Source organism: Thermobia domestica, chromosome 9 (genome assembly GCF_964235325.1).
Source record: "Thermobia domestica chromosome 9, izTheDome1.hap1.1, whole genome shotgun sequence".
NCBI lineage: Eukaryota > Metazoa > Arthropoda > Insecta > Zygentoma > Lepismatidae > Thermobia > Thermobia domestica.
Window position 1 is genome coordinate 103442501 of NC_137462.1, and position 576716 is coordinate 104019216.

A 576716-nucleotide genomic window follows, 5' to 3' on the forward strand; every position below is an offset into this window, starting at 1 on the left:
TTAAAATATCATTCAATCCTTTGGACAAATTACTTACATTTGTGTTTTAAAAGTAAGAGAGATTTTTGTTCGTTCGTTATTTAGTGATCTTCCTTCTTAGTAAAAGGTTGGATACAGTTTTTAAAAAGAAAGCGTAATTTTAAAAACCTGAGACCAATATTTCATTGCAATTGTTTTCTATTTTTAAATTAAAATGAAAAATAAGCATAATAATTTACCACGGGGAAAACCAGTGTTCGAGCTTTCTTCTCTGTGAAAAGGAGATCAATAATCGCAGAAAAAATACCACTGTTTTATATTTACAAATAATAATATCTATAAGTGTGCCGCGAGAACCGAAGTAACACCCATAGTGTGCCGCAAGATGAAAAAGGTTGAGAAACGCTGCTCTATTCAAGTGATTTAAATTAACAATTTTGTGTTTTAACATAGATCGCCATGAAGCGAAATCGGTAAGAGGTAGCGGGAAGCGATTTTCTTCAATTGATTAAGCGTTAAAGAAATAGATTTCATCTTTACTCTGATCTCTATACTAAAACTAAAAGTGCTATAAATCTAGTGCCACTTCCGACTTCAATATTAATTTTCATAGATTAACAGGTGGGTTTCGTAAAACTATGTAAATTCGATACTCAAACTTGAAGTAGTACATCTATAACTACTGGTTGCAAAAGAGGAATAAGATTAAAGATAGATTCTCTTCCTCGGACGCTAAATCCGCATCAAAAGATCATTACTCCCAAAATTTTGCGGTTTTTGCTCTATGGAGATTAACATTAAAACCGGAAGGGGTAACTGATGTCTGTCACTTCTGGTTGCAATAAAAAGAATAAAAGGAGATATGAAACATATTCTTGGTACTGAATTCATATTTTCAAAAAAAAAAAAAAAAAAAACTGCTAGTCGCTAACTATTTCCGTTTTATCCATTATACGATCAGTATTCTAATCGAGTAAACGCAGATTTTCATCACTTCCGTTTCCCACAGACAGATAAGAGTTTAGAGAAAACTCACTCTTGTGGCACTGAATCTGAGTCAACAACAATTTTCTTTTTATATTTCTTACCATTTTTGCTCTTTGGAAACAAGTATTGAAACCGGAACTACTAATAAATTCCAAATTTCCAATATTCCTAGAATGTTGTGGATGTTGAGCAATCGATGTTCTCTTAAGACGCTGAATAGATTGCTGGAATAAGCTTGTTGCTATCTATCACGGTGTTTGTTACAGTCTATTACTGTTTTAGATCAACGTTAAAATCGAAAACTTTTTTTTTTTACCACTTCTGATTTGAATAGATAGAAATATCGGTTTATGCTCTATGGAAATCAAAATTGGAACCGGAACTGTCAGTAAATGTCAACCACTTCCGGTATTGGTACAGTGTTGAAGATGGTCATAGTATGTTCTCTTGAGATGCTGAATCGATTATCAAAAACGCATGTCGCTATTGGTTGACGTTTTTGTTCTATAGTGACGAACATGGAAACCGAGAGTGGTTCATTTCTACCATTTTGATATAAATAGAGTGTCAACAGAGGACATGGAATCTATCTTCGAGATTCTGATTCAATTACGAGAAACCGCTTCTCGATATCATTTACAATTTTCACTCTATGGAACTGGAAGTACTAGTAAACCGGCACTGGAACTACTAGTAAACCGGAACCGAAAGTACTAGTAAATTTCAACTACTTTTGTTTTGGTACAATGTTGCAGATGGTGATTCTATGTTCTTCTCAGACGCTCAACCGATTGAATAAAACCGCTTGTCGCTATCTATTGTCATTTTTGTTCTATGGCGATAAACATTGAAACCAGTAATGTTTAATCTCTACCACTTTTATGTTTGAATAGAGGGTTAGCCTAGGATATGAAACCCTGTTCTTGGTACTCTGAATTCATTGCAAACGGCCGTTTCTTGATATTTTCTATCATTTTTGCTCTATGGAAATCAGTATTGAAGCCGGAAGTAGTAGTAAATTTCAACCACTTGTAGTTTTAGCAGTATGTTGGGTATGGTGAAGGTATGTTTCCTTGAGACGCTGAACCAATTGTAAGAAAAAGAGCTTGTCGCTATCTATAATCGTTTACTTCTACGACGAAGAAACGTTGAAACTGGAAATGGCTAATTTCAACAACTCACGGTTTGAATAACAGGTTAACGGAGAAAATAGAACCTATTCTTGGGACGCTGAATCGATTGAAAAAAAAAAAAGTGATATCTTTTACCGTTTTTGCTCTGGTACCGGTACCTGTCGACAGACAGATAGACGGACGGACGGAAGTAGTACTGGCCTCCCTTGGTCCGATTTTGCCCTTGGTCTCTGACTCAGGGGCCAGGTATTTCAGCCTAGGGACAATGAAATAGGAGTACTAGCACGACCTTTCTAAATTTTGACAATGGGTATGTTTTCCCACTCCTTAAATTTCGAGATAGGTGCATAGGACCACTTTTTAAATTTTAAAAATGCCAGAACTAAAAGCATGATATGTTAATATATCGCTGTATGTACCTCTGTAAGTTTGGTTGGCCCATCTTCCCCATTATGGATAAAATTGCGCAAAAAAAAAAAGAAAAGAAAAGAAAAAAGAAAGAAAGAAAAAACAAAATCGGGAGATTTTTATTTTATTTGATCCTCTTTGATGAAGGTTTATCACGCTATACTCGTACGGTTATATTGATGGGTATAGGGGTCCAGCCCCTTTCAGACATGAATACATTTACGCACCCCTCTAAAAATTTGGAAGAAGTACATAGGAGCACTCCTTAAATTTGAGAATTATCAAAAATAATAATAATAATAAAATTTGGTAAATTTTATGTAGGACCAAATTGATTTTTTTTTTTGTAAATGTAGGTGGTCCATTTCCTTCCCTTTTATGGCTAAAAAAAAAAATTGCCTCCCGAAAAATCAAAAGTTGTAGGATTTGACCAAATTTATCCTCTTTGATAGTTTTTATCATGTCATGTGGTTATATATAAAGGCAACCAAGAAAGTTCTCTCGGTTTTTCACCCACCACCTTCGAACATCGATATGTTACCTAAGACGTACCTGGAAGTTTAAAAATAGTCCCCATCAGCATCGACGATCTGTCAATGTTCTGGAAGGCCTGGATTCCATCGCGTTAGAACTTGGTGGACCGTGAAACGAAGAAGGTATCAAGTGCATTTTGCACCTCTAACAGAAATTTGAACTGGAGTCCGCTAACGTGATTGTCCACAGGGGCAGATCCAGGGGGGGGCGATCGGGGCGATCGCCCCCCCCCAGAAGAGTAAACTTTCTTATTTTTTATATATAAATAAAACCCACCCCAAAGTTTGGAGCCCTTAAAAGTAGTAGTATGACAACCCACCGCCCCCCCCCAGAAGTCGGTCCTGGATCCGCCCCTGATTGTCCATGGATTGGAACAGGTAATAATCGGACGGTGCAATGTCCGGGGAGTATAGCGGATGCAATAGTGTTTCCCATCCAAGGCGTAGAATGGTGTCCCTGGTCTCCTAGCCACGTGGGGCTTAGCGTTATCCAGTGACAGGAGGACCCCTTTGCGATTCAGATGTGCTGTCTCCTGAGTTTTGAGTTTTTCTTAAACACGGCTCAACTGCTGACAGTCTACAGTTGCATTGATGCTCTGACCAGCTGGTAGCAGTTCCCGTTGCACGATGCCGCGAACAGTTTACCAAACACATAGGAGAACCTTCTGGTGCAGTGTTGGTTTCTGCTGTTTTGGAGCCTGTTCATGGGGTGCTAACTAATGATGACGGCGCCACAAAGCTTTGTACAGGACCTACTTTTCATCACAAATCAACACCCTGTCCAGAAATGGCGCCTTCCTCAGACGAGACAGCAAAGAAACATAAGTGTCTGCTCACATTCCCTTCTGGCCCAAGTGAAATCATGTGGGACCCATCGATCCAACTTATGGTGCTTCCCAAGTTGATGGAGGTGCTGCCGAATAGTTTTTCCACTCGCACTGAATTGTAGTTGGACTTCTTCACATATCTGGCCATTGTTTGCCTCAATTGTTGCCTGAATATCTACATCTTGTACATGTGTTGGTCTTCCGGCACGTGGTGCGTGGTCGAGTGTTTCGTCACCGTCCTTAAACTTGTTAAACCACCGCTGCACTGTCCGCGTAGTCACGATACCCTCACCAGAGGCCTGGCATATCTTACGTCCCGCTGCAGCAGCATTTGGCCCCAGTTTGAACTCGTACAACATACATGCTCTTATAACGCTCTGTGGAGGTCCCATGTTTACTCTGTCCTTACGCAAGTCGAACTGCCACAATCAGGTAGTATGTTGGATATACGCAAACCAACAACTGACCTTCGCCTTATCTCCATTCGCATTCAACTCACGGTGTGAGGATCAACTGAACACAGACCTCCACAAAAAGCGACAGAACTTTCTTGGTTACCTTTATAGTTATAAATGTATAGGGTCCATTCTCTTTTATAAGACATGGGTCTCTAAAATTTTGGGAAGGCACATTGGATCACTCCTTAAATTTGTTAATTGTGGAAAATATATATTTTATATTTCGAATACATGTATCTCTGTAAATTTAATTGGTATGATATTTCTTATTCTCTTTTATGGATAAAATATAGTAAAAAATATCAAAATTGGAGGTTTTTGACCCATTATCTTTGATGAGATTTTAGTATATTATATGCTTATAAAGATGAGTACAGGAGTCAATTCTCTTTCATAGGATTGATGCTTTCGTTTTAAAATTTGGGAAGGAGTGTTGACACACCCTTAAATTTAGGAATTATCAAAAAAATAAAATTTGGTAAATGTTCTGTAGTACTTGAATGTACAATTTTGTAAATTTGTTTCGTTTACCTTGTATTCTTCTATGATAAAAAAAAGTCAACACTATACGTAAGTAACACTTTATATTTGGCGGGAAAATTAAGTTAGTATGAGGCGGCATTTTCAATGCAGTGCTCCACAGTTCACTAAGGTTAGGTTTTCTTGTAAGATATGATCATATCGATGAATACTTTGATTTCTTCTTTTGAATAGAACATGAGTACCTTGAGTACATTTGGCACATCCTTAAGTTTAGAAATTGTCAAAAAAGAAATTTAGTAATTGTTCTCCAGGGCTTTGGTAAGCTTGGATGATTCATATTAATCTCTCGTATCGGGAAAAACATTGCCAAATTTAAATAATGGAGATTTTGATAGCATCTAAGATGAGAGACATTATTACACCATACGGATAAGTATACGACATAGTCTAATGTCATTAGTGGAACATTATCTTTACTGGAATCTGATTGGTTGATTCCTACCTCAAACTCCAAATTTTGGTTGTGAAACCTCATAGGTAATTATTGTAATGTATCAACAAATTCACGCTTTGAATCTTAGCACCATAGTTACAACTCATAATTTATGGTCATTGGTATAAAAAGGGTCTTTCCTAGTAAGATAGTGAAATCGGCCCTTGATCCAAATTGGGTCGCTATTGACGCAAAAGGTTATCCTTGACCTAAAACTACCTAAAAAAAAATTGACCCCCTCCCCTTTCCTCACGAAATTATCGTGTTATACATGCTCAAAATTTAATATTTTTAAATTTTGGTGTGGATGGTCGAAAAATTTTGAAAGTTTCACAGATTGTAGATACTATCTAGATATAAATGTGTAATTTTTTTCAAAACCATCGATGAATATTTTCTTTATTTTTTTGCGTGTTGAAAATTTCAAAAAATTGTAGAAATTTTTTTGGGGGGGACACGTCGCTGATTTTTTGGTTTAAAAAATTTGTTATACCCTTAGGTACAACATATATTTTTTTCGGGGCCTGGAAGTGATGGCAACTATTTTTTTTTTTTTTGAAATTTTCAACACGCAAAAAAGTAAAGAAAATACGCATCGATGGTTTTGAAAAAAAAATACACATTTACATCTAGATAGTATCTGCAATCTGTTAAACTTTCAAAATTTTTCGACCCCCCCCCCCAAAAAAAAAATTTAAAAATCAATTTTGAGCATGTATGATACGATAATTGGGTAAGGAGAGGGGATAGGGGGTCAAAAAATTTTGACGTAGTTTCAGGTTAAGGGTAACCTTTTAGGTCAATAGGGACCCAATTTGGATCAAGGGCCGATTTCACTATCTTACTAGGAAAGACCATTTAGGACTTGAGACTTGATAGGTAATTATTAAAACTAGTTGATGTGCAAAAATATCAATTTCACAGTTTGAACTTCAGTTGCAAGGTGCAGCTAGTAGTTTATGATCATTTATGGAGCGTTATTCTTGAGGAAATCTTATTGGCTAATAACTTTCAAATATTTTTTTTTCAAAAATTTTGAAAAGTTTTGTTTATTTTTTAATTTAAAACAAATTCGATCACTATTTGATTTTTAAAACTGTAGTTTGACAATTTTTCAACCTTAGTATAATATGTAGTTACGACTTATAGTTTGTCATTAATGGAAAGTTATTCTTTATACAATCTGATTGATTGATCACTTTTGAATTGTTGTTTAATTTTTTCAAAACGTTTCGAGAAAATAGCAGCTTTTTATTTTCACCCTTCAGTAAACTGCCCTTATCTTTAAGAGATAGAAAGATAAATCGAAAAGTTCCCGTGGAAAATCACATAAAAACCTTAAGTTTATAATTTGGTTGAGATACGTTGAAGGTATCGCCTTCAAGGGATGAATGGACGAACAGATGTCGAAAAATAATTTTTTTGATATCTGTAGACCGTAAAATATGTAAGTCCGTTCAAATCGCGAATTCGATTTTTTTTTTTTTTTGTTTTTATGATCAGCATAGTTGTTTTTTCCTTTCATCGCTCTAAAAAGTTTTTAAAAAAAGCTTTGATATGGATTCAACTTCCCAAAAATGTGCCATCTCGAACTTTATTCCTCAATTCAAACCGGAAGTGATGAAAAATATATATTACAATCCAATTTCCGGTTTCAACACTGATCTCCATATTACTGAAACGGTAATCAATGTTGAGAAGCAACTTCTTGATACAGATTCAGTACGACAATAATAGGTTTCGTGTCCGACTTTAATCCTCTACTGAATTTCCTCGTGGTTATATGGATAGCTTACGCGCCTTCGGCTCGGGCGATCCGGATATAACACCCAGTGGGAGCTTATGTGGTTCGCATCCCACGTTAATCTGTACGCCCACGTCTTATATAGCCTCGGTGCTGAATGGGACGGTTTCCATTTATTTATTTCTCTATTGTGACCGGACGTGGTAGAAGTTTAGCATCATTTTTAGTTTCAACATGTATCTCCCTAGAGTAAAAACGGCAACAAATTTTAGATGAATTCCATGTCCCATGGGTAAGTGTTATCTAATCTTTCATTTCTATATTCAAATCGAAAGTGGTAGAAAATTATGCTTTTCGATTACGACACTGATCGCTATAATAAAGAAACAGTAATAGATAATAATAGAAATAGATAGTAATAGTAATAGATAGTAATAATAATAGATAGTAATAGATAATAATAGAAACAGTAATAATAAAGAGACAGTAATAGGTATAGAAGGTAAAAACTGGGGGTGGGCAGTCAGAACCCAGACTATGATAAGTATATAATATTTACTATAAACTTTCAAAAATACATAAATAATAGCTCAAATTATTTTTGTCACTCAAAAAAGTGGGGAGATACGGCTTAGGTCCCCCCGGCCCCGGCCTAGGTCCGCCGCTGCTTTTGATATGGATTCAGTACTGCAAGAATAGATTCCATCCCTGACTTCATTCTTCTGTTGCAAATGGAAACAGTAGACATCTATTGTGCTGCCAAAATGTCCTGAGCCGTGGCAAAAATGCGAACTAACGCTCACACCCTCACACACCCACGCGTTGAGCCAATAAGGGTTCAGCTTTTGCTAAGCGAGAGAAAGCGAGTGGAATTCCTTCAGCCGATAGCAGCGCTTGCAACGGAAGACTGGGGATCAAGTCAATGTAGCATATCTATAATATTCTTTCTCATAGCCCGAAAGCGGTAATAGGAGGCGACAAACTTAAAAAAAAAAAAGGACTGATATGGAAAGGACTATCTTAGGCATTTTTCTTTTACTGAAAGCAGGAGAAAAAAAAAAGCTAGTAAGCTTTCGGTTTTAATGTTGATCAGATTCTATCTTGGCTTTATCTTTCTGTTGCAACGAGAAGATATAGATATTATAGGCTACCACCGACTTCAGTATTGAATTCGTGTAAATTGGACGTCTGTCGAAGTTTCACAATACGTGAGTATCCTATTGTATCTTACTTGTGGTCTCACTGTAGTAAAACAGGCTTTCACTAATCATACGATCTTTGTTGGGAAATCCAAAATTTCCAAGAGGCAGGGATAAACCCTTCCTCTTTTACAGCTAACGAGTAGCAACGTACGCTGTATGTATGGACCTGTTCGATGCAGCTATGAGTGCAAAATTATGCTTATAAATCAGCCATGATTTCTTAAAAGGGAAACGAGCTTTACATACTTAAAAAAAAAAAAACACTTCTTCAGAATATAAAAGTAATAACTCACCATGCATACGTATTATATACATACATATATATATATATATATATATATATATATATATATATATATATATATATATATATATATATATATATATATATATATATATATATATATATACAAGGGGGCGATGACTTTGTCCTAGAGCGCTCATATTTTATGCTAGGTGTTCTTTGTTCAATCCTGGGAGTTTATGATGGACATATTGTATCCGTAGGTTTCCTCGGGATACTCCTGTTTCCTCCCACGATCTCATTCCACCAATTTTCATAACCATTCAATTTCATTGGTCATTATTCCCCTTCAGCCTAAAGTACATAACCATGAAACGTAAAACTGAAAAATTTCATTACATTTTTCAAATTCATACATACGTACATATTATTATTATTATTATTATTATTATTATTATTATTATTATTATTATTATTATTATTATTATTATTTAACCTAGATTAGAATTTGGTGAAATTATATGAAATAATATATCCACAACATTATGTAGCAAAATTGAATCGGTTCAAAAATGTTTCATTAGGCTATTGTGTAGAAATAAGAAAAAAAAGATTACTACTCTCATAGTTATGATTACTAGAACGAATGCCGGGGGTTGCAAGAATTACATGTAAGAAGAAAAATGATAGAGAAAAACTTTATTCAGAAAATTTTAGATAATTGATATACTAGTGAATACTGCCTACATAATATAGGTATAGGGGTACCAACATATAATCTTAGAAAAGCATCGGGAATGGTTCCCATGAATAAAAATTCTATAATCTTAAGAAAACTGACAAGTTCTTTTAATATATCGGGATAATTGTATTTATTGAACAAACGTATAGATTTTAATGGGTATGTATATTTTACATAGTATATCTGTATGTTTGACGGTATCCTTGTTTTAAGGACAATTTTAAGAAAATTGACTAACTATTTTAATGAACAATGAAGTAATTATGTTTATCCAGACAAGATACAAGTCATAAAATTATGTAAATATTATAAGATAGACAATGACCTCTTATCGTCGAAACAAATGTATTATTAATATTAAAATGAATATAAGATGTGTGTTATAACCCTTAGTTCTATGACTAAGTGCTGTATTTTTGCTATCTGGCTGTTCATGGCACTAAAATAAATATTATTATTATTATTATTATTATTATTATTATTATTATTATTATTATTATTATTATTATTATTATTATTATTATTATTATTATTATTATTATTATTATTTTCAATTTAGCACAGCATGAGTAATGTGTAAATTTAGATTTGGTTAGATTTAGGTTTATTAGGGTCTTTTATTTTCATTTCATTCAATGGTAAGATACTTGTAAGATTTTCATATTAATAACAACTCAAACAATATAATTGCAAAGTAACTTTTGCTGAATTCTTCCTTTAGTAAACGTACCTACTTCGAAGCACAGTACTCTGGCTAACAGATTTTGTGTGCTTGCTGCTTGCTCATCCCGCCATCTCGTTGGAACTCTGAACTCAGATAAATAACCAGAGAAGGAGAAAGAGTGAGCAACGAACATAGACACGGCATATATATTCTTTCTTTGGGAAAGCATAGTGAGCATGAACAAGGAGTGCCATTACAACCACAAGTTTGGCTAGAGGAAGAAGATATATATATATATATATATATATATATATATATATATATATATATATATATATATATATATATATATATATATTATACGTTATACGTTTAGGTCTTTGAAACACAAGTACTTCGAAAGGGTAGCTATGAACCAGATCAGATAGTAGTATTCTAAAACAGATAGTGTGAAATACTGATGTTAAACAAAGTGTCGTACACAACTACTGTATCTTGTTTCTAGTATGACAACACATTAAGAATATTGTTTCTTGTTTTACGAATTAAAACTTTGTCGGTGCATATTCTTGTTTAAATATATATTTAAAGATTACATCTACTTGCAATATGTCTAAGAAAATTGAAACCGAAAATCCCATGTGCCTCTTTGTGGCCAATCGGCTAAAGTGTGTGATCGTGGGTTCGATTTCCGGTGAGAGCTATATTTTGATCTAGTGTTAAGGTGTGAATATCGCGTCGGCGAAAAAAAAAGTGTTAAATCAGAATATGGTAGGGAACAAGAAGTACCCCGGGAAGCCCACAAGCGCAATGTAGTTCATCACAAACTTACGACGACGGGATCGAACCAGGGACTCCACACACCAGGGACCGAGCCTCTCATTATACTATTATTTGAGATAATTGATTGATACTACTAATTTTGGGATATGCTCTCATTGTGAGATACCACTATCATGGGTATAAAAAAGTCAAAGTTTGTCGAAAATAATCTTTTCGCATGTTTGATATGATCACACCTATATCATTGGCCCCGCAATTTACTTTCGCCCCACACCACACAAATACGCGAGGTTGCCCACAGTAGAAAATTCACTTAGATGCCTACATAACCAGAAAGGGCTTGTGACACATCCATAAGGTGTCTGGGCCACAACAACCGATTTTGATGAAACTTGGTAGACTAATAGGACACCTTGCAATATTAATGTAACTAGCAGGAATTTGTCGAAAAAGCTGTAGTTTCTGAGATACAGTCGATTCATTAAAGATGACATTTGTCGTGTCTCGAGAACGACTCCACCGAGATCAAGCAAACTTTTCAAGCCATAGTAGATACATGATAGCTTTAAAACGAAATTAAAACGAATTGTTTGCACCTGCGCAGAACTGCGCAGAATGCGCAAATAATAGTGTTCATGCGTTCTCGAAAACGTGAAGACTGCGATATATTTTTCTCTTGCTTAGTTTGAATTATATGACGAGTATAACATAATGCAAGGAAAAAACTAAACTCAAAGGTGAGCGTTTTCAAGCAACTGAGGCGAGATGTTGGGGGTGGTTTGCAACCCGGATACCACTCTCTAATTACGGCACTCTGTCTGGCTTCTCAGTCGCACATTTCCATTACACCTGTGTAGAAGTCATATAGTTAACGTTAATGGTCGCCATATTCGGGTAGTAGTGATATCAAGTACTGTAAGTCATTAATGTTGCACAACAGTAACACAGTATTAAGAGAGCGTAAGGATAAAGTATCAGGCCTATTATCGCGATCTATAGTTAGTGTGGCCATGAGATGAGACCTTTGGGGTTGTCTCATCTCGTCGCGTGAAACAGTCTTGTCACAAAAAGTATAGCCTGGTTCCAATTAGGGATAGGCAAAACCAGTTTTTATAAAAACCGGAAACCGGTTTCTAGAAAAAACAAAAATCCGAAAAACCGACATTTCGGTTTCCTGCAAAAACCGGTTCGTTTTTTTACCTAAACCGGTTCGGTTTTTCACCGAAACCGGTTTCGTTTCCTCCAAAAGCGGTTCGTTTTCCCACCGAAACCGGTTTCGGTTTTCTCCAAAAACCGGTTCGGACCGGTTCGGTTTCTCACCAAAACTGATTTCTGTGAAAACTTTTGAAAAACAAAACTATTTCTGTGGAAACGGAATCGATTTCCGGAAAACAACGGATACTATTCTGGTCAGAAATAGAACCAATGTTAACAAAACCGGAACCGGGTTTGAAGAAAACCAAAACCGGATTCGGTGAAAAACGGAACCTGCTTTGTAGAAAACGGATAACCGGTTTCGGTGAAAACCGAACCGATTTAAGTTAAAACCGGTTTCGGTGAAAAATCGGCTGTTTGAAACTTTTCAAACCCCGGTTTCGGTTTTCCTAAAAACCGAAAACCGGAAAACCGGTTTTTGTGCCTATCACTAGTTTCTATAGATCGCGACTATAGGCCTCATAGTTTATCCTTACGCTCTCTTAATACTGTGTTACTGTTGTGCAACATTGATGACTTACAGTACTTGATATCACTACTACCCGAATATGGCGACTATTAACGTTAACTGTATGACTTCTACACAGGTGTAATGGAAATGTACGTCTGAGAAGCCAGACAGAGTGCCGTAACTAAAGGGGGTATCCGGGTTGCAGACCACCCCCAACATTTTCTCACCTCAGTTGCTTGAAAACTCTCACCTTTGAGTCTAGTTTTTTTTTCTTGCATTATGTTATACTCGTCATATAGTTCAAACTAAGCAAGAGAAAAATATATCGTAGTCTTCACGTTTTCGAGATGTGCGCATGCGCACTATTATTTGCGCATTCTCCGCAGTTCTGCGCAGGTGCAGACAATTCGTTTTAAAGCTATCATGTATCTACTGTGGCTTGCAAAGTTTGCTTGATCTCGGTGTAGTCGTTCTCGAGATATCACTACAAATGTCATCTGTAATGAATCGACAGTATCTCAGAAACTACAGCTTTTTCGACAAATTCCTGCTAGTTACATTGGTTTTGCAAGGTGTCCTATTAGTCTACCAAGTTTCATAAAAATCGGTTGTTGTGGCCCAGACACTTTATGGATGTGTCACAGGCCCTTTTAATATATTCTATTGTACAAAAGTTTGTACTAAATATTTTTTCGACGAACGCTTTTGTTTGTTTGTTTGTTTGTTCGTGTGTGTGTGTCTACATTGGTTGAAAAACTCATTGAGGTTATCTCTCCTTCACAACGCGACGCTGACCTTCAAGATATTCTGGAACAATGTTGCACATTACCTTATAAATAGCAAAATTAGAAGCTTTCACAAACCACGGTTTGTCGCTAACAAATTCGATTTCGTGGAAGAAATGCATTCTTTTCACTGAGTGTTTCAGATAAAACGTCTATTTCCTATAAATTACAAATGGTTGGAGTTACGAAGGAAGATCAGAGGGAGCATTAAATGCAGCCCTCCTCTATCTCCCTCACAGAAACCCTCCCGGAAGATGTCAGAAGGGGTATCGATTGGAGTTCTCTGCTTGCCCCGCAAGGTCCCTGATCATGGAGGCTCCAAAAGGCACCACCCAAAAATTTTCAAAGGTAATGTGTATGATTTGATACATCAATGAAGATTATGAACCAACAAATAGTTTTTTATATGCAAAAGATTTTTTGGTGAGGCACTATTTATGAAATGAGCCCCACTTAATGATATGTTAGTTTTATCTGTCAATGCAAGAACTCACAATTCAATGGCGACCATACCATAAACTCTACTTCACACGAAAAATATTTTCCTACAAAAGTTTATTTTCCCATGGTCCTTTAAATGATGTAAGTAATTTCATATTTTGCCTTTAAAACTTTCCGATCACCTCCCGAGGGAAAAAAAATTCAATGTGAAAAGTTGGACTCATGGTTGACACATGAGTTGACACATATCAACTGGAGGGCTACTGCCGTCTGGAGGTGTGCTCAATAACTGGAAATGTTTCCTGTATGGCATTGTCATTTTCTGGTTAAAAATGGATCTACTATGACAATCGTAAACAGCTTTTGGGTCGTGATCAACACTTAGGATGGTTTCCGGAACCATTTCTCCATTTGTGTAAGATTTTCTTCCTATCATCCTGATCTATGGTAGCATCACATCTTTCTTTGTCGAGATGAAACCATAATTATGGATCGTTACAATGTTGAATCCCGTCAAATGCACTACAAATCTCTCCGCAAGCATCCAACAATGGTGTTTAACACACATGGTTTACGAATGTTTTCTTCTATGTATGCCCACATAGGCACTCCAATGTACGTGATAAAAGGACGGTGCAGACTTTCCATGATATGTAGGAACAAACATTTCCTCAGCTACTATGTTCTCTTGACATCTCTCTCACCGATTACCACTTCTTCTCGTGGTGCAATATTCCTGGGCTCTGTTCCCGGCAGAAACTAAAGTGGTTTGAATTCCATGTTAAACTATAGTAGTTCTTCATCTCATATAGTCTTGTTGCTGAAAGGGTTACATCCAACGTAAACTCTAATACAAACAAGGGTAGAAGTGATTGGGGACGAGGGGAGACATCGTACCTCCACTTCTAAAAATATCTATAGCGTCCTTCTGCTTCCTAAAAAATACAATAGGTAAAGATAGGCACCTAAGACGGCATGACGTCATGCGTCTCCCTACCTTTCCAGATCTACTTTAACCCCTGAATACAACCAACCATCTCTTCTGGTGTCTCGATTGCTTCTTGGCAAGGAAGACCTTCCTTGATGTGCAGCCTCTGCAATGTGCGGTTAACGACTTGTTTGCATCGTAGACTACAGACTTCTTTCGTTAGAGAGTCTAAAGATTGGTTGAACGATATCTAAAGTGTGTTGCTTTAGCCTGACACTGCTGACTAACCTGGTATTGTAGTTTTATTTTTTTTTTCACCTTTGCAAGTGACACATATGCATTGAACATTTCAGTCGAACCTAGTCAATTATAATAACGTGTCTTCGCTACCTTGGTAACATTGTATTTTTAGTTTGACTGATTAGTTTGGTTAGATTTATTTAGAATTGCCTTTCGCCGACGTGATATGTACATCTTAACACTAAATAAAAACACAATGAGTTCCACCAGAATATATAATTCTCTTCTTAGTCGAACTTGATTGTATGCTTTCCTTGATTACTATTCTTTCCCACAAAAAAAAAGTATTTCTTAACATACCGAAAATTAAAAAAGAAAAAGCTTAACTACAGTAATGTGCCATTGGTTGGTTTGAAAACGGCACCCTCTTCTATTATATTGATTGTATAACACCTTAGGTAGTAAGGTTGCATATGATCCTGTATAGTAAGTCGTATCTGTGTTTATGACTCAGTCTTTCTCCTTCTCTGGTTATCTGAGTTCAAAGTTGCAAGAGACAGCGAGAGGAGGAAGCATACATAAACTGTTAGCTACAGCACTGTGCTTCTGAGTCGATACGTTGACTAAAGTTAAGAACTTAATAAAAATTACTTTGCAATTATATTGTTTCAGATCTTAATATGAAGTATCCTACTAGTCTAAGAAACGAAAAAAAAAAAGGAAAGGGAAAGGGAAAGGGAAAGAAATGAGGGAGGGGGAATGGAACTCAATCCAGTATCAAATGCTATGTGAGTTTGTAGTCTTTCATTTTACTTATTCACCCACGAGGACTCTGTCGGATGAGCTTCCTACCTTTTACCATACATTCAGATATTCTAGCCTTATCGCGTTGCTTCGAGCATGAAAAGAAGAATTTTTCTATTTGTTTCTATATTTGTATACGAAATATTGATTACAGAAGCTAATATATGTTCGTAGACCTTCTAGACACTAGATTTAAACCAACAGATTCAACATGTTACTCCCTTCCTTCCTTCCTTCCGTCCGTCCCTTAATTATCTCCTTTAATGGAAATTCTGAATTTCCCTTCGCTACAACGAAAATCTCTCGAAAACAAGATCGCATGATTCACTCAATCGAGCTTAATTTCTTTTGGTTTTAATTTTAATATTAAAAAATTAATATTAAAAAATTATTATTTTTAAATATTTCTGGGAACATTTTCATCCAAGGAATGCGTTTTATCATCTCCACTTACTAATGACTAAACTTTAGCGAAAAGCGGTAGGAATATATAATAAATGCGAAAAACCATGAACTATAGTAATTATACAGGCAAGATTTAATAAGCATAACTGTACTTGTATAATACGTATAAATGTTTTCACTAACAACCCATACTTAAGTGGATAATCGAATTTCTTTTAAAAAAAAAAGAATATTATACTAATTAAAATAGGTTTAGGTTTACATGCAGTTGTTACTGGATAAGTGTGGTACCAAATTTGAGCCCTACTTGAGAGTAAGGGTGAAAGTGAGGTGGGACGCGGGATGCGTCGTTCCCCCACTTCTTAAAATATCTATGGCGTCCCTCCACTTTCTAAAAGGTCACAATAGGCAAAGATAGGCACAGGGGACGGCGTGACGTCATGCGTTCCCCTACCTTTTCAGATCCACTTTTACCTCAGCTTAAGAAACATTATTTTCTGTGGTCAGACTCTTTAAATTTCTATTAACTTACAACTGAATAAAGAATAACTTCTTTCCTTTTCTGAATATGTGTTATCAAACCTATACAGTATTTCAGTTAACTCTAAATTCGATGATTGTTAATTTGTTAGTATTAGGCTAATACTACAACTTTTTTTCTTATTTTATGCGAACCGCCTCATGTAAGTAGTAAGTACTTTTTTAACTATTGTTGAACATCCTACAATAAGGAAAAATGAACTAGCACACCTGTCATTTTATGCTGAAAAATACAAATTTAGACCCACTGTTCTATTTGGCTTCCCTCTTGCTTCGATAAGATGACAATCGTAACAGGGTCAGTGTTGCTAATGCTGGAAATAAATTTTCTCAAGAAATAAGAAGTTATAACTCGAAGAGTTAAGTTACATTGTCAGTAGTGTCATGTTAGGTATAAATTTGTAAAAAAAAAAATAAAATAAATAAAATAAAATAAATAAAATAAAATAAAAATAAAAATATAAATAAATAAATAAATAAATAAATAAATAAATAAATAAATAAATAAAGATTAAAATAATGATTGTGCTTTCGTCCACTAAGGGAATCCTTTATATAACTTAAAGGAAGAATATCAGTGACGAAATATCTGATACCACATTCTATCTAACTTCTTTTGCTCTTTATTATTCGTTATCTTGGTTTTACTGAAACTTTCGCATACTGTCGATAAAGAAGACAGAGGAATCGCTGTAGTACATCGCATGGGGCTAAAAGTTGTCAAATCCTCGAAGCAGTAACATTATAAAACTCTTTAAGAGATTCTTTAATCATTCACAATAGTGCTGAGACACCCTAAGTTGCAGAAAGAAAGGTGAAATTCGCAGTATTCATTGAACTGCGCAATGAGAAAATTTAATTTCCAAATCTTCAAAGTATTCTAACTTTATTTACGCAATAAAATCTTCGAATTGAGAATCACAAGACGAATTTCTATCTCATATGTCGTTATTTCCTCAAGTACGCATAACGAGACTGGGATTTCGTTAGATTTATCACCGGAATAAAATTTTCAGTCTCTAAGACATGATGATACTGTTACGCTACAAAAAGGTTTATCGATAGGTGCACAGAATGGAGAACTAAATTTAACCACAGTAAATGTGGCTCCTTAACAACCTTGTTAAAAGGACAAGTTTCCGAAACAGAATAGCAAGAAAATTATACATTTGTAGACAAAACAAGTGAGTAAATATAACGATCTTGTGAATTTATTGATTTTAAATCTAATTATAAAGATTGTATTTTTATCTATTAACAACGGAATGCATTTATTAGTTTTACTGTACTAGTATAGATATGTAGAGATTAATTATCTTTTTGTTTTATCACTATGCTATACAATATGTTTCTTCATCTCTCATCTATGGCTTTACTCCATTTCAATAAATCAAGGAATCTTTTTTTTTTTTTTTTTTAATTTATACAAAATTGTAAGTGGTCATCTTAAAAGTTGGACGAACGTTCATATCGAGTATTTCCTCTTTGAAGTAGGAGGCTCGGGTTCAATTTCCGACGGGAGCTTACCTATATGGTTCGCTTTCCACTTTAAGCTGTCTAATAATTTCGCTGCTGAAAGGGACGCTATAAATTCAAACCCAATCAACTAAACCATAATACCTTTCAGGTCTTATTCTATTCTGTGCTCAATATAGTGGACTTTTCTTCGTATTAGATGTGATGGAACGCTACTCTACATATTAGGTTGGTGCGAAGGAAATGTCCGCTTTGAAGTCTGGTGGGAAACTCGCCTCAGCAACACAGCATTAAAGTCATGTAACTATGTCACAAACTCAACATATGTCCACCAAACAGAATGGTGGCACCCAGAAAGTCAAGAAGTGGTGCGTTGTTGTTTTACAGGATTGTATATAAATGCATCATAGAGAACATACAAATGCGCATGATTTCTTTATGACCTCAAACTGAGACATATGTACAGCAAGCTGCAAAAAAACATTAAGAGTGATTTTGGGCCAGACATGGAAAATTCCCTGACTGACAGTAAAATTATGTATACACGACTCCAAAAGTGCAATTCTCCCTTTCCTGCAATACTAGGCAACCCAGAAAACAGAGTCGATGGGTTGGTTGAGAATTAGAAAGGCGATGGATCAAACCTCAATTTTGTTACAAATATATATGTGTGGCAAACTGCAAACAAGAGAATGAAATAAATTGTTAAAAATCACGATGTTATTATCGTGAGGACAAGGATGACATAAAAAGTTTCTCTTCATTAAAAAAACATCGTAAAAAAGAAAAAAGGGTTCATAGTGTAAAGGTTTAATATAAAAGCCTAACAGCACGAAAACTAACATCCACATGAAACGGAGAGACACACACAGAATAAGGGACACCAGTGGCGTAACAGACTTGCGGATCTCCCATGCAAGATAAAGAGATGGGAACCTAGTTGTAAACCTATTATTATTATTATTAAGAACTCGTTTCCCTTTCAAAATCTCTGACTCTGCCTAAGAGCATATAGTGGTCATGTGTGCACGTTTTCTCAATGATAGGGATGCGCACGAGACAAGATTTGTGCCTGTCTTGTCTCAAAAATGTGCTGTAAAAGTGATGTCTCGACTCGAAAAATGTATATTTCTCTATTGGAAGAGCCGTGTCTCGACTCGAATTTTGTCAGGAAAATCCTGTCTCGACTCGTCTCGTGCGCATCCCTACTCAATGAGCAATCCCAAAGGTGAAAAGAAATACTCCCAGAGGGAAAAAAAACTTTCTTATGATAAATTCTAGGTCAAACTCCAAAGCACTTCCTTTTGACAAGTGCTTTTTTGTTTACTGTTTTTCGGGAACAGAAGAGCATTTGCGGCTAAGAAATTACAGTATATAGCAAATAAGCATAGCAATATAGCAATATATAGCAATTAAGAAAATAGCAAATGGATTTATTTAAATTGCAACTTGTGGTAATAAAGAAATTGTCATTAGAAAATATTGCAAAAATTAAGTTTTATTTCTTCATCCATCGCAACTATATCGGCACCTCCTATACCTTGCCCCACCCCGAATATCTATATTGAAAATTTAGGTTGTTGATATATCGATGCCGATATCGAAAGATGATATATATCAATATCGATATCGACGATATCGATATATCGACATATCTCACAGGCCTAGATCCGAGAAATAATGCCTGAAACATACTGGAATCAAGAATCAAAATCTAAATATGTCCTTCCATTTCTGTACCCAACGTTGCGGGGTAAGGAGGTGAACCCGTGAAAATAAAAGTAGTTATACTTCGCTCTTAATAGAAAACTAGTAATGGAAAACTATTACTGTAATTTACATTTTGCTTTTGTTTCTGATTGTCATCACAAATCATCGACAGTGCACATACTGTACATAGCATAGCAATATACTTTATAATATGTCACATCTAAGCGAAACTAAGCAATCTTCATCTTTCTCTTCTCTCTCTCTCTCTCTCTCACACACACACACACGCACACACATACTCTTTATTGTCTAGGAAATAAGTAATATCCCTTTTTTCCTGTGGCAGTAAAATAGCACTCATGTTTCTTTCTCTCTTTTCTCTTTCTTTCTTTCTTACTTTTTTGTTCAGTTTGCCTTAGTTGTCTGGAATGAAAGATATGATCTACACTACCTACTCGGTTTATTATAATGTATTTCAGATCAGTATTTTTAACGAATACTATTGAATTTCCAACCGAACCACACAGAAACAAAGCATATGTTAAACTTTAGGCATGATTCTAGATCTGTCTGGGAAATCTACAGTTTCACTGGAAGTTGAGTATTTAATTTAACCACCAAGTTTGGTATTATTTTTGAAAGTGACTTAATGAATTTTTCAAGCATTCTCTATATATTCGAAGTTCTGAAATAATATTAAAAAACAAACGTTATTTGTATATTAGTGTTGGATTTCTGGAGTGTATATCAGTGCTCTTTTATCGATACAGTGATTATACAGTACATACAGTAATTACAATACTGTATATAAGGCTACTTCTATTTAATTTTTCTGTAGAACCTGCTCGTACACTAAATTTCAGTGTTCTTGTAACTCACATTTAAAACTTAACTTGTATAGGCCTAAGGGAAAATAAAAATATGTAAGACAAAAAATTACATATGAGTGAGCTTTAATAAAAACACTGCTTCATACAACGCCGAAGGACAACTCTATTGTTTGTTTATCGCTAGCGCTAAGACAAAATGTAAAAAGCTTCTAGGGACCGCGTTCGGATTTTTAAAGTTTCGGATTATCGACGTCCTACTCTATTTTTATATTACTGTCGGATTTCTGGAAACGAAACTTAATAAAGATAGGTTCTTTCTTGCTACGTTAAAATCCAATATTTTTATTTGTGCTCCATTTTCTTTTTCTATTCCCTTTTCTCTCTCCCTCTCTGTCTCACTTTTGTCCACCTAACAAATATCTATTGGTTTCAGTTTGTCGTTGAGATGTGTTTAAGTTTCTCCCTACATCAACTTATGAATCTTGTTTCGTCTCATTTTTATTCTTTCGTTGTATTGATAATAATACACGTACATTTTGAAATTAGACTTGTGCTCATGTTTGTTGATATTAGTATGGGAGAGAGGAAACGAGCAGAGAGAGAATGTGTCTTTACAAGACACGGTTATGGTATAAGAAGGCGTATATTGGGTGGCCTAGTTGCATGTCTTAGCTGTCGCTTTTTTTAATGTGAAGTGCATAAGTTCAGTAATTCACCATGAATATAGCAGTAGCGACTCGTAGTCTGTACAAGCACCGGTTGCAATGTTGCAATATCAAAGGTATGTAGGTACGCGCAAGTGTTCCCCTCCCCCAGCATTCTTGAGTCTTATCCAAGAAATATTCAGGAAATATGAAGAGGAAAGTCTTTTAAGCTCTATTTGTATATTATTGATTAAATTATTTCTCTAATATTAATTTAATATATAAGCTATTTCCTTTTTTTCAAACAACCACCATCAATGTACGTTTATACACTATTTATATACAAAACCTCTACACTCATGTTATTGAACACGAGATAAATCGAATATATAGTATGTGCTGTAAGCCATGAATGATGGCGTTAATCCGAAAAGAAGAAAAAAAGCAAGAAAATTGCATGCACGCAGTTAAACAAAATTATTTCATTATATAAACTATGCATTATTTTAGAATGGAAGGTCTTTCTTCGATCTTTCGGGATTCAAATTTTTCTATGACTTTATTGAAATCTGAAATGCTGCTCGCCAAGTTTCTCTGAATAGAAAGCATCGCTACCGCAAATATTTTCCGCTTTATTTTCTTTAGGGTCCAGAAACACCTCTCTCCTCCGACAATATGCATTTTGTTAGCATTTCTTTGTATAAATATACGGAACAAAAAGTCCATTTTCAGGAACCATGTATTTTTTTGTCTGTAAAGAAGCATGAAATCTAAGATGTTTTCCTTTGAAAATGAAAAAATTGTTTAACACTCCAGCAAATTAGGCTAAAGAAGACAGATGAGTATTGGAAGTGAATGATTTGATATTATTTTATGCTCTCCGCCGGAAATCGAACACGGTATCATGTGCACGAAAGACACAGAGCTAGGAATTAGACCAGTAGTAAGACATTTTCTTCTTGGAGACTCGATTGACCTCTCCCCCCCAGAATAGGATTTTTAAAAAAATAGATCTTATCTCAAGAATTTTCACCTTTGTATTATAAATGTTAAATAAAATCTATTGACTTCGAACGACCGCCCCCCAAACTTGCAGCCTGGATCCGTCCCTGCTACCACCAGACTTATATTTGTTCTTTGCGAGTTTATATTTTGTGAATAACTTCTTTCTTCCACGCGTCTGTATCTTCCTCACCCTATCAATTGAGTCAAGCGCTGCTAAGCGGAGGAATTCGTAACTATTACAGAAGCTGACCAGTTGCGAAGAAAATGCAACCGCAAGGGACCAATACGGGAAGATAGGAGCGTTGCAAGAATAAATCCACTTCCCCATGTTAAGAGATAGGAGCTCGCTGCCATATGCTCAATGTTACTGCTTCCAGTGGCAACGTTCGCTGCCACTGGAAAGGTAAATCTCTCTCTTTCTTTCCGTTTATAATTGAATTTTTTTCAGAAATGCATCAATACTGTTTTGCGCTCAAGAGCAAAAGTTTAATTTTTACTGATACACTACTTTAACACTTAAAAATATTTTTAGTATTAAAAAAATATCCGGTTGCACAACCATGCAACATATAGTACCAGCCGCCACTGGAATATAGCCAACCAGAAGGGTTTTTGTAACGAACAAACAACAACATGAAATGTGAAATCTCTTTTAAGAAACTGTCGAAATTGGAGAGTCCACAAATTTATACTTTCGGGTACTGATTACCTCTAAGCCTCGGTAGCCAGAATTAGCTCGAGATAGGGGACTTATATTTAAAAAAATGACAATCACAGTAAAATGCAGATCTCTTTTAGCCTTAGAGAAAAATGGAATGAAATCTCTCATTTCTAGTTCTGTTAGTCTTGTAGCTCTCAGTCTGTGGCAAAAGTACTTATAGAAATACGGGAAAGAATTATGATTATTTTGTAGAATATTCCACTTTAATATCACAGGAATTTCATCTTCCGGTTTGCTTAGTTGTGAAAATTATAGTGTATGTTGCTATACTGTGTAAAGTACGTGTACGGTCGATTATTTGTGATCACAATCAGAAACAGAAGTTAAAGGTAAATTACAGTAATAGTTTTCTATTAAGGAGAAATTATAATTACTTTTATTTATCAATTTTTTTGGCTTAAATTTTTTCTTCGGGTTCAACTCCTTACCCCGCAACGTTGGGTATAGAAATGGAAGAACATATTTAGATTTTGATTCTTGATCCCTGTATATTTCAGGCATTATTTCTCGGATATAGGCTTGTGGGATATGTCCATATGTCGATATCGGTATTCACATATATCAACATTCGATATCGCAAATATACCGAGGTCAATATATCATTATGTTAAATTTTCGATAACGATATTTAGGGGCGAGGTATAAGGAGCCCTTAAAACTTGCAATGAATGAAGAAATAAAATTTTTACAATAATATCTTCTAATGACAATTTCTTACCACAAGTTGCAATGTAAATAAATCCACTTGCAAATTTGCATATCATATACTGTAGTTTCGTAGCCGCAAAAACTTCTGTTCCCGTAAAACAGTAAACAAAAAAGCACCTGTCAAAAAGAAGTGCTTCGAACCTTGACCTAGAACTTATTATAAGAAAATTTTTGTTCTTCTCTCAGAGATTTCCATCCCTTTTGGCCTTTGGGACCGCTCATTGACAGAAAGTGCACATATGACCGCTATATGCAGACATGCTCTTAGGTAGAGTCAGAGATTTTGAAAGGGAAGGAAAGTTCTTAATAATAATAATAATAATAATAATAATAATAATAATAATAATAATAATAATAATAATAATAATAATAATAATAATAATAATAATAATAGACCTAATAATATGCTAGTTTAGTTTACAACTAGGGACCTATATCTTTATCTTGCGTGAGAGGCCCTCAAGCCTACTACGCCAGTGATGTCTCCTATTCTGTGTTTGTCTCTCTTTCAATTTCGTGTGAATGTTTGTTTTTGTACTATTTTGCTTTTATTTTAATCCTTTACACCAGGGGTGGCTCCGCGTAGCGCAGTCGCTAATGCTCTCGTCTTCGTTGCGAGCGGTCCCGGGTTCGATTCCCGGTGGGGGCACTCGGTCGAAAAATGTAAAACACTTTTCCAGGCCAGCCACCCTGAATGAGGTTTTCCTGGGTTTTCCTCATTTACATCAGACAAATGCCGGGGTGATATCTAACTTATAGGTCTCCCTTCCCCCATTCTTTCTTTCTTCCCTTTCCCCGGATTGTGTGCTCGCCGAGGGACGTCATCCCTCAAAACGTGAAGGGCTAAATGGCCTTAAATGCCGAAAGCCCAGAAATCTAAATCCTCAATCCTAAAAATCCTTTACACCAGGGATGCAAATAAGCAACAAAATTTTACTCGCCCAAGAAAAGAGCTACTAGCCCACATTCCACAATAGAAATCATTTACTTACTTTCGGTATGATATTTAATACTCGCACGCATCGATGAACCACTCGCCCCGGCCTAGTAGGCGAGTGTTTATTTAGATCCAAACTTTACATTATGTAACCCTTTTTATTTTTACGTGTTTTTTTTTTTAGAAATAAAGAGAAACTGCTTTCTTTTGATATATTTATATTTCTTTCCATTCATCTTGTTTTAACTACTTAAGTAAGATCATTTTGTATCTTTTTATGTCACCCATTGCCCTCACGATAATAAAATCGTCATTCTTAACAATTTATTTTATTCTCTTATTTGCAGTTTGCCACACTGATATATTTCTAAAAATTGGGGTTTGATCCAACGCCTTTCTAAATCTCAACCACCCCACCGACCCTGTTTTTACGGTTGCCTTTATTGCAGAAAAGGGAGAATTACATTTGGGAATGTACTTTTGGGGTCGTCCTTACAACTCTAGTTTCGACAATTCGGTAACTCAGATGCTAATCACTATGGTTCAATCATTTTTCTCATGACCCCATGAACAGGTGTGTTTAAAAATAATTCAATTGAATTAAATATTCTCATATTAGTATATTAGAAATGCAGTTAGAAATGCATCCAGGTGTGAATATTTTTATTCCTATCATAAGCACTACTTCAAAGATCCCATATTTTAGGTCATTTTTCTCGTTACTTCGTGGACGGATGTATTTAAAAATAGTTCCATCTGATTAGGCATCTTCAAAGTAATTACTGCAAAAAGCGCAATTAGAAATGTATGCAGGCGTGAAGACTTTTACTATTGGCGTGGTCGTTAGTTCTTTGAGAGAACATTGAAAGAACTTCCAGTCACAGTTGAAGCGTTGGATTCCAAAATGACGTAAGTCACTTTTGAGTCATTTTGATATATTGAGACTTACGGTACTTTGCCGTGCAGGGTCATTGTGAATTCGAATTTACGATGTTCTTTACGTTCCCATTTCTTGGCCTATTTTTAACTCTGAGATACGCAACTTTGCCATCTAACGCCTCAGTTATTGTTTCCCCCATAAATTTAGTTGCGCGTATATCACGAATTCGAAGATAAAGCTTACACTATTTCCTGTGTAATTTTTTGAATCGCAGCTCTCTCATAGTTACATGATTACCGTATTCACCTTTAACACAACAGACTTAAATTTGACCTTAGTCATAATAATCGTTCAAGTGTGAAAATAAAGTTTTTCTCTATCTACCCATATCCCAACCACTGTTCCCTGAAAGTCAATACTGCTCTAACGTCTCTTCCCCTACAGAGGGCGTAACCTTCTTCAGGTAGTAGCCAGCGTCAGCTAGCTGGTAAAAAAAAATCCTAGTGCATAGAATAGCACACTTAGATATACATAGTTTCCATACTGAAAAGGAGCGTTAAATTCCAAAAAGCAACAACAGCATCATCGTGTCACTTCTGACTGGTTCATACTTTTCAAGCTAGCTCCTTTAAAAACTATTTTGCAATAATTAACAGATAATTGCAATATTATAGAACGCTGGAAGAACATATTGTCCACCAATGTTCGTTAATTTGACAAGAATTTTCCGATTGTTAAATGTCAAATTCTCTGTCTTCCCTGCTGGTCTAAAGACTAGTGTGCAAACTTTTGATGCACGGAACCCCAGGTTCGATTCCCGATGGGAGATCCTTGAAGTTTGAACGCTTTATGGGGACCATATTCCACTTTAAACTGAAGATCCACGTCCCATATAGCACTGGTGTTAAAAAAGTACACTAAACTCCAACCAAACCAATCAACTGTCAATTCTATATAAACGCGAAGACGTCCGCCTCCACTTCCATGTCTTAAACTGATACCACTGCACCAAATGACATCCCAAAAGTCAATAACCTTCCAGTGTTTATTTGAACTCAAACTTCAGAAGTTCGTGTAGATCAACCCTTTATTTTCAAAGCGTAATTTAGCCAAATATTTACAGTGTTTATTATGTATTGTTTTTTGTTGTTTAGTGCAGTACTGTATGTATAAATATTTTTTTAAAAAATCTTTATGCAATATGATTCTTCCTTTGACATTGTAAAATACAGCATAATGCCCATTAATATGAATACTTGGAAATCCGAACAACAGTCTTAAGTTTGTCCATATTTTCGTTGTTCTAATTTATATACTTATTTAGAAATTATTTTATTTTAATCTTGTAGTATTTGGTACAGTAGATATAGTGGTAACAAATGTGTGCGTGTATTTTTATTTATTTGTTTGTTACGTAGAAGATTCTTTAATATATTAACTCGAGCTTTCTTGTGCTAGCTTGAACTGACTTAGTTTGTTTGTAAATGTCGTGTTAGGGACCATTCTGACAAGGTTTGGAAAGGTTTGGAAATTAGACATGTTCGAAAAATGTAAATTTCTCTGATACTATTACATTAAGAACTGTAGTTCTTTGGAAGACAATCTTCATTATACAGGAAGAAAGAAATATCAACTATAAAATCAATTTGTACTCCACGCTCTGAAATGGCTAAAGGCATTTGTGTCAAAACCGTAGATTTTGTGTAGAACAATATTGTATTTACCCGGAATTGCTATGCGCTTAGAAATGAAGCACTGTGTACTACAGCTAAAATGAATATCAGAAACATAATTCAGTTTCATCCATCATCACATATTAAATATTCAATAAACAAATTAATTCTAGTCCAGAAATGTTGTTATCTTTAATGTCATTACTAGAGCAAATGGCAGAACGATACTTCTCATAGTCTCAGAGAAAAAGGTATACATAGAACACAAAATGTACTTTTGAGAAAAGCATAGAAAAAGTATATGTAAAGATTAGAGGATTACTCACAATATGCTCCGGCTTCGTACTCACAATATGATCCGGCTTCGAGTCACCTAGAATGTGTCGTATCTATATTGTTCGTTGTCCTGTTAGTTTGATTTTCTTCTTTGTCAGTAGGTGCGTGGATATTGCTAATTTCTTTACACATTTCCAATCAATTCTTGAAAATCGCTGTTATGTAAGAACCTCATATCAATCCCAACTCTTTCAAATTTTCCACATATCCAGAAACAACTATTAAAACACAAAAAGGTGTTATCGGCAGCGATTTGTGCTACTTTTGCACAAAAAGAAGAAGAAGAAGATAGCGTTGTCGCTCCTCCAAGTTTATCCTAATGGCTTCTTCATATAATATACTTGGAAGATATCGTTTTCCTTCCCTCTATTCTCAGCGGATGTCAAATCATATGATGTAGGGTCGACTAATAAATTTTCATCGGGGGTTCTGAGCCTCGCTGTGAAGATATTTCTTGGGGATCTACGAGTCAGCAGTTGCTCGAAAAGTGGGCTTGATTTCATTCATTACGGCGAGTAAACATTTTATGTTCATAATGTTCCTCTGTAAATTTTAATTTGTTGTAGTGCACTTTGTGTTCTTGAAAACAGCGTATGCATTGGTTTATCATCGGTTAAGTTAAGAACATGATTGTTCAATTTTAAGCATTTCTTAAGATTCTCCAAGTTTATCCTAAAGGCTTTTCCATAATATAAGGTATTTTCCTTCCCTCCAGTCTGAAGTTTATGCCATGTCTTACTTTTTAACTAAATGCTTTTGTCTGCCACTAATTATCTACTGCAGTGGTTCTCAAACTTGTTGTTACTGCGACCCACATTAAATAATAACAAGTATTTTGTGGCCCACCTAGCTAGCAAGAGTTATGAACAAACAGCTGTATTTATTTCAGTTCGTTCAATAACAGCCCGTATGAGTGATTAACGTGAAATTTATTTGGAGAAGTTGTGAATACTCCGAGTGACCACAAATGTTACAAAGTAGAACTCGATACTTAAATTTTAATAAATCAAAATTTAGTTGGTTTCTTTTATGTTTATCGTAAATATCTTACTTTCAAACTAAGTTGTAATGTAAGTTTATAAATGTAGTGCTATGTCGGTATGAGAATATCAGTCGGTGACGATTGAGCAAGTGTAATGTAAATTTCATTCACAATAACTGTATCTGTTACATGAAATTGTACGCATGCGCAAAGAGGGTTAAAGAGTGAAATTGTTTCCGTAGAAAGGTAATAGAGCTACGCTACTCCCGACGCAATCCATTACCCCATGAAAGAATTTGACCCACCCACTCTCTTTCCAGCATCTCTACTGACTGTTCAATAGGGCAAGGCTCTGAGTAACCAGATTTTACCTCATTAACAAACGCTTCCAATTTTCATTTTCTGAATAGTACTTTTTCTGAATATGTGTTTTTGTATCAAAATAAAATTTTCATAATCAAAAGGAAAAACTCGTGACCCACCAAATAAGCGGCACACAACCCACCAATGGGTAGCGACCCACAATTTGAGAAACACTGCAGTATTGTATATGTCCAATACTTATTACTTTTTCCTGTTATGCAATTATCTCCAAATAGTTTACTCTGTTTTCATCGATGTAAAAGTGCTAGCTAGATTCACTATCGTCATGAATGAAAGAAGGAAGAATTGAACTAAACCAAACGGATATGTGTATCTATTTGTATTTTAAAAAATTTCGCACCTTAGAAGACACATTGTGAGGTTAACCTACCTTTGACACGTTATTCAATCATAGAATTCATAGGTTTTAAAGGGAGAGTTACACATATACTTCAAGAAAATGCTTACTTGGAAAAATCAAAGATTTTGACACACCGGGTACATCTCTCCGTAAAGGATTTTTAAGGCATAACTTCATAATTCTGAAATAAAAGGAGTATGTTTAAATGTTTGTAGAATTGAAATTTGCAGAATCTTAATCTTGTAATTGGAATTAAAACAAAAATGGATATAACCATGGTGTCTTAAATCTTAATTGTTTTTAAGCCCCTCGGAGCTTCGTGCAAGTGAGGTTTTTTTGGGGGGGGTGGTGGATATCATTTAAATATAGTATATAATGTGCTCAGGATATGTTTGATTGCTACAGACAGATCAGGAAGTTTTCATTGTTTTTCCTTTTGTGTTATATTGCTAATGCTCAGATGCGTTATTCAGATGGTCCGTCCAAACCGGCTGTTAAAGTTGTCTCTTCATCTCTAGATTCATTACTTACGATTATTATTATTATTATTATTATTATTATTATTATTATTATTATTATTATTATTATTATTATTATTATTATTATTATTATTATTATTATATTAATAAAAATAAGAGAATTGTAAATAGTAATCACCAGGGCCCGGATCTTGTTGACCTAAAATTTTGTAAAAAGTGACCTATAGAATGACACTAAAATTCCTGTAAAATAACCCTAAAATTCACAAAAGTTTGCCTTAAAACTTGCGTTTTTTAAAACGTTTATTTTGTTAAACATTGACATTTTTTAATGTGCATAGTGTTTTAATTGACGTTTCTCACTCATATTCAAAAAGTTTTGTTTCAGTCCATTGTACGGCATTGTACGTACTGAAAGCGTCAATTCAATCCCGAGTTGAAACTAGGAAGCACTCTAGCAGGTTGACGAAAGGTGGGTGATGGTAGGTGGCCAGACAGACAGTTTTGGGTTGTTCACCACAAAGGATGTGATCACGTGAATAACTAAAAATGGATTAGAAGGCGTACAAAGATTTTAAACAGGGTTTTTATCTCTTATTTTCATGTAGTCTACACTTGCAAACTTTCATTGTTTAATGGGGCGTTTACACTTAGTCGATTTGCGTTCGATTCAGTTGAATTGACGTCACTCTCAACTTAATCGACCGTGTAAACAGGACTTCAACTTAATCGCTTGTTGATCGAAAGCGACTAATCGACTAGCAACTGAATTGAAAGACGTTCTATTTTCTGTGGTCGATTCTATTTTCTTCTGCTATAACACCGCAAATTGTACCAATTACTTTTTGCTTGGACATCTTTAAAATTGCCAGTCGATTTCGAATTGACCAGAGGAGAGCGAGTCGACAAGCAGCACTCAATTGCGGTTGAAACAATTGAACACATCCATCGATCTCATTCGGCCTAGTTGCTTCGATTTAGTCGCAAATGCAACCAGTCGATTTAGCCGTGCGACTAAATCGACCAAGTGTAAACGCCCAATTAGTTTTCATTAACTTATTTAAGAATGCTGTTTTTCAACCCCAATAGTCAGAAGCGTGAAAAGAGATTTCATTTTAAGATTTTTTTATGTAGAAGAAAAAAATAAAAAGCCCATAAGTGACCTAAAAGTGACCTTAAAATATTTAAAAAATGACCTGAAACTTCAAAACGGCAAAAAGTGACCAAAAGTTGACCCTAAAAAATTATATTTTTAGAACCTAGAGTTGGTGGGTAACGTTTTTATTTGAACTTGCCTTGTCCTATGCGTAAGAGAAAAAAGTTGACTTGTCAACAAGATCCGGGCCCTGGTAATCACTGAACCTATTATTAAATGATTTTGTTGACATCATTGCTTAATGCTTCAAAACTTGTGCTAGATCTTTGAAATTTGAATGAAAATATCCAAGATTTTATAAAGAAAATAGATCTGACTGACATACTATATTTAATTTTACATTCCCAAATTGTGCCTTAACAAATAACAGAAACTGACAGTGAATTCACAGTGAACTCATGCTACTCCCACAAAAAGTAAGCAAGTGCACATTTATTCGGATATTGGGGAGCTCATTGGGATTTTCGATCAAATTCAATATATTCAGTACTATCAAAATCTACATTAGATTTTATTTAAACGCTAAACACACGTTTGAAATATGAAATGGAATTTTTCAATTTAACGTCCCACGATTATGCCCTTTAGACTAAAGGAGACGGGTAATGAGAATGTGGGAGGAAACGGGAGTGCCCTGAGAAAACCCACGGACACAATGTTGTCCATCGAAAGCTTACTTGGCCGGAAATCGAACCAGGGACCCCACACACCAGAGGTGAACGCTCTACCACTGAGCCTCTGTGGCCCTGCGCTTGAAATATGCAATATATAATTTTGATGAAGGAGACGAGGTAAAAATGAGTATTTCATTTAATTTTTTCCAACTTCTTGTTCATGAGCGACATTTTGCCAACCAAAATACATCTATTTGTTCTTTTCAAACACTGGTTCATGCTCTTGAAAACTTCTTATTCGTGTGAATATTGACATTTTAAAAAGAATAATTCAACTATGATACCAAATAGTAAATTAATATCGATGTTTCAAATGACATTTTAATTTAACGTCCCATAGTTATGCCTTAAATGCTGAAACACTACGATGTTACTGAAAAAAAAATGGTTAAGAGAAAAACGGGTACAAGTGTCCATTACCATTCACATAAGAAACGAAATCTTTGAGTTTTACGTGCCACAGTTATGCGGGCTAAGCTAAAGGAGATGGTGATGATGAGAAATGAATGAAATGGCGGAAGAAAGAGGGATGAAACAGGAGAATCCCGAGAAAACCCACGCACACGGTATTTGTCCACCACAAAGTTCACTTGGCGCGAACTGGGATCCATCATTCACATAAGAGTACACGTACATGAATTAAACAAAGGAATACTCACACGGTAATGTATCAGTTCCCACAATTGCATAGCTGAGTTCATGAAATTCGAGCAATTGCGTGGGTTTGTGTACCAATAACCAAAATGGAAAAAAAATAAGAAAAAATACAAGCTTTATGTTAACAGTTTTAACACTATACTTAGCGCTACAATATAACATTTGGCAATACTGTCCGGGTCGTAATGGCGGGAAGAAGAGGGAGGGAGATTCGCTGTAGGCGTCGCGCATGCGCTGTTGATAGCGTAATGATCCAAGCAGACGACTGGTTGAAGGCAAAGGATCGAAGCAGTTTTCTGCTGCAGCCTTGTGCCAAAGCAGCTGGTTGTGTTTTTCAAGTAAAGTAAAAGGTAAAAGTGTTTCTGTATATTTTGCTACAAAATCATCGTGTGATTTCTCTTCAATCTGGTAAGTAATATGATTCGTTTCACTCTTTTAATGGTTAACAGTATGTCTTTGTGTAACGCTGAAAATGCATGAAGTAGCATTTCAACCAGTTGAAGAGCTATTAATCGCGGCACGAACAAACAATTCTATCTAACATGGGCGTAACGAGTATGCTGTTGTTTCCCTTACAACAAGCACACGCAAGCAACTCGAAGACTATCGAGAAGCATACATGTTATGAAGACGCGTGTTAACAAGCAAGCAGGTTTGTAAATGTAATTCAAATTCTGACAGTAATAATAATAAAAAAAAGAGAAAACTCGATCGAATGTTGAGAAAAATACGAACCGGGTGGAGACGGAGCATTGTGCGATTGCGCATTATGGCTATGCACCGGGAATAAATGTCAAAATTCTGACATGTTTATCTTCATTAACTGAAAGAGATTCAAATATTGTGTATTTGCAGAATGCAAATTAGATTTAAAAATGGGTATACATGTATATATGTGGGGACTTGGAACAAAAATAGAATATGAAGTTTCTTTTAAGAGATCATACGATGACAATCATAAATCATTTCATTTTTAAAAATAAAGTTGTCTACATGATTACAGAGCCCAAAAGCATCCTTCTACAATAAGAGAGCTTAAACTTTTTACGGAGGTTTAAAGGCGTATCGTGACCAAATCAGGAGGTTGCCTCTTCAATGATAACAGTTCCTATTTTAGGGCAAAGCGAAAGATTCTCGTAAGGATGAGTGTGTCCTACTTCCCACGGTGGTTATTGTAGAGGTATTTTTTGTTGTTGTTGTATAATGTATCGGCAACGAGGAACGAAATCACGTAAACAAATGTAAATTTTCTTAATGTGTTGCGTTTATGTTGAGAGAAGTTTATAATCCAGGTGAATGTCGAGGAGATCTTCGTGATTTTTAACTAGTATTTAGCAAAGCATGTCCGTGTGAACCGATAACAAGATAAGAGTTCCGTTTTACAAGTTAGTTTTCTGTGTAGTGTTTTATCAGATTCTTTAAGTCGGCGCTCTGAATATTATTATTATTATTATTATTATTATTATTATTATTATTATTATTATTATTATTATTATTATTACTATTATTTTATACTAGAATTAAAGCCATCCATACATTATTTGTTTATTACTTTACGGTACTCTGATTATCTTGTCAGCTTACAAGTTACGTAACTGCATATATTGCAGTTTGCTTTTAGTTTCGTTTTAACTTTCCACAGATTAAATAATTACTAAATCTTGACTTGTCATGCGTGTATGGGAAAACGACACGTTAGTTCAGTGGTAGAGCAGTCAGCTGGTGCGAGGAATCCTTTTTCGCTCTAATCCCATGTGAATCGGTAGCAGACAATCGGTTGTTTTCTCAGGATTCTTCAGTTTTCTTCTGTATAATTATTCAACTAATTTCTTCATTACCATATACTTTCTTTTATCGTCCTACAACTATTAGCTTTTTAAGATTTCTTAAGCGATCACTGCTGGAGGCATAAGCACCGACTTAAAGGAAACTTTGGGGCGGGGGATCAGCTATTGTAAGCAGGAACAAGGAAATTGTTAGATGTAAGAATAGTTGGATGATTATATTTTGGGGGAGGGAGCCTGAGCCTCCAAGTTCCGGCATTGTGGCTTGAGGTAACTGGAGTTCTTTATGGATATGGTTGTGTTCTCTTATCTTAGGATTATACTCAGTGGTCGAAGTGAGGCAGTATGCGGTGGTATGTCATACCGCCCTTGGTTTTTCAGTGATCAAAATATATCGTCACTGGAGAGTAGATGCTAAATACCTTTAATAAATCCATTTTTACACAAGAATTGACGAATAGCTTTGTACGGTATTTCTTACATAGAAATAAATTCTGAGTTGACAACACCGACAGTTTTGTTAACTTTGTCCTACCTTTTGTTTTAAAATTACTTGTCTTCAAAGAAGTTAATCAAATTTATATTTTGGTGCTCCTTATTGAATTCTTTCTTTCTTATGTATGTGTGTATGTCTTCTTGTCTTAATTAATAGCCTATAAATGTCGTGTTTTAAGCTTAGGCGGACTTAGAGGTTGTCTGTTGTGGGGGTGGATCCTCCGAGAGTTTAGAATATCCCGCAGTCGAGCACGGATGTTCGTGAGTTTTCCCGCAGGAAATTAAGATAAAAACTAGGTTTTTAATCATTTTCGTGAATAATTATTTCTCGTACAACATAAGTTGATATTTTTCAGAAAAGTGTTGGCGGAGGTAAAGTCTCTCCATGCAACCCCCGTCGTAACTACAGAGAAGCTCTTCAATGGTTTTCAGTCACTATGTAAATAGAAACTCAATCTTTTAGGCAACATACTCTGTGTTTCAACATTTAGATAGTCGGTATGTCGAGTCAAAATCGAAATAAAACATACCGCCTCTGCTTTTGTTTCCACTTCGAACACTGATTATAGTGACCAAATTCCTACCAAAATTCGAATTTAAGAGGGCCGCGGTGGGTTAGTGGTAGTGTTAGCGTCTGGTATATGGGGCCCCTGGTTCGGTATCAGCTTGCGCTAAGCGGGGTTTATGGTGAACAAACACCATATATGTGGGTTTCCTCGGGGTTCTCCCGTTTCGTCCCACTTTCTTCATTCCACTTTTTTTTATTAATTTCTCATCATCACCATCTTCTTTAGTCTACCCGGTATAATAGTGGGACGTAAAACTGAAATATTTCATTTCAAACACAGAACCACAGATGCGAGAAGCAAAGTTCATTTTATTTTTCTCCTTGGTAGCCCACTTGTCACGTCCCTTTTCATCACTGAGGCTAAATGAAACTTGGACGCCGAGTTTAAGAATTCGAACCTCGGTAATACCGTACTTTCGAATTTTTAATACTCTCCCACAAAGAATCGAACGAAAGGCGCATGCGCTTGTCACTATACCAGCAGAGAAGGCCCTATCATTAGCGTTCTGGTGCTTTCGGTACGCTTCTAATTAATGTTCTAATTAGTGAAAATTTCTTCACAATGAACTGATGTTTATTAAGTCTTCGCCGGCACATTCTTACTCATCCTTAAATAATTAACACTTTAGTCAGGTTCCATAATTGGCCTTAATAAGTTACACAATAGATAACATCTTAGTTATATTTTTTCATGTAGAGATGCAACAGTATTTTTTCGTTAGGGGCATAAAAAAAAATCTCTTACATAATGTTGAGGCATTTGTATTTTAATCTACAGCAGACTTTCTTAGCCTGTTTCTTATCACGATCCGTCTTTTATCACATCCTGTTTTCAGTTAACCCCACAAGTAATTTTCGGTTTATAACACTGGAGGATCTAGCTGGGGGCCTAGACCCCCAGATTTTGGCTGTCAAAAATAATTTAAGCTGCTATTTATATATTTTTGGACGTTTATAGTAAATTCATGATATACGTATACGAATCATCACGCTAGCGCCATCTATTAGCATCAGGCACGCACGCGGCGAAACGACTGGATTGGTTTGGGATAGGTTTTAATGACCAACTAGCGAACTTATTTCTGTTGAAATGAAAAGTTAAAATTTCTCAAATCAATGGCGGCTTTAGCGGGTAGGTCGGGTAAGCACAGGCCTACCCAAAAATTTTGAAAAATATGAAACCGCTAAAAGATACAATAAAGAGTAAATATATTTTCCACTGTTTATATTAATGGTAGATAATTTAACAAATAGCATTAACCACTACTGTAAAAGTAATTTCCTACTGTCATTAATTAATAAAATGTGTATATGTATCCATAAGCGAGGGAGTGGGCCTACCCAAAATTAAAATCCTAAAGCCGCCCCTGTCTCAAATCGTCAGGTCTGCAACACGAGATTAAGCTGTTCGAATTCTGATCAAATAGACTTTGTGATGGACAATCACAATGTATGAAATCCTTCATAGACCCTATACAGTATGTGTACTCGAATTTTCTCTCACCTTATCTCCACGCACCCATTATTGCTCCTTTTCATCTGGAGTTCTGTCGTGTTTTAACGATTCATGTTTTGGCTGTCGTTCGTGTACAGTTCATTTGAATAGAAATAGCTGGGATTCGCACTGAAAAAGATCGTTAATTTGTGTTAAATTTCAGTCATTTGTATAATCTTGATAGACATGGTTAAAAAATACTCACCCCTTCCCAACGTCCTGATCAGGCGATTTTTTTTAAAAAAAAATTTACTCGATTGCAATCTTTGTTTCTAAGTTATGACTGTATCTATTTTTTTTTCTTTTTTCGAATAGGAAATTGTTCCAATAATGTCATACGGGATTTTACGAATTTCCTAATTATTCAGAATTCGGTTGGGTTACGTTTCTGTCAACATACATAAATAAGTACATTTCTATAGTGAGAAAGAAGGCCGGGCACAAGCGCAGAATACTGTCTTCGATAAGACACTAATAAAGTATTCAGGTTAATTATAATTGTTGAATTATTTAGCTATAAGCAATATACATCTTCCGCTGTTTGCTACAGCTAATAACCAGTGTTCGAACAGGTACCAAAATTTTGTACATTGACATGAGTACGAGATAGTTCTAGAAAATATTGTCGGGACATGCACAAAGTATTTTTTTTTTTTTAATTTCACCAAGGTAGGTATAGGAAACTGACTTAGGTAAATTGCCTAGCTACATTTTCTGTGTGTAGCTTAGTTATATCTATATAAAAAAAATACACGAACCACATCTTTTGAATTGTAAATATATTTTCATATAGCAAGTGCCATAGCGTAGAATGAAAATTATAGTTGGAATCTTGGAGTTAAAAAAAAAAAAAAAAAAAAATGAGTGGGTGTGGTGCTGATATGACACAAATTCCATTTTCATTAGATTTTGATATCATCAGTCACGTTAGGTTTAAAGGACTCATAGCGTGTTGTGTGGCAATAACTGTAGAGTTTAGGAACCGTAGTTGACATTCGAATGTTGCTCTGAAGGAGATAGATGTAAATCTAGTAGACCTAGTAGATGTAACTTTAAAATGATACATATGCTTCCTTAGTGAACAGAAATATTCATTATTATCAACCCTGTTAGCCTCGGATTGGGGTCACGGTGGCTCAGTGGTAGAGCGTTCACCTCTGGTGTTTGGGGTCCCGGGTTCAATCCCAGTTCCCGCTAAGTGATCCTTGTGGTGGACAAACACCATGTGCGTGGGTTTTCTCCCATTTCCTTCCACTTTTTTCATTCCATCATTTCATTCATTACTCACCATCACTGTCTCCTTTAACCTAACCAATATAATTGTAGGACGTAAAACTCAAAGATTTCATTTTTTCCTGTTAGCCTCGGTGCATATACTATACGAGGGACTTGAGCTAAATAAATAAAAATACACTGTTTAAAGTTAATTTACAACGAATTACTGACACATAAGCTGCTTTTCTATCGTAAAATTGAAATTTGGTTGTACATGACGACTACGGTTGATAATGAGTACGGTTATAATAATAATCAGTAATAATAAGACGGTTCAGCTTCACGTTACCAAACTACAATAGTTTCAAAGTGTAGCAATCCAGTGTACTATTGAAACATTGGGTTATACATTTTCCGGTTTCAATAGAGCGGTGCTTCCCAATGTTGGAGGCGTGAAGGGGAACTAGCAAATGGGGTGGGGGAAACTGCTGAAATGAATAAATTGTAAAATTATGAATAAAGTATCACTTATAATAAACATTTACAAGTTAGCTTCAGCAAACTTCATGCACGCTACGTGTTTGGCATGTTGTCTTTGCTATTCCTATTCAAGACTAGTTGAAATATTGGAATTAGGATTAGATTTCTGACGTTTTGGAGGATGACGTCCCTCGTCGAGCACACTGTCCGGAGAAAGGGAAAGGAAAGAAACGTCCTGGGACCTATAAGTTAGGTACCACCCCGGCATTTGGCTGATGTGAACGAGGAAAATCCAGGAAAATCTCATTCAAGGTGGCTGGCTTGAAAAAGCGTTTTACACTTTTTCGACCGAGTACCTCCACCGGGAATCTGAAATATTGGGCTTTCGAAGCGAGAGAATAGGTTTTTCGGAAAGTGTTTGTACCCTGCTTAAGATATAAATTTCAGTCGATATAATTTCAGAAGAAAAAAAACGCAAGATATTTTTTGGCTTAAATTTTGAACCTCTATCCTTCTTAGAATACGCTCTTTAATCAAAGTGATCTAATATAAAACCCCCAGCTAAAGACAGATACTAACTGCTGTAGGTTCCAAAATTCATTTCGAATGGATTATGACTGTTTTCTGTGATAACAATCACAAGCAGGCAATGTAGATTTCAATCTGAAGAGAAGAAAGTAACAGTAAGTTTCCCCTTTTCCTCTTAAAACGGAAAATTTAAAAACGCTGGAACAAGTTTCCCATTATTTTTAATGACTTTATATACCGAGCTTCAACTTTCTAACGACGTGGTCGTGAGATACTGTATATTTTGGTATAAATTCTGGACCCTCTCTATCTCCCTTAAAATTGCGACTTTTAATCAAAGTATCATAATGAAAGCTTAGATCGAGGAGGGTACTTAGATATGTTTCAAAATTCATTTGAACTGTTCAACAGTTTCCCCGTGGTGCGATCACAAACAACAGATATTGCTTTCTATATAATAAAAATATATTCAATAAACTGCTCCATTTTTCTTTTTAAAACGAGAATTTTAAATAACGGTGGGGCACGGGTTCGTTTCTTTTTTAATGAAGATTTCATATAATTAAAGTTTCACCTTCATATCTTGAAGTTTCGCATAAATTATGACCTTCCCTCGCTCCATCCTTACGATATGTATTTTAATCAAAGTAACAATGAAAATACAGTTCGAAGTAGTTGATAACTACGGTATTTCTAAAAGTTCATTCCAAAGAGTTCACCCACTTTCTTGTGATTCAATCACATACATCATCATTTTTTTCTAAGTAAATTATATTGCATTTCTACAAATCATTACTCAACCATCCACAAATACACTTCTTCCTGAAGACTGTTCCTCCTTATTCGTATAAATACTTTTCCCTCTTTACATTGAATTGCCTGATTGATTGTAATGTAACCTTGTCTTTTCGGCATCTAGCCTACATGAGACGGGACAGAACGGAACTAAACGGTGTGACAAACATCTTGGCATTTGAAGGCGGCACTCCAAGTTCTCTTTAGGTGCTGCTAGCAAATGGGAGGCCAGCGGTATCGCCACGTTTATTTTGCACACATCCACGTTTATCCCCTGTCACCTGATCGCGCCGTAGTTTGTCTGCTTACCCCTGTACCACTTGACAACGTCACGCCAGAGCTTGCGTTTTATTCGTTTAGCTAAAATGTCAAGATGTTTGTCACAGGCCTTAGCTTAAAGTGGTACCTGAGCTGTTACTCGGGTTTGTATCCTAAGCAAGTGCGTCTATCCGGAATCGAACTGGGATCATGTATGAGGAAACTATATGTATAATTTGTTCTTACTCGTACTTTCTCCCTTCCAACGTTTAGTTTATGATCAACACATTGCTTTCCTTTTTCTAAATCACCATTGCTTTCGTCTTTCCAGGTTTTTTTCATCCCCACCTTTTCTTAAATTTTCTAATGTTTTATTAATCTTAATTAAGTTACAAAAGCCATGCCACATATGAACCGAATGCACTTCATACTTGTACCAAAATTCCATATATGGGTAACGGAATGATGTTGGTGAAAGCTACAACCCTCCTGAGCTTATTTTTCAGTACATTTTTCTTGGAACTTCTAAAGGAGATTGGGTTGGAATGAAAAGATCGAAGACTCATAAGAAACTTATATATGAACCAACAAGTAAGTGTTAGAATAGGGCAGGAAATGATAGAGGACAATGCAGTTGGAATGGGAGCTCGACAAGGATCCTGTCCCTCGCCAACATTGTTAAGATCTATCTCGAAGAGACTGTGAAAAAGAGCTTACCTAATGAAGACGGTATTTTGATAGAAGGTAGAATGATTGGGTGCATACGGTTTGAAGATGATATGACGCTTGTTGCAGAATTTGAAGAGAAAATCAGTAAGATGTTAGAAAACGTGAGGAAGGGCTGTGAAGAATATAGGATGAAAATAAATGTTAGAAAGACAAAAGTAATGATTGGAGCGAAGCGGTCGATGTCAAGTATAGAAGTAGCAGGGGAGAAAATAGAGCAGGTGACTAGTTTTCGATACCTGGGTAGTATTATTAGTGATATGAAGTACGAACGTGAAATAATGATCAGGATAGGAATGGTGAAAGAAGCCTTTAGGAGAAAGAAAATACTATTTTGTGGAGCCTTGAATAAAGAGTTGAGAAAAAGATATAGAATGCTTCATGTGGAGTATTGTACGTTATGGGTCAGAAACATGGACATTACGCAAAAATGATGGAAAAAAACAACTGAAAACTTCGAAATGTGGGTATGGAGAAGAATGGAGAGAACTAGCTAAGTCGAGCGAAAAACTAATGAGTGAGTATTGGCAATAATTGGGGAGAAAAGAACATTACTAAGAGGAAGAGAAACTGGTTGGGACATTGAATAAGAAGGAACTGTATCATGAGGTGCGTGCTAGAGGGTACAGTGGCAGAAAAGAGAGGGGGTGCGCGAAGGAGACTACAATTGATGGACAATAGCGAACAAAATTCGTACGTGAAGACGGAGGTTAACGGAAAACCGTGGAGCAGGAAGGCTTCTCAGTTGCAGCAGGTGACCTGCTAATAATGACAGAATACCTATGATGATAATTTCATGTTCAGTATTATTGCAGTGTTAGAGGCATACATTAAACAAATTCATCTGTACATCGCATATCTTTTTGGGTTTCTCTTTATTACCAGAATTGTCACAATCCCTAGAAAACATCTTCTAGGCATTGTTTCATATATAGTGAAACTTCGGAATAGTGTACACCAAATGAGACATGGTTTATTTGTCTAAATTAAAGGTGCACGTTGCAGAAAGGTTAGTCAAATTTAATTGCAGTTCATGTGGAAAATACGTTAGTTATAAATGAATCGGAGATTACAGAAAGGACGTGTTATATTTTTTAAAAATTGGTTTATGAAGTTTTCAGTTTCTCTAAGGATGTACCCAACTTTGTATATAGAAACGATAGGCGTTGAAGGTATTACAACGGTGTTAACGCAACATTGAACCGTATTTCGAGCGCATGAAACTCTGCAGTCCTGGATTCAAATATATTTTCGCTAATATCTCAAAACAGCACAACATGGACTTAGGTCCTTTCTGCAATATAGATTGAAAGGTAAATATCGAAGTACTGCTCGATGTTGTATTTGTTAATAATAATAATAATAATAATAATAATAATAATAATAATAATAATAATAATAATAAATCAGTGTTCGAAATGCTGGGGGGAATGAAAAATTTGGCAATATCACTGAAGGAAACAACAGTATCGCTGGGGATGTCTTTATATGGGTTGCAGAATTTTCTTAAATAATGTCATCTCCCTGTACAAATCCCTACTATATGTACTGATTTGATCAAAAGTAACGTAATGAGAACATGTAGCGTTATTATTAAACATTGAAAACTACTGCGGACAGAGAAAAGAATCTCAAGTTCAGTTTGCAACTGTTCTATTTGATAGTTCGAGTTCATTGGCTTATGACAGACATTTTGTAGGTCTACTGTATTACATCACAGTGCTACATGTATGAACAATCTAATTTCTGTCCATTTTGAAGAGGTTACTAATAGCTGGGAGAAAAGAATAAGTGTATCCGTAAGAGGCAGAATTGTCTCGATGAAATAATACGTATATATTATTTTTGTCCGAAAAAAAATCTGTCCGTATTATGTCCGTTAGGGATGTTTCCCTTTCTCTTTTCGCTAAGAGTTCCTCAACATTCATCCCGCAAAATTATGAAAATTTTGCTATCTTCACTTAGGGCGATCCTACGATGTTTTAGAAGTTTCTATTAAGTTATGTGTTCTATAGTGTATCAAGATTGTATATGTGTAATCCTTTGATGTTGGATTTTTTACTGTAAATAGTCAGTTTAGACATTGAAAATAATTGCAGAAGCTCCATTTCTGTGTTGTACATTTTTCCATGAAATTTGTTGCAACCACGAGACTGGTTTTAGTTGATGGTGGGGTCACATCGGCTCCCATTTTTTATTTTTTTTTTTCGATTTGCTCGATCAGAAGTATCTACCTTTTAATTCAAGTTGTTCAATTCTCGATGTCTCCTCCTCCTCCTCCTACTACTACTACTAACAATAATAATCAATTTCAACTGCTTATCTCAACAAAGAACTTATTTCCATAAAGATATGAAGTCGATCTTGAAGCTTTTTCTTTTTTATATGTGCAAGTGCATGTGTGTCTGACATTTTATATTATGAGATCAGCCAAAACGGAAGTCAGTAATTTCGTTAGTTCTTGTCACCTGTCGCAGGTCCATCACCTTTTATTATTATTATTATTTTTTTTTTCGTTCTTACCTCGATCTCTGGTAGAAACTCATGGAAAGATTCGTCAAAGAACGGATCGGGAAATTTCTTTTTTATCTTTTCCTGTCCATTCTGTGTCAGAAATATTCCAATAGTTCGGTGAGTTCATTTCAGTTTATGCCTTCTAAAAACATGGTAGATACGTTGTTTTCAATGGACGAAAATTATATTGCTCGCGCATTAAATATATAAAACTATACATTAATTGTATAGTTTTTAAAGCGAGAAACTTTTCCGATCAATTCGAACTGTCCATGAATATCAGATTAGATCCAAATTGTCTATTTTACTAACTTTTTGTTCAATTTGATAAATAAAGCCTGAATACCTGTCGTACTGTGTGGATTGACACTTAGGCATTAACTCACAGACAAGAACTTAGCCAATTGTTTTCGAAGATCTTGAGGAAAGTATTAGGAACAATAAGCGGTTAATAAATCTGCAAGTTAGAGGTTACAAACATAATGCAGAGCTTCCCAATGTCGAATCGTCAACGAATATATTCCGGGTGCACTTACAGCTAGCCTAAGCACATAAGAAATAATGTGCAAATGCATAAAATTAGTTTTAGTTCCATGAAAACATTTCCTCGATAGACGTAGAAGGTGGAGGGTAATGTAAACCAGAATCTTGACTTAACTTGAAATTTAACGTTTAGTCCCTAAGGGACATCCCTAAAGGACGTTTAGTCCCTAAGGACGAAACTATATGAGAGACGTGGGCTTAAGTTGTAAGTACGTTGAGTCTGTACTGCATGAACACCTATTGGGAATCGAAGTTGGGTCCCCCGAACAATACGCGGGAGCGCTAAAGATAGGTAACCAACAATCCTGATTTGATCAAATTGATACAGAATAGAATTCAGATTCTGCACTGATGAACTTTGGCTTTGTTACGCAATGCGCGGAGTGAGTCAGTGTCTAACAGATTTTTGGAATTACATTATGGCAAGGTATACATCAACGATAACCTACATCTTTATTAGTTAAAAAAAAAAAAAAAAACTTCCAGATACGGTTTGGTTGATCAATTTACATTGGAATCTACATTCTCTAGAATGAGAATTTACAATTTACATTCTCTCTAATCAATAATAATAATAATATAAACATAAGGAAATTGAAAGAACTGAGCCAGGTTTTGTATTTTGTTACCATCCTGACATGTTCTCCTGGTTGAACTGAGGAAAGAACCGTGGGAAACTTTGTCAGGATGGCCTCTCACTGGATCTGAAGTCAGGATCTTCCGATTGCAAAACAAAAATGCTAATCGGTAAGTGCTTCCGCTCGGTAATCTTACAGCAAGCTTCGCTTAAAAAAAAAAAAAAAAAAAAAAAAAGCGAAAAATGCTATATGAGGCATTGCTAGTTTCACAATGAATTTCAGCTACATATTCCATTGGAAATCAAAGACGAGCAAGCTAATATTTTTCTGTGCTGGAACTCTCGCTCCATTAATATTTGACTTTATTCTTTTTTCTTTTTTTTAGTCTTTGCTTTCTCTTATCGACTCAACAAAATAATAATAATAATAATAATAATAATAATAATAATAATAATAATAATAATAATAATATTAATATTAATAATAATAATAATAATAATAATAATAATAATAATAATAATAATAATAATAATAAATGCCGCCGTATTACACAGCGGTACTGATTTATTCCCTAACATTTTCCCTGCATAATACATACAGAATACCCGTAACGGAATGACAAAACGTCCCTTCTTCCGTAGCTCTTCACTAAGCCCACTCTCACTTAAAAAAAGATATCTTAGACCAGCGGTTCTCAACCTTTTTTGACTGACGACACACTTTACTGAACGTACAGGACATCGCGACACTCTTGTTTGATATTGTTGTTATAAATAATAATAATAATAATAATAATATATATTTATCAGTGGCGGCTGGTGTTTTGAATTTTATTATTATTATTATTATTATTATTATTATTATTATTATTATTATTATTATTATTATTATTATCTATTATAATAGTGAAATCAATTAGTTTCTATAATGACTCAATATAGCACTGAGGGTTATTGCTAGCGCTGGACGTGTTCACTGGTATCGCCTGTCTTGATTTTAAATAATAATTATTAAATTGTTCATGATTTTTAAATTGTAAAATTCCGCGACACACCTCAGGGGACTGTGAGACACACCGGTGTGTCGCGACACATCGGTTGAGAACCACTGGCTTTAGACCATAAAGAATACGAAAAAAAATTGAGAAAGTCGGCCTTTCTCTATCTGCAAAATACTATTACATGAACACTATATGGCGTATATAAATGTGGGTGCCCAGCGATTATGACGTAATAAACTGCGCACCCAAATTTCTGGTATATAACAAAATGTTCGGAAACAGTAATTAGTTTAATAGCATTTTGTTGATACTGACTCATTTTCCATATTTTTTTTTATACTCTTCGTTGTCTTTAAGTTATTCACTAATTTTCAAAACAGTGGAAGTGAACTTAGCAAAGAGCTGTAAATCTGGCGGTTTAAAAGAAGCTATTGATAATTACTAGTAGTATGCTATGCTATCTTTATGTATGCTATCTTTAGTGAATGAATTTACAAAATATAAATTCTACTAAGTTTTATAAGTGTAGTATTTGTAGATGCATTTATTTATACAAATATTTGGGCATTACCAGCATCTATGATGTTAAGGTCATCACTACGAGAGATGAAGTCCCCACGGTGAGCATACAATCCAGGGAAGGAGCCATAATGTTGTAAATAGATACAATAGCAGAAACATCTCTCTGAAAACTTATTCTGCAGTAAATTTATAACGTAGTTTCGTCATTCGGCAGCATTTTTTTTTTTTTTTTGTCATTTTTATCTTAGTGTCGTATGTTTTGTGACTAAAAGAGAGAAAAAAGAATGAAAGAACAAATGAACGGCGATTAACGATGGTTTTCTTCTGAAGTAAATAGAACTTTTCGTTGAAAATTTACTAGTATAGGCTATAACACATCTAGACTGTATTTACGATAACGTAGATTGTAACCTAACAACAGCAAATATTATTTTGCTATTTGTGTGCAAGAATAGCTTGGATTTTTTTTCCACCTAGTTTTTATGAAACAAGTTTATTGAAACTTGAATACATTTCTTTTTAATCTAATCTTCTTGACTAAAGGTCAATTATGAGGCTAAAATTCAAGGTGAAATAAAATAGCTCCATTAACCCCATTTTTCAAATTCAATACGAAAAAGCATTATTATTTTTTCTTTAATTTTTCATTGTATTCGTTGTTCAGTGTTTTCCAAAAATTATTATTCTTTGTTTTTTTTTACTAAAGTATGTAATATATTAAACAACACATTTAGTTACTATAATTACTTTGTGTTTCTCAACCTTTTTTAACTGGCGACACTTTACTGAGCACTATCAACATCGCAATACATAGCGATATTTTTATTAATAATATAAATTATAAGAAGACTGAGTTTTTATATAAGGTACTAGGCTATGAGATTTTATAAGGTACCAGGCTACGAGTTTTTTTTATAAGGTACTACTCTGAGTATTTTTTATAAGTTACTAGGCTACAAGTTTTTATAAAGTACTGGGCTAATAGTTTTTATAAGTTACTAGGCTACAGTTTTTGTAAATTAATGACTAGTAGTACCGAGCATTGTTGCTACCACTGGAGGCGTTCACTGATCTGTCCCTGAATTGATTTTAACTAATTATTTATAGCTTCATGATTTTTAAATTCTAAAATTACGTGGCACAAGGGAACCACTGATTTGAATCACCACGCTGTAGGAACATAGATGGATCATTAATATGCGTTATAGTTTTTATTATGAATGATTATAGATCAATTTTTAGTAGTTCCAGGATTATTTCAAAATGCAAAACAGACGCAGTATAACGAGTCGAGTGTTGAAGAGAGTTTCGAGGTAAAGACCTTTAGGTATGCCGAGAAGACAAGACAGTGATTTACGCGTGTTGCTCGATCTTAAGAAAGCAAATCTGATCGTTTCGATTGTTTTTTCACGAAAGAAGATTCATTGACTTTTTTTCTGTGGTAGTGAACCTTAGGATTCTATAAGCAATAGCATGAATTAATCTATTTTAACACCAGTATTTGCGTTATTGTTCCCATTTTTGTTTCTTCAGTATTGTGTTAAAACTGATAGGAGAAACATTATCTATGTTGAAGATTTATATAAACAATCTTGCAGTGACTTCCATTTATTCACATTCAGTTTGTGATGTTCATCGAACTAAATCACTACACAAAATCCTATCATTATGTTGTATGCCAAAGGAGGAAGTTGATACAGAATAACAGCATCTAACAGCATCATTTTATATGTTGGAAGTGGTTTGGAGATTATGCTCTAATTTCCGGTGAACATATATATATATATATATATATATATATATATATATATATATATATATATATATATATATATATATATATATATATATATATATATATATATATATATATATATATTATATAAAGAGAATGGAGAAAGTTTTGTCGCTTTTTCACCCACCACCTTCAAACTTCGATGTGTCACCTAAGACGTGGGAAGATCAAAAATAGTCCCTATCAGCATCGTCGACCTTCTGCCAACGATCTGGAAGGTCATTGATTCCATTGCGGTCGAACTTGGTGGACCGTGAAGGTATCAAGTGCATTTTGCACCTTTACTAGGGATTTGAACTGGCGTTCTCGAAGGTGATTGTCCAAGGAATGGAACGGATGATGATCGGACGTTGCAATGTCCGGGCAGTATTCGGATGCAATAGTGTTTCCCATCCAAGGCGTAGAATGGTGTCCCTGATCATCCTAGCCACGTCAGGCTTAGCGTTGTCCTGTAACAGGAGGACCCCTTTGTGATTCAGAAGTGCTGGCTCCAGAGTTTTGAGTTTTTCTTGAACACTGCTCAACTGCTGACAGTACAGTTGGATTAATGCTCTGACCAGCAGGTAGCAGTTCCCGATGCACGATGCCGCGAGTAGTCCACCAAAAACACAGGAAGACCTTCTGGTGCAGTGCTGGTTTCGGCTGTTTTGGAACCGGGTCATGGGGTGCTAACTAATGACGACGGCGCCGTGGAGCTTCGTACCAGAAATGTTTCATTCCTCAGACGAGACAACAAAGAAACACACATATCAGCTCGCGTTGCCTTCTGGCTCGAAGTCAAATCATGTGGGATCCATCGACCCAACTTATATTGCTTCCCAAGTTAATGGAGGTGCTGCCCCAATTCCTCACATGTCTGGACACTGTTCGCCTCAATTGCTGCCTGAAAATCTTCATTTTATACATGTGTTGGTCTTTCGGCACGTGGTGCGTCTTCGAGTGTTTCGTCACCGTCCTTACACTTGTTAAACCACCGCTGCACTGTCCACGTAGTCACTACTCTCACCAAAGCCTGGTATATCTTCCGCCCTGCTGCAGCGGAGTTTGATCACAGTTTGAACTCTTACAGTATACACGCCCTTATGATGCTCTGTGCAGGTCCCATGTTGACTCTGTCCTTATGCAAGTTCACAGTGTAACTGAACTGCCACAATCAGTTAGTATGTTGGTTATACCCACACCAACAACTGACTTTCGTCTTATCTCCATTCGCATTCAACTCAGTGTGAGGGCTAATTGAACGCAGACCTCCACAAAAAGCGACATAAATTTCTTGGTTACCTTTACATATAATGGTAACCTTTATATGAGCCAGAATAATTTAACAATAGGTAAATATCTTGTGTTTCAAATTTTTATGACATAATATTTAATAATCCATGGAAGTTCTAATGTAGAATGATTCTATGTGATCGATCATCAGTGCTTTAAATTGACAATTTGAAACCGTGGAAGTACTTTTATAATTGAACAATGGCGATGAGGCACGGTGGCTCAATGATAGAGCGCTTACGTCTGGTGCGTCGGGTCCTTGGTTCGGTCCCTAGACAAATACGTTTATGATGGACAACATAGTGTTCGTGTGTTTTCTCGGAGTACTCTAGTTTCCTCCCATTTTCTCATTCCATCATTCACGTGCTTAATAGTAGTCTCCCTTAGCTTAAAGGGCATAATCGTGGGACATTAAATTCAAAGATTTCATTTTTTTCAACTATGCCAACAAACTTCCTAGTTGGCTATATGGTTAGCGTACGCATTTTTGGCGCGGGAGATTCGGGTTCGATTCTCGATGGAAGCTCCTGTGGTTTGGATCCCACGTTAAGTTGTAGTCTACATGTTTGTTACTGAAAGGGACGCTAAACTTAAATGCAACCAACCACCAACTATACAGATCGATAAATTGTTATTTTTATTTCTCATATTAAAGAATGCAATGGAAGTTCCCGCTCGTAGGTTCATAATACAAAATAATAGTGACCTAGGGTTCTAAAGAATACTAAGTTAGACACTGCATATCGTAATTTCCCCATTGTTGGCAGGCCTGAAAGGCATGAAATTCAAGCTCTTTTGCTTCTTACTATTATTAATGTAATGAAATTGAAAACATTTATATATAATATACAAAGTGGTCACAAAAGCATCATTTTAAAAAGTTTTTGATCGTGTAACATCTTTTCAAATCCACTTCTATCATGCAACTCCAACGCTATGTAGTTTGTGAGGTATTTGAATTGGGATCTAATTTCCTTATTAGCAGTTAGTGTTGTTTACGCACTAAAAAGAAAAAAAAAAAGTTTCTCAATCAGAATACAAACTTTATTTTGTTATTTACACACATATTATTTAATTTTGAAAATTAGTGTCATTACATTTTTTGACGCTTTCGCATAGCGTTCTTAGTTTCACTGCCACAGGTGTTAAAGAATGGTTCAATTCTTTATCCATATACTAAACTGGATACTAAGAAAAAACAAATATATCAAAATACATTGTAGAAATAGCTACAATTATAAATTTTGATCGGGCGGATGCCTACGAGGCAAATGTTGAGGCTGTCTCGTTTCTGAAAGTGCACTTCTGTTTCTATTGAAAGAGCTCTATCTAAAAGCTGTTCATTCTAACTTCGGAACTTAACAATCCATGTTCTACTTCCGGAAATATATTGTTACTTTCATCAGACCAATATTTCATGATTTGACACATTATCATGGTATATTGCCGAAGTTGTAATGCAGATTAGAACTGTAACAAGTGTTTGATTTGGTTAAGATTTTACTTAGTTTATGAAAGAGCTAGGTCATGTTGCTGTTTGAGACACTTAATCCTTCCAGATGATGATTTTCAGGGTAGTTTTAGTAATATACTACATACTTCTGCGAGGAGATACGGTAACTTTGATCGTAGAGAAACCATAAACACTGAGCCATTTGCAAAATTATTTAAGAAAAGGTTCCAGTAGCTGAGGTGTGATTTGACCTGTCAAATACAGGGCGTTTCAAAACAACATCGACAATGTTCGGGAGGTGATTCCTGACACCAAGGTAAGACAAATAGTATAGACCATCCTGGGTGCACAAATGCTTCCTAACGGAGTTATAGGCTGCCGAAAACATAACAAAAAAAAAAAAAAAAAAAAAACTTTACGGATTTTAAAGACCCATATCTCCTATATTATGGGACCTACATTAGTCGGGTCAAAGCTTCACTTAGGAACTAGTATGTGCGCTTTCCAAATACCCAAGTTTCAGAATCCTGCGGTACTTCTGCAACTATTTTTATAGATGTAGTTGGATCGTATTTCATATTATATGCCCGTGGCCAAACTCTATAACAATTGCTTTGTGAGTACCGTAGGATTCTAAAACATGTATTTTGGATAGCGCACATTAGTTCCTAAGTGAAGTCTTGAACCAACTACGGAAGGTTCCATAGTTGTAGAGCTATGGATCTTTAAAGTTTTTTTTCATGTTTTCGACAGCCTATAACTCCGAAAGAAAGCATTTGTGCACCCAGGTTGGTCTATACTTCTTGTCTTATCTTGGTGTCAGGAATCACCTGCCAAACGTTGTCAGCGTTGTTTTGAAACACCCTGTATATACCACTGCAGAACATTACCAATTTTTTGTTATTGCTTAAAATCATGAAGAAATGCACTAAGAATTAATCAATGTAGTAGATTAATGCGAACTACTCTTTAAAAAAATGTTGTTAGATTTTAAAGAGAAAAGTTTACCAAGCACATTAAGATTTGGAAAAAAGTTTTCTAAATATAAGACAATGGCACAAAGCTGTTCAATTTAAATGAGAAAATTAGTTTGTCTTGAACAAACTTAATAATTGTTTGGAATTTTTCTTTTTAGCTTGAAGGAAAAGGTAAAAAGTAAATTCGTTATTGTTTTAAAAATACTGTAAAGAAAAAAAAATAGATAACTTGCAGTTAGTTAGTGGGGAATAACTGCAATTTGAGACATACAAAAGTGCAAAAAGCGATATATAGTTTGCCCTTGGTATTAAAATTTCCGCGATGCAGTCAAACAACTACTTGCAAATGATTTGCACGCTATTACATAGTTCATGTTCTATTTATATTTTTCACAACATTATAAAATAAAATGCGGTAGGGTAGTTCCCGTTTCTGTTGGTTTCTCAAAAACAAGTTTTGTAACCTTCTTGACAGTCAGATTACGTATGATAGAAACATACATCTTTTTTCTCTATAAGGACTAACAGCCTACGAAGATACAGAATCTTTATATAAAAACTCTACATTGACGAACTGCGAGATTTAATTATACAGTGAAATTTTGTTTAACGTATACTTCTAAATAACGCACATCATAAAGCGTCTAGATTTTGTCCCGACAAAAATGTTAGTGCGGGACAGAACTCTCCCTTTCATGAACATTTTTTTTTTTAACGGTTTAGTATCCTGTTCATAATGGACGAAAATTTTCTCAGTTCATACGTAGTTAGCAAAGGAAATACCTTCTGTAATTTGAAAATAAGTCTTAATTGATCGACTAGTTACAAGGAAATTTCGATCAGAAACTAATGTCCGTAGGACGTATACGACAAACAACTACTGCAGACTTTTCCTTAATCAGTGCAGTCAATAAGAGCCCCAAAACATCAGACTTCAGAACTAATTAGGGTAAAGCTGAATTTTACCCAATTGATAGACCATTACCAAGAGGAGCATTTTTACAAGTCCCCCCCCAAAAAAAATCCCATTGGAGCTTCACTTCCACCCCTCCCTCAAAGCTTCAAAATGGCAGTATTTACGGAACAACCATTATCTCTGTTACGCATGATCGGATCAAGTTCAACTATTTTTAGTTACGGGGAGTACGAACCCCCAAGACCCGTCCCTGGTATACGCTTCTGCGTGTAGCATACCTTACAGCTTTTAAAAACTTCAAAACTTGGGTGAATACGTATATTCATATCATATGCCCTGATTGTGTTATACTGGTAAGGAAAGTAATGCTAGTTATATATTTAAGTGGTTTAGTAAATGCAATGCATTGACTTTATTACTGAGTAATACTTCAGTAATACATTTTAGATACTTTGTTGTATAATGTTGCAAAGTAGTACACTATAACCTTGCCTTAGATATTCGAATATATTCAAATAATTGATAAGAAATAGACAAATAGAAACCTTAAGTTCTGTTTTACTTTTTTTAAGTTTTCGTTTTATTAGCAACGTCATGAACACTTGTAGCATGCATCGTACAGTTCTACATCGGCAGTTCGTTCTGAGCCGTATCCCTACTGAGCGACACAAACAATTTCCACTGAACTGGCAGATTGCGTAGAAACATGGCGGTCATTGTTTTAAGCGCACGAGTAAGACTAAAATTCAATCGGAAATTTCGATTGGTTAGAATCAACGCATGAGCGAAAGAAAGTGTTTTCCGTAATCAACTAGCTCTAAAGTATTTTATAATGCGATAATAAAAGGTGAAAATGTCCATTAGTGACCAAAACTACAGTTTGGGTTAATTTTGGGTGTAATATGGTTTTACACGTACTTTTCGTCTCTTCACGTCGTATCTATTGTAGAGTTCACCAGAGCAAATAACAAGTATCTTTATAAGTATTGATTTACTTTATTACTTGTTATACAGGTTAGATAGAACAGTTTAATGAAAACACTAGCTGAACCTGCGCTGTCTACTCAGCGCATCGTTTTGTTATGACCATGAATCTACTTTCCACTGTGTCTGTCTCCTTACTTACACAAGTAAAGGATAGAAGACTCACAAAGGAAGTGAATTGCTATGTATAGACGTTGGAGTGAGTTTGTAGCAAATTTGTAGAAATAACACATCAAGTGGAATTTAAAAAAATAAAAATAAATCCATATCCTTTCGAGTACGCCTCATTGCGTCTCTTGAGGCGTTTGAAGTTGCCAGCATGCAAAAGGTTTTGCCATTCAGATTTAAGCAAAAACGCCTGCAATGTCCGTTAACCCGCCATACGTAACTTTTCTACTGGTTGACTAACCGTAATTTCGGCTTGCAACAAAGTTAGTCTTATGGGCTCAAAACTGTCCCTAAAATGTTGAATAGAATGATAACGACACGGTTTTTGAAAATTTAAAGGAAAACTGGACAATCTACACAAAATTTGGAATCGTCCAGTGAAAACGGCACGTATCTAGTACTTGTGGTTTTCGAGACCTCGTTGTCGAAAGGATTAGAGACAAACATATAAACCTAGCATTTTAATAAATAGACTAACTGAACCTGTGCTCTCTACCCAGCGCATCATTCGCATATAAGCATAAATCTCCTTCTCATTCCTCGCAACATATGTACATGTCCCTTTACAGACACAAGTGAAAGACGTCTTGATTTTAAAAAAAATCGGCAAGGGGTATCATGAAGAGGAGATTTTTTTCGATTGTTTTTTCTCAATATCTCGCACCATTTGCAAGATTTGAACTTACTTCCGGTTAGAGTTTCTAATTCACGTATGACCAGTGTTTTCTTTCTTCTTGCATGCAGTATGTAATAAGCAAATACATTACATATACAATTAATTATAATGTCAGTTATATATGGTGTTCATTGGGCAAATCACTCCAAACAATAAAGATTCATCTTAGACTGGAGAAATGGTTATCCTTCCTTTTTCATTATTATTTGGCCATGAAACAAACGCCTGAGACATATACAACCCCAATATACAACTATGTGGTGTTGGAATGTATAATGCGTAGGATATGATGCTTTAGTTTTTTTAAATTTCAACACTTCCAGTGTACCCATAAAAATGTAATAAAGAAATAATGCCCTTGTTTTTTTAAATAATCAATCAAAACTGAACAATCTACCCAAAATTTCCAATCGATCAGTAAAAACTTCATCTTTCTAGAGTCTGTAGTCTCTGAGATCTCATTGTCGAAAAGATTGGCCACAAACATATAAACGTCCACAAACATCTAGTCTAAAAGAACTCCAAAGATGGCAGCACGATTCATTTGCATTGATTTTGGAGGTTTACTAAAATACAAAGGCTTTGAACAATAATTTATATAAAGTACATACACTTTAAATGTTTGTCTCTGTTAAACGTGTAATCACATATAACCGTAAATGAAAGATTTGAAAGCCGAAGTTATAGTTGGAGTTCAGACGCTTTTAATTGCTATTGTAGCATTTTAATAGACTAGCTGAACCTGCGTTCTCTACACAGCGCATCACTCACATATGAGCATTAATCTCCTTGTTATTCTTCACATCTGTATATGTCCCTTTGCAGACACAAGTGAAAGACGTCTTGATAAAAATCGGCAAGAGATACCGTAAAGGGGAGATTTTTTTTTTCGATTACTTTTTCAATCTCTCTCACAGTTTGAAAGATTTGAGCCTACTTCTGGTTGGAGTTTTTAATTCATGTATGATCAGTGTTCTCTTTCTTCTTACATGCAGTATATAATAAGCATATACATAAACTAAGTAACTCTATGGCCTATGGAACCAGGAGGTTCAATGCCGCGTTCACAAAAGCTCTCCATTGATTTCTGTCCTTAGCCAATTGGATCCAGTTTCTACTTTGTATTCCTATTTCCGCGAGATCCATCTTAATATTGTCCTCCCATCTGCGCCAAGGTCTTCCTAATGGTCGTTTTCCGGCTGGTCTTCCAGTTAAGATTTTAAAAGCGTTCCTTCTTTCTTCCATCCTGACTACATGACTTGCCCACCTGAGCCTCCTAGATTTGATGACTCTAACGATGTTGGGTAAACCGTATAAGTTATGTAGTTCCCCATTATGAAGTTTCCGCCATTCCCTATTCTCGTTCCTCTTGGGTCCGAATATTCGTCTCAGGATCTTGTTCTCAAATACTTTCAATCTATGCTCTTTCCTCAGAGTAAGCGACCATGTTTCGCAACCATACAGAACAACAGACATGATTATAGTTTTATATATATCGCACCTTCTCGAGAAAAGTGACACAACTAAAAAAAAAAAAATCGAAAGGTCCAAGTTCGTATCCCTCACGAGAAAAGTGACAACACATAATTTGTCATTTTTGTTCTAATATACACTGATTTTGGGATAATTTTAAAGCTATATTTACAACACTTTTACACATAATAGAAAAAACCATTGTGATTATAAAATAACTTTAAAACAAGTTACGAGTTCTGTCATTTTTCTCGCGAGGGATACGAACTTGGATCTTTAGTTTTTTTTTTTAACTTGTGACGTTTTTCTCGAGAAAGAGCGATATTTTAAAATAAAGTAATATATTACACATACAATCAATTATAATGTCAGTGATATATGGTGTTCATTAGGCAAAACACTCCAAACAATAAAGATTCAACTTAGACTAGGGAAATGGTTATCCTTCGTTTTTTATTAGACCTACTAGCTGAACCTGCGCTTTCTACACAGCGCATCATTCGCATATGAGCATAAATCTCCTTCTCATTCCTCACAACATATGTACATGTCCCTTTACAGACATAAGTGAAAGACGTCTTGATTTTTAAAAAAATCGGCAAGGGGTATCATGAAGAGGAGATTTTTTTCGATTGTTTTTTCTCAATATCTCGCACCATTTGCAAGATTTGAACTTACTTCCGGTTGGAGTTTCTAATTCACGTATGACCAGTGTTTTCTTTCTTCTTGCATGCAGTATGTAATAAGCAAATACATTACATATACAATTAATTATAATGTCAGTTATATATGGTGTTCATTGGGCAAAACACTCAAAAAATAGATTTATCTTAGACTGGAGAAATGGTTATCCTTCCTTTTTCATTATTACTTGGCCATGAAACAAACGCCTGAGACATATACAATCCTAATATACAACAATGTGGTGTTGGAATGTATAACGTATAGGATATGATGCTTTTTTAAAAATTTCAACGCTTCCAGTGTACGCTAAAAAAATGTAATAAAGAAATAATGACCATGTTTTTCTTAAATATTCAATTAGATGATCAGTGAAAACGTCATCTTTCTAGAGCTTGTAGTTTCCGAGATCTCATTGTCGAAAGGATTGACCGCAAACATATAAACGTCCTCAACATATAGTTTAAAAGAACTCGGAAGATAGAAGCACAATTCACATGCATTGATTTTAGAGAAGGCTTATTAAAATACAAAGGCTTTGAACACTAATTTTATATCATAAACTTTATGAAAAAGATATAGTTAACTAATTTAGACTATTTAAAGTACAAATACTTAAAATGTTTGTCTCTGTTAAACGTAAAATCACACGTAACCGTAAATGAAAGACTTGAAAGCTAAAGTTATAGGTTGGAGCTCAGGCGCTTTTAATTGCTATTGTAGCATTTTAATACATAGATAATTTGGCCATGAAACAAACGCCTGACGGATATGCAACTCCTATATACAACTATGTTGTGTTGGAATGTATAATGAGTAGGATATTATGCTTTTTTTTATATTTCAACACTTCCAGTGTACCCGTAAAAATGTAATAAAGAAATAATGGCCATGTTTTTTAAATATTCAATTAGAACTGGACAATCTACGCAAAATTTGCAATCGAGCAGTGAAAACATCATCTTTCTAGAGCCTGTATTTTCCGAGATCTTGCTGTCGAAAGGATTGGCCACAAACATATAAACGTCCACAAACATATAGTTTAAATGAACTCCAAAGATGGCAGCACAGCTCATTTGCATTGATTTTGCAGAAGGTTTATTAAAATACAGAGGCTTTGAAGAATAATTTAAAAGGATAAACTTTATGAAAAAGATCTTCAAATAATTTATTTAAAGTACACATACTTTAAAATATTTGGCTTTGTTATAAACGTGAAATCACAAATAACCGTAAATCAAAGGTGTGGAATCAAAAGTTAGAGGTTGGAGCTGAGGCGTTTTTATTGCTATTGTAGCATTTTAATATATAGATGTTCTTGCCTGGTTATAAAGCAAAACTGTGAACGGAGATATTTAAACAAATAATGGAAGATTGAATGTCGGAAACATTATTCACATACTGTATCGTGTGTAGATTTCATACTACACGAAAAGCTGATATTTAGGTAGTGCTTATAGGCTTATTAGGTTTTTATTTTCAAACTATGCTATGCGTAAGTGTCCTATATAACGGCAATGTCCGTCCTCCCGTCTGTCGACAGGTATCGGAGTAAAAACTGTAAGAGAGAGCGGTAATTTGCAACCGATTCAGCGTCCCAATGATAGGCTCCATCTCCTCCGTTAACCCTCCATTCAAACTGGAAGTAGTTCAAATTAACCATTTCCGGCGTCAACGTTTATCACCGTACAACGAAATCTGTAACGCACAGCGAGTTTTTTGCAAACGATTCAGCGTCTCAAGATAGCATATCATGACTATCCGCAATACTCTACCAAAACCAGAAATGGTTCAAATTTACTATCACTTCCGGTTTCAATACTGATTTTCATAGAACAAAACGGTAAAATATATCAATAAATGCTCTTTTGCAATCGATTCATCTCGAGAATAGGCTCCATATCCTACATTAACCTTCTATTAAAAGCGTTAGTATACCCTGGCCGGCGAACGATGATTTCTAGCAGCTCAGTTCGCGAGGACGACTGAGGAGTGCGGTGTTGCCATGTGTTTCTCGGGCAAGGGAAGAATAGTCTCTTTCCTCGTTGAGGAAGCTCGATTATGCGGGCTGCGGGTTTTTTAACGTTCCGTACTAATTGTTAATGAAACAACGAATGAGGAACAATATATTGTATAACATTAATTATGTCTTGGTCGCCCATATACGATAATAGCAATACGATATAGTGAAATCTATTGTATATGTAAGAAAGAAAACAGCAACAAATTTTAGTGTGAAGAACCCTACAGCGAACATTAAATACACACCAATGTATCATTTTTTGTTATACATAATGAAAGACTATTCCTACATACCTTTTACTATCACTGCTGCTCTAGAGGAAAAACACCACTATCTTCGGATAATGCATTCTCGCCTGTGGGAACACTTTCCTCTTCAGATGTTTGTCTCAGAATCAATATCTCCAATATTTATTACAAGTCTGCCTACTCTTTCTTGCAAAATACCTTCCGATTTCTACACTAGTTTTATATCAACCCTATGTATGATCAATTACTTTTCGCCCTGTTAGGGTGAACATTTTTTCTATAGCTTCTTCTACGAGGTTTCGCGCAGATGTTAACGTGAACAACTCGTTTTCTGCTACAAAGTCTTTCACTTGGCCCCAAATCATTTCAATTGCATGAAAATGACAATGATACGGAGGAATACTAATTACTTTGTTCCCATTATGCTTAGTTATTTTGTCTATTGTGTATTGTGCATATCTGTGTTTATGTAGCTTTGCTGTTTGAATAAGTTTGATTTTTTTTTTTTTTGTCAAAAAATATTAGATAAATTTTTCACCCATAATTTGTGGTAACAGGAGTTTAATTTTTGTCAATGTGACTACTTCTCTTAAGAGCCGCCACTGGAACATACCCGTGTTTAACGGAGTCATCGAGTGCCAATACACTGATATCAAATAGTCTATTGATATAGTTAACTTAAAAGTACACCTGTTTTTACCCGTGTATTTCTTCAGTTTGATAATAACTTGGGTACCATTAAAAGGAAGGAATACTTTGGTTTACTGTATCCTCTAGACTTCCTGTCTACTTTTGCGCGGAAAGTCCTTGCAAAATTCCTTGGTGTAAGATTATAATTTAGCGCGCGAATTTCTTCACTTGCAAGAACCTTACGTAATGCACAGTCATGCTTACATGCAAGGCAGAGAGAAAAAAAAAAGAAAGCTCATATGTAGAACAATCATAATTAAATTCAAAAATAAGACGACGGTAAGTTAGGAAATACACATTCCATTAATTTTTTTCCTGTGCCTTTTTATAGCACCGACCTTGACTCTTTGAAGACGTGCGTAATTTTTAAGCATTGAAATTCAATTATTGCAACTTGAGGCATTATCTTCTGTTTCTCAACCTAAGATAAACAAACCGTTGTTGATGTTACCGCAGATTAAAGTGCGGGAGTGGAAGAGAACATTTAGGAGTTGGATTTGGATTGTTAATAATCTTGTAATGTGTATTTGTTAATGAGACACTATTATTTCCAAGCTAGGATATTACCTAATATTGCATGTATTCGAGTAAACTAATTTCGAATATTGGAACAGTACTATATTCTTAGAATATTAGTTGCTAGAATATTAGTTATTCGAATATTCGAACAGTATATTCTTAGAATATTCGTTATTCGAATATTCAAACTATATTCTTAAAGTATTCATTATTTGAATATTCAATTGAATTTGTGTACGCAACATAGAGGTCATGAAGGACAGGCCTTCTATTAACATGGGATTCGAATCACGACCGGGACTTGGACCCAGTATGCACAGATCAGGCCTCACCGTATAGACCGTTCCTCCCACTTATATCTCCTCCAAGGAGCTTTATTACAGAACCAGGCCACCGGTCCCAATTAATAAATAATAAACAGATACAAATTTTAAACAAACAGTTAATGAGTGTTTGTTAAAATAGGCATTTGGGCACCACAAGTTTCCAACTCCTAGAGCAAGCATGTCAACCTCATGGTTCGCATGCGGTCCTTTACTCATTTTTCTGCGGCCCTCAGTTCAATCCGAGAAAATGAAATATGTAATTTACTTGTTCACAAAATTCTACCGAGGGCGAGAAAGTACCAGCCCGTTAAGATGAAATGAACAACAAATAAATGCAACTCAACTTTAAAGCAAAAATTCAGTGAAATTGAAATGAAATGAAATCTTTGTTTTACGTTCCACGATTATGCCGATTAGGCTAAAGAAGATGGTGATGATGAGAAATGAGTGAAATGGTGGAATGAAGAAAGTGGGAGGAAACGGGAGAACCCCGAGAAAACCCGTGAGCACGGTTTGTCCACCACAGTCCACACGGCGCGAGCTGGGATGGAACCAGAGACCCCAAGCACCGGAGGTGAACGCTCTATATATATATATGTATGAAAAACGAACAAATGCCCAGGGGAGATCGAGGTTAACAGATATTCATCTGGTTTCTATTTTGAAAATTAGTAATGCGAGCATCATGTGTTCAGACATCCGAAAGCTGGTAGCAGGAAAATGACAGGCGTCGGGTGAGAAACAATAGCTATTATCTAGGTATACTACTCGAATTTTCTTATGTTCCTTCTATTTTTTTTTAAGAATTCCAGTATTAGGTAAGATCTTACGTATTCACTCACTTTTTTCTAAAAAAAAAAAAATAAATACATAAGTTTTTTTTTCTTTCTTTCTTGCGGCTCGCGCTATTGTAGATTGATTATTTGACCCACTTAAGGTACTGAGAACATAGGCTACCTGCTTTAGAGATAGTATGTATATAGTGTTAAGTGAAGGAGCATGGTTCTCTGCTTGATATAGATAGCTGTAAGATACTTTAAGTAAACGTTAATTGAAGTTAAATGAACGTTTATAGCGGGAACATACGTGTATTAAATAAACGTTAATTAAAATTGCGAGTTGTTTCGCAAAATGTTTTACTGATTATACTGTTCTAGTGTTCCTTCAAATTGAGTACTAAGAAATTAGTGTATATCCTAGTGTTTGTTCTTAATGTACGTCGTATTAGAGGGTAGCAACTCTTCTTACGCACAAAAACAGTGTAGTGTTTCAAACGGGAGTTTTGCCTTACTGTTTTGAGTGCACTGAGAAAAATCCGTTCTTTGGACAGCGCTATATTGTACGTACAAATATGCGGAATCCTATTGCTTACTACAGAAATCAGTACGGAGCAGACGTTATCTATATGCTACATACGCACTGCCCTTAGATGTTACATCATGCCGTTGCAGGATGTCTGACATCTAACAGTTTTCCGTATATCACATGCATATACTTATATTAAATTCCTCAGCTATATGTTATATACGTCCATTTGTGTATGAGATTCTGACCGCCTATATTGTTTCATACGGATAGTACGTATAGATGTAACATTTATACAGAAAGTATTATAAAACATGTGTTTTCAGTTATACGTCTACTGTACGTTAAGTCCAAAAACTACAGGAATTACGCATGTAACCTACCTTTTTAAGTACGCAACCTACAATTTTTCCCCAGTGTAACATAACAACCTTTTACTCCAAGTTTGTTTCGTACATTTGTGCGCCAATAATAATAATAATAATAATAATAATAATAATAATAATAATAATAATAATAATAATAATAATAAAGTCTTTAGTTTCTGAAAATATCGTGAAATTTTCATGAATTTTGTTTCTTTCCTTCTTGTGTTGTTTCCTTCTTTCTTTCTCTCCTTCTTGTTCTTGTATGTTTCTTTCCATCACATCACATGGAAAAATGTCAGTATCTCTACCAGTATTGTGAATACAAGGTATTATTTTGGAAAGGAAAAAATTGCAATGTTTGTTAATGCGGGCTGGTTGTAATGGTCAATGAGGGTGCATTGTTTTTCTTTGGTACGAATAGCTTTTAAACGCATAATTGACAGGCATTAACCCCTATGATGTACAATATGTGTGATGTATTTGTACGCTTATGATAACAGGTGCCACCACATTAATCCTAATATATATTGATTCATGGTGACTCCCCCCCTAAATTTTAGTTTCCTAGAATTATCGAATGCAAATTAAGTAGGTTATTAAAACCTTCTATTATGTTACTCGTATATGAAATGATACGGTTATAGAATATTTTACATGCAATTTGATAAGTATGAATTACAGTATATGTTGGAGAAAGCACTGAACAGATTTAACATCATATATTGTGACTTGACTATTGCTACAGAAGACAAGATATTCTTGTTTGGAGGTAGGGTTGTCAACTGACCGGTATTTTACCGGAAGGAGAAAAAATAATGTTGCTGTTCTTAATAAGGCAGTGACAAATAGACTTCTCACTGGCCATATATATGATAGGTATTTTAATTTTTATTTAATATTATCAAGTAAAATAATATATTAACAGTAAGACATCCACGAAATTACAGCTTGATACAGAAATGTTTTGTTTGTAAATGCACTGTTGGCACGTTTTACAGTGATGGAAATTGTACGGTAATTACCGTATTTTAACACTTGTATGGTGTACGGCAGCCTTTCCCAACCTTCTGCAGACTGCGGCCCCCTTAAGCTTAGAAAGTTTCGAATAGTCAAGCTGATTAAAGTTTTATAAGTAGCCCATCTGCAGGACACCATCATATGCACCATTAGTAAAAATATCCTATTAATTCTTCATCTAACTGTTCAATGAATTAGATAATTCCTCCGATTTTCAATTTATCCTGCTGTTTCTGTAGATAACTACCCATCAGGGAACGCTCTGTGACGTCATCAACACATGCTTTTAAACCCCGAGGAAGCTTCGAAGTTAGAACATTCAGCTGTTGGGATAACATGAGACTAAACAAGAAGTGGGACGAACCGAGTAGGGAAATTGTCAAAGTAATTGCAACTTTATGTACTAACAAGGCAGAGTACCTTGGTGTAACACTCCGATTGTGATGAGATTGCACAGGCATAGAGAACATCGAAAAAAAAAGCAACATGTATTTTTTTATATCGGTCAACAAGCGCATTGAAAGGGTCAAATAGGAACATACCCGTAAAAATGAGGTCAAAATGAGATTATGGGGAATATAGCGAGAACGAGAAGAGATATCGGAAAAGGTTAAATGTCCGAAATAGTCCACGCAAGGCAATGAAGTAGAACACACCCATGCGAAGAAAGCAGAATATCCGGAAATGGACCACTCACGTGTACAGCATTGTCGCAATGTGTTACGGAAATAAGTGAAAAGGGTGGTAAGGAACAGAAAGAAAGAAGAAACGAAAACAGAAAATACGTGTTTTTTCTTTGGGTGCATATGTTGCCCGTATGCGAAAGAGACGCAGATTCATTTCAATGCACGAAGATGGTATAACACGCAGGAAGGATACAAACGCCGTTCGTATAGGCAGCCAGCGAGACAGTAATGCGCAGTGGGTTGCATATATCGCATAATGGGAACAGTAATTTATTGTATAGTAGAATGGAATAGCAGGTGGTCCACATACATAAGATAAACAGCAACAGTAATATCAGTACCACAAATGAGTATCAACATTACATCACTACGAAAATACTCGTACACCATAACAATAATAGTAACATTTTTGTTTGTGTTACTACTGCCTACACATTTTCGTTTCCAACACCCATCTCGTCGTTCTTTCCATTACGCGATTTATGTAAGCCATTGAGCAGTACTGTCTCGCTGGCTGCCTATACGAACAGCGTTTGCATCCTTCCTGCGTGTTATACCATCTTCGTGCATTGAAATGAATATGCGTCTCTTTCGCATACGGGCAGCATATGCACCCAAAGCAAAAGCACGTATTTTCTGTTTTCGTTTCTTCTTTTTCTGCTCCTTACCACCATTTTCACTTATTTCCGTAACACATTGCGACAATGTTGTACACATGAGTGGTTCATTTCCGGATATTCTGCTTTCTTCGCATGGGTGTGTTCTACTTCATTGTTTTGCGCCGACCGAGCGAAGTAGCTCAAGTGGTAGAGCGTTGGCTTTGCATTCGGGAGGTCGTGGGTTCGAATCCCGCTGCCGACTACCCTGACTGAGGTTTTCCAGGGTTTCCCTCAGTCCTACCAGGCAAATGCCGGGATGGTACCTACTAAACAGGCCCTGGCCGATACCTTCCCAAATCCTTTCCATTGTTATTGTTGTTGGATATCCAGTGTAAATGGCTTCTGAGCTGTATCTGGTGATTGTTAAATAAATAAATAAATAAATAAATAAATGGGGTAGTATTTCGGACATTTAACCTTTTCCGATATCTCTTCTCGTTCTCGTTATATTCCCCATCATTTCATTTTGACCTCATTTTTACGGGTATGTCCCTATTTGACCCTTTCAATGCACTTGGCCGATATATAAAAAAATACGTGTCGCTTCTTTTTCGATGTTCTCTGTCTGTGCAATCTTATCACAAAATGAAATGAAATGAAATCTTTGAGTTTTACGTCCCACGTTAATACTGGTTAGGCTAAAGGAGACGGTGATTATGAGAAATGAATGAAATGGTGGAATGAAGTGGAAGGAAATGGGAGAACCCCGAGAAAACCCACGAGCACGGTGTTTGTCCACCACAAAGTCCACACTACGCGAGCTGGGATCGAACCAGGGACCCCAAGCACCGAAGGTGAACGCTCTACCACTGAGCCACCGCGCCCCCCAATCTTATCACAATTGGCGTGTTACACCTGGATATCCTGCCCTGTAAGCAAGGGCTTCATACACTGTACCCTTCCCAGGCTTCTTGAGTAATATCATTGGCAGAATTTTGGTGCATTGCTTTCTTAACTTTCGTAACATACAAGCTTTATAGTTAAGTGTCTCAAACGCTGGGTAGTGAACGCAAGGCATGATCTCGAGTGCGAGTTGTGCGTGCTAGGTTTGATTTTTATTTTTGTTTCACTGATTGATTTGAGTTTAGTGTCCGTTTCAGCATCGAGGCTATGAGACGTGGACTTAACAGCTTAACGCAGGATCCGAACCACACGAACTCCCACCGGAAATCGAATCCAAATCTCTCGTGCAGAAGGAATACTGGTACGAAGCAGCTGCTTGCTATGGAAGGAGGTATATGTATACTATGATGTTATATTGACTACTATTATCCCCATTATTTGTGAACAGATTTCTCTTACAGAACTCCTTCGTTGCTATATGGTTAGCGCGGGAGACTGAGTTTTATTTCTTTAGATCTCATGTGGTTTGGATCCCACATTAAACGATAGGTCCATGTGTCATATAGTATTGTTAATGAAGTATTTATTATGAAATAAGAACGAAATAAATTAACAGTTGAAAAAATGTCCGAAAAAGAAAAACACTCCCAACAGTAAACTACACCTTGTGGGCTTCTACATGCAAAATGACTTACGCCGTGTTGTAGGAGTTTTAATGGAACATTTATTTACGAAATATAACAAAAATAGTCTGAGTAGTTTTTGAGAATATTGTCCGTAAGGAACTCACTCGAGGAGTAAATTATCCCTTCTGGATTTTTTTTTCTAGAGCAACTACTTATACTAGACTATATTATGCAGGTGTTGATGAAATACTGATTTATGAAAAATAAACAAAACGTTAGATCTCTTTTCGAGAAAGTTCAATTTCCACTTTACCCTTTACAGTAAACCTTCCTTGTTTTTGAAGGATAGGAAAAGAATTCGAATATCTTCCCTGAAGTTTCCAATTTGGTCCAGATGCGTTGAACGGTATAGTCTCTAGGCGAGTGTACATATATCTGTCGAATGGACGAAAATAATAATAATAATAATAATAATAATAATAATAATAATAATAATATTTCGGTATACAACGGCTATAGAAAGTAGACCCGTTAAAACCCCGAATTCGATTTTCTTTTTCACGATCACTATATACCTTTTCTCTTATCGTCGGTCGAAAGTGAAAACAGATTTTTGGATATCTTTGTCCCGATTTAAATACGTAATTTTTAAAAGGCTATAAAGTTCAACATGTCGAGAGCAAATTATAAATTTAATATTTTTGTATTGTTCTTCAAGGGAAGATTTTCACATTTTCTCCCTCCCCACAAAAATTAGGAAAGTTTGCTGAAGAGTGGAAATCAAAATTTCCACTCATATCAAAAAGGACTCTCATGATTTTGTTAATATTCATAAATCAAATATTTTATTAAGTTTGTAATATGGTATGTGTCGTGTTTTTAAGGAAAAATTCAGAAGAGGTACTTTAATCTTGGGGGCTGGTTCTTTCTGGGCAATTTTCTTTAAAACGATTCAGGTGATCTCGTTCATATTTCATAAATAAATATTTAATTAATATCCCTGTAATATGGGGTTAGTCATTTCTCCTGAAAAAGATCTACAAGGAGTAATTTATTTTGGGGGATGTTTTTTCAGGAGTTTTTTTTTTTTTTTTAATAACATCTCGCACACTTTTGTTCATCTTTCATAAACATATATTTTATTAATATTTTTCGAATACTGCACTGTACTGTGAGTACTCTTATTTAAAACTATACGAAGAGTAGCTTATTCTTTCCATGGTGATTTTTCAGAAATGACTCACTAGGGAAGTACTTGAAGTGGTACGCGAGGATCTTCATGTTATATATCATTGGAAAGGTCACACCAAGTACACCCCATATGTGAAATATCTCGCTTGAATGGGGCTTGTAGGGGACGTGGCGACCATTTGAAGATCAGAACAAGACATGCTCCGAAACATCAGAAAACGTGGACAAAATAGAAAACTATGATGTAATTGTTTTGAGACGTGGTATATGTATATACGTATATATGTATGTATGTTTGAAAGGTAGCTGAATACGAATCGGACATCAAATGTTTACAAATCAACATGGCGGACACAAATTACAAAAAACAAGCTATGGTTCTGAAATTGGGTATAGAAATTCGACATAGCTATGCATGAATCGGATACCAAAAGTGTAAAATTCAAAATGGTGGATCCAAGATGACAGACAAAATGCAAAACACTGCTATGAAACTGAAAGCGGGTTAGAGGTTTTTGTCGTCGATGAGTACGAATTCAATGTTAAAAGTGCAAAAGATATGTACAGAACGGACGTATGTGATTCTTATACATTTGGTAGAAAAATTCCTATAGTATATAACGGGGCAAGTACGGGCAGGTGATGTTTTACAATAAACAGGGAGCGTGTTTTGCTATACAATCATGCCAAAATTGAGGTACGGAATGCAGGGCAGGTTTTGTAGCACACACAAAAATTTTATAGTACGAACAATTTGCAATCATAGACAATAATTATTTTACATGGGGATCGGCAGTCGTTGAAAAACTCTCACCGAGAACACTTTACATCAGTAACACATTTGAATGGCGCCTGTAGGGTACGTTGCGATTATTTGCAGATACCGTCTGAGGATCCGAACAGTTCCAATGAAAAGTGCGCGTTGAAGTTTAAAACATCGTTATGCTTCCATAATTGTCTTTTCGGTTTCACATTGTCATGTACACTTGTGAGCCATATGTTCACTCTCATGAGTAGGGATGGTTCCGACATAAAGATTAGTCTCAATCCCTTTTCGGTCTCGTCTCGAATTCGAGACCTAGACGGAGCCCAGGCTCGTCTCGATACACTTGTGTCCATTCTGTACTTGTGAACTTTTTGTCCGCCATATTGATCCGTCATATTGAATTTTGTACTTTTAATATTGGATTCGTATTCAGCGACGACGAAAACCTCCAACCCGCTGTCAGTTCCATAGCAGTGTTTTGCATTTTGTCCGCAATCTTGGATCCACCACTTTGAATTTTACACTTTTGGTATCCGATTCATACATAGCGATGTCCACCAGTTTTAGATAACCAGTTTTAGATCCGTAGCTTGTTCTTGTAATGTGTGTCCGCCATATTGGACCCGTCATTTTGATTTGTAAACATTTGATGTCAGATTCGTATTCAGCTACCTTTCAAACCTATATATACACCACGTCTCAAAACAATTACATCATAGCTTCCTATTTTTCTTGTTTTCTGGTGTTTCGGAGCATGCCTTGTTCTGATATTCAAATGGTCGCCACGCCACCCACAAGCCCCATTCAAGCGAGATATTTTACATATGAGGTGTACTGGGTGTGACCTTTCCAATGATACATAACTCATGAAGATCCCCGCATACCACTTCAAGTACTTCCCTTGTCAGTCTATGTACGATACAGAAACCATGCATTTGGTACTCGTATGGTTTCTGTATCATGTATTATACTCGTGTACTATACTTATATTCATGTACTATATAGGTAAAAATAAGCAGAAGTTGGTCACAGGTACTAATGCTGGATGATCATTATGGGGAACTTCTTTATGTTCTGTATGTTCCCATGTCAATTCCTATATCTTATATAATATCCTTATCGTTTTAATCTATTCCTGTTTACACAGTCAGCTTTAAAAGCTTGTGTTGTGTTGATAACATATCTTCGGTATCTCGCATATGATATTTTCATAATAAAGTAGTAGGGAAATACCTCCCAGACAGCGTCATTACCCGATAGTCGTCATATTGTTATTTTGTTTTTGTCTCGTAACAGCATTAAGTTTGCGTTAGAAAAGATATTACCATTTTATATGTAAAAATTGCAAAACTCTATTTTAAAGTTTAAGTTCACTTACCTTACAGTTTCTATCCTCAAAATTTTACAGCATTTAATGTAAAATTAGTTTATCGCAACTTGCTGTTGTCTGAACTTCACAACTGCCGCCTTTTTTACGGTGAGTCGGTATTGAGCTCTATATGTGAACACAGGTTAGACTTACATTGCACGTTTCGAAACAGCTACAAAGGGTTGAACACTATTAGCAGAGTTTTCCTTAATATAAATTCTTTGTGTAATGCTTCATTGTTATTTAACAAAGAAATTAAGACATTAAGTTTGCCAATAACTCATCGTAATTTAATTCAAAATTTGATTGTGTGCTTTATAAATCTTTAATTACTCGTTTCCTTCGTTTTGCCAACTTAATATCCGCTATTTCTTCATTTGCAATGCCTTTTAATAGTCTATGGAAGTCTAGAGCGGAGCGCCTTATTAATTTCACAAGCAATTTATATGTCATTGTTAAATGAAAACAAACAATAGCATTTTCTTACGTGTACAGTGCATAAATAAAAATATATGTCACAATAAAAAAACAAACAATTATTGTTGGGAATGAACGACATGTATGTTTTAGCAGCATAAAAATTCGTTTTTGTCGATTTTCGTAAACTACACATGAGAATTTATTTTGAAGCATGCCGTTCTGTTCGATGTTCTGTATTGGTTGATACTTGATTCACCTTGTACATATGGTTAAATAGAAATTGAATTTTAAGATCAGGTCGTAATTTTGAATCTCATTAACCAAATTACGTACTGTCGTCTTGGTAGGGAAGCTCCTTCGTGTCTAAGCGGTTAACGTACGCGCCTTTGACGTAGGAGACCCGGGTTCGATTTCCGGCGAGAGCTCATGTGGTTCGAATTCCATGTTAAGCTGTAGGTCCACGTCTCATATAACCTCCCTGCTGAAAGGGACACTAAATTACCGTAATGTCAAATTAAATCGTCTTGCTAGCGTGGTAATGAAAAGCTTTAAAAATACACTTCTGTGTGTGTTTCGTCCTTAAAGATGCCAAGGTTATTGTTACCAGCATTAAGGGTTTTCACTACAGCGAAATTAAACTACCGCTAATTTTAGAGTTTTTTCTGTAATATCTTCAAAACAAATATTCAAAAAGCACAAACGTAGTGAACTACACAATACGATTTTGCATGTGATACCTTTACCACAATTCACCTATCTGCTTTTGGTATAACGCTATTCACAAAAACGCACAAAAATGCTAAATCTATCTACATTTGCAAATCGAAAGCAGATAGATGAGTTGTGATAACGGTATCACATGCAAAATCGTATTGTTTAGTTCACTATGTTTCTGTTTTTTTTTTTTTTTTTAATATTTTTGTTATTACAGAATACCTCTAAAATTAGCGGTAGTTTAGTTTCGCTGTAGTGAAGACCCTTAAGTTTTAAATTTACAATTTTTTTAAATCTATTTTTTTTTTCAAACTACGCATGATGATTTGAAGTCTCCCGCACCATTTTGTTGAGCTCAATGAGGTTATTAATTGGTATCTGTCGTATCTTTCCTTTCCGTCAAACACTAATACAGTATAATATTGTCGAGTTTAAATCATAAAAGGAAATGATTTATTTATTTATTTATTTATTTATTAAACGGCTGTCCGTGTGGTTTAATCTGATTTGCTTTGGATATATAATAGTCATATGTTCTATTATATTGTGAATTGTGAGCGTAGTTAGCAGCTGTAATATTAAGAGTCGAGATGTGAGAAGGTTCATTCTGCGAAACTAGACTGTAGGCCCTAAATGTTTGTATAGACCCAGTTATCTGGCGCCTCTCTCATATTGACACAAAGAAAGCGTGAAAAACAAAAGTTACAGTAGAATCTGGGCTGGAGTACAGTATATAGTGTGTTCACACGCGCCAGTCGTCTGCTAACAAAAGACAAGATAAGTAAGCAATTAACACTTCATAAGATACAGCATCTTACTTAACTGTGATTCACAACCATTTTCTCAGTAGCATACGAGTGTGTGCCAACAAATTTGTTCACGTCCTATATTGTTGCTTCACTAACATTTTTTTTTAAAAGTTTCTGTGCGATATGTTATACTCGTGGCTGTTCATTAGTAAAAAGCATTAATTTTATGCAGATAATTATTGTACTTTTTCCTTAATTCTACAATGTTAGCATTTAACGGAAAACAAGTGTTCAAAGATGATGAACCATACAGTCCCAACGGTGGCATTTTCCTAACAGAAGCAAACACTATTTCTAAAAATTTAATATAACTTACACTAATAGTACGTTAGGTTTCCATATATATATAAAAATTAGGGTATAGCTAAATAAATTATCATGAAACATTTGTTCAAATTCACAAATGCTGTGAATGCAACACAACTGAAAATACTGTAATATTTAATATGACATAGAAAAAAATGTAATTTATGAAAAGGAAATTGATTCAAGTCCATTAACTGTTCGCATACTTTAATTACCTTTAGTGTTAATACGTACATACATAAACGTGTACTCTATCATTTGCGCCAATATTATAATCAATATATACATAAGTACTTCGTGAATGGTATAAGTTCTATCCACCTATTTTTAATACTTCCGAGAGTCAGGCTGGCAAACAACACTTTCGAGCGGGTTCTAGCCCCGCTTAAGCAGCCGTTATTTCAGAATAATTGTTCCGGAGCACACTTAGTATTCCGGGGGGAAGGGGCTCTAGTACAGTCACTTCCAACGGAATATTCTGACGTTACATTATGCTGCTCCTCTTCTCAGCAAACCACACGGAGAGGGGAAGGAGCTGACAGGTAATCTGACGTTAGCCTATCAGCGCTGCGTTGACTTTTATCAAAAAGATTATCGACAGTAGTCGCTGGTTTTGCAGCCATATCCCTGGATCCATGCCTACGTGTACATTTGCAACACTTGCTTATTCTATTCTTCTGGCTCCATCACCTCCCTTCGTTTCCTCGTTGTTTCTCAGATTGTAAAAGACTAAATTTAATGTACTTTCATATTTTCAAATAGAGAATTATTATTCAAATACTTCTATTCATAAATAACTTGAAAATGTGGTAAGTCCTTCTTGCAAGTGCTATTTCAAATGTTGCGAGTTTAGTGAACATAGTCTAAATTTAGAACAGAAACAAGGGTAAACATGGCTTTCTCCATACACCTTTTCCTCTCCCCTCGCTTCTCATGATCAATAATACCTAATAAAGCTTTCCGGTTTTTTGTTTCAAAAAAATTGGACTCTTACACATACATTGTGAATAACCCTGTATAACTAGGTTGGATTCATATAAACAACACTTTAGATAAATGATTGATGCCCATGTCATATCAATTTAATGACTCTCTCTCTCATCTCTCTTTTGCTGTTATCCTATCATTTCCCTCCTCCTGCTGTTGAAATATCGAGAGCTCAGCCGAGCGCGCCTCTCTGATATGTTAGGATTCAGAGAGTTTGTGTGGGAACATTACATGCACTTGGATTCTGATGTTCCATGTCCAACTAACGAGAGATAGCATTCACCAATCCATCAAAATGTTTGCAACACGTAGATAAAAGCAGTAATAGATTAGTCTCTTTCTCTCCACCATCTAACAGTAATACTGCTTTTGCTCTTTTGATAATATCATATGATCGCTAGTACGCATGATTGAGACATGCCGATATACCTGAGCCTCATTCGCTCGATGGTAGTGTAGTCTGGTTCCCTCTTATTGGTTAATTCAATCTAAACAGGTACTTCAACTCTTGTAAAGAGTTGCTCACCTCGCTGGTGTAGCGGCAAGCGTTCGCGCTTTTGGTCACAGAGTTCCGGTTTGAGAGCCTTGAATTTCGAGCACATTACGGTGGTTCGGATTCTACCGTAAACTATAGATTCACGTCTCGTATGACCTCAGTGCTGAAAAGGGATGCTAAACTCGAACGACCCATCCAACGAAAATTATGTGAAGGGCTGGACCTTAGACGCAACCTTCGCTAACGCTACAAAGTTGAATGACACAAAGAGATATTTCGAAGAACTCTGTACAAGAACAAGATTTAAAATTGTCACATACAGTTTTCTTCCAAACACAGCTAAAATACCGAACCAGGCATAAGCTAGTGATTAGGGTAGGGTTATCGCTTCGCAATTGGAAACTTCGGGATCGAATCCGGTAGCTGGACATCGTGATCGGTCCATTTTTCCTCACCTCCACCAGGCGAATGCCAGAATACCTTTTAAATGCTGTATAGGCTCTATTCTACAAAGGGTGTTCAAAAAGTTTTGCACAGTGGTCTGTTTTTTTATTTGTTGCAGGAAGAGAATGAAATTTTTTGTGAACATACTTGGAACATTTAGCTATACACTGAGCCTGCTCAATGTAGCCTCCATCAGCTGTGACGCATCTGGTCCAACGTTCTTTCCATGATGTAAACGCACTTTGGTAAAATTCTGGGGATTGACTTTTATACCATCGCTTGACACAGGAAATAAGGTCTTTCTCACTATCAAATGTTTTACCGCGCAGGTGGACCCTCAGACGTGTTTTGCTCTCAGGTTCGGACAAAAACAACCATGTTTCATTCTGAGTAATGACGCCGTCAAAATACTGTTTCCACTCTTCAGTATAGGTCGTCATGAGACCCTCGCACACATCCTTCCTCATCTTTTTCATTTCTCTTATCAATAATCTAGGCACCCAACGTGCACATATTTTTCTGTACCCTAGTGACTGTACCACTGATACCACACTACTCAATGACAAACCAGTCATTTCAGCTAGCTATCGTGTCGTCACACATCTGTCATTTTGGATGATTTGATTAATGGTCTCCTTATTCACATCACTTACTACCGTCGATGGTCTACCGCTTCGTGGATTGTACAGTAGAGAGAAATCTCCTTTAAACCTTTGCAATCACCGCTGAATACTGCTGCGATCCAATGTGTCCTCCCCATAAACAGGGAGCAACTTCCTGTGAATCGATGTGGCAGTCATCGCTGGTCTTGAAGAGGAACTCCATCACCGACCGTTGTCGCAACCTGACATCTATCTACTTCACGGTCCATTATGGCTCGCCTGTAAATAAAAGAAAATACTTTTATATACCAACTTATATCTAAATGTTCAAAGTGTGTTCACAAAAAATTTCATTCTCCTCCTGCAACAAATAATAATAATAATAATAAAAAATATCAGAGACCACTGTGCAAAACTTTTTGAACACCCTTTGTACTTACTTGCACTTCTTTTCCCAAGTGCTGTTTGTTGCGATTATTCCTGTGTAAATTAATTTTGCGAGTTGATCTGGAAATTTGTTAAAGCATTGTTCTCCGTGTGGTCTGGACTTGAGAACTTGTTCGTTCACTGTTACCTCAAAGCATTTCTTCTTTCTTGTAAACGATAGCATGTAAGTTTCATTTTTCTTTAGATATAGTTCCAAGTTTGAGTAAGAAGTTTGAGCAGAAGCAACTCCTGAAGGAAGCCACACTCGTAAAAACTGTTTTATCGCTTGAAAATATGGGAATATAGGTTATCTATTGTATTAATTCGTCGTAATGTATTGTAGTACCTTAAGATTCTTTTAGTTTTAAGTGAAAAACTTTGTTTTTACCGGTGTGACTTCCCTCACGAGCCGCCTGTAACTAAGCGATTGATGTTTCGATGAATTGTATAAAAATAAACAATATATAAATATTCAAGACTCTTGTGTATTTTTAAGGAATTTAATTAAAATACAGAATGTTGATTTTATTATTATTATTATTATTATTATTATTATTAAGAATCAGAACTCCAAATGTGCAAGCAGGATGGTAGTGAGTCTTGATTACCACTGTAACGCGTAACTCCGGCCACACTGATGAGACTGATTCATCATTTCCACTTTGTATTCATGTATCTGCCAAGTAATCAGATACCACAAGTTAATTTATCATATTTTGACGTTAAGAATCACACATATGATTTTGTTATGACCTTAATATACATTTTAAGAAAATTATCTATAAACATTTTAAAAGAGAGAAATAATTTGCCACAAAACTGTCCTATTTCACAGCAGATTTTCGGTTGCGTAGTTATTCACTTTTGATACGTCTCTGTGTGTGGGCCTTATGCCAAACACCAGCTATTTTTTTTATGTTGTAAGTATTGGCTCTGTGGAATTAGGGTTAATTAGAATTGCGAAGTAGGGGTAATATAGGTTACAGCAAGACTTGGCAAGCATATTGCTTACATTTAACAAACAGGTTTTCTTGCTTATTGTTGATTACTTTCATCTTCAGTATATCTCTTAAGTTTAATGGTTTTTCTACAGTTTCTTCTGGTCACCGGTTTATGGGTACCTGCAATATATATATCCTACACGCCAATTAAAACAACATTACAAAATTTATGACGTGATGAATTGTTAAAATATATATATAGGCGTAGTACTAATACGGTACACCATACAATATATTGTTAGTTAATTCACTTTGACTTAAACCGAAGCTTTGGTGGGATCGTAACAACAAGTGCAAAGCCTTATCATCGATCAAATTTTTTTTTTTTTTTTTTGTCAGATTAGATTACTTTTGGATAACTATTAACCATGCATACGTATGAATACATCTATAAAACTAACTGGGTTCATTGTTTATTGAAAATTAAATACAGTGTTACGTAATTTAATTACAACAATTTGTTAATACAAAGGACCTCCGGAAAGTAAATTTACAAGGTGTATATACGATGCACGCGCATATATAAACATATTCACATTGTGTGCTCGTCAACACTTTTGTATTTCAACTTAGTTGCCAAGACGATTGATTTAGGCATTTGTCTACGCTTTTATATTTCAACATAGTTGCCAAGACGATTGATTTAGGCATTTGTCTAACCGTGAGACGAATTTGTCGATGCCACTTTCGTAAAATGTGGAGTCTATAAGTGTTATGCAAGCGTTGCACCGCTCTTTTTACATCGTCACTTTGGAATGTGTGCCCTCCAAGATATTCTTTAATAGCCTGGAATCTCTGCAGCCGAGGGGGCCGCGGTGGTTCAGTGGCAGAGCGTTCACCTCTGGTGCTTGGGGTCCTGGGTTCGATCCCAGCCCCCGCCAAGTGAACTTTGTGGTGGACAAACACCGTGTGCGTGGGTTTTCTCGGGGTTCTCCCGTTTCCACCCACTTTCTTCATTCCACCATTTCATTCATTACTCATCATCACCGTCTCCTTTAGCCTAACCGGCATAACCGCGTGACGTAAAACTCAAAGATTTAATTTCATTTTTCTCTGCAGCCGAGACTTCCATCGCATTGAGAAATCAAATGTCAGCACTTACTCCCTGCGTCATCATTGGTGTAGTCCAGTGGTTCCCACCTTTTTTGTCTAACGATACACTAATGAATGCCCAAGACATCGTGATGCACTTGTTTGATTTTTGTTAGACTTCGAAACTACTATGCATAAATGTCGGAAGTCTTATAGAACGGCTTCGTCCGTCCGTTCGTCTGTCGACAAGTATCAAAGCAAAAAGAGATAACGAGATGCGTTTTTCTTCAATCAATTCAGTTTACAATGGATATGTTCCACCTCCTTCATTAACTCGCTATCAAAACCGGAAGTGATTCAAATTAATCATTTCCGGTTTAAACATTTACCGCCGTAAAGTGAAAACTGTAACCGATAGCGAGAATAAGTTTTTTTTGGTAAACTACTTACCATCTCAAGGCAAAGAACCATGACTTTCCCGAATACTCTACCGAAACCGGAAGTGGTTGAAGTCTACTACTTCCGGATTCAGTACTGATGTCCATAAAACAGAAACGGTAAGAAATATAGAGATTTATTTTTCAATTGAGTCAGGGTCTGAAGAATAGCTTTCGTCTTCTTTTTTAACCCTCTATTCAAACTGGAAGTGGTTCAAATTAACAATTTCTGGTTCCGTCGCCATAGAAAAAAAAATAACGACAAGCTGTTTTTTGCATTCAATTCCAGGTGTCAAGAGTAACAACCAGCAACGCTTTACCGGAAGTGGTTGAAATATATCAATATTGATTTTCATAGAGCAAAAACTGTAAGAAATAGACATGCAGTTTTTTTTTCAGTCGATTCAGCTTTCCAAGAGTAACTTCTTTTTCTCCCTTAACCATCTATTCAAACAGGAAGTGATCTAAATTAACGATTTCCGATTTCAACCTTTATCGCTATAGTACAGAAACAGTAAAGCATAGCCAGTAAGGCCTTTTCTGATATGGACTCAGCGTCCTAGGAAAAGGTTCTAACTTTGATTTTATTAATATATTGCAATCAGTAGTTACAAATGTACTACTTCAAGTTTGAGTATTGAATTCCTTTAGTTTGAAAGTTTACCGTAGTTTCACTCTGTGAAACAAAACTGTCTTTTAATAATATATATCTATCTATTAAAATGCTACAGTACCAATTGTGAGCAACCGAGCTCTAACCTATAACCTTAGCTTTCAAACCTTTGATTTACGGTTATTTGTGATTTCACGTTTATAACAAAGACAAATATTTTTAAAAGAGTGTACTTTAAATAAATTACTTAAATATTTTTCACAAAGTTTATGCTTTTAAATTATTGTTCAAAGGCCTTTGCCTTTCGTAAGCCTTCTCCGAAATAAGTGCAAATGAATTGTGCTGCCATCTTTGGAGCTCTTTTAAACTACATTTATATGTTTGTGGGCAATCCTTTCGACAATGAGATCTCGGAAACTACAGGCTCTAGAAAGATAACGTTTTCACTGATCGATTGCAAATTTCATGTAGATTGTCCAGTTCTAATTGAATATTTAAAAAAAACATGGACACTATTTCCTTATTACATTTTTACGGGTACATTGGAAGTGTTGAAATTAAAAAAAAAAAACAACTAAAGCATCACATCCTAAGCATTATACATTCCAACACCACATAATTGTATATAGGGGTTGTATATGTCTCAGGCGTTTGTTTCATGGCCAAATAATAATGGAAAAGGAAGGATAACCATTTCTCCAGTCTAAGATGAACCTTATTTTGGGAATGTTTTGCCTAATGAACACCATATATAACTGACATTATAATTAATTGTGTATGTAATGTATTTGCTTATTACATACTGCATGCAAGAAGAAAGAAAACACTGGTCATACATGAATTAGAAACTCCAACCGGAAGCAGGTTCAAATCTTGCAAACGGTGCGAGATATTGAGAAAAAATAATCGAAAAAAGTCTCCCCTTTATGATACCTCTTGTCTTTTTTAAAATTAATACGTCTTTCACTTGTGTCTGTAAAATGACATGTACATATGTTGTAAGAAATGATGAGATTTATGCTCATATGCGAATGATGCGCTGTGTAGAGAGCGCAGGTTCAGCTAGTATAATATTAAAATGCTGGGTTTATATGTTTGCCTTCAAAGAAAAGTTTATACGTTTGTCTCCAATCCTTTTGACAATGAGACCCCGAAAACCACAAGTGCTAGAAACGTGCCGTTTTCGTTGGTCGATTCCAAATTTTGTGTAGATTGTCCAGTTCTAATTGAATATTTTTTTAAAAACCGTGGCCGTTATTTCTTTTAGATTTTTATACGTACACTGGAAGTGTTAATTTTTTTTAAAAAAATAAAGTATCATATCCTATGAGTTATACATTACAACACCACATAGTTTATACGGGAGTAGTATATCTCTCAGGAGTTTGTTTCATGCCCAAATTATGATAAAAAAAGAAGTTAGTGACTGTGTTGAAAAATAGTGTTGATTATAGTACACAATGTGCATTGATTTATGTACGACGTAATATATAATCCTTGTCAAATATGTCATGTAAAATTATTTTTGGGAAGCCTCTCTTAGAACGAATTAAACCTATAGTTGATTCGTTTAACTTTTTTTCTACTTTTATACAGAGTTTCTCAATCGGGCGTTTGTGGGGAGCATCAAACATCCGCTCTGTTCTATGCTATTGTTACGTGTTGATTTGGTCTCCTATTTTTTGTTAATCTTCAAACTATGCTATTCAGAATACAAGAAGTCTTGTAGAACGACTTTGTCCGTCCGTCCGACTATCTGTTGACATGTATCAGAACAAAAACGATAGAGAGAGAGAGAGAGAGAGAGAGAGAAAGAGAGAAAGAGAGAAACTGCTTTTTGTTATGGATTCAGTGTCTCTAGAATAGGCTCAATTTCTTCTCTTAATTCTTTCTTGCAACTAGAAGTGGTGGAAAAAGAGGAAACCATTTCTAGTGTTAATATAAATCATAGAACAAGAACGGTAATAGATAACGAGAAGCTGTTTCGTGAAATGGGTTCAGTGTCCCAAGATGATCCTTTTCGTCTCTATCCTTGTAATTAAGCCGTAAGTGGTAGGAACCTTGATGGTAGTTTTGGGCTGTTGTTGGATTCAGTCCCGCAAGAATAGGTTCTATTTACTTTTTTTTTTGTTTGTTTTTTCTCTAGAAGTCGATGTAACTTCTTGTTTTAGCTCTTATCGCTTAGAGCAGAAATGGGAGAAAGTAGTAAGCACTTTATTTTTTCATATAGATTCAGCGTCTGAATAAGATATTACATCTTCAGTCGTAATGCAATCATTTATTGCAACAGTAAAAATGATAAATGTACACTTTCGGTTTCAGTATTTAAACTGTTTGATTTTTTTTAAATCGTAGTTTCACAATGTGAAACACTTATTTATTTATTTATTTATTTATTCAGATATTCTTTTCTTTTGCGCTTGATTATTCTTTGATTTTTGTTTTCTTCCTGCAGTATGTTATTTCATTTTGAATGACGTGTTAAAATAGTCAGTCATATTATTTCTGTTCTGTCGTAACCATAATGTATCGGCCATTTCACTGTTAAAGATTGCCCCTGCATTGGGTACCCTTCAACCTCAACTGATGTGTCCTGTATGCTGTCCACGAACTGATTGATCCTTCAAGACAAGCGAATATCAGCGATACTGAATACTTGACGGGAACGTCGTGGGTTCAATATCAGCACTATACTGAACATGTACAAGTTTTCAGCAAAGTGGCCGAAATGTTTGAACAGTGGTCAGTATGGAAAACTACTTGAAGAATCCGAGGTAGTTTTGGCCTGTTTTGAGGGTAATGCTCCGAATTTTAAGACTGAATTTCAGAGGATGAAACTTAGCTCCATATCTGTGGTTCTTAGAGCAACGGACAGTCACTAGAGTGACGCTACTCCGGATCTCCCTGGCAAAAGAAGTTCTGCACACAAAAATCAGCAAAGAAAATTACAGCTATAACTTTCTGGAACAGAAACTGTATTTTGTTGGATTTCTATCTCGGAAGCTTAGTGTAGGTTAACTAATCTATTGAACCAGCTACACAAGGCAATTAAGACAGAACGCCACGAAAAGTAGTCCGAAAGAGTTCTTAAATTGCCCAGCTCACACATCCCACGTTGTGGTTGTCAATTGAACACCCAGAATTCGAATTGTCTCCATCTTCCCTATTCCTCGGACATGACTACCTCTGATTATTATTTGTTCCCAAACTTGAAGAAACACGTCAAGGGACATCATTTTAAAGACAGCCCTTACGTTCAACATGCTACGAAGATCTGGTTTCATGCCCAACCATAGGAGTTTTATTTGCACGGGGTTAGAAAAGCTGCAACATAACTGATCAAGTAGTGATATTAATTTGTGTTTTGGAACTCTTGAAGAATTTTCGTATGCGAACTTTGAAGATCTACTTTTAAGGTCGTTGAACCAATATTTTGGTCAGGTCACTTATTTTGTCTCGAAGAAGTAATTCCTTTGCTATTCATAAACAAACATGATAAATATAGTAGACATTTTGGTATTGTAAATCCTCAAATAATAGAGATTATTTTGGGCAGTCTGTGAACCATAGGAATTTTGTGAAGTGGAGCCATTTTTCTAAAATTATTGACTATTCAATACGATGAATAAAAAAAACTCGTATGTTCAATAAAATTATTCGATTTCTGTTAAACGCCAAAACACTTTGTTTTTATCACGCCGATGTATACTACTTAGAGTTGAAAGGGATCAGAAAGAAGTTTTTAAAGAAGTTTTTTCCACGGCTTTTTTGCTTGGGAAATTTTCAGCTTTTATTTTTTTTCAATTTCACTGGAGAAAGAACAGTATGTTCCATCATTATTTTCCCATTATAACATGAAAAATCATTTAATTGCAGCATTCTGGAGGGGAAAATAATTCAAGAATAAAAGAAAATCGGTCATTCAGTAGGGAAGAGACACTTGATAAGATAGTTATGCAACCAAATTGACACCTGGCATGGTGTGTTGTATAACTTGTACTCGCTGGCAACTAATGGAATGTCAGTTTGGAAACCTACGTATCAAGATAGCCATAGCCAGCCCCGGACTGAACATAGTACTTACAAGTACAACGATATTGTATATCTATTTTGCAATTTTTTCTATTTTTATATCTTGATTTTGGGCAACGGTGCATAAAAGTACACAATCTGTCGTCTAGAAGAAGAAAAAAAGAATATATATGTTGTTGATTCTAAATAGAAAAAATAAGATTTAATCTCAATAGTAAAAATATATGTTGGTTTTATACGTGTAATCTGCATTTATAGTTATCATAACAACAAATAGTTACTTGTTTAAAACGTTGCTATGACCTCCGAAAAAGAAAAGTATAATTAATGGAGTTTTGGAGAATAAAGGTAATAGTGATATAATTTGTCGTGCCTGATTTAATGTGATTTGATCGTTTTTGTATATTTTAAGAATTACACGGGCTGTGGGCTGGAATGTAACGTAAAATATCTGTATAATACAAATTAATCATTACATTTTAAATGGTGGTTACAATATACGTTACATTTATAGATGGTGTTATCTCGCCCAGGACGTTACATTTTAGATGGTGGTTTACCGACCAGGACATTGAAATTAGTTTGAAGTATAGTAAAGCAGTCTCAGCATAGTGATCAACACGGAGTATACTTTACTTTGAAGTGGGGAAAAGAATTTATAGAAACAAAAAAATGAGTAGGGATGCGCTCGAGTCGAGTCGAGACAGAATTTTCCTAACAAAATTCGAGTCGAGACATCACTTTTACAGCACATTTTCGAGTGGAGACAGTCTCAAATCTTGTCTCGTGCGCATCCCTAAAAATGAGTGTTTCTGGAAATGAAAATATGCATGAAGAAGGTGGTGATGTAGAGCTACCAGGTACGAATTCATCAACGAACGTGGCTGATCTTATAAAACAGCTTGGTCAGCAAATATCGCAGCAACAGCAAAGAATGCATGCCCAGCTAGAGCAAATGTCCCATTAAATAACTCAATCCATAACACATCAATTAACCCAACAAATTAAAAATTTCAGCAAATGGATACTCGATTTCAACAAATAGATACTAGATTTGAACAAATTACACAGGTTATGACTCAGCGAATGGATGATAAATTTGAGCAAATAACTAAGCAAATGGACACTATAATGGAACAGATTTCACATCGATTCACTGTTGTACAAAGTTTGGTTGAAGTGGTAGAAATTCAAGAAGAAATACAACCTATCAAGGAAGTAATTCATATTGTAAATGATAAATCGCACCTGGTCGTTAACGTACAATATGTGCAACCAGACGAAAATGCAAAAGAAGAGAAGTATAGTCATCACCTTAACCTTCCTTTGAAAACCTTGACTATTAACGATGATTTCAGCGTTGAAAGGAAATACAATAACCCATTTCTTCTACAGTTGCAGTTGAATGATCCGTGCACTACGACAGGCAAGATTACCAATCAGATGACATCTAGGACTACAGATAGTGCATATAAGACAGATAATTACCTATTCAACAAGAAACAGAATACAATCAGTCCACAGGATTCGGATGTTGCTGGTTATAATAATACGAATGAAAAGGAATTAGATGCGGAACGATCTGAAAGTGATGCTGAGTAGAATAGTTCCCTTATCTGACCTCCCTGAGGCGATATCATTTTAATTAAGGCTTTTTACGCTATATTACGGGCTTCTAGCGCTGCGGTGTTGCCAAATTATGCCCTAAAGGGTTGAAATTCCCTATATTTTGTATATTTATAGTGTAAAACATGCAACATTGTAAGATATAATTTAATTAAATTTTGATATCAATTTAATTAACCCTTTAATCAAACTCCTATCAAAATGATTAACCCTTTAATCAAACTCCTATCAAAATGATTACCCCTTTAATCAAATTGCTATTAATTTATTCAATTAAAGATGATTTCGTAGAATTAATGTAATCGCGTATGATGATATACGTACCGTTATTACCTTATAGTACTATTTAATTATATCAAATTAACCCTTTAATTATTTTTATTGACTGAAATAAATAATATAATATTTACTTACCGCTGACATCACTACATCCATTGGAGATTTGCGATTACAGCGCCATGAAATTAGTAGCGGGAAAATTGGGCAGCACTTCCTGCATGCTGTTTTGAAAATGAAGGAATGAATGACGGGCATTCCTGGATCCTTGAAGCTTCTATTACTAGGCTATTGCCAAATATAAAAACTCTGAGAAATTGATTTTAGTGTTTGTTTTTGTGTAAAGTATATATGCTTTATATATACCCTTTGACGCTTGTGATTGTATTATTATTATATGCTTATGAATAACAGAAAATTATATAGAATTGATAAAGAACTTGATTTCTTCTGTGCAGAATATAAGTGATTGGTGCTGCCATCTGTTGTACATTTTTACATTTGAGGAGGATAAGAGAAATTTGTGTATGAAGCGGGTGAGATTTGATATGATTGGAATGAAATGCGCTAAGAAAGAAAATGAAGAGACATATTTACAGTTATGTTAAATCTTATTGATTCAAAATTGTGCAGATGTAATATCCATTTTTTATCTTTGATTGTTGAATTATATAGAAAGGCATGTGTGACTGTGCTATTGCACATTTTGGCATTTTAAATTTTGATATTATTTAATACTGGTCCAAGGAGATTGATATTTGCGATTTAATGAGTAGAAGTATTTACATATTATTTAGATATAGACATACCGGTAACTTTTTTACTTTTTGTTTTAACTTGTTGGATTGTAAGAGGAATACACAGCGCGGATTATCTTACTTACGAGACTTAATGTTGACGGTATTGGCATTATTGTGAAGACAAGAAATGATTGAGGAAATGTATATTTGGGAGTAAGCTAGTTGTTATTTTGTTTTATTGTGAAATATTATGGAAAACCTACCTTATGTGCACACAAATTTTTACAAAGTTGGATTTAGCTTTTTCGGTGATACATACTGTTAACGCATACCGGAAATGGAATACGGATTAAGATTGATTTTAAGATAGAGTGTACTGATGACAGAATTGTTTGCAGAATGAACATTTTATGCTTGGAACAGAATGTGCTGTACGTTATATATTTGATTAAACTTAGTATTTTAGGAATAATATTACCTTTAGGAATACGTTACTAACCATATTTAAGAAAAGTGCCATGATACATTATTGATCTTGTGAATTAGCTTTTACTTTGTATGATGCATTGAGTTACTGAACGCTAGGCATTTGATTTAGTTTTTGTTGATGCTGTTGGCATTGAATAATACTATAGGAATATCATTTTTGACTCGCTTTGCTATGTTATTTTAATATGCATGTATAATTGTTTATTTTTATAACTACATCTTAGAAATTTTGTTGTACTTATGTAAGAAAATTGCGTTGTATTTTTATGTACGAGGTTTACATTTAGTTACACGAATAAAATAGATGATACGATTAATAATTTAAAATGATTTGTTTGAAATACTATTAGGGTTTGGACATTTATGCCCATGTTATTTTGTGACGTATGAGGGATGACCTCCCTTCCCTTTTGCTGAACAGATTATTTGATGAAAGAAGGGGAAAGGATAGGAGATGGAAGGAACTGGCTTGGAATTTGAATATTAGGTATTATTTTGGCATTTACGTGGTATGAATGAGGAAACTCCAGGAAAAATTACACAGGCAGGTTGTTAGATTTTTTTTTTTGAGAGGCAATGAACATGGGACCATTTGTATTGAAGTTGAGAGCGCTTGTGACATTGCTATGTGTGGACACAATTTTTTTATTTGTGAACGTATTTTTTATAACTTATATGCATTTGTTTGGATAGCTTGTATTGTATGAGATGACGCTCCTGCTGAGCAGAATATTTGATGAAAGGGAAGGGAAAAGAAAAAGATAGGAGAACGAAGGAAGTGGCTTGAAATTTGTATATTAGGTATTATTTTGGCATTTACTCAGTGTGAATGAGGAAACTCCAGGGAAAAATTACTTAGGCAGGTTGTTAGACTTTTGAGCGGCAACGAACATGGGACCATTTGTACTGAAGGTGAGAGCGCTTGCGAGAATGATTTTGGGGACACATTTTTTATTTGTGAAGCTATGTGTTTATGATTTTATGTATTTGTTTGAATAGTTTGTAGTGTATGAAGGATGACGACCCTTGCCGAGCAGATTATTTGATGAAAGGAAGGAAAAGGATAGGAGAAGGAAGGAAGTAACGCGGAATTTGTATACTATATATTATTTAGGCATTTATTCGGTATGAATGAGGAAACCGCAGGAAAAAATTACTTAGGATGGCTGTTTGACTTTTGAGCGGCAACGAACACGGGACTACTTGCACTGAAGGCGAGAGCGTTTGCGACAATGCTACACGAGGAACAAAATTGATTTGTGAACGTACGTGATTATAATTTTATGTATTTGTTTAGAATGTGAGGAGAGGAACTTTTATTTTCTACTATTAATATATAAGATTTGTAGAAATTATGGATGAAGGATGTAGTGTGTATTGTGAAATATTTGAAACTATTGAAGCGAATGTTAGGGGGATATGAAAAGTCGATATAGTGACTTTAATATTTTGACTATAATTATTTAGGAATATATGTAGGAAGATGAAATATTTTAGTTTTATATTTGGAGGTGAGCAGAACAGAGACCAGAGCATAGCGTTTGGTGCCGTGATTTTTTACTGAATTAACTATTTGTCAGTTTAGTGCCATTGATTTTGTTTGTTATGCTTTGTCTTGGCTTTGTAATGAATTTGTGGTAGGAGTAGATATAACTGGTTGCAGAGCGACGATACAGAAAACATATAGAAATGAAATTATGTGCGTATATTTGTAGGATTTGATTTTGGCATATAGCAGGCATAAAACTTAGCCGTTTAAAATTTACAGTTGTAAGGATCTTTTTATTCACTTTATGAGCTACAGCATAAACAGTATTATTGCTTGAAATAAAGACAGTTACACTGACATTTGATGGTAGAAAAACATAATACATGATATAAAAATGTAGAAATACTTATTTGATATTATTATTATTTTCATGTAAAATAAGGCTATGCGTTTTGGAGAACAAGGAACAAATTTGATTATGAAATTATATTTTAATTAATGAACGTGCACACGAACTATAGGCATTGGAAAACATAATTTAACCTATTTAAATAAAGTGAGATTTGTTGTGGAAAGAACACTTTGTAACCAAATTTGTATAATATTTATAATTTTGTTTACTGTATATGGTTTGTCATGGAAATATATTTATGTAGACTTTGTATGATAGGTTTAATTATTGTGGATGCGGGAGGAAACGGAAGAATTCCTTGAAATTTATATGTCTATTGTTATATATCGTAAGTTTAAAGCTTCCCTGAACTAAGTCAGTTTGCTTTAGAATTGAGACATAGAGAATGATTTGATTGATAAATATTGGTAGATACGTAACGACTAGCTTTTAGTGTCACGCTTGGACGTGATTTTTTTTAGTTTAGCTTTTATTATTTATATCTTTAAGTATTGAACAGCAGTATTTTATATTATTTATTATATTTAAAGAAGGAAACATGAGCAGAAGAATGAAAAAGTTATGAATATATGGATTAACGATGTTATTAAATGACGAAAGTTGATTGTATACTTGGTGAAACGCACATTGGATACTATTCAATGAAGATTAAGTTAGGACTGTAATATACATGATTTACTAGTTTTTATTTTAGGTATTATTTTATGCAGTTCTGAAAGAAATTTACTATAAATCTGACTTGCTTTATGTTTGAGAATAGAATTTTGATCAGAGAAATAATATAGATATTTATATAAACCCTAGGGATTTGATTTTCCGGTGGGAACTCATGTGGTTTGAATTTCACGTTAATTAGTAGGTCCACGTTTCGTATAGCCTTGCTGCTGAACGGGACGTTACCCCAAAATCAACTCAACTTAACCTTTGGATTTGACCAGTTAAAATTTGGAATATTACAACCTATATATATTTTAATATAGTGTTTCTCAACATGTGGAATTCTAGTTTATATTTATGACACTTAAAATATGAGAGTATATATATGAGAACGTATATGCGAAAAATTTTTGTAGACAGAACTTTTTTTACTTATTTAAGAATGCTGTGTAGTTACAATAGAGAATTTTGAACCCGATTTTTAATTTATTTAGGAACTACCATATACAATATTATAATTATTTACGGTGAATGCGGTAGCAATAACAGATTGCGTGAAAATATGTGGAGCCATCTATTGCATAATATGGAAAACACGATTATGGGTGTATTTGATAGAACTACCCGGTGATGAATTACACACTTGTAACATGTGTGATAACTACATAAAATGTTATGAGAACGAGATGATACCACACGAATGTTAGACTTGCATTATATACTAACTAGATTTGTTTTATTAAGATATAGGTGTACATATTATGCGTTAATACAGACACACAATGAATTATTTATTACGGCATGAAAGAGAGATACCACATATATGTGGTGGTTGTGGAAATGCAGAAGGATGTGAACATTGCAACCTAGCATTGTTATGTGAACAAATACACAAAATATAAACTTTTATTGGAACTTATACGTTTGTTGTTCGTTTGTTTGTTTATAGCTAGTTATATTGACTTGTACCATTTTAGAGGGTTACGCAATTTTTAGGGAAGAGTGATGTATAATTGGACGATTTAAGGATTGTGTGATGTTTCATAGAAGTTTTTATTACATTATAATAATTGCTAAGGTCTTAAGGATATTTCCAATCCTTAACATTTGCTAGGAAATTAACGAGGAAATTGCAGTTAGTGTAGTATTGTATAGAACTGGAAGAGTAGAAATATGGAAAGAATAATGAATATGTACTGATAAAGTATATTATACCTGTATATTGTGAATGATGAGCATGAGGGATGAGGCGAGCTGTGCTAGTATATCACAGCACAGAAGTGTTAGGCAGATGAAGTTTTTTTTTTGCCTAGGGGCTGCTTAAGCTTTAATGTAGACAATGGGAACCCTGGTAGTGGTAGATGGATTTAGTGTACAAATAATGGAAATATGAGAGGCAGATGATCATGAACTTGATAATTTGCGAGGCACTACTGATTAAAGGGGGTCAGGAGGTAGATTGTAGCAATAGAGAGTATAGACCAATGATAGCGTTGGAGGATAATATTAACATGGAGAAGGATGGAGAGCTAAAAGGTACGTAGTATTTTAAAGTAAGGGGTTATGGGTTATAACGAGAGCATATGTATGCGAGACGCAAAGTTTTAAGATGAAAATGGAGTGTAGGAAACTGAATTTGGTTGCACAACTTTACTGTAGGACTAATCAGTTTGACTTGATATGCAATGCGGAAAGCACATTGTTTTAACATTAATAAGTTTTTGTAAACTGTGTGGATGGTTTTAATCCATGCAGCATTTTTGTAAGTTAGCACAGGCCGTAAAAGACGCCTTGTATGTATTTAGAATTGTGTTTGCTTTCAGTATCCAGGACGTTTGCCGACATTTTTTTTTTTAAATAAGTTAACTCTATTGTATGCTTTTTTTTTTGCGATTGTTTGAAGATATTTTTAACTGAGATGTTTAGTGAATGTAAGCATTAACTAAGTTACACTTGAATGTGCTTGGATGAGAGCTTGATTTAGTTTTAGGGAAAGGTAGTTAGGATTTTTTATGGATTTTTGATGTTTTACGGAGGAATGAAGATGATAATTTGTGTTTTTGTGGCATTGATTGTTAGTTTCCATTTGCTGCACCACTGAAGAAAACTGTTATTTATTATTTGTAGAGCAGTGTTGATGGATTGGATACTAGATTCTAACGCAAGAAAAGACAGTGTTGGTGGTATATTGAAAGACCTGAAGTTATCAGGAAGTGGATACATATTGGGAACATAGAGAAGATAGAGATCTGGTGACAGAGCAGATTTTTTGAGGTACTCAATAGTGAAGGAAAATAGGATGGGAGAAGCAGTTATATATTGAAATATATGACAGGCGGTTGATTTAAAATCTTGTATATCAGTTTTATATACGAGATAGGAAATTGAAGATGAATTAATGTGTATGCAATTGTGCGGTGTTTTATTCTGTTAAATATTTTTGAGTTAAATAATACAACACATGTTGGTTTGATCTAATTATAATGTTGTGTAACCATGGTAGTTAAGACCGGTAGTTGATTGTTGATTGAATATCTTGGGCGAAATTTTGCTTGATGTATGGGAAGTATTTTGTGTCGTTATGTATGCATGCAGACGTCTTACTATAATACGTTATACGGTTTTACTAAAAGCAAACGTTAATTGAATTGTGCAGTAGGATGATAAGATGGTATGAGTTTTTTTTTGGTTTGGAAACATTATCGTCTTAGAGGTTTTCCAGCTAACAGGAAAATATACAGTGTGCAGAATGAAAGTAAAAATTGTGGGTAACAAAGTAAGTAATATAAGAGGTTATAGTTTCATATGCCGATAGTTTATTGAATTAAAGACAGGTGCACTATTCCTTTTGTTACGAACAACAGTACTGATATTTTGAACTATGATTGGTTTTGTTTGAGATTTATTTTTGCGGAAGAGTATGAAGGAGAAGATGAAATGACTGTGTTGGATGGATGTCTATATGAATATGTGGGACGGAGTGGTGTGAAGAAGCCTTGAAGGAAATCAGCAAAAAAACCGCAGCTTTGGAAGAGTCTGTCTATATAGATAAGGCATCATTTAATAATGGATATGGTGTTTTACTGCTTTTGCAAAGAGCATTGAAATGTTTTTTAGTAATTGTTAGGATGAGTGACATCAGAGAGAGTATTATAGATTTTATTCCGATACCATAGCTTGTAAGTACAGATATAATTTTTTGATCAACCTTTGAACTTTTTTGGTGATGGCGAAATGTTTTTTGGATTTTTTTTTTATACGTTGATATTTACGATAAAACTGTTGAGAGCGAGTGATAAATGTGAGATATTTGGTGGCAATGTTGCTCGATAAGTGAATAATATAGTTACTGGTATGTAAAGTGAACTAGTTTCTGGGATTGAAGTTGTGATGATATGAATGTTATGATACAGTTTTTTTTTTTTTTTTTTTTGATGTAGGAGCGTGCAAAGGGTTTATTGTTGCCGATAGATATGTTTGTATTGATTTCAGATGAATTTATTAAAATGTTGTTTAGTTTTTCGAAATTTGTAGACTGAGACATATGTTGCGTACTAAACTGTAATTTGATTGGAACATGATCACATCAATTCCTATTGGATTGAGAACATCAATATAGATTTGTGAAATGTGACTAGCAGAAGTAATGAGAATATTTGATATGTTTTGTGATATAAACCTATTGGGTTTTTGGAAGATTATGAATGATATCAGTTATGTAACTTGTGACAAAGGTTTGAAAACTAGATTTACTCCCACCCCTATTAGTTTTAGATAATATTTTTATTCAAATTAGTTTGAATATTTCATATTTGCATTAGTTTTACAATCGACAAAGTTACCCACACCGTTTACTGCGCGTACTTGAATTTCTATATATTGACATTGAAAGCAATAATTAGAAATCACGATACCTGAACCCCAATAGCTCCGTTGTATTTACTTGTTTTTTAATTAGCCTGTTGGATTCCAACGTATCGATAAATAATGCTTTTAAATCCTTTTAAAATATACTTTTGGTTATTTTACATTTAAGACATGGTGGATTACTTCCTTTTGTGACACCTTTTAGCAGCGACTGGTGCTATCTTATCTACAGAATACTCTACACTTGAAAAAAAAAATTATTACAGTTGTTATCATAAGACAATAGTTATTGAACTTTCGCTAAATATGTCTATAGATAAAGTATTGCGTACAATAGGGAGAAACAAAATGCTATCGAAAATTCGCCAAATGTTAAGGATTCTTGTAGACAATCCATGTAGTAAGTTGTAAATATATGTTAAAACTGAAGCCTACATTATGTATTTGATCAGTGCTAGAAATCCCTGTGAATTTTCATTAGGCAGGCTATATGTTAAAAGCTTAGGAAAGAAAAAAAAAACACTAACACCAACTTTGCAATGGCAAAGGAGAATAAACTGTTTCACAAACTTCTTCTTCTTATGTCTGAAGTTTCATGAAACTAAAATTTATTTGTACAAATAATCATTGATTTATTTCCTATTTATCTGTATTTTTTTTTTCATGTTTATATGACATATATTTAAAGATTATTTACTTATTTAAACAGGTTTTTATGTCGATGCGTTAGGTTATATATCTCTATTGTATTGAATTAGATTCAATCTCCCAACATGACCCTCCTCCTCTTTGCTAAGCGGATAGCGTACATGTTATCGGTGGTAACAGATCGTAGTCATGTAGAAAATCATCATTATTTTAGTTAAACTTTTCTTCACGAACAATAACTTTGTAAAATTATATAAAATACCCATTACTGTTCAAAGGGGAGGTCAACTAAACTACCGCCTTTTTCCTAGCATTTCATTTATCCACTTTTTTTTTTTTTAAAAAAAAAAGAAGGCCAGTAGAAACAATTTTCAGTTCAAGTTCCTGAAAACAACCATCTTTTAGTATGTATTAATCTTACTTATTTGACACACAGTTGTTCATTAATTTTACTTATGTACTGTTCAAAACAGAAAAGATTTGTTCAAAGTTTTGATAATAAATCTATAAGAACGTTAGCCATAGTTCACTATTGTTTTCTTATCGAAACCAAACTTTTATTCTTTCATAACAGGTCCGTCCCATGATTCACATTCAATTTTAACACTTTGAAAATACAATTTCCTTGAGCATCCAATAAAATAAAATAAAATTATATGGATTACTATGCTGACAAAGTTTCAATGTTTAGTTTTTCAGTGCTAGTTGGTTTCTACAGTTAGACTTTTCTTCATTAGGTATTCATTTATCAATATAAGATCATAATGGCTCAATGGTAAAGGGTTTATTTCCACTGCTTAGGATTTCTGGTTCGGCTACCGTTTACATCAATTATTTCATTTGTCATAGCGGAGCCATAAGGGCTCAGTGGTAAAGCGTCCATTTTCACTGTTTAGGGTTTCTGGTTCGATTACCGCTTGCATCAATTATTTTATTTCTCATAGCGGAGTCATAAGGGCTCAGTGGTAAGTCGTTCATTTCCAATGCTTAGGGTTTTTGGTTCGATTACCGCTTGCATCAACTATTTCAACATTAAGTTTGGATTTATTTCTTATAAATTGTGCTGAACAAACACCGTGTTCTCCCATTTTTTCATTCCACCAATTTCATAACCTTTTCTAAAGTGATCCAACATAATCGTTGGACTCACAGATTTCATTTATTATTCAAAATAATTTCATAATTAAGCGTACACAGATACCATAGTAAGTAAGTAAGTAAGTAATTTTTATTTGTAAGAGACAATTTGCTATTTAATCTTTACATTTATTCAGAGTTCGATTCCTTGCTACACAAAGAAAATATTCTGATGGCAGCATTAAGTATCTAAACTGAACTGAAGTTCTTTTTCTTTGCGGATTGCGATGGGTTAGTGGTCACCTTTAGTGCTTGGGGTCGATCCTAGGATGCTCCAATTATTTGAACATTTTTCATGACAAGTATCAAATTTTGAATTATGTAATGGTTAAACACTCTGTATCTCTATTTCTCAGGAACGCTTTTTATAAAGTGTCTAAGAGTTTTTATACAACAAATCACAGTAGCCTAAGTGTATGGGACTCCATTTCATTTTTTTTTCTTTCTTTCTTTCTTTAATCCAAGTGGATAATGGCATACCAATTAATATACATGTTATTCTACACTAGGGTTTCAGTGTAGAATGACATGTATATTAATTGGTATGCCATTATCCACTTGGATTAAAGAAAGAAAGAAAGAAAAAAAAATGAAATGGAGTCCCATACACTTAGGCTACTGTGATTTGTTGTATAAAAACTCTTAGACACTTTATAAAAAGCGTTCCTGAGAAATAGAGATACAGAGTGTTTAACCATTACATAATTCAAAATTTGATACTTGTCTTGAAAAATGTTCAAATAATTGGAGCATCCTAGGATCGACCCCAAGCACTAAAGGTGACCACTAACCCATCGCAATCCGCAAAGAAAAAGAACTTCAGTTCAGTTTAGATACTTAATGCTGCCATCAGAATATTTTCTTTGTGTAGCAAGGAATCGAACTCTGAATAAATGTAAAGATTAAATAGCAAATTGTCTCTTACAAATAAAAATTACTTACTTACTTACTTACTATGGTATCTGTGTACGCTTAATTATGAAATTATTTTGAATAATAAATGAAATCTGTGAGTCCAACGATTATGTTGGATCACTTTAGAAAAGGTTATGAAATTGGTGGAATGAAAAAATGGGAGAACACGGTGTTTGTTCAGCACAATTTATAAGAAATAAATCCAAACTTAATGTTGAAATAGTTGATGCAAGCGGTAATCGAACCAAAAACCCTAAGCATTGGAAATGAACGACTTACCACTGAGCCCTTATGACTCCGCTATGAGAAATAAAATAATTGATGCAAGCGGTAATCGAACCAGAAACCCTAAACAGTGAAAATGGACGCTTTACCACTGAGCCCTTATGGCTCCGCTATGACAAATGAAATAATTGATGTAAACGGTAGCCGAACCAGAAATCCTAAGCAGTGGAAATAAACCCTTTACCATTGAGCCATTATGATCTTATATTGATAAATGAATACCTAATGAAGAAAAGTCTAACTGTAGAAACCAACTAGCACTGAAAAACTAAACATTGAAACTTTGTCAGCATAGTAATCCATATAATTTTATTTTATTTTATTGGATGCTCAAGGAAATTGTATTTTCAAAGTGTTAAAATTGAATGTGAATCATGGGACGGACCTGTTATGAAAGAATAAAAGTTTGGTTTCGATAAGAAAACAATAGTGAACTATGGCTAACGTTCTTATAGATTTATTATCAAAACTTTGAACAAATCTTTTCTGTTTTGAACAGTACATAAGTAAAATTAATGAACAACTGTGTGTCAAATAAGTAAGATTAATACATACTAAAAGATGGTTGTTTTCAGGAACTTGAACTGAAAATTGTTTCTACTGGCCTTCTTTTTTTTTTAAAAAAAAAAAAAGTGGATAAATGAAATGCTAGGAAAAAGGCGGTAGTTTAGTTGACCTCCCCTTTGAACAGTAATGGGTATTTTATATAATTTTACAAAGTTATTGTTCGTGAAGAAAAGTTTAACTAAAATAATGATGATTTTCTACATGACTACGATCTGTTACCACCGATAACATGTACGCTATCCGCTTAGCAAAGAGGAGGAGGGTCATGTTGGGAGATTGAATCTAATTCAATACAATAGAGATATATAACCTAACGCATCGACATAAAAACCTGTTTAAATAAGTAAATAATCTTTAAATATATGTCATATAAACATGAAAAAAAAAATACAGATAAATAGGAAATAAATCAATGATTATTTGTACAAATAAATTTTAGTTTCATGAAACTTCAGACATAAGAAGAAGAAGTTTGTGAAACAGTTTATTCTCCTTTGCCATTGCAAAGTTGGTGTTAGTGTTTTTTTTTTCTTTCCTAAGCTTTTAACATATAGCCTGCCTAATGAAAATTCACAGGGATTTCTAGCACTGATCAAATACATAATGTAGGCTTCAGTTTTAACATATATTTACAACTTACTACATGGATTGTCTACAAGAATCCTTAACATTTGGCGAATTTTCGATAGCATTTTGTTTCTCCCTATTGTACGCAATACTTTATCTATAGACATATTTAGCGAAAGTTCAATAACTATTGTCTTATGATAACAACTGTAATAATTTTTTTTTTCAAGTGTAGAGTATTCTGTAGATAAGATAGCACCAGTCGCTGCTAAAAGGTGTCACAAAAGGAAGTAATCCACCATGTCTTAAATGTAAAATAACCAAAAGTATATTTTAAAAGGATTTAAAAGCATTATTTATCGATACGTTGGAATCCAACAGGCTAATTAAAAAACAAGTAAATACAACGGAGCTATTGGGGTTCAGGTATCGTGATTTCTAATTATTGCTTTCAATGTCAATATATAGAAATTCAAGTACGCGCAGTAAACGGTGTGGGTAACTTTGTCGATTGTAAAACTAATGCAAATATGAAATATTCAAACTAATTTGAATAAAAATATTATCTAAAACTAATAGGGGTGGGAGTAAATCTAGTTTTCAAACCTTTGTCACAAGTTACATAACTGATATCATTCATAATCTTCCAAAAACCCAATAGGTTTATATCACAAAACATATCAAATATTCTCATTACTTCTGCTAGTCACATTTCACAAATCTATATTGATGTTCTCAATCCAATAGGAATTGATGTGATCATGTTCCAATCAAATTACAGTTTAGTACGCAACATATGTCTCAGTCTACAAATTTCGAAAAACTAAACAACATTTTAATAAATTCATCTGAAATCAATACAAACATATCTATCGGCAACAATAAACCCTTTGCACGCTCCTACATCAAAAAAAAAAAAAAAAAAAAAAACTGTATCATAACATTCATATCATCACAACTTCAATCCCAGAAACTAGTTCACTTTACATACCAGTAACTATATTATTCACTTATCGAGCAACATTGCCACCAAATATCTCACATTTATCACTCGCTCTCAACAGTTTTATCGTAAATATCAACGTATAAAAAAAAAATCCAAAAAACATTTCGCCATCACCAAAAAAGTTCAAAGGTTGATCAAAAAATTATATCTGTACTTACAAGCTATGGTATCGGAATAAAATCTATAATACTCTCTCTGATGTCACTCATCCTAACAATTACTAAAAAACATTTCAATGCTCTTTGCAAAAGCAGTAAAACACCATATCCATTATTAAATGATGCCTTATCTATATAGACAGACTCTTCCAAAGCTGCGGTTTTTTTGCTGATTTCCTTCAAGGCTTCTTCACACCACTCCGTCCCACATATTCATATAGACATCCATCCAACACAGTCATTTCATCTTCTCCTTCATACTCTTCCGCAAAAATAAATCTCAAACAAAACCAATCATAGTTCAAAATATCAGTACTGTTGTTCGTAACAAAAGGAATAGTGCACCTGTCTTTAATTCAATAAACTATCGGCATATGAAACTATAACCTCTTATATTACTTACTTTGTTACCCACAATTTTTACTTTCATTCTGCACACTGTATATTTTCCTGTTAGCTGGAAAACCTCTAAGACGATAATGTTTCCAAACCAAAAAAAAACTCATACCATCTTATCATCCTACTGCACAATTCAATTAACGTTTGCTTTTAGTAAAACCGTATAACGTATTATAGTAAGACGTCTGCATGCATACATAACGACACAAAATACTTCCCATACATCAAGCAAAATTTCGCCCAAGATATTCAATCAACAATCAACTACCGGTCTTAACTACCATGGTTACACAACATTATAATTAGATCAAACCAACATGTGTTGTATTATTTAACTCAAAAATATTTAACAGAATAAAACACCGCACAATTGCATACACATTAATTCATCTTCAATTTCCTATCTCGTATATAAAACTGATATACAAGATTTTAAATCAACCGCCTGTCATATATTTCAATATATAACTGCTTCTCCCATCCTATTTTCCTTCACTATTGAGTACCTCAAAAAATCTGCTCTGTCACCAGATCTCTATCTTCTCTATGTTCCCAATATGTATCCACTTCCTGATAACTTCAGGTCTTTCAATATACCACCAACACTGTCTTTTCTTGCGTTAGAATCTAGTATCCAATCCATCAACACTGCTCTACAAATAATAAATAACAGTTTTCTTCAGTGGTGCAGCAAATGGAAACTAACAATCAATGCCACAAAAACACAAATTATCATCTTCATTCCTCCGTAAAACATCAAAAATCCATAAAAAATCCTAACTACCTTTCCCTAAAACTAAATCAAGCTCTCATCCAAGCACATTCAAGTGTAACTTAGTTAATGCTTACATTCACTAAACATCTCAGTTAAAAATATCTTCAAACAATCGCAAAAAAAAAAGCATACAATAGAGTTAACTTATTTAAAAAAAAAAATGTCGGCAAACGTCCTGGATACTGAAAGCAAACACAATTCTAAATACATACAAGGCGTCTTTTACGGCCTGTGCTAACTTACAAAAATGCTGCATGGATTAAAACCATCCACACAGTTTACAAAAACTTATTAATGTTAAAACAATGTGCTTTCCGCATTGCATATCAAGTCAAACTGATTAGTCCTACAGTAAAGTTGTGCAACCAAATTCAGTTTCCTACACTCCATTTTCATCTTAAAACTTTGCGTCTCGCATACATATGCTCTCGTTATAACCCATAACCCCTTACTTTAAAATACTACGTACCTTTTAGCTCTCCATCCTTCTCCATGTTAATATTATCCTCCAACGCTATCATTGGTCTATACTCTCTATTGCTACAATCTACCTCCTGACCCCCTTTAATCAGTAGTGCCTCGCAAATTATCAAGTTCATGATCATCTGCCTCTCATATTTCCATTATTTGTACACTAAATCCATCTACCACTACCAGGGTTCCCATTGTCTACATTAAAGCTTAAGCAGCCCCTAGGCAAAAAAAAAACTTCATCTGCCTAACACTTCTGTGCTGTGATATACTAGCACAGCTCGCCTCATCCCTCATGCTCATCATTCACAATATACAGGTATAATATACTTTATCAGTACATATTCATTATTCTTTCCATATTTCTACTCTTCCAGTTCTATACAATACTACACTAACTGCAATTTCCTCGTTAATTTCCTAGCAAATGTTAAGGATTGGAAATATCCTTAAGACCTTAGCAATTATTATAATGTAATAAAAACTTCTATGAAACATCACACAATCCTTAAATCGTCCAATTATACATCACTCTTCCCTAAAAATTGCGTAACCCTCTAAAATGGTACAAGTCAATATAACTAGCTATAAACAAACAAACGAACAACAAACGTATAAGTTCCAATAAAAGTTTATATTTTGTGTATTTGTTCACATAACAATGCTAGGTTGCAATGTTCACATCCTTCTGCATTTCCACAACCACCACATATATGTGGTATCTCTCTTTCATGCCGTAATAAATAATTCATTGTGTGTCTGTATTAACGCATAATATGTACACCTATATCTTAATAAAACAAATCTAGTTAGTATATAATGCAAGTCTAACATTCGTGTGGTATCATCTCGTTCTCATAACATTTTATGTAGTTATCACACATGTTACAAGTGTGTAATTCATCACCGGGTAGTTCTATCAAATACACCCATAATCGTGTTTTCCATATTATGCAATAGATGGCTCCACATATTTTCACGCAATCTGTTATTGCTACCGCATTCACCGTAAATAATTATAATATTGTATATGGTAGTTCCTAAATAAATTAAAAATCGGGTTCAAAATTCTCTATTGTAACTACACAGCATTCTTAAATAAGTAAAAAAAGTTCTGTCTACAAAAATTTTTCGCATATACGTTCTCATATATATACTCTCATATTTTAAGTGTCATAAATATAAACTAGAATTCCACATGTTGAGAAACACTATATTAAAATATATATAGGTTGTAATATTCCAAATTTTAACTGGTCAAATCCAAAGGTTAAGTTGAGTTGATTTTGGGGTAACGTCCCGTTCAGCAGCAAGGCTATACGAAACGTGGACCTACTAATTAACGTGAAATTCAAACCACATGAGTTCCCACCGGAAAATCAAATCCCTAGGGTTTATATAAATATCTATATTATTTCTCTGATCAAAATTCTATTCTCAAACATAAAGCAAGTCAGATTTATAGTAAATTTCTTTCAGAACTGCATAAAATAATACCTAAAATAAAAACTAGTAAATCATGTATATTACAGTCCTAACTTAATCTTCATTGAATAGTATCCAATGTGCGTTTCACCAAGTATACAATCAACTTTCGTCATTTAATAACATCGTTAATCCATATATTCATAACTTTTTCATTCTTCTGCTCATGTTTCCTTCTTTAAATATAATAAATAATATAAAATACTGCTGTTCAATACTTAAAGATATAAATAATAAAAGCTAAACTAAAAAAAATCACGTCCAAGCGTGACACTAAAAGCTAGTCGTTACGTATCTACCAATATTTATCAATCAAATCATTCTCTATGTCTCAATTCTAAAGCAAACTGACTTAGTTCAGGGAAGCTTTAAACTTACGATATATAACAATAGACATATAAATTTCAAGGAATTCTTCCGTTTCCTCCCGCATCCACAATAATTAAACCTATCATACAAAGTCTACATAAATATATTTCCATGACAAACCATATACAGTAAACAAAATTATAAATATTATACAAATTTGGTTACAAAGTGTTCTTTCCACAACAAATCTCACTTTATTTAAATAGGTTAAATTATGTTTTCCAATGCCTATAGTTCGTGTGCACGTTCATTAATTAAAATATAATTTCATAATCAAATTTGTTCCTTGTTCTCCAAAACGCATAGCCTTATTTTACATGAAAATAATAATAATATCAAATAAGTATTTCTACATTTTTATATCATGTATTATGTTTTTCTACCATCAAATGTCAGTGTAACTGTCTTTATTTCAAGCAATAATACTGTTTATGCTGTAGCTCATAAAGTGAATAAAAAGATCCTTACAACTGTAAATTTTAAACGGCTAAGTTTTATGCCTGCTATATGCCAAAATCAAATCCTACAAATATACGCACATAATTTCATTTCTATATGTTTTCTGTATCGTCGCTCTGCAACCAGTTATATCTACTCCTACCACAAATTCATTACAAAGCCAAGACAAAGCATAACAAACAAAATCAATGGCACTAAACTGACAAATAGTTAATTCAGTAAAAAATCACGGCACCAAACGCTATGCTCTGGTCTCTGTTCTGCTCACCTCCAAATATAAAACTAAAATATTTCATCTTCCTACATATATTCCTAAATAATTATAGTCAAAATATTAAAGTCACTATATCGACTTTTCATATCCCCCTAACATTCGCTTCAATAGTTTCAAATATTTCACAATACACACTACATCCTTCATCCATAATTTCTACAAATCTTATATATTAATAGTAGAAAATAAAAGTTCCTCTCCTCACATTCTAAACAAATACATAAAATTATAATCACGTACGTTCACAAATCAATTTTGTTCCTCGTGTAGCATTGTCGCAAACGCTCTCGCCTTCAGTGCAAGTAGTCCCGTGTTCGTTGCCGCTCAAAAGTCAAACAGCCATCCTAAGTAATTTTTTCCTGCGGTTTCCTCATTCATACCGAATAAATGCCTAAATAATATATAGTATACAAATTCCGCGTTACTTCCTTCCTTCTCCTATCCTTTTCCTTCCTTTCATCAAATAATCTGCTCGGCAAGGGTCGTCATCCTTCATACACTACAAACTATTCAAACAAATACATAAAATCATAAACACATAGCTTCACAAATAAAAAATGTGTCCCCAAAATCATTCTCGCAAGCGCTCTCACCTTCAGTACAAATGGTCCCATGTTCGTTGCCGCTCAAAAGTCTAACAACCTGCCTAAGTAATTTTTCCCTGGAGTTTCCTCATTCACACTGAGTAAATGCCAAAATAATACCTAATATACAAATTTCAAGCCACTTCCTTCGTTCTCCTATCTTTTTCTTTTCCCTTCCCTTTCATCAAATATTCTGCTCAGCAGGAGCGTCATCTCATACAATACAAGCTATCCAAACAAATGCATATAAGTTATAAAAAATACGTTCACAAATAAAAAAATTGTGTCCACACATAGCAATGTCACAAGCGCTCTCAACTTCAATACAAATGGTCCCATGTTCATTGCCTCTCAAAAAAAAAAATCTAACAACCTGCCTGTGTAATTTTTCCTGGAGTTTCCTCATTCATACCACGTAAATGCCAAAATAATACCTAATATTCAAATTCCAAGCCAGTTCCTTCCATCTCCTATCCTTTCCCCTTCTTTCATCAAATAATCTGTTCAGCAAAAGGGAAGGGAGGTCATCCCTCATACGTCACAAAATAACATGGGCATAAATGTCCAAACCCTAATAGTATTTCAAACAAATCATTTTAAATTATTAATCGTATCATCTATTTTATTCGTGTAACTAAATGTAAACCTCGTACATAAAAATACAACGCAATTTTCTTACATAAGTACAACAAAATTTCTAAGATGTAGTTATAAAAATAAACAATTATACATGCATATTAAAATAACATAGCAAAGCGAGTCAAAAATGATATTCCTATAGTATTATTCAATGCCAACAGCATCAACAAAAACTAAATCAAATGCCTAGCGTTCAGTAACTCAATGCATCATACAAAGTAAAAGCTAATTCACAAGATCAATAATGTATCATGGCACTTTTCTTAAATATGGTTAGTAACGTATTCCTAAAGGTAATATTATTCCTAAAATACTAAGTTTAATCAAATATATAACGTACAGCACATTCTGTTCCAAGCATAAAATGTTCATTCTGCAAACAATTCTGTCATCAGTACACTCTATCTTAAAATCAATCTTAATCCGTATTCCATTTCCGGTATGCGTTAACAGTATGTATCACCGAAAAAGCTAAATCCAACTTTGTAAAAATTTGTGTGCACATAAGGTAGGTTTTCCATAATATTTCACAATAAAACAAAATAACAACTAGCTTACTCCCAAATATACATTTCCTCAATCATTTCTTGTCTTCACAATAATGCCAATACCGTCAACATTAAGTCTCGTAAGTAAGATAATCCGCGCTGTGTATTCCTCTTACAATCCAACAAGTTAAAACAAAAAGTAAAAAAGTTACCGGTATGTCTATATCTAAATAATATGTAAATACTTCTACTCATTAAATCGCAAATATCAATCTCCTTGGACCAGTATTAAATAATATCAAAATTTAAAATGCCAAAATGTGCAATAGCACAGTCACACATGCCTTTCTATATAATTCAACAATCAAAGATAAAAAATGGATATTACATCTGCACAATTTTGAATCAATAAGATTTAACATAACTGTAAATATGTCTCTTCATTTTCTTTCTTAGCGCATTTCATTCCAATCATATCAAATCTCACCCGCTTCATACACAAATTTCTCTTATCCTCCTCAAATGTAAAAATGTACAACAGATGGCAGCACCAATCACTTATATTCTGCACAGAAGAAATCAAGTTCTTTATCAATTCTATATAATTTTCTGTTATTCATAAGCATATAATAATAATACAATCACAAGCGTCAAAGGGTATATATAAAGCATATATACTTTACACAAAAACAAACACTAAAATCAATTTCTCAGAGTTTTTATATTTGGCAATAGCCTAGTAATAGAAGCTTCAAGGATCCAGGAATGCCCGTCATTCATTCCTTCATTTTCAAAACAGCATGCAGGAAGTGCTGCCCAATTTTCCCGCTACTAATTTCATGGCGCTGTAATCGCAAATCTCCAATGGATGTAGTGATGTCAGCGGTAAGTAAATATTATATTATTTATTTCAGTCAATAAAAATAATTAAAGGGTTAATTTGATATAATTAAATAGTACTATAAGGTAATAACGGTACGTATATCATCATACGCGATTACATTAATTCTACGAAATCATCTTTAATTGAATAAATTAATAGCAATTTGATTAAAGGGGTAATCATTTTGATAGGAGTTTGATTAAAGGGTTAATCATTTTGATAGGAGTTTGATTAAAGGGTTAATTAAATTGATATCAAAATTTAATTAAATTATATCTTACAATGTTGCATGTTTTACACTATAAATATACAAAATATAGGGAATTTCAACCCTTTAGGGCATAATTTGGCAACACCGCAGCGCTAGAAGCCCGTAATATAGCGTAAAAAGCCTTAATTAAAATGATATCGCCTCAGGGAGGTCAGATAAGGGAACTATTCTACTATGCTGATCTGGTTCTTCAGTGAGTGAGTGATGTATGTTCATGGTCGACAAGATTGGGAAAGTCAATCTAGGTTGCAAGTTAATAGTAATCGAAATCAAGCCTATACTAATCGTAATCAAGCTAGTCATGTACCTGTTCGCAACATCAATGTCAGAGAAGAAGGTGTTCTTAATGCGAGAAATAATAATAGATTCTATTGTAACAAGAATAGAACTGAACTCAATTTTACCGGTAATAAAACAATCTAATTTTTGGAGAAACAGGAACAATAATCGTAATACATTTAGGAATCAAGTGAACAATAAGTTTATTTTACACGAAATGGATTTCACAATAAATTCATAGATGGCAGGAATTCTCAAAATAGAAATGCGAATACTGTTGAAGCAAATCAGACAGAATTGCATATAAGATTATGGCGTACAAGACATCTTAATTGAACCCTTTGGCAATATAACTTAAGCTAATGTTGCGGCGTCCGACAAAACATATTCAATTGATTTCTGTTTTATTTTCACTTTGAATACAATTATAATTTCATTTGTCATTCGTACTTTGTTTGAATTTTATACAAATGAAAATTACTGATACTAGATTTCAGTACGTTGTGATATGAATACGAATATCGTTTACTAAAAGTCATGATAGATATGCTTGAATAAATAAAACATGTTATACGGTATTCTAACCTACATAAACTTTGCTGATTTTTAATATAATAATTTCTTTATTTGTATTGTTCCTGATGATATTGATCAAGTTTTGTTTTATTTCACTTTGAATATTGTTATAATTTCTTTGTAATTCGTACTTCTGAATTTTATGCTATTTACATCTATGTGTCGATACAAATATTGTTTATCAAAGCTATATTAATTATGCCCAAATGGAAGAAATAAATTATATAGTATGTCAGCATATACTGAGTTGATTCGTCAATGAGTTCCCATAATATTGATTTGAAGAATCTGTTTTAGGACCTAAATAATTAATAAATTGATCATTTTTTAATTAGTCCTCTTCGTCGATAATTTTATACAATTAAAATGGAATTAATTGTTAAATGAATATAAGAATGAGATAAAATGAAATTAATATATATATGTATTATAATTTTATATATACGAGGACTATTCGAAAAGTAATGTAACCTTTATATGTAAAATTATGTAACGGTCCAGGATTCTTTCTTAAATTGTAACCAATTTAAGAGGTCCTTGTCAGGAGCCATTTATACAACAATATTGTATATCTATTTTGTAATTTCTTCTATTTTTATATCTTGATTTTGGGCAACGGTGCATAAAAGTACACAATCTGTCGTCTAGAAGAAGAAAAAAGAAAATATATGTTGTTGATTCTAAATAGAAAAAATAAGATTTAATCTTAATAGTAAAAGTATATGTTGGTTTGATAGGTGTAATCTGCATTTATAGTTATCATAACAACAGATAGTTACTTGTTTAAAACGTTGCTATGACCTCCGAAAAAGAAAAGTATAATTAATGGAGTTTTGGAGAATAAAGATAATAGTGATATAATTTGTCGTGCCTGATTTAATGTGATTTGATCATTTGTATATATTTTAAGAATTAGACGGACTGTGGGTTGGAATGTAAGGTAAAATATATGTATACTATAAATTAATCATTAAATTTTAAATGGTGGTTACAATATACGTTACATTTATAGATGGTGTTATCTCGCCCAGGACGTTACACAAGTACTGAATGTGGAAAACGTACTTTAAAAAAAATAGAATTTTCTACATGAAAAAAGTAGTATTTGAATAAGAATGTTATAAACAGTAAAAGAGCTGAAATCCCATTTTTTAAGTACTTTACTTTATATATCTATATATACACAAAAAAAATCTCAAAGAAGTCAATTTTTTTGCATGTAACTATGGGTAATTCACTTGAAATTGTCATCTCATTTATTTCAGAATTAGTTTGTATTTGTGGAAAGTTTACAGCTGATATATTGTTCATTACTCCACATATATTAATAAAACATATGCTGACCAAAGTAGTAAATATATTAAATAGGGCCTACACTTGTGTAAGTCTTAGCAATATGTAGTCTTCATCAGACACGTTGGATCTTATGCAGAGTAGCTTTGACGTATGATTAGCGTTATACTAAAGGCTTGACTACTGCAAGAAACATATGTTAGTCGAACTCTTTAGTAGGGCACTAATTACGCGTTAGAACGACTCTGCATAAGGCCCGTATGTCTGGTGTCTAATACATCAGATAACGTGTCCAATGAAGACGAAGATTACACATTGCCAAAACTATTACACAAGTATTTTAATATGTCTATATAATACTTTAATCTGTCATTTATTAAATTTTGCAGCCATTTATGTGAGCAAAAAGGAAAAGTATTTTTTTAAAATACTCGTATCGTTACTTTCAAGGACGGGGTGCCACTTATTAAAATAAATAAATAAATAACAAATAGGTGTAATATTGATATAGCTATTGTTTGAAAGATATAAATTCTGTCAATTTGATTGAATGTATGTCGAAATGAGGGTTTGAGAAATGCATTTTGTATGTTGACTAAATTTTTACTGTTTTAAAAAAATAATGCATTCTATTTTTTTTCTTTTAATTAATATATCTGGAAAGAGAAGCTAAAGATTTTGTAAATATAAATGAAAGTACTCCTGTTATTAAGGAAGTTTCTGCCTGAAAGTGAGAGCAGAGAACAGTGTTGTATTTAATTAGTTAAATGTTTTGTCAACGTTTTGGCCACTGGAATATCGCTTCTCGTGATATCAGTGAAATCAATCAGTGTAGGGTTTGATCTGAGGAAATAGTGACCGTTTGTACTCACCAGATGGCGCTGGCATTGTAGCGTTCACTGAACGTCATGAGGACAATTGAGAAAGGAACAGGGAACTCCGGTCTGGAAGGCCAGCATTAACGAGGAAGAGAGCCGATAATGCTGACCACATATCATCCCAAGTGCATGATTGCCATATGCCAACTGATAGTCCCAGACTCCCCTAAGGTTGTCGCAGCATGAGTTTAATTTAGTTCAATAGTGTTATTTTAAAACTCCTTTAGGTAGGAGAAATCATCGATTGTTTCCCGCGATTGTTAGTGATTTCGAAATAAATTAGTTGCAAAGCGTTCATTTTATTAGTAATATAGAACAAATAAGTAGCAATTTTCAAAAGAAATAGCACTATTTTTCGCCGTGTATTCAATTAGGCTCAGGTAAAGTAACATTCACAGAGAGAGAGAATAAATCATTCAACTTCCGAGCTGTATCACATGATCCCTCCTGGTAAAAGTTCTGTATGGGTTAGCTTAACATGCTTCCTGAAGATTTTCTACAAATTATTGGAATTCGTATTGAAATAAATGGGTTAGTAATTTTAAAAGGCTAATTCAGTACTTGTTTGTCAACATATAACAAATGATTGCCGAACGTGGCCTGAGTTCAGTTCGCTGGGAACGAACACCTGGAGGAGATTACGAATTTACTTATTTAAGAGGCAGTGGATCCTGGTGTACACGTTTATTGATACCTATTTATTTCATTATATCCAGTGCTTTCTTTCTTCTGGCGGGGAAAAATAGAGTTCCAGTACACACTATGAATATCTTATTAAAGCAATTTCCACACTTTTAACACATTTTCTGACGTGCCTTCATTGCACAATGTTGATGTAGACATTTACTATATATATATATATATATATATATATATATATATATATATATATATATATATATATAATATCGTGTATAGTATAGTATAATATAGTATAAAATGTCTAGAGAAGTCCCAATTTTATAAAAATGCTTACTGTATATGTATCACTAAAAAAATGTGGATACTTTCTAAATCTTATCATTAAACTGTTATTAGGAATCTTACGTAATATGCGAACACTGTTCTTATTGAGTAGCAAATGGTCATGTTCTAACCGTGATTAAGCCTCAATTCACTGTACGAAACTCTCTCACAAACAAACGATAAATGAATTGTGAGCAGTATCTTTTTGATACTTCTATTGTCGTTTGGAAAATTTGATTTTAATGTCTTTAAAGTGTTTCAATGTGCGCCTTGTAATCTTAACACAATGTCATTCCGTGCATTCTTCATGTTACGAGCGATGTTAGCATCGAAGAACATTGTACGTATAATAAATACATATAGTGTGATCTAATAAGCTTGCAGAGGGAGAGAATACTTTAAGTGGTTGACTCAGTTTTTTAATCATAGTAAAACATTAACGGTACTAATATTGTCAATTAACTGTTCATAAAGTAGGTGCTGTGGCAGTAAGATCCAAGCAGCCACATAGTTTGCGCGCTCGTGATCCGTGGTTCGATTTCCGGTGAGGACACAGCATTATGGTGTTGATCTAACGTTGATTGCTACCTTACTTCAATGAAGAAGTAACATTATCACGGTGTACACCGCATGAAGGAGTTTGGTTTGTCAGAAGAAAATTGAAGCATGATTTTTTTTAACGTCTCAATAATGAATTTTCCCTCACCCTACATTCCCTACTAGAAAATGTTAATGTTGCCATGACAACCGATTTTTATTCTATTTAAGATTTAGTGATGGCATGATATTTTCTCAATCAGCCACTTTGAGATGAGAGAAGAGACTGAGTATATATCCTTGGTATGCTTAATCGATTGCACAAAACTATTTCGGACTATCCATTACAGTTTCTAACCTATATCGGTCAACGTTGAAGTATCTGTGATACTTCCAGTTCAATAGAAGATTAAAAGAGGATGATACTTATTCTTAGAACGCTAAATCTATTTTAAATTCTTTTCTCGGCATCTCTGTAGATCAATATTGAAACCGGAAATTGTAGTATATTTCTCTTCTGGATTGAGTAGAGAGCTAAGGATGGGAATGAAATGTATTCTTGAGATGCTTAATCAATTCTCACTATTATGAAACAATTTCTCACTATTATCTTTTTTGCTATATAGGAATTGACATTAAAATCATGAATTGTTATGTGTGTGTGTGTGTGTGTTTTTACCGCTTCCGGTGAATGGATTACCTCCATCAACGAACTCCTATTCCCAACTTTTGATTATGTGTAACCCAGCCAAAATTGATAGTGATCCAGTAAGTAGTGTTCTTGATTTTGTCTCCTGGGCAGACAAACGGACAAAGTAAAATATAAACGAGTTTTTCGTAAACCAAAATCCTTAAAAAGTAGGGAATCCCAGTTTACAAAACCTGAAATATTGGTGTTGGAACCCGATGCACTGACCTGAATTGCATAGTTGAATCTTCTCCATTCATGGGCGCCCGAAGAAAATTTTCAAAAATTAAATTGATATATTACGTTTGGTATTTTTATTTTTATTAGAAAAATCTTAAAGAAATTTAATGCATTTTCGTGAGCCAAGGAGGAGTCCGAACCCCACCCTGCCCACCTTTTGGGGCGCCCATGTCTCCATTTGATCGGCCATAAAACACACTGTCAGTAAGATAAAAAAAAATTACGTTCTAAATTAGTAGGGAAGTTCAGAGTACATTTAAATGTATTATATATTGCTTATAATAATAATAATAGGTGTATTTGCTCCTCTTGCTCCATTCTAAGTGCCCAATTATAGAGGTCCCCCCTAATAACTGAATATCTGATATGTCATAGCTGATTTTAGTAGTTACACATGAAATACAAAGTAAGGCATTAACTCAATTGTATTACAGTATTTAATACTAAATAAACGCACTTTTAAGAATTTGTAAGATGTATTTTAGGTTGATGCAGGTTCGTGACTAGAAGATGGCTAGGGTCTTTCGCCTCTCTGTGTAACCAGTTTTAAACATTTCAAAATATTTAAAAATGCAGAAATAAGGTACCCGTGAACCCCATTAGGGTACCCACATATTTTTGCGTAGTAACACATTTTGAGTTCTTGTTAAACCTCAATAAGTACTTTTTTCGAAATTCATCGTTCTTTTGAAACTCAAAAGTCCACATCTTTCCGTGATTGTGCAAAGCTAACTGAGGCTGGAAGAAAATGTATAAGCGATTGTTTGGAGCCGCACGATAATTGCATTGTACGAGAGATCCAGATGAGATCCTCGCTTGTAATACATACTGTATATTTCCAGGGTTTCTTAGAGGGAGGTATTGTCGCACATTGCATTGTCGCATGTTAAAGAAAAAGAAAGAGCTACAGTTAAACTGACGTATTCCAATGAAATGGACAAATAATGAAAGATGGAATACCGGAAGCTTGTATCTGGAATCTGAACATGGAGTGGGAAGACATGTTTAGTCGATATGAAGGATAGTCAGAGAAAGAAGTGAACACAAATTCTACAAAAAGTAATAGGAAGAGGTGATATTTTTATTACATTTGTGACATCTTCCATCGAATATTTCTGACAATGCGCATGGTCATAAGGGATGTTACTTTTTTTTTTCTAGTTTAAAGACTCATGATTACGAACCAAGGCTAAGGAAGATGATGATGAGATGAATGATAATGGTGGAAAGACGGAAGTGGGGCAAGAAATTTGTAGAACCCTGAGAAAGCTCACACAAATGGTGTTTGTCCACCACAGAGCCCATTTTGCGGCAGCTGGTAGGGGATCTAATTAACGTAATATTTGTATCTGAAATATAAGCACGTATATAGGAATTGTAGTTACTAAATTCATCTACGTGAACAAATAGAGAATAAACTTTTCCGTACATCATTAATCATCATGGAACACTATATATAAATGAACATTGACCAAAAGCCTCAGTGGTCAATACCACAATCTCCTTGACCGGATTTGCAAACTGATTACTATCCTTGTTCTCAATATGAATTTACACTTTGATATTCATTAATTTGACAAGACATTTTCCAAAAACACAACACAAATAGAAACATAAGAATAACATAAATTACTTCTTTCCAACTTTCAGGGCATATATTGATTTTATAAAACTTTTCCCCAACAACAGTAACCTATAATGAAAATTGTATGGTCAATTTTTATTACCTAGGTATTAAACAAACGTGGTGTCATATGGGCATATTTCAATGCATTATTTTTGCTATTGTTGAGTAGTAAGAACTACTATAAAAATGTGTGATGATTAAATTTTTTGATATTATCCCTGATCCTAAAACTCCTTTATGCAAAATATTGAAACATTATCCATTCCAAACATTCATGATCCTTATAAATATTTCATGATTTTCAATGAACGTAAAAAGTTTGTTACTGAATTTTCTGTCTCTCCTCTCTCTCTCTCTCTCTCTCTCTCTCTCTTTGTCTGTCTCTCTGTGTGTGTTATTTGCATTTTTTTTTAATTTGGAGCCCTCCATTCGATAGAACATCTAAAACTATCTTATGGAATTTTCCGCGTCACTCTTACCGTTCCCGAGATATTGGACAAAAAAAGTTCAAATTTCGGGAATTTTAAGGAGCCGTAAGTCATAAAGATATATTTTGCGAATTTTTCAATTTTGAGCCCTCCAATTTGAGTATGTGTCTTCATAAAACAGCATATAGTAGAACGTTTTAACAAAACCTTTAAACAACATATGTGGGGAAAAAATTGAGTACTAAGGGAAAATATAAATGGATAGCTGTATTACAAGAATTGTTTAATAAAGTGCATAGAACAATTAGTATAAAGCCTATAGAAGTTAATAAGAAAATTTATTCTTTTTAAGTTCGTTCTGGCAATGTTTTGAAGCATTCTCAACTGGTTCAATGAAGATTTATTATTATTATTATTATTAAACTGTTAACTAATCATGATAAATGCTTTGTATTACAAAAAATACATAATACTGTACGTTAGGGAAATTTTCCACTTATAACTTCAGATTATAAACGATTAGAGTTTTCGGATTATTTTGTCTTACCTGTTTCATTCTACTTATATCTTTTGCAATAGGTTTTGTATTATTTACTAGTACACTTTTTCTTGACAGAGAGATACAAACAGTGCGTATGAATGTGTTGTTGTTTAATGAAGTCGTGATTCGAATTGAAATGTATTAACCTGTAATTTGCATTCGGCTAAGGAGTAATTTCAGGTGAATGATGTCACTTGTATTGTGTCATTAAGTAAGGATTATATAATTAAGCGTGCACGAGACGTGCCCGACAAATCTTTCCAGATGGATTCTTTTTATATTGACTACAACTAGGAAAGAAGTGCATAACTCTTTTCTTCTCCTGTAAGTCAGAAATAAAAATGGCTTGACAACAGAATTTCATCCTGTAACACTTTTAAATCAGTGAATTGATTTCAGAGTAATTTCTTCTACTTTCAAGAAAGTAATTCAAAAATTTATTAATTTGTTTCCAACATCTTTAAAGTTTTAGGATTAAGAGATCATCTTAGATCGTAGTTATCATCATAAGTAGAAATATTATTTCCTGTAAATTAAATACCAAAGAGCCAAAACTCGATAAAAAAAAATTAATCGCAAAGATTTAAAAACTAAAAGGAATTTGGCGTTCCACTACAAAACTATGAACTAATTGTAAGGACGTATTTTTACGTTGAAATAAATTTAAGTTCAATATGTGCGAATTATATTTATTTTATAACACTTCAGGAATATTTTCACAAACTTTCATGGTTAAAACAAAAAATAGTGCTAACGTATAATTTTAAATATATATGATTTAAAATAACTATTAGTTTTAGTCTTCTGAGTATTATAATTTAACCCTAACATAAGTGTTGATATACATAGTCTAGGATTTGGAGTTCGTCGAAATTGGGTTTTACCAAAATTACAAATGAACATAGATATACGTAACAAAATTACTTAAGGTAAGCAATTGAAATTTAGAACGAAGAAGCCTAACTGTTAATTGAAAAAAACACAAAATGTAATATATCTATTAAAATGCTACAATAACAATAAAAATGCCTGAACTCCAACTTCTAACTTTGGATTTCAAAGCTTTGATTTACGATTTACGATTTCAAAGCTTTGATTTCACCTTTTAAAAAGGACAATATTTTAGAGTATGTGTACTTTAAATAAATTCTTTAAATACATCTTTTCTTTATAAAGTTTATATTTTAAAATTATTGTTCAAAGCCTTTGTACTGTAATAAACCTTCTCCAAATTGAATGCAAATGAATTGTGCTGCCATCTTTGGAGTTCTTTTAAACTATATGTTTGTGGACGTTTATATGTTTGTGGCCAATCCTTTCGACAATGAGATCTCGAAAACTACAGGGTCTACAAAAATGACGGTTTCACTGATCGATTGCAAATTTTGCTTAGATTGTCCAGTTCTAATTCAATATTAAAAAAAAAACATAATCATTAGTTCTTTACTACATTTTTACGGGTACACTGGAAGTGCTGAAATTAAAAAAAAAACTAAAGCATCATATCCTACGCATTATACATTCCAACACCGCATAATTGTATATATGGGTTGCATATGTCTCAGGCGTTTGTTTCATGGCCAAATAATAATGAGAAAGGAAGGATAACCATTTCTGCAGTCTAAGATGAATCTTTCTTCTTGGAGCATTTTGTCCAATGAACACTATATATCACTGACATTATAATTGTGTATGTAACGTATTTGCTTATTACATACTGCATGCAAGAAGATAGAAAACACTGATCATACATGAATTAGAAACTCCAAACTCCCCCCAACATTCTATATATTAAAATATTACATTTATATGTTTGTCTATAGTAATTCACTCCCTTTTGAGTTTTCCTATCCTTTACTTGCGATCGTGAAAGAACTTGCACATATATAGTAAGAAGTGGAAAGAAGATTCACGCTCATATTAGAACTGTGCGCTGTGTAAATAGCGCAGGTTCAGCTAGTATTTATTAAGTTGACACGAATAAAATCTTCGCTTTGATATGTGATGGATATCTCAGCAACACAACACGTCCATCTAACACCACAAGCTCAGCACACGTCCATCAGACTAAAATACCCAGAAAGTCAGGAAGTGGTGCGTTATTGAACAGGATCGTATGAAAGTGCACCATGAAGAACGCATAATTGCGAGTGATTTTTTCTCTAATTCAAATGGGACCTTATGCATAGCAAGCCACAAAAGACATTAACAATACATTTGGTCCAAGAATGAACAAACTCCATGGCTCTAGATAAGTAGCTTAACAAATAAAACACAGTTAATGGTCCAAGAATGGTGAATGAAGCCACCATTCATCGCCGGTTGTCAAATTTCGTTCCGGTGACACATTCAAAAACTAGCCTCGTGGGCACGACTAACATCATGTTCGAATGATCTCAAGAACACCGTGAAAGCAAACTCTCGGAAAAAGTGTTCGTATCATTGCAGACGTGTTAGGCATATACCATAAACCATATCACTATCGTTTGCCCACTCCGTGGAATCGGTAAAGTGAAAAAGTTGGAATCACGAGAGCCATAAGAGTTGGTACCGGCCAACAAGAATTTTTATCTGGTAGTGTAGTATTCTCGTAGTGAATATATATAATCAGGAGAGTATCTTGCATCGGATTGTAACTTCGTATAAAAAATGGGTCTGCTATTAGTATAGTCAGGGGTTAAGATAGTACTTGGATCATGATCAACGTCCATGGCGGTTTCTCAAACCTCTTAAACGGGTTTTGTTGCTGGTGGTCTATGGTGGGAATGATTCATCATGTCTTTCTCAGTTGAGGTGGAACCATTAATGCAAATCGTTACAATGCTGAACTCCATAAAATGCATCACAAACTTGTTCTCAATTGTTCAGGGTCTAGCAATGAATAATAGACCTGGTGTCTTCATATTTTGCAATGATGCTGTCGCGGAAAGAACGTTGCAGATTCTCCGTGTGTTGCAGTATTCTTCCTATATCTCTCCCACTAGTTACCACCTCTTCTGGCATCACTATCACTTCTTGGGAGGAAAGATATTGGGAATTGCAATGTACGGTTGATGACTTCTCATCATATACTTTAGACTCCCCCCACCCCACCCCCGTTGAATTCACTCGTTAGCTGAGCGATGGCAAAGACAGTATATATTATTGTAGACATCGACTATATTTTTAACTAGGTATTGTGATTTTCATTTTATGGCGTTTGCAAATGACTCTTCTGGTGTGGACATTTTATTCGCACCATCCTAATATTCATATCTGAGAGAGATTTTAAGTTCTTCTCGATGTTGATGAGTCTTCAGAGAAATACGTAAGTACACTGATATGCACTTTTTGCAAGCCGACATTAATTCTTTTGTTTCTCGGTATAGAATAGTAAATCGTGGAACTTGAAATCAATCTAAAGAAAGGTTCAGATTACTATATCTTTAAAGGCCGTCCATTGACGGCCATTGCTACTTCAATGTTCGTAATATTGCTCGTTAGAATAATACTGCGAACTCGAAGTCAATATAAATTCTAAGTTAATTTATGAGGAGCACACTCGAGCGGTCCCGGGTTCGATTGCCGGTGGGGACACTCGGTGGAAAAAATATACAATACTTTTCAGGCCAGCCATCCTGACTGAAGTTTTTCCTGAGTTTTCCCCATTCACATCAGTCAAATGCAGGATGGTGCCTAACAAAGGTCCTGGGGGCATTTCTTTCCTTCGCCATTTCTTTCTTCCGTACTCATTTCCCCGAGTAATGTGATCGCCGAGGGACATCATCCACTCATACGTGACGGACTAAAATGGCTGGCTCATTTTATTTATTTTTAATTTCAGATACGATGGAGGTATAAGGATAGGTATAAACTATATTTTGGAAAACAATCAAGCGTATATCTAACAAAAATTCTAGCAGTGCACAACGGAAACCTATAGAAAAGAAATAATAAATACGCACACGGTAGTTGTCCACCACAAGAACTAGATACGAAAAATATTGTAGTTTTTTTTTTAATTTACTATGATAGCATTAATTCGTTTAAGTTTTGGTTTAATCTCTGGGAAAGATGTAGTCAGTCAGTCCATACACTAAAAAAAAAAAATAAACAAATAAATAATAATAATAATAATAAAGTCTAATCTCACAGCAAGAATTTTAGAGGAGAAAGCTCTTCGCTTAGGAAATTGGAGGCTGACTCACTGATTACGCAACTTTATAAACGATTGTTGTTTTGGTCATTAACTGTCTACAGATTATAGAGTTAGAATCTGCAACGTGAGAATATTGTCATTTATTATTCTTGTGTATATACATATCCAAGCCCGGCAGAGTCACTAGTCTACTCTTCTTCGTTTTATTTGCGGAAACACGAGTTATGATTCTCGTTTCCATATGTTGCGGCTGAACGAACGTATGGAGAAAATTTGTTGAAGAGTTTTGTATATAATTATGTGGTGTTACTAAGTTAAAAATCCAGTATAATTTGAAGATAGTATGTATGGATTTTTAACACTTGTGTGTTTAGGGAAGATTTGATTACTAACTTGTGTTGAATTAATGTATTAGAACTATATTGACTAGGAACCACGGTGGCTCAGTGGTAGAGCGTTCACCTCTAGTGCTTGAGATCCTTGGTTCGGTCCCAGCTCGCTTCAAGTAAACTTTGTGGTGGACAAACACAGTGTGTGTGGGTTTCCTCGGGGTTCTCCCGTTTCCTCTCACTTTATTGATTCCACCATTGTATTTATTTCTCATAATCACTATCTCCTTTAGTCTAACCGGCATAACCGTGGGACGTAAAATTGAAAGATTTAATTTTAAAAAAAATATTGACTACAAAGAAACGTTATTTGTGATATCAGTATTTTAGTGTTTGGTTCTTCTATTTCTCCTAAGCCATTGTATAATTCTAGTTTAAATTATATTAAACGATTGTTTTTTTTTTTTTTTCAAATGAAATGGAATTGTTTTGCGTAACTTCACTTGTTTCAGTAACAGATATATTTGATTTCAAACTATTAAGTATGTATGTTATCTGGAGTTTAACTTCTGGAGTTTTTTCTAGAGTTTTTTTTTCTCTTCCTTCACTTCTTATGTTTTGAAACGTTACACATTAAGAACAAGTAAGTGTTACAGTGTACGCCATATGTATGTTTGTATACGCCGTATGTTTGTCACAGTGTGTATAACGTGAGAATTATTATTATTATTATTATTATTATTATTATTATTATTATTATTTTGGATTTTACTAGTTCCCCTCATACTACATTTCCTGCTCAGAAACTTTAGTAAGATAAATAAATATTTTAAAATTTAAACAAAACAAAAAAAAAAGAATTTTTAGATTTGTCAAGAAGAAAGTCAATTAGTTTCATTTTAGCATTGTATTCCACAGACAGACTAAATATTTCATCCTGTGCATGTTACTAATCCACTAATTTTCAATGGCATTGCCGGTAGTGTATCAAACAAGGATGATATCCATAACTACTCCGATAAGAATGCATGAGGAACATATTTCTGATTGTCTATATCTTGGGATCAACTGGGTGGATCACCACCTCAAAGAACTCGATTCGTAACTTTTGACACTCTACGTGGTGACCGAAATTGATGGATATCCATCAAGCAGCTCTTGAGATTTTCTCTCTCCCGGACGGACACATGGACAGACAGAGTAAACATATAAAGGAGTTTTTGGGTAAGCCAAACTTTTAAAAATGTCCCGAGTCTTCGTTTAATGTTATGTTACATTTCTATAATGCTGTGCCGGGGGGCGCGGTGGCTCAGTGGTAGAGCGTCCACTTCCGGTGCTTGGGCTCCCTGGTTCGATCCCAGCTCATGCCGTGTGGACTTGATGGTGGACAAACACCGCGCTCGCGGGTTTTCTCGGGGTTCTCCCGTTTCCTCCCACTTTCTTCATTCCACCATTTCATTCATCTCTAATCATCACCGTCTCCTTTAGCCTAATCGTGGGACGTAAAACAAATATTTCATTTCATTTTTTCTATAATGATGTGCGCCAGTTTAATAGACTTCTTAAAATTCGTTGACTATTGTATTTTCTTGAGTACCTAACATTGGTCGTTGTAATTTAAATATCTATAATCTTGAAGAATTGACGTTGTAAAGATACATGAATTAGTTACTAATTACACAGACCTGCATTATTTCTGTTGTCATGTGGATGATGGATTCCTATGTATCTTGGTGCGCTTTATCCAAAAATGACCGTAGTTTGTGTCCACCACGTCAGAATTGTTTGCAAATTGCAGTGTGTTATATGTCTAAAAATATTACGAATATGAGACGTACGGACAAATGTCAGGACATAGGAAATGCTCCATTTGTTTGTTTACGATAAAAATGAATCGTAGACATAAAACAGTAGATGGCAGCACTTGCGTCATTAAATATGGTGTACACTGCAACTGTTAGTGCTGGTGCAACCGTCCGTACGTATCATCCGCGATCAAACGTGTGTTGTCGGCGGAACAGCAAATATAGTGTTCGACATGGCGTCAAGAAGCTGTAAAACGTCTGCAGATTCCTTTTGTTACATTTGTGGTGAGTCATATTGGAAAGGCAGAAAATAACGTTCGTGCGGCAAGTGTATCTCGCGTATTTTGGTGTATAAGTAGGGCAACAAGACACCTTTGGGCGCCTCACTATGTTTGCTATACGTGTGTTGAAGCGCTAAGACGGTAGTCAACGGGGGAACAACAGGCTTTCAGATTTGGCGTTCTAATGCTCTGGAGAAAGCCACAAAATCACAGTGCTGATTGTTACTTTTGTTTAACCAGTGTTTATGGTTTCAATATCAAGACTAAACAGAACATCGTCTATCCAAATGTACCGTTGGCGTCACGTCCTGTCTCTCATGGTCCAGACGTGTCCTATGTAACCAGAACACTTATCTGACGTATTGTAGATGGTTCCGGAAGTGAAGGACGTGAAGACACCGTCAAGAACGACAAGGCTTACAAAGCGGTCTGTACTACAACCATTTACATAATCGGAACTGAACGATATGATTCGCGAGTTTCATCTCACCAAAGAGGCGGCAGAATTGCTTGGTTCCAGGCTGAAAGAGAAGTCTTTACTCGCAACTGGCGCTTCGTTATCCTGGTTCAGGTACAGAGAACAACATTTTTTCCAGACTTGTCGTAAGAAGGAGATCTAGTCATATATGTGGACTGTCTCATACATTTAATATTAAGTACGAAATCCCTGATTGGAGACTGTTCATCGATTCCTCGAAAGGAAGCCTGACAGTTGGCCTGCTTCACAACGGAAACAGGTATACGTCAATACCCATAAGATATTTTGTACACTTACAAGAACGTTACGAACATTTACCATTTGTGCTCCAGATCATCAGTGAGTCATGTGAGATAATCGTAAAGTAATATCGATGATCAAACTATGTCATTAAGTAGCATATTTGTGATATTTTTCAACATATACTATATTTGGTACATTGCCATTTGCAAACAAGTCTGACGTGATGGAAACAAACTAAGGTCATTTTTGGATTAAGCGCACCAAGATACATTGGAATCCAGGCCGGTAGCCAGCCCAAAAATGTAGGGGGGGGGGACGATCGAACCATATTATAGTTCATCACCATATTATAGTTCATTTGCAAGCCTACCGTGAACATTTTAGGGGGGTCAGCAAAAATTTAGGGGGCGGCCCCCCAGACCCCCTAGATACGGGCCTGTTCGAATCCATCATCAAATGTTGAAAAATAGAACCATCGCAGGCTAATGTTATTGAACAATATATATTCTATTTATCATGCTATGAACTGCAATAATTTATAATGTGATTATGATGTATACAGTCTGCAACGACAGAAAATAGTATATTGTGCAAACAGGTTGTATATAAAATATGCTACTTTTTTGTACATGACTTTGTTTTGTCTTACTGTGATTTGAAAACTAAAGTATCTGAGCGCACACACTGTTTCTGAAGTGTTGTTTAGATGTGAACTGTATATCTGAGACGTCGGTCAAAAAGTTAACCAAAAAAAAAAAACGTAAATTTTATGAGAAAATACTTTCTTTATCGTTGTTGTCCAAGTCGAAAATGATTAATAAGGAATTAAACATGAAGGTGAACAGTCATAGTGAAAGATATTTGACATACAACGTGCATGCTTTCGTACATAAATTCGAGGTCACGGTGTTATCCAAGTTTATAATAAGCGGAAATGCCTTTAATAATACGGCAGATAATTTCAAATTTAAATTCTTCAGCACCAGTGAAAAGAAGTTCTTTTTCTTAACTTTATTCTATCTTGAATTAAAATAAGTACCTTTAGTTTCAAGTTCCCAATCATTAGATTTTTTTTCTGCTGAAAGTAGTCTACACTTAGTCAAAAGTTTCGTAGATATCACCACTAGCGTTTCTCGCATGTAATTTTTTTTTTTTGGGGGGGGCATGAAAGAACGTGATTTAAATGGTATAACCTAGCTCAAACTGTTTATTATCTTCGATTCAATTTGTTACCTTTCTGCTTACCTTCACGGACCCCCTAAGGTATATCAAGAATTCTGTTATAATCGTTTCACAGTCTGAATATTATATTACAAATAAATATAGTTAGTTATTTATATGTCATTCTGTCTTTAGTAAATAAATTAGAATAAAATATTAAATATTTTGTGGCTCAAAATATTGGAGGATGAGTCCCCCTAGTTCCCCCTCCGCCAGAGGCGCCGGTGGATATCACACACAGAACTTTTATAAATAATAATCTCTCAAGAAATTTTTCACCTGGTTCGTACCCCACGTTAAGTGACAACGTTTCTTTTAACATCCCTTGCGGCTAAATGGTTAGCGTACGCGCCTTAATCGCGAAATATCCGATGAGAGCTCATGTGGTTCAGATTACAGTTAAGCTGCATTTCCATATCTCATTATTCTCATATAACTTTGGTGCTGAAAATGTTAAACCACAAACCAACCAACATTCATAAAACAGTCGTTAAGTGAAGTCTAACCTGGCATAGTGTTCATCAATCCTTCTCCCACTTCTTCACATTTTTTGTGTTCAAAATATTAGAGAAATGAGAGAATAATCTTAAAATTTCTGTCCGTAATTTGTTATAAGATATGGTATTGAGTAAACTATGGTAAGGGACAACGTTTATGGCATTTGAAGGGCGCATTCCGAGTTCCCTTTAAACACTGTTAACAAATCAGAGGGATGCGATGTTGCCAAGTCTTGTCTATCGTGTTAAAACGGAGAACGAGATGTATGTCATTTGCTCGCTCTGTACTGCGTTAGCCACACATTTAGCCACACATTTTTACCACAGGTGAAGAAGAATGAATTCTCGCAACACAAGGCAACGTTGCATTACAGCCTTCGTTTCAGCCTGGCCTAGGCGACACATCCCACACTTTAATCAGTTTTGACGTGGCCTTCGTTCTCACTCAGTTCGTTATGTAATCTGAAGACGCGATAATGATATGAAGACGTATTTTTTTTTTAATCATGGAGAGCACATCCACAAAATCATTTCTAACTGTAAGTGGGTATGCACTAAGTAATTATACAGGGACATTTTCATATTATTTTTGACTTTAATATGATGTTGAAACTGAGTGGTACTCTTAAGAAGACACATGTAAGGTAAAAAAAAAAAAAAAATCTTAAGTAACATTTTGTTCTTGTCTTTATAGGCCAAGTGGAAGAGACTATTGCGCGAAGATATCCTGTTCCCATGTAGAATCGTAAGTATCAACTAGTAAGTAAGCTAATGTAAGTTGAGGAGCCCTTAATCTAAGGTCTGTCGTTCAGCTGGTCTACTACAGTCATTTGATACAACTTGTCCTTTCTGACAGTTGCTCTCCTCTGTTTATTTCCTTCCTGCACGTTATCATAACAATCAGGCAAAAACAACTGTTTCTAAGGCAACGGCACGTTCAGCCAATTATAGTGGCTCATTTCTCCCGCTCTACAATGGTAAACATTTTACCCTTTCCGCACGTTGACAATTTAAATATAAACAAATGAATATTATTTTAGTTTAATGTCAACTTGAGTAATGGACCTGCTGCTTGTAGAGAGCATTCTTTTTAGTTTTCTTTTGTGTCACTTAATTATATAAAAAGTGAGATCTACTCGCAGTGAATAATTTCATGTTTCAGTACCCGACGCAAAAGCTGGCAACATAGCAGTGAGCACCACGTGCGCGCAGCGAGCTGTCAGAAAGGACAAGTAATATTAATTGCAGTATAGTCGTGTTTCTTCCACACATGCCACTGCTATGCAGAACACGTTCTTTAGCAAATAGTGTTTTTGGGCAGCCCCTCTCTATATATAACATATATAGTGGCGGATCCAGGATATGATGAAGGGAGGGGCTAAACCTTAGTTTGCCGCTTTATCCAGTGTAAAACAGGATTGAAGTCCATTTTATCCAGTGTATACCTGAGGGCCAAGGGGGGCTATAGCCCTTATATATATTTCCTTGATGAAGGGGGGAGCAAAATTTTCTGGAAGAGAACCTGGCCGCTAATCGTGGTGAGATAAAATAAGATTGGCCAAAAATATTTCAACATGTGAAAATTTTTCGGAAATCTGTTGTTCTAGTATTTCAGAAATTCTTTGTTCACTGGCTATGCTACCAGTATGGATTAAGCTGCATTAATTGCATTGTCGTTGAATTGTTTGGAATGTAATATGTGTCAGTGAAGGAATGATGCTGGAATTTTGCTGCGTACAGACTTAGTACATATTTGTATGCTTAATTTTGTTTTCATCAAATTTTTTGATGTAAACAATCGTTGCATTGTATCACTTACATGAGAAAAACCCAATAGGTACCAAATAAACATGTATAATACAGGGTGTCCAATATACAATACAACCCGGAGTTTGGGATAGTAGAATCTTTGAACCTGAAGCGATACACAAATAATGGTTATACCAAAATAAAGCCTTGTTCATGCATATATTTTTAAACTAGGCAGCAACGATTGAAGTGCACTAGGAACCACACAGTATTGCCAGATGTAACCGAAGGTGTAAATCAATATTTTTGAAAAACATGTAAATTGACTCATACGTATGGATGTTCTATCGTTAATTTTCAGTTTGTTCAGTTGGAGTACCTTGGAAACTATGGAGCAGAAAAAAGAATTTCTATGGGACTGCTATTCATTTCTATGGGACTATTTAAAGCAAGAGGTATAAAAGAACAATTCTGGTACTATTCAAGACCTGGAAACGAACATTCGCAGTGCCATTGAGAACATTAACACTTCTAATCTTCGTAAAGTTGTTGCCAACCTGATGAAACGTGTGAACCAGTGTTTGAATCAAAACAGGGGACACTCCCAGCATCCGCTGTAGAGCTGGTAACTCATTTCTGATAGTAGCAGTGTTGCCGGGTGCATGTAAGTAAGTTTTATCATGATAATTTCAAAATTTGTTTTTCATTGTTTTCAGGAGTTGCATAATGTAGACAGATCCTTAACACACCTTTTGATTCACTGAAACATCAGCAGGGTTGCCAATTCAGAGTGTTAATTTATGAAAACTACGATTTCCCTAGTTCCCCCTTACAAAGGCCGCATCCGATTAGTTATCGGTGGAAATGAAAAATTCTTTTTTCTGCTCCATAGTTTCCAAACCACTCCACTATGTAAAAAAAGATTTACACCTTCGGTTACATCTGGCAACATTGTGTGGTTCCTAGTGCACTTCAATCGTTGCTTCCTAGTTTAAAAATATATGCATGAACAAGGCTTCATTTTAGTATAACCATTATTCGTGTATCACTTCAGGTTCAAAAGTTCTACTATCCCAAACTCCGGGTTGCATTGTATATTGGACATCCTGTAGTATGTATACATGATATATTGTATCTGTATAGCTACATATATTTTGCATTATACTAGGAATCGCGACATGTATTTTCCTTCTACCTGAAGGATGTCGCACGGTTCACTTTCATTAGAGGTCAATTCAAGTACGGTTTTATAAATATTTAAAATGAAAAATTATTTATTTTTTTTTTGTTTGACATCACACATTATTATGTCTTTTAGGCTGAGGGAGACGGAATATTTAAAATACATGCAGCATATAAAAATGCATGGTTACTGGAAATTGGATTTCTGATCTGTCTATACATATATATACTAAATAATGGGATAACTGGTACAGATAATGTAACCTAGTAATGCTAAACAGAACATTAGCTTTTATTTTCGTCTGCGTCAATATTCCATAACTCAGTTCCTGTAAGTTTTTTAGGAATCCCGAAATTTATTTTTGGAGGTGGGTCCGTGTCGTTATCGTCACATCCATAAGATTAGAAAAAAATATTGCTACGTTAATTTTCTATATACATCTCTTCCCACGTCACATATTCATGGGACCGGTCGTAGAGTCTCTGGAACACCCTAGGAAAGTAGTCCACTGGAATAGTATTCAGCACCGCAGTCACATTCGTTCGAATCGATTCAATAAACTCAAAATGTTTCCCTTTTAAAGGACAGATTTCCGCTTATGGAAAAGTATTAAATCCACTGAGACAAAATCAGACCAATATAGTAGGGATATTCAAGAACTTGATACTTCTTTGGGCCAAAAACTGACTAACAAGAAAACTAGTATGTGCCGGCGAACTTTGCTTCCACTAACTTGAAGACTATCATGTCTGTGCGTATCTACATCATTCTGTAGTTTTCAGTCGCGGTTTTACTGCATTAATACAACTTAGTTGCGGTATGTTGGTGCGAATGAAGAAACACGAATGTGAAAAGCATTCCATTGGACGACTTTCTCAAAAAATTTCAGAGCCTTTACGACCGAACCCGCAAGTGTGGCGCAGGAAAGAAGGTAGGTATAAAACTAACGTGGTAATAACATTCTCCTGGTAATGTTGAGTATTTGTTTCAAGATAGTCCTGGTCTTATTGAACGCACTGGATATATAAAATCTCTTTAATTTTCGATTGGATTTCAATTTACAGGTTTTCTTTCTTTCTTTCTTTCTTTCTTTCTTTGTTTGTTTCTTTCTTTTTCTTCTTCTTTTTAAGCTGACATTAGCAGAACGTCTAAATAAATATGTCATCGGTGTTTCTTTTCCCGATCACTAAATTGATGCACAGTTACCCGAGAGCTCATAAATTCAAGTATGTTATCAGTATTATTATTCATAGTCTCATAAAATATAATGTATTTTGGCAACAGATATAATTGTCTGTTTCTTTTATATTCCATACAGACTTTATTTCTCACTTAACGTCAGACTGTAGACTATATAATATCAAACATATTTTACTGTTCTTTTAATTGCAAAACATAAGTAATTTGTCCGTTCGCCAAGTTCTATTGCAAATTCTCATTTGAAAACAAAAGAAGCGTTGTTACAGATTTGTGTGAGTGTGTGTGTGAAACTTTCGTAACAGCTGAAGTCTGGGAATTGTTTGTTGCAGTTGTGAATTTGCATGCGAAAGAACTGCTAAACAGATTTTGACAGGGTAGTTAGTTATTGCTCTGATCGTTTTGTGTTCATCTACTCTTCTGTTTGACCTTAACACTTCCGGAAAGAAAGAAAGAAGGAAGGAAAAAATATGTTTCGTGTTGTCCACACGTGACTTCTCTGACTTGTATTGAGTTCGTAGTTAACTAGATTGCGTAAGTTAAAAAAAAAAAAAAAAAAATCACGGAAAGTTACGGCAGAAAACGATAATACATTTTAAAACATGAAGTTAAATTATTGATATTAATAGACAGTATACATTATGAAATGTCTCTCCAACTTCCCACACAGTACAGACACATCCCTTGAATGTCCAAGGGCGTCAGTTCTTGGAAATCTGGATGTCCACAGGATGTCTCGGAAGTAGAATTTCTTGTGGGATTCCTGTGTGGAATTTTTCTGGAATCTTAGCGGAATAATCACAGGGCATATTTTGGACATCCAAGTAAATGTCCCGTAAGTAGGCACACCCCATTGAAATCCAAAGGAAATCCCGTGACCATGTATTTCTGTTGGTACTCTGGGCCTGAATGTTCCAGGACGCTTCTATGCTTCATTGTACACACCGAGGAAGTACACGTACATAAAATATTTCTGTGAGATGTTGACAATCTATAGACGCATATTGGTTACTTTCGTTTTGGAAATAGTTTGGATTCTTATGGGATTTTAACATTTTCTCGTAAAAATTTGATAAACAATACTATATAGTTGCTGTCTACAAAATACAGTTTATAGTTGAACACTTTGTATTGAAAACTTTCATTTTCCTTCAAAGTATACTGCAAACTCTTAATACAACATAATACTTGTGAAGAAGTTGAAATCTTATTATAATACAAGAACGTTTCAGTCTGTGTATTCCTAATAGAGAAGAAAGCTCGATCACTGATTTTTTCCCCCCGTGGTAAATCATTATGCTTAGTTTTCATTCTAATTTTAAAACAAAAAAAACAATTGCAATGAAATATAGGACTCGGGTTTTTAAAAATCTATTTTCTCTTTCGAAAACTATCTAACCTTTAACTAAAATGAAAGATCACTAAATAGCGAATAAATAAACAAATCTCCTATACTTTTAAAACACAAATGTAGGTAATTTGTATGCATGTTTGCTCTGTTGAATTCATTGAATGATATGTTAAAATTACAAGTTACGAAATAGTCTGCAACAATAAAGAAGCAATAATGGTCATGACAATGATAAATACGTTTTTCAACATTAAAAATAAGTAACACAGGATGGAACTTAAAATTGTAGATTTATGGTAGAGGTTCATAATAATGTGAAATACAAATATATATTTTCCCCTATGTCTTGCAATTTGGTTCCTATCGAATTAATAATTTGTTTCGACTTCTTCGCGGCACACCGTTTGGGAAACGCTGCTATACATAAATTAGTGATTGCAGATTATGAGGAAAATAAAATAAACACTGTTACTCAGACTTATGCCTTATTAAAAAAAATACAAAAATGAAGAAAAGTGAAAAACTTCCCATCACATGCTGGGAAATTCGCCATATAACCTATACATCGTGTTATCGTTACTTAGAGTGTATGTAGGCCTATATACAAAAGCAGTTGCCAAAGACAATAAAGCGCAAAAGAGCCAGGATTACCATAGAAGATTTTTTAAAAAATGCTGAAATATACAATATAAGCATGTATGATTACCATGTTTCAAAGGATACAATTAAAACCTATTACAAAGGTAAGCACAGATCTACAAATATATACGACCTTAACAAACTCTCTTTTAATCAGATTCTGAATCGAAACCAAGTGTGTTACCATTATCGCACATTGTACACAAACCACACCCTTTTATTGAACCTTTGACGCAGTCCGCATGAAACCAAATTTGTCAAATTAAGCATTGGTACCAATCCACATTTTTACCTTCGGGATTGAAGTAATCCTCTCCACAGTCACTACAAAATATTGACTAGATCCGTTCAGCTTTCCCTGTTACTTCTTTATTCCACTACATACTGGTTGCTGAGAATCCACTGCACTTTGGTGTCTGTTTTGATATTCATTCCTTGAAGTTGTGGGGTCACTGTTACCATCGGAGTCCAGTTTCCCCACGTCTTGCTTGTTACTGGATTTTCTCGCTGCATATGTGTTCTTCCGAGTTAAACGAAAATCAGACGAATTTCTGGACTTTCACATTCACCACACTGTACGTTACTCTGGCGAACTTACCTACAAATGTTTACTTGAACATGCACGCTTTGCAAATCTTTTCACAACATTACTACAGTTTACGGTTATTATATCAATATCTAGCATCAGTTACCCGCTTTCCTGGGTTGAATTAAGAAAAAATAGTAATATGTTCCGGTAGTCACTCACTATTTACTATTACTAATGCGCTCTCTAATATCTATCATTTTTGATCATTTATATATTTCTTCCCCCTCCTCCTTTCCCATGCTGCGTGGCTGAATTTGGATGTAAATGGCATCAGAAGTGTCACTGTTCATCTCAGCGACCCCGAAAATTATGGATTAGGCACTAGTATGAGTCATTTTCGATGATTTTATATATCCCTCTCCCCTATGTTACGCGCCACGGTATCTTAAATGTGTCTGTTCATCTCAGCTATCCCGAAAACTGGATTCGACACTAATGTTGGTGATTTCGATAATTTTATGTGTCTCCTCCTCCTCTCCAAGCTGCAGGGCTGAGTTTGGATTTAAATGGCATCAGAAGTGTCACTGTTTATCTCAGTGACCCCAAGAACTGTGCACTCGGCGCTAATGTTGATCATTTTTAATGATTTTATATATTCCTTCTCCCGTTTTGCGGGGCATAGCATCGGAAGTATCACTGCGACCCCGAACACTATGGATTCGACATTAATATTGGTCATTTTCGATCATTTTTATATATCTCCCCGTCCCATCCCCCAGTTGGATCACTTTTAAATATCGTCCTCTTTCCCCTTCCCCTACGTTGTCCCCTAAGTTGTACCGTCAAAATGTTATTATTAAAAGCATACCAAGTTCGAACCTTATCTATGTTGAAAATTTGATCGAGATTTGTCAGGTGGTTTAAGTGTGATGAAGTCACAAAGACAGTCACTTTCATTTTCACTCTTATATATATCTCCCCTCTTCCCCCTCCCTTACGTTGTACCGTCAAAGTGAAATTATAAAAAAAATCTCAGGCCCGAATCTTATCTATTTGGAAATTTGATCGAAATCGGTCAGGTGGTTTAAGAGTTATTAACTCACGAACATAGTCACTTTCAATTTTATATTATAGATTACCAAGACTGAAATAATTCTTACCTTACAAGAAAATGTGAATTTCCAACGTATTACTTTAATTCTGCGCCTTTCTTTGTCGTCAGTTTCGACGTAACTGCGCATTAGAAACTGCATTGCTTGCTTGCTACTGTGTTCACTAGATTGCAGATGTCAGAGTGCAAACAAAGCACATGTTACTTGATTTTTTTAGCGGCATAAGTGAGTGTTTCCAACCCATAGTTTTTATTTATGGTTACAAAAACCACAAGAATGGCGAATTTCCCAGCATGGCGAATATCCCTTCATTTACCCTACAAGCCAATAAAACTTCAAAGTAATAAATAATGCTTTTTGTGTATAAATAAATGTTGATTATTTTGAAAATAATGTAATTATTTGGAATTCATCATATGATTTAAATAATGGGAGACGTGCAAGAAAGTATGATAGCAGGAAAAAAACAGGAGGTTGCAAAACAGGATAAACATCATACATGAAAACGAAGAGATTAGAGTGCAAGAAAATTCTCGGTTTCGGCAAGTAATTTACCAATTATGGCAGAGTACTTGTGATATTAATATGATCAGATATCTCAAAGGAATATCGCCGCAGAAGCAAAATCTTGAGTGAATTTTGTACTATATAAAGTCAACGTATTTTTGATAATGATTATAATCTGTCCAATCGTGACATCTATCTATAAATGACTCTTTGCCTATTTCTCCGCAAACCAAAGTTCTTTTTTCTCTCTCTCGCTCTCGGATTTCTCTACCAAAACTCCACATATGCTTTCCAAACGAGTAATGCGGTGATGTAAAACATCTCAGTCCAGAAACTCTTTAATGAAGTTAACTCTTGAATCCTTTTTTTTCCGTGCCGCAATATCTTCTAGCACGTCTCTCATGATTTAAATAATATGATTAATTCCAGTTAATTATAACATTGTTTTTTCTTTCAAACTAATCAACACCTATTTACACACAGACATTATTTATTACTTTCAAGTTTTATTGGCTTGTACAAAAATCTAGTCGAAAGTTTATAATACAATGTGCACAATTGAAGAAATGAGATATTTTAATGGAATAAGAAAAGCATTCAAAGGTTACCTCTTAACGTAGAATTATGTAACTTTAAACTATCAACGAATGCTGACAGCTATTGTTCCACATAAGCGACATTTTCGCTTGAAACAAGGTATTTCTTGATGTTTCACGTGTTGCTTTCAGACGTTATTGTTACTACTTATTTCCTAATTTTACTGCAGAAAAACATTTCTTGTTGCGGATCAAACCTCTAATCTTTGGATTCATCAGTTTCGTTTTTCCTATTTTATCACATCTGTCTTTCCGATTGTTATTTGGAAATGTAAGCTTTCGATAAATTTCCGAGAGAAATCGGAGATTCCATTTCATCGAAAGTTTATATTTCGCTTCAGTATTTTTTCCCCATGGCATTTTGTATGTGTTAAAATCCAAAATCCAACCTTGCGTACACCACTGATTCCCACTATTGCTCCTTTTCTACTTACACGGTCTATTCCTTATTGAATTTACGGTCCTTTCAGCCGCGAGGCTATATGAGACGTGGACTTACAGCTTAATGTGGAACCTAAACAACATGAGCTCCCTCTGGGTCTCCCACGTCAAAGGCGCGTACACTATTTATGAAGAAGTAAACTGTGATAAACACAAATTAATGAAATGAAATAAATAAAACACTGAATCGGACAGAAAATAGAAGTACGATCAAATTCCAAGGGAATGTGTGTCCACCCCATTTACATTCCAACACGGTCTGCAATTGAACTTGTAGCCATGAGCAGGGCGTGGTGTTTGCTTCTGTTTCTTTGGAGTTGAATTTTCCATTTAAATGAAAATGAAATTAAATTTTTAGTTTTACGTCCCACAGTTATACCGGCTAGGCTAAAAGAGACGGTGACGATGAGAAACAAATGAAATGGTAAAATGAAGAAAGTGGGAGGAAACAAGAGGACCGCGTGAAAACCCACGCACAAGGTGTTTGTCCATCACAAAGTTCACTTGGCGCGAGCTGGGATCGAACCAGGAACCCAAAGCACCAGAGGTGAACGCTCTACCACTGAAATTTTCCGTTTAAGTAGCAAAGTGAAGTTTTTAAAAATATGTATGTACAGTTTACATACTTTGAAATGTTTGTAAGTTGAATATCCGAAATGTCTTCATCTGGGTATGAATTCAGAACTACGCACACAGAAGAAGGCATATGGGCACATTCCATATCTGTTTGCGTCTACGCAACTCAAACTTTGCAATTTAATTTGTGATACAGCATAGCAATCACAAAGACATTTCATATTCTTTTTGCTTTGGATTGCGTTGTTGTACGCAGAATTTTGCGAAGACTGGTACAGAATGATTCTCATACATTCATTTCTGTCATCGCAAAATAAATAAATAAAATTTCTTGAAACTAAGATAGTCACCAAGTGTGAAGTGGATCTGATAAATTAGTTACAAAGTTCTTTTTAATTGCTATACTACAAACATTGCACTACATATCTACCAGTTCTGGTTGTAAGAAACAACCAACGAGTCTCCGCATTTGCTTTTATATGTATGACCTGTAAAAAAATGCAGTGGATACATACTTTATACATGTAGTAGTGACACTTTTTTCATTGTAACTTGGAGCATATTTAATTAAACTAGTTCATTCACTAATCACTTTCTATGTTAGATGTGAAAACTTGTCATATAAATAAGAAAATAATCACGCCCATTCAAAGATTTGCATGCATACATACAAAGAACTTTTGTTAGGTGTTGCATCTAGTTTCAATAACGTTGTATTGTTTCTGAATGTAAAATAAGTTTTCTTTAAGAAATGGATACGCGTAACAACAAGAGGAATCATTACTGAAAAATCATTATCCTTTGAAATTAAATTCTCTTATGAAATCAAAACTAGTTTTCATTGAAGATATTAAATTCATAGATTACTGAAGAAATAATTCTTGTAGTATGTTATTAAATACAAGAAAACTAATGCACTATTAGTATGAAAATAACACAGCTATAAAACAGAAAATTAATGCAAATTAAAGTTAGTGAATACCCTGCTATAAAGAATAGTTTATTATTTCAGGGTTACCAAATTTCGTGCAACGAAAAAGAGGGGACCTCATTTCGAGTATTGGTATTTGAAACAAAACATTCTAAGAAAATATTTATATTTATGTTAAATATTTTGACATACCTCGAAGACTACAAATTTACTAGCTTAATGAATAAATTTATACGTATCTGCATAGAAAATACAACAAAATTACTACCTTATTCTTTGACGCTTCAGCTGCTGTTGTTTCTGATAAAGTGTACTTTTCAGTTGATTGAGTTTCCTTCAATAGGTTCGATTTGTTTAATGTTTCTTATTCTGAATAATTCTAAGAATGGTGCATAGATAATACGATAAATTATACTGCTGCTTGAAAGAGGTTAAATGAAATGAAATAATTCAGATTAACGTCCCACGTTTATGCCCGTTAGGCTAAGGGAGACTTATGATTAAAGCAATTGAATAATGGAATAATTGCTGGAATGATATTGTGAGAGGAAATGGGAGTGCCCCGAGAACACTCAGAGATACGGTGTTGTCTACCACATACTTGGCCGGGAATTGATCCTGGGACCCCGCGCTCCTAAGAGAAGTGTTCTGCCACTGTGGCCCCTAAGGGGGTTAAGAAACAGCCGCCGATAGTGATTCATTATATCATCCCCTTATCTTTCAACAGGGCGGTAACCAGCCCAAAAAATGTAGGGAGGACGGACGGTAGAAGTTAGGGGGCCCGACCCAACCATATTATTGTTCATCACCATGTATAGTTCGTTTGCAAGCCTACCTTGAAAATTTTAGGGGGGCAGTAAAAATTTAGGAGGCGCCCCCTAGGCCCCCTGGATACGAGCCTGTCCTTCAATATGACAATGCTGAACTCAACGCAAACAATGCGGCAAGCGAAGTCATTTGACGTTATCAGCAATTCTAATCTCAATACGCAAGACCACTAGTCATTTAAGTGTGCGACTGAGTTTATGCGGTACTTGCGCAAGCCCATTTCGGATATAACTTGTAATAACCTAGTTCTGATTATTATGCTTTAAAAACCTAGGCATTTTACTATATTTAACTCCCCCTCAGAGCCGTACTGCATCCCAGAGGCTCACCGGGAAAGTATTTTCTATGGGGCCCACTCACATTTACGTACTGTCCCCTTCCCTGACAATAAAAGGGAGTCCGGGAGTGTCTTTCGGATCAAGTATGCTAAAGTCTTAAAATGAAGATTTACAACTTTTTTTTTATTTATTTATTAGGCAGTAATTTCTCCCCTACACTGATTGATCTGATGTAATGCCCAATCCTCCACACTTCTCTTGCAACTGTACAATCATCTGCACAAGCTCGATTACTTCATATCTCCCGTTAAAATAACAATGCCGCACTTGTCCATAAACCTTTCATAGGCTCCCCGGGTGCATATTCAAATACATATGAAGCATCAGAAGTAGAGATGCAAAAAAGCCGGCTTTTTTGAATCGATGGTTTTTTTCACATAAAAAGCCGGCTTTTTTGGGAAAAAAACGAGAATTTTGGAAATTTTGGCTTTTTTCAACTTCGTGATTTTTCTATCTAAATAGCTTTCTTATAGTATATTCTATAGTTGGATAAGAATTCCATGATCTGAATGTGATATTTCGCTCCGAAATTCACCATCAAGATGGATGGAGCACATGTTTTACAAATTAAAGCTAACATGAAGAATGTAGTATTTGAGGGTAATTTTAGAGGCTATTTAACTTTATTTTAACTTTTGAGTTATCGACATCTTTTTTCTTCTTTAGTTTGTCATCCGTGTTTCATTTCTAAGAGCTTTTAGTACTCTAGCTTCTAGCGCAAAAGTTAAACTTGCCCGTTTTTCTATTAATCCGTCAAAGCGTACGTTTTTCAATATATCCGTCAAACGGTACTTCCACATTTCTGTTATACTGTAGCTGTGAAGTGATTTAGCAATAATTTTCCGGACACAACCTTGAATACCAATTTATACAAATAATCAGTAGCGGATTTAGAAAAATACTTTAGAAGGTTTTTTTCTGATTGTTTCGTTTCCTAAAAAGTCCTAATTTTATTTGGGAAGTGCTTGAAGTTTATGAGTACAGGCATAACTAATATTTCGTTTCGTTTATATGTTTAGCAATAACCTTCCGGATACAACTTTAAAAATCATTTTATACTGAGAATCAGTGGCGGATTTAGAAAAGTATTTTGGGAAGGGTTTCTTACTAATGTTTAGTTTTTTTAAATATTCGTAATTTTTATTTGACGGGAGCTTAAAGTTTATGAGTAAAGGCATAAATAATAGATATTTCGTTTGTTGCAGACATTCCGTAACTTTGGGGAACGGGCTTCAGTCCGAAAGACCGCCCCTCTAACCTTCGCAAAACCGTCACTGCTGGTAATTAGTAATAATAACGATTTAAAAACAATAAAAAAAGGAAGTCGCCCAACTCACAGTACACGCACTATTTCTACATTCACAGATGGAATGAAGAAAACCTTTGTCAGAATGGTCGAATGCTGGTTGAATCCCGGACTTCCCGATAGAAGCGCAAAAGCTAATCACTCAGTCATGTTTGTTGTGCAGTTGTATTTAGCTTAACTTAAATATATTCCGTAGTCTTTTTTTTTTGGGGGGGGGGGAGTTCCGTAATGATATGATGAATCCCTCTTGTTAAAAATCCAGAAAACTTGAGGATTGGGTAAACTGTGATGGTGGTTCTATAAAACTTAACTGTAGAATTTCAAGAATATACAGAACCAAAAGCTCCAGATGTGCAGCCTTTAAGTGTATCATATAAATCTAAGTATTTCTCTTATGTTTTATTTTAATTTTATTTTGTTTCAAAAAGAGGGTATGGAATATTTTGAAGTAAAAATACTACATACTATTTTGCTAGTTATTTGTGTATTCTTTAAAAAGAAGTGTTTACTTTTAGGGTTGGCTGGTTTACACCAACTTTTTTTTTTTTTAATAACTGGTTTAAACCACAAAAATAAAAAGAATGAAAAATGCGAATCGTGTGAACTTCATGGTAACGTTTCCAGATATCAAACCACCTGCAATAATTTTATTTCCCTTTCACCTTTTAATCAAGGTGTCCCATGTTCAATTCTCGGTCGAACCACAAACCTTCTTTCATGCGTAACCCAAGTAGCGGTTCGGATGTCAGTTTAAGCGAAAGTATTCTCCTTGATAACCTCGGTATTTCGTAAGGATGTTAAGCCTAAATATACGAAACAAACCAAATTGTATATTTCTGCATGCCGAAATGCGTGTTGTTTTATAAAGAAGCCAATATTGCTTAAATATATTGATAGAAATTGGCAAAATTTATCGATTGCCTACGTAGCTTCCAACATTAGCTTGGATTGGACTTTCAATGATATCTACGTACCGGTACTAAATTTGTAATTTAATACCTCAGTTTTAGCGTACTGATTATGGTACGTTGACCTTTAAATTTTACATGCAAAGCAATAACAGGATTTTCCCGTTATTGTCTTACATTTCAAGTAATGACGGGATTTTCCCAATGGCTAGGGCGGGATTCTCAATTTAAGAAATTTACTGACCGCACTTCTTTAAGCTTATGGGAGTTCTTCCGGCATAACCCCGCTGTTGCATAATAACATCAAGGCGAAACAAACTTAGGCTATTTCTGTGAATATGTAATATAAATACATAAAGCAAAAAATCGAAGTCAAAAAAGCCTGGTTTAAACCAAAAAAGCCTGGTTTAAACATCCCCCAAAAAACGGGTTTTGGCATTTTCAAAAACAACCACGGTTCTTGCCAACTCTGCTTACTTTTGTATATAGGAGGTTAAAAAATTCTTATTATATACATTGGTTAATCCTGTGGAATTCATAATGTATAATAAATATGTTGAAGAAAAATTGTTTGAAATATTTTTTTCGAAATTCATAGTTTATTTTCGATGTTTTATATTATTATCAGCATCAACCACTAATTAAATGATTTTTTGTGTTATAGAGAAGCGATACAAAGTCTGTTTTATCAATTTAAAGCAGTATTTTGAAAAAAGCCCAAAATTTCCCAAGCAAAAAAGCAAAGCAGAAAAAACCGAGTTTTTTTCCAAAAAAGCCGGTTTTTTTCCGAGCCCTTGCATCTCTAATCAGAAGTAATTTATAAATACAAATGCAACACTTCTCCAGTGTCCTGTATTAACAGCAGAATCGTAGCTAGCGGGTGGTGGGTGAGCAAGGCCGTGGCCCCGGGCGCTGATAGCAACGATCAAGAAAAAGTGTTGGAAATGAATGAACGGCACGTCGCCCCGAAAAAGTATTGGCACCCTATAAAAGCAATGTTGTTGTCGGATTGCAAAGGAATATATATATATATATTTTTTTTTTTAATCTTCCTCGCTTCGCTCGCAACCCAAGCTTTTAATTATTGAAGTTATTTATATATGATTTGTTAATAACGATGTGATATAGAAAGCCGCAAGCTGCTGTTTGCACAAGCATATTAAAAATGTAGGTAAACAAGGGGAATAATTACATTTTCGAACTTGAAGCAGCGGTAGAATAGGGGCTTAATGGGACAGAACTTAACGAATTTCGTATTTTTCAAAAAGACTGATCATTACCAGTGATCTTTCTTCATTCCATTGACATGAAATGCTTCCAATTTGAAGGAATTTATTGGGGTGATTTTACCATAAAGTACTTGTATCGTCAGGTTTTTTTTTTTTTTTTTTTTTTTTTTGCATACGTAACAAGTTGTGTGATCTATCAACATACAATCATATACACACATTATACGTATACATTTGTGTTTCTATGTGTGTTAGTGTATTTTTAATATGTTAATTATAGTATGTAACCTTAAATTCAGAACTTTCATTCATTAAGAAGTTAAGTAATTACTATAATTTCAAACATATGCAGTAGCCAAACTACATTTGGATTTTAAAGACAAACATTAAACATATTCTTAATCTCCATCGATCAATATTGAGAAATTCGCACAGAAGTCTCCTTCTGAATTTCCGTTACATTTCACTAATATATATATATATATATATATATATATATATATATATATATATATAATATAATATTTTACCGCAAAACAATCTAATGGTATTTGTGTGGTCATATAAAATTTCAAAAGTTTACAATTATTACTGGAAATTAGTGCTGTCACCCATTTCGAACATTTTAAAACGACATAAGTTTCTAATGCATTGAAATTTCATTTATTATCGATAGTTGTAAATTTCTATAACTGTTCTCCAATTGGATTTGTATACTACCAAAGGGAGTTTTGTCAAGTTTAACAAAGCTATATATATATATATAATAGAGAGAGAGAGAGAGAGAAAGCTTTGTAAGGTGAGTGTAGGGGATGGGAACGCCGAATTCTACTTCGTCCTGGGCGCCGAAATCTCTAGCTACGGCTCTGATTGACAGCGACCAGGAGGGGGGGGGGGAGTTTAAAAATTACTGAAAACATTTTCACCATAAAAGTTTCTTTTTTTAAAAATGGCATGGGCCACTCCTATATAATTCATGAACTCGTTTGAAGATGTTGAGAGAGGGCCCATCATAAAAAATTTCGGTGGGGTCCCCTTGTATTTCTCCCTCCTTGGTCCCCAATGGTCTTAATCCGGCTCTGTATATTTTCTATACGGAAAACAATGGTGCTTTAAAACGTAATGTAGTTGCAAGTTATAGCATCATTTGAGATTTCAATTTAGCTTAATACTTCAATACTAGTAAATTATAAAGTAGAGTGGGAAATTAGGAACCTTTCAAGGGTTGAATTAGGAAAAATGTGAAAGGCTGTTTTCGGAACATCATGCACTGGCAACGCTGGTCTAGGATTAACTGACTGTATTGCCGATATTAGATGTGTTATCGTTCTTCATTCCGTTACTCCCGTATGCGAGGAGTACATGACGCGTGTGCCTTTTTGTTCATATACCGCTACTTACCATACGAAGGGAAGAGCCCACTAAAAACTTACCCTCCAGGGCACACCGGGAAATTTTCCGGTTTCCCACCTGGCCAGTACGGCCCTGCTCCCCCTTTCCCAAAACTTACTTGCAGAAAGAAAAAAGAAGGTCATGTCCGGAGAAAGGAGGACGTATGGTAACCTGAGTATTACTATTGTTCGTTGAAGTATAGCGTCCCTTTTCAATATTGAGACTGTATGCGACATGGATGTAGTAAGGTAGAATCCGAATCACCATAATGCGTTCAAATTTCACGGTTATCCCACCGGGAATTGAATTCAAAACCCTAATAATTATAATAGTGCATGTGCAGTTAATCAGTAGGGTTTTCCACTTCAGTTTCACTTCTACTATTTCCCTTGTAATTTACTGATTCGTGACACCCCACAAATTTAAGTTAATGAAACATTAAAATTAAAAGAAACAATGACGCACTGATTTGCGTAAAATCAAGAAGTTGTGTCTCGCGTGAAATATTATATAATTTCTTGAAATATCCGTGATCATTGGAATGTGGAAAATAACTATTTTGCAATGTTCTAAATGCAGACTATACTATTGCATCCATGAAGTGTTCCATTTGATCTGGCATTTCTAAGCAACTTACACACAATTTGGTGGATAATTTTGTGATTTGATTGTGTCAGAACATAAAAGAACAAATTTGCACGGTATTTACAAAGTAATGCACGGAAGCTTATAAAATAGCAAAATGTATAGTATAACCATATCTAGGATTTATCCCAAAGCTTTTATATTTCTGTAAGCATCAGATAAAAGATAGGATTTTCGAATTACAGTGGGAAGTCGAAAATCCGAACTAATTGGGACCACTGGTAGTTCGGATTTTCGAAAATGACCAAGAACATATGATTTAGGCTTAAATATACTGAACGGCGAGCTCTTTTATCGATACAGTACATACAGTAATTACAATACTGTACGAAAGGTTACTTTCTGAAGAACCTGCTCGTACACTAAATTACCCTGTTCTTGTAACTCATACTTAAAACTTTACTTGTATAGGCCTAAGAGAAAATAAAAATTAAAATACATATGAAGACAAACAATTACATATGAATGAGATTTTGTAAAAACACTACTTCAAACACAGAAAATTGAATTAGTGTACTGTCACTAGCTTCTGGGAACTGCGTTCGGATTTTTGACGTTCGAATTATCGACGTCCTACTGTATATTAAGCAAAGTTTAATTTTAGTTTATTATTGTAATCATAAGTAATCATCATTGAAAATCATTATACATATTTTCAACTCTGGAAACTTGAAAAGGAGAGACCATTCTACAAAATATAATGTAAATTGCGAAACCTCATACAGCGATGTGACAAACGAACCATTAAGCGCTACAACTAGCAGAGATAGGTAAAAATAGCATGCAATCGGATTAATAGATTTTAAGTTTTGACATTCAGATTACATTTTACAGCTAACTTGAAGGTTAATAATAATAATAATAATAATAATAATAATAATAATAATAATAATAATAATAATAATAATAATTTACTACTCTTTCGCATGGGTCTTGAAACTTATGATGCTTTGGAAGGGTGCCTATTCCAGTTTGACAGCGTTGTAAAATGTGCACGTGTGTCTTGAAAGCGAAATAGTTCAGAAGCAAGACAAAATTGCTGTAAAAAAGCTTAGAAAGAATATTTTATTTTATTGCGAGTATCTATATATATAAAAGAGAACGTACAAATCCTTTGTGAACTCATCACGCTAATACGGCTGAACCGATTTCTTTCATTTTTGGGGGGTTGTTAGGATTTGGACCCTAGATGGTTTTTATCATATCACTTTAATTTTTAATTACCAGTGTCTTGAGATAATGGACCATTGAAGTCTCCATAGTTCATCATAGGTAAAAATAAACGTATGTATATGCAACCCGCATGACCACGTGACTCGGCGGGTTAACATAAATGACAGGCGCTTGCAATTTGAAAGCGAAAAAGTAAAAATTATCTAAGTAACAAAGTTTATTGCGTTCCGGGGTGACCGCAGCGAAGCGGGGTGAACGCTGCTAGTATGAAATAAGCTTGTCTAACATGTGCAACCAATTTGTTTGTTTACCAATAACGACGCTAGAGGGGCAAGAGAGCAGATACCCCCTCCTCGTGGCTTTGACTCCACTCAGATTGTCCCCTCAAACACGTATTATAATGGTCAACAAATATAAAACTCTCTCTACATAAACCATTTTAAACAGCTGAAATTAATTCGAAGCTAAACTTTAATGTCATGGAAGTAACAAGAGATGCTTTAAGTGATCCCCTTGCACTTGAAGACACAATTGCACACGTTTTTGCATGTTCTTGAAGACGTTGTGCAGAACATCGGGTATGATGTTCCGAATGTGACGTGTTAGTGGAGTGCAGCTTGGAGTTCTTGTATGGTGTGCGGATTGCCTTCATAGGCCTTTTCCTTCAACGTACCCCATAGAATGTAATCCGATGGAGTCAAGTCAGGTGAACGCGGAGGCCAGAGTCCTCGAGAGATGATGCGGTCATCGAAGATGTCCTGTAAAAAGCTCATCGCCTTGTGGACGGTATGTGCAGTCGCCCCATCCTGTTGGGACCAGGCATTCTCAATTTCACCGGACCTGTGAACAAATACGAATACCTGGTCAAATAGGGTTCAAATATGATTCAAGTATGTTAAACAATAAAAAATGTTTGATTACTAATTGCAATCATATCAGTCATCACTTAGCACACCACAACATGGCACTGCATAGTTAGTTTCTGCATATATTTTGTCGCAGGAGGAAGGGGCAATACTTCGGAAAATGGTAGTATTGGTGATTCTAAGCAAAAAAGTTGTTCATATCAACATGGGTCCTAATCCCAACGGTTTGAAAGCTACAAGTTGTGAACCATTTTCGACTTTGTTGCGTATTGCTCATCCTGTATATATTATACAGAGGTGAGACATAGCGAATTTGAAATATGATGGAATGGCTTTTCGAATGGTATGCATGCATATATATATATATATATATATATATATATATATATATATATATATATATATATGGATATGAATTTAGGTTCAAAATATGGAGTTTTACATAAATTAGAATAAAGTAATGCAATATATACATCCCTCTTGTATTTTTGTTAACTTTTATGTATATATACTATGCTATGATAATTGCCTTTTTAAATAGCTTAGTTATATTAAATAACTGAGCTCTGGGGTACGGGCAGTGTCCCCATCGCTTTTTCCGTGGATCCACCAGCCACTAGCACCATTCCAGATTTTGCCAGAGAGGGGGGCAAACATGATCCACTGATATAAATTTCAGGTTCCTTAGTACTATATTAGTATACAATTGATTAAGAAACATGGACTTCTCAAACTTGGGGGGGGGGCTGACGGGATGGGAATTTTATTTATTCTGAATTGACAAGAGTAAAATGCCAATGCGTCAGCTGGGACGATTGTTGGAGATAAAAACAAGAATGGGAATAACAGCAAGTGATGCGATGAATATCCTGTTATTTATCGATTCTGAATGTATAATACACAATCATCAGTACGTACATGAAAGGACGCGCTTGACAGGGCGCACAGCGGAGATTTATCTTACGAGAAATGGACAAATACAGTACCTTTCCTTATCTTCCTTTCCTTTATTTTTTGCATCCTATTAAAAAAAAAAAAAAAAAAAGAGTGAATGTGTGCTGGTAGATGCGTGTCTGGCTACGATTATTTTTAGTGTGTGGGAGAATTGCAGGTTCCGGTTTATATACACAAACCTCTTTCCTACTGCATTTTGCTTACCCCGTCCACCTTTTTATTACAGTTTGTGTGGGTGCGCTAATCTATGGGAAACAAACTTCCAGTGAAAAATGCTTTAACAGAAAATTTATACAACCACTGTTGACCTTTGCCACTCTTATCAACTTGTGCAATGCAAATGTGAGAATTTGATATGAATAGTCAGTGTGTGTGTGTGTGTGTGTGTGTGTGTGTGTGTGTGTGTGTGTGTGTGTGTAAACGCAGATACTGCAAGTAGAAATGATATTTTGTGTACCACGGGCATTGTTTTTCTATTATAATTAAATGTATACTCAACAGTAAAAGGGGAAAACAGTATCATAGAACTCTGTACTCAATGGAAAGTTAAATAATAGCTAACAGTCATTATTCATGTCAATTTTCAGAGTTTCCTCCAGAACATAATTACTTAATTTAAGGTAGCATTTAGCCATTTTAAATACACGCAAATTATTTATGTTCTTATTTATAGATACTTTATTTCAAACAAATAGCGTCTATTAAATTATTTCTCGTAAGTAGATTAAAGTTTGACTTGACTAAATGACACATAGAGAATGGCATATATAATTTACCTTGTAGTCATTTGCGGTGTTTTCCCGCAAGGATATTATGTACGCACGCTGTCTGCTCTAAGTTTAATTTCCGATTATTATTATTATTATTATTATTATTATTATTATTATTATTATTATTATTATTATTATTATTATTATTATTATTATTATTATTATTATTATTATCGTCTTCCAAGGTTTCTACCTAAAACTGGAAAATTTTGTATGTAGGTCCAGTGATTTTTCTGTTACTTGGATAGAAGAGAGAATTATTTTACTTCAAAGGTATATCACAATTTTCTGATTTATCTTTGTGTTGCAATTTGCAAAGTATCTTCATGGACATAAAGTAGTCGCGAAATCTGTCTGTTGTCCAATGGTCCAATTGGAAATAAATTACTACTGGTTTTACATAGACCTGGGCTAGCTAGGTCTATACTTAAATATAGTAGAATTTAATTTAAAATTTTTACAGTTGGTATCTTAATTTACTAACGGCCATACTATATCGGTTCAATGCGATTACTGTAGTTACCTATGGGTGTACAGTGGTGGCAATTAATCGAATTTACTTTAAAGAGTTAGCGACCTAGATAGCAAGAATTAGTGATAATTGGTATGAGTAGATTGACAGCCCAGAGCTCTTTATGGGATCGTCGTCTTCATCTCTCTCATCCCATGGGGTCATCGCTTGTCTTTAATTACATATTTTCCTCCACTCTTTTATCCTGAAGGTCCACCATTCTCCATCTTCTCTTCATCAGATCATCTAGTATTTCGTTCTTTCATCTCATCTCGTCTTCTCTTCTTCCTTTTACCTGTTACCTTCAGCTTCCCAATTTTTTTCAATATAACCGTATTTTCGTCCTATATATTCCAGTTATCTCAGCCTCCATTCTTGAAGCTTTTTGCTCAAGGGTCCCATTTTAACAATGTCCCTTATACAATAGTTTATTCTGTCTTTCCTCGTCACACCACACATTCATCTTAACATTCTCTTCTCCGCCATTTTCTTCTCGTGAGTCCTTGTGATTGCCCAGGTTTGACAACTGTACATGATTGCCTTTCTTATTACCGTTTTATGTATACGACCTTTGTAACCTGCAACTTTGCCACACAACATTCCGCTCATCATTCTTCAGTCTAGCAGCCAGATTATATTCTTTGATGGCTTTCTGTATGTAATCCACAATCCTGGTCGAGGTAGGATCAAAGGTACTTAAGTTTCAAGTTAGGTAATAGCTTTTCTCATGTAACCGTGAGAATCTCGCTTCTTAGTTGAGTACCACATGTTCTTTCTATCTTCGGTCTACTTTATCCGCTGCGGTTTCTAGTACACTTTTCCTTTTCTTGTTCCTGGTTTGTCTTATCTTTTCATAAAACATCTGCGAAGAGAATACTCCATGGTGCTCTACTTTTTACCCCACTACCTAGCACATCCATTACCAAATTTAACATATTTTATATGGCCTGAAAGATGATCCCTGATGTAGACCAACTTCCACAGGGAAAACCTACAATACCCTTCATTTAGGTCTCTGCTCCCTCATACATGTTCCTTACCAGTTGGACATATTTTTCAGAAACAACCTTCTCTCTCATGCATCGCTATAGCCGTTATTTAGCCATAGCCATATTTGTCGTACACCCTTTTCAAGTCTATGAAAACGAAGTACAATTCAGTTTGCACTTCCTTATATCGGTCAATCAACTGCCTCAACGTAAAGATAGCGTCCGTTGTTCCTCTTCGTGGCATGAGACCAAACTTCCTCTCCAACAGTAGTTTCCTGCTGTATCCCTCCAACTATTCTTTCCCAAATCTAGATGGTATGAGACATTCATTTAATTCCCCTGTAATTTCCACTAGTCTTGCACATTCCTTTAACCTTATAAATTGATACTAGTATTCTTCCTCTACATTCATCCGGGATCATCTAGTTCCACAATTTTTTCATGAGATCCCGCAAGATAAATATTCCTTCTTTACCCATGCTTCTCTAAACCTCTATGGGGACTTGATCAGCCGCCACTGCTTTCTCATTTTTAATATTCCTAATTGCATTTTCCATTTCTATTCTGTTTATCTCTTCTACCTCTTTCTGTTGCCATTCTACCTTCGTATGGTTTCCTCTATTTTTTTCTCATTTAGTAGCTTCTTAAAATACTCTCCACATGTCCTGGATCTTCTGGTCACGTACTTTACCGTAGTCTCTTTTATCTATTTGACTGATGCGATGTCCTTGGATGCTTCATCTCCTCCTTTGGAGATTCCCATTATTCGTCTGTATCCGTCTTTCTTTTCCACCTCTGCATAAGCGTCGTCTATGGCCTTTGTTTTGCTATTGCCACAGCTCTTTTAACCTTCTTATTTGCCATTTTATATGCCGGTATGTCTTCCATGCTACATGTTTCATTCCATCTTTTCTTAATCTCTTTCCTATACTTTATAGTCACTTGCACTTTGTTTCACCACCAAAGTCTCCCCTCCTTGTGGTGGTCTTTCCCTGACATCACTTCTGTTTTCGTCACGGTAAGACTATTCAACTGTCACCAATGCTATACATCTTCTAGTAGCTTTGCCTCTTGTAAAACCTTCAGTAAAAACCCAAAGTTCTTTTGAAGAAAATTATGTCGATGAAAAGCCAAACCAGTTTGTGAAAACAAACATGCTTCAGTGAAAAACGGAATAGTTTTTGGAGAAAACCGAATCAGTTAATTGCAGAAAACCGAAGTATCAGTTTTCGGTTTCCGGTTTTTGAAAGATGGAAATTTTGTAACCAGTAGACTTGACCCGGTAATTTTGGTATCAACAAAAGAAGCAAACGGAAATTTTGACACCAAAAAACGAAGCAAAGGGAAGTACAGGAAAATATGCTCTGCATATAATAGATATTTAAGTTGACGTATTATAAACTAGAATTAGGTGTATACAGTGACAGCTAATTGGCACCGTGGAAATTATTGAAGTACAGAAAAATCTGAATACAAATTTACGTAAACCCTACGGCAATCTGCAAAAACGTGAGACCATGGATGGCTTCGTCTTCCTAGATACGTTGGATTAATTTCTATATTGACGGATGAGATATTCCAACCAGATGTTTAAACTTGTTATTCCAGGACTCTCGTATGTTGTTTGTTCTCGGCTCGTTATTTAGTGTGGCGTTGTAAACATTCCATACTTCTGAAGAGAAAAGAGCGCTATAACTTTCTTATTGCATGGCTACCATAGACAGGCTCCTGGTGCCGAAGACTTGTTTTCGATTCTTAATAGAAGCTATTGTGGTTCAGCGTACACGTTAAACTGTAGATCAGTCTCGTATAGCTTCGTGCTAAAACGGAATGGAAAAACACGAAACAACAACAAAATGCACATATAAATGAAAGTTTGTGAAATGAAGTTTTAAAATATGATTGCGTATGGATTCTAATAGTTAACTACCATTTTCTCTTATTATATCGTTCCATTCCATTGTAATTACTTCTTCGTCCACTTCCATTTATCGTCTCTCATTTAGATTTGAAAATCGTAATCTCATTTAGATTTGAAAATCGTAATTTTAAGACTTGGTGTTTCCTTTTACATGTAGACTATTGCTCCTAGGGCTGTTAAATTGAAATTCCATATTCGAGCACTTGGACAAAAAAATCTTCGCATATTTGTTATTTGAATGAACAAATTATTTGTTTATTCAATTAATTTTAATATCACCATAATCGAATGTTTAGCTGTGGAACTTTGGTACATGTTATTCCAGATTTGATTGCCTCCTGGTGGGGTATAGAATGATCGGTGTTGGCCCAGCAACATGAGGAGATAAGAAGATGGCGAACTCCGGCATAATAAAACCAGAAATTGTAGTTATGTCCAATTTATACTGTTATGGAAATCGCTAATATTTATATCGACTCGTGCATATTATTAAAATGTTGCGAACAATCGTCCTTCTGGCTGAATGTTCAAACGCTGGGAACCAGTGGCAGCTTTGATGGAAGTTACATCGGTACCGGTAGATAAAAATTTCAATTTTATCACTACAAGTTAAGGGAAGAAAAGTTCTTAGTTTCAGAATATTGTGTACAAGAAGTAGCACATTAAGTAAGCTTTCTTCCCTTATGTTGTAGCAAGAAAATTAAAATTTTTACTGACGTGACTTCTTTCAAGAGCCACCATTGCTAAGAATCGAACTTAGTTCGTTTGATTGAAAAATTACGTTACTGACTTCTCTGCTGGTCTGTGGGCGCTCAAGCATGTGATTCAGGTCCGACAAGGGTTTCAAGAAAATCGTAAACCTTTATGTTGGCGGTCCTAGTACCACTTCTAATTGTCACAGGGACATGAACGATACCTCGTTGTAAAGATTATGGAACAAATTCCAACGAGATTACTTTTGTGCCCCCGTGCCACACCCATAGAAGACGACGACTTTTAAAAATGAGAATATTTTTGTTTTTGGAAATTTGGCAACAGTGTTACTTTTCGTACACAGGGAAAAAATATTTTCGCGTGTACGCCAGATGTTGTACACAAAGGATGAAAGTTCAATACCAAGTGAGAAGATAATTCCGAACGTGTTTTCCTACGAGAATCATCCTGTACATATTTTTTAAAGTATTTTGGTCTAACCTCACGTAGATAGCCTTAGCGACGTCTCTAATTGTTACAGAGATACAAACCATACCTCGTTGGAAAGCTTATGGAACACAGATTTCAACGAGGTAACTTTTGTGCCCCTCGCCCAACCCATAAAAGAAGAAAAAAAGAAACATTTTGTGGGACTATGGCAATACTGTTATTTGTCGTACGCAAGAAAAAAAATTCTCACATACACGCTATAGACATCACTTGTTAGTTGGTAATTTATCTGTATTGATACCACTTTTTATACTTGTAGCTCCTTTGGGGGAGAGTTTCCCCGCAAATGCTGAGGGGGAGGAGAACTAAGAACATCCAACTTACCCTTTCGCTGCAGTACCCCCGATGTGAATGAAACGCACACTGTTGGAAAGTTTTATCCTTCCTAAAGAGATAGACACCTAAATCATCTGTTTAGGTTAATTCGAGTCCAAGCTACGCAAGTTTAAACTACTATCCCAGCCCCTGAGCCATTGGTCCTGAAAAGGTTGTTTTCGGTGGGAGAGTTTTGAATGTACAACGGTGGTTGGAATTTCTACTTGAAATAGTAAGTTCAAGTCTCATAGCCTGCTTGCTGAAAAGGGACTTTGAGCTTCAATGATCAAACCATTGCCTTGCTTTCTTATTGTATTAGCTAGTTTTGTCATTATTGTTCATTGCTATACCAAAAGATGTCTGGATTGTCCACAATATAACCGTACGATAATAAGAATCCATAAACACATTTCTTCCTAAGATGTTTAGTATTATATATCCACGTGTTAACAAGATCTAGAGAGAACAGCTGTCAGGTAGTGCATTCCAGCACGTCTTGGAGGATGGGAACAAGACCAGTCGGTTTACTTTTCATTTAAATGATTGGAATTCATTATTTTCTTTAAAGACACTGAAGAAATACCCTCGTCCTTCCGGACTACAGCTGCTGGGTTTAATGGTAGATTTTTCGTCATAAGGGCTCACTTCATTTTCTTTTTTAGTATTATTGTAGCAAAGAGAGAACCTCATCAGTCTGATCCAGACTTTTTTTTTTTAAAAAAAAAATCAATTTTACAGCCAATATAAAAGTTGTTAAAATACTTTACACTCTGATGGTACGAAAAGAAAGAAAATGGCACGTGATCGCTAGTGGTGTTACATTAAAAAAAATCAACAAGTAACACTAGTAGACCGCTAATAAAGTCATTAGAAGAATGTGGATGTCTCAGATGTTGCGAAGACTGTTTATAACACCTTGCTTCTGAACAAAAATTGATTCTATCTTCTCAGAAATATTCAGTTTAACAGGTTAGGCTGCTTTGTAAGCGAAAGATAAGAACTACAAATTTTAAAATAATGATGAAACAATTAGTAAAATAATGGCAGAATGTTAGGAAAGTGATGACTTCCTGAAAAGCCTCACGGTCATGTTGTTCATTATAGTGGGCGAGAAGCAATGGAAGCTTCTGATGGAAGAAAGGCTCATACAGCTATAGAAAGCTAAAACATCGTGTTCCTGTTTTTTTTTCGCGGGTTTCTTCCGTTTCCCACCACATTTTCACTCCGCTAATTGTTTCATAATCATTGACTTTCAGTAATTGTAGTCTCCTTTAGCCTATTGGACGTAAAACCAGAAAAGAATTACTCATCCTCTGTTTTTATGAACCTCAATATATAACGTATTTCGGAAGCAACGAACAAAATCTGGAGAAACCGACATAGTTTGAAAGTCCTGATTAAAAAAAAAAAAAAAAACCTTCAAATTACCGTATTATAGTGTGTATTTACAATATACCAGGTAATTACACTCTCAGATTGGATGTTGTGCTTCATTAAAAGTACAAGACTGTTATTGGTCTTCCTTCCATATTAGTTGGATTAGGGTTTATCGTCCCTTTCAACAGCGATGAAATTGACATAGACCTACAGCTTAACGTGGGATCCGAACTGCAAGAGCTCTCACCGGCAATTGAATCCAGGTCTCCCATGCCACAGGCACATACGCTAACCATATAGTCACGAGTGAGCTCTTCTTTCATATTATAATTGTGGATATCAGCCACTGCAGGCAGACTTAATGTCGGAATTTACGGACAATTGTTAAGACTGGACTGCTATCACGGATCACACTCTCTTTTAATCCGTTCAAACGATGGATGAGTGTAAAGCTTTCTTCCCTAAGCTTATAGCTAGATTTGTTTTTCCGATGTGACTTCCCTCAAGGATGCACATAGTCGAGAAGGGAAGTATGAGATTAACTATGTATAGGACAGGATCCCATGCCAGATTTCTGTAAGGATATGGGTATTGGAGTTGCTTGAGTTACGGAGGTAGCCAGTTCGAAAATACGTATGTGCCGGATAATTGCCGAATCTTTCCCTATTAGGACTACGCAAGTGGGATTATGTAGATTAGTACAACCACCTGTCCGTTAATCCACACGATAACTCTTGAACGAAAGCTAATTTTTGAATTTTTCCAATAGATAGCTTAGAACGATTATCTCGACCGAGTTAGTTAAAATAAAATCATTCCATTCCATCTTCATAGGTGACGTGGTTATTTGATACGATAGCTATCCATATCCCATTTTTTGTAAGTTGGACAAATGTAGAATTTTCACATTGCACAGTTCGATGGAAGCAAACATCCTCCAAAGAGAGACATCTGCCGGACGAAATTGAAACTACTAGTTCTTGATTCTTTGTACTGTTTACCAAGAGTTTATTTTCTGTAAACTCGCGTAATAATTTAATACTATTGTATAATAATAATAATAATAATAATAATATCCAAGGATGAGGCATATCAGGCGATAAATGTGTACTTAATGACAAACTAATTTTTGTGACACTAAAAATATATATATATATATATGCCCTGATGTAATCTCTTTCTTTGTCAAACCAAAGCCCAGGGTGGGGACCTCTCATAATTTGTACTTGAGAGATTTGTACTGGCAATCATCATTTTTGGATTGGCGAGTGCGTCTGACTTGGAAATTTTGCGCCCTGTTATTAACAATGTACTGCTACCTTGCTAGTGTTATAATGAACAGTTTGGTTATGGTATACTTCAGGGATCACTTTCACCTCAATAGGTAGCGTAGTTCTACTACAGCATCAATTTTTAGGTTCACAAACAAATTTATTCTCGAAAAGTACGCATGAACTTTTACACGTGCCCATATCACCTAATTTGCCTTACTGAGATTTAGCGATGGATGTACGTCTCATGTTTGGACATCTTTCTCCCCGTTAAATGCTAATGTTGCTGTAGAACAGAGATCGTCAAACCGTCGATTGCGAGCTACTGGCAGATCGCGGGAACATTTTCGGTAGATCACGTTAACATTCCGGTTGGCTAACTTGGATCAGTGTTAGCTCCCAATTTGGGGTAAAAATCGCTGAATCTAAGGGATTAGACTTCGACTTCCTTCTCATGAAAGTTAATGGGCCTTATGCAGAGTCTTTCTGACGCGTGATTAGTACCATACTAAAGAGTTCGACTAACATTTGTTTCCTGCAGTAGTCAGACCTTTAGTATGATGCTAATCATACGTCAAAACGACTCTGCATAAGGCGGTATAAGTCTGATAAATATCTATTACTATAAATACATTTGTTATTTATTACTAACTATACTTCAATTTGTTTCTTATGTACAATTCAATTTCAGTTTCTTTTTGTTATGTACAGTTTAATTAAAATTGATGTCGTATTTACTAGAAATGTAAGTTTATAAGCAATAAACAAATGTAAGATTTTTTCTTTAAAAAAAGTTGGTAGTTCTTTTTGTTAGTAGCTCACAGTAGGATTTGAAAACGATGCGGTAGCTCAGAAGCTTCATAAGTTCGGTGACCACTGCTGTAGAATATTAATAATTGAAAACTTCATAAGGCAATCTACTATTGATATACTATTGTAAATTACAATCTTAATATGCTTTAACATATCTGTTATTTACATTGAACAATTGGGCCATTTAAAAAAAAATATTGTCCAAAGGTATATAACAAATGGGTTTCGTTTGACATTGTGAAACTACGATAAACTTCCAGACTACGCGAACTCAACACTGAATTGGTCCTAGTAGATTGTAATTTCCAGTTGCAATATAAGAATAATGTCAAGAGATGTAATTCATACTTGGGACACTGAACCCTTATTAGAAAGCAATTTCTTGCTGTCTCTTACCATTTTTTCTCTATAAAGATAATTATTCAAACCGGAAGTGATAGATTTCTACAACTTCCGGTTGTACTAGAGGAGCGAACTCTGAGATGTAACATATATTTTTTTGGATGCTTAATCGATTACAGAAAATTGCTTCTCACTCTCTCGTACCATTTTTGCTTTGTGGAAATTCATAGTGAAACCGGAAGTAGTAGTCAAATTCTACCACTTCCGGTTTGTAGTAGAGAGATGAGGATGAATAGGCTGTACTGTTTTTTGTATGACGATCAATGTTGAAACCGGAAATTAATCTATACCACTTCCAGTTTGAATAAAGGGTTATGGACGATATTCTTGAAAGGCTGAATTTGATTCCAAGAATTCACGTCTCATTATTTCTTAGTTTTTGCTCTACATCGATCATTATGAAATCTGAAATGGTTAATTTTTACTACTTCCAATGTCAATATAGTTAACGAAAAAATTAAACATGTTTTAGAAACTATGGATCTATTTTTACAAAGCCGCTTGTCGCTACCTCGTACAGTTTTTGCTCTATGGCGGTTAACGTTCGAACTGAAAATTGTTAATTTCTGTCACTTCCGGCTTGACAACAGTAAGACTGGCACACAATCTGTTACACAATGATGCTGAATAGATTCCAGAAACCTCCTTTAGGCTATCACTTATTGTTCTTGCTGTATACGGATTAGTTTTGAAACCGGAAGTAATAGTGGTAAATTTCTACTTTTTCCAGTTTTAATAAAGAAGTCTGGATATTGATGTTGTCTTCCCTTTAGACACTGAATTAACTAAAAACAAAATCTTGTTGCTATCTGTTATTGTTTTTTAGTTCTATGGCGATCAACGTTGAAATAGGATTTTTTTAAAATTGCTACTATATTTCTGGTTTGAATAGAAGGTTAATGAAGGACAGAAAATTTATTCTTGGGACGATGAATCAATTTTTTTTTAAAAATTCTTCTCGATGTCTTCCGTTTTTGCTCCACTTGTTAAAACTCAAAACTACTGGCATTTTTGTAAGACTTCCAGTACTTATTCATAGCGTAGTTTGGAAGTCATAAAAGGTGTTTATGGTCCATGTTAAATCTATGTTCTTAATCTATACCAGCTATACATAATCCTATTCCCTCTAAATGAGACTAAAAGTATAATTAACTCTTAAAATTTAATTTTCAATATCTTCCTACTAATATGTTTTCAGAATTGTTCGTATTTCCGATAACTCAAAATAATAATGAATTCACATTTCCTCCTAAAAATAAAAGATAATTAAGAGATAAAGGTAAAAAACATTTTCAAGCAAGATATATTAATTTTTGGTCACTTTTTGTATCTAAGTAACGTGAAAGCTGAGGTAAATGAGTGGAGGATACAAAGCAGGTTCCCTGTAATAGGCAACAGTGGTTGGTGGTTGTAACGCAGGAGGGATTCTGTTATTAGTATGGCAGGGAATTTTGTTGAGGTGATGCAACTATTGATTGTTCGACGGTGATATTGCAATTCCGTTGTTGGATTTGCATTTAATATCCATGCCAATCATACTGTGATTACAAGTTGTGGTTTCGTCCTTGTCTCAGCAGCTTTGCCTGCTGTTTTCATATTACAACCTGATGAATGATGAGATACAGACCTTCGTCCCAATAATCTTTCTGTAATTGAACAGCCGGTGGAGAAACCGTCATATCGCGTCTACTTTCTGGCTTGCTTTCTCTCTCTCCCATCAGTTAAATCACATCAATATTCGCCGTGCGTAAAATTGTACCTGTTACGGAAAGCAAACGACCCAATAGTACTAGTACATGTATTAGAGATTGATGGGGCAATTCGATTGAACCTAAGACGAAGGAACAAGATAGCATTTTTTAAAAAAGGCTGTTGATTGAATATAAGAGGACGTTTTTAATATTTTTTGTAAATAATACCTTGTACATGAAAATATTTGTATATGTATATATAAAGCTGAATGTTCATTTGTTTATATATTTCTCCGTTAAACAAAAAATGTACACCATTTTCTTGACATACTTATAGGCAAATGTAGGAAATAGATCGTGTGTTATTTAGAATTTTAAAAATGCATCTCTTTAAAGTGTGCCAAGCTATATTACAATATGGATTTGCCAGTTAGGAACTTTATGCTCTGAGCTGCTATATTCTTAAACTGACGGTAATTTCAAATGTTGAGAAAGAGTATTTTTCTCGTGTTTGTCGAAAACAAGGGTATTTATGCGTCCTGTAGACTTCAGGACTATAACAATCATACCCATCCATTAATAATAATTTAAATTTGAATTTATTGATAGTAGTGACCACAACCTAAGCCATAATTAGTCACAAATACACAAACAAAATACAATAGAGGATTACATCATAATTCAAAATAAAACAAAATAAACACATTAAAATAATAGTACATCAAAATAATTTAAACAAGTACACTACTATATGTCATTCACGGACTTTAGATATAAATAATCAACGCTTTGATTTCAAAGTAAACTTTCAGCGTTACCTCCATTCACGTATCTATTACGTAAATTGAAAACTCTGATGAGATATAAAACGAAAGTAAAATATAGTAAATACTAATAAAATTAAACAATTTTATAAAAAAAAAATAACAAAAAAAATGATTAAATAAAAATAAACATACTTCAAACAAAATATAATTAGAATTTTATAGACAATATACTAGACAAGACAATGGCAAATTTATATATTTACTTGACAATACATTCTAAATACTGTATTCCTTTTTAAGTAAAGCAAAATTTATATTAAATAGGTCAATTCTTAGAGATTTTTGTTTATATTCTCTACGCTATTTAATAGTGGAGTATCAATTAGTCATTACTTAAGGTAGATCGATAGTCCCTAGGATTGTGAGAAGGAACTCGAATAGGCAGATGTTCGATTAGGTTCATCCTAGTATGTATCACATCATGAATGAGCCTGATTTTCCTAAAATTTCTTCTAACGTCAAGAGAGAGCAAATCAAGCCTAGCGAGAATTTCCCCAATAGTCATCTCGTTCAATTTAAATTTAAATCGAAGCCAAGCCAAAAAAGAGATTTGAAGTGACTTAAGAACTTGAGCAGTACTACAAGATCTCTGTTCCACATTAAAGTTGCATATTTCAAATGAGATCGAAGATAGGCACAGTATAAAATTTTACAGGTTACAATATCTTTAAAGTCTTTAGCAACCCATTTAATAAGCCCAAGATTTCTTTTGGCTTTAGATATCATAGTAGAAATATGTTGATGAAATAATAGCTTACTGTCCATCATAACACCTAAATCCTTATTAGTTGAAACAATTTGTATTCTATGATGATTGATTAAATATGAGAAAAAGGATACATTCGTTTTCCTAGAAAACGATATAATGTTGGTTTTATTCATGTTCAAAGGTAGTGCATTCTGAATGGACCATTGATAAACTGAATTAGTATCAGCTTGTAATTTCAAGTGATCTGACAATTTACTATTTCATAAAAAATCTTCAAATCATCAACATACAAAAGAAAGGGACACTTCAAAAATTTACCAATATCATTTATATGTATTATAAACAAAAGGGGACCCATATTTTATCATTGAGGAACATCCGAAAAAAAATATTGTACACAGATGATTTGCAACCCATATCTGACTACAAATCTACAACCAAACAAGTATGAAGCAAAGCATCAAAGATTTAGGAATTTCAAAGGAGTCAAGTTTCTTAAGAAGAATATGATATCTTGTCGAAAGCTTTGGCAAAATCAAAATAGACTGTATCGACTTGACCACGATTATGAACAACAGGAGGAACCAATGTCAAAAACTTATTCAGGTTTAGTTCCGTAGATTTGCTTTTCATAAATCTATACTATTCAGGAACAATTAGATATTGAACGGAGGTATAAAAATGGTTTTAAATAAGTTGATCAAAAATTTTAGGTATTACATCAAGAATGGAGATAGATCTATCGTCACAGTCCTTCCACCAGTTTTAGGAATTGGAGTTACAGCAACAGTTTTCCATACATTTGGATAGAAATGAGAGGTTTAACTCCAATTAAACAATGATGTCAAGATTGGAACAATTATTTTAGATATATCTTTAATTATAAAAATTGGAATTTGGTCAAAACCTACAGAAACTTGAACATTCATTTTTTTTAAATAACATCAAGCACCTGTTTAGTGTTAAGATATTTGATCACTACAAAATTGATTGGCCATAGAAGTATCATTACTATCACTTACATTAACTTCATCTTTGTGATAAGAAATGGAAATTCTGTTCTTTCTGTTCAACATTTTTGTTCTTATTTGCAAGACGTGGAGCAATGTTGTTGTCACTTTGTGATCAACTGCTTCAAATTGCTTGGCCATAGCCTCAGATAAGTCGAGGATCAGAGACCAATTCCTCGTTAACTAATACTGCCTTATGACCTTGTTTAGCATTAATTTTGTTTTTCGTATATTTCCAAAATCTTTTAGGATTATTTTTTAAGCTTTCCTATATTTTACTATAATATTTAGTTTTATCAATAAAAAGTTGCTTCTTAAAATTAGAACGATAATTGGAAAATACATTATAATCCTGAGTAGATTGGGTTCTTTTATACTTCTTATGAGCATTGTTCTTTATAATAAGCAAATAAACTATATTACGAGAATACCATCTCGGATATCTAGAAATTGATAGTCGCTAATGGAACATTATTCCTAATTGCTTGCAATATAATATTGCTAATATTTTGAGCAACAGTATCAATACTTTGATTCAACAAAATATTGGTTCCGGGAAGCTCGTGGACTTCTCTATATAAAGATAATTACTCTTCTGATATAGCAAGAAACTATCATTTGGTATCCCTTGTATTAGAGATGATAATTTGACAACAATTTCAATAGGATCATGATACTGATCGGGCGAAACCAGATTACTACTAAATTGAACATAGGTATTATACAGAACCTAGATCGAAATCAGACATCCCAGAGTCAACATTCAAATCCATATCATCCAAGAAATTAAATAAAATTTTAGCCTTGGCGTTAGAATAATAGTTTATATCGTTTGAAAAATTTCTGTTCCTCTAATCAACTTTGAAATTGTGATTAGCGATTTCAATATATCTAAAGTTCAGAAAGTTCAAATTAAGATAGTTCATAAAACCTGTAACAGAATAACTTGGATGAAAGTAACAACATGCAACTAATATTTTTTCATTCAATGTATCAATTTCAGATTATAAATCAAATCTCCTTTGACATCTTATGTTTGTTTTAACTGCTAGTAAAACGCCATCACCTCTGTTACATTGATTAGCAATATAATTCCCATCAGAACGAAAATGTTTATAAGTTTCAGTAAAATAGTCACCAGTATGTTGATTGTCACTAAACCGTGACCCTGTTACAGCAATAATATCAAAAAAAAAAAAAAAAAAAAAAAACAGTCAGCAACAGAAGGACAAAAATATATTACTCTTGGTTCTAAGTCCACGAACATTTTGATACCAGATATGGACTTCCATATTGAACTAGTTGTTGTTGTTCACATTATTAATCTGGTTTTCGAAATTGGTTGTTAATAATAATAATAATGTTGGCAAAATGTATTTTCTAGTTATTCCCAGTTAGTGTATATAGAATATTGGGATTCCAAATTACACGAAATGTTTGTTGGGTTTACGTTGACAGGTAGTTCACTAATGTTTGATAGAGCGGCCAGTTACAACGTAGAGCCAGCAGTACCTTTTCCCAAAGTTAATCCTCCTGTCTGTACTGCTGTTACGAATTTTTTCCGTAGAAAATCTCCCTAAAAATTTATTTATCCCACATGTCACCCATAAATACCTGTAGACATAATATAAAACATGGCGGATACCCCTTGAGCTGACAGGACTAATTTCTTGTAATTTCAAAGATGCTATTAAAGATAAACATTTGTATTAGATTTTTTTATGTATAAAATGAGAATAATTAAATTTGGACGAGAAAATAAGTAATTTTTGTTAGGCTAGTAAATTTTACTGACAACGTAGTGTAATATATATATTACACTCTACGTTGTCAGTAAAATTTACTAACCTAACAAAAATTACTTATTTTCTCGTGATATATGATATTATAGTGTCATGGAGAAACCGTGGAATGACTGTCCATATCAGCGTAAAGTCGTACACACACATGCGAAAAATGCATATTTCATCAATGTCCAATGAGTGTGCAAAGGATTCCCAGCTCACGGTTTCTCGTGTTCGGAATAACGCGTGCTGCGATGTATTTTGTCACGGTACCAGTTTCCACCTACAAGCGTGAAACAAAATATTGCCTCACATATTATTGTAAAATGATTAAGGATTTTTTTCTCTCTCTTTTTTTTTTTTTCGGAAATTCTACGAATAAAACAGATTTCAAATGAAACAGCCTTACGTGCAAAGATATTGAGCATCCTATGTACTCTTAATGAATGCTTGTTTGTTTCTCCCGTATGCAAATTCACACAAACTGTAATATTCTCCATTGTACGAGGTTACCTATTATCAGTGGCGTATTTACGGGGTGGCTATCGGGCTTAACCCGCCGAAATAAATTTGTTATATGCAAAACTTCATTAAAATTTACCGAACCCAAAAGGAAAATAATATAAGTGCTTGTTCATGTGTTGTGCATAGCCCCCCCCCAAAAACAAAATCCTAAATACGCCACTGCCTATTATATACTATAATTAAACTCATCTCTGAGCAAAGCATAACAATCTATTATTATAAAACTAATAAATTGTGATAAAGTAGTGTCTGATGAAGCAAGGGTTAGTTGGGGAAATTGTCACGAGGTATTAGTTTTATAATAATAGTTTATGCTTTGCTTAGCGATTCGTTTATTTTTTAAATTCACACATCGGCTTTGCATACTTCTAGATAACTAACTATATCGAAGAGACCATAGGCTATTTAGGTGTTTTAATTCGTATCCTAAAGGGGGCGAGAGAACGTTAAAAAAGGTGGTGGTTTAAAATTTATGCCAGGAAAGCCCATCAAGTTAGGGAGATGATACTTCAGTATATACAACCCTCATTAAAAATGATTGGTCCTGTGCCCCACAGTTTTCAAAAATTCTGCTTGTACTAAAATGGAAAAACAAAAATAAAATGCCATCTTTCGGTTAAACATATCACGATGATGCCTTTTAGTCTAAGGGAGAGGATTGCTAAGGCAAGTGAATAATGGCGGAAGAATTTGGAGAATGAGAAAGTGGAAGGAAACGGGAGTACCCCGAGAAGACCCACGGTCATGATGTTATTCACCACAATCTTAACCGGAATATATCGGGCTGGAAAGGAGGGGTAAATCCCCACGTTAAGCGGGTTTGCATATCCAGGCTCCTAACTATGAAAACATTTACGCTCACTCCAATTTCAATCATTTTACGAATTCAACCTGTTTTACGTATGTTATTAGGACATAATATCGATTGTGATTTATTCTAAAAACACGTTTATACATTGCAAGAGCTGTAACGTCCAAATATTTACTGAGAACTCATAGTTGTATCGGAATAAACAAAAGCGAGTATGGAACAGTAAACTGCTTTCACAAAAGGCAAAAGAACATGTGCAAAGGCATATAAAACGGTCGAGTGGTTTGGGTCGATACACTATCAATCACATGTTTGTGTGTTCAAACCCGGTAGGAAGTTGTTTATTTTTTTAGTGTCTTCCTATTTTCATCCGGAGGCTGAAAATATTTCTTTGAGTAACTCATTGAAAACTTCTTTTGTTTCAAATTCGATTAGAACGGAACGTTGTATGAATTGCGAATCTTAAATCCATAGCTTAAAAAAAAAAAAAAAAAATGAAGTATACTCACTACTCCATTATCCTCTGATTTGTAACGAGAAACTTTTTATAAACAGTGGTGACTTCAGAAAATTATCCTCGGGGGGAATTTCAATATGCGCGTGGAGGGCAAACATTGGTAGTCCACATTGAGCACGATCGAATATATGGTCCTGAAGGCAGAAATTTCTTAGATCGAAAGGGGTCTCAAATTCTCCGTCAAATCACGTCTTGAAAGTATCATTGCTTAAAAGCTTTTCGGAGCAAATATAATATTACACTTGTTTCTCGTTCTACATTTAGAATTGGTAAAATCATAACTTACAGAGGATTATAATAAAAGCATAAAAATTACAATACCAATCATGTATAAATTATCCTGTAAGTTACCAACTTTGGGTCAGATTAAAACTCAAATATTTGTTTTCGGATTGCACTTAGAAGTAGGTCCTCTCTATATAATCCTGATTGGAAAGCCATGTATAACTCTAATTAATCAATATTTATACAAATATTTTTTATTTTACTATTTTTACTATTCAATATTATATACACTTCATTTCCAAAATCAAAATCTCGAAACTGTATATTGTACGAGTGCAGATTCGGAAATAAATGATTATTTATCATATATATTGGTCTCTATTCGAAATTCTATTTAATCGAATCCGACAAGAACACAGACAGAAACTTTGAGAACAGGTGAAAAAAGAGAGAAAAAGGTGCTGTACCCGGCGGAGACTCGAACTTAGTTCGAATAGTGCTTGATAAGCCGAACGCCTTAGACCACTCGACTATGGTAACAACTAATGATTGTAGCAAAGGCTTCGAGTAGTAGTTCCTATTACAGAATAACGTTTTCTATTGCCTAAAATTTAAACCTAATTTACTTTGATATATCTATTAATTTGTTTCATGAACACGTTTTCGTTACTTTGATGAATGATGTATGTTGTTGATATAGATTCTATTACACGTTCTTTCGTAAATATTATAGAAAGTATCATGGTTATTTATGATCTTTCATGGAAATTGACTGGCGCATGCGCAGCACACAGACAGTTCAATTGGAAGGCGAGGAAGGAAACGCTAACACACTGTTAGAATGTTTCCCTCACAAGCAGTAGTTCCCAACCGAGGGACGGCGGGACGCACTTCCTCCTCCTGGGGTGGCGTGAAGGGTTTACGAAGTCCCTTCGTTGTGTTATATTTCTTGAATGATTATGCACAATATACAGTCACATCTTCGACACCTTTGGAAGTGATAAATCGTAGTATAAATAAATCGTCCTCCACACACAGTGATTGTTGCTTTTCCAAGATTATAAACTGGAACACTTTTTATTTCAATAGAATATAAAAGTTTCCATGGGAGGGGTTACAACCCCCTGGGTCTTTGATATGTCACCGCCTAAACTGTAACTTTGAAGTTAGAATCGAAAAATGGAGACATGTGACCTACTAAATATATTTTTAGTTCATTATACATGTTCATAAATAAAATATCCACAATTACAATGACAGTAAATGCTAAGTAATTATTGTAAATGTTAGTACTTTCATTTTCCCTCTCTTCTCAACTGAGCTTGAAAAATGTAAAAATGGGAGGTTAAGAATTTCAAATATTACGTATATTTTAGCGTATTACGAAATTATAATTAATAGAATCCGGCAGGATCACAAACAGAAACGTCAAGAAGAGGTAAAACCAAATTGTACTGTGGTGGGATTCAAACTACTCCTGAATGGTGCCTCAGAATCTCTAGCCGAATGCCTTAGTCCACTCGGCTAATGTCACAAGTTGAAAATATAGTAAGCGTGTTTCGTGTTCAATCTTTTGTTACAGTATGAAATTTATTTTGTATTCTCTGAAGTTTAAGCCTATTTTGGCCTGATGTAATAGTCTGTTGAAATTGTTTTATGTTTATGGTATTCTTTACTTTGACGAATGATGTTGTTAATATGGGTTCTATTACGTATTCGTTCATAAATATTACAACAATTGTCAGGATTATTTATGATCTTTCATGAAAACTGACTGGTGCATGCGCAGTAGAAACAGAAAGATGCACTTTACCGACATTTGTCATACACGCCAGAACGCAAATTTCTAACAGGTTCTGAAAATGCCTCGCTCTAAAGGTTGTGGAGAACTGTCTGTTGCTCTGAGAGGAGAAATCATAGGCCGAGCAAAAATGGGACAAACTGTGCCTCAGATTGCTAGAGATCTGGGATGTGACAAGAAAATGGTCAAGAAATGGGTTCAGCGACATGAAGAAGGTGGTGAGTGGTTCAGGTCTCGGTCAAGAAGTGGAAGGCCAAAAGTGACAACTGCAGCTCAAGATCAAGCTTGTTACAGAAGTAATGAACAGACCTCTACGCCACACGTCAATCCTCTTGGACAAAGCCAGAGAATATAATTGTTCTCACGAAACAATAAGAAGAAGATTATTGGGGGCTGGTCTACACTGTTCAAGACCCGCTAGGAAGACTCTCCTGACTGAAACTCACAAGGCCAGACGAATGGAATAGGCACAGAATAACATAACCTAACCTCAGTCATATTGGGACTTAGTCATCTGGACCGACGAGAAGGTTTTCAAGTCTAACCAACAAGGCAGAGTTATATTGTATAGACCGCGCGGAACCAGGTATGCTGAACAAAATATTATCATAACTTCTTGTTCAGGACGAATATCAGCACACTTTTGGGGATACATGACGGCTGCTGGTCCTGGAGATTTGGTTGCGGTGCCTGAGAGAATGAACAGCAGTGTTTACATTAATATCCTCGAAAATACGTTGTTACCGTCCTTAGAAAGAAACTTCCCCGAACAGGAAGAATATATATTTATGCATGACAACAGTGCTGTTCACACTTCCCGGCAAACACGAGAGTGGCTAAATGAACATCCAGAGTTAATTTGTATTGAGTGGTCCCCTCTATCCCCAGATTTGAACCCAATTGAACATCTCTGGGCCTACATGGTGCAAGAATGGGAAGAGAGACGTGAAGACAGAGACCAAATGTTACTTCAAAATCATGTTATGGAACTGTGGCAACATTTTCGTGACACACCGTCGTATTGCTCGAGACTTGTATCTAGTATCCCCTCCAGACTTCAAGAAGTTATTGACTCTGGAGGTGATTACACGAAGTACTAGTCTGTTATTTTTTGTGTAAACATTTATTTAAGTTTCATTTATTTATTATATTTTTTCAAGAGCAATACTTTCGTTCTTCATTCTTTTCCTTTGCTTGTTTACTTATTAGTTCGTTAAAACGTTAAGGAAGAGTAGTATATCTTCAAAAAGTATTTGTGAATTTACTTTGAACGTTTCTAAGAATACATTTACTTTTTTTTCTTACTCTATATCATGCCCAATATTACTTTCATTTCAGTTAATTAATAACTTTATTTTACATCTCGGATAAAAGTATTATTACCTTTTTAACGATGTTTTTCCTTTTGATTGTGTAATTTCTAGTTTCATTGAATTATCCCAATTCGAATGAATAAATCACATTTTGTTTATTGTCCCTTCCTTAGCTAGGTTCGAATTCGAGAACAATGTGGTGTAATTTACGTTCTTTATTCTTCATATTGTGCAGTAATGACAATATTAATTATTTTTCATGAGTCCAGTTGATCAGTGAGAACTTGGACAAACATTAACCTGGTGATTCTTTACGCAATGACAAGAGTAAAATTCATTTTAGCTGTTCTTTATACTTCACAGCGATGAAACATTCTAACAGTGTGTTAGCGTTTCATTCCTCGCCTTCCAATTGAACTGTCTGTGTACTGCGCATGCGCCAGTCAGAAATATCATAAATAACCCTGATACTTTCTATATTATTTACGAAAGAACATGTAACAGAATCTATATCAACAACATACATCATTCATCAAAGTAACGAAAACGTGTTCATGAAACAAATTAATAGATATATCAAAGTAAATTAGGTTTAAATTTTAGGCAATAGAAAACGTTATTCTGTAATAGGAACTACTACTCGAAGCCTTTGCTACAATCACTAGTTGTTACCATAGCCGAGTGGTCTAAGGCGTTCGGCTTATAAAGCACCCTTCGAACTAAGTTCGAATCTCCGCCGGGTACAGCACCTTTTTCTCTCCTTTTTTCACCTGTTCTCAATGTTTCTGTCTGTGTTCTTGTCGGATTCGATTAAATAGAATTTCGAATAGAGACCAATATATATGATAAATAATCATTTATTTCCGAATCTGCACTCGTACAATATACATTTTCGAGATTTTGATTTTGGAAATGAAGTGTATATAATATTGAATAGTAAAAATAGTAAAATAAAAAAATATTTGTATAAATATTGATTAATTAATTAGAGTTATACATGGCTTTCCAATCAGGATTATATAGAGAGGACCTACTTCTAAGTGCAATCCGAAAACAAATATTTGAGTTTTAATCTGACCCAAAGTTGGTAACTTACAGGATAATTTATACATGATTGGTATTGTAATTTTTATGCTTTTATTATAATCCTCTGTAAGTTATGATTTTACCAATTCTAAATGTAGAACGAGAAACAAGTGTAATATTATATTTGCTCCGAAAAGCTTTTAAGCAATGATACTTTCAAGACGTGATTTGACGGAGAATTTGAGACCCCTTTCGATCTAAGAAATTTCCTCCTTCAGGACCATATATTCGATTGTGCTCAATGTGGACTACCAATGTTTGCCCTCCACGCGCATATTGAAATTCCCCCCGAGGATAATTTTCTGAAGTCACCATTGGTTATAAATAGTTTTTCGTTACAAATCAGAGGATAATGGAGTAGTGAGTATACTTCTTTTTTTTTTTTTTTTTTTTTTTTTTTTTGGCTATGGATTTAAGATTCGCAATTCATACAATGTTCCGTTCTAATGGAATTTGAAACAAAAGAAGTTTTCATGAGTTACTCAAAGAAATATTTTCAGCCTCCGGATGAAAATAGGAAGACACTAAAAAAATAAACAACTTCCTACCGGGTTTGAACACACAAACATGTGATTGATAGTGTATCGACCCAAACCACTCGACTGTTTTATAAGCCTCTGCACATGTTCTTTTGCCTTTTGTGAAAGCAGTTTACTGTTCCATACTCGCTTTTGTTTATTCCGATACAACTATGAGTTCTCAGTAAATATTTGGACGTTACAGCTCTTGCAATGTATAAACGTGTTTTTAGAATAAATCACAATCGATATTATGTCCTAATAACATACGTAAAACAGGTTGAATTCGTGAAATGATTGAGGTTGGAGTGAGCGTAAATGTTTTCATAGTTATTAGCCTGGATATGAAAACCTGCTTAACGTGGGGATTTAATTTTGTGAAATTTGGTACATCGTTGAACCATTTGAAATGAATTTTGAAAGTAGTTAACACAGGGGTGTACGCAGCAAGTTTTTCTTGGACAACCCCAAGACTTTTTCAGAGGGTGGAATTTTACATATTAAAATTGAACCAAAGGTCTTGTTTCAGAAGTATGTGAAAATATTAACTCACAATGCATAGTTTACATACATATAATTCATTATTATTATTATTATTATTATTATTATTATTATTATTATTATTATTATTATTATTATTATTATTATTATTATTATTTAGTTCCTGTTTAACCGAAGTATTGGCGTGCGCGACCTCGGTGTGCATTTCACCTGGTTGTACTGAAGGAGCACTAAAGGTATTGAATTAGCATCATGAGGAACTTTGGGAAGGCACCTGAAATAAGAGGTATCCATCTTCGATCTACAAAGCTAGAAATAATAGCCCCTGGGGACTGATGCGCTGGACACGCATCACCCAGTTGAATAGCAGTCATCTGGATGGCCATAACCTTTCGTGGTCTGTACCACCAGGAAGTTTTTGTACTTCTTAGCAAATTTCATTCGATTCTAATACTGCACTGAGAAAAAAAAAAAGTGTAGGATTTAAGGAGAATTCTTGGATAATATGCTTTCTAACATAATAAGCAGGACACTACTGTCCAAAGATGCTGCAGTTCAGGCTTGGCATGATGTTTCTATAAGATCGTATGCAAGAGCATATACTCGACTTTTAGTATTAAAATTTTCGATTCTTTATTCAGAAAATACTTAATATGAGAATTCGCTTATGTTGGAGGTGTGAAATTAGATTTATAATCACATTAAAAAAATGTTGCAGCGTTTTCGAAAATTACACTTCTAAAGGGAAAAAGAAGGGCAGTTTTTCACAATTAAATTTCCGGTTTTGTATTCATTACAGCGTAATCTTGCAGTTTGAAGAACGGACGCTTCTTCTTTGCTGTATTATAAACGTGCTTCATTTGCTGTAGTAAAATGTTTACTTAAAAGGCGAACTCCGTTTTGGGAGGCAATAAGTCGTTTGGTGGGAAGGTTCCAATTTTCGGCCCCCCCCCTCCCTCCTCCTGAACTAATGCTTATCTCTAACGGTTTTTGTCTTGTCGCCTTGATTAAAAATGAGTCTAAGAGTGGAAAGAGATTCAAAATTTATGCCAGAAATAGAGTATCTCAGAAGCTCCTGAAATTACAGGTGAAATTTAGTATTAAATTAACTAGACACGTGTCTCAGCGTTTCCGGAAGTTTTGCTTCTAAGGGGAAGAAGATGACAATTTCTTTATTTTAATTTCCGAGAAAGAAGAGTATCTCAGGGGGTTTCTGAAGTCACTGAAATAAAACTTTCTAATTGAAAATGATTTGACCAGTGTCACAACGTTTCCGAAAATTCGCCTTCTAATCGGAGGGGAAAAGAAGGTTCAGGGGAGTATATGAATTCATTTGTAAAAGAGCTACAATTTCTGGTATTTTTACCGGTACTTCATCAGGTAGTATCGTATATAATACAGAATTCATTATACAGGCAGTACAGCTAGGACTTTAAAACCGTTTTTTATGATACATAGAAATAAATGAAAAAGCACTCAGTGTGTGTGGTTATTAACTGTATTAACTAAAATAAACAAAGCAATTTGATTCCACTATAAGGAAGGAAATGTATGAACCCGTCGTTGCTTCATTCCATAGAGTCTGTTTTTTTTTTTTTTTCATTTTCCATACCAGTCCCATAATTCCGTGTGTTTGTGATGTCACGGAGAGGATCTTCCATTTCAGTGTCAGCCGCGTTATCATCAAGGTGATTGAAGAGGCAATAGCACGAACAGCACGTGACTCTAATTAAAGATCTCTGGAGAAGAAGGGCTGAGAGAACGAGTTATCTTTACACAGAGACTAGTTTTATACTTCAGAAGGGGAAGGATTTCAGAGCAATTTGTAATTTCTTCGAGGGAACAGAGATACAAAATTGCAAATGGCACATCATTGCGGTGTGCTTAAAAAAAAATAAGAATTCATACTCTTCACCTTCTAACAGATACTACAAAGTTATTATTATTATTATTATTATTATTATTATTATTATTATTATTATTATTATTAGTAGTAGTAGTAGTAGTAGTAGTAGTTGTTGTTGTTGTTGTTGTTCCTCTCCCCGAACCTTTGTCTCGCTGTATGCTATAGGTTAAAATCTTTATTACTAACATTTAACTTTTTAAAAGTTTGCCAACTAACTTGTAGTTACACAAATATTAATGCTCAAGTCTAAATATAGCTACGCTTGGTAATAGTACTGCTTCACGGAAGTTGCGAAGCGTAGTACATTCATATACTTCCTGTATGTGCCGAAGTTAAGACAGGGTCCCCGGGCGCCGAACTAAGGGGGCGACAAATCGGGAGAAAAAAGGAAAGAGATAGGAAAAATTGCTTGGAATATATGTATGGGGGGCGCCGTCGTATACTCTCGCCCCGGGCGCTGATTTTCCACGGCAACCGGTTAAGATTATAGCTTTTCTTCCAAACAGTGTATATATTAATGAACTAAACAAACTAACTCACATCAACACAAGAAAAAAGTACGTATGAATCAGTGGGGGGAAAAGATTAGTTTCGGAGCTAGGGCAGTCCAGAAGCGTGGAAAAAAATGTACGTTATAATCTGCGTTATTTCGAACACTAGGAACCGTAGAGAGGTGGTCCATATCAGGACAAAGGAAGTCACACATACACCATCCAAAAATATATATTTCAGCAGTGTGCAATGGGTGGAGAAGGGGCATAAGGAATTCCCAGACATACTATTATGTAAAAGTACGCAAAAATTAAGCCCTGACAGCAGTGAATGCGTCTGCTATGAACCGCATCTCCATGGTAACACGTGCTGCATATTTTTCTCCACGGCTTTGGGCCCAAGCTCCAAAATGATGCACTTTTTCCCATATGCTCATAAGAATTATTATTATTATTATTATTATTATTAGGATCTGATCTAAAATTGAGGAGAAAGTAGTTAAATTTACTATTTTTCGGGTTCAATAATAAAAAATAAAGCTGAAATGTATTCTTGAGTCATTTACAGTTTATCTCTCGATGGGGCCACTCGGTCGAAAAAGTATAAAAAGCTTTTTCAGGCCAGTCGTCCTGAATGAGGTTTTCCTGTGTTTCCCTCATTCATACCAGGCAAATGCCGGCGTGGTACCTAACATATAGGCCCCAGGCCGCTTCCTTTCTTCCCCAATTCTTTCTTATTTCCTTTTCTCGGATAGTTTGCTCGCCGAGGGACGTCATCCCTCAAACGTGATGGGCTAACATGGCCTTAGATGCCGAAAGCCCAGAAATCTAAGATCTAAAATCTTATTAGTTTTTCCGCTGGTCGACAGACGCCCGGACACATTAACCGTATAAAACTTCTCATACTTATGCATAGCATAGGTTGGAAATTAATTACTTGTACTGTAATTAATAATAGTTTTCACTATTATTATATTTCTCGATGACAATAGACTGCAGGGAAAATAATGGAGAAGTACTATTTTGAAAACATTAATAATTTGTATATATTAGATGAGCATACAAGTAAAGTACAAGTAAATACAAATTTGTCAAGTGTGTTATAAAACTATTAGAGTAAATTATCTTTGTAATACATATTTGTTTATATTTCACGCAAAATTAAACCATCACCTTTGTGTATGTATTATTTGTTACTTTTGTTAATATTTTACACAAAGAATACTTTCACGAACCGTCCATAGGTCACACCAACAGGTACACTACTACTGTAAGTTACAAGAAAACAATACCCGATTACTTTGTTGTCTTGTAACCGGTTTTACTTGTTAAGACTGACAGCGCTATGATAAACGTGTCATACAGAGATTGTTACCTTGATCGTAATAAGTAGGTGGGGCTTTGTTGTGGCCTTTTGTGTTTTGCGTTATTTGTGTGTATATATACGGCATATAGAGTATTCGTAAATAATAATAATAATAATAATAATAATAATAATAATAATAATATAAAACGTTGCGAAGTTCCTTAGACAATTTAGAAAATTATTATTAGATTCCTAATTTAAAGGTTTCAAAATTTAATAAATTACTTTAAAAAAAAACTTCCAGTATTAACTTGGACCTTATTTCATTATCGCTAAATGCATTTAACTTATAATGTTATTATTTTAGAAATTGAAATGTAGGTAGGAAAGTAAAACTTTCCACAAGAATCAACTTTTAGTAACTGAAGAAGAAAGGATAAGTTTCTGTACTTTATTTTCCGTTTGTAAATTAAAAAAAAAAAAAAAAAAAACTAGTATCAAATTCTTTTTCTAAAGTATTATCAGTTTAAATTGGTGTGGCGAAATGTTATTTTTCCAAGAATATAGTTCTTAAACCCAAATAAACAAACTTCAAAATTAGATACGAATTCTGTTTGTAACATTGATACTAATTGCGATAGTTTTAAGAAGTTTTAGGATAGAAGACAAGATTGAAATATCGTAGCGGTGGTCCCAGATGATGCTACCTATAAAATACAGAATGGATCAAGCGAAGAAGGCAGGGGCGTCATTTCAGACTTCGCTTGAGTGGGGCAAGAGCACCACCGGCATAAAACTTTCACATTTTGTACTAATATATTAGTAAACAATCTATTAAAGTATATGTATTCCTCAAACGCTTGGAAGGGGGGGGGGCAGTTGCCCCCTCCCCCTAAATGACGCCCCTGGAAGAAGGCATTAGAAAGTAAACTAAAGCTTCTGACCGAAAATATCACGTATAACTGATTAAAAGGCTAATGAAACTATATCGCACTCACAGAATAAAACTATCGTAATTCCAAAATAATTTTGAATTAATGTGTAATAATAGTAATTTTTTATGATTGCAGATATTTTATGTATTCATTCATTTGCATTTATCAGTTTCCGTTAGCCTACGGAACTTAACTTAGGACGTAAAACTAAATATGTCGTTGTTGTACACGCGAGTATCGTTGTCTCTTTACATCTTGGAACGTTAAGATTTCATGCAACCTTCCATGATAAGACACAACAGTATTGGATTATGTCGTGTTGGGTAATAGGATAGCAATCTTCAACCAATTTTGTGCTCTGAATCGAATATTTCTCATATTTTCCACGACATTGCCTTAATAAATTAGGCGCAATTAGATATACAGGATATGAAGGGCATAACTTTCTACATTTTTCATTGTCCTGTTAAATTAGGACAGCAATCCAAAAGATAGTGCATTGCTTAAAACTTTTTTTTTTTTTTTTTTTTTTTTGTCGTCTTTAATCCCTAAAACTTGCTGCTAGCTGCTGGTATTGAGCACAATATGTAGATAATCGAAAATGTAGAAAATGCTTCTGTATTATTTGTGAAAGCTCAGAAGAGTATTTACAAGTTCATAATCTCAACAGTAATATAGCAAATGTACATTTTATTATTTAATATAGAAAAACGCAGCACACTAATTTAGAAAAGCTTTTTAACCCTAGAAAGCTAACATGTTCGAAAAGTTATGTTAAAGCTAATATATCGTAAAATGTACGACTGGTCATAAAAAGTTAACTACAGACATATCTTTTTTTTACAAAATGGAACTTTAATAATTACAGTTGGTAAGAATACATAGTAATGAATATTTTCGTAGTAAATATGGTTGTTCAAATCTCTTCCGTGCAGTAGATACAGCATTACCCATGTTCTCCGCAGATCAGATTGTTGCAGCGGCAACAATACAATGTCATCTTCCTCTTTGCTGAAGGGAATATCCCACAAATTCTGCAAGGCTGGTTTTGAGGCTGGACAATATTCTTTTCTGGCACCAGTATTTTCAGGATATCAGCAATGGACTGCAAACCGTTGGCAAAATTGAGTATTGAACCCGTCGTTGAAGCCATGGTTCAATAAGACCACTGTGGATTTTCATAACGAATTTTCTTCTGGAAAGAGGTTTCTGACCCATTTTCACCACATTGTGGATCAGCATCAGAGTCGTCGCTGTTTATAACAGTATCATCTTTCACACAGTCGTGTTCATAATCAGAACTAATATCCTGGTCCGAAGTATCACTCTTACTAATTTAGGTATTTTAAAATGAGCTCACTATCATTAATACACTTGCGATTCATTCTCTGATACTTAACTTCAATACAAACTATAAAATAAAACCAACACTTTCACTAAAATGGAGCTATAAGTCAATTGTGAAAGTAAAAGTTAATAGTAATCCAAGTGTTATTCCTAGTATATGGTAAATCTTACGAGCGACTAATTATTTCAAATGCAAAGACAGCCGGAAACTGATCAAAATATATACCGACTTACAATAAAGGCGTAATGAAAAACGGAACTCAGCTGGCGAGTCAATTGTCGCTGGTCAAGGGAAGTGAACATCAAAATGGGTACAACTCGCTCGTAAAATTTACATGTTAGCTTTCTCTGGTTAATATGGGTTTGTTTTAAGCTAATCAATACAGTTCGTTTTCATCCTTATCCACTAAAAACAACAAGCTACAATATAAACCCCGGACAGTAGTGGGTTAGTATTCTAGTTTTTTTTTTTTTTTTTTTTTTGTATTGGATAAAGTTGAAAAAGAGCTGCATTGATGGAGCATGGAACGTACTACATATTAATCTTTTTTGAGGACATAAATTGGTAATAAGTATGTCATCACATCCTTTCAGTATTAATCACACATTTCATCTTTCTGTTTAATACATTGAATATATTTACTCGTTAATATTTTATTAGTCTTGTTATTGTCGAATGTTCAAGTTTGTATCTTTGAATGGATCTAACATAATAAATTACCGGTACTTTATTTTTTCACTCTTTGTCATACGGGAAATATACCGCTCATTTCGATGGTAAATATAAACTAGGTTTCCTTGTTTATCATCTTCAATTTAATTTTGTTTCAATTTTTACTTTAGATCCAGGGCTAAAAGTGGATCTGAAAAGGTACGGGGACGAATGACGTCACACCGTCCCCTGTGTCTATCTTTGCCCATTTTAATTGTTTGGGAAGCGAGGTGACGTTATAGATATTTTTGAAATTGGGGGTATGACGTCCCCCCGCGTTCCCCCTCACTTTTACCAATGTTTAGATCTACTAGTTAATCTAAGCATGACAATTTTTTGTAATTTATTGCAAATAAATATGAATTTTAGACCAATAAATTTTCAACATTCTAAAATTTTATCTATTTTAGATTTTTCCAAATAAAAATAGAAACTTTCCACGTGCACTATGTCGTGTGGTTGTTACTGGATACAGTAGAGAACTTCTAATGTATTAACGGGAATAAGCTAGAATATGGTTGATCAATTCTATTACAAATTAGATTTATGCTTCCTAGTTGTATAATGACCGGCAATTAATTAAGCTAAAAGGTTGTTCAAATGTGCTTTGTTGCTAGGAAGTAAAATGTTCCAGTAGTCGTATCAATTACTCTGTAGTGGTTCCTCTCCCTCCGACTTTGTCGAACAGGATGGATTTTGAGTGTAGTTGTAATGGAAGCGTAATACGGATTTTGTATTTGTAGGTGGTCTTTATTTTTCCATTTTTTTCCCTTCGTCTCTTCATCTGCCACTGTTTAGTTCTACGAAAGGTAATTTATGTGTTCGATGCGTGAATAAGTCTACTAAGCCTTCCACTTAAAGCATGACTTCCCATTTTTTCTTTGTATGTATGTATGTATGTATGAATGTATGTAGGATATTTATATATTGCATTTATTTGTTTATTTATATCTTTCTTCGTTGGTCTACTCCTTAATGCGTGTAGAGGTTCAATCTCAGAGAAATGCATTGAGTATTGATTTGCATCATACACGTGAACATAATGTAACTTTTCACTGCCTTCTCGCGTCCCCCATGTGGGAGCGCAGCCCGAAGTTTAGAAACCGTTGCCGTAAAGAACTTCAAAGTCGTTTGCTTACTAGATGATTTTAATATGTAATTTATTGTAAATTATCAAATTTAATGTTCTTTTCTTACATCGTGTCAAATTCTATACGATTATTTCGTAGAATCCTGAAAATAGAAACAGGGTATATGTGCTGACGTGCAGGTAGACTTTAGTATTAGTCCTAATGAGACGATGTACGCTAGACAAAATAATACTTCACTTACAAGTCCAATAGGCATTTTCGACACTTTTCTCCTTATACAGTATATATTTGGTGGAGTCTTACACCTCGCATTTTAGTTACACGATTGTGTTGTTATTCGTGTTGACTTTAAATTAGTTAATTTTTTAAAGATTTCGTATACAAGTGGAGAAATGTAGGTTTGTAACTGATACAAAGATCGAATAAGGAATTCATTTCAGTGTCAGTTACCTGAATTTGTAAGGGCGTTTACATTGCTTTGAGCTTTCGTTATTCGATCATACATATTGATAATCGTGTAGTTTTCTGTGTATGGAAGAAGACTCGGAAAATTTATTGTTACAAATACTCATACGTTCAAAAGAATAATTGGATTGTGCAATTTACTTGTACCAATGATAAAGTTTCATGTTCGCATATAGTAAGTTGCACCCTTTTGCCCATGGCATCAATATATAAGTACTCTTGTATTTCTGTTGAATAAATGTATTGCAAAGACTTTCTATCATTTGTAAAAATCCAATAATTCACAACTGAACTCAAACCAATTCACCCGTTGGCGATTTAATGCGGAATATAGTCTCTTAACACAATGCATATTCACAGAAGGACAAGCATGGTGTTTAAAGTTAGTTAGCTGTATAGAAAAATATCAGTTCTTTACGGTTCGCTCAAGTTTTGATTAATAGCTAGTGATAAAAAGACAATATTGTTAGCAACTACAGTATTATCTTTGTTCGTCCCTCTTCCGTGCTATTATCTGCACAAGAATAATGTCTGGCTTTACAGATTGCTTTTGACATGTTTACAACGAAATGCCAGCTGAGTTAAAAAAGCCCAACTCACTTGAAATTTCTGACAAAGCAATCTTTTATGTGGGCTGATTGTACGTTAACACACTTTACTGGAGGTCAGAGTACGATTGTCTTTACGAGGTAATGTTTGTATTCTGCTACATTTTCCACTTCCTACACACTAGTGATAATGTATACAATCTTTTGTGTTGATTGAATTGTCGCGAACGAAATATCAATCGTCGTTTCGGTGCACAATTCATAGTGATTGTTTCGGTTGGAACATTTTTTTTTTAAAGCCAAGCCGCAGCTTTGCAAACAAGTTCTTTGTTTTAGTGGAACGACCTTTTTTAATACCAAGCTTAGGATTACCACCTCTCTAAGCAAAATGTAGGAACACTTCATGCAGCTAATTGAAGAAGGAGAGGGGGAGCGGTACCAGCTGTCCTTTTCCGTTACAAGTGAAGAGCGAATCATATTTATCAAAACTGATAAAAGGAAAGTGAAGTATTTTAGATCATATAGGCCATACGAGGGTGATTCAGAAAGTAATGCGTCCAAGATGATACCTTTGTGTTTGACAGATAGCACCGATACAGGTATCAGTGGAAAGCTTGCAATGTCAGCTACAAATAGTGGCAGGGACGTACGGAAGGGGGGGGGGGGACACGGGGGTCCGGACCCCCCCGAAATTTCGACTTTTTTAAAATTTAGCCTAATTTTAGGGGCAATTTTAGCAATTTTAATATAAAATAGCTTCATATTTAGTTTGGACCCCCCCCCCGAAATAAATTCCTGGGTACGCTACTGAATAGTGGCATCGGTTTTCAACATAGTCTCCATTTAGGGGCATACACTTGCGCCAACGCGAAACAAGATTTTTTTCATGTTGTCGGCGAAGAAGTGTGGTTGCTGCTGGCGATACCATTGTCAAACTACTGCTACCACCTCCGCGTCACAACTGTAGCATTGGCCCTCAATGACTTTTTTTTTTGGCGGAGGACGTTTGGCGGTACTCCATCAACTGACGCTTTTTACGGATCTAATGGTGTATTAGGGATGGCCAAAATTTTCCGGAATCCGGATTCCGGAAATTTTGTTTTCCGGAATCGGAAAATTTACTTTCCGGAATTCGGAAAAATTCCGGAATTCGGAAAAATTCCGGAATTCAGAAAAATTCCGGATTTCGGAAAAAAATCCGGAATTCGGAAAAATTCCGGAATCCAGAAAAATTCCGGAATTCGGAAAAATTCCGGAATTCGGAAAAATTCCGGAATTCAGAAAAATTCCGGATTTCGGAAAAAATCCGGAATTCGGAAAAAATCCGGAATTCGGAAAAATTCCGGATTTCGGAAAAAATCCGGAATTTAGAAAAAAATCGGAATTTTTCCGATTTTACTTTCCGGATTCCGGAAAGTAAAAATTCTGGAATTGGCCATCCCTAGCTAGTAGCTGTTAAAAGAGAAACACAATAATGAATATATATACTGTATTAGTTTCTTGTAGTTGGATATGTCTTTATCACTTACGTAGACAATTGCTACTGCAGTTATTTACTGTTTTATAAAGAAGGTCTTATTTTCACACACAAAAAAGTCGCCGGTATGTCTCAAACATTATCGCGTTCCCACCTGCAGCTGCTCCAAAGCACTGCAAACTACTTTTTAACCAGGCGAAAGGCAGTGGAGGAAAAGAAATCTCAACAAATATTCTAATAACATTCGCTTATTGTCAACATACCTACAGTGAGCGCAGAAAGTGTTCGTACACCGTGCATACTTTATATTGAAAACAGCTAGCATGAGAACAGGTGCAAAATATATATATAACCAGAATTAAGACTACACATTCATACATTTTATTTCTATATACAAGAGAAAGGCCAAACAAACACAATCACTGTTTTGTTCAGAAGAAAAGAGAGAATTCCTTTTTTGTAAACGCAAAATGTCACCGTACACTTATGCTTGAATTAGTGCTTATAAAGTATGTTACGTTATTTGATATTTTGTGGGATTACCCTGTGCGTTAATGATTGTAGTCTTTGTGGCATTGATTTCACCTGTAGTAGTTCATAGTTCTGTAGCTTCGGGACTGATTATGCCGCCCATTCTTCTTGAATAGCTTTTCTTAGGCCTTCTTTAGTAGAGACAGGGCCGGCGCGAGAGAGGGTCGAGCCGTGCCACCGCCCAGAGCGGCAAGTCTAATGGGCGGCAAAATTTGAAAAAGAAAAGAATACTATCAAAATATAATGCTTCGTAATAGGCTCACATGGAAAAATAAGATTGTGTTAACCTGAGAATGTAATTGAACTTACTTTACTCACATTCAAGAAAATACTCTCTCAGGAAATTCAGAGCATTCCTCCTCGTTTTCAATTATCAAACTACTAGCCACAGGTATCTCGTTCAATATTTCCCTTGCAGCAGTGTAGATAGGATTTTGAGCTAGAGTGCATAAGATTATCACGGTGTCTTTTTATATTTTTTTCTATTCAATAATGTTCTAACGCTTCGCTCCAAGTATGCAAAAGGTACACTCCCACTTGAGACAGGCCGTTCTAGCCTGTAGCATCCAGGGGCGGATCCAGGACGGACTTCTGGGGGGGCGGTGGGTTGTAATACTGCTACTTAGAGCTACTTTTAAGAGCGTCAAAAAATAAACTATATATTTTATTTATATATAAAATAAAAAAGTTTCCTCTTCTGGGGGGGGGGGGCGATCGCCCGATCGCCCCCCTGGATCCGCCCCTGGTAGCATCTAGAGACATTTAGGTTCTAATAGCGAGTTTTTGACCAATTTACAAATTGTTCATTCCGAATATAGTAAATCGTACAGCGTATTATTTCTTGAGAAATGTCTCATTTTTTGTATAGCTAAAAAAAAGTTTATGACTTTTTTTCTGCGTCAGTTCAACGTTAGGCCATACTAAAGGAACATATTAGTAGTCTCACTTTAAAATCATAATCCACCACAAGGTGGGAGAGCCGAATTGATGCTCTGACTCAGTTATCAAATATAGGAAGTTTATGATGCCTTACTTCAAATAAGTAATGACAATAGAACCGATAGAATGGTCGTCCACGATGCTCTGTGTATAGCAAACCAGCTGAGTTACTTTTCTTTCCTTTACTCACTCGTTGTCTGATATGACTTTAAAGCATTGATTCTCATGTGTTGGATGCAGTAGGATTTCCTGAAAATATATCTGGGTACTTTGAGAGGAGCAGAAATTATGCAAAGTTTAAATCTTACTTAGTTGATACGATGGACTTGGCATCAGCATTAGATACGGGTGATCCACTGATACGTAATACAGTGCAAGCTCGAAGTCGAAAGAAGAGACAGTTTCAGTACGAGGCAGAGGATGAAGCTACTGAAAACATCCACAAACAAGATACAAGATCGATTTTTATTACAAAGTTCTAGAAGTGATTGTGTTAGCTTTTAAGAGAAAGTTTTGAGCAACTTAAACATCACAGCGAGTATTTCAATTTTCTTTGCGATATAAGTAATCGTAAAGATATAGCCTACCACCTGATTTTTTTGTCTGAAAAGTGTACTAAACTTACCATCATTTTAACACACGAAGAATTGAAAGATATTAACCCCAGTGATTTGAAAGACAAACTGAAAGTGTTATCCACTATAATTAAGCCTGTGAAAGTTCAAAAAAAAAAAAAAAAAAAAAATATTAGGAACATGACTTTGCTCCCAATGTTAGTATTGCACGTAGAATTTTGTTAATCTTGCCTGTAACAGTGGCAAGTGGAGAAAGAAGTTTTTGGAAATTTAAGTTTATTACAAACTATCTACACTCTTCTATGTCTGAAACACGCTTGAGTGGTCTAGCGACGATATCAATAGAACACAAATTGGCTAAAACATTGGACTACGTGATGTGATAAAGGAATTTGCTCATATCAAAGCAAGAAAAGTTTCTTTCAATTAAGGTATGTTAAATTTATGTATGTCTATTGTGTTTTAGTACATTATAAGGCTTAAGCTAATCACTTACATTTACCATAATATCTGATTTACTGTATTATCTTCTTGCTCCATACTCTGTTGAAAACGCCTTTTGATATAAAATAAGACTAAAAATTAAAATTCTTAGTCATGATTAAAGTATATTTTTAAAATTTTATTTTCTGTATGCACTGCTCTATATTACAGATATACAGCGAAATCGAGCATACTGAATATTGTGTCAGTATAGAGTCGTTTAAATATTACGTGAACATTCCAGAAAGGTAGTTCTTTTTTTTTTTTTTTTGTTTACTTTTCCATTTTATACATGTTTTTAAATGACACTTGAACGTTATCTGTCAAAATAAGGTTTGCGGATTAAAGGGGCGGCATGTAAAAGCACCGCCCAAGGCGGCAAAATTGCTAGCGCCGGTCCTGAGTAGAGAAGCTGTGCCTTCTGATTGTTGTCTCCAGAACAGACCATAGATATTCTATGGGGTTCATATCTGGGGATTGGGGAGGTGTGCGAAGCTGTTTCAAGGTATTATAGAGTAGCCACAATCGAGTATTTTCCGTTGTATGTTTGGAGTCGTTGTCTTGCTGAACAATAAATTGTTTTCAAGAACCATCTTCTGCGCACTAGTATGGAGATTTTCCTTTAATATGTTAATATACACTTTGTGGATCATCACTCCATCGATAAGGTGGAGACGACCCACTCCTGAAGCACTCATACAACCCCAGACGAGCACGGACCCTCCTCCGTGTCTTACTTTAGGGACGAGATTTTGAGGATTTATCTCTGTATTCACCTTGCGCCATACAATACGCCTCCCATTAGACTCGATAAAGTTAAATTTACTTTCGTCCGAAAATATGACCCTATTCCAGAAAGAAGCCTGATCCCTTATCTTTATACTCTTTTTCAAACTTTAGTCTCTTTATACGATTCGCCTTGTTCACCTAGAACATTTTCCTGGCTATCCGACCATGATACCTTGCAAATATTCCGCACTGTACTGGCTGATACTTTAACACCGCGTGTTTCCAGATCCGTTGCCAATTGCACAGCACTATTTTTTGGAACCTTTTTTCTTTCCCTAATAATGTAACATTTATCTTGTTCACTCAACACTCTTGGTCTTCCAGTTTTTTTTTTTTTTTTTTTTTTTTTTCGCACAGTGATAGAAACATTATACATTGCAATTATTGTTTGTACTGTTGAACGAGGCCTGTCTGCAAGGTTTGCTATCTTTCTCAAAGACTTACCCTTCTTATGCAATTTAATAATTACTTTTCTTGTCTCCTCATTTGTTTCTGTTCGGTTGCTTCCCACTTTGACAGCCCACCGTGCAGTTTTTTCACTTCTATTCACAACTAAACTCATTCTGTTTCTCGTCATGCTATACAGAGGTGTATACTCAGGTGAATACTAGTGAACCCCAGTTGTGGTATCTTTGTTTCGTATTCGTACGTCAGGTGTACGATCTCTTTTTGCGTCCACTCTATACACTTTCTACGGAATTTATTTACTTTCTGACCATTAAACTTGTCTTTGTGGTTCTTTATTGATATATTCATAAAGCTTAGTTTTCATTATTCATATTGTGTGTGTTATTACACTTCTTAAATTTTCTGTTTCTTTTTCGCAAACATTCTCGTTTCAATAGCATAGGTGTACGAACACTTTCTGCGCTCACTGTATGTACAGTAAATACAAATTTATAATTTTTGACTTTACGAAGTGTACAATGTAATTGTTCAATAATTAACATAAGCAGGCATTCATTAATTTATATTAATATAATAATTAATAAAACTAATAAGCGGGTGATTGATGACTCAGTGGTAGAGTTTTCATCTATGGTATTCTAACCCAGGACATGTGGGTTTTCGATGGCTAATTTTGTGTTCGAAAATTTTCCCGGTGGAAGGCCTACCTTTCTTATATTTGTTCCGTCATCACTCATTAACGAATTTAGTTTATCAAAACTCTATAGCCATATATTCATTCTGTCCGTCAGTGAAGCAAACAGTCTCAAGAACTATCTGATGGATTACCAATCAATTTTGGCCATGATGTACAGAGTCAATAGTTAAGAATCGAGTTCCCTGATAAATGTAATATTCAAACCGGAAGCGATACAAATCAACCATTTCCGGTTTTAACGTTAATCATTATATAGTAAATATGGTAATAGATAGCGAGAAGCGGTTTCCAGTAATCGACATATATATAACATTCATGTAGATAGAATGTTACCCAATTTGTGCATCTGCTGAAAATAATGAGTTTAGGTATTTAGAGAGCATTTTCCGCTTTAGAAAATGTGTGCTTGGTAAAGAATGTAGAGAATTAGCTGAGTCAGGCATGTAGCTAGAATATGGTAATAGGAAGGGGAGGGGGTCTGTCACGAAATACTGTGGTTATTTACCAGGGGCTCAATCATTCTAAACTATTTTATTGGCAACATATATTGGTTCGTTTAGCCAAGATTTCTAATGGGGGGATGATATGAAATACTGTGGTTACACACCAGAGGCTCGATCAATCTAAATATTTTACTGACAACATACCCATATTGATTGGTTAGGACAATAAAATGAGGATATATTAGTAAGTATTTTAATAAGAAGCTATGAAGAAATCTCGAGTAAAAGAATATAAAAAAGTATTGAAAAAGATATAGTTTTCCGAGGTCATTTGAACGGTGTCGAGAATTTTGCGTCTGGGAAATTTGCGCCCTACCTCAAGAACAGGGAAAATTGCGACTGCGATGTACCTCCACCGGAAAGTTGAGCCCTGCGAAATAAAATAACCTATTGGAGCTTACACATTTGCTCGGAGGGGCTGACATTACAGCATAAACAATCCTCCCCCCACAACCATGCCATTTGTGATTTATTTTCATTGTGGCTATATAAGGGGAGAATAAACTTCAATATAAGCCAAAAGAACACAACGGATCAACGCAATCACTGCTTCTTCCAGAGATGATTTTGGGGGAACACTGGCCTCCCCAGAGCTCTCAGAGTGCCCCCTCGGAGGAGACCAAAATAATATGTCTATAATATAATAATAAATAGAATAGTACCAGCAGTGACCCCCCTCCGGAATACTAAGTGTGCCCCCCGGAAAATTTTTTTCTGAAAGAACGACTGAACGCAATTGTGTGTTTGAATTCCAGCAAGTAAACACACTGTACATAGTTTTCTTGATAATATTACTGAACTGATTTTACATTCACTTTACATTTTCTTTTCTATATTTTGTGTCCTGAAAAGCCAAACAACTCGCAAGGATTGTGAACAGAGATATCTGGGTAGAGCCAAACAGCCTTTTGTAGATTAAATTATACTCTTTGATTATATTAATAATTATATATCAGTCATTTATACTTTTTTGTAAATTTTGTAGTATAATGAAAAATTGTATTTGTATGGATTGCCCTTTAGTGAACTAAAATTGTACTTTTTTCATTTGTTCGGAATATTATAACGGATGGAGTAACTCACTGAGACGATGATAGGCAAGCCTAGTTCAAGTGTGAGTGGAAGTTACTTTACACAATACAAAAATAAGTTGAATTGTAGGGCGCTAACATCCCAGTGCAAATATGTAGCCGGCGCATTTTCCCCTCTTTTTGGGGTAGGGCGCAAACATCCCAGTGCAAATATATTGCGAGCGCATTTTTTCCTATTTTTGTGGTAGGGCGCAAATTTCCTGGGCGCAAAATTCTCTCATTCAAGGAAAATATAATGTCCGTGAAGTTGACAAGCCACTTATGTCAGACTCCATTTCGACTTTAAACGTCGCTAGTGCTACGTTAGTGTTCGATAGTGACGCAAATCGTTAGTACTTCACAGATAACGTGTGCTTCTTAAATAATGGATATAGGTCTTCTAACTGCATGCCAACACGCCCACTTCTAAGAATCATCTCAAAAATGAGGTTAACCGTTAGAGCAAGTAAGTGCTCATTAGTGCCATTAACATTAATGCCTCTATCGTACGGCCCTTTGAGTAATGATAATAGCACGCTCTTTGCTAGTCTCAATGCGTCCCTATATCCTCGCGAACATTCTGACGTGCCCAAGTTAGTTACTTTTTTTTTTTTTGCAACTATTGTTTATCTGTTATTGTTTATTGCTAGTCTGCAGAGTAGTCCTTACATTAATATGCCATTGTCCTTGATAATCATTGCGTATTTACAAGCAGTTTGTTATTACTGTTAGAAGATATCAAAAAACAACAGATAAAATCTACTACTTAACGGTTCACATTTTTCTTTTACAGTACCTAAACGATTAATAATAATAATAATAATAATAATAATAATAATAATAATAATAATAATAATAATAATAAGACTATTCCAGCATAAAAGTTATCAATTGCATCCCACTGGCAACAAGCGACGCATATTTTAACTTCACAAAAATTAGTTTCTCACGATTTTCTGGAAAACTACGTATGATAACATCTTCATTATGTCAAGTTGTTTATCTCAGTGTGATATATGTCTTACCTCTGGACAATATCACAGTAAAACAAATCTTAAATATTAGGAGTACATCATACTTATGGACTACATCTCATTAACCATGGGAAGATTGAGTAGTGTATACTTTAGCATGTAAGTTTCAGCTTAACTTGCATCATACATTCTTAGGATTACAAAAAGGAAATTTGTTCGTTTGCGTTTGAACAAAATTCTTAGGATTACAAAAAGAAAAAATAATTTTTCCGAAATCCGGAATTTTTCCGAATTCCGGATTTTTTCTAAATTCCGGATTTTTTCTAAATTCCGGAATTTTTCTAAATTCCGGATTTTTTCTAAATTCCGGAATTTTTCTAAATTCCGGATTTTTTCTAAATTCCGGAATTTTTCCGAAATCCGGAATTTTTCCGAAATCCGGAATTTTTCCGAAATCCGGAATTTTTCCGAAATCCGGAATTTTTCCGAATTCCGGATTTTTTCTAAATTCCGGAATTTTTCCGAATTCCGGATTTTTTCTAAATTCCGGAATTTTTCCGAAATCCGGAATTTTTCCGAATTCCGGAATTTTTCCGAATTCCGGAATTTTTCCGAAATCCGGAATTTTTCTAAATTCCGGAATTTTTCCGAATTCCGGATTTTTTCCGAAATCCGGAATTTTTCCGAATTCCGGAATTTTCCGATTTTACTTTCCGGATTCCGGAAAGTAAAAATTCCGGAATTGGCCATCCCTATGGTGTATCCACAACTCGTCGCCGGCGATGAATGTTACTTGGCGCACAACCTTCCGCAGTCAAATGGGGCTAACTCCCTATGACCAACCCTGTGACCTCCAGAGGTCACCAAATGTCACACCGTTACGTGGACTATCCTCATTTGCCATAGCCCAGTATAACACAACTATTTTTTGTATGCCAAGATTGAACCAGTTCTATCAACACCCATTGTGTGACCTAACATCCTCCTTTGAGTCCACAACTACAATTAGATTTGGTTTCTCACTAAGGACATCTGTGCGACAATTCTAGAAAATATTTGAAGACTAAGCGTTGCTATCTAAACGACCACTATTCATCTCCGTTCATTGTGGTAATACTGATCCCGTACTATCACTACCCATTTTACCTCCATCGAAGCACAGGAGTACAATGGGCGACCCTTAATTATAGCTTCGGCAGCATACTACAATTACCTTTCCGATTAGAGGACATCTGTCTTAGATGAGTATGTGCAATGAGGATTTCATATCAATTGCATTTTTTCAGGTTTCGTTTGGGGTTGGGGGAGGAGTCGCCGCCGATATAAGTAATTTCGTATCTCAGTATTAGAACGTTCAGATCTGGTGTGTGGTGTCCGTGGTTTGGCCTCAGATCTTGGTAAGCGGGCTTTGTTATGGACAAATATTGTGCGCGTGGATTTCTTGCGTTCTCTTTCCTGATACTTTCTTCATTCCACCATTTCGTCCATTATAATCACCACCTGTCTCCTTTAGCTTCGGGGCATAATCATGAGTCTAAACTAAAAAAGTTTTTCATAGCATACTTTAATTGTATTGATTAAAATAGGTATATCTCACCGGCCCCTGTAAATGATGTCTCTGTTTCATATTTCGAAATATAATATAATATAATATGTGTGTGTAAAATTTACCCTCTTTTTAGCTTCGTTGCAGTCGAGGTACTTAATAGCTAAGTGGAAAGAGGTCAGTATTGACCGAATCTGTCGCCCTGTGCCACCACATCTATGGCTGTATAACGCAAACATTTCTTCCCGAGACTTGGAATTATGTGATGATTTAAGTCTATGACCATGAGCCTTTCTTCCAGATAATTATCCGGAAAGGCAATCAGAAGATGAATGAGTTGCACTGGGGCGCTATTTTGTTTAATACAGTACACTCTCGTGCTATCCAACCTAGTTAAAATGATAATATAATAATAATAATTTAATAGTAGTAATAAAGAGGGAGAACTCCGTAATAAAATTAGGATTTTATTTCGAACGATCTACTCGACTTGTAATGCTTTCACAAAAATCGGATTTTGCCAACGAGAAACCGTCATCTATCAAGGACTTTCAAAAAACTAAACACTATAAATGTTGATTCTTTTTTTAAGTCTACTTCTTCACATTAATAGACTATAACTGTAAAAAATTTCATAGGTAAATTTATATAAAAAAAACGGTGTAAATCTGTTTGCCAAATCTTTATGTAAATCAATTTACACCTACAAAGTAAAATTACTACATCATATTTTCTTAAATTTATTGTAAATTTGTAAAAAATAAATTTCGAAATTTAACCTAAGGAAATGTATAGCAACTTACAAAATGAAGGACAAATGATTTTACATTGATATTTGAAAATTAAATTACAAAATTTTTTTCCAGTGTAATTTATCAAATGAACAGTAAACAAAGACTAAAACATTTTCCTAACAATTATATGTATGTAGAATTTACATTATGGTTTCTTAACCTGTGGTACACGTACTACTGTGGTACGCGAGCCGCTGCTGGGTGTACATATGGTGGTAAGCTAGTGGAAAGGGTTGATAATCATTTTAAATCATTTTAAGTTTAGCTAGACATTAATAAATTTATTTTATAATCGATATGGTATTGTTTTCGGACTTCCTTTTTCTGTAATGTATATTTTTAAAAACTTACAGTACAGTACGTAATAAACAGTTTTGGAGTTCTGGGCTGTATTAAGAGGTTAGAAAATACTAAAAGCGAGTTCTGATGTAAAAAGTGTATGGATGGCAAGGAGTGAGCAATTTTATAGAACTCCTGCCTAATCCGGTATTTTTGTTATCGGGCCTGTCCCTCCATCACATTAAGCTGGATAGTCGAAATTCTACTGTATTGTATATAGTAATTTCTCTCACAATTATCTTAACTCAGGGGAATAATGCTCAATCTCTCCTCTTTGCCCCAGAAGAAAAGAAGTATGCTGAAAGAAACACTGATGACCATATTTGCTCTCTAAGGAAGCCGCATCTAGTTTTTATTTTTTTTTAAAAATAACAAAACAAGCAGATCCTTTCGGAGAACAATCTCTTAACAAAAACAAGCGGATCATTTTGAAGAGCGATCTTTAAAACAAACATTGGTAGCTGAATTATTTTCTACATGTGGGTAAATGCACATGTGTCGTCTTTTATTATTTCTTATGGTGGCTTGTGCACCCACACAGAAAGTTCGTCCGTATGTAAATATGGCACTTCATGGAAAATATAGTTGAAGTGCTACCACAGAAAATAATCGCTGATAAATCTAAGATTTGATTCAATGATGATTTTCAGTAATGATTTTAGGTCATATCTAATCAAGTATACGTAGTTTCACCTCAACATGTGGCGTGGATTTTGAGTCTGTTACTGTTGACCACGAATGTTATATTTCTTAGCGCAACAGAAATAGTTCTGTCAATTTCTTTTTCCCTTTGGAAATCACGGACAAGGATTTATCTTCAAACAACTTTTTTTTTTTTTTAAGCTTTGATGAGATCTATCAATTAATTTGTCACATTTATACCTTTTTCCATATTATGTAGTAATACTAGAATTTACAACTTGGGCGATTATCAGGGTTCTTAGGATTGTAGTGGAGAACATGATGGTGTTTGATTTTCTCGAAGTTATACCTATTCCTCCCATATTCTTATTCAAACAATTACGTCATTATTCCATTAATTCAAATGGTCTCTTTTGGTCTACAGCGGAGCATAATTGTAGTATATTAAAACTGTACAATTTAATTTCATTTTCTAGACTTCCAAACTAGCCTATGCGTAAGGATCGGAAGTCTTTGATCTTCTGCCGACAGGTATCAGAGCAAAAACTGTAAGGGATGATGGGAGGTAGGTTTTTTTTGCAATCGATTCAGCGTTCCAAGGATAGGTTCCATCTTCTCTGTTAACTCTCTAGTCAAAACCGAAATGGTTCAAATTAGCCATTCCCAGTTTCTGCGTGTATCACTATAGAACGAAAACGGTAACAGATAGCGAGAAGCGGTATTTTGCAATCGATTCAGTCTAAAGGCAACGTATCATCACTGTCCTAAACACATTATTAAAACCGGAAATGGTTGAAATTTAATATTACTTCCTGTTTAAATACTGATTTCCACAGCAAAAAGTGTAAGAGATAGGGAGATGTTGTTCTATGCAATTGATTCAGTGTTCCAAGAATAGATCTAATCTTCTCCGTTAACACTCTATTCAAACCGGAGGTGGTTCAAATTATCCATTTCCGGCGTTTATCATAGAACGAAAATGGTAACAGCGCAAGATTCATTTTTGCAAACTATTCAGCGTCTCAAAGCAACGCACCATAATGGCCCCGAACACTACGAAACCGAATGTGGTCCACAGCACAAAAACGGTAATAGATAGTCAGTTGTAAGAAAGTATAATATCTGTTTCAATACTGATTTCCACGTAACAAATACGGTTTAAATTAACGATTTCCGGCTTCAACTTTTATCGTCATAGAACAAAAAACATTGAGGTATAGCAAGTAATGGCTTTCTGATATGTATTCAGCGTCCGAGGAACAGGTTCTATCTTTGATCTTATTATGTATTGCAACCAGAGTTATAGATGTACTACTCCAAGTTTGAATATTGAATTCGCTGAATTCGAATAGTTTAGAAGTCTATCGTCGTTTCACATTGTGAAACGAAACTCACTTGTTAAGTTTTTATTATTATTATTATTATTATTATTATTATTATTATTATTATTATTATTATTATTATTATTATTATTAGTTGTAGTAGTAGTAATAGTAAAGTGAAGGGAAACGTAGTGAAGATTGCAAATAATGTCGAAAGTATTATAGCTTGTATCTTTCCACGTGGTCCTGGGTTTGATTCATGCTGAGGTCGCGTAATTTATGCAGTAGAGATACATTTTCGCGTTCGTCGTGTTTTAACACAACATACAAATCTTGATGTCTTGGAATAGCTTTAAAATATTCCATGCACTTTAGCTAACTCCTGAATATAGAATGAGGTCAGCGAAGTGCATTAAAAAAAAAAAAAAATAATAATTCTCTTTGAAAGTGAGATTTCTAGTTGAGTCCATGACTTCAAGAGGAAACAAATAGCAACCGCTCAAATCCAAGGTAAATATAGCACCAAAATTTCTTTCTTTTCGTCTTTGTTGAATGTTGAGGCTAAAATAAAACACACCTTGCTAAGCTAGTGATTTACAGCACCACTTCATCGACCAAGCGTAAAGCAAAATCTTCATGCATGATGACTATCGGATTTTTTTTTTCTTTCTTTTTCTTGAAACTAGACGGTAATCTTTCTCTTTCATACCATTCCACTTTTTCACATATGGGTCTCCTGTGGCCTCGAACTTCTCTTCTGCATTTTGAAATCTTAGTTACATATCCTACACGTATGTATGCATGTATATATATACGGTGAACAAGCTATAAACCTCGTGAACTTGCGGCATTGCTATTCGTGTTTTATATTTAGATACTTATACGAGAGACAAGCCAATATTAAAAGCGTTGAGTGCTCCATCCTGTCTGTTCTGAACCAGTATCCTTGAACCAAACGTTTCCCCATTTGTTCCTTCTACTCTTGTCAACTGAACGCGAAAAATGCGCTTAAAAATATACAGAAGAGACCCCGAGATACTCATTTCCGCTGATAAAGGCAACGTTGCCAGCTGTGGTGTAGTAGAACTACCAATCATAATTTAAAAGTATAATAACGTAATATTTATATCGGATATTCCTTGCTTTCTTTCACTTTTAGGTAGTGGCATCATCAGGTCTTTTTATAAAGGAGGTGAGGACTCCACAAAAATGTTTGAAACTCTCCCATTCAATAAACAGGAGCGTAATTTGAGGGAGAGCATGGGTACAGTTACCTCTTAACTTTCAGGTGTTATTTTAATGTATGTAGTAAAATATAATAGTGAATGTCTGTGGAAAAAGTTTGCCCACCAGAGCAAAATGTTAAATGATACTTCTGGCAGTAAGGTAATACTTAAGTATTATATTACGCTTATAGAATTCAACTTTCGATTCTAACGACATTAAAATGTTATACGATTATTTTGATGTAGAGAAAAAAAATAGGATTGATAATCGTAAAGTAAATTTGTATGGGCGATTACTTCCTCAACACTTTTTCTACTACAAATCCAACACTACTATCATAGCTGAACTTATGCTTGCAAAGAGAGAGAATTCTTTTTTTCCCCATAGTTATCATTTATAAGCTGAAATGCCAGTGTTTCGCACGAGAGGAATAAATTTATGGAAAACATTAGACAGCTATATTTCAACCATCTTAATTGAAAGTAATATAATAAAAAAAGCTGGTTCAAGCCAAGTTATTAACTATGTTCTGAAATTTATTTCACATGGTTCAACCATTTTCTCGTGATGAGACAGTGTCAAAAATTTTATATTAAAAATTGCTCCATCCCTTTAAAATTTGAATTTTCGAAGACTCTGGGACACTTGACTACTTACTTTCAATGAATTTATATATCTAGTCTCACCTTGCTAATTTGAAGAGCTCACGAGGTACTCTTAATTTTGGCATAAATTTAACTCCCTCTTCCCCCTTAGGATACGAATCTACTCGAAGTGATGTAGGGGGCACGGTTGCTCAGTGATAGAATGTTGACCTCTGGTGCATGGGGTTCCTGGTTCAACCCCAGCTCGCGCCAAGTTAACCTTGTGGTGGACAAACACCGTGTGTGTGGGTTTCTTCGGGGTTTTCCCGTTTCTTCCCACTTTCTTCATTCCGCCATTTTTCATTTCTCATCATCACCATTCCCTTTAGCGTAGCCGGCATAACTGTGGGACGTAAAACTCAGATTTCGAAGCGATATAATAAAAATCCACTTCGAGGTAGGTATTACCTATATTTTAGAAATTCACTACAAATGGTTCAGACGTTTTCCCGTAAAGCAAACACAAACAAGACCACTTTTATTTTTGTTTAGAGAGATAATTGTAACGTTACATTTAAAAAATCGGATAATTAACTACGGTATAATGTAACATTTACATAATTAACATTCTTTGAATCGAAGCTCCTCAGAACCGAATTTCTAATGACGCCACTGCCTTGAGGAAACTGAAATGGTCATAGGGACTTTGCTCTCATTGCATCCTGGAAAATTAAATTAAATGTTTAACACTTTCGTGGTAAGTGAGAAGGATTCTTCCCACTAATGGAGAATAAGTATATTCTTACTTGCTTGAGTCTCTCTTCATTAGAGGAATGGTAATTGGATCGAACAGTGTTTTTTTTTTTTTTTCTTCTTTACGTTTTGAGCTTTTTCATGTACTATGTTCGTAAATGTGAATGGTTGTTTTATTTAAGTGTTCCAACCTTTTCATTTTGTAATCTGAAAAGTTTTTGCTTCTTTCCTCAATACTAATACTGAACTCACTTTTATATTGACAATGAGAGAATATAGAAGCAACAATCAGCATCACAACATCGGCTTTTATTGGCTGTATTTTATTTTTCTAACTCCAATTTTAATTGTGCATTCTCAAATAACATTTTATGTGAATTGACAATGATGGTACAGTATAAGACTAGTGACTTGTGATGCTAAGTAGATGAACAATAAACCTATACATAGTTTATCCACTGCACATAATTCTTCTTGAAGTTTCATTTGTGTAAAGATGGCTCAAGATGCAATGCTCCTTGTGCCAGCTGTGAAGCTGTTTACAAATGAATTATTACTGTAAACCATCGGCACTGATTTTATAACCTTTTTTTGGTTGGGGAGAGGGGCGTTCGAATATGTGAGTTTCGTTATTAGATATCCAAGCAAAAATATCCAGATCCTATGGGGAGCAAACGAACTTTAGGAGGCTGACGCCCGCAATCGCCAGGATTCGACGCTCGTGCTATAAATTAATCGGAAATAGAAGACGAGACAACTCGGAAATAGAAGAGGCATAGTCGTATCACTTAAGTAAAAGTGGTGATGTGCGCAAGAGTCTTGGTCTTGCAGTTTTTGCAAGTCTTTTGCATGCAAGACCAAGACCAGGAATCCCGATGCAAGACCAAGACCATACCATACTTGCAAGACCAAGACAAAGACAAAGACCAAGACTCTTGCGCAAGAGTCTTGCACAAGTACTGGCACTACTTGAATTTTTTATAGAATGTAAAAAGGGAGAAAAATCATTACATTTTTTACTTGAATTTTTTGGCTTCAGTAAAAATGCCGCTGGAATGAATGTGTTCCCAGTAGTTTATGCAATCCGTGTGAGTCGAGCTGCCCCTGTAGCATATAGCTACAGTATGTCGTTTTCTGAATATGCTGTTCACGTTTTCTGTAGATATTGCTAGTTTTCAAGCCACACAGGTGTCATCTTGCGCGATGTAAGCTATTGTGGTGGACAAACACCATGTGCGTGGGTTTCCTCAGGGTTTTTCATTTCCGCCTACTTTCTTCATTCCACCATTTCAGTCGTTTCTCATCACCGTCTCCCTTAGCCTTGGTGCATAACTGTGGGACGTTAAACTAGATACTTCATTTCAATTCAAAGCATACTAGTGGTGTTCTTCTTCCAAAACTGAAGAGAAATGTAGTATTGAACATCGGTAATTCCGTACACCATAGGTGCGGACTACATGAGTATGACCTTGGCTGAAACTCAAACATCCGTTGGAAATTTTTAATGTGTGCTCATAAAATTAATATCGAAATAACATTTTCATGACATTGACAAAAACTTAGTGCATGTGGCTGCAAGTTTGATTTCATGGACGGATGCTTATACGTTGAATTAGAGACCTTCACGGGCCGGGCCCGACCCGAGGCCCGAAACCCGGCCCGGCCCGCGGGCCGGGCTTGGGCGGGCCGACACTGATTTGTCCTCAGGTCGGGCCGGGCTGGTGCCGATCAATTGCATTTCTTTAATAATTGACTTTCGTTAAACGATAATTGGAATAATGCCAAACGTTGAAGAAGTGTGTCCGTGAAAAATGTTACAAAGAATGCAATAGCTATTTACAGTTTGTGTCGCTTAGCGGCTCCCTTTCACTATAGAGGATTGCAGGCATTATGCGGTAAATTGAGCTCTGACCTTGACCTTCACTGAACTCAAAATATAAAAAGAAGGGGTGGGAATGTTTTTCCTGTCGCTAAACAATATTGCCATCTTCACTTTATGCTAAAAATCAATGAAGTTAGATTTTTGTTACAGGGAATGGAGTTTTTGTTCTCTCGATGACAGGCAAAGTTCTAGGAGGCAATGGCACCATTCGGAAGGCAAGCGTCAGGTTGTGAACCAAAGTTTAGAAAATGTTTCTGAGGGTTAGGTCAAATTTAGTACTAAATTTTGAGAAAGATTTGGGCTCGAGCTAATTTTCTAAAAAAAATTATCAGGCCGGGGATGGGCCAAGAATTTTGAAAAACTTATCGGGCCGGGCCGGGCTCGGGCCGAAAATCTCCAAAACTTTTCGGACCCGGGCTGGGCCGGGCCTAGGTACGTTCGGGCTGGATTGGGCTCGGGCCGAAACATTCGGCCCGTGCAGGCCTCTACGTTGAATAATTGTTTATCAATATAACTTTTAGCCTCCTTAGGTATACGGCACATCGAGGATCGAGCGATATAACATTATACTACAACAGTTAATTTATATTATAAAATTGAAAGTAACTGTGTTTGTGGCTCCTCATCTCTTGAACCACCCGCTCGATCTCGGATCAAATTTTCAATATAGATGAGGTTTGGGCCTGGGAGTGTTTTCATCATTTCAATTTGACGATAAAACTTACGAGAGGGGGAGGAGGGGGAGTTATAAAATAATAAATAAAACGTAATAATTCTTGAACCAAACGACCAATCTTGATCAAATTTTTAACATAGATCAGATTCAAGCCCGGAATGTTATTTGTCAGTTCACTTTGAAGGAGCAACATATGGGAGGAGGGGGAGGTATACAAAAATCAAAATAAAAGTGACTAAGTTTGTGACTTAATAACTCTTGAACCACCCAACCGATCTTAATCAAAGTTTTAACATGTATGAGATTCGGAACTGGAAAGATTTTTTTTTATATAGTTTCAATTTGATGGTAGAACCTAGGGGAGGAGGAGAGGGGGAGCTGTATATATAAAAATAAATAGAACTTAATAACTCTTGAAACACACGACCGATCTCTCTCAAATTTTCAACATAGATGAAGCTCAGGCCTGGCACGATTTTTATCATTTTACTTTGATGGTGCAACGTAGGGGAGGGGGAGGAGGGATATATATATATGTAAAAAAAATAAAAGTATAAGTGACTGTCTTTGTGACCATCACTCTTGAACCAACCGATCGATCTTAATCAAATTTTCAACTTAGATGAGGTTCGGACTTGGTGTTTTATGTCACTTTGACGGTGGAATTTAGGGGAGGAGAAGTGTACAAAAATAAATAAAACTTAATAACTCTTGAACCACCCAATCAATCTCGATCACATTTTCAACATAGATGAGGGTCGGACCTGAGATGGTTTCTGTCATATCACTTTGACAGTGGAGCTTAGGGGACGGAGAGAGGAGGTATTTAAAAATGATCGAAAATGACAGATATTAGAGTGAAATCTATAGTTTTGGAGGTCGCTGAGATAAACAGTGACATTTCCGATGCTGTTTAAATCCAAATTCAGCCCTGTAGCTTGGCGCTGGGATGGGAGATATATAAGAATTATCGAAAATGAATATTAGTGTCGAATTCATAGTTTTTTGGGTCACTAAGGTGAACAGTGATACTTCCGATCCCGTTTAAATGCAAATTCAGCACCGCAACTTGGGGAGGGATAAGAAGGAGATATATAAAAATTTATCGAAAATGACCATTATTATCAATGTCGAATTCATGGTTTTCGAGATCATTGAGATGAACACTGACAGTTCCGATGTCGTGCCTTGCAACATGGGGGAGGAGGAGATATATAAATTCATTGAAAATGACCGATATTAGTGCCGAATACATAGTTTTCGGTGTCTCTAAGATGAACAGTGACGCTTCTGATGCCGTTTAAATCCAAATTCAGCCCTCCAACTTGGGAAGGAGGGGAGAGAAATATAATCGAAAATGACCGATATCAGAAAGCACTTTAGTAATAATAAAAAGTGACTGATTAACGAAACATATTATTATTATTTTTTAATTTAACCAAAGGAGGTGAGTAATTGATGCTAGTAATCCATATTCACAATTGGGACTGATTTTGTACAGTTATCTTAAATAACTTGTAGTTATTTATTTTATTTTGTATTTCTAATATAGGTCAAAAGTATTTATATGACTTGAGTTTATAGGAAAGACATAGACAGTTGTCTTTTTTAGTTTTCACGCAAATTATTCTAAAATATTAAGAGTTTCGATTATAATTATTATTTTAATTTTTTGGTCAATATGATAAACATATCATCATAATCATCATCAAAGCTATTCTGCCATTATTGGCAGGTTACTTGCTGCAACTGAGAAACCTCGATGTACGGTGGTCCTCAGCTAGTCTCTTCGTCATAATGTAGCAATTTTCTGTTTTAATATCTTCCTTCATCTACAGTCTCCTTCGCTCCCTCTCTCTCTTTCCTTTTACCATATCCTCTAGCACGTCCTCCTCAGCCAATGTCCCAATCAGTTCTTCCTCCTCCTCTTATCAATATCTAAAATTCTTCTTTTTTCTCCTACTGCTAATATTTCTAAAACCTTCCCATTGATTTTCCGTTCAACACAGCTAATTCTCTCCTTTTTTCTTCATGTCCACTTTTCGAAAGTCTGTATTTTTTTCATCGCTTTTGCGTATCTGCCCCATTGGAATCAGTAAAACAAAATCTCAATATTTAATTATAAGTGTGTTTAATACAAAGATTAGCTAATCGTGGTTGAAACGAAAAATTTGACGCCTTTAGACTGTAAAAATAATTTTGCAGTTCATAGTATTTCAATAATCTCTACCGTCTTGATTATTTTTCTTACATGCGTCTCAGGGGTAGCCTCCCCAGTTTGGGAACCAGTGGAGTGTTGGATCTGTTAAAAATATAAAAAAATACGAAACGTGATTTATCTTATGAGTAGCGAAGCGTGGGCACCCATTAAAAAAAATGAAGCTCATCACCTATGTTGTACACTATTATCATACTTATACGAAGATAAACTATGTTACATTTAGAAACATACATTCTATTTCCGTTCGTGTTGGAGCATTGTAGAATTTATTGTCCCTTATATCCATAGTAAAATTTCCCTATGAAAAGCATAAGATTTGTTAAAAGCAAGACTTGCAAGACTTTTGCAAGCAAGACAGAGACCAAGACCAAGACTGGGTGTGCGAGACCAAGACCAAGACCGAAGGTTCCAGTGCAAGACCAAGACCACCTCGGTCTTGGTCTTGGTCTTGCATTTGCTCATCACTAAGTAAAAGTGGAGTACGAAAGGGTTAACATCTCGCCTGTATAGGTTATCAGGTAATACAAACTTGTCATAAGCACAAATTAATAATACTTTAAATGAGGTAAACAATCATGTTTAATGAACAAAAGTAGCACCCCCCCCCCAAAAAAAAAAGTACCGGTACACTATGGTATATCGGATTTCCATGTGGGGTATTATATATATTGTCTTGACCTTCCATTTTGAGCTTTAAACGAAAAGGTCAATTATTAGTATTTCCTCTTATAGCTTGCTGGTTGAGGGCGCTACAGATAAACGGGGACGTTAGTGAGAGCAAGTCAATAATAAGAAAATAAAAATCATTATATGGGCTTGTATGATTTACATCCTGAAATTGAGAACATGAGCTATTGAAACGGAAACAAATACCACACGTTCGGTAGAAATCTGTCAAATGTGCCAACGGTTCAACGGTAGTCCTTTAGTTGAAGAATAGAATGAATTTTGCGAGAGACTGCGTACCAATCTCTCTTCCAAGACTATGATAAACATATCGATACGTCACTCATCAAATTCTGCCAAACTGCTTCGATTCTGCATGAGAACGAAGTTGACACTTGCATACATACGTACAAGTGGAAAAATGGTATCATTTAGAACTTCTTCGCAGTCTAAAACCGCTAATATACTCGAATTCTGGAATTACATAATGAATCAGATCAGCTTCTATAGTAGACCACTTATTATTTATTAGGATCATGCAGTGGAACTTGAACTATTAGTAAAACTAACTTTTAATTATCTCGTCCTAGTCAATCCGTTATCTTAACGGGTAATGGTGACTTTAACGTGGCTATCCATAACCACCATTAAATATATAATTTCCTAGCTTCTATGAAGCCTGCATAGTAGGAAAGAAATGTTGGTTGCCTATAATAAAAGGATACGTAACTTTCTTACTGCGAAATATCTCTCCGCATATCCCATACATGAAATTGCATGATCACCTTTACCAGATTTTGTATTATTATTGACAATATACTTTAAATTTTTCGTTTCAACCGTTTTTTTTTCTTAAGACCATCGTACACATTGTAAAACTTTGGTAGTATTACAAATTACAGGGATTCAATGTTGGAGCCAGAACCGGAAGTGGTAAATGTTACCACTTCTGGTTGCAATGGGGAGATAAGATCATATATAGAACCAGTTCTTCACCAAAATGGATCACCAATTCTGCCCAAGATGTAGAGGGGTCAAACGTAGCAGGTGATACATCCAGTTGAATCCCAAGATAGGCTATGGAGAATCAAAAATAGTTTCCCCGTGTATTTCTATGGGAATAATCTAATTATGGATATCATCCACGATTGATAGACATACCTACAGTACTGTCGTGATGTGCGGGCCAGTCTAATCCTCAGGCTGCAAAATAATAATCTATCCGTAAAATACAACGCTAAAATGAAACTTGACTTCCTACTTGACAAACTTAGATTTAAAATGAATATTTGAAAACAGAATGTATACTTCATTTAATTTGAGGTAAAATGCTATATTTAAGCCTACAATTGGTAAAATTTACTTTTAAGGAGTTTGGTTTACCAAAAAACAAACTTGACTCATCTTCATGGTGTACGCTATGACCTTACTATTTAAATTTTTAAAGATAGGACTTTGCAAGTCAGAATAATGATCCTATTTTGAGTATTATCTATATCCTAATTTATTTTACGTAGTATTCAACTATTTTATTTATTTATTTATTCCTGCAGGTGAGCTATAAATTATCTCTGTTTCGTTTTCCTTCATGTGTAATTTTAGTCCTATTTCCCCCTTGTATAGTTTTCTCCCTCTAATAACCGGAAGAGCATAACAATATAAAATTTAAATTATAGCTACATAGTTCAACTCTTTTGTGAAAAATAATTTGTGTAGAGAAGCAATACTAGAATACGTTCCAAACCACGAAAAAAGTGTTCTTTGTGATATCACACAGAGACTTAAAAAAAAAAAAAAAAAAAAAAAAGTTTTATATGAATGAGTACTTCACATGTAATTCATGTGCACCGGTAGGCAAGCAGTATCACATATTACTTCATATCTTCCCACACACCATTATCTCTCGTGTGCACAATTTCACTTTTTTTCTTTCTTTCTTTTTTTTCTATTCTGGGCAGATAGCGAAGCGACGGACTGTCCTAATCGTTTATGTGTCAGTGTGTGCAGCTAAAGATTATTCATGTATACGTAAGCGTCACCTTTTAACCACGTGCTATGTCTACACACACAGCTTTACATATTCACATACAGCAGCACATACATGAATATTTTATAGGAAGCTGTTAGCGCGATATCAGGTTATTTTTTTTAAATGTAATTTCGTGATTAGGATCGTTAAATACAGAACACAGCTTGTAAACTATTTTGGTATTCACTTCAGCGCAATGGGGATGGGGTCGTTTTGTTTCTCTGTTTCAGCTCGTTTAATACTACGTAAAAAAAAAAAAAAAATAGGTGTACGTCGGTGTAGACTCATCATAGACTGCAAAATAGCAATGACGGGAGAAATCCGAGCAGAAATATCTTAATAGTGTGTGTTGATTTTATATTTACGTCTTTTGACAGCAGCGAGACTTTATATACAGTAGGACGAGACCCTGCAGCTTAAGGCTCGTACATCCCTAATTAAACGAAAAAAAAAAAATAAATAAATAAAATAAAATAAAACTTACAAAGAAGGATTTTTAAAATATACATATTAAATGAGGTAATATCTACAAGACGCAATTATACGAACAAGAAGTTGTTTTCAAGACTCTTTGTGGTAGACAAACATCATGTGCGTGGGTTCTCTCCGGGTTCTCCCGTTTCCTTCCACTTTCTGTATTCCATCCCTTCCTTCAGTTCTCATTAGTCTAGCCGGCAATCGTGGGACGTAAAACTTAAGATTTCTTTTCAAGACTTTTGGTATATTATCTAAATTAGGTGTCGGTAGGCTATTCATGCTCTCAGAAATGACACTTGGAATATACATAGCTTCACGTAAAATTCAATGTGGTGAATGGTAAAAACACAATGTTTTTCAAGTGCAAAAAATTTAAATGACTGTGAAACATTGTATAGGTATCAACTGAAAGGGAAAAAAAAATCTAATATAAAAGAATGTGAGTAAAAATATAGTTTAATCTTATATTATATTAATAATTTGTTTGCTTATATTATACATCAAATGAAATACGTAGGTACCAATTAAAAAAAGACAAAACAACAATAAATTAAATACTATACCCTTTTTCCAAAACTAAGATGCACCATGAAAGATTTCACGACTACTTCAGAATGCCACGAGAAACCTTTGCCTTCATGCTACATCCATGTATCTTCCATCATGATACAAATAAACCTCTGCTCTGGTGCAACATGGTTACTCGTATCCCTGCTCCTATTATACAACCTTCCATTTGTAATAATGAATTTTATTTTCTTTCAACATTCGTGCTAGGATCCTGCTACCATCCCTACTTCCACTAAACGGTAAGCGTTGGTGATAGAGCATTCACTTCCGATGCAAAGTAAGCTTGAGTCAATTCAAATCCATTTACTTATTGCAGGGCCGTAACTTGTGGGGAAACAGGGTGCAACTGCACATCCTCCAGGGAAGCTCCTAGCCGTTTGAGGGGGGGGGGGTGTTCATTTTAAGACAAAATTTTCTTATCCATATACGATACGAACATGAAATTATAAATGAAACATTAAACAGGTTCACAAAATTACATAAGCAAAACTGCACACAGAAGGTAAATAAAACGAAAATGAGTCGTGGGCCTATTTCAGTAAAAAAAAAAAAAAAAAAAAGTCTACTATTAGGGGCCCTAGAAATAATTATGCGTATGGCTTTGAGATTTGTCAATATTGTCCCATTAATTAATTTGTCATGCATGGAACGGCCCAGGGGATATTACCCACAGACTTTGCTGTGCGAGAGGGCCCACATTCTCCGGGGCCCAAAAAGAGAGAAAGATGGAAAGAGGGGGGCCCAAAAAGAGAGAAAGATGGAAAGAGGGGGGCCCAGGAGTTAGAAAAACTTTTTGTTGGGATCCCAAATACGCGTATTAATTCCTTCCCCTCCCCCCCAGAAAAAGATCTAAGTTACGGCACTGGCTTATTGTAGGCACACCATTTTCCCACTTGGCGATGCTTTCATCTCCTCTATTAACTTCGTTACTATTTTTCATTCACTTCTCTATTTCAGAAAGCATTCTGTCACAAGGAACTATTTTCGGAGCACCTGTCCTTTAATGAGAAGATAATTTTTCTTTTAAAATTTGTAATCTTATTCGGGTGTGGGGCGATCAACTAACAAATTATTATTATTATTATTATTATTATTATTATTATTATTATTATTATTATTATTAGAAGTAGTAGTAGTATATTGTTATTTAGCTTAATGGGGTCCTTGGTTCGATCCTATCTCGCACAAAGTGAACTTTGTTGTGGACAAACACCGTATGCGTAAGTTTTTCGGGATTCTCCCTTTCCTCCCACTTTATTCCACTCGTTCATTCATTTTTCATGATCACAATCTCCTTTAGCCTAGCTGGCATAATCATGGGACGTAAAACTTACATATTTCATTTTTTTTTAAATTTAGCTTAATAAACATTCAGAACGGTTCTAATTGCCTTCCTTAGAAGTACTTCCATCAGAACGCTAAAACTTAATATTTTTAGAAACTCCATCATAAAAGAATTAAAACCTTAAATCCCTTGCATTTAGTTAGAAAGCCATAGTTCGTCCATTTTATTTATTTATTTATTTATTTAATTATTGTACTACTAATCATAGGATATAATAATTTACATGACCTCTTTTTTTTTTTTTTTTTGATGCTATGCGCTAAAGTTCACACTTGTGTATTTAAGAAACAATTGTTGGTTCAACACTATAATAATATCATGATAGCCGTTGTAAGCATGCTTGTCATCACTGGCAGAACACTTGCTGCAAATTAGTGAACATTTGAACATGCATTGACTGCGGTACTCTGGTAAGTCTTGAATAGTGCTTTAAAATTCGAATAATTGATTTTCTGTTATTCGAACAATGGATTCTTAGAATTCGAATAAAAAGTTCTTGCAATATTCGAGTAATTGATTTAGAATTATAGATTCTTGGAATATTTGTATAAAATTCGTTATTCAAATACTGCATCTATACCACGAGTTTAGAATTATATTATTCTGTTGCAGTAGTATCTTCCCGCTTTTCTGTTTATTCTTCCAGTGCTTTTTGTTATAACCTTTGGTAAATTTTTTCACCAATACCCTTTATGTCCTTAAATGTTTCCTGACTTAAGCAGAATCACAATAACAATATTTGTTTACCCAAGATGATAAATATATATATTTTTTAGAAGTTAATTAAAGAATATGAAGTATGTTGGATTTCCAAATTATAATTAATAATATTAAGGATTAGTATATAGCTAAATTCTATAAGTTTTAAAGTATAATAGCAAAGAAAATATCTAAAGATGACACATATTTGTCATGCGCTGAACAAAATTACATCATTTGAGGGTAGATTCTATTCTCATTTGTAGTTTACTGGAAAATCGACAATTACTAATTCTTTTGTGGTGCTGAAAAAATGTCATTGGTAGTCAACAAAACAAACACACTTAAAAACATGCCATCTATTCTTATCAAAACGGGATTAAAATGTTTATCAAACATTGTTAGGGTCGTCAAGTCTAGGAGGCTCAGGTGGGCAGGTGATGTAGCCAGAATGGAAGAAAGTAGGAACACTTTCAAAGTTTTCACTGAAAATCCAATCGGAAAACGTCCATTAGGAAGACCTAGGCGCAGATGGGAGGATAATATTAAGATGGGTCTCGCAAAAATATGAGTACAAAATAGAAACAGGATCCAGTTGGCTAAGGACAGAAGTCAATGGGGAGCTTTTGTGAATGCGGTTGAACCTCCGGGTTCCGTAGATAATAGTTAGTTAGTATTAAAATATACCCCCTTGAAGAATTCACTGTGACACTAGCAAGAGGACTACTATACACTACAGTATAAATTAATGAAATATTACTATCTTACGCTTTCATTAACTCACAACCCCTTAAGGACAACTATGTCTTTCTTCGTAGGAAGAAAATGCGATCCATGCATATAATTGGTTATTTAATGACTTATTTGACAAATGAAATGCACGTGAGACTTACCCGTCTTCAACAGCACGGTTGGTTGAGTTTATACGACACACCAACTACAGGGTTAAACTTTGTTAGTACGTACATATCTTTTAGTTAATGTTTTTCAGAGTTGCACGTATTTCTTTTAAGCGTGCATTCAGTACTCGGTGGAGATCTTGGAATGTCGTAAATACAATACAGTTCGAACTAATGTTGGGAACATATACAAAAAAGAATATAAATCAAATTACCTAAGTATCTAAATATTCCACAAATTGCTTGTTGATTACTCTAGTAGTTAGAACTCAGTGATTTATTTAGTATCTGTATAACAGCAACATTATTATTATTATTATTATAAAAGACCTCTAATTCACATATGATTATAATCAATCATGCAAGTTTGTCATACTGTACGAACTTGGAAGTAATATTTAATAACTTAGCTGTTACTGTTTGTATATACAATAGCCATACACCTATTTATTACTTTTTCTTTCTTTCCTCAGAGCCGATTTATTTTCATATTCCTTTTGCATCAATAATTATGAGTAAGTCTCAAGGGCAAATGAGTTGTTGGTTAGCGCTTACGTAAGAGTAAAAAATGTTAGTGACCTCAATCTAGTCACATTACATACAGTAAGACTGGAAGTAGGCTACTGTCTCTTAATTTCCCAAAATTCTTCTCATTTTAATTTCTTACTCTGGACGTAGCATTACCAGCTTTCAAAACACATAGACTATAATATATTATACAATAGCTGGGTAATCAGATCTCACTATTAGCACTATATTTACTGGATTTTGATGTATTCCGACCTAATTTACTCAATAAATGTTATGAAATAAGAGGCGTCATATAGTAGAGCTACAATTATCCGACAGGTGATGTACTTTCTGCGGCAAATCCAAAGACATCTTGCTTCTGTGTGAGTCTGTAAGTGGTCGGAGAAGTAGTAATTAATAAAATATGGGCGTAACCACAACTCAATCTAGTCACAAAAGTGAATAAACTTTAACAGTATTTTTTTTAGTTTAACGTCCCACGTATATGCTCCGAGGCTAAAGGAAACTGTAATGAACGAAATGGAGGAATGAAGAAGTGGGAAGAAACTCCAAGAACCCACTCATACGGCGCTTATCGACCTTTAATGCTCACTTGGTGAGACCTTAGATCAAACCAGTGGTATAGTGGTCACTTCTCGTATATACCTCTAAACCACCCCAGTTCCAGTGAGTGAATAATTTGTATTTATCAAGTAAACATCTTTGATGGATTATGGTCATATGTATAATCAAATAGCGCATGATCGATTAGGTTGCCAATGAAAAATTTCAAGTCTCTCGAAAACCCGTCGAGAAATACCTTTTAAATTCGACACGGTACTTTAATTTTGAACAGTGAACTGGTTCAATGTTAACTTGTTACGTATTTGCACGGAAGTAACTGAACAGCTAAGATTGAATATTGATGCTAAAAGGAAAAATACAAGGTATGTTACCCTAGATGAAAGGATTGCCCGTGCTATTATGCAGTATAAAATGGACAGAGACGTAGGGAAAATATTAAGGTGTAGGACAGAGACATGATGAAAATGCAGTGAATGCAGCGTTTCTTTTGACTACTTTTGACAGCTGATCGCAAGACCACGACGTATGTATGATAAGGGCTAATTTTGGAGCTGTCTAGGTGTATAGCTGGTGTGTGATGTTCAATATTTGAATTTGTATCTCATTTCTTTCATGTATCAATTGTTATTTTTTACCATAAAAGAAAAGAGAAAAGAAATAAAAGATCAATTAACATTGACCTTAGATTTAATTGAGTATCATTGTCACATTAGTAGCTGAGTAACGGCATTAGTTTTATAGGATTATATTATAATAAAAGACAGTAATAATAGGATAATATTGTTAATGCCAAAGTAAGAAACTCACAAGGGACATCACCCAATTGTCCGGCTCCGATTTCAATGAAATTTTTATTGCTGATAGAGGACATGTATTCATTACTTGTGATGACAATTTTTGCCATGGTGCATGTTTTCTATTTTTAAATAATTTTTAAAGGTTGTGATGTGGTTAATAGAGATTACTGCAGAAGTCCCTTACTACCCTTTGTAAACGGAGTGTTAATGTAAGAACAACCATGTAGATACGTATAGGGCCTAGGGGGAAGTCATATGGTAGGTATGACCTTGACGGCAGCCATCTTGAAATCCGCCATTTTGAATTAAGGTCAAGTTTTTTAAATGGGAATAGGGTAATATGATACATAATTTCGGGCTAGAATTTAATCAGGAAGACAATGGTGAAGTTAGTTTTAAGATGCACCCATTTGGTGAAAAGTTACAAGCATATTAATTGTTTATACTTACTATGTGCATAAGTCCCTTACCTCCGCTTCTAACCCGCGTATTAATGATAATAAGTGGATAAAGGTTTCGGTAATACATATTATGCGTAGCGGGAAGTGATACGATAAGGGTATCATTGACGACACCCATTTTGAAATCCGCCATTTTGAATTAAAGTGAAGTTTTGAAAACTGAAAACCATAGCATGTGGCACCACATTTTAATAGTAAATTTTCCCCAAAAGCCAATGGTATGCTTATTTTTGTTCTATAGTTAACCAATATGAATTTATGACTCTTCTAATGTGCACGAAACGTCCATTATTCAATCTTTCAAATTGGCAACACTCCTAATTTTCATCGCATGTTTTAAGATTCCAACTGGCACTTTGCAATTGTTTCCATGGCTCATATCTTCTAAATTTGTAATGCTTGTAATGGATAGTAGATGAGACGAGAAATAAGTTGAAATTTTTTTTTTCAAGTTGAAAATTCACTTCAAAAAAAGGAAACAAAATATGATTGTTGTGTAAACCAATGGTCTTTTGTTTTGTTTTATATGTATTTGTTTATTGTATATTTATTTATTTATTTATTTTCTATGGCAATATTTTAGCTAGTCAGACAAAAAAGTCATTCGTTTTCCAGCGATTGTTGTCGATGGTTCATGTTTGTAAGATTTATAATCAGTATTGATCGGGAACTCGATTAAGTTACACCTCTTTATGAACAAGTTACCTGTTTTCATATTTTTTTCACGGTGCAAACAGTGTGTTGGGAACAGTCATATTAAGTCTCTTTGATATTTTCTATCATTGCTGCTGTTCCTTTAAAGTTATAAAGTTTTATTTATTTAGAAAAACAAAAAACTGTTTGTCGTTTGCGCAACATGTAGGCTACATTTTATGATAATTTTGAGTTCGTATTACATCAATTTCTTATAATTTCATTTGTATTTCTTTACATCACATAGGTCCATAGGTACCTCATGTACTCTGGGTTAAAATAAATAATTACACTGCCAAGGAAATTAATAATTACATTGCAAGTCTTCAAAATTCAGAAAGATTGCTGGATGCTTATCCCAACACTATTCATGAACTGACAAATCGCAACTCTTAAAAAAAAAAAAAAAAAAAAAAAAAAAAAAAAAAAAAAAAATTAGAAAACATGAGCCATGGAAACAATTGCAAAGTGCCAGTTGGAATCTTAAAACATGCGATGAAAATTAGGAGTGTTGCCAATTTAAAAGATCGAATAATGGGCAATTCGTGCATATTAGAAGAGTCATAAATTCATATTGGTTAACTATAGAACAAAAATAAGCACACCATTGGCTTTTGGGGAAAATTTACTATTAAAATGTGGTGCCACATGCTATGGTTTTCAGTTTTCAAAACTTCACTTTAATTCAAAATGGCGGATTTCAAAATGGGTGTCGTCAATGATACCCTTATCGTATCACTTCCCGCTACGCATAATATGTATTACCGAAACCTTTATCCACTTATTATCATTAATACGCGGGTTAGAAGCGGAGGTAAGGGACTTATGCACATAGTAAGTATAAACAATTAATATGCTTGTAACTTTTCACCAAATGGGTGCATCTTAAAACTAACTTCACCATTGTCTTCCTGATTAAATTCTAGCCCGAAATTATGTATCATATTACCCTATTCCCATTTAAAAAACTTGACCTTAATTCAAAATGGCGGATTTCAAGATGGCTGCCGTCAAGGTCATACCTACCATATGACTTCCCCCTAGGCCCTATACGTATCTACATGGTTGTTCTTTCATTAACACTCCGTTTACAAAGGGTAGTAAGGGACTTCTGCAGTAATCTCTATTAACCACATCACAACCTTTAAAAATTATTTAAAAATAGAAAACATGCACCATGGCAAAAATTTCTGTCATCACAAGTAATGAATACATGTCCTCTATCAGCAATAAAAATTTCATTGAAATCGGAGCCGGACAATTGGGTGATGTCCCTTGTCAGTGATAAGGTATAGTACAAACAGTTTGAATATAGGGTAAGACTCTACATTGTAGACAGGATACGTAATTTGCGGTACGCACTTCGCTTTGTTAAATTTCGATATTAAGCTCAGCGAATAATTTTCACCTGTTAGGGTTCAATTAAGGCTTTTGCTAATAGACAAAATTAAAGAGCAGTAAGTGCTGAAGAAAATTGTTTGTTGCAATGTTTTTGAGTACAGTAGAGCGTCGATTATCCGAACGTCGATCAACCGAACGACCGCTTAACCGAACTGTGTACTCGCTCGCACCTGTTACTCTCCCACCCTACCGTCCATCATCCCCCTCACTCCCAAACCAAGTTTCCCACAGTAGTCGCCGCACTGAGCCACCGCTGGCGGAACATTGCTTCTAATGGGGCCTTCATAAGGCGTTGCCTTTGTAATACTTAAAGAGATGCCGGTTTTTATGAATAAATTTACTGTACAGTACTTCTTTTTGGCAAATAAACATGTACAGTTCGATTATCCGAACAAACCAGTTTTCCGAACACCCATGTCCCCCAGTTACTTCGGATAATCGACGCTCTACTGTAATCTAGTTCTAAGGTATACAAATTTATGCTCACGTCTGCGAAACTACTAATTGACACGCGGTGCTGGGTGGCCCACAAAAAACCAACCCGCCTCTCATGAGGTTGAGTGAGTGATTTTGTTAAAAGAAATAAGTATCTGATGGTACAGAAAGGGATACACACCTCATCAATGGAAAGATTGGCAACAATTACTGGTGCCGAGTGTGCCGAGAACTATAAGGAGTTTTATTGCAAATAAGCAGGCGGGCCTTTGTTTTGTGAACCACCCGTTATATTCTGGAAAATTTATTTTCGGAATTTTAATATTGTCTTTTGTTTTACAGAAATTTTGCAAAATATAGGGCGTTGTTACGCCATCGAAGTGGCGAGTCTGTTAGTATCGAATCATATGTATTTACAATTTACAAAGTAGCCTTTGATAACCTATAAATTCCTCTCTAGACAATACTCGATACTGACACGAATATACGGTGTTTTGGAAGCGTGTTCAATTATAAACCAGGATCACTGATCCTAAATTGAAAAATAACCGGAGTTATCTGTTCACTTTGTTTTGTAATTGTGTTAGTGTTGGTTGTGTAAGAATGATTAATTACATCTAAATAATCTAAGTTACAGAAAAAATGAAAATGAAATTTTTGAGTTTTATGTCCCACGGTTATGCCGGTTAGGCTAAAGGAGACGGTGATGATGAGAGATGAATGAAATGGTGGAATGAAGAAAGTGGGAGGAAACGGGAGAACCCCGAGAAAACCCACGCACACGGTGTTTGTCCACCACAAAGTTCACTTGGTGGGAGCAGGGTTTGAACCCGAGACCCCAAGCACCAGAGGTGAACGCTCTACCACTGAACCATAAGTTACAGAAGAACTAAATGTGCAGAATAGCTTAGTTTGGAAGAAGTTTTCTTTCATGTGAAGAATATTGTTACCTCTCATTGATAGATCTATTGATTTCATGACTGTTTTTTGTCATTTCCCAAGCTTGTTGGGCGTTTTGACACTCCGAGTAATTTTTTTTTCTTAGTTTTGTGATCTTTTATTCGTCACTGGGCGTTTTGGCACGAATCTGACACATTAAGGTGTAGGCGTTGTTACAAAGTCCCTGGTTTCCGTCAGATGTCAGAAATTCTCATATTATGAAGTTGTCGTCCATCTGCCAACTCAGCGTCTGGGTACCATGCAATCCAGCACAAAATTAGTTAAATTTTGTTTTATAGTTCATATGCGCCCTGTAGCTTTCATTTGGTTATCCTGGCGTACTACATTAGCTTGATGTCTAGATGTTTGATATCACTGAAATTTAAAGTTTGTGAGTTGTTTGTTGTTGTTGATTTAGAGTTTAGCGTCCATTTCAGCAATGAGGCTTATGAGACGTGGAAATAAAGCTTAACGTGGAATAGGAACCACATGAGCTTCCATCAGGAATTGAACCTCAAGTCTACCACACCAAAGACGTGTAGGTTAACAATATAGCCACAAAGAAGCTCTTGTTATGAATTTACCCGGTATTATGTATACATCTGTTTACATAAATTTGATCCAAAATAAATTATTTCTATTCCATTCTACTACATAATTACTTGTTAATACTAATACTATTCTAAACTACATGTCCTAACTCGATCAGCGGTGAAAATCTTCGAGGTTGGGCTTTACAGGGACATATTAAAAATAGTTCTTGAAATTGATTAAAACTCGTAAAAGAAATTCCTAATAAAAACTTTAAAAAAAATAACAGGAAAGTCATAGATTACAAACCTCTTGCAGAGATAATACGGTAAATTTCAATGAATGTCCATAACTGTCTTTAAAAGTATTTTTCTTCGTATTAATTGGGAAGGCACGTGACTTCGTGAGTATATTATATAGCCGCCTATGGACATAATAAAATACAAAATATTTTGTATTATTTTATTTTATCTCCTAAACGCTGCTTACATAGGAAATTCCCGTGCTGAAAACCACATCACTTCAACTACAGACGACGTTCGGCTCGCACGATTTTGGACAAACATTCGCAGCATGTTGAGATCATTCATATTCTCGTCTTTTCTTTGGTCTTTTCGCAGTTTCCAGGTTGAAACTGTTAGATGCACAGTATTTTTTTTTTTTTTTTTTTAATTACACGTCCTTGGAAATTCATTTCACATTCGCATAAAGTGGAGACATAGCTGCCTTATATAACAAATTTAGTATAGTCTATCCGTCATAAGCATTCACATCTACATTGATAATCTAGTTGCCAACAGTGCCTCTAGCGATTATACGCAAATAGTTGCATGACAAAATAGATCTTCAGCTTGTACTACACTCGTGAAAATGTTTATTTCAGGTACAATGCGTGAGTAAACTCTTCGTAGCCAATTTACTTTTATACAATAAAGAAGAGCGATAAAATGTCGTGATTTCTTTTAACAAAGCTGATTAAAACTAGAAAAAAAATAGATATATTACATAAAAATAAATTAGATAGATTAAAAAGTGTTGAATGTCATAATGAAAACAAATGTTTAAAGTCTGCTTTCAAATAATATTTTACCTTTTGAAATATCCTGGCACTGTCCTTCAAAATATGTTTCTAACAGTAAATATGTTCTCCATAGGATCGATAATCATGAATTGACATTAAAAAAAGTACTTTCTTTCTTTTTTTAATGAAATGTAAAATGATAATAATAAATACATTGTTATTCAGCTGGAGCAAATGATTTTTAACTTTGAAATACCAAACTTAAGAAGGATGTGTTTTAAATAACTTTTATTCATTTTATTACTTGGTGGTGTTGCTATATTGAATGATAGAGGAAATCAATTGAAAAGCAAATACGAGTGAACTCTTTGTGTTTACACATAAAGAAAGCGTTATAATTTAGACACACTCCTGCTTCTCTCAGTTTTTTTTTAAGTTCCCTCCTTTTATATCAAAGCTCATGTTTTTCATATGTTTACATGAGAAATGGAAATATCACAATTTTGCTTTATAGCCACGTTACATACATGCTGTCATGTATTTAGTGGTTTATTCTCTAGAATTTAATACGTGTTCAGTTTCCCTCTCTTGTTTTATGTGTATTAAATATATATAAAATACTCTTTACAAAATTATTACTGGAGCGTCCAAATTATATCTCCTACATTAAATGGTTCATTTTATTGCAAATTGCAATGCTTACATAAAATCTTATAGGCTGTAAAGTGGTAACATTATTTCTATGGTACTGATTGACGTGCAACAACTAAATCCATAACGCTACAGCCCACAAAGGGCTCTGGTTGGCTAGTTTGTTAGGTGATGTTCCTCTTACATATCGACTCCCATCATCGCTGTTTCAGTCTATTTAGTTACTCTGAATTGAAACATCTTTTTCGGTTGCATACGAGAGTAGATACGCATCAAATTCTATGCCTCCGTCGTGACTCGAAGCCAGGATCACACATACATAAAAAGCAGATGCGTTAGGGTAGGCAGTAACTAATTGGAATTTACAATAATATTAAAAAGAAACAATGACTTGAGGGATCCATGTTTCTTTCAGAATCTTTATCGTTCTAGATACGATTGAGCAAACATAGGCCTACGCTCATGTTGTGTTCAAAAACAGTGTGTACACTATTTGTTAGCATTAGTAACAACTGCATAAGTAACATCAAGCATGGACTTCTTTGCTATCCCATATCTTTTATAGATGTTCAGTCGTTAGTCATTACAATTGGACACGAATATATCAAGGGCATGGAGGGGGAGGGAATTCAGCATGTTTCTAACTTCATATCGTCTGCATCGTGCTTCGTGTCATCCAGTATTTGCATTTATTTATTTATTTGACAGAATTCCTCACAGGTAAATATCTGCTTTAGGTTTGGAAATCTATGTGGATATCGAATACTTTCTCTTAGATCTACCTACTTTCTAGGGAATGTTCCATCAAAGTGTGTTCGCACCTCTCAATGGTAATGTAGGGTCCCCCGTGTTGCTGTACAATGCAATCTTCAGCTGGATATAGTTGGTGAACATAATCCGTTCTTGCAACATCATGAGTTAGTTTTGAGTTGTCACCGTTTCTTAAAAAAGAAAAATTATGATTCTGCAGGTTATCAAGTAAACAGATTACATTATTCTTAATCCAGAATAAATTACTGCTTGTTCTTGCACAATATGGGGATTTTCGTTGGAACAGTCCACACAGTTCTGACCATTTACAGTAACGTTCACTCTAAAAGGTAACTAGGTACAGACCACAAAATCATATCAATAGTGTGTTCACTATTGTTGCACATGTTTATAATCCCGTTACAAATTTCGAGGCGCCTCACTGGGTCGCTTTCATACTTTGGAGTGCACAATCCCTGCTATGGATGTACCAAAATTAGTGGCATTTCCAGACTTCCATGAAAAGATGGGAGTTTAAGTACTCTTCATATCCTTTCAGGACACGCGTGATTTTTGTATATACAGTTCAAACCCAAAACTGCTGTTCGAAGTATCAGGAGTTCGGATGTAACACGTAGAAAGTATGTCCTCCAATTAAAAAAATAACGTAATTTTTAAAGCAATTCTTTTACTGTTGAAAGTTGAGTTTAGAAAGCAAAAATTTTGCAAATATCGGTTTTGCATTAAAAAATCAAATTCTGCGAAGAGCTGTTCTGCAGCACAATTTTACCATCGTATTGTATGTTACTGTATAATATTGTAATATATTAGTACACGAACGTTTCTCTCCTCCACCTCCACGGGATCGATTTTTGTCATTTCTACGGTCACGTTTCGATATACAAGATATAACGCGGGAGTAAAGCACACGCCCCATCAACCGCATTATATCGGGATTCTATTATATATCAAATGCACTAAACGTTTGTTTCTCCATAATACCTTGCTCAAGAGGATGGTTATAATACCGAAACCCTCTTTTGTGTACATCACTGACAAATGCGATGGACAAAGGTGTTTCCCGGGTTTAGACCTTCCTGAACAATATATTATGAAACATGAACATTTCTCACACATTAAGATATGCATACCAGAATCCTGTAACGATATGAGTTTGGGAGTCAGAATTGGAACAAGAGGGATTCAATGTAAGCCATTGTACCTGATTGACGTGAAGCTAGCAGCAGAGACTTCAGTCATCTTGTGAAAGCATGCAACAGTGTCCATTCATAGTTACCAGTTGCCGTTCTCTTCCTGCCGTATCGTAGTTTCTTTGCGTTACTTTCAGATCGTTCCGTTTTAAAGCTCTGAAGTAGTTACACGTGACAATGATGGAGTATCAGAATCTGTCATCCATTCATCGGCACAGTTTTCTGTGTATAACTTTGGGAGGTGAGGCGTTCAAGTGTGTGTGTTTCGTTGATAGATATCTAAGCAGAGAGATCCAGGCTATAGGGGCCACAAGCAAACTTTGGAGGACCGATAGCCTGAAGTGAGGACTCGAGGCGAGTTATGCCGAAGTAGTTTTCCATGAAAACCCAAGAATAATCATGTGTTTTCAAGAGAGCACCTCCAGGTTAAACGCGGCAACGTTGCATAATCAAACTAACAAGCGTACTCCTTTGATCATTTCTGATGCGTTAACAATGTTACTGTGACAGTGATATAAAGCACCATTAACACTGTAGATAATCGTCCTACCCACAGAATTAATTTTCTTTGTTCAACAAAAGTGAGACTTAGCATTTAGTCTGCAAGGCACCAAACAATTACCGCCAAAGTTTGAACCTATGATCTTAGAGTACAAAGTGAAACTCAGCAGACTTTGCTACACTAATCAATTTTACAATTTCTATTTTATTTCAAAATTAGTTTTAATTTTTTCACCTATCTTCTTTATTAACAGTACCTCAAGCATTTATTTACATTTATTAACTAAAGCAAACGTTTAGTTAATCACAATTCAAATGGCCATAGGAAGCTACAAGAAGTTAAATTTTACGAAAGCAATGATAAATCCCTCTCTTCAAAGATTCATTAGAAAGACCGTGAGATATGGGTAGGGATACTATACTCTGGAATGCCAAAAATGATACCTAATTTTATCTGGCGAATCCTTACATAAACATTGAGTGATACCGGTTAGTTTTACCTTTTACTTTCAAGTTTACTTTTAAAGCACTATAGAAAAAGAAGTAAACAGTAGTAACTAAACGTCATGGTGACTACATATTCCTCTCTTTCTCTCTCTCTCTCTCTCTCTCTCTCTCTCTCTCTCTCTCTCTATATATATATATATATATATATATATATATATATATATATATATATATATATATATATAATAATATAATATTAACAATCCCTTCTTTGAATACAAAGACAAATTGCGGAAAATGTATGCTAACGGAAATTTAACTCTCAAAATGCGGACATGTCCGCATACATGCTGACATATGGTAACCCTAAATATGGGAATCTATATATTAAAATTCTAGGTGTATATATTCGTTTCCAAAGAAAAGTTCATATGTTTGTCTCCAATCCTTTCGACAATGAGATCTCGAAAACCACAAGTGCTAGAAACGTGCCGTTTTCGCTGGCCGATTCCGAAGTTTGTGTAGATTGTCCAGTTCTAATTGAACATTAAAAAAAAAAAAAAAAAAAAAAAAAAAAAAAAAAAAAAAAAAAAGTGGCCGTTATTTGTTTTTTACATTTTTTATGGTTACACTGGAAGTGTTAAAATTTTAAAAAAGAATCATATCCTATGAGTTATACATTCGAATGCTACTTACTTTTATACAGGGTTTCTATATCTCTCAGGCGTTAGTTACATGGCCAAATGATAATGAAAAACGAAAGATAACCATTTCTCCAGTCTAAGATAAATCTTTGTTTGGAGTGTTTTGCCCAATGAGAACCATATATCACTTACATAATTGTGTGTGTAATGCATTTGCTTGTTGGTGCATGCAAGGAAGAAAACACTGATCATACATGAATTAGAAACTTCAAGCTAAAGTAGGCTCAATCTTGCAAACGGTGTGAGATATTGAAAAAAATCGAAAAAACTCTTCCTTTTATGGTACCCCTTGCCGATCTTGATCAAGACTTTTTTTTACCTGTGTCTGTAAAGGAACATGTATAGAGGTTGTGAGGAATGACAAAGAGATTTATGCTCATATTATGAATGATACGCTGTGTAGAGAGCGCAGGTTCGGCTAGTCATAATAGAGATGTTGAACGTTTGGTGGTATCGAGAGACCTTCGAGTCCAAGAAATATGTTAAAATATTTTGATAGGAAAAATTTTGGATGCTCACAATAAAAGAAATAGAAAAAGAAAACGAACTTGCGACTGTAGTATGTATTAGTTACACATCTCAAATGTATCTCATTTATTTATTTTTAATCCTTTACTTGATGCACGCTAGATATGCCATTAACAAATTCTGAAGCATAGAAATGAAGTAGCATCACTCTCGATGGCGCATTAGTCTCATGGACCGAATATTTAGTTCCAGTAAGAAAAAATGTAAACATTGGAAAACAGAATAGAACACAACAAGAATTTATGGCCAAACACTATAACCACACGGAACAATAAAGTACATTAAAAGAATGGAATCCATTGATTTTTGTCTTTCAATAATTTTCCAGGAGCATTATGAAGTTTTAATATTTTCAATTTCTAAACATTCTAGAACTACCTAAAAACAAAAGTGGCATAAATATTTTACACGAATGGGAATAAAACGTATTGTTACTGGTATTTGAAGTAGAGAAACCGCTTTGTATTCAATAGTGACTGCCAGGTAAATTCTCTTTGAGTATCAGATTAGAATTTTTTTTTTACAACTATAAAAAAAGACAAATTTCAGCTTTTGTTTCAATAAGAATTATGAGTAAATGTATTTACTGTACGTCATCAAGACGGGGAAGGGTTTCGGGGTTTAGCTTGAGCATGATATTAGGGAAAAGTAAAGATTTACTACATTAAGATTATATTCAGTCACACTTGGCCTAAAAGAATATGAAATTGAGCGCTTGAACTCCCATTCCCCTCCGTGATGAAATTGTGTACGCCACTGTCTATGGCAAAAGCAGTATTCCTCTTTATTAAACAAATTTACTGACATGTTTAAATTATAAGAACCACAATGAAAAGTTAGTATGAACATTATTAAGCACAAATTTAGTTAGTATTCACTACAATGACTATGTATTAATTTAAACTTTTCATTAACCAGTTGGCATAATCAAGTGGTCTGAAGAACTGTCTTAACGACTGTAAGACCACCAGTCATGAGTTTGTTCCGCCTAGAGAGACAAACTGGTGTTGTATTTCGAAGAAAGGAAGAAGAAAACGGTGCTGCGACAATTGCGATCAACAAGGAAGTAGTCGATCTTAATCTGGAGAGACTAGCGACAATTGCGATCAACAAGGAAGTAGTCTAATCTTAATCTGGAGAGACTAGCAACAATTGCGATCGACTGAAAGTGTCAGAAACTTTTAAATTCCACAGAACCTAGTTTTCGTTCAGGTCTCAGCGTAACACATTAAGACAAAGTTGTGCTCTTGTTAATATTTGTGTAGTGTTTTTGAGTTTCAAAATAGTATTTAAAAACAAAACAAAAAAAAAACTAACAGAATTCAAATAAAGCACTAAGAGACAACAAAATAATAAAAGCGCTAAGAAAAGCAATCGATAATAGTAATGAAGCGCTCAAAAGTAAAAAAAAAATATATATATATATATATATTACAATTTACCTATAAAAATTTGCCACGCCGAAAAAATTATTACCTATATGTTTGGCTTGGCACAACTTCAAAAAAAACTTTTAGGAATGATAGTAATAAATTATTTTTTACTTTTAAGCGCTTTATTACTATTATTATTATTATTATTATTATTATCGTCTGCTTTTCCTTAGCGCTTTTATTATTTATTTTGCCTTTTTTTGAAGTTGGTTCATATATCTAAAAAGTGTTAGTTTTATGCTTTTTTAGTGTGTTTTGAAGTCTCTTATTTTTCTTTTAAGTTTTATATTTTTTAAAATTACTTTTTCGTTACCCAGTGGTTTACCAAGATTTCCGTTACCCTTACCTAAACTGAAGATAGGACAAATTCCTGTAAAATGGGACTCCTTACGAAACCTGCATGTAGAAATGTGTAATAATTATCGAATTATTATAGGAATAGCCTTCTTTTAGAATAGCTCATTGCATCAATGAAAGCAGAAAAAAAATCACTCATGTTATACAGCACTGAACACTTCGAATTACCGGAGATAGTGTAAAATCTCGTGTGTAACAGTATAGTTTCCTCTGTAATAATTGTTTCTTTATAAAGATAATGTTTTACTTAATATGACAAAAATATTATTTTAGACTTCTTTGTATTGTAATCTCTCTTTAGTATGCATTATGACACTGAACTATGAGAATACAGTAAAGCACTATTTTCCACTCGGTGAGTGAAGGTACAGAGAATGTGTAGTGTATGAAGGAAAGGAAAGAGTTGGAGGGGGCTTATTTTCTTCTCGATTACTTGTAATTTCTTCCCGTAAATGGGACAGGGTGGCTCAGTGGTAGAGTGCTAGGGGTTTCTGGTTCAACCCTAGGCCATGTGAGCGATGCCACATTCTCATTCCGTTCACTCCGTTCAGAATCTTTCATTTTCATTTATCATCCATCTTCTTAAGCCTAAAGAGATTCTGGTTCGTAAACCTGAACGATTTCATTTACAATAATACATTACGAATTGATGTCGATAAAGGGTTATTTAAAAAAAAAAATACATGATTTTGTGCTGGACTGTTTTTCAAGAAGTGGAAAGAAAAACTCCTTTTGGAACTGCACAATTCATTTTTCTTTCTTTCGTTCTTTCTTGTTATATCGTTGATTTATTGAATATGGGCGGTGTTCGAGAGGCGCTCTCGGAAGGGCGTGTTTCTGACTGGTAGTTACTTTTTTTTTTTTTTTTTTTTAATGATGTACTCCTCCATAACGTCACCAAAAGAGGAACTGTACGTGACAACACTTCGTGGAAATATTACGTAGGATCCAGGAGCTTTATTATTATTTTTTTCATGCATTAAAAAAAATGAGGTCACCTAGATTAATTGAAGAAAAATGAAAACTTATTTTTTTTAGAAAAAAAGAGAAGAATTTTAAAAAGGAGGATAGTTAAGAAGAATGAAAACTTACTTAAAAAATAAGAAAAGAAAAAAAGGAAAAGGAAAGAATTTTAAAAGGAGAAACCACTCGTTGCGGGATAGAGAGGCGACACTTTTATTTTCCAGAAATCTCCGAGAGTGTATCGATTTATGATGTAACTTCGTCATGAGCAACAGGACTCAAGAGAAGTCTTCTGAAAAGGCTATAGGAAATTCCTTTCTCTCTTTTCCTCTCTCATATACGCATTTTTATAGATAGATTCTGTCTTGTGGCGTGCATACAGGACATCAAATTTTGTAAATGCATCTCATCTCCTTTTATTTATTGGGTATCTCTCCCTCTTGAGAGAACAAAGTTGCAGCACCAAAAGAGTTTTTTTTCGTTCTCTCTCTCTCTCTTTCTTTCTTTCTATCATAAAATGAAGTTTCGTAGATCGTTCAGTTTTCTTAACCCTCTTTGTCCCATCTTGTTTTTCTAGTGGCGCTTTTGGGGTCTTCTACTTCGATGAAGGGGTTTCAAAAATATTATTTCTCCCCTGTGTGTGTATATATATATATAGTCTATTACTGCCTCCTCTTTTTTCGTTACTATTATAATTTCTATAGTCATTTTGAAATCGTCAAGAAACGGGGGAGGCAAGACGTGTTACCTTAAATAGTGGACTACATAAAAGACGTCCTCTGAAGAATGATGGTTCGATGACGTTCTTATTGCGACGAATATAACCGATCGTTTAAAAGAAAAAATAATCTAAAGATACGTCATTGCCAAGAGCGATCTCTTCACTGTGAAGAAAAACTCTCTCTTTACTGCAGTACGCCTAAGGAAAAACGTTTGTAATAAACTTGGAAACCTGAAATATATATATAGCGGTATATTGAATACGTCTCTTTCGTATATATTTCTTCGGATTTTTTTTCTTTCTTAGATGTTCTTGTCTATTTTTCTTTTTTGTTGGTTTCTTTCTTTCTTTCTTTTTATTGTGCCGTTAAAAATAATCCAATTCTGTCCATTTTTGTTGAAGACCGAACAGAACTGTTGAGCTTTATCACTTTTGTTTTCGTGTCGTATGTATTGAATTTAAACCAAAATTTAGCTTTTTATGGGATGTTAAGTTTTTGTGTAATTTGTATTGGAATCTGTACTTTTGGTTCAATAGTCAATGATGCTGCTAATATCTCGTTCTGTATCAATGTTGTAACAGCTACTCAACCGTACTACCAAATTATGATAACAAACTGAAATCGCCTGAGCAACACCCTTTATTCTATTATAAATTCTAGACTTCGGACCTCCACACTGACCTCATTAACCCAAATACCTTCAGTATACCTCTACACAATAAGCAAATACATTCAATGGACAATTTACTATTTACAATAAATCGCACTGTGGGTACACTCAACTTCCAAAATCCTACATTCCAATAGTTTTTCAATTTTCAATAGAAACTGTTATCACAGAATTTGAGAATTTCTTACTGCCAATATCTATTTTATATATGACTTGATACTAACTACTAACTACACCTAGTGACGTACGCAAGGTGGAGGGGTCGAGATTTCAACCCTCCATCTTTGATATCCATACATATCTGAAATTACATGAAGTTGGGAGTTTGAACCCTCCTATTGACGAACTTCTGCGTACGCTATTGACTACACCAAACAGTTTAATTTACATAGTCCTTCCGAATAAAACTTGTACCGTTTTATATTTTTCAAAGGAACCGTAAAACAATCGATGATATTACAATTAGAAGAAAATATTCTCCAAGTACACACTATTACATTGATTATGGCTGTTTTAAGCTGAAAATTTTCTAAATCCAACTTCGGGCATTTTCGGAAACAGTAAACCGAAGCATGCCATGTTCGAGCCTCCAAGCCATTCTTTCCAATCGGGTAAAAATTGTGCAGATGTGTTTTTTCTTTTTTTTAAGTGTAATAAAACATATTGAAACGTTAAGTGTAGAGAAAGTAACGTTCATTGAAATACATAATGATATAATATTTCCAAACTATCTATACGTACATGTAAGAACATGCTGATTTTGTCACCTACGTTTCCGTACGTAAAAGAACGTTTCCAATGAAAGGAAAGACAGGGAACATAGTTCTCACATCCATTGCAGAATGAAAAAGACAAAGGAGAAAAACAGTGTTTGCAACGGATATAAATGTTATTCTCTTGGAAATTCAGTTACATTTCTTCAAAAGGAGCTTGACAGGAGTGTTTATGTTAGCTCAGTGGTAAAGCGCGAAACTGCTTATCGTAAGGTCATGAGTTCGGTTCCAGTTTGGGTCACACTTTTGGTGTATAATGGTATATTTCTCAGTGCATCAATAATTATATTAAATAATTAACATTAAAATAAATCAATTGTATATATATAAAATATATATAATATAATATTCATACAATCATTTCTGGACCTAAGTAACTGTTATGTTTAACGTGGTGGGTGTTTGCAGAACGTCGGTATATTATATGAGAATATTAAATACAAATTAAGTAAATCGTGTAATAACAATACATAATTGTGTGTTGTGTTTTTGTTTGCAACTATTTGTCATACGGAGGTCACTTCTCAATATTCTTATTACAGCATGGGATTTACGTTCTTTAAATATAGTCGTTAGAGCCGTAAAACAAAACCAAAAATGCAGATATAAACAAAAAAAGAAGTCGAACCATTGTTTCACCCAGCAAGTTCACTATTCCCACAAGCTACTTTGAGACTATATTGTGCTGTAGTCTCTTCTTTCCGTAGATTTTCAGTTCAATACTCTGAAATCCTTTTTTCGCAAGGAAGTGGTGATGCTTTGATCGCTCTCTTATCTTTATATACAGCCGCGGATCCAAGATGTGATCAAGGGAGGGGCTAAACCATAGTTCGCCGCTTTATACAGTATAAAGAAAGTATTTTCCATAAGTAGAAGCTTTGCTTTGTTATAATTAAATATAAACTAATTATTTGCAGAGAAAAACTATATATTTTCATTAAAATTCAACACGTGTTACAGTTTCGCCAACTAACTCTTTGGCTTTATCAGACACTATGCATATACGATTGTACAGTTATCCTGTATCACATACTGTCTGATGAAGCCAAAGAGTTAGTTGGCGAAACTGTAACACGCGTTGAATTTTAATGAAAATATATGGTTTTGCTCAGCAAATAATTAGTTTATATTTAAAGAAAGCATGATTGAAACTCATTTTATGCAGTGTATACTTGAGCGTCAAGGGGGTGCTATACCCTTATAGCTCTCCCCTTAGATCCGCGTCATATATAATATGTTACACGTATGTTGCAGTGTAACTCTGGAAAGTTTGGAGCAATTTTAACCAAACTTTCTTAGTTTGAAAAAGAGTACTGTAAGGATAAGGCCCCAGAGCACACCTAAGGAGAAGTGGAAGGGAGAGATAACAATGATCGAAAATGACTGATATTAGTGTCGAATCCTTAATTTTCGGAGTCACTGAAATGAACAGTGACACTTCCGTTTAAATCTAAATTCAACTCCATTAGTATTACTGAGGGAGGAGGATGGTGACATATAAAAATAATTGAAAATGACCGACATTAGTGTCGGATCCATAGTTCTCGGCGTCCCTAAGGCGATAGAGAGCACCAAAGTGTCTACAACGTCCAGGGTCAGCTCCCAGTTGGGGTAAGGCCCACTTTAGCACTCCTAGGCGGAGGGAAGAAGCAGACAAAAATAGTCGAAAGCGACCGATATTAGAGTCAAGTCTATTATTTTTGGGGTAGCTTAGATAAATAGTAGTCTCCCGGTGATTTTAAGTCAAATTTAAATCCTTCCAACCGGGGTAGTAAAATAGTGACATGTAAAAATATTAAAATCGATCTGTGTTAGTGTCCAATCATTAGTTTTCAGTGTTGCTAAGTTAATTGTGGCAGTTTAGATGCCTATTAAGTTCAAGTTGATCCCGAAGTGATGGCATTATCCACTTAGCCCTCCTAGGAGGAGTGAGAGGGCAGATATAAATATGATAAAACAACCGATATTAGTGTCAATTTTACACTTTTCGAAGTCGCTTAGATAAAGAGTAACACTCCAGATGCCATTTAAGTTCAAGTTCAGACTCCATTAGCACCCTGAAAGGGGGAATTGTGACATGTAAAATAGCTGAAAATGCCCGTTATTAGTGTCGAATCCATAGCTTTCGTGGTTCCTAAGTTGATTAGTCTCAGTTCCAGTGACTTTAAGTTCAGCCTGCAGTAGCGGTGAGATCACTGAATAGGAAGGGAAGAGTGAAAAGGGTAACACACAATGATCGAGAACGACCGATATTGTGTAGTCCATAGTTTTCGGGGTCACTGAGACGACACTTCCGATGCCGTTTAATGCCAAGTTCAGTCAGATTAGTACCCCCTTCTGTTGGGTGGAATGGTGACATGAAAACAATAGTCAAAATTTACCGATATTAGTATAGTTCTCTGGGTTTCTAAGTCGATTGCCGACATTCCCTATACCACTTAAGTCTATGTTTAACTACCATTAGCAACTCTGGTGTGATAGGGAAAACTACCGATATTAATGTTGAATCCATAGTTCACGATATCGCTGAGGATTAATAATTACAACCCGACAGCGTTAAAATCCAAGCTCAGCTCCCATCGATATGGGCATGAGAAAGGGAAGAACAAAATGTCTAAAATAACTGAGATTAGTATTGAAACCATAGTTTGGGTTCGTCAAGCTATTGGATGACATCGTGATGATATTTAATCCCAAGTTTAGGCATGAACGAGCGTGTCAAGTGGATTGAGAGTTTACGATATCCGGTAGGGGAAACAAGTGTTTCCACGTTAAACTCACGGTCCCAAAAATCCCTCTGGATAGAACACCCGTCATACGCTCAATAAATTTATCTGTTAAGCATTGCGTTGTTTCGACGTCTAATGCAAAGTTGCAAGTGCTCGTATTGGATAATCGGCTACTTTCCCTTACACGCTAGAAATGAATTTATTTCAGTAATTATCAACGAGAATACTGCGGCACATTAGTGGGTCTGGATGACTTAGCTACAAATCTAAAGAAATTGTCAGTCGTCTGGTGAACTAATATGAGTACACCGTTAAAAATTTTCCTGGTGTAGTTATCTTTTCTACCATGGAAAAATTTCTTAAGGCACAAACTAGCAGAAATCTCTTGATGATTGTACTCTTTCGAGAATATTGTTTCGAGACTCTCCGAGAAGTTGCCACGATTCGTTAGGATTACTTGTGAGACAAAACAAAGGTAAGGGCGTTAGCGGTGCCGCAAAATAAATTAGGCCGAGAACTATTGTTCGGTTTTACATCAGATCTGTTTTTTTGTAACGCCGGATCCAAACAGGATATTCCAGGAATATTCTATGCTATGTGTGTAGTTAAGGTATCAACTTTGAAAACGTCAGTCAAGATGACGGGCAGTTGGTAATACCAATTCCGAGACATTAACCAATAGACCTCAGAATCAGAATAATCGAGTTGACGTTCTAATGTACTATATACGATTTATTCAAGTTTCAACATTTATTGTCTTCCATAGGGAATATACTGTATTCTGTAACTACAGAAGACGTGAACAGAATATTTCATAATCTTGTTATTATAAGATAGAAATGTGGATAAAGATTATAGTTCATTTTCTAACAAATTATTTAAAATTGGAATAGCTACAGTAGCAAAAATACAATAAAATACTACATAAAATTAATACATAAAATTGTACATAAAATTAACACATTTATTAAGAAATATATAAGTACACTTTATAGAAAATTATAAAACATTTTGACGCAATAATTGACAGTAGGTTTCAAGTGATATCTAAAATCGAAATACAAAAATTTCTATTATATGCTTTGCACATTTAGAACCAATGGTGAATTTCTTTAATGCTCCATTTTAGGTGTATCATACACCCTGTTTCAAAAAGAATATAGTATTTCGAATGCATATATTTATTAAACTTTAAGACATACGAATATGAAATTTTACACACATATTTACGAACCTCTCAAGTTCAAATTACAGATGTTCAATATGTCCTCCATTAGCGACACGAACAATATCACATCGATACTCAAATTCCTCCCATACTCGTGCAAGCATGTCCTGTGTCACTGATGTTATGGCAGTACGGATCCGGTTCTTCAACTCTTCCAGGTTCTGTAGGAGTGGTGCTACATAAACGTTATCTTTAACGACAGGAAGAAGTCACAGGGTGCAAATCCGGTGACCGTGGAGGCCAGCTGATACATGCTAAGTCGCCAGCTCCTTGACGACCAATCCAACGGTTCAGTAGAGTTTCATTCAGATATTCACAGTGAGGGGGTGTCCCGCCTTGTTGAAAAGAGAAGTTTTCTTCGTGCAGCCTCGGAAACAACCAGTTTTGTAACATAGCGAGATACTGCTGACTGTTAACCGTGTTTCCATTAAAGAAGAATGGGCCGTAAACAGATGATCGGGATATAGCACAAAGCACATTGACTTTGGGCGAATCTCGTACATGTTCAATGACTGCATGTGGGTTGTGTAGGCCCCAAATTCGAACATTTTGTTTGTTTACCTGACCACTAACACGGAAAGTCGCTTCATCACTGAACACGATGCGTTGTGCAAAAGTGTTATCATTGTCAATAGCATCCAGAATCTCGTTACAAAATGTCACACGTTTGCGTTTGTCATCAGGACGCAGAGCTTGTAACAGCTGTAACATGTACGGCTTCATAACCAACCGACGTCTCAAAACACGCCAAATTGTTGTTGTCGGCACTTGTAACTCCTGACTGGCACGACGAGTTGATTTTGAAGGACTACGTTGGAAAGCAGTTTGAATTCGTGCAACATTTTCTTCAGGAACACGAGGGCGGCCAGGGCTCTTTCCTTTACATACACATCCTGTATCTATAAACTGTCGATACCATCTGCGAATGTTCCACCCATTCGGAGGATCAATTTGGTACCTCAACTTGAAACGTCTTTGCACTGTAATCACGGAATTGCACTTCGCAAACTCGAGAACACAAAATTATTTCTGCTGCGGAGTAGCCATTTTAAACATATGACGGTTACCAAGCAAAAACTGACATCTAGCGGCTATTAATATAAACTAGACTATGTATTAGTTTCTCCAATAGCCGAGCCGAGGTGCAGCGATGGATAGTCTGGACAAAATAATTCTTTTTGAAACAGGGTGTATTTTGTGTATATAGTATCTTTTAGTATCTTTTATATATAGTATCTTTTATATTTATCACTTTTGCGTTAAATTTTATTACTGAAAGAGCGAACTACTATCATATATACATTTTAACCAGTTTGTATAAAACATATTTAGCTATTTGTTCTTTCTCTAGTAGATAATTTGACAAATTCATTTAAGAATTTAGGGAGCTCCTTCGTGGCTAAGCGGTTAGCTTACGCGCCTTTGGCGTGGGAGACCCGGGTTCGATTCCCGGTGGGAGCTCATGTGGTTCGGATTCCATGTTAATCAGTAGGCCCATGCCTCATATAGCCTAGCTAGCCTATACTAGAGATACTTACAATATTAAAGTTGGCTTCACTTAGGAGTTTATATAATTGCATAAAATCCACTCTTAAAATTTCGTTCAACGGCTTAGTCATTTTACATAGTCAATTATTCTCTTTGTTTAATATCTATAATTAATGGAGGATGGTTTTTATATAGTTTAACCATTGAGTCATTCTTTAATATCAATTTTTTCTTCAAAGATCGATGAAATTAATTCAAGAGTTCTTGAAATTACAATTCCTAGTATCATTAACTGAGCACAAACCAGAAGTATTAAAAAAAAAATCCGATAGTGCCTTAAGGTTCTCCTGTAGTAAGATCACAGTTAGAATCAGTGATTAAAGGAAGATTAAAATATTCTATTATAATTACATTTTCATTAAACCCATTTATAATTTGTCTCAAATTATAAAAATATATGTAACCAAAATGAAATAATTGCAAAAATATAATATACTTGCTGATTTACAGTTAATAAAATATTATTCGATATTTCAACTTCTTTTTCTGTAAAATTATGTGATTTTTGAGAAGAGAAAATTTCATGTAAATAACATTACTTTTGTTGAGCAATAAAGAAATGAAGGAAAGAAAAAAGCAATTGGAAGTAAGAAGGGAAGAAATAAGTACGAAAGAAATTTTACAATAGAGTTAAAGGAAGAAAGAAAGAAAATTAAAAATAAGACATGTACTGTACAATTGATCACGTAACAAAATGCTATGAGTGAGTGTAAATCTTCATCAGAGATTTTGGATAAAATAATATCTTAGTAAACCTAAAAATGAATGCTGTATTATAACCACGACACCTAATTAAGATGAAACATCCTGAAGTATTCATTTACATTATTATTATTATTATTATTATTATTATTATTATTATTATTATTAAATACTAGCAGAATACCAGTTCGTCACACGGGAGAATAAGTTTCATTTTGGACATAAAGAGCTAAATTTGAATTTAAACTGGATCAGAAGTATCACTATTAGTCTCAGCGACTCCAAAAACTATAGATTCAGCACTAATATCGGTCATTTTTGATCAATTTTAAACCTCTTCCCCATCTCCCTTCCCTAAATTGCACTGTCAATGTGAAATGATAAAAACCATCCCAGGCCCGAACCTCATCTATTTTGAAAATTTGACTATATCATTCGGGTGGTTAAAGAGGTTTGAGGTCACAATCATAGTCACTTTCATTTTTATATACATAGTTTTTTCTTTTGTTTTACCTTACAATTCAGTGAATTTACTCTCAATCATTTTGATAATTCGCGCTACCCATCAATCCAGTGCATGATTTTAAAGGTGGGGTTAGGTGTCTTGAAACTCGGTCCGCATTCTGGAACAGATTAATTTCAGATTCCAAGGTATCGCCGTATATGTCGGAACATGGAAGTCAAATAAAACTACTTATTTCAGTAAATTCTGCCTGATATTCAAAGATACTCTGCGAATAGTAAGTGCAAATATATGTAACGTAAAAGTTCATACACCACACAAAAGAAAGTACACTATTGCCCTCCTTACTTCTGTTAGGATCTTCCGTCTGTCCACTTCATCATATTTCTTGTATAATAGATAGCGCCGGTAATAGACTAAAACTTTTAAAAGAGTGGCTAATGAGAGACTTGCGTGTCCTTGCACATTTTTTTTTTTTTTAATGAACTTGATCCACGCGCGAGGAAGCGTGTAGCTAGGGAACGCCAAAGGAAATTGAATGTGTAACGGAAAAGGTTAGCAGGTATAACGTACCCAGAAGAGGAAAACTGTATAGTTGTCTGAGAAAATTACGCAAATAATTGTATGAAATTACGCAAAAGAGGTGGAGTTGTCTCCCGACTTACGCACTGGACGACGCTCCGAAAGACTCTTCATTAAGGGGAACGTTGTTGTTGTGTACCTGGGGGAAATCTACTTCAGTACAGAGTTTCGTCCGCCGCCGCCCACTCATCTTCTCCATACATTGTACAGTACAATTTCCCATATTTTTTCACATACGTGCGTCATAGGGAAAATCCTACTATTAGAGGAATACGTACGTACGTAAAGGAAAATGGTGATAAATGAATTTATTCGCACTTAGAAAAGAGAAAATATGGTCGAAGGAGGGAGAAAGTGGATCACGAAATTCAATGGCTTAAATTAAAAAAAAAATCCTTTTTTTTTTTAGTTGCTTATGGTGACGTCATTTACGTGCCAAGGATTTCATTGCATAAGCGACCACATACCTCGTTCCTTTTCTTTTTATAAACAAAAGGTATTTTAGTAAACTCTGATAACCTGATCTTCTGATTAACTAAGTGGTGCATCATACAGTTGATGCATCTGTATTCTATACGCTTGCATTCTTTTTTTCCAGTTTACGATTGCTATTTTAGAAGTAGCAATGAAATTGAAAATTAAAACATATGAATTCTTGTTTGCTATGGCTGAGAGGTTGTTACATGAAGACAGGGGAAAAAAACAATTGAATTAAGTAGGTAAATGTTCTTATAGCCTATCATCATTACTCTTTCTTTCATCTAGATGGACACACAAGATCGATTTGGAGAAAAGTGGTTATGGGACGATTTGGGCAATCTCGTGTTAGCCTACATGAAATTGGAAGAGAAATCTCGAAAAAATATTTTAAGTCGAAAAATTAATATTATTTGGTAATTTAGGGAAAGGGGAACCCGTGACAATACGGATGAAAGGAAGGCTCCTTCGCAGCTATGTGACTAGCGTATGCGTCTTTGACGCGGGAAGCCTGGGTTCGATACCCGATGGCAGTTCATGTAGTTCTGATTCCACGTTACGATGTAGATCCAAGTCTCATATAACCGTAGTATTGAAAGGAACGCTAAACTCCAAACCAACGAATCACTGAAAGGATAATAGAATGATTTTAATAGAATCGCTACATATATAAGATGTAAATCCATAGAAATTGAGAATTTTTCCCGAAAAATGATTTGTCTGGAACATTAACAGAAAATGTGAAATTAGGAGAAAATGTGGATCTCTTGTCGACATTGATGAGGAAGGTGTTGTAATTTACCTCCATAAATTAGCGCCAATTTAAATTTACGCAGAATTTAGAATACATCGGTTAATTTTGTAACGCTCGTGAAGCCAGTACGTAACGCATACTGAAGGAAAAAGAGGGGCACGGTGACTCAGTGGTAGAACGCTTACCTCTGGTGCGTTCCCTGATGGCCAAGTTAGTTTGTGGTGGAGAACATAGTGTCCGTGGGTTTTCTCGGGGTACTCTCGTCTCCTCCCATTTTCTCATTCCACCAATTCTTCCATCATCATTCATTTGCTTTAGTCATCTTCTCCCTTAGCCTAACAGGCATAACTGCGTTAAATTGAAAAATTTCATTTCATTTAATTTCATTTAAAGAAAGAAAAGGACGTTAAACAGATGGAATTTGAGAACAGTGCCACCAAAATAGAATAACAATGATATAATGGCAACCAAGAACATTTTCACTTGTAAATACAATAACATACCTTTAGATTTTTCACTCATAAGAGAAGAAACGGAAGTTTTTATGGATTACGAGTTGATAATATATACGTAATCCCTTCCCATCTATTAAATAATGAAGTTGGTTAAAATGATGGTTCAATTCATGTTTCGATAGCTTAAGTTCGTGTATAACTAACTCTATATAGCCTCTTTTTCTAACTCGTAGGATGCTCTAAAGCCTATTAATTGTTCAAATTTCAAGCAGTTCAGAACATCGAAAGAACATTTTGTCCTGAACAAGATTTCTTAAATTTATTATTATTATTTTTTTTTATAGAGACTAATTTTATCATCAAATTTATAGATAAGAAATTTATGTTCAGTATTTATGAACGTTTGAGATAAGAATTGCCATTTCTATTAATTATTCGCTTTATTTCTTTGCAGGACTAGGCCTTAGTGGCCTGCTTCTGTTCCATCGCTGTATAGAATTAGGCCATCGGCCTCTGCTCGGCCTCATGTTTCTTGCCGTCACTTCCTAGGTTCACCGAAATCTCTTATGCATTTAGGTAAGTACATCACGCATAGTATTTCGTTAATGTAGTTAATTTTATCCTATATGTATAATATAATATAGGCCTAGTATGTGTGTGTTTGTCCTTAGCTGCAGTTGTTAATGGAAGTTCCATTGTGATCTGAAAAGGTGTAATAGACTTAACATTTGATTGAAATATTCAAGAAACATGAAAACTTTTAAGAATATTAGCATTATGTTGAATTTAACTGGTGTAAGCGTCAAATATTCTATCTGATCGTATTTATTACATTTGAATTAAGGCTCATAATAATCTTACAGGAAAAATTTCACATTCGCTCTATTTTGATTGACAGCATCAAATTGTGGGTGCGTTTTAACCTGCTCTATGTCACCATTATGAATCCGAAGATTGAGAACTCTGGTGTTCTCCTTGGTTTTGTTGACTTCATGAATTGTCTTACCTTTCTCACTGGTCTAGTGACCAATGTATGTAGCTTTGGAGTGTATGACGTTCCGGGTTCGATTTCCGATGAGAAAACATCGAACACACTGTAGTAGTTCAAATTCCACTTTTAAATTGTAAGTTCTCGTCCTATGCACGGTAACTGCTGATAGGGGACGTAAATAAAAGCAGACAATCACGAAGTATCTTAACAGAGCAATGCAAGAGTACACGGGCGAATAATTCATAACTAAAGGCAGATCTTCAATTCCGCCATCTTTGCTGCATTGCATATTACATGTATACTAGACTGTTCTCCAAGCTCACTCGCACTTTTTAAAAATATACCTTAAAGGCAAAGAATAATATAAAAAATGTATAAACTAAATCAGATAATATCTATTTATATATATAAAAATGAAAGTGATTGTTTGTGACTTGATAACTCTTGAACCACCTGACCGATCTCGATCAAATTTTCAACATAGATGAGGTTCGGGCCTGGGATGTCTTTTATCATTTCATTTTGGTGGAGCAACTTAGTTGAAGGGGAGGGGAAGATATATATATAATGATCGAAAATGACCGATATTATTGTCGAATCCGTAGTTTTTCGCAATCGCTCAGATGAACAGTGACGCTTTCGATGCTGTTTAAATCAAAATTCAGCCCCGCAACTTAGGACAAAAGGAGAGAGAGATACGTATAAAGAAGTTGTGCATTTAAAGTTTTTATTTGAACTCAGCGACGCAGGTAATCATGCTAGTATTAATAATTGTTTTCAAGACCTTTCGTATAGCGTATACATTTGGATGGCTAATAATTCTGACGTCATATACTAGGTGCGTAGTCATATACTACGCACCCAAATCTCTGGTCTGTAAGAATATGTTTGGAGACGGTTATTAGTTTATTTAATAGCATTTTGCACGTACTACCTGGCTCATTTTCCACATTTTTAATATTCTTTACTGTCTCGAAGTTATTCACTAAAATAATAATACAGGATTCATTTCGGCAATTCAAGTATACGAGATAATAGACGTTCCGAATGGACATGACAGTAGTGTAGCGTCGTGAAATTGGTGGCAAATTGTAGAAAGACATTAAGGCTTTATGGAGAAGAAAATTGATTTCATATACTAATAAAATGAAGCATTAGTTGTTATTAAGGATTTAGATTTCTGGGCTTTCGGCATCTAAAGCCATTTAGTCCGTCACGTTTGAGGGATGACGTCCCTTGGCGAGCACACTATCCGAGCAAAGGGAAGGAAGGAAGCGTATAAGTTAGGACCCACACCGGCAATTGCCTGGTGTAAATGAGAAAAATACAGGAAAACCTCATTCAGGGTGGCTGGCCTAAAAAAGCGTTTTACACTTTTTCGACCGAGTGCCCCCACCGGGAATCGAACCCGGGACCGCTCTAGTTGTGACTAGATACTCTTTATTACGACTAAGAATATATGATTGATTTTATGGTTTTGCTTATTAAGAATATTGAAAGTACCAACTGACCATAGAAGCTATACTTTTAACGGCTGCGAACCAACAAAAATATCACGACACCCCACTGCTATTCAATTTTTCACTCGACTCATCCTTACAACATTTAACGTTGAAAATATTAATAGAAATATTCCTGCTATTTTGGAAGTTGACTTTTAGATATCTCTTACGTGAAAACACAGACGAGAACTTGAGATGTCTTTCGAATCTTAGACTGTCTTCTGCAAATACGAACTTTTGTTTATAAGCGAGGACATTAGGGCAGAGAGAGCATGATGGGGAAAAAAAAATCAAGTTTCACTCCCCACAGTTATGTTGCTTAGACTAAAGGAGACAGTGAAAAAATGAAATGAAATCTGTTTTACGTCCCACGGTTATGCCGGTGAGGCTAAAGGAGACGGTGATGATGAGAGATGAGTGAAACGGTGGAATGAAGAAAATAGGAGGAAACGGGAGAACCCCGAGAAAACCCACGAGCACGGTGTTTGTCCACCACAAAGTCCATACGGCGCGAGCTGGGATCGAACCAGGGACCCCAAGCACCGGAGGTGAACGCTCTACCACTGAGCTGCGCGCCCCCAGGTTGAGAACCACTACTTTCAATTGAAGCATTCTGACAGTCTGTTAGAAATTTTCATTCTGACTACTATGAGTAAACTGGATCCTTTTGTTTCTATTGAGCATGAAATAGTGAATTTCCATGAAAGGTTAAGAGTAATTCTGATATTTTCGTATATCAATAAGATACATCATTCCTCAAAGTAACAAATACGGTGAATATAAACATACGATCAATAGACATATTACATCAGGGTGAAATAGGCTTAAACTTCAGAAACTACAAAATATATTATTGCTCTCCCCGCCGGTCTAGTGGCGAGCACGTCTGCCTTTGGTGTACGGGGTCCCGGGTTGGATTCCTGCTGGGAGAAATTTTGGAATTGAACTGTCCCCAATGTTTTTGTGTTCGTGTCCCTGTCGTTCAATTTTACTGGAAATAACTGTAAAATGTGTATACCGAGTAGAAAATAGAGAAAAGTTACTGTGATACATTCGGTGAATCAGTTAAGGAAAAGAAAAAAAATGTCTAAAGCGCTTGCGCTTAGATCAGTCTTAAAGGTTAGTTCGAGTCCCACAAGAGTTTTCTTTTACCTGTTCTCGAAGTTTCTCTTTGTGTTTCTATCGGATTCGATTAAATAGAACTTCGAATTGAAACCACGTGGAATTCATTTGTTGACTAAGCCAGAAATTCTGATAAAGATACGACTATGATATTATTATTATTATTATTATTATTATTATTATTATTATTATCCTCAGTTTTACTCTGGGCCAGAGGAAAATTCTGACGTCTCCTTTTAGAATTCGCGAAATTTCTACTACAAGCCTCTCCAGCAAGATGACCCAGGACCTCCCCCCCGAAATTAATTTCTAAAAACGTGGCTGTACATAGGTAAATACCACTGGTTTCGTTAGTATAGAAAGTTTATACATCTATCAGGTTTGAGAGTTTAATATTTCATACTAACTCTAAATACACTGATGGAACTATTGTAGGCTGAAAATATTTTTTGAACTATAGGAGGTAAGCTTTATCGAATAGTAGTTAGTTAAGGATACTATCTTGACATTCGTCTGATGAAACTAAGGAAAAATCCTAGAATAATAATCCTAGAAATAAAGGCTCTTTAAAAAAATAAAATTTTCTCTTCTTTAAGTTCTGTTCATACTATTATGACCATAGTTTCCATCACTAATGTACGTCTTCGATTTACATTGTTACTGTTATAGTGTTATAGTTACAATAGATGTGATATTGTAAGATTTTGTTAACATGGAAATTTGAAATTAAAAAAAAGAAAAAAATATATGCTGGATTGGCAATACCGTTGATCTCTTGCGGAATATGTCACAGAATTTTCCATGTTTCGATATTTGCATCGTATCAAATTTCAGCGATTTTTTTCTTAAATCGTTAGTTTAAAAGTTGTAACAGTGTTTCAGGATAAATGGTCCGCCCAGTATGTGATATCAACATATTCATCGTCTTGTTTATGGACCGTCGAACAAAACTAAAATGCTTCCTGCCAATTTCAATAAAAGGTATCACTGTAATAAAGGAATTTTGTAGTTGCTGAAGAGCAGGGTTCCACGAGTATTCGTACGCAGTTTTCTTGTGTTGTATATACCCAGAAAATAATTTCATTTTACCTTTATTTTCAAATAAAATAATTCGGAAAGGAGAATATTATTTGCAGAGTTTCCGTACCATTTGTTACTCGTATGTATAATATATAACATGTTAAAATGGAGCAAAGCTATTATAGTATTCGACTGGTAGCGGATTACAGGAACGTTTCCTTTCAAACCGTTATTCTTATTCACAGAATTAATCAAGAAGTTTAACAAAAATAATTTTCGTAAAGTCACGGTATAAAAGACATGGGGAAATTTCTACAACACATTGACAGACGAAAAATGTAATTATGTTTTCTAACATAAACTTCGTCTAGGTCGGTAACCCACTGGTTTTTATTACGTAACAATCTTGGTATAAGACTGAAAGAATTCTATAGACTTCGAAGATCCGTGACACGAAACTTTTATATAAGAATTTGTACAAGAAAAATTATGATTTCGGGTATTACATACGACACGCGATGACACGAGTTGGAACAGTTACAGAAAACACGGACATCTTTCAAGGACATATTGAAATTTTTGCAGACAGTAAGGAAGTTCGTCTTGTCCTCACGAAGGTCGATTGTGAGTCTTTAACAATGCATGCAATAGAAGAACACACACTTGCAGATACAGACTTGAAGCATCAATTTCAACACGAAGGCAAATTAATGGTTACTCTATGAGCTATGTAGGTTATTATGAGTACGTTTATACGTTATCCGTTTACAAAGCAGAAACTACTTTTTCTTTCCTATAATATGCATCTTGCTTCGTATAATGAACCTCCTTAAGGCTCAAAATAAAGCCTATTATCAGAGATAATAGGTTTTAAAGTATAATCTCGTCTGACTTTTAAATGCTATTTAAGATGCATTACCATGAAGGAAAAATAACATTTTACTCGTGACCAATTTACGCGAATGACCAACGAAAAACAAAATTTAAAATCAACAAGACGTGAAATTACATACAAATTGTCTTATCACAACCAACGTAACACACTAACAAGCACAGGAGCAAGAAATTATGAACATCGATAAGAATAATATATAAGAAATCTCGATTTAAAAAGCATTCATCTGTAATAGTTATATATGTATATTTCTGTTGTGGCTAAGAAAAGAAAGAACAACTTAATTTAACTTAGTATTACTACTAAGGTGACTGACAATAGCGTATTCCGCAGACCTTAGGATGGTTATACACAATTTGAACAAGTTCGATTTGGAACGCACTTTACTTTTCAGAATTGAAGATGAGACATGAGCCTAAAGTTTTACATGGTTTCGAAACTATATGAGCTTTCACACGAAATATTTCGACCGTTGAAATATTGCACATGATACGGTGACTCCTACCTCAGGTTGTGTAGACTATCGGAATATAACACTAATATGTTCTGTGTGGCAATGAAACAGTTCTTACGTTATCGTAGTCATATGACAATTTAGATAGATAAAAGGATTTCCTTTAAAAAAAAGAGAGAGAGAAGTGAGGTTAGAAAGCGGAAATAACAAACTTGCAGGCACATGTAAAGACTGTTACATAATTAGTTCCTTGTACAAGTCGAACTGATTAAGGTATTATTGTATCGGTGTTAAAATGTGTCGTGTTTTAAGAAAGACAATTCATGCAACAATTTGTTTTTCAAAGAAATTAACTATTGTTTTGTTATTAATTTTCAATTAGTGTCCCTTTCAGTAGCGAGACTATGTAAGACGCGGATCTACAGCTTAACATGGGATCCGTTCCGAACTACATGGGTTCCTTCCGAATTGTTCATTTATGATACTGACATCTTCAGTATATGTTCGTGACGTAAAAATTAATCGTATAAATTTGTGAAGTACGTACCGTACAATAATTTGTAACTATTATTGAATGCCTTGGAGTAACATTAACATGGGTTGATCGTAGTTTTATAGAAGCCAATCATACAGAAGCAACTACTGTAACTGCAGAAAGAAGCGCAAGATAAGTGAGTATTGAAGCTGATTCTTTGCTCAGTTTTACCATGTTAATTACCAAAGAACTAACATTTATGTCATTGGTAAAAAGTATCCACGCTGGTATGTATTTCTAATAGCGTTTTTTTTTTCTAAATACTAATTTCAGAATGCTGAATTCGATGTAATTATTTTAAAACATCAATGGAGTCACGGGAAAAATGAACTCAAAATATTTATGCTCTATATCCCAAACTTGATCATGTTTCTCGTGATCCATAGTTCCATTGGAATATAGTTCCAATGACATTTTGAAATAGATCCATTGAATTCAGGATCTTCAAATTAGTACAGAGCTCCATCGTAGGAGACTCGGGTTCGGTTCCCGGCGAGTTTTCATGTGACTCGGATCTCTTGTTAAGCTGAGATTTACGCTTCATATAGTCTCATTGCTGAAAGGGACGCTAAATCACAAATTAACCAAAAGTGGGTCATCGCACTAAACTCTTTTGCTCCAATTCTTTAAGCTAAATCATGTCGTGCTGCAGTTATTACTGAAAGATTTTATTGTGAAACACGAGCAACATTATAAGTTGCTTTTGGAAAACTACGCCAAAAGAAAACTCATCTCCCAAAATAAATTATCCCCTCTAGGTTTTTCCATAAATAATAACTTACGCTATATGATTGGATTGTTAATGAAACATCTTTTATATAAAAAATAAAATCTCATGAGTGGTATTCTACAAAGTTGAAAAAAATCCCACCCCAAGAGTTAATTACCCTTTGTGATTGTTTTCCTCGTAACGAATAATTTACACGATATTATAGTTATTAATGAGTTACTTTATTTTATCAGGTTATTAATGAAATATCTAATAATGAAATATGAAAACAAAATTACCTTTAATCGTTGTGAAGAAGATCGTCTGAAAAACTCACTCCAAAGAATAAACTACACCTCATAGATTTTTTAGAACAAATGAGTTACACTTTGTCAGCTTATTTATGAAATATAAAGACAATCACATGAGTCGTTTTTGAGAAAATTGTCCAAAGAAAACACCTTTAAGAATAGACTACTCTTTGTCAAATTTTCCCAGAGACTTATACCAGATGATGGAGTCGTTTTTGCAAAATTGATTTATAAATATATAAACAAAATCGTTGGAGCCGTTTTTGAGAAAATCCCAATTTTGGATTTTTACCCTTATGTAAACCACCCTAATTCTTACTGAAAATTCGAGACAATTTATTTCACTCATTTCTTTGCCTTCAGATGTAATATACTGATTAAACTTTATCCTCCTGTGCGAAGAACAGGCATTTCAGATAACATACAGATGTATACAGTGGCTTGAAAAAGTATTCGTAAAGTACCAGTATTCGAACAATTTCAGTGATACTATTCCTGTCGAGGGTGTAAACTGGTTAATTACATTACGTGTATTAATTTACACATCTGTGAATATATTAATATTGGTATTGTCGTCGATTAAAAGTTATTCTCTATTTGTAACAAAAAATAATTCTAAAATCATATATTATAACATTACTTATATATTGCCCACAGTTCGTGTATATATATTAGTTATTATGTAAATTAAAGATAACTTCAATAAACATACACCAGTTTAGAATGCACAAAACTCTATATTTTACGATATTCATGTATTTTACTGCATCATTCAAAATTATGCATCTAACAAATATGGCGACACTCACAATTATAAACATCTCGGCTAACATCACCATAGCAACGCACAAACAAAATACCTATTTCAACCAACTAAATATTTTCTTCCTCTATAGACAGTGCTTGAGCCCTGATCACAATCGAAATATACAAAATATACAACGTTACTGTTGTAATGTGGGAAAAGTATTCGTACAACTAACATATTCAAGAAAATAATAGTAATATCATCTTTAAATTAATAGTCTTGGGATTCCGTCTAGCAGCCAAGTTCGCTATAATTGCAGGCAAATGTTCCAATCTTCCAATAGCGCATTCCTGAGATTTGTTTTGTTAGAAATGTGCCTTTATTTTACTTTTTTTGGTCAAATACGTCCCATAATGCTGTAAGTAATTGATGTCTGGGGCTTGTGAGTGTGTGGGAAGGTATTTGAGTACATTTATTAGCACCCACATATTGATATTTTGTGCTATGCGTTGGGTCGTTATCGTGTACAGGTTTAAAATCATTATTGAGACCAATGTTTACAGTATTTTGTCGTACATTGTTCATCTGAATATTGATATAGCTCGTTTAGTTTGTCACTTCTACGAAGCTCAAATTTCCGACTATAGCAATCCCCTAAACAAACAAACACAATGTTCACTGTGAGAGTAAGATTCTTGGGATCCATCTCTGTATTTTTTTTCTCCAATCGACTCTTTTCCCATCTGAACCAAGTTGTACTTCTGTAATTACTTTTATCGATGAAAATCACTTGGTTCCAAAAGTCACTAAGCGTATTTACACACTTAAGATGCTTCTTGCGATACCTGTCATTTGCCAATCTTTCTTCTTTCTTGAGACACGACTGTGATAGCTGTTGTTTTCAGCATATTCCTCACTGTATCTCCTAAAGCCTTTACTCTTCGTCTCTGCAACTCATTTGTAATCTGAAGAGTACTCGTTTTAGTATTCACTTTGGTAGTACGCTCTATAATGTTCTTTTCTCTATTTGATAGTATCTAGTGTGACCACTTCTACGTTTGATTTAACTGACTTCGTAACGTGATATCTATTGAGTATCGATTGTAGTATCTTATTTAGTAGTAAAGTAAGTTAGACGAACTCGTCACGCTCTTTTAGATATTTCAAAGATTTTGTTTGATTGTGAAGCCTGATGATAATTTTTCTTTGCTTTTCTCTTGTTTCTTTCCCTTTGCGCCTATTTCAGCTTTTTCTATGTTTGCAACGAATCGAGATCAAGAAGTTAGTTGATATGTTTCTTAGCAACTTTTCTTCACACCATTACAAAACTGATCACATTAAGGGTTTGGAAGGCGTATTTACTATAAATAAAACAACGTTGTACGAATATTTTTCGGCGCTGGTGAGGCGTAATTTCAGCAAACACTGCATAGATGCCGCAACTGGCAAACTAATGGTTCAATATACTATAGACGTAATCCCTACGGTTCGTTCATATGCCATACATAAACTCTACCTATTTTACTCACTATAATCAACACACATTCATTCTTTTAAAAAAATATTAACTGTACGAATACTTTTTCGAGTCACTGTAGGCTATATAACCGCGTGTTTGTTCAAAAATACGCTATAATTCCGAGATCGATATGTTTTTACAATATGTACAAAATGTCAGTTAAAATAAAAATATCTATTTCATCATGACTTTTCAAATGGATGCACCACTCAATATATGCTGTAGAACTCCTTTGTGGTTATATTGTTGGTGTACGTGCCCCTTCAGCGCTGGAGACCAGACCGCGATTCCCGCGGGAGCCCATGTTCAGGTCTCACCTTTCATGTTAAAACTGTAGGTCCACATCTCAAATAGCCTCGGCGCTGAAAGGGAACTCTGAACTCCAATGGAACCAACCAATCAATTCTCCCTTAGTGCACTCTATTTAAAAATTGAGTAGTTATTAGCCACAATCACGCTGGCAGGGGTAATTTAGTAGTTTCTTAGATTCTGTGATAGGTATAACCCTATACTTATGTAAGAACTTCTTTAGAACATACTTTATTATCTAAACTAGCATAAGAAATCATTTGTTTTCCGGACACACACCATACTCTTGGGATTCTTTCTATAATGTTTTCACAGCCATATAACGCTTACTTATGACTTCAACACGCGACACAGATATTTTACAATAGGTGCATACATTCTCAAACACACACACACATTTTTTTCTACTATATCAAGGCTATCTTACACTTGAAAAAAAAAATAAATAATAAGTGCGCAAGGGAAAACATAAGCTCTGTTGTTAACAGTGATAACACTCAGAATGTCTCGTACTGGTACTCGTGTATTCGGAAGAAAATGCTCTCAAGTGGAAAATATTGGGACCAAATATGTTTATGGGATATACACCACAGGATGTTAACGCGTCGTTTGTCAATCCTATGCAGCACAAGTAATCTAATTATTTCAAAACCGTATTTACAATGTTTAAGGCATTCTATCGTTCGTAACGTAATCGATCACAATTGTCAAATTAGTACTTCCTTGAAATTAATGTTCTCGTACATTCGAATCGTTAGCGATTTTGCATTTTGGACATGCATCATTTTAGTTCTGGTTGAGATTTCTAGTGTTGGTACAGATTTGGCAGTGTCGGCTGAAGATCGTGCGTAAAGACAGTTTCTTAACGGGTTGAGTATCTACGCCATTTTTACGCTATTTTGTCAGGCAGTTAATTTATAAGGAGAGTTATTGTTCTAAAAAAAATTGAACTGAAATTTGTATAAAACAAAAGTTTTTAATATTAGTTAAATTCGATAATTTAAATATTAAAATCGCCAAATTTAATTTTCGTGAAATAAAGGATATTGTCACTATTTTGCAAAAAGGGGATAACTGACAAATTATAAATTTCTCAGAAGAAGGCAAAATGGGTTGATTTCTCTATACCACAATCTACATCTGTGTCAGTTATACCGCTAGTTATCTTTGGACTGGTTGGGTTATAGTTATACCCGTTTCGCATGATGATGGAGTCTTTTTTATTTCAAGTTCAAAAATGCTGCTATCTGAATTTCGCCAAAAATGTCAGTTACCCCCTTTTTGCAAAATGACTATGTTTGAAATAGATTTGAATAAGAAATGCGTAAAGGCAAACCATTAACATTCCAATTTGTTGTAAAGCAAACAGAAAAATAATTCCCTGTATAAAAATCAATTAAAAAAACGGGTATTGAACACCGTTAATTTGTGCGTTCGTAATTTCATGCTCCTTATCTCTACCGAGGCTATATGTGAGATGAACTCGCACCGCCTTATGCAGAGTCGTTTTGACGTATGATTAGCGTAATATTAAAGGCCTGACTACTGCAGGAAGCATTTGTTAGTCGAACTCTTTAGTATCGTACTAATCACGAGTCAGGACGACTTTATGCATGGACCCCGCACAGTTTAGCGTGAAATCCGAACTACTTATTCTTCCGCCGAGAATTGGACTTGTCTTCCGTATCTCGTAAGAGGTTATAAGGAGAAGTTTAAATAAAATGGGACACCGTAAATTGGCAGACTTACAGTGAGCTTCCTAACAGCCTTAATTGTTTATTTTTGTTTCTTCAAGCAATTGCTATTAAGTCGTTAAAGATAGAATAATTTTTAGATTTCCAGACTATGAAATGACTGAAGTATGGAACATGTTAGAGAACGGCAGTGTCCTTCTGTCTGTAGACCAGTGGTTCTCAACTGATGTGTTTCTAAGGTATGTCGCGAAATTTTAGAATTTAAAAATCATGAAGAATATAAGAACAATTTGTTAAAATTGAGACTTACTGTACCAGTCAACATCTCCAGCGGTAGCAATAATGCTTAGTGCTATATAGAAGTATTATAAATAGATATTATTATTATTATTATTATTATTATTATTATTATTATTAGTAGTAGTAGTAGTAGTAGTAGTAGTAGTATTTGTATTATTTATAATAAAAATATCAAACAAATGTGTCGCGATGTCGTGAGTGTTTAGTAAAGTGTGCCTTCAGTCAAAAAAAGGTTGAGATCCAATGTTGTAGATAATACGAGTAGGTATCAGAGCGAAAACGGTAAGAAAAAGCTATCTTTGTTAGTGTTTCAGCGTCTCAAGAATAGGGTCTGTCTCCTTAGTTATCTCTATACCAATCGGAAATGGTGGAAATCTTCCATTTCCGATTTTGATGTTAATAGTCGTAGAGCAACAACGATAAAAGATAATTTTTTTTGACATGAATTTAGCGTCCCCAAAATAGGTCCATCCAGGAATCTAATTTCTGTTGTTGCCGGAAGTGACAAAAATAACCATTTTCGGTCTCAATATTGATCGTCGTTGAGGAAGAACGGCAAGATATCTCCTCGCTAGAAGGCAAAAGACACCACAAGCACCGGCTAATTTTCATTTTATATATATAATATATGCTACTACAAATAATGTTCAATTTTTTTAATACAGATTTAGCAATATATGAAAATACGTTCCACCTCAGGTCTGTCTCTATTGAAACTGGAGGTTGTAGAGGTCTGTTGCTTGCAGTTTTAATATACGATTTTCATAGAAGGAAAACGGTAAAAGCAAACGATAAATTATTTTATGATTTAATATTCTCATCTCTCCCCAATCATTATCCATGTATTTAACCAGAACGGATATTCCTAGTTAGGAAATTAATCTCTTATAATTTAAAAATCTACTGTAGTTTCATAACCAGTGGCGGCCTTTACATATGGCAAACCAGGCAATCGCCCGGGGCCTTGTGTATGAAAGGTCCTCGCGCTTTACAATACTACTCTTCATTTTTTTAAAATATATATGAACAACAGATTATGTGTCATACAATAAAATTCTGTAGTTCACAAAATCCCGGAATAGTCGAACCGACTAGTTATGTAAGTTCAGTGTATTAATGAGCCCTGTTGCCCGTCATTATTTATCCTGTAATGTTTCTGTGTAGATGGACAGACTTGTAAAATTCAAATCTGATCAGCCTTGCACCTACAATATATTTCTGTAACGGTATAGCACCGTGAAACTAAAACAATAAGTTTAGTTTTCAATATTAACTCAGAATGCTTTGGTGTAAAAGCACTGGAAATATATTTTACACAGGCTATTTGCTACTGCTCACTTCCTAGCTTCATACAATTTAGCATTCAGGAATTATATAGTGAAAATTTGATCACCGATATTACCAGTAACTTTTCGGATTCAGTTAATTGCTAGATTTGAGACAACTTTACATAAATGTCGGTCCCACCAAGGAGATTAATGATCACTATTTATTTAATAATAATAAAAAAAACCTTGAATTTTAAAATCCTATGTCAAGTAAAAGTTTAATAAGTTAAAAAAAGATAGCTACTACTCCATTATTCTTGATTGTACACGAAATCTCTCTTGTGTTGAGCAGCAATGTGTGATAGTGCGATTAGTAAACAAAGGCACAATTGAAATCGAGAATTCTACGAGTTGGTGTATTTACTTGTGCAGAAAATGGCCTGACAACATTTCGAGACATGTTACTTTTGATATTGTCATGCAACCTGCAAAAGGGCCCTGCTGGGTTCTCTCATCCTAGCCTTTCAAAGGCTAAAGCCACCTCTGTTTAAGATGTATGACATTCGTGTTTGTTTTGTTTTTATAGAACATATATGCGGTAGTGTAGTCGAAAATGCGTCTCTACCATTAATTGGATATATCGGGTTCGATCGCCGGTAGAAGAGATGGATTTATCTACTATTGAGGGCAATGACACACGCAGAATTTCGTTCCAGCACTCAATATAATTTCTTTTTGGACAAGCGTGATTTTAAATAGTAATTTTTCCACAATATCTTACTCAAGGGAGAGATTGCACCCGAAACCCTCCTTGTATACTCCACTGATTTAGGGCATACCATTATTGGTGGGTCTCATTGGCCTATCCCGGATGGAGAGTGTAAGTTTTCCTTATACAATAGTGATATCACAGGACGAGATCTGCTATTTAGTATGTAGACTTTGAACTACATGGGAACATAGATTCCGGTGGGGCCGCGGTAGCTCAGTGGTAGAGCGTTCACCTCTGGTACATGGGGTCCCTGGTTCTATTCCAGCTAGCGCCAAGTGAACTTTGTGGTAGACAAACACCGTGTGCGTGGGTTTTCTCGAGGTTCTTCCGTTTCCTCCCACTTTCTTCATTCCACTATTTCATTCATTTCTTATCACCGTCTTCTTTATTCTAGCCGTCGTGGGACGTAAAATTCAAGGATTTCCTTTTTTAAAGGATTCCGGTATATTTTATGTGAGTAGATATGTAAAATCGATTTTCATAGTATAAGGTTCTTCCCCATCCTATTACCTCATCTAGAAGGCAAAACACGCCTCAAGTGTCGGCTGAATCTTTTATATACACGCTACTGCCAATAGATAATAGTTTATTTGCAGAAGAAAGGAGGGTAAGAAAATAAGGACAAATAATTTGTGGTAATATTCAAGCCATGTACAAAACAGATAAGGTTCGATCATGAACGAAAAAAAAAAAAAAAAAAAACACCTAAGATATTAGTAGTAGTAAAAATTTAAATGGTGCTTAACCGTAAAGGTAACATAAAAGGACATCGATTTAATTCATAAATAACCTATGACGCCATACGAGATTTAATTGGTGTTCATGATGTAGAAGTGATCTTTTTATACACGATGTTCCCAGATACTTTGTGAATATTTTATTACTGCAATATGCCATTAAGCTTCAAAGTGAAATTAGTTCGAGAGCTTCGTTTAATTTGGTGAGAACGGCCGATGGATGTGTCTTTCCGGTTATCAAACATTTGAGTACGCTCAATTTAGCAAAACGACGAAACAACCTGGGTGTAACTAAATAGCAGACGCTATTAAATTTTACATGTCTAAACTGGCTGTTAAATATGCAATGTCTTCTTTGTTCGCACGATAAGGAAAACGTCACTTCTTCCTAATAAGCCACTGCAACCGAACAATACCTATCTGCATACAATGCAAAAATCACCGTGCCGTCTTGAGAAAAGCTACCATATTCAACTGAAACACTGTCATTAGACATCATAGTTGTCTGATTAGTTTGATAGCTAGAGAAAAATACATAATTATATTTGAATGTACAATATTTATTTTAATAATTTAAAACAATTCTAATTTCGCTCTGGAAGTTTAGAAAATAAAATGTTTACCTACGGAGAATCTGAGTTCAGTTTTTTCAGAAACGCGCAGTATATGTACAGTCAGTGCCGTACATAGAATGGTCATCAGGGGGGGAATGGAGAGTTCGATTACCTAAGTTCGTTTCATAACATTCGCGATACTTTTATTTGTGTTAATATAGTAAATAGATATATTCCCACAATATCTTGTAGAAAGGAGGAAGTTAAAAGCCAGTAATCTCTTTTTATGTACGTCACTATCTGCGAATGGGGGAGGAAGAATCGAAAGAACCGGCTAGGAACATAAAAAACGAAGTGACGATATGTAAATAGTAAAATTGCATGTCGAGTACAGTTAATTTTACGAATATTGTGTATAACGGCGATGATATACTAAAAAGTTAACTTCCTTTCGGAATGTTAATGCATACACTGGTAGTACAAGATAACAAAGATATCAGGAACCAAACTGAAAACTGATAAACGGTAAAAAGGTTTCACCATTTCTAACTTATTCTTTAAATGTTGCATCGTGTAGTGTTTGGTACCATGTTTCTTTGAACTTTTTTTTTCGTAAACTGTTTTTCGAACTGCACTATGATTTATTGACATCCAGTATCTTTAATGCATTAAGTCTGTTACGTCCGTCTTCGTCCATCTCTGGCCTTCACAGGAAATTTCTTCTACTTGGTCAGGTGTGGTTGGTTGAAGTTTGTCGTTCTTTCAGCATCGAGACTACATGAAACGTAAACTTAGAGTTGAAAATGGAATCCGAACCACCGTAGTGCGTTCAAATTTGAAGGTGCTCCCATTGGGAACCGAACCCGGAACCCTTTCATCAAAGTCGTATGTGCTAACAGTTATACCAGCGGGGAGGGCAGAGTTGGTTGGTTAGCGTAGAGTTTAATATCCATTCACCGCTGAGACCACGTTATTTTGGATCTACAGCTTAATGTGGGATCAAAACCATATAAGCTCCTATCAGGAACTGAATTAGGATCTCCGCGCTGAACAAGTGTACTCTTAACCATATAGTATCTAGTCCCTGAACCCACCTGTAATAAGAAAACAACGCGGCCAGAAAACACTAAGTAAAGTAATTCTACTTATTTACGTAGTTCTAGATACAGGATATTGGATGTTCTAAACAGAGTGATAACAATAAGATAGAAGATGTTAAAGTACAAAATATAAAAATAACATAAATCGAATCTTGCAGAGTGCATATTGGAAAGTTTTTTCAAGGGCAAAAGCGTCTTATAGTTGTGTCTGTTGCATTCAGTGGTGAAACTCAAAGATGAGCGACCTTTTAGATAATTACATGTCTTGGCTTTCGAAGACAGAATTATATTACGAGTGTACGACACGAAATTTATATGTTAAAAGTACAGAGCCCATAGCCATAGCCATACCCATAGCCAAACTCTCTCTACAGAAATTGCTTCGTGAGTACCTTAGGAGTCTGAAATATGTATTTTTAGATAGCACACCTATTAGTTTCTTAGTGAGGTCTTGATCCGATTACGGTGGACTCCATAGTTTTGGAGCTATGGGTCTTTAAATTTCATTTTTTTTTTCATTTTTTCAGCATTAGTGCACCCAGGTTGGTCTCGACTTTTTGTCTTATCTTGGTATCAGGAATCATCTCCCAAACGTTGTCGGTGTTTCGAAACACCCTATATGCATATATAAAAATCACAAATTCTAAAATTTCTGTTAATTTATGCAACATTTTTTTTTTTTTTTTTTTTTTACAGCAGTAATATTATCTCCAACTTCTAGGATACAATAATTGATGGATGTTGTTAGAACAGAAAATTCATACGTGAAGATTAAGTAGTAGTTAAGTTCGAGAGCCGTTGCGCATGTAAGATTCTTAGTTTTGCAGCAAGTAAGCTGGCAATAATGGTTACTATGGGGTCAATCCATGCAAAGTGATCGAGAAAAAAGAAAAAAATTGTCGCTCGACCTTTTCAAAAAAAATCTAACTTTTTCATGAATGTTTATCCTCTATCAGGATACTTCAAGAGCACAATTCATTATTTTTTTTTTACAACATTCCATGTCAACACAGCGGCTGCCGCCATTTTGCGTTTTTTTTTCGATTTTAGGCGTTTACGTTGTTTTGAATATCTCAGCATGTATTTGTCCTATCAAATTGAAAATGTTGGAAGACTCCAACTCGTGCAGAGCTAAAACTTTCATCTCTTTAACATTTTTGCCTAAAAACCACTTGAAGGGGGCGAAATCAGGGTCTACAGTAGCAACATTTTTGGACATTGAAGACATGTTTGGGAAGAGGAAACAACTGGCGTAGAGTAGAGGTCTGAATTTGTGTGTGTGCATGTAGTGCAAGTAGTAGTGAAGAGGTCACCTAGGACCGTAACCTGAAGTCGCTACAAGACACCCCAGTGGCTGCCATGAGCGAAGGGGTTCTCGTATAAAACATTACTTCCTTCACCTTTGATCATAAGGAAGATTTCATCAAACTTTGTAGACACAACAAACACTATTTTGTATTTTATAAAATAAGTTAGGTGAAGGGCTAGATTCCCGGACTATCATTGTCTCTACCTACAAAAAATTGCAATATATATAATATAGGGTGTTTCAAAACACCGACAACGTTTGGGAGGGGATTCCTGACACGAAGATAAGACAAAAAGTATAGACTAACCTGGGTGCACAAATGCTTCCTTTCGGAGTTAGAGGCTGCCGAAAATACGAAAAAATGGACTTTGAAGGTCCATAGCTCCAAAACTATGGGACCTACTGTAATCGGGTCAAGACTTCACTTAGGATCTAATATGTGTCCTACCCAAATATCCAAGTTTCAGAATCCTGCGGTACTTACCCAAGAATTTTTATAGAGGTAGTTGGAGAGTACTTTAAATTACATGCCTGTAGCGAAACTCCCTCTATAAAAATTGCTTCGTGAGTACCTTAGGATTCTGAAACTTGGATATTTGGACATCGCTTTACGAGATTAAGCGTAATTCACTTGCTTCCTTTAAATACACATATTTTACATCGCACTTCAGTCAGCTGGTTATCCTACACCATGCAACTCTATTAGCACATTTTCATTCTTAGAAAAAGACAAATGTTAAATTGAAGCGCACTTCACTAAGAGACCTGTTTCTTTATCTCCATTTCCTTTTTCATTCATACAATAAAGATGTTCCTGTGAAAAAGAAAAAAGATAGAAAGAGAGGAAAAAACTGAGTCATATTTCATCTGAAAGTTTTCGAGAGGAACACACAATTAACTTCGTCTAAAGAAAAAAAAAAAAAAAACCTCCTTACTGAAGCAATGCTTCGTTTGCTTCGGTTGGATCGGGAAACAATGGCAGATAAGGATCCTATCTAGAATTTTGTAGTGTTGTATAGTGAGATCAAATACTAAGAAAAACTGTTTGGTTCTTGTCCTGCTACCAGAAACACCCCGTGGATTTTTTTCCGACAGGAGGGGGAACCAACACTCAAGCGAAATCTCGAATATACACACCTTGATACACATATTGCGTTAAACCAATAATTACTCGTATTAACGCATATTGCATAACTTTAATAGCTACAGTAAATATATTAAATACTATAGCGTGTGAGTAGACAAATCTTAATCCGCCTTATGCAGAGTCGTTTTGACGTATGATTAACGTTATACTAAAAGGAAATATATGACTACTGCAGGAAATATGTTAGTCGAACTCTTTAGTATGGTACTAATCACGTTTCATAACGACTTTTGATGTATATTTCGAAGAACCGAACCCTTTACGAAAATTCAGGGGAGAATTGCCCCATCGCACTGATGGGCCATGTCTACCACCCTCCTCTTAAGAATATTTTAAACATTAACAACTGTTAGGTTTCCCCCACCGTTTTTGTCTTCCAAGATGCTAACATTTATTTAATTTTGCAGATATGGTGCAATATTCGAAAATTAGCAATACGTGAATTATGTGTTAGCTGTCCCTAACCGTATGCAGATGGTTCTTAAAAGAAAGTAAAACTGAATTTTGTTTCCATTTATAATGGCCGTCCTTCTAAACCTAATGTTTAAGAGTTTTTCGTGTAGTTTTGTCACGATTTCTTCTAAAAACAAACAAACTAGCGAAAATGTTTCTTTTTTGTTTTGTTATTTTCTGAGCTCTAAATCTTTATATATTTGCTCAAACCTAATAGTTGTTTTAAGGAAAGTTTGTTTTAAAAATGTTCCCATTTTCTTTACGCATTGTTCACTCATTATCTTAAAGATAACACAAGTACACGAGTATGCTCTCAAGGTAACGAGAAGTCATGACAACAGGTTAGGAAGAAAGTTGTGATGGTTTTTGTACCGTATTAAAGATAAGACGAATTCTAAAAATAAGTTAAAATAAATTCACTTACTGTTTATTGCAATGTATGATAATTAGAATTCGAAAAATCAGAAGTATTATTAAAGTGAAAGAAAACTCATAGTTGACGATACGGAACCGTATTTGTCTCCTTTATTAGATTCGAATTCCTTGAATGGATTAAGTCTAGATAACACATATCATATACTTGCGTCATTACTCCCGGCATTATTTGTTCCGGTAGGCCTAATGACAATTGTAATGTTACAATTATGATTGTATGCAAGTCGGTCAGTTACTGTTCAAAGTTTTGACCTAATCTATTGATATTCATTGTTTATTCGATCGAATGTCCCCACCGGTAATCTATTCCGGGAATACTTGTGCCAAAGGCGAGAGCGTTAGCGACTACGCTACACGGGGCCATCATACCGCAGGGTGAGAACTACTGCTTTAAAGGACTGCAGGGATTGAATTTTTAAAGTTCGGCCCAGTTGATTTAGTATTCAGTTACACTTGAATTTAACTCAAATTTGTAAGTAAGGCATTTTACTAATTTAACAAAGTTTTTTACATTACCGCATCTCATCACTTGTCAAAGTAAAGACAAATTTAGGTAGACGGATATCCATAATGAATGATATAATTTTGAATATGAAAGAACAAATTATTTACTAAATTACGTAAATGAAATCTGCAACCCCTATAAGGTATCCCTCCATTTCCACTTTCATAAAAAAAAAAAAAAAAAAAAAAAAAAAAAAAAGAAGTACGAGTACTCGTCAATGTAATTTTTCTTCAGTGCTTGAATGACTGTGCTATAGATGTAGATATTCTCCCGTGATCACCCCATTCACCAGATCTAACATTACGAGATTTTATTTTGAAGTTTGTTGCTAAGTCCTATCAGAAGTTTTGTGCTAAATTAGCATATTCATTGTAGGCTATAATCCGCGTGGTTATACGTAAAGTAGTTTCTCTATACCACATCCACATTATTTTCCCTCACCCGCAAATATTAAGATAACATACATACAGGTTATTTATTCTACAGCAATTATGATCTAGAAAAAATGTTAATACTTCTTCTTTTTTTTAACTTTTTGAATTTTGTGATATCAATTAAATTCAAGCTAAACTTAAGTAGTTCCTTCCAATTGTAAGGAAGCTACGCTAAATGCACTAAAATCCATGCAGATACAAATTACGAAATTAATGGAGAAAATATAGTACATACTGAAGGTCTTCTCAAATGTAGTTTCCTGGCAATAAAATTGCTATGTTGTAAAACCGTATACTCCAAACAACTTCAAACTGTGCCGCTAAATTTTTCAATATAATTATTCATAAAGAATGAACGTTCTCAAAGGTGAAATTGAGATGAAAGATCCTTGAGAAAGAATAAAACACCTCAAACACACAGTAAAACCACATGATCACTTTATATATAATATGGCTTTAAAAACAAAGAACAGGAGAAAAATCCAAGGAAACGCACCTTTGCTGTGGTGGTTTTGTTCTAGGAGGACAATAGCACTGTAATAGAAGTCAATAGTGTTCCGGAAGAATGATCACGAAAATATTCGCAAAGATAAATCGCTGTACGCTGTACGTCCGCAAAATCGTATGCTGATGTAAATATCGGCATCCGCACAGACCTCGAACTATAACACCGGACATTTTCTTTTTTTTTTCTTCTTTTTGGTATGGCAAGAATATTGTAGTTACTGGGCACGCGTCACACATTTACATAAGAATGCTCAAATTGAAAGGTAAACGTTGTGACAGATGCTCTCTTCGATTCTTATGTTACACCCATATAAGGATGTTCACAACTGTTTTATCCTCTTATGAATACTGTGCACTTTATGTTCATATATAAACAACTCAACAAGACCAGGAAAAATATCAGTTGCACATTTTTAAATATGCGGCCAAAGTCTGAACTGAACACGAGTCTGGTCCATGGGATCATCTCGGACTGTCCAGACCTCTAATTGCGCCAAGTCATTGGGAAGGTCACTTTAGTATGTTTTCATTCTGCTTTTACCGGGAAGAATCTGAACCTTTTTTTGTTGACAGATTCTTTATAAAATAAGTGAGCTTTCACTAGCGTAACAAGACTTCATTTTAAATTGTAATTTCGTAATAATGTGTAGTTTCTTTCAGGATTGATTGCAAATTCTTTGAAATGCATTTTCAAGGCCGTCATTCTTTGTTTATACCTTTTCCGTGCTTGTATTCGCATCCACTTAGTCAACAACTTCAGTGAAATACAACAAGTCCAAAAGTTTTAAAAATCATTACTGTGTTTTTATTAACAATAAATAGTGTCAATCATTCATAACTTACGATAGCTTCACAATCTTACACCACGATCGCTGTTGATGACTTAATATGAAGGGTTCCTTACTCGATTCTAGATCTGTGAGTTTTTGGTGTCCAATGTAATATCTGTGGGTTCAGTGGCGGCGTAAGGGCGGGGCGAGCGGTGCCACCGCCCCGGGCCCCACTTTGTGGGGGCCCCCGACGGTAGGTAAAAAATAATTACTAAGGAATCTTGTTAGCATGAGCCGTACAAGGGCCGTCAAGGTTTATAATCCACACCTTCCCTAAATGTAAACGCAATTAATTGTCAATCAATATTACACCAATTAACGGATGAAACAACAGAAATATCTGCCTGATAAAGCTAATCAGTGCTGGATTTCCGTACAAGCTAAACAAATTATAAGCTTCGGGCCTCACTCTCTTGGGGACCCGAAAAAAAAATTAAAGAAAATACTGAATGTAGATTAAAAATAAATAAAATAAAAGTTTCATTATCTTGGAGGCTCCCAAAGAAATTTAAAGAAAAAAGCTTTGAATATAGGTGAAAAATAAAGTAAATGTTTCATACTCTTGGGGCCCCCCAAAGAATTTTAAAGAAAAAGGCTGAATGCAGGCGAAAAAATAAAACACACGTTTCACTTTCTTGGGGCCCCCAAGAAATTTTTTTTTAAAAAGTTGAATGTAGGTGAAAAATAAGTAAAATAAAAGTTTTACTCTCTTCGGGTCCCAAAGAAATTTAAAGAAAAAAAATGTATATGGATTAAAATATGAATAAAATAAAAGTTTCACTTTGTTCAATAACCTCAGAGAAATTTAAAGGAAAAGCTGAGTGTAGATTAAAATATAATAAAAGAAAAGTCGAAGTATATTGTGTTATTTGCCTTCTAAGGTCTTATGATGCAAGTAATGGGACCCCGTCTGCTAGCCTGCTTCCTAAACTATCACTGTTTATTTATTTATTTATTCATATATCAGTTTAAGAGAAGGGTAGAAAGAAGGGATCAACGTATATAATGCTTTATTAGAGTACTAGCATTCTGTTCCTAATTAAAAGCTCTTTGGCGCAGACGCTATAGTCGCTGATTCACTTGTTTTCCTTCTGTCTTTATATTTTTTTATCCTTTACAAGTCGAATTTTCAGCGAGCGAGACCCTTTTGCTTAGCTGGTTTCCCCATTTCTGCTCTTTTTTTCGCGTATGAATTTACATTTCAGCCCACAAACTTAGAGTGAAGAAAATGTTCAATAAGAAAACAAGTGTTCAAATAATCAAAATACTTCAGCATTATATTTAATTCAACTCTTGATTGTTCTCATATAGAACACTTGTCACAAATCATTTGATTTGTTGACATACAACGTGATTCTGTTCAAGTTCGGGAAGCATTTATTGATTTCATCTCTGTCGAAGGAAAGACTGCTGAGAGTATTTCTGCTGAAATACTGAAGAAACTTCAACGTGATAGGCTTGGTATTAAGATTCCAGAGGCCAGTCTTGTGATAATCAGGCTACAATGGCCGGGCAATATTCTGGAGTTCAAATTTTCATACGGAATATAAGTCCTTTGGCCATTTTCGTTCCTTGTAACAATAATTCATTGAACCTTGTGGCTTACATGCTGCGCACGCTAACGTTCTGGCGGTGACTTTGTCGGAAGCAATGGAACGTTTGTGGTATTCTCTTCTAGATCTATTCACCGATGGAATGTGCTGCAAAATTATGTAAAGATTGGTCTGAAACGTGAAAATGACACTAGATGGAGATCAAAAGCAGAAGCTTTAAAGGCACTTTCTAGTCAATTGGATGAAGTTATTGATTCGTTGAAAGATCTGCGTGACACTTCGATTGAAACGCTTGATACTACAGGAGATGCTGGTCTTCTTCTTGCAAGCATCCAGTCATTTAACTTCATCACTTTACTATATTTCTGGTCTGCAAATCTCTCATATATTGATCGGATCCAAAAATGCCTTCAATCTCAGGATATGAGTTTCAATCAAACTCTTATTCAATTACAGAGCCTAGTTAACACCATTAATATCTGAAGACTTGAGCTGGACAAGGAAATCATATACACAGCTGAAAGAATTTGCAGGACATGGGACATAACTGTGGGTACACACAGTAGAAGGAGATGCATGCTTGGAGAAACAAAGAATGAAACCTGACTGCACAGGCCGAAGTGAAGCGCTCTTTATCAATGAAACTCTAGATGAGATGAGACAACAAATGATAATTTTACTCAGATGCATGACCTGAACGACAGATTTGGATTCCTGTGATCTATGGCCAACTTTGTGCAGCAGCTAGATGATGAGAGCGAGGAAAGGCTAAAAGCATGTTGCTCTGATTTGGCTTTGTTCTACCCGAAAGACCTGGATGGCCAGGATTGTAAGGATTTAATCCGTTCACTAAGGTGTGCTCAGAAAGCTAAAGAACAACTTGACTTTTCACCACAAGGTATCCTGAAATATACGTATATCTTCAATGGGGTTTTGATAACACTACCCGTATCTGTTGCATCATGTGAAAGGTTTTTCACCAAAATGAAATTGATAAAATCATACTTGCTTCCACAATGAGTCAGGACAGATTCACGAATCTGGCCATTCTTTCTATCGACAATGAAATAGCATCCATTGGATTCTGGTAGTTGCGACTTTCGCTGCTACCAAAGCAAGGAAGGTATCATTCTGAATGTTGGTGGAGCATAGGCTAATATGGTAGTGGAACCACTGTTGAAAGTAATTTCATGTTTCAAGTAAAGGCAATAAAAATACAAAAGTACCAAAAGAAAATGAAATCTTTGTTTTACGTCCCACGATTATGCCGGTTAGGCTAAAGGGGACGGTGATAATGAGAAATGAATGAAAAGGTGGAATGAAGAAAGTGGAAGGAAACGAGAGAACCCCGAGAAAACCCGCGAACACGGTGTTTGCCCACCACAAAGTCCACACGGTGCGAGCTGGAATCGAACCAAGGATCCCAAGCATCAAAGGTGAACGCTCTACCACTGAGCCACCGCGCCCCCAAAAGTACCAAAAGAGTAATAAAAAACAGTCAAGATTTGTCAGTTGACTGGTGATAGGTGGTAATGAAAAGTAGGATGGTGTAACCCGTAGTAGAATTCTGTGTTCACATATTTAATCTATAATATTAAATAGTCATAAATGACAGGTCATAGTCATAAGTGACAATATAAACATGACTGAATTATTAAATACAAAATAACATAACCATAAAACAAGTGTGAAATCTGGAAACAATAGTAAAAAAGACAAGCAGGAGAGAAATATTCTAGTGCTTAACTATTCATTGATATTTCGGCAAAAGCACCGGGACTGAATAGATCGTACATTATCATTGGAGAGAAACCGAATGTTAAAGTGAATGGGGCTAATTTTAGGAAGAAAAATCTAATCAAACAAAACCCATCTAATGTAAATTCAGACAGGTGAGAAACTATGAATAAACTTAACCATATGAGAAATTGCGCAGGAGAAACACCAAAGGCGAGAACCGAACAAAAATATTCTAGAAAAGGTTACATTTAAAAATCGCATCGGTTGTTATTATTTGCAATTTTTGCAATATCAACTCATTGTTATGTTTTGTACGTAAATTTGTCTCTAACTGTATTATTAGGAGCATTACTTCCACTATTCCATCTAATTACAGTACGCGTTGATACTACGATAATATAGGTGTAGGATAAATTCTGGATTCTTGATTGTTACGTTTTGGATTGTTATTTCTGTTGTGGGTTGTAGTTTCCGTTACACTTGTATCCCTAATCCTTTTTCTATCGTGTCCTTTCTTTAAAAATGAATAAAAAAGAAAAAAATATGCAATGATAATCGTGCAGTTTTATTTGTAGATACCAGACTGAAGGCGATTCTAAGCATTTAAAAAATAGACAGGGATGCTGAATGTCAGCCCTATTGTTTAATATATTCCAGATTATAATGATCTAAACACACACACCAACGGGAAAGGGGGAGGAGCAAATAGAAAGAATGATTATGTAAATGAATATCAAAAATAGAAGTGTATAAATCACGATTGTTTGAAAAGGGGCCCCAACCTACTTCGCTGGCCCCGGGCCCCAGTTTGCCTTACGCCGCCACTGTGTGGGTTTACATGGTTCCCGCTTTTCTACTTTTACTTCCACCATTGTTCACTTCCCTAAATCAGTCTTTTTCAGTTTATACGGTATAAATCTGAGATGAACTAAAGATTTTTTTCAATTTTTTTTCAATGAACTTCAAATGTGCTAGTTTTATCTTCAGGTTAGGAGCTCAGACTAAATTCAGGTGCCAGAACCTGTTCTCTTTTTGTAGGGGGGGGGGCAACGAATGTCCTTTTTGTTCCCCCACGCTGTTACTACGGGAAAAAAGGAAATTAAAGAACAGCATTAGTTAGGATTCTACTAGGAAAAAAAAAGTTTTGAGTGATGTGACAATATGGTATAAGGAAAAATAGGGATTCAGTAGAAATAAACATTTAATAGACGGTATTGCAGAAAATGTCTTCCATCATAGATTATATAATACTTTACTATTTAGGAGTGAGCATGTGTTGGGGAGTGCTTTGCCCAAAGTTAGGTTCTAACTCATTTTTCTAGTCTAGGAGCTTTGCTAGACCATTGAGGGTTGAGTGGTCACATTCTTTCCCCTATAGTTCTAAAGCGCACATTAAAACTAAACTATCCATTTTATAAATTCAAAATATCTCGATAATGTTCTAGCCAGTTGGACCCCGACGCATTGATTAGTATTGGTCACAGGACAAGAAGCACATTTTCAAATTCGAGACAAAACGAAAAAATTCTAGTCTCTCATAAACAACATTAATTCACTCAAGTGACCATCTTAAACCCTTGTGAACTTTTATTCGTCCGAACTTCTATTATGATTCTCATATAGATACGGTATACTGACCTACGACAGTTATAGGTGCGTACATACACACACACGCGCGCTATAAAACAAATACTTCAAAGTATGTAAATCCAGCCAAGGTCCAATTACTGAAATGTAGGCCTATATTTTAAACCAATGCTTTCTTAACGTTTTTTTTTTTTTTCGCTGACTATACTTTTTAGTAACGCGTACGACATTGGAACACACTTGTTTTGATATATTTATTATTTATAATATAAATTATAATAGTATAAGGCTAAAAGTTTCTATTATGTGAAATAGTGGTCTGTGAAACAATGTAATACTGAGCATTATGGCTGCTGCTGAAGGCGTTGATTGGTACAGTCTCTCTGAATTGATTTTAACTAATCATTATTAAAGGCTTCGTGATTTTTGAATTCTAAAATTTCCTAACATACCCCATAAAGGACTGCGTGACACACTAGCTGAAGTATATTTTAAAAAATGCTTATAGACTTCTGTCTATATAGTTAGAAAAAGTTTGAGGAGTGCATGATGATCAACTCCTAGTTAGTGTAATAGTAATATTTACGGTGTATATTGTATTACTGAATATTGTAATATTCATTGTTATTGTCATTATTATTATGATATTTATTTCTTGTATATTATCTTCTATTATTATATGTATTAATGTTATTCCTGACGAAATCTATTACAACATATAGTTGTTCAACGATTAATTAAGTATTCTATTCTGACACTACTGGTTTAAATATTGGTGTCCGTTATATCATAGCGAGTCTTATTTTAGTTATTTTCTTCAAATCAAATAGTATAGGGGAAACAGATTACTGTACAATCTAGTATAAGTTTTCCAATTTAGCCAGTTAGATGGTTCATACTACATTGGCAATAGGAGGAAGGACTGTATGAGTCTCTTAATTTCTCATGATCTAGTCCGGTTTAAACAAAGCTAATTGCGATCAAATATCGAACAAACTAGGCTTTCATATGGTACACAAAAGTAATGTGTACCAGATGTTATATCTGATTTGAGGACCTGCTCGAACTGAGCCTCCATTTCTTCCATTAACTTCTCATTATTTTAAACGGTACAAGTAAAACAAATTACAGTAAAATTCGGTAAAAGCATGCTTTTCAAGTGAGCCATTTAAGTAGTTTGAACGTCGTGGTTGTGGTAGTGTGGGAGGGATAGGTTCACGCAACTACCATCTTTTCTTAATTTCTTATAAGCTAGTTCGGTTCAAACAAAACTACAATCCGGTACAAACCAAGTACTTTCATATGATATACCAAAATAACGTACCGAGTCTTTTAAACACCTGATTTGAGGGCCTGTTTAAAAAGGGCCTCCACTTTGTTAATTTCTCATAATCTAAGATTAAAAAAAAAAAAAAAAAAAAAAAAAAAAATTACGGTACAATCCGGTACAAATAAGTCTTTCAAATGAGCCAGTTAAGTCTATTATACGACTTGGTAGCAGCCTGGGTGAACCTGGCTCCCTACATTTTCCTATTTTCTCGTACTATAGCATAGTACAAACAGAGGTAATTTGCGGTTCAAACAGTTGCAAATTAAGAGTAGTTTTCAATGATATCTGAAGTCGTTTGTGCCGAGAGGTATGGGAGGGGGAACAGGTTAAAGAAAAGGCTCTCACTAAGACTGTTTTAGTGAGCCAAGTATCCAAGTATAAAAACTGTAATTGCTAAAATGACTGTACGAACATAATGAAGATAATTTATCAACGTTTAAACCTACGCAGGTCATTACACAATTTAATCCAATAATAAATATGGTATAAATCTTATCACTCTTTGTGGACCTCTTGTAAAGTGGAAGGTTTCTGTTAACTTATAGATAAAATTAAGAAAGAAATCAAACAATAAATTTTGTATATAAATTTACTAAACAAGGCGAGAAAAGCTTTCAGAGGGTCAAGGCGAGAAAAGCTTTCAAAAAGCAAGACGAGATGAAAAACTCTAAAATTATACGAGAGAAGAATACCTATTTCTAATTTAGTCTCTTTCCGTGCTCAAGATTTCCAGTCACATGACTGTTTTGAAGAAACTAATTAGAGTATATCTCCAGGTCAGGAACGAAGCCAGCATAGGATGACTGTGATTTTCAAATAGGAGCACCTATAGAGACATCTTTAAAATAAAACTTATAATAACTGGAAAACTGTTAGCTGCACTTAGTCTTTTTATGGGGCATCTGCAGTTGTACTGATGCCAAAAACGTGACAATGATGATGTGAAATAAATTTCCCTGTGTAAAATGGCAAAGTTATGCTGTATCTGGGAATTTGTTCAATAAATTAATCAAAATACATTAAATACAATGCATTCTGGTCTTTTGCAGTGAAAAAGTGAAGTACGATTGTTAGTTTGTTGCTGCTACACCAGGTAATAAAATATTGCAAAACTATTCTTGTGAGATGTCCTTGTGCAGAATGAGAGATGACACAAGCATTCCATCTTCCAATTGCGTTCTCTCATGCTTCCTTATGTCTGTACTATTTTTTTTTTTTTTGTCAAGTATGAACAGGTGTGAACAATACTGTAAACACCTGCTTTTACACACAAACAAATACAATTATTTTTTTCTTTGGTTCTTTTTTTTTCCTGAACCTTCCACAGAAGCGAAAACTTGTGTTCCCTGTTAAGTCTTGGCAGGTGCCACGCAACAGCCAAATTGACAGCTTGACGTTGAAAATGTTCTGAGGAAGACGGATTTCGGTTGAAATGCTACGATGAAACACTTCTTAAAAAGCTTCCAAGTTCAGCTATTTTAGTTCCGAGGTCACGTCTTAAGAGACTTCCTTTCCTCCCCCCTCTCACAGACTTGAAAGCTTTTAATCATGAAATGGTCGCAGTAGTGAAATGGAAGGATAAACTGTTTTTATTATTTTTAAGTCTATTTTTCTCTCCTCCAAAATGAAAACGTTAAAAAGAATTCCTTCCTATTTCGGCTAGAGAACAGTCACTAGCAAAAATTAAACATCGTACACATTGCTTTATGATTCAATTACTTTCGAGGGAATTGATGAACTAGCAGGGCCGTGCCGTGGGGAAGCGAGCGGGGTGACGGCCCCGGGAGCCGAAGTAAGGGGGCGAAAAAATCGTGAGAAAAAGGGGCAAAAGAAAGGAAGAATTACTTGGAATATATGTATGGGGACGCCGTCGTATACTCTCGCCCCGGGCACTGATTTTCCACGGCACGACCCTGTGAACTAGAATATAGTTTTTACTGATTCCGTATTTTTCATAGTACATCCATAGTCACTTCTCCAAATTACTCGATTTTGTAAAACAGTTAGAAGCCCGAAAGAATTCCTTACAACATTCACTTTCTCTGATAGAAAACATTTCAGCAACAGTACTTGCAGAGTGTCAAGCTGTTGCTAAAATTGCATTTTGCAAGCTTAACCAGGTACAGTATTACTAAAAATTCCTGATTACAAAACGCTTGGGAATACTCCGTAACTGTTTGTGTCAACGCAACGTAAAATTTGGGACTTAGTTTGCAATAATCGGCATAGCAGTTATGGCTTTTCAATTTTATTTTATTTTATTTTATTTTATTTTTTTTATTTATTGAGCTGAGCGAAGCGAAGCTCTTATACTCGGGTTAGCCGTTTGGTTGTCCGCGAACTCCTCCTAGACCGTTTGGCCGATCTCAACCAAACTTAGCACGCTGATAGAGTATGTCGTGCTGAGTGACAACACAGGTCGAAATCAAAAATCCGATGTACCATCGAGGAATTCATTCATTCATTCATTCATTCATTTATTTCGTCTTTTTAGTCATACATATTGCACGATTACGTGCGTATGAATAAGACTCGTCAAGGGTACAAATATATAAAACACGTAGTAATGACAAATACATACCTATTGAAATAAACTACTATGCTACATCTACGATATAAAAGCATTACATAACAATATATTTCCAAAACTATCAATAGACAATTGAATTAAACTACTATGCTACCCAAAACTATCAATAGACAAATTCACTTACATATCTAAAAATTCGTTTACAGAATAAAAACAGTGCTGCAACAGATAGGTTTTAATTAACCTCTTGAACTCTCCTTTTTGTTCTGTCCTTCGAATATTCTGAGGTAGTTTATTGTACAATATAGAACCCATAAACATTGGATTCCTTTCATATAACTTAGTGAAGTGCTGTTTGCTGGGGATTTTATCCTTGCGCCTGGTATCATATTTATGTGTTGATGGTGTGTTAAATAAGTCAATGTTGTTTTTGACGAAGAGCAGCAGTCGAAACATGTAAAGAGAGGGTAACGGCAAAATTTTAAATTCCTTAAATATTGGCCTACATGGGTCGTTTATTTTGGCCCCTGCTATAGTTCTTAAAAGCCTTTTTTGTATTACAAACAACATATTACTTTTTCGAGAATTTCCCCAGAAGATTATGCCATATGTAAGTAAAGACTGAAAGAGACCGAAATATAAGTTACGAATCGTGTCAAATTGTAAAACATGTTTAATTGATTTTAATGCATAGAGCATTTTATTGAGTTTTTGGGCCAGTGAAAATATGTGAGTTTCCCAGGAGAGGTTGTGATTTAGCCAGAGTCCCAAAAATTTGGTTGACTTTGAGTACATGATTTTATGATTATTTAGCATTATATCAATTTCTACGCACTGCTTATTTTGAATGTGATGGAAATTTAGAGCTGTAGATTTGTCTGTGTTTAATTTTAGTTTGTTTTGGGCAAACCAGTTTTCTAAACTACGAGTTGTCTCGTCAATTTTATCGCAGACAATATCATAGTTTGTACCTGTTATTGTTAGGCTTGTGTCATCTGCGTACATAGTTGTATTTGCTAATGATACGTCATGTGGCAAATCATTTACGTATAACAAAAATAATATGGGTCCTAGTATCGAACCCTGAGGGACGCCGGTAGAGATGCTTCTAAATTGAGATTTATAAGTTGCTGATTCAGCTGTGTCTGACGAAAAAGATATTTCAACAGCTTGAGTGCGATTTTGCAAATATGATTTAATCCATGAGTTAACGACTCCTCTTAGACCGTAACTGTTAAGTTTTTGGATAAGAATGTTATGAGGGACAGAATCAAAAGCTTTGGATAAATCTAGAAACAATCCTACGCATTTTTTGCCTTTGTCCAGGGCCTCCGTAACCTCATTGATATAATTATAGATAGCAATTTCAGTTGATTTACATTTTTGAAACCCGAACTGTGAAGGTGAAATTACATTATGCTTAGATAGGAATGGTATAATTTGGTTGAGAAAGGCTTTCTCTATAATTTTTGAAAAAGAAGACAACAAGGAAATTGGTCTGTAATTTTCGATTTTTGTATTGTCCCCCTTCTTATATAGCGGTTTAACTTTGGCATATTTTAATTTGTCAGGAAAGGTACCTGTCTGAAAGGACATATTTATGAGGTAGGACAATGGTTCCGAGATGTGAATGCTGCATTTTTTGATGATGACAATTGGTATTTCATCCAGACCAGAAGACCACTTTGACTTCAATGACATTATTATGTTATGTACCTCTCTTGCTGAGGTGGGGCGTAAAAACATGGTACCGATAGTTGTGTTTATCTTGCGAATGTTTGGGTGCGATTTATCATTAGGACCGTGCTGGTTATGTAAACCTGTGTAATAATTATTGAAGGCGTTTACAATATGGTCTGGGTATGTAACTTTGCTCCCGTTAACATCCAACTCAGTAATTTCATTTTTCGTTTTGATGCTATGTTTTAACTCTATATTTACTACCTTCCACATAGCTGCCTGTTTGTTTTTACAATTGTCTATATAATTTGAGTAATGTGATTTTTTGGCAAATTTAAGCAACTTTTTATAAACGGTTTTGTAGCGTTGATAATATTCCTGCATTTCTGGAGATAAATTCCCTTTTTTATACGCCATATTAAGAGACCTTAGTGTTTTGCTTGACGTTTTAATACCGGTGGTTACCCATGTTTTTTTATTACATGTCGATGTAGGAACAGAGTATATTTTTTTGGGACACGCTTCGTTGAAGTAATTTGCAAAGATATTGTGAAAGCTATCCCACGCTTGATTCATGTTATTAGCCCCATATACCTGCTCCCAAGTTTCGTTGAATAAACGACAGTTTAGATGTTGTATGCTCGAGTCATTAAAGTTTCTTTTCGTTAATAATCTAGTACCGCGTTTATGAACTGTACTGTTAGTAATCTCGTTACCTTTTAGCATTACTGTAAAAATCTGCGCCTCATGGTCTGAGAACCCACTGTTTAGTACTTGAACATTACAGGCAAGACGATCGGTATTGTGTAAAATTTGATCTATTGCACTGTTTTTGTTTTTAGATAACCTGGTTGGCACTCTGACTGCTGCAGTTAAGTTATATGCTTGCAACAGAATCTCGAGCTGGCCATTTATTTTGGGTTCTAAAAAGTCAATATTAATGTCACCTACTATGACAACTTGCTTACCCGTTTTAATATAAGATTCAAGGATAATTTCTAATTTTTTCAAGAAAATATTAATGTCGCTGTCTGGGGTTCTATATACACACAAAATAATTAACTTCATATACGGTATTTCTACTACACATGATTCAAAATCCTTTTCTATATTTAGATAATTAAATTTAGTTATGACCTTATTTTCTAAACCTGTTTTGACATAAATACAAGACCCCCCTCTATTCCTAACAGATCTACTGTAACTAGCGATTAGATTAAAACCGGGAAGGTTAGTTATACTCAGCTCATCTGAATTCAACCAGTGCTCAGTTAAACATATTAACTTTACATTTTCCTTAATGTCACTTATTAACACTTCCAACATATTTCTTTTATCAATCGTAAACCCTTGCACATTCTGATGGTATATTACTAACTCACCCGGCTTTTCATTCACCATAAAAAATCATCTTTAAAGATATTTGGTTTTTTACACCTTGCTGATTTTCTAGTTTGCAAAGTCGATTCATTTCCACTTGAACATTTTATAATTCCATTCTCAACTTCTGACGCTTGTTGATTTTCCACAGCACGCGCGATCTTATCTGACACAATGACACCTTTGGAGGATATTTCACTATTGTCACTTGTTATTTCACCCTCGTTTTCTTTGTGAACTGTCTTTTTAGCCGGTAGCTCACTATGGTCACTTCCACGTATGTTTCGGTTAACACTGTCATTACTGTTATTGTTACTAACCACCTGCATATTGTTGTTGTTCCGAGGAGTCGATTCCTTTACTTGAACCGCTTGAGAGGAATTTACACGAAACGGTAATGTTATAGGAGCTTTCATGGGCTCTATTGTTGATAGTAGATCGGTTAGGTCTTCGGCGAGGGAGTTTTTACCGGTACCATTAAGATGCTGACCATGTCTCGTGTGATAGTGTCTTGGATATCTGCTAATATTGAGAATCTTCACATTTCTAAATCGTTTGCAAATATTCTGAATTTTAGTGTTTGTTTCATGTACCTCTTTGTTCACTATGGAAGAATCTATTAGATCGTGGCGATGCGGTAACGTAGCGACTATTACATTTGTATGTGTAAGAGTTGGTAAAGTTGTTCTCAGGGTGCTCATTAAGTTCCTCCCCTCGTTTCTTGCTATATCATTTGACCCCCCAATTATGACAATAGCATCCTTATCAAGCATGGATTCCCCAGTTACTAGAGCTGGTTTTATTAGTTCACTGACATTGGCACCTGGTTTCACAAAACCAAAAACATTTTTGTTTCTATTTCTTTCTTTGATTCTTTCTGCAATACCCCGACCGTGGCTGTCTGCCACTATTAAAATATTGCAATATTTCCCGATTTTACTTGCAGGTTTTTCCTGAACCAGTTTAGACTCACACTCCGTATGTTCAATTTCAACTACCCCTTTACCCATCTCGTTTGTAGCTAATGGCGAATATCTATTGAAAATTTGAATATCCTGTTTTTTAGTAAGCAGATGATTTTTTCTGTTCTTAGGATCTCTTGTATCTTTCACAACACGCCACTCACTCCTATTTGGGTTAGTTCTACTGATCTGTCTATTGACATGAAATGTGCCTTGTACTAAGGGAGTACACGGCTGTATTTTAATTCTGCTTTCATTTGTTGGTAACGTAATTCGTGATCGTACGCAAGAATCATTAAGTTGATTTGGATTATGATAGTTTACTGCACCACTATTTTGCTTGACAATATCACTCCACGCACACTTTTTCTCGGTTGCATTTACAGTACCGTCAAGTGCCTGCTTACTATTAGTATCACTATTTTGTAGACTGCGCACGTCTTCATGTAGAACTTCGATAATCTTGTGTAGATTTTCAACTTCATTTCGAAGTTTTCCAATTTCCTGCAACATGGAATCAACGACAGAATATTCATAGTTATTAACCACTTGTCCTGGGAGATCTCGATGCTCAATTGTTTCTTCTGTTACACTTCTATTTAATACTTGTTTTCTACTGAAACTTTTTCCTTTAGCCTGGTTGCCTATACTGATATTATTGCAGTTGCTGCTCTCATTGTTTGTGGGTTTATTTACGCATTTGAAGCATTTACCATTATCTTCAGCGCAAACATTACGGGACGAGTTGCACTGCCCAACTGTGACTGACGCCATACCCACTTCGAATAATCACCGAAAAACGCTTCCTCCTAGACCGTTTGGCCGATCTCAACCAAACTTAGCACGCTGATAGAGTATGTCGTGCTGAGTGACAACATAGGTAGAAATCAAAAATCCGATGTAACATCGAGGAATAATCACCGAAAAACGCTTCCTGATTACGTAGTTTAAGCTCGCTCAGCTCATTTCATTGCAATCGGGTATATCCATTGCATTCCTAGTTTATTTTTTTGCGTTATGTTGCTGTACACAAAATTTTGCGTAGGGTGGTATGAAACGACCTCTACTGTATAAATTTTCTAGAAAGCTTTCCAGTAGAGCAACAGTTATTAAAAGGATTCACAGAAGAACAACTGTGTTGATTTTCACATGCCCCTGTGACGTTATTAGAGGTTGGAAGAACATTCATCGTACAAATAATTTTTTCAGTGTGGAGATGCATGAGCTTCACATAAGAAAGTCTTAGGATAACCATCCTTACAGCGCTTTCGAATAGAATTTCACCAGAACAGATATTTCATTTGATTTCCATGAATTTGTTTTTGCTTATTTTGATGCTTATATTTTCGATTTATCGTGGATATTTGTGTGCTTATTTTCTTGTGTTATTGCGCTTAGAAATTCGGGCTCTACTAATTAGCTTCCGTACTCCTAAAGAAAGAATACATTGAAACCTAGTGCCGCTTACATTTCATGACATTTTCGTTTTTTTTTTAAAAAAAAAAATCAGATATCTGAAAAGTGAAAACCTATACGCTGCTGAAGTCGTCTGCTGTGAAGTTTACTGGGCGCAGCCACATTGGTTAAAAACAAACTGTTACTAGGATGACTGCTAAGGCTTTTTCAATGGCGTCGTATGTAGCACCTGGGAGTCTTGTGAAAAACTTAAAATTATATTTAAAAAAGCGAATTTTTCACGAATAACAATGAATATATTTACGCTATGCGTATAGGAAGCCTTTATTTATCATAAAATGAAACAAAATTACTCTAAATTTTAATTACTGCAATCGCCAATAACTTGCTGGACAACAAGTGGGAATCCTAAGCATGTACATGAGCACCCCTTAATAATAATTTTAGATTGAGTTTAATTAAAATTATAGAATTTAATTAAAATTATTGAGTTCATATGCTTTATACTTTTTCATATTATTTATTTAGCTTCAGTGATAATGATTAATATGGAAGAAACTTGATTTTTTAAAATTTGTGATCAGATATTCGGAGCAAAGGAGTACAGTGCTAGACTAACCAATCATTTTAGAACATACAATTACGAATAATTGATGTCAGAAACTTAGCATTTCTTCGTGGAAATAATTTTGCTAATTTATTCTTTTGTTAGCGGGTGTCCATTCCCTGGTTGGCACTGGTAAAGTTGAAAAGGCGCCACCAGAAATAATTATTTAAAAGGTATACGTAATTCTCTAACTATTCTATCTAATGTCTTATTGTTAACTGAATTATTTTCTTTGCATCTGCCAACGGCATACAGATTTGTAACATGCCAGCATACAGTGGCGTAACTAAAGGCTTGGGGGCCTTCCCGCAGACAGTGTGGAGTGGGGTCCCTTCTCTACGTCTCACTTCACGATTTAGGGTCCCCCGATGACTTGGACCTCGCCCGCAATGCAGGGTCCTTATTTACGGCCCTGCCAGCATACACATGTATTAAAACTCATAAGGAAAACACGTACCAACTTACGCTGGGTGGTCACTTTACATAACACTACATCTATGATGATTTAGGGCAGTTGAAGCTCGAGCGCATAGGGAGCAGGCGGATCAGTGAAGTTGGTTATGCGTGGAGAGAAAGACAGGTACGAAAAGCCTACACCAGCCTGGGCTAGTGATCACTATAAGTGAATTTACATGTCAATTTCTTAGTAACAATGACACTTTTTTAAAACTGTTTCTATGTTCTCCCTCTACATAAATACTTTTGTTACACGTAGATTAGACGTAAATTTTCCCATATTCTTCATGCCTACTTAGTGTAGATCGATAGGATGGAACAATTATAGTTTAAGTCGAACAAAATCAGACAAATTAACAAGCCCGGTTTAAAGTTTACTATATTGCCTATACTATATACTCTTACCAACGTTCATATGCGATAAGGTACGGTTAGGTTAGCTTGTACTTATTTAAATGTGGTTGTCTTACATATATGTGTAACGCCGATTTACCAATTTTAAAACCATTCATTGCCTGCAAATCTAAATTGTTTCAAGAGTTTCAAATTTTTACACATATATGTTACCACGAGGGTAAAATTATCAAACTTGCGCTATTGACGTATCACACTCCAAACTGGGGCAGGCACTGTTCGAAGATTATAGTATGTCTTTAAGGGTGTGATTCAGTTATCAGTACTAAGAAACGATATTATAGTGTTCTGAGTATTAATATATATCAAACAGTTAGTGAAATTAGCCTAAAAATGTCACAAACAAACAAACAAGAAAAGACAGAGCAAGGGTGCTTTTGGTTAAAAAAAAAAGTGTTTTAATTTCTTTGTGGCAGAATATGCAAGGAGAGAAAGTGTCCTCCAAAAATATTGGGATATTCATCTGTGTGCCCAATAAATAATTAATCTTATATCGATTGTTGTATAGTGTGGCTTTGTTTTGTTCCTCTTTAATATATTATATAGTACAGTATTTCTAATTTCATTCATGATAAAACAAACAAACAAAAAAAAAAAAAAAAAAAAAATGCATGTATCTCAAACTATTATGGTTATATCCGAAAGCGAAACAAACCATTTTCAGAGGCGAGTACGTAAACTTCTTTATATAGCCCGCTCAAAGCTGGTTTGTTTGTAACCAGCTAGCTAAACAGGAAGCGGAAACGACGTTCTCTTCACCAGTATATTTTGCGATTTTTGAATACCAAGACCGAAAACAGGTTTTGAAAACCAAAAATAGATTTTGAAAATCAATTTGGACAGCAATAATTGAGACCTCGTGTTAATGAATGTCTGAAATGGTATGCAACCCATTATCCACTTATGTTTGAATGGTCCTCTAACTTCCAGGGTAAGATGCATATCATGAGTGGAGGTGAGGATAAATTCAGCATTTTGTTTAATACTTAATTCATTAATACATATGGACATTTTTTTTTGTTCTCCTTTTATACTGTTTGAATATTAACAATCATGGGAATTTTAAAAGAAAATTCAATGGGAAAAAACCTCATATTGAAATAAACTGAGAATTAAGATTAAGTTGCCATTAAAAGTAATATATTTAACTTCTTTTAAGTGAAAATATGTTTGCCAAACTATGGCGAAGTTAAAAAAAGAAGGTAATGAATGTGTTTCACGGATGTTTTTGTAAATCCTGTAGATCAAAATGTTTTGTTATAATTTGATGAATCAAGATGACATCTGAGCTTCAGCTACTACTTATCTCAGATTGCAATAGGGAGATAAGATCAAAGTTACAACCTCTTCTTTGAACGCTGAATCCATATCAAAAAGTTATTACTCACTATCTCTTATTGCTTTTGGTCTGTGGAGATTAATGTTGACATTCGAAGTGAAAGTGATGTCTATCACTTACGGTTAAAACCGATGAATAAAGTTAGAACATATTATTGCGGTACTTATTCCATATCTATATTTCTTTTTTTAAAAAATGCTTGTTATATTTTCCCGTTATTTTATTATAGCAATGTCTTGAAACCGGAAACCTAAAATTTCCGCCACTTCCAGTTTGAATAAATATAAAAGTCGAAACACAACGTATTGACGCTCAACCAATGTAGAAAAAAAATCTCGACATCTCTTTACTAATTTTTCTTTATAGAGATCACTTTTAGAACGGGAAGTATTAGTAAATTGTAGCACTTCCGGTGTTAAGAAGGGTAAGTGGAATGGAATCTGCTCTTGGAATACAAGGTCGATTTCAAAATTCCACTTCTTGCTATGTATTGGCTTTATGTTCTATAGTGAATAACGTTAAAACCGGGAATGATATTTGTTCCATTTCCGGCTTGAATAGAGAGTTGATGGAGACGCAACCTATTTCTGGGACGCTGAATTAATTCCAAAAATAAGTCTGTCGTTCACCCTTTCCGTGCTTTTTCTATGAAAGTATATGTTGAAACCGGAAATAGTAATTTCTACTTCCGGTTTCAATAGAAAGATGTAGGTGATAGTATCTCTTTCAAATTTGATATATATTTATTCAATACAACATACTCTAGGCCGAGTTACAATGTCGTTCCTTTATAAATACATTTACTCAGTTATATCCTTTATCAAGATTATTTATACACTTTCCTTATCAGACATATTTTTAGGTTTGTACTGTCTCCGACATTCCGAAAACATCTCTCCCAGACATCTTTTCAATTGCGTTGTAATAAGCAGTCATCCTCCATATAGGAAACTTAGCGAGAATATTTGTCCTTACTTTTTGCAGTAAAATGTACTGTTATTTCCTAAAAAGGTTTTATCTGACGGGACATGCAAGTGAATTTTCGAAGTAAGATCGGGACAGTCAATTTTACCATGTAGTAATTTGTGCGAAAATAAATTCGTATGTTCTTCCTGCTGTTTCAAAGTGTGCATATTGAAGTTTCGTACTATATCTGAATATATATCTCGTATTTGGGATACATGCCAGTTTTTCTACAAGTAAATAGTTTTAAGAATTTGGATTGTATCCTTTCAACCATATCAATGTGTTCGTTTCGAAACTATGTGTCTATTTTCACAATAAAGCCAATATTTCTTCTTAATATGATAAGTAAAAATTAATTTAGAATCAATTAGCACTCTTAGATATTCACCTATGGTGCGTGGGGCCCCTGGCTCGATTCCACCTCGCGCTAAGTGGACTTTGTGGTGGACAAACACTGTGTGCGTGGATTTTCTTGGGGTTCTTCCGTTTCCTCCCACTTTATTCATTTCTCATCATCACCGTCTCCTTTAGCTTAGCCGGCATAACCGTGGAAAGTAAAACTTAAAGATTTCATTTTTTAGAACTCCCAGATCTTTAATCATGTTAAAAAGTGTCTAAAATAGTTCCTGCAATAGACTAGTCATATTTAATACTGTTTTCCTTGCGAATGAAAGAAAGACGCATTTATTCACCTTTTAACTTTTTTTTGAAACATATTCTTTGTCTATAACAGCTTGCTTACAATTTTGCAAATAAGATGAAAAAATTTTTTGCTTGCATAGAGAAATTAAATGTTATTTGTTTTTGTAGCGATACATCCTGGTCTACCACATGAAGGGCTTTTGAAAAATCAGTATAGATTACATACACTTGCCTCCTCTATCCAACTCATTTGCAATAAAATCTGTAATAATGGTTAAGTTAGTTGATGTTTATCTACTCTTTCAGAAGCCATGTTGGTATACTGATAGAACGGATTTTACATGACATAAAGTAAACACCCCAGTCATGGACACGGATAAATTCGCCGCCAGTAATGGGCACTTCGGCGGAAATGTGTGAAAAATAAGACATTCACTAAAGCATTGAAATTTGCATTATGTTGAAAATTATCTGCGTGATATACTGGTTCCACTCAAGGTCGTTAGGCTGTCGTCTGCTAGATCTACAGACGCTACAGTTGTGATAATGTCGTGGTGTCGATTGCACGCACTTGTTTTCACATTGTGTTAATAAGTTGAATAAGGTATGAGTTGGCAGTTCTGCTGTAGTAAAGCTATGAACAAATTGAAATGTGTATTTTTCTACACACTAATATTAGTGTAGGAAAGGCATAAGTGTGTGCAAAAATTTGTTAATAAATTTGAACCGTCAACGTTGGAGGTGTCCATGACATAAGATAAAAGTGCTATTGGTAGAATTGGAAAATGTCTCAATAACACAAATGTCCACTGCAAAAGTACCATAAAAGCTATATGAACAAACTGGCTCCAAGAAACTGATAGCTTGTAACGTTTACCAGTAATGGACGGTGCGTTGTATTACTGGTATAGCTTAGTAACTCTGGTCCAATTGTGAACACTGTCCGCACGTTGAAGTTCGTATACACCCTCCATTCCAAAAGAAACCGAACTTTTGAAAACAAATAGTACCACTAGTGCCATCTGTTGTAATATTTTACCGGTAGATGGCGTAGTCCCTCATTCACAACTGGTATAAATGTCATGACATTTGGATGCACGGCAACAAAGTTATTGCGTTTCAACTGTCAGTGTGTTGTGTACATCGGTCGGAAAATGAGTTTCAAACAACGAGCTGCAATTGAGTTTTGTCTTAAACTGGGTAAAACTTTTAGTGAAACGCACCAAATGCTACAAAATGCATATGGTGATGAGTGTCTATCCCGTACGCAAGTTTACGAGTGGTTCAGGCGATTCAAATCGGGTAGAGAGACGCTGGATGATGACGAAAGATCAGGCCGTCCCAGAACCGGATTATCGGAAGAAAACATCGAAAAAGTGCGTGAATTCATCAAACATAACAAAAAATCGTCGATGAAAGTTATTGAAATGAAATTAGGCATTCCTCAAACAACCGCATACCGCATTTTGACCGAAGTTTTGGGCCTTAAGAAGGTTAATTCGCGGTTTGTACCACACAAACTCACCGAAAACCAAAAAGTTGATCGAATTGCGCATTGCCAAGACATCGTTAAAAGTGCTCGGCAGGATTGAAACTTCTTGAAATCGATTGTAACTGGTGACGAGACGTGGTGTTTTGAATATGAGCCCGAAACAAAGCGGCAAAGTGCTGAATGGAGAGCACCCAAAAAAAGTCGCTTTGTGAAGTCAAAAGTTAAGGTGATGCTGATTTGTTTTTACGATTCAAAAGGAATTATCCACAAAGAATTTGTTCAGCCCGGCCAGACAGTCACTGGAGAGTTTTACTTGGGCGTCATGAAGCGTTTGCTGGCAAGAATTCGTCGTATTCGGCCCGAATATCGCGAAATCGGCAGTTGGACTCTTTTGGACGATAATGCACCATCACATCGTTCGCGACTTGTAACTGAATTTTTGGTCAAAAATCACATTATTCGGTTGCATCATCCGCCCTATTCACCAGATCTCGCTCCGTGCGATTTCTATCTGTTCCCGAAACTGCATTTGGCGATGAAAGGAAAGTGGCACGCATGGATTGATGCCATTGAGAAGGCGACGACCGCCGTCCTAAAGACCATTCCAATAAAGGACATGGAGAAGTCGTTTGACAACTTGTTGGAGCGTGCAAATATGTGTATCGATGCAAAAGGGGAATACATTGATTAATAAAAATGATTTGTTCCAAAATGTACATTGCTTTTTTGTTTTTTTAAAACGTTCGGTTTCTTTTGGAATGGAGGGTGTATACGGGGTGATTCAAAATAACTAGAACGCTTAGGAGGTGATACTAGAAGTCAAAAGAGAACAAAAATATATCTAGCGTTGTTCTCTATGGGACCTCGTTCCGTTGACAGGGCCCTTTTTAAAAAGTCCAAATGTGAATGATATGTTTAATTATTCGCCAACTTTGGCTGAACGTAAGGCAATGAAAGAGTGTGGGATATTGGCTAGAAGCTATATAGGGCCTATGCGTAAGATAACATGCCGGTATTTGATCATTGGAACTCAGAACAAATATACAAACAAACAGCCCAATTGACAAACGGCACAGTTGAGAAATTGAGCCATTTCTTTCCGTGTTTGAGTTCCAACGGATAAATACCAGGATGTTATTTTACGAATAGGTCCTATACAACTTCTTGCCAATATGCCATACAAGTTTCGTTCCTCGTGTTTAGCCACAGTTGCTGAAAAGCTGAAAATACAATTAAAATGTGAACTCCTGATGGGGCTCTACCAACGGCGTGAGGATCTAAAGGAAAACATGTCAAATAAATGTTTGTCTTGTGTCGAATAAATAGTATTTCAGCGAGCGACTTCAGAACGGTTGTAACTGTTATTGAGTATAAAATTTCACGAGAATCATTATCACTATTAAACGTCGTTTGGAGGATATGCAACCATGAAATGGACCCAACGAGGATACATCTGTTTTAACTTTTGAAGGAAAGCTTCAACGAGTCAGTGCAAACAGAAGATGTATTTCATATGAATAATGTTGCTCAACTTGTCCAAGAAATTCCTGCATCTTCCCACGACAATATTTTAGAAAACTCCAACACAAATTTACGCGGAAAAGCAGGTTTTGGTGAATCTTTCAAAGAGTTGGGCCGTAGTTAGACCGTAATTTCCGCAGCAGATGATGCGTCGAATAGTTTGTTTCTATTCTCTAAAACAATGCCCATGCCTACTCAACATTCTTCTGCATGTGCAGAAACAACCAGAAATTCAGGCGTCTAGGAAAGCTTCCTTGATGACGGAATTTCACACAGGGGACACCTCTTCAGAAACCACAGAAGCCAAGAATTCAGAACGAACAGTAATTGCGTCCTCATCATCTATATCTAATAATTCAGAACCATAGCAGTTATTTCCTCTTCAGTTACATCTCACATTTCAGTATGGTGTGATCCTGATGTTCCAGCTGCTTTCAAAAGGGCTCTTTTGGCCCGAGGATAAACAGAAGTTGTCCAAAAGAAAAAAGGAACGGATTCTTGCAGTTGGTACATCTGAACAATACCAACTCGAATCGAAACTTAAAAGAAAAAGCCAGAAAGTAGAAGTTACAGAGAAAACGTGTGATAAGAGCTGAGGAGAGAAGAAAAGCAACGCACAGAACAAATAAAAATGGAACGTAAAAAGCAGAGCTTCAAACAGAGGCAGAAAAAAAAAGTCCTTAAAGAACTTTTTCTTTTGCGTTTGTATCGGAAAATGGTACTGGTACCTTTCAAATTAGCCTTTTGCTTTATTGCTTAATTTTTCAATAATAAAAGTGGTATTTATTTTCACCAATTGTTCCCAAACACATGCAATTTCTTATGAATATTGAGTTCCTTTCATTTCGTTTTCGCGCAAGTACTGGTTTTGCCTAACGTTTTTCAAGTGCAAAATAAAAATCCTACGCACAAATACTGGTTACGTATTATATTACACCTCAATAGGTTAGACGTCAAAATTTCCTGATTTATCTTGTATGTCCATCACTAGGTGTCCATAACTGGGGCATCCACTTTTTTTTAGATGTCCATTACTGGTTACAAAAATAGGGTTACAAGAACAACTCAAATAGTACATTCTACTAGTTTTCCATGGCAGTAATGACTACGATTTAATAGACGCAATTGTAAACTGTGCCTACCACTACGAAACAACAAGATTACTACAATTCTTTTCCATCTAAAACATATTTTGTCAAAAGTGCTCTTATGATAGTGTCCATTACTCGGGTGTCTCCTTTATCCTCTTAAATATTACTTGCTCAAACACCTTGGCAAATGCTCATAAAACAGAGATAGGCTTAAAATTTTGCGTGTTCTTCGCATCACTGTATTTAGGGATGGTGACAAATTAGTTTCTTTTCACCTGTCTGGAAACACGCTTGTTTTAAGTGACATATTTATTATAATATACTATACACCCCTTAAGAATATACGGTGGTATGCCATCCAGTCCGCAAAATTTTCTGAGTTTCAACATTTTTATGGCTTCTCCAACTTCCTTTAAAGCTATTTCATTCAAGAATCTACTCCAGAAAACTGCTTATCAGTGTCTATTATTATATTTGTTCTATTACAATTAATGTAGAAACCGGAATTGGTTGATTCCTACCAGTTCCGGCTTGAATAAAGGGTTAACGGAGTACATGGAACCTATTTTGAGATGCTGAGGTGATTTCAAAAGCCGGTAGTCATTATTCTTGCAGTCTTTTCCCTATAATATCAATATTGAAACCGGAAGTAGTAATAAATTTTTACCAGTCCCGGTTTCAGTAGAGATGGGAGTGAAAATCGTATCTTTTCCTCAGATGCTTTTTTTTTTTTTTAAAAAAACGTCTGCTATGGATGGCAACCAACGTTGAAAGCGGAAAATGGTTAATTCTTACCACTTCTGGTTTGAATAGAGGATTAACAGATGAGGTGGAACTTACTTTTGAGACGCTGAATTGATTGAAAAAAAAATTCTCGATATCTCTGAATGTTTTTTGCTCTTTTACCTGTCGAAAAACATATCGGTTCTATTAAACTTCCGATACTTACATAGAGCATGATTTGGAAGTCTATAATGGAATAAGGAACTGAATTCATATAGCATTTTCGCTACAGTATGAGTTAGGAAATTTCGCACACTCTGTAATCCCAATCACCTTTCTTAACATTATTACACTATTCAACACTAAATAAAAAGTTCCCATGCATGCGTTCGAAACCAACTACTAGCTTAAACAATCCGTAGAATGTTAGTTCACTTCCTTGCCAGGACTGTCGGTAGCGCAGTTCTATAACCACCTCCTCCTTAGAGGTGAGATAGTGCAGTGGAGTGCAGAATGGCGTATGCCGTAATGGCTGATCTTACGTGATACTCTGTGGACACGCCGACTGCACTGGTTGTGATTCGGAGCCCACATTAGTAGTAGGTCTCATAACCATGGGTGCTGGATGAAGGCGTAACGCACACAACGTAAATCATTCCTTCTTTTTAGAAATGTAATTGTAAATACTTTTAAAACTATTTTTTTATTGTTAAATTTGTTCCTAATTTATGAAAATGGTTTATTTTTATTATTTACTGTCCTCATAAAACATCAAAAGATGCTATACAAAACTCATAAATTGGTTACAGAAATTTAAATTTATTACATTACTATGTAAATTTGATATACATATTTATAAACCTATTTTAGCGTAATTTTAATTTGTTTCGTTCAACTGTTGTAAGATTGCTTAGATTATAGACTTAATCCTTTTTATTGCGTATTTTCTGTTAAAAATGTTACTTCAATTTCGATTTTAAAACCCCTTAATATATATATAATATATATATATAATATTACCTGAAAATGTGTGTACGTTCACTGGAGTTATCTGCCAGTGGTACTCCTGCTATGATAAAAGTAGTTGGAGTTGACACATGGGACGCAGTTCTCCCTGTTCAGTTTCCAGGACAGCCACACTTGTTCTCTGGGCACGCTTCATTGGGGAGGGGCAGTCTAGAGAGCAGCGTAAAGTTAATTGATGCTTACGTATGTAAGAGGAACGAGCAGTAATTAAAAAGAGGGACCGTAGCGAGCAGGTGATCAATATCCTTTGGAAACCCACACACCAACAACAACCCGATCTCTGTGTATGCGTTTCTATCCACCTACGTCGAATCTGATATGCTGCTTTTTTTTGTGTGTGTGTGTGTACTACATTAAATGAACGTCCTTGATTGGAATTTGTATGCTAATATTTATCAAATTTATCAGTTTAGTGTATATATTGAACAGATGATATATAAAATGGTGTTGCCGTTAATTTACTTCCTCTTTGCTTCTTTCAATAATTGCCAAGATAAGAAAACAAACTTACACTTGTCGCTACTTCGACTCGATATAACAGAAGCTCAGTACTTCTAAAATAATGTAAGAGTAATTTTTCTTCCGATTGTATGCTTATTACTGGGAGATTCATATTCGAATATTAGTATACTGGAATAGAACGGATAATAAGATATGGATGGCTTAGGTGGTTCAAACATGTTCACATTATAATACTCTTTTAATCTAGGTAGTAGGCAGCAGGAATCTTTTGGGTAATTTTATAGATTTTTTTGAATAAACCAAGAAGAATGTAAAGCAAGATTATAGGGCGGTGAGTAGCAATAGCAACAATCCTTAATTGTGTTGTTTCAGAACATGCTCCACTGTTCTATAAAACGTATTTTTTCCCCACCGAAATTTCTAATACAAATCACACAATGCAGTAATTATATATATGTGTAGTGTATCTGCACTTAAAAATAAATAAATAAATAAATAAATTGCAGCCGTGAGAGGTGAATCAAGTATTTTTCGTATAGTTTCTGTGCTCTTACGAATATTTCACGACCTGAACATAGCCAGTTTGTTTTGATAGCATGCCAAAAAGACTCAGAAGAACTTATCAGTGTTATCACTCAACTGTTTACCACAAGAATCGAAAATTGTAATTAAAGTAAAGAAATAAACCATGAATTGAACAAAATAAGGTTAGCCTGGCCGTAACGAACTTCCGGTACATTGGCTACTGAATTTTCAATTATGCAAACAAAAGACAATTTAATATTTCCTTCCTTGTTGGCGAAATATTTGTCTGACTCAAGGCGTAAAACTAATAATTGTACAAATAATAATACCCACTTGAGAAGCTTGCTAAATTGCTTCTCAGAGATACTTTTGCCGAAACCGTTGGACTGCTGAAAAGCAAAAGTCTTGAGGAGAAAAAAAAATCTCTTGAGGTAACGAAACAGAGACAACATATTGTAGAAGTTACGTAATTCTCATGAAGAGGAGTTCCCTTGAGGCGCAGGTGGCATGATGAACTCTTCACTCCTGCGGGGTTAGGAGCCGCATAGAAAGCCTTGAAGAAGGTCAGGCAATGTGCCTTATGCAGGTAATTCATCGTTATGTCTTGCTTGGAAGTAGGTGGATAGCAGGTTGGAGTCTGAAGTTGCGCAAGATTGTTTCTCTTTTCTTATTTTTTTCTTTTTCCGTTGTAACGTTTGCTGCCAATTTCCTTTTTAAAGACTTTGGATAGAACAACATTACAGTAAAACCTGCTTTTGACTGAATCCTACAGTCTTGTATTTAATATCCGTTGTAAAGATACTTCCACATACTACAAGTTACATTAAATTTCAATATACTCATAGCTTTCCGTTGAGTTTGGGTTTTTGTTTCAGTTCCTAATGTAACATAGAGGTTATGAAGGACAATCTAGTATATAAGGCCGGGCGTACATTGACCAGAAGGTAGGACAGCCGAGCCCAGTTTCAATACTGTGAGCACTCGTACTAGGGATGACCAATTTTTTTTTTTAAACGAAAAAAGAAAAAAATTCAAAAAATGAAAACGAAAAATTTTTCGGAACAGAAGTTTTTTCGAAAAAACTAAAAACTATTTTTTCGAAAACGAAAACATTTCGAAAAATCGAAAAACAAATTTCCGAAAATCGTAAAAGATTTTTCGAAAAAAAAAAAACCCTAACTCGTACCACATATTTACTCGAATACGTGTTAGTCACAATATTGGAGATGCCTTTGTCTGAGTCGTACAGTCAGTGCCTTCAGGCCTTTCTCCCCGCATCCTCTCCTGCCTTTCCCTCTGCTTCGGATTAACTGACCTTTTCTTTGGACAATATGCAACCGCCCTTAACTTGGGCTCCAAACCACTATCGGGGCTTAAATCATCATGCAGAATCAACTCTTACATAGGCTGTTCCCCACCAGGCTCTCTCCCCTCCGAAAAAGCTGGATTACCTCACTACCGGTCCTGTTAATATGGATTATCCATTGAATTATTTACGAAATATCGTTCAGATAACTAACTACTACCATGTATGCTGTAATTAATTACTTTTTATTTCTATGTACATATTTTTTGTACAATTCAATACTTTTATTCATACCTTTAGCCTATAAATTAAATGCACGACTAGTAGTTGATACATTTTTAGAGAGTGGTTCATATGATTTTATTATAATTACAACTCGCTAAATTAGATCACACTGAATTACAAGGAACTTCTTACAAATTTTGCAAGTGTATTTGAACAGATTTTTGACTTAAGAGCAAATGTCTGAGAGGGTCTTCGCATGACTTCTAAAAACACTTACTGAACTTTGAAAAGCCTTGGTCTTCGATGTTAATCTATTTCTTTTTGTTTCTATATTTAATGTAGTATGAACGAATCATTTTATAAGATTCTTTTGTGGGATATTATTGGTAATATGTTCTTTTGGTTTTCTCGATTTGTGTTGCTACTTCACCAGCACTTGGTCTATCGCTGAACACTATACCTGAGCCGCTGAAAGTAAAGTATGATGGCTTCACATATTGAACTCATTAAGAGTCTTCATCCCGGCGAAATTAAAATACCGCTAATTTTGCAGTAATTATGTGATATCTTCAAATAGATAAAAAATAATCGAAATGTGGAACAAGAGCACCCTAGACAATATTATTTTACATGAGATACCGTTATCACGACTCATCTGTTTTCGATTTCGAGCCATTTTGAAAGTCGTCATTTATTTTCGCGTTTCTGAACAGCTGAAAACGGAAAGTCACTAGGTGACTTGTGATAACGGTACCTCACGCAAAATATTGTCTAGGGCGCTCTTGTTCCATGTTTCAATTATCTTTTATCTATTTAAAGATATCACATAATTACTGTAAAATTAGCGGTATTTTAATTTCGCCGGGATGAAGACTCCCAAAAAAAATAAGTCTATACACAAAAAACGCACATAAATACTGAGAACGCTAAGATTCTTTCAAAATACTACAATAATATCTACTTAAGCCTTTCTAATTGTCCATGATTGCATGGCAAATACATAATCTGATGGATTGAATGATTGTAAAGAAATACAGGATTGTTTAGGCTTGTGTCAATGTGGGAACAGATCAGATGAGATTCACTAAAAGCAACACGCATACTGAAATTTTCCTCAAATGTTGAGAACGTGAAATAATACTTTATAAAAGTACTACACAATACTATACCGTAAGAATTTAATAGTTAATACTTGAGAGTTAATATTGTTTCTATTCTTCGTAAGTGTTAGACTTAATAAAACAAAAATATTAATGTGAAAAATTGATTTTATATGTAACTAGTAAAACAAGTCTATGTTTGAAAGGAGTTCTGCTTTAAAAAATCACTTTTGTCGAAAATCGAGGGTTAAGATAGCAATAAATAAATAAATAAATATATATATATATATATATATATATATATATATATATATATATATATATATATATATATATATATATATATATATATATATATATATATATATATATATATTAAATGACATTTAATCAAACGTTTGGAACCAGCAAATGAAATCTTTAGTATATTGCTTATGGTTATAACTCTTCATTTAACGAAAATGTTGAAATAATGCCATTGGGAAGCGTAAAAGATGCCTTGTTTTGTATGGACCTTAAGGTGATGTATGATTTGAACCAAATTTTGCACCTTTGCTACATATATCTGTACAAAACTTTTCTGCAATATGCTGTTTTCAACTTCACCAACGGGCTTGAAAAAGTACCACCCACTGTAATTGTTTGAAATATTGAAATATGGTGAATATTTCTCATGGCCTGATGATGTACGCATCATAAAATTTACAGTGATATACATTAATGAAGTATTTTATAAAGACATTATTTATAGACACAATATTATATTTTTTAAATTACATACACATCTTAATTTAATTTCCTTAAAAGTGTATCCTTATTTAACATATTTACTGTACTTAGTTGTGTTTAAGTAATTGAAAAGTCTTACCTCAAGTGAATCAAACATTTAATTCTGAAAATAAATGAAAACCAATTTTGTTGAGTAAGTGTTAGTTAAATTTGTCATTGTGATCTTTCTAATAAGAGCTTTCGTTATGTGACAGACAGATGTAGCACATACTAGTTACTATTGTATCGTTGAAAGTTACGACCTCCAAAATGTTTAGTTTTACCAGCGAAGACCGTATGAGCCAAAAGAAATACACATTACATACCAAGATACAGTTCCCTAAGCGATTTGACTGGAGAGAGGAAATTATTTCCTGTTTGACAGCAGATCTGAATTTGTGGACCTATAGCTGCAGCATCTGGTTGCAAGTTAAGGGCAGATCATGCCAAAAAACACAACCATGACCTTCCTTCTTCCGCAAGAATCCTCTCCAAAAACACTTCTTTTAATCCGTTTACAAACACTGTCTTTTATGTTTCAACAAACGTAATTCAGTTTAATCCCCGTATTTTCTGATTCTAAAATGGCTCTCTCGAAGTAGTAACCAATACAGTTTACATTGAAAATCGTAGTTTTCATTTTTTTTTTTTTAAAGTATGAATAATCTACATAACTGAAGTTAGCCTACAATGTTTTAATAGTTATCTTCATTTTGCAACCTTGACATTTAGTTAATGCCCAGCAGAACACAAAATTTTCCTGACATAGTCCACTACAATCTGGACATCAAACAAACAACAACATAGTTAATGGACAATTTGTTTTTAATTACTTGGCACATGTCCAAAATCTACTACATTACGAGTTCAATGTCAAGGTTAAAAAGGGGTTAACCTCTCTCTCCTTTTCGCCTCCGCATTAGTCTTGCTGTTCACAAGTTCGCAGAACATTTTATGAATTTTATACATTATTTAAGAGTTTTCAGTAGGCTATACCTCAATTTCAGAGCAAATTTAACGGGAATAGGTCTTGTATATAGATATTTAATCACTGCATGGAATTTCGAAAGAGCACTGAACTACATACATTCTGCAGATAGAAACAAACTATAAATCAGTCTCAGTTAAGGGTTTATCATAAGAAGTCTTACAATTTTACCATAACAATATACATTTAAAAAAAAAAATGTTTGAACATTAAGTGCGTAACGATATTGAAAATTTATTTTTCATTTTTTCAATGGGCATTATAACTTAGTGCAAATTTGAATCTATGAAATGATCTTATAAACGCTTTGCGAGCTTTTAGATTTATTTTGGGTTTAAAAGAATGGTATTATAATTGTAAATGTAGTAGAAGTAATATGCCACGAAATGATTGTGGAAAATTCAAATAAAGATATCAGGGGACAAAAGTACAGTTAATAATAATTAATCACCGGCACTGAGAGCCAGATTTCCTGGAGACCTATCATTTTTGAAAAAAACACTCTTCAGTTACTAATCTCTTTTGTAATATATTTTTCTACTTTGTACTGTGGTCTAATGGTTAGAGCGTTGGAATCATATCCGCATGGTTCCGGGTTCGATTCCTGGCCGGTGCTTCCCCAATTTTCGGCGTCCACCCAGCATCGTGCTGCAAACTGGAGAGCCACATGAATAAAAGACGTGACGGACACTAGGTCTAGAAAGCTCCCGATACGCCCGTTAGTGATGGAACAACGCAACGCGCTGGCTACGCGTTCGTCGCTAGTCTGGAAGTAGTTCCACCAATCGCTAACAGATGGCGTTGGAGCGGCTCAGGCCCACAAATCGGGCCGTTACGCCAAGTAGTTTAGTTATAGTTTTACTTTGCATTGTAATAGTTTTTTAAAATAGAAATAGTTAAAGCAGTCGTTCAAAATTGTACTTTTATTTAAAAGCTCTAATTGCTTACATTTAACAGATTGATATCGTTTAACTTTGCCCACTAACCAACATGCAATTACAAAAATATTAACGCTAATATTTAAATATGGCAGTTTTAAATTTGCAAATTGTCTGTACTCTAGCAATAAGTATCTACTAGCGTCAGGCAGACAAGCGATAGCGATAGCTGTTAGTATGGCTGTTTAGTAATAGATATAATGATCTACATTATACAGTAGAATTAATGTTTATTATTTATTACTTATAAAATACAAGCTAACAAGTAGGCAATAATTAGTTACCACATTAGAAATAAGTATGTTAAAATCTACAATAGTTTTCGCTCAAAACACGCACACATTTTCTTCAGTTTTCAATTATAGCGATAGTTTCCAACATACACAGGTTTTACTGTATATAGTTTTATTTCTATGTGAGTTTTGGGTTGTTAACTTCAAATTATATACATAAATAAGATTGGTGGTTCTAGTATTGCATTGGATTATTCTGAAGAGTACTAATACACTTGAGATCAAACCAAACTTCTTGCTAGTAGATCGGATCGGTTCGGTTACGCCGAAATTCCTGATGAGCACATCGGCTCCAAGGCATTATTTCTGACTTTCAAGATCCGACCTCTTAATTTAGATGACTCATTGTTCCACAATGACAAGTCAATACCCATATACCATGCTGTAATCGGTAATCGAACTCGGAATCAGGCACAACTACGTAGAATCATTAGTATTTTAAGACTGCCATAATAAGTAATTAATGGTAGTTAACAATTATTTCAAAAATAACCAACAAATGTTAACAATAACAGCAAGAAAGGCAACTCGTCGATTCATCCTTTAGGACAGTCATTTCCAACTGAATGCTCTGTGACGTTACATTTTACTGCTCCCCTTTCCATCAAATCACACAGAAAGGGGAAGATCTGACAGGTAACCGGACGTTAATTTAAAAAAAAAATCGATAGTTTTACAGGCATACTTTTCGTGGAACCATTACTACACGTACACTCAATACTTGTTTATTCTATTTTGCCCTACTTTCGTCCGCTCCCTTCTTTTGCTCCTGTTTCTCTCAGATCGTAATAGTGCGCTCGTACGCCATACAACGGAAAGTTGGAAATAACTGCTTTTTTTAGAGGTACACATTTCCGTTGCCAGAAGTGGCTAATTATACGCGCGATTTCTCTGTTTATTCCCGGCTGTGGAATGCTTATTTGAACAGAAATCCGATTAGTGGTTCGGATCCCACTTCATACCCTTTCATGTATAAGTCGACTTTAGTCTACTCGAAGGAAGTTTCCCTAATCAAGGCATGTCGACTATAGTTTTATTTTATTTTATTTTATTTTATCTTATTTTACTCTTTATCTTGGGTTTGTCGAAAAGATATCGCTCTAGGTTTTCCATGTCCTGTTTGCTATATACATGGACCAAAATATTAGAAAGAAAATGTGCGTGGGTGGATTCAATTCATAATAAACAAAAATTATAATAAATTCATATTTTGCATTTTTTTTCATGGAATTTTGCAATTTATAAGCTAATTTGTGTCAGACCACCTACGCAGTGAAAGAGTAAAGAACCTCTTAAGAAATTTAATTCCCACTGAACCAGCCAATGTAGAAGTTCTCTCGTTTGAGAATTCGTATAGAGATTGATTGCTTGCATTAGAGTCCAGTGTCCCTTTCAGTAACAATGCTATATTTAGACATAGATACAGGCCTATAGCTTAGCGCGGGATCCGAACTATGTGAGTCCCCACCGGAAATCAAAACCGGGGTCCCCTTGCACCAGAGGCGCGTACGCTAACCCTCTAACTACGAGAACTGCCTTATAGTTTAGTTGGAGTAAATAGAAACAAGAGTTGTGGATAGATTTTAAAAGGTGGATACGTGGCTAGTATTTGTAAAAAAAAAAAAAAAACATGACAGGACTTATTTCAAATTAAACATGCAAATTATAATAGTCCATAACCTATGTGGAGGCGTAGTTATCTAATGGAATAAACATGTTGAGGCGTTTCATGCATACATATTATATATGCGACTCAGTTTTCTTATGCAGATGTTTTCTGCTTAAAGAGACCTTGCTTAATAATTCAATAGTGATGTTATTATTTGTAACATGGCCGTTTGCTAAAGCAGACTGTCTTGTGTTGCTTTGTCATTCAAAGGTAGCAAGAAGCGTGAAGGACATAGAATTCAGATAGTTCAAGGATCAAGGTTCCATATTGCTTCCAATCAGTCATACTGTAATTGGTGTCTTCATAAGCAGAAGCAATTCAGATTTTTTTCTTTCTAATGTCTTGCTTTTAGGTTGCTTCATTAAAAAAAAAAAAAAAAAACTAATCACTTTTCATTGATCTGTATAGTAGCTCGAAGCAGATGCTGATACGTTTTGTCTGAAAAAACAGCTCATTGAAATGTTTATATTGTATACTGTAGCTCATTTATTAATACAGGTTAAGCACGTGGTTCTATAAAGGGAGAAAGCATAATTATTATTAGTGTTATTGCATTTGGAAATCTGGAGTGCAATATTAGAATCTTGTGTTCGATTGATCATCGTATTATTGTTATTACATTCAAATAATTAATCAAGTATTTACTACTTGAATAATTATTCAGTGTATTCTATTGAATAGTACATGAAATAATAATTTACCATTCGAGCAATTGTTTATTGTTAGAATAACTATGTTGTTTTAATATTTGAATAATTCAATTTTTGAACATGTAATTAACATACTTCGGATAATTTAACATTCGAATTATTCGAATTTTAACATTACTACGTCTAACAATCAATATATACAAAATAGTCAATGCTTATTGTACTGTGCTGTGTTTGGGTAATTTTCAACTTTAATGAAAATATGAACAGAGCTCAATGATCTTAGGTAGTCTTTATTTACCAACATATTGAGATCGTACATTCACCAACTCGAAGTTTATCAAACTTAACATTTCCTATACTTGGATGAAAAGAGGAAATAACACCCTGAAATATGCTTAATTTAAATCAGACCGTGTATTACCAAACGAAGCACATTGACTAATTAAATAGTATGAAGTAAGGCCAATGAGTCATTGAACACATTTGAGCGTATTTTAACGCACTGTCTTTAGAAATGTTTACAGTACAGTATTTACTGATCTTTATGCAGACTAACGCGTCACTTGAGCAAGAAGTGCATTTGTGTTCGTACACGTTTCGTGTTTGTTTCCCCTTTCATACATTCTAATGTAATCCAGTTCTTTAAAAAAATAAGAATAGCCATTCTATATTATGAAATATTTCAAAACGTTCCTTCTGTTTGCTCCAGGTTCTTGCATGGCTGATTTTTGGAGCGGCGTTTGCTGAGCGCCATGACCAAACATTTCGAGTTCAACTGGCGAATTCCAGTCCCAGAAGAGCTATTGCAGGGATGTGTGTTCGATCGTTGGACAGAGGTAAGCAGTAGTTGAAAGCTATATAGTTTTTTTCTCTTGTTCCTTTCTTTTTGTTTATACTTGTAGAGCTTCTGAAGCAAGAAAATGGTTTAACGTTTCTGGTGTGTATACATACACAAAAACTGAAACACTTCTTGTCTATAAAATTTCTTCAGTCTATAACTTAGATATATAGACCAGTACAATATGGTTCTCTGTTTTGTGATTACCTTATGACAAGGATGGTCAATCTATTTCACATGTGCTACTATTGATATAATGGAATCACAAGCTAAACAGAGACTGGGTGGGCTGGCTCAAGGATAGAGCACTCACCTCTGGTGCATGGGGTCCTTGGTCCGATCTCAGCTCATGCTATGTGAACTTTGTGGTGTACAACCATGTATGTGAAGTTTTTTTAGTTTCCTTCAACCGTTTCATTCAATTCGTTACAATGATCACAGTCCCTCTGGAAGTTTTGGTGGATAATCATGGTGCGATCTGGAACAAGCTAAACCAACTTTCCTTATCAGCAGTACAACTATCAAGTGACCATTAGCAGCCACTCACAGGATGTTATGAACCGAGTGCTACTACCGTTACAAAATGCTGATTTCCATTGGTACCAGAAGGCACACAACTGGGTATCTCCTTTGAATAATATTATACAGGGTTTTCATAAAGTCTGGACGGATTTAATTTGCTTATAATTTTCATAAAAATGCTCATAATGAAATCAAATAAAGTGCAAACGGTAGCGGAAGGATTAAATTTTTAGTTGGCAACACTGTTAGATAAGCGGCAACTCTGAACACGTTAAGAGAGGGAGGGCAAGGGTCAGTTTCTTACCAAATTCCATCCATTTGTTGTTTTCATTGTTGTTTCAATGTTGACTGTTAAAAGTAAGTTGTAAGCTGTATTGGTGTGTGTGTCTTTTAAAGAAATAAATAAATGAAAAACTCCTCTGAGAAGACTACTTTTTTTCCGTATCAAAGATGGCGTCGGTGAAAGAGAAAGCGCAATGTGTTCTGTGGTACGCAGAGCTAAAATCACCAATTCTGGTGTGTCGAAAGTTCACCAAAGAGTTCAAAAAGCCGGCACCGACTGAGAGTGCAATCCGAAAGTGGCATGCTAAGTTCTTGGAGACAGGAAGCGTCCTGGACCGTCCTCGAAGTGGGAGGCAGCCAACATCGCCTGCAACAGTGAGCAGGGTAAGGGAAAGCATCATCAACAGCCCACAGAAGTCTATTCCTAGACGGTCCATGGAACTCGGAATTCCACAGACAACCGTGTTTAAGATAGCCAAGAAGACAATCAGGTCCAAAGGTTACAAAATCAATAATAGTCCAGGATCTGCATGATGAAGATTTGGTCATCCGGTTCAACTTCTGTGACGCCATGCTCAAGCAGTTGGAACATGGCGACGTTCTCCTTTCAGCCATCATGTTCTCAGATGAGGCCACCTTCCATATCACCGGGAAGGTTAACCGACACAACTGTCGTGTTTGGGGCACGGCAAACCCAAAGGAATTTGAGACACATGAGAGAGATAGCCCTAAAGTGAACGTTTGGTGCGGTGTGTCCTATGATCATCTGATTGGACCGTTCTTTTTTGAAGAGGAGACCGTGAATGGCCATTCGTACCTGGATATGTTGCAGAAATACCTCACTCCGGAACTGGAGGCACGTGGAATCCAGAACGACATCGTGTTTCAACAGGACGGGGCACCCCCTCACTGTGCAATCAAGGTGAGACAGTTCCTTGACGAGAAATTCCCTAACCGATGGATTGGCCGCGGTGGCCCGACCGCTTGGCCGCCAAGATCACCCGACCTTACCCCCTGCGACTTCTGGCTTTGGGGTCATGTGAAAACGGAAGTTTATGCAAAGAAGCCAAGTGGTTTGGAGAACTTAAAGGACAAAATCAGGGCGTCTGTGGCTGGCATTTCGGATCAAACACGGCGGAACGCTGTGAGTGGATTTCAGCGCCGCCTACGCGAATGTGTGGACGTAAATGGCGCCCAGTTGGAGGTGTGGCGGTGAATGAACTGAGCTGGTGCAGATTACAGGTAAAAATTTAATCCTTCCGCTACCGTTTGCACTTTATTTGATTTCAATATGAGGATTTTTATGTAAATTATAAGCGAATTAAATCCGTCCATACTTTATGAAAACCCTGTACAGTGTGTTTGAAAAATAACTCCCTAGTTGTAATGTGTTCTAGAATCTGTACAAAGTGACATACACTATTCTAGTTTGTGGTGTTTGATTCATCAACTTTCCAAGTTTGGTCCCCCTGGAGTTGGCAGGTCTGCATGACCTTGAGACGGCACAAGTATTGTTTTTTTTTTTTTCTATTTCCTCAGTTCAGTCCAGGCAGGCGTGAAGTGCAGAGAAACTCAGCAACAATGTGTACTCCGCAACAGAAAGCGCAGTGTGTTATTTGGCTTGTGAAAACTGAGTCAGTTATAACAGTGCAACGTAATTTTAGACGTCAGTATGGTGGTGAACCACCTACAGCAAAAACCTCTCCGTCATTGGTTGGGACAGTTACACCTGAAATGTTGGTGAATACGTGGCGAGAAGTGGAATATCCTCTCGACGTGTGCAGGGCCATAAATGGATCCCACGTTGAAGTCTACCAACATTAAACAAAACTTGAAGGAATTCTCTTTCATGATATGTACTCATTGATGTAAGTTTTCATTAATTTCCCAATTAAATTTATACTTAAAGCTAGGGAGTTCTTTTTCAAACACCCTGTATTTAGTTCTTGTCTTGCAAACTATAGACGGTAAAGCCCAATAACTAAGTTACCCCTCATAATGACTTTAACTCTTACATCCTAATTTACACTTTGAGGGCCTGGCACAATTACTTCTAAGCACTGATACGGTTATTATAACTAAGCTTTAGAATCCATTTCAGCAGTGGCGTACTCAAGCGAAGCTACTGCGTTTTAACGCTTTCTTTTATATAATATTAAAGGAAAGATTAAAAATACCTTATTGATATATTAAAATAGCGCGTGTCCTTGCTAAAAAGGATTTATTTCAAACTTTCGACATAATAGAGAAAATAATAAACATAAATTTTATTAATAATAATTAATCAATTATTTAAATCTCCTCGTTGATGAAATTGTGTGCATTGATTGCATATATTATTAAATGGGCACCACTGGAAACATTAATGGTTAACAAGAACATAGCAGCCAACACTCTAATGTACAGATGAATCCTTCCCTTGATATTTAATATCCATTAATGGCCGTTTTTAGTCTCGTGGTAGGTGATGATCTGATCTGAAATATGTAGCAGCAAAGAACACTTATTCGTGAGCTGCTGCTGTATGAATTTCAATTGAGAGACACAATATATATATATATATATATATATATATATATATATATATATATATATATATATATATATATATATATATATAAAAAGCACAGAACATCCGTGCGGCGAAAGAGGAGTATGCAATGAGTTACAACACAGCTAAGGTATGGGTCAAAAAATTCAAAGAGGGTGATTATGACTTGCTACAAAAGACTATGTAGAGAGATTTCACTCCTTCAATATGGAGGCTGTACGTCAAGCTGTGAAGGCAAATTCAAGCACCAGCATCTGTATGTTGGTTGCAGAGATGGATGTCTTAAAATCAACCATACAAAGGATATTAGCTACCGTTGGCAAGGTGTACAGAGGTGCCAAATTATCCCCAATGATTTCGCGCCTGAGCAGGTACAACGAAGGGTAGAAGTGTGCAAAGCACTATTCAACAATCACGTGGATCAGTGTTTCATTGAAAGAATTGTGACGTCGGACGAAAAGTGGATTTACTATCTGACTCGAGATACCAGTAATCAATAGTTGAACCCAGACCAGGACACAACACCCTGGAGAGGGGGAAGGGATTGTTTGAACATAGTAATACTTAGTATGGTGAAATTTTGAAAGTCCCATAGTCCTCACGGTCGTAATGTGAACGTTGAGAGCTGTACAGTGAGCAAATGGAATGAAAGTATCAAGCTGTATCACAATAATAATAATAATAATAATAATAATAATAATAATAATAATAATAATAATAATAATAATAATAATAATAAACAAACATTTGTTGGTGTAGCAGGATAATGCTCCCGGCTATAGGTCTCGTATCACCCAATAAATTTCCGTAACTTGGAAGGTGTCGAACCGTTATCACCTAACGCACATTCTTGGCTTAGCATCTTCTGATTACTACTTATTCCGTGGAATGGAGCACTTAGCATCTTCTGATTACTACTTATTCCGTGGAATGGAGCACTTAGCATCTTCAGATTACTACTTATTCCGTGGAATGGAGCACTTAGCATCTTCAGATTACTACTTATTCCGTGGAATGGAGCACTTAGCATCTTCAGATTACTACTTATTCCGTGGAATGGAGCACTTTCTTTGTGGTAAAGCATTCGTCAATAATGATGTACTGCGTGGGGTATAAATGTTTTTTTGACTCTAAGTTCACGGAACGGTGTATATATGGGGGATTCGTAACTTTGCGGAAATATGGGTATTCACTATAGAGTACAACGGTTTGCATTTTGCAAAGTAAAGTCTCTTCTACATCGTTCCCTTGCATTTCCATTTCCCACATGGTGTGTGGCAGAAAACTTATGACATATCCTGGTGTGCATATATAAAAGAGATCGTCTTGACTGACTGATTAACGCCCAGGCCAAACTACTTAAGCTAGAAACTTGACATTTTGACAGTTCATGGGATGTATAACGTAAGCTATTACTAAGTTTTTTGGAAATTCGACGAGAAAGAAGTGGGGGAATAGGGATGCAATTATTATAGTAAAATGTACATACCTCTGAAGGGTAGAGACATAAAATTTGGTATTTAGACTTGTCATTTAAAACAAAGACTTGTTTGAACGTTTTCAGACTTCAAAACTTCTATTTGTAAGTGTCGAAAGCCTTATAGAGTGGTTATGTCTGTCCGCTGTTTGTCGACATGTATCAGAGCAAAAATGGTGGCTTCTTTGCAATCGATTTAGAGACCCAAGAGTAGGTTTCATCTCCTAGGCTAGCCCTCTATTCAAACCGGAACTCGTTCAAATTAACCATTTCCGGTTTCAATGTTTATCGCCATAGAATAAAAACTGTAATAGATAGCAAGGAGCTGTTTCTTTGAAACTATTCAGCATCTCAAGACAACGTATCATGACTATCAACAATACTATACCAAAACTGGAAGTGGTTCAAATTTACTATTACTTCCGGTTTCGATACTGATTTCCATAATGAAGAAATCAGTAAATGATATCAAGAAGCGTTTTTTTTTTTCAATCGATTCAGCATCCCAAGAGTTGTATTCAAACCGAAAGTTGTTACCGATGGTCCATTGCCTGAACTGTTCCACATGTATTAATAAGTTATATTTGATGCTTCGATCAGTTTTGTTTTATTAATGCTATAAAAAAATAAAAAAAATAACTTTTTGCTAAGGAAAACTACTCAACACGCACCGAGAATTTTCTCGTGGCTATATATATGATTCGTACCAGGCACGTAACCAGCCCAAAAATGTAGGGGGGCAGAATTTAGGGGGGCCTGATCCAACCATATTATAATTCAACACCGTGGAAAGCCTACCATGAACATTTTCGGGGGCCAGCAAAAATTTAGGGGACTGGCCCCCCTAAACCCCCGTGGATACGGGCCTGGTTCGCACCCTTGGCGCGGAAACCTGAGTTCGACTCCCGGTGGGAGCTGGAGTGGTTAGGTTTTCATATAAACTGTAGTCCACATCTCATTTAGTCTTAATACTGAAAGGGACGTAATGAATTGACTGACAAAATTTAAACACTTTGTTATTCATTCCAAACAAGAGAGTATTTGGGCCGTATAGAAATAACTAGGAATACTTCTACATAAACAAAATAGGGAGAGTCGTTATACCTTCAAGCCTTGAAATGAAGTGTGGCGCAGTGTGTGTTAGGTTGGCTACCCGTGCGTTAGAATTCTTAAAAAGAAGTCTAGGTCGGGAAACCTACAGAAAAGGCAAGCAGACTGAGTATACGTACACAAGAGTATTATTATAAATAGAATTGTGACAACCGATCGTTTGTGCTCAGTGACTTCAATGAAGATGAGACGAGGAGTCTTCCCCTCGTGAGTTATTCCTTCTCCTTCATAGAGATACCTTTCATAAAAGAGAGGGTGTCAAAGAAAACAACGTAAAATCTCCAAAAATAGATCTTTACTTTAACGAAGGATTTCCTTGTCCATGGAAGTAGAGCCGTCATGAGGAACTGGCAAATTCGGTAATGCTCGAAACGTGCAGAGCGATTGATATTCATATCACAGATTTTTGTCTACTTCTATGGGACTGATATCTACAACCTTAAACGGTAATTATACAGGGTGTTTCAAAACAACACCGACAACGTTTGGTAGGTGATTCCTGACACCAAGATTAGACAAAAAGTATTGACCAACCTGGTTGCACAAATACTTCGTTTCGGAGTTATAGGCTGCCGAAAACATGAAAAAATAAACTTTAGAAATTCGTAGCTACAAGGCTGTGGGATCGATCGTGGTCGAATGAAGACTTCACTTAGAAACTAGTATGTGCCCTATCCAAATATCCTGGATCAGAATCCTGGGGTATTTCCGCAACAATTTTTATAGAGGTAGTTGGTGAGCACTTCAAATTATATGCCCGTAGTCAAACTCCCTCTATAAAAATTGTTGCAGGATTCTGAAACATGTATATGTGGATAGCGCACATATTAGTTCCTAAGTGAAGTTTTGACCCGACTAAACTAGGTCCCATAGTCTTGGAGCTATGGACTTTTAAAGTTCATTTTTTCATGTTTTCGGCAGCCTATAACTCCGAAAGGAAGCATTTGTGCACCCAGGTTGGTCTATACTTTTTGTCTTATCTTGGTGTCAGGAATCACCTCCCAAGTGTTGTCGGTGTTGTTTTGAAACACCCTGTAGAAGCATTTTTATTACTCTTGCACATTTAAAAAATCTACTAAAACAGTTATTTGATGTTTCAGATACACATCTACAGATTTATTATTTTAACTCATATCTCGATTAGGGAAGGAGTCAGGAAGGAATGGGTGAATATTTTGACAACATGGCATGGAAATTGTTACTATATCCAATTTGTCTCGTTGTGAGTCTGACTTCACTCTCTCTTTCGGAAAGGAAATTGGAATCAAACAACTACTTGCAAAGGAACTCTTTTTCTTCCGTTCCATACTCAAATTTTAAAAATGTAGTAGCTTGAATGTCAACAAATCTCGTGTACATAAGAGTTATTGTTTCATACGTACAAACAATGCCTCACCAAGTTAGATTACAAATATATATATATATATATATATATATATATATATATATATATATATATATATATATATATATATATATATATATATATATATATATATATAGTAATCACAATAACATAAAAACAAAGGTGAAGATTAATGCTTGGTAGTGATCCAGTAAGATGAAAGGTTGTGTGCTTAATAGATTGTAAAATATCGTTTATACTGTAATTGACCTGCTAAGGATGAATACGGCTGTAAAATCTGTTATGTTGCACTTCTTTCACTTGGCAATCTGCTTAATGTTAATTTGGGTTAATATCTGCGGAGTTACGTGTATATTGTCACTCAAAGTTATATTGTACTATTATCACTTAAAGTTGTCCGGTTGTCTAAGGTGGACATTTTATGTAGAACGAACATTTCAGTTTAGACACTTCACCATACTCTACTTTTAGTACAGAACTTTCATCTCACCATGTTTATTTGTTCTAAACGTCACAAAAGAACTGCGATCAATATTAGACCTCTTACAGAAAACACTTACGTAATGGCTCATCTATCACATTAATTTTCTGGACCCAAAGCGATGTATCGTAAAACATCCAATATTAATGGTTTATTATTGCGAAATGATATTAAGCAAGCTAATTCCATCTTGACAAAATTCTGTATACGCTACAGTTCTGTGATTGTGTTTTATCGATAGGAATTGTTGTTTGATGCACCTTCTATTTCCTTTGACCATATTGACTCGGTGGACGCCTTTATTTTGCTATTAAACATTGCGTTAGACAAGATAACAATAAATCTTATTGGAACGACTATAAAAATAAGCTCGTCAAATAGCTACCTCATATTGTAAGACTTGATGAATTTCAAAGACCAACAAATAAATGAACCTAGAGCCCAGTAATTGGGGCACCAAATATTTGTGTCAGTGTTGTAATACAGGGTGTCCATACAGTCTGGGTGGGAAAAACCACATTTTAATAATTTAATATTAATGAATATTATTTCCAACATTATTTCCGTGCTGTTTAATGCATAATTTGATGAACTTTGCAAGATTAAGGTGAACTCAATGGAATAGGACTGAATTGCCGTCGATTTCAGCACACGGACTGGCAATGCGTTCTGTCAGGTGGTTTAAATTTCTGATCTTCATCGAGTAAACTTTCTCTTTCAGCATACCCCAGAAAAAGAAATCAAGGAGAGAAGGGTGTGGCGAACAGGGGAACCACTCCACATGACCTCTTCCCCAAATCCAGTGAGGAAAATTGTCATTCAACCAATCTCTAACAGCTGCAGCAAAATGGGCAGGGGCCCCATCCTGCTGAAACCAGTCTGGAAGTCCCTACCCAAACGCTCAATTTGAGGCATCAATTTGTCTCTCGGCATGTTCAGATAAGTCTCACCCGTTACATGTTCATCAAAGAAAGGTCCTAACACATGAGCTTACCACAGACCACACCACACCATCACTTTTTGTCAGCCCTGCTGTTTGGATGTACTTATCCAATGTGGATTACCTTGAGACCAGTATCGAAGATTTTGTCTGTTCACTTCAACATTGGCATAAAACACAGGCTTCATCACTGAACAATACTCAGTCTTTAGTAAAATAGATATTTTCATCCAATTTATGTGCAAATCATTCATACATCTGCATGCGTTTATCAGGGTCATCTTTATTTAAGCGATGCAATATCTGTAACTTGTACGGATGAAACTTCTCTATCAAGATTTTGTGGATGGTTGACCGTAGAACACCCAACTCTGTGGATGTCCGATGAAGCGATTTCTTAGGGCTAGCATAAACCTTAGCCAACCTCTTTCGTTTCGTCTGAAGTCTATGGTCGTCCGGAAAGGAGTTTGTCCAACACACTGCCTATTTCTTTAAACTTGATGATTAATTTCCCGACGGCAGCAAAACAAGTAGGTGGTCAATGAGTGTGTCGAAAGTTAAGTTCTGCAATTTTGCGGCACGACCATCCTTCTTGTCCACTTAAGAGTACCAACTCAACTTGTTCTTCTTTAGATAGAGCCATCATTTAATCTGGAAAAACAAAAATTATTAGAATCCCCTATGTACCCAGACTTTATGGACACACTGTAGATTGACTAAAATGAGCAATGGTGATGAGCAACACTCATACATTAGTAGATCCGGATAAAAAGGATATATATAAAAAGAAAACGATGACGAAAGAAAGTTATTGCGTTTGGACTACCAAAGAATAAACCATCAAAAGGAAGTTGCCGACTTCGCGAATTTGTTGAAAATGTATTGTGATACAGGCCTACCAGCAATGACGGAGGAATTGTACTCGTTTGTCAGAACTATGGTTGTAGAATATATACTCTATGTTCTAATACGTTTATCACTTTTGTAACTGCAAACTTTGTCATACTTGAAGAACTGCTGCAACCAGCCAATAAGATTCCTCACAATCCATATCTCTGAAACCACAACGAAGTATGTTGTATACCATGAATATACAGGAAGATGCCCGTGCTAACTGCCAATTTTAAAACTGTATGATTAATGTTATGTATCATGAAGAAAAAAAGACACAATCGGCTTTTTGTAACTTATTATTTGGTCACACGATTGTCTTTGTATCCAAATGATAGGCGATGCGTACGTTATATTGTATATAACCTTCAATGAGAGTTGCGTCAAAGCTTTATTCAAGCTACATATTACTTGATTATGTTCGGCGGTTCTGGAAGTTTGATTGAGGTGTCAACATATGTTAATGGAAAATACACTTTAAACTTGTAGTCAACCAAATAGTTATTTTATGCTTCTCTTGAAGACCCATCGGAACGGTAAGGGTAAAGACATACTGAAGAGACCTCGCAATCGAGGTCGAGGTTTAAGTCGCGGTCGCTACCTCGATGTCTAAGTCTAGATGGATGAAGGGCGCACATAGCGAAGAGGTCGCGCCCTCGCTGTACGTTCTCAGTTTGAAGAAAAATGACTGTGACGCGTGGGGAAATTATTGCATAAAAACCACTGCAAAACGACATTTTGAAATTGAAAGGACCAAACAGTTCATAAATAGAGATGGACACGAGACGAGACATGAGAAATGCCAAAGTCTTGTCTCTTGTTTCGCAAAAAAATTTGAGTTTCATCTTTTGTCCATCTCTATCAATAAATTAAAGACTTCTTAGGCTTAAATTAAAGACTTACCTTTTTTCAATTTTCTGTGAAAAGTGTCCTCTTTCGGCACTTACGCGAGAAATCATTTCCCAGTTAAAAAAAAGCATGTCTTCAGGTTTCGAGGTGAAGGGAGTATTAACTTCAGCAAATGAAGTTTCATCACTGCAGTTCCATTATTCGACGTTTCCTCCCTATCGTAACGTGCGTCTTTACAGGTATTTCTTTTACAGGTCTTTCTTTATATCAGTAACGAATTTAAAAGAAACCCTTCTTTGTTAATCTTGGAATTGGGGGCGGGAGCGTGGAGTTTTTAAGTATAGATATGATTAACAGTAGCTTCTTTTTTTCTTTAGAATTCCACAATTTACGGATTTCAGCCCGAAAGCCCCCTTCCTTTAACCACCACTGCCTTATATAATAATAAGCTACAGTATGATTCTCATATAAATATGAATAACTTATCTGACATTCCTATTTCAGTTGCTCTTTTCTTCCATTCTCTATTTAAAACGTGCCTATTATGATGTTTGTGTTTCTTATTCCATATTGGTGGAACATTCCTCACTAGTTCTGTTAATATGTCTTTCATAATCTAATTTAATAGTGCAGCAAAGCCTCTCGAGCATAGGCACACACAATCCTCTGCAGAAGAAATTTTAAACAAATTAAGACTTTATTCCGTGCAGCGCTTCAGGGAGAACCAATGAGAACACGACCCACATGCTTCTGCTGAACATTGATGTAAAAACGAACTCGGTTGTTTATCATAGCGACTACTAATTCACTCTCGCGGTCGACCTCTAGGTCGCGATGTAGCGTATATCTTCGGCATGCGCTTACTCATTTGAATCCATGGGTTTGTGCCAGCATCAAGGGTGCGGCCTCGACTTAAACCTCAACCTCGATCGCGAGGTCTCTTCGGCATGTTCGTACCCTAATTCAAATGTTCAGTGTTCTCAACGTGACGAACGTTCACACGTTTCAATTGTCTTACAAAGTCACAGATTTAAACCGAATTGAAGATCTATCAGCTCTCTTTTAACAGCTAGTACAGTAAAACTACTGCTTCACTTAAAGCGAAATCTGAACTAAGTACTTTTTTGATGGATAAGTCTTAAATATTTTCATCTAGTGCATCCACAATCTTATATTGTTCATATCAGACTAATTGTATTTGTTATTCAATTTTGCGGAGATGTTAAAACACCATTTTGTACGTTTTTATCAGACATGTCTATTATTTTCCCCTCGGAACCTAACTCTTCGTGGTGCTGGAATTGACAGTTGTTTATATCTATTAATAACATCCATCGCCCTAACTTCAGTCTTAGGTAGATTCGATTATTAGTGATCTTGTCTTCGTAATACGAACAAAGCCCAATGCCAGTCAGACTCCACGTTCCGTCCCATCCAGTTATAGGATGTAGGATGTATTATCGCGTGCCACTTGCTATTAATTATTTTGTTCCCAATTCTTATATCACATTCCCTTCGCAAAACATACTCTTGCATTATTTGCATAATGAGCAAACAAAACCAATAATAATAAAAAAAAACTGGCAATGACAATATCAATAACACGTTTCTTATTATTGTCGATCACTTTTAGATCTATAGTTCAATGTACACTCAGCCACAAAAGTGTCTCCCCCTAAGTGCTCTATTACCATTATTTGGGCTCCAGATCATTTGCAATTGTGAGAACGCCTAGACAAATGCAACCCAACTTACACGTAACTTTTCTCGGCACTGACAACAGTTGGTAGCACTAAGTCAAGTCTGTATGGAAGTAAAATTGTGATTAGATGACGCACGAAACATTTCTCCATTCTGAGATTAATCTCTTTGGTTCAGAGCGTGTTGTCCAATGAACATCATATGTTAATCTCAATATTGCTGTGTATGTAATGTATGTTTTCATTATATACTGTATATTCAAAGAAATAAAAACACTGATCACATATGAATCAGAAAATGCTTGAAAGTAGCTGAAAATATCAAATCTAGAACAACTGCTGGAAATAACTTTGTAAATTATTGCCTCCATTGAGAAACCTTCTCCAATCCTCCTCATTCCAACATACTTTTCTTTTTGGAGGAGAGAAGATCTTGCTTGTCACACTGAGTATGCATTGAAACTGAAATTGAAACAAGAAAACTTGAAAAAGCTTCAGCCTGGCCGGGACTCTAATCCGGGTCTCCAAATAGAAGTTCAATGTGCTAACTACTCACCCACCGCGCCATTTAAACTTCTACCCAAACTAATACCTAGTTAAAGTGAAAAATATAAACAAGAGACTCAAATATAACAAAAACAAACAAATATAAACAAAATATAAATAAGAAAATAAAAGCAACTTGTGTGTGTGTCTTAATGACTTATTCGAGATTTCCTTGTTTAACTAAAAAAAACAAGTTATATAGACGTTGCTAAATGAGAAAAATATCACGAAATGATCAAGTTAAGCCTACATCATCGGCAACTGCCCCCCGCCCCCCAGAGAAGCTCCCCGCCGTTCGAGGGGGCCCATTTTGAGCCAAAAGTTTCTTACTCCATATACGATACGAACATGAAATTAGAAATGAAGCATCAAATAGGGTCGCTACATTACATGAACTAAACAGCACACAAAAGGTAAATAGAACAAAAATGAGTCGTGGACCCATTTCAGTAATATTTATTCATATGGCTTTGAGATTTATCAATATTGTCCCCTTAATAATTTTGTCATGTGTGGAATGTGCCCAGGGAGTAACTAACGGAACCACAGACCTTGCCATGCGGGAGATTAAGATAAAGTTGGAGAAAGGGGCCCAATAACTAGAAAATCTACTTTTTCTAGAGGGCCCAAATAAGCGTATTAATGCTTGCTCCCCCTTAAAAGAATCTAAGTTACGGCGCTAGTCATCGATTGTAGGGATGGTCCCGAATTACATTACATTTCGTCTTTACCATAACTTCTAATTTCCAAAGAAGAAAAGACGATAGAAATTATTTTCACATTCTTTGAATTGTATCAATACGTGTAGAAATAGACAAGTCTATGTTTATGTTCCATAACTACTAGTTTATTTTCTTATATTCATATGAGGAGTTTGTGGCAAATTGAACCGGTGGCACTAGCCGAGTGATCCCGGGCGTTCGGCTTCTGATCATGAGGCGCAATCCACTAGGGGTTCAGATTCCTCTGAAGAGCAAAGTCTGAATTTTAATTATCCCCAGTATTTCTGTGTTCGTGTTCCTGTAGTGTTTGGAATACGTCGAAAGGACATGAGGTGCCAGTGGCGAGCAATATTCCAGTTGGGGCGATTTGTTTAAAAAAATTGTGAAAGCAGGAAACTCCCATTGCCGCTGTTTGGGTTCAAATTCCGTCGTGGTAATTAATAATTTTTCTGAATGGGAAGATAATGTTTATGTAATTGGTATTGTAATTGTTATTCCTTTATTATTATTATTATTATTATTATTATTATTATTATTATTATTATTATTATTATTATTATTATTATTATTATTATTATTATTATTCCCACAATGGAAAGAAAACGTAAAATAGTCGAAGGTATTCATAGGAACAGAAAAGATAGAGTATGACAGATGTTTCTTAGGTTTACACGTGAACGCAATAATATTACGTTTATGGATTTACAGATAGAATTATCATTTTATGACAACAAGAAATGGAATATAAAGATTTGGTAGCTGATAACAGTAATGCATTTTGTTTCGCCCTTCTTCTAAGTAGAAAGGTGAGGTGACATCTTAAATAGGATCATTCTCGTGACTAGCGATCCCTATTGTTAGTTCAATCACTGTTTGCAATTTCTGCACAGCTAGGAACAATTCCTTGGAACTCATTTTTGGCCCATACTACAGCAGTAAGGACGTGTTAGCCCTTGTGTTCATCAATTCTTGTCCAAACATGTTACTTGCGAATAGTTACGTAGGTTGATACGGATGACGTGATTTTGTGTTGTTGGCATTTCACCTGTAAAGGAAGTTGTCTCAACTCTTAGACCCAGAGAAATTTAATATTTTTCATGTTAGTATACATCAGAAATATCAGTTTTGTAGGTTATAAAAATTTCCTGAATTACCACAGCCGGAATCGAACTCGCGTCCCCAACATTATGAAACTAACGCTGAAGCCATCACTGTTCTGGGAGAAGGAAGAAATGTAGCTGCAGTGAATTCAGTATTTACACACTTTTACGATTCCAGTGTAATAATGCTGAAACTTTCTGATTTCAGTCATGATAAAATAGCAAAGTATTATGCAGAATGAATAGTCCAGAGAAGTCAACTGTAAATTGACAACTCATATTACGGAGGCGCTGCCGTAAGCTCTCGCCTCGGACCATGATTTTTTACTGCACGGCACTGGACAGATACTTATAGTGACTGGAATTTTGTGTTTCAAGGCATTGGATTATTTTTTAAAATTAATTTAACGGACCTTTCTCAGTACCTTGTTTCCTATTTTGACGTGTTTTACTCACTTTTACAGTTTTTACACTAACTCTCTAAGAACAGGGACAAAACCACAGAAATATGGAGGACAGTAAAATCACAAACACTATTCGCACGTTCTTCCCTTGCCTGAAGTAAACCAATAAAATATGGTGAACATGCAATTTTTGGTCTTCCATTTTCTATGTGGTGTCAAATGCAGAGTTGGAGTGGGTCAAATTGATCGACGTTTCTGAGTGGGTCAGTGGATCAACAGCATGTGACCCACTGCGACGCACCACCCACCGTGACCCACCACTCACTATGACGCACTCTGACCCATCGACCCTCTCTGCTCAGAGCATTGTAGACAGCATTTGACGCGACAAAACGCAAATGAACCACAAAATTATTCCCCAAAAATATATTAAATCGCCAATATGTGTCATTTGTTTACATTAAGGTGAGTCTAAAAACACTAAAGTGCCAAAAAAGTACCCCGGAGGGGGGTCGCACCACCAACGTTATGATTACTGGGCGGGTGTTCTTCCGACTTCGCCACGGAGGCGATGAAAGAGACGTCGCTTGTAAAGGGATAAATCGTTGAGATCTTTTTAATTTGGCCAATCAGAGTGCTCTTTTAACCGTATATATGAGACGATAACTGTTTGGGATAAGATAAAATGCGTTCGCCATGTAATTTTATAACAAAATGACGCGTGTCTATTTACTTTATTTCATAGTTCTCCCATACTCACTCTCTAATGATCGACGACAGTTGCCATCTAAATTCATACAATTATCGCACTCAAGATTTTTCACTTCATGATGTTGAGGCAGAGTTTATTCTTGACCCGGAGCTCACTTTAGGAACAATTCGTCAGGAAAAAATAATATATAATAACCGCATGCATATGACTGGCAATAATTCGTGTTGGTCCCTTCGCGATTCTCCGCGACGAATCGAAGGAGCGCGAACCAAAACGAAGTTATCGCTGCTACGCGGTGGTAACTTGAACACCCCGACGCGAGATATCTGTTTCGACTCGATGAAACCCTGCCGGCAGTGGGACACTAGCGGCAATCCTTCGACTCGTCTCTATATTGACGATCGACGTTTACCCGCAAGTGGGCCACTAGGTGTTGGCGAGATTTACAGCATGGGATAGGTCCATGTTTCATATAGCCTCGCTGCTGAAAGGGACGTTAAACTCAAAATCAACTCAACAAAAAATACAGTGCTTCGCATCATATATCCATATATGTTTACCATGCGCTTTATAATAATTGCTGAAGCTTGTTTATTATATGGAACGCTTAGAGCACAGGACAATCAACCCATAAAGTTGTGAGAAAAATAGACATAAAATTTGTAATGTAAGCTTGTGTATGTTGGTCTACGTACGTTGATTTGGGAGTTTCAAATTTCATCCGTTTTTCCACTGAAAAGTATCGATAATTCAACAAGGAAATAATTAGACCATGATAATTTAATTGAAATTTATTGTAATTTTGCCCATGACGAACACTTTACCATTTTATATCGTAAACGTGAGATCCATCATTATTGTAAGCATCATTATTGTATGGTGCTTGAGGAATTGACCGTAGAAATTCAAACTCCGATTAGTTAGAATTTGACAACCTGGTTTTATTACAAGTATAAACTCTTTAGTAGGTAAAGGACGTGGATCATGTGTCAGAGTTGATGACGATGTGTTTTGTTGGGTTAGTGGTTCATGGTGGGTGGTGGGTCGGAGTGGGTCATGGTGGGTAGTGGGTCAGAGTGGGCCAAGGTGGGTGGTTGATCGTGGTTCAGAGTGGGTCGCGGTGGGTGGTGGGTCAAGTTTTCATTGACCCACGCCATCTCTGATCAAATCTGTAAAATCAAACCAAACAAAGAGCAATATTACTACACAAAACGCTCAACATCTTAGCTATTCATGACAAACTATTGCATGATCCGAATAACTCTAGTATATCCACAAACCATCATTTGTCATATTTTACCGAAATACGTCATGACTTTTCTGACAACCTGATATTTGAAATGTGGTTAATACGCAAAGTTCATTGATCTCATCACTTATTCTCTTATGATCATCACAACCTTTAGGGTACTTCCTGTAGATATAGAAAGGTGAAATGTAGTATCCAGGATTGGTGTAGCGTGCAAGTAAACAAATGAACAGCAACAGGATAATATTTCCCTCCTCCAAGCCCCCTAAAGTAGAGTGTGTTGATTATTCAACAAAAAGACTTGAAATCCAATCAGAAAATTCATAAAATATAAAATATGTAGCCAAGTCTCGGCTTTGCAATAATAATAATAATAATAATAATAATAATAATAATAATAATAATAATAATAATAAAGGAATAACAGAATTACAAAATCAATTACGTAACAATACCTTCCAATTAAGAAAAAATGATTGCCACGACGCAGGGCCGTAACTTGTGGGGGCGGGGGGCACTGCTCCCCCCAGGAAAGCTCCCCGCCGTTCGAGGGGTTCCCATTTTAGGACAAAATTGTCTTTCTCCATATACGATACGGAAATGAAATTATAAGTGAAGTATCAAACAGGTTCACTACATTACATAAACAGAACAGCACACTAAAGGTAAATAAAACAATGAGTCGTGCGCCCATTTCAGTAAAAAAATGTCTACTATTAGGGGCACTAGAAATAATATATATTCGTATGTTATTGGCAGATTTGTCAATATTGTCCCCTTAATTAATTTGTCATGTATGGAACGGGCCCAGAGGCGTAACTAACGACCCGGCAGACCTTGGTGTGCGGGAGATTCCAAGAATTTCAGATGTTTTCTGATCTTATTGGCCGATACAGATAGGATATCAAGAGTCATGACCTACATATAGCGAAAATTAAGGCCAACTGCTGTCGACCCTCGTGGCCGAGTGTTCTAGGGCGACGTTCTAGTAATGAAAATAGTTTTCGGCGTGCGTTCAAACCTTGCCCAAGGATATTTTAAATTTTCATATCAATTTTTTCATTAAAATAAGCTTGCAGTTTTACTACACGGATCCATGGTAAAAGTAATAATAATAATAATAATAATAATAATAATAATAATATAGTAGTAGTAGTAGTAAGAACGGGTTAGAAGCCCCGCAGGGGTTGGTTAGGTTCCGTTCTCTTGCTCAAATTTTTCTCTACATTTTACATGACCAACTTCAAACAGCTGGCTAGGGTAGCGCGCGAATACTGAAACTATTGGGATCAATATAAATGCTGCCGGCTCTTCTTTGAAAATTAGAAGTTACGATGAGGAAGAATAGTACTAATGTAAATCGGGAGCAGTTAAAAACGATGAGGTATCCTCAACTTGAAGAACATTTCGTGATATTTTCCTCATTGACGAAAGTCTATATAACTTGCTTTTTAGTTAAAGAAGGAAATCTCGAGTAAGTCATTGTGACACTCATAAGGAACGTCTTCTCATACGAGCATTAGTAGTTTGTATAGTCTTACATGCACCGATTTTAACTAGCTAAAAGTTTAGATAAAAGGTTAAGTGAGGTCCTAAGTGGTACCTAAGTGGTTAGCGTATTGAACGTCTGTTCGGCGGGCCCGGGTTTGAATCCCGGCCAAGTTGAAACTTTTTGAAATATTTCAATTTCAATACATACTCAGTGACAAGAAAGTTCACTCCTTCAGAAAGAAAAAGATGTTGGAATGAGGAGAATTGGAGAAGGTCTCTCGATGAAGACAATGATTTACTAACTTATTTCTAGAAGTTGTTCTGGATTTGATATTTTCAGCTACTTTCAAGCGTTTTCTGATTCATGTGTGGTCAGTATTTATATTTCTGTAAACATACAGTATATAAAGAAATAAAACATTACATACACATCAACATTAAGATAAATATATGGTGTTCTTTGGAAAACACGATCCGGACCATACAGATGCATCTTAGAATGGAGAACTGTTTCGTTAGTCACCTACTTTACAATTTTACCTCGATAAACACCTGGATCAGGGCTACCAACTGCTGTCAGTGCCGAGAAAAGTTACGTGTAAGTTGGGTTGCATCTGTCTAGGCGTTCTCACAACTACAAATTACCTGGACCCCAAGTAATGGAATTAGAGCACTTAGGGGGAGATACTTTTGTGGCTGGGTGTACATGAAGCGATCAATATGTTTTTGTTCTCTCATGGAGTGGAGCTAGAAGTTTGAAAGTTATTTGTTCTTTTCCACAGTCGTCGTGCAAAGTAATAACACTTCTCCAGACGGTCTTCTAAATTCCACAGCTATGTTTTGTAGAAAGTACCACATTGATTAGAAAACCAGTGCTCTACAGTGGAAATAACTTCACCATAACTTCTTCCATTCAGTGGCTGCTAAATTTTTGGAACAGATTGCGCGAAATCAGGGTAATATGGCGGGTGGAGAATTATCACCCACGCTCCCTTTATATATAAACAATCATTACATTATCTTTTCCAGATAGAAAGATGATTTCAGTCAAGATTTTGCACAACATTTAAGGTTTCCTGTATTGTATGAGCGGGAGCATTGTCAGCTAACAGGCGGACACGTTTGCTAAGTATGTCATTAAATTTTGCAGTAGTCTGCCATAATATATCCCAGTCATGCTATGACTGTACATTAAGTAATCAGTGAGGTTTACGCCAGGAAATTGAAGTCATTACTTTCATGGGAGGGGGGTGCACACGCACCTGTTTTCGGTCATGGTATGAATAATTCCACTGCTTATTCATAAATTTAGTCTCTGGGTCATGATGATATCTTATACCTGACATTCTTCCATGATCATAAGACGATCGTAAAAATCGTTGTTATTGGGTACACAGAAGGTCAGCACCTCAAATGCACAAACCACTCGTTCCTATTTCTGAAGAGGGATGAACACAGTTTAACATTTCTCATACCAGACGTTGCTTGGACAAATTTGCTAAGTAAGTTTTATGCATGTAACACAGTACCTTTCATGCGAGAGCAAAAACTTATTGATTGTCCCACGTATATTGGTTATAGAGTAACCAAATACACGCCAGAGTTGTTAAACAAATTATTTGAATGAGTTTTCGAACAATAATGTCATATATATTTTTAAATATGTCGCTCGAATATTATTATTTGATTTTTAAGAACTCATATCATACACGCTGGGCCGCAGTGGTTCAGTGGTAAAGCTTTCACCTCCGGTGTATGGGATCCTTGATTCGATCCCAGCTCGCACCAAGTGAGCTTTGTGGTGGACAAACACAGTGTGCATGAGTTTTCTCGGGATTCTCCCGTTTCCCCCACTTTCTTCATTCCACCATTTCATTCATTTCACATAATCACCATCTCCTTTAGCCTAGCCAGCATAACCGTAGGACGTAAAACTCAGAGTTCATATACACTTATTTAATTTCTCTTAATAAATTATCAGCTTCTTTGTCTCCCCAACCTTGTGATCCAATGTAAGTATCAAATTTTCTATGTTAGTTTTACATGAGTTAAGTATTTTTTTCCTATGCAGCGCCCTCACATATATTAACTGCAGAATAGAAATCTTCAATAAATAATGTAAGTACGTAAGGTACTTTACGTGGTAAAATTAAATACAGTTTCCGTCAGAAAAATAATTAACGAAAGAAAAAACAATATTGTGTGTTAGTGGTAACTTAATTATACATAACAAATTTAACACACATTACAAATTTAACAGAAGTTTTCTATACAGTTACTGAAAATGTTCAAAGTCGTTGGAAACAACATCAAACCATGGCGGAACAAGCAGAATTTGTAGCTGTACGAGGTCTCTTGGATCTTCACTCGTACACACTAAAAGTGGTACTATGCGTTTCAAACTTGTCACAAAGCCGTGTAGTTGTCAAGCGTGTATGAGGCTCTGTTTAAAACTCATGTGTCCACTGACGTTGAATTTCAGCGACATTTTCCAACTTGAAAGTGATGCTTTAAATTGGACTTTAGTTTCTCAAATATGAAGCGTGCACAGGCAAGTTTGTTTGACTATCATAGTTATATATCATGTTAGTCACGAGATTATTGACATCTGTTCAGAATATAATGATGTACTAAGAATGTAATGTACACATGTCCAAAATTGTTGTCGCATGTCTATAAATATGTTGTAGGAATATAATTTGATAACGAATTCGCCCGGTATTTCTTACAATGTTAGTATGTGTATAATCGGCAAAGATATGTATGTGGTAAATTTCATGTCAAAAGAGCATTAAATAAGAACAATAAAAAAAAATAAAACTTTCTTATGCATTTAGTATTTTTCTTTTTACTCATTCTAATTTTCGTATTTATAATTCTTTTCCTATGAAATTTACCACAAATATACATTTCTCGACTATACACATAGTATCAGTATTAAAAGTACCCTGCAGAATCATTATCAAATTATATTCTTACAAGAAGACAGTTATAGATATGCGACAATTATTGTGGACATGAGTGTACATCATACCGACATTGTAATGATATTTCAGTTCAACTTCAAAAACAATATGCAAATACTATCTATCTGTTAAATTGCATATACATTTTTAAAAATGATTTCTGTAAAAGAAGTGGTGTGAAAATATTACAAATAACAATTTATATATTCCTATCAATTATTTATTACAGTATGTACAGTCCTCTTCTAAATTCTGAAGGAGCACGATGACTCAGTGGTAAAGCGCTCACCTCTGGTGGAAGGGGTCCGTGGTTCGGTTCCAGCCATTTGAGTTGTGTGATGTAGATTTTTTGAGATTCCTTCGGTTCCTCTCACATTTTCATTCCACCAATTCTTCCATAATCAGTCACTTCCATTAGTCTTCTTTAGCCTAAAGAGCCTGTCTGTGCGGCATTAATTTTTTTTTCATTTGTTAAAACCTTAGCTGATCGCTCTTCTTTCAATGGTCATATTTTCGAGCGCATGTAGAATATTGTAACACTTAACATCAAATAAAGGTCTCAAACTTAAGAAATTTCACATTTATTTATTTATTTAAATCAGAAAATTTACTTGTACGATGGTTCTAAGTATGATGTTGCTTTGGGGAGTGAGTGGGAAGGGATATATATATGAGGCATATGCAAGGGAAGGTTTGGGGGAGTTTAAGCACACCTTGAACAAGATATTATGGAAAAATAAAAATAAAAAAAGTATTAATCAGATAAAGGTACTGAAGTCACGCGTATTTTGAAATAATATAAAATTGAGTGTTTGAACTCCTCCCCCCTCTCGATCAAATTCTGCGCATGGTACTGGAGAGGAAAGTCTACGTAATTTTGCGTAGTTTAAGTGGCGAACATGATAGTGCTTTTACTCGTAGGTCGAGGCCAAATACCCAACGATTGTAACTTCGTTTAATGTTATTAGCTCGTTGAAAACTTACAATATCGAAGGTTGTAGATGATGTACGTTCTACCAGACACATCTGTGTTACTTTCAAATCCAACACTAATAGGTAAACAGTTAGCTTTCACTATACGGAAGTCCTGAGTTTTAATCTCGCGGCGTCCATCTTGACTGAGTTTTTCTTCAATTCTATCAGCTGGTGTAGTATCTTCCTAGCCTATTCTTCCGAATTTCATCTTTCATTATTTCCCTCCTCTATAATAGCTAAAGTGATGCTTGTATTTGTAACTTCATTAATACACATGTATGTAAAAGTAGACTATTTCAGAATCTATTAATCGGAAATTTTACATTTAAGTTCACGCTTACATTTTAATTAATGAGGTGTCCCATCAGAAAACTCAGAAGTGAGGTGGATTAAAGATCGTGATAAATATTAAAGGATTATCGTCTGCATAATCTTATAGCTATCTGCCAACAAATTTGCACGTATCAACTACAAATTACAGCACATTCCAAGCACTACGTAGTCGGTTGTTTTTGTGGTTGAAGCTTATTTGCTGTTTCCGCGTTATAAACAAAGTAGACGAATGAAGAAGAAAAACACAGCCGGAGCCGATAGATAAATGGAGACAAAAAACAAACGTTCCCAAGGCCACATGTGCAAGAGTTCAGCTCCAAGAAGTTGTGGGATGTATTGATATTCAAAGGAATAGAAGAGCGCAAGATTGTTACGTTGAGTTGTGTTGTAATGAGAATGCTTGTCATCAGTTGTCATCTTTCGACGCCGCTACGCAACAAGCGTGCAAATTACTTTTTGTATTATGTTATTAATTTCCTCCAAAGCGCGGATGATGATTGCGACACTGTATTCACTATTAAGGTTTAGTTAGATAAGTTTATTCTTACCTGACAAATTTGTGCTACTTTTTTTTTTTTTTTTAAATTAAAAACTGGTCGATGTTCGAGAGGGAAAATTAATTAGTTGTGCCGATAATATTGCCTATAGACAAGAAGAATCAATACAATACAATTTAAAAAAGTGCTTCGGTTACCACAAATAATCGTTTCCTTCAGTTTAATCGTTCCATCAAATTACTTAATAAAAATCACTTATGTTGAACAGATTTTGAACGGTATTCATATTATGAGAAATCTGACCAACATTATCAGTGCTGTTCTATTGGATCCCAGTATTGTGTAGGCTATCGCTCGACATCAATGAAGTTTCCATTACAGCAAACAACAGCGAAGCACAGGTCAGAAAAATTCGGTCGCACTTCTTGCAAGCTTTTTAGACCAACGATGGTGCTCGGACACCGATGTTGGGGACGTACAGTATTTTCAATAGGCCAAAGTTACAGAAATTAATTGTACTGGCATCAGAGTATTGCACAGGAATGTCTTGAAACTGAATGACGCGAATTTCTTCTACTTCAGGTTGCATTTTGTGGTAAAAACGCAGCGATGTCCTGACTGTATGACTAGAAGCATTGTCCGTAGAATATTCACCTGGTTGGAGTCTGCCTCGTACAATTGTGGGATGTCGATCCGAAAGATGGGTTTTATAATGGATTTCTGGAAGTATCTTGCATTGACTTTCACGTTTCTATCAACTTTCCGTATCAGCAACTTCTTCGCATAGCTGAATCCCGTTTTAGCATTTATTCTTAGCATTTAACATTTTTTTTTAAAAGTCCAAAGATAAGACATATACCAATCAATAAATAGTATTAAGCTGAACAAAATGGTATGGGTAGATGTAAAATAGAACTCATGCATAGTTTTCGAGAATAACTACTTTCTTTGTAAAACTTAAAGATACTCTACGAGAACCACCATCAGATCGTTTATTCAGGTGGAACTGATGGCACTAGCAAGACGATAGCACAGTCTTGTTCAAAAAAATCTTCGGCACCCACCTTGCTTTAAAAGGTCATATTCTGGTCCCAGATGGTGATCTGGATACCTTTTCCGAAATTCTTAGACCTTATATGAAGCGCCTAGTATCAAAAACCGTCAGATCCATTTTTTTTTTCAAAGCCGAAATTGAGTTATATATCGCTTGTTAGACCCTATATGTTTGATCTACAAGAATTCCATGGAAACAGAATTTTGTTTAAAAGTTTAATATTTCATACTAAAAAAAACTAGTTCAAATATGGGACTTTGTAGGCGTGTATATGGAGCTTCACTGCACGTTTTGCGAGATTATTCTGAACTAAGCGAAATGGATGTGGCGGATTTTAATACTAGGCGCCTTATACTATTTTCTACTTGCTTTTAAGCTGGTCTTGATGTTTACATTTTTCATAGAAACTCTGAACTTATTTCTCTTTTGGAAATTGTTTTTTATTACTGTCACTAACTAACCATTGAAAGGTTTTTTCCACCTGTATGTTCTGCTTTCCATTAACATTTTGTTTTCCTGCAAAATTTTAGCTGAGAACATGCTTAAAAATAACTAATTAAAATTGTCCTTTCTCATCGTATAATATCACAAATTACTCAGCTGTAGTGATGAGCAAATGCAAGACCAAGACCAAGACCGGGGTGGTCTTGGTCTTGGTCTTGCACATCGAGTCTTGCTCTTGGTCTTGCACTGGAACCCTTGGTCTTGGTCTTGGTCTTGGTCTTGCACACCTAGTCTTGGTCTTGGTCTTGGTCTTGCATGCAAGAGTCTTGCAAGTCTTGCATTTAAGAAATCTCAAGCTTTTCATAGGTAAATTTTACTATGGATATAAGGTATAATAAGCTCTACAATGCGCCAGTAGTAACGGAAATACAATGTATGTTTCTAAATGTAATATAATTTAACGTCGTGTAAGTATGATGATAGTGTACAGCATTGTTGATGACTTTATTTTTTTTAACGGGTGCCCACTACTTCACTAATAAGATATGGCTAAATCACAACGTTTCGTAATCTGTTTAGAAAATATATTTTTTAACAGATCCAACAGTCCACTGGTTCCCAAATTGGGGAGGCTACCCCTGAGACGCATGAAAGAAAATCAGACAGCACAGATTATTGAAATAACATGAATTGCAAAATTATTTGTACACTCTAAAGGCGTCAGATTTTTCTTTTCAAACACGATTAACTAATCGTTGTATTAAACAAACTTCCAATTAAATATTGAATCTTTGTTTTACTGATTCTAATATGTACTCTATGGGGCAGAAACATTCACATTACGCAAAAGCGATGAAACAATTGCAGACTTTCGAAACATGGACATGGAGGAAAAAAGGAGAGAATTAGCTGTGTTGAACGAAAACGAATGAGAAGGTGTTAGAAATATTAGCAGTAGGTGCAAAAAAGAAGCATTTTATATATTGTTAAGAGGAGGAAGAGGAACTGGTTAGGATATTGGCTGAGGAGGAACTGTATTATTAGGGACGTGCTAGAGATTATTGTGGAAGGAAACAGAGGGAGGGAGTGAAGCAGACTAGTTGAAGGAAGGTATTAAAACAGAAAATTGCTACGTCAAGACGAAGAGACTAGCTGAGGACCACCGAACGTCGAATCTTGTCTGTTGAAGCAAACCTGCCAATAATGGCAGAATAGCTATTATGATGATGATATGTTTAGCAGTATTGACCCCCCCCCAAAAAAAAAAATGAGAGAAAATTAAAATTAATATTATAATCAAACCTCTTAATATTTTAGAATAATTTGAGTGAAAACTGAAGACGACTCAACTGTCTGTCTTTTGTGTAAACTCAATTTATATAAATACTGTTGACCTGTATTAGAAATACAGAATAACTGCATCAAACTCCAACTTATTTGAAGTCTCACTTGTGAATATGGATCACCAGCATCAAGTACGCACTTCGTTGGGGTAAAATTACGAAACGTTGGGGTAAAATAATAATAATAATAATAATAATAATAATAATAATAATAATATATTTTGTTAGTTAATCACTTTTTTACCACTAGTAAAGCGCTCTCTAATATCGGTCATTTTCGATTATTTTTATGTTTCTCTCTCCTCCTCCTCCCCAAGTTGCGGCGCTGAATTTGGATTTAAACGGCATCACAAGTGTCACTGTTCGTGTCAGAAACCCCGAAAACTATGGATTCGGCACTAATATTTGGTCGTTTTTGATCATTATTACGTATCTCCCTCTCCCCCAAGTTACGAGGGTGAATTTGGTTGTAAACGGTGTAGGAAGTCTCAGTATTCAACTCAGCGACCTCGAAAACTATGGATTCGACACTAATATTCGTCATTTTCGATCATTTTTATATATCTCCCCTCCCCTTCGCCAAGCTACGGGGCTGAATTTTGATTTAAACAGCACCGGAAGTATCATTGTTTACCTTAGCGATCCCCCAAACTATAGATTCCATTTTAATGTCAGTCATTTTCGATATTTTTGAATATCTTTCCTCTCCCTTTCCCCTAAACTGCACCGTCAAAGTGATATGGCAGAAACCATCTCAGGTCCGATCCTCACCTATGCTGAAAATAAGATCGAGTTCGGTCGGGTGGTTCAACCCTTCCTCTCCTCCTCCCCTAGGTTCTACCATTAGAGTGGAACAAACTCTTTAAAAAAAATCTTTCCAGGAAAGAACCTCATACATGTTAAAAATTTGATTGAGATCGGTTCAAGAGTTATTGAGTCACAAACTTAGTCAATTTTACTTTTATTCATATTGATTTTTGTACTTCTCCCGCTCCCCTACGTTACTCCGTCAAAATGAGCTGACATATTCCAGGCTTGAACCTCACCTATGTTAAAAATTTGATCGAAATTGCTCGTTTGGTTTAAGTTATTAAGTTTTATTTATTAATTTATAACTCCCCCTTCTCCCCTCCCCTAAGTTTTATCGTCAAAGTAAAATAATAAAAATACTCCCAGGCCCAAACTCCATCTATGTTGAAAATTTGATCGAGATCGGTCGGGTGGTTCAAGAAGTCACAAAAATAGTTACTTTCAATTTTATAATATAGATTTATTGTTGTAGTATAATGTTATATCGCTCAATCCTCAATGTGTCGTATAACTAAGGAGGCTAAAAGTTATATTGACAAGCAATTATTCAACGTATAAGCATCCACCCATGAAATCAAACTTGCGTTCACATGTACTAAGTTTTTGTCAATGTCACGAAAATATTATTTCGATATTAATTTTATGAGCACAAATTAAACATTTCCAACGGATGCTTGCGTCTCAGAGCCAAGGTCATACCCATGTAGTCGACACCTATGGTGTACGGTACTCCAATGTTCAATACTACATTTTTCTTTAGTTTTGGAAGAAAAACACCACTATGTTTTGAAACGAAACGAAATATCTAGTTTAACCTCCCACGATTATGCATCGAGGCTAAGGGAGACGGTAATGATGAGAAATGAATGAAATGGTGGAATGAAGAAAGTAGGAGGAAACGTCAAAACCCCGAGAAAACCCACGCACACGGTGCTTGCCCACCAAAAAGTTCCCATGGCGCAAAGCTAGAATCCAACGAGGGACCCGTATAACCACACGCGACTGCTCTACCACCGAGCCGGTACTTGTGCAAGACTCTTGCGCAAGAGTCTTGGTCTTGGTCTTGGTCTTGCAGGTACGGTCTTGGTCTTGGTCTTGGTCTTGGTCTTGGTCTTGCCCCCCTTGGTCTTGGTCTTGGTCTTGCACCCCTTGGTCTTGGTCTTGGTCTTGGTCTTGGTCTTGCATGCAAGATTCTTGCAAAAACTGCAAGACCAAGACTCTTGCGCTCATCACTACTCAGCTGGCATCGGTATAAGTACACAATTGTGATACATTTAGGTATATTCTATACTAACGAATATATTCATGCAGACACGTTTTTCAGCTTTATGCACTTTTATACATCTTTTCCAGATACTCCAAATTAACGTATCAGTAAGCAAGCCGTTCCATCACCTTAATGCTAGATTACATATGTATATACTTTGGGTTATATGTGTAATTGTAATTTGTGGGTACACTTGCACCTCGTAATTTCTAACAGCAATAGATCTTCAGTAATAATGGTTTACACTTTCCATTGATTAGCAAATAATAGTTGAAGCAATGAACAGATTCAAGTCACTGCATAATAGTGTATGTTCATTTACTACACAATTTTAGAAAATCAGTCTCTATGAAGTTCCCATTCAAAGTGAGAATTGACTCTTGTCATATTGCCTATTTTTTTGAGGGATTGAGGCAATAAAATCGATAGTATGGTTGTTACTTAGAACAAAAAGTATCCTGATATGCCAAAGTTTATTTCGCACGAGACTTTTTCACCAATTGTTAAAATACTAACCAAAAGTCGAAGTTACACACTAGTTATTTTGTTCGCTCAGTTCTTTGTCCTGCTGTATCGTTCAATCTTTATTATAAAACAAAATACTGTATGTCAGTCTGTGAATAACGCTAATATGCACTTCAAACATTTGAGTTACTCTGACGATTAGGGTTCGATCCCAGCTCCCGTCACAAGTAGGCTTTGTGGTGGACAAACACCATCTGTGTGTATTGTTTTCGGGTTTCTTCCGTTTCCTCCCATTTCCATCATTCCACCATTATCATCTAGCTCTGTCTTTCTTGTCCCACGATTATGCACGGAGACTGTTAAAACCTAATTGCGATTTACAGATTACATAAACATCTAGGTGAAAGTATTTAGGTATTCTTGATCCTTCCTATAAACGGTAAGTCATGCTAATCCTCAATAGTTTACAGTCAAATTAATAGTTGTTGCTAGCTACGGTACCTCCTACTTCTGACCCCAAGAGATGCCACTAGCATGCAGGTAATTTGGAGATGAACTGAAGTCAGTGGTGCCAACCTGAAACTCTATAAAATCCCATCTCGAGAGGCCAAAACTCATATTTTGCATCTTAATTTCTCTCGTTGTACTATAATTAATAAGAATATTATTATATGAAAATAAAATTTATATACGTCGTGTGTTGCTTTTTTCCAGTTTCTTGATAAAGTATCAGTAAATTTCAATCTTCCACGTTTAGAAAATATTTTGTAAATAACTATTTTCATTAATCGAAAACAAATATATTTTGGTATGTTGGCAGAAATGTACTAACTCCATCACACCTTAGTATCATCACTTATACTGAGCCGATTGATACTAGAAAAGTTATGTTCTCCACACACATCCTGTGGAACGTTTGGAAATTATTTCTCGTTTGATATTTTACAGCATTTATTTCATTCGTTCGTTCTTTCATTTTCTTGTTTCTTCAAATAGCAAAGCAGAAATTTCGTTTTTTTATCTTTAAGAATCACATATGATTAAGTCACTTCTCACTAACATAGAATTTTCCAGGTTTTTTTTTTTTTTTTTTTTTAAGGCTTCAGACTAGTAGTTGACAACATTGACACGCTTACTGACGATACATTATGTTTATTTCCCGCTCGTAGAGAATTTTGTTGAAGTAGATTATACATGTGGTGAAAAATGACATATGTGTATGTTGCCAATTTTGACGAAAATTCCATTTATCCCATTCCGAATAATTAACGTTCAAAAAATCCCACAAAATGGATTTTTTTTTGCCACGGGTTGGCATCATTGACTGAAGTCTTGAGGGGGGGAAACAGTTACTAGTTTTAGACCTGCAGATTGCCTGCACGCTAGAGTCATCTATTGGTATCAAAAGGAATTAGCAACTAAGGTGTTTTTCTTCTATATTAAGGATTAATGGAATGATAATGTCAGAGGAAGCGGGGAAAACCTCGAGAAAAGCAACTGACGTGATATTGTCCTCTACAAACTCCCGGTGATTCAGGACCCTTTACGCTAGAGATAAGCGTTTGGCCACTGAGCCACCGTACTCCTTCCCTAACGCGTCTCCCAAGATTAAAGTGTATAAAATATTTTTTAGCAAGTTAACCCTTTGGCCTTGATATTTATGTAATCAGATAAGTTATTCAACCAAACATTATAGATGAACCCAGTGTGTTCTCTTCGTTAAAATTAAAGCAAGAAGTGCCATTATATTAGTTTGTAATTTTCCTCATCCCTTTTCAAGCCACTTAGACCTAATTAAATTGCACAAAATAAAGTTTTTAGTAATTATCTCACTTTCTTATGAAAAAAGATTAAAAAACCGATTTACCTGGCTATACACAGAGGCGAGACAATTAAAACAATTTGTTTCGAATGTGGACCTACATAAACAAAATTTAACCCTCTGTTACTGTTCTTGAGCTTCACACGCCCTAGTCTATCCCACCTTTAATTGCTAGTGTAAGAAATGTAAGAATATAGTTTCTTGAGGTAACTATCTGGGCATTCCTCACGTAGCTGCCGACAGTTATTGTTAATTTCTAGAAATTCATATATAAAATCGAGGTTTGTAGCATCAACTAGATTAACGATATTGTTCGATTTGATAGTCCAATCTAGGTGGATTTAGCGAGTTATGGATGAACTTAGTTTTCATTTATTCATCCTTTCAAGTAATAAAAGCATTTCCTTTTGAGGAATATTTAGGAGATTACCAAGAAATGTCACTTCGATTCATGTTACGCGCTACTCTTTGTCTTTTCTGTTACTTGCTGATCAGCCTTGTTTGCAGGGCAAATGCAAGTTGTCAATAAACGTGAAACTAAGGAATACCTTGCAGGAACACCCGCGGGATTTTTTTTTTTTTTTTTCAAAGGAAGGGCGAATACACACACCTACCTTGATGCATACATATACAGTCAGCGACAAAATTATTTTCCGTTTCATGAAGTTAATTTCGTAAATAAGTTTAAAATGGAAGGACAGCTTTGATTACAGTTTCCAGTAAGTTAAAAAGAATGTAATTTTCTGTACGTCCCAGCCATACTATAGTTGTACCTTCCAGCTATATCACCGTTATTCCCAAAATAAATTTTACCAAACGGAAAGAACTTTTGTCGATGATTGTACACAATATTTCACATAAAACAACAATTATCTAAGCACCGTGCATAATTTTATTAACTACAGTAAACAGTGGCCTACGCAAAGGGGAAGTTGCGGAGTTTAAACTCTCTCTTGAGCACGATGTTATGGCAAACTAAATATTTATTGTATTAAGATATTACGATATTATGCTTGTCCTAAAAGGAAATTAAATTGAGATCTTGAACCCCCCCCCTTGACGAAATCTTGCGCAGATCGAATATTTTGACATATATTTCAAAAAACTGAAAATACTCAGAGAGAGAGAGAGAGAGAGAGAGAGAGAGAGAGAGAGAGAGAGAGAGAGAGAGAAAAAAAAAGATAGGGCAATTGTTAGTGATGTACGCTAGAATATTTGGTACGTATACGCTCGATAGTTTTCAAACTTGTACACTATAACCACCCTCATGACTTTTTTTTTCTAATTTAAGGTGAGAATACGCAAGAGTATAAACATATTAGGTGGATATACATCGTATTTTCCCATATACGTCCCATTACATTCATGGCAATTGCTTTTCCCATTGCCCCACTATGTGAACCATGGGCGGCGATTAGGGGGCGCAAAGGGGGGCAGTTGCCCCCTCACTTTTTTGAAGTGACCTATTAATGTATATCATTTGGAAATATAAAGTTATTGTATGTATTACTGGTTCATAGAAAAAATGATGTCATATAATATTTGCCGTTACGTGAGTACGTATTGGTTGTCTTCCCGTGGAGTTATGAAAGCTGCACAAATTAAGTTTTAATTCCCACCGAAAATTGCCCAAAATTAACCTATTTTAGCTCCACAATTCCAGCGTACTTTCATTTCTTCTTACAAGGGCTCGATATGTTAGTCAGCCGCTTTGAAACTAATTGAGATAACATTTCGAAAAAGGAAAGAAAAAAAGGAAAAGTTTTTCACAGGTTATTCTTTAATTGCACAAAAATTGACAGTTCCTGAAATGTCTTTTCTTCTTTCTAATAGTAAGGAATATTGATTAAAAAGAGAATCACAAGAAACAACTTCTATTTTTTGTAATGTTTTGCAGTGTAATATACTAGTGAAGTGATGTGTTTAGGGGTGTACGAGTGTATATACAACTAAATTTAGTGAATTCAACAGAATTCTAGATTCTAGGATTATTTTGTATAATTGGAGTGTGGAGTAATTCTAAGATTGTTGAGTTTTGATGTATTCCAGGAAAGTGAAAACTGCATCTAATGGCAATGAACATGTTTCGGGAAGCTGCAAATGTATTTCTTTAAATGTCGTAGCATATGCTTGTAGTATTTACTGTCTTTCTAAGAGTAATAACATACATTTAACAGCATGTGTAGAATTAAAAATATAAGATGTTCATTAATCCCCAGTTTCAATATAACTTTTGCAAAACAAGGCTCATTATTCATTATTATGATTAATATTATCCTTTTTATTTACTTGTTTTGCAAATTTGTTATTAAATAATTAGATCATACAATTTTCCAGACAGAATTTTAAGATGTTCATGAGCAATGAATTAAATTTCTTCTTACATCTTCGTTGTATAAGAGTACAAAGGGCTAGTACCTACTTGCGTTTCTCTTGTGAATTTACTTAATAAAATATGAAATACGATATACAGTATTTTAACTGAAGAAGATAGTATCCTATTAGTTATACAACCTTTCGTCAAACGAAGTGTTAGCATCAACCAGGAAAACCAACATTGATATACAAATATTCAGATCATGTCTTCCCCCCACTTTTAACGTCCAATCGCCGCCACTGATGTGAGCGACCATGTTACTTTTGATGTTCCACTGCTTGGGAGGCGTAAAACAACATGGATGTTCCAAGGATTTCCGGGAACTGACGAGCTTATCTGTACTTATCACATGCAGAAGAAAGAAGAAAATGTATTGTACTGTTTAAGTAGTTGAATTTGCATTTAATCAGGGTGTGTGTGGTGAACTAATATTTTATTGCATGTAATGTTTTTATATTCTAAAATCTATTTTCACCATTTTGTATAGGACAAAATCTAATACATGCTGTAGATAATACTTAGTCAATGCACAGAAATACGGATATTATATAATTTTTGTATTTAAAAATACTCGTTTTCTGTAATTTAGCTACCTTTTAATGGAACCAATGATGGCCAACATACAGATAGGTTTCACGGTATTAATTTAATGATTTCTTGAAAGTAATAAATAAATAAATAAATAAATAAATAAATAAATATAATTAATTTGGACCTATAATATTTTATTTTCTTATATTGATGTATATAATCTGTTTTCAGGAAAAGGATTCCGTGGACCTCGAAATAGGCTGTCTTTTCAAAGTAGACGAATATGGATTCTTTATTTATTGGAAGAGCGAAGGAAGGGTAAGCAATGGATTTTTACATAATTCAAAATCAGTAGAAAACCGTTAGGGTAAATCAATTCATTATGCAGTAAGTCTCTGCAATACTAAGCTAGATATATGATTGTCTTGGAGTACAATTCTGAATAATTAGGAAATGACTTCATATTCAGCCGTTGTATGGTGGTCGCCATTTTTGTTTGTAATGAAATTTGTTGGTTAAACAATCACTTCTGTCTTCCTCCTCTCATCATTATCAACATTATTATCATAATCATTATCATCATCGTCATAAGCATTATCACCACCACCATCATCGTCATCATCATTAGTACTATTAGTAGTAGTACTAGTCACTGAAATCTGTAGCTAAGATTTAAGAAGCTATCCTACACTTAGCTCCTTTGTCAACCTCTTCGCTTTGACGTAAGAATTTCAGCGTCCATCAGTTGCAATTCTCTTCACCCCCATCCGTTTTATCATACCTTTTACACATGTCTGACAAGACTTTCTTCCCAAGTTTCTTTTCCACTTTTCGACAAGATTTCTTTTCCAGTATTATTTGTCTTTCCCTAACTTTCGTTACCACTAATTAGTTTTACCCATCCCAGTTTTCTATGTTTTCTCCATGCTATATTTCGAATGTTTCCATCTGTAATATTTACGTTTCTGCTTCGTACAGTACACAGTACTTTTTATACGAAACATATTTTTTTATAATCTCAAATATTTTATCCAAGAACTTTAACATACACTTTTCTTTTTCCTCCATACATCTTTTGCCATTCTTATTATTTTCTATTTGCATTTCACGTCTTCACAAATACTACTATCAAGACACCAAAAACTAATAATTGTGTGCAAAAACATTGTTAATCATGAATGCTAACTTAGCAGTATTTAATTTTGTAATTACTACTGACAATTTTGACTACTTGTACTGTAGGCTTTTACGGGACACCAATAAGAATGGATTAGAGAATTTAGAAACCAGGAGATTGGCTGGAGTGAAGTTTTCTGGATCCCCTAGTATGTAGGGGTTTCATAGAGAAATGCTGTAATAAATAAGGCTTCTTACCTATACGTAAATATATCTTTCTAAAAAATTAAATTCAGTTACCAGTAATTCTCGTTACAGTTCACCATTGTATTTTGTAAATTGAGAACTTTATTTGGATAACTCACACAAGAAATTTGAAAGTTTACATTTGGGGTTTATTTTAGTTTTCGTCTCAACTTTTACCAATTTTGCTCTCTTGGTTTGTATGGATATAGGCTTATTGTTTACTTTACTTTAAGGTTTGTCTGGACATAAGTCCATACCAAACATAGTTATTTTATCAATGGAACTCATCTTAGTGAAAACACTACATAACTCTTATACAAATCATGAACTTTCCATTCAGTTGTCTGTTCTCAAGTTAAGGCGGGGGGGGGGGGGGCACGGTGGCTCAGTAGTAGAGCGCATCACTGTGTGGAGGCTCTGGTTCGATTTCCGAGCAAGTTAGTTTGTGATGGACAACATCGTGTCCGTAGGTTTTCTCGGGCACTCCCATTTCCTCCCACATTCTCATTCCACTAATTTTTCCATCATCATTCACTTATTTTAATCATTCGTCTGCTTTAGCCTAAGGGCATAATCGTGGGACGTTAAACTGAAAAATCATTTCATTTGATTCTATATATGGTTGAGTAGGTGAATGAAACAACAATTTGTAATATTTTTTGTCAATAAAGCTATGTATAGTATGTATGCTGACATTCTTGTCTTTGTTTAAATTTCAGTTATCTGTATTAATATCCTGATTTTTAGTACACACAATGATTTCCCTCTGCCGAATCCGTGATAAGATTAATGTAAAACGTCTCTATCACTTATAATATATTTTTGTTGAAATGTTCAAATCTGACATTGGCTGTACTGTGTTGCTTGTAGTCTCTAATGCACTTAACTCTAACTTTTCAATAGGTACATAGACATGGCTAAATGCAGTGTAAAAACTAGAATTGGAGAACACGTAAGTGATTTCAAGGAAGATGATGAGATAAAGAAAATTGAATAAAGACATGGCTATAATTATAAATGCAGCCTCATAACAAAAATTAAACATTAAGAATTGTGTATTTCACTAACTAAACTAGACGAGGGCAAATAGCTTCGGAGATGTCTTCTCATGATACCTTCTATCAATCAATTAAAATACATACTAATTTTGTAGTAGTCTGTGCAGCTATGATTTAACAACAGACAAAGAATTGCATTTGCAAGATGCAACTGTAAACTGTAACAAGAATTGCTAATATTGAAGTTTACGTTTTAGAAGACACTTCCACTAAATGCAGGAACCCTTATTTATTAGGCCACATGTAGTTCCTAAATTCCTTAACCCATCCATATTAGTACTGTGTAGGAGGATACAGGTCAAGTTGCCGAAATTATTAGCAGCAGTTTAAAGTTTGAACACTACACATGGCTTAGTAGATATTCATTATAGGCCTACGTAAAACTAGCTAAGTCGGTTTTATTCAGCTTTTATACTTGACTCAGTTCTTTTCGTTCGAATAGCTGTTGTTTTCGTCTGTTAATTGCCTCTCCTCCTCAACAATTTTTTCCTAATTTTCTAATATTAAAAAATGGTAGAAATGGGATTATATCCTAATTCATAATTAACTTTACCAGGTACACAATTTTATATTAATATCGTACAAGTAATTTTGGTAATTACTTTTCCTTACTAAATGTTTCACAAGCAAAAGTGTGATCGTTGCCATGGTAGCCGAACGGAAATGATCTACTACTTTCCCCTGTCTAAAAATTGTGTAGCATCACAGACATTAGCTCGACGCATTGTCTTATTAAAAAAATCTACTAAGGGTTTTATCGTACATAACTTTTAACATAAATTAATGAATAAATAATAAGTCATCTTAATAAAGATGAGGTTAAGGTTGCACTTGTACGATTTCTTTGTTATTTTAAAGCAAAAATACATAATATTTAGTCGTAATTTTTAATCAGTGCAAAGTTTTACTTATTCATCAAGAAATAATTTTAAATACTGGATAGTTCTACTGTACATTCACTTCGAAGGTTCCGATTTGGACAGTCTGTTTTGCGTTACTGAAATAGTTACCAAACCAAGATATAACTATTCCTCGTATTCCATATTCCTCAAACTTGTATAGCAAAATTTTGTGTTATATTGTATCAAATGCTTTAGATAATTCCAAAAAAATACTGTAATTACTATTTTATTATCCATGTTGTTACTAAAAGAAGTTATACAGTTAAATTATTGTGAATATAACATGGTAGTCATGCCAGGAATGTTAATTTAAAAAAAAAAGTATCCAAAATAAAAGGTTAACTGGAAAAAAAAATTAAATGTTAATCTTTATCCTTAACCGCAGTGAAAGTGATAATTTTATAAGTTGAATCATATTTTGTGTAAAATATCGAAATGACATGATTCACTTAGCAGTTATATAAAATTTTTACAATTTTTACACTCTTCAATTAATATTTTCCAGTTAATAAAGAATTTTATTAACCTTTCTAGTATTCCTACGTAGCCCAATATTGTTTCAGAGATCGATATTTCTGGTATATTAATCGAGAGTCCATCAGGAACAAAAATAAGCTTAAACTATACTTTGCAATAAGTTCGTCACATGATTTGTTGCAGCAACATCAGTAGAATTAATGACATTATATAAACGTGATATATCTAAATGAAGTGGCAGTTATAGACTATAAATTTTAGTGAAAGCTTATTCAATAGCCCACAATCACATATCTATGTACAAAAGTTAAGTTCACTTAACTACTAACTGTTACTCTGTTTTACCGTTTTTTAACGCTACAGATATTCAAAAATACTAGCTTTTTTTAAGAGGGTTCTTGTAACGTAGTCTATTTCATTAAATAAGGAGATCTTAGAAAGCAATGAAAGCTTTAGTCAGCCATGCCATATTACTGTTCATATTGGTGCACTTAGTAATTTTTATATATACATAAATTTATGCTTAAATGCACTAATTTAAATTCAGATTATTGAAGTTATTATCCTTGTAATAGTAGTTTATTTCCTTGTTGACGAAATTGGTAATAATGTTATTCCGTTCTGTCTGAATTACCTTTTTTAATATTGAGTTTTGAATTTTTTGTTCTGGTATAATATGCCTCAGAAACATTTCCTTCGGTTAAAGTTTGAAGTACGGAGCAAAATTCTAATATCCTGTACTATATATTCAGTTTTGCAGATGTTTAGATAACTCAGAAATACTTTCTTTATCCTTTTGAGACTCCCTTAAGTGCTCCTTGAATCTAGTGCTAATATTCCTTTTTGTCATATCGATGTACGAATCTTAGCATGAGCAAGATATTTGATAAATGCCACTTACAATTTTATCCACGAAATAACTTACGCCGCCTGACCATTGCCAGTCCAAACATCTTGTTTTAAACAGATGTATCCATGGAATTGATAAATATCTGTTTAATTGTATGGTGTTGAATAAGAGTGTAATGTCCTCGCTGTAATTGATGGTCTATAATCGCCATTTCGTTTAGATATATCAAGTTTATACAATATAATCACATAATTTCCATTGATGTTGCCGCAACAAAGCATGTAACGAACTAATTGCAAAGTATGATTTAAGCCTGTGTTTGCTCTTGATGATGGATATTCAACTAATGTATCCGAAATATCTACCTTTTGAAGCAATATTGGAACAATAGAAATATAAAAATGTAAGTAAAGTTTTGTATTGTGCTGTAATGTGTTCCTTGTGTTCCATAAGTACTCATTTTAAAATGCTACTATATAATAATTTTAACACTTGTATTGCAGAAACTACGTGCAATAAATAGGATACAATTGTATTAGCGTAATTACTAGTAGAACGTAATAAACACATTGCAATATATGCATACATTATAATACACGTATAATATATCACACCAGCTTTATACACAGAAATATTAAAGTTAGTAGTTTCTATAAATATATTAACAATATTAATATAGCCGGATTTTCTCTTTAAAAAATCTTTGATCTGTTTACATAATGGCATAGAAAAATCTGCAGGGCTGCAATTCACTATATCAAATAAATATTAGTAAATAAATTATTTCTGTAATAGCTGAGGGTCGAAATTAATAACTTTCTTGTGTCAGTATGAAATTTAAAATAAATTTGTGTCGTTCCCTAAAATATTTTATGAATTTCATCAAGCCTAGGTATTTTTCATTGTTACTAGTAAATTTATTTTTATATACTGTATCTCAAAATTCTTGGGATATGCATTGTAAGGAAAATCAATAAAAAAGAAACGTAATCAAATAGTATGTAAAAGTAAATTACGAAATTGTTCAAATATGTAAGAATTTGATGGGCTTTCCGCAGTTTAAATTTCCAGAACTTTAATTTAGACTTAAAAGATTTCATTTTTTTCTTTCTTTCTTTTTTCAAATCCAGCCACTAGTATAGGCGACATGTAAAGTAGGCAACATTATATCTAAACAAATGTTGATATTTCATTTTAAACGTAAACTAGATTTTGTTGCTTGACTAATCAACCAACCAGAGCTGATGATTTGAAATCATCAATTAATTGCATTCATTTGAAAGAGATTACCACAGAACCGTAATACATTATAAAAATTATCAATTGCGGCTAGTAATCTACTATGATAGTAGAATACTTATTCCTATTTTCAGAATCGATCAACAAATTGTTCGAAAAAGTATATATGGGTATGTGATGCAACAAAATTATTTCAGAGTGACTACTAGCTTGAAGAAGTTGAGAATTCGGAGCTAGACTGGAGTTTCGTTTTCGGCCTAGAAAGACCTATCATTTAATCAGAATTCCAGGAATTCTTTGTTATTTTTAAAGCCTTCCCAACCAGAATTGTACCCTGCTTTCGTAATTGGTAAAGAATGCATCTATACATTACCTTTTGAATTTACAGTGGAGATATAAGAACTTAATATTTGGTAAATTTCATAATTTCATCTACATTCAAAAAATTGTATATTTTTATTTTTAAAAGAAAATAATCTTTATTGAATTGGCACAGAGAATTATGCACTTAAAGCAATTTTATATTGAAAATTAATATCTTACTGCACTGATCAGACTTAAAGAAAAGTAAAACGTAGATCTGGAGAACCTAGGAAAATCTGGAACCTGAAAAATAAACATTTAATAAACAACCTGTAATTTGAAAATTTAAATTGGCTCTAAATGTAAGCGTATTTCCCGCAGAATTATTGCATATAATGTGGTCGGTAGTTTTGTATTGGTGGACAAGCAACTCAATACAGTTAATTTTCAAATAATCGATATATTGTAATTGGGGTAGAGTAACATTTGCTTTCTAAAGGTTGCATTTTGTGTATATTGCTAAGTGATTTGATAGGGTACATATTAAACATTCACTAAAGTTGTATACTTATACAGAATGTACTTGCACTGTGAACGTTTCGGCAAAAACGTTAGTTTTCAAAAGGATCCATACTGAAAAAAATGGCATAGCCTTATGCCGAAACGTTTACGGTAGAAGTATTCTAGGTCTTTTGGATAAGTACTATTTTAGTTAATGTATTTGTATATAGTTAGCGAATGAACATTAAAAACAAATCAATAAATATTAATTAATTGTTCGACAGGCAAGTAAATTTAATAAAATACTTAGGATTAAGGGACAAAGCAGCTTTTGGTGTTTATTTTTCTGTACCTTTGTATATTTAAGATTAAAGCTTCTTTTTCTTAATTTTTGTAGGAAGGTGACGTAATAGAATTATGTCAGGTCAGTGACATCAGAGCGGGTGGAGCTCCCAAGGTATGTAACAGTCTCTGTTGTTATTATTCATTGCCTTTTGTTTGTTTGTTTGTTTGTTTGTTTGTTTCTAAGGTGTAAGCTAGTTACACTAGTGAACTGCTCCTTCAAATACAATTGCAAATATAAATATTTTTTAAGTTCAAATTAAAGAAAGAAAACTTAAATAGTCTCCCCTTTCCGTGGGGACAGTGTAATCTTTGTTGTACGGTTATTCATATGTCTTCTTAAATTTTGCAAGCTTAAGTGCTTTACATTGAATGTAAAATAAGCATACTGACAATTAGCGTTACTGTTTGTTCAACTGTTTGAATGCTTTTGCTTTTCTTCAATCACGTATATGTTCCTTAACAATATATTCGCATTTATTAGCTATCTGGGCATTTGTACAGTGTATTTTAAAGACCTGTGACTGGTGAATTATGTAAGTCATTAGTTGTTTGGTTATTTGTTAGTAATCAGCTATATTTGGATATTAACTATTTAAACATTAGTTAATTCACCATTTAGTTATCAAAAGTTCCTTAGTTATTTGTAAATAAGTCTATTTTGATATTTGCATATACAGCTATTAAACATCTTCTTTACTATTCATATGTTTTATATTTAAGCAAAGATATTTAAACAGTTTAGTATTTCATCTATTGGTGTTCAGAATTATACAAAGTTGCAGATATTGGCATTACAAGTATGCCATACTCATAACACAAAATCTGTATAAATTTACTTTATAATCAAATTTACAACATCGCCAGAACATGGAGAAACTTTTTACGTTTCAACTCGAAGAATAGTTAAATATAAGATTTTTGATTAAAATCATCTGTTCTGTTACCTATAAATGCGAAGAACTCTAGTACAAATACAGTAGATCACTTCTTTCTAATTTGGTAAGTTAACTAAGAGATTATATAGATATTATTATTAGAGGGACAAATATACCAAAAACTACAGCATTTATTTAGATGCAATATAAAATTCTGTAAACTGTTTTCCTTGATACTAATTTGACCCCTGTCAGGTGTAATATTATCGCTTGATACCGTATTGTGTACGTCATGTGCTTTAAGTATTATCAACAGATGTTTCTAGGAGTTATCTTCTTATTTTCTTTCGAAGATAAACATGATCCAGATTTCAGATAAGAGAACCACATAAAGAAAATTAAATAGATAGCGAATAGCAGATTTGTGTCTGTTTTCGTACTCAATAATTTTAGCTGTTTGCTTGTGATATTAGTGAATCCGCATCCAAATAAAATAGTAAGTGTTCCGGTATTAGACAGTTCAGTTATTGCTATATCGTAAATTAATTCCTGTCGTAACAATGTAAATGAATCCATGACTTAGGATTGAAAAATAATGTTCTTGAAAGGGAAATAACCTGGTGTACTTTGTTTTTAGAGTTATGCTTAACGTTGCTTTAACTTGTATTCTTGCTTTAACATACGAAAACATATTTTTAATATCATCATAGGTATTCTGCCATTATTGGCAGGCAACTTGCCTCAACTGAAAAGCTTCTATGTTCCACTGTCTTCAGCTAACCTCTTCATCTTTATGTACGATTTTTCTGTTTTTAATACCATCCATAAGCTATAGCGTCCTCCAACCAGTGTCTCAACCAGTTTCTCTTTTCCTTTCCAATTACACCTAAAATTGTTTTTCTCGCTCATCAATTCTAACACACACATTGGATTTCCGGTCGACCCAGCTAATTCCCTCCATTCTTCTTCATACCCACATTTCGAAAGCTTCAAGTATTTTTTTCATCGCTTTTGTGTAATGTCTATATTTCTGCCCCCACGTACTTCACATGAAGCATTTTATGAGTCTTTCTCCCAACCACAGTCTTTAATCAAGGACCCACAGAGTAGTCTTTCCTTCCAAATACTTCATTTGCCATTCGTATCCTTGCTTTTATTTCACGTTCGCAGTTCATATCATAATTAGCAATACTACCAAAGTTTCGCAAACTAGTCACTTTTTCTATTTTCTCTCCCCTTCTACTTCTATATTTGACAATTCAGTTATGAAAACTTGAGAAAATTGCTTATGCTGTTAGTGCAATCATTGGCAACATTGAATTTCCTAATGTAACTCCCAAAGTACTGTTTACCGTAATTGCAAATTTTTGTTTCTCACACCTTCAGCTGTAGTGAGTTAGTGGATTTATCTTTTCGGTTGCTAACGATTTATGAAAGTCCTAGCCTCTTATTTTCTTCTTACAAGGACACTTACGGAAGTGTTACTCACCGATTTGAATGAAACTTTGCACGCTTGTAGTGTATCAAAAAATAATCGACACTTTTTTTTTTTTTTTTTTTTTTTTTTTTGTTTCGGCAGTGGTGAAGATTTAGGGGTAGAAACCATCCTTTGAACGTTAGAGGTGGTCTCTAAGCATAGACCGAAAACAATCATTTAATGTAGAAGAAAATATACTCCCATTCGGAGTTTAGGACAGGTGATTCAGAATCTGATGTCAAAATTACAAAATTCAAAATGACGAATCCAATATAGTGATTACATTTACAAAATGTCTTCTGGTTTGAAATTCTCTGCAGTTAGCCAAGAACAATTATAGTTGGCAGAGATTACTGCGAGGAGGTTGCAGACCAATTTGAATCTCCATTTTGTACTTATATTAATGGGATGCTTGATTAAAGCGTGTCTCTGCACCTCTCACTATAGCGTTTATAGGGACACAAAGTAGAAAGTGTGGTACAGTCAATAAATCTGACTCACAGCTACACCATACAGCCTTTAATTTCTGAAAATTGTGTTATCACCGTTGTTAATTATTTTGCAGGAAAAGAATGGAACATTTGACCCTATAGTCCAAAACAACATCTCTTAATCTGAAAATGCCCTTGTAAAAGCATCAAATTCTGGAAAATTAACATCAAGTCTTGTGATATCATAGTTTCAAGAGATTTTTCTCTCAATGTCTAATGTAAACTCCATTTTATTAGATTCGTGGCGTAATCACAATCATCTTTTTTTTTTTTTTAACGAACAAAAGAGTACCTCAAATTAGAAACCATTCTGCAATAACAACTGGTAGGATTTAGCATCTTGATGTGTTCGTCTTTAGGCCGTGGAAAAACTTCATGTTTTACTGATATTGTCCTTGTTGTACTGATATTACCACGAATGTAATTTAGATCCAAATCTCTGTTTCATAATCAGTTTTCTTCTCCCAGATTTGCAAATCTTATTAGATATGCGTGATACAAAAACAGTTATTTGGAAAAAGATTGTGCTGTATTTTGCGATTTGTCACAGTTATTGCTGTAATAAGGTGAGCTTGGTGTAAACAATCTTTATGCATCACACACTTTTTTACGAAATATCATTGCTGTGAAGCGTTTTCTCAACAAATTTATAATTATAACAATTGAGTATATATGAAGTTCTGACATAGTGAGAGGCGAGGGGACTCATTATACATAAGCACCCCGAATAGGGACAGATACAGAGACTCACTTTAATCAAGCATTCTGTTAAAATAAAGGGGTTTCAAATCAATAGAAAGGAGTTTTAAATCGCCTGTAACCTCCTCGTAGTAACCCCTGTTAACTATAATTATTCTTGGTTAACTGCAAAGAATTTCAAACCAGAAGACATTTTGTAATTGTAATCACTATATTGGATCCGCCATTTTGAATTCTGTAATTTTGACGTCCGATTCTGATTCAGCTGTCCTAAAACATGTATGTTTTCTTCTATATTAAATGATTGCTTTCTGTCTTTCATGGAGACCACCCTTAACGTTCAAAGGGTAGTTTCTACCCTTAAATCTTCACCATTGCCATAAAAAAAAGTCGATTATTTTTCGATGTTCTACAAGTGTCCAAGGTTTCATTCAGATCGGTGATTGACACTTCCGTAAGTCTCCTTGTTAGAAGAACTTACCAATACCAGCATTATAATTGAAGAAATGATATTTCCTTAAAATATCGAGTTTTTATAGAAGATGTTAAAAGTATCTAAAACATTTGCTTATTATAAAGTATCTCACTTATTATTTTTCTTTCTAAGGATTCCAGGCTTGTCGCTCAACTCCAAAGTAGGCATGGGGAAAATTATGAAGACAAATGCTTAACAATATGTAGTGGAACAGATTATATTAATATTAATTACCAACACGTTGTTTGTCCTGATGTGGAAACAGCAAAGGTAGGAGAAATTTTGATTATTATTATTTTCTTAAGTGTAAGTTCATAGTGACTTTTTTAAGTAATGTCTATAACGAAGAGTAAATAAGGAAAAATAAGAGGAAGTTAAACAAATATTCCTGGTGAAAACTATAAATGATTGTAATGTAGAAGGTATTAGCAAAAGAGATTTAGATGGTACGATAGAAGAAGACGCAAATATAAAATTAAATAAAATGTTATTTTCGGTCGTCAAGACCTTTGTCAGTCTAGAAATAAAATAGGTTTACGGTATACTGTTATAAAATCTTTATCACTTAGCTATGGTTATCCGTAAAATAAATATATATTCTTTCCATTTGGTCCTTTGCCTAGTAGGATATCTATCAATGTATCTATGTATATTCCTTATAAGTATATATCCGTTACTATTATCTATTATTTTTTTCTGCAGATTATTCCTTTTGTTTACCTTCCTTTCTTCTTTCAAAGTGACATTTTTCTGAATTATGTAGCTTCTGTAATCTGTTCGATTATGGCATATGCTTATAAAGAGATAAGTTAGTCGAAAGTCACTACATATTCTTCACCGCGATGCAGAAAGCAGGATTTTTACGAAGATCTGAATAAAGGAAGCCAGCGCGTTATTGTTAGGAAAGATGGTGAAGGCAATCTTGGTGATAAACGACAATATTAATTATTGACAATACCTCTCCCCCTCCCCCCCCTCAGCCGTATTAAATCAGTGTCAGAAACTATTTGATATTATACCAAGGTGCCGAACATATATTAATCGAATATTTTCGTGAAAATAATGAATTTTTTCTATCACTTACTTCCGTTTACTTCTTTTTTTCTTCTTCTGATAGTGAGTGTATTTTGGTGCTAATAAGTTCAACCTTCAGTCTAGGAGGCAGGAATGCACATTCGCCCGTGGTCCTAGAAGATTCCTTAAATTATTCTGACACGTTTTATTCCACCTCCGTCTTGTTTCACCCACCTCCCCTTCCTAAGATAGAAATAAAAACTTACGTTATACTTTCTTAACGTTGTAACTCCTTCTGTGACGATAACGCAGTCGGAACTACTATAGTTATAAAATCTGGCCTCATTTCAAAAAGTGTTGTAATCTTCATTAATTTAATGAAAATCTGTGCTTGTTTCCGTACACGTTTTAAAATGCCAAGATACTTGTTGTTCATTCTGAAACAAGTATTGTAGTTTTTAAAAATTAAAATTCTGTCTGTATCCACTTGTTTTGTTAGTCTTTCCAGTGCACATAGTTCTAAATATTTATACCACTAAAAGTTTCGATTATTATATATTATTAAATAGACTAGATTAACTACTATTATTTATATGTTTAATTTCATTAACATAGTTGACACATTGTTTTGCTTTCATTATTGTGAATGACTCCAAATTTCCAGATTGATTTGATTCAATTAGATTAGATACTCTTGACCAGATTCGAATGTTCTTATATAGAGCATGTCATATAAAGAATAACGTAACGAAATTGCTGTAGAATTTGCAAAATGGAGGGTCTATACTAAATTATGAAGTTCTATTACAAAGAAGACGAGCGACATATTACATACCTGTCTGCGAACTTACAAATTTGGTTATCAGTCTTATTGTTTTGAAAATAATACTAACCAAAGACAAATATTTTGGTTTTCAGAGGAGAAGTTTTTTAAAATTATTATAAAAATTCAACATACAGATGTGCTTGATTATTTGGAGATCATTTTAAGCATCAGTACAGTCTTCTCACCCCGGGCAGGCCTTGATTTTTGTATACATTATATAGTTTTGTAACCGGCAGGGTGTCATGGTCTCTGTTCGGGCTTCCATTTATTTGTAACCGCCTGGAGTTCGTGTCGCTGTTCGGGCGGCTTTTTATTTGTAACCACTCCGTGTAATCTGGTCGCTGTCCGTGGCTCGTGGTACTACCAATAAGTATCTTCCTGATACTTTAACTTACCTGGACAGGACGATGAAGAACCTCTCCAAGAAAGGTTAAAAACTGTTTCCAAATCGCTCGTCGGTCTCAATAATGAAATGAGCATTAGGCGCCGAGAGGTTCGGGCGTCTCGTCTCGAAAACCTCACGGACGATCAGACGGTCATCCGGACCATAACGCACACAAACATCACTCATACAAACAACGAAAACACACTGGATTAAATAACACTATACTTATTTATTAGAACACTATTAAAAAAATAGCGAAGAGGAATGGACACAACACTGAACACTGAGGATGTATAACAATTTTAGTCGCTGAAATCACACTTTGCCCTTTTCAGGCAATATAGCCCTTTATATATATATGATTATGATTCAGATATCACCACAAATGCTTCTCTCACACCATTGCCACACTTGGGGGATTAGCACTGGGGAAAAGTTGTTTGGATCGTCCTACGATGAATCCAGTTACGCTCAACAATCTTAAAGCGTAAAGATGAATCTTCAGCAAATTAAACAAGAAATTCTCCAAAGTAGAATGCGGATGTGGGTGGGCGCGTGTATAACATTTTAAACGCACAAGGTCTGTGGACCTGGGATTTCACTAGTTGGGGCTAGCCGTAAGAAATCGTCCTTCACCGGCTAAATAGCTTGTGCCCCTTCACAAAACTTAACCATCGCAACGTGCGTGGTGGCTGCGTACAACACCGGAGTCGAACTCTCTGAGCATCCAAGCTCAAGCTACGGGTTGCAATGATCAACGGAAAAGTGTTGGCAGTTCATTTCAAAAATCACTCAGTTAACTCACCTGTATGCACATACAAACAGAATATAGAAAACAATTTATGTTAAATTTTAGTCAACTGCCCATAATGCACTAGACATGGCGATAACACTGGCGTGAGAAAGTACAGATAACGAACTGCAAAAATTGTGAGGCTGGTGCCACTTTGGCCACTGGGACATCTGGTCAGCCCGTATTTCTCTAATCTATTGTAATGTTTCCATAAGTGATTAAAGAAAGCACTTAATTCAGTTTCAAATAACTGCAGAATATACACTGTGCATATAATGAGTCAGGGAGAAACACTGAAATGGTTAGTCACTAACTGAAATGTTCTAAGCAAAAGCAATGTTTTAAATATATATATGAAAAAACGATGAAAGACTTCTTTGTCCAATTGTGTGGGAAAGAAGCAATTCCCACCGAAGAAAGAACTTATGTGCAATGCTGAATAAAATATAAATCGAAAATAATAATCACTGGCTTCACGAAATATACAGTGTCCACAAAAAATCCTTCTATAACCTGGTAGCGGTTATAGTTTCAATAATAATTTTTAGTTTCTAATTGATGTAAATGTTTCCACTATTTTCTTCACACTTCCCGAATTTCAATGACGCATGTTGCATCTACTTCCACAAGCCTTGGGGGTACCTGTAAGTAGGAAATGAAATATTTATAGTTCATTGTTCGTGTGATTGTGGAGTAATACACAGTCACTGTTACACAGGAAAGAATAGTTAATTGACTATATACTTGGTTTGTAATCATAAATCGAAAGTCGATAAAGATTTGTTTCTCAAATATTTAGCTAAATTTGTCATTCTGTTTCTCAGAGACTCAGTAACTCATAGATGCAATTAATTTTTTTCCTAAGTGGAATAATATACGAACCCTTATTCATCAGCTGGAGATTTTGTCGTTAGGAACGCATAATGGTGTCACTTTATCTGGATTGTTCTACATCTATAAACAATGTTTTCTCCTCTTCCTCTTCTTCGTCACCTGATAATGGTCTTGACGATCAGAAACTTACTCTACTCAATCAACTGTGATTCGGTGTATTTTTCTTCCACTAAATTATTGTCTTGCTTTCTGTGTTGCTTGAATAATTTTGTATTATTTTTCCAGTAGCATATATACACTTTGACATTTCGTACGAAGTGGTTAGGTTCCAGTTTATGATATAGGTAATTCAAATTTTGTAATAACTCTTACAAAATGTACATAGAACATCAATGTGAGTTCGTATAAAATATAAAGTAACATGGATTTACATTAGCACAGTACATACACAAAAAGTGATCTACTATTTATATATAGCACTATTTATTGTGTCAGTAACTTATGAAATTGTAAAAGTATTTTAAAATCTCGTAAAACTAACTTCAATGTGTTTATTGTAATTATTTAGGAACGCTTATAACTCCGCGGATTCTTCCTTTATTGCTGTTTGAGACAGAAAATCAAAATATATACGTAACTAAAGCTAATCCAATATTGCACAAGAAACAAAACAGCCTTTTTCAAATATGAATTTTATTGCGACAGTCGAAACTTATTAAAATTAATGAATCCGTTTTTGTAACGGATGGTAGAAAGTTATCTGCTGATTTTCAGAATTTTGAATAAACAGCTTTTTTCAACGTACACAACACTCTTCTAAAATAAATAAATACATAAAAATACAAATTAAAAATACAAATTAACAAGTAATGAAATACAGGAGAGTTTATGAGGTAAACACCGACCTTGTAACAGTGACAAACAAAGAAGAAGTATTTTAAATAAAATTCAAAAAAATGGATCAATAATACGGTATAAGAAGCATGAGTAAAAAACTTTGCCATAGACAAAAGGTTTTCTGTGAATTTTAGTTTCAGAGAAATATTTTCATGTTGTATTTTCGAATTAATCTATGTTAATCTCCATACGTAGTGAAACATTAAAAGTTTTTCCTCGAAATAATTAATTGGTAATTATAAGAAATAAACATAATAAATGAAATACAGAACATGATTTTCCTGTGTTATTATTTTTAAAATCCATATAATTAATTTATGATCCAGTTTTACAGAAAATTGGGAAGCATAAAATATTAAAATCTATATTAATCGAAAATGCTGATGTATTTTGCAGTGGCCAGTAAGCTAACAAATAAGTATTTTTCGACGAAAACATTATAATATACTGAATTAAATCGTAATTCATGTATTTAATAAATTGTGTACTCCTTCAACCATATTAAAATCATACATTTTTATTATCAAGAAAAAATAAATTATTCTCGGTGCTTCATGTAAAATAATCATAGGCCACGTCATTTGCAAAGTCAGCGTTTCATTAGTAATCGGAGATTGAAATAACTATTTTCCACTAAAGGAATGTTCTGTTGTTATAAAGTTAATCAAACATATTATTAATTAAGAAAGAACTGCAATTGAAACACCGTAAATAGTAACTATCTAACTTATCTCACTGCCATTTTAGATAATTTGAAATACGGTATTTGGATCAAAGTATAATGACATGCAAAATTCACTACTAAATACATTTTCCCTTAAAATTTATTACGGTAAATTTAAAAATTTCAAAGTCTTTATTGTTATATTTTTCCCTTTTGGGTTAAGTCAGGTAGCTATGAACCTAGATTTTATTGTAAAATTCAATATCGAAAATTTGTTATATGGAATTATTTCGAATTGTATAGGTAGTCAGCATTGGCTATGGAAATGCAAGGCTGCAAATTTCTTTACTTGTACATGTTTCTGCGTAAGTAGCTATCAGCAAAATTTACCGCATATGCACTTTTCATGTTAAAAATATGTAATACAGCCATAACTCTCCAATAGTTATTAATAAAATGTGAAATCGGAAACCGTTTAATTTCCTTACCCGATTTGTTTCTATTGCTTCGAAATAAGTTGGAACTTGCATACAGTACTTAATCACAGACACTGAATTTTATTCATGGAACTGCTTAAATAATTAATCATTCATTACTAATTTAAACTCAAAACACTGAAAAGCTTATGAAATCACTTGAATTGTCAGTCAGTACGAAAGTAACTGTAAAAAAGGGGAATATACTGAATTTTTATTGCATTGTAAAAGCTTACGTTCCTTTTGTTTTGAATTCTCGAATACTATGATATTTACTTTCTTTTACTCACTAGGGGGGTTATATGTTTCTAAACAGGGTAACCCCTACTTAAACATAAGATATTTAGATAAGTGAATTTTTACTAACCAGGCGTGTTAATTTAGCCTGGCATGAAAAAAAAGTAAATCGAACCTAAATGAATTATATTAATAACATATATTCAAATATATTGTATTTGTACTCCTACTATACCACATAGGTACGTGACGTCATCGTGACACGGTCACAACTAGAAAATATTTACTTCAAATAATATAAAAGCGAAGAATAAAAATTTGTGAACAACCGAATAATTAATGAGGTTAGACACACTTGTAAAACGAAAAACTATTTACCCAGAGTTTTGTTATATTTTAAAGGCAAATAAATAGTGTTTATTTTACTTAGAAAACATTAGCAAGAAAAATATTGTCAAGAAATCGGTGAAAATTCTTTGATCTTATTTTATAATGTTTGTTTGATCAATTCGAATGGTGTGAGTTTGAGATTGGCCTTTTCTGAAAACAATCGTTACGAAATATTTGAAAAAACGTAACCTATGTACGTAATTTTAGAAATGGTTTGAAACTTTGATATCATTCAGTTGATATCTAGATTTTAGTATTTATTATTGGTCTTGACCTGCCTATTTTGCATCTGACAAGTAAACCTTACGTTTGGGTGAATCGAGTTGCTGACTGAGACACATATGAGAAAGTAGTACTAAATGTGGTCAGTATTTCAGTGAAGTTGTAGGTGCGAAGCTCCAGGGGTTTAGGAGATACAGCTACCAGAACATTACATGGAAGTACAGAATAGTCTTCATACAGTTGAAGGTAAAAGCTCTGTAAGACCTCTTGTAACGACAAAAGGTGAATAACAAATATATGGGTACATATTAGGACTAGGGGGAAGTCATATAGCAAGGGTATACCTGACGGCTGCCATCTTGAAATCAGCCATTTTGAATTAAGGTTAAGTTTTTAGAATAGGAATACGGTCATGTGATACATGATTTAAGGCGCAAATTTAATCAGAAGAACAATGGTGACGTTAATTTTGATTTACGAGCAATTGGTAAAAAGTTACAGGGAAATTAAATATTGTTGCAGCATATGTATTAGTCCTTTACCCCACCTTGTAAATTTTGTGTTAATGATATAATTAAATAAAAAGCAGGTGGATAAATATTAGGTCTATGGTAAGAGTTGCCTTGATGGTGGCCATGTTCAAATCCGCCATTTTGAATCAGACAAAAGTTCTAAAAAAAAAAGCGCATAACATTGACACCTTATTAATAGCAAAGTTTACCATAAATCCAACGGTATAACCATTTTTGCTTTATCATTAACCAGCACAAAATTAAATGGGAATAGAGTAATGCAATAGATGACTTCGGGCTAGAAGTTAATCAGAAATACAATTGTGGCGTTACAATGTTAGTTGTTTGATGAGCAAAAATGGTTATACCGTTGGATTTATGGTAAAATTTGCTATTAATAAGGTGTCAATGTTATGCGTTTTGTTAAACTTTTGTCTGATTCAAAATGGCGGATTTGAACATGGCTGCCATCAAGGCAACTCTTACCATAGACCTAATATTTATCCACCTGCTTTTTATTTAATTATTATCATTAACACAAAATTTACAAGGTGGGGTAAAGGACTAATACATATGCTGCAACAATATTTAATTTCCCTGTAACTTTTTACCAATTGCTCGTAAATCAAAATTAACGTCACCATTGTTCTTCTGATTAAATTTGCGCCTTAAATCATGTATCACATGACCGTATTCCTATTCTAAAAACTTAACCTTAATTCAAAATGGCTGATTTCAAGATGGCAGCCGTCAGGTATACCCTTACTATATGACTTTCCCCTAGTCCTAATATGTACCCATATATTTGTTATTCACCTTTTGTCGTTACAAGAGGTCTTACAGAGCTTTTACCTTCAACTGTATGAAGACTATTCTGTACTTCCATGTAATGTTCTGGTAGCTGTATCTCCTAAACCCCTGGAGCTTCGCACCTACAACTTCACTGAAATACTGACCACATTTAGTACTACTTTCTCATATGTGTCTCAGTCAGCAACTCGATTCACCCAAACGTAAGGTTTACTTGTGAGTACCGAGATTTCAGCCAGTTCAAAGGCTAACTTTTATATATGCTGCTGGATATGGTTTTGTACTTTTTCATGTGAATATTACGTACTCTTAAAGTGGTATGAATATTGCTTTATCACTTTCCTTCAGTGGTATCTGTTATTCGTAACTTTCGAATGGTTTTATTTTGTCAGCATTGTGTAATTGTTACTGTAACTGATATTCTTCTGTCTTTCGTATTGGTCTTTGGTCTTCTTCTGTGTTAATTAATAATGTTAAACTTTCTGCTTGATACAGGTACAATCGAATATTGATAAATGTTAATACTGTTTAGACGAAGATGAAATTTTAGTTACATAGACTACAACCATGCCTGAAAATAATTTGAATAGGACTTCTACAAAATCTGTATTGTCTACCTATTGTCTGTTTTAGTTGCTTAACAAATACTATTAGTAATTTAAAAAGAGACCCATGACAGCGTACTGCCTTTCATATATTGCAAATTAATTTCTGAATTATCACTGAAAAATACTGTTGTTCTTACTTTTTTTAGCATACGAAAATTTTTCGTTATAATTAGTACAATAGCGTACAGGAATAATGCGGTCAATATGCTACAGTATCAATACTTTAAAATTCCTCCTGGCACCTTTCTCACGACAGTCTAGCTGATGAAGATACCTGACAGTGTGTTACAAAACTATTGCAATTTTGTCTGTCAGTTTAACAACAAGTACAGAGGCGTAACTACGTTTTATGATCCCCCCGCAAGAGAATACCCAGGGTCCCCGCCTTAACATTTTTTGTGGAATGATAGGTAACATAATCCATTTTTTTCAGTTTTGTCCGCATTTATTGAGAGCAGTGCTAGATTACTTAATCTATTTTGGCCCATTATGCTTTTCACATAGTTTTTTTTTTTTCATTAGTTTCAATTTTCAGAAAGATTTATCCGCAGAATTCACAGACAGGGAGCGTAAAAAGCAACAAATACGTGGTAATAAGTTCTGAAAAGCTAGACGCCAATGACTTATATTTCACAATTAAAAGCCTTGTTAGGTCAAATACAGAATTCTGAACATTTATTTCAGATTTCAGCTGTTTCACAAAGCAAAGTACTTCCATCGGAAACGAAGAACCAATATCACAACTATACGTTGTTTGAAGTATGTGTGCTCATAGAATTTAACCATGAGTAAGATATTATATTGGCAGGAAACAAAAAAGGAAAATTTGGATACTGTATCACGCAAAGATATAAAACTATAATGGTAGAACGTTTTCGGGACATGTCAATGAATTAATTTCGTCTAAATAAAAGATCATATTCAGACTTTTACTCTTACAATACGGATTTATTTCCCCCTTTTACAGTAATATCATGTGTTTTGGCCTTTGGTAAAAGTTATAGCATACTGAGAGAAATTTCTAGTACAACGTGTATATATATATATACCATTTTGGTTATGTGCGGCACTCTGTTCCTTCTGTTGGTAATAAAATCAAAAAGAGATCTCTTCACGGATGACAAGTGTTGGGCAGAGGTTCGACCAACAATAAACTCATGTGATGAAGTTTTAGATTTTATACCAAAGAATGCGGAATTTAGACAGGGTGCCGTGACCAAGACAGTGCAATGTATTTCTAGAAAATAGAGAAATTTTAATGAATCGTTCTCTCCAAATATGATAGGAACAAATGTATATTGTCTATACATTTCATACGATCTGGTTTTCCTGTATGCTAATTTGTCGGTTGGTTTCTACCTGCTCATGTTGAGTTTTTGCCAAGGTTTCCGTCAGATCCATATAAGACTGATACCAGAAACCTGAAGAAAGGATGACCCGACGCCAAAACCTTAACAAGTAGACGGTGACACGTCCTTTATCTACTATCCTGTCTGCAATATTAGCTGTGGTAATGATTTCCTCCTGGCACCTTTCTCACGACAGTCTAGCTGATGAAGATACCTGACAGAGTGTTACGATTCATTTGAAAGTAGTCTGCCATGTCTGGAGTCTTTCAATACGGATTTCTTTCTACTACACATTCTTCAGCTCTTAATCACTAGTCTATTAATCCAAGGCGACCTGAATTGGCGTGTCAATATCTCTCTCTCTCTTTCTTTCTCTCTCTCTCTCTCTCTCTTTCTTTCTCTCTCTCTCTCTTTCTTTCTCTCTTTCTTTCTCTCTCTCTTTCTTTCTCTCTTTCTTTCTCTCTCTCTTTCTTTCTCTCTTTCTTTCTCTCTCTCTCTTTCTCTCTCTCTCTCTTTCTTTCTCTCTCTCTCTTTCTTTCTCTCTCTTTCTCTTTCTCTTTCTCTTTCTCTTTCTTTCTCTTTCTCTTTCTTTCTCTTTCTTTCTCTTTCTCTCTTTCTCTCTCTCTCAGCGCTGTTGTAAAGTGAATATTACTCCATTTTCGGTGGATACTTGCATTTTCAACTTTTTAGTAGTTAATCTGGTTTATTCAACCCTCACATTGCTCAACAATATTTACTCGATGGAAGTATTCATTTCTGCTACATCAGTAATTCGAGGAATATTTGTTAACTTCGACAATATATAGTTAGACACACTTGTACGAAGGAATGCAAATATGTCGAGTTATGATGGAATCTAACATTCTTCTAGTATATTCTTGTGTAAGATGTCTGTCTGTTCATAAGTTCTCTCTATATTATTCTTTTATCACTCACGAGTCATGTTGATATTTTCTAAATTACAAATATCCAGGGGATAAATTAAACTTATTTCTTTCCTTTCTGAAATAATCCATATGAATTAATCTTATTTCTAATTTTGAGTCGGAGTCTATTCATGTACTTGTTTCCCTTGAACCCTGGTATACCTATTAAACAAGTATGTAGGTTTTGTTCAATTAGAAAGTAAATTTTCTAGCATATGTTAGTTTCACTTCTTGTGTACATAAATGACCAAATATAGTTGATAAAAAGGTAAGTGACCCATTTGTTGTGTGTCTATAAGGAAGTTAGATTTCTGACATAAAAATGATGGACGAGTTAAGTATGAAATCGAGTTAAACTTCTTACATTGCTAATTCGTAGATGCTGTTTATTTTTTTAATTTAATTTATTTGTAGAAGGTAACAATTGTGCAATTGAGTAATATTCTCGTGATGAAACTCAACGCCCGTAGTATTATAACGCAATTAAGCAATCATGTGAATTAATTACAAAATTCTCATATGAATGAATTAAGTTTTGAAATTATTAAAGAATTTAATATAATAGAAGGAGGTCAGGTTAACCCTTTACCTTGTGATTGATGGAATAGAGTAATATAGTGCTGAGCTTCTGCTCATTCCTATTTCAGCCATTTCATAATTGAAATGCACGCTATTCAAATTTTTCATGGCTTTAATATGTATATATAGTTTTTCTTTAAAAATTTTTCTAACATTCTAAGTTATTTAACATAGGTCTTCAATCTTAATGTTTTCCATGTGTTATTTGCTTACAGAACAGTATCTACTATCTTTGTTTTGAGTTACATAACCAAGTACATTTTTTTATGAACTTTAAATTTCTGCTCGAGTTAACTGCTCATTTTCAGATTCTTTTGCGAGATACAGTTCTTTATTCATTACTTGTTATGTTTACTCTTTTCATTCCCTGAGATTTAATAAAATCTAGTCTTTCCACGAATTAACATCCTTTCCGAGAAAGTTTCTCAATTTTTCTCGAAGCGTATGTATGTAAAATATCTTTTGTATTTTAATAAATAGAACTATAAAATATATGATAAGTATGGAATAATATATGTATGTATTGCTCAGAAATCATTTGTAAATAAAGAAATCGTACCTATTTAGCCTTCAAAATTTGGACTTAACATCTACAAAAAGCTGTTATGTGGAGAAACCTCATCAAAGATTGAAGAAGCGCGGAAGGATTGGGTTAAAAAAAAGTACCTGATATTTTCAGTCCATGGTGACACGAACATAGTTTTAGATTACTATCATGTTTTAAATTGATAGTATCATATTAGTTGTTTAAAACCTAAAATCCTTCCTTCTTCTTTAATCTTATGTTTATTAATAGAAAAGAAAGTAGTAGATTTTTGTTTGATTAATCCTAATTTGGAAGCGTATGGTTTATTTTTTTTTTTTTTAAGAAGAGAGAACTTATACTGCATAATACTAAGTTACAACTGAATATTTAATGAACACAGTGGAATTTCAGTTTATAATTTGTAGCAGTGAAGATTTTTTTTATTTTTTTTTAATTTCAAAGAGTATTGTTCTAATAACAGTGTATTCTCAAGTAACGTAGTAATTGATCTCAAATTTTATGTATGATATAAAATTTTATTCTCAACTTTGTTGTTGGAAACTGTCTTTGTATTGCATATTGTTCAACTTTTAGCTTTTCCCGTACTTCTTTCAACTGGAACATTAATGAAAGTGGTCTAAAGGATGTAATTCTCTTTCTGTATTTGTGGCTTGATTCGCTTTAGTGCATGAAAGGGGAAACTTCTTGGAGTGTATTGTAAAGTTTCATCCTGCGTATCCTTTTACAACAACAACAACAACAACAACAACAAAAAAAAAAATCTTGCACGAAATGCTGTTGATTGGTTCAGATAATGCAAAAACTTAAAACATTCCTAAATTTTCTCTCATACTGTGTCTTTCCGTATCAAGTATTTCACTGTGTCTTTCCGTATCAAGTATTTCATTCAATATTTGAATGAATAAACGAGATACCAATGCGAGGATCCTGTTTAAAACTACTGTTAGTTTCCTTACATAAGTACATTATCAGAATGGGAAATCAAAAATGTTATTGGTTACAAGAATACGTGTAGTTTTACATTTGAAATGAAAATATCTAAAAATCAAATGAATAGAAAAATAGTTTTGTTCTAAATAAATAACTGTGATTAGCTGCAAATTACTGCTGCTATTTCTTTCAAAATAACTAGAAAATTTCAGTAGATTTATTACGCTCCATGCCCTTAACTCCTTTTTCTTGTGAATTCTTCATTCTTTACGAAAATCTTCCTTTCAGTTTGATTGTGATTTGAGGCTCCCTAAGAAAGTTTTTCGAAAGCGGCACATTATCTTCAATATAATACATGATTATGTAATGCAACATTTTCAAATGTTTCAATTATATAATTAATCGAAAACTATATACTTGCCTATTTATATTTTCGCTTTAGGACTAAAATGATTGTTTTAGTTTAGGGTTTTTTAATAGTGGTTTCTTTTTGCTAAATTTCGTTCCAATTTTTTGGGAATAGAATTTACTTTCTCATTTTTATACGCTCACTGTAATAACGGTACCTGATTTAGTACATTCTCTTAATTATGTATTCAAATGGGAATATTACTTTCGTCACCATTTCAGATACTTTTGACGTAGTTTAGTAACAACAGTGTAAAAAGTTTCTTTTCACTTTATTTAATTTCCCTGATATTTTATTTACATTGATTTTTAAAATTTACTTGTGTACAATGGTTTGTTGGGATATACGAAAATATCATAAACATGCTGACGGAATTACTATAATACTGATCACTGAATATGTTGCTAATATAAATATTTATGTAATCGCATGTGTATATAAAGGGATGAGAGAGTAAGTGTTAGACTAAATGTAATTGAAAACATCCACCATTTTCTCTAACAGGCCTGGTTGGATGGAATCAGGAAAATCACCCACAACGTAAAAGCGAATAATGTTTGCCCAATGACCTGTTTGAAAAAACAGTAAGTGGAAACCAGAACCGTTTTGTGTATGTAGATATTGGGCAGAATTTTTTTTTATGTATGTCGATGGGCAGTGCAGGTTGATTTTTGTTTTCTGCATGTTGAGTATAGGATGTGAAAAATACTTGTTCTTTTTTTCTTAATTTTCCTCTGTATTTTCCTTTTCTGTGCATAGGTGTATATGTCTGTATGTCTCTATGTCCGTATACTTAATTCATTCTGTCTTTATGGTGTTGTTGATATAACCGAAATGTCAGGAGTGTTCGTGTGCAATAAATTTATTTTTGTTTTCTGTTGGACAATGTGTTTATAAGTAACTCTATATTTACAGGAAAGTGTTAAATATTTTAGCTTTACGTTTTAAATTAAAAAAGAAAAGTAATACCTTAATCACATGTATGTATGTATGTTTGTATATTTTTAACCTTCCATTAAAAAAATGCATGATCGAACAGAAAGCGTGATTATTAATTTATCTATATGTGCATGATGCGTTGCATGATTTGTGCATGGTAAAATTCATACCCTTTTTCATTGTCTTTGCATGCAACCATGTAGGTGTGGCAAAATGGATTGCACAAAATTGCCCACAACAACAAGATGAACAATGTCTGTGTTCGAACAAACCTCATGAAACAGTAAGTCCTACATTCTGTATACTAAAAGTTTTTAGATTTTATCATTTTGAGTGTCCTTTTAAACAGTAATAATAATAATTATAATAATAATGAATTTCGAGAGTAGGAAAACCGAATTACTTTATTTATAAATATTATCTACATTGTATGAGAATAAAAACACCGTACAGCATTCGTTGGCAATAAGTGTAACAATGAAAATAGGCTTTGTACAACCTCGTCGAACCTCTTTGTATTTTTTTTTTTTTTTTTTTTTTTTTTTTTTTTTTTTGAAATAATAAACAAGTACTAAATAAATTAAACTATCAGCAATGCTATTGTGAGGGGAAAAACGGATCAGGAATTCACGTTATCTTAAAACTAGAGTCAAAAATTCTTGAAACTAAAAATTGTTGTAAAGTCAAATACATAGTTTTGTAAAACAAATATGAAAAACAAAATACGTAATATCAAATATAAAGTTCTTTTACAACCCATTTACTCTGAATAAACGTGAAGGAAAATGTAACAATACATATTGAAGAGTCTTTATTCTTTAAACAACTTTTTAAATACAGTATGTATACTTCACTGTTAAATTTCATTAAAGTCTCTTGGTAGTCCAACAAAAACAGGTGTATGTTGAGTTCAGATATTATCCAATAACTAAAAATTTACATGTATAATGAATACAAATATATAACACATCTACACACACACATAAAACAGAAAATAAAAGTAGTGTTTTACGGAGCATAGTTCAAATGTGAAATGTGGAACTAAGCAATGAATTGACATAATACAAGTGCATATTCCCGTCTTGAGTAAAATTAATATATCTCACTGCAGTAATAAGAGGAGGACTGCTTACATAGTTTGTGGATTAGGAAAATAATATATTAATAAGGAGATTATGGAAGGCATTGCAAAATTACAAACATAGATATATAATTGATTTGTACTGAAATAAGTTTATTTTGAAGAAAGTACTTCTAAGAGTTATATAAATGGAATGAAATCTTTGAGTTTTACGTCCCACGGTGATGCCGGTTAGGCTAAAGGAGACGGTGATCATGAATAATGAATGAAATGGTGGAATGAAGAAAGTGGGAGGAAACGGGAGAACCCCGAGGAAACCCACGCTCACGGAGAATTGTAAAAGTAAGGCTGTTGAGGCAAAGTTAAAAAAATGCAGATATGAAAATTACGTACATATCTGGAATCATTCACATTTTAGTGCAGGTACTAATAGTACTTTTAGCAGAGCGGTCACTCTGCATTCCTCGTTGTGCATGTGGTCTTAAGTTCAATCTCTACGGGGAATAGGACTTTTGACGTTGGGCTAATATTGTGGTAATCGAAGACTTGAAAGTAACTTGTAGCGGCAGCCTACAAGATACACGTTCAATTGAATAATACGTGATCAGGACTTTGAGACTGAATGTCATAATTTCTGATGTGAGACATTAGAGTTCACCGCATCTTAATTTAAATAGCTCTTCAGTTGCCTCACAATATTGGATCAAAACTGAAAATGTTGTCACTCCTCTCAAAATGGAATCCGCGACTGCATAGAACACACCTTTTAGACGGGAGCATAACATTTTAAATTCAGACACGAAGTCACAACAGTTAACTGCACGTTATTAATAACAATCTTTTCCTCACTTTAACTCAGATACCAGGTTTATTCACAAATCTAGAACAGGGATTAACAAACCTTAGTTTATGATACCTAAACTTTGGAAGTCTGCGCAATTTATTATTTTAGTTTTCTATCGAACTAAAAGGACCTTGTCTTGTAACTGCAGTAAGAACTTCTCAAAAACAAAATAAATACCACCGAAACTTTATTACCGGAATAATTGATTTATTTATCCTTCTCCTTTGCCAGAGATATAATATAAATCGACTATGGGAATTCTTTAGAAATTTTTGAGACGAGTAATTGGACAGGTAAATCAGTGTACTGATTACTGTAAAGTGGTTTTCTTTTGTGTTCTAAATTTAGAAAATTGTTTTTATCAGCCATTACTTGACATTACATTACATAATAAAATATATTCGAGCTTTCACTAGTGATATTGTTTCTAATGTTCTGATCTTTTGATCTCAATATAATACAAAATAAAGGCCGCATATCTTATTGTTATAAAAACACAATTAAGATTTTGGTAACGTCGTATTATTTTTATTGTAAAGTGCTGTTTTTTTTCTGTAGAGATTGCACTTATCTCGCTTAGTGATGTAATTTATTTTAGCTTACTGCATCCTATCAACAAAGTTCGTATCTTAGCCCCTCTTCATGGCCAACTGCTAACGCGCGTGCTTGCTGTACATGGTTCCGGATTCGATTCTTGGTGCGAGCATATTAAGCCTTGGATAAATATGCGAATAATGATCGAATATTACTTAAGCGGTAAAACTCGTCTTGGGTAGCCTCAGTACTGAAACGGATTGTTAAACTTTGGTCAAGCAGTTAAAAGCATTTAACTTAAATATACTTGCAAGTGACAACACCCGTATTAAATTGCTTCAAAATTAATAGATTTTAAGTGTTGAATTATAATTACTCAGATCTAGTTATTGACTTCATACCCGCTATTTATCCTTATATTATGAACGTTTTAAAAGAAACTGAGTGATTAAAATCTTAAACCTTAATGGTGGTATCCACATTTAAAAATGTTAAAAAGTCGAATTTTATGTTCAAAAAATATAAGTCCAGTTCAAAATGTATATATTGATATAAAAAATTAAGAGGATAAAGTAAAAACAGGCTATTTATTTACTAATACCAGACGTCGCATGTCAAATAGTATAAAATGAAAGAAATATGTAAGGCTAAGTCACACACATAAGCAAAAGAATGAATCGAAGGATAAGTACCATTTATTAAAAATGTGAATTTGTATGGAAGAACATTTATATCGCAAATTGTGAAAGCTTCACTTAAAAGAGAATGATCTTGAACAGTCATATTGGTCCCAGAATAGCAATCCGTATTCAAAAGAAGTGTATTGATGATGAGACCCAGGGACAGCATTTCTTCTGCCCTCCCATTGATCCCTGGAATAGGAATGTTTTGTTTGCTGTCCAGCTTCTTAAAGCATCCTATATACGTTTGATTGCATCCGAACAATGTCGTTAGCAAAGAAGTCGTCATTGACAGAGGAAATCATAGACAAGCATTATTATTCATGAAAACTAATTTGGGAGTAACAGCACCACGGATCTGCTGCACATACTTATTCACGTTCTCATTTGTATCTCGGAGCGGTCAGAGAACAGCCTCCACAGCAGCAGACTAATGATTATTTTCTTCGATGTTTGACGGATAGTATATTGCGTTCGCCTCTCCGCATGAATACAGATGAGTGTTGGGAGTCGGTCTGTAGGTTAAATCGTACTTCATCTCTAAACAGAACGTACAACCACTAAAGACTCTATCTTTCTTGGGCTAGGGTCAGTAACAGTTTTCTTCTTTTCTTACAAAGTGAATTCTTTGTTGAAGTCTCAGACATAGTGTATCTTGACGGAGTTCTCCCTGTGGGCTCAGCAAACTCTGGAGACAGTCAACATGTAGATGAGGTAATGTTGGTAGTTAGAGCTAAAAAGCGTTCACCTTGTGGATAGATTTTGCTCGTGCGTTGGAAGTATTCCGTGTGAGTGATACAAAACTTTTTGGGATATTCATGGCAATCAATACTTCTGCTTGTATATGGGTTGCTTCTATTTGACCATTCACGTTTCATTTCAGATAAAGGTTTAAATGCCGTCTCTGAGCTATGACAAGGTCAAGGAAGCACTATAGCACGGAACAATATAATCACCTTCGACAGTACTTTCCTACTTAAACTGTTATTCTGCTTACCATACAGGTGAAGATGTATTTTGGCCACCATTGTGCCTCCGCCCACTGCACTACGTTTTTTTTTTTTTTTTTTTTTCGTTATCGTACCCAGTTATGTAGCTTTCGTAAAACACGCATAAAACGGTTCTTTCCTTAATTTTCTATAGAAATTGTTAAATTGGAGTAGCAGTTGTTGATCTTGAGATTAATAGAACATGTGCCATATCTATTATTTTCCTATACTTGTATCAATTCTTTAAGTTATAATTGAAACCTTTAGAAATAATAATACTTAATGGTTATTACAAATCATCTTCCTGATCAGAAATACTCATAACTCTATTTAATGATACTCGAATCCATACAAGTGGTATCAATGGAAGGAGAAATTAAGTTTTTATTAAGTGACTAAAACGAAACTGCATACTTACAGTTCGCTGCTAGGAGCGGTATAAGAGAGAATTTCTGACAACGAAGACAGGACAGCGTTTTATGTCCTCGATTATCACGTGAACAATTGTTATTAGTGTGCGACGCAATTTTCGAAGAAAATTTGAAGATCCATTCAGTGGGCAAACAGTCCGTAAGTGGAACTCTAATTTTAAGAAAAGACATTGCATCTATGAGCGAAAGTTATTTATCTATTCGCCAATAAGCATTTAAATAGTAGAGAATATGCATGCAACGTTTACATTATCACAGAAATGCATCCTCTGAGGAAGCAAATGATTGAACATCCCGCAGCCGACTTTGTAGAAGTTTCTGTACCGTTTTCTTCCTAACAATTATAATTGTTGGAGACCCTGAAACAAACCGACAAAATTAAGACTTTCTTTCTGCGAGTGTATGAGAACTAATGAAATCAGTGATTTTATAGAATCGTTAGTGGTGAAGTCAACTTCCGCCTTTCGAGTAGAGTGAACAACCGTACTATTTGAATCTGAAGGACGGAAAGCTCATGCATGGAGCTTGCAGCATATGTGTGATCTCCCCAAGGTGAATGTGTTTGGTGATATATAACTCATGAAAAAGTTGGTTGGTTGATCGATTTGGAATTTAGCGTCCCGTTCAGCACCGAAGCTCACACTGGAAATCGAATCCAGGTCTCCTGCACCAAAGGTGCGTATGATAGCTGTGAGGGAGTTCCTATGGAAAAGTTTACGGCCCTTTCTTTTTTCCTTCTTTAATAAAATAATCACAGGAACATGCTATATCTGCATATCTTACATATAACAGAGGGTTTCTGTCGCATTCAGGACAGAACTACTCAGCTTTAATCTTCCAACATGCCGATTAGGAGAGAAGATCCCGTCGACTATCAAACAGATGGGTTGGTCGTTGTATTCGTGCTTAGTTTTTTTTTCTTGGGCTCCAAGTCACCAAACATCACGTCTTGTGATTTTTTTTTTGTTTTGTTTTTTTTTATTCTGAGTGTGTGTTAAAGATGGTCGATAAGCCACCCGTACTACCTGCCAAGCACAATTTGAAAGTATCGATTACATAAGTCATTGCATCAGTCGACCTTGGTTTGCTACAGTGAGTACTGCAAGAAGTTTATTAATGCTTAATGTGTGTCGAGTGACAATGGGGATTCACATTAAACACACTTGATGGGGGAAGGGGGGAATGATGTGAACAAACTTCGAGTTTCTCTTATCATTTATGCCACTATTATCTATCTGAGTATTATTACTACTGATGACTATTTCTAATAGAAGAAATCATTTGTGTTAATAATATAATAGTGTGTCGTATTATACCAATATACAAATAGTTAAACAAAATTATACTCACTTTTTAATAACGAAAATAAACCTAAATGACTAAACAAAATGGACAGCTTTATTGGCATATTCATATATTCATATCAAAATAGAAAAAAGAAAGTTATAAATAAATCAGAAGGGAGAGGAGACCGTATGACTGCACGTCATGTTAGTAATAGGTTTATTTTCACTACCTGATATTGCCATCAATATCTCAAATATCCCAATCTTTGGGTGGTCCAAAACTAGGTATACAGTACCGTACTGCATTTTATATCATTCCTTATTGTTATCCATCAGGTAGACTTAGTTTCTTTATTAATTGTTCTTAATGTCTTTTTAGTTACATCTTAAACTCGGAAGAACCGAAAGCAAATAAACCCATAAACTAGAATATTATACTTGATCAATGCAGGGGTGTATACCTACTTTTGGACCATCCTGTATAATGTGCATACACTTACATTTGTGGTTCAATCTGGTCTTCTGTGAGTGTTGTTGTCAAAAGCAAGTTTCCCGACCTGTTTGCCTAACGTAGACTGATCAGCTGTGCTCTCTAGCAAGGATAGGATAACCAGTTTTCTCTCTCATTCTAAAAGATATGTAGAAAACTAGAAATTAGGGAGTAGAAATGGAGGGATGAGACTTAAAATTAGAGATTACACGTATACAAGAACTAAGTAAATATAGGTAGCTAGTTTCATAACACAGATTTTTTTCTTGTACTTGTCGGGGGGGGGGGGGACTCCCTGTAGTGTGCAGAAATCAGGTTCATAGTACTATATTACAATTCAAAATGTTTATTATTTACTTCATTATAAAATACCAGAATTTGTTTCGCTAAATCGTTGATAACTTTTACTGTGATATTTTCTTTTAATATATAATCACCGAGGATTTATTTTCTTCTTTGCTATTCTTTTTTCATCTGATTCAAAATATAGAGTATATAATGCACTACACTTCAAATTCACGCAAAATTACTGTAACTTTGTAACTGTGCTTAAAATAAACGGAAGCACTTGAAGAAATTGAACCCGTTGGATTAGTTATGCTCTCATCTTCACAAAGAACATCATCTAGCATCTGTGCTCTTATTTTTTAAAATGCATCTTAGTTGTATTTTTACACTTGAGTGACTGTTTGGAGTTATAGTTGAGAGGGAATGAAATACAATAATTCAAAGTGCGAATATAATTTGTATTATTTTGCTTGAATGGTACTGCTTGAACCATATTCCAAAATTTATTTTCTATTTCTATGATTAATTAGGTGTATATCACAAAATAGCTTTCTTCTTTCAAAAAAGGTAATAAAATTCTTAAACAGCAAGTTTACATTACTTTTGTATAAATATGTGTAGAATTACAAATATTTCTATTATGAAGATGCAAGTAAGGAATTATTAATTTTCTATTTCAGTTAGAAATGATAAGGTACAAAAAATCAATCTGCTAACATAAATCCGTTTATATAATATAAAACAAATAACTGATCCTTACTTATGAAAGCTGTGGCATGTAGTTATGTCGTCCCAGAAGATAAAATTGTAGAATAATAGAGTTCTTTTGTGTTTCTTAAAAGTAATTATTCTCGTCACATTATTATAATTAAAAAGAATGAAGAGCAGACAATCGAAGAGCTAATAAATATAAACATGTAAGGAATCGTGAACATAACTCAAAACTGAAAATTTCATCAATTTCTGATAAATTTGGTTGAATAACCAAAAAATTACTATATCTGTTTATTTATAATTTTTTAAAGTGGGCATGTTACTACTCCACAAAATACTAATCCCTAAGAACTGTTGCAAAGACCATGAAAGGGGACATTGCATGGCTTTCTTTGGTGTTAGTCTTCAGTGGTGATTGGTTGTAGCTCTTAAGTTATTACTTTAAACCTATGTAGTATGTGTATGTCATATAACTGATATATATTATTAGATTTTGTATTTTTTTAATAGTTACTGCTTATATGTTGCTATAGTTTAAAAATAGCAAGACTGCTAATTTTGACATTCAATAGAATTAACGTTTCTGATTCAGCGATTTTTCATGGACTGCATATCAAATTAAAATCGTAAAATTTGAAGGTACTGATTTTTTTAAGTGAACTTAACATTTTTCATAAATAGTGTCGCCGATAGAGCCTTTGTGAAACTCCTGTAAAGCAAACCGAAAATGATGTTCTCATTTTACAATTTTTTTTTTTTTTTTTCACGTAAAATAAAGCATGTATCTTCTGATTGTATGCCACTTCCTTGTATTAGCAAAATGTCATTAAACTATAAACTAAACATAAATCGCACTTGAAAATACACGTGGAAACTTTTCATATGTATGTTCTTGTTTTCTTGTTTATACAAGATTCTTTCAGAGACTAGATCTCGGTATTTATTGGTTAAAAATGACAATCGTAAACACTAAATATCTTTAAAAATGTTCAGATATTATACACAGACTACAGAAATGTAAAAGCAACACGCGTTATAATATGTCCGTTCTATTCTATGTAATCCTGTCGGGTATTAGTCATCAGAGTCGCGACTATAGTCATATCGATTTTATCACTAGAATTGTTCTAATATTGAAATTGATTCTAAAGTACAGTGTGAGGTGTAACCAAAATGGCCGAATGGTCTGATCTTAATAAAATTGTTGACACTAAAAATTGCAATAAATAACATGGATCAAGTGCGCCAGATATGTATAAATTGTTCTAAATGATTTAAAGATTGTATCAAACTAAAAAAAAAAGTCTAAAAGTAACACTGTTTAAAAAGTGAAAAATTATAAACAGTGAGTAAACTCGTATATTCTTCTGGCAGCCACCTTCCCCACGATCTCTAATACTTCCATTGAAGAAATTGATAATCCGTGATGCTTTGTTACAAAGTTCTTAACAATTAACGCGTGAAAAGTGAACATTTCTATTATTGTTGGATGGATTAATATGCTTAAGTTCAATACTAAATACCTTTTTTAAAATAAATAATAAAATAACAATTATAATTATTAAAACTAATTAATTTAGCTGTTATTTGAGCGTCATATTGACGACTCTTTATAATATAACTTATTTTAAAGAATTTCTGCGTTAGTGTGTAATTCTTCTTTATACCTGTAGTATCTTTTTAAACGAGTCAAACTTCTGGAGAACTCAGTTTCGCTGTTCATCATGCACCGCGGATAGTGTAGGACCTTTATCGCCGCCTCTGCATCATACGAATCCATAAGTATTAGATTTCAGTTGTCTTTTCAAGGGAAGCTTTCTTTACTTTTGTAAAGTCTTTTTTTTTATGTATTAACTCGTAATAACATATTTTTCTGTTGTTAAGGATAATCTTTTGCATATATAAAGTATAGTCTAAAAACGTGAATGAACTAGAGATATAGCGTATAAACAAATTAAACTGTACATAGTTAGTTTTGGGAAATAAAACAGAAGAAAACGAATAAAATGAAACTCCCTCATCATGTTCAATTAAAAAAAAAAATCAAATATAATTTTTAAATGATTTGTTTCTGTCATCAGATTTCATATGGCGCTTTCGATCAATATACACAAGATGAAATAATAAAGTTTGTTTAATCTGATAACAAATGTGCTTGATCTTTTATTTTTAATGTTAATGATAACTTGTACATATTTTCGCTGAATAGTCAATATTCTCACATTGAATAGAAGAAAAGAAATTTCAAACATTCATAAATAAACTATTTGAGTTGATTCCATTTATTAAGAAATTTTATAAATTTTAGAGAAAAGAAACTATACCTTTAAGATTCAGAATTCTTTATATCTTTTTTCTTTTTAACGCTGAGCTGATTTTTTTAGAAAGAAAAAATAAAAAAGAATAATTGGAGACATTCATCTTTGTTACAAAATAGAATAAAAAGCGAAAGTATAGTTTGATATGTCTATTATAACATGCTTATATCATTTTCTGTTTTTTACCAGTTGGATGAGGCTGGGATTTTTAGTTGATCCCAAAGGAAAAGTTCCAGTCAAAGTCGTCGCCAGAACGTTTGCCTCAGGAAAAACTGAGAAATTAGTGTATCAGTGTTTAGCAGAATTGGGTCTACCTAGTGGAAAGGTAAGGCAATATATTTCAATATTTAAGCCATTATTACTTTTAATTATAGATTTAACCGGTTGTATCAAAGTCGGCTTATCCTAGGTTATACATTCTTTTATGTGTAACTTTAAGTTGCATATTAGCTGATTTCATTCATAAAAAGAAATAAAGACAAAGAGAAAATATCATAAGAGGTATTGTGCCATTATTGGCAGGTCACTCGCAGCATCTGAGAAAATTCCATGCTCCACGGTCTTCAGGTAACTTCCTTGTCTTCACGTACAATTTTTCTGTTCTGATATCGTCCATCAATTATAGCCTCTTTTGCATCCTCTCTCTCTTTCCTGCCACCATACATTCTCGTACATCCCTCATGATGTAGTTCCTTCTTAGACAATGTCCCAACCAGTTTCTCTTCCCCTTTCGTTTCCCGCTCGACCCAGTTAATTCTCCCCATTCTTCTCCACACTCACATTTCGAAAGCTTCCAGTCGTTTTTCATCATTTTTGCGTAATGTCGATGTTTCTGACCCATACAGTACAATATTCCACATGAAGCATTTTATGAGTGTTTGTCGCAGCTCTATATTCAAGATCCCCAAAATATTTTTTCTGTCTTCCTAAAGGCTTCTTTCGCCATTCCTGTCCTTGCTTTTATTTCACGTTCGCACTTCATATCATCACTAATAATAGTACGGTGGCTCAGTGGTAGAGCGCTTACCTTTGATACGTGTGGTTCTTGGTTCGATCCCCGGCCAAGTAAGTTTATAATAGACAACATCGTGTCTGTGCGTTTTCTCAGGGAACTCCCGTTTACTCTCACTTTGTCATTCCATCATCATTCACTTGCTTTAATCCTTGTCTCCCTTAGCCTGATGGGCATAAACTGAAAGATTTAATTTCATTTTTGGGCCGCGGTGGCTCAGTGGTCCATGGTGCATGGGGTCCCAGGTTCAAACCCTGCTCCCACCAAGTGAACTTTGTGGTGGACAGACACCGTGTGCGTGGGTTTCCTCTGGATTCTCCCGTTTCCTCCCACTTTCTTCATTCCACCATTTCACTCATTTCTCATCTTCACCGTCTCCTTCAGCCTTTCCGGCATAACCGTGGGAAGTAAAACTCAAAAATTTCATTTCATTTCATTTTAATTTCATTTTTATTAGTCTTCGACATGGTTCCATTGACTTGACACGTTTATGCCAAAGTTCTGGTTGTTTAAAAGTTTCTGTCCTGGAAGAGTCCATTGGTGCATTTTGCAGAATGTTTCGGAAAGCACGGTCCAGTTCCTCATTGTTGATGTGTGTCTTTCATCGCATCTGTTCTTTCATAAAGCCATACAAATGGTAGTCTGATGGAGCAGATCACAACGGTAAAGAATGTGGGAAAACTTCCCACCCAAATTTGGCAACCCCATCCTTCATTTGCTGTGAATGTAGCCTAATGTTGTCATGTTAAAGGATGGCCTATTTCCTCTCCGGACATATCTTATATATTGTAAGCGGCAGTTTCTAGAATGTGTTAATATAGTGTGCAGCATTGACAATTTTTTCCGAAATGAGAATGATTAACAACCTCCATGACTGATGGCATGGTCTTCTTCTTTTTTTTCTTCTGCATTGTCGAATTTTACTACTCCATGGAATGGATTTTCGTTTCAGGCGTGTAGGGGGCACGGTGGTTCAGTGGTAGAGCGTTCATATCTGTTGCATGGGATCCCTGATTTGATCCTAGCTCGCGCCAAGTGGGTTTTGTGGTGGACAAACAGTGTTCGTGGGTTTTCTTGGGGTTCTCCCGTTTCGTCCCACTTTATTCATTCCACCATTGCATTCATTTCTTATCAGTACAGTCTCCTTTAGCCTAGTCTGTATGGCCGTGAGACATAAAACTGAAAGATTTTATTTTTCTCCGGCTTGTAGTGATAAAAAATGGGGAGGGGGGGTTTCCTAGCCAATAATCAAACAACGCATCACTCTCTGCTTAGTATTTAATCACAAGTTTCATGGAAACAAGTTTGTTTTGCGTGTTAATATTTGATCTGTAAGAGCAAGGCGTACATGTCTGTAACACACATTCCGGTAGCCTAGTACGGTAATCAGTTCCTGGATAGTGCCATGTCATGTGTGCAAGTTCCCTAACAGAAATCGTGTGGTGTTTATTTGGATGAGTTTCTGCATACCAGGTTCTTGAGTGGAGGCTCAAAAATGAAAATCTTTACTTTAGCATCCCACGTTATGCTTGTTAGGCTGAAGGAGACGGATGATTAAGGCAAGTGAATGATGGAATAATTGGTGGAATGATAATGTAGGAGGAAACGGGAGTAGCTGACAACCTACGGACACGATGTTGTCCTCCACAAACTGACTTCGCCGGAGATCGAACCAGGGACCACACACGAACACACCAGAAGTAAACGCTCTACCACTGAAACACTGTGACCTCTAGTAGAGACTCGAGTGGTCTCTGCGCGGACGATCTTCGATGTGTGTGTTTCTATCCTTAAAATTCTTAACTCATCTTCTAACGCTTCTGCCATGCACTGTTTACTTTCTGTAACCGAATATGAATGTATGCCGCAGAAACTTTTTTTCGACCAGAAATTCAATTATTCCATGCTGGCAATTTTGTTGCTGTTTTGTTTTTGTTTGGCGAGGTTTAGCATCACTTTAGATCATCGAGGCTATATGAGACGTAGACGTACACTTTAAGATGCAATCCGAACTACCATAATGGATTCAAATATTAGTGCTTTCTCACCAGAAATCTAAACCGAGACCACATACATCAAAGATGCACGCGTTAGCCACTATATCAGTAGAGAAGGCTGGCGAAACGACTGGCTACTGTGCACCTGTACTGCATCGGTTATGTCACTCTAAAGTCTGCTTTTCATCAGATGATTCCACCTACCCTATGCAACACATCGCTCTACATCTTCATTTGCACTTGAAATAAATAGAACCATCATGGGTTCCAGTGCGGACTTCGCACATCTGTTATATCCAATTTTTGAATATTTGAATAATATATCTTTGAACAATGAAATATCCTTAATCTCTTTATCATGATTTGGTACGTGAAATTGGTCTTGAAATCTATCTCCAAAATGGTTCAGCTGGCAATTTAAAAAATGACATGAAGTTAGGAAGACAACAAATTGATGTCACTTGAATTACATTCAATTATTTAAGCTGTTTTATTCTATTCTTTGTTTGTCGCGAGACGAAAGACTAAGAATATTCTTGAAATGCATTTTTTCTTACCCTTTGGCTACCTCTTTGTCCCATTTTATACTTACTGTGAAGGGTTTGCTAGAAAAAATCGAATGAGGTTTGCTTATTTTTCTCTTGATTGTTTGACGTTTTTAGAATTAAGTTCACGTATTTTATTCATAACCATACAATTCAAAACGAGGAACATGAGGAACATAGGGAGTAATTCGGTTAGATTTTTGCTTCAACTCACCAGGCCTCTAGTCATTGTTATATAAAGAATGACATACATTAGGAATCTCCTTTGGGATCCCTTCTTTTTTCCTATTTATTAATGATCTGCCTGATAAAAGTAAGTATTTTATTACATGCCGATAATTTAACATTATTTTAATACTAAATAGTGAGTATGGTAACTATTTACTACAGAGATATTTAGATATTGTTATTATCGAGTTACTGAAAGATTACCTCTGACATAATTGCACATGTTGTAAACAAAACGAGAGGAAGGATTCTTCACCAATCACAGCAGTATTCTTTCACGCTGTTGCTAGGCAACGAACGTCACTGACCGCGCTGTTGCCGGTAGTTAAGACGACTCGTTAAATGTCTTAAATTTGTCACCAGAGCTGCTATCTCTGTTACGGAGCCTCTGGCAACAGCGCCTCCAGTACTCCACGTGCTCTACCCAACTGTTTAAAGCCACCTTTCCTTGCGCACACAGTAGTGTATAGTGTAAAAGTAACTTATTAAAAATAAATTGTAAAAAAAAAAGTAAATATAGGTCATACTAACAAAACTCAGTACTATGTAAGCTAAGGTGACCAGACGTACTGATTTTCGATGTACAGTACTGTTTTTCAAAGAGCTGACCTGCGTATTGTGAAGACGCCTAGAAATGTCCTTTTTTTAAATGTCCTGCGAAATGTCCTAAGTTAACTTATTACCAATATTTTAATGTTTCATTCTTTATTCACAACATTTTGGATCACAGGCACTCTTTCGTTGAATGATTAATCGCTGTGTTTAACACTCCTCAAAAGATTATGAAAGGAGAACAATCAACAAACTGTTGATTTGCAATACATATTTACTGAGAAGGCCTTGTTGAGATATCGGTAAAGTAGAAATGATTTCTACTTCAAGTTACGACAGTGACGCTAACCAACTTTAGTAGAAGTTACTTCCTGGAGGTCTAAATTTTCCTTCGTTGCTCTGAAAATAGCTTTAAAAAAGTATTTAGCCCTACACAAAGTTTCATTGTACTTTCATAGAAATAAACCATTTTGTCATTCATCAAAGTATTGTGAGTTATGTTGAATTCCTTCAATATTTTTGTTCGGTATTTTTCTTTTTAACAAAAATGAATGATTAACTTCAGATTAAGGTTAAATGAAATAAGGACTTGCATATTGCCGACGCAGTAAACTATGATATACTGTTATATTTATGTCCTAGTTTTCGCTTGTCAGAATCTGGTGACCCTAACGTAAGCAAATCTGTAGTTAATGGAGTAACATTGTATAAAGCTGAACAAATGAAAGTTTTAGGTATAGTGTTTGACAGAGACATGCAATTCAGCTGCCATATTACTGATATAGTCCAAGAAACAAGAAGAATACTAGGGTTAATTTTCAAACAATGGTCTGATTTAATAATGCCAGCTTATATGTATTTTTATATAAGATACTTGTAAAATCAAGACCAGTTATTTGGTGTAGTTACTTGGAATAGCATATGTACAATATTGTCAAACAAAATTGAGTCAGTCCAAAAACATTTTATTGGGGTACAATGTCGTAAAATGAATAGATTATTACTCATGTAGTTGTGAATACTGGAATCAATTTTGGGGATTACAGGCATTAAGTGATAGGAAAGAACTTGTTGAAAGATATTTTATTCACAAAATACTAGACAATAGAAATCATAGTGAATACTGCTTACATAATATAGGTATAAGAGTGCCAACATATAATATAAAAAATGGATCAACATTTGATCCCTTGAACCCAAAATTTGTAAGTTTAAAAAGAATGGCCAATTCTTTAAATCTAATTTGAAGCATCTATTTTCAATCATTACAAAAGTATAAATTTTAAAGTTCGACAAACTTTATTATTTGTAGTATTTTTGACGATGTATCTATTTTGAGGTTTAAAAATATTTGGTATTAATTTGACAAGGAATTACTATTTAACCCGATACTATTCTATTTTATTACTTTTTATTGTTTCAGTAGGTAATATGTTATAGGTTACATTATATGCAGTGTGTGTTTTCTTTTCTGATCAAGTGTTGAATTTTTGCTATTAGTCTGTTCATTGCATAGAAATCTTCTTCTTCTTCTTTTTCTTCTTCTTCTTCTTCTTCTTCTTCTTCTTCTTCTTATTATTATTATTATTATTATTATTATTATTATTATTATTATTATTATTATTATTATTATTATTATTATTATTATTATTATTATTATTATTATTAACCTAATTAAATTGCAAGTGCATGACTAATTCAAATACCTATATAATTTCTATTACACAATTTTTAAACCTAGTTAAACGCTTAAGCTTGAGCAGATAATTATCTTCGAAAGTTAATGGGAACGATGATCTGTGAAATGCATATAGTTTAATTACAAATTATTCGAATATCCAACAACTGTTTGAATATTAATATTTGAATAAGTAATGATTATTCGGAAAATTTTCTAACAACACTAGTATCAACTATTTTTATTTAAAAATTGAGCATGTTATAAATACCATACACAACTATTGAATTATTCTTTTTTTCTTCTTCTTTTAGAATGATGTTATAGAGCCTGCTGATTTCACATTTGATAAGTTTTATGCTCTCTATCACAAGATCTGTCCGCGGAATGATATCGAAGAACTCTTCCAGTCCATGTAAGTAATAGCATTTTAAAATAAAATTATCACACATGAATATAACAAACTAATACATAACATAGTCTTAGTACCGGAAAAGAAATTGCTAAGAAACACATCGTAGTAGTCAAATCCACAATTTTATCAATGTGCAAATGAAACTTGTACCAACCTTCAAGAAAGCAAGTGCGATTCTTGATATTGTGATGAATTGTAACTATTCACAAGAGGAATTTTATCATCGCATTGCGTAAAAGTGAAGATAATGAAGTAAAAAGAATGAAAAGATAAGCAGGAGAGAAATCCATGTTTTAGAAAATTCGCTGCAAGACATTATATTAATTGTACTCCCATCTTCCCTATTTCTTGGATTTTTAAAGTTTTGTTAATTATGTAATATTAATTTGCAAAATACTTTAAACCAGTGGTGACCAATTTAAAATGATCTGAGGGCCAGTGAAGTTCAGAAAAACTTTGGGGGCGGGGGATCAGGCGGATTACAAATAAGTAAATAAAAATAAACGTACGTCAATGACAATTTAAGAACATTATTGTTAAAATGTTTTAAAGAACGAGTATTGATTTTAATGGGAACAGTGAAGTTTGTCAAATGTTACTTTACAAGTGTTTGAAAGAAAAATCACACATTTTAAATTTTTACGTGATGTACGGGTGAAATTACTTGCGGACCACCATTTGGCCATCACTGCTTTAGAAATTTTTCTATTACTTTGGGTGTATTCTTTAAGATAAAAAGTTATTTATTGTATTTTATGGCATATAAATGTCTAATTAAAATTACTTTTAATTATAAAATATACAAGTTCATAAGAGCAAAAAATGTGGATTTTAAATGTATTCTGTTTTGCTTAACTGTACCCCGCTCGCCTGTTATTTACATTGTCAAATGAGAGTTCCCTAAAATTGACTGAGGTTTGGTCATAGTGTACGAGTGAATAATGTGTGCTTGTTATTTTAGCGCTTTCTATCATTTCTGTATATAACAATGGAAGAAAAAATACAAGAAAGAAACAAAAGATGAAATATAGTAATGTAGTCAAAAAAACAATGGATTTTCAACAAAGAATCACACATGTTTCGTGTGCTATCCTGAAACAAGAGACATATAGTTATTATACGTGTATTATAAATAGTATGAGCGTAAAGACTATCTGTCACCAGTAGGAAAAGACAACAATTGTTCCAATCTGTTAGTTAACAGTATAATTTACATGTTCAAAGAGAGCCGCGGTGGCTCAGTCGTAGAGCGTTCACTTCTGGTGCATGGAGCCCGTGGTTTGATCCCAGCTCGCGCCAAGTGAACTTTGTGGTGGAAAAACACAATGGGCGTGGGTTTTCTCGGGGTTCTCCTGTTTCCTCCCACTTCATTCATTCTACTATTGCATTCATTTCTCATCATAACAGTCTCCTTTAGCGTAGCCCGCGTAACCTTGGGACGTAAAACTGAAAGAGTTCATTTCATTTTTACTACGTGTTAAGTATACAAATAATTTCTTTGAGCAAAACTTAAACCCACAAACATATTACAGTATTTTTCTCGGCTCAATATGACTTATCGACATATATTATCGACTTATTTTTCGTGTTCCGAGGTTTTCTGAGTCTCATCCTCTAAAGTTGTTCCATATCAGACCAAAGCAATCCATGAGAAAAATTACCTCATTTGAATAACATAAAATTGTATCTCAAGTGAGCTTAAATTTTCAATGCATTTACAATATATAATATGAGGTAAATACGCCTTGAAAGTTTAGAACAGCTGGAAGGAGTGATACCATATCTTGGATAAGGGTAATGAAGATAGCACCGCATCTATTACTGTATAGTACAATCATGGCGACCATCTTGAAGTGAGCCAGCTTGAATTCAGGTCCAAAATGTTGGATAGGAAGAGGTAATGTGACATGTTTTGGGGTGCTTTTCACCACGAACACATATCTGACGTTATTTGCTAACGTAACTGTAATCATTTAATAGTTATTACCTTCATAATAGGGTGATTCTTTATAGGATTTATAACTTTATAACAAAGTAGTTTATTGGAACCACATACAGAGTTAGTTAGTATGTCATTATACTACAAAACACTTCAAGTTTTTTGTGACAAATCCATTATGGCTCAATGTGTATACCTGCGGTCATCCTGGACACATCCCAACGAAAGTCGATTTCCTGCTAAACAGTAGCCAGCGTTTCGGGGGTAACATCCGCGATGGCCGTTGTGATACGATATTTCAGTTCATTAACATTATCAGGTAGGGAAGGGGTGTGCATTTTATCTTTCACAAACCCCCACAGAAAGAAGTCAAGTGGCGTGTAATCTGGAGACAGTGGCGGCCAGCAATTGGTCCATCACGATCTATCCACTTATCTTTGAAACGCTGATAAAGAAATTTCCTTACGTCTATCAGGTAGTGCGGTGGGGCGCCATCTTGCCATCATAAGCGTCCATCATGGTCACCTTCATCTGTGGAACAAAGTAGTTCTGGAGCATATCAAGATAGGCGATGCCGGTGATGGTGCTCTCAGCAAAGAAGAATGATCCATACACCTTTGCTCTGGAAACAGCGCAAAACACGTTCACTTTGGGGCTGTCACGAACCAGCTCCATGTGCGCATTTGGATTTTCCGTGCCACAAATACGACAATTGTGTGTGTTGACTCGACCGGAAAGGTGAAAAGTTGATTCGTCACTGAATACTACATTCTTCAAGAATGACTCATTACCACTAATGCGTTCCAACATGGTGACACAGAATTCATGTCTGGTATATTTATCCGCTTCACTCGGTGCTTGAACCAAGGCAGTCTGTATGCCTTCATGGACAAATGTCCACGCAATACACGCCAAACAGTGGTTTGAGGGATACCAGTTTCTGGTGATGCATTTCGTGTAGATTTTCGAGGACTGTGGATAGAACTCTCCCTAACTGCTTCTACCACATCGTCAGTGATGGGTGAGCGCCCGGAGCCTTTGTGTGTCGCACAGAACAACCTCTTTCAACAAATGTCTGGTGCCATTTGTACACTGTTGGTCTGCTGGGTTGTTCCTTGCCGTATTGTGTGCAAAACTTACTCTGTACACTCGTTGTTGATTTCGTTTCTTCAAACTAAAACACGCACATAGCTCTTTCCCCACCAGTGAAAGCCACCATTTTCAACGACTGACCGGTGGCTCCGTGTGTGGTCAACTCGGCAAATACTCACTACGTGAGTCAAACTTGAAGTATTTTACAGTATAATGACATATAAACCAAGTCTCTTTGTGGCTTCAATAAAGAATTATAACTGATTGAACTTGTAAACCCTATAAAGAATCATCCTGCACATATATTTATTAACTTACAATTGTCTTTCCAAACTTACAAGGTATCTTTACCTCATATTGTGTATTGTAAATGCATTCAAAACTTGTCACTTGGGGCAACATATAATATTATTCAATTGAGGTAATTTATTTTAATGGGTTACGTAGTCTCATTTTAGTGGTGAAACTTAAAAAAAAAAAGAAAAAGAACAAAAAACAGTCATAAGTTGAAAAAATAAGGACCACCCTAATTTATATGTAGTTAAACAGAAGTTAAAATTTGAGAATTAATTTTAGTCTAAATCTCATTGTCATGTCGTTTTGATTGTGTCGTAACGAAAAGTTTAATGGGGATATAATTCAGTTTTACCTTGGTAAATTGCATAATTCTCGCAGAGTATCAATTTTAAGTTTTTTTTTTTTAAAAAAAAAAAGAAAAAGAATTAATTCTTCATTTTCTCGAATTTCTTTATTATTTGTTCTTAATGTACTTTTACTTACATCTTAAGCTCGGAAGAGCCGAAGCAAATAAACCCATAAACTAGAATTTTATACTTGATCAATACTGGGATGTATACCTACTTTTGGGCCACCCTATATAAGCTTCTACTTTCATACATATCATTTCGTTCAAGTCAGTAAATTCTATCGATTCGTATTTGCTCATACGATGAATAAATAAATAAATAAACTAAAAAATAAAAATCTGTTAAATGCTAATAATGTTGTAGATTTGTTTCTTTGTTTCATTCTGTTTTCTTTCTTTCAGATCTCAAGGCAAGGCTGATTACATCGACGTCCAGCAGTTCATTTATTTCCTCAACGAAAAGCAGCGAGATCCACGATTAAATGAAATATTGTATCCTCTCTACGACGAGAAAAGAGCAGCAGAAATTATTCATACGTATGAACAGAACGAAGAACTTAAAAATGATAGTAAGTAAGCTATTTTGTATCTGTTACTAAAAAACTAGTTCATAAAATCTTTTGTTTTATCAGGAAATATGTAACTTAATCCTTTTTTATAATTTATTTACAGAGAAGTTAAGCAAAGACGGGCTCATCAGATATTTAATGTCGGATGAAAATGCTCCAGTATTTTTGGATCGCCTTGATATCTATATGGACATGGACCAGCCCCTTGCCCACTATTATATTAATTCCTCACATAATACATACCTCATAGGCCGACAGTTCGGTGGAAAGTCATCTGTTGAAATGTACCGTCAAGTATTATTAGCTGGTTGTAGGTACGTAAAATCACTAGTTTGTTTCTCATTTAAATTATCTCTGTAAAATACAAGAATGTTATAATTTACTGTTTAAAGTCATTATAATATAACTATGAAACATACATATGTAGTGTTGTTCTATTAATTTAGATTAATTGAAGATCTATCTGTAATAAGGCATGTAAAGAGAATCCATTCACTTTGAGAAGTGTTTGAAAGTGCTTCACATATTTTGTATGTATGGCTTTATAAATATAAGTGCAGAAACACGAATACTTGTAATTGGTTACACACACATACATACGAATTCATTTGGACTAAAACAGTACAAACATACTTTAATTCATTAATTTAGATGGTCACATAAGTACTTATAAGTTGATGTGCTTCCTTATTTCTCAAACACAATTAAAATCTGACCAATGGAAACATTTATTAGTAGTTGCGGCAGTATATGCTTTATCAATCACATTATCTTAGTGTGGCTGATGAAGGCAATGAAATATTGCCAAAACTGTAACACATATTAATAATAATGAGTATTTGCTTTCGCCATAAATTTATACGTAATTTCGAAGCTACAATGAGCAGCAATCGAGTGTTAACTCGTATGATAATTGCGAAAAATGTTATTCTAATAAAAATCTATTCTGATATAAAATATTCTGATAAAAATATAACGAGACTATATGATACATGGACCTGCAGCTTAACGTGGGATCCGAGCAACACGAGATTTCGTCGGGAATGAACCCTGGTCTTCCGCGCCAAAGGCGCATACGCCAACTACATAATTATCTGGGAGCTTTTTAACAATACCTCCCGTCAAGCTACCAAAAACACAAAGCTATTTCACGAAAAAAGTATTTTTAAGAACTAAATAATTACACACAAGAATTTTGGTATATTTTTTAATTTGTACAATCTTTTGATAAAAAATAAATAAATAAACTTCTCAGTGATGAGTACCGTTAACTGAGACAAACCATTGTATTATAAAATATTGGGGAATGATATACTCTCTTTAGTTAAAGCGAATTTGTGGTAATAGATGAGTCGGGCATTTCTGAAGGTAAAATTCATTTAAGGATATAATTAAATAAAGAAACTAGAAATGCAGTTATTCTGGAGCTAGAAAAGTGGTACACTTTATGAAAAGTAGAATAAAATATATTTACCAGAAAACACTTCTTGGTTGGTTGGCATGGTCAAGAGATATAAGGCATCAAGTTGGCAATTGCAAGACCCCCACTCAGGACACCTATTACGTATTAACATTTCTTCTTTTATCATTAATTGCCAACATTTACTATAGAAATGCTGAAAAATGTATTTGTTCCTATCCTTGAACCATAGTATAATTTTGTGCGTTCATCGATGTATCGTATGCTGAAAGTAATCGATGCGAACATTTTGAGTGGTTATTTCAAGAGTTACAGTGTTCATTTTAGTCTGTTTGAAAATTATACTGATGCTGATATTGTTTTTCTTCTTGTTGTTGTTGTTCTTCAGATGCGTAGAATTGGATTGTTGGGACGGTAAAGGAGAAGATGAAGAACCCATTATTACTCATGGAAAAGCAATGTGTACAGATATAATATTTAGGGTAAGTTGGCCGATTTTCAGTTATTTCTGTAACATTATACAATGATATCTTTCATTTTTGACAAGGGGTGCATACTAAATCTTAATAATCATGAGAAAATTAAGTTGAATGGAAGGAATCATTGAAAGTAGTCACTAAAATTTAAGATGATGTAGTTTTAAGATGGATGGTTACAACAAATTTAACTGTTAAAGAAAAAAAAAAGTTTTCTGAGTGGACAGCTCTTCTCGAAAGAAAGTGCAAACATTGTATTACTAGGATTGATTTTAAAGACATTGCATTGAAATTACATCGAGGGGAAACCGGTGAAAGTAAAACGCCCCATTAAACCAGTTTGAAGTAGCTTACGAATATTGAATAAAATCTCAAGATAGCATTAAAAGAATAAGTTACCTACGCGTTATTTATAATTTTATAAAATAACAATTAGAAATAAGAAAGGCCTGGTGAGATACGTGACAAGTCAGCTACTTGCAACTCGTACATTAAAATAATTTATATTGTATATTGTTTATTCCATTAAAAAATAATTATTTATTGCAACAATAAGTAGTAAGAAAATCAGAAGTTTTATCTCGTTCATTAAGGTAATTCTTAGGAAAAAAAGAACTGTCGTGATAGTATTCGATACGTGCAAACGTATACTTCCAAGAAAGTAGGCTGTTATCTAAAAGATATAACATAAAATATTTGTTGAATAGAAAAGCTATTGACACTATATTTTTAGTTGACTGATTTTCTTAAATCTTCTGACGAATAGAAGACTAAATAGGCGTACTTAAGTTCCAGCAGACGAAGTTCTCTCTACTTCCATTTTCATTTTTTATGTAGGATAATTTATCCGTACAACCTGATCCGTATCTCATTAGGGTTAATGATTTTATTTTATTTATTTCTAACTCAATGCACTTTCCTATTGTATGCTGCCGAGAGGTTCGAATTTTTCCCTTTTCCACTCCTAGTTTCAAATTAGGAGCTCCTCTCATATTGCTTTTTAGAAATCTGAAATTACGATTTTTATTCCCAATTGATGAGTAGAAGGATGTTGTATTCGTTACTTAATTTTTAAATACACAAATAAGTCCTGATTAGTGTAGCCCAACGGAGAATATAAATACATTTTTAAAAAAAGCACAGGCATCCTTCAGGGCTAAATTTTCCAAATGTAACACGCATTTAAGAAAGGTGCTTCTGTTTGATGATTAATGGAAGAGTAATGAAGAACCCTTTGCAAATTGACTACCAAAATTTTGGTCCTGCATATAGATAATTGAAAACCTTAAGTTCTTTTATGTGTTAGTGATTCTGACTTGTACTACCAGAGTTGAGTATCACATTAATTGTCACAAACTTCTTGTTCTGCGAATCTCTAGTTCGTCTCTAAATTCAACATTCCACCCAATTTGTCAGGGTTTCCATATCTAGTTTGTCTTGCAGTTGCGGGCCAATGATTCCATCACTGAAGTGAAGTAACAAATTGTCGAAATGTATTAATACTTTAAAAAATTGGTGTATTTTCTGAAGTCTGCCAGGGAAACTTGGAAGTTTTCCTCTATATGTTTTCAATATTTTCTAAGCAGTGACGTTTAATTTCGATGCTGTAATTATATGCAGCCTTTTTAGATGTTATGAAGATTAGTATTTTTTTAAAGGCATTTTGTAGATTAGTATTTCCTAATATATCTATTTATGTTATATATTGTGTTGTTAGTTAGGGGGTCGCGGTGGCTCAGTGGTAGAGCGTTCTTTTCTGGTGCTTGGGGTCCCGGGCTCGATCCCACCCCCCGCCAAGTGAACTTTGTGGTGGAAAAACACTATGTGCCTGGGTTTCCCCGGGGTTCTCCCGTTTCCTCCCACTTTCTTCATCCCACCATTTCATTCATTACTCATCATCACCGTCTCCTTCAGCCTAACCGGCATAATCGTGGGACGTAAAACTCAAAGATTTCATTTCATTTTTTTTTTTTGTTGTTGTTGTTAGTTGCTTACAATGTTGCCATATATAATCATAGTGGAACAAAATACGGTGTATAATGAAAAATATCCAAACAAAAATAAATTTTGAGTTGATTTAAAATTTACTTTTTCTTTTAATTTTCAGGATGTTATCTACGCGATTAGAGACACCGCTTTTGTGACGTCCGAGTATCCTGTGATCCTTTCTTTTGAAAACCATTGTACTATAGCTCAACAATACAAGCTTGCTAAATACTGTGATGAAATTCTTGGTGATTTGTTGTTGAAGGAACCTTTGCCAGATTGCCCCGTATGTATTGTATAACATTTTTCATAATTTGAAATTTGTATTAGTGGTGGTATTATATGAATGTTAGAGTAGTATGTGTATGGTATTGATGATAATAACAATGGTACTGATACATATTTCCCGAAGATTAAATCTTTAAAAAAATATACAAACACTAAAAAAGCACTAATAAATTAATAAAGAATTTTTGGTCTATATTAGTTAAAATGAAATAAATAAATAAATAAATAAATACAGGAAAAACAATAATCATAAAGGATCTTTAGCCGTACACATTGATACAAGAAAGAATGTGATAGTAGGTTAACTTCTTTATAGTAAGAAACGTCAGATAGAAGCACTGGAAGTGAATAAAGAAATTACTGAAAAATATGACTCAGAGTATAGTCAAATAATAAAAGTGTTTGTGTCAAGTGTTGAATATTATATTGATAGTATTATTAGGAATAATTCAGAATTATTTCTTGACAGCAAACATTCACCACTTTTTCTTGTCTGAAAATGTGCAGACATTCGAAGTATTCCTGTCTTCGGACATAATTTTGTATTGGAAAGCGCAATGAAGGACTTCTTTTGTTTTATAGGGTTTTAATTACCGAAAAAGGTTGGTCACGCCTCAGAAAGTTGCACTTTTTCTTTAACTAGAGATTTGTAAGTGTCACGAAATCTTTAAAGAATTATTTGATTGTCTCACTGGAAGTGCTTTATGGTCTAATTTAAAAATTAAGAAATTTTAAAATTATTTAGGTTCTTATATACACTTTAGTTTTAGTGGGCACAAGATAATGATTGAGTAACAGAAAAATCGAAGACCGAATGCTCTAAGTATTCAGTTGTCAGTTTCTTATGTTTCTGGTGCTTTTTATCCCTTGAGCTCAACAGCTCTTCCGTCTGCCGTCAATGTGTAGAAGAAATCGACAACGTTGCACTAAAGGAAAAAAAAAGCACTAAAAACAGAAACATAGTTGTTCTATTGTAGTTCAATTGATCAAACATTCGTTCGGCAGGCAAGAGATTGGGATTTAACTGCACTGTTAGATTTCTGTATTGTTGTATTAAAGGGTTTACATTTCTATAATTTCCACTTCCCTTCTTTTGTCTTCCTTGTTATATTGGAGTTACGCAATTGCGACAACTTATTGTAATTTCAATTACCGAAAGATATAGTTGTAAAGCATAAAAAAAAAAAAAAAAATATTTTAAAAAATCCACACACATGCCATTTTAAACAATGTTGTAACTTTACCAATGTTTATCATATCTCCGGAAAGATTTGAGATACCAATTTGCAAAAGTATTAATTTACCTACTTTTGAAAACGATCAAATTTTCAATCCCATATAACTTCATTCCTATTTATTCGAAATGCATCATATCATGACCATGGTATCTAACTCTAAAGTACTTTAGATGTGCATTGCCCTGTCCATCTCAGCTGTACTGTTAGTGTGAAAGAGGCTACCAAAATTTGGAAGTTGATATTACCGCAGTGCCCTCAGTTTACAACTCTGAATAATAAATATGATATTGTAAGTTTTCATTTGACATGCAGATTTGAAATATGTAATAAACTGACGTAGTGCTGTTTGAAAAAATGTTGAATTGGCAACACTGTTTATCTTGTTGGTACTGTAGAGTAATATGACGGCTTCCCACTATCGATGTTTGCGTTGTAGAAAATGTCAGCGTTTTTAATGTATTGGTTTGGAAGGTACATTGATGACCGGATCAGAATCTGTCGTCTTCCAGGGCCACTTCTGCTCTAGACGTGCATAGCACAATAGGATGATAATATGCCGGTAGGGATACGATTATCACTTCGATAACATTTACGTGGTCATCCATGGAACCAATATACGTGTGGAACGCACCACAACAGCTTCTAGCTATCGGCTGTGCTGATCATGTACACCCATTCATGTTGGCCCTATTTTGAGCTGGAAATGGAATCTTTCAGCAGGACAACGGTCCTTGTCACAAGTCTAACGTTGTGCTGCAGTGGTTCGAGGAGCATAGTAGTGAATTTCAGTTGCTGCAATGGCCTTCAAACTCACCCGATTTTAACCTAAGTGAACATGTTGAAATGTCATTGAATGTCAGATCAGAGCTCATCGCTCTCCTCCGCAGAATTTACAGGAATCATGCGACTTGTGTGTGCAGCTGTGGTGCACCATTCCTCCAGCCACCTACCAAGATCTCACTACTTCGATGCCGATCCGCATTATCGCTGTCCTGCGAGAAAAAAGGTGGACATATCAGGTATTAGATAGGTGGCATAATGTGCTCGGCTAGTGATTGTATACTGTATGCAGATGATACACTATCAATGGATGTTAACAAGAATCTGCAATCACTAAAACAGTGTAATGTAGAAACGTTAAATCAGACACATATGACTAGAACAAAACAAAAACCACATAAAACAGAAATGATGTCGATCAAAAATGTTAAGTAGTCTTTAGTAAATGTTGCGATCCTACCACTTTTTTTTTTTTTTTAACTGTTCTGAACGTTTTACTTTTGAGCGGGATATTATAATGGAGTAATACGATATATTGTAGTATGTTCAGGATAATTTGTGATGATTTTAATATCAGAATTAATATACATAATTTCAATACAAGAATAATAGAAAACTTGCATTGTCTTGAATCTAAAACTCAGAGCAGTTGCAACACTATTTAATTGTTACCTTAATGCCATTGAAGGAATTTCAAGTACTTCAGCAAAATTTTTAGAATTACTTTATCAGCAAACCATTGTATGCATAATACGTGTTTTTTTTTAAAAAAAAATATAGGACTTTTTAAATAGACAAAATAATGTTATTACATATAATTACTGAATTATTTCACATGCCAGCATTTAGTCATATACAATACCAATACGGTACTAATGTACTGTATATGCATTAGGCTATATATTGTCTTTAGTAAGTTTACTTCTGTAATGTTGGACTACTTCTCGTCGTCCTCTTTTACTGTTCTATGTAAGGAAGCCAATTGCCACAATCTCTTGCCTAACTACTAATAAACTGTTATTGAACTAATTAAGATAAGATTTCATTCAGTCTTGTTAATTGGTATTAGAAGCTTGAGGTTCCTTTTCGGCAGCTAGGCTACCTGAATCCTTGACAGACTAGTTAAATGTGGCATCTGAATTACATTTTCTCCTATCGGAAATGTAATCTGAAGCTTTCGTGAGATAAGCAAGACCACTAACTATTTAGCGACGAGAGAGTTGTAAAATATACATATCATAGATAGACATATAGGGTGTTTTAAACCACCGACAACATTTGGGAGGTGATTCCGGACACCAAGATAAGACAAAAAGTATAGATCAACCTGGGTGCACAAATGCTTCCTTTCAGAGTTATAGGCTGCCAAAAACATGAAAAAATTAACTTTAAAGGTCCATAGCTCCAAAACTGTCGGACCTACCGCAGTCGCAACAAGACTTCACTTAGGAACTGGTATGTGCCCCATCCAAATATCCGTGTTTCAGAATCTGAAGGTACTCAAGCAACAATTTGTATAGAGATAGTTTGTGAGTACTTCAAATTATATGCCCGTTGCCAAACTCCCTCTATAAAAATTGTTGCGTGGGTACCTTAGAATTCTGAAACATGGATATTTGGATAGGGCACATACTAGTTCCTAAGTGAAGTGTCTTGACCCAACTATGGTAGGTCGCATAGTTTTGGAGCTATGAACCTTTAAAGGTAATTTTTTCATGTTTTTGGCAGCCTAGGAACTCCGAAAGGAAGCATTTGTGCACCAAGGTTGGTCTGTCTTATTTTGGTGTCAGGAATCACCTCCCAAACGTTGTCGGTGTTGGTTTGAAACACTATTGATACATATATATAAGATACGGATATATAGATATATGAGGCTGATTCAGTTTGCAGAAGGGCATTTTGAAGAGAAATCTCATGTTTGTATTTGGGCAGATACGCTTATTTTGTTGTATAGTGTAAAATATTTATTATGTTGATTAGGTATTACGATATATATGTATATAATTCTTTTTGGATTAGCTCGAGGCAGGTGTTCCCTTGCCATACCCAAGCCAGCTTAAAAAGAAAATTTTAATTAAAAACAAACGATTGAAACCAGAGGTGGAAAAAGTAGAGTTGGAGTTGTTTAACCAAGGACAATTTGTGATAGCTGAAGACGAAGAGAAAGAAGACGCTTCGGCGCCTGTTCCTACAACGGACGACAAAAAGGTAAGCAAAAAACGCAACCGTTCATATACTGTGCATGGAATATTTAAAAAGAAGAGTAAAAACTTAAATTGGAATGTGCTACTTTAAAACAAAAAAGCATGATTAAAAGAAGCAAATGATTATAACTTTTTTAAAAGATGCTTGTGGGAGGCTGGAAGAGCGAAGCGAAGAGATAATAATGTAAATGATAATATATTACTATTGTTAATTGTTTTATCGGTAGTTCTATTTGCAAAATTAGTGTACCTAATTTGAACAGAAAATCAGAAATAATAATAATAGTAAAAATTCTTGAAAGGAAAAAAAAAAAGCTTTAATGATTATATCAAAACTTAATTAAAATGGAACTCCAGAACTCGCTCAGTCCATTTTGGCACTTTTTATACTTAACGAGTGGCTTTGCACTGAATGCAGTTCTGTGTATAGTAGGTCTTACTTGTGTGTATCGTATTAAGATTCGGAATGTGTGTGTAAGCTGCCTTATTCCAGAGTGAAGGGCATATAATAATAATAATAATAATAATAATAATAATAATAATAATAATAATAATAATAATACAGTGTGTCCGTAAAGTTGCGCAACCCAAAGTTTGGTTGCATATATCTTTTGAACCAAGAACGGTAAAGACCTGAGACTTGAAACAAATATAAGCGTGTTCCATGTAGATATTTTTGAGATCATGACCAATGTTGGAATTGGTAACGTTTTTGTGTAGTAACGAAAGAATCAAAAATCTAAAATAAAAAAATGTACAAAATGAAGATAAGTTGCAGAAAACTGATTTCCTGCTGGTGAATCCGTGTGTATATGTGCAATATGCATCAACATTTATCCATTGGTGCAAAAATGTGACAAAGTTGATGCACTGTTGCCATGTAAAAACACTAATGCAAGTCCGTAAAGTAGATGTTTTGACAGAAACGCGGCCCCTGCCAACACTGTTGTTATAAAATTACTGCAACAAGTGTGTTTTAGGTTAATTAATGATAAGCAATGAGAATTTGCACATAATTGATAACCTGAGTTTTTATGCCAGCTGCCAGAAGGGTAATTTTTTATCCCAAATTTTTTTGCATAGAATCTCAGGTTATCAATTATGTGCAAATTCTCATTGCTTACCATTAATTAACCTAAAACAAATCTGTTGCAGTAATTTTACAACAACAGTGTTGGCAGGGGGTCGCGTTTCTGTTAAGAAAACATCTATTTTAACGATTTGCATTAAATAGTGTTTTTACATGGCAACACTGCATCAACTTTGTCACATTTTTTTGCACCAATGGATAAATGTTGATACATATTGCACATATACACACACGGATTCCCCCGCAAGAAGTCAGTTTTCTGCAGCTGAATATTGATTTTCTTCATTTTGTACATTTTTTATTTTACACTTTCGGTACTTTCTTTCGTTACTACACAAAAGCATTACAAATTCCAATATTGGTCATGATCTCAAAAATATCTACATGGAACACGCTTACATTTGTTTCACGTCTCTGTTCTTTATCGTTCTTGGTTCAAAAGATATACGCAATCAAACTTTGGGTTGCGCTTTACGGACACACTGTATAATATTAAATTATATAATAATAGCGCTGTGGTATTCCTTCCTAGTGCAAAACCATAGTCACATGCAACCTGATCATGTACGTATTCAGCTGCTGAAAAACTAATGTATCTGAAAGATAGCTTTGGAAATATTATGAAATATTTCAACAGTATGAAACAGCGGATTGCATAGTTAGACTATAAACCTGTAGTAAACAAGGTGTATAAGATTCCACTTCCATTTAAAATATCAGAACATAAATTTTCCTGTGAAGAATTTCTCTGACAAAATAATGTTCTTGGTTAATCGGTTGATTTGAAGTTTAGTGTCTCTTTTCAGCACTAAAGTCATGAGACTTGAACCTATAGCATAACTTGGGATCAAAACGAGTTCCCACCGCTATGCTAATCGGCTTCTGAAGGTACTTGAAATATGCGTGTTTTTGTTAGTTTTCAATGATTGCGGACACACACACACATTGTTCTTTTTTTAAAAGGTAAATGTTTGACGATCTTTATTATTATTATTATTATTATTATTATTATTATTATTAAAGTATTTCGTTGTAATGTCTGATGTGTATGACATTTTCAAAACCGTACTTCTTTTCACCTTCTGAGTCGGACACGGTGCACATGAATTATCGGAATAAACACTCACTAGGGATATTAATGGCTCTCAAGTTTGACTCGATCACATTGACAGTTCACCGGAAGTGAGCCGAGCCAATTTTTAATTGACATCCTTAACCTCACGTATACGTGTCAAACTATTTACGTTTCAGTACAGTCATGTCCCTAACCAGTGGCATCGTTGCTGATAAAGTACTGTAAAATATATTGTTTCATATTAAATCATATTATCTTTTTCAAACTAATGGAATAGATATCCCAAGATACCCCACACAGGTAGCAATATTTATTCTCTTGTATATAATGGAATTATTGTTTTCTTTCCTTGTCTTTGACATTTATTTCACAACTATGGAGTGAACTGATTTTGATAGATACTATATAATTTTCTGCTCTCCGATACTGTTCTATTGCTTGAAATATTTTTAGTCATATTTACAATATCTATGGCTATTTTGCATATAATAAAATGTGTATCCTTTATTATATATTATTTTTTGCTTTTTTCCGAAAAGTGAAAATGGACTGAGCGACTGTTGGTCAACAAAAGTTACTCGTTAATTATATTCATATTTCAACTTACAATATGGTAAGAAGTTGTAGTATTCTATAGACACTTATTCAATAGATAAATCTAGCCCAATTCTTACATTTCTACACAAGTATTTGCTTGGAATGTTGCCTTTAAGATAACAAAAAATATATCTGATTGTGTCGTAATCGTATTTTATAAATTTTTATAACTCCTCTTTGTTGTTGCAGCATAAGAGTTACAATATAATTTAATGATCGAATAATATCTTTAATAACATTTGTTGGTGTGCAAGACGCATTCCATTATTGATATTTTATAAAAAAAAGACAAAACGATAATTGATAATTAATTTGATTTTGATTTCGGAAACTAATAAGTACTGAAACTAAGGACATGAAAGGAAACTTTTAAAAAAAATCACACAATGGATAAAAAATTATTTAGTTTAATTACTGTGTGTCTATAATGTCCAAGTGTATCACTGTAATTGAAGACGAAGTATTTTTTTTTATTTATACACAATCTATTTTGAAATATTCAACATTTTTAAAGTAGTGTTTCGTTATTATAATATTCAATTATGTTGACTTGCTTTCTCCCTTCAAGCAGCAACTTTATACATATTGTTAAGTCCAATTTTTTATTGAAAGATCAGAAACTTTGCGATGGTATGTAGACTAGCATTCTCACTACTATTAAGATTCAACCCTAATATCATGTATCGGAGTAGATTCAGAACAACAGGATTATATACAGGGATTTTATTTGAAAATTGAGGGTGTTCAGTATGTGCGCGACTTTTTTTTCTAGCACATTGCTTTATATGGGGAAGTAATTTTCTTTTTTCTTTGAAATAAACTGTAATTTTAGTGAGAAACGTGGCTCGACTTATATCTCTGCTTTCTTCCATTTAATTGTATATTTCGACCTAGTTGGAGATCATCTTTGACATCGGTTTATGCTACATCACCAGATTCTTTATTTATACATCTTCTAATATGGTTTTCATCTTACTTTCTTTCTTTTTCTTTTTTTAATGTACGTAAAGTATTCCATAAACTTTTACTTTCCTCTACTCACTGACACTACAGTTTTGCTTAACCACTCACTTTATGTATAAAACTGGTAGATTCTATTACGGATTTTGTGACTTTCACACTGGTCTTTTTGTTTGTGTTATTGATGAAATTGTGTTAATTTAAATTCACTTTTGAAACTATAGTGCACATTTATTCCTATGAATACAGTAAATTTTATATGTACATACTATCATTTTAGGGAGCTCCTTCGTGGCTAAGCGGTTAGCGTACGCGCCTTTGCGTGGGAGATCCGGGTTCGATTCCCGGTGGGAGCTCATGTGGTTCGGATTTCACGTTAATCAGTAGGTCCACGTCTCATATAACCTCGTTGCTGAAATGGACGTTAAATTCAAAATAAACTCAATTCAACTATTATTATAGCCTTAGAAGCTATTCTAATTGTTTTTGTTAACTATCTGCAGGTTAAATGTCTTCGAAGTTTGATTTAACTATGTGTAGGTTAAATGTCTTAGATACACAGAGTGAAAGAGTGTACGACTGGATCGAGGCCCGAACACGGAATCTTTGGCATGCCGTGCTGATGCGTTAACCATTACGCTACTCAGTCTGCTTCCAGAGCAGATCATACACTCTTACTCACAAAGTCGGTGTTCTCTTCACTCAGACCACATGGTTTGTACAGCGGGGGACACTTCTAAATGGTACACCTTAGCCGTAAATCTCCATATGGCTGTACCATTTAGAAGTGTCCCCCGCTGTACCACAACTTCCTGTTGTGCTTGGACGATTCAGTGTCTATATTCGGAACACCTCTGACGGATGTATTATCATATTAACAAAAGTGTTAATATAATAATAAATAACGTCACGTAATATTAACGTCACTTTCGTTAATAAATATTTCAGATTTAAATGTATTTAACCTGTACGTCGTGAACAAAAACAATTAAAATACCTTAAGCGTGTGAATATGTCCAATAGTCACAAAAGCGAATTTAAATGAAAACAACTTCATCAATAACACAAAGAGAAAGATCACTTTGGAGTTCACAAAACCTGTATTATGACGCTATTGACAGCGCCGTAAGCAACCAGTGCAAAAATTTTAACTCCTTAAATAAACCTCATATGGAAAATTTCTAATAAGTCTCTCTTTGCAATCGTACATATGTGTTTGTGTGTGTGTATATGCTAGCAGTGGCAATAAAAATCGCCTTGAACTCCTTATATGGCAAAAAAAGAAAGAAAATCTCGCAGTGCATTCCGATCAGAAAGCTCTGCAGATTTTAGCTTTTGTGTCAGTTGTTCATGTTGCGAGTGAAACCGGAATTTTCCCTTTGGAGTAGAAGCACAAGGAGACTGGTGAAAGAAGCAAGTTAGTCTGACTTAAACACGAAGACTGGAAACAACGTACTAACCATGTAGTGTCTATAAATTAGTATATTTTAATTGCTGGTGCAATATACAAGCAATGCAACAAACAGCAATTATACTATGTAGTTTACGTATATATATAAATAAATTAAAAGTAAAAAATATTGTAAAAACATGTATTATTTAAAATGAGTAAAAATGTAAAACCGTGCGTGGCAGAAGCCTCCGAAACCACCTTCAAAAGTTAATTGCAAATCCATCTTAAAAAGAAGAGATTCAGCGTAACTTCAAGTGGAAAGCCAAGGAAATTCAATCCTCTGATATTAAGTACTTATCAAGGGAAACCACCAAGGAATCATCATCTCTATGCAAAAACAATGTGAATGACCAGTTAAACTGTGAAACAACAGTAACAAATAAAGCAGTGAATTCCAAAAACGGTAATCATGCCTGTTGTTTTGTATGGCTGCGAAACATGGTCACTTACTCTGAGGGAAGAACATAGACTGAAAGTATTTGAGAACAAGATCCTGAGACGAATATTCGGACCCAAGAGGAACGGGAATGGGGAATGGCGGAAACTTCATAACGAGGAACTACATAATTTATATGGTTTACCCAACATTGTTAGGGTCGTCAAGTCTAGGAGGCTTAGGTGGGCGGGTCATGTAGCTAGAATGGAAGAAAGTAGAAACGCTTTCAAAGTCTTGACAGGAAGACCAATCGGAAAACGACCATTAGGAAGACCTAGGCGCAGATGGGAGGACAATATTAAGATGGATCTCGCAGAGATTGGAATACAAAGTAGAAACTGGATGCAGTTAGCTAAGAATAGAAGTCAGTGGAGAGCTTTTGTGAACGCGGCATTGAACCTCCGGGTTCCATAGGCCATAGAGTTAGTTAGTTAGTTAGTTAGCCCACGACGCCCGCGTCCTCTGCGATTATAGTGCAAAGTAATGAGCCAAGTATACGAATGTTTTATTATAGTTAAATTGGTTAAATTCAAGTGCCAACGTGTATTCCGATTTGTGATTATAATGTAGTGATAGTGTAGTGAATTTTAAGTGTCGTTAATTAAAGTTAAATATCTAAATTATACGTATTTTTTCAAAATAATATTACATACATATCACAATAGTTTAAATCTTTGTTTTAAGGTATAAAATATTTAATTTGTGTTTCTTTTTCAGCATAACTAAATTATTGCCTATACAACACAACAATATTTGTACTGTTGAACTGTATCGGTACTAGAAAGACAATTAGAACCTGCCTTTGACGTTAATTTCACAAATATTCTGACCCGAACTGTGTTCCAAACGGGATAAAACAAATAACCTTCACTAGGATCGAATCCCGGAGAGTCATATGTGACCCCCTACTAAATATGGACAACCAGGAAATGAACCCAGGATGTTATAGTATTCGAATCAACTAGTTTTGTATATAAAGTGGATAGGCAAAATTATACTATTAATGAGTAGGAGTAAGCATAAACCGCAACGAAGTTTCGGTTCTTCGCTTCAGAATTCTTTGCGTACAATTGTATTTTTAAGTAAGATCAAAACTACATTAGCAAATGCAAAAGAAAGTCCCTGCTGACGCAGCATAAACTGAAGTCGAGGATGATCTCCACGTAGATAGAAATATTTAATTAATAGAAGAAAACAGAGGTACAAGGGAAGCAACGTTTTTTCTGAATGTGTACTCTATAGCTTCAACAAGTATATATGGAAGTTTAGGGTTTTATTTAAATAATTTCTTCTTGAAACCTTCAGCAAGAGCCATAAGTCCCTTGACACTAGTAGTTATTCAGTTCTCAACTGACTAGAGTAGCTGATCGACATAAACAATGTTATATTGTGACTCATGACTAACATATAAGAAAAGATTTTATAAAGGATTTAGAGCATTTAAAAGAGCGTATTACTTTTGAATTTCATAAATTTTCATTCACCAACATTAGTGGTATAATATGATCTTTTGTGCTTGAGAGATGTAATTTGTGTATTGAAAATGATGGAAGACACTTTAAACACTTGATTTAATTAACTTAACTTAATGTTATGATACAACTTGTAGTGATTTCATGATTTCGTGATTGATAAATAATTCTTTTGAAATGCATTTTTATCAAGTGGTTTATGGCCCAGCTTGTATTTAAATGAGCTTGTTCTGTAAAAAATTAAATTTCGTGATGTATAATTTTAATTTATGAATCAAATTTAATTTAACCCTGGAATACACAAAGTTTCTATACCTTTTATTTTTTTAATATATTGGTGGAATGCTAGTAAACCCTAATTACTAAGTTCATATTTTCATGTCTAAATTTAGGAGAAATGTTCTAATTTCAATTTCAACATGTTTGGAGATAACTGGGGTTATTAGTAAAGCACAATTGCTGGTCCTCGTTAAGTAAACGTATATTTTCAAAATATGTGCGTATGTAAATGTGGCAAACATTAAAATTCTCATTCAGTTAAAAAAAACAAAAAAGACTACTTCTCCATATAAATCAATGGCCTAAAAAACAAAAATGACTTAGGTTTTCAATACCCTTAAACTTAATAATGGGGACGCGTATGATGTTAAATTTCTTTGCCAGTTTGTTCCGTTTTATAAGAATAACATTACAAATTAAAATTATTGGTTAATTAACTCTGCAAATGATGGAAGTGGGGTAAATTTAAAGTTCTGTATATTTTAGCTGCCTTTTAGAAGGGGAATAAAAGTAATTAAGGTCTATTCCAGGAAAGCTATACAACAACAATATTTATGTGTATGTAAATCATAAATGCTATCAGATTACGTATATATAATATTACTACAATTATATGATATTGCGATTTCTACAATTATGTGCATCTTTCATTTTTTAAAAGCCCTACCTAGAACCCCTTTCTATACACTAACGCTCAAAAGTTTTCAAACACTGGGATTTTAATGAGCATCTACTCTGGACTTATTATTTTGGCACGAAAATTTGCTTGCTACTTTATCAAGAGTTTGACGGTCCATATGCGGCCTTCTGTGATCAATTGTCATCTCATAAGAACGTATAATTACTGCTTGTCCTTGCTATTCCAAGGAACAAAAAAAGGGCATATGAAACCAATCGTAAATGTATTTCAAAGTATGGTCTTTTTGGTTTTTAAAACGTTATTTCAACAAGTTGTAAGGAGCTACAAAAGATGTAAAACTTGTATTTCTTTCGAAGTCCTGTCACTCACTGTATTGACTCTGTATGTCTTTGAAACAAAATTAATATGTTTCTTCCCCTTCCACAATTTTGCTTATACAATGCAATACCTATTACAAATTATCTTTTTGTGTGTCCATTTTAAGAACTATCATCTGCAGACCCTCTCTGATTCTGATCCAGCTGTTGCCAAATTTCATGCTTTATTGGGACGGTGGTAGTTCTGGTGCCAAAATAATAAACCCACAATGAATGCTTACTCAAGTCCGGGGAGTTCGAAAACTTTTGAGTGGTAATGTTATGATATACGAGTATATAGGGTAAGAAATGAACAAGGCTTCATGATTTCATTAATTTCTATCTGCAATACGATGTCTCGATAAACTAGAAAGAAGTTGTGTCCAGTTGTTTAAAAACAAATGCATGTGTAACCAAACATTGTGTGATTTTAACTTTTTAAGTATACATCGAAACCTTAACGTAATGGCTGTTTCTATGTTGACATGCATGAAAAAAATCAGTAACTCTGTACTGTGTATGTTCTAAAGCAGAAACTCTAAAATTGTCTCGAATTGCTAATATTAAACCAGAATGATGAAGTTATTTCTTAAATGTACTTGTTATGCCAAAGCTATTATAACGAAAGCATGAATTCTGTAACATAATGCAAGCAGTATTAAATTTATTAGTTGTGAAAGCATTGTGTATCACAAATATCGAATACGACTTAAGAATTGTTTTGTGTTTGCATATATATTTGAGAAAAAAATATACATATAGCTATATAATATGCATAGAAAAGTCACTTCTAACTTGTATACGTTATACGTGATGATAGCTTTGAATTAGATATGAAATAAAAAGAAATATTTTTTTTTGTCCTACGGGTATTATATTATCAATGAAACAATTTACATACGCAAGCTTGTCGAGAAACAAATGTGCTCGCACATTGAATGTTAAGCATGGTATAATCTGATTTTAGTGTGTTAATATTTTAGGACAAAGATATAGGTGAATTGAAGCCACTAAGTGTAGAAGAAAAGGTGATGGCTTCCTATGAATATAAGGGAGCCACAACACGAGTTCATCCGTTATTGTCTAGTATGGTCAATTATGTAGAGCCTGTCAAGTTGCAGGGCTTTGATGTCGCTGAGGGTAAGTCTGAGTGTAGTGACATTGAAGAAAATAAAACAATAAAAGAAAAGAGTATCATATAAATATACATATTGCATGTCACAAATTGTTGAACCTCCGGTGATAGAGTTACAAGACACAATAAAGCCATCTGTCCTGATGATAAAAATAAAAGACCAATCTATTTAGACAAGTTGATCCCCTCCCCTTGGTTCTTAAAGGTTTGTATCAGTTGATCGTGAAGTTGTTCTTGTTTGTATGTTGTGTTTCTGTGTGGTTACCTACGTGGTCCTGTTCTTTCTTTATATACTTAACAAGGTAAGTTCGCTGATACAATATTTATATGTTGTGATTTCTTTTTCAGAGGAATGCTGCATGCTTTCGCCTATGCCGCTCAATCGTTGCTGAACTAATTATAAGTACATATACTGTATATGTATACATACTAAATATATCACAGCCACTCGATGGAAAGTTTTATGTCACACTAACGTAAGAAGTATATATATAAAAAATAAAAGTAAATAAAGAGATTGTCGTAGCAGTACTTTAGCTGAGATCTTTTTCCCACGTGCTTCACAAAAGTATGTTCACTAGTGCCAAATAATGCCATGTGCCAAATAATGCTATTTACATGGAAAGAAATTACAATGTGATTTTCCTTCCCTTAAAGGAGCCAATTCACTTTCATTTGATTGTATCTAGAAGCAACATTTTCTGTCTGTTTATTGGGCACGAAGGTAACAAAAATGTGTTATACTGCAAAGTAGACTATTACACGGAAGCACATGCTTATATTTACTATATGCACCATCTGTTTCCTAATTTCCTCTTGTACCACTAGTAATACCACGTTGCTCCATTATTGTAGCACAAATCCTAAGAAGATAAGATCTGTTACGAGATCATTCTGATAAATTAAAGGAAAGCTAGTACTTAAGGCCGTACCCAAAACAAAATATTGATACCTTAATTTTCTTCCCAAAATCCTAAAGTTAATACTGAATTAGACACTTTAAGTCTGTTTTTGAAGGAACTTCTGTTCCGATAATAGTGGTGATCATTATAATTTCTGAATATGGCCTTGCTAGTGTTAGGTGAAACCACTCTTAAATTGATTCTCCCTCAAGAATGTAAAATTTAAGTAAACTTCCGGTAAAAACCTACGTGAAGCTGAAAGTTAGAGAGTTGGAGAGAGATTTTCAAGATTATATACAATATTCATTCGATTTTCACAATGTCAGTGTGTTTATTCTCCAAGTCAAGCTTGAAAAAAAATCTAGAAATGGAATCTCTTAATAATCACATATAAAAACATCAAAATAGCTTTTCTATCACGTGGCTGTACCATTAAAACGGCATGGTTGTGTCCCTTTTTCGTTTTGGTTTGAGTGCTGCTTGCATGTAAAAAGAGTTTCATTGATAATATAATTTCTCACTGACGTTTCCTTGTGTTTTTTTAATTTCTTTGTGTTTTCTTTCTATTCAGTGAACAAAAGATAGGCCTATCTGAAGGGGTAGAAATAACTGTGTTTATCTTTGCCTTTTTTCCCTTACAATTCGTTTCTTTATCTGTCTGCTGCCTTACCCTGTAGGAAGGAGGGGAAGGGGTTGAAGCCCCTGCACCGCAGGAGGGGGGTGAGCCGCTTAGCCAGGTCCAGTACACAGGGTCTACTACCAAGGTTCATCCATGGCTTTCTTCTATGGTTAATTATGCACAGCCTATAAAATTCCAGGGCTTCGATGTTGCTGATCGTAAGTATTGTTCATTCCTTTTAGTATTAGGAAAATGGGTCAGTTCAAAAAAACATTTCTTTTAATTATTTTGATGGAGTTGTAATTACAATGAAAGGGCGATTTGTAACAATATTAAATTTACCTCCCTGAAAACTACTAATCACAAAGTGTTATTTCGATGTACATGTACGGTCTTATTTTTCTTCAAAAGTGAATAATATTTATGTTTTAAAGGTATTTGCCCTAAAGAAACCTAATTTGCACGTCCTGTAGGTGGTAGATGTAAGTCTTAACATTAATAGAAAAAAAACTTACAATTAAACAAAATTTACCGTATTTCGTATGAGAGTTTTGAGCGAAAGGTAGGTTCTAGGAAATTTTCCCTATCGTAGATAGGTGGCACCACTAATCCAGTACAACAAGGAAAAAGTGGCCGGTTTCTTTCTTCTGTAGATCAAAAAGATATTTGGAAAACTGAAAATTAAGAGATTGGAGTGGAAGGCTAGGGTGAAAATTAATTTGATTGATTGATTGATTGAAGTTTAATGGGGACCTCAGCATCAAGGCTATTTGAACCCGTCACGAAAATTGGGATTAGAGATACAGGGAGATTGTAATTATTGCTTCATTATTCAAGTAATCAGTTGTACACGCCAATTAATATTCCTTCCGATAAATATATTGTTTCTTCTCATGGTGCCAAGAAGTCAAAATATATATTCCGATAGAAAAATGTTCTGACTTCCTCTAATGCTAAGAAGTTAAATCCTCCACAGAGGGATCAAAATTATGATATTTTTATCTACTTGAATTTATTTTTGAATATTGGTTAAAGTTGGCATTGCCATATCGCATTGCTATAGTTATCGGTATATTCTCAATCTAATGTGAAATTAGGAAACAGTCACTGATGAAACGTCCAAAGGTGTTAAGAGGATACTTCATTAAGTTTCTGATATCAGAAACAGTTCACTGAAAGCCATGAAAACTTAAAATAGTAAACATGAACTCTTATGTCACTTTCAGACCTTAAAATCTGAGAACAACTTGTAAGTAAATAATGAAAGTATTCGAGAGATCGATGTCTAAGTATTCAAAGGATGGACGTTTTCTTATTATTTTTCTTTTAAAACACAAACTAACTAACTGTAAATTGAATATTGCGTGATCGAATGTACATATTACAAAATTTATCTTAAGGAAAACTTGTTCGTCAAAACACTCTCTCTTCGAATCATGTTTTTTAGCCGACAAGCTCAAATGAGCATCTTCGAGCACTATTTGTATTCCCCAAATTTAGTTTTGTATGATGTCTATCTGTATCAAAAATAAGTTGCAAACACTATATCAGTTTGTGAGAAGTTATTAGGTATGGATATACGGTTCAACGTGAGATCCAAAATTGCATATTCTCCCATTAGGAAATGAACCCGCGCCTTATACGCCAAATATCTACGTCTTGGACGTCTGTACAGAGAAAGAGTATGGAGGTAAAAATAAGTACAATTTTTAGATACGAATCTTTTTCAACATTTGCTCGATTTTTAATAAATGTCATACACTCATTTGTACGTAGTGTGCAAAGCATTCCCCTATGACGTGATTAACTTCTATAAGGGAAGTAGATTGTTTTAAAATAAAACCACATATTCTATGTAAAAATAAAGAAATTGAGGAAATTAAAATGAGTTTTTAACTTACAAGAGAAGAGATTAATAAGTAGAGAGGCAATTTTTTGGGTTCGTAGTGTAATGAAACTACAGGAATTCAGTTACGTCATAATCCAAATTCAAATAAAACTGTTCTTTATTTAGTACAGTAATGTTAATGCAGTTAATATAAGGAGTGTATTTTAATTTATAAAGCAGGAAATAACAGGTAAATACATGGTTGAAATGTACTGTTATTTTTTGGTTCAAGAAAAATAAAAGTTATATTTAATTTTTTTAAAAATCCTGAAATTAAGTGGAATACGTACATTTTTTTGATGAAAATAAATAAATAAATAAATAAATAAATAAATATGTAGAAAGAATCTTGACCTCATTGGTAGCTAATAGTTTGGGCAGCGATCCTGGTGGAGATGTAATGATAGAAAGGAAATAGTTACAGATTTTTATCGAATCTACATTCCATTATATCTAAAATATACTAATTATTCCAGAATTGTTAACGTTTGCCCTCCTAAACAATGGGAAATTGCTGACCATTAGCGGCGATTGTCATGTGCTACTGGAACAGTATATGCGTTAATTTTAAGGAGGTTGTCAATAGCTTAAAAATAATTTGGAATTATATTGACGTAGTGAGCAGAAAAAATGTTGAGATAATTAGAATTGTGTAACAGATAAAAAAAAGTTTTCATCAAACTATATTAATAGTATTTTTATAGAAAAAGGGAGTATTAAATCTCTGAATTTTCGTGCTTTGTTAATTATTTTGTAAATCGCAGTGGGTAAATAAATTAATTTTGCTTTTAATTCAAATAGTGAAGCTGCATTTCATAAATAAATAAATATATTTTCTAATGGCTGATTCATCTGCAAAGCTATAAGCTTTTTCTACGTTTAACTCCCGATACCTTCTCTGGAGATAATATTAATGATTTTAATAAGATGTCAGTATTATTTGAAGCAAAGCACTATTCTTTCGTGTCTGCTACGGTGTAGTGATTGTGTCAACTTTTTTTCCTTCCTATTGATATGCCAAAGTACATCAAAACTGTTCGAACTATCTGAAAAGACACTATGGTATTTTTAATCATCTTAAAATTGACGTAAGGACATTTTCGCTCCACTACAATTGGATTAAACAAGTGTATTTATCAATTATTATAAAATTAATTCTAATTAATCAACAATTGACGTAGTTCGACTTGATCTTACTTGAAGTAAGTACATTTTGTGTAGATCATGTAGAATAATTTACCACATATTCTCCTATTATCCTATACAAACCTTTACATATCCACTTCATTACAAATACATTTTGTGAGTTAACTCACTCTATGTAGCAACTTCTAATTAAAATTATCCTATTGCAGTTCAGTTAGATTCAAATTAAACTTTACCCTAGATTCAATATTATATTAGACTATTCTAATTCTGTAATCTTAGTACAAGAGTACAGTATACTGTAAACTACACACATGAAGTAAGATTTGAAGCTTTCCTGGCGGCGTAAAGTTCTTCTCGGGCAATCAGCCAGGTGAAAACTGTGGATAGGCCAACGTTTCGAGAGCTGTCATCGTTCTCGTCATCAGGGCAGTTATGTAGAGATCAGCGGATATAAGTAATATATACTCTGGGCTGGGGAAAATGCTGGTTCCTGATTGGCTGAAAATGCTGGTTCCTGATTGGCTGGTTCAATCTGAAAAACTGGAGCTGTGATTGGCTGGCTATGTTCCGTAGTCCGTGCTATTGATTGGCTGAGGGTTATCTGGATGTTTGTGTGTCGTTTTCACCTGGCTGTCACCAGTTTTCACCCGGCTGATTGCCCGAGAAGAACTTTATCATACACACATGAAGTCAATGGATGATAGAACAATTACAGTTTTACTTGATTAGTCAAAAAGTATTTAATATTCAATCTTTATATTATACACCGGTATAAGTAATAGTTATGTGTACAATATTCTTATCTTCACACAATCAAATGTTGTTTGGCAGTATAAAATGCTTACAGGATTATAACTTGTTTCCTTTACGAGTTGAACACTCGAAAAAGATAAATACAGGGTGACCCCAATAAAAGTGATCTGGTCATGAAAAGCTATGTGATATAGGAAAAATAAAGAAAACAAAGAAATACAATGATATAGCTATCTAAGCACAGTATAAATATAACAAACATGAACTTCATAAACAACAGGGACAGTGTAAAACTACACAACTTCGAAAGTTAGAGGTCTAGGCCTCTTTTATTTGGACGACTTTATGTAATGCTTTAATATAATATATATTAAATTAAAAGTTGTAACACTGGTATTAGAGTAGAAATAATAATTACTTGTTGGTGTTAATATTGGAAAATTTGGTGCTCATATATGAAAAAGTTTGGGGAGTTCTTTTGTTTCTGTTGATATATACTTCCATTTATTTCTCTTTGTTTAATGTGCACGTACATTGATTTGCTTACCAGATGATGATAATAAAAGCACTATCATTTAACACGAAAGAAAGTAAACTATAAGCATTTGCACAAGATTGGGAGGGAGAGCAGTAAGAATAATTACAGAACAGGAAAATTATTGTGATGTGCCTAACTAGATGCCTCAGTTCTTTGGTTTTTCTTTACTTAGTCTCTTTCTTATCTGATGAAATGTTTCGGGAAAGTGTGTATAGTTTTCTTATCTTTGGTTTGTATTATGTATGTGTTTTCGTAACATTTTTTATTTTATTTATTTATTTATTTATTTATTTTGTTCTCGCTTTGATATTGTTTTGTTACAATCATGTGTATGTTAATTTAGTATTAATAAATTTCCTTTGATTATCTTACAGTCTCAATGAACTAAATTTGTTCATTTATGGTTTCGCCACGGTTTAAACTATTTCACATGAATTCCAACATGTTAGGTAATATAGACTTCAATCAAAATGATAATCAAATTATCTTTGTTTGGCCAGGTATCTGATAAAGACAGATAAATGCCACGCTCTAAAAACATTAGTTTTCATTTACTAGGGATACAAAATAAAGGGTAAACAGTCTCCCCAATCTAGTAGTATATTTATATTAGTAATTATTTGTTTAAATTCTAGTCAACTATGGCATTCTTTACTCCTTGTAACCTATTGTTCATAGACTAAGAAATGTCTCTAATTTGAGAGTAAAAATATTTTTTTAAAAATATTATTATTATTATTGTTAAAAGTGTACATGTTTTATGTGCTTTTGTGCAAAATAATTATACATTATCTATTTACTATGTCTGTTTCTACTTTTTTTTTATAGAGAAAAATATCCACTACAACATGTCCTCTTTCGCTGAAAACACTGGCTTGGGTTATTTAAAATCTCAAGCAATAGAATTTGTAAATTATAATAAAAGACAAATGAGTAGGATATATCCTAAAGGAGCGCGGGTTGATTCCTCTAACTACATGCCACAGGTAGGCTAAAATTGATTCAATAATTCAATAAGTGTAAATTTATATCAATATTAATAAGTTATTTACTTAGACATGAATGAATGCAGATAGGCTCACCGTTTCATCACTGTTTTTCGATGTAGTTTCCATGGAAGTCTATTTACCGTCGCCACTTTGTGGGCAGCGAAGAAATCCCAGAAAAAGTCTTTTTCATTGCTTGCAAACCAGTGGGAAACAGCTTGTTGGAGCTTGTTGGATCTCGTTGGTGGAGCTGGATGGACTCCTGCTTGTTCTCAGAATCCCAATAATGAATCCAGGTTTCGTCCCCTGTCACCAGTTGAGCCAGGAATTTGTCCTGGTCCTCCTCAAAGTCCAACAAATCTTGGAACAGCTGCATCCGACAAACATTCGCTACACGGCGTAACACTGTGTTACTCCGACTGACCTCAAATTGCGCAGCGGGCCCCACAGTGGCCTTGACGTGCTGTCAGGCATTATGCTCCGCCTCTCCCTTCCTGTATAGGTAGATAACTTATTGGACGCCCTTCTTATATATATATATATATATTATACAAAACTTTTTTTGTTTAAGATTTTGGTTAACAAATATAAAATAAACATAGAAAGTAACTTACATGGAAAACATACTTTCAGAAAGTAAATATAAATTTTCTAAGTTTCCAACTGTTCTCTCGTCTTCTGAGAATGGAGGAACAAGAGAAGAAAAAGGAGTAAACTGAAATAAATGTCGGGTCAAGAGGAGCAGTTGGTCATGTTTGAAGTCTTATGCATGATGGAATCAATGTGTAGACATTTCCCGAAAGAAAGTTAGAAAAATAAATTTCAGGAGTACTATTAGCATATAACGTAAAAAGAAAGCAAAAGACTGTGTAAACTTTACTATTTAATCATCATAATTTGATACTCCAGCTGCTTCCGCTGAATGATCCTGCCCTAAACAGAACTAAACCCCATCAATATCTAACCATTTAATAGTAAATTAAGTAAGGAAAAAAATATCTCAACAATCGATCTGTTTATTAATTTGGTTTAGAGTTTTCTATTTATTATGTGTATATTTCATTCTGAATCATTCTAGCAGTGGTGGATAAAGATTGTAAGAGAAGTACTGCTGCATCTTGAAGGAGGTTCTTAGGGAAAGATCAATAGTCTTTGGGGATAATTGATCACTATATAATGCTCACTCCCTCTCCACGAAAAAAAAAAAAATCTTTGGCGCGATGTAAGATTTATCCCTCAACACCGTAACACTGATCCAGTGCAAACAAGGCGAAACTAAAAGATAAAACAACGAAGTCATGTGACGTTGATCAATTGTATCGACCTCAAAACACAAGGAGACCAGTAGTCGTTTAAACATAGTTGATTCTGTTCTGCACGTGCGCAAACTCATTTAGGAGATTGTTTGTAATAAATCACTTTGTTCTGCTTATTTTTTCTTTAAAAATCTGAACATATTACTATATTTTAAAAATTCTCCTGAATGATTTCCAAGAAGAGAGAGGGGGGAGGGGGGCATGTCCGGGGAAAATAGAACGTCTACTAACCCTGCTCACATATTTTGAAGATTGACGCACTTACTTCTTCTGACATCGAAAATGTAACGAGAAATAGCTTTGTATAAAGAATTAATTTTCCGTGTTCATTTTACGAATAAAGAAAACGTTATGGGTAAATGTTTGTTTGTTTAAAACAAGGATTTCTCATTCCCTTCTCTATATTCCGAATCTTGAATCAAAAATCAATATTTACTTCTCAACAAAAATGCCTTTCAGGCTTAAAGAATCACCCTCGACCCGTTTTGAAATTCAAAATACTGTACTTCCATTAAATTTGACACACGGGATATAATCCCGAAGCAGGCAAGGGGGAACTATTGACTAGAAAATAATTTGAAACTTGATCACACAACACCATAAAAGTACAGTGTAAGCATTTACGATAAACTTTTTATCTGATATAGAGAGAGAGAGATGCAGGATGAAAAGGAAAGCAAAATTAGATAACACTAAAGTAGTTGTGAAGTTTCCAGGTGGATGTTATATTGAGATGTAATATAATGGTAGTGTTGCCAATTTACACTCTTCCTCTACGAAACTCTACTTTTACTTATATAGTGGTGACAATATTTTCAGCTTTTGCTAGTAATTGGTTGCAGTACACACACACACACACACACACACATATATATATATATATATATTCTACTTAGTTCCAAGACAAATGGAATAATAAAGTATGCTGCTGTTATTAAATCTTTAACTCTGCTCTTATTAAGTGTAACTATTGCCAATTGTAAAATAGATTTGCATAACTTCATTAGCATTTTAAACTTTCATCTAATATACCAACAAATTTGTAAAGAAAAAGCTGAAGTTCAATTCTTATGATACATATCTCACGGAGTTTCCTTTTGTATTCAAGCGCTAAGTGGGCGTTATTTCTATAGTCGTGTTTAAACCATTTTTTTCTTTTACAAAAGATTTGTAACATCTATTTATTCAGATTGTACTCTTCGCAAATATATTACTAGCTTTCCTTCCAACTGTATTTTACATAATTTTTCCATCATGATATACTTCCATCATGATATACTTCCATCATGATATAACACTAAAGTAGTTTTCCATCATGACAGGAAATAGCAAAATTTTGTTTGAGTATGTCTCTACGTAAACTATTATCTCAAACAGGAAAATGGTTCTTAGAATGGAAATAATTTTAAGTTTGTTTCAATTGTTTTCCTTTTCTATTTGAACTTATTTTAGTAAATATTTATTTTTAAGAGTCAATAGATAAAGTGTATGCAAAAACTAGTTGTCGAGATAAAGGCTAAGTTATACGTATATCATCTGAAGTACATAGTTTCAAATTTCTTTCATAAGATTATATAGGTTCGGAATTCCAACTGTTTAGAATATAATATAATTGTATGTTTTTAAATACATCTGATTTCATACTAAATAAATCTGATTTTATACCAAACAAAATCAGATAATGAACACCGGCTGTATAGTCTTAACTACTTTTGCCAAATTTGTGGAAATTATATTCTTTCCTATAATCACTTCGAGTAGATTTGAAAGACTCCAATTATCAGTAAATTAATTTGGAGGAATTTAAGCGATCTTAATTAAAGTACATAGAAGATGATGACAATATTTTAACGTTAATATTTTGTTTCTAATCTAGATCTTCTGGAATGCTGGTTGTCAGATGGTATCGTTGAACTTCCAAACAGCCGATCTTCCAATGCAATTGAATCAGGGCAAATTTGAGTACAATGGTAACTGTGGGTACCTGTTGAAACCTGACTTCATGAGACGACCAGACCGGAATTTCGATCCGTTTGCTGAGTCGCCAGTGGATGGCGTTATAGCTGCCCAGTGTGCTGTTCAGGTGGGTTATTTTCAGTTTAAATAAGTCTTAATTTTACCAAACAGTAGTGAGTTGTATGTTGAGGAGATGAAGATGTTGCGGTGGATATGTGGAGTGATGCAGAAGGACAAAATTAAGAGTAAATTGATCCGGAGAACACTAAAGATGAGACCAATAGTAGAATAATTGGAAGAACGTAGACTAAGATGGTTTTGGCATGTAAGAAGACCTTTGGAATACGTAGCTTACCGATTTCATATTATAGAACTGAATGGGGAACTAGCCTGAGGCCGGCCAAAGAAGAGGCAAGATTGTATTAAGAACGATATGATGCGGAATGGTGTGGTGTCACGGAGGATATGATACAATATACGAACAGGTGGAGGACAACAATCCGAAAAACCGATCCCAGTGAACTGGGGGGAAAAAAGGCTTAGAAGAAGAAGACTGGCCCTTTTCTCAATACCTATCTTCTTCCACTACGATACATTGATTGATTGATTCTTTCCTTCCGTAAAAATTCGTGCTTAAATAAATAAATGAACCTTCGGAAAGATAAATTAAGCTCAATAAAAACGTTTAAACGATGTTGATTAAAGAAGTAGAAACTGTATCACATGGAAAGCTGTTACAAATCAAAAGGATATTTCACATTATGATAAGATATTTTCTTCCGAATTACCAATTGAAATGTTAGTAATTTAGAACGTTTTGTCACCAACTATGTTTCATTTTTCATGTATTCTTACTGGATTTTCATGGATTTTTACGGAGGGAAAGAAACTATCAACATGTCTTAGTTGGTAGCGTATCGTAAGAAAATACGTTGAGATAAGGTCCAGAGAAAACCTTTAAACAGTTTACGATATTGTTATTTCCAGAATGATGGGTAAGAATTTTTTTCATTTGCTATTCTATAGGAATCCTATAACTTCCATAAGTATATTATTTTAATGAATTTTCAGTGTCAGTAATAAATAAATAAATAAATAAATAAATAAAGAATTAATAAAATTAACATAGTTCTGAGGGAAACATTTGGTGCAAAACTGAATAAATCAAACTGCTTGATTGGGGGAAGTTGCGTGGAACTTCACGAGTTTGTATTGATATTCCAAGTTCTCACGTAGGAAAAAATATATATATAGGTTTATAGTATTCTAGCTGAGAAGACTGTGGAGAAAAAGAAGTTTTGGATAGACAAAGTAGTAGGTGGGAGAATGATATCAAGCAGAATCTTCGGAAGGTGGGTAATAACAGTCCGACCGCACTGACTTTGTAGGGGACAAGATCTTATAGAGAACTGTTTTCTCTCTTGAGATCTATAATTAGACGATATTAATCGATCTGTGTCGACTGTTAAAAAAAATTAAGAAATTAACTCTAGACTGTTTTTTTTCTATATTACATAAGGCATTATTAATTTCCTATTTTCAAAAGATTATATTAGTTCAGTGCTTAATTCATATTTGAAATATGTAACTATACTATTCATAGAGATGTCACGAATATTTATGGTTCTATGTTTCAAATTGAAATAATGTGAATCTCAGCACACATAACAGAGTTAAAAATTAAGCAATGGGCAAATAATCTTTCAAGGGATTTTTTTAAAATAAGTTTTTGTTTCTATAAAAGAAGTAAATCGACGAATAATTCTAAGCCGAAATCATGTGTAGGCGTATATTTCGTCATTTTTAGAGAACTATCCTTTTTTAAATAGTTCAATAATACTATAATCAACTAATTTACTGATCAGTTTTGAAGAATAAATCATATTATTCTATTATTATGTGTTGTCTGAGTATTTTGCTGTTTACCTAACTAAACGTAGCCAGAACAGATGTAAGGCGACAAGTCAAAACGAAAAAATGGGGATTAGGGAACTGGAGTGAAAAAATCGAACTGAAGTTCAGAATATTATATAAATAAGAAATGAGGTATATAGCTATATTATACATATATTTACTTGCATACTTCAGTTGATTTTATTTCGATTTAAAGCACTCTAACTTCTATAATCCCTAAAGAAACCAGTTTCTTTCAGATTTTTTTTTGTCAGATAGTAAAATCTCCTATTTCATGTCTCTTGACTACCATGTATGAAACTAGAATTGCTTGTACAATATAATTTAAGGTAATAAGGCAATAGACAATTCTTACTACAAATTTCTAGAATAGTGGGATAGGAAGTAGAGTAAGTAAATTTTGAATAAGAACCCTTGACCGGAAAGATAATTGACCTGTTACACGGAAAACAAGAGAAAAGTAAGCCTAAAAAATGCATTCTATGTAGGCGTACTGTATGCACACCACATTGCAAAGAGCGGAAGTACTGACGATATGAGAGTCGAATCACCTAATGTTACGTGTCTTGTACTACTTCTGCTGACGCTGCATAGTATGTGTACTTATTGGTGTTGTTAGCTGCTTGCAAGCCAATGTGGAACATCTGCTAATAAATTTCGTGATGATTATGATGCATCACCACATTTTGCACGTACTATCCATGATCACCTACATCAACGTTTTGGGGAGACGGATAGGTCGAGGTGGCCTAAATTCTTGGCCTGCAGGCTCTCCTAATTTTTTATTTTTATTTTTAAGCAGTAGGTACTCAGTTCGATCTAGATGTATGGTCGTCTTCGAAAATATCCGTGACTGGTTTTGATAACTGATCGTAGTGTTAGTATCAAATGTAACAATAGAATTGTTGAACAGCGGATCTGGTAGTATTGTTGAAGACTATAAATGTGATATCAAATGAAGCAAAAGTATACTCTAGTGGTAAAGATTATTTAGTGGATATGGTCACAAATTCTGAAAATTTATGGATCAATTACTTTGAAGATAAATTTACCGAACGGTTCAGAAGACTTATGGAACAATTAAGATTTAAGAAAAATAAGTGATGTAGTGATTCAGCAATGCAAGACCCTCCTTCTATGGATAAATCTCCTGAACAAGTGGAACATAGAGATGATGAATCTAAATTGATTCCTAGGGAAAACAATTTCTACGTTCTGACAGAAGCAACTGCTGGTTTGATATCAATGTTGTAGGGTCTTTTGTCAGGAACATGGAGGTAGTTTCCAGATCTTAACAACTCTCTGGGGTGTCTTGAGGACTATAAATGTAAGCTAACCTGTGAAAAATAAAATTTTTAAGAATGAAACTTCTGCACCTTCTTATGTGTAACGTGTCACTGTGTAACTCTCTTACAAAACAAGCAGACCGATGTCGACATTGTCGAATTAGTAAGCAACTTGCAGTGATCTATAACACTAATGCAAAAAATATCAGAGAGTTCCCTTCAAACATTCTAATAAAAAAAAAATAAATAAATAAAAATATTCCACGACCATTCATTACTTTGGAATTGGATGAATGTTATAAAAACAAAAAGTAAAATTCAGGTTCATAAACCTTTTGATTACAAGCTTCTCAGGTTATACATAGAATATGTACTTTAATCCAATTGACTTGATTGCAGTAAATAGAAGAATTATTTCTGTTCTTCAAATTTTATAATCGAAATTGTTAGTTATTTCAAAATATAGAATATCGACTTTAATTGTGGCTTCGTCTTCAAATAATCTTACCAATTATTCCAAAATTCATGAAGAAAAACAATGTTTTCTTAAAGTTGTGATTAGGAACGAAGTCAACATTCATAGAGTAAATTTAAGCAAGGAATTTTAATTACTTGGGTTGAGTAATCTGTATGTCTTTAGAACTCACGGTATAGATTCGTCGAATGACAACTAAGATTAACTACTATCAAAATAAACCGAATACTCACTTCTGCAATACTTGCCTACATTTAGTCTTAATTTACGGGACTCACATTGAGTTATAGGAAGAAATCTTTGGACGTGTAGTGTCCGCAGCGGAAGCTATTGAATGAACGCCATGAATGCTTGAATCAGAACATGCGTTATAGGTCACAAAATGTGTGTGTCAATGTTGATGGTCGCCATGTCTCGACCTGCTTTGTAGGTGAACTTGGACGCAATACAATAAATCGTCAGAATGCACAAATTTGTTTCCGTAGAAGATATCAGCTGTATTCCACTTTTTCTCGCAGCAGACGGATGTGATTTTCACCTATTACTTATGGTTGTTTTTCGTGTAGAATTTAAAGTGAATGTTTCCACACTTGGTTCCTATTCAAAATGTGTTATATCCATTAACACCATAAGATCTAGAATCTATCATAGGAATTTTCTATCACTCTAACAAAATCTTTAAAAAAAAAATAAATAAATAAATAAAAGAAATAAAATTATTTTATTTGTGCCATCAAACAGTGAATGATTAACTCATTATTTATTGGGTTTCCTTTTTCTTAAAAAAATATAAACTACTTTTGGATATGTTAGTTCACTGAAACGTCAGGAACTGCCATTTTAGTTTGTCAAAATAATTGTAAAGCAACAATTTTCTTATTCGGGAAAGTATAAGATTTTGAAGATGTTACTAGATACAGATGATCAACGTGAAAAATTCTCAGTTGTAAATATTGCCTCTCTCTGGCTAACGCTCGTGCTTTGTTCTTGGGATCGATTCCCAGTGAGGTAATTGCTTCGGATACAAATCAGAGGATTATTTTGGAATACTTCAAGTAGTAGAGTCCGTCTCGCATAGCTCCAGTGCTGACAAGGGATGCTGGATTTCAATCAGTTGTAAATAGCATGCCAAAAACTCATATATGAACTTGTAATTTTCTAAGATCCATAGATTAATAGATTATAATTGTATTTTTCCAAGACTTGAGTTACTTTGAATGTTTTCCTTTTAAAATATTATTTCTTTGGTTTGCAGCATGTAATCGTAGACTGACAATAAAACTCTATCGCTATTAGAGGAAACTGATGATAAATTGAAGTCTTTGCTTTAGGATTTCTTAAATTAACATCCGTGTGTACATTTTTTTTAATGTACTTTATGTTAATGTGTTGTGTTTTTCTCTACTATGCAGGTTATTGCGGGTCAGTTTTTATCTGATAAAAAAGTCGGCACGTATGTTGAAGTAGATATGTATGGTTTACCTACGGATACAATTAGGAAAGAATTTAGAACTAGAATGGTGCCTTCCAATGGCCTCAACCCTGTATACAATGAGGAACCATTTCTTTTTAGAAAGGTAAGTAAATATTAACTGAAAAGGAATAAGATGTATAATTGTGTTCTTATTACTATTTTTTTTTTAAATTGTATTCATTCAATGGTCGAACGCACATCTTTGTAGCGTTTGTAGCATAGATTCATGCTTTGTGGAATCTGTGGTGAGCAAACATCAAATAACAGAAATTCTCGAAGTTCTCATTTCATTCTATTCAACAAATCTATAAGGGGGTACCAAAAAGTTTGTGCAATCATTTAGAGGAAATCTACTCTGAAGGACTCTAACACCACGATGATATTAGTCCTTCTCTGCGTAGTCACTGTGCCTAGCGACATATTTTTGTCAGCGGTTCTTCACTTTCCGTAAATCTGTTTTGTAAAAGTCTGCAGTTTGACTTTGAAATCACAGTTTAACCTCAAAAATAACGTCATCCTTACTGTCAAAATGGTGTCCTTTGAGTGGATGCTTCATTTCTGGGAAGAGAAAGAAATCATTTGGAGCTATTTCCGGTGAGTATGGGGTGGGGCATTATTTCATATTCTAATTCCAGTGCCTTCTTCATTGATACGTGGGTGGAATGATCTGGTGCATTGTCTGCCAACAACAGCACCTCTTCTTTGACCAATCCATGACTTTTTTCCTTCAGTTCCTCTCGTAACTTAGTCAAGAGATGGGAATAATAGGTACTAGTTATAGTTCCCCCCTGTGGTGGGTAACCTGTCATGATGATTCCTTCACAGTCTCCAAAACAGAAAGCATCTCCTTAGCGTCAGACTTCTGCACTCGTGCCTTTTTAGGCATGGGGACGAGGGGTGTTTCCATTATTTACACATTTCCTTTATTTCTGGGTCATAAAGGTAAACCCACTTTCACCCATTGTCACTAGTCTACCGAGAAAGTTCTCTTCGTCCACCTCACAGCGATACAACATTTCTCTTGCAGCGTCCTTGCGATTTCTCTTCTGGAAAGATGTGAAGCGGCAGCCACCCTGCTGACACTTTCTGAGGATGCAGCTGGTTGTGAATATTCCAGGCAAACCCATAACTCATACCTATTGCACATGTAACACTTTCAGTGGTTACCTCCTGTCTTTCATTTATGATCTCAACTTTCTTCGTCAAGGCAGCATCAACAGTGAAAGATGGTCTTCCAGATCTAAAGGCGTCCGCAGTGGTAATGTGACCAGTTTGGAATTACCTTCTATTTGGATATCATCTCATAGGTTGGGCTCTTATTCCTATAGACTTCTTTCATCTCTTCGTTGGTCTACTTTGCTGATTTCTTCTGAAGATGGGGAAACTTAACTCAAGCTCCGCGCCTTAAGCTTGTCAATCATCGCACCTTCAGTGATTTTTTTTTTTTTTTTTTAAATAAAAGTTCGAAGGAGTCTAGAATTTTCATGATTAACATACAAGGATCTAACTATAAAATGCATGTCCGAGGGGTTTCGTAGTTCGTCACCTTCTAGGTGATTGCATGAACTTTTTGATACCTCCTCGTATGTTAATTCAATTGTCCCTCCTCTTAACCTGCTAAACCACAACCTGTAATCGATAATGTGAGGAGTTCAATTCCATTCGATTTAGAAATTATACAGATCCTACTTCGAATCAGGAGTGGGTTTTCAGTGCAAATTTGGAGAGTAATTTATATAAATTCTGCATGGTACGTGATGATGTTAGAAACGCTAGTATGAACAGGTCTTATAAATTTAGTTGAAAATTTATATGAACAGGTCTTATAAAATGAGAGTTGATTTCATTCTCCGAATTCCCAATAAACCTGCAGCCGTGTAATTGTACGTACATATAAAGAAAAAATGAAGATATACATTCCTTCAGAGAATGTGTTCAGGCCCATATCCAGAGGGGGTCTAGGGGGGTCGGGCCCCCCTAAATTTTTGCTGGCCCCCTAAAAGTTTCACGGTAGTCTTGCAAATGAACTATAATATGGTGATGAACTATAATAAGGTTGGATCGCCCCCCCCCTACATTTTTGGGCTGGCTACGGGCCTGTGTGTGTCTTTATATTAACATTTGTGTTTAGTGACATTTACCCTGCGAAACACTATTTCACTTAACATCATTTCACAGCACCTAGAAAACAGTTTTTATTCTCAAGTTACAAGTTCCGGGGAGAGCATTAATTGGCAAATGTAATTCTTCAATTTATTTGAAGTACCGGTATTCCAAACGATTTCATGTCTGTTATGTTCCCTTTTCTTTCTCTCTCTCTCTCTCTCTCTCTCTCTCTCTCTCTCTCTCTCTCTATATATATATATATATATATATATATATATATATATATATATATATATATATATATATATATATATATGTTTTTATTACTATTAGTATGGATTTTGAAAACTTATAATTGTCCATCTATTTCTTCTGCAAAAGTCTTAAAAAATTACTTGAAGTATGTTGTAGTGCCTAATTGTAAGATGAATTATCTTGCTTCGTTCTGTTTATATCGTATGGACGACAGAAATAATGAGTCTATTCTGTTTTGAGTAGCCTTGAACAATTTTCTTCAATTAGCTTCTACAATTGTGTTTTTTATCTTTAAAATAAAATTAGAGCAGTATTTGGATAGTGAAAAAATTAAATATTCAGTATAGAATTTTGGGGACTCTATCGAAGTTAAGGAAACAGACAGAAAAATGTAATCCTATTAATTAACCAAATGTTTCCTAGTAGCAACAAGTAAAAAATACTTTAAAAATATTTATAATTTTTTCAGAAATAATGGTGCACAAATATATAATACAAAATTATATTTTATTATATATTTCCTAAATACTGTATCCACAAAAATATTATACCAGTTCAAATATTTATAAACACTGGTCAAAAATTTTGAGCTTTCCCAAACTTGCTTTTATAGAACTGAAGATTTCATGTTGTCTAACTTCGTAAACTTAGTACCAGCTCATTGTTTTATTACTATCATTGTAATGAAGAGTAATTATCGCCTTATAAAAATTCCATCCTAAATTTTAAAAAATGAGATACATAGATAATCACACGTAATGATCTTACGTAAAATTTGGCTAGTTTATTCGTGGATATTCAAATTCTTCTGTTGTTATTTACTGCTATTTATAATATTGACAAATTCTGTACTGTTAACTCGGACATATATTAAGGTCTTAAAAATCGCTAACAAGTCGGAATCTGACTTGCTTATTGTAAAAGGATTAATATGGGTATTCTAAAAGAATTTATCATAGAAAGGAATAACATGCAATCAAAACTGAATCAATTAATCACATTCAGAAAACTTGACTTAGTAACCTAATATATATCTAATTTATATCACAAAGGAGAGCTTGTTCATTTTAATTCAGATCAATTTATTTCGTCTTTACAATCGTATAGCTATTGCACAAATTCATGTGTATGAATAAGACTAGTCTCATTGATAAGGAAAGAGATAAATGTATAGTTGTAACATGTACATCAGACATACACAATTGTATTTTGAGTATACTAAATTAATTTTAGGATAACATAGGATTACATAAACATACATAATTTCAATGCCATAAAATATACTAAATACATATGTTGCTCATTACATATCAATATATTTATTATGTATTTAGAAATTAATTCACAGAATAAAAGTAGCGTTTTATTAGATAGCTTTTCGTTAACTTCTTGAATATGTGTATTTATTCGGCCATTCGAATATATTGAGGGAGTTTATTGTGTAAGATTACCATAGTTATGGCCTTTTTGTTTCTATGAAAAGGCGAGAATATAGATAATTTACAACAGAATTTTTCCATCGTGGTGCAATGGACAAATATATTTGGCTTTAGTTTACAAACAGGACACTCAGTTAAAATATAGATAAATAAGGTATTATTAAAATTGGTTATTTCTGTAAATGATAGTAAAAATTTGTGTATTTTACGAGATTTTAGTTTTGAATCAGAGCTTTATCATGCATGTGTTCCCGTAGTTTTTATTGTCCTAATGTATTTTCTTCATATTTCTTGTAGGTTGTATTACCTGATTTAGCAGTATTAAGGTTTGGTGTATATGATGAGAATGGAAAATTACTAGGACAACGAATCCTGCCACTAGACGGACTTCAAGCTGGCTACAGGCATATTTCCCTTAGGACGGAAGCTAATTTTCCCATGTCCCTTCCTATGTTGTTCTGTAATATTGAGTTGAAAATATACGTACCAGATGGATTTGGGGGTAAGATAACATTTCATGACTTACATTATAATGAAATCTGTTCGTAAATACCCACATTTCATGTACGAAACCTAAGTTTACTTTCTAATTGTTGGAATGATAGATACGTATCAAAAAACTAATTTTTCTGTTCAAGTATGTAAATGTTCATTTTAAAGTTTTTAAAAAAAGAAAAAGAAAAAGAAAACTTATCCATTCACATTATGGTGGCCCAAAAAAATGATAAATCGCTGTTAAAAAAGTATTTTAATTTATAAAATCAGAATTTTTTTAAAAAAAATCTATACTTCAATAGTGGAGCACATGCTCGAAATGAGCGCAGTTCTCCCTACCACTATTTCTGAATAAAGTATTTGCAACGATTTTTCTCTAAATATTACTAGTATTAACAACCACAGTCTTTAACTAAAATATTCCTATTGGTTTTAGTAATATTTCCTTTGCAATATCCCCATTTTAACAATAATCGTCGTCGATAGATGGTAAGTCCAACGATTATAATCATGACGAGATGTCGTCATCTCTAAAAATTTGCTACTTTGATGTGTTTAGTTACTATCTTTCGTATCATTTCCATGTAAACAAGACAAGATGCTTACTATTTTGCTATTGAATTTCTTGTGTCATTCGTAAGTTTTAAACAAGTAGTACTGTTAACATTCGAGAGTAATGCAAGTTTTTCTTTGCTAGAAATTCAATGGATGAACAATTTTTCTCGTTCAGACTATCCTACTTTTCACATATGTAATGTTTTGTTTTCACAACAATTTTTCATTCATCTTCCTAGTTTGCTTTTTAAAATCTCTAAACATGCTATTTCTGATTGAATATTGTCAATCCATTCAAAAATCGAACTATATAATCTTTTTGTACCATCATATTAGAACTTCTACTGTAATAGTATTCTTAGTGCAACCGATTTTATCTTTACTACACTGAACGCTTTCTAACATACATTCTGATTATGCATAAGATTTTTATTTGTTCTACAAACTACTACTACTACTACTTATTTCTATACTTAAACTTTAATATTTTGTCATTATTCACTTGCGGTCATCTCTGTAGTTTTATTCGAAAATGGCCGGTGTGACAGAATACTTACATACGAATTATTCCCTTTTTCGAATTCTTTTATATCGATTGTAATTTTCTGCAAAGAATTGTGTACTTACTTCATGCTTAATATTTACTTCATCACATGAAACTTAAATACTTTCTAATATGCCTCAAAAGCAGATACTAATCCTAAAAAGTCCCTATTTACAAGCTGTTACAAAAGAGATTTTACAATCGTGGGTAAGAGATACTTTGTACGATTATTTTTCTTTGTCCTTGATAAACAGGAAAAAACTTTTTTTCTTTACACATTCCAAGATCATGGAATGGATTACATAAAAAGTATTAATCTTCTATTGTTAACTCATTATTAACAATGATTTCCCCCCAAGAATTCATTTTAGATTCTATTCTCTTCTTAATTCATACAAGTGTATATATATTTTTGGATTTCAGTGACAATATTTTAATTCAGCTGATATTATTAGTTTAGAAAAGAAGGCCGTCTTGCAACTAGAAAACGATTTTAAACTGTCTGTTGAAAGACTGATAATGTGGGTATAGAGTAACAATTTACAGATAAATATATAGAAATAAAATTTATTAAATTTTCATCTACCGCCAACACGATTGAGGTTACCTTCCGTAGAAAACAATTACTTTTAAGTTACTCAATTTCCTTTAATAGTTTAGAATAAATTATCCAAGAATTATCCAAAATATGGAAAACATATTTTAAATGTGAATAATAGGGTATGCAGCTTACGTTTCGCTCTATATAGACTCAAAGGCAGTGTCTTGATATATTTTGCTTTTCTTATACTATGACAAGATATACTAATACTTTGTTCTATTATCTTTTGAAAAAAATCATATCTTACTTTAGATTTCAATGGAAAGGTAAACGAATTATTTATAACTCTAAGCCTAAATCATCTTGTAGAGATATTTGGATTTTGTAAGATGTTAACGCTTCCATATATATAATATAATCATTTCAGCATGGTATCTAAATTATAATTTCCTTTTTGTGCTTCACAATTATACTACTTTCCTGAAGTGTCCTGTATACTTCCAAAAGGATAATGATAAACTGAACTAAACAAAATAGTTTAGTCTACCAAACACACACGTCACCAGTAAATAGTCGAAAACGCTGTCCCTAAACAAACAAATGTAATAAACTCGATACATTTCGAATCAGTTCAGTCCTTCCTACATCTTAGAACCAACAACTACTGGAATTAATACACTTCATTATAATGGTAGGTTTCTCTACTTTCAGAGCATCATAATTTTATATACCTTAAGATGTTGTCATATTGTTGAGGGTAAGTTAGTAGAATCCCTACTTACAAGCAGTTATTAAAGAGAATACAATTATAGCTAAAGAATATATTTTTCATCTTTAATCAGTATTTACTAATTATTGTGTTATATTAAGTAGGGGATAATGATACCTGTAGCCAAGGCCGAACTCTGAGTTTGATATAGATTATCGTTATTGTTTTCGAGATGTATGATATGTACGGTGAAAAATTATAAATAAGGTTTTAATTTAGTGTGATTTATCTTAGTAGTGATATCTAGAGGCAGTTTGCTTGTACAGAGATAATAAAAAAAATGTCTTGGTTATCTTTATCAAGTAAAGCGGTAAATATAGTTTATGCTAATAGTGGGTTAGCAGTTAGTTGCTATGATGCAGAAGTTTATTCATAGTTCATTTCTCATATCTACTTCAATTTGAAGTATCTTTAGTGTGTCTGATTATAGTTCACGAACTAGTATATATTATATACTAGTGTATACGTTAATATAGGCCACAAATACCATAAATACCACAGAAAAGATAAGCTTACACATACGTTATTTGTCCATTTAAAGTCTTCCATAGACACTTATGTGCTGAACCAAACCATGCTATACATAAATTTGAGTAGAGGTTTCAAATGAAAGATGGGATTTTCAATATTTTCATATCCATTAGTGATTACAACTACTTCAGCAATATTCAGAATTCAACATATCTCCAAAACTGAACTGTTTTCTAATCGAAATATTATCTTAAAATAGTAAATAAAACATAATTTCTTATTGTCAATTATCGTATCCTAGTCTACATTTTGTGTTATCAAATACTTTCAGATTATACTGCTTGGTAATTAATTTTAAATACTAGTTAGTTATGTCGAAACAATGAAAAGAATCTTCTAATCTTTGTTTATTTACAGATTTGATGGATGCCCTCTCAGATCCTCGTGCCTTTCTGTCTGCTCAGGAAAAAAGGGCACAACAAATGAAAGCAATGGGCATAGAAGAGACTGATATCAGTACAAAGGATCTCAAATTAGGTACAACAGGTGATACGAAGAAAGGGAGCAAAGTAGGAGTCACGGGAACCAAAGTAGAACCGGAAGGTATGGAAGATGTTAATTTATTCTGAAAATTTTCATACTCTACAACCTTACCATTATATAAGATCAGTACACTATCCCGTGTACAATTGTCTCCAGTACTGTTGTACCATAAGTGGCACAAAATGTCATCAAACTCAGTGTGTGTGGGGAGGGGGAGAGAATTATTTACGATTTGTCGCAGGGCAATTAATGAGGCTGACACTTTTGTATTGCCGAGGTGTGGGTCATTTCTACCTGCTTATGTTGTGTGTATGTACAAGTCGTAGACTTTCATTCAGCGAAAAATGAAACCATAGATTCTAATACTAGAGACAAGGAAAGGCACGGAAAGTCATAACTTTCCAATCTTGAAAAATGTATCAAAGAAAACATGATACTATCCATGTTAGTTGAAATGAGCTTTGAAAATTGTGACTTTTCATTTATAGTATTTATTCTTTGAAAGAAAGTTTTAGTTGCTTCGAAAAGTTTCGGAACTTTTCAAGGTAACGTCGAAAGAATCCTGCCACATTGCTACGAAGATACATTCCTTTCTAGTCATGTACTGACGTGAAGTTAGTTTTTTCTTAAATTGCACTGTTGCAGTTTTCATAATTATTCCATAAAGATAAAGCTAACTGTTTTTAGAGAGTTTTCATAATTATTCCATAAAGATAAAGCTAACTGTTTTTAGAGAGTTTTCATAATTATTCCATAAAGATAAAGCTAACTGTTTTTAGAGAGTTTTCATAATTATTCCATAAAGATAAAGCTAACTGTTTTTAGAGAGTTTTCATAATTATTCCATAAAGATAAAGCTAACTGTTTTTAGTCTACATTCTGTTTACTTTTATTAATTATACGTACCAGATGGTGATTTTATTCATTTGCCACTAGCTTCTTAGGGAATGTATTAACATTTCAGGCTTTAAAAATTTTCTTCTTCTTTATAGTCTTACTTCACCGAGACTTAAAATATTTACACATTTATTAACTACATGCTCATTGATATAAGACTTCAGAATTATTTTCTTTAAATGAGATAGTTACTAAAATTGCTATGTACACTTAATTGCGTGTTTTTTATGTTGACAGTTTTTAAGGAATGTTATGGTTAAAATAAATTAAGAACAATTGAATAGATTGTTCCGAGGTTTCATTCACGAATTTCTTTCTTGTTCTTAACTTTAATTATCTTGAGTTGTTGGTGAATATTTCAAATTATATGCCTGTAGCCGAACTCCCTCTATAAAAACTGTTGCGGAAGTAGCGCAGGATTTTGAAACATGGAGTTTTGGATAGGGCACATACTAGTTCCTAAGTGAAGTCTTGACCCGACTGCGGTAGGTCCCATAGGTTTGGACGTATAGACCTTTAAAGTTAAATTTTTCATGATTTCGGCAGCCCATAACTCCGAAGGGAAGCATTTGTGTACCCAAGTTGGTCTATACTTTTTATCTTATCTTGGTGTCAGAAATCACCTCCCAAACGTTGTCGGTGTTGTTTTAAAACCTCTGTATATATCTACAGATTGATGGGGTTAGTATATTTTGAGGATTGGTAGAGTCTACCCTCCTCAATAGACACTACTTTTATGAAGATACCTTTATTTGTAAAGTTAGAAAGATTGCAGAATTTAGAGGTATCGAAGATAATGAAAATTCAGTTTACTACCAGAAGAGACACTGGTGCTGAGTTGGTCTAAATGGAGTAGCCATTTGAATAATGTCCTGGTAGAAGGCACCAACTGATAACTAAAGTGGTGTAAATCTTAGTGATTGGTATGGCAACTTTAATTCTAGACGTGATCAAAGAGACTTGGACGACATAAACATCGCAATAAAGAAAACTATCACATTATTTACTAGTTTGCTTCAAACGAAAAGCAAAATATTTCGGAGTTAAAATATCCCGTCATGTTGATCTCCGGAAGATTTGAATGTCTTGAGAGATTGTTGGACAAGAATACAACATAGAAATGGTAAATATTAGGACAGTAAACTACAAGAATGAGATTAGAGACATGGGATGTTACAGGGGAAGGTGGAGGGCATTAGAATATCTGAAAGAGAATCTAATACATAATTTAGATTTGATGTGAATATGTCGAGTTAGATGGAAAGAAGTGTCTAAATGCGAGGCAGAATCTATAAAATGAATATGTATTGAAAAGAGCGGGCTTAATAGTATGGGAATAATTTAAGGAATGTGATTAAAAGAGATGATGATGAAAGTAGATATCACAGTACATAGTCGTAAGTTCAAGGGAAAGATGATGATGTGATTGTACAAAAATATGCGGTAAGCACTGCGTTCATGATGGAGATAATATACCTTGAAATTCTCTGTGTAGGTGAAGTATAGAAGTATGCTTACTATAAAAGTAACTATAGAAGTATAGAACTAACTCTCTAGAAGTATCATGTAAATTGGTACTGTAAAAGTTTCGAGTTAGGAGACATCAGATCCAAATCTGATGTTATGCGAAATGGCTATCCAGGTGAAAAATGTACTTAAAAGAAGAATAGGATTCTAAGAGTTAGATACGGAAATATAGAAAGAGGAAAAGAATTATTTAGATTCAGAAGAAATAACGTAGAAACCAATGAACGGCGAGTGCAACTCGAAATGAGAGTAGAGCCAAAAAGCCATGGATTACCAACGTTAAAGGAAAAAAAGAGGGTAAGGAAACAGAATAATAATGGAAAACATGTAAAGAGGTACAGGAAGCTGAATAATCTATTGTGAAGATACATTGACAAAACCAGGAAAGGAGAGATAGATAGATAGATTAGCTTTATGCCAATTGTCGTTGAAGCCTGTCCTCATTCAGTATTTATTAACCATTAGATTAGAAAAGTGAGGAAATATGAAAAATGTATCGTGAAGTTACATCAACGGAAACAAGTCAGAAGAAAGGAAGCCCAAATATGACAGCAGAAAATAAGAACGAAAAAGAGTTTTAGGAGGAGAAAACGAATGCGTTGAATTATACAACGCCATTGTAAATGATCTTCCCGACTTCAAAGTAACAGAATTCAAGGTGTTACCTTTCCACAACATTATCTAATATCAATTTAAAAGAAATAATTAAAAAGTTCCTGCATTGTTAATACGGTGTTATGGAAATATTTGAAGAATATGGGATGAAAATATGTACTGAAAGGACAAACGCCATGTAATGATGATGGGAACGAGGGAAATATGTCAATCGTACAAGTTAAATAGAAGGTAGAACATGGTAACTAGTTTCAGGTACCTTTTGTTAATAGTACATAGGGAAGATCTGAAATGTGTGCGGGAAATAAAATCCTAGATAGAAATGGCAAAGGAAACTTCTAGAAACAAAAACTTATTTTGTGGGTCATTGAATAAATAATTGTCTCCAAATATTTTGTGTGGAGTATTGTATTATGCAAAGGAGAAACATGGACATGACATGAGAGTGATAAGAATTTACTGAAAGCGTTTGAGGTGTAGACATATGTAGAGTGCAAAAAATAGCTTAGTATAATGTAGTGAAAAAAACCAATTTGGAACGGTTAGCGAAAGTTACAAGAAAGAGAAATAATGGATACATTGCATAACAAAAGGGGAAAATCTGCTTAATACTTACTTGAGAATAATTTTTATTATTAGCAATATTGATAGAAGTAAAAGACGGAGATGAAGATGAAATATTACAATTGAAGAAATATATTAAAAGAGTGTAATTATTATGCCAAAACTAAGAGATTTGGCAGGATTTTGTACTTAGTAACTTCTCAGTTTACAATAGGGTATCCACCTATTGTTGGATGGGTGATGATGATGATGATGATGATGATGATTATAGTGGTGGTGGTGATTTAGATGTTTTCGTTTGCAATATATATATGACAAACCCAGTATCAGGTCCACAACCAATTCGTACTTCTTAAAAGTTTTGAATGTTCCGATAAAGTTTCCTCATAAGTACTTCCTGAAAAATATGAAATTTTGGTACTAAAGGTATCTTCCACATACAATTTGCTATATATATATATATATAAATAAATAATATTTCTTGTGTATGTATATTAGTGAATTAATTTACACATGAAATATTTCTCAGTTATGTTGAATTGCTATAAAATGTGTTCATTGATACTACGCTGTCTAATATTCCTCTTTTCATTTCTACAGAGGATCTAGAATTTGAAATAATTACACCAGAATCTTTAAGGAATGAGAAGGGATTTATAAAGACTCAACGAAAACAGCAGAAAGAATTAGAACAACTTCGAAAACGACAACAAAAGGAACGAATGACAATACAAAAGCAGCAATGTTCAGCAATAGAAAAGCTTGTTAGAGGCAAAAAGTAAGTATATTTCCGTCGTGAAGCTTCTCAACAATATGAAAAGGACATAAGAAAGATTTATGTGAAGGGGGAAAATATGTTCGTAGTTTAATCTTTGTAGACTGTTTATGCTTGAAAGTTTGTTCTGTAGTTAACATATAGTTTTGAATATTTCAACTTACGAAACACCACACATTTCTTTCGTTAATTGTGCTTTGGTAATGTACTGTTGATAGCTGAAAACAAATATCTTTGTCAAACATTTGGAATTGTATCCTTATCATCTTGCAAAAACTAAATTGACAATACAAGTTTTTGGTGTGAAAACTGTTTGGTGTTTTGGCGTAATAAATGTTACTGATATCAATTTGTAGCATGCAGACTCCTGGAGAACATATGTTTCTCGGATCTAAAAATGGTTCAGTATAGTTATTTTCTTACTTTATTTAGTTCTTTCCTATTTTTTCTCGAGAATGAAGATCTGTTGTGTGGCATTCGTACATCTTTTATGGATATAAAATTACCTAATTTAGTTTAGCAAAATAGAATTAATACAACTATGACACTGTTATCTGAAATTTAAAAGTTGGATATTCTTGTACAGAATTACTACCAATAGATCACATTTAAAATTTTACGTTAATAATAATAATAATAATGTATGTATGTATAAGTAAATAGTTACTTACAGTAATGTAACATTAAAAGATTGTGTTTATTAAAAGTCTAATTAATATTACTTGCAGTAAGGCAGATCTAACTTCAGATCCTGCAGTGAAGAAGTTGGTAACTGAACAGACATTGCAGTGGTCAGAAATGGTCGAACGTCATCGCAAAGAAGAATGGGAATTGGTTAAACATCACCTTCAGGAACAGAAGGATGTCCTCAAAAGACTTATGGAATTAGCCCAAGCAGCACAGTTGAAGCAGCTGGAATTAAAACACGAAAGGTTTGTTTTATTCATAATATATGTTGTTATATATATTAAAAACACAATCGTACTCTGTAATATCGTTAATATTTTTTTGAATCATTATCAGTTCCTATTTGTTGTGAACAGTAGTGGTTTTGGGTGAATAAGGATGACTGGTATTGTAATCACATATTGTCGTATTTACGAATTCTTTCGTCTTGTTCACAAAACAAATCAGGGTAAATAATGAATTATTGAATCAGTCAATGAAACTGTTTCTAAAGTATTTCTAAAATGTGAAAAATATTTTTAAAGTGTATTAAATTTACTAAAATGCCAGTTCAAAACACTCATGTCAAAAAGCCAAGTTCCAAACATATACAAAAAAGACTAAGCTTTCAATGCGGCCAAATTCTTCAGTCAAGTTAAGTTATGATATCAATTCTGCCAAGTTCATGAAATAAATTCCCTCGTTCTGAAAGTGTTTGAAGAAGTTGGGAACTGGTTACATTATCAATACAACCAAATTATCCAGGTAAGATAAGTTACGATCTGTTGTAGCTAGTTGGCCAAGTTTTTCAAATACTTTTAGAATAAATAAACTTATTTCAAGAGCTTGGCAGAATCGATATCATATGTTTTCAGTAGTTTTCAGAAATCTTCGGCACCCTTACTTGTGGGGCATTGAAGCGATCACTTCACCCTTAATAGGGGTCTGCTAATTACTGTCTGTAATTTGGCGTTGCTGACAGTATTATTGTTGTAGCCAGCAGTCATATCTCGTTGAAAATTAACATTTCTGTCAATACAAGTCATAGTGTGGGAGGTTTGACGGCGTTGTTTGGCTCTCTTAGCTGTGGTATCCGAAATGTTAAAATTTTCTGGAGATTTACGTGTTAGAGCCTGTCTATCTCAGGTAGAGACCTGCACGGGCCGAATTTTCCGGCCCGAGCCCAATCCAGCCCGAACATACCTAGGCCCGGCCCAGCCCGGGCCCGAAAAGTTTTGGAGATTTTTGGCCCAAGCCCGGCCCGGCCTGATAAGTTTTTAAAAATTCTTGGCCCAAGTCCGGCCCGGGCTCGGTAAATTTTAAGTTTTTGGCCCGATCCCGGCCCGATTAATTTAAAAAAAAATTAGCTCGAGCCCGAATCTTTCTCAAAATTTAGTACTAAATTTGACCTAACCCTCAGAAACATTTTCTAAACTTTGGTTCACAACCTGACGCTTGCCTTCCGAATGGTGCCATTGCCTCCTAGAACTTTGCCTGTCATCGAGAGAACAAAAACTCCATTCCCTGTAACAAAAATCTAACTTAATTGATTTTTAGCATAAAGTGAAGATGGCAATATTGTTTAGCAACAGGCAAAACATTCCCACCCCTTCTTTTTATATTTTGAGTTCAGTGAAGGTCAAGGTCAGAGCTCAATTTACCGCATAATGCCTGCAATCCTCTATAGTGAAAGGGAGCCGCTAAGCAACACAAACTGTAAATAGTTATTGCATTCTTTGTAACATTTTTCACGGACACATTTCTTCAACGTTTGGCTTTATTCCAATTATCGTTTAACGAAAGTCAATAATTATTAAAGAATTGCAATTGATCGGCCCCAGCCCGGCCCGACCTGAAGAGAAATCAGTGTCGGCCAGCCCAAGCCCGGCCCGACCCAAAGAAATAAGTGTCGGCCCGCCCAAGCCCGGCCCGGCCCAAAGAAATAACAGAGTCGGCCCGCCCGGGCCCGGCCCGTGCAGGCCTCTAATCTCAGGTGTGCCCTCGGAAAATATGCGAAACATACTTCGCCCCCCTCCCCCCGGCACCCTTTGACGGATGAAACACACCCTTTGCTTACGGAAAAGAAGTGAATAGCCTCAGTTGTGTTGCCAATTTGTCATTCAGTCGTTTGGTCTTGACGAGTGAAGATCGTAGGCTACTTAGAATGGCTAACAAGACAGAGCACAGCGAAGTAAGTGAAATAATCCGTTGTGGCATCGCTTCCGCATCCAACAATTGAAAGATCACGGCCGCAGCAACTTGTCCCTCCTCTTTCGAGACAGGTACGGGAAAACACACATCGACAGCAGCGCCAGAAGAAGCACAGTTGAAATTGAAATGCTATAGCTCCTATTAATTTGCGAAACTTTGTGTTTCTAGCTAGTTGGGAACATACCACACATTTGTGTCAATGAGTAGGTGAGTGAATGAGTCTAACAGAAACCACGAAAAACGCAGTTTGTTAGGGGTTCATAGCTCAATCTGCGATGATCCTTCACACGTTAAGATTTGGTACTTTTGTACAACATGTCAGTACTAGTAACTGTATGTAATTTTGCGTTACTGACATTATTAGTAACTCAGTAGTGGTGTCTTGAAAATGACCATTTCGGTATATGTAGTCGTTCGTGTAGCTCGTGTAGCACGCGAGCTTGCAACGCGTGCAGAACTTGGCTGCGTGTGCTGCTACGTAGACTTATTTGAGCTTTGACGAGATATTGAAAAGTTTGCGTCCTTCAAGAATGGCAAATTATTATTTATGTATTTATTACTATTATTAGATAGCCGCACTTCGGATAAATTAGAAGCCTGTACGTTATATAAGTAAAAGAATTGAAACAACTATTTTTTTCCAATCGTGGAAAAACGTTACTTTTGAAGTTTAACGTCCCTTTTCAGTACTGAGACTATATGAGACAGGGACCTATAGTTTAAGATGGAATCTAAACCACCATAATGCGTTCCAGCGCATAAGGGTTTTCTAGCGGGAATCTAACCCGGAATCTCTGCACCAAAGACGGTCGCGCTAGCCACTAGACCAGTGGGGAGGACTGGAAAAAAAAATGGTTGTTCAACATGACAGACTAACGTAAGAAATACGCAAAGAATAGTAATTGTTGTCAGTGTAATTGGTTTCAACCAACTACATACTTGAAATTCATTTATTTGCATTCTAGGATGCTTTGTCGTATGGCACTTAATCATAAAGATTGTAAATAAAAGATTTGATTTCATTAATTACAGGGAAAACAAGGAATTGAACAGTCAACAAGCCAAAGTCTCCATTGAAACAATGAAGGAAGTAGCCAATGATAAGACTCTAAGAAATAAGGCTGAGAGGGAGCGACGCATACGGGAGAAGAAGCAGAATATGACGAAGAAATTCTTCGAGGAGAGGAAGTATGCTACAATGAAACAGAGCAAAGAGAAGGAGAAATTGAGGAAGAAGCATAAGGATCAAATGGATGATTTAATGAAGGATGTTCAGAATGTAAGTTTAATTATTCTTTCATAACAGTGGTATTTGTAATGCTCCTACAAATAATAACTTAAGTATTCTAAAGCTGTGTAAATATTAATTGCAACACTATTTAAAATAAAAGGATTTACCAATAAGAACATCAGACCTGTAAAATGAGATAGAATGAAAACTACAAGTAATAATGAAAAATCTTTGTTTAACGTCCCACTATTATGCCTGTTAGGCTAAGGGAAATGATGATTAAAGCAAGCGAATGATGGAAGAATTGATGGCATAAAAAGTGGGAGGAAACGGGAGTACCTCGAGAAAACCCACGAACACGATATTATCCATCACACGCTTACTGCCTCCCTGCCTCCCTGCATATTATTCATCGTGCCTCCCTTCCAATGATAATAAGTTTTAATAAATAATTTAATTATTGTGCAAAGCAAACAATGGTATTGGATTTGAAGATAATGCAGTTCAAATGTCTTCCTCTGCCCTCTGCTTCGGTGGCAGGAGTGGGCTCTGACTTCCATTTTGCACCATTTTTGCGCGATAAACTGGCAATGGTACGTTCAATATTTCCTTTCAGTTGACGAATTGTTCGTGGCTATTTTTCTTAATCCTGAGGTTTAAGATAACCTCATAGATTATATATCCACGGAGATAGATCACATGATTTGGCCGGCCAGTTCACCATTTCTTGCCAGAATGCGTTCAAAAATCTTCTGCCGAACTAAACATGCATTTTGATGGTAAATTCAAATAATTTGCATGCGTTGTTAAGCTTTGTATATCTCCATGCAAGCACAGTGTCACAGTTTAATCTTGCCAACCCAATCATATTTCCAAAACAAGATCTCAAAGTTCTGACAATTTTTGGGAAATCCTATGGACATTCCATTAGGTGGTAGATTGTAAGAAAGCAAAACCAAATAAATAAATAAATAAATAAATAAATAAAATTCTACAGCGCATAACTGAAATAATGTCCAAAAGCGAAATATATATCAATCTATAGATCTCGTTGAGCTGAACAAAATGATACGGATGAGCAAATCTTCATGCGTAGTTTTTTTTTTAATGTAAAATTAAAAATCCATGTTATGATAACCATGCTACTTATTTAGGTAAAAGCGATACTGATGTATACTTTCATCAGCCTTTTTATTGTGACACGAGCAGTGTTGTTCATGAGATATAGCCCAAAATTATGATTTTAACTCTTAAATTTGAAGCTTTTATTAAAATTTTGTCCGAAGATGAGACACTCCTAACTAAAAACAGTGGCTCATATGCTACTTGTAAATAAATTAATGGAAACAATAGAAACAATAGAATAACTATCACGTTGTGATATTAAAATTAAATTAGTTTTTCAATCGAACCAGCAAAGCATATTTAGGGAATAGAATTATGGTTAGAGTTAAAAATTAAGGTTGAATGTAGTCACAAAGCTAGTCTGTTGGAAATCGGAATAGGCAAACACTCTATTGTTATTGACTATTATGTAACTGATTTTTTTTCCCTGGTAAAAGCAAGCGTATATATTAAAGCTTTGAATTTGCTTCTTTTGTTTCAAGCTTGAAAATTCAGTTGACTTTCGTATCGATATTTATCTGCTACCTTGTGTTAGAAACTGCTGTACTATTGAAGGTGTTATTCATAGACAATAATTCACTTTTTCTTCAGAAAACAAATAGTGTCCATATAAGTTAGATATCAGCGCTTACAATATACATCAGCAGTGGTTGTTTGGCTATATAACATTAGTTCTTAACGGATCTCATCCATTTGCTTCTAGCAAATACGCAGAATAACTTTTGATTAACCAGTGGTTTCATAATGTTTGTGGTTGTGTAACGTTATATTTATGTTACATTTCAGCCCACAGTTCGCGTAATTTTTAGCTATATCAACACGATTAAATTGCCTTAAATCAGACACGTCACTTTATATCTCTATTACCTTTTTATTCTTTTCGCAATCCCATTAATAATAATCTTTTTCGATCGTCATAGCAACCTTTAAACAACTATTTACTGTTACAGTAACTAGGAGTACAGTTTATACATTTAAAACCAACATAGATTTTCAGCTACTACGATTAAATCTTATTTCTTTATATTTTAGAATCAACAACATATTCTCTTTTCTTCTACTACTCAACAGATTGTGTACTTTTACGCACCGTTGCCCAAAATCAAGATACGAAAATGGAAGTAATTTATCGCATAGATATACAATATCGTTGTAGTTGTTTGGAGCAACTTAATCCTTTTTGTTTATAGTATGATTCCAATTCTTACATTTTTTTCGTTATAGATCACAGGTTTTCCCAGAAATTCGTACATTGTTGGGATAATTTTGTAATGCGTCACCACGCAATCGTTTCCACACTACAGACAGTATCCCAGGCCATTATTATATTTATTCAAATATTTAAAATCGGGACCAGGACAAGAATATATTTATTTATATCGTTATGGTTTGTTCTTATTACGTGTTACAACGTTTTATGTTCACGTTGATTCTTAGAAGTGGACGAAAAGTGCTTAGAATAATCAGCATAAGCCCTGGCTAAACAGAGAAAACAAACATAATAATGTGAACTTCGAAAGCAACTATATATAATATAATATAATTTGTAATATAATTCAGATAAATAGCTGAAAAAAATCTTTAAAAAGCACTAAGAACCGATAAAAGAAGCCAAACTACATTATATTAAGCTATATATCTAATAATACTAGAAAAACTTTGATCATACAATAAACCGCATTACGTGTCAAGCGAATAAGTTAATATCTGATAAAAAATATTGTTTAAGAATCTTTCGTAATCCATACGAACCCATTGAAAATTTTCCCTTCTGTTTAAGGTTATGTATCTTAGTATCGAGTAAAATGCAAGAAAAGCAGATGCATTTCTTTAAAAAAAAAATAAAAAAACAACATAAAAAAATTAAAAAAGAAAAAAACTAGGACGGAATTTTCCTTTCCCTAAAGCCATTTTCCGACCTCCTATCAGACACGCAAGAGGTAACACAAAATTTGATCTAGATACAGTATTGAAGATGGAGTTCATGTTACTTGTATTTTGATGATAATAGTTGTAACTTACTGGAGGGAAATACCGGAAGTCAATATAACTCTTAGATGTTATTTAGTACAATGACGGAAGTAGACTGTTAAAATGTGTTTTAAAGGAATATAAACAAGAGAAGAAATATGAATAATGAATAAATAAGTCAGTTGAATGTAATATAAATACGGAATACGATATTTTCCTAAAATAATAATTATAAAACGCCTTCTACATAAAATTTCTAATTACTCTATTCTACAATTACATCTAATCTACTTGAATAGTATTTTTGTATCATATGCTATACAGGGACTTCTACAACAGAATATTATTCTATAACTAAATACATTACTCTGGAAATTACGATCTTGATACAACTTAAGTTACTACACTACGCTACATTAGCTGTAAGCAAGAACTACTAAAAGCACTCTTTATCTTCTGCTGCTGTTTCTTAATCTATCAAGAAATTACAATCACTGTTTCTTGAAGACCTATCATGTCGCTCATCTGACTCGAAGTTTGGACATGTGTGTTCAAAGCCTGAAACAAAAGGTGATTTAATTACACAGAAAAAAAAAAGTTCTTTGCAGTGGACCCCAGGGTATGAAATCGATGTATTTTGTTACACAGAATTCAAATTTCAAAACCCCAGGACCATTGACCGTGTCAGTTTTATGAGCTGAAAAGTGTCCTTATCCAAAATTGCTCAAATTTTTCGCCCATAAAAAAACTGACACGATCAATCGTCCTGGAGTTTCGAAATTTGGATTCTGTGTAGCAAAATACATCGAATCCACACCCTGGGGCCTAGTGCACAAAAGTTTATTATTTATTTATTTATTTATTTATTATTATTATTATTATTATTATTATTATTATTATTATTATTATTATTATTATTATTATTATTATTATTATTATTATTATTATTATTATTATTATTGTGTGTGTGTTTGTGGCTGCATTAATATTCAGTGTCATATCAAATGTGTCGATGTTAATACTGTTGAATTACTTAATGTACCAATAATCTTGTTTTAGTTACAATATACTGCTAATTCTAAACTATTTCAGCTTTATTTTGTAACTATTTGTACTCTAATTCATATTAAAAGTCAGTGAAATCAATGATTTTGATCTCAAAACTAGTTTGCACTCTCTGTATACGCTATAACTTGAACAACAGCTCGACATTTTCAGATAAACATTTTTTTAAATGTAATTTAAGAGAGGCAAATAAGTCAAATCAAACATTGATAATATCACGCTGCAATATGATTGCAGATTTGTACTGTAAATTTCACTTGAACTGAAGTATGAATAATATTCTTTTCTTCCAGCTTATTGAAATGTACAAGAATGAAGAAATTGAATACCAGCTGGCGTGCAAGACAGAATTTTTCGTGTGATGAGCTGCATTTTTTTCCGTACTTGAAACAAAAGAAAAAAATACCAAAATACATTGTATATAGTACACGCATAGTGCTAGAACAGTATTATGTCAGAATTTGCATTCTAGTCATATATATTTATTTATTTATTTTGTATCTGACATAGTTCTAATTCCAGTTATTATGTATATAAATGCAACATTTCGTTTTCGTAAAGAATGATTAAGAAGAAAAAGAAAAAAAATACACCTTCATTCTTTAAGATTGGTGTTTTATTCCGAGCCAATATGTGAGAAAAAATATACTTAAAAGAGGAAAAAAAAAGTAATATTATTTCTCTGTACTTGATACACCAGACCAATTTCAGAACCAATTAAACTATAGTACGTCTTGGACATTTTAAATTACCTTTTTAGACGTGTGAGTGGGTGGTGATAATGGTGATTTGTCTGTAAGTGTGCGTTAGTTGCAGCAAAAAAATCTATTTGTAATAAATGATGATTTTTTTTTTTTTTTTGATAATGTTTAGAAAAGAGTGCAAAATATATTTCTGTTGATTATTTCTAAGTTGTGGTTTCGTGTGATTGTCATGATTTGATATGATTTGATGCATCTTTTGGTTGTTTGTGGTTATGTATTGCCATTCTGTTATTATTGTTATTATTTCTGTCTTTTTTTTTAAATGCCGTTTTTTTCTAATCAGCAATGAATTTATGATCATACACTATTAGCATAATATGCGGTATATATACTGTCTGGTTTTTAAATAGTAGTTTAGTTTAAAAAGACGGTGAAGATTTGCATACTCCTACTTTGCTTGTTAAGTCATATCAAAGAATGGAATTTTGTCGATAAAACTGTACCTGAACCAAGCGCAGGTTCTGAGGAAGGTTGTGTACAAAGATTAATAAATTATGTAAATTTTCTTTCGTTAGCTTTTAGCGTTAAAATTTGAATTTTTGTTTTACTAATGATTTCTCTCAAGAGCCCCTATTGGCTTGAACAAATCGATCAATCACAGTAAAGTTTTCTCAATCTGAAATCACATAATTTTTTAAGCTTGAGAAAACTGAAAAAAATATATACTATCCATTTTCAAGCTATTGCGAAAATAGTCACGAATAATTCACTTTTGGACATATCATACAATATCTTGTTATTTCTCCGGTTCATTTCTGTGATGAAAATTACTCGGTGTCGTGAAAACACTGGGAACCTACTTGTACAAGTAAGTAAAATGAAGAACTACTGGGTCAAGAAAATCCTGAAGTAATCGCGTGAAAGGGGATAAACTGAGCACGGATAATTGAATTCAATACGCTGCATCTAGCTCACCAGAGGCGTTCTGAAATAGTAAAACAATTATTATTATTGAACAATAGTAGTGAAACTTCTAAACTGTAATTAATTAGTTTAGAGGGTAGCCCAGCGTGGGGCTCAGTTCCACGACTTAAGTTCAGAATATCTAATTGGTTTTCTTAGTTAAAAAGTTTAATCTACATTTATGGAAATTATTTTGAGAGATCCCTGAGAGCACTGTTGTCGCAGGGGCGGATCCAGGGGGGGGGGAGCGATCCAGAAGAGGAAACTTTATTTTATATATAAATAAAATCCATCCCAGAATTTGGAGCTCTTAAAAGTAGCTCTAAGTAGCAGTATTACAACCCCCCAGAAGTCCGTCCTGGATCCGCCCCTGTTTCGTCGCAATATGAGAAAGATAAGCAGAAGCCTGTACACTAGTATGTACCCTGTCAGTGAATTTCGTTCAGCTTTCCAAAAATAACATCTTTCTGGGAGCAGAACGTCAAAGATCTTTATGATATAAAATAGTTATAGCGCAGTCAAGATGCGATGTTCGCCAAAGGTTTCTATTGTATCTAAGAAGGGTACCACCGATATAATCAAAACAGTGTCCGCCAGAGTAAGTAGATGGTCCACAATAGCAAGGAGAAAAACTCCCCAGGCCAATGCCATTTGACAATGCGTCTGTTGGTCACCAAGAAAAACCTGTCTATGCAAAGATGCATCACCAGCAATGCGAAATCCAAAACAGTTGTGCTAAGGATCATTGATAAGAAGTAACAACTGAATCATAAGCCGCGTGCTTACTCTTATCGAACAACTTATCGGAGAACGTAAGATACACTGCAAAATATCTGTACTGTGTCTGATGAAGCGTTAGGGTAGTTAGTTGGCGACACTGTTATACAATAATTATTTTTAATTAAAACTTGCTTTGTTCAGAGATTTTAGTTTCTTTTGTGAAGTTGAAAATATCGGTTTGACCGATATTTATCATGGAACAAATGGTAATATATTGTAACCCTGGACGAGATCTGAATTTTCTTACTGACTTCCAAACAGAACCGTTCTATTTATTATGATTCTAAGATGATTCTAAGGACATCAAGAACCAGATGAACAGGTTCGCTTTTACCATAAAAGGTTTCTCCGCGGGTTTATAATGATGGCAGATTTTTTGTTATAAAGGCAAGCTTCTGCTTCACTGAGTTGTGCCAAATGTCAAGGTAAATGTAGCCTATTATCAACAGCATGTTCTCGAACCCTTATACTGACGAGACCTCCTTTTTTTTGTACAGTGATGAAGTGTCGAAGGTGTACATTCAGGAAGATAGTGTCCAGCAATATGGATCAATTAATGGTTTCATACATTGTAGCATGGCGCGTGAAATAAACGTACGGGCTGTACAGTATTCGGACATATCTTCGGATACTATATCGATGGACCTTCGTGCATTTGGGAGTTCAAATAATGTGTCGCAAAACATCGTCCAGGCACAGTGCCTGATTTGAGAACAGTATGCCAGAAGAGTTTGGCAAACTTTATCGGACTTCTTTCAACATCTCTTCCAGTAGAAACCGGTGTTGGGCTATTGTTTATAGTCAATGCTGTAATATAGAGCACAATCACTGATGGTAACATGTCTTCACGCTCTAGTACAAAACTCCGAATTTAGTTTCCACAACCTTCAATATTCTGTTATTGTCTCTCTGATGTTCTGTTTTTCTTTGTGAAAATTTGAAATCATCACTGCTTCAGATTAGTCTGAAGTGGCATGAACAACTTTCAGGTAAAAATGATAATAGAAGTTTTCCACAAAATTTTTAACATTTGTCCAGAATTAGTATAACTGAGTTGTTTTCTGAAATGTTTTTTTTTTTTTCTTCAAGATTTACAAAATAATATACTTTTTGTAGTAATTTGTATGCATTGCAAAGCATTCTCAAGGAAGTAGCTTTGCCTGTATAATTGGTTGTTTTTCATCTGTCAATCAAAAAAGTGATCCGATTATTGCTAGGACACAAAATGATCTGTATTGAGCTAGCATCATAAAGGAATTGGGGGAGCTATTTAAATTTGTCTGACTGCATTATCTTGATGGGTACAGCCCAGCTTTTTTTTAAAAAAAATACGTTTTAGTTTGTTTCGGTGGGAGTATTCTAAATTTTTCACTCTTGATGTTTGCACCGATATGAAAAATATTTGAGGGGGGGAAAAAGATTTGTTTCTTTTTAGAAGCAAAGAATTTAAGATCAGCAGACTATCCGAAATCCTCTTAGTAAATCGCAGCATTTATTCCTATTAGTAACTCAAATTTCTATTCTTGTTAACAAATCGAAATCGTTTTAATAAATTCCAGAATTTATAGAGTAAATATATTATAGAATTTATAGATAAATTCAAGATATTTAAAGATTTTACTGGCAAAACGATAGATATTTAAATATTAGAATAGTCTCCTCGCAAGTACACTCGAAATGGGAAGCAGATGATCCAGGGGTGTATTCACTTGATTAGAAAGATGATAGATTGAATTTGAGGGTTTCACATATTGGAGATTCAACCTAAGTTAGATAGGATAGGAGGCCCCAGAATTGTTTAAGTTTCAGTTAAGGGGATTTAATCATATTCCTAACACAAGCTAATGTTTACTATGCCATTAACCAGGCAAGAGTTAGAAGAAGCTGCATCCTCTTGCTCTATACGTATTTATACTTAAATCTCCCTCTAAATTAGTTTCGTGATGCTGCTGTTTGATAAACACTGAGATTAGTAATTGAAATTGAGTTTGTGTAACCAGAAAGAAAAATCACTTTCGAAAACAATAGTAAGTGTTTAAATTTTGTAGTAGTTCTCGATATTCAAATACGAATTATTGTCAGTTTCCTTTTTCCTTGTATTTTCTTTTTTTCTTTTTATTTTCAAAGATTTAAGCAAGAAATATAAAAACATGTGTAAAAGAAAGTTTCCTAAAAATCTTCGTATGATTACTTTTCAAATTTAGTATTTCGGCTGTATTCCTTAGACATGCACAATTGAGTTTAATATTAGATTGTAAGGAACAAAGTTATACTTAATTCTGTCTCCTGACTTTTCCCTATATTATCATGGATTCATTGCTGATTATTTTTTTCCTCGTGTTCAAAATAGTTTTTATTTGCTCTTGTTTCAAAAGTTTTTCTTAACAAAATTGCAGAGAGATCCGTAGCCAACATCAGTATTGTGGAAACGTAATCAGAATTCAATGAAAGAGGGAAAACAACCTAACTGCTTTTAAAACAGGTTTTCAAAATAAAATTTTATGACTTTCTACGGCTATGGACCTGTCAGTTTTTTTTTTTTTTTTTAAATATAAATATTCCAAGCTGAAATTTCAAGATTTGTGTTCATTTAATAGTTCTCCTTTTTTAAACCTACATTTTAAAAATATTATTCTAAGTATCTTCTTTTTATGAAGAGAATGAATAGAATTTTAGTCCACGTAGCTGTTGTTCCTTCATGCATAAAAAACGAAAAGTAAGAAACCCATATTAATAGTACCTATCATTATAAGAATTAATTAATTAAGAGTGTCCTTCCAACTTTAGTAGTTACAGAATCTCATAGTGCCAAACGTTGCCTGTTATTGGACGACAATACTTCCCACACAGGTGACGAGTTTAGAACTAAAAATTGCATGAATTCTATTATGAGTTATAAAAAAGTAGACCTTAGATAGATTTCAATTTTATGACACAGTTTGGTAATGTAATAGAGAAACAAAACTAATGTTTTTTCATTATTCTTTTTTTTATTATTAAAAAAGAAAGTATTTCTTGTAATAAATGTTATTTAAAGGTAAACACTTTTGTAAATTAAAATAAAGAAAAAATCTTAAAAAAAAATACCCTGATATTTCCTTGCATATTTTATATTTCTAACAGATTTCTTATAGCAGGGTATAAAGGCACTCTTAGCATATTAAGCTTATTGCTAAAACAAACATTTAAAAAATCTTTTCGAATTCCTTGTACTGTGGAAGGATGTAAATCTTTATACTTATTTGTGTAAAAAGAAGTGCCAAGGTTTAATAATTATATATATATAGCTATATATATACAAATTGATAAATATATTTTCTACTGTGCGAGCTGAGAATGTTCCAAGTTTGTACAGAGTATATAGATATATCTATATATATAGAAAGAAGAGAATATAATGTGTTCGTGTGTAAAGGAATATTATGTTGTAATTTTCAATGTTTAACTGTGTTATTGCACTGTGTACCAGGACTAGTCACCACTTAAATAGTGTGATAACTGCCTTCACACACAACACAACCTTTGTTGTTGCTGTGACGGCGTTTTAATTCCCTGCTTGTTAATTCTATGATGAGGATGAGACAAGAAGAAAAAAAAAATACATAAATATTACCTACTACATTGTATTAAAAAAAATGATTATACAAAATTTCAAAATAGTTTCCTACATTTAATATATGTTATCAGAAACTAATTTTACTGTTTTTAGTTGAAAAATGTTTGTGTATTAGAGAAAAAAATATATTTGTTGCATAAATATATAAATATAAGACCTTGTGTATTATTTATTTCCTTTAGTTTTAATACTCTCTCTTGGTTACAAAAATCTAGACGATAGTCTACCAGAGTTTGTCCAAACAAGTAATCCTAGATTTTTCAATTCCAATATTTATACACAAAAGGAATGCATTTTCCTTACATTTTGTGAAAGAACGTAACGTATACAATATGTAAGAGGTTTAGACTACATCCACTAAACAAATATATATTTCGCATCTCAAGAACTGTCCTAAAAAATTAGAAAAATTGATAAAAGTCAAAAGCCGACACCACTTGCAAAAATTATCTAAGCCTCTAGAGGGTATACGATCACCGAGAAAAAGAGAGAGGAAGATTTCTAGGGTAGTGACGTAATAATGTCTTATACCTATATGGAGATTTTTTTTTTAGCATGTGTATGAAAAATTTTGATTTTATTGACAAAGAACATGTATGTATGCATGTCAGAAAATTATAAAATACATTTTGACTGTGTAATATAGAGGCCTGTTTCTCCTTACACGTGACATAAAAGTTGCTATATAAAACTGAAGTTTGCCGTGGCAGAACAAGTTGTTCCGATTGAGAAGTTAGCAGCGTATGATCTATACTTCAGATTTAGTTAATATAGGCCTAATATACGTAATTACCATTCTTATTTCTAATTGCATGGCTGTGCAAAAGGTCTAGAGATTTTATGTATTATCTTAATGACACAATGTTTCGGGATGTTTGTAATGTAAAGGAAAATGGTCAAATTTTGTCCCTAATCACGATACAGTAAAATTACAATTGCTAAGCGTGGAAGGTAGGAATTGTTATTAATAACCATTAGTAGAGGAAAAATGGCTGTACACACTAGTCTGATTTTAGAATGTTCTGCCTGAAATGTCCGTTTTTCGCACGGTAAGAATAAAGTTTATGAAAAAAAATCAAGGTTGGTTTGAACTCTCTTCCCCTTAGGGTATGTATTTCAATCAAATGCGAGAAGACGCTCAACGCAAGTTCAAGCTAAATTCAAAAATTAATTTGATCGAGCTGTGTTTTCATCCTTTCACTTCGATAAAAAATACACATCCTAAGGGAGGGGGAGATAGGATTTAAATATGCCTTTCAATTTTTTTCCTAAACGTTATTCTTCGCGCGCGAAAAATGGAGATTTCAGATTGTTATATGTTTTTATAAGGTTCTGTATTTTTTTAAAATCTTCTCCCTACCCAAAAATAAGGGTAGAGGGTGAAAATAAGAAATTGTGATTTTCTCGAAAACGTGTCTAACATTTTTGGTTTATATATCATAACATAAAGATTTCATTAACAACCCTATACTGTGGTGTAAGTCATTTTGCTTGGATAAAGAGGAGTTTACTCATAGGGATGTTCTTATCGGGCGATAAATTTTACAGTTAACCGCGAAACAATTTGAATATACATTTAACATGAGATAAGGTGTTAGTATTAATCATGGATACACAGCGCAGACATTTATTTACGTATGTTCTCGTATGATGTAGTGGTTGTGGAAAAACTTATTTTGTGAAACGAACGCTTTTCAATTTTTCTAGTATGGTAAATACGAGATGTCGTAACACATACTGGTATTATACAGAAGGCAAAACATATATATATATACAACAATGCTTGTTGCAGTGCAGTTTAATGAAGGACAACCACAAATGAAAGATTTTTAACCTGAAGATGGAGCATATCTGATTATAATTGATGATCATATGTATAAAGCGAATCGTGACATCACTGACTTATTTACTAAAGAATTACATCATCGAAACATTAATGTGATTTTCATAACACAAAATGTGTTTTATCAAAGTAAAATAAATCCGGACATAAGCTTGAATTGTTCATATTTGGCGTTGTTTAATAATCCACGTGACAAATCATAAATCAAACATATAAGTTATCATACCCGAACATCCATTATTTTTGCAGGAATGTTACAAGGATGCAACGAAAAACTAGGGATGGCCAGAACCGGTTCCTGGTGGAACTGGTTTCCGGGTCTGAACGGATCCGGTTCCGGAACCGGTTTTTCGGATCCAGGTCTAGAACAGGTTCTTCGGATCCAGGTCTGGAACCGGTTCTGAAAACCAGATCTCCAAGAACCGGTTCCGCCGGAACCGGAACTTTGTGGCCATCCCTACGGAAAACAAACATGGCAACTTTAGTGATTGTAAGAGTGGAACGCTTCACGATGGAGCAGCATGTTGTCATAGTGAAAGCTTATACAAGTGTGATGAATGTTATGCAGAAACTGTTTGCAAACTCTGTAGAATGTTTTGTCAACATAATGCACCTAATAAGTCGAGTGTGATGAGATTGTTTAATTTGAGAAAACCGGTTTGGTTGTCCTCGTGTTAGTCGTTCTGCGAAAAATATCGCCATCTTGAGTGATAATGTTGCTGTAAATCCGGTCCAGGAAACAAATGACGATCATGTGCTATTCGGCGCTCTGTGAGTACTAATGAGTACTAACCACGAAGGCAATAGATGAAAATCGTGAAACGTTCAGTGCTGCCAGCTTACTAGAACAGAAATGGCGCTCATTTCAAAAAGTTGTTTTTTTATTTTTTATGAGACACCTTTTACTTAATATGTTTGGGCTATATCACTACAGTCAAAAAGTGTTAATGATATAGTGAGTGCTTTAGAAATAATTTCCCAAGCGAGAAAATTAATTGTTTTGCGTAGTGATAAAAGAAGTAAATTTACTAATAAAACAGTGCAAAAGTATTTCAAGAAAAAACATGTACAACATACAACGACAAAGAATTCAGATATTGAAACCAGTATCGCAGAAAGACTTAATTGGACTGAAATATCGCATGTGGAAATAGTTTGCAAAATATCAAATCTACCGCTATGTCAATGTATTGTAATTACTTGTAACAGTATATAATAAAAGTTGGTCTACTTGAGGTGCGGCACAACCAATACAACAAGAAGGTTCAATGTTCACAGTAAGACATGGATATATTCGTTTGTGATACTGTACATGTTAGTAAAACATAACGTGTCTTTGACAAGGGTAACACTGAAAACTGAACGTGGGAAATTTTTAAAGTAAAAGCCATTGTACCGAGGAAACCACTTTATCGACCAAAAGATTTAAATCAACAACCTACGATGGTGTTTTATATTGGGAGGAATTACAGTCACTGTCTCTATCGTCAGTTCTTAATCGATAAAACCGTGCGTACAATAAAGAAAGATTGCAGTAAGAAGTATCTTGTTCAACAAAAATGTCCTTCCTTCTTTAAGTTGTGGATACCAGCACCTTCGATAAAGAAGAAGAATGGAGCCTGATCAAAATTTTTACCTCACTCTTCCCAATAATAAACACCGTGTGCGTGGGTTTTCTCGGGGTTCTCCCGTTTCCTCCCACTTTCTTCATTCCACCATTTCATTCATTACTCATTATCACCGTCTCCTTTAGCCTAACCGGCATAACCGTGGGACGTAAAACTCAAAATTTCATTTCATTTCATTTCTTCCCAATAATAGTTCTATGGACTGGTTTTCCAGAAAATACATTTACCTCATAAGTAACTAACTAACTAACTCACTCACTCACTCACTCACTTTATGGCTTGTTGAACCCGGAGGTTCAATGCCGCGTTCACAAGAGCTCTCCATTGTCTTCTGTCGTTAGCCAACTGGATTCAGTTCTATGTAGGCTATTCCTATTTCTGCGACATCCATCTTAATATTGTCCTCCCATCCGTGCCTAGGTCTTCCTAATGGACGTTTTCCAATCTGATTTCCAGTCAAAACTTTGAAAGCGTTCCTACTTTCTTCCATTGTCGCTACATGACCCGCCCACCGAGCTTCCTAGACTTGATGACCCTAACAATGATGACTTGACGACATTGACCTCATACATTACAAAATTACAATAACACATAGAGTTTCGTCAGATATCCGAGGTCACATTAGTGGAAATTTGTTACTCACATTCAATGTTGAACATTAACAGTGAAAATAATAAAATTATATTATAAGCCAGCAGGAAATGCGGAGCCAAGAAACCCGTGATGATTGCGATACGTTATACAATGATTTACTTGAGTTTTCTAATATAATTAATTCATTCCATAAAGCAAAAATATACATTTCTTACGATTCAACTATCAATGTGTGTTTAATTTTATTAAATCAATATGTCTGTACAATCCTCACCAAGTGCTTAATCTAATGTAGGGGTTTGAGAAGAAAAGTCACTTTAAAGATGTAGAAAAAGGACAATATACACCAGATGTGGTCTTAGTTTACCTTCAAAAATGTGTGATCATTCAATCTGTCGTCGTTGATGACAAAGGTTCCATTAGTACGTATTTTAAACACAGATCCTGTGAATAATACATTTGGAATCCATACTGTTCAAATATTTAATCCTGTACATTATATCGTAGTAGAAAAATGCATTTCAAACAAATACAAATCGATATAAGGAACAGCGCAGGTCATCGTATGCCATTAACATTTGAAACAGTGTGAACTTCACCGTCGTTGTCGTCATAACTCATACTTATTTAGAATACTATCAGAAATAAGTACTGTCTGGAATAAGAACTGTCTACGTAGGAAATCCATATTAAACAAGTCATGGAATTGGTAGTTTTCTTGGTGGATCATTTCATTCAGTGTTATCATTGGTGAAACAAAAAGCTAAACTGTGGGAAAAGAACTATTTAAGTCTGGTGAAAATGTGATCCGTGATTTAGTGGTATCAAATGAACCGCTTGAAGAATTGTTTCATCAACGTATGCAAGAAGCAGAATTAAATTTATAAGAAAAAGTTAAGAAGTAATTTGAAACCCATGTTGGGAAGTGGATATAATAAGAGGACACTTCTTAATAATGGATCTCAGTTTGAGTTTGACCTTCCAAGGATTAACATCAGTTCCAATTCTGTTAAGAGACGTAAATTAAAAAAGATTATCATCATCACAAGATATGTTTAAGAAGTGGTTTTCTTACATGAGCAATTTTGTGCATGTGCGAAAAGTGAAATGGACATTTTTTCAATGTTACCAATACAAACAAATGTTTTGGACAATCGTAGCCTATTACTGGCTACAAACCAATTAGTTCAATAGTTGAAAATTCACCACTAGAATTTGTAATGAATGGAAACAGTGATGGGTATATTGATTTACCATACACATTACTCCACATTCAAGCAGGGGGCGCGGTGGCTCAGTGGTAGAGCGTTCACCTCCGGTGCTTGGGGTCCATGGTTCGATCCCAGCTCGCTCCTTCTGGACTTTGTGGTGGACAAACACAGTGCTTGTCGGTTTTCTCGGGTTCTCCCGTTTCCTCCCACTTCCTTCATTCCACCATTTCATTCATTTCACATAATCACCGTCTCCTTTAGCCTAACTGGCATAATCGTGGGACGTAAAGCAAAAATTTCATTTCATTTTTCCACATTCAAGCACAAATTGTGAAATCAGATGGCTCCTCATGCACTGCAACAGATAAAACAGTAGCACCTGTAAATGATTTTCCAAATGCTATGTTTAGCGAACTGCAAATCTTTCTGAACACCAAACTTATTTCATTCGCATCACAATTATTCGTATCGCCCGTACCTTGAAAAACTATTAAATTATAGTGATGCAGCTACAAATACCAATCTGCAACTTGCAATGCTGTTTCAAAGTGCTAATGGTCATATGAACGCAACAACTACTGAGAACAAAGGATTTCAAGAACTATAAGAACAAGACATAATGTGAAATTCGGTATTATCGGATACTTGCACTGGGATATTTTTGATTCATGGAGTGGAATTGCGTGTGAAACTCAATCCTGTAAAACCCAGTTTTGTATGTGAGAGTGAAAATGGTGTAAGTGCATAAATAAATATCTTAGACACAAAATTACAAGTGAAAAAAAGTGCAAAAGTGTAAAGTTGGCTCACAGTAAGATTCTACAAACTATATCTGTAAAATATCCACTATCAGTTCAAATAAAATCATTTAACTTCCTTTCTATCTTAAAACCACTAATGGGTTGAATTAATGCTGCAGCCATCAGCCATGTCAGCTATTACACTATACATTGTTAAAAAAAAAGGTATAAAATTGTTTTAAGCAAATTGATAAACACTATGGTTTATAAAGCAATATGGCGCAGACATGTTGTCCGAAAATCCCAATGTTAAATTAATTGTTATACACTGTAAAACATTGTAAAAAGTAAGATTATGGTTGTCAGAATTGTCCAGTCATTTAAAATTTGTTTCACACTAAAAAGAGCTATAAAAACATTTGTACAAAATTAAAATTGTATTAATCCGGAGCTCGAGATGGACCGTCCAATATCGGCGCCATTTAATCTCGAACTCCCATTTAACTTTTACAATCAGTTCAGTTTTCTCCGTTACGTAGTGTTGCCACAGTCCTAGCTCTGGAGTGGTCTGAAAAATAGTACCAAATTGAAACAAAAAGGGCTGAATCCATTATTTTATACCAGTGTAGTACACAGGCCCGTAGCCAGCCCAAAAATTTAGGGGGGCCCGACCCAATCATATTATACTTCATCACCATATTATAGTTCATTTGCAAGCCTAATGTGAAACTTTTAGGGGGCCAGCCAAAGTTTAGGATACGGGCCTGGTAGTACATAGCTCTATAACATGAAACTAAAAGAGGTAAAGTTCTAGAACACACACACCCGTCTTCCAAGAGTCCAAATCAAGAAAGTGCTCTTTTTAAAATTTACTTTTTAGAAACATCCAAGTAGGAGAACCCCGAACAACTATGGAAGTAGATGAAACTTTTCTCGCACGTAGAAAGTATAACAGAGGCCGCAAATTAAAAGGGAAAACAGTTATCATCTTCGGTGTGTATTGTAAAGAAACCAAACGCCTCTGTTTCAAAGTGACCAATAAACCTCGGTATTATGGCCATATATGAAAACTATATATAAAACGAGGAACAAATAAATCATTTCCGAGTTCATGTGTAAACAGTACGCTATAATAAAATATTAAAATATAAATTACTGCACCTTATTCTCGTTTATTTCATGACCGAAGGAGGAGGGTAGACTGTAAGAAGAATATAAGGTAAGTAAACTGACATTTGTAAAAAAAAAAAAAAAAAAAAAAAAAAATGTACATCTGGTCCAGGATTCTAGAACTTTCTCTGAAAACGTGACAAATATTTGTTAAATGGTGCTGAATTGGATAGAATTGTACCAGCTTTCTCACGAAAGGGACTGAAAATGCCAGTGTGGTACCAACGGGCCGATGAATGACAAAAAGGGCTGAATTTGGTACAATTGTACCAAGTGTGGCAACACTGCCCTTACGGTAGTTATAAAGGAAGTCCCAGCCTTAGAGCCTTGTTGGACTGCTTCACTAAATTTGTTTTAAATAAAATTGTTTGAAGTAAGTATATGTACTAAGGTGGCACGTGCCAAAATGGCCGAATTTGCCTGTTTTAAATATAATTGTTTATCACGCTGTTAATGTAATAAGGAAGGATAAGCGGCGCATGAATATTTTAAAATTGAAATACAGTGTATTAAGATTGTAATAAGCAGTAAAATTGTCAAAAGTAATAAATTGTAAATAGTAAAAATTGAATAAAAATTGAGAGCAAATGCTCCCCAATACTTAGGTTTACAGCACCATCTCTTATCCCATTTACAATCAAAAACTATTGATACTGTAATTTGTTAATTCTTTCCTTCTTCACTATTATCAATGTTTTTAAAATAGTTGCCTCCGACTTAAATGTAGTCTTAATAGGCCCCAAATGTTAAGTTTGTTAGGTGATCTCTATTAATTTGTTAATTGGAATATTAAACAAAACTCATTATTGTAAGATTTATAAGAAACGAAGCAGCAAGTGAAACCATCACCAGTAATTAATTTGAATTTTTATACTTGAACATTAATTTCTTCACAATGTATTTGGATGGAAAAGCTGAACCATCAGTCACTACAACCCAACTTTCGAGATCTCTATATTTCATCGTACCTCACCTTGTTCCTGGGATCTAGAATACATTTTACCAATGCTGGAAATACAATTGCAAAGAACGACCACAAGGATGGATATACGCTCTAACTTAAGCCTGATTTTCCTGCTGATCATATCATTTTCGGAATTTACAAAGACATGGAATTATCCGGTTGGGTATTTATTATTTGTCATTTTTATTCATAATTTCAACACATTGCTACCACCCAGTGCCTCAAATGTAACCTGTTTGTTTAGAAATTCCATTTCTCTTCCATTGACAATGTTAGACTAATATATAATCTACAAAATTAGACACTCACTGGATTACAATTTATATTAATAACGAAGGCCATGGCGAATATTTTGATAGTGTTGGTATTCCTCCTTACGTACCACATTACATTCTTAAAAAATCATTTCATTCATTAAAAAATAATAGTATACAAATGCAAATTTAAGTTCAACAGTATATTCACATTATGCTTATTTTTATCTCTGTTCCAAAGTTCAAGGGAAAACATTCTGGGAGTCTCAATTTATATTCACTACAGTGCTGCAAGTTAACAACCACAGATTACTTGAGTTTACATTACAGGCAATTTCATGACACTTTTTATTTTCTTTCTTTCAGCAACAGAACACATAAATGTATATACCCTTTCTAAACAAGTCGTTCTAGGTCTTTGCAGAACTCGCAATATCAGATCTTAGAAACCAGTGCAATGCTACACAACCTAGATACAAAATACCATCACTACAAGAATGCAGAAAATAAATCTCAGGTTTACAAATGGGTCGATATTAGTCAACACCACTACATGTAACAATATTTCAAATAAAATATTTTGTTTGGAAATACAAAAATCTTGAATATTGTTTCACTTACTATTTGAACTTTTAATTTCAGGTCCGGGTTGTTGACAAGAACACCACCTTGCGATACCAAGCATCAACTATAAAGTCGAAATTAAACAATAAGAGTAATAAAAACTTCTGATGACATACGTCAACTATGAAAATTATAAGCATTATATATAAAACTTCTTAAAGTATTATGTAATACGAAATGAAAATGAAATCATACAGTTTAACGTCCCATGATTATACCTTTTAGTCTAAGGAAGACGATAATTAAGACAAGAGAATGACGAGGGAAGAATTGGGGGAATGAGAATGTGGGAGGAGGTGGAAATACCATGAGAACACCCATAAACACGACGTTGTTCACCACAAACTTACTCGGCGGGGAATCGAACCAAAGGACCCGCACACCAGAGGTAAGCGGTCTAACACGGAACGACCGTACCCTGAAAATACTATGCATCACCAAAATTATGTTGTAAATAATATTGTTTAGAAGTTAATCCTTTTGAACAAAACAATAACTTCTGATAGGATACATCAACTATGAAGATTATACGCTTTTAAATTTAAAAAAAATGGTTAATAATATGAATCACCGAAATAATTTTGTAAATAATATTGTTTAAAAAATGTATTTTTGTGTTTCATTTCTTTAAATGTTTTGTCCTAAATTATTACTCAAAATATGTTAGTTTGAAAACTTTTATACAAAAACTGTTAGAAAATTTTTATGCTGTAACATTTTGTTCGAATAGTTAACAAAAATTAGTTTGACAAAATTCAGACGAAAAATTTAGAAACTTTCACAGAAAATGGATTTTTAGTTTGAAAATTTTTACACAGAAAGTAGTTCGCAAATTTTCACAAATTTTTGCATGGATTCCTTTAATTTCGTTTAATTTTGTTTAAAAATTTACACAAGAGAAATTCTGATAAAACTTTTCAACAAAAGTAATTTTAAAAATTTGAAAATATTAGCAAACAAGGTTGTTTTGAAAGCTTAAGGCAAAAACTTAGGCAAGAGATGTTTGTTTAAAAGTTTTACACATTTTTTACATGATAGAAATGATTTGAAAATGTTTGCTATAAAAGTGTGACAAAAGAATTGTTTTAAAGAATCAGAGCTGTTTATAAAAATGAAAATTAAGTGAAATACTTGTTTAAATGAAATGAATTTGAAAACTGACACTAAATATTTTGCTTGAAAAAAATTACACAAAAGGTAGTGGAAAAATTTTACATAAAAGAAATAGTTAAAATTTAACACAAAGAATTTAGTTTGAAAACTCTGTTTGCTGAAAAAATTACAAGTTTAACAAACGAACCACTTTTAGGGAATCAGAATGGTTTAGAATACAAGAATTTTGGCAACACTGTACTAAGCATTTAAGTATTTATTTAGCTGAAATAAGCACTTACTTGGTACAATTTGAGGTGAGCTAAAATCGTTTATTGTTAATAAAAAGTACTCAAACAATTAACAATTTCAAGTCATTGCTGATAATCCATTAGTGTGTAATTCAGTGAGTGTGATTAAATGAAGCAATGAAACTTCTAAATTCAATCATTATTAAAGTTCTCGATACTGCAAATAATTCTTTCAGTTAACAAAATTCAACATAGACCTTTAAGTTATGAGATGAAATATGTATTGTGACCCTTTCTACAATTACACCTAGGGATTTATATATTCACATTTTGCTATTATCCAAAACAAACTAGCTAGAATTCAATTTTCTACGTGTTACTATATGCTTTTAACTGCCTGCTAAAGATGTAATGTGATAGACATACAGGGTGTAAACAAAACATTCTATTGGGTACGAGGTACTAAAGCATAGGACAACATATCATATGAAGGGGAGGAGGGGTATGTGATAAAAAGTACCGAATGACACAATGATGTCACGTGGTAAGTGTGAAATATAATGCTTATATACATAAAGCAAATTCAGTTAATTATTACCAAGCTGGTTCCGTGAGAAGACTACTAGTGCTTTACAGAGGACTAAGGTAACCTTCAAAAAGAGTAAATGGCTCATTCATAGACTCTGATACCTATAGGATTGTAAGAGACCTTGTTTTGGATGAGTGCCTACCCCTACCTTGAAATTTGGTAGGAGGTACATTGGACCTACATTACTGATCAAAGGAAACCACAGGGATACGTGTCTGGCCCTATGTTCTCATAAAATTGAGTAATGTATTGATCCATAGAGGCTGATAGCTATAGAACGATAAGCACTCATCTTAGAACATGAAAGGTGCAAGATTGACCCAATCCATCTATCAAATGCAATCGTTCAGTTTAACGTCCCACGATTATACCGTGTAGGCTAAGGAAACGGCGATAATGAAAAATTAAGGAAAAGGTAGAATGAAGAAAGGGGGAAGAAACGGAAGAACCTCGAGAAAACCCACGCACATGTTGTTTGTCCACCACAAACCTCACTTGGCGTAAACTATAGTACTCGCGCCGAGTCGTGAAGTTTGGGCTCTAAACCAATCATAGAAATATTTTGCTTGAGGTCCAACACATCGGAAAACTTCGGTACAACTCGTGGAGCCGCTTCCCGAGCGCATACTAGGGGAAACGTTGAACAGCTGAAATTCACCAACAATGTTGCTAAACTTTGAAAACATAGTAAACGAGTATATAAAAAAGGCATTTAAAAATTGTCAATAATAACACTACACAACAATAACTTATAACAAAATACTTTGAATAGTGTAATAATTACCTGTACCTTGGGCAGAAAGTGCTCATACATATGCACTATACTTCATAGAATGTTAATTTAATAATAACAGAAGAAGAATGTTTTTAAGATATGTAAGATATTATTATGGGATAGTTGTTGCTATGTACATGTTTATGGATACCGAGTCAGCAAGTTTGTGTGCTTGACAGTGTTAAGGAAAATATATTATAAAGTATATCAACTAATAAACCATTTTTAGCACTGTTTATCGACATTTATCATTATTATATAAATGGTGAGAACGATAGTATATAATTCTTAAAGACTACTACCACTCGAGATTTGTATATCACATTTCGATGAACCAGGTTGACGACTACCCTCGGTAAGTCGTTATAAAAATTTTGGTGCCGAAACCCGGGATTAACTAAAAATTTTGGTTTACCTCACCCGGGAACATACCGCAAATTCACATCCCGAAGCAGAGTAAGGTTGAATTTTCTTTTTGTCATATAGTTAATGAATACAAATTTGACCATATTACGAAGTGGTAGAACAATTATAAGAAAAATGGACAATGAAACAATGGAAAAGGAATCCCATAATAGTGACAATGGTGAACATAATGTAGCACCAGAAATGACATCATCAGAAGATCGAATCTTGCTAGTATTACAGCAGCAATTGATGCAGATGTCTACTGAGTTAAAGCAGACGATGAAGCATAACTCTGAAGAATTAAGTAGACGAATAAAACAGAAGTCTGATGAATCTAACAAACAATACGAGGAATTAAGCAAACGAATGGAACAGAAGTCGGATGAAACAAAACAATTAATTATCCAGACGATGAGCGATATCACCTCGCAGTTCGAGGAAAAATTAAAAGGAATATCGGAGCAATGCCAGAGTAATCACAACCACCTGAGCCAAGAAATCAGTAATATAAAAAAGGATTTAGAAGTAACCGAATCTTCTGTTCAACAACAAAAGATCCAAGTCATCAGTAATGCTAACAACATACGTACAATCCGCGGCAGAAAACCTGCAACATGAGGATGTAAGTTCATTGTGAAACTACGCCTAACAGCACAGGGAATGAACATAACATCTAAGTGGAACAAATCACTCCAGGATAAACTTCGGCCTCCTCCCGTGCACACTTATTTTGGAGTAAAGGACTTCGTCATTTCACAATAAACTTATATGCTCATGTTGCAGGTTTTTTGCCGCGTATTGTACAAACACGCAATTGTTAGCTACGTTACAGGAAGAAATTAGAATGCTACAGGTTAAGGACCACACATACTACAATAACCCGTGTGATGGTCGCTTGGAGTTTCCACACTCACCAGAGATGAACCCACCTTCGCCAGTATCTGATGAGGATATCATTTTAGAAGAAAGTCATCCGAAGAGTACAGATGGACGAAACATAGATGGTGTAATGACACATCACGTCATGAATAGGAACTGTCACCCAATGGGTACATGGAATGATAAAAGGAAGGTAAAATTAAGTGTTAAGATGAGTGAAATACGAGCCATGAGTAAATTCAGTGGTAAGTGTAACGAGAATGCTACTTCTTTCTTAGAGAAATTCCAGGATGAGTGTAATATAATGTGTATAGATAGATCACAATATATGAAACTAATCCCTCATGTATTACTCCCACCTTGTTCACTATGGTTTAAAGCAGTACGTGATCACATCAGTACATATGATGAATTCAAAGCGGCATTGATCGCGAATTATGAAAATGACTTTTTGCTGGCAAATAGAGATGCCACCATTAGAAATCAACACTTCAATCCTCAATTGCATAAATCTGTTGTAGAGTTTGTTGTAAATACATACAACGAATTAAAGGTCGTTAATCCATTGCAATCGGAATCGAGAATAATAGCATCAATTCGAAATTTGCTTCCATTTAAGTTACAACAGATCTTATTTTCCACACAGTGTATGAGTTTCAACCATTTATTAATGCTTGTCCAATGCTATGAAACTCAATACCATGCTATGAATCAACAAGCAGGAATGGGTAAAAATAAGAATAATTCAGACCATTTTGTGCCCGTTCGTAATTTGAATATACGAAGTGTGAACAATACGGAACATAACCTAAGCCGAGTAAATTCTAGCAGTCAAAACGAGCAAAATAGACAAAGTTATGTAGGGAATCCGCCTAACCTAATTAATCGTAGCAATCCATATGTTAGACCATATAATCAAAATAGGTTTAAAAATAGACGGAATGTATGGCGAAATTCCAGGAATACAACGAACTACGTGGATAGACGTAATGGAAGGACAAGAGATGTCACTTCGCATCAGGATCCAGGTATTGAAGTAATGTCTGTACAGAACAATAATACGGGACATAATCATGATTGTGCTGTGCAATGTACTTTATTAGAACCATACACCAGTATAAATTTAAACTAATTGCGGCTGATGTGGTAGGGGTTAAACCCATATCAGCTGTAGATTCTCATGAACATTTACCTAGAAATTTAAGCGATAATTCTTACGAACATTTATCTTCCAATTTATATGTTCATGTTAATGATGAAAATGATCTTTCACACGACGTCTCTGTAAGTAATTATTCGGAAATAGCAATTAATAGATGTCAGTACCAATTTATACCTGTTGTAAATCGTTGTTGGTTTGAAGATGATACTGTCAATGATGGTTTTAATATTGAAGGAAATTTTGTATTTTTAAAATCCTATAGTACAGCTAAAATACCTATTAAAGTCAATGGGTTAAGTACTGAAGCTTTACTTGATACAGGAGCAAATGCCTCTCTATTATCGTATTCATTGTGGAAAGCAATTACTAGTAATTATTCGAATCCTAAACTACAAAAGGCTGAGAACCTTATCATAGTTGATTTTACCGGTAAACATAAAAAGAGAGTAGCTGGAATTACTCGTGTGACAATAACTATTCAAGATTTTGAAATATCAATCTCTATTCTGGTAATAAAGGAACTTAACGAGAAATTAATTATGGGTTTAGATTTATTATCACAACTACGTGTCATGCTTGATTTTAAAAACCAAACGTTGACTATACCGGGTATACCTCGTTCAGAAACTGCTTCCAAAATTAGATAATCTTGCTTGTCAATATAATGATATTTCTCCTACAGTGAATAATGTTTCTATTAGTGCAGAAAGTGGTAAATTAAATGATCCACGAATGGAAGACACACAAAAGTTGGTGGATGTAAAGGACGATGTATTGTTTTCTGAGCGTGTTAAATCACTCGAAAGCAGCCTTGATTTTGCTGATAATACAGTAAAAACTGACTTTAAGGATATCTTATATAAGCATAGAAATGTCTTTTCAGAACGTCCTGGGCGTTGCAAGGATTTTGTTTACTCTTTTAAAGTTAAAACAGACAAACCCATAGTAACCAAGCCCTATATAATTCCATATAGATACAGGGAGAATGTACGTCAGCAAATTACAGATATGTTAAGAGATGGGATCATTAGGCCTTCCCGAAGCGTCCACCTTAATCCATTACATGTTGTTCCAAAGAAAAATGGTTCTCTACGTGTGGTATTAGATTTGAGACGCACGAATTGCCACATTGATCTGGAACAAGTGAGGTATCCTCCAGTGGAAGAAATACTAGCTTCTTTACAAGGGAACAGTGTATTCGGAAATTTAGATCTAGTGATGGCGTATAATCAGGTCGAATTACATGAAGATTCGAAACCGTACACAGCATTTAGTTTTGAAGGTCATTTATACGAATACAATCGTGTAGTCTTTGGGCTTATCAATGGTAGTGCGGCGTTAGCATCCTGCTTGAACAAAGTTCTAGGTCAAGACTTACGTAGCAACGTGATAACTTATGCTGATGACATCTTAATCATGGGGGAAAATCCACATGAATATTTGAAGTACTTAGATATAGTTTTAGACAGATTGGAAAGTTCGGGCCTTACTATCAATCTACAGAAATCCAAATTTCTGCAGAATTCTATAGAATTTCTTGGGTACCAAATTGATGCCTCTGGGTTACAATTCAGTCAATCTAAAGTACAAGCCATAGAAGATCTGCCTGCTCCAGTAAATGTGAAACAGACACGACAAATATTAGGGCTCTTCAATTGGTTTCGCAAAGCCATCCCGCGATTCGCTGAGATAGCCCAGCCTTTATTTATGATTATAAAGAAAGGAGTACCATGGCAATGGGGTCCGATTCAAGAACACAGTTTTAATAAATTGAAGGAGTGCGTAAAACGAAACATCCATTTGAATCACCCCAGATATGACGTTCCTTTTTATGTTCAGTGTGACGGTTCTCAACTTGGAATCTCTGCAGTACTCTGGCAACCTAACCCAACTATTCAGGAACCCGCTGTTATTCATTGCGCTAGCCGTACTTTAAAGAAAGCTGAAAAGGGATACACCACGACAGAAATCGAACTTTTGGCTGTACGTTTTGCAATACAAAAATTTGCTCCATATCTTAGCGGATGTCATTTTATAGTACTTACCGACCATAATTCATTGCGATACCTTAACAGCGTACAGGGATATAATAACAGATTACTTCGCTGGTCGTTAGATCTTCAAGCTTATGATTTCGAAGTACAACACATTAAAGGGGTAGATAATGGACCCGTAGATACCTTATCACGTCTGTCTCCTGGAGAAGAGCAACATATTTTGTCCATTAACGAATTTAAGATCTTACAGGATGAAATAGCTACCATTTCAATAGAAGACCTACGAGAACATCAAATGAAGTATCATGAATATAAACAAATCATGGAACATTTATCTTCTTGCGGTGAGGGATGTAATTGTCCCAAGCACTGGAATTCCAGATTTAAATTAAACAACGGAATTCTACTTATTAAAGATTTTAAATTCAAATCTAGGAACAAAATTTGCATTCCACCTACGTTATCAGCACGCATCTTAAAGGCCTACCATGACGATTTCGGACATTTTGGGTATGTAAAGGTATGTGCCTTGGTTAATAAATCCTTTTACTGGAAGGGAATGAGAGCTCAAATCAAAAATTATATCAATGACTGCATTGAATGCATGCGAATTAAACATAATTACCAGGCTATACAAAAACCAATGCTCTCAATAACGCCTGAGAGACCACATTCATTTCTGTCTATCGATTTATATGGACCTTTACCATGAGCAGCTACCGGAGAAACTTATTTGTTAACAACCATGGATATCTTTTCACGATATGTAGTAGCCTATCCCTTGCGTAGAGCAACTTCCGCTGCTATCGTAAATAAAATTTTGAATGTGTATATTCCACATTGTGGCCCTATCGAACATATATTATGCGATAACGGTTCACAATTCAAAAGTGATGTGTTCCTCAAAGCCATGAACAAGGCTAACATTAAAATTCATTTTGTAACTCCGTACCATCCTAGTAGTTCTGTGGTAGAAAATGTACATCGCAATTTTGGTACGTTGTTTCGACACTTTTGTAAAGATAAACATGCCGAATGGATTAAGCATGTCAACCAAATTACATACCTTTTAAATCATTCTATATCAGACACTCTAGGTGTGTCTCCTGCTAATGTGCATAATGGCTCTGATTTGGTTTTCCCTGTGGAACAACATTTTGATGTCAAACTAGAAGATTCGACAATTATAGATTCTTCCAATTTAGTGAATATGGTATAAATCCGAAGACATAACAAATTTTTGAAACGTAATTCACAAGTAGAGTCTTTGCAAGAAGGAAAATATCGGATCAAGGTCAATGACTTAGTTTTTGTTAAACAACATCCACAAAGTAATATGTTGTTAAAGAAGATTTATAAATTTTGTGACATTTTCTCAGGTCCTTATTTATGTTTTAAGGAAATAAATCCTAAGGTTTTTGAATTGTTAAACGCTAAAACAGGTACGTCAATTGGACTTCGTAATATAGATGAGTTAAAGGTTTGGAAACCTACTCAGTATACAAAGGAAAAATGGATGCATCTAGTGAAAGAGTTAGTTGCGCCTGATATTCTTGCTCAAATAAATAGGAATGAAGAATACTGAAAAAAATATATAATACACAAAAGGGTGTCTTTTATGTATGTAAAAAAAAATAGACTTATTTTCTTCCTTTTGGTTATACAAACGTAGGTTATGTTTAATTTTTGATTTTTGTTCAATTTAATTTTCCCTGATTATCATTAACTAACGATAAATTTTCACTGATTTTAATTCTTTCTTATTAACGTGAAGAATTATAATTTAATTTATGATCGAGTAAACACAAGAATTGTTTTCATTATATTAATTTGTGTTGAAACTTTAATGTTAAAATTAAGTATTGATGAATTGAAAGATTTGTTAAAAATGTATCTATATATATATATATGAAATGTAATGAAGATATATACGAGGTGTGATCAAAATATAAAGAACATATGTAATTTAAAAACATTATTGTAGACGGACCAGTGGTTCTTGAACATAAAAGCCAAACTCGCTTATGACTTTTATATTCAGTCCATTTGTCGGGCGACATTTTTATATAACAAAATACTTTGAATAGTGTAATAATTACCTGTACCTTGGGCAGAAAGTGCTCATACATATGCACTATACTTCATAGAATGTTAATTTAATAATAACAGAAGAAGAATGTTTTTAAGATATGTAAGATATTATTATGGGATAGTTGTTGCTATGTACATGTTTATGGATACCGAGTCAGCAAGTTTGTGTGCTTGACAGTGTTAAGGAAAATATATTATAAAGTATATCAACTAATAAACCATTTTTAGCACTGTTTATCGACATTTATCATTATTATATAAATGGTGAGAACGATAGTATATAATTCTTAAAGACTACTACCACTCGAGATTTGTATATCACATTTCGATGAACCAGGTTGACGACTACCCTCGGTAAGTCGTTATAAACTACTGTAACAACTATTCTAAAATGCTAACAATAGCACAAATAGTAACCGAAAATATAACGCAACAAAAAAAGAATTAACAAAAAGGAACTTGACGCCAATCCGACAACAATGTACTCTCGGGAGATGTTTTCCGTGTAGCGCGAGAGAAGACACTGACAAAATTTGATGGGTGGGGGTTGACGACTGGAACACACCCTCGCGTTCTATTGGGTGGTGAAATCGGTAGATCTAGGTCAAGCTTCACGACCCGGCGCGAGTACTATAGGATCTAACAAGGGATTTCACGCATCAGAGGTGAACGCTCTACCTCTGAGCTACCACGGCTCTTCCCACCTTTCAAAAGAAACTACAGGGGTATGTACTTGGTAATAGGTACCCATGAAAGAGAGTAAGATGCTCATCCGTAGGATACTAAACATAGAACCCTTAGAGGACAAATAACGTCAAAACCCTAGAAACTTTGATTTTTTGGCAGATTTTACCCATCAAAGGGAACAACTCACACCCATCCAAAGAACTACTGGTATACATAACTGGTCCTAAATAACTATGAAAGGGAGTAAAGTGCCGCTCTTTAGAACCATAAACACCAATAAATAAGCATAGGTCCTTAAGAACCTATCTTGGAGCAGAGGGGTACATGGTTGATCCACTCCACCCATCAAAAGGAAACACAGGAGTACGTAATTAATCTTCAATACCTAAGGGGAATGACATACTCCTCCATAGAACCGTAAGCACTCACATATAAGCATAGAATTATAACATCATACATAAGAATGTGACCATAAGTACCTAGCTTGAAGTACAAGTAATACTTGTTGGTCCACCCTCACTCATCAAAGGAAACTGCAGAAGCATGTAACCGTTCCTACATACCAATAAATAGAGTAAGATACCCTCCATAGGACTATAAACACCCATACCATAAGCAAAGAACCATAACACACATTTTAGAGCAAGAGAAAGTGAATGGTTGCCCCCACACCCATTAAAGTGGACCATAGAGGTACGTAACTAGTACTCAACAGCCATGAAAAAGATTGAGGTACCCTTCCATAGGACCATAAGCAACTATACATAGCATGAGGGGTACAAGATTGGCCCACATCACCCAACAAAGTGAACCACAATGGTACATATCTGGTCCTCAACAGCCATGGAAAAGGGTGAGATAACCTTTAATAGAACCATAAACACCCATTCATAGAAGACATAACTTTAAAAACAGCAAAATATTCAATTTCTTGCAATTCTTTACCCATCCAAGGGAACAAACTAGGACCTCCAAAGTTTCAGAGGTACATAACTAACCCTACGTACTCCTTCCAAATAAACAAAATCGATCCTATGACGTCATACCACGCGACCAGAACCAATAACCTGAGGACACATGAATGTGGTCGATGGTCTGGGTCAAGTGTCCAATTTTCCGCAATTTTAGCCAATCAGTCCAGAGTGGTCAGAAGAAAAGCTTATATTACTGCGTGTCTTATTCAGAGATATTTCCAAAGTGACCAGCAACAATTATCGCATCCAATGTCACAAACCTAAGGCCTTATTTTGTACTAGTCCTCGCAAGAATTGCAGAGAGTAGCAAAAACTTCCAAACATCAATTTTAACTGCTATGCCTATTATTGCTAAATAAAATGCAAATTTTGGGTTTCGTTGATGCAAACCATTATGGAATGGGGCTCCTAATCGTTTACCTTGTGATGTAAATTTTTAAACTTACATTAAAATACAATTGCTGATCAAAGCACCATTTTATTATAAAATAACAAAATAATAAATGTGACAGTTTCGGATATCTAACATATCCTTCTTCGGACACTATCGATTTTAATGTAAGTTATTGAATATAACGTAAATTTTTGTAGAATTGAGGTGGAAGGTCATCACGTGATTGTTTAAAGCTTCATATTTGACCAATAATATCAACTTATTTTTCTTATTATCGTTTGTTCGCTTATCTACTGCTGCATAGGTGAAAATTTTTATAGATCTACTTATTAGAAAGAGTTGGGAAATATGAGGAAATGTATCATACACGGAGGTGAAATCTATAGAACTTCGGAGGAAACAAGGAGGTGTCACGATGGCAATAGAGAATAAGATTGGGAAGGTAGTCAGCGAGAGATGTGAGGTCTTAGGAAGATGGAAGGAATACGTTGAGGACTTATATAAGAGTAGGGATAAACCATGTGGCTTAGATGTTGAAGTAGAAAATGAAGTAGACGAGGGTTTAGTATTCTTCGGAATGAGTTTGAATGGAGACAAGGAATCCGAAATTAGGAATGGAAAGGTAATCAGGATAGATAAAACACTAATCGTACTCGTTAAAAGCACGGAAGACAAGGGCAGGATAGAATTGTTCCGACTCTGCAATGAAATATATGAAACAAGAGAGTGGCCAAAAGACTTTTTGAAGACGATCATGATACCGATGCCTAAGAAATCGAACCTAAAGAGACTACTGATATCATATTTCGTACAGCAAAAATTTTGCTTCGAATTTTGAACAGAAGGTAGTATGGAAGAACAAATGAAAAAGTTGAGGAGGAACTATTCGGGTTCAAGAGAGATAAGGGCACAAGAGATGTAATTAGATTATTAAGGGTGACCGGTGAGAGGTTCATAGAAAAAAGGAAAGAGGTAGGCCTATGTGTGGTATTTATTGATCTAGAGAAGGCGTTTGACCTCGTGAATTGGGAATTGTTTGAAGTTCTGGAGAAGTTTGGGTTGGAATAGAAAGATCGAAGACCCATAAGAAATTTAGGCCGGTTATACACTACAAAATAAATCCTAGGAAATATCTTAGAATTTATCTTCGGAAAAATGTTGCGATACATCTCGTAGAAAATTTTATCCTTTAGTGCAATACACGGAAGAGCTTTCCTTTCTGACTGAATAACGTTTTTCAATATCATGAAATAGCTCTACTTAATAAAAGTACAAAATTGATGAATTCCTATGCTAACTACACTGCAAATCTTACTTATGTTAATACCAGGCGCTATATTGTTAAATTGGATACCTCTAAAACAGCATAAAAATTAGAACACCTCTAAAACAGCAGCCGGTTTACTTTTGGCGCACCACATTTTAGAAGATTTGTAGGTAAAATTCAATACTTTGCATGAAAAGACATTTATAAGGAACAAATTTCTATAAGCAATAGAATTAAATACAAAGTAATTCACCTGTATTTTATGTTTATGAGTGTAGGGTTATTAGTGTAAAATCATTACAAGTGTATTGGTACGAATAAAGTAAGTAAGTGCATATGAAAGATGACCGGTGATACTATTTTCCACCACCGGTGTATTTCTGGACAGTGTACAGAAGGTGTATTTTATGTTTACAAGTGGAGACTTACTAGCATGATACCATGACAAGTGCTGTTCAAACTCGCATCATCGCCAAAACCCACTTACTTTCATTACCTTCGCTGACGCGCCTGCTTCCTTCGAACGCACACCTCGCTAACTCTCGGGCACCCAGCTTCGCCCCCCCCCCCGACTCGGTTAAATAGCATTCGTGCTTTTCAGTGGTCACCTAGCATAGATTAGTTTGTATTTTTTGCACCATAGTTTTTATACTATACATCCGGACGCCGTATTTATACGCAAATCGTAAAAGAATTGTAGTTTTTCAACAATTGCTTTTCATGGTCCCATTAAATTTTATCTGTGCCATGTGAGATATTTTCATGTCACTCAGCGCAAATCATTTAAGAAGGAAATTAGTGAAAAAATATAATTTTTCAACAATTATTTCGAATGGTGCGCCAAAAGTAAACCTGCACGATCAGAAGATAAATTAGATAAACACTTAATCAGTTGTTAGTTTTCACTTTCTCTGACCTGATGTCGCTTAAAATCAAAATCTTACGAATTTTCTTTCCGAAATAGAGTCTGCTCCAAACAAGGGAAATCGCATGGGATCATTCAGAACACAAAATGACATGCGATCTGATGCCATTCACGTCGACATTTTGATTTTAGGACAAAGCGTAAGAGATATCCTAGGATCTATCCTACAGTGTATAGCGGGCCTTATATGAACCAACATGTAAGTGTGAGAATAGGGGAGGAAATGACAGAGGAGTGTGCAATTGGAAGTGGAGTTCGACAGGGATGCTGTCTCTCACCAACAATTTAGTATCTATCTAGAAGAGATAGTGAAAAAGAGTCTACATAATGAAGACGGCATTTCGATAGGAGGTAGAATGATTAGGTATACACGATTTGCAGATGATATGGGCGCTTGTTGCGGAATCTGAAGAGAAAATCAATACAATGTTAGAAAACTTATAAGGAAGGGCTGTGATTATATTGGATGAAAATAAATGTGAGAAAGACAAAAGTCATGGTGATTGGAACAAAGGGGTCAGTGTGAAATATAGAAGTAGAACAAATGTCTAGTTTTCGATACTTTGGTAGTATTATTAGTGATGATATGAAGTGTGAAGGTGAAAGTAAAGCAAGGATAGGAATGGCGAAAGAAACCTTTAGGAGGAAGAAAATACTATTTTGTGGAATCTTCAATAAAGAGTTAAGAAAAAAAGACTCATAAAATGCTTCATGCAGAATATTGTACTGTATGGGTCGGAAACACGAACATTACCAAAAGTTATGAAAAACGACTGGTTTGGAGAAGAATGGATAGGATTTGCTGGGTCGAGTGGAAAACGAACGAGAGGGTCTTAGAAATGATGGGGGAGGGGACAAGAACAATTTTGGACATTATTAAGAAGAGAAAGAGAAACTGGTTGCGACATTGGCTAAGAAGAAACTGTATCATGAAGGACGTGCTAGAGCGTATGGTGGCAGGAAAGAAATGGAGGGGACAAAGGAGCCTACAATTAATGGATTATATCAAAACAGAAAAATCATACGTGAAGACGAAGAGGTTAGCGGAAGACCGTGGAACATGGAAGCTTCTCAACTGCGGCAAGTGACCTTCCAATAATGACAGAATATCGATTATGGCAATGATGATGATGATGATATGACGTGAGAAGTTTCGTGTTAGTTCTCGGTCTATATAATGTCATGTAAAATATCTGAGAACTGTCATTTTCATGCTTATTATCTATGTTTAGAAATATTATGTTACAAATTCGTGTTGAAGATCAAAAGTTAACGATGTAAACTCATCGAAAGGTTTAATTTTTTTGCAGACAAGATAAGTTTGTTCTCGTTAACTAACGTGAGTGGAAATCGAAGAAATGATTCATCTGGTGAGTTGATTACGTAAATGCTGTGTCATTTTGTTTGAGTAGATCTTCTTACTTGTCTGAGCATGCGCGTCAAATTCACTACCACTACTTGCTTATATTCTTGTTCATTGTAAACAAAAGGGGCAACTTCGTCTTGTTTGGAACATTTCACATCCAGGATTGAAAGGTAGGTAAAGGTTCTACAAGCCTTATAATTGTGTTTCTTATCGTAGACTATGTATTAGTCTACAATACTTTTTTTTTTTTTTTTTTGGTATTAAGATGACACTTTTGTCTTATTGTTTTCTGTTCAATCTTTTCATTCTAGTGTTAACATATAAGGCTCGGAGAGAAATATTTTTATATTCGGTAATAGTTAAGAACAGCTACTTCTCATCTCCCGTGCACGAGGATACATCTTACTGTTGCACTACCTAAACACCCTAAGTACAAGGGCAAGAACTCAGTCTATTACCTACTTTTTAACATCCTAGATAGTCAATGAATAATTCCTGAAAGTATGGCGTTTCTCGTCCTTCCCTAAATGGGAAGTACGGCTCCTTAACTATAACCTTATATTCTTTACTTCAGTGGTTAGAGGCTAGACTATAGTAAATTGCATAATAGCCATGTGTTGCGAATATTTTTTCTCATGGATGTTTCCTTACAAGGCAGCACAGCTACTGTACCTTGATTTGATTTAGTTAAAAGTCAAGGTCACTGCTATGGACTTTGATACGGTACTTTCTACTTCTATAATCATCGTAAGATGAGTCATTTTATGCATCAGTCGTCAGCGAAAATGGATGTTCAGTTGCATAACTAGGTACTTTATTGTCAAAAGTTTTGGGGAGCTCCCTTGTGGCTAAGCGGCTAGCGCTCGCGCTTTGGCATGGGAGACCGGGTTCGGTTCCTGGTGGAAGCTCAAGTCATTTGGATTCCACGTCTCACATAGCTTCGCTGCTTAAGGGAATGCTAAACCATCGCCGGCTACGATCCCTTAGCGTCTTACCATATCCTCCTCGTAACATGAGATTTAGCGTACAGAGGATAGTTGACCTTTCGGCCGTTGTGGCGCCACTAACGTGGACTAAACAGAAGGACAGGTTGTCTATTGTCACATAAGTCTGAATGGATTTAGACAAGTGTAGTGTGGTCAGCGTTGCCAAACAAAAGTAGTCTAAATAAGGGGTGGGTTGACAAGTTTGAATTAGTATTAACGGGAAGGATTTTGATAAACACGATCTAGTGGTAGAAAATGAGCCAAGCATCAAATAAAAAAGTAATCATTTTAGACCGAAAGGAATACAAAAGTATGAACTAATACAAAGAGTTAATATAGATCTAAGAAAAAAATAGTTAAATCTTACTTTTAAAACATTAGATTTACGTAATCTAAACTTTTTTTTTCAAAAATTCTACTTCACGCTTGACTTAACTGTACTTATAATCTTTTTCAAGTTTAGATTTTTCTTTAGGCTGTCGAAAACAGCTATCATCAATTGGGCAGAACACATATTTCTGAGTCAGTCCATTTCAAATTCATATGTGAGAAAACTCTTTCCACAAATGAATTTGACGGTGGGATCCTTAGTAATAAGGAGACGACTTTAAATAAATTTGGCAACTCGGATCTTTTGTGAAATAGTATTTGCTATTTACTGCCCACACTCATGACGACATTAAAAATTGCGGGCTTTAAAATCGTTGTCTGAGGTAAATTTGTCATTGGGCAAAATACGGGACTTTTGCTGTCCCTTATCGAAGCTCCCCGGGACACGGGACAAAATCTTAAAATAAGGGACTGTTCCTTATAACCGGGACATTTGGGAACCCTGAGTGTGGTGTTTTACGTATTTTTTCTCCTTGCTAAAAAAAGGAAAGAAAGAAAGAAATCACGTGGCGTGTGTAGGCAGTATAGTTTCATAATACTTGCAGTATCTTTATGTGGTAAAATTAACAGCACAAAAATTGTTCTTTTATTGTTTTAACTATGGTGTATATTGTTGTGTATGATTTTGTCTGGGAGCAATGATATGGTTAGCAGAGCCATTGTATATACAATAAATCAAATTTTGAAAACTGGATTACTATCGCTGCCTTCCACTGCAAATTCTACTACTATTTCAAAGGAAAATATTCAATATAACTTTCCTGATTCTGAAGCATACATCCCCATACCAGATACAGTTACAGAATTGTTGACTGGTCTCCATACTGATCCTAGTAAGTGTTGTTTTTGCTTGTGTAATTAATTTGATTTATTTATGATTCTGAGTAGTAATGGGATCTATGCGTAGGTTGGTTCTTTTCTAAACCTTTAGCGTATGGGCAAGAGTGCAGATTTCTGTGTAACTTTGGGGAGCCCTATGGCAGATACGCTTTAGTAGAACAGGGAAACAAATTACCATGTACTGTAGAAATTGGAAAACCTACTTCAACTTAGCATTTTGCCCCCCTCCCATTAGGGGAGCCAATTTCAACTTCGGGGGGCCCAGCCTTCAAACATGATCTTATATCCCAAGATTGATGCCCTTGATAATGGAAGAGAAGAAAAACCCAGAGCCTTTATTTCAGATACTATCCCAGTGTTTGGTGTGCCAGTGGTAACCCCAAATTTCCCTAATATTTATCTAGATAAAAATGATTTTATTTACTTTTGTGAAATATCGTAGTAATATATTACTAGATTCTTATTTACATCTTACTAAAACAAATAATAATAATATACAAAGATCCCATGTTTTAGAAAGATATTTATGTATTTCTGACACTCTAACATATGAAACCTACTAATACGATAATGCCAGAGAAAAAATATAGAAACCATTTTGCACTAGGAGAAAAATAGACACATTCATTAAAGTGTAAACTAAAAGTGAAATTCAGTTCAATCATAACGCAAATGAAATCCAATCCTTAACAATTCAGACTGTAAATGTACTATATATACATTTTATATATAAATAAAACCCATCCCAGAATTTGGAGCTCTTAAAAGTAGCTCTAATTAGCAATATTACAACCCCTCTCAGAAGTCCGTCCTGGATCCGACCATGCTATATGCACAATAAGAAATTAGTCAACTCATAATATTTTTAAGAAATTCATAACATTTGAGCCTATTGTTCACTACTATTGTCACAATTTGTATAATATTTCAATATTCCCATTTATGATTTTCTTTTCAGACATTGGATCAGGAACAGTGAAATTAGCTTCTACTGCTTTCTTAGGAGGTTTTGTAGATCGGAAAATTATTCAAAGTGTAGATTGTGCCTCATGCCACAAACTTATCAGTCAGGACAAATGCAATTCCACGCTTATGAGCTTGATATATAAACAAGACAGTAGAAACGTACGGTAATATGCTACCTCACAAAAGAGCTAGTATGGGTGATTCACGTTATGAAAAGTTTGTTGAAAAGGCCTGTCGGTTTGTGAACACCCGAATTTCGGAAACTTTCCGCCTACATTGTTTCCTTTCTGCAACATGTTTAGTATTTGTAGTGCCTCTTTTCGGACAATCATACATTCAAATTAAGTGTAAAAAAATGCAATGTAATAGTTCCAGTGTTGCTGAAGAATACAGCAGATGTTGAAACAGGATGTTTTGAACATGCAAAATTTCTAAATGCCAAGTCATTATCTGGGGAAGTGCTTCGTTTGTAATTTGTGAAGGATTTCTTCCCGGTGTGTTTGTATTATCTTTTATTCTTAATTAATCGATACTAATTATATTCAATTTTAAAAACAGTTTAGTTTTTGTGATACAATGTAGGGGGGTGGACTTAAGAATGATTTTCCTATTGTAGCTAGCTATTTCATTTGCCTGCTACACAGAGAAAATATTCGTGCATGTAACTAGCGCCATGCTCTTAAAATACTGGTAGTACAGATAAGATTCTTTTGATTTTCAGAAAAGGCAATGTCCTCCCCTAGCGAAATATCGGAGTTGCGTCAATCCTAGCATGCCTCAAACTTTTTAATTTATTCTGATTTGATTTGACTGTGAGTTTAACCATCGCCAGCTACGATCTCTTAGCGCCTTCCCAAATAGCACAGACAAGCGAACAGGGCCTTGTTCCTTTAAAAGTCAACAATGTTCTAGCGAGCCCGGCCTTACTCTAGTCACGTTTATGTATAGGAATTGATTTGTGAACATTCAGTGGTCGAAGTGAGACGGCATGCGGTGGTATGTCATACAGCCTTTGTTGTTTCCGTGATGAAGGCATACTGCCTCTGGTTTTCCAGTGATCAAGACTTACCGCCACTGGAGAATAATTGGGAAATAACTTTAATAAATTCATTTTTATACACAGTAGGTGGCGAATAACTTTTTACGCAAAGATTTTATTTCTTATTTAAAAATAATTTCTAAGTTGACAACACCGACATTTTGTTATCTTTTTACTAACTTTTGTATTTAAAATGAGATGTCTTTAAAGAAGTTCTAGTTTATATTTTGATGTGCCAGATTGAATTGTTTCTTTCTTATGTATATGTATGTGTTCTTGCCTTAATGCATATAATTGTCGTTTTTTGATTATGGGCGTAATAAGGAGTTTTCTGCTGTGGAGGGCGGATCTTCCGGGGGTTTGGAATTCCCCTCAGTAGAGTGGGGGTCCTGCAGTTTTCCGCAAGGAATTGTTATTGTGCTGCCAAAATGTCTTGAGCCGTGGCAAAAATGTGAACTAAAGCTCACACCCTCACACACCCACAAGTTGAGCCAATAAGAGTTCAGCTGTTGCTAAGCGAGAGAAAGCGAGTGGAATTCCTTCAGCCGATAGCAGCGCTTGCAACGGAAGACTAGGGATCAGGTCAATATGGCATATCTATAATATAAAAACTCGGTTTTCGAACATTTTCGTGTATAATTCTCTATAATACAACAGAAGGGGATTTTTTTTAATTTTTTCAGAGAGTTGTTCCCGGAGAATGAAAGTCTTCCCATGTCCCTCCCCCTCGTAACTACAGAGAAACTCTCCAATGGTTTTTATTTATTATGAAAGTAGAAATGCCTTTAAGCAACATATTCTCACTGTATTCTTCAACATTTAGATAAGCGGTGTGTCAAGTCAAAATCCCAATAGACCATACCGCCTCTGCTTTTTTACCACTTCGAACACCGTGTACAGCGGGCCACAGAAATTCGTGAGGTACAAAATCCGTGAGATAGGCAACCCAACTAACTCCTGCTCGAAAATTAATTACCACTGGTACTAGTTAGCACAGCAACGAGAAGTTGCCCCCAACAAATCGTAAAGCACAAATCGTAAAGAGTGTTTTCGTGCAGAAGTGAAGCGAAACGTTGGCTGACGAAATGACAAAAGGGAGTTCTTGGATAATTGTACTCACAGTACTTCTTGTTTGTATGATACACACGTAAAACTATACACAGCCTCTTGAAAAATTATACGGATATCAGAGGCGCTGATGAGAAGATAACAGTCGGGGGCTTAGTTAATCTTATAATTAACTTAAATGAGGATTATATAAACAAGTTTACTTAGTTGAAATAACTATACATATCCGCGTATCAAAATATACGGATAGATTAGGCGATATATATATATAATAGGTTATTTTTTTTTTTTTTTTAACTAACTCAAAGCTTTGCACTGAGTTTTGAAACTGTTAACAGTAGTAATACGTGAAAATCAATTAAAAGTTTGGATGGATCATTTGGAGGGAAGAACCCAATGAAAATTTTGGGGGTCTAACAGGGCGTGAGCTTCTAGGTTCCGGCACTACTGATTGATACGTAATACTACTTCTAAAGAAGATATTGTTGATTTCATTATTTGTTAAATGACTTTTGAAAATGCTAAATATTATTATGCAGTAACGTATTTGGGAATATTAAAAATGCAAAACTCGATAACACTCAAACGAGTTGGAGAACTTATCCGTATTAAAGAAGGCTTATTTCTCCTTAGGTTGCAAATATAACTGAGGGTTCGTGATTTGTTTAATATTTGTGATATTTTACACATTGAGACACAAAGAGAAAAGGGGAGAATATAGTGCCAATAAACAACAATTTAAAAATGCACGAAATTAACGGTTCATATCAAATATAGAACCATTGATAGAATTAACTGGTTTTCTCTATTCATTTTCCTTCCTTCATTTTCAGGATTACATCATCACTGAATTTCTCCACTGGAGATTATCTTTCATTTAGCAGCATCCAACTGGAGCTCAGCCTTGTAAATGAAACATTTTAGAAAGTTTAAACGGCGAAGGCGGGAATCGAACACGGCTTGCCGGATTAGGAAACTTGGTCGCTAACCACTCATCTAAAGCGTTACTTCTTCCGGTTCGCCTAAATAAAGAGCCTTTTCTGTTCGCTCAAAATAGTAGATTCTTAATAGTCTGATGGATTGGCAAAACACAGGAATATGTAATTGAGGATTCGGAGGGCATTATATCATTGTATGTACTAAATTATCAACATTACAGATTTTTTAAAAAACAAACTACAAAATTCCTTTATTTTGAATCAAATACGGTGCGTGTGTTATACTCGTAAACAAACTAAAGACAAATCAATTGTTGCGTAATACAGTAATCCTGGTTAAGTGGTAAAGCGCTCGGCCAGCAATCTGAAGGTAGTCGAATCGAATAGGATCCACGAACGACTGGTACTTTGTTTTACTTTAGAATTTTTGATGGCGATTGATCGGCGATGACACACGTCTTATTTTCTTCTGATATTTGAACACTCGGATGTTTCAACATTTGAACTATCAAATCTTCAGGAATAATAATAATAATAATAATAATAATAATAATAATAATAATAATAATAATAATAATAATAATAAACTAATAATAATAATTATTATTATCTTTTAGAAGATTAAAAGTTAGGAGCTTATTATCGCTCAGGGCATAATATTACAACCAGCAGTGTAACATTTGGCAAGAATATTTCGGTTATGTTTAGCGTTGCTCACGAGAAGAGGAATTTCTCATATCGTTTCTGAAACAAAACAAACAAAATTGAGAAGAGAGTTAACATTTTACATTCAAGACGAGACAAGGCTAACTCAAATTATCGTCTCGCTTTGGAGATGGAAATCGAGACGAGACGAAAAGTATCGTAAACATTTTCCTTTTATCTCGATTCTCGAAATAGTGTATGTCTATTCTTCAAGTAACAACTGCTTTGTAGACTGAATCTCATACGCTATTTTGTTACTTTGTATTTCGGAGCTCATTGAATTTATTATGGTCTGTGTAGGTATTTTTGTAGCTAAGCTTGTATAATTACTTCTGCATATCCTAAAAATTAGTCCTAAAAATTCTGCATATCCATATCCTAAAAATCAATTTACAACTTACTGTAGATATATAATTATTGCGAAAACACTATACATGCGTTATAAAATATCAAAACATAATATGTAAGCTATCGAGAAATGCTGTTGTATTGTAAACATTTTATCCTATATAAGCTGCAATTGCAAGGCGCACACCTTGCTGGCTTATTATATATATATATATATATATATATATATATATATATATATATATATATATATATATAGTACCGAATCCAGGATTTTCTGAGGGGGGGCGCAGCAATAACTATCAGTACATCAGTACATCTGAATCAAATTTAATTTTTTTAAATGCCTTTAGGCATCTGTGATGTGTATGAGGAACCACTTAAAGTATTGTGTTTAGCAAAATCGCTTTCTTTTATGCCCGAAACGGAAACATGACATGAAATTTTAGGAAAATATTGCTATTTCCACTGCCAGTTTCTCACTTTAGATAGTGTATATTCAGAACGGAGGGAGGTGCACGTGCTCCGATGCACCCCCGTAAATCCGGCCTTATATATATATATATATATATATATATATATATATATATATATATATATATATATATATATATAAAGTGCGAGAATGTGGGAAGAACTGAATTGAGTGTTACTGGACACGAGAAATGTTCATAGAGCATCTAGAGAATGTTCGTTATAAACTGAGAATTCGATAATTCGAGAAATAGAATTCTATAATTTAATTTCGAAGCAGAGTCCTGAAACATAGACGAATCTGATAGAGTTGTAACCTTAATATGTTTTACCTTCGGATTCAATATACAGATCCACCAAATCTTATGCCAAACATTGCCAATCTTCAATTTAGCTAGCAATTTCCTAGTGGAACTGAGATAAGTAAGATAAGTTTCACGCCTAGGAACATAGGTGAAGCTAACTATAAATAATTAATAGCGCCGATAGAAATTAATCAAGAAACTTGATGCAAGCTTGCAAATGCACGCTACTAAAAAATTCCACAGTCCAATACCTAATTAGAACAGTTGTATTGGAATTCTAAGGAATACAGGATTTATATACTAACCTTAGAGACTGAGCGAATAGAGATATTTCAATTATATAGCACTATTTCTTCTTAATCAATTTAATTAATAAATTAAATTCTCATTAAAGAAATTTTATGATTTCTAATTATGAAAAATCGTCCCGGTAGTAGGTATAATATGAGACTTGTATTCCCTAGACCAGGCACGTAGCCAGGATTTCGTGAAGGGGGAGGAGGGTCCGTGACATGAAATACTGTGATCATTACACCAGGGGCTAAATCATTCTAAACTATTTTACTGTAACATATATTGGTTCGTTTAGCCAGGATTTCGTAACGGAGGGGGGTGGGCTCGAGACATGAAATTCTGAAGTCCCAAAAGCTCGATCAATCTAAACTACTTTACTATTAACAAATATTGGTTAGTTAGGACAATAAAATGATTATATGTTGGTAAGTATTTTAATAACAAACTATGAAGAAATCTCGAGTAAAATAATAAAAAAACGTATTGAAAAAGATTTTACAATATTTACGTCTACAATATTTACGTCTCTTTATTCAAATATAACAATTTTCCTTTCATTATGACCTCAACTATTATAAAAAGTACATACTCAATAATGTCTTGTAAAATACTTTACAATATCTGCGTTCCTTTTTCTGTTGAATCAACTGTTAAAAACTTTTTTCCACATAAATTTTTGTTTTTATTATTCCGTCAACTACTGTCTGTTCCAAATGACAGGTTAAAGAAGCAGTAGAAAATTGTTTTTGGAATAACATCTTTGATAATGCAAGGATGCGATGACGAAAAATTATGATAAAAAATGTCCACGCTGTTACACAATGGCACTATGCTTTAGGAAGCTTGAAATCTCCCTGACTAGTAGCAGAAATTCTGAGAATTCCTTAACTTTTCTAGAAATTTCAAATTCTCTGACTCTTCCAGGACATCTCGCTCACCTCGCCACCATGTATTGCAAGTAATACAAATCTCCTTAAAAGAGTAACTAAAAGCTTGCTGTAGCTTTCTATTTTTAACGCTGATCCTTCTTTTTCTTATTTCATTTTCTTTCATCTTTCCTTAATTTTTTTTTATTTCTAGTCTCGAAGGGGGGATCCGGACCCCCCCTTGTCTATGTGCCTACCTAGACAAACTAAAGTGTATTCTCCGCTATCTGGGTTAACATCACGGGAGTAAGTACTGGAATAGGTTTAATTATTTTCAAGACGAGACAAATGTCACCTCCTTTTTCTCGATAAGATAAAGCAATAACAGATAAAAAGCGTCACTTTTAGATTAAGGTGAGAAAATAGTCTATTCAATTATTATTATTATTATTATTATTATTATTATTATTATTATTATTATTATTATTATTATTATTATTATTAAGAATATGAGAAAAACTAGACAGGTACGGTAAACACGTTCAGATTTTCAGGATACGACACTAAAAAATATTCTTGCCTAGTGTGTCGCTTCAAGTAAAGGAGTTTTTTATGTTATTGTATATTTTTCTATGACATCTTGATTTCAGAAGATTAAGTATACTTGGGAAACAATATGAGCACTAATTGTAAACCAAAATATGCAACACTATGGTCCAGGTCATTTCTACATTCAAATCCTTTTACTGAATGTTAAGTCGATTTCACAGTTTCTTTCCCACCATTACTTGAAATATACCTTAAAAGCATGATTCCCAGGATAGACTCAATCGACCTAAATTTTTTTCTTATAACTTTATTTTTTAATTTTTTTTGGAGGGGGGGACATTTTCATACAAGGAATGCTTTCTATCATTTCTACTTTATAATCACTTAACTTTAGCCAAAGAGGAAAGGAAAATGTAGTACATGCGAAGAATCGTGAACTACACAGTATACGCGCAAAGTTTAATGGATGTAAATACTTTCAGATTTATTGCTATCTTTGGTTTCGAGAAGACACATATAGTAATATTGAGCTTATTTAGTTAGTCGCATTGCTGAAAAGAATAAAGCAAGATGAAATAATGATCGAAGGAAATGTTAGTACATCGTAAAAGAACAAGTATGAATTGAAACGAAATTTTTTGAAATAGTTCCAGTGGTATACCCACCACCATCAGTTCATTTAGTTGAAAGCAGGGGTAAAAGTGAATCTGAAAAGTAGGAGGACGCATGACGTCACGCCACCTCCCGTGCCTATCTTTGCAAATTGTAGTATTTTTTTTAGGAAGTGGAAGGACGCTATAGATATTTTTTTGAAGTGTGCGGACGACATCTTCCCGCATTCCCCCTCACTTTTACCCATGGTTGAAAGTGAAAAGTAAGTGTGCTGACACTATTAGCTTAGAGATTAATGAATTAGCTTTTTAAAGTTATCTTTGGGATTGAGCCTTTAAGACTACAATATAGAGTATACATATAAGGAATAGGAATTAGTTTGAATACAGAGTGGCCCAAAGGTAGGTATACAGTCCCGTACTGATCAGTCATGACATTTTATTTCATTATTTACTGTTATCCATAAAGGTATTGATTTAGTTTCTTCCTTATTTATTCTTAATTTATTTTCACTTATACCTTAAGCTCTGAACAAACCAAAGCAAATAAATTCATTATCTTAATAAATTAAAATATCATATTTGATCAATGCTGGGGCCGCGGTGGCTCAGTGGTTGAGCGTTCACCTCTGGTGCTTGGGGTCTCGGGTTCGATCCCAGCTCCCGCCAAGTGAACTTTGTGGTGGACAAACACCGTGTGCGTGGGTTTTCTCGGGGTTCTCCTGTTTCCTCCCACTTTCTTCATTCCACCATTTCATTCATTACTCATCATCACCGTCTCCTTTAGCCTAACCGGCATAACCGTGGGACGTAAAACTCAAAGATTTCATTTCATTTTTGATCGATGCTGGTCTGTATACCTACTTTTGGGTCACCCTGTATAATATATATATCATGCTTCAGATCTGAAGAAGACATTTGAGAAATTCATAATCGCACTGGTTGTGTCCCATTTAATGTACTTATATTTTTCTTATTTGCAGAACAATCAACAACAATTAAAAGATCCAGCCTCAGATAAAAGATGAGCTTTACATTGGATTGGATTGTAACCATAATTACAATATCAGTTGGTTTCGTTGGCCTCATTTACTGGTACTTTGTGGCTAACTTCAACTATTGGGAAAAGAAAGGTGTTAAATATGTGAAACCGGAACCTTTCTTCGGGAATATAAAACAAGCCTTTCTAGGTAAACGACATATATCATTAATACATGCAGATATTTATAATGAATTGAAAGGAGAAAAATTTGGCGGGTATTTCGAACTACGAACACCAGCATTGATATTCAGGGACCCGGAGATAATAAAATCATTTCTTATTAAAGACTTTTCATATTTTCACGATCGAAACTTTAACTTCGATGAAAATCATGATCCAATTGGTGGTAAATCTCTGTCTGTGCTCAAAGGTGACAAGTGGAAGAATTTAAGAACTAAACTATCTCCAGCTTTTACTTCTGGTAGGATGAAACAGATGTTTCCATTGGTTAACGAATGTGCTGAAGAACTTGTAAAATGTCTTGATAAGTTGGCTCAAAATAATGAAGTTGTAGAATTTAGAGATATAGTTGCCAGATATACAACTGATGTTATTGCTACATGTGCTTTTGGCGTTGAAGGGTATGCATTAAAAGATCCGAATAATTCTGAATTTAGGAAAATGGGTCGTATGATAGTGGATATATCAGGAATTATACTACCTTTGAAGTTCTTCATTCTGCAGTTTTTACCCAAATTGGGGAAATTACTAAAACTGAGTAGCACTCCGCGAGAAGTAGAGGAATGGGCAAGATCATTTGTAGTTAATACTTTAGAATATCGTGAAAAGAATAAAGTGAAAAGGAACGACTTCGTTGATCTACTTATTCAGCTGAGGAAGAAAGGTCATTTGGATGATGATACACATTATGATGGTGTAGCGGATGGAGATGGTAGCAGTAATTCCGATCGTGCAACTAACAAGGAAGGTAAGAATATTTTGTTTTTGTTTTTCTTATCATTTAATATACGCTTAGTAATTGTCAACATTTTTCTGCCTTACACATTGTAGGTATCGAAAAGTGAGTATCAAAATGAATGACTGATAGATGATTAAATAGAATACTGCCAGGTCCTGGTTTCGATACCCTTAAATATTGACAAGCATCGTAACGCGATTAGAGATTAGCTCAAGTCGATCTCTGTCGGCCAATATCATTCATCTGCTGAGTAGCTTGTCATGAGCAGGGTTGGAAAAAACATTTTCAAAAAAGAACAAAACATGTGTTTAAAACATGAAAAAGATGGTCAAAATGTTTTAAACATATTTTAAAACACACAAAAAAACATGTTTTAAAAATTTTGAACAATTTAAAGCATGATTTTAAACATATATTTCGAAATCGTGTAATAACTTATTTGTTAAGACTTTTTGCTTTTTACTTGCAACTGGTATTACAGATTCATCCAGTACATACCGTTCAATGCAACATTGGTAACAGAAATAAAATCGTTTGACAAAAAATGACTTTTATATAGTTTTTAATGGATTTTTGTTCGCCGTATTGGATTCAAGATGATTTTCTAAAAATATATTTAATATTTTTGTAGTCACTAGTGATAATGCACCTTTCCCAATTTCCAGAATTTTAAGCAGGCCTGAAAGTAGAGTCACTTTTGGAAATGAAATTAAATCTTTAAATTTTACGTCCCACGGTTATGCCGGTTAGGCTAAAGGAGACGGCGATCATGAGAAATGAATGAAATAGTGGAATGAAGAAAGTGGGAGGAAACGGGAGAACCCCGAGAAAACCCACGAGTACGGTGTTTGTCCACCACAAAATCCACACGGCGCAAGCTGGGATCGAACCAGGGACCCCAAACACCGGAGGTGAACGCTCTACCACTGAGCTACCGCGCCCCCTTTAGAGTCACCTTTGAAATCCGTGGTCCAATAAATAAATTAATTAAATAAATAAATAAAATAAAATAAAAATAAAAAATACAGAGAGCAATAAAGGCCAATAGCTCCTTGCGGCAATGGATTATAACTAATCAAAATTCGTATTTATTGAGTGTAACGACTTCATTTTTTTTTCTGTTGGACTTTGCTCAGCAAAAGGTTTCTAAATTTGCATTACTGCCCACAAAATCTGAAATTCAGGGTAAGGGGCAGATGACCTATAAACGAACGACCCTCTCTACTGGCAATCATAAAATTCTAGATTGCACCTTGTCATGTAGTTTTTCTTTCTTTCGTTTCGGATTCGTGATTGCAAAGATATGACGGTGGTGTATCAAAAGGTGTATTTTTCGACATACCACTCTGCATTTATTTAACTTAATTATGCATCACTGACTATGGCATTCAGAGCTTGAAAAAATGAAATGAAATCTGTGAGTTTTACGTCCCACGGTTATGCCGGTTAGGCTAAAGGAGACGGTGATGATGAGTAATGAATGATATGGTGGAATGAAGAAAGTGGGAGGAAACGGGACAACCCCGAGAAAACCCACGCACACGGTGTTTGTCCACCACAAAATCCACACGGCGCAAGCTGGGATCGAACCAGGGACCCCAAACACCGGAGGTGAACGCTCTACCATTAAGCCACCGCGGCCCCCTTCAGAGCTTGAGTTGTTAATCTTTCCCACGCTTCAAAGTACACAAGATAATGTTAATATTTATAATTTATGAACAGGGAGGGGGAAATTAGCCCTCCTGATCCCCCGGTCCAGCAACGCCCTTGTCTAACGGTTGTCCTATGAAACTCTACCGACACTCTTTCACGTGGTTTTTGTTTAATTTATTTCGGACTCTTGGCTGTAAAGATACTACGTTTGCTGAGCAAGGATGAACCTTCTTGAAAATGGACTTGGATCCCTTGTTCTCTGAACGCCCCATATCTAAAAATATTTTTTTTAAAAAAAAAAAGCTAAGTTGGAGCCAAATTTATCCTTGCAACCCAAGTACTGTTCGAAACGCATAAAATTAGTTTGTTTGATTTGATTGATTACAGTTTTGCATCAATACCAAGGCTATATGAGACAGGGGTTAATGTTTAAAGTGGGATCCAAACCACTAATTTTGAAATTTACTTCGGATCGCAGTCAAAATCTATACAACAAATTCCGGACGTCTTGTGCCTCTACCCTCAAAATTTAATGTTAAAAGACCGAAAATTGCGCCCTGTAGTGTGGTACATAGAAACTTATAAATCGTCAAGTCGTCCTAGGAGCCTCACTGAGGTTCAGCAATGATGTGACAATACGTAAGTATCACGCTTTAACGGATAGTTACGCGAGTGACTGCCATATCTTGCGCTTTCTAGCCTGGTCCCTTCAATATAAGTTATGACAAGGTGTAAAGTTTAAAAAAATTTTTAGAACAGAGGTGGGGAGAGGGATGAAATAAAATTTTCATAATATAATGAAAGCAAATTGATGATACAAAATTAATCTTTATCTGAAGTTCCCGGTTCTATCTCAACCACATCACAGACGTTAGAATCATTAGAAGCACTTTTGGGATCAAACTTCTACCATCTATTTGTGTTTCCAGTTTTTTTATCCCACAGCATTGCATTTTTTATAATGGTTCTTCATTCTTTGAACTAAACCAGCCATTTGTTTCTTACACTTTTTGCAACGAGCTCGTATAGTCGTTTTCTTATCTGATGGGTTTGAGTTACTTTAATAAATTTGCTCCAAATGATGCCCATTTTTCTTACCGTAAAACTCATGTTAAACGATCTCAAGTTGTACGGAGACTGAGAACCAACATGTACTGTATCAACGAATGTCTGCGATATTTAATTTCAATTTAGCAAAGAATCCTTTGTTTGTTTTCTAAATCCAACGTAAAAGCTTGTTTCCACGATAATTCTTTCTTTATTTTTTAATCTCATCTCTGCAAGTAGTCCAACATTCGACTATGACACTTTCTCGCAAGTTATCTGATAAGCATTTGAACAATACAATAAATACTAAAAACAAGAAAAAAAAAACAAAATAAATTGTAGATCATCATCACATTGATCTGCCGTAGCCACAAGAAATCCAAACATTCACACGGGAAGAAAATAACCATCTGAATGGAGAGCACTTTTTCACAATTTTCTTTCTCTTGCAGATTTTTTTTTACAAAAATAAAATAAAAATAAACATATGTGTAAAACAAGCTTTTAAAAATACATATGTTTAAAACAAGATGTTTAAAACGTATATAAAATTTGATTTAAACAAAATGAATTAAGTTTAATGATTTAATGAATTAACAAGTTTTAATTATTTGTTTTAAGTATTTTGTTTTAAGCAAAACAACCCTGGTTATGAGTTGTAGTAGAGAATTCGGGTACCTCAAGAGAAGATGATGCATATGTACGTACCAAACTGGAATACACGTCCATAATATAGAATCCTAGTACACAAAAATATACACAACAATTGAAGCAATTCAATCAAAATTTGTTCGCTATTTAATACATAAAGACACGGGGATCTATTCTCGATACGAAAAATATCTTGAACTCTTACCAAGTTATTCAATATAATCTCTTGAAGCAAGAAGAGCTAATTTCCTTCTGTGTTTTCTGCATAAACTTATACATAATGAGATAGATTTGCCAATATTATTGTCCGAAATGAGCCTTCATGTTCCGAGCAGGAAAATGCGCTCACGGCTACAAACATTTCATGAACCACCACAGCGTACTAATGCATTAAATATATAGTCTATTAGGAGAATGTGCACAATATATAATAGTGTCCAAATAAAGTACCCCACAATAGATTTGATATACATCTAAGCCAGTGATATAGCGAAGTGGGAGAGTTTTCTTGGTTACGTATTGAGTTATCCTTATAATGAAGGTTCACATGAAAATCATTAAGTGTCGTTCAGATTAAGAGCTGAATTCTGACATCTTTAAAAAAAAATACGGACAAAAATAAATATTTAATTTATCCTTAATATTTCCATTGACTCAGAAGTTGTCAAATTTAGAGACACTCGTATAACACTGTTCGAACACTCCTATAACATAGGAATAAGAACTTCTCCACAATATTCAATACCATCATATATAAGCAGTCATTCTTGGTAGATTTTAAGTTTTGAATTTAAAAAAGACGATTTATGTTGATTTTTTGATATAAGGCTCGTACCCAGCCCGATTTCTTAGATGGGTAGAAATAAATGTTGTGGGGATGACAAAGATATCAAGAAACATTACAAAACTGTTTATTTATGTATTATTTATAGAATTTGTAATAGAGCCGTAGATCCTTTTACAAGTAATATAATATAAAGTTAAATTTAGACTACGAAGGTTCATCCTTAACACAAACATTTAAAAAATTGTTTTGCACTGCACTTTACACTAAACGAAATTTCGTGACTTCTTTCAAAGTTGTTGTTTTTGTTTTTCAGGTTGTAGGCATAAACTAAGAGACGGTAAATGTACTAGTCTTTATATGATAATTGTAGCATTATGTGTTATCATAGCGTAAATATGATTTTATGTTGCTATATGGTTTGAATTAAACTTTTATATGTGTTTATTGCATAATTTCCTTTAGAAAGAACTTAAATTTAACTTTTAGCACCTCATAAAAAGGTATAAGTTTTAATTAGTGATGTGAGGCGGAAAATTTTCCATTTCGGAAAATTTTCCGCTATATTTTTCCGGAAAATTTTCCGTTTTTAAAAATATCAGTAATCAAGTAACAATTCCTCAGCAATCATGAAATTGATTGAATTCATGTATAGAAATGTTAAAAACTGAAAGATCGTTTAAAGAATCTGAAAATTTTCATAGCTCAGACAATTTTCAGTACTATGTAGGAACAAGTTAAACAATTGTTCATGAATCGAAATATTTCCTGCCTTATATGAAAAAATGGAAGAATTTTTTATGAGTCGGAAAGTTTTCATCATTTCGAAGCAAGAAGTAAAACAACTGTTTTCTGAATCGGAAAGTTTTATTGCTCTGTAGAAACAAGTGAGAGGAATTTTCATAGATCGGAAAATTTTCATCACGAAGTAGAAACAAGTGGAAAACACTTTTCATAGGCCTGACAAATTTGGATATTATGGATAGTGATGTTAGGTGGAAAATTTTCCACTATATTTAACTGCACATAGAGCTACAAAATTGAATTTCGGTAGAGGAAAGTTAGTCAGTAAAAAATTATAATTTTCCAATTAGCTTTCGGGAAACGGAAAATTTTGTATTTCAAGTTGGGAAATAAACTTTTACCACAGTTTTTCTCTCTATATATAGAAGAACATTTTTCACCTCACATCAACGATGTAGGAATAAGTGGACTATTCTTTTACGAATCGGAAAATTTTCCGTTTCAAATTTTTCCGGAAAATTTTAATCACTGTACAGGACAGACAATTTTTCGATTCATGAAAAATTGTTTCACTTGTTCTTACATAGTACTGAAAATTGTAAGAGCCATGAAAATTCTCAGATTTTTTTAAACGATCTTTCACTATCTAACATTTCTATATATGAATTCAATCAATTTTATGAATACTAACAAATTGTTACTTGATCATTGCTATTTGTTAAGAACAGAAAAATTTCCGGAAAAATATAGAAGAAAATTCTCCACCTCACATCACGGCTAAACAACGATGTGGGAATAAGTGGAGTATATTTTTACGAATCGGAAAATTTTCCGTTTTAAAATTTCCCGGAAAATTTTCATCACTGTAGAGGACACAATTTTTCGATTCATGAAAAATTGTTCCACTTGTTCCTACATAATACTGAAAATTGTCTAAGCCATGAAAGTTTTCAGATTCTTTAAACGATCTTTCACTTTTTAACATTTCTATATATGAATTCAATCAATTTTATGAATACTGACGAATTGTTACTTAATCACTGATATTTGTTAACAGAAAAATGTCCGGAAAAATATAGAGGAAAATTTTCCAATTCACATCTCAACTAAACAACGATGTAGAAATAAGTGGAATATATTTTTATGAATCGGAAAATTTTCCGGAAAATTTTCATCACTGTTCAGGACAGACAACTTTTCGATTAATGAAAAATTGTTCCACTAGTTCCTACATCGTACTGAAAATTGTCTAAGCCATGAAAATTTTCAGATTCTTTAAACGATCTTTCACTTTTTAACGTTTCTATATATGAATTCAATCAATTTAATGAATACTGACGAATTGTTACTTAATCACTGATATTTGTTAAGAACGGAAAATTTTCCGGAAAAATATAGAAGAAAATTTTCCACACATCTTAACTAGACAACGATATAGGAATAAGTGGAGAATGTTTTTATGAATCGGAAAATTTTCCGGAAAATTTTCATTGTACAGGACAGACAATTTTTCGATTCATGAAAAATTGTTCCACTAGTTCTTACATCGCACTGAAAATTGTCTGAGCCATTAAAATTTTCAGATTCTTTAAACGATCTTTCACTTTTTAACGTTTCTATATATGAATTCAATCAATTTTATGGATACTGACGAATTGTTACTTAATCACTGATATTTGTTAAGAACGGAAAATTTTCCGGAAAAATATAGAAGAAAAATTTCCACCTCACATCTTAACTAGACAACGATGTAGGAATAAGTGGAGTGTTTTTATGAATCGGAAAATTTTCCGGAAAATTTTCATTGTACAGAATAAACAATTTTTCGATTCATGGAAAATTGTTCCACTAGTTCTTACATCGTACTGAAAATTGTCTGAGCCATGAAAATTTTCAGATTCTTTCAACGATCTTTCACTTTTTAACGTTTCTATATATGAATTCAATCAATTTTATGAATACTGACGAATTGTTACTTGATCACTGATATTAGTTAACAACGGAAAATTTTCCGGAAAAATATAGAAGAAAATTTTCCACCTCACATCTCGACTAAACAACGATGTAGGAATAAGTGGAGTATGTTCTTATGAATCGGAAAATTTTCCGGGAAAATTTTCCGTTTCAAAATTTTCCGGAAAATTTTCATCACTGGTTTTAATCTCTTTTTATGTTTACTATTACGTAATTTTATTTTCTAAAAAGCAGCATGGCCGCTTTTTCATTTTTATTTTTGCTTATTAGGTAGAATTTTGCTTTTTTTAAAAGGGCTTGACCACTTTTTAATTTTCAATTTTGCTCAGAATGTATTTTAAAAAAGTGTCACTTAATCATTTTCTATTTTCTTTTAAACTATGAAATTCATTTTTATTTTTCTTTAAACTCTAAACTAGGATTAAAAAAATAATTTACTTCTAGAAATAATTGAAATGTATACCTACCTTTGAAGTCATTTTCTTTTGATGATCTGTCGGGTGGCAGGAGACGTAGTTGTTTCTTTAATCGCGAACCGTAAGATTTAACGTCGGCATGTTTTTTAATATTCATCAAATCCTTGTTATATTAAAGTTAATAAAAAATTTAGGCTAAGTAAATTATATTTAAAGTTTAATAAGTAAAGCATTTTCGTCATTATTCAATTAATATATTCTTGTTCCCAAAATACTGTCACCCCTACGTTAATAACTTCAAATACATACAAATGAAAATATAAGCGGATGCCTCGTATATATTATATAAAATACTTCTTAAATCAAACTATTTTTAATAAAGTGTTACAAAGATAATAATTATTAAATTAGATATAACCATATATCCACTTAGTTACAAATTTAGCTGCTAGATGTCATACAATCACTTCTATGTTAAATTCCAGTAAACATCAAAAGTCCTATACAAGGAAATACAAATAGCAGTGTGCTACTTTCACTAAACATATATATCCTTCTTCCATAAGATAGGTAACAATCCAGTCCCAGGTTTATTTAATTATTCCCAGGCTTTCATCAAGTAAATGCGTTTAGCGATATAATCTTTTCAAAGTTAACTCAAAACAAAGCGCTGTAGCATATATCTAGTATTTTAAAACAATGCATAATTATTATTAAATATACATAAAATAAATATCAGACACCCATATACTTAATCAAGCAATATACTTATATAAGAACGTTATGAAGTTAGGAGACATAAGCATGCCGACGTAAAATCTTACGGTTCGCAATCAAACAAACAACCATGTCTCCTGACGCCAAGGAGATCATCAAAAGACAGCGACTTCAAAAATAAGTATATATTTCGATTATTCCTAGATTTAAGTTAGTTTTTTAAAGTCCTAGTTTAAAGAAAAATAAAAAATGAATTTCATAGTTTAAAATAAAATTACATAATACGTAAATATAAAAAAATGAATGTAAGCCCTTACACTCCCATATTAGGTGCTAAAAATTTAAATTTCAGTTTTTCTAAAGGAAATTATGTTGTAAGCCCAGATAAAATGTAAATTTAAATTACAAAACAATATAAAATTATATTTACGCTAATATATAATGCTAAAATTATCATATAAATGCTAATATATATATATATATATATATATATATATATATATATATATATATATATATATATATATATATATAATTTACCGTCTAGTAGTTTATACCTACAATCTAAAATAAACTTTAAAGTAAAGCATGGGAAAAGTTGTGACGATGTGACTCCTTTCTACTGAGATATTTTTTCTGTGTATCAGTCGATAGATTACATCCAGTTAAACAGAATAATACGCTTGACGAGTAGGTTTCGAGAACTTCGAGAAAACTGAATTTTTAAAGCGTTCTTTGCTCATCTAATACAGTTGATGGTTCTCCTGGAATAGATTATTTATTTTTGTATGTATTGAATACGATACATGAATAATATCAACTAGGAGATTTTATCTGTTATTGTTTGATTTCACCTAACAGAGATAAACATACTACTTGTAAATATATATATATTAGAGTGCATCGAATTTCCACTTTTTTAAACGTGTGGAAAATAACGTGTAGAAAATTGCAAGTCGATTGGTCAATATCTTGGTCAAGGGCCACCAACGGCCGAAAATTTTTAAATTTTGTTAAAAGAATAAATGTTATTAAAAGTAAAATATGTACTTTTATGAAATATGGTTATCCTATTTGGTTTTTTTCTGTAAAAAGTCTATATTTTACGTGAAAAAAAATCAGCTTGAAGAGTCAAGTCATTCAGGTGCCACCAGTGGCTTAAAATATGGACAATTGTGTCCCTACTTTTTTCATTCCTTAAAATTAAGTTGCATTGTTTGTGATTCATCTGGATTGTTAATTAGATAAGAAATATTTTGTTTTACATCTGCAGCTCTTTGCTTATTTCCAAACATTAATGATGGAAATAACCCAGAACTCACCACGAGGAGGTGGCTGCAGTTCGAGTTCCGCCCACCCGTATATAGTAATGTTGTATATGGTAGTGAGAGTTCATATCGTTACTCTTTTACCTCATTTTTTTGGCATTAAATTCTGGTATGTTTTTTCTTCAGTGTAGTGTTGCTAGGACAAATCTATGTCGTGCTTCTTGCCCACATACCGCTGATGCCGCTTCTGTCACCAACTTCACCATTCTTTCTAGCGCGAGTGTGACAGGGTAAGGATGTAATAGATTCATCAGCCATTGGAACCGTCTTTACATTTTCTCTTAGCTTTTGCAGGCTCAAGTGTTTTGTCAGTGGTGGTTCCGTCAGCGTGCATGTTGACTAGTTAATCATATCAATATAGTTTGTCGCTTCTAAGTTGATTTCAGGGACGACGAATTCTCGTACTGGTACGCGATCACCAGATTGGATCGTTTGTCTTGCTTTTAGGACTTGCCTCCAACCAAGCTAACGTACTTTAGCATCTTGGTCAGTCAACATTGATAGAAGTAGGTTCTCAGGATGGCCGTACTACGCATTTCTACGGATCGCTGGATCAATTATTTTCCTGTATTTCGCTTACATGTGGCGAGAAGTCGTTATGAGTTGCCACAAATGACGAGTTCCTTCTGCACACGATGGATTACGGATCACAGCAAACCAGAGTGGCGCGTAGACCATCATGATGTACTGGACGATAGTTTTAAGTTAATTCGTGGGTTCTTTTGTTCCTACGTACAAACGTAAGACTCTATTTGCTGTAGTTAGCAATCTGGTTTGATTAATTTTACCAGGCTTCATGTGAGCTAACTCAACGAGGCGTTCTCCTAAAGAAACTGCTTGGCAGATATCCAGCAAATATTTTTGACCCGTGCTTAATAAATCTTCAGTTGAGGTCCCAGCCTACTGGAACGGGCTGAAAACTCTGGAATGGCAACTTTTCGCAGGTTGGAAGTGCTGATCCTATTGGTCCTCTAAATGTATTTGGTTCAGTAGACTTGCCGTCTATAAATTCAATCAAATGTCGAAATGGGAACTCATTCGTGTGTATCATACAGACGATTCTCTGAAGGGGTTTGTTCAGGAAGACTTCAATATGTGCCATCGCACCATTCTTCCGACCAGTGTTGGTAGCAGTACTGTCGCAACTCAAAACAACCAGATCTGACGAGAAATATTTTGATCAATAAAGAACTTCGTGTTGGTAGCCTGTATGCTCTCTCCTCTTCCAGATGAAGGAGAGACGTTACCAAGATAATTCGATCCTGGCTCCTGTAGCAGTACGCAGTGATTTTCTTTTTTCATTATACGGTGGGTTGATGTCGTGCTTACTCTCAAGGGTGAGAGTCTGATTCTTTCTTCCGTCGAAGTATAACGCTTTTACTTCCATCGATTCAAGCGATGCACTCACCTCTTCAGCGATGGCGTTTCCTAAGGATTTCTTCTCTCTCCGAATCTTGCTTTTGTCGATCACCTTCTGCTTATAAACTGGGGTAACCTGTCCGATATTTTCCAAAAGCGACGAAGCGATAATTGCGGCCTTGCGGTCTAATACGTTACATCTATATACTGCATTGGAGAATGTCGGCAACCTAACTTTCATTTGTTTAGAAGGGCTAGTCTTCTCTCTTTTAAGCGCAGGAAGAAACTCGACAGTGGAATCTGACTCTTTTCCCGATTCATTTTGTAAAGGGACACTCTATCGTTTTGTCTTCCGGAACTACTAATTTCATTGGGTTTTGGTTGATTTTTCTGACCTCGATTTTTTCACAATAAATGTTTGAGACGTTTCTGTGTCTCCTTTCTATCAAGTCCTGCCATACCCATCTGTCGGGTGGTTCTCTGGTCAATTAAAAATGAAACTTCCAATTTAGGCACTTTCTTCTCTCTCGCACAAGTGCAAGCAACCGGGTCGATTCATTTACAAGAAGCGATATCAAACAAAGTTTTGCTGGCGAACGCCTGGAATTCTGCAACTTTGGAAGCAAAGGAAACGGGTTTGTCCTTGAACTTTTGCAGCTGACGGACCTTTTTGTGATAATGTAAAATCAACTCTATAACCCGTTGCTCGCTGAAAATAGCTGCACCGGTGATTGATGCGTTTTCCCAAATTTGAATTACTTTCCTTGCCACTGAATGAGCTAGCACTTTAGTAGAGGGGTCCTCCTGAGATGCTGCTTCCCATTTCGTGATCTCTCTTTCCCATAAGAATTACTTAAGAGCATCAGCGATTCTTGGAGCTGACTAAAAGTGAATTCCGCAGGGGATCCAATGACATTATGGTCAAAGTTTCATACATTCAAACATGACTTCTTTTTAGTTGACATCTTTATGGACACTTCATAGTTTATTCACCGAAACCAATTTTGAACAGTTAGACACTTTTGTCAACGCAAGACCTCAACAAACTTGCCGCACCATTGGAATGACGAACTGACACATTCAATGACTGCCAACAAGCACAAGTAGAACGCAATCCTGCAAAAACGCACACAAATGTACACGTATTTTCACTTAAAAACAATCAGCAACGTAAACGATTTACACATCAAACACCACTTTTTCTGTTTAGAAAGCACGCAAACTTACTCCTAATCTCATCTGCAGACACACTAACAATGAGTCACCTTTTCTCTTTTCTCTGGATGCTACTCCGCTTTTAATTTTACGATAAATTCGCTTTTGGACGACTTCATTCTATGCAATGCAGGTGTTTTATCGAAAGGAGTTTTATCTACAAAAATAATCATTTGTTATTTTTCTCGCACTACGAACGTAAGCTGGACAACCACCGGTATGTGTCTTATTTGATAACATTCATTCTACTATAAAGTCCTTTTTTTAACCTTGATTGCCCCGTTTCTTAGGTAATTAGTTGTTTATAAGAGACGAAAACTCGATTATTATTTTTTTTTTACAAAACACCGAATAAAATATATTTTGGGGCGTTTTATCCATATTTTAAGACGCTGGTGGCACCTGAAAGATTTGACCGATCAAGCTGAAATTTTTTTCACGCAAAATATGTACATTTCTGATAAAAATAACTACTAAAAGTTAAATGTTTTCGTAAAAGTAAATATGTATAATTTGTTTTTTAAAAATGTATTTCTTAAGAAATTTTTGAGACTTTAGGCCAATGGTGGCACCTAAAGAAATTAACTAATCGGCGTGCGATTTTCTATATGACATATAGAGTCCATTTCGAATATATATATATTCGCTAAGAGTAAGCTGATTTAAAAAAAGTGGAAATTCGATGCAACCTAATATACTGTATATATATATATATATATATATATATATATATATATATATATATATATATATATATATATATATTGTACATAGTCAGCAATAGATGTAATCAATAAAATGTTCATTTTCAAGTTCAGAGCTTGAAGTTCACAAAAATGACTACTTCCATATTTGGCAAACAAAATACTAAATAAATCGTTAGATTGAATAAACATCACATTGAAGATGAGAACGTGTAATATACATTTACGTTCCTGTGATGAATAAATTATTAGTACCTAATTCATGTATATACGGAATGATTCAAATTCATTTTCACACACGCAAAAAAATTCAAATGTATTTTTTCTAGAATTCTCCATTGATGACATGGCATCGCAAATGGTTTTGTTCTTTGGAGCTGGCTTCGATACTAGTTCAGCAACCATGAGCTTTACGATGCACGAGTTAGCTGTACATCAAGATATTCAACAAAGGCTAAGGGAAGAAATTGATGCTGCTCTTGAGAAACATGGAGGCAAAGTCACTTACGATTTAATACAAGACCTGGAATATCTACACAAAGTAATTTCAGGTATATATAAAATTACATACAATATATATATATATATATATATATATATATATATATATAAAATTTTTATTTATAATTTATGAATTAAAATCGTGATCACATAGTTTAATGTTCAGAAAAAAAATAATGTGCATAAAATCAGACATGGTGCAGTTCATAATAAAGTGTTTTCAAGATTAAATATTATATTCGGTTAGTTTTAGAAAGGGAAATATATTGTTTATTTACTTCACAAGAACACTAGCTTAGTTGTGGAATAAACTAATAACAGAGAGGTTAGAACTTATCCTAAAACTAAACAATGAAGAAGAAATATTTTCAAGTATTAATATGTATTTCATAGATATTTTATTGCAAAATTCAAGGATCTTCTAAAATAGAGGATCTGCCCTAACAACAAAATCTTGAAGCCATACGTCACAGTTTTGCCACCCCTACTCTGCCCACTCCGCCCAATAGGATCGCATTGTTTTGAGCCAACAATCATGGCGGAAACGAAAGTAGCCAATCAGACAATGGCAGAAACGAAAGTATCCAATCAGACGTGCCGATGCTCGGTTGCTTTTTGGCTTCACCGATTTAATAGGATGAGGTTACATATGGGCAGATCCTGAATTTATAACATCCTTGGCAAAATTACACGTTTTTGATAATTGATTTCTTCCTTTTCTTTCTTTTGAAACATTGAAATTATCTATATTGTGTGAATTGTTTGATATACAACAAAACCTACTTCACACATTTATAACTTTCAAATGAAATATCACATAATAATATATGACAAGTGGCTGTTTAAATCAAACTAGAACTTTTAATTCTACAAGTGTAGGATGAGATTGCTGGCGTGGCGGTACTACATGCAGTAGTAATTGGAAAGTGTGTCATATTACTGGTAGGTAGCGACACGTTAGTGGCCAATCGAGAGAACTATAATCAAGATGACAGACAACACCATTAGTCCATGCGTGGAATAATCTTAGTTAATAAAAAGTTTCTTGTGAGCGAAGGCGCAAAACACATCCACACCTAAAGATAACCTCAAGCACAGTATGGTGATGAAACATTCAGCTGCAGTCAGTGATAATGTTTCAAAGACGGGCATACATCAATCAGTAATGATTTCGACCATGGCAATTCCCAACCCACAGCAGTTATTCTTGTGAATATTCTGCTGTTAGAACAACTGGTACTGGATAATTGACGCGTAACCTGACTCCAAATTATACAATATATTAATCTTTCTGTAGGAACGGTGAATATAATCATTCACGAACATTTGTATTTTAAGAAAATTAACACACACTGGTTATCAAGATTCTTTTACGTTTTTCAACGACATCCTAGACTTCGCACTGAGCAATTTCCATCTGTTTCTTTACCTAAGCGTTGTTCGGAGGAATTGTTTCGGTACTGATGACGAAGCGAACCTTTCTATGCCTTAACATTTCTGGCATTAGCTAAACGACGTGATAAGTAAATAAATATAGGAGGGAGAACAGTCGAAAAATTGCAGTTTCCCTTCTTGTAAGTTGTTCTTCTATTTTATAGAGCTGAAATTCCCGGTATGACTTGAACACCTTGTAATTCCATTATTCCTTCACTAAACAGTGCTGTTTAATTCTCTTCACCAAACTGTCAATTTTAGAACAGAACGAAGTCGGTGACATGAAAAAGAATATTGTTACCTTCTGGAAACAACTATGAGCGATTTTTCCATTACTAATTAGTGTTGTTAATGAGATAAAAACATACAAGATGGAAAATGGGACTTCCTTGTATCACATGTAAGGATTCTTCCTCGTCTTATCTCAATTCTCGAAAAGGTCTTCTCGTCTCGTCTCATTTTGTAATTTTTGTACTTTTGGAAAAGTAGTCTTGATAGAATTGTGCTCTTAGTACAGGAAATTCTAATGTTAATGAATAATTAGCATTAATTAAAAAGAATACATACTGTATCATTCAGGTTCTGGGCTCACACTCAAACAAGATAGAGGTTATTTAGAGCACAAAATTACTAGTAACTGATTTTAACAAGGTAAACTTTCGGAGTATATTTATGAGATCGAAGAATAGATATAAGTAATGCCCCAGAATTAAAAATACAATTAACCAAATATTAGATAAAATCATTCCAGTAAAAATTAAATGATATAGAAAATAGGGTTACTTTTCAATAATGGAATGATTTCCTTTATTAAAGTTAACTGAATATTACATAAGTGGTTTAAGCAATTTAATGCTTAAATAATATTCCCTGAATAGTTTCATCCTAAAGTATTAAATCATCTAATAACGCACAACAACTTTAGACCTTCCTTATTTCTTACCTATTTACAAAAAGAAACTAACTGTTTAGAATCCACTATGTATTTAGATTATGCGAAATTATATAGGAAACACATTATCATTATAATGTAATAAATTGCAAGACCTACATTTAAACCATATTTATAGTTAGAGAATGGCTTCCACATTATGTGTACATTATACACATTACATACATAATTACATATTCTCTTGATTTTATTGATAGAATTACTTCATCAATTCATAGTTTTTATACTGTGAATCGTGTAACACCAAAACAACGTTTAATTTAGATTGAATTGAGTAAGATTTAGGTGAACTAGTGGGGATACTATTACTCGTCTAATGGGCAATTCTTACTAATACAAATGGTTATACGTATTATTCCTTGGATAAAAGTTAAAAGGCTGACGATTTGTTAATTAAGCACGTAAAAAATAAATAATAAACTTTACTGTCTCTGTCTCAAGGCACGAAATAGAACCTATAATATTGTATCTAATATCAATTTTTAAAGCAAAACTTAAAATTAGATTATAGGAGGTATGGCAGTATTATGCATTGCCAACATGTATATCTTTTTCTTCTTTTTTAATCAATATAAACAGCCTTCAAAGACAATGAACAGAACAATGAACAGAATGACGACTTAAATCAAACTCTTATTTCAGCTTCAGGACATCATTAAGACAAAATACGAGTAGATTACTCAACCCGTTAGCAAAATGAAAATTTCCTTCCTTTCTTCACAGAGACTTTGAGAAAGCACCCACCAGCTGGAATAGCGCAAAGCCGCGTCTGTACCAAGAAATACATCATCCCAGGGACTGATGTAGAAATAGATCCTGGAACAATTGCTTTCATTCCCGTGTATGGCTTACATCATGATCCTCAGTATTACCCAGATCCTGAAAAATTTGATCCTGAAAGGTTCAGTGAAGAAGGTAAAGCAAGTCGTCCCAATTACACATTCTTACCTTTCGGAGATGGACCTAGAATTTGTATAGGTAAGTATAATTACTATTCTTTTTTATTTCGTTTTCTAAAATCATTTCCTTCAGGATTAAAACTTGGTACGAAATAATGTAAGTTGGAAAATTGCATTTAAATTTAAACATCTTGCGGTATTTTAATTGGTTGCATTTAGTTTTAAAAATCTTACGGTATTTTAATTGGTACTATCTGGAGGAGAACATACACCAATTATTAGAAAGAAAAGATGTTAATATACCGTAGCATTGAGGGATTATGTTCTGCGATAGTATACTTTCTATTGAATGCAAGGGAAATTATTTCATAGAATTTCTTTGAGCAATTCTATTTATATTGATCATAGTTATATTCGTGTCTATATGTTTGAAACCTACAACAGTATTAAGAATAGTCAGTGTAGGTGACGTAGTCCTATAATCCAGCTCCTGGAGGTGAAGTAGTGTTGTGGGGCACAGAGGTGGGCTGGATCCATGAAAAATGTGGTGGCACATATTTTGGGAGAGCACCATACCAACTTGTTGGAGATTTGGGTTACTATCATTTAGTCTGTTGCCATTGATATTTCATGTTATTTCTAAAACCATATATGTATATGATTTTAGCTATATCATAAGGTACAAACTAAAAATACTTTAAAGTCTAAATTGTTCTTGTTTTTATGTAACATTTAAAAACATTAATGTGACGAAGGAACCTTACATTAGGAAAAATGTAATGAAGATTTCTTTTTTATTTATTATATTGTATTTACAAGCAAAACCTTTACAAATTGGTTGCATTAACAGAATGTGTCAGCTCAGAATTCTGTATTCTTCCTGGTTTACCTTTTTTTTTTAAAAAAAAAAAAAAAAGTCCCTTGCTGAAATTATTTAAGGATTCTAGAAAAATAATGTAAAATTTCAAGGAAATTTATTAATTTGGTAGGAAAGGTGAGGACATTGGGTCGGAAAGGTGTATCAGCTTTTTCACACTAGCCACCCAGAGAGGTTTTTCCTGAGTTCTTCATTCTCACCAGGCAAATGCCGGACGGTACCTAACATACAGGTCCCAACCTGCTTTCTCCCTTCTCCTTCCTCCTTCCCCGATAGTGTGCTTGCCGAGAGACGCCATCTTTCTATGTGCCGGTAATATCCAGACATATGCATAAATAAATAAATAGGGACACAAATCACACACACACACACACACACACACACACACACACACACACACACACACAGAGAGAGAGAGAGAGAGAGAGACTTAAAAGTGAAGCAGCTATAAAATCAGTAAACTTTGGTAGACAATAAAAGAGATCGCACACACTAGAAGTTTCAATTTAGTCTGATAGATGTCAACCGCCGAAGGATGTATGGTGCCATCTAGCTATATATGGAGATCTACTACCTTTGCTTCCATAGTAGAAAATGGAATATGGATATCACCGTTAAAGCCATCCTTATCCGTGAAGATATTAATAGATTAGCTTCATTAACTAAATCGGCGGAGATAATTACAAAAAAAGCTGCCGCGCGCAGAGTTCCCGCTCTCCTCCAGCTCTCAGCAACAACTATGGGAATCAGTGTTGCCAACAACCACTGAAGGAAATAGGCTAGATGGCCTTCAGAAATAAGCTGTTTAAGGAAAAAATGGCTAATTTTTTTTTTTTTTTACCGCTAACCTATAACCAATATTGTAGATTTTAAACCCCACTTTTGTGTGTCGGATTATAAATGAGTTATAGTAAAGTTTGAAATGAATTTTTTATTCGCTGAAGACTAACAAGCAACATACTTGACTTTAAATTACAATAAAAATCCATCAACAACTCATCTGATTTGTGAAAGTCAACTGCCATATTATCAGTTGAATTGAAATAAGTCATCATCGATTACGTCGCAGCTAGCCGAGGCGCTGTAACTGAATGCGCCATCGTTTGATTGTGGATTGGTTGTGTTTGTGTAGCCTGTCATTGTCCCAATTTTCTGTAGTACTTCTTTCTGCAGCTCATCCTTACAAACACTTTAAATTTCTCCGTACACCTACATGAATTCTCATCATGATTGTATTGAGAGTTTTCAAGCTAATTAGATATCCTATTTGTTTCCTTTAATAAACAAAAAACAATCTCTGTGGCTTAAGAAATCGAACAGTTTACTAAATTTGTATTAGAAAACTTTCTTGCAATGAAATGCGAAAATTAAAATAACTAAAAAGTAGCAAAGGGGGCTGTTACTGGAGCAGTCTTTCTGAGTCGGGGAGAGAGAAGAAGAATGAGAAACAAGTGTTTGTTGCATAATAAATCACCCTCTGTCTAGGGAAATCAATTAATACGATAATATATAATGACAAATAGGCTAATTTTTTAAAAAAATACACTTTATTTTCAAAGAAAAAGTATTTTTAGAATTAATTCAACGGCTAATAAAAAAATCCAAAACTGGCAAAAGAGTTTCATAAAATAAGCTATATTTAAGGCTATAATCATTTCCCAGATTTGTATGGCTAAATGCCTCTCCAAATAGGGTAGATTTAGCCAAAATAGGCATCACTGATGGGAATAAACCCCCGTCATCCAGTTTTAAGCTCTGGGATGACAGGATGTGCTCCTTGATTGGCTGAGGGGTCTCTCTATTGCACAAAAACAGAATTTTAAAAAATCGCTTTCGTTCAAAAATTATCGTGCTACTAGAACTAAAATTACAATATTATAAGAGTCCCATTTGCATGCTCCTAATAAACCGATATAATGAAGTTTATAATCAAATATAGTATCTATGTAAAAGTGTCATTAACATTCACCGTATGCATTTACAATTCTTGATTACATGCTTTTTTTTTTTTTTTTTTTTGAGAAAAGTTTGGTTAAGGGGGCGGGAAAATCAAAATGTGAGGATGTTATATTGGTACACTATTTGTTGAAGGACATGGCCTACACAAGAGTAGCATATAATCGCAATTTGATTTAGCATAGTTCCGAACGGCCGTTGGTAATTTTTGGGAGATTTCTTCCTTGGAAATATGCCTGGAAGAAACATTGCTTGAGATATTTTTTGTGGTCTAAAAATAGCCTAAAGGTACAAGTTCGTATCCCTCACGAGAAAAGTGACATAAAACAAAATTTGTCACTTTTGTTCTAATACACTCTGATTTTGGGATAATTTTAAAGCTATATTTACAACACTTCTACACATAAAAGAAAAAAACCATTGTGATTATAAAATAACTTTAAAACAAGTTACGAGTTACATCATTTTTTTCGCAAGGGATATGAACTTAGACCTTTAGGTTTTTTGACTTGTGTCACTTTTCTCGAGAAGGTGCGATATTTGGACAACTTATTAAAATACACTTTTGGGTAAAATCGTTGCATTTTTTTTTTCCGCTACAGAAATGTATCGTTGAAGGTAGTAATACCCTTATACTCTTTTGTTAAACGTCCTTAAGTCTTACTATCCATCTTAAATACTTAGCTCCTTTCCAATATGAAGTTTGATACAGAACACAATTGAATCGATGATTGCAGATAGGCTTAAGTCACATTTTTTTCTGAAATTTGGTTTATGAACATTTTCATTCCTCTAGGGGTATACTCAATATGAACAAAAACACCAGAGGTGCAAAAAGTGCAGCCAAGTTCGTCAGCCTCAAAAAGTATTGAGATGAGGATGGATGAGCCAAGTTCCTTGGCCACTGCATCTGAAAAGAACACCGGAACTTGGCGCGAGGAGTCTAACATATTCAAATACATTAAGATGTCTGTTCCTAGTTTCACGCCCGGGACATTTCAGCCCTAAGGCTAGTGGTGACCCCCAAGTCCACCACGCTCACAAACACCATCCCTAATCTCGTTACCATCATTTAATTTGACACTTCGTGGAGGAATATAAGTTTTCCTTGTCTGGGTTTCGAACCACCAATCTTACTGCAGTATACTGTATATGTGCCTTAGCGCCTTAGCAAAGTTGATATTCCTAAGGTTGATGGTGCTCCCAAACCCACCACGCCCACCACCACTAATCCTAAGGTTCCTTAACATCATTTTCCTTGACACCTCGCGCCAAGTTCCAGTGTTCCTTTCAGATGCAGTGACCAAGGAACTTGGCTCATCCATCCTCATCTCAATACTTTTTGAGGCTGACGAACTTGGCTGCACTTTTTGCACCTCTGGTGTTTTTGTTCATATTTCACTTCTTTTTGTAGTTCACCATATCAATATCGTATATTGGGATTCTCAATTCTGGCATATTGCTGGATTTAAATTCAAAATTGTACATTTTTTAAAGGAGTTATAATGTGTTACATACAACATTAGTTCCCAAGGGCTCTCCAACCGGGAATCGAACCCAAGACCCTGTACAAGAAAGGCGCACATGCTAGCCACTAGAACAGCGGGGAGGATTTATTCTATTAAATATTTGTCAGAGAGTTATGTCCAAACGAGATTCCAATTCATTTACCCGAACTACAAAAACACGATCGCTAACATCTCATTTTTCATTATCTAAATACAAAGAGTATCAACAGGGCCCAAAACCCTTGATGCTGAATCCTCGCTGCTACATCACTAGACATAGCTGGTGTTTCAATATACTTAGTTGTTCTATACCTTTTCACATTGCGAAATTACGGAGTTCATTACATGACGCGCATGTTGCGCAGTTTCATACTGCTTCGGGTTTTCCTTCCAATGGTATACATCTTTCAAATAGCTTGTAAACTTAATAATATTTGCCACCAACATATCCTAACTGTATATAAAACTACATGAACTGACATAAATTAAAGGGGTGCTTCCGGTTGACGTGGAAAGTTGAAATGATGAAGGGGAATGAAGAATTTTCCAATGTTATTTAAATGGGTCTTTTTTTTTTTTTTTTTTGACATGTAATCTCATGTTTTAGGAACTTGGAATTGGAATAAAAAAATTGAAATTCGGTATGCTTGTACGTTTTCATTAGTATTACCTAAGTAAATCAGTAAAAATAAACAATTCCAACTTTAGAGTGGTTTTATGGGGAACTGAAAAATCTTTCCCATGGTACGTATTTATATGGGACACCTTTTACACCCCAAAATTATACGGCACTTCCTGTAGAGTTACAATAATTAAATTTGACATGATTGTAGTTTTACGAAACTAACCGACAGAAAAATTGCCAAAAGTGAATATTTTTAATTTTTAGGGAGTCTAAAGGGGAGATGAAGAAATTCCCCATGCTATTTAAATAGGCCTTTTTTTGACTTATAATCTCATATTTTAGGTACTTGAAATTGGAATACGAACGTGAAATTCGGTATGCTTCAACGTTTTCGTTAGTATTACCTAAGTAAGTCAGTAAAAATGAAAATTTCCAAATTTAGAGTGGTTTTATGGGGAACAGAAAAACCTTTTCCATGTTATTTATATCGGACGTCTTCTACACCTCAAAATGTTTAGGCATTTCCGGCAGGATTAGAATGATGGAATTTGGCACGATTGTAGCCTCCCGGGACTAACCAACAGGAGATGAAGAAATCACCATGTTATTTAAATAGGCGTTTTCCTGGAATACAAAATCTTATCGTTTAGATAGTTGAAATAGGAAAAGAAACTTGAAATTCGGGAATTGTAAGCTTAAGAGGTTTGAGAAAGTAAACCGAGCAAAGGCGAGGGTGTGAGGGCGAACCCCCAGAGAGCAAATTCAGGAAATATGAAGAGCAAAGGCACGAAATTCACTATTGATGAAAAGGCTTATACGTAAGAGATTCTCATACTGTTCACAGATAGAGACACGAAGTATCAAGAACATTTTTACATAACGACTGTGGTAACTATAATATAACTTGTGGTACCAATATATTTACGAAATCGGTTACATTTTGTTGCTAGTCTCACATAAATTAGAACGATTGGATTTCTCATTTCTTCGAAAACTTCATTAATTTTAAACATTCTCATATCTACATTAGCTTACTTATCAAATTAATTTCAATATCTATTTAATACCAATGACTGCAATAAAGGAAAAGTGTTGGCTTTCCTTGTCTGGGTTTCTAACCACGAAATTTACGGCAGTATGTACATGTCTTAGCCCATGTTTTTAAAAGTTAACTGAACTACTTGTTACTAGCTTTCATTTTTTACTCGCACACTGAGAAAAACTGTATGTGGCGTACGTAAAAACGTTGGTTACATGTGTAAATCTTGTAGTTTTTGGACTTAACGTACACTAAACGTATAACTGAAAAAGTACATTTGAACGTACTTTCCGTATAAGTGTTCCGAATAAACGTACTTTCCACACGAACGAAAAGACTGTATGTAGGCGGTCAGGATCTCACATACAGATGGCCGTATGTAACTTATAGCTGACGTACGTAATGTACGGAAGACTGTTAGATGTCAGATATCCTGCAACGACATTGTGTAACATCTAAGCGGGAAAGAGGGCAGTATGTATGTAGCATATGGATAACATATGTTAAGTATTGATTTCTGTAGTAAACATAAGGATCCCATATATTTGTACACTATACCTCTGTCTGGACAACGGATTTTTGTCAGTGACCTTAGGTCATTTTTCTATTAACCTAGAACGACAGGAACACGAACACAGAAACAACGAGGAGAGTTAAGATTCCAAAGGCTCTTCCACCGGGAATCGAACCCGGGACCCCATACACCAAAGGCGCACGTGGTAGCCAATAGACCAGCGAGGAGGGCACCAACTCGACAACTCAGACGATTGATAACATTATCACTATGCACATAATGTGTTCAATAACAGAATCGTTCCCGATTTCTGATTGTAAGGACAGTGTTTTTGCTAATGAAAAATTTTCCATAGCAGATTCCTCAAATTTCATTTTCAAGCCGTTATAGGGTACCTTTATGGAGAGTTTCGCATCTTTATCTCATTAAGAAGTACCTAATGGCTATGGACAGTTTTTTGCCCACAAAAATTCCCATAGTACATTCCTTAAATTTGGAACCTTTACTTACACAGGTCATTACATAAGGTAGGTACCATTATGCAGATTTTCAATTCTCTATCTCATTTGGAAGCACCTAATCAATGATGAATAAGTAAATGATCCGATCTCTGTTTGAGTAAGGACAGTTTTTCGCCCATAGAAAATTCAATAGCACATTCCTTAAATTTCGGACATTTTTCATATTCAAGTCATTATAAGCTACCTTCGTGTAGACATTCACATCTTCATCTTACTGGGCAGTACCTAATGGCTACGGACAATTTTTCGTCTATAAAAAATTTCCCATAGTACATTCGTCACATTTCGAACTTTTTCCATACTCAGGTCATTATAAGATACCTTTATGCAGAGTTTCACGACTTATCTCATTGGAAATACAAAATCAATGTGATGAGCGAGTGAGTGAACCGATTTCTGCTTGACTAAGGACAGTTTTCACCCATAAAATCTTTCCATAGCACTTCCTTAAATTTCGGACATTTTCCATACTCAAATCATTATAAGGTAATTTCATGCAGAGATTCATTGGGAAGTACCTAATTAATGCTATGAAAGAGTCAATCAGTGAGTGACCCGATTTTTGCTTGGCTAAGGACAGTTTTCACCCATAAAATTTCTCCATAGCACTTCCTTAAATTTCGGACATTTTCCATACTCATTCATTATAAGGTACATTTATGCAGAGATTCATCCTTCTATCTCATTGGGAAGTACCTAATTAATGCTATGAATGAGTCAGTCAGTGAGTGAACCGATTTCTGCTTGGATAAGGACAGTTTTCACCCATAAAAATTTCCTTTAGTGCATTACTTAAATTTCAGACCTTTTCCGTACTCAAGTCATTATAAGATGCCAATATACAGACTTTTACGTCAATATTTCATAAACAAGTAACTAATCAATGTGACAAGTGAATGAATGAACCGATATCTACTTTGCTAAAGACAGTTTACATCCATGAAAAAATTCCCATAGCACATTTTTTACATTACGGTCCTTTTTCACACTCAAGCCATTATAAGGTACATTTATGCACAGCTTCACGTCATTATCTCATTGGGAACTAACAAATCAACGTGATGAGTGACTGAATGAACCGAGCTTTGCTAAGGACAGTTTTTCGCCCATGAAAAATTTTCAATAGCACATTCCTCACATTTCGGAATTTTTTCACACTTAAGCCATTATAAGGTACCTTTATGAAGAATTTCACTTTATATCTCATTCAGAAGTACCTAATCAGTTTGATGAGTGAGAGAACGAAATTATTTATGTATGACTAAGGACAGTTTCTAGCCCATAAAAAATTTCCATAGCACATTAATCACATTTCGGACTTTTCCTGTACTCGAGTCATTATAGGGTGCTTCTATGCAAAGTTTCACGTCTATGTTTCATTGGGAAGTACCTAATCAATTTGATGATTGAGAGAATGAAACGATTTCCACTTGGCTAACAACAGTTTTTCGCCACTAAAAAAAATTCTCATAACACACGCCACACATTTCGGACTTTTTCTATCCTCAAGTCATTATAGGGTGCCTCTATGCAAAGTTTCACGTTTCTATCCCATTGGGAAGTACCTAATCAATTTGATGAGTGAGTGAGTGAAATTATTTTTTTTCTGGCTAAGGACAGTTTTTGCCTATAAAAAACTTTCCCATAGGACATTCGTCAGATTTCGGACATTTTCCATACTCAAGTCATTATAAGGTATCTTTGTTCAGAGTTTCATGTCTCTGTCTCATTCAAAAGTACCTAATCAATTTGATGAGTGAGTGAGTGGAACGATTTTTTTTCTGGCTAAGGGCAGTTTTTTGCACATAAAAATTTCCCATAGCACATTCCTCAGATTTCGGAATTTTTCCATACTCAAGTTATTGCAGGGTACCTTTATGCAAAGTTTCAGATTTCTATCTCATTGGGAAGTACCTAATCAATTTGATGAGTGAGTGAGTGAAACTATTTTTTTCCTAGCTAAGGACAGTTTTTTGCCTATAAAACTTTCCCATAGGACATTCGTCAGATTTCGGACATTTTCCATACTCAAGTCATTATAAGGTATCTTTGTTCAGAGTTTCACGTCTCTGTCTCATTGGGAAATACCTAATCAATTTGATGAGTGAGTGAGTGAAACAATTTTTTTCCTGGCTAAGGACAGTTTTTTGCCCATAAAAGATTTCCTATAGTGCATTCCTTAGATTTCGGACTTTTTGCATACTCAAGTCATTATAAGATATCTTTGTTCAGAGTTTCACGTCTCTGTCTCATTGGGAAGTACCTAATCAATTTGATGAGTGAGTGACTGAAACATTTTTTTTTTCCTGGCTAAGGACAGTTTTTTGCCCATAAAAAATTTCCCATAGCACATTCCTCAGATTTCGGACTTTTTCCACATTCAAGTTATAGAAGGGTACCTTTATGAAAAGTTTCTATCTCATTGGGAAGTACCTAATCAATTTGATGAGTGAGTGAGTGAAACGATTTTTTTCCTGGCTAAGGACAGTTTTTTGCCTATAAAAACTTTCCCGTAAGACATTCGTCAGATTTCGGACATTTTCCATACTCAAGTCATTATAAGGTATCTTTGTTCAGAGTTTCACGTCTCTGTCTCATTGGGAAATACCTGATCAATTTGATGAGTGAGTGAGTGAAACGTTTTTTTCCTGGCTAATGACAGTTTTTTGTCCATAAAAAAATTCCCATAGCACATTCCTCAGATTTCGGACTTTTCTCATACTCAATTTATTGTAGAGTACCTTTATGCAAAGTTTCAAGTTTCTATCTCATTGGGAAGTACCTAATCAATTTGATGAGTGAGTGAGTGAAATTATTTTTTTTTCTGGCTAAGGACAGTTTTTGCCTATAAAAAACTTTCCCATAAGACATTCGTCCAATTTCGGACTTTTTCCATACTCAAGTCATTATAAGGTATCTTTGTTCAGAGTTTCACGTCTCTGTCTCATTGGGAAGTACCTAATCAATTTGATGAGTGAGTGAGTGAAACCATTTTTTTCCTTGCTAAGGACAGTTTTTTGCCCATAAAAATTTCCCATAGCACATTCCTCAGATTTCGGACTTTTTCCATACTCAATTTATTGTAGGATACCTTTATCCAAAGTTTCAAGTTTCTATCTCATTGGAATGTACCTAATCAATTTGATGAGTGAGTGAGTGAAAAATTTTTTTTCCTGGTTAAGGACAGTTTTTTGCCCATAAAAAAATTCTCATAGTATATTCTTCAGATTTCGGACTTTTTGCATACTCAAGTTATAGTAGGGTACCTTTATGGAAAGTTTCAAGTTTCTATCTCATTGGGAAGTACCTAATCAATTTGATGAGTGTGTGAGTGAAACGATTTTTTCCTGGCTAAGGACAGTTTTTTGCCCATAAAAGATTTTCCATAGCACATTCCTCAGATTTCGGACTTTTCCCGTATTCAAGTCATTATAAGGTTTTTTTTTTTTTTTTTTTTTCTTCAGAGTTTCACGTCTCTGTCTCATTGGGAAGTACCTAATCAATTTGATGAGTGAGAGAGTGAAACGATTTTTTTCCTGGCTAAGAACAGTTTTTTGCCCATAAAAGATTTTCCATAGCACATTCCTCAGATTTCGGACTTTTCCCGTATTCAAGTCATTATAAGGTTTTTTTTTTTTTTTTCAGAGTTTCACGTCTCTGTCTCATTGGGAAGTTCCTAATCAATTTGATGAGTGAGTGAGTGAAACAATTTTTTTCCTGGCTAAGGACAGTTTTTTGCCCATAAAAGATTTTCCATAGCACATTCCTCAGATTTCGGACTTTTCCCGTATTCAAGTCATTATAAGGTTTTTTTTTTTTTTTTTTCAGAGTTTCACGTCTCTGTCTCATTGGGAAGTTCCTAATCAATTTGATGAGTGAGTGAGTGAAACAATTTTTTTCCTGGCTAAGGACAGTTTTTTGCCCATAAAAGATTTCCTATAGAGCATTCCTCAGATTTCGGACTTTTTCCATACTCAAGTTATTGTAGGGTACCTTTATGGAAAGTTTCAAGTTTCTATCTCATTGGGAAGTACCTAATCAATTTGATGAGTGAGTGAGTGAAACGATTTTTTTCTTGGCTAAGGACAGTTTTTTGCTCATAAAAAATTTCCCATAGCACATTCCTCAGATTTCGGACTTTTTCCATACTCAAGTTATTGTAGGGTACCTTTATGCAAAGTTTCAAGTTTCTATCTCATTGGGAAGTACCTAATCAATTTGATGAGTGAGTGAGTGAAACGATTTTTTTCCTGGCTAACGACAGTTTTTAGCCTATAAAAAATTTCCCATAGCCCATTCCTCAGATTTCGGACTTTTTCCATACTCACGTCGGTATAAGGTACCTTTATGCAAAGTTTCAAGTTTCTATCTCATTGGGAAGTACCTAATCAATTTGATGAGTGAGTCAGTGAGTCAGTGAGCCTGAAAACAGCATATTTTGGGGGTCCAGTACTCGAATATGGTTGAAGGTAGGAATGTGAGATTTGGTATATGAGTACATCTGTGGGATATCTCCTTACATTCTAAATTTCATGTTTCTACCCTTAATAGAATCGTTTTTACAAAGCCTCGAAATCCGCTATTTTAGCCAAAACTCTTGTTCGTGTATATTATGCTTACGGCAGTGCAGGGCAGTTTTCATTTTCTTCGGGGAACTTGGCTGCCATGCACTGCCGTGCATGTTGACTTTGTGTTATAGGAGGAGCAAAAGTAAAAGTTGTTACAACTGTGTAAATGCAACATTGAATTATAGGTAACTTAGAGCACAAGAAAAGTTTGGAGCCTTGGATTTTAACAGTTTGGGCCGTACGCAAAGTCATTTTCGCGTGTGATTAGCGTCATACTAAGGGTCTGACTACTGCATGAAACATATGTTAGACGAACTCTTTAGTATGGCGCTAGTCACGCGTCAGAACGACTTTGAATACGACCGTTTTCTTTAGTATCTCAAAGCTACGTATTAGGCTAATGGACTTAAGTCCTTTCTGCAATCACCGATTGATTTTTATTTATTAAAAATTTATTATATTTGCTTTTTTTCAGGAATGAGATTTGCTTTAATGCAAATTAAAGTTGGCCTTGTACATTTGCTGTCCAAATACCAGTTTCTGAAATGTGAGAAAACTCAAGATCCAATTGAATATCATCCCTCTGAATTTATCCTAGAAGCCAAAGGCGGTACTTGGTTGAGAGTAACATCAAGAAGTTCGTAATGATTACCGTAAATATCTTACAAGAGAGCTCTACGAAATCCAAAAGTGAACCATACGTTACTTTTCAACAGTCAGTTGACCTTCAAAACAAATACGAAGAAAATACGCATATTTCATAATTTTCATCGTTTGTTTTTCTCCTGCGTAACACTGTAATTTTGCATGTACTGTAGCTATGCACATATACCGTACAGTGATTGTATTCAAGGACTGACATTTATTTTTTAAAAATAAAATAACCAGTTTTGTAGTATATTATGATTTTAATATACTTTCTCAAAATATTTTAATTTACATTCCTCCAGTTAATTGAATAGTCTTTATTATTTATTTTCTATAACGCTTTTTCCTCAACAAATTAGCTTTTCAGTTGGGGATTCATTTACATATACTTTATATATTCATTTACATATACTCAAACGTTTTTCAGGCGAAGAGAAACTTTATTAATCAGAATGTTCTACAGATCACCCTACTCTTGTCTTGTTCAAATGCAAACTTGTCATTGTTTTCAATGTTTTGAAGAGGTATTGTATGTTAATTACAGCGTACTTAAAAATGGTATTAATTAGGAACACGCATGAGATGAGACATGTCTCAAATCTTGTCCCACCTCGATAACTAGACGATATTCGAGTCGAGACGCGCTTTGTGTAATTCGAGACGAGGTGGTACATAAAATGTCTCGTTTAAAAAAATAACCTAAAATGTTGGAATTCTTCAAATCGGACCAAAGTTTTGGCTCTACACCGGTAGTCGTCACAATGGTAACTGAGAATGCAACGTTGCCAGTCATAGTCTTACAATAATAGCATTAGTTCACGCAATAATTGAGTGAAAAGCAAACAAAAATTATGCCTTAGGGAAGAAACAAGAATATTACAAATCTCAGTTGCAACTATTACCTTCGTGGGGTGCAGGGTTGGCGGGGGTAGGGGGATGAAATTCGTAACAAGTTGAAAATTGTTTTGGGAAAATTGTATCCATGATGTGAAAATAAATGCAGCTATTGCTACATATTACTGCAACTATTACCTCCTTTTGCTACGTAATGTGAAGATATCGTGTCCAACACGATGAATGTTGTTAAATAATAATAATAATAATAATAATAATAATAATAATAATAATAATAATAATAATAATAATAATAATAAGTTTTAGACATGTAAGATATTGGACTGAAATTCTGTATTAATGACAAACATTATTTATTTGAAATCATGGACAGTAAATTTTCATTATCACATTTTATGAGTAACATTTTAATTTTCTTTTCTTTCAACGCAGTAGGACACAGAGCAGGAGAAGAATTCGAGTATAAAAAGGGAGTGAAACAGGAAGCTGGGCTGTCCATTCATAACAGCTCCGCATATTTCAATACGAGAAATAGATAAAAGGGGGCACAGTTGTCAATAAAGCCAACCAAATATGTGCCTATGCAGATGACATCGCCATCCTGATGAGAACGGAATATGAACTCAGGAAGATCTACAACGAATTAGAGAAACTAACGAATAAGCTGGGACTGCAAGTAAACAGTGGAAAAAAATACATGCACATAACATCAAATAGAAGTAAGAGAAGAAAGGGAATGTTTGTAATAGAAAACAAAATATTTGAAGAAGTGGAATGACAGATTTAGATATTTAGGAATGGCAATATATAACAAGAATAACATGATACCTACAATCAGAGATAGAATTCTAGCAGGAAACAAGGCGTACCATGCTAATGCACAAATATTCAAAAACAAAAGTATTGGCAGGCAAACCAAGTTGAAGATTTATAAAATGACGATTAGACCGATAGTCAGTTAGAACGCAGAAGTATGGCCATTAACGAAAGAAAATGAGGGAAAACTACGAATATTCGAACGAAAAATAATAAAGATTTTTGAGCCAATCAGAGAAAATAACGAATGAAGAAGCAGAACCAAGAAAGAAATAAAAGACATCTTAAGAGGAGAAAATATTGTACAGTTTATAAAAGTGCAACGGCTGCGATGGACGGGACACGCAGGAAGAATGGAAGAAGGACGACTAGCAAAGAAGATATTACATGAAAAGATATTTTCCACGAGAAGAAGAGGTAGACCAAAGCAAAGATGGTATACGAGGATGTAAACAAGGATCTGAGAATATTGAAAGTTAAGAACTGGAAAGGAAAAGCAAAGAACAGAGAAGAATGGAGGCGCCTGGTGAATGAAGCCAAAGCCCACCCAGGGCTGTAGAGCTGTATAGTAAAGTAAGGTTTCTTTCAACGCAACTTATAGTTCATTTACACATTCAAACATAACATAAAACATTTTGAATTGACTTTTTCCTTTTATGTTCTTCTTAATGAATACACATACAGATTATTCCTTTGTCCACATTATTCCTAAAGATCACCTTAACTGACGTCAGTCTATACGCTTTGTATTTCATCAGCAGTCGATCCGTTGAACTGGGAATTCAATGACCGACATTTTGAAACAAAACTGAAAAAACACATCGAAAGGCAGAATAGACGAAGTTAACTAACGACACGATGTAGAGAAGAACGTTCTACGACTTTAAATTTCGAATCCTAAAATTTACCCAAGTCGATATGAATAACGCATTCATTTGCGTACTCTTTGGTCAACTTCGAGAATAATTTCGTTACTGGGAAGCGTTTGTACTCCGTGTTATTCAACGTTATAAATTTATTCGAATTTGGTTGCTTCCGTTTGAGCCATCCAGACTCCATATTCCTAAAGGAATACGACAACACACCGAGAGAATCATCGATAGAGGATCGTCGAATGTTTCAGGCAAGTGCTATGTAGACTTTTACCTATCCTAAGTTCATCCTTTTTCTTTTTTACTCTCTTTTCACCCTGTTTGCAATTGAAAAATATTCAATTTCATTTGTAAAGCAATCCAGATCACGAACTCTAGAAATTCTAGTTTACAAAATCCTGGGATAGACTTGTCAGTTCTAAATCACCAAATTCTAAATTTACTATAGTTATGTCAAGCTAGAAGACCTTACTGTACAATACCACTATTAATAGTATTACTTTAACTAATACTATCATTAAAAGCCTCGTACCCTTACTACGGATTTTACTATCGTTACTACTGTAACATGCTCACGAATAAAAGTGTTGTCAGCACTGAGCTTAGTGGCCATAATAGTAGAGCACCTAGCTGCAACAGGGGAGAACACGGCTTCGATTTCCAGGGTGATCAGAACCGGACAAATTTTCCGTCGTCTCCGTACCTAGAGGCTCTGGGGCCCACTAAACCTCAGATAACGCATGTATCTGGTGCAACCCTGGGGTAGGAAAGAAGGCGTTGACCCAGTTTCATTATGCCTGATGTTAAAAAAGCGTGGAACTCTACATTTGCATCCCCCTTCAAGTGCTTCTCACGAAGGACACTTTCACCTTCAGCACTGTTCATTATTTTGTTTTAAAACACTTAACATTCCTAAAGGTAAAGGAAATGGACAGTCAAAGCAGTGGTTAGTAGTTGTTTTACTTTCAAACTCAACAAATAACATTGGGTAGTAAATCCAATTAAATGGTAACCTGTGAAACAACTGAGCAAAGTTGGAAAGGTTACAACATATGCAAAGATTACGTATTAAGTGAAGTGTGTATTTCGTGCTAAGAGAATTTAATATTTCATAATATTGAGAAAGTTCGCAACACTACTGAAAATGGTATTTGTGGAAAATCTTTAAAATGACTGTTTGCCTTCTCTTTTATAGCATTACAGTAATAGCTTTTAGTAGCTATAATTACAAGAAGTTCTCGCAGTTACGTGATTTAAACAGTGTTACAAACTTTGTCAATGTTTATCATATCTCCGGAACGATTTAAGATATTGAAGTGCTGTAAATGGCAAGATGATTTATTTGCCAATTGCAAGCCTCAGATGTGACTAGATATAATACTTATTTAGACATGTTTCCGAAATAAAACCTTTCGAAAAAAATTCAAACCCTTGTAAATTTGTTTCTATTCACTCGAAACAAGTCATACCATGTCCATGGTATCCAAGGTAGTTTCGATGTATATTATCCTGTCCGTCTCTGTTGTGATGTATGTGTGATAGAGGCTTCCAAACTTTGGATGTTTGTGATTATTACACCATCCTTAGTTTGCGACACTGAATAATAAATGCAATATTTTCAGTTTTCGTATACTGACATATTTATTTGAAATATGTAATCGGACGTAGTGCCATTTGAAGATACATAACTTTATATTGAGTTGGTAACATTGTTGTTTGGGTGTTTCTGCGATAATGTTAGAAGTCTGCACGGCCGGGATTTATAGCCCGGGCCCGAACCGTGAATTTATAATGTGAGGCCCGACCCGAGTCCGAAATATGTTTTAGCATTTAGGCCCGAGCTCCTGTGATAATCAAATGAGCCCGAAATAAGCCCGAATTACAGAAACTTAATAAATAACACAAAATTGTATTTTTATTTACAGCAATTACAGGTTTAATTTTGCAGTTGTGCTTTAAAAGTTGTCCAGAAAGAACGGTGATGTATCGTTGTACAGTACATTTACAAAGTTAGACCCGAAAAGGCCCGAGAAATATGGTTGTATATTTACAAATTTACGGCCCGAATCCGGCCCGGGCCCGAAGTGATATACGCTTTATAGGCCCGAGTCCGGCCCGCGGGCTCGGCCTGAGCCCGTGCAGACCTCTAGAAGATATCACCCTCTTTACAGTTGCCTCGAGCAAAGTTTCGCTTTTCTCCTTCTTTTAGTTTCTCCGGATCATGGTTAGATACGAGTATTATAAATGATGTATACAGGGTGTTAATGAATTATACCTACAAACTGTAAGAGGTGATTCCTTACATCAAAATAAGAGAAAAGTGCATATGAACCTATGGCGAAAATTGCATAGTTTCAGAGCTAGGGCTGTCCAAAATCCCAAAATAGCCAAATTTCAAGAGGTCCTATTTCGAATTCGAGAAACTGGATGGTGGTACTTATCAGATAAAGGAAGTCACGTATGCGCATTCCAAAAATGCAAATTTCATTAATATTCAGTGGGTGTACAGAGTATTCCATGCAGGGTGAAGTTCCCATACATGCCCTCAACCGAATTTTGAGATGTGCTCTGAGTTTATGATTGGTCCAAAGTAGGCCAACGATAAGCCTTTATATCAGTGAACACGGAATCCTTTGGCGCAATGTCGGAAGTGTTGAGGATCATCAGCAGCGCGGTCTCTCGTACTTGCGAAAACGCATGTTGTAATGTTTTCTTTCACGCTTACAAATGAAGAAAACGTGAAATATACCGTGACGAATTACATCGCATCACACGTTATTCCGAACACACACACACACACAAACACACACACACAAAGAAAAAAAAACATGGAGCTGCGGTTGCTAACACTTTCGACTTCCCTCCGAAGCATTGGATGTCCATTGCTGTCAAGGCTTACCTCCTGCCTACGTTGGGCCCTCCTTGAAATCATGATATATCTGAAGATTCTATTGTAAGCATATCTGAGAATTACACCCTGTAGGAAATACTGTGAAAACCTTTTGAAAATTGACGAAATATGCAATTTTGGATTGTGTATTGTGGCTTCCTTTATGCTGATAATGACCACTATCCACAGTTTCTGGAATTCGAAATAGGGCCTTTCGAAATTTGGCTTCTTCACGGTTTTGGATAGCCCTAGCTCTGAAACTATGCACTTTTCGCCATAGGTCCATATGAGCTTTTTCTCTTATTTTGATGTAAGGAATCACCTCTTACAGTTTGTCGGTATAGTTCATTAACACCCTGTATATATGGATTTTATTTAGTTGAATAAAATAATATGCATTAGTGTAAAAGTTAATACGAAGTTTTCATGAGAATGGAGGAAAAAACAATTAATTTGTGAAATTGATGTACTAGAATCATGCTACATACTTATTAAAATGAAATTTATGAAATACACAAATTAACATGAAGTTGTCATTGAGCTCTTCATTATGATACTATTACGACGACAGCACATGGTATGGTTAATAAGGTATAAGCTATACTTATCATCAATTTTTAACTTTTTATTTCTGTTTAAGTATTATCCAAATACGAGGGGAAGTCTAAAAGTAAAGGGACTCAAAAAAAGGCACATTAATTCTAATGATAAAAAACTGAAACATCCCAGATAGCATGTAAGCTTAAATCAAGGGTCGCTTTCCCTTGATTTTGGCTTAGCAATGTACAGTTGATGCGACAAGCGACAATCAACGTTTATTTTAGCTTGTTTTTAACTTGAAAAGAAGCTTGAATGCGACAAGCGACAATCAACGTTTATTTTAGCTTGTTTTTAACTTGAAAAGAAGCTTGAATTTATCAACTTTCTACTAAGCCTATTTCAAGCTTGATTCAAAACGCTTGACGTTTGTCGATTGTTTAGCAAATGGAGCCATCTGTAGGATTGGTGAGTAGTCTGAGATTTGGCGCTTGATTTCTTCCAAAAGGTAAACAAAGGTAAGCTATGTGTATGAAATGTAATAGTAAGCCCTACTTTAGTTTTAGTTACAAAATAAAAAGGTGATTTTTATTTTAGACTAGTGCGCTGAGCGCTTTTAGGATAGTATTACTTTTCAAATATGGAATTTTATGTTTATACCTTTTATGTTGTTTTCTTTTTTTTAAGTGTGTTCATCCGTATAAGGTATACCATATTTAGCCATTGGATTCTTTAAAGTCAGTGATTGCTCTTGACAATTAGCATCAGGATAGGCGCCCGAAGGGGAGGGGGTGGGGCCCGGGCCCCCTTTGGCTTACGAAAATGTATACGTAATATAGGAAATCATGTATATTAAATACCAGGCGTAATATAGCAACCATGGAGATGGGCCCCTCCCTAGAAAATTTTCCTCGGGCACCCCTGAATATCAGTACAAAAATTAGAGCGTTAACTTCAGCAGACGGCTTTATCATATTAAAAATTTTTAGGTGGAATACTTGATAACTGTTAAGGCATTGCTTTAGCAGACGGCTGTACCATATTTATATCGATTTTATGGTCATTTTTCACTAGATTTGAGATAATACTGTTACATATAGAGAATTTTGGAACTTGGGGGCCAAAATCAGGTAAAACCACCGTGTTTACAGGAGAAATGAGTTGGTGTTACGTAACCGTAATTACTAACATAACTAACCAAACCTAACCTAAATCATCAAAAACAGAAAATATAGGAAGAAAGTACGAATTCAGCTAAAATCACCATGTAAAAATTATTGCAGATATTTTATGTATTTTTCCACTTTCCTCGTTTATGTGCATGTCCTCCGTCGCTGACACGCCTGCTCTCTACGGACGCATCCCCTCGCTCCGCTCGGGACTCCCAGCTACACTCCTGCCCTGACTCGGTTAGATGGCATTCGTGCTTTTTTTGTGGCCACCTAGCACAAGTTGGTTCGTGGTTTATGCACTAGCTTCTCATTTAGTGGATATTCTACAAAAAGGAACCGGGAAATGCAATGTGTGAACATTTGGTAGAACCATCTGCTCGAGTAATGCCCAAGTATCTTAACCCAGCCTAACCCAACTAACTTAACCTACCTAAACCATAAAAAAAATACAAAATATATACCAAGAAAGTACAAAATTTAAGCAAAATATTGCCACCCCCAGTTCAAAAAATATGCCGTTACATAACACTTTACGTAGCATAGCTGAGCGAACGAAGGGGAATAGATGCCCCGCAGGGCTCGTTTTTTTCCCCCTACTTTTTAAGTTACACGCGTTTGGCATTGCAACCATTGCAGACCGTCATTTTCCAAAGCTTCATATGTACTTACTGCCATCTCATTCCTTGCTTGTATTCGTCTGCCTACCGCCTTGTCAATTAGATCCACCATAACATACTTTATTTTCCATTTCGTAGGATTCTATATAACAGATACGATTTATTAAGTCTAAACACATTAAAATAATTTATTTAATTAGGTAGAGCCATCTGCTAAAGTTAACCCCATATTAATAATGAAGGTAGTTAAATGATAATGTAAGTGTTTTAAACTCAATAAATTGTATGTGCAAATGAGTATACATGGGAATGTAAGTATGTTATGGTGGAGCTATTTGCCAGGGCGGAAGGCGGTTGAATACAAGCAAGGAACGAAATGACAGTATTTGTATGTTAAGTTTTGGAAAACGACAGTCTACAATGGCTGCATTGCCAATCGTGTGTAACTTAAAAGATAAGGGGAAAAAACGAGTCCTACGGGGCTTCTAATCCCCTCCGCTCGCTCAGCTGTGGTTCGTGAAGTGTTTGTAAAGTAGTACCTCAAATCTAGTGAAAAAATCAACAAAATCGATTTAAATTTGGAGAGCCGTCCGCTAAAGTAATGAAAATTACGTTTTATCTCTACAATCGAGGAGAAAACTGCTTTGAATTAATACATTGCCTAAGCTTTCTTGTTTTAGCTTTCACCGATACACTAAAAATTTTAACTGTTGTGGCTTCCCCAAGAATCGGTACGGATGATATTTAAATGCAGCAAGCAAGCCTGGACATTTCACTCATTTTAGAATGCATCATGCTTATCTTTCGTTCCTTATGTTCTTCCATATTTATTCGGAGGTTGGGGGCAAAATTGAAGAATATAAATACTTATGTCCGACTTTATTTAGTAACAATTACTTATTCTAAGGTATACTTCATCAATCTTAGATTAAGTGATATCACTCATTTCATCGCTTTACAATAAGAGCAAGGAAAGGTTCGATCGGCTATGGACTTTTGGGTTTACGGTAAAAGAACGATGAATTTCGAAAAATTACTTATTAGATATTAATAATAATTAAAAATGGGTTATTACGCGAAAATAAGTTGGCATATTAGTTTGAAGTTTGTTAGGTAAGAAGTCGAGGGTGTAAGTTTGAAGAAAACTAGGTTTTTCGTTGCTTACATTTTTATCTTTTTATCCTCTAAAAACAGTAACTTCTGTCTCTTAATTGATTTTAGTGCTTTTGTTTACTTTTTTTTTTCTACCAGGTGAATGAAGTCTGGATCTAAAATCTCAGAAAAATATTTGCAATCTGAACGGATGTAATAAAGAAATAACGCTATTTTTCAGGATTGGCCAAAACCGTGTTTTTTTTTTAACTTTTTTTCACTTAAACCGGAATGTTTGCTTTACACCAGTTTTTTTTTTTTTTTTTAATACGTTTACCTTAGATTAAAGTGGAGTAACCGTTGCCCCCTTTTTTTAAGAGTAAAGGTAATTTGAGGCTGATGATTCGATTGAACAGGATCGCAACCTCGAGAAATGAACGCAACTCGCTCAAACTAGGTCATAGGTCAACTAGTTCTGCAAATGATTTGCCATTACATCATAAATTATTCAGCAGTCTACTCCTTCAGCATTAGTTAAGCTTGAATTTTTCTTGTCGGAGGCATGATAGTCCACAAGTTGAGGGGGGGGTTGGATTCGTGAAAAATACTTTTTTAACTTGTCTCTTTAATTGTGATTTTATTTTATCAAGTTTGGAGTTCCCGCCGAACTGCCTGTAGTGCGCTGCCACACTAGCGAACGGTCAACAAAACTTTTCCACAGAAGCTGATTAAGTGTCTAAATTTATAACATTGGAAAGTAGATCGACGAAACAGAGATTTCCATTAGGTTTGACTGTTGTTAATAATAATAATAATAAAAAGTTTTATTTAGAAAGATAGTATGAATGGTCCAGAACTATTAGTCATTTCCTGTATTGATTAGCAAATTAAATTAAGCCTATATTTCTGACTGACTAAATTAGATCTTCTGTACTATATAGTCTTTTAAAATTGTCCATTGATTTAATGTGTATAACTATAGAGTGATTCCATTTTGCAGTTCTTTCCCTTTTGGTTCTTAAGTGGCTCCTAAAATATTCACAAGTATGCAAGATCACTGCAACGTATTTCTATCAGTTGACCTCCGTGGATGATGGGTCTGTGGATTTATCGCTTTTGTTATCAAGGGATTCTGGTTTCGAGTTCAAATGAAGAACAATATCTCTCGAGTGCAAACTGAGTAGTGGTTCGGATCTCACTTTAAGCTGTAGGTCCCGTTCTTCATAACCCCGCTGTTATGTCCTTAACCATAGAAAGACGAAGGTGGGTCAAATTTACCCGCACTTTCTTTTTCTCTTTGCCCGAACAAATGAATTTTACGTTTGAATTTTTTTGTATTTTCTTCTGTAATCTAAACTTAAATTTAGTTTTATTAGAAAGCACATTATTGTGGTAGTTTTTTTTTTTTTTTTTTTTTTAAGCGCAGGAGACTAAATACATTTTTTTTAGCAACTTAGAAATGTTAAAAGGAGTACAGTTTTACTTTGAAAGGATCATGTAAACTTATCTATTCTTTGAATGGATGACTAAATTAACATAATCTACTTTTATACATTGAGCAAACGTAATACTCTCAGGTTTAGTATAGTAACTTGTCTACACAGGCTAATGTATTTCAAGCTACTTCATGTCTGCTAACCAAATGCGGTAGTAGTCTGTACTGGGACTTGTAATATTTCCTATTAAAATAAAATTTCACAAGTCTTAAAATAATTTTACAACTCACATTTATTAGTAGCAGTCATTAAATAACTTTAAAATACATTAGTAGGGTTAAAATTGGAATTTACAACCACGAGCAAAATTGACCCCCCTTAGTCTTTCACGTGACCAATTATAGTTTAGTCTTCCTAGGGTTAATGTTAAGATACACGGATGACTAATGATAGTGAATGATTATGAAGGAATTAGTGGCATGAAAACGGGAAAACCCTCACGAATATGATATTGTCCATCATAAACTCATAAGGCCGGAGATTGAACCAAAGATCCGTCGCACCAAAAGGCAACGTTCTACCTCTGAGCAATCAACCCTTTCCTTCCGCAGTGCTGATGAATGACGTCATACTCTAATGACCTGGTCATAATTCTGCAACATAGTGGTCTTCTACACACGTCTTCCTAATTGTTCCCCACTTTTCCCCCCAAGATTTCTGATTAAATGAACAGCGAACTCATATTTAAATAAAATCTTTGAGTTTTGTCCCACGGTTATGCGGGGCAGCCTAAAGGAGACGGTGATGATGAGAATGAATTAAATAATGGATTGAAGAAAGTGGAGGGGAACGGTAGAACCCTGAGAAAATCTACGCACACGGTGTTTGTCCACCACAAACGTACACCCATGTCCAAAATTATTGTCGCATGTCTATAAATATGTTGTTGTAGGAATAAAATTTGATAACGAATTCGCCCTGTATTTCTTATAATGTTGGTATGTGCATAATCGGCAAAGACATGTATGTGGCAAATTTCATGTCAAAAGAGCAGTAAATAAGAACAATAAAACGAAAATAAAACTTTCTTGTCCATTTGTTTTACTCATTCTAATTTACGTGCTTATAATTCTTTCCCTATAAAATTTTCCACAAGAAGACAGTTATAGATATGCGACAATCATTTTGAACATGAATGTACATTTAATTGTTTCAATGGTTTGTGAAATAATATATTTTCTAGTTATATTAACACCTTCAAAACAATATTTCCTAAAATTTATTGCAGATATCAGAATGGTATTTGGCCAAATGCAATCTACTTTAGCTGACCTTAGTGAAAGAGTATCTTCCGTCGAGAAGAAGGTCGACACACTTCTAAGTAATGGTGTGAGTGTGAAAGCAGAGTCCATAAACGAAGAATCGAACTTCTTGGCCTTCTGCCTCTGCGAACGTTCAATGATTTTCAAACATTTGAGAGAAAGCTTGAAGAACCTAACTTCGGAAAGAAATATGTAAGTATCCTATCAAACCTGTACAAGTTATGAAGCAGGTTTCAAATCTTTGTTATATCTTTTAATTTACGTCTTTTTGGAACATCTCTCTTTTGACTAAATGTTAGCATCAACTCCATTTTTGCCAATTTAGCCATTATCATGTGCATTAGCTATGGACTATAATTTTGGTCAACTTGCCATTCATACTTGCTAATATAGTCATTTAGGCGGCAATTAAATCTTTTGCAGTCAATTTTTGTTTTTTAGAAAATATGAAAAACCTAAAAAAAAAGTAGTTTATCTTGGTATTTTTCTAATTCTTTTGTTTACAACAGCACTTACATTGTCACAGTAAATTAGATATCTTTTATCAGTCTCACCTATCCGTCACGGTAAATTGGGATTCCTGGATCTGGTTTCTCCATAGTCAATTTGTTTGATTAGTTTCTAGTGTATTTTTAGTTTGGGTGGAGTTTTTCTTGTTGAGATGCGTGCATGTGCATGTATATATTTTTGTGATAGATCAATAGTGTTATCAAGCCATACCCAGCATTAGAAGTTGAAAATAATTCAAGAGATTTTATTACTTCTAGTCAATGAAGGAACAAATTGTATTGTGAAACTGTTTGATTTGAGGATATCAAAAGATAAATAATATTAGAACATCTTTGTAAACTAGTAGACTTAAAGTACCAAATATTTAGTTTCTTTATTCCTAAATTCTGTTACCTATAAGTTAAGGTAAGTTGAGCCATTTTTAGCTAGTTTTTGTGCGTCATTTAGCTATTTTCTGACACTACTTGTTGGCAGCACTGATTAACCCACTGTTACTTGTTACTTTTGGAAGTGTATGTAATTTCCATATACATACACATACACACACACTATAACGACTCACCAAGGGTAGTCGTCAACCTGGTTCGATCGATGATATATAAATCTTGAGTGGTAGTAATCATTTGCATGTAAAAATATCTTTAATAATTATATATACTATTATCCTCACCTTTTTCTATCAAAATTATAAAGTCGATGAACGGTATCAAATGATTTATTAGTTGATACACTTTTATGTATTCTTATTCAAAACGTCATGCACACATACAAGATGATTAGGTATCCATAAACAACTACATAGCAACTAATTACATAACACTATCTATATCTCTTACAGATATTAAAAACATTCTTCTTTTGTTAATATTAAATTAACATTCTATTAAGTATAGTGCACATGTATGAGCACTATCTGCCCAAGGTACAGGTAATTATTAAACTATCCAAAGTATTTCGTTATATAAAATGTCGCCCGACAATTGGACTGAATATAAAAGTCATAAGCGAGCTTGGCTTTTATCTTCAAGAACCACTGGTCCGTTTACAATAATGGTCTTACACTACTTATATCCATCACATTTTGATCGCCCCTCGTATGTATCTTCATTACATATCATAGATATAGATACATTTATAACAAATCTTTCACTTCATTAATACTTATTTTTGACAATAAAGTTTCAACACAAATTAATATAATGAAAACAATTTTTGTGTTTAATCAATCATGAATTAAATTATAATCCTTCACGTTAATAAGAAAGAATTAAAATCATTAGAAACTTATCGTTAGTTAATGAAAATCAAAAAAATTAAATTGAATAAAAATCAAAAATTAAACATAACCTACGTTCGAAGGACCAAAAGGCAGAAAATAAATCTATTTTTACACAAACAGAAGATACCCTTTTGTTACATATTTTTTTTCAGTCTTCTTCATTCCTATTTATTTGAGCAAGAATGTCAGGCGCAACTAATTCTTTCACTAGATGCATCCATTTTTCTTTTGTATACTGAGTAGGTTTCCAAACCTTTAACTCATCTATATTACGAAGTCCAATTGACATACCCGTTTTAGCGTTCAACAATTCAAAAACTTTAGGATTTATTTCCTTAAAACATAAATAAGGACCTGAGAAAATGTCACAAAATTTATAAATCTTCTTTAACAACATATTACTTTGTGGATGTTGTTTAACAAAAACTAAGTCATTGACCTTGATTCGATATTTTCCTTCTTGCAAAGACTCTACTTGAGAATTACGTTTCAAAAATTTGTTATGTCTTCGGATTTTTACCATATTCACTAAACTGGAAGAATCTATAATTGTTGAATCTTCTAACTTGACATCAAAATGTTGTTCCACAGGGAAAATCAAATCAGAACCATTATGTACATTAGCAGGAGACACGCCTAAAGTATCTGATATAGAATGATTCAAAAGGTACGTGATTTGATTGACATGCTTGATCCATTCGGCATGTTTGTCTTTACAAAAGTGTCGAAACAACATACCAAAATTGCGATGTACATTTTCTACAACAGAGCTACTAGGATGGTACGGAGTTACAAAATGGATTTTAATGTTAGCCTTGTTCATGACTTTGATGAACACATCACTTTTGAACTGTGAACCATTATCACATAATATGTGTTCGATAGGGCCACAATGTTGAATATATACATTCAAGATTTTATTTATGATAGCAGCGGAAGTTGCTCTACGCAGAGGATAAGCTACTACATAACGTGAAAAGATATCCATGGTTGTTAGTAAATAAGTTTCTCCAGTAGCTGCTCTTGGTAAAGGTCCATATAAATCGATTGACAGAAACGAATGTGGTCTTTCAGGCGTTATTGAGAGCATTGGTTTTTGTACAGCCTGGTAATTATGTTTAATTCGCATGCACTCAATACAGTCCTTGATATAATTTTTGATTTGAACTCTCATTCCCTTCCAATAAAAGGATTTATTAATCAAGGCACATACCTTTACATAACCAAAATGACCGAAATCGTCATGATAGGCCTTTAATATGCGTGTTGTCAGCGTAGGTGGAATACAAATTTTGTTTCTAGATTTGAATTTAAAATCTTTAATAACTAGAATTCCGTTGGTTAATTTAAATCTGGAATTCCAATGTTTGGGACAATTACATCCCTCACTACATGAAGACAAATGTTCCATGATTTGTTTATATTCATGATACTTCATTTGATGTTCTCGCAAATCTTATATTGATATGGTAGCTATTTCATCCTGTAAGATCTTAAATTCGTTGATGGACAAGATATGTTGTTCTTCTCCAGGAAACAGACGTGATAAGGTATCTACGGGTCCATTATCTACCCCTTTAATGTGTCGTACTTCGAAATCATAAGCTTGAAGATCTAACGACCAGCGAAGTAGTCTGTTATTATATCCCTGTACGCTGTTAAGGTATCGCAATGAATTATGATCGGTAAGTACTATGAAATGACATCCGCTAAGATATGGAGCAAATTTTTGTATCGCAAAACGTACAGCCAAAAGTTCGATTTCTGTCGTGGTGTATCCTTTTTCAGCTTTCTTTAAAGTACGGCTAGCGCAATGTATAACAGCCGGTTCCTGAATAGTTGGATTAGGTAGCCAGAGTACTGCAGAGATTCCAAGTTGGGAACCGTCACACTGAACATAGAAAGGAACGTCATATCGGGGGTGATTCAAATGGATGTTTCGTTTTACGCACTCCTTCAACTTATTAAAACTGTGTTCTTGAATCGGACCCCATTGCCATGGTACTCCTTTCTTTATAATCATAAATAAAGGCTGGGCTATCTCAGCGAATCGTGGGATGGCTTTGCGAAACCAATTGAAGAGCCCTAATATTTGCTGTGTCTGTTTCACATTTAATGGAGCAGGCAGATCTTCTATGGCTTGTACTTTAGATTGACTGAATTGTAAACCAGAGGCATCAATTTGGTATCCAAGAAATTCTATGGAATTCTGCAGAAATTTTGATTTCTGTAGATTGATAGTAAGGCCCGAACTTTCCAATCTGTCTAAAACTATATCTAGGTACTTCAAATATTCATGTGGATTTTCCCCATGATTAAGATGTCATCAGCGTAAGTTATCACGTTGCTACGTAAGTCTTGACCCAAGACTTTATTCAAGCAGGATGCTAACGCCGCACTACCATTGATAAGCCCAAAAACGACACGGTTGTATTCGTATAAGTGACCTTCAAAACTAAATGCTGTGTACGGTTTCGAATCTTCATGTAGTTCGACCTGGTTATATGCCATTACTAGATCTAAATTTCCGAAGACAGCATTCCCTTGTAGAGAAGCTAGTATTTCTTCCACTGGAGGATACCTCACTTGTTCCAGATCAATGTGACAATTCGTGCGTCTCAAATCTAATACCACACGTAGAGAACCATTTTTCTTTGGAACAACATGTAATGGATTAAGATGCACACTTCGTGAAGGCCTAATGATCCCATCTCTTAGCATATCTGTAATTTGCTGACGTACATTTTCCCTGTATCTATATGGAATTATATAAGGCTTGGTTACTATGGGTTTGTCTGTTTTAACTTTAAAAGAATAAACAAAATCCTTGCAACGCCCAGGACGTTCGGAAAATACATTTTTATGTTTATATAGGATATTCTTAAAGTCAGCTTTTACTGTATTATCTGTAAAATCAAGATTGCTTTCGAGTGATTTAACACGTTCAGAAAACAATACATCGTCTTTTAAATTCACCAAATTTTGTGTGTCTTCCATTCGTTGATCATTTAATTTACCACTTTCTGCACTAACAGAAACATTATTCACTACATGAGAAATATTATTATATTGAAAAGCACTATTATCTAATTTTGGAAGCAGTTTCTGAACGATTTCCTGAGGTATACCAGGTATAGTCAACGTTTGGTTTTTAAAATCAAGCATGACACGTAATTGAGATAATAAATCTAAACCCATAATTAATTTCTCGTTAAGTTCCTTTATTACCAGAATAGGGATTGATATTTCAAAATCTTGAATAGTTATTGTCACACGAGTGATTCCAGCTACTCTCTTTTTATGTTTACCGGTAAAATCAACTATAATAAGGTTCTCAGCCTTTTGTAGCTTAGGATTCGAATAATTACTAGTAATTGCTTTCCACATTGAATACGATAATAGAGAGGCATTTGCTCCCGTATCAAGTAAAGCTTCAGTACTTAATCCTTTGACTTTAATAGGTATTTTAGCTGTACTATATGATTTTAAAAATACAAAATTTTCTTCAATATTAAAACCATCATTGACGGTATCATCTTCGAACCAACAACGATTTACAACAGGTATAAATTGGTACTGACATCTATTAATTGCTATTTCCGAATAATTATTTACAGAGACGTCATGTGAAAGATCATTTTCATCATTAACATGAACATGTAAATTGGAAGATAAATGTTCATAAGAATTATCGCTTAAATTTGTAAATAAATGTTCATGAGAATCTACAGCTGATATGGGTTTAACCCCTACCACATCAGCCGCAATTAGTTTAAATTCATACTCGTGTATGGTTCCAATAAAGTACATTGTACAGCACAATCCTGGTTATGTCCCATATTATTGTTCTGTACAGGAATTACTTCGATACCTGGATCTTGATGCGAAGTGCCATCTCTTGTTCTCCAATTACGTCTATCCACGTAGTTTGTTGTATTCCTGGAATTTCGCCATACATTCCTTCTATTTTTAAACCTGTTTTGATTATATGATCTAACATAAGGATTGCTACGATTAATTAGGTTAGGCATATTCCCTACGTAACTTTGCCTATTTTGATCGTTTTGATTGCTAGAATTTACTCGGCTTAGATTGTGTTCCGTATCATTCACACTTCGGATATTTAGATTCCGAACAGGTACAAAATGATCTGAATTATTTTTACTTTTACCTACTCCTGCTTGTTGATTCATAGCATGGTATTGGGTTTCATAGCATTGGACAAGCATTAATAAATGGTTGAAACTCATACACTGTGTAGAAAACAAAATCTGTTGTAACTTAAATGGGAGCAAATTTCGAATCGATGCTATTATTCTAGATTCCGATTGTAATGGATTAACGACTTTTAATTCGTTGTATGTATTTACAACAAACTCTACAACAGATTTGTGCAAACGAGGATTGAAATGATTTCTAATGGTGGCATCTCGATTTGCAAGCAAAAAGTCATTTTCATAATTCGCAATCAGTGCTGCTTTGAATTCCTCATAAGTATTGATGTGATCACGTACGGCTTTAAACCATAAAGAACATGGTGGGAGTAATACATGAGGGATTAATTTCATATATTGTGATCTATCTATACACATTATATTGCATTCGTCCTGGAATTTTTCCAGGAAAGAAGTAGCGTTTTCATTACATTTACCACTGAATTTACTCATAGCCCGTATTTCACTCATCTTAACACTTAATTTTACCTTCCTTTTATCATTCCGTGTACTTATTGGGTGACAATTCCTATCCATGACGTGATGTGTCGTTGCACCATCCCTTTCACGCCCATCTGTCCTCTTCGGATGAATTTTTTCCAAAATAATATCCTCATCAGACCCAGGTGAAGGTGAAGTCATCTCTGGTGAGTGGGGAAACTCTAAGCGATCACTACCCATATTATTGTGGTATGTGTTGTCCTTAACCTGTAGCGTTCTAATTTCTTCCTGTAGAGTAGCTATCAATTGCGTATTGGCACGTATATTGTTAGAATTATTGATGACCTGAATCTTTTGCTGTTGAACAGAAGATTCTATTACTTCTAAATCCTTTTTTACACCACTGATTTCTTGGATTTGGTGGTTGTGCTTATCCTGACAATCCTCGGATATTCTTTTTAACTTTTCCTCGAACTGCGAGGTGATGTCATTCATCGCCTGGACAATTGACTGTTTCGTTTCATCTGACTTCTGTTCCATTCGTCTACTTAATTCCTCATATTGCTTGTTAGATTCTTCGGACTTATGCTCTATCATCTGCCTTAACTCCTCGTATTGCTTGTTAGATTCTTCGGACTTCTGCTCTATCGTCTGCTTTAATTCGGTAGACATCTGAATCAATTGTCGCTGTAAGGCTAGCAAGATCCGGTCTTCTGATGTCATTCCTGGTGCTACACTATGTTCACCGTTGTCACTATTATTGGATTCTTTCTCAATTGCCTCACCGTTCATTTTTCTTATAATTATTCTACCACTTCTTAGTCTGGTGAAATTTGTATTCATTAACTTTATTACAAAAGTAAATTCACCCTTACTTTGCTTCGGGATATGAATTTATGAAAATTCCCGGGTGAGGTAAACCAAAAATTTTTATAACGACTCACCAAGGGTAGTCGTCAACCTGGTTCGATCGATGATATATAAATCTTGAGTGGTAGTAATCATTTGCATGTAAAAACATCTTTAATAATTATATATACTATTATCCTCACCTTTTTCTATCAAAATTATAAAGTCGATGAACGGTATCAAATGATTTATTAGTTGATACACTTTTATGTATTCTTATTCAAAACGTCATGCACACATACAAGATGATTAGGTATCCATAAACAACTACATAGCAACTAATTACATAACACTATCTATATCTCTTACAGATATTAAAAACATTCTTCTTTTGTTAATATTAAATTAACATTCTATTAAGTATAGTGCACATGTATGAGCACTTTCTGCCCAAGGTACAGGTAATTATTAAACTATCCAAAGTATTTCGTTATAACACACACACACATATATATAACCGCTATTCCGCGGACAGTGGTCCTTTTAAATAACCGCTATTCCGATATAAAGCTGAAAGTTACCAAATAAATCCCAGGCAAACAGTTTTTGTTAGTCACGTAGCCCATTTGATACGGCCTTCCGTGAAACTCAGAACCCCACGCCTTTTTTTTTTCACACTTCACATTACGGTATCTAAAAATTAATCTAGTTTCATTCATGCTTTGTTTTTTTTTCCACTGGTAGAAAAACATAACAATATGGACCCTTATATATATTGTTTTTCTTTTTGATTTCAGCATGCATTAGATCTAAATACTTTCCTTTCTTTCAGGTAAAAGTATTACTGTCAATTGGTGGTAAGGATTTTAAAAGGTTTCGCTCACAATGCAATAAGAAGAACTTTGTGCGACAAACTCGCAATGGAATTCTCCTACTCTGGCAGGAAACCAAGGATCATGAAGCAAAAAAGCACACCTTTGGGTCCAACCAAATGTACAATAAGATCAACAGTAAGTTGATTTGAAAAGTTGTACTGAAATATTTAAGTTCATTTATTTATTTATGCTAGTAACCATACAAAATTCCAGTTTGCTAATTATTAAGTCTTACTTCTCTCGTACTGGACGTGTGTTCTCATATTAGTATGTCCCAAGCAATCAGAAGTAATTCTTCATGAATAAAGTATGCTTTGAGTACTTTAGGATTCTTTTACTGTCAAGTAGTAAAATATGTAAATGTGTTCACTCTTACTGGGTGAATATAACATCTGTGTAGAATGTATAGGAAATTCAATAACTGATCCAACACTCTATGTTGTAAACAAAGCTTTACTGGCAAAGTACATATTTAAACAAATCTTTGCTTTGAAAAGCATTCAAAAGAATTTGTAAGGTGTACGGAAAATCTAAAACCAAATAAAATTCCAAGGTAGGAATGATTCCAGGGCTAAATAAAGTCAATAGTGTCAACGAATTTAAATTGAAGTACAGTGTAGGAATCACTACTGTGAAGTATAATTTTGCACCAGACTTTTCGTGTATACCTGTAAATTTGATACTGTCTACCACACGAATATAACTTTGTTGGGTTGGCAGCACTGTTAGTCTGGTAGTATTACATAGTATGCCAAACTGTCTCCCCTGCCGATATTTTAAAGGTGCAAAATTTCAGAGCTCTTTGTCTAACACTGGAACGCAGATAAAACACTAGAACAACATAGCTTTCGAAGTTACCATAATTCCAGTATAAAAAGAGAAAAGTTGCAGGCTTTCAAGACGGGGAATAGTCAAACTTTCGTCTTTCTGTCGTCTTCATCTTTCAATTTTTCGTGACAACGAAGGTAGCCAAAACCTAATGTGTTTTGTAGTGTTATTTAAGGTGACTTTAAACGTTGACTCAAAACCATATCACCACTAAGGGCACCGGAAGAAAGTCTTGTTACACTTGTATCGAAAAATGTAACTTTTCCATTATATAATATACCAAAAGTGTGGTGGAAGATAACTTTCTATAGTACCCTTACATAAAAATCACAAAATAGGGGCCTAGCTCAGGTGACTTGAAAAATAATATAGAATTAGTTTCAGCTCTAGGTATCCATGTTTAGAAACCATACCATAATTCCGTAAAGCCTTTTAAGAGAGAAATTTATTTCAAATGACAGTTTTTTTTTAAAGAATAAAAATCGCTAGTATTTGCTTGAAATTCTATCTTTCTTTTCAGCTGCTGTTCGTAAGATGTACACCGTCGCAACAGAAGAAACGGTGAAGGAAGTATTGGGTGTTTGGCTGCAGCAGGCGGAGCCTAGACTACTGCGTAGGTAATTATAGTTTTACCTATTTTCCTTACAATCACGAGAGAGATCGGAAAGTTCTTACCATCACTAAATAAGCTAGGGATCTGCAACTTAGTCCATGGACGCGTTCTTCTCTACATATACGTTTTGTATTCACTACATTTCTCACATCTATAGGTCACTAGATCAATATCATATGCATAGAATTCTGTGGATTTGGAGGAAAAAGAGATTTACAGCGTTTCAATGCCTCTTACTTTCCCGGACCCCAAGATATGAACATCTTATTATAATAATTGTAATCCTTCCCTTTTTCTTCCTTTTAGGATATGTATCATAAAACGCTTTTGTAATAATTTTAAATGAGAAGTTACTTCCCTATTTCAAATCTTAAAAGATTTAGAGATATCAACATTTTATTAGAATAATTGTAATCCCCACCTTTTTTTTCTCCTCTCCACGTCGTTTCTTTCCCTTTTTACTAGCATGTCAAAAAAGAAAAAAAAGGGCCGAAACACGTGGCAAAGTATTTTAAATGAGAAATGGAAATACTGAACTTCAAATCTCTCACCTCAAGGGATTAAATACTTTACTATAATAATTATAATCCCCATCCATTTTTCTTTCCACCCCCCTTTCTTACCTCCGAGGCATATTTCAAAAGCGCTTAAATTCTTATCTACTTATTTTAAATAATATGAAAATACCAATTTTCATGTTTCAAACCTTCATAAATTCAGAGATTTCGACATTTTATAATAATTGTAATCCTCACTCCTTTTCTTTCTCACCTTTTTTTTCTTTTTTTCCTTTGTACTAAAATATCAAAAACCGCTTAAATATGTCAAATTATTTGAAATGAGACATCCGAATATCAAATTTCAAGTCTGTAACCTTAAAGAATTCGGAGATATGGTCATATTTTAAAAATACGTCCCACACCTATTTTCCTCCCCTTCCTGTCGAGTTTGCAAAAATCCTTCCTTAGTGGTATCCTACGTAACAAATTCCATGTACTGTCCATATTTAACTTGTCTATCTTAAGCGATTTGGCCTGTGCAAAGATCTGTCGGTCACTCAATCACTTAGGTCTTTGTATTTTATATAGCGAGATGAGTTCATTTTTACGCACTCATGTATTAGTACACAGTGAAATGAGATGAAATGTTTACCTTGTATGTATTTATTATTTTATTATCCCTTATAATTTAGCAACTTGCCTGTTACTTTCCTCGGAGGATGGAAATTTTAACTAAAATCGAGATTCATTACTGTTTACATTTTTATTTTCTTGTCTTCTGGAAGAAAGTACCTCTGTTAATTTTATTTTTTGATTACTCCTATCTGCTGAATGAATTTTTTTTAAAGAATAACTTTTATTCCTTGATTAATTTTGGTGTTGATTACTTGTTTTCTATACTGCAGGAAATTTCATTTTTTGAAAACTGCGATGTCAGAGTAATAGAGAGATAGGCACTTACTGTTATATTTGCCTTCTAAAAACATTTCCTACCTGCTGCATGAAAAACAGAAAGCAACTAACCTATTTTTTTCTTGACTAATTTTAGTGTTATTTTACATCTTTTCTATCTACTGAACGAACTCATCTCATGAGAGAAAAACTACAATACCACCCGCTTTCTTGATTGATTAGAGTTAATTACTTCTTTTCTATACTAAATGAAACCATCTTACATTCTGGAAAACTCTGCAATGCCATTGTAATAGAGAAATATGCAATTGCAGTATCTTCCAGACGATAAGATTATTTCGTTTAGTATAGAAACAAGCAATAAAGTACTATAATTAATTAAGATACAGATGGTATTGTAGTTTATTTTTCCTTCTCAGAAGATACGGTTTCATTCAGGAGATAGAAAAGAAGTAAAATAACATTAAAACTAATCAAGAAACAGATTTTTTTTTCCTAGAAGATAAAGACTTTAGCAGTTAGAAAATTTTGTTAAAAGACAAAATAATAGTAAATGCACATTTCTCTCTTACAAAGACATTCCCGAGTTTTCGGGAAGATAAGACTTCATTCAGTATGAAAAAGAAGTAATCAACACTAAAATTGAACAAGAAATAAAGGTTAATGTTTTATCCACAAGATAAAGACTTCATTCAGCAGTGGCAGTAATAAAAAAAAATAAAAAAGTAAGAGTAGTTTTTTTCTCCCAAAGACAAAAAGATTTCAATAGGATAGAGCACGCCAAAGTATGCGTATGCGTAAACACTCAACAACAAATTAACAGGAAAATAAATAGGGAGACATAGGTCTTAAAATGCATTCAGAATTTGACTGGATTGAAGTAAATGAAGTGATTTTCCTGCCTTGTGCCATGTACACTGAGAAATGTTTCTGCTTTCAAAGATGGGATATAAAGAACTAGGTCGATAGGTCGCAGGAGTATTTATTACTTCTCTATAATGAATTGTGAAACGACGCTAATGACTCCGACACGACGTTCCATGAATATGGGTCAAATAAACTTAGTGTTACATTTACGGTAATGAGTCATCCCTTCTTCATTTGATATGTATGATGAAGGCAATATGCATGTCTTCCTATCAGTGATTCTTGTGTTTTGAAAGAATGAAACGTTGCAAATATGTATTCCTCCACTGTAAGGCTCAGGATTAAAATCCGTTTGTTTTACTGTCACAAATAATTCCAGTGAATTGTTGTTTAACACCTCTTTACGTGTTAGTCACCAGTAACTTTTTTATTTTTTATTTTTAAAGAGAAATATTTCATTGAACCTCTAAGGTATGTTCCAAACTCGTTGCAAAATGGTACGAAGTTGTCCGTGTACACGGTGCCTACTTTAGTAAATTCTACACTTTTCCTGTGAATTGCGAACTACACTTTCCCATGCGTTCTGTTGTACGTGACGCAGGATAACGTCTTGTAGGTCATCATCTGCCATTTATGTTGCTCCGTGAAGAATACAAGGTATATAGGTTCACACACTTATGACCTATCTTTCCTGTGAATCGTGAGATCAGATTGCATTTCATACAAGGCATGGAGAGAAAATTACAGAAATAAGTAAATATTTGTTCTTCCATCTCTCAGTGATTTCTTATATCAGTGATTACTTCGTTTGTTTTTCGTAACGCCGTACTTATACAACAGTACCGAGTGAGTCAATATGACATTTTCTGGATTTATCTCAATTGATGCTCTCACAGAACAATGCACATTTTCAGCCAGGAAATTTAAAAAAAAAACTTTACTGAAAATTTACTGGCACTAGAACATTGAAATAGGTAAAGTGAATAAATACCATGCAGTGGTACCAGTGATGAAACGAGTAACATACTTCGTGACTCGTGATCCCGAAGTAGTCAGATCCCTGACCCTATATGACCCAGACAGATTCGTGCGATCCCGAGACGACTTAATATCAGACTGTGGGAGAGTATGTTGTAATTGTAACAAACGCGATTCTTTCCTTTCAAGTGTTTCTTATGAGTGATCGTCAAAATTTAATCAAATAAGGCTGTAAAACGTAAAATGTAGAATATAAGGGATGCCGCTAAACCGAAAGAGTGTTTGGGTAAAGTTTGTGTATAGTAGTGTTTAAAATTACTTTATTAATTTTCAGTATGGGAAGATGAATTATATTGTATTTGGCATAGTCAAGACACTTTGAATAAGAAGTGTCACACTACAAATCTAACATCTGAATAGGTGAGCTCGATTAGGGAATATTAATTCACTATAAAAAATTCTACCGTAATGCTATAGAGATCATATTTGGAGTGCTTCCAAGCCATGGATCACCAGATCTGAGAAACGAGTGCCAGACTCTGTTGCCTTGTGTGGCACTTACTTCAAAGAATAATAATGTATTTTAATGAGAGCGTATTTATAAGGTAAACAATATGAATGTTTTCTTTTAACTGTGCAATCAATTACATGTTTTTCAGTACGTATTTATGATCGTTATTTTGCAGAGAACGAAGAAATTCAAAACCTGTAGTGGAAGGTCACACCGTTGAAGTTGAGGAACCCAATTAAGGAAATAAGTTAGAAATAATACAAAATATGTAAATAAGTTCAATAAATAACATTGTAATACAAGCTGATTGTTTTCATGGAACCTTATATCAGTTATTGCGTAGAATGTAGGGATAATTTATTTCAATTAGGTAGCAGCAGGATGCGAAATCATAACAGTTATGATCGGGGAGAGATAGGAGTAAATAAATAAGTAAAAAAAAAAATTGCACTGGAAAGTTTTGAAATGAAGATTTCATATATTGAACATCCAAAATTATTGATATATGTAAGGTTAGGGATAATGCTTATCCACTAGGTTGTCCACTAACTGCACAGATTTACTGTAAATAGTTTGTATACTTCTGACAGTGTCGATGTCACCTTATCTCTCCAGTAAATTATTGAGGATGAATTTTCTTCCAAAATTTTGAAGTATGGGAATGGCCATCCTCAGTATTTCGCACCCTGTGTAGCAGTGGTTCTAGGATTTAATTTATATTTCTTTCTTTCCTGAAATCTGATAATTTAAAAGTTTGCTTAGCCCTTGACGTTTGTCTAGTGGTGTACGTCTTTGGTGCGCCTAGGGTCGTGGTCGATTCCCAGTGGAAGACCTTACAAACACTGAACGCATTACTGTTCGGATTCTACAGGTCAGTGTCTCATGTAAAACTTCGTGCTGAAACGGGACGCTCAGCTTCAACATCAAACTGTGGTTAATGGTAAACTAATTGGATGCTGATCTGCCAGGTCGCATAGTATATTCACCAAGGAACTCAGGAAAAGTGTTGCTTTCTATGTTGAGATAAGATACTAATCTCAATAGACTGGAGTATGGGGTATATATTCAACACCAATGTTGTGTGAGACATGGATTTATAATTTAACATGATATTTCAATAATGTTACTCAACAGAAATAAACCTGAACCTCGTGCTGCAAAGACGCATAATGGACGAAGGAAAGAAGCATAATACAGATTGTGAAAGTATACATTATTTTGCTTTCATTTTGACCGAACACAACTATTCTTTCTCAGAACATTGCTTATGTAGGTTTAACAGTTCTTTCGTCCTCACCTTTACGTTTATTTTTGCAGGATTGTTGTCTATATGAGGTTGATTTCATTTTGTATAAGGTTTGATGTGAGGTCCAGTAGTGTCAACCTTGATACAGATTTATTTCTGCACGTGAGAAAATGATTCAACTGGTTGGCGTCATGTATAATGTTTGATGTGAAGGTTAGTATAATGTTCAGTGTGTAAGTTACATAAATGATGGTGTGTGTTCTTTTGCCATCTGAGGGTGTTTGGATATTGCCACCACTTTATTGGCATTCTTTTAAAAACATTGCAGAAACCATAGCTTACTACTATGTTTACTATTAATAGTAAGTATGGTATGGTTTCCCCTATATATATTTAAAATAATGCCAATAAAGTGATGGCAATATCTAAACACCTCAGATGGCAAAAGAATACACACCATCATTTATGTAACTTACACATTGAACATTATACTAACCTTTACATCAAACATTATACATGTCGCCAAGCAGATGAATGATTTTCTCACGTGCAGAAATAAATTTGTATCAAGCTTTACTGAGAAGCTTGCAATAAACGAGACATATTAAGCATGTGCTAAACTTGAAGTGGACAGCTTGAAATAAGCTTGAGGTGACAATCCTGTAGCAAGCATTATGTACCAAGTTTGAGATAAACTTGACGTAACAAGCCTGTAGCAAGCATTATGTATCAAGTTTGAGATAAACTTGAGGTAACAAGCCTGTAGCAAGCATTATGTACCAAGTTTGAGATAAACTTGAGGTAACAAGCCTGTAGCAAGCATTATGTACCAAGTTTGAAATAAACTTGAGGTAACAAGCCTGTAGCAAGCATTATGTACCAAGTTTGAGATAAACTTGAGGTAACAAGCCTGTAGCAAGCATTATGTATCAAGTTTGAAATAGACTTGAGGTAACAAGCCTGGAGCAAGCATTACGTATCAAGTTTGAAATAAACTTGAGGTAACAAGCCTGTAGCATGCTTTATGTAACAAGTTTGCAATAAGCTTGAGCTGACAACCTTGAAACAATCTTACAGTATAAGCCTACAATATGCTTGTCGCCTGTCAACTTCGTCGCTTGAATCAGCCTTGATATACGCTTACAGACTTGTCGTAACAAGCTTGGGACAAGCTTATATCCTTGTCACGACAAGCTTATATCATGCTTGTGGCAAGCTGTTTCTGCTATCTGGGATACATTTTTTTTTACATAATCTCCCTGCACTTCAACGCACTTTTCGCAACGTTTCACAAGTTTTTTGATTCCATCGGAAAAAAAAAGTTTTTCGGTTGCATCTGTAACCAATTTTGCACCGCATTAATGACTAGCTGATGGTTGGCGTTTAAATTTCTTCATTTGTGTTCTCTGTTGATGCTGAGTGTTTCCAAACCATGATCGCTGCCTTACTTTCTGGTTTGTGATTATGTACCCAAATTTAATCTACAGTAACGATTTGCTGTGAAAGTGCATCTCCCTCGCGACGATAACGGTCCAAATGTTTACGGGAAATGTCCAACCTTTGTGCCTTATGCTTTACGATAAAGTGCTATCACCATACGGCGCTTGCATTCGACGAATAATTTTCGCAGGTTTAATACCTTCCGCAAACAAAAGGCGAATCACTGTCCTCATTTCCTCCTTGGTGCAGATCGCCAATGGAGCTGCAATGATTAACGGTCTGCTACACTCCAACGACTAAAGCGGGAATAAGAGTGACACGTTGCATAGAAGTGTTGCAGACGACACTAATTCAGCGCTGGATACTAGCAGTGTTACCAAACTCTAGTGTGAGAAGTTGCAAAAGTTTCTTTATTTTTTTGACTTTCTCTTGTATGAGACATATACCAGACGATAGATCACATCGACCTGAACAAGATAACAAGCTTGAAGGTAAATTCTCATGCGTAGTCTTCGAGAAAAGTCGAGAGAAACGAACTTTTAGTGGCGCTAAAAAGTATGCCAATTGTTTCCAATAATAATTGACAGCTTTTATTTTGCTAGAAGAATTATTATCTATTTATATGAATAGTGTTGCCCACGAACCGAGGGTCGAGAAGAGAAGTACATTTTGAAATTCGAGACGAGATGAGAAATTTCCCGAATCTTGTAAGCAAAAAAATTTTCACCCAAGTCTTAGATCTCAAACGCTGTTTTAATGTTATTTAATTCATATATTATAAAAGCTATACACAATCAATACAAATTATCAGCGTTTAACCTTTATACACCGGGCAGAGATTTGAACGAAATCGTAGACTCTCGCGTTGGGGCCCTAGTGACCCCTCTAATTATCACAAAGTCATGATTGATACATTATTGGAAAGCTTATGGATCACAGATTTCAACGAGGTAACACTGGTGCAATTTGTAGAAAAAGTCTGATATGGAACTGTCCAGAAAATAAACATAATTTGCGTAAAAAAACTAAGACTAAAAAAAAGCCAAATTTGCCCCTTTCCTACTCCTCCATTTATGCAACAAGTACTTTTGCAGGGTACTATCGTGTAGTGGACTACTTCATTGCTTCACACACCAATTTTTATGACTACTTTCAAGGAGGGAATGCAACCCCTTAAAAGCTGATGCAAAAGAAAAAAAAGAACTTAATCCTCTCCTGTTTCCGCCGTGGTGTCCCCCACATACATAAAATGCATATTGGCGGCAAGCTCCATTCCTCAGGAATACATTAATACCAAAATTATGGTTTTCTTTTCGTAACGATAACATACAAAACCTACTCTGTATCAGCATACTACTTATTATACTGAACGCTTATCTTATAGAGCGATTATTTTCCACAGAAAAAGAACTTTTCAGTGAAACTAGATAATAGATACAAATTCCAGTAACGATTTGTAAATTTATTACGTAATTCTGTTATCATTCTGATTGGATTCCTCATATCTGCCTGAGCGAGTAAATAAACTTTTTATTTTTATTTTTGTTCACTGCCAAGAAAAACAAAACTTGCATGTCATTCCTCGTATTATGTATACATCGTACGTAGTCTGTTGATGTCAGTTAGTCAGTAAATGTTATTGGTTGTCATTGTATGGTAAGGAAAAGAAATCATTATTTTTTAGTTATTATTATTATTATTATTATTATTATTATTATTATTATTATTATTATTATTATTATTATTATTATTATTATTATTATTTAATGTGTGTCTTAACGTTTAGCGAGTGGTATATTTGAAGATGGTCCTGGTAGGGCCACACAATTTTCGATGCTTACCAAGCATAATGAAACATATTAGAATCCTACTGTAATTGAGGTAGTGAACTTCTCACCAGCCATACGTTAAGTTTTAGAAATCCAACCATAACAGCGATGCGACTAGTTGACTAGAAGCCTGAAGGTTGTAATATTTGTCCATAGTCTTTCTTGGGCTTCAACTCTAGCGAGTTGTTTATAATTGTTATTACATTGGTGTACAAAACTTATGGATACAAGTAAGTTCCGCATAAAGAGGCAATAGCCTACAGCGAAAGCATTGCGAATTATGATGTCCCCCCTCCGACATTACAGAAGTAGTGAGATAGTCCTTAAAAAGGTGCAATCACCACGGTTAGCGATACATACTCTGCAATGTGCTTCCATACTGCTCACAAAGTTGGTAATAAGTATTTATGGTACAGAGTTTCATTACTCAGCTGCTAGACGGTACTTGCTACAAGATGTCTCACCATAACACCCAAAACGTGCTCGATGGGATTCAAATCTAGGGAACAGGCAGGACAGTCTATTCGATGAATATTCTCTCGCTCCAAAAGCTCCGCACCTGCACTGTTCAATGTGCTTGCTCATCATCATCCATAACGAGTAATTTAGGGCCGATTGCATCTCTGAAAAGACGCACATGGAGAAAGAGTGCAGTGTTACAATAACGTTCACCGGTGAGTGTACCGCGTTCAAAATTTCGGAGGTCTGTGTTCTGAAACAACATTATGCCTCCCCACACAAGAATACCGACCCACTAAGATGTTATTGTTCGACAGTGTCCCTGAGTTCATTGCGTGACCGCACTTCTCACCAGAGGTGAGCACAATTTCCTTCCTTTTTCTGATTTTAGTTTTTAAACAGAGAATGTGTTTGGGGCACTTGATAGCACATTGACAAGGACATTAAAAAAACTGCCGTATACTACTAAACATTTGGAATATTTTGATATGAATTGTGTAGTTATGAAAAGGTTCATTTGCATAGGAATAACCTACTTTCATGAGAGCGTTATTCCTATTTTTATTATTTTTTATTATTGAGTGCTGTCTCTATTTGAATAAAATAGGAATATTAAAGGTTATATAGGAGAAAGAGCTAGATCAGGTGGTCGAAATGCGGGAACCAAACTTTTGCCCATTCGGTCAACGATGGACTTCTCTGCGGGCATTATGTGCAATAACCGGTATACAGTTCAGTGTTGTCAACCAACTGACAGTAAAGTGTGCTTGTAGTCGCTCAGAAATTCAGTGCAGGTGGTCAAATTGAGCGAATAACATTTCCGTAAGACCAAGCAAGCAGCATTTATTCCAGTGTATTAAAATTTGTGTACAAATGGCTGATCGAAGTGAATCCAGGAAGAATTTCGAAACTGAACTGTTACTCCATGGAAAGAAATGTTTTACTGCAGTCAGTGATGATAGTGCTTCGTGTTTGCTGTATAACACACAAGGTCTATCAGAAAAGTAATATCATTCATTTTATTGTGAAGTGACTGTATGTTTTAGTGCTTTCTATTCCCCGAGATCAATGGTGATGTAAGTCAACTACCGAGCAAGTGCTTGCTCACACGGGAGGGTCCCACAAGTTGTCGCTAAAATCTGATAGAGCATCATGAGAAACGAAAATGGGCAAAATTTAAGGTGCTATGGACCAGAAGGATAGGAGCTAAGGGGCTTCAAAATTTGAATATTCAATAAATTATATCATGGAATTATGTACGTTTAAAGTAAATATCTTGAAAACCGTTAAAACCAAGGATGTCATAAATAGAGGATCTGCTTATATGTATCTTCATCCTATTAAATCGGTGAAGCCTAAAAGCAACCGAGCATCGGCACGTCTGATTGGCTATTCTCGTTTCTGCCATCGTCTGATTGGCTACTTTCGTTTCCGCCATGATTGTTGGCTCAAAACATTGCGATCCTATTGGACGGAGTGGGCAGAGTAGGGGTGGCGAAACTGTGACGTATGGCTTCAAGATTTTGTTGCAAGGGCAGATCCTCTATTTTATAAAATCCTTGGTTAAAACAATCAAAACAAAAGTTGAACAATATAATGAGAACAAAATTCCCTATTGAAACCATAAACAGTGTTGCCATAGGTGAAGCAGTGTTGCCACCCAAGCATAAAATATTTTGTTTCAAATAGCACTATATACAAGTTTGCACAGATTTAAAACGCACTATCACTAAACATAACAGTGAAGTGTAGTGGTACAGTGTTGGATACTGTTGAAGCTACGTATGCTGAAAATCTACAATGGGGAAGTCTGATATGTGGCAACAGAGGGTAATAAAGGAATGCATTAGAAAAAAAGTGGCGAATCTGCATTACACTTCTGTAGCCTTGGTGAATAAGCAGACAACTCGCGAAAACAAAATGATACACGTGAGGAAAGAAACACATGGTTTCTAATTCTGTAAACTCGTTCTCCAGATTATCTTATCAATATTTGGAAGAGTACTTTCTTGGTTTATGTCTTTCGTGTTAAGTGGCATGTTCTTTTCCTTTCTTTCCTACATACCATATGATTATGTTTGTACACTGTAATATTACCATATTCACATTGGAAATATAATTATTTTATTATTATCTCATTTCGTTTTTAGTCGGCCCTGATAGTCGTTTGGTCTAGAAGATTAGACAACCGACCGATTAGGGATGCGTGTTCCAATCCCGACTCGGACTTTTTTGTTGTACTTTTCACCTTACATTTCATTGTTATCTTCCTTTGTCATAGGGGTTCGGATCCTACTTTACACTATAAGTCCCGTCCTATAATTTGATTTTCCAAATACATCAATATTTTGTGGCACTGCTGACAATTTGCTATATTATACTATCGGTGTTATGCATTTGAACTAAATTCATAATATGAGACCCAGATTCCTTTATTACCATCTGTTGTCACATAGGGTGAGTTCGCCAATAGTCGACCGCTGAAAAAAAATCTTACTTCTAAGCACTTATAAAGCGTGATGATTTCATAGTATTTGACAAAAGTGAATTATTTGCTTTATTTGGGTTCTTTTGTACCATGCCTGTGTTAACTGCTCACTTCTAAAATTTTGCAATGATATAAAAATAGATTTTACGAAAACTCATCAAAATTCCCACTTGTCGACCATCATCGCTCAGTAGTCGACCGCATTCATGCTATTAGTCGACCGCGCGCAATTTCTATCGTTTCTATCACGTAGAAGTAATTGATTGCCTTAGGTGATATTTCGAAATTGTATTATTCGCGAGATTTGAACTTGACAAAACGATTATAAAGATTTTATTTAATTTTCAATAAGGTTTTCTCCTTAGTGATTATAAATGAAAGAATCACGATATTAGGATTTGGTACATAACTGTTTTATTTGGAATAATGGATTTGAATATTAAATAGATCTTTCACGTGAAACAAGACTTCTCTCCTCCGTTATATGCACACGTTATCTTATCACTTATATTACGGTTTTACAAATCCTAAACAAAGTACGAGTCTCTAATAATTTAGAAAATCCTAAGTGTTCACTTTTCTCCTGTATGAAATATGTTTCTGTCCGGTGTCACTTGAGCACATCGAGTTATCTTCCCATAATGATAAGGTTTCTCTCCTCTGTTATTTGAGCACTTCGAGTTATCTTCTCACATATGATAAGGTTTCTCTCCCGTGTTAGGTTTCTCTTTTGAGTTACAGGGGGGCGCGGTGGCTCAGTGGTAGAGCGTTCACCTCTGGTGCTTAGGGTCCCGGGTTCGATCCCAGCCCCCGCCAAGTGAACTTTGTGGTGGACAAACACCGTGTTCGTGGGTTTTCTCGGGGTTCTCCCGTTTCCTCCCACTTTCTTTATTTCACTCATCTCTCATCATCACCGTCTCCTTTAGCCTAACCGGCATAACCGTGGGGCGTAAAACTCAAAGATTTCTTTTGAGTTACATGAGCACATTGAGTTATCTTTTCATGTAATAACAGTAAGTTCCTGATTGTTTATTCAAATCATTTATATGGTACAATCTGCGCACAGGAAAAGCTTATCTGCAAGTTCTTCCCATGTATACCCAGATAATTCGGTACACCGAAGATGGAACCATTTATCACAATGATCGCAACCCACTGGTTTATCTTCACTTTCCAAAGCAAAATTGTTTATTATCACTCCACATCCTGCGCATATGGCTCCATCGCCGTAATCAATTACATCTTCTTCATTGTGATGTTCTTCTACAACAGCAGTGGTCGTCGTCTTCGATCGTTTCTTTGGATTTTCCAGTTTGTTGCTCTTTTTTGCTGTTCTTTAATCCCTTTTGCGTTTCTTTTCTTCCTCTAGTTTCTTCTGTTCTTCTTGTTTTGCAGTCAGTGCGCGGCGATATTCTTCTGAGCCAATCGCAAACGGTATCTTCTCTACCTTCTTCTTAGGCTTTTTGACTGGACTCTTAGGCCAAAACAGATGCTTTTTAAAAGTTGGCGTTATACATATTGGTCTGATAGTTTTAGGGGTTGTTGCGATATTCTTCTGATTTGATTCACTTGGTCCAGCAACAGCATCGCTTTCAACGTCCCTTGTTTCTTGCTGTGCTTCTGGTATAGAAACCAGAGCTTCAGTAGGAGGTTCTTTGAGAGAATATGTATCTTGCTGAATATCTTTCATAGGTTCAGTTTCATTCAGTGTAGTTGATGTGTTTCCTTCTCATTTGATGGCACAAATTCTGGAATAGACGCTTCCTTCCTTCCTTTCTTATTAAAGGCCTCTCTGATTCTGTGGTTGGAGCAGACATAACTGATTCTTTGTATGGCACAATACTGATTTCCTCTTTCTCTTGTGCTGCAATGGTATCGAATTTCTCAGGTTTCGTAGGTAGAATAGATGTTATATTCACTCTGTTTTCAGTTGTTGCACTTGGATTGGCTTCAACAGCCAATGACTGGAGAAGATCATTTAGTAAATCCTTTCCAACAGTGAGAGTAGCTTGAGACAAGTGTTCATTGTTGTCATCAACTACAGGGATTTCACCAACTGCAACTTCGTCATCTAATGGTAAGTTGGCACTTTTAACATCAGTTTGTAGTGCTTCGTCCATAGGCTTTTCTGCTGGAAGTTTCAAAACTTCAAGAACTGCGTTGAAGTCAACCGCAGCCTTTTGAAGTTCATCCTTGTACACAGTAATAACTTTTCTTGCAGTACGAAGGTCTTCTTCACTAACATTTGGCTGAGAGGAAGTACTCTCTATGTTTTTGCATACACTCTTGATGCATTTTGTGTAGCCAAGAGCGTCCGGATTGAAAGGATACAGTCCACATTTGCGAAACCCATTCTTTATTGTTGACGGTGTTGCTGCTGTTGCTAGGACCTCTGCAATAAGTGGTGCAAACTGAACTCCATATAATTTGTCTAAAACTGTTGTCTTTGGCACACCAAACCTTTTGCAGGAATCACAAACTGAAAGTTGTTTTGTTCTTACAGCTTCTAAGGCGCACAGCATATCAAATTCCGAATAGCGGAAAAATTTTCTTTTATATCCCGGAGCCCGAATAGCGGAAATCTGTCAAAAATACATAAAATTTAAAATGCTTTGCCATATTTCTAACAACAAAATGCATTGCTATATTTCAAAGCAGAAGTAATCAAGAATATATTAACAAAAGTTGTTTTTCAATATTGATACTCTTAATATTTCAGTGTTCTTCCCGAAAGCAGGTTCTAACCAGAAAAAACCTGAGCCGAGCGAATCGATATTTTTTATTGACATTAATCGGATGATGATGACGTCGCAAGGAAATGAGACCTAGAGTTTAACATGAGCTCCGAACCAATTGTATTCCCATGGAAAATTGAACCCAGGACTTTATTACAAAGCAGCATACTTTAACACTTACTTGAATTTTGTTGAATTTATTTATGTCCTTTAAGCATTTGTGGCACAGGACGGGATAGGGGAGGGAGAAGGATGAGGAAAGGTGTCGGCCAGAGCCTATTACGTAGGTAACATCATGACATGCGCCTGGTATAACTGACAAAACCCCTAAGAAACCGGCATTGGGGTTTCAACCCGCACATCTCTCTATTCCCAATTCGTAATCCAGCAGGCTAGGCACTGGGCAACGTGTCTGGTACATGCCTCAAAGAAATTATTATTATTTCTCTCATTCAGGAAGACGTAGTAGACGTACAGGAACCCCTTCTTGTTCTCGTTTGTTTGCTTGTTTCTTTGTTTATTATGGTTTAACGTCCCTTCTTAGGATCAAGACTATGTAAAGACGTGGACCTACAGTTTACAGTAATATTTGAACCGCTTTAATTCGTTCTATGCTCTCCCGCTTCGAATTGAACCCGGGACACAGAGCACCAAAGGCACGGTTGCTATCCATTAGACCAGCGAGGAGGTCTTCTTGTTTCCGTGTAAAAAAAACTTGGTTTCACATTGAAATAGTAGATCGTCATAAAAAGAAACTTTAAACTAAGTTACTGAACAAATTACAGTCAGCAAAACGCGAAACATAGTATGAAACAGTGCGGTTGACAGGTGGCAAGAAATATTCCAATGGTCGACCAACACGAGAAACAGGCGGTCGATTTTTAGAATATGTCACGAAATCAAAAATTTTATACATGCATGTTGAAGAACAGACCTTAATACCAAGCAGGAAATAATTTGAAGCAATTTGGCGCACTCTCAAATAATCCAATAATCGACCACCCTTGGTCGACAATTGGTTTGTATGGGAAAGAAAAAATGCCAAATTCCGACCACATTTTAACATGTATTTTTTCATTTAATACTATCCAGTTATTGACAAATTATACTGTACAGTTTCTAGAATAACTTAGTTTTGTAACAAAAACATTTCTTACCTCACGTACTATCTATATCCTCAGAAAAGCAAAAAACAACAGGTGCACAAGATTCCCATTGCACGCTGTCGTAAACTGTGCACCTGAGTCGTAATTCTACAGATACGTCGAAATTTATCGGTGAAAGACGACCAGCTGGCCAAGGGAGAGGCAAACAATTATTGTCATTGGTGGTATATGATGCAAGCTTTATCGCGAATGACTTTCCGCTCCAAAACACCATTAGATATATTTTATATACACAATAGTAAGCAAAAATGGTCGACTATTGGATGGCGGTCGACTATTGGCGAACTCACCCTATCAGACTTCTCGATTGTACATTTTAAGCACACGTAGCTCCAACAGTGTGTAGCACTGCACTACTACACTTCACTGTTATGTTTAGTTATAATAGTGCATTTTAAATCTGTGCATACATGTATATGGTGCTATTTGAAACAAAATATTTTTATGCTGAGTTGGCAACACTGCTTCACCTATAGAAACACTGTTTGTAGTTTTCGGTAGGAAATTTCGTTTTCATTACATTGTGCAACTTTTGCTTTGATTGTTTTAACGGTTTTCAAGATATTTACTTTAAACGTACATAATTTTATTATATAATTTTTTGGACATTCAAATTTTGAAGCCCAGTAGCTCCTATCCTTCTGGTCCATAGAACCTTAAATTTTGCTCATTTTCATTTCTCATGATGCTCTATCAGATGTGCTATCAGATGTCAGATGTGCTATGTGGCAATCAGATTTTAGCGACAACTTCTGTGACCTTCCCGTGTCAGTTGTCTCCGAGCTCTCGGAGGTGAAGGACGGACGATTTCGTAAACCTCTGTTTCGTCTCTCGTACAAGTCGAGATGCAGATACTTGGCCAAATCTAACGTGGCAACACCTGCTTCAGTCAACCTACAGTCCCGACTTGGCTTCCGCGTACTTCTTTTTTGTTTCCTCGTTTGAAATCCCTCCCTGAAAGAACATCGTTACAGAACAAATGACGACGTAAAAGCAGCTTGTGAAATTGGTTTAAACTCATTTCCTAAACAGACCTCTCAAGATGCCTTCGCAGATTGGAAATCCTGCTGGCAAAGATGTAGCGACGCAGAAGGACAATATTTTGAAGAATTATACTGTGCAAGTATTATTATTCTCATTATTATGTAAATAAATGCTTCTGTTTTCATACTTGTAGACTTGGTGGTAGTACGTTCCGGAGAGCCTTTGTATAATTCATAACAAAAAAAAAAAAAATACTTTATAAGTCAAACCACACGGGTGTAGGGTGGCCCAAAAATAGATATACACCCCTGAATTGATCAAGTATAACGTTCTAGCTTATGGATTTATTTGCTTTGACTGTTCCGGGCTTAAGTTATAAGTAAAAAAATGTAGAAAATGTGTAAAAAAAATATGTGTTAAGAACAAATAATAACAAACTAGGTCTACCTGTTTGATAATAAAATACAGTGACCTACTTTTGGACCATCCTGTACAAAGCACTAGGTGATAAAGAACGATTTAAGATTTTGAAAGACTAAAAATCTTGATATATCATAGTTTTGCAATCTGTGGTGTCATTCTAAATAGTTCATAACAGGTTATCATCACTATTTTTCTCGTTAATTATATAACCGCAAACTATACGACTAAGTTTCTGAACTTCAACAAAACACACTATATTTTATATTTCTACGAAACTTAATGGAATACTTTTTATTTAAAATCGCGAAAGAGGGAAGATTCACTCCCTCCTTATGGGTTCGTATCAACTCCAAGCAGTAGAGGATGAGAAATCCTCAGAAAAGTAATGGGAATCGGTGAAAACCCCTAATAAACAAATTGGTGCATAATATTGGATCAAAATAGAATATTTTTCACAAAAAATATATAAGTTCGTACTATCATTCTCGATTAATTTCAAAACCAAGTAGTGGGAATAATTGTGAATGCTTTAAAAGTATGCGCATTAAAAGTTGAATAAAAATCTTATATTTCTTAAAAAAGTTATCACGTAACATTGTTTTTAAGGCAGCGGAGTGATAACCCATTCTACATAGATGGGGCTAAATTCTTGAGTCATTCTTTGTTGATTTTAATCATAAGCATGAGATTTTGGGAAAGCATAAGAGAAAATATACTTGATACTGAATCAGAACTAAATCAAATCATGGAATCTCTTTTAAAAAATCAAGGAGGGGGGGAGTAAATATATCCCTATATTGTTTATTCATTTCAACTCTATGAGAAAGGGACAAATTAAAAAGTTTCCCTAAGGTAAGAGATTTAACAAATTTGTTGGAAAGCCTTTTAGAAAAAAAAGTCATATTGTTTCAAAATTGGAACTTTTTAAAATGAATATTGTGGAAATATATATTTTTTAAATTAAGGGTCAAATAAATTGACACGGTACAAAATAAGATCCACCGATACTACATTTTTATTTCTGTGGCGATTAACTTTTGAATTTCTTAAGACATATATGATATATTGTACTATTCATATCATAACATGTCAGAAGTTATTCATTTCGCCGGCAGGAAAAGTTGTTTTGCCTATATGGCCAAGGTAATTATTGTTTTAACTTTATTAGCAGGGTAAAAATAGCCGAAAATTTCTCACAATCCAGAACTAAATACTATTGAAATGATTTTTTGTTCTAACGTTAATGGGTATTGGTACTGTTCATAGCCAAAATGCTAAAAATTGTTCTATGAGTGCTTGAATTTTGGACCACAGTTTTCAACAAATTTTGCTCTTTGGATTTATGTAACACATTTCATATAGCCATAATTATTGTTTATGTGTATATTTTACATATTTATTTTGTCTCTCTAATAATGTTTTAAATTATTAAATTGAAAATTGTAATTATATTGCGATATTTTCCTTACACAGGTGATTCAAAAGTCAGGCATCCTAGGAAAAATAGGTAAAATATATATGGAATATCCGTACATAGCTAAAATTGTTTTGTATGTTTATTTTACATATTTATTTTACTTCTGTATAAAATATTTACTGCTGTGGGATGCATGCCACCTCTATGTGCTGTGACAGGGCACAATATGTATGCTAAGTGTGGACGGATATACCTTCAGATGATGGAGCACTTCCAATTTAAACATCTGTGCCTATACGATCAGTTTCAAAACCATGAAATCATGTCATCCGTCGAACATCAGAAAACTGGGAAGGAATTCCTCGGAACTTGCAATTGAACAGAGTACGAGGTGTGTTATCAATAGTAGAGGAGGTTTAACTCACGGTTGTGGAATAACACAAAATACGTGGGATACCTGGATTCAATGTATACATATATTTGGAGAGATGCATTCTGCTATGACATCTTTAACTGGAACTGAACGCCAAAAGAGTGCACAACATTGTGAGCTGTTGCCATCAGGTAAGAAGAGGGACCGGAGTAATCGAAGAGGCTGAATAAGCATAAACCTTTTTCAGTGTACGGCTCATCATTGCGCAATATAGCCATTGGCGTTATAGCAGGAGTTGATGACAAAGCGAACTGTCACAATATAGACGTTGTTGATAATAGAATACATCAGAAGTTGGATGACAAACCTTGGAATGCCGTTAGATTGAAGACTGACCAAGCAAAAACATCACAGTATGTAGGAAAAGGAGTTCACATTGGTAATAGTATTTACTATTTCGACAATTCAACTCTCTTCTAGCGCTCATTGAGCTCGAGCCCAGTATTTCGCACGTGAACTCGCACTCCTACACCACCAAAAGCTGCACTAATTCATTCATTATGAAAGAATTTGAGAGCGTTACACTGCAGGCATCTGAGGAACCTGAGCTATCAGAATCATTCGTTATTGATGGTGGATGTTTCTTCGACACGTAGTATGGTGTAAACTCCATTTATGGATGGATGTGCTTCAGTCGTACTGCAAATTTTTTTTTGTCAGCATCTTCATGTTCTGTGCATAGTAGTATTTGACGGGTACCCAAATGATCCCTCCATCAAAGATCATGAGCATGAACGCCGAAGGATTCGTCCTGCAGCACCCAAAGTGAAAATTTCACTGAGCGCACCATCATACGATAACCAGCATGCGTTCCTCTCAAACGGAAAGAACATTAATCACCTAATAGATTTGTTGTCTACAGGGTTGATAGCAAATGTCCACATCATATACAGAGCACAGAATGATGATGACACGTTAATTATTTCAAATGCAATTAGCATGGCGTCCAGTTCCAGTTAAAGATGTCATAGCAGAATGCATCTCTCCAAATATGTGTATACATTGAATCCATGTATCCCACGTGTTTTGTGTCATTCCACAACCGTGAGTTAAACCTCCTCTACTCTTGATAACACGCATCGTCAGAAGGAGCAAGTTACAGTTGTGGCGGATGACACGGATCTACTGGTGATGCTGCTGTATCATGCTGATGATTCCGTGGGTAAAATTTTCACGAAACCAATTGCAAAGGGAACGAGGCATGAATAGAAACCACTCTATGATATTAGAAGTATCCAGCATAACATGGGACCACTTGTTTGCAGGCATCTCCTATTCATTCATGCAGTTAGCGGGTGTGATACAACGTCAGCACCTCACAAAACAAGAAAAGGCAAAAGTTCTGAAGACAATTCAAAAGAATGTTACCGCTCAAGAATGTACAGAAGTATTTCTTTCAGATAATTCGTCAGTGGATTCAGTCTCAAAAGAAGGCAAGCAATTCTTCGTTATTCTGTATGGGGGTACACAAACTGACTATGTCCCTCTAGTTCATTACACAACCTACATGCGAATAACAGCAGTAGCGTCGAGACCAGTTTCCGAGTATCTCCCACCCCGAGCCGTGCATTTTCATTCGTCAAGAACTTACATACAAGTACAGCAATGGAAAACTTTATCAACGACAGAAATAGATCCTCTTGAATGGGGTTGGGTACTCAAAGGTCAGCATCTTCATCCGGAAACTACTGATGAACTTCCAGTACCTGATTCCATCTTAAAAGTTGTACTTTGTAAGTGTAAAGCACTGGGAAGAAAATTATGTAGTAGCACGAGCTGCTCCTGCAGAATACATAGATTAAATTATGTGTCTGCATGTCGATACTGCTATGGCGATGGCTGCACTAATCGTCGTGAAAGCATAAAAATTTCCGTAGACGATTCATATTGCGAAGAAAGCTTCTAATTGAAAAAAAAAACATGAAAAAAGCCCTTAAATTCACAATCAAACATTGTGCTAATATGCGTCGGTATACCGGATCACTGAAGTGTGCGTACCGTAAACTCTGAATTCATAAACGAATCCGCAAACAACGCATGGGGACGTGTGTGAATGCGTATGAGTACTGTGTATAATGTAAAAAAAAAAGTATGTGGTGTAACAATAAGAATTCATAAAAAAAGTAGTGCTTATATTAAAGTAAATACACAATTAAACTTAGAAGCCTCTAGCAAGAAAAATGATAAAAATTTATTTTATTAGTGAACCGAACACGAAACGGGTCATTAGAACTCGCATGTACAGAGGCGAAGGAATAATAAATACTGGCCAGGAATGCAATAAAGATAGCATATAGAAAATAACTTCACAGACAAAATAAATAATAACTGACCATTGAGTTGCAGCTACTTGCATACAAGGCTTAGAAACAAGAAACGAAACATTGAAATTATCAATATATAAAGTTATAAGAGAATTCAAAGAAGTTTTTTTTATGTTTAAATAAAATAATAAAAAAATCATACAGGGTAGAAACAGGTTATGGAATATAAATTACTCTGCAATGGAAATTCATAAAGATATATTTTAATTATTTTTACAGTAAGAAATCAGAAAACAACAATTATAATTTTTTAAGTTGACTCATGGGCAACATGGTCAAAGAGCTAGGGAGACTTTCTTTGTACAAAAAGTGTGAAAATCTTGAAATTTTATTCTTATCCATGTTTACCTCGCGGCTTAGATGCATATTTTACCCATTTGTATTATCGTGCCGAACTTTTGAGTCATCCTGTGTATAATCATCTGTATCAGTATTGAAATTTCAACACATTTTTACTATAAATTGACACTGTCTTATTACGAATGAAATATATATTGCACTACATGAATAAAACAAATTTTGTGTGTAGTAACTGGTATTATTTCAATAGCAGCATTTGTTTCAAAACGCAATTCTGAGTTACAACTTCAACCCGGAATATCTCGAATTTCGCAAACTTCCAGGTTTTAGCATTCTCTGGTTAATTCATTCATAGCTACCTGATCTCATATCCCAAAGATTATTTCAATAGTATTTTCTTCCGGGTCAACCTCTAATTTTACCCTACTATATTCTTTCTGATGTACATTTTTTGTTTACAAGTATCTTAGTGTAATCTGCGTTTTTTTTTAAAAAAATCCTCTGTTCTTGTCTTCATGACGTACATTCAATTTTAGTGTTGCCACGAGACGAGACATTTCTCGTGTCTCGTCTCGTCTCGTCTCGTAAACGAGACGAGACACGAGACGAGACAGAACCCTTTTAGACGAGACACGAAACGAGACAGAATGCTTGTCCCGTCTCGAAAATGAAAACGCTGGCGGGAATAGCCAAGATTGAAGTTGCCAGTGGTCATATAGGTTGCAAAAGGAAAATCCCTTTGTGAGAAAACATGTTGAAAAGCCTTCATAGAAAAGTGTCCTCTGTCTATTGAATGAAACAATCGTGATACATGAGCTTCCAGGAATATCATCCTTAATGTCTTGTCCCCAATTCCCCTTGCTGTAAACTGAAGAATTCTCATTTTTTTTATTTCTGGCTGGAATGGTGACAAACAAAATCAAAGACAGGGAAGATTTTTACAAGGTCAAGAAACCGAACTACCACCACCAGCTATTCAATTGGAAAACTGGGTAGGATCTACACTCATCACAGGCTGTAGTTGCGGTATTCTTTTTGCTATATGAACCGAAAACGGCAATTGAAGTATGTCATCTTGCAACTAAAATTTTGTCTTCTCTCTCTCTCTCTCTCTCTCTCTCTCTCACACACACACACACACACACATACACATAAAAACACACTTATACCATTTTACCAATCGCTCGCTTATTATACAGCAGTCATGTAAAATTCACCTCTTTGTTTGGAAGCCGGTCGAAGGACAAAGGAAAGCAAAGATAATGTCGACGAACCCTTCAAATTGTTTGCTTTCAGCAAATTTATGGTACTAACAATACCACTGGAGGTGAAGAGGTTTTACAGGGGGGCCTTCCTTTTGTTGCGCGGAAATGTTTCATCTGACCAGAGTGCGAAATTGCCCTCTGCTTCGAGAAGAGGGGAATACTTCCCTTTCCTAGTGAATAATATTCATTAGGACCTGAATTATCTTCAGAAATTGTTTCTTACAGGCGCACTAAACCTCTAGAACTTGATAAGTGTAAAGAACATTTGGTATAATATTCATGGAACTCCGTTGAAAGCAGAAAATATCATGAGAATGATCAAAATTCGAACATTGAAGAACATAATTAACAGAAAAGAAATAGGGTACCCAAACCATATTTTTAAACCTGCTATAAAATGTATATCCTATATTTTTACTAATTTCTTACTCCCATGAAAGTATCTTGGGGGAGGATATTCTCTCCAATTTTTTCAGACTGAAATCCTTTTATCCCGTACGACTTCCCCCCCCCTGACACAATACGAAAAAACAAATGCTGTTAAAATCCATACACATGACCCTTCCGGGACTCAACTTGGGTACTTCAAGCCGATGGTCTATCGCCGCAGACCGCTCGGCTTGGTATGAAGATGTACGTTGTATGATGGCGAATAGATCACGACAATATAAGAAACTTTAATCCAAAATGGCCACCCAAAAATCAACTTTTTTTTAGACCACTAGCTAATCTGGGTGTACTGTCATGAGTTTGTTACACAAACGGGGCAACCACCATATAGTATCACACATCCCGCGGTTATGGGAACAGATTTGAACCATGGAGGTGAAGACTGGCTCCAATCATTCTTTCGTCCGATGTGTCGTTCAGCTCCCATTACTATGGCACTTTAAGTAGAGCTTACTGTGCAGTAACATATAAAATTTCAATCAAATACTTTCCATTACTCAATAAAATTATTTGGTTCCGAGCTTTTTTTTTAAAAAAAATAATTGCAACAAATCTAAACATGCTAAAATGGAAAGTAGTTTTTTGATTGGTATGGGTTAACACTGTGAAACCTAAAGGCTGGAATATATGAAATCAAAGTGTACACACATATCTATCTCTCTGTTTATCTATATACCGTATTTACGCGTGTATAACGCGTCCCAGTGTAAGCCGCGCACCCCCAATTTCTGGAACGTTAAAATTGAAAAAATAAATAAATAAATAAAAACTCATGTAAGCAGCGCACATCAATTTTCTGAAAAAAAGGTGCAATGTATTTTTCATCCTACTTTTAATCATTAAAATTGTTATACACAGAGACAATTCAACAATACTGTGATTATTAACAGAAATCACTCCCGTGCCTAGCTTTCTTCGTCGCCGAGGAGCTGGAGCACGTATCACCATCGGACTAAATAAAGTCTTCGCTCCCATCGCTGGCATTGGAAATGCAGCATTTTTTAAAGCTGCGGACGACAAGATCCTCTGGAATTGAATTCCATGCTTCAATAATCCATTCGCACAAAAGGCGGAGTGCAGGTTTGTTAATTCGGCCAGTTGGCGTAGTTTCGTGTACTGCAGTTGCCATCCATTCAGTGTACAGTCGCCGCAAGTAGTTCTTGAAAGGCCGGTTGATAAAAAGAGGAAAGATGAGCTGCAACTTGTCATTTTATATTAAAACTTTTCTACTCTTGTAAAATTACTCACAATATTCCAGTATTAGGCTAATAAAAACTCCCCGTGATTTTAAATGCTTGGTGGCTCAGTCAATTCTACATTTCCTCGTGTATGCCGCGCACCCTGTTTTTTGACTTCGTTTTTGTGCAGAAAAGGTGCACGGCATACACGGATAAATACGGTATCTTTCCATCTCTCTCTCTCTGATATCAACCCACTTGCTTTATAGTGTTTGTATAAAGCAAGTGGGTTGATAGTATACGGTAGTGTCGGGGATGGTGACACCTTTACATCGAACTGTGCTTGTCGTGTAAACATTATTTGACATTAGTGTCTTCATCTTCGACGTACCTATGAGCATTTTACTGTATATTCGTGTATTGAAACTGGTGAAACAAATTTCAGTTTCAGAATGTAAATAAAAAAAGAAGCCAAGGTCGAGAAGCCTCGGACAACTAACAGCAGAGATATATTATCTTGTAAACTATTTGTCCTTGCCTTGTGAGCTTATTTGAATTTATTTTTAAGACCTTTAGGCAACTTTGGCCGAATGGATGATGATGGGGAAATTAGTGGAATGAAGAAAGTAGTAGGATACTAGACAACTTCGACAAAACACACGCATTCGAAAAATGAAATGAAATCTTTGAGTTTTACGTCCCACGGTTATGCCGGTTAGGCTAAAGGAGACAGTGATGATGAGTAATGAATGAAATGGTGGAATGAAGAAAGTGGGAGGAAACGGGAAAACCCCGAGAAAACCCACGCACACGGTGTTTGTCCACCACAAAGTTCACTTGGCGGGACTGGGATCGAACCCGAGACCCCAAGCACCAGAGGTGAACGCTCTACCACTGAGCCACCGCGGTCCCCACACACATTCAATGTTTGTCCACCACAAAGCTCACATGGCACTAACCGAGATCGAACCGACTACCACATACACCAGAGGTGAAGGCTTCACGGTGTAGCTACCATGACATTTCTTGTCTTGTGTGTTCTGGGTAATAACTTAGTTGTATCTTGATTAGCATGGTGCAGCCTGCTACATTTTACTTTCGTTCCCATGGTATGCTGCTATATTTTTACGAGACAAAACGAGACAAACGAGACGAGACGAGACGAGACGGGACAGAACCTCTCGAGACGAGACACGAGACGGGACGAGCACATTTTTTCGAGACGAGACACGAGACGAGACGTGCTTTGCACGATACGAGACGAGACACCCTGAAGTCTCGTCTCGTCTCGTCTCGTGGTAACACTATTCAATTTAATTACGATAAAGATCTATAAATTGACAATTTACTTGAGTAATTTGTATTGCTCTACTTTCTCTATTGAGACCTTGTTTATCTGCTGATTCAGGTTTGTTATATGCCTAAAGAAAACGAAAACAGTGATCTTAAAAAGAGTTTCAATTGTTTATATATATAAATATATATATATATATATATGTATGTATGTATGTATGTATGTATGTGTGTGTGTGTGTTTTAATTTTAATGATACATTCTTTTATCTCAGTTATACACGTGCACAAGCGCTATCAAGTTTACAAGATGATAATAATTAAAACACAGCCCAAAGCTAGAGATATAAAGAAACTAATGATAATAAAAGGACACAGCGGGTAGAAAGGAAAGAACGAAGTATCATTTTCTAGTGAACATCTCCAAAATTATTACACAAAAATATGATAATGGAAAACGATATTACTTTGTGAATAATTTATAGACATTCTGACTCTTTACGTTGTATTGAAATATATTGCCAACCTGCTAGCATCGTGGCTATTATTTTAAAACCAATGTCTAACTCTTGATTTTATAATTAATAGCGAAAGTGCAAAACCTCGTATCTCCACTTTTTATGGAATTTTAGATTTTGGTTGCATTCAATTCCCCACATCTGAATCTGCACGTGGGCAAAAGCTCGTAAACGAAAACCCAATAAAAACGTAAAAAATGAACTTTTAAAACCTCGTATCGCATATAAGATAATGTAAAAGCAGAACGGTTTTATCGCTCTCCTGAAAAGTTTGGTTTTGATGGGTTACGAGGTTTTGCACTTTCGCCGTCAGCAAGTAGAAGTGTTTGGTCAATAACCGTAACTCTTCACTGCTAGATTCCTTGAAAGTAGTACTATCATAGGATTAGTAATGCTGAATTGAAAGCGAAAACACATGTTAGAAGGTGTAGCTGTGTCGTTTACCCGGAGCATGCACACTGCAGAGTGCAATCCACGGGAGCCTGAACATTGAAAACGGGACTTGCATACCCCTGGTATATCTAATTGTCGCATGGTTTCCTTATTATATAATTTTTACATGGTTATCCCGCTCTTCTTTATTTTCAGGATAATAAATCTTAGGATTAATGAAAGATGGCTATTTCATTAGATTGGATTGTAACCATAATTACAGTAGCAGTTGGATTCGTTGGTCTTATTTATTGGTACTTAGTAGCAAACTTCCACTATTGGGAAAAGAAAGGTGTTCGTCATGTAAAACCAGAAGTTTTCTATGGAAGTATAAAACACGGACTTTTGGGTAAAAGACATATGTCATTGGTCCATGCAGATATGTATAATGAATTGAAGGGAGAAAAATTTGGCGGATTCTTCGAATTTCGAACACCATCGTTGATACTCAGAGATCCAGAGTTGATAAAATCATTTCTTATTAAAGACTTTTCACATTTTCATGACCGAAACTTTGAGCTAGATGAAAATAATGATCCACTTGGTGCCAAGTCTCTATTCATGCTAAAAGGTGACAAATGGAGACATCTGAGAACGAAATTGTCTCCCACTTTCACTTCTGGGAGGATGAAACAAATGTTTCCATTGGTTAACGAATGTGCAGAGGAACTAGAAAAGTGTCTTGAGAATGCGGCTGAGAAGAATGAAGTTTTGGAATTTAGAGATATAGCTGCTAGGTACACAACTGATGTCATTGCTACGTGTGCGTTTGGAGTTGAAGGACATGCATTGAAAGATCCTAATAATTCTGAATTTAGGGAAATGGGTCGTAAGATTGTGGATCAATCTGGATTCATAAAGCCCTTGAAGCTTATTGTTCTGCTTTTTATACCGAGATTGGCAAAATTACTGAAGTTGAGTTCTACTGAACCAGAAGTAGAACAATGGGCAAGATCACTAGTAATTAATACTCTAGAATATCGTGAGAAGAATAAGGTTAAAAGGGACGATTTCGTTGATATGCTTATCCAGTTGAGGAAGAAAGGTCATTTGGATGACAACCCATTGCATGATGGTGTCGCAAACGGAAACATTAGTGATAACCCTGATTCTGCATCTAACAAAGAAGGCAAGTAGTTCTCTTTCATCATTGTTACTTTGCTGGTAATTGTTTATATTTTTATGCCATTTCTTACTTACACTGAGTTTCAATATTCTTGTCTTATGTGTATTACATGTACGTAACTGTGACAATTAGTGAGTTAACAATGAATAATGTTACGCTTTCCTGACAACAACAAAGATACACAAAACAGTAAGATACAGATAGGGCTAGGTAGAAAGCATCACATTGCAAAGAATTGTTCCTTTATGAGCACACGTACCTTCACTAATACCCATTTTACAGACATATAATCGCGTTATCCACGAGACTCCCTGATCTGTTCTTCTATGAACTGGACTTGATGCGAAACTAACTTGTAATAACTACCTTGAAAAGTTCAACCGGCTATTAGAAATTGTTGTCAGGCCTTGAAAAAGCTCGTTCTGGTTAAGGAAATTTGAGAATTTTGAGGGCGGAATAAAGGTATACTTAGTAGAGGAACTAGAACGCCTTAGAGAAGATTTCTAACGCATAACAACCAAACCTAACGTAACAAACTCATGCTAATATGCTTTTTTTCTACTCTATGCAATACTGTTTTGTTTTTTGCTACTCTACATTACGCCACTATACCCTTTTACTCTTTGCTACTCTATTATATTGTTCGGTATTTCACTCTCACCTACACTAAGCTCTCTACTCTTCCCGGTGTGAGAGTATCGAACACAATACAGTGGTGGTTCAGATCAAATTTTAAAGTGTAGCTTACGTTCTAGTAGCCTCACTACTGACAAAGGACATACGTAAATAGAAATCAATCAATTAATTAATGGTCTCTATGCCATCCTACGTTATGCTAATTTACTTTTCGCTACTCTACTCTTTTCTATCCTACGTTATGATCTTAGAATTTTCGTTGCTTTACTCACGTCTAAATTATGCTACACTATGCTACACCTGTCTACACCATCCTATGTTACAACACGATATCCTCCTATATGATAACAGATTATTGCCAAACACGTTTCTGTCATTATCTTTAAGCTGAAAAGTCTATCTAAATCCTGAACAACTATTTCATTTTTCACAGCTACGGCTTCGGCTACATAACTATGTACCATAACAATATAAAATCTTTGTATATACAGTAAAACAATATTTTACATTGTTTGTCGAAAAAAAATTAATGTTTATGTTACTTATTATATGTAACACTGAAATACGTCAGACTGAGAACTATAGCTATTCGTGTCTCTATCACAAAATTTTCGACAAACTTTAAAAAATAAATTAGAATATAATAAATTATATTCTGACTCGTATCTTAAAATAAAATATGTAATGTCTAGGGTAATTAACTTAATTAACAGGTTTATAACTCAGGATCTTATCTACATATGAAATCATAACACATGAGTTACCTCTATTAAAAGTTTATTCAGAAAAAGTTGATAATTCTATGAAATATCTTTCTTTAAAATTGCATGAGAAATACTGTTGGGTATTCTCTTCTCTAATTCCTTAATTATTCTCTAGTTTTAGTAAACTTAATAAAGCTAAGGTTTCTCTAATTATGTGCCTGTGGCAGACAGAAGGGTTAGCCCTCACTAAAAGCGTCCTCTGTCAACCTTAACTTATAAAGGGCATTGACTCACTACATCAAAAGCCCTGGCCTACGACCCTATTTCGTGTACTCCCTTAAATAGGAGATGCACTAGAAGGATATCTATCTAAAAACTTATTATAGGGATAGGTAGGTAAGGAAAATGAGTTCGCCTTATAGTAGCGAAAGATCCTTAAATAGATCTGGCAGGTAAAGGTTAGATAAGAACCATAATCCCTGAATTAGGAGATGTGATTCAAAAAAAAATCTAAAACTCTATCAGTAGCCTCTTACGAGTCCTCTTCGAGGGATCGAACCCAGGAATCTGTGTTCAGAGTGTTCATAAAAACCTATTGTGTCCTACAAGAGGAACAAATTACCTTATAACCGACCAAAACCGTATACAGCTTCAGTTTTGAACACGTACTCAAAAATTCTAGTAGCTGGGAATTGTTAATCTAAATGCCATATCCACCTAAATATGGAATGTAGCATTTCAAGGATCAAATCCTGTCCCTATTCTACAGGGCCTAATTCCCTAGCAAAATTCTGTTTCTTGAATTAGTATACGAATTGTATTTCTATATCCCTTCTACTCACAGGACCTCATTTTAGTCCAAGAAAGAAGTCCCTTAAAAATAAAAACCTACTAGAAGGTAGAACCTAATATAGCTCATGCCTTCTGCCTTATTTAAGACTCGGAGAACCTAACGCGTCTAAGCAAGACTTCCTTAATACTCCCCCTTCACTTACTTGAAGTCATAATATTCTCTTACAGGGAGAAAAAAGCTCCCACTCGGCTCACCGATCCGAGTCCGTCCTATAGACTACATTTTTGGAGACTGTCCGAAGTCTCCCCCAAGACTGACGGTCAACTGACCCCTTCCCTGTAAAAATTTTCCGTTTATATAGGAAAGCTATCGTATCAAAGCTATGTAGAAAAAACGAATGGTGGGGAGGAGGGTGTCCTCCTACCAAAAAGAAGCGTTCTCTGAATGCTTTGAAACTGACTGTTATTCCCTGAAACAGAGTTGCTATCTAACTATTCTTTTTACTAGAGGTATTTTTTGTAATAGCTGAAAATAGAAATAATATAAGTATACATAGTAAATACAACAATTACATTTACATACAATTAATAATAACAATAATTAGTCACCAATGACCAGATCTGGATTTCTTAACCTAATAATAATAATAACTTAAAATTTATAAATCCATACCAATATACTGATATAAAACAATATATAAATTAAAAGCATTATTTAAACATAAAAACCAGCAAGTGATCCAAAAGTGTCACTTGCATATCCGGCGTCTTTGCGAAAAAAAAAGAATAATTAATTGTGTGAGAGGGCCCAGTTTTTCATTTAAAGTTCAATGTCTCTTTCAGTCTTTTCCTTAACTATACAAGAAAGGAAAACTCTGACCCTTCTCACCACACTGAAACACTTCACTTACACAAGTATTACACACGAAATATACTTGAAAAATTATCTTTGTATTTAATTTTAAGTCAATCATATGGTTCACTTTGAATTGTCTAAAGTCTGGATCAGTTCTGATCTGAATAACTTTTACCACATAATACACAATATTTTCACACTGAATTCACACAATACCTTTACTGAAAAAAAAGAATGAAAAATTAATAAACAGAAAAGAAATTTAATTCACTGGGAAAGCAAACTTGCTTCCCTTTTCCATAGTTTACTGTCTCGAACAGTTTTTCATTCTTAAATTCGAACTTGGAATTTACACAAGCACAACTCTAGTCACCCTGAAGTTTTCCGCAACACAGCAACCCTGGAAATCCATCAAGTGTAATAAAGCTGCATCTCAGCTACTATCTCCGACATCCTGGATAGTTTGAAAGTGGCCCCTGCCACTAGGGTTTGTTAAGCTGCAACCATCCTTCATCGAAAATTGTCCAATACGGCACCCAAGTTCAGGATTCGAACTTCTTATGTGTGCATGAGCGAAAAGTTCCATGCTACTCGACCTGATGTAGATTCGAACTTAGGACACTTGGTTCGAGTCCTAGCAGCTACTAACGGCACAACGAAACTGTAGCCATACTGTAATTTATTGTTTTCGTATGTTGACTTTTAATTGATTACATACGACGAAACTTCTTCGGTTTCTCTCCGAGAAACCACAACGACACACTAAACTGATTTTTGCAAAGTTCTCTTGATTTTGTAATACTACTATACTTTCATTTACTATTGATATGGCATGAGTCGACGAATGATAGTAAATTTTAAACGATCGGTATACTTAGGCGTATTAACCCAGCCCTTTATGATATAACTGACGTGTACTGAAGGGAGTAAAATTCTTTTCAAGTCTTCCTCTAAGCTATCTGAACTAAAGTGTCTAATTAGATGGTTCTAAAAAAAATGAAGAATTGGCAGGAACTTAAATGTTCCAAAACAACTTTAATTACAGGAAAATGGCTGACTAACCATGTCTCTATTTTTCCTTACAAAAAAGGCCAACGCATATACAAATGCAAAAACAAGAGAGATAGAAACTCAGGTCTCTATCAAAACGAAAAGTGCTCGGGCAGAATAAAAACTCTGGGGGATGTCAAAGTTCAACTCCCCCCTTCCTCCTTATTAACCAAAGAGGGATCAACCGCATCCACGATGCAAAAAAGGAACATATTTCCAATTCGTAACAGTTACTCAATTCTTCCCAAGTTACTAGAGATCCATCAAATTTTTCAACTTCATTCTTCACTGCACTCATGTTGTAAAAAAGAACAATTTACTTTACTTCCCATCAGTCCTTTTTCTTTAAAATCCGACTGGTAACCTCAGCTACAATAATCTCTTGGTCCGCAATCCTTCCCCTTAGCAGGTTGCTCAGATAAAAAAAACAAAGGCTGTCCACTGACTATTCAACAAGAGTCCTGTTGTAATCCCAGGCACTATTTCTCTTTTTTTAAAAAAAATCTTGACAAAGCTGTCTTCCTCCAAAAAATCGACTCAACATAATACACCATAAATAGTGAAATTTCGCAAGCCCAAAAACAAAACAAAAGGTAATGGCTATTTACACAAACTTTATGGCAGGCTACTCTCCCCTCCATATCAAAATTTCTTACTCTGGTGCTGTGTAAGAAATAAAAAGGTCATTTCGAATAGCGTTATTGTTGTTCACATTTCCTTTTCCTTCCAGAGGGTTTTCCACAAACTTCCGCCCCTCCCATTTTCTCTTCCTCCGGGGCGCAGAGTGACCATTTTTTACAACTCACTCCTACTGTCAAACAGAGGCACCTTCTTCCTCCTTGACACATTTTTCCCTTTTGTTCATCTTCCACATGTTTGGGGTGACTTTCTAAGTACAGTAATAATTCCATGCCACCCTTTCATGGTGCAATATAGCCAGAAACAGTTGTTCCATACAATTTTGCGTGAATTCTGATCAAAATGAGTCCTCCTTTTAACGGTAACCCGTTTACAAGGAAAAAGTCCTTTCATTCAAACCTTCTCCAGGTCTATCTTCCGCTCCTGTCATTGTTGCTACCTAACGTAACAAAGTTTTTCCAATAAATAGAGCTGTATCTTTCGAGCATATTATTCCTATTAGTTTCTACGTCGCTTCTGCTTATTAATTAACTAAAGTACTCCAGAAATGAAACTATCTTCAATTTCCGAACAGTTAGCAAAAGGCGATTTGAATTAAACCAATTCCTACTGTAGCCATATAACAAGTGTAGAACTAACGTTTCCAAAATAGTTTCCAAAGAAACATTTCTCCTCTTAGAGTAGTCGTCGATAGAGTCAAGGAAGCTAAAAGGGCATTGCTTTGAATCTCAGCTAAAACGAGGTAGTTCAATTTTTACGTCCTCGGGGACGGTCCAGCACGAACAATTTTGCCTTTCTACGTTCATATTATTGCGAATTTGCTGTTCTTGGTCTTTACTATTTCCAGTCTACCCAATTTTATTAATTCTAAAATCTGTTCAACTGTTACGTCTTCTGTTTCTGACAAATTTAAGGCCTCCTTTAAAGTCTGCAGATCCACTGTAGTCGCCATTTCTGTTTTCTTTCCGGATCTAAGTTTCATATAAAACTCTTGTTATGATTTCATATCCCGGACGAGCCCCCATATGTTTGTCGAAAAAAAATAATGTTTATGTTACTTATTATATGTAACACTGAAATACGTCAGACTGAGAACTATAGCTATTCGTGTCTCTATCACAAAATTTTCGACAAACTTTAAAAAATAAATTAGAATATAATAAATCATATTCTGACTCGTATCTTAAAATAAAATATGTAATGTCTAGGGTAATTAACTTAATTAACAGGTTTATAACTCAGGATCTTATCTACATATGAAATCATAACACATGAGTTACCTCTATTAAAAGTTTATTCAGAAAAAGTTGATAATTCTATGAAATATCTTTCTTTAAAATTGCATGAGAAATACTGTTGGGTATTCTCTTCTCTAATTCCTTAATTATTCTCTAGTTTTAGTAAACTTAATAAAGCTAAGGTTTCTCTAATTATGTGCCTGTGGCAGACAGAAGGGTTAGCCCTCACTAAAAGCGTCCTCTGTCAACCTTAACTTATAAAGGGCATTGACTCACTACATCAAAAGCCCTGGCCTACGACCCTATTTCGTGTACTCCCTTAAATAGGAGATGCACTAGAAGGATATCTATCTAAAAACTTATTATAGGGATAGGTAGGTAAGGAGAATGAGTTCGCCTTATAGTAGCGAAAGATCCTTAAATAGATCTGGCAGGTAAAGGTTAGATAAGAACCATACTCCCTGAATTAGGAGATGTGATTCAAAAAAAAATAATATAAAACTCTATCAGTAGCCTCTTACGAGTCCACTTCGAGGGATCGAACCCAGGAATCTGTGTTCAGAGTGTTCATAAAAACCTATTGTGTCCTGCAAGAGGAACAAATTACCTTATAACCGACCAAAACCGTATACAGCTTCAGTTTTGAACACGTACTCAAAAATTCTAGTAGCTGGGAATTGTTAATCTATTCTAAATGCCATATCCACCTAAATATGGAATGTAGCATTTCAAGGATCAAATGCTGTCCCTATTCTACAGGGCCTAATTCCCTAGCAAAATTCTGTTTCTTGAATTAGTATACGAATTGTATTTCTATATCCCTTCTACTCACAGGACCTCATTTTAGTCCAAGAAAGAAGTCCCTTAAAAATAAAAACCTACTAGAAGGTAGAACCTAATATAGCTCATGCCTTCTGCCTTATTTAAGACTCGGAGAACCTAACGCGTCTAAGCAAGACTTCCTTAATACTCCCCCTTCACTTACTTGAAGTCATAATATTCTCTTACAGGGAGAAAAAAGCTCCCACTCGGCTCACCGATCCGAGTCCGTCCTATAGACTACATTTTTGGAGACTGTCCGAAGTCTCCCCCAAGACTGACGGTCAACTGACCCCTTCCCTGTAAAAATCTTCCGTTTATATAGGAAAGCTATCGTATCAAAGCTATGTAGAAAAAACGAATGGTGGGGAGGAGGGTGTCCTCCTACCAAAAAGAAGCGTTCTCTGAATGCTTTGAAACTGACTGTTATTCCCTGAAACAGAGTTGCTATCTAACTATTCTTTTTACTAGAGGTATTTTTTGTAATAGCTGAAAATAGAAATAATATAAATATACATAGTAAATACAACAATTACATTTACATACAATTAATAATAACAATAATTAGTCACCAATGACCAGATCTGGATTTCTTAACCTAATAATAATAATAACTTAAAATTTATAAATCCATACCAATATACTGATATAAAACAATATATAAATTAAAAGCATTATTTAAACATAAAAACCAGCAAGTGATCCAAAAGTGTCACTTGCAACATTCTACCATTCATTCATCTCATCATCCCGTCTGTCTTCGCCTCTTTGCATATTCATGGGACGTTAAATTCTTTCAAAAATCTCAGGATTATATATATATATATATATATATATATATATATATATATATATATATATATATATATATATATATATATATATATATATATATATATATTCCTTTCCTTTAATAACCAAAACGGCGCATTCTCTGTACAGAACTTGCATAACTTACATAATACAGACTCGTTTGCTACATGGTAGCCAGTCATACGATTAGATTCAGTAACACATAAATTGCAAGAAAATTTCACCTGTTAGTTATAAACCTTGGTTCACGTTTTAGTACTCACGAATCGTTTAAAAACTCTCGAAACTTGATACGCTTCTAATTAGAAATGCTGTTAAACTTATTCAAGGTCTATGGAGTCGTAAAACATAGCACCAAGAGTAATTGGTGCTATTACACATAAAAATCAGATACATTAGAGATAAATATTGAGGGATAGAATACGAATCATCAATTAATATTTTAAACATCTACTATTGTGTTATATTTTACATTATAAAACGTAGGACTACTAAACTATATCACAGTCTTCGCCATATATTTACTTGTTTCCACATTTCAATCTGCGCCTGGTTGTGCAGCTGCAATAAAATGTAAAAAAACATAGTGCACAGCCATCGAAATTTATCATAAGTAGATATTACATTATAATGTTTAAATATTATTTGCGGTTACTTACAACTGAACGTGTACTTGTGTTTACTCGGGAGTAATAGTATACCGTACATAGTTTATAGAATACACAGTACACCTGCTAGTAAATGAAAACTATAGCGACATATTGCCAGTGATTAAGTGAACATTTTAGGTGATCATGTTAATCTAATGGTGCAGATGTTCCCTAATAATGACAGTCTTTCAAGATCGCAGTGTGCTAATACATATGGTCAGTCTTTTTCAAACATAGTTTGGGAAGCATCAGGGTGAATTTCAACATCTTCCCTAGGTCGTTCAATCCCTCAACTTGAGCATTAATGGCTAGTTTTAGTGCAGCGAGTTCAGAGCAGATTTCCTCCTTTGTTATCGCTGATACAGCTAAATGCTGTACCACTAAAAGAATGATTTACTATTCTCTGGAAACGACTGACAGACTATATACCTCAATTCCTCTTCGAGTATAAGGTGTACTACAGGATGTGGGAGGAAACGGGAGAACCCCGAGAAAACGAACGCACACGATGTTTGTCCACCACAAAGTTCACTTGGCGGGAGGAGGGTTTGAACCCAGGACTCCATGCACCAGAGGTAAACGCTCTACCACTGAGCCACCGCGGCCCCTTTGCAAGATAATATAATTATATATCAAAGACGTAAATGTCTATTATCTCAAGCTATATCATTTGCCCGAAGCTTGCATAGTGCAAACTACGAGCGCCTGAACATAGAAAACGAGATTTAGATACCCCTGAAACTGACTGAAGAATAATGAGTAATAAACAATACTTTTGTTTTTATTGTATTGAACATACAGGGAGTTTCAAAACAACACCGACAACATATGGGAGATGATTCCTGATACCAAATAAGACAAAATGTATAGACCAATCTGGGTACACAAACGCTTCCTTTCGGAGTTATAGGCTGCCGAAAACATGAAAAAAAAAATGATCTTTAAAGGTCCGTAACTCTAAAAGTATGAAACCTACCGTAGTTGGGTAAAGAGTTCACTTAGGAACTTGTGTGTGCCCTATCCAAATATCCAAGTTCCAGAATTCTGTGGTACTTCCGCAACATTTTTTGTAAAGGTAGTTGATGAGTGCTTCAAATTAAATGCCCGTATCCAAACTCCCTCTATAAAACTTGTTGCGTGAGTACCTTAGGATTCCGAACTATGTATTTTTGGATAGCGCACATATTAGTTTCTAAGTGAAGTCTTGACCCGACTACGGGAGATCCCATAGTTTTGGAGCTATGAACCTTTAAAGTTCATTTTTTAACTCCGAAAGGAAGCATTTGTGCACCCAAGTTGGTCTGTACTTTTTGTCTTATCTTGGTGTCAGGAATCACCTCCCAAACATTGTCGATGTTGTTTTGAAACACCCTGTATATTTAAGCACAGAAAATGTACGTAGAGGAATAATTTGCTTGTTTATGTAAGAGGCTCATTAACATTTTTTAAATAAAGAATTTTCAGTTGATGATATGGCATCTCAAATGATCCTGTTCTTCGGAGCTGGTTTTGATACTAGCTCAGCAACCGTGAGTTTCGCACTTCATGAGTTGGCTTTACATCAAGATATTCAACTAAAGCTAAGAGAAGAAATTGATGCTGCTCTCGAGAAACACGGAGGCAAAGTTAACTACGAATTAATACAAGAATTGGAGTACTTGGACAAAGTGGTTTCTGGTATGTATTACTATTTGTTATATGTTTTGCTCATAATTTTCTATATACAAAATATGCGTACTTGTAAGTCATCCAAGTCCATCCACTTCACCAAAATTTCAATATGATATTCAAAGAAATGTGTAGAAAACTTTAGATTAAACAACGGTTGATTGGTTTATATCCGGCCAGTTTGACAACGCTGCCGTCACTTGTGTACTTGCACCAGAAATAAGAAATCAAATTAGTGTTGTGCCTCAGTTTGCCCGTGCCGCAGTGTTGTATTGGTGATATGCTGTCGTAAGTGAGCACGTACGTCATAGGTCTTTTCCACATACATTTCTCATACGATACCAGCCGAACAGTGAAATAGTGCCTTGAAAGCAATTTAACCATTTTAGTGACTACACTTAAACATATCGTGGCCACGGAAAACACAAATAGGTCTCATACAGAAACATTTCCTAATAAATGGAGTCCGTCCGACGGTGTCAGCTGATGTGCTTTGTCGAATTCCTCAACTGGGGCAAGACAAGATAATTCACCACTACAGTTACATGTCCTGGTGATTAAGTCTGGCGCAATGAGCTGTCAGCTTTTTGTCGCCAGCTTGGCGGATTCACGATCTCCTCCCGCTCTACATTGTTGAAAGTAAAACAAACTATCGCAAAGCATACCAAAGACTTGTGGGAGGAGAATTTCGATGAGGTTTATATTTATCTTACGCGTAATGGTAACATTTGGGCAGTTGCATATGTACCGTGACACGTTTGGGAAAAGATGTACCGAGATTTATCGCCAGTACCTAGGCACCGAGTAAGTTTCTCGCAGAAATCGTGATTATAGCCAGATACGTTCGAGCATGGGCGCCGATCCTGGGGGGGGAGAGGTCCCGGACCCCCAAAGCTCATGTGAGTCCCCCTTATTGAATTTAAGAATATACAATATTGGGCAAAATTTGAATGCAATTTGTCTTAAAATCCTTATATATGCCTTCTGTATCTGAATGTCCCCCCCAAATTTACAGAGGAATCATCGCCCTTGCACTCGAGGGGAAGTTGGAGGTATTTTCGGTGCACAAAAACATGAAACTAAATTCTCCCTACTTCCAGCAACCCAACATAAACACAATCTCTCAGAAAGACATCCTTTGTTTGTACAGAAAACAGTAGAACCAGATGCGATCCACATCTCGATCCACTATCATGACATGTACTAGTAAATGCAATTCCTGTTACCATTTCGCGACATTTCACATCAGCCAATCGGATTTCTGTACTTTTGGAGTGTTAAATTAAAATGGTGTCTACAACACCTCCCTTACCGACATTTGAAACACCTTCAGGGAGAAATGGAATTCATATTTCTATGTTCCAATGTGTTCGTTATAGTAAGTATTGGGATGTCGGGCAATACAGTTCCTAATGTTAGTGGTCCGATTAGAACGGCGAGGCACGCCTTTTCATAAGGTATGTACACTTTGAAAACGGTCGTATGTAACCTGATCATCCTTCTGTAATCGAAGGTGTTCTTCAGTTAGAGTAAATATTTCTAACTTACAAGACGTTTTTCCGTTCAGAAGCACAAGGTAAATCAGTACTGATAGCCTACCATGTTGTTTTCAATAAAGCATAATAGTTTTATTAATTTACCACCTGGATAACAGATGGGAATTCTTATTATATTAGACCTGATCAATAATAATAATAGTTTGAGTTGACATCAATAAGTACTTTCTAAGAGGGTGAAAGATAGCCTCTACTTAATATGCCAAAGGTCGTTTCAATGTTATAGTGACGAATTTGATCGATAGTAGCAGCAAGTGTAAACACGCAGGAAAAGTTATTGCGGGTAGTTTGAAAGTGCTGAGTATTGACATGCATGAAGAGTTGTTGTGCGTATAAGTAGTCCTATGACTCCGAAAATTACAACCTTTAGGAAGCTATAGTTGTTTCCTTTTCGACATTGGCTATAGTTATAGCTCCATAAAGTAAACAGTATATGACAAAAGTTTTCCATTGATCAAAGAAAGAGATCAACTCTGTGTTGAATCGCTACAAAATGGGCACTCTTGTTGTTCGTGGGCCCTCCAATATCAGGCATCGCTGATATCGGAGACCCAGGCCAGGCCCGCAACTAGGGTTTCTGTCACTCGGGGCAAACACACAATTCGGCGCCCCCCCCCAAGGTTTAGTCGAAAAGTATCACTTATGGATTGCAATTGTAAATAACATTCTTAATGAAATCAGTTATATCGATTTTTAAGTACTTTAACCCTCCAATACGCGCGCGGGCTACCATTGTAGCCCAGCGTTTTTATTTTCCTTGCCGCAAAGTAATTCGAGATGATAACTCAAAGGGTGTCTGTGTACCGTTCTATCAACTATCATTCTGCGTGTTTAGGGTGTGGTCAAACGTAAAATCGAAAGGATCTCATTGTTATTCTGCTTGAAAGTTTCATGGGCTATATCTGTAGCTCGCGCGACTATTGATATCACGGGTGTTCCAAAGCGTCAAAGTTTTTTCATTATAGTTTGAGTGTTGATCAGATGGTCAATGAGTTTGCAAAATGCCAATTCTGATGAGAAATGTTTTTAAAACCAATATTTACGATCCAAAATCATTGAGAACATAACAATGCAACAATGAAAAGCTTATTTTTATTTCTGTAAATTTTTCGGTGTAATCCTTTGATGTGGAGAAAAGAAGAAAACTTTCCATCAACAATGAAGCACACAAGAACTCCACACTATATTGTTATGTGTACCTCTCGAACTTGAGCACTTTCTGTATCTTTTGGGCACCTTTCTGTATACTTTCTCTTTCTGTATATATGCACCTCTAAGGTGCACACAAGTGATAGAAAAAACTGATTCGAGCAAAGCATCTCTCTTTACAGTGCATTAACTAGAAAGTTCATTAAATATGAAAGAAATTGCTTCATAAAATATTAATAAATAGATCAAGATATTTAGATTTAATGTATAGTAAATATTATACATTATACACGATTAATGTAAAAAAAATATTGAAATTAACAATAAAGCATAATAAAGCATAAGTTGGACTGATAGATAACAATTCAAAATGCCTCGAAAAGCTCTCAAGCAAAACTAATAGATAAAGCTTCATACAGCCTTCACTCGCAAAATCTCTTGGTAGGTGTACAAGAAACAATTAAATACACCGAGGCGTGTAAATTATCTTTTCCGCCACAAAACTGCCCTCTAGTTTAAAAACATTACAGCAATTGCGTAACATTACAGGGGGCGCGTCTGAGCTAAACTCTTCAACCACCAGCAAGCAACAAAAATCGGGAACTTTTCGCCCCCGCCCCTATTGATAACAGCGTTTTAAACTTCAGAGCTGTTCTCAATGGAATTATACAAACAAACAGCTCCTTGTGGTAGGAAAAGGAAAGGGGCGGGGGGCGGATTCTCTGTGGTCGCCCAAGGGAACAAAGGCATGCAATATTAGGTTTTTAATTTATGACATTACACCTATAGTAAATATAATCAAATATATATAATCAACGAAAAGAGGTCCCATGGAAAAGGCCAAGTAAACTTTTGATTTCTTTTAACCTCTAGAATAAGTTCCTCAAGGGAAAGGGTGCAATTTTTAAAACAATTGATATATCTTCTTTCCGGCGCCCCCTCCAACCACGCGCCCGGGGCACGTGCCCCCTCTGCCCCCCCCCTAGTTGCGGCCCTGACCCAGGCATACACCCAATATAGTACGAAAAGTGAGTTCTTCAGAACCCACTGCCTCAAAGAACGATAGCAATGGCAGTACAACGTTTCGTCATTACCATACATTGCATAATTGAACAAGATTTATATTTGGTAAAGAAGCATAGGAATATGACTCGAATTCATATGTTCCATCTCTCACAGTATAATTGAGCGGAAAACAAACAGTCGAAAGCTGAACGAATGCCATCTAGCAGGGAACAGATGCAAGTTCATAGAAACTCAGGTCGGGATGTGGTAAGAAGAGGGCCATCTTCAATCGTCCATATGATTCCACAAGTTGTTCTGGCTGCCTACGAGAAGGTGTGGAAAGTTCTCCACGTAGCTTTATGGTTGTTGATTACTACAGTAATGAAAAAGTTATGTTACGCAGAGTGGACAAAAAGGTTAAAATCAGTGAAACTTATTACCATATGAACATTTTTAAGCCGCTACACAACCATGGCATCGACACTTCTAAATGGCAGCAACACATCAAACGACAAGACGTTCAGTCATATAGCGATGTCAACGCTTAAGTAAATGACACGTAAAACGGAAATTCATGAAATCCCCTGACAGCATTTTGAAAGTTTGTAAAGGGTAGTAACAAACTTGACCAAACAGTGGTTGAACACAGTCTCCTTCAGCAGGAACTGAGAGGCAGAGCGATAGCTAACAGACAAAGCTTGCACATCGCTCACAAACATTAGTGGCGTTGTGGTATTTCTCAAGCTGACAACGATGCCAAATTCAATACAGTAAATCTGAGATGACATTTTGTACCTTCCCGATAAATACCACCTTTAAGAAGACACTTGGATTATTAAGGATGGATTGGTGAAAGATTTATAGAAAAAGGGGAAGAGGTGATTATTGATTTAGAAAAGGTTTTTGACTACATCAATTGGGAATTGTTGTTGGGAGTTCAAAAGAAGATTGTGTTGGATTGAAAAGCTCGAAGATTGAATATGAACCAACAAGTAAGTGTTTGAATACGGTAGAAAATAACAGAGGATAGTGCAATTGGAAGGGAAGTTCGATAGGAATGATGTCTCGCACCAACCTTATTTAATATCTAGCTAGAAGAGATAATGAAAAGTGCCTACATAATGAAGATGGCATCCAGCATTTTGATGGGAGGTTAAATTATTAGGCATATACGGTTTGCAGATGATATGGCGCTTGTTGCGGAATTCGAAAAGAAACCTTATAAGGTGTTATAAAACTTGAGAAAGGGTTGTGAAGAATATGGGATGAAAATAAATGTTAGAAAGACAAAATCCATGGTGATTAGAACGAAGCGGTCGGTGTCAAATATAGAAGTAGGAGGGGAGAAAATAGAACACGTGACTAGTTTTTGATACCTGGATAGTATTATTAGTAATAATATGAAGTGTGAGCGTGAAATAAAAACAAAGATATGAATGGCGAAAAAAGCCTTATAGAGGGAAGAAAAATCTATTTTGTGAGACTTTGAATAAAGAATTAAGAAAAAGACTCGTAAAATGCTTCGTGTATAGTATTGTACTGTATGGGGCAGAAGCATGGGTATTCGGAAAATTAATGAAAAACGACTGGAAGTTTTCGAAATGGGTGTATGGAGAAGAATAGAGAAAATCTGCTTGGTCGAACGAGAAAAGAATGAGAGGTTAATAGTAATGATGGGGAGAAAAGAACATTATTAAATATTATTGAGAAGAAAAACTGATTGGGACATTGGCTAAAAGGGAACTGCGTCATGAAGGACATGCTATAGGGTATGGTGGCAGGAAAAAGAGGGAGAGGGTGAAGGATACTACAATTGATGCATAATATTAAAACAAAAATCGTACATGAGGACAAGAGATTAGCTGAAGATCGGAGAGCATGGAAGGTTTTCAGTTGAAACAAGTGACCTGCCAATAATGGCAAAATACCTATGATGTTGACCTTTAACCTATTCGGAAATTTCACAAAATAAACTTTCAGTGAGGTTACTAATTGATTCGATGAAACTTGCTGTATAAATTGCTGTATACCCACCCAACCAGGTACATTCTAGGAACGTGCCATTTAAGTTCCATATGTACCGTTTACGTACCTGGTACTTGAAAAATGTACATTTCATATGCATAGCACGTGTCGCTAGGTACGTGCCTTTCGAGGAATTTATGACACTTGAAAGGTACTTTTACATGCTTCACTGGAATGTGAGGAATGTGAATGGCACATACCCCATGTACCATGGCATGGTTGTGCGTAAGTTGCTTCGTATTGCGACTAGGGTTGCCAATTTAGCCCCTTTGTGACGAGATCTGGCCATTTTGAGAACGTCGTTAGTCACATAATTTCCAAAGAGCCAATAGTGGCTTTTTAGCCATATGCTTTTCACTTCTATAGCCACTTTCTGAGTTTAGCCACATTGTAATATATTGTGTGTGTCATTTTGCAATTTTCTGACGTTTGATGCGTTCTCTAGGTTGTAACATTCTAAACCCCACTGGCAGAATTGTCCTCATAAAATTAGCATTGATGGTTATATTGTGACGTTACACAGCAGAGAATTAGTTCAAAACCTGTACGTTAAAACTAGACGTTAAATAAAATTGTCGGGAAGACGTAAGTTTAAGTATAAACTAACTCCTTAAAGAAATTCAGCCTGATAATATAGACATCCTTCAGGAAATGGTTATCCTTCCTTTTCCATTATTATTTGGCTATGAAACAAATGCCGGAGACATATACAACCGCTATATACAACAGTGTGGTGTTGGAATGTGTAATGATTAGGATGTGATGTTTTATTTTATGTTTTTGAAAGTTCAACACTTCCAATGTACCCGTAAAAATGTACTAAAGAAATAGTGCCCATGTTTGTTAAATATTCAATTAGAACTGGACAATCTACATGAAATTTGCAATCGATCAGTGAAAACGTCATCTTTCTAGAGCCTGTAGTTTCTGAGATCTCATTGTCGAGAAACATATATGTGTATTTTAAAAGAGCTCCAAAGATGGCAGCACAATTCATTTGCATGTATTTCGGAGAAGGCTTACTAAAGGCAAAGGCCTTTGAACAATAATTTAAAAGGATAAACTTTGTGAAAAATATTTATTTCAGTAATTTATTTAAACTACACTCTTTTAAAAATATTTGTCTTTGTTATAAACGTGAAATCACAAATAACCGTAAATCAAAGGTTTGAATGCTAAGATTATAGGTTAGAGCTCAGTCGCTCGTAAGGGATACTTCCACTTGGCTCTCAACTCTCCGGCCGAGGTACCTAGGTATCGAGTCTAGGCTTTGATCGATCCTGAGTTGTGGACGCAATCATTGCTACGGGCGTAGTGGTGCGGCGAGATAGAGGGTTTCACCCGAGAGAGGCCAGTTATTTTTGGCTATTGCATCATTTCATCATTTCATTTTCTCATTCAGTCTACCTTCATCTGAGTTACTCACTTTGTTGCTTCATCACATCGATCTAGACGACCATGGATATTGACACCGGGCAAACAACACCCTCACCTTCTGCTACAACTGGTGCTATCAGCAAGACTGATAAACGCAAAAACAGCAAGGGTTCGCGGGGCGGTGTCCGATCTCGGTCGCGATCCCCAGCTCCAGTGCGAACTACTCGCAGTCAGCAAAAATCGCCACCGCCAAAAAAGCACCACTCTTCGCAACCTGTGCAACCTCACTCTACGGAGATGGACGTACCATCTCCAGACGATAGGCAGCAGTTTCCTTCTCTAGAAAATATCTCAAAGCCGACGTTCTATTCTTATCTACTCACTAATTATGATCCGAAGTTCCAAAACGAGAAGCAAATTTTTCTTCAACTAACAAAGTATTTCACTCGAGCACAAGTCACTCAGATCACTAAAACTCGCAACGGGATCATAATTAAATCACCAGATCCTAACTTTGCCACGACTATTCGAAATAAATACTCATTTGAAATTTTTGGGAAAAACGCTAACCTGCAGAAACTAACGGATAAACATATAAAACAGCAACCTCCTCCACGAAGACAACCTGCTTTATCAGTGGTCATACGTGGAGTCGAACCAAGTATAAGCGACGATGAAGTCAGCGAGGAACTAAAAGCTGAAGGGCACTCCATTCTCAAGTGTTTACGCATCAAAAGCGTACATGGCGCAACTTACATGGTCCGCGTTTTGACCAGCTCTCAAGAGACCATTGATGATTTACTTTGTAATGGAGCTTTCATTTACAAAAAACGCCACCGAGTGGAGCCATCACACACCCCAGCTCCCCTTCCATTGCGTTGCGAGAAATGTCAAATTTATAACTCGCATAGCACAGCTGAATGTCGTAATCCTGCGAAATGCGGATACTGCTCGCAACTTCATAACACAAAAACCTGTCCAAACCTCCAAAATCCGCCAGCATGTAGTACTTGTGGAGATGCTCATCCCACTTTTAGCTACAGGTGCAAAGCACGGCCCCGTCCTGAACCAAGCAAGCCAGAACTAGTTGTGCCCTTAAAGGTTACGGCACCTACCGACAATCCAATGGATACGCCAACTTCTGTTTTTCAACCAATTCAAATCAACCAGTTTCTTTCCTTTCTCACTACAGCACTTCAAAATATTCTTCCCTTTCAACGGCAACACGTCTTCCAACAAATTCAACTGGCAGCCAAAAGAATCCTCAATGTTAACTTCCAAGCTACTTACTCTGGTCAAACTGTATATTTTCACTCATCTATTCTCAACACTGATCTTACAACTGAACCACATTGAGTTTTCAGACATGGACTCCCCTATTAGTTTATTGTTTCTGAATATCAGCTCCTTACAGGAACACAGGACTTTGTTTGAACAACTTCTTTTGGAGGAAACCATTCATGCATTCTTACTAAACGAAACTCACCTTACAGCTGCACGCTCTGGCAAAGTTTTAAATTATCATGTACTTCGCCATGACAACACCATACCAGCCCGCAGAGCAAATGGTGGGGTAGCTATTGGTTTCCCTCGAAGCTTACCATATCGCATCTTTCATCCTCCAATACAAAATCTGTCTGAAAACTTGGTTGTTACGCTTTACTTTTCAAACCTTTATGTAACCATTGCCACAATCTACATTCGCCCTGGTCATGAGCTTCCTTATGGGTTTTTTCAATATATTTCCAATAACTTCCGAATGTTTGTAATAATGGCTGACATCAATTTTCACAGCCGTACCGATCGTCAAAAACGCCACTTCCAGGATTTCATCACCACCCATACTACCGGCACTATTCTGCAACTACCCAAACCAACTAGACATGTTTCCAACACTACACCAGATGTAGTAATAGTTTCGCATAATCTCATAGACCGATGCACTGTGCACGTACTCGATCCGATGGGCAGTGATCACCTTCCAATTAAACTTTCTATCACACGCCGAGTCTCCAACCTTTCTAATTCTATTCCATCACGTGAAATCCCACGTTTTGATAAAGCAGACTGGGAAGCATACCGCATTTCTCTTGCACACAGTCTTGAACACTTAGAAGCCCCTACTACAGAAGAAGGATTATATCATGCGCTTGACGTTATCACATCATCTATACAGGCATCCGCAAACTCCCATATTCCCAAGTCAACTATTTCTCCTCATCATCCTCATCTCCCACCCCATTACCTTCCACTTATTCGTCGTTCCAGAGAACTCTATAGAGATTATCAACGCACCGGCAATGTCGAATCCTTACGGCTTCATAGACAATTTCAACGGACAGTCCGAAATTACATACGGGCATATAAACAACGGCGTTGGATAGACACTTGCAATAAACTTTCAGATACTGCTCACCCCACGAAATTTTGGAAAAGATTCAACATCCTAACAGGGAAAAAGACACATACACCATATCCATTAATTCACCATGAAAAAGCTCTTCATACCGATAAAGATAAAGCGGACGCCTTTGCCGATTATCTACAAACCATTTCTACTCCTCTACCACCTACTAATCAGTCAAAAACTCATCCAGTAGAAAAAGTTAATTTTCAGTCTCCTCACCTTCAACCAAATCCATCCCACTCTCTTCCCGCTAACCATCCACTTACAGCTCCCATCACCACAGCCGAAATTCAAGACACCATAGCACGAAAACGCAATACTGCCCCTGGACTAGATGAGATCACCTATCGCCATATCAAAGAAGGACCGTATATTCTCCTACACCTCTTAGCCCTCATTTTTACATTTATACTCAGAACAGGTTACATACCGTCTCACTGGAAAACCTCGAAAGTTCTAATGTTTCAAAAGCCGGACAAACCTGCCAATAGCGTTGCTTCTTACAGACCAATTCAATTAACATCCATCTACAGCAAAATTCTTGAACGTATTCTCGTTCACAGGCTCCATCAACACCTCTCTGTTAAAAACCTTCTCCCGAATCATCAAGCAGGCTTTCGTCCAAATTACTGTATCAACGACCAACATTTACGAATGCTCACTATCATAACTGATCATTACAATACCATCAAACCATCCTGCTTAGTATTATTTGATCTTGAAAAAGCATTTGATAAAGTTTGGCACCACGGTCTCATTGCTAAATTGTTGAATTTCAAACTTCCTCTCGCCTACGTCCGTTTTATTTATAATTTTCTCTCTTGCAGATTGGCCTATATCTCAATCAACAGTGCTCTTTCACATCCCATCTTTCTACATTCTGGCGTGCCTCAGGGTTCAGCACTTTCTCCTTTATTATATCTTCTATATGTTGCAGACTTACCGCCACTTCCAGACAACATCCAACTTTTTCAATACGCAGACGATACAGCCTTCCTTGCCTTAGGGAACACAGTACATCAAATTAATACCGCTATGCAGTCTGCCATCAACTCCTTCGTCAGCTGGTGCAACCAGTGGCGGCTCAAGATAAATCCAGATAAAACACAAACATTATTTCTTCTTCCTCCCGGAAAACGTAGTAAAATTCAGAAAAATCCATCTTATCTCAATTTAACCGTTGACGACACTCGCCTGAAACCCGCTAATTATGTTAAATATCTTGGTCTCACCATCGACAAACACCTTAACTGGCGTCCTCATTTAAAGACGGTTGTCGCTAAAGCTTATAATAGATTGAATCTATTACGACGCTTAACTGGAACGACTTGGGGCCTCAAATCATCTGTTGTCCTAAACACATACAAGGTTTTTCTCCGGCCAATACTAACGTATGGGTTCGTGGCTTGGATTAACGCCTCTCCCTTTTATTACGAGAAACTAAAAATTCTTGAACGCCATGCATTACGTATTGCATTCCGCATTAAATTACCCAGCCCTACACATGAACTTTATGAGCGCCTAACTTTTCCCCATATTTTATACCACCTTGAAACACTCCGACTGAAATATATTACTAAACGGTTCGAGGAACGACATGCCCTCCTCTTAGAAACTATGAATTTTGATATAGCTTATACCCCTACTCACCCCCTTCATCATACTTCACTTTCCCTACTATTTTCTTTATATCATTACACTTTACCCCCTGATCATCCCGATCTTCATGCCGTTGCTGCTTATAAAACCGACTATTCTTCACCTCTCATCTTTCCATCCTATGTTGCACAGTAGTCCTTTTATTCTAACAGGGTTCCCACTGTCTCCATCATGGTCCTGAGCCACCCCAGGACCGGAAGATAAGCTCATTCGTCCACTAACATATCCCATGTGTTGTGATGTCCGATGCACTTCATTTTCATCTCATATATTCCCCTCATTTATGATTATAGCATTAAAGCTATAATGTCCTTCATATGATCCCATAACCAAATAAAGGCAATGCCATCGCTTGCAATAGTACCTACTCCCCATCCTTATGATTATAGCATAATGCTATAATGTCTGCTGTTGTATCATACATTCACATCTATTTCTATATTTATCTTCGTCATATACCTGTTCTTTATTATTTTTTTTTGTTTGTTTGTTATTGAAGCTAATAAATAAAGTATGTACTCATAGACCAGCACCATATACCTTCTATCCACAATCCTCTTCCTTCTCTTCCCATATAAAGGGCATAACCCTTTGGGGGAGCTAGCCATCAAGCTAGCACTAAAAAAAAAAAAAAAAAAAACGCTCGTAAGTGTTACTGTAGTATTTTAATAGATAGTTAAATTGCCACACAGATGCCGGAGGAGGGCATATATTTTCAGAGTTAGTTGCTTGGCTTTTTTTAAAAGTACAAGCTTCTAAATTCGAACGTAAAAATGAATCGTTAAGGTTTTAGTATTTAAGTACTCGCACCCCCAGTTGCATAGCACTGCCCTAAGGAACATTACTGACATGCCTAGTACATTCCTGGCACATGCCAATGCCAAGTAAATGTGTCAAGTACATACACGGTACGTGATATACACATAATAGATACATTCCTCGGTATGTGTCATACACGTACTTTTGGGCGGAAGTAACCTTATTCCTTACATGTGTATTTCACATGATTGCTCTATTCACGTACCTATCATGTACATTCCAATGTACCTCGAGGAACATTCTTTACACATGATCAGTATGTACTTGTGTTGGGTGGGTAGTTGTTAGCAAATTCAATGTTATACTTAGTGATTAATTAGAACTACTAAATTGCTTAAACAATTGTAACAATTATTATTACTTTTTTTTATTTATGAATCTAGCTTGTATTTATTCAGTACGAATTTATTGGCTTAATTCAAAGTTACAGTATATGCGATGTCGACTTTCCTTCAATGCTGATTTACGCTGCTCAAAATCAGTTAACAAAAACTAAATCATCAACAGTGCAGTAATAAAACAAAGCTTTTTGTCCTAATTCTTTACAGAGACCTTGAGAAAACATCCTCCAAGTGCTATAGTTCAGGGTCGCGTCTGTACCAAGAAATATACCATCCCAGGGACTGATGTAGAAGTAGATCCCGGTATAAAAGTTCTCATTCCTGTTTATGGTTTACATCACGATCCTCAGTATTTCCCAGATCCTGAAAAATTTGATCCTGAAAGGTTCAGCGAGGAAGGCAAAGCAAGTCGACCTAATTACACATACTTACCTTTTGGAGATGGTCCTAGAATTTGTATAGGTAAGTATTGAATTTTATTGTAAGTTTTTTTTTTTTTTTTTTTTGCTTCCAAGTCAGTTGTGGAACTAAAGGGGAGGCAGGAACCATGTTCAAAAGCTTAGTCCCCTATTCAGTAGTGGTCATATTGGTACTATCTAAAATACTGAAAATCATAGGTCTCGTCGATAGTTACTTTGTGCTATTAAACAGTCACAAATACTGGTAATCACAAAAGAACCAAAGTTTGAGCTGGATATAGGAAGCAATCATTTACTATAATATGTCGGCAGTGAAATGTTCGTTATAAGACTACTAGCAGAAATACTCGTTCTTTGCGTACAGAAAATAGGTTTTTTATAAAACATTTGAACCATCATTCTCCCTCTTTAAGATAGGCAAGATAGACGTAGGCACTTCAGTCAAAGTGAAATAATAAAAATCCGTAAGATTTGCCATAAGTTTTTGAACCTCTATTCCAACCACAACTCTTTAATCATAGTGACATAATAAAACCATACTTGGAGATAGATACAATGTTCCCCATGCCGTAAATGTCGCCAACACCTAGTGGCCCACTTGCGGGTAAATGTCGATCGTCGATATAGCGACGCGTCGAAGGATTGCCGCTAGTGTCCCACTGGCGGCAGAGTTTCGTCAAGCCGAAACAGATATTTCGAGTCGGGGTGTTGAAGTTACCACCGCGTAGCAGCGAAGACTTCGTTTTGGTCCGCGCTCCTTCTATTCGTCGCGGAGAATCGCGAAGGGGCCAACACGAACTATCTCCAGTCATGTGCATGCGGTTATTATTATATATTATTTTTTCCTGACAAATTGTTCCTAAAGTGAGCTCCGGGGGTCAAGAATAATCTCTGCCTCAACATCATGAAGTGAAAAATCTTGAGATAAGTGCCATAATTGTATGAATTTTGAGGGCAACTATCGTCAAACAGTAGAAAGTGAGTATGGAACAACTATGAAATAAAGTAAATAGACACGCGTCATTAAGTTATAAAATTACATAGCGAACGCATTTTATCTTATCACAAACAGTTATCATCTAATATACACGGTTAAAGAAGCACTCTGTTTGACTAAATTAAAAAGATCTCAACGATTTATTCCTTTACAAGCGACGTTTCCTTCATCGCGTCCATGGTCAAGTTGGAAGAACACCCGCCTAGTAATCATAAGGTTGATGGTTGGAGCCCTCTCCGGGGTACTTTTTAAAGTGTTTTTTAGACTCACCTTAATGTAAACAAATCACACATATAGGCGGTTTAACATATTTTTTGGGGAATAATTTTGTGATTCATTGGCGTTTCATCGCGTCTCTCCCGCTGATGGTATAATTTTCAAAACGGAAGAGGGACCACCGCGGATCGTCGCTGCGGGGCCGCCAATTTTTGGCGAGATGTCGCTAATTGCCCATCGGTGGTCCACCGACGCTTACGGCGTGGGGTTCCAAAATGCTTTCAAACGCGTCAGCCACTTTCCCGTGATGCGAATCACAAACAACCAACAACGTCAATATGAATGTCGCAATAATAATTATAGTATTGCCTCTTTCATCCTTAAACTGAAATCTTGGAAATACTGGGACATGTGTGAGAATGTAAAGATCTCACCGACATCTCCTTCCTCAGCCTCTCTTCCCAAAGGGTTGAACTTGTACTTAAATGATAAGTGTTACTATTTTCATGTCAGCGACTCCGAAAACCGTGGATTCGACACTAATGAAAATGGATTCGGTCATTTTATGTTATTTTTAAATATCACTCACCCCTTTATTCGTTCCACTCGAAGGCGTTCTCCCTATCTATTCTCGGGCTAGCTGACATGCTCGTTCTTAACTGAATTTGTACCTATATGTCATCTGGTATGTAAGCAATCAGTTTAGCGACCCCGAAAATTACGGGTTCAACATTATTATTATTATTTGTTAAAGTACGAATTTCCAAAAACAAAGCGATCCAGCATTTTAGTAAACTAAATGATAATTTATTTTCGAATGTGCACTTGTCCAATATACATTTACGAGACTTTGATTTTGAAAATGAACTGTATACAATATTGAATAGAAAAAATAGTAAAATAAAAATTAGTAAAAATATTGATTAATTAATTGGAGTTAACTATCTTTCCAGTCAGGATTACATAGAGAAGACTTCCTTTAAAGTGCAATCCGAAAAAAATATTCGAGTTTTAATCCGACCAGAAATCGATAACTTGCAGGATATTTTTACGTAATTAGTATTATAATTCTTTGTGCTTTTGCTATAATTCTCTATAAGTTATGATTTTGCCGTTTCAAAATGTAGAACGAGAAACAAATTAAATGTTCTTTGTTAAGAAAACCTTTTAAACAGTGATGATCTTAGGGAGTGATCTGAGGAAGAATTTGAGACCCCTCTCGAGCTAAGAAACTTCTCCCATTGGGGCCATATCTCCGATCGTGATCAATGTGGATTACCAGTGTTTTAGCAGTATACTCTTCCTCGCGCATATTGGCAATCCCCCTGGGAAGAATCTCCTGAAATCACCACTGCTTATAAATAATTTTTCATTACAAATCAAAGGATAATAATGGAATAGTGAACATACTTAATATTTTGTTTTCAGCTATGGAGTAAGTTGCCAAAGAGTTACTCAAAGAAATGTTCTCAGTCTCCGGATGAAAATAGGAACACACTTTGAAAAAAGTTACTTCCTACTGGATTTGAACACAGAAACATCAGATTGATAGACTATTGGTCCAAACTACTCGACCATTTCGTATGCCTATGCAGAGCTTCTTTTGACTTAGATGTACAGTAGCCTTTTTTTTTTTTTTGCTCCACACTCGCTTTTGTTTATTCCGATGCGACTATGAGTTATGCGGTGAATATTAGGACATGAATATTACAGTTCTTGCAATGTTATTTTTCGGATAAATCACATTCAATTTTATGTCCTAATAACTTATATAAAACAGATTACATTCTTCAAATTATTGGGATTGAAGTGATCGTAAATGTTTTCATTTTAGGAATTTGGATATGCAAACCCACTTAACGTGGAGATTTACTTGATTGATACATAGTACATACGAGTATATAGCTAGACTTAGGAATCATCGAGTATAGAAGAGGGTTGCAATGAGGATCATAGAGTGGACGCAACAATAGTGACTGCCGAACTAAATAAGCTCCTGAAATAGACTATTACAACAAACACAGTATAACGCCAATTGTATACCCAAAGATGGAATATCCGCATCCGGATTACAGTTTGCAAATCGTTGATCAGTGTGAACAACTCTCTAGCGCGAAGATGTATGGTGGACGCCCTAAAAAGCTTATGCTCCGAATCATCTTCTTACCATCGAACATGACAATGGATCTACGCAAATTGCTGTAGGCCGTAGCTCTCTGGAGTCCATGGTTTCTGTAATGACATTTGCAGGACGCATTACTGCCAGTGGTTATGTGGGTATATCATTAGGTGACCATGTGCATTCTATGATGTAGGTGTTTTCAGCGGATGGCACAATTTTCAACATGACAATGCGCCAATTCATACTGCTGAGCTTATGAGGTGCGATTTCGTGAACATTGGAATGAACTGCAATACCTCTCCTAGCCCACACAATTCCCAAACCTCAACATTAGTGAGTACGTGTGAAATGAAATGAAATTTTAGTTTGACGTCCCATGATTATGCTCATTAAGCTAAAGGAGAGGGGTGATTAATGAAAGTAAAGATTATTAAATTAATTTTTTGCTCTTCTACCAGGAATCGGACCCAGAATCAAGTTCACGAGCTACTAGACAAGCGTGGAGGACTTTGAGCACGTGAGGTTAGTTTGAGTATATGATTCCGGAACATATTTTCCTCCTTCCTCGCTGACAGGATTCAGTGCTATATTGTATAAGTAATTTTTTAATTTTCCTCTGAAAAAACACTCATATGCTTCTATTTCACGAATCAGAACTGTTCTGTAGGTTAACGGTGGTCTCTGAGTTAAACATATAATTTACACCTGTTTCCATTATTTTGATAACCATATATATTATTAGAATTCAGCGACATAAAAATAGATTCCGTCTCCTCCCTTATACTTCTACTGAAACCAAAAGGGATAAATTTAATCAATTGTGGTTTCAGTATTGGATCTCCATGGACAAAAATGATCATGGAAAGCAACCTACAGTATTTTGTTTATATCATCTGATCTTTTACCATTTCTGGATTCAATGTTGTATGTCTAACCATCAAAAATAGTAAGAAATAGTGAGAGATTGTTTTTTAAATATAGATTGAATGTCTTTCTTAACAATAGATTCCATCTCCTCCCTTTTACATTTATTGAAAACCGGAGTGGTAATCTATTTGTTTGTATATAGTTTAGGATACTCATAATTTGGTAGTTTACTGGAGACATTCGTAGTTTGAGAATGTGAAACGAAACTAACTGTTTAATTTTTAAAAAATAATTTCAAAGTATAATTAATTAGATATTATCAATAAACTAGAAGTCGTCAAATTCATGTAGCGATGTAGGCGTCCATATACCCAGGTATCTATCTCCTGCGAACCCTGCACTCATTGAGGGGCCGCGGTGGCTCAGTGGTAGAGCGTTCACGTCTGGTGCTTGGGGTTATGGGTTCGATCCTATCCCCCGCCAAGTGAACTTCGTGGTTGAAACACCGTGTGCGAGGGTTTTTTCGGGGTTCTCCCGTTTCCTCCCACTTTCTTTATTCCGCCATTTCATTCATTTCTAATCATCACCGTCCCTTTAGCCTAACGTAAAACTAAAGATTTCATTTCATTTCCTGTATTCATTGAATCTTTTTAACATGTTTGGAAATAAATAAATTAAAGTTAATAAATTAAAAATAAACGGAATCGTACTTGTGGATGTAAACACAATGTTTCATAACTTCAAAAACATTACCTAATTCACAGCAGCAGGTATAGAAGTGTAAAATTAGATATTTGCCACAATAAAACACTACAGATAATGTTACTTATGTAGGTAGCCTACATACATTATAATTCTAAGCTTTTGTAAAAAATTATAAATACTGTGTGGAAAAATATTCTAAACTATTAATAGCCTACTATTGTTTTTGATTTTATTTGAATATAAATGGATAACTTCAAATTGATTAAATAAATTTGTCACATTTGTTGTTCCAGGTATGAGATTTGCTCTGATGCAAGTGAAAGTTGGTCTTGTGCATTTGATATCCAAATATCAGTTTCTGAAAAGTGAAAAAATGCAAGATCCAATTGAATACCATCCTTTTCAATTTGTCATAGACGCCAAAGATGGCATTTGGTTAAAAATAGTACCGAGAAGTTTGTAATGAGACATTGCGCCGAAAGGAGTCCAAAACCAATCAACGTATCTAAGCAACAGGAGTATAGCCAGAAGTTTTGTTTTAAATGACATTGTAGGAATCACTACCTTGTCTTACATATTGTTGGAGCAGTTTTCAGTTGTGTAATGATAGACGATCGGCAGCGATTCTTTTGCATTTTTTGGTTGGTTGGTAGGACTTGCATCCATAATAATATTGAACTTATACAGTGATATTTACATATACAAGTAGACAAAAGAAAATATTTAAATATGTGATTCTAATATGAAGAAGTTTATCCACGCTATAAGATAAGTGCAAGTGTAAAAAAATTTTTAAAAATACACAAAACAAAGATTTAATGTAGTTTTTGTATTTTATTGTTAAAATACTAAATGTTTAAATACAAGATGATAAAACATTACATAACCTACATAAATTCAAACTGAAAATTATATAATAGATGTTGACCTGAAACACTATATTAATTTTCGTAGTCGGCGTTGTAAATTTAGTTGTATAAATAAACATCTGTAAGTACCTGTCCTTATTGGGTACTAATTGAGAACCGGGATAGAAAAAGTAAGCACTCATCGTTACAGGTCTTAATTCAGAATGTGGTTGAGACGAGAGGAAGACGAATGTCTTTAGTGCTATAGTGCGTCCACTAAGAGAACATCTCTGACAGCTCGCAGTGACATTGGCACTACTCGCGTGTCAAGGTTTTCTTCGGTGCAACTGTAGTGGCAATTTAATTAATGGTATAAGACAGAGAGTGATCATGGTTGGTAACACTGGTATCAAAGTAGGGGCTGCAATGTCCCACCGCATGTGGTAAGAAACGTCAGAGACAATCTCTTATTGGCCGTGCTATAGAGTATTTGGATGGTCATATGCCAGAGTAGTCTATCTAACTTTTTCACCAATTTTGAGTTAATGAATGCTTGTTACATAAAAAATGCGCTTTTTCTTATGCCAGAATGAGCCAGTGGCCCTTTTATTTTGAAATTAATGCTGATATTGCCTGGCTCTGGCCTGGCCATTCTGGCATTCTTTTTATTTAACAAGCATTCATTAACTCAAAATTGGTGAAAAAGGTAGATAGACTACTCTGGCATATGACCATCCATATCCTCTGCTGTTATGTAAGCTCACGGAACAAAAAAGTAATGAGTTGCATACAGGCAAGGCGTTCTTAGAAATAACTCGATAAAAAATGTGCATATCTTTGACCTTTCCAATCACTCTCCACAAGCTTAAAATCTAAGAAGAAACCAGTTGAGAATGCTCGAAGAGTATTGCTAGAACGAACTTAACAAGAATTATTATTTTTTTTTCAAAACAATACCAGTTATTGATTCAATAATTCTTGCGTCATTAGTTATTGACTCAATAATTATTGAATCAATAACTCATGACTTTTAATTATTGAATCAATAACTGGTATTAAACAAAGTGTCAAGTTAGCCAAGATGATAAGATGACTTCACTAGGAAGTCGGTCAGAGTGACGGTAAGGATTTATCAGGAGTCAAGCTCGGAGCCCTGAGTAATAAGATATTACGGACTCCGTCTAGATAGTACGACCTTGAGGGATCCAAGAGCAGGCAGAATGTCCAATTGGGTCAGTCGTGCCTAGGCGATTGCGTACTCCCACCAGGTGTACGACATCCAAAAATGACCCCTTGGGCACAAGGTACCGATAGAGCCCAAAACAACAGTTTATAAAGGACTCGGAAAGGTTTTCCCTTGAAACAAATCTAGGTGACCGATAGAAAACCTAACGGGCGCAAAAGTTGCGCCAGACTCCTAAGGTTGAAGGTTGGGCATGTTTGGTTAAAAAAAAATCCTGAGAAGGAACGAAATAGTTATTTCCAACCTGAAATGAAAGTTGATTGGTCTGCGCACGGCACAAAGGCCAAAGTCAAATTGAGAATAGTTCATCTTCGTGCGACTAAAGACGTTGGGAATATCTGGGGAACGATCTCCAGTTGGCCAGTTCCCACCGGTTACTATTTGGTACCAAAATGTTCGCCATCCTCTTAGGTATTGATCAACACCAATATCATCTCTCCATGACATTACGGTTCCCGAGACATGGCTCCTTAAATCTTCCGAAATCGGATTTTTTTTAAACCAATATCTCGGGAACAGTAAGAGTGAAAAATTCCATCACTTCCTCAGATAGTTTTTGATGTCCTATCGAATGTAGAGTTCAAAATTGGAAAAAAAAAAAATCGCAAATAACGACAAACGGACAGACACACAGACATAGAGAATTCAGTAACGAACTTTTTACGTTCGTTGAAAATTAGACTCGTAAAAATCGATCTGAGTACCAAATTTCATGATTCTAGATGCCTCTTTGCTATGTGAAATACTGTCCACACATATTATTTTATATCTAAGTATAGACATGTTTTCACTTTCCACAATGTCATTAAGAGATTTCTCGATTAATATAAATCTTTACGAAATATAGTGTTCTTTCTTTCTTTCTTTCTTTCTTTCTTTCTTTTTTTTAAAGTGTGTCGTTTGGTAACCCTGTAATGATATATCATTAACACAGGGATGCAGATAACCACTCGCCCGGGACGAGTGGTTCATCGGTGCGGGCGAGTATTTAATATCATATCGAAGGTAAGTAAATGATTTCTATTGTGGGATGTGGGTTAATAGCCATTTTCTTGGGCGAGTAAAATTTTGTTGCTTATCTGCATCCCTGCATTAACAGCAAAGAATTCCCGGTGGGAGCTCATGTGGTTCAGATCAAACGTTAAGCTGTAGCAGGCACGTAGCCAAGGGGGGTCCGGGGGTCCGGACTTCCCCCTTTGAGAACAGAAATGAAAAAAAAAATGAGGAAGGATGAAACAAAATTAAATGAGAAAAAGGAGGATAAGCGTTAAAAATAGAAAAAAAAAAACTACAGGAAGCTTTTGGTTACTATTTCTTACGAGGAGATTTGTATTACTTGCAATACACACTGTAACCAATAACCGTGAAAATAAGTGCCTCCTACCGTAAAAAATATACGGTTTACAATTTTTCTAAAATAATGGTAGGAGACCGTTTTCCTGTCAGATGCTTGTGTCGCGCATGCGCATTGGAGAGAAAAAGCACATGTCCGAAGCGAGGAGTTGATGGCGCGTAGGTCCGGATGTGTTGTGCTTTGTTTTGTTTCATTCTTTTGTTTTTTTGTTTGTTTGTTTGTTTAGTGTATGGTTTTCTGGTGTGCTATATACAGTACTAGTGTTGAAGATATCCTGGAAATTCAACATTAAGCAAGGTAATGTATGGGAAACACCATGTTAATATTTGAACTTTGTTCGGTGACAAAAAAACTTTAGTTGGCTATCGTGGCAAGCAGATCGCACCAAAGTGCAACGATTCGAAACCAAGAAGCTGCTGGATGTATAAAGTCTTATGATAATGTAGCCAACCACGAGTGGTTTGTGAAGCTAGAATTAAAATCACAATGTTGAAAAACTTAAAAAAAAAAAAAAAAAAACATTAGGAAAAGTGCTTTGTAGTTTACCGTAACAGCATTACATAAATTGTGTTGTATCAACTGGAATTTTTCATGTTACAGAAACAAAAGTATACTGTCACTCATGTGTGTCCGAAGGAGGGGCAGGGGGTCGCTCCCTTAGCTAGTGAAAACGTATTAAATTTCTTAATACAAATAAAAAATATCAGGGTATATAGTAACCAGGGAGTTGAGTCCCCTAGAAAATTTTCATCGGGCGCCCATGCTGTCATTATTTTTTCTGGATAAATAAATTGTTAGATTTGAAAAATATTTCTGTAAATGTTTTTATCTTTAATTTTGTTCTGAGTCCCTTTAATCTGTTCTGGTGTCTTGCTGATACATTTGAGCGTTTAATAGTCTAAATATGCAAAAGTTCGATACTCTGGAAGTTTGGTGACTTTTTTTTTTTTTCAGCATTGATGCCACTGTTACATAATTATGCAAACACGTATTTATTAATTTGAGATAGCGGATACTGGATACTGTAGGCAGTGTTGTGAGAAGTCATATGGTTTTAATTATGTTTAGTCGTACTTCTGGTCATTCTAAGCTATGTTGTCGAGTGCCTGCTTGGTTATCTGAAACCGTAATAATGCGACTAATCGAATGAATCGCAGATTAGAATATTTGAGGCCTATTAGTCCACTGGTACTCATAGCGAAAATACATGCAGTAAAGCTAGTCTTAACACTGTAACAGAATATCGATTTATGAATATCTTAAAAGGGCAAGGTTGTTTGTTCCAACTACATCTTCAAAGCGTGCGAAAACTCAGCTATAAAATTCAAGATTTTTTTTTATGTAATATCGAATCCTCTTCTGGTGTTTTGTTCAATACATGACAAAATTAGTAATTTTGAAAAGAAAAAGCAATGTATGTTCAAGATGATATCAGAACAAGGGTTCGATATTACAAACTAAGAATTAATTTCAACTTTTATTCTTATGAATATTATGCACGTCGTAGGTGCAACGCTTCTTTCGTTCACTTTTGTTTTCTTTAGTTAAGTAGTCTTTAACAGCAGTGGACCAGTGTGCACTCTAGTTGCATCCATCTAGCAAAAATTATTGCTAGCCAGTATGTGTACTGATACAGTTTCCAGCAATTCGATGAAAATTGGGTCAATATATATTGACCAGCAAGAATTCTTACTGGATCTAGCAAGATGGCACAGGTGTATTATTACCGTAAATCTTGTACGGTAATAACACACCTGTGCTTTTTTTTTAAAAAAACGACCCCTAAATATTACGGTAAATTACCGTAAAATATACGGTACCAAATTTGTTTCTAAATACGGTCAATATTATTTTGCTTCTAAATATACAGTCTGCCGTTTTTATGAAAAAACGGTGGTCCGTAAAATTTAGGGTAATCGGATGGCAGCGAGAGTTGACGGTAATCGGTCAGTAAATTTAAGGCGAAATTTTTTACAATGCATGGTGGCGAAGTGAGCGAGATATCCTGGAAGAATCAGGGAATTTAAAAGTTACGGAATTCTCAGAATTTCTGCTACTACTCAGGGAGATTTCAAGCTTCGGAAAGCATATTGCAGTTGTGTAAGAGCTGGACATTTTTTATCATAATTTTTCGTTATCGCACAATTGCAGTATCAAACATGTTATTTCAAAAACAATTTTCTACTGCTCCTTCAACCTGTCATTTGGAACAGACAGTAGTTGACGGAATAATAAAAACGAAAATTTATGTGGAAAGAAAGTTCTGGTTCAACAGAGAAAGGAACGCAGATGTTGTAAAATATTTTACAAGACATTATTGAGTATGTACTTTTTATAATAGTGAATGGGGTTAATTTGGATAAGGGTGTAACTAGCAATTCTTCAATTTTTCAGGAGAGCAGAAAAACAAACGCCCTTATCCAATTAATCAACGTATTCACACAATATTTTTGGAGGCAGGCGTTCGCTACGGAGCAGACATTACCTTAACACCACCTAGACACATGCGGACATGCTCAAACTTGCAGAAAATATGTATAACGGGAAATAGGTCGATACGCCCTTGTCCAAATTATCCCTTCTTATAATAGTTGAGATCATAATGAAAGGAAAATTGTTGTTATATTTGAATAAACAGAGGAAGGACTTAAATATTGTAAAACCACTTAAATATTGTAAAACCTTTTTTAATACGTTTTTTATTATTATTTTACTCGAGATTTCTTTATAGTTTGTTATTAAAATACTTACCAGTATATCGTCATTTTATTGTCCTAACAAACCAATATATGTCGATAGTAAAGTAGTTTAGATTGATCGAGCTCCTGAGCCTTTAGAATTTCGTGTCACCCCCCCCCCCCCGTTACGAAAACCTCGCTAAACGAACTAATATATGTTCCAGTAAAATAGTTTAGAATGGTCGAGCCCCTGGTGGTATGATGATCACAGTATTTCATGTCACGCCCAAGGATGTTATAAAATAGAGGATCTGCCCGTACGTATCTTCATTATATGAACTCAGTGAAGCCGAAAAACAATCGAGCATCGTCTGAGCTGGCACGTCTGATTGGCTACTCTCGTTTCCGCCATGATTGTTGGCTCGAAACATTGCGATCTTAGTGGCGCAGAGTGGGAAGAGTAGACGTGGCAAAGCTGGGACGTATGGCTTCACGATTTTGTTGTATGGGCAGATGCTCTATTTTATAACATCCTTGGTCACTCCCCCCCTTCACGAAATCCTTGTTACGTGCCTGGCTGTAGGTCCATGTTTCACATAGTCTCGCTGCTGGAATGGATTCTAAGGCCAAAATCAAATCAAATACAATATACTGATAAATCTTAAAGTTTCACATATATAATTCAAAATCTGATTTTAATGAGCTTTTAGTGAACGTTGAGGAAAAGTAGAGCGTTTGGTGTACCGTAGTGAATTGTGTATGCAAAGAACATATTTCTCTCACTGAACTGCTTTTATTGATGTAGATGACTTTCCTCTTGTTAACCTGGTAGTTGATCGTCCTCCTATAACGATGATTAAGACTCAATGCAAAGTTTACTGCAATTACTACTTTTCCAGTAGATATTAGATATTGGACAAATGGTAGTTGAGAATGTTACTTCTCATAGGAAAGGTTAAAGTGTTTGCCTGATAGCAACGAGTGATTGTCCTAGAGACCGAATGACGGAGAATAGAAAAAAAATTCAGTTTAAATATCACGGGAAGAGAGTACTGAAAACGTGGTAAAGTATTACTTCTGGTGTCTCCAATTCAAAATCTCGAAGTGTGCAAAAAATTGTCAGTTTGAGAGAAATACGTTCACCAAGGCAATTATTACAGTTTGTTACAAGATAATACATAACAAGTATTACATGTCGTAGACGTTATGTAGTAGACAAAACACCATAATTCACATTTTTAAATACAAAGCAATTCTTTTCTTGTTTGTATGGGGGGCATTGCCCCCCAACTTTCTGGCAAAAAATAAAAATGCCACATATAATATGGCCACCTACCATGATTTTCGAGACCAACCAAAAGGTTCGCTCCCACCCTCACTGCCCTCCCAGCAGACAATTCCTAGCTCCGCCTATGAATCAAAATTATAAATATTAATTTCCATCTTTAACTTTTTAAGATAGTGTTCCCACAATATATATTTTTTTCCTTTCCAAGGATTTCTAGTTAAAGATGCAGTCTCTTGATTAATTTCCATCTCTTATTAATTTCGAAGTTAATCATATCATTAAATTTTAACGTTATTTTTTTCTTTTTAATTTTCCTGGCGCCTTATCCTTACGGAGTTTCTGTAATTTAGAATAAGGTCTATACTTTTGACAAACAAACGAAGCTGAGATGAGAAAATTGATAATCATCCATTTCACATTGTTTAAATTGAGTCGAATTAATTAAAGGATTTATCAATAAATTCACGTAACAAGATTTAATTGTGACGTTTATTTATAATCCCGGTATTAAAACTTCCAAATATAAGAATTAAATACATAAGAGACCATGTGATTTGTCTCTGATAGTGTTTTACAAATGTTGTTATAATAATTATGAGAGCTTTCATATTTTCCTGAAAATTTCTTCAATTTTCAGGAAAAAGTAGCTGAATTTCAGTAGAACTATATGGAAACCTTTATTTAAGTTCCCTCACTTGAAACTTCGTCCCTGACTTCTCACAAGGAAGGGTCACGCAGTGGCTCCGCTGAGATCCGAACGAGACAATTGTGTTTGCATTTGATATGTTATAACTAGATGGATCCCAAAGTTATACGTGCCACCGAGCGGAATATCGTGAGTTACAACATATTTTGTAATGTAAGAACTACAAAGTTGGCAGAATATTTTCAACCGAATCATTTGTTCGGTAAATGGAAAACTCGGATAATATGTATCCCATCATTTTCAAGGACACACATTTTCGGATAAAAAAGTTTGCCCAGGGTCCTCGCAGGGTCCCAGCGGGGTCCAACTCAAAATTTTCAAATGGCAAGAGGGGTTAAGTAGCACATCGTTGGAAAGCTGTTGTAAAATAAAAGAAAATGCAACAAGTCTCGAATCTCTACGACAACCCTGTGCAAAATGCGGAGGGTCAAAATGAAAACAAAAACTTAATTGAAAGGTCCATGGTCACCCCTATAAATCGGAAACGGTGAGACAAATTTGAAAATAGGAAAGGAAGTGTGGCGTTATTTTCAAAGTACAACAATTTAAGTTAAAACGTCTTGTCCCAGGGTCCCCTCATGGTCCCAGGTGGGGTCCAACTAAAAAGTATCAAATGGCAAGAGGAGTTAAGTTGCTCATCGTTTGCAAGATCTTGTTAAATAAAAGTAGATGGAGCAAGTCTCTACTCTCTACGACAACCCTGTCCAAAATTGCGGCGGGTCAAAATGTAATCAAAAGCTTAATTGAAAAACTATGGCCACCTCGACTCCAAGATGGCCGCTTAAAACTTATGTCATTCATAACAGTACAAATGTAAATCTCTATTTTTCTCTATTATGTATTTAGAAACAATAGGAAGACTAAAGAACAATTGAATTTCGATTCACTTCAACTATTATTTCATTCGGTAGCAACACATATATGTTTTGTTCTTAATGCACTTTCGTCGCGGTTCCGTCGACATCATTTACTTGAATATAACGAATATGAGATGAACACACAACTCTAACTTCCTCTAATTTTGTCATACGTAGTTCATGCATAAAGGACTTGCTGCACCAGTAAGTTGGTCGCTCTATTGTAATGTATTCGTGGCGGTTACATTTGTATGTCATTCGTTGGTTTGATCGCAATACTCCAAGCAATACCAAATATACAAAAAAAAAAAAAAAAAAGCAAGATTGGCGAGTAGTACCAAACCGTGTGTAAGTCATTTCAGTACTTCGAGCTGCGTCAAACTTTGTTGGTTTAGTCACAGTATTCCAAGAAATAACAGTTACATACAAACTCATTTTTCACGCTGGCAGTGGTATTGGATTACAGATTATACTCTTTGATATTTTGTGGATATTTACTATTAACCATAAACGTAAATACCACATTTCGCTTCTTCAACACCAGTGATTTGAGCTGGACATGCGTTCGATACATACTACGGCATTTTGAACTCAAGACGTTTCGTTTTCGAACATTTCGCATCTTTTCGTCACTCACTGATAAAATTCATGCCAAATTTGGTTTTCCTAGCTTCAGCAGTTTGGTATGTCTATCCTTTCGATATAGGTTTTAAGCCGTCATCTTGGATTCAAGGTGGCCATAGATTTTCAGTTAAGCTTTTGTTTATATTTTGCCCCGCCGCAATTTTGAACAGGGTTGTCGTAGAAAGTCGAGACGTGCTCCATTTTCTTTCACTTAACAAGAACTTTCAAACGATGTGCTACCTCTCTTGCCATTTGAAACCTTTTAGTTGGACCCCACCTGGGACCATGTGGGGACGCTGAAACAAGACATTTTCACTTAAATCGTTGTACTTTGAAAATAATGCCACGCTTTCTTTCCTGTTTTCACATTTGTCTTACCGTTTCTGATTTATAGGCGTCACCATGGACTTTTCAATTAAGTTTTTGTTTACACTTTGACCCGTCGCCATTTTGCACAGGGTTGTTGTAGAGATTCGAGACTTGTTGCATTTTCTTTCATTTTACAACAGCTTTCAAATGATGTGCCACTTAACCCCCTTTGCCATTTGAAAATTTTGAGTTGGACCCCGTCTGAGACCCTGCAGGGGATCCTGGGGCAATTTTTTTTTTTTTTTTTTTTTACCACAAAAAGTTTGTCGTTGAAAATGGTGGGAAATGTGTTGGCAGAGTTTTCCACTTGCTCAACCATTTCCGAACAAATGACTCGGTTCAAACTATTCTGCAGGGTAATTTTTTGTAGTTCTTACATTACAAAATATGTTGTAACTCACGATATTCCGTCCGGTGGCACGTATAACTTTGGGATCAATCTAGTTATAACATATCAAATGCAAACACAATTGTCTCGTTCCGATGTCAGCGGAGCCACTGCGAGACCCTTCCTTGTCAGTAGTGAGCCACGTTGCTGGTAGCTTAAGTCCTGGAAAATTTAGCAAATTTGAATGAAAAATTGGTATTATTCATGCTTTGTGCAATTACAATTACGCCTTAACCTCTACAGCACGACTAAATAAGTAAAATTCGGCAAATTATCGCAAGATAACATAGGTGTCTCCAAATAAAGATAGATATCCATACATTGCTGGTTAACACATAACATAGCCTAGCTAACGGCAGAAGGCATGAAATATAATATTTATGAATAATGCCAACACTTCTAAACCTATGTAAGTTGTAATCTTTCTTGCCACAGTAAGCACGTTTGTTCCTCAACTGCAATTACTTGAATGAGATGAGGACATTATCTTACCTGGAAGCAAGTGTTTCTTTCAGAAACTATGTTCCGGGGAACACACTTCGTATTCCGGGGCCCACTGCTGGTACTAGTCTATTTATTATTATATTATAGACGTACTATTTTGATCTCCTATATCCACGGGTAATATATAACTCTGCTGAAGATCTCTGTCAAAGTTAAGAATATAGTTTACTGAACATCTTTTTTGTTAGAATAAATTAAATAAACACAAATTTATTTTATCAATGCATGTGTTGTCTGTGGTAATGTCGGCTTTTGAAAATATTCATCAGAATATTTGCCTTTCATCAGAAGAATAGCAATCAAAGTGTTTCTTTATGTAGCAAGCAAAGTGTTTATCCATTTCATTTTAAAATATGAAACTTGCTAGGTGTCTTGTTTGCTTGTAATAAACAAAAGAGCTCAAAAAATTTAGAAATTGAAAAGTTATTTTCCAATAATTACATGAAGCGTGTACTTTATTTTATTTTCTTAAATTAGCTCCATATTAAGTCACAAACAAATCATATAACTACTGTAGTTACGTTATTAGTTTAATCTTAGCTGTCTAAGATCAGAATTCTAACAGTTCAAGTAGTAAATATTGATTGGATTCAAACGAGATAGAATATAAGCAATACTGATCGAAATACCCTTCCTTTACTATGTTGGATTATCACTTACTGTCATATTCATCAGTCCTAGTATTTCTAAAATATTTATTTCAATTTTTTTTTTTAATATTGCATTACTCAGAGTAGATGGAAAACGACTGGAAGTTTTCGAAATGTGAGTGGTGTCGAGAAGAATGGAGAAAATCATCTGGGGTAGAGCGGAAACAAGTGTGAAGGTGTTGGAAATGGTGAAGGAGAAAATAACAATTTTATTATCAAAACAGAAAAATAATACGTCAAGACGAAGAATTTAGCAGAAGACCCTGGGGCGTGGCGGCGGCACGTAACCTGCTAATATTATCAGAATGCATATGATTTATTATTATTATTATTATTATTATTATTATTATTATTATTATTATTGTTGTTGTTGTTATTGTTATTATTATTATTATTATTATTATTATTATTATTATTATTATTATTATTATTATTATTATTATTATTTAGACTGAATATAGGACCAACCTATTTTTATTTCAAAGTGTAAAAGGCATCAAAGGGGTTTACACAAACACGAGAATATATATACTTTTAAGTTATTAATATTTTCCATTTTTCTCAGAGTTAAATAGGAACGATACTGATAAATTTTGGTGCTCCTTACACGGTCTTTCCAAAAATAAATTACAAGTTATGTTACTGTTTAGCACTCTTTGAACTGATCAAGAACTGTAATAGGACTAATTATTATTTATTTTAAATAAATATTCATGTTTAATATCATTATGCCAGGATCGTAATACTGCAAATTATGGATGCGTCAAAAAAAATCTCCAGGATCGATGTTAACAGACCAAAACTATATCCACGAATTAATTAAATGTCGACTGAAAAAAAATCAGTTTAAAAGCTTTTGTCATCGCGAATTCTGTCGAAGAATTTGAAGTTTTAAATATATAAAACGATAATCATGTCTGTTGTGATGTATGGTTGCGAAAAATGGTCTCCCACTCTGATGGAAGAACATAGACTGCAAGTATTGGAGAATAAAATCCGGAGATGAATATTTGGATCCAAGAGGAAAGGAAATGGGGAATGGAGGAAACTTCATAACGAGGATCAGCATAATTAATATCATTTACCAAACATTGTTAGGGTCATCAAGTCTAGGAGGCAGGTCATGTAGCCAAAATGGAATAGGAAGTTGGTGATTTCAAAGTTTTGATTGGAAATCCAAGCGGAAAACGACCATTAGGAAGTCCTAGGCACAGATGGGAGGATAATATTAAGATGGATCTCGCAGAAAACAAATATAAACTGGATCCAGTTGTCAAGACAGCTGGATCCACAGCAGGAGTCAATAGACAGCTTTTGTGAACGCGGCATTAAACGTCTGGGTTCCATTGGCCACAGAGTTAGGTTATATCATTATGAGGTTTTAAAATAATTTCCTATTTCAAATATTTATTCGGTCGTCTCTGCAACAAAAATATTGTTATGAGTTGCAACTTGGGATCTCTCTGGCAAACATATTAAGTATTCTTCAACATATTTATGGTTATCTTGTACTTTCCATTCTTTATTAAAGATTTGCTCATCCATCTTTAACCCTACTTACGACTGTCAATGTTCGAATACACTCACTCGAATCAAGGAGCAGCCAACTTACCAACATATAAATGGCTCATTAAATGTAATTAACCACATTCTTTATTTCCACTTTCCTTCCTCTCTCTTTCAACTCAGTATCTAAAGTAGGTTAAACAATCATAACTCTTCAATAGAACAGTCGCAAAAAGAAAGTAATTTTCGTACTTGATGATGTGTATTTAAAAAGTTAGTAAATACATATAATCTTACCTAATATTGCAGTTCCTTTTTAAAAAAATCAAGAAACATGGGAAGATCTGGGTAATAGATAAATATCTATTGTATCTTACCCCACATCCGACATCTTTGTTTACAACAAGCTTTCAGATATCTGGAGATACTTGTACTAGCAATTTTCAGAACAGAGGTCAGATAAATATCTGTTAACCTGGATCTCTTTGTTCCTTTTCATAAGCAGGAAAAGTTGTTCTAACTGATACGTATTACCAAACATAAAAATCACCGAAAAAAGATGAAAATTTGCAGGTTTCTGTGGACCACGTACACAAGTATTTGTAAAATTAGGAAATACTCACATCAGTGATTTTTTTTAGTATTGAGCTGCACAGAATTTCTGTTAATTCTATCCGTAAAATGGCTGGCAGTATTTGTAGTCGGTAAGTTCTATAAATAAGTATATATATATTGTTATTTTCTGAGGGGTAAACTGAGGGTCGCGAGTTTGACATGCCCTCCCTATAACTTGACAATAAAACTTCTTGGGAATTAGATTTAGTTTGCGTAAGCAAATAAAAATAATAAAATAAGCAATGGCCAGCAGCATACGTTCACTGATTTGAAACAGAAGTTGCGTAGTGACGCAGGTTTGCCTAAGGACTGTGGTTCGATCAGGAGTATTGTATAGCTGAACATCACTTCGCCTCGCAGCGATTGCCACACGAAATTCTCGATTCACAGCATGGCGCTTCAAGTCCCCCAGAGAGCCGATGTTCCTGATAGTGAGGAAGTCCTGATCTTACATAAGAACACGGGTAGCTGCCGGAGTATTTAGCAAGAGGCGACAACTTGCATGAAATTCTGAAACTGGGCTTTGCAGTAACTAAACCAGATCGCACAAGTTTCATCATTCATGAGATCAAGGGGATCAACATCAAAAAGTACTTGCTTCCAGTGGCTTGCAAGTACAAGACGTAATCTCGATTGAGTTTATTCCTGCCCAAGAGGACTTACCGGTGAGTTGGTCGTCTATGTGAGCTAAGATTCAGTGACTCCAATCCATTGTGTCTAAGTGAGAGAAGTAGATGAGCTAACCTTGGGGCACAAGGAAGCGATATTCGACAAAAAGCAGCGTTCGTAGGATCTGGGAAACACTGATCTTTTGCACTTGTTTCGATCCGTGGCATCCAAATGTGGGTGATGAATGACCAGATCTCCTTTGCTGTACTGTGAGAAATCACTCACATGACATTAAGTGATTTAGGAATGGGCTGAGAAGGTTGCTCATCGCCAGAGCCATGGTAACCTTCTGTCTCGGGCTTTTGTTCACTCACAATCATTCTCTTCGCCTCGCCACGCAATACGAGATCACCACTGTCGTCTGGCTTATCTCCATGGGATCATGTGACAGCAGGTTTTCTATAAAATGAACCAAGAAAGTTCTGTCACTTTTTCACTCATCATCTTCGAATATCGATATGTCACCTAAAACGTGCCTGGAAGATAAAAAATAGTCCCCATCAGCATCGATGACTTTCTGCCAACATTCTGGAAGATTATGAAAGCTTTAAGTTTTACGTCCCACGGTTATGCCGGTTAGGCTAAAGGAGACGGTGATGATGAGAGATGAGTGAATGGTGGAATGAAGAAAGTAGGAGGAAACGGGAGAACCCCGAGAAAACCCACGAGCACGGTGTTTGTCCACCACAAAGTTCACTTGGCGGGGGCTGGGATCGAACCCGGGTCCCCAAGCACCAGAGGTGAACGCTCTACCACTGAGCCACCGCGCCCCCTGGAAGATTATGGATCCCATCGCAGTAGAACTTGGTGGGCCGTGAAGCGAAGAAGGTATCAAGTGCATTTTACACCTCTACTAGGGATTTGAACTGGCATCCTCTAAGGTGATTGTCCAAGGAATGGAACAGGTGATAATCGAACGATGCAATATCCGGGAGTATGGCGCATGCCATAGTGTTTTTCATTCAAAGCGCAGAATGATGTTCCAGTCGTCCTAGCCACCTGGCGCTTAGTGTTGTCCTGTAACAGGAGGACCCATTTGTGATTCAGAAATGCTGGCTCCAGAGTTTTGAGGTTTTCTTGAACACGGCTCAACTGCTACACATAACAGTTGCATTGATGCTCTGACCAGCTGGTAGCAATTCCCGATGCACGATGCCGCGAGCAGTCCACCACACAGACAGAAGGACCTCCTTCTGGAGCAATGCTGGTTTCGGCTGTTAAGGAACGTGTTCATGGGATGCTAATCAATGATGACGGTGTTGTGCCGCTTCGTAAAGAAGTCAGTTCTCATCTCATGTCAACACCCTGTACAGAAATGGCTCCTTCCTCAGATGGGACAGCAAAGAAATACAGATGTCTTCTCGCGTTACCATCTGGTCCGCAGTCAAATC

At 34.9% G+C, this 576716-nt stretch overlaps 3 protein-coding genes and 1 long non-coding RNA gene across 12 annotated transcripts; all 4 read left to right on the top strand.

Annotated features, from left to right (window-relative positions):
• Positions 1-32333: 32333 nt before the first annotated feature.
• norpA (no receptor potential A) lies at positions 32334-420300 on the top strand. Of its 4 annotated transcripts, none has more exons than XM_081771645.1 (25): positions 32334-32489; positions 120608-120658; positions 225647-225768; positions 281444-281570; positions 315081-315167; positions 321939-321998; positions 326036-326173; positions 339816-339895; positions 350095-350230; positions 356232-356332; positions 360412-360578; positions 360682-360892; positions 362387-362480; positions 364582-364746; positions 368786-368974; positions 378312-378468; positions 385141-385298; positions 388491-388697; positions 393658-393822; positions 397817-398021; positions 401312-401497; positions 405641-405818; positions 406544-406747; positions 409725-409971; positions 414378-420300. In XM_081771645.1, the coding sequence occupies exons 4-25, from the start codon at positions 281487-281489 to the stop codon at positions 414444-414446; spliced, it is 3288 nt and encodes a 1095-aa protein (XP_081627771.1). In that variant the 5' UTR covers positions 32334-32489; positions 120608-120658; positions 225647-225768; positions 281444-281486; the 3' UTR covers positions 414447-420300. The 4 variants fall into 4 exon arrangements, with proteins under 4 accessions (XP_081627771.1, XP_081627768.1, XP_081627769.1 ...); XM_081771642.1 differs by lacking the exon at positions 378312-378468 and adding an exon at positions 380043-380202; XM_081771643.1 differs by lacking the exons at positions 339816-339895; positions 378312-378468 and adding exons at positions 340454-340533; positions 380043-380202.
• Positions 420301-444029: 23729 nt separating this feature from the next.
• On the top strand, positions 444030-485256 carry LOC145694903 (cytochrome P450 6k1-like). The gene is made up of 5 exons (XM_081771647.1): positions 444030-444202; positions 455395-456381; positions 469294-469515; positions 472575-472829; positions 484834-485256. The coding sequence occupies exons 2-5, from the start codon at positions 455436-455438 to the stop codon at positions 485001-485003; spliced, it is 1593 nt and encodes a 530-aa protein (XP_081627773.1). The 5' UTR covers positions 444030-444202; positions 455395-455435; the 3' UTR covers positions 485004-485256.
• A 5888-nt stretch (positions 485257-491144) lies between these two features.
• Positions 491145-510294, top strand: LOC145694904 (uncharacterized). 5 transcript variants are annotated; one of them, XR_014133060.1, is made up of 4 exons: positions 491145-491494; positions 496582-496807; positions 506132-506228; positions 510168-510294. It is a non-coding gene; the product is annotated as an uncharacterized LOC145694904 (long non-coding RNA). The 5 variants fall into 5 exon arrangements; XR_014133063.1 differs by lacking the exon at positions 496582-496807 and adding an exon at positions 504741-504918 and having other exon boundaries at positions 491187-491494; XR_014133064.1 differs by lacking the exon at positions 496582-496807 and adding an exon at positions 504741-504918 and having other exon boundaries at positions 491187-491484.
• Positions 510295-514227: 3933 nt separating this feature from the next.
• On the top strand, positions 514228-561849 carry LOC145694905 (cytochrome P450 6k1-like). Of its 2 annotated transcripts, none has more exons than XM_081771648.1 (5): positions 514228-514334; positions 532528-533500; positions 543150-543371; positions 555908-556162; positions 561320-561849. In XM_081771648.1, the coding sequence occupies exons 2-5, from the start codon at positions 532555-532557 to the stop codon at positions 561487-561489; spliced, it is 1593 nt and encodes a 530-aa protein (XP_081627774.1). In that variant the 5' UTR covers positions 514228-514334; positions 532528-532554; the 3' UTR covers positions 561490-561849. The 2 variants fall into 2 exon arrangements, with proteins under 2 accessions (XP_081627774.1, XP_081627775.1); XM_081771649.1 differs by lacking the exon at positions 514228-514334 and adding an exon at positions 522170-522474.
• Positions 561850-576716: the final 14867 nt, after the last annotated feature.

Bases quoted from the DNA above. Each gene is read 5' to 3' on its own strand.
- norpA (XM_081771642.1), top strand. From the start codon at position 281,487: ATGACCAAACATTTCGAGTTCAACTGGCGAATTCCAGTCCCAGAAGAG. The intron at 360,579-360,681 runs GTAAGTAAGCTA...ATTTATTTACAG, and splicing joins CGAAGAACTTAAAAATGATA to AGAAGTTAAGCAAAGACGGG. The intron at 405,819-406,543 runs GTAAGTATATTT...TATTACTTGCAG, and splicing joins AAGCTTGTTAGAGGCAAAAA to TAAGGCAGATCTAACTTCAG.
- LOC145694903 (XM_081771647.1), top strand. From the start codon at position 455,436: ATGAGCTTTACATTGGATTGGATTGTAACCATAATTACAATATCAGTT. The intron at 456,382-469,293 runs GTAAGAATATTT...TATTTTTTCTAG, and splicing joins TCGTGCAACTAACAAGGAAG to AATTCTCCATTGATGACATG. The intron at 472,830-484,833 runs GTAAGTATAATT...GCTTTTTTTCAG, and splicing joins TGGACCTAGAATTTGTATAG to GAATGAGATTTGCTTTAATG.
- LOC145694905 (XM_081771648.1), top strand. From the start codon at position 532,555: ATGGCTATTTCATTAGATTGGATTGTAACCATAATTACAGTAGCAGTT. The intron at 533,501-543,149 runs GCAAGTAGTTCT...TTTTAAATAAAG, and splicing joins TTCTGCATCTAACAAAGAAG to AATTTTCAGTTGATGATATG. The intron at 556,163-561,319 runs GTAAGTATTGAA...TTGTTGTTCCAG, and splicing joins TGGTCCTAGAATTTGTATAG to GTATGAGATTTGCTCTGATG.